The sequence below is a fragment of the Scatophagus argus genome, chromosome 17 (genome assembly GCF_020382885.2).
Source record: "Scatophagus argus isolate fScaArg1 chromosome 17, fScaArg1.pri, whole genome shotgun sequence".
Taxonomy (NCBI): Eukaryota; Metazoa; Chordata; class Actinopteri; family Scatophagidae; genus Scatophagus; species Scatophagus argus.
The window spans coordinates 169,069-640,000 of record NC_058509.1 but is presented as its reverse complement, the minus strand read 5'-3'; the positions used below and the strand labels follow the sequence as shown (position 1 = coordinate 640,000).

The 470,932-nt window shown below is 45.1% G+C and overlaps 35 protein-coding genes, 1 long non-coding RNA gene, 2 other non-coding genes and 1 pseudogene across 103 annotated transcripts; 18 read left to right on the top strand and 21 right to left on the bottom strand.

The window, feature by feature from the left end:
- Positions 1-49,367: 49,367 nt before the first annotated feature.
- Positions 49,368-56,648, bottom strand: LOC124074345 (toll-like receptor 13). Of its 2 annotated transcripts, XM_046417182.1 has the most exons (4): positions 56,534-56,648; positions 53,457-56,041; positions 51,999-52,116; positions 49,368-51,692 (listed from the first exon to the last, which is right to left on the bottom strand). In XM_046417182.1, the coding sequence occupies exons 1-4, from the start codon at positions 56,554-56,556 to the stop codon at positions 51,452-51,454; spliced, it is 2,967 nt and encodes a 988-aa protein (XP_046273138.1). In that variant the 5' UTR covers positions 56,557-56,648; the 3' UTR covers positions 49,368-51,451. The 2 variants fall into 2 exon arrangements, with proteins under 2 accessions (XP_046273138.1, XP_046273137.1); XM_046417181.1 differs by lacking the exon at positions 56,534-56,648 and having other exon boundaries at positions 53,457-56,200.
- An 8,602-nt stretch (positions 56,649-65,250) lies between these two features.
- LOC124074377 (cortexin-2-like) lies at positions 65,251-81,163 on the top strand. Its single transcript, XM_046417245.1, has 2 exons — positions 65,251-65,498; positions 80,621-81,163. The coding sequence occupies exon 2, from the start codon at positions 80,691-80,693 to the stop codon at positions 80,949-80,951; it is 261 nt and encodes an 86-aa protein (XP_046273201.1). The 5' UTR covers positions 65,251-65,498; positions 80,621-80,690; the 3' UTR covers positions 80,952-81,163.
- On the top strand, positions 79,721-79,839 carry LOC124075229. Its single transcript, XR_006845971.1, has one exon. It is a non-coding gene; the product is annotated as a 5S ribosomal RNA (ribosomal RNA).
- A 5,587-nt stretch (positions 81,164-86,750) lies between the features above and the next one.
- LOC124074370 (L-rhamnose-binding lectin CSL2-like) lies at positions 86,751-93,912 on the top strand. Of its 3 annotated transcripts, XM_046417234.1 has the most exons (9): positions 86,751-88,511; positions 89,527-89,565; positions 89,824-89,874; positions 90,324-90,459; positions 91,255-91,364; positions 91,762-91,806; positions 92,217-92,352; positions 93,415-93,545; positions 93,632-93,912. In XM_046417234.1, exons 1-9 carry the CDS (start codon positions 88,472-88,474, stop codon positions 93,664-93,666), a joined length of 723 nt encoding a protein of 240 aa, XP_046273190.1. In that variant the 5' UTR covers positions 86,751-88,471; the 3' UTR covers positions 93,667-93,912. The 3 variants fall into 3 exon arrangements, with proteins under 3 accessions (XP_046273190.1, XP_046273188.1, XP_046273189.1); XM_046417232.1 differs by lacking the exon at positions 93,632-93,912 and having other exon boundaries at positions 93,415-93,612; XM_046417233.1 differs by lacking the exons at positions 86,751-88,511; positions 93,632-93,912 and having other exon boundaries at positions 89,242-89,565; positions 93,415-93,612.
- A 4,026-nt stretch (positions 93,913-97,938) lies between these two features.
- Positions 97,939-102,064, top strand: LOC124074372. The gene is made up of 6 exons (XM_046417237.1): positions 97,939-98,129; positions 98,997-99,142; positions 100,709-100,773; positions 101,532-101,696; positions 101,783-101,887; positions 101,976-102,064. The coding sequence occupies exons 1-6, from the start codon at positions 98,010-98,012 to the stop codon at positions 102,017-102,019; spliced, it is 645 nt and encodes a 214-aa protein (XP_046273193.1). The 5' UTR covers positions 97,939-98,009; the 3' UTR covers positions 102,020-102,064.
- A 1,203-nt stretch (positions 102,065-103,267) lies between these two features.
- Positions 103,268-106,408, top strand: LOC124074371 (saxitoxin and tetrodotoxin-binding protein 1-like). The gene is made up of 6 exons (XM_046417236.1): positions 103,268-103,447; positions 104,397-104,536; positions 105,037-105,164; positions 105,281-105,406; positions 105,551-105,670; positions 106,273-106,408. Exons 1-6 carry the CDS (start codon positions 103,325-103,327, stop codon positions 106,320-106,322), a joined length of 687 nt encoding a protein of 228 aa, XP_046273192.1. The 5' UTR covers positions 103,268-103,324; the 3' UTR covers positions 106,323-106,408.
- Positions 106,409-107,716: 1,308 nt separating this feature from the next.
- Positions 107,717-111,589, top strand: psmb4 (proteasome 20S subunit beta 4). The gene is made up of 8 exons (XM_046417231.1): positions 107,717-107,875; positions 108,446-108,572; positions 108,654-108,733; positions 108,817-108,963; positions 109,048-109,129; positions 109,951-110,067; positions 110,583-110,671; positions 111,456-111,589. Exons 1-8 carry the CDS (start codon positions 107,757-107,759, stop codon positions 111,466-111,468), a joined length of 774 nt encoding a protein of 257 aa, XP_046273187.1. The 5' UTR covers positions 107,717-107,756; the 3' UTR covers positions 111,469-111,589.
- Positions 111,590-112,130: 541 nt separating this feature from the next.
- On the top strand, positions 112,131-125,087 carry rfx5 (regulatory factor X, 5). 4 transcript variants are annotated; one of them, XM_046417189.1, is made up of 11 exons: positions 112,131-112,235; positions 113,871-114,025; positions 115,110-115,143; positions 115,247-115,329; positions 115,431-115,553; positions 115,650-115,766; positions 116,328-116,406; positions 116,653-116,851; positions 116,937-117,019; positions 117,101-117,241; positions 117,423-125,087. In XM_046417189.1, exons 2-11 carry the CDS (start codon positions 113,904-113,906, stop codon positions 118,572-118,574), a joined length of 2,133 nt encoding a protein of 710 aa, XP_046273145.1. In that variant the 5' UTR covers positions 112,131-112,235; positions 113,871-113,903; the 3' UTR covers positions 118,575-125,087. The 4 variants fall into 4 exon arrangements, with proteins under 4 accessions (XP_046273145.1, XP_046273146.1, XP_046273144.1 ...); XM_046417190.1 differs by lacking the exon at positions 112,131-112,235 and adding an exon at positions 112,247-112,577; XM_046417188.1 differs by lacking the exon at positions 112,131-112,235 and adding an exon at positions 112,700-112,842.
- Positions 125,088-126,119: 1,032 nt separating this feature from the next.
- LOC124074346 (phosphatidylinositol 4-kinase beta-like) lies at positions 126,120-140,933 on the top strand. Of its 2 annotated transcripts, XM_046417184.1 has the most exons (15): positions 126,121-126,390; positions 128,618-129,092; positions 129,538-129,615; positions 129,652-130,064; positions 130,279-130,710; positions 134,507-134,734; positions 134,912-135,169; positions 135,350-135,456; positions 135,581-135,685; positions 135,766-135,889; positions 136,069-136,182; positions 136,384-136,535; positions 136,608-136,740; positions 136,839-136,959; positions 137,084-140,933. In XM_046417184.1, exons 2-15 carry the CDS (start codon positions 128,633-128,635, stop codon positions 137,263-137,265), a joined length of 2,907 nt encoding a protein of 968 aa, XP_046273140.1. In that variant the 5' UTR covers positions 126,121-126,390; positions 128,618-128,632; the 3' UTR covers positions 137,266-140,933. The 2 variants fall into 2 exon arrangements, with proteins under 2 accessions (XP_046273139.1, XP_046273140.1); XM_046417183.1 differs by having other exon boundaries at positions 126,120-126,390; positions 129,538-130,064.
- Positions 140,647-150,769, bottom strand: mindy1 (MINDY lysine 48 deubiquitinase 1). Of its 5 annotated transcripts, XR_006845837.1 has the most exons (14): positions 150,517-150,769; positions 148,636-148,981; positions 147,881-148,132; positions 147,277-147,470; positions 147,017-147,074; positions 146,845-146,909; positions 146,548-146,706; positions 146,329-146,431; positions 146,055-146,197; positions 145,750-145,944; positions 145,519-145,677; positions 144,268-144,905; positions 144,033-144,085; positions 143,051-143,823 (listed from the first exon to the last, which is right to left on the bottom strand). XR_006845837.1 is itself a non-coding variant. In XM_046417194.1 (13 exons), the coding sequence occupies exons 1-12, from the start codon at positions 150,568-150,570 to the stop codon at positions 144,834-144,836; spliced, it is 1,800 nt and encodes a 599-aa protein (XP_046273150.1). In that variant the 5' UTR covers positions 150,571-150,769; the 3' UTR covers positions 140,647-142,612; positions 144,791-144,833. The 5 variants fall into 5 exon arrangements, 2 of the variants coding, with proteins under 2 accessions (XP_046273150.1, XP_046273149.1); XM_046417194.1 differs by lacking the exons at positions 143,051-143,823; positions 144,033-144,085 and adding an exon at positions 140,647-142,612 and having other exon boundaries at positions 144,791-144,905; XR_006845835.1 differs by having other exon boundaries at positions 144,033-144,905.
- A 1,892-nt stretch (positions 150,770-152,661) lies between these two features.
- Positions 152,662-156,051, bottom strand: rnmt (RNA (guanine-7-) methyltransferase). 4 transcript variants are annotated; one of them, XM_046417223.1, is made up of 11 exons: positions 155,895-156,051; positions 155,102-155,226; positions 154,898-155,033; positions 154,687-154,812; positions 154,493-154,608; positions 154,226-154,407; positions 153,946-154,110; positions 153,657-153,774; positions 153,308-153,409; positions 153,195-153,228; positions 152,662-152,817 (listed from the first exon to the last, which is right to left on the bottom strand). In XM_046417223.1, the coding sequence occupies exons 2-11, from the start codon at positions 155,216-155,218 to the stop codon at positions 152,780-152,782; spliced, it is 1,134 nt and encodes a 377-aa protein (XP_046273179.1). In that variant the 5' UTR covers positions 155,219-155,226; positions 155,895-156,051; the 3' UTR covers positions 152,662-152,779. The 4 variants fall into 4 exon arrangements, with proteins under 4 accessions (XP_046273179.1, XP_046273181.1, XP_046273180.1 ...); XM_046417225.1 differs by having other exon boundaries at positions 154,898-155,027; positions 155,895-156,050; XM_046417224.1 differs by having other exon boundaries at positions 155,890-156,036.
- A 16,497-nt stretch (positions 156,052-172,548) lies between these two features.
- On the top strand, positions 172,549-175,422 carry LOC124074376 (dentin sialophosphoprotein-like). The gene is made up of 4 exons (XM_046417244.1): positions 172,549-173,073; positions 173,961-174,029; positions 174,561-174,604; positions 175,001-175,422. Exons 1-3 carry the CDS (start codon positions 172,758-172,760, stop codon positions 174,569-174,571), a joined length of 396 nt encoding a protein of 131 aa, XP_046273200.1. The 5' UTR covers positions 172,549-172,757; the 3' UTR covers positions 174,572-174,604; positions 175,001-175,422.
- A 6,069-nt stretch (positions 175,423-181,491) lies between these two features.
- si:ch211-80h18.1 (uncharacterized protein LOC555593 homolog) lies at positions 181,492-190,830 on the top strand. 17 transcript variants are annotated; one of them, XM_046417209.1, is made up of 23 exons: positions 181,496-181,871; positions 182,155-182,217; positions 183,000-183,062; positions 183,148-183,234; positions 183,314-183,364; positions 183,653-183,682; positions 183,833-183,892; positions 183,976-184,023; positions 184,235-184,279; positions 184,482-184,505; positions 184,797-184,832; positions 184,911-184,982; positions 185,209-185,307; positions 185,386-185,412; positions 185,707-185,745; positions 186,287-186,346; positions 186,960-187,016; positions 187,117-187,149; positions 187,310-187,372; positions 187,672-187,737; positions 188,795-188,830; positions 189,300-189,364; positions 190,484-190,830. In XM_046417209.1, exons 1-23 carry the CDS (start codon positions 181,808-181,810, stop codon positions 190,610-190,612), a joined length of 1,317 nt encoding a protein of 438 aa, XP_046273165.1. In that variant the 5' UTR covers positions 181,496-181,807; the 3' UTR covers positions 190,613-190,830. The 17 variants fall into 17 exon arrangements, with proteins under 17 accessions (XP_046273172.1, XP_046273171.1, XP_046273166.1 ...); XM_046417205.1 differs by having other exon boundaries at positions 184,482-184,526; XM_046417208.1 differs by having other exon boundaries at positions 181,497-181,871; positions 184,905-184,982.
- Positions 190,831-190,985: 155 nt separating this feature from the next.
- On the bottom strand, positions 190,986-198,315 carry hsf1 (heat shock transcription factor 1). 2 transcript variants are annotated; one of them, XM_046417195.1, is made up of 15 exons: positions 197,867-198,315; positions 196,628-196,736; positions 195,576-195,712; positions 195,368-195,492; positions 195,190-195,265; positions 194,775-194,836; positions 194,558-194,627; positions 194,309-194,427; positions 193,887-194,068; positions 193,650-193,800; positions 193,353-193,424; positions 193,000-193,105; positions 192,858-192,911; positions 192,286-192,334; positions 190,986-192,072 (listed from the first exon to the last, which is right to left on the bottom strand). In XM_046417195.1, exons 1-15 carry the CDS (start codon positions 197,987-197,989, stop codon positions 191,879-191,881), a joined length of 1,629 nt encoding a protein of 542 aa, XP_046273151.1. In that variant the 5' UTR covers positions 197,990-198,315; the 3' UTR covers positions 190,986-191,878. The 2 variants fall into 2 exon arrangements, with proteins under 2 accessions (XP_046273151.1, XP_046273153.1); XM_046417197.1 differs by lacking the exon at positions 193,353-193,424.
- A 634-nt stretch (positions 198,316-198,949) lies between these two features.
- On the top strand, positions 198,950-204,678 carry bop1 (BOP1 ribosomal biogenesis factor). The gene is made up of 15 exons (XM_046417187.1): positions 198,950-199,193; positions 200,061-200,285; positions 200,398-200,484; positions 201,000-201,154; positions 201,248-201,365; positions 201,510-201,824; positions 201,909-202,070; positions 202,184-202,264; positions 202,355-202,424; positions 202,516-202,648; positions 202,739-202,922; positions 203,003-203,294; positions 203,903-203,987; positions 204,158-204,265; positions 204,350-204,678. The coding sequence occupies exons 1-15, from the start codon at positions 199,074-199,076 to the stop codon at positions 204,501-204,503; spliced, it is 2,289 nt and encodes a 762-aa protein (XP_046273143.1). The 5' UTR covers positions 198,950-199,073; the 3' UTR covers positions 204,504-204,678.
- Positions 204,679-205,342: 664 nt separating this feature from the next.
- wdyhv1 (WDYHV motif containing 1) lies at positions 205,343-207,420 on the top strand. Of its 2 annotated transcripts, none has more exons than XM_046417238.1 (6): positions 205,343-205,491; positions 205,935-206,034; positions 206,153-206,203; positions 206,278-206,426; positions 206,496-206,620; positions 206,731-207,420. In XM_046417238.1, exons 1-6 carry the CDS (start codon positions 205,430-205,432, stop codon positions 206,862-206,864), a joined length of 621 nt encoding a protein of 206 aa, XP_046273194.1. In that variant the 5' UTR covers positions 205,343-205,429; the 3' UTR covers positions 206,865-207,420. The 2 variants fall into 2 exon arrangements, with proteins under 2 accessions (XP_046273194.1, XP_046273195.1); XM_046417239.1 differs by having other exon boundaries at positions 205,398-205,491; positions 205,888-206,034.
- Positions 207,421-209,539: 2,119 nt separating this feature from the next.
- lrp12 (low density lipoprotein receptor-related protein 12) lies at positions 209,540-219,172 on the top strand. The gene is made up of 11 exons (XM_046417186.1): positions 209,540-210,525; positions 211,506-211,562; positions 211,659-211,794; positions 212,212-212,414; positions 212,763-213,010; positions 213,877-214,026; positions 214,143-214,364; positions 214,464-214,730; positions 215,486-215,688; positions 215,776-215,908; positions 216,424-219,172. Exons 1-11 carry the CDS (start codon positions 210,459-210,461, stop codon positions 217,354-217,356), a joined length of 2,619 nt encoding a protein of 872 aa, XP_046273142.1. The 5' UTR covers positions 209,540-210,458; the 3' UTR covers positions 217,357-219,172.
- An 871-nt stretch (positions 219,173-220,043) lies between these two features.
- LOC124074335 (regulating synaptic membrane exocytosis protein 2-like) lies at positions 220,044-250,344 on the bottom strand. Of its 25 annotated transcripts, XM_046417139.1 has the most exons (41): positions 250,209-250,344; positions 249,210-249,382; positions 248,850-248,994; positions 247,140-247,172; positions 246,904-247,005; positions 245,981-246,182; positions 245,115-245,272; positions 242,031-242,211; positions 241,663-241,897; positions 241,273-241,554; positions 238,098-238,162; positions 237,070-237,189; positions 236,893-236,992; positions 236,602-236,725; positions 235,877-235,923; positions 235,577-235,665; positions 235,433-235,468; positions 235,151-235,198; positions 234,450-234,580; positions 234,039-234,210; positions 233,101-233,260; positions 231,411-231,479; positions 230,997-231,132; positions 230,363-230,470; positions 229,587-229,637; positions 229,414-229,482; positions 229,189-229,248; positions 228,295-228,462; positions 227,234-227,367; positions 226,855-226,887; positions 224,920-225,561; positions 224,646-224,687; positions 223,734-223,756; positions 223,545-223,636; positions 222,989-223,144; positions 222,651-222,835; positions 222,001-222,136; positions 221,766-221,878; positions 221,564-221,665; positions 221,001-221,140; positions 220,044-220,707 (listed from the first exon to the last, which is right to left on the bottom strand). In XM_046417139.1, exons 3-41 carry the CDS (start codon positions 248,987-248,989, stop codon positions 220,519-220,521), a joined length of 5,073 nt encoding a protein of 1,690 aa, XP_046273095.1. In that variant the 5' UTR covers positions 248,990-248,994; positions 249,210-249,382; positions 250,209-250,344; the 3' UTR covers positions 220,044-220,518. The 25 variants fall into 25 exon arrangements, with proteins under 25 accessions (XP_046273095.1, XP_046273094.1, XP_046273096.1 ...); XM_046417138.1 differs by lacking the exon at positions 250,209-250,344 and having other exon boundaries at positions 249,210-249,656; XM_046417140.1 differs by lacking the exon at positions 250,209-250,344 and having other exon boundaries at positions 235,184-235,198; positions 249,210-249,656.
- LOC124074339 (zinc finger protein 184-like) lies at positions 249,787-405,784 on the bottom strand. 3 transcript variants are annotated; one of them, XM_046417169.1, is made up of 4 exons: positions 403,989-405,783; positions 403,064-403,134; positions 254,081-254,228; positions 249,787-253,597 (listed from the first exon to the last, which is right to left on the bottom strand). In XM_046417169.1, the coding sequence occupies exons 1-4, from the start codon at positions 405,331-405,333 to the stop codon at positions 251,466-251,468; spliced, it is 3,696 nt and encodes a 1,231-aa protein (XP_046273125.1). In that variant the 5' UTR covers positions 405,334-405,783; the 3' UTR covers positions 249,787-251,465. The 3 variants fall into 3 exon arrangements, with proteins under 3 accessions (XP_046273125.1, XP_046273128.1, XP_046273126.1); XM_046417172.1 differs by having other exon boundaries at positions 249,787-252,722; positions 254,166-254,228; XM_046417170.1 differs by lacking the exons at positions 249,787-253,597; positions 254,081-254,228 and adding an exon at positions 384,704-387,605 and having other exon boundaries at positions 403,989-405,784.
- Positions 262,097-265,313, top strand: jtb (jumping translocation breakpoint). Of its 2 annotated transcripts, none has more exons than XM_046417241.1 (6): positions 262,097-262,283; positions 263,124-263,383; positions 263,572-263,612; positions 263,732-263,823; positions 263,925-264,004; positions 264,125-265,313. In XM_046417241.1, the coding sequence occupies exons 2-6, from the start codon at positions 263,295-263,297 to the stop codon at positions 264,279-264,281; spliced, it is 459 nt and encodes a 152-aa protein (XP_046273197.1). In that variant the 5' UTR covers positions 262,097-262,283; positions 263,124-263,294; the 3' UTR covers positions 264,282-265,313. The 2 variants fall into 2 exon arrangements, with proteins under 2 accessions (XP_046273197.1, XP_046273198.1); XM_046417242.1 differs by lacking the exon at positions 262,097-262,283 and adding an exon at positions 262,846-263,024.
- Positions 265,375-268,962, bottom strand: LOC124074361 (glycosylated lysosomal membrane protein). The gene is made up of 7 exons (XM_046417221.1): positions 268,806-268,962; positions 268,063-268,227; positions 267,829-267,927; positions 267,162-267,326; positions 266,843-267,061; positions 266,456-266,724; positions 265,375-266,377 (listed from the first exon to the last, which is right to left on the bottom strand). Exons 1-7 carry the CDS (start codon positions 268,914-268,916, stop codon positions 266,215-266,217), a joined length of 1,191 nt encoding a protein of 396 aa, XP_046273177.1. The 5' UTR covers positions 268,917-268,962; the 3' UTR covers positions 265,375-266,214.
- On the bottom strand, positions 269,890-274,802 carry cct3 (chaperonin containing TCP1, subunit 3 (gamma)). The gene is made up of 14 exons (XM_046417198.1): positions 274,656-274,802; positions 273,458-273,519; positions 273,224-273,274; positions 272,966-273,028; positions 272,775-272,871; positions 272,417-272,534; positions 272,140-272,326; positions 271,909-272,058; positions 271,586-271,718; positions 271,175-271,256; positions 270,857-271,037; positions 270,527-270,772; positions 270,223-270,354; positions 269,890-270,128 (listed from the first exon to the last, which is right to left on the bottom strand). The coding sequence occupies exons 1-14, from the start codon at positions 274,681-274,683 to the stop codon at positions 270,036-270,038; spliced, it is 1,623 nt and encodes a 540-aa protein (XP_046273154.1). The 5' UTR covers positions 274,684-274,802; the 3' UTR covers positions 269,890-270,035.
- pdia8 (protein disulfide isomerase family A, member 8) lies at positions 275,043-281,101 on the bottom strand. The gene is made up of 13 exons (XM_046417202.1): positions 280,654-281,101; positions 280,194-280,272; positions 279,872-279,989; positions 279,684-279,791; positions 279,429-279,558; positions 278,808-278,921; positions 278,584-278,709; positions 278,165-278,347; positions 277,966-278,074; positions 277,766-277,894; positions 277,191-277,270; positions 277,048-277,105; positions 275,043-276,909 (listed from the first exon to the last, which is right to left on the bottom strand). Exons 1-13 carry the CDS (start codon positions 280,815-280,817, stop codon positions 276,820-276,822), a joined length of 1,488 nt encoding a protein of 495 aa, XP_046273158.1. The 5' UTR covers positions 280,818-281,101; the 3' UTR covers positions 275,043-276,819.
- On the bottom strand, positions 281,942-296,005 carry gon4la (gon-4 like a). Its single transcript, XM_046417168.1, has 26 exons — positions 295,783-296,005; positions 294,832-295,064; positions 294,379-294,629; positions 294,015-294,089; positions 293,881-293,931; positions 293,708-293,761; positions 293,357-293,452; positions 293,165-293,257; positions 292,845-293,006; positions 292,321-292,531; positions 292,118-292,219; positions 291,865-291,905; positions 291,625-291,740; positions 291,350-291,551; positions 291,132-291,218; positions 290,693-290,870; positions 290,365-290,515; positions 290,143-290,290; positions 289,946-290,062; positions 288,938-289,711; positions 288,702-288,800; positions 285,584-285,781; positions 285,347-285,490; positions 284,240-284,526; positions 283,639-283,741; positions 281,942-283,542 (listed from the first exon to the last, which is right to left on the bottom strand). Exons 2-26 carry the CDS (start codon positions 295,037-295,039, stop codon positions 283,447-283,449), a joined length of 4,044 nt encoding a protein of 1,347 aa, XP_046273124.1. The 5' UTR covers positions 295,040-295,064; positions 295,783-296,005; the 3' UTR covers positions 281,942-283,446.
- On the bottom strand, positions 296,815-297,733 carry LOC124074374 (C2 calcium-dependent domain-containing protein 4C-like). The gene is made up of 2 exons (XM_046417240.1): positions 297,580-297,733; positions 296,815-297,484 (listed from the first exon to the last, which is right to left on the bottom strand). Exon 2 carries the CDS (start codon positions 297,471-297,473, stop codon positions 296,910-296,912), a length of 564 nt encoding a protein of 187 aa, XP_046273196.1. The 5' UTR covers positions 297,474-297,484; positions 297,580-297,733; the 3' UTR covers positions 296,815-296,909.
- Positions 298,206-307,118, bottom strand: ints3 (integrator complex subunit 3). Of its 2 annotated transcripts, none has more exons than XM_046417179.1 (29): positions 306,768-307,118; positions 305,838-305,921; positions 305,390-305,473; positions 305,185-305,298; positions 304,835-304,919; positions 304,684-304,750; positions 304,405-304,546; positions 304,198-304,327; positions 303,782-303,879; positions 303,472-303,663; positions 303,294-303,381; positions 303,031-303,110; positions 302,642-302,733; positions 302,431-302,537; positions 302,140-302,259; positions 301,812-301,941; positions 301,664-301,718; positions 301,456-301,559; positions 301,055-301,219; positions 300,747-300,900; positions 300,583-300,651; positions 300,411-300,486; positions 300,205-300,318; positions 300,057-300,105; positions 299,790-299,957; positions 299,380-299,480; positions 299,229-299,301; positions 298,996-299,152; positions 298,206-298,831 (listed from the first exon to the last, which is right to left on the bottom strand). In XM_046417179.1, exons 1-29 carry the CDS (start codon positions 306,849-306,851, stop codon positions 298,754-298,756), a joined length of 3,060 nt encoding a protein of 1,019 aa, XP_046273135.1. In that variant the 5' UTR covers positions 306,852-307,118; the 3' UTR covers positions 298,206-298,753. The 2 variants fall into 2 exon arrangements, with proteins under 2 accessions (XP_046273135.1, XP_046273136.1); XM_046417180.1 differs by having other exon boundaries at positions 301,055-301,174.
- Positions 308,171-334,437, bottom strand: npr1a (natriuretic peptide receptor 1a). Of its 2 annotated transcripts, none has more exons than XM_046417178.1 (22): positions 334,148-334,437; positions 329,766-330,537; positions 325,880-326,070; positions 325,540-325,653; positions 325,231-325,396; positions 320,654-320,748; positions 320,300-320,435; positions 320,092-320,176; positions 316,505-316,625; positions 316,349-316,423; positions 316,129-316,206; positions 315,585-315,689; positions 312,637-312,708; positions 312,201-312,360; positions 311,948-312,103; positions 311,596-311,764; positions 311,006-311,152; positions 310,799-310,922; positions 310,460-310,528; positions 309,571-309,745; positions 309,388-309,486; positions 308,171-308,853 (listed from the first exon to the last, which is right to left on the bottom strand). In XM_046417178.1, the coding sequence occupies exons 2-22, from the start codon at positions 330,478-330,480 to the stop codon at positions 308,714-308,716; spliced, it is 3,192 nt and encodes a 1,063-aa protein (XP_046273134.1). In that variant the 5' UTR covers positions 330,481-330,537; positions 334,148-334,437; the 3' UTR covers positions 308,171-308,713. The 2 variants fall into 2 exon arrangements, with proteins under 2 accessions (XP_046273134.1, XP_046273133.1); XM_046417177.1 differs by having other exon boundaries at positions 329,766-330,513.
- On the top strand, positions 334,285-336,426 carry LOC124074379. The gene is made up of 3 exons (XR_006845843.1): positions 334,285-334,379; positions 335,428-335,560; positions 336,250-336,426. It is a non-coding gene; the product is annotated as an uncharacterized LOC124074379 (long non-coding RNA).
- On the bottom strand, positions 336,649-340,691 carry LOC124074357 (gastrula zinc finger protein xFG20-1-like). Its single transcript, XM_046417201.1, has 3 exons — positions 339,591-340,691; positions 338,398-338,688; positions 336,649-337,886 (listed from the first exon to the last, which is right to left on the bottom strand). The coding sequence occupies exons 1-3, from the start codon at positions 339,811-339,813 to the stop codon at positions 336,898-336,900; spliced, it is 1,503 nt and encodes a 500-aa protein (XP_046273157.1). The 5' UTR covers positions 339,814-340,691; the 3' UTR covers positions 336,649-336,897.
- Positions 341,161-349,243, bottom strand: LOC124074887 (zinc finger protein 252-like). Its single transcript, XM_046418222.1, has 5 exons — positions 348,830-349,243; positions 346,873-348,340; positions 346,360-346,486; positions 344,686-345,157; positions 341,161-343,758 (listed from the first exon to the last, which is right to left on the bottom strand). The coding sequence occupies exons 1-5, from the start codon at positions 349,113-349,115 to the stop codon at positions 341,654-341,656; spliced, it is 4,458 nt and encodes a 1,485-aa protein (XP_046274178.1). The 5' UTR covers positions 349,116-349,243; the 3' UTR covers positions 341,161-341,653.
- On the bottom strand, positions 352,304-361,095 carry LOC124074350 (gastrula zinc finger protein XlCGF57.1-like). The gene is made up of 2 exons (XM_046417192.1): positions 360,784-361,095; positions 352,304-355,534 (listed from the first exon to the last, which is right to left on the bottom strand). The coding sequence occupies exons 1-2, from the start codon at positions 361,010-361,012 to the stop codon at positions 353,904-353,906; spliced, it is 1,860 nt and encodes a 619-aa protein (XP_046273148.1). The 5' UTR covers positions 361,013-361,095; the 3' UTR covers positions 352,304-353,903.
- dnai2b (dynein, axonemal, intermediate chain 2b) lies at positions 364,544-370,191 on the bottom strand. Its single transcript, XM_046417246.1, has 12 exons — positions 369,710-370,191; positions 368,709-368,870; positions 368,463-368,584; positions 368,253-368,395; positions 368,052-368,165; positions 367,825-367,964; positions 367,633-367,755; positions 366,946-367,169; positions 366,160-366,295; positions 365,855-366,001; positions 364,884-365,108; positions 364,544-364,682 (listed from the first exon to the last, which is right to left on the bottom strand). The coding sequence occupies exons 1-12, from the start codon at positions 369,890-369,892 to the stop codon at positions 364,611-364,613; spliced, it is 1,791 nt and encodes a 596-aa protein (XP_046273202.1). The 5' UTR covers positions 369,893-370,191; the 3' UTR covers positions 364,544-364,610.
- On the top strand, positions 371,055-382,944 carry LOC124074434. The gene is made up of 7 exons (XM_046417377.1): positions 371,055-371,502; positions 371,632-371,700; positions 372,783-372,848; positions 372,965-374,211; positions 375,761-375,998; positions 377,532-377,936; positions 379,868-382,944. The coding sequence occupies exons 1-7, from the start codon at positions 371,217-371,219 to the stop codon at positions 381,790-381,792; spliced, it is 4,236 nt and encodes a 1,411-aa protein (XP_046273333.1). The 5' UTR covers positions 371,055-371,216; the 3' UTR covers positions 381,793-382,944.
- On the top strand, positions 390,901-401,169 carry LOC124074336 (zinc finger protein 62 homolog). 3 transcript variants are annotated; one of them, XM_046417166.1, is made up of 6 exons: positions 390,901-391,297; positions 392,389-392,467; positions 392,574-392,649; positions 393,635-394,003; positions 394,966-395,325; positions 396,558-401,169. In XM_046417166.1, the coding sequence occupies exons 3-6, from the start codon at positions 392,583-392,585 to the stop codon at positions 399,923-399,925; spliced, it is 4,164 nt and encodes a 1,387-aa protein (XP_046273122.1). In that variant the 5' UTR covers positions 390,901-391,297; positions 392,389-392,467; positions 392,574-392,582; the 3' UTR covers positions 399,926-401,169. The 3 variants fall into 3 exon arrangements, with proteins under 3 accessions (XP_046273122.1, XP_046273121.1, XP_046273123.1); XM_046417165.1 differs by having other exon boundaries at positions 392,386-392,467; XM_046417167.1 differs by lacking the exon at positions 393,635-394,003 and having other exon boundaries at positions 390,905-391,297; positions 392,386-392,467.
- Positions 405,785-407,490: 1,706 nt separating the features above from the next.
- LOC124074362 (zinc finger protein 32-like) lies at positions 407,491-410,138 on the bottom strand. Its single transcript, XM_046417222.1, has 2 exons — positions 409,342-410,138; positions 407,491-408,655 (listed from the first exon to the last, which is right to left on the bottom strand). The coding sequence occupies exons 1-2, from the start codon at positions 409,442-409,444 to the stop codon at positions 407,586-407,588; spliced, it is 1,173 nt and encodes a 390-aa protein (XP_046273178.1). The 5' UTR covers positions 409,445-410,138; the 3' UTR covers positions 407,491-407,585.
- Positions 410,139-410,384: 246 nt separating this feature from the next.
- On the top strand, positions 410,385-413,434 carry LOC124074367 (annotated as a pseudogene).
- A 7,491-nt stretch (positions 413,435-420,925) lies between these two features.
- On the bottom strand, positions 420,926-421,031 carry LOC124049169. Its single transcript, XR_006841360.1, has one exon. It is a non-coding gene; the product is annotated as a U6 spliceosomal RNA (small nuclear RNA).
- Positions 421,032-422,888: 1,857 nt separating this feature from the next.
- cart4 (cocaine- and amphetamine-regulated transcript 4) lies at positions 422,889-425,497 on the bottom strand. The gene is made up of 4 exons (XM_046418699.1): positions 425,062-425,497; positions 424,783-424,913; positions 423,631-423,714; positions 422,889-423,241 (listed from the first exon to the last, which is right to left on the bottom strand). The coding sequence occupies exons 2-4, from the start codon at positions 424,900-424,902 to the stop codon at positions 423,134-423,136; spliced, it is 312 nt and encodes a 103-aa protein (XP_046274655.1). The 5' UTR covers positions 424,903-424,913; positions 425,062-425,497; the 3' UTR covers positions 422,889-423,133.
- A 4,004-nt stretch (positions 425,498-429,501) lies between these two features.
- On the bottom strand, positions 429,502-436,541 carry si:ch211-191i18.2 (uncharacterized protein LOC564095 homolog). Of its 3 annotated transcripts, none has more exons than XM_046418476.1 (5): positions 436,312-436,539; positions 433,517-433,600; positions 432,806-432,993; positions 431,254-431,348; positions 429,502-430,296 (listed from the first exon to the last, which is right to left on the bottom strand). In XM_046418476.1, exons 1-4 carry the CDS (start codon positions 436,361-436,363, stop codon positions 431,274-431,276), a joined length of 399 nt encoding a protein of 132 aa, XP_046274432.1. In that variant the 5' UTR covers positions 436,364-436,539; the 3' UTR covers positions 429,502-430,296; positions 431,254-431,273. The 3 variants fall into 3 exon arrangements, with proteins under 3 accessions (XP_046274432.1, XP_046274431.1, XP_046274433.1); XM_046418475.1 differs by having other exon boundaries at positions 429,502-430,299; positions 431,264-431,348; positions 436,312-436,536; XM_046418477.1 differs by lacking the exons at positions 429,502-430,296; positions 431,254-431,348 and adding an exon at positions 432,357-432,489 and having other exon boundaries at positions 436,312-436,541.
- Positions 436,542-470,932: the final 34,391 nt, after the last annotated feature.

The window sequence follows — 470,932 nt, the reverse complement described above, 5'->3', positions numbered from 1 at the left end:
AGCTCCAGTGATCATCAGTTATTGATCAGTGATCATCAGTTATTGATCAGATGTTCAGTGGGACTGAGGCTGTAAACAAAACACTTAGAAAAAGAAGAAACAATCATCCAGTAAAGAAAATAAAATGACGAGTAAAAACATTATTATGTGATTAATGTGCCACCATATTTAGTTTTCACTGAGACCTCTGTGGACTAACACACCTCTGATTAAAGGGACATTTCACCCCTAAATCAAGACTGCACGTTTCCTCCTCCTCCCGTCTGGTCGTTCAGGTGGGAGCTGCAGACTTTATCGGCTGTCGAGACGTCTGCCAGCAGCACCGTCTCTGAGCAGAAATGCTGACCCGGGTGCTCCTTGTTGTGAGCCGCTTCACACAGGAACTATTTTCTTTACGTGTCACTGATGATGATGGAGTCTTCCTTTAACGTAGCTCAGTTAGCTCAGTTAGCTCTGTTAGCTCAGTTAGCCAGCCAGAGGAGGCCTGTGTGGAGTAACAGAACGATTTCTGTTAAACTTCACAGACAAACACACAAATCCACACAGCAACACCTCGTCTCTCTTCCTCCTGTCACTTTAAATCTGCTGACTCGCTCGTTCTGCTCCCAGGGTCAGAAGCTTCATCATGACTCAGCACATTGTTGACTCTGTGAGTTATCACCAGCAGGAACGACAGTCAGGATGGTCGCTCCGCACCGGAGGGCGACGGGGCAGATTCCCAGCAGATCAGAGACTGCGTGAGGTCCAGGAGGACCTGGTGGTGCTGTGGACGGGGGGCAGCAGCAAGTCAGTGTGTCTGTCTGCACACCAACGAAAACTGTTCCCCGCAGAATACGAGAACTGCTGGACTACCGTCACCTCGATCTGTCATTTTGTTAATGTTTTAATTCAGATTCGCCAAAATCCTGCTGAGGGACATCTTCATCGTCCACATCCAGTCTGATGACAGTCCACATCCAGTCTGATGTCCACATCCAGTCTGATGACGGTCCACATCCAGTCTGATGTCCACATCCAGTCTGATGACGGTCCACATCCAGTCTGATGTCCACATCCAGTCTGATGTCCACATCCAGTCTGATGACGGTCCACATCCAGTCTGATGTCCACATCCAGTCTGATGACGGTCCACATCCAGTCTGATGTCCACATCCAGCAGCTGATGAGCTGCTTCAACATCAGCATCCAAAGGCCTGCATGTTACACCACAGGGGACATGCAGGAACCTCTGGCTGTCAGACTGCAGCCCAAACACTGCAGATCCTCCAGAGTTATCGTGAGGTGAAAGCTCGTCGTCCCTTGGAGGGACACTTCAGGTCCTGCTCACATTTCTGCACTGAGCCTGAGGGCCTCGCTGGGTCGCTGCGATGCTGAGTTTTTCCCAGAAGTCTCAGAGACTAAAGTAATGAAGGGACTGAGGGAGCTGAAGGACTGTAGCAGAGATCAGCGAGAGGTCAGTCCCTCAGAGTGTGACGAGGAGACGCTGCAGAAACCGTGAGCTCATTCACCTGTTAAAGTCCCGTCTGACCACTAACATCCTCTGTCATGTCTGCGGGACAGACGTGTTCCAGCAACAGACTTCACGTCCTTCCAGCTTCAGCACAGCAGCTTGATAATAAAACTGAAGAATCACAAAGTTTTAAAGTAAAACACTGATGACGAGGACTCCAGTCCCGGTCTGACGGCACTTTGTTAAGCTGTATTTAAGGCCAAGTCCTGTCGGGGCTGTTGGAGCCTAATCTGGAGTATATGGACTAAGAAGGAGACAGTTTTGGGGGACAGATAGCTGCACAGTTCAGACACACATCTGACACAGTATTAGTTCAACTAATCCGCGTGAGTCCAGCTGTCATTTCAGGGAGTCTTCAGCCTGTCATCACAGCCTAATGGATCCTCGCTGCCGTCAGGTTCGCTCCGGGGGTGGGGGGCTGGCGAAACAACTTAACGGCTTTAAGACGTCGCTAAACCGCCCGGAGCCAAAGACTTAGCGGCACCTCGTTTTCCAAATATTTACTCCTCCTTCAATTAGCACAAATGTCCTTTCTGCGTCTCCGTCTGTCCCCTCCCTGTGTCCTCCTGGTCTCATCTTGGCCCCCCCGTCCGTTGGTCTTCTCTCTTCCTCTTATCCTTCCTCTTATCCTTCATCTCCTGCTCCACCTCAGCTGCTCCTCCCATCACACTTTAACTCGTGTGATTCCATCTCGTCTGAAGTTTTTCTGAATCATCCGACAGGCTTTCCCAGGACGACCAGCAGCAACCAGTAAAGTCCAGACGCACATCACTTCCTGTCCTGCCTGTTCTGACTCAGAGAGGCTTTCATCTCCATTCAAACCGACGAACGGGAAGTTTTCGTCTTCATCGCGTTTCCAGTTTGTGTGGATGTTACAGGAGAACCGCTGAGACAGAAGCAACAAGTCAAACTGCACAGACAGGAAATGGAAAGAATGAAGTCGGAGTCTGAAAGCAACATGAAGCCGAATCAGTTCTGATCTCCGGCCCATCGAGCACAGCGAGCAGAACGCAGGAATCATCAGGATGCTGTTTGCTTCTGTTGTTTGAGCTGCACTTCATGATGCAACAATTAATCTAACAAACTGAGTGCGAAGGTGATTTGTTTTTGTTGTTTTTATCAGTCGTTTGTTTCTCTCCTTTCATCCAATTAGTTATGAAGCACATTTGAACTCTTTTAAACAGAATAAATGATTCATTCATTAGCTGCAGTCGCACAGAGCCTGCAGATCTCAGAGTTAAGCTCCACTTTAACGCTGGCTCAGAGGACGATTTGAGTCTTTAAGCTTTGAGCTGCACTCCAGGGATGGACGGAGGGACGGAGGGACGGAGGGACGGAGGGATGAACAGAGGAGGCATTAAGCAAAAGGATGACAGAGGGGTGAAAGAAGTGAGCAACATGAACATGAGATGCAGTGAAAAAGCTAAAACCTCTATTTAAAAATCAATTTGGGCTAAAGACAGAAAACAAAGAAGACACAGGAACAAAAGGACATGAAGACTAAGAGCTTGGAAATATAAAATAACAGAGACCACGATCTGTGAATAGAAAATGGAAAAGAAACGTGAGCCAAGTTCACTTGGAAACAGGGACTCAGCAGGATAGAAATTAAGAAAGCTGAACGTAAAAGTGAGGCAGAAGAGAAATGAAGAACGAGTGGATCTCTGAAACCCAGGGATGAAACGCAGTTAGAGGAAATGGGAAGAGCTTGACAGAAGACAATGTAAATGAGGGGGAGATGGAGATAAACGGGACCAGAAGACGAGACAGAACCGAGAGAGTGATGAAGTGATCAAAGTGTGGATCGATAGATGGATGAACAGGCCAGAAGATCAATGGATGGACAGATGAACGACTGCATGGAGGAGCACTCGGGCAGGCAGAAAGATGGATGGATGAACGAGGATATAAATCACAGAAATGACTTCTGAGTTCAGGAGCGATTCATCAGAAAGCCAGTTTATAAAATGTCACCTCCGTCCGTCTTCATGGCCGTCGGATTCTTGTGACCAATCAGCACGCTCTCTAACACACCTCATCGGTCCACCTGAGAGCCGCGGGTCCACGTCAGTCCATAGACGATGGAGTCCTGAACCCAGAGAGCTCCATGGCTGTTCAGATGATTAATTTGAACTGAAGAAGTTCTTGCTGCTCTCCTGTAGACCTGCTCCAAAGTTCATTATGAGTGTGTGATCCGCGCACACACAGCAGACTCATCGCTTTCCTCCTCACACGACTCCATTAGCTTCACTTACTGCGGGTTTTCCTCCGTCGTTTGGTGGAATGATGGGAAGAAACTGGAAACTTCTGCCTCTTCCTGGTCTTCCTGAGAAGATCCAAATCCGGTGACAACAACATGAAACTGAATGACAGGCTGCTGGTAGGTGAGACCAGGTAAGAGGGACCCACATGGACTCAGACAGTCTCATCAGGGTCACGTTCTCACGCTGCTCTGCGCCTCCTGTTTTACTTCCTGTCTGGTTTAGCTTCAGTTAATGTTTTATTGTTTTAATGTTTGTGAAAACTGAAAGCTGAAGGGATTTTCACTGCAGTCGGCTGGTGATTGTTGTGTCTTCAGATGAGTTTAATGGTCGCATCTTGTCTCCACTGCAGGAAGTCAAACTGCACTTCAACCTGAGACGCTCTTATTCTGAAATCCGGTTTCGACTCAGTTTAGTATTTCATGCAGAAACACATTTCTCAAGTGCTTGTAGGAAAAATGATGTCTTCAGATAGAAATGTAGCTGTGACAGAGTGAACCTGAACATCTCACCAACAGGTGGATTCAGCCTCACCTGTACAAGCAGAAGGGGGAGGAGGTGGAGGGATGTGACCCTGTTTACAGCCCACTTAATTACACTCTTCACTGTGAGGGACTGGACAACACACACACACACACACACACACAATTGCAGGCACAAACAGGCTCAGAATCAGTTTGCATGAGCATCACGGCGTCCTTTTATTACCATAATCATGTTAATACACACTCCTCCCTGCTTGTTCCCTCTCCAGGATGTCTCTCACACACACAAATGCGTGTGTGTCATGTTAAGCTGCTCACACTGCAGGCAATTTGTCCAGATTTGAAAAGGACTCTGGTCAGTGCTGATTAATTTTGTGTTCACAAATCTCCATTTAACAAGCAGGATGAGTGTCAGAGACGCCCGAGTGTTGACCAGGCAGGTTTTCCCTCCCGCCGAACACTCGGGGACTCGTTTCACCGCTCAAGTAAGTGCTGATAAAATCAATTGTGCTCCGTCGACTGTGACGAAGGTCTGATTAAAGCGAGAAGTTTCTCCTCAGATCTTCTCCTGCTGTTAGATCTCATTAAACTCAGAACATGAGAAGAGGAGCTGCCGATTCCCTCCGCCAACCCGCCAGGAAAAGGGATGTGAACACACGATGTTCCGTGCCACTAGATGGCGCACAGCAACGTTTCAGACCAGAACAGACGTGTTGGAAAGAAAAATAAAAGCAAATGCATCCGAGCATGTTTTCAGATCCATACTCGATGACGATAACCGATGTGCTTCACAGTCACATGATTGTGGTTCGGTTTTTTAATTGGCCGATGAGAAGATCCACGATGAAGAAAGGAGGAAGAAGAGCTGGATGTGAGACTGAACCTCCACTGGGCTCTCTTCACTGTCCATCAGCTGGATGTTAAATTGAGTCTGCTGCTCGGATCCAATATGGACACCCAGCGGACTCTTCGTGTGGCGCAGCAGTGCATGCTGGGAGGCCTTCACCCCACCGGGTCATCCTGCATTCACTTTGTGGCTCGTCTGCTCTGGATTGTTTGATGGTGGCCCGTCAGGAGAGTGAAGCTCTGTGACCGTCAGCTTCATCGTACCATTTTAGAAAGTTACTGCTGCTCTTCTCTGGGCTGCGGACTTGAGACTCGTCAAGTCGAGGTGAAACCAGGGACTTGGGACTCGACTTGACCTGAGACTTGTTGACCCGTGAAGGTTTTCCTTTTGCGACCTGACTGTCACGTGGTGTGGAGCAGTGACGTCTCCAGAACCAAACATCAGAGAAACAATCTCTTCATCATCATCACCATGCTGTTTAATCCAGTTCAGTTTGTGTTTGAACGTCACATCGCTGACTCTTCAGCTTGTCTCACTTGTCAAAGGCTCCTGGACTCGTCAGCCAGTGAGACGACAAGCGATGAAGACAGGAAGGAGCCCACTGCTTCACGGGCTGCCGTTCTGAAGCCTCACGGCATCACAGTCGGCTCCATCTCTGGACGAAGGCGGGTTGGACAGGCTGTGGTGAGAGCAGGCTCATTCAGCTGACCGGTGGGCCAAACCTGACGGAGCTCACGCGTTGTGATTGGACGACTCAGAGTCCAGTTTTTTACCACAAGCAGGATTCCTTCTCTTTTGTTTCTTTAGTTTAAACCAGATGACGACGATCGAGCTGCTTTTTTTATTAATTTGTTCGTTCTTTTGTTTTCCCATATATCTCATTTACATTTAAATAGACAGGAAGAAAAAATATGCAGCATCATGCGGCATTTTGTCGACACCCTAAAGCCAATTACTTGTGCAGATAAAAATGAACAAGTTTTCTGTGTGGGAACCTGCAGGAGGTGCAGATTTTAATCTGTGGAAGCTGAACTGAAGGACGTGGACGAAGCAGAGACAAACAGCTGTGAGTGTGTGCTGAAATGTAATGATGCGAGAAGAGCTCAGAGGACGTAAACAAAGAGCTGCTCGTGGAGAATCGTGACAAATAAACTTTCATTTCTGTCTTAATGTGGACGCTGCAGAGGAAATCTGAGCTCCTCCACAGAGTTTGTGCCTTTTGGTGTCAAGTACATTCAGAACATTCAGAGTGCAGCAGGTCTTTGGACCTGCAGCCAATCAGAACACATGCTCTGTGTGTGTGTGTGTGTGTGTGTGTGTGTGTGGGTGTGTGTGTGTGTGTGTGTGTGTGTGGGTGCATAAGGCCCCCAGATGTATGAAGAATCAACACTTTGAAACCATTAATAATGCATGAACACACACAGAGAAACATGCTACCACATAACGAACACACACACACACACGCACACATCTGTGTGTGTGTGTTGCTGAGATGCTGAATGTATGAAAGCACAGAAAAAAAAACCATCTTGTCAGCAGAGTGTCTGTCTTTCCATCTTTGTGAGGACCACTTTCGGTTTTAGAGCTTCAGGACAGTTTGTCCTCTCTTATTCAAAGACATCTTCCACTCAGTAATCTTTTTGGACATCTGTCCATCACTGTTTGACCACACAAAGCTCAGTCTCAGGCTACGTTCAGGTCTTCTGTTCACCTGGATGGAGCCTGTCCAGGAGTGCAGAGATCGACTGCACATAAAGACGGACCACATGTGAGCTCCCCCAAAGTGAAGCCCAAACGTCTGGACGCCCCCTGGTGGGTGGCTGCAGTACAGCTCATAAGCCCCTCCCCCTTCGTGTTGGCAGGTGGGCCAAGCTAAAAACTCAAAGAACACATCAAATAAATTTTTCCCAAACAAGTTTTCTGTCATTGCAGGTAGCTTTTATCATGCTGATGTTTGTTCAAGTGTTCAAGGGCTCAGACGGCTTTATCTAAATCCAGGGTGGTTTCTTCTTCACTGCCCTTGTGGGAACATTGCAGATGATCTCACCATGTTAGCGCCACCTGCAGTTCAGTAACGTGAGCTGGCAGGAAGCTCGGCGGGGAATCTTTACTTATTGTGGTTCCCTCAGCTCAGCAGCTGAGCAGTTGTGATTCCACACTTCTGCTTTTGTTTACCGGTGAAACATCAGAGCAAAAAGCTCATGACATATTTCATCTCTAATTTTACATCCCGTCTTTCCAGGTTTCATCATACAAATAAAATAAATCTGATGCCTCCTCCTCTTCTCTTCCTCTGACACCAGATTTTTCGTTAAAATACGCAGCTTTCAGTTTCTCTTTGCCTCCTTTTCAAAAGGCTAAAGATCGCTTCAAAGTCAACCCGAGAAGATTGAAAATGTGCTCCTCATTCACAGTCGCTGCTGCTGCCTTTTCACCCTCCATCAAATATAAAAGACAGATGAAAAAGAGATATTATTAAGGACATGAAAGATTGAAGAGCGAAGTCAGGGCTCAGGAGGACAGAGAGGAAAAAAGACAGAGCAATGTCAGCTTTGTTGGTGAAGGACGATTAAGAATACTCCATAAAAAATTAGACCATTAGCACATTTCTCAGCAGTATCTCCTGCGTGCGATATTCCTCACTCTGTCAGCCGAGGGCTCGGGTTACTATCGCTGAGGCGCAGTTTGTAATAACTTTCATTACTCGTCGTTATTCGGGGGTCGATGTCACCTCCATAAAAAAATAAATACACGCTCGCGTTTTCTGATGAGCTCCATAAAAAGCCAATGAAGTCAATGCAAAACGTTTCTCTCAGCTCCAGAATATTTATTCTGATCATAAAACAGATTTTACTGCGTTCATTTGACCCAGACTCAGAGAAATTAAGTTTCTATACAGTAAATATGTTTATAAGGGAAGCATAATCGCTGTTCCGAGGCAACGTTTATCGGACCGAATGAATCGGACCGGAGTCACAGGGTGGAGGTCTGGGTGGATGCTGAGCTACAGGGTGCAGGACCAGACTCCACACTCTGGTCTGAGGTTACCTTTAGGAAACAACCCCTTGGTTAACGTCCATAAAAAACGTGCGGCTCTCGCTTTGTGATCCTGTCTGTCCGCACAGCACAAAGGAAGCTCGTCGCCCAACCAAACAGGAAGAGGATTTCTAGCCATTCATCAACAACGAGCAAAACAACGAGCGAAAGCTGTGATGTCTGTGGTATTACAAAATGTCTCCACAGTTCAACAGATGCCAAAATAAAGCTGCTGATGATAAAAGAGTTGTTAATAGTCGGGACAGTCAGTGGTTTAAGATCCACCGATCTGCGTGTTTCCAGTCTCCACCTGACAAATGCTGGTTCAGTCGGAACATTCACACATCTGCTTTATAAGGCTTCGACTGCATGTCTCTCATGTAAACTGAGTCCTAACTCTGGCTGATGGCTTTTGTCCTCCTGTTATCAGTCTGTGAAATCTTCTCCTCTTTTATTGCTCTGCCTTCATTTTATTCTCCGTCTGTCTCTGTTATTGTTTTTCTTTCCCTCCCGCTCTCTGAGGGCGTCTCACAGGAAGTCGGTGACAGCAGCCACCCGTCGGGCCCTCACGGCCCGAACGCGGTGCGGGTCGAGGTGTTCATCAGTCTGCCTGGCTGGCTGTTTCAGGGCAAAGTGTGGAGGTTCAGGTGTGGCCTGCAGATGAAGCAGAGGGCCGAGAGGCTGCGTTTGGAGCAGGTGGAGTCGATCACATGTGAGGATCCTGAGGTTGGTTGTTTAGATTAGATGTAGTTTAAGATTTGATTCGACTCTTCCTTCTCCTCCTCCTCCCCTCCTCACTGCCCCCATCTTCCTTTCACTCTTGTTTTCTTTTTATTCCTCCTATCTTTCCCTAAAATCTCATTCTCCGTCACATCCTCTGACGCCCTCCACCCTCCCTGTGTCCCTTTCTTCATGAGTGTCCACTTTTCCTCTCCAGCATCTCTTTTCCTTCTCCTCCTCCTCTCTTCCTTCCTTCCTCCACATCTTTTCTCTCCCTGCACTCGTCCTTCTCTCCTCCATCCCTTCCTCCTCTCGGTGCTGCAGTTAATTGACATTCAGCTTGTGTTTCGGCTAAATTGAATGTCTCTGTCCATTACACCAAGTGTCAAGCAGCTACTTGACGAGGCGACAAACCAATTACAGCTCGTCGATGTCTGTCCACCTGTCTGTCCCTTCGTCCCTCCATTTCTTTATTTACCTTTTTAAATTTCTGCCCAGTGACCCAGTACCAGCATTAACTAGCAGTTTAATACAAAGAAACAAAACCCAGAAGGGAAGGAAAATGTGGAAGAAAACAGGAGGAAAGGAAAGGAAAGGAAATGAAAGGAAAGGAAAGGAAAGCGATGAAGGACTGGACTGGTGGGGGAGGAGGCTAACATGGGGCTGATGCTAACAGAAACAGACAGACAGCATGTAATCAGATTACAGTAATGTGAGTATCGGGGCCACTGAGAGGACATAAAGGTGAGAATTTGACAAAAGTTTTGACGGGTGAAGTCATGAAATCCAGACATGATGAGACACAGTCAGATTGGCAGGCTTCACCCAGGGGACAGGAGGACGGAGGAGGACAAACTGTCTTCTGATGCTACGCTAGGCTAACCTCTGCACTGTTGTACTGAAACGCTTGGCTGCGTGGAGACGTGTGGACGGCGGTTCTGGACTCTGACATGTAACACGAGGTTGACGGTAAATGGTCCCTCAGAGACAGGAAGCAGCAGCGGGACGCTGGGAGCAGGACAGAAAACGAATGAACGCAGGTTTGCTCTGCAGTAATGACGTGATGTGTTCATGTTCACTCATAAAGCCAGCGTTAATTTAGGTTTCCATCTGCTGTCACTGAGCAACACAGTAAATCAGTTCATTAAAGCAGACATTAAGAAAACAAATACTGAATAACTGAGTAATTCAATATTTATTGCTCATCACTGTCTCTCTTTTCTGTATCCTCCCCTCCTCCCCTAGTCCTCCCCCAGTCCTCCCCCTCGCTGACTCCTATAAATATGAGGAGGCAGTAAAGGGCGACTTAATGGAGAGATTTACAGCAGGCTGTAAAAGCAGCACGTCTCTCTTTTCACTCCATTTCTTCCATATCGTCCTTCGCTCCATCCCTGTCCCTCTTTCCGTCCTCCTGTTGTCTGTAAGACAGCTCATCCGTCTTTCTTTTCCTCTGTCTGCCTCCCTCCCTTCATCGTCATGGTCCACACACAGCCTACAGTAAGCAGGCAGCTCGCGATGCTGTGTTTTCTCTCTTTTCGTCTTCATCAATCAGCTGTTCCTCATCCCTGCGGCACTTCCAAGCCGAGCGACCGGAACAAACCGGCAGAAGTTCTGCCCAGCGCGTCTCGCTGGGCAGCGTTGCTCACAGCTGGTCAGGAAGCGAGGAATCAAACTGGTTTTGCAGCTGGCCCTGTCTCATGCTGGGACACAGTGTCAGACACAAAAACCATCCCCTCCCCCGCACGATGACATGATCACATCCCTGCAGCAGACGTGACCCAGTCGCACACGTGCTCAGTGTTCAGGCGTCCACATACTTCTGGACATGGACTGTTGTGCTTCTAGAAGAGAAGTGTGAGGAGACAGCGAGTGTCCTTCGTCCTTCCTGGAGGTCAGACTGCCGGCTTGAATTACACGGCGGCTGCATTCAGTGGACTATCCCTTTAAGCCTGCTGGGACGCTCACATGTCCGATCGATGGCGCAGGGTTTCCCTCTGCGTCCTCTGGAAGGGACACGAGACAAACAAAGTGAAATTCATGGACGCTATTTTGGCGTTTGGTCTCAGCCGATCTGATCGATCGATGAACGACTTCGCCGCTCAGAACTTCACTGGCGTTGTGTTACAGGCTGGTTCACGCTGTCCTCTGCTCGGACAGGACGATCGTAGCTCCATTAAAGCAACCTCCTCTCACTGTTTTACCCTGAAATCAGAGGCGCACTGGTCTGATGGTGTCCCAGGACCTCCAGTCCAGGAGGCTCCCAGTCAGACGCCGACCGACACTCTCTTAGTCGACTCTGAGCCCCTTGACCCCGAAGGTTTGAGATCCTCGTCCCGCCCATGACGCTCATCAAGTTAATTCCACCCACAAGCGCCTTCCACCTCGTTGCTTTGTGACCGCAGGTGAGGCTCAGAGCACCAATCAGCTGAGAGCTTTGCTTTCAGACTCTCCTCACCACACATCAAACCACAGCAGCACACCAACACAAAGCAGAGCAGGAACACAAGCTGCAGCAACACCACAACAAACCAAAGCACCAGACAGACAGGCAGGCAGACAGGCAGGCAGGCAGGCAGGCAGGCAGGCAGACAGGCAGGCAGGCAGGCACACAGACAGGCAGACAGGCAGACAGGCAGGCAGGCAGGCAGGCAGACTCACTGACTGACAGACTGACTGACAGACCACTGACTGACAGACGGGCAGGCAGGCAGGCAGGCAGGCAGGCAGGCAGACTCACTGACTGACAGACAGGCAGGCAGGCAGGCAGACAGGCAGGCAGGCAGGCAGGCAGACAGGCAGGCAGGCAGGCAGGCAGGCAGGCACACAGACAGGCGGACAGGCAGGCAGGCAGGCAGGCAGGCAGGCAGGAAGGCAGACAGGAAGGCAGACAGGCAGACTCACTGACTGACAGACTGACTGACAGACCACTGACTGACAGACGGGCAGGCAGACAGGCAGGCACACAGGCAGGCAGGCAGGCAGGCAGGCACACAGACAGGCAGACAGGCAGGCAGGCAGGCAGGCAGACAGGCAGGCAGACTCACTGACTGACAGACTCACTGACAGACAGACAGACAGACAGACAGACACACTGACTGACAGACAGGCAGACAGGCAGGCAGACTCACTGACCGACAGACTCACTGACAGACAGACAGACAGACTCACTGACTGACAGACTCACTGACAGACAGACAGACAGACACACTGACTGACAGACAGGCAGACAGACAGGCAGACAGATCCATCAGCAGGTTCTGCAGAAACATTAGAGCCAAATGGAGTTTCTGGTCTCATAACACAAACACAGAAATCTAATTACTGAGCTATTTGTTGTGGAGCGGCAGACAGACAATACAAAGCTTCAATTACCTTCCTCATTAGTTGGAGGAGTGAGAGAAACGACTACAGGAGAAGAAGACAGCGTTTTGTTGTTTGTTTACGTGTAATATGTTTAAAATGAAGGATTGAGACAAATGAGAGATTTTCTGTGGGTGTTTTGTTGTCTCACATCTGATGGCAGTTAAGATTCTCTTCCTTTTGTGTTCAGTGACACTGGATCCCTCACAGAACTGATTACAGGCAGCAGATCCCTTCACACAGGAAGTGAACTAACCTGCAGGCTCTGAGTATCCATTCTCAAACCAGAAGGACGAGTGTGAGACCTTACCCGACGTTACTGAGTGGATCAGTCAAACCTGGGGTTGGACGAACACCTCTGACACGTACAGGAAGCTGTCTCACATGTCTCACGTGTCTCACAGAGTCCTAACGTGGCTCCAGCTGCCCTTCAAGCATCAGGCATCATAGCATCATAAACCTAATGAAATCAACACAACTGCTTCAGCCTCCTGAAACACTGCACACGAGTTCCTGACCTGACTGAGCCGAAACGTGAAGCTGTAAGTCCCACGAGTTCACGTGTTCGGTCCAGGTCATGCAGCTCGCAGTCAGACGTTGGAGCTGATTGATTACCCTTTTGGTAACACTTTGACACCTTGTGTTGCCTGCCTAACACGGCCCTTATGAGACCTTTTAAGATGCTTATCACTAATAACAAAGACCTTAATATGTATAATTAGCCCACGTTAACATCTGTCCATCCAACATGAAGCTACAACTTAGCTTAGCACAGGGACTGTAAACAGAGAGACAGCAGGCCCGGTTCTGTACAGACCAGGATCACAGCTCAGTGTGTTAATCAGACCGTGTTCAGGTCGCGTCTCGTCTCTGTATCAGCTGCCTTCATGCTTATGAACACAATGAGCAGTTTGGTTGGACTGAAATCAGAAACAGATCAGTTGTAAGTTTGGTTCCTGCAGCGTTTGGAGCTGATGAGGACACTCAGCTTTCTACAGATGTCTCTATTCTCCTCCCATCCATCCACTTCAAACTGCTGTGAAGCTCACAGCCAGCTCAGGAACCAGCAGATGGAAATCTCAGCGCTTCAAGTCTCTGGAATATTTTGTTCACAGTTTGAGCAGCGAGCTGATCCTGCTCCTCACTCTGCTGCTGCTGCTCACATTTAAAATGTAAAGGAAACGAGGGCTCGCCTCACTCAGCTTCGCTTCCGCCTCTCTGTGAGTAAAAATAACTCGCGCTGCTCTCTCAGCTCCATCACAGTGTTGATATTCATGTGGTGTCGGCCCTGACCCTGTTGTCTGCAACCATTCGAGAATACAACAGGAAGAGCGACTGTGTTTTATCACTCATTACGGGATGGGAGTGTATGTGTGTGTGTGTGTGTGGGAGACTGAAGTGATCTCATTTTCTGGTTTTAGTCGTAGTCTAACAGCCACAGCGAGAAATCACGTCTACAGCATCCGCCATCTTTCACTTCAAACTGGTCGAATGCTGGAAAAGTTTTTAGCTGGTAACTGAATGAGCTGCTGCGGGAAACAAAACTGTGCTGCAGACATGAAACAAGCGGGCGTCAGTACAAATTCAAAGTACTGGTACTTCCCTTGAGTATTACTCGACTTGTACTTTGACTCCACCTATCTGAGACGTCTCAGATGTTCATATGTGTCCTGTCCTGTGATCAGCGTGGAACTGAAACACTAAATGTTCCTTTGTGTGAGTAAACTGTACAGCACAGTATTCTGCATGGCAGTAAAACCCTGACAGAAAGACACTTAGATTTTTACCAATAATACTTAAATAATTTTACTTCTGGATGCTTCTTGCTGACCTCGAGAACGTTAAACTTCATGTTAAACTTGTTTTTTATGTGTCTGGTTTCACATTTGGGTCAAGTTTAGGCACTAAAACCACTTGTTGAGGGTCAGAACAGCTATGATGTCACCACAAGCACAGCAGGAAAATGTTGGAGAACCTCACCGTGGGTTAGGGTTAGGCTCAGCCACCATCCTGCTGCAGATCCACTCAGACAGTCAGCTCATGTACGTCTAACCTGAACATGATGCGTATTGTACAAACGTCACAAATCTGAGGTTAGCAAAAATGTGCAAGATACATAAAAACAGACAAAACCACATCCACGACTTTGCGCTCTCGTCCACACGTCTGGTCAGCAGGTCCACGAGATGAAGATGTCTTGCTTCATGCTTCTTAACAAAAGAAAAAGAGAGTTTTGCGGCTGGAGGACGGTGAGTTTGAGCGAGCTGCAGGCCGTTCGAGGTCAGATCATAAAGTTTGTTTCCCGGGACGTTAAATCTTGGATTATCACGAAGCATCACGTGGACAAGACGAACCTGTTTCAGACACACATTCAGACCTGTGACTCACTGCTTCATCATCTGAAAATGAGTTTTACTTCCAAACACTGGTGATAATTATCTGTCTCTCACTGTCTGACTGTGATTGGTCCAGAGAGGCCGATGTGTGAAGTAAACAAATTAAAAATTAATCCCAACAATGAATAATACAAACACGCTCCGTCTTCATTTGTCAGCACCCAGAAAACAAAGTCATACTTCATTCTCTGTCCGGCGCTGGTTTAACACGGACGGCTCATAATTCAAACCCCCAACAGGAAACCTGAGTGAAGTCTTCTCGTCTGTCTGTACACACTTAACACTTAACTACAGCCGAGTCCTCACCAGAAAGCCCACAGCATCCTCACGCGGCCCTGACGAACACCTTCGGTGGCTGTCCGAACAGAGCGCCGCGTCCCCCGGGCTGAAACTGCTGGTCTCACATCTTTATTCATGCTGCTCTTTGCTATGAGCACATACAGCTGGAAAACAAATGAACAACACGACCTCATACCAACATGGCTCAGTAGGTCATTTGCCAAAGCTGCAGGTGGACAGACGGGTTTGGCTCATTCGTCTGTGCCCACAGGATGTTTTATGATATCTGTGGAACATCGTGGCTGATGGCGCTGCGGTTCCCACCAGTCAGCTTCTCAACTGAAATTACTCTAATTGATTAGCTTAGAGAGAACAGAGTGTACAGGACCTTCATCATCTCAGAGTTAATGTTGTCAGGCAGTCACTGTTTAGTTCAGGTAGAACAACTAGCTGAGTAGGTTTAGGAAAGGATCATGATTCACGTTAGCTGCTACAGCCACAGAGTAACAATACTGCAAACACGCCACGTGGGCGTACAAAGACAGAAAGTCCCAAGACGGGTGGAGGTCGGCCTCGAGTGCTGGGTCAGACAGACCAGAGTCCCGTGTGAACATGGTCATCCTCCTCAGATCAGCATGTGAAGGTAATACACATGCGTCCATCTCACTGCTAACGTCAAGCTTCTCTCAAACTTTTCCATCGCTGTCCCTGATGCTCTTCAGTCCTCAGCTGTTTGACCTTTGTTTAAACTCGTTAGCTTCCTGATGATCCTTTGAAAACTCGAATCAAAGTGCTGATTGTCACTCTGACACATGCTGCTAATTGACATTCAGGTTAACATGACTCCCCGGCGTCCCTGCCTTTGTGCTGTCACTTCACCGCATCAGAGTTAACGTGGTTTAATTCTTTGTTTCAGCCCCTGGTGCACCCCACTTCACCTCTTCAGCTCCGCAGCCTCATCTGCTGCCAAAGTTTCAAACTCCTTCGCAGAACTTTTCATTCATGACTGATTGGATTAAAAACCAGAGCTCGTCCAGCGCTCTGAACTTCCTCGTCTCATGGAAAACAGCAGCTGGTCAACATATATTTTAAAGCCATCTGACGGGAGGAGGACGTGGGCAGCTGAAGGATTCCTCTGGTGCAGCTTTTGGGCAGAATGGAAGCCTGGAAGTGTCCCAGCACGGCACAGACATATGCTCATCAGATAAAAAATGAAGGTTTCTGCAGTCGGGCGGTGCTGAGACGACTAACTGTAGAGCAGTAAAGGAAGACTTTATGTAAAAATGCAGCTGTCATCATCCTGAATCACACGTGTATCATCTGTTCAGCAGACGTCCCGGCAGCAGCAGCAAAACCCCTCACATCCAAAGCTGTCAAAGGACTGTCCAAACCCAGTCCAAGGGTTCCTTGGGTTCACGTCAACACCAATTTAAAGTCAGTCCAAGTGTCAGACTGGAAAAGTTTTGAAATGTGTTGACACTGACCGAGTTGAACAGAGAAGGTCTCGTATCAGGGACTGAGTCTGGTATCAGGTCCTCAGTCTGGTATCAGGGGCCTGAGTCTGGTATCAGGTCCTGAGTCTGGTATCAGGGTTAGTGGCCCTCGTTCTGAAGCTTGATGCTGTAGATCTTCCTCTGAGTGTGGGAGTGCAAAGAGTGAGAAAAGTCAGAATCAGGAGGTGGATTTGGGGGTCGGGTGAGGAGACCAGGTCTCGAGCTCCACGAGTCACTAAATGTTGACGAGGAGTCAGTGTGGTCGTGAAACGGCTGTGAGAGAACTGATAGCTTCGTTTACTGATCAATAGTTTCATGTGTTTTGACAAACAACAATCTCTGGCCAACATGCTGCGTAATGAGCGCCTGAACATCAGGAAGGTGAACGTCCCGACTGTCATTTCGCTGTCAGCAGCTCTCGGACGGGCGACTCGTTCTGCCTCCACGTCTCCTGCGAGACACGATGAGAAGTGCATGCTGGGAAAACTAAAAACAGGCCTCCGTGGCTCAGGCTCTGAGTTGATGTTTGTTGAGGATTCCTGCAGTGTGAGGGAAAAGGCATTTGTTTGCTTATTTATCACCTTTAGGCTGAAAGAATCAGCTGCCCTGCATTTCACATCACAACACGAACAGAGAAAAGAGCATCACAGGAGTCGAACTGCTGCAGTTTGTTCTCCACAGACCGACTGATCGCCGCGGCTGCGACAATTAGATCATCTCTACGGGAACAAAGAAGAGTCTAAAAGACACAGAGTCTGTGGATTACAGCTGAGAAATAACAAAACTATTGAGACAATGTGAGAAAAATGTTGATAGAAGTTTAGCTAAGCTAAAAGTTTGATAGAACAGTTTCACATTTGTGTTTCAGTCAACTGTTTCACTGAACCCAGAAACTCCAGAGTCTCTCAGAAACTGGAACTATCCTGTGATAAAACCAGACGAGGTGAGTGACAGTAAACACTACATTACCCATAAGCCTCAGCTGAGATGGCAGTCAAAGCAGTGGTGACTTCAAAAGAAAATAAAAGCTGCTGTCACGTTGAATTCATACAAAGCTGACCCAGTGGGTCCCAGCACGTAGCCGCGGCTATCGTCACCGTGGCTCTGAATGCTAACATCATGATGCTAACACATCCAACAGCTCCACTTACCCTGTGTGTCCCACCTGTCAGGGTCCCGGAGGACCCGGAGAACTCGACTCAGCTCTCAGCGCGCAGCACGGGACGTCGTCTCCTCGCTGCATACCGGGACACGTATGGACAAACATGTCCGCTGCCACCGAGGGAAAGCATGAAAAGGAAAATGAAATCACTCCAACAGAGAGAAAACTGCTGAGGACTAAAGTGTGTCACGTCTTCTCTTTGTGTGGTGGACATTTGGGACGTAGTGATGACACAGACGGACGGTTTCATGCCACAGACTGTCTGTTATTATCATTATTATTCTTATTATTTCAAATTTAAACAGACCTTTACAGACCGGTTACAGGAGGTCAGTGTGTTTCTGAATTTACTTTGAATTTAAATCCAGCAAACTGGTGACAGCAGTGTGTGTGTGTGTGTGTTTATTGACATAAAGATCAATCAAGGAGGCGTAAACACGTGAGGACAGGAAGTGGATTATCAGGAGGAGTTGCCAGAATGAAAGAAAAACACAAGATGAGCGGTATGTTAAGCTCTTTATGACGGCAGTTTTGGACGTTCACACTTCCCCAGACATGATTGTGTTCGAGCTGCGTTCACTCTCTCTGAGGGGTTTCATTCGTTCTGGACCTTCTCGTCTCCAGCGGTGAGCTACAGTTCACCCGTGGACTCCTGACGCTTCGGTCCTCACGCGGCCCGAGTGTGGCTGACTGTTTCGTCTGATCTTCTGAATTCCATCATGTCAGGTGGACTTTGTGCAGCCGCAGGCTCTGCAGTCTGATCTCGTTTGAAACGTTAGCTAACAGTTCCTGTTTCCTGATGAAGTCTTGCTCTGGATACAAACACAATGAGCTGCACTGTCAGGGATTCATCAGCCTGCTGGGAGCTCGCTCTTTTAAAAACACACACGGCACATCATAAATAATGAACAATGTGAGCGTCTCACTCCCAAAAGCAGGAGGATCCTGAGCGAAGGCTGAAGCCACGAGGGATCTGCGAGCTGCAGTCATCTACAAACTCATCCACAGCTCGAACAGTTCACGTCGTTAAAGGTTTGTTTAACTGTCTTCAAACCGCAGCGTTTCCGTTCTGAGTCGAGGCCTGGAGGCAAATCACTGAGTCATGTATTGATCCAGTGATTCTGCACATCTTTAGCACCGCAGCCAGTGAGTGAAATAACAGTTCAGTCGGACGATCTGGACGTTCTTCAGTTGGGCGTAGCTTTATGATGGCCGTTAGCACAAAGCGGCCGTAGCTCCTGTGTGTGTTCCTGATGACTTTCAGCAGGTCGGGGTTCATTAAAAGCAGCCAGCGAGGGAACGACTGCCAATCTCCTGTCATTAGAATTCACTGGCAGCATATGATGAGGCCATATGCACTATTAACAAACCCCACCTCACTACAGACGGAGGGGCGGAGGGGGCAGTGGGTGGGGGGGGGGGGGGGGGTGGTGACCCAGCCATATGGGTGAGGAAGACATAAAAATGAAGATGGAGGTAAAGATGGATGAATGGATTTGGCAGATCTTCATGAACTGTTAGCACATCCTGTTAGCATTAATTACAGACACACAGAGATGAACATGCATGGGTGGGTGGATGCGTGGGTGGATGAAGGTGTGACAGCTGGAGGAAGATGAGAGAAAATGGGGGAGGGATGAAGAGGGTCTTCAGGTTGTGTGGTGCTCCCTTGGGCGGCCATGTTGGAGGTCATTAACCATCTCTGAGAACAGCTGACGTGTCCCAGTAGTGAGAAAACCTCATTCAAAAGCTCACTGACATTTTCAAAGATTTTACAGAAATTCCACAACATAAACTTGCTGTATTAATCGTATTGTGTTGCAGTACGCTCAGTTCGTTCAGCTGAGGAGGACGTTTTCTTCTCTCTGTGGAGCGATTTGTGCAGCCAGCGTCATCAGTCAGAGAGATGGATGGAGCGAGGGATGGGCGGAGTCAGAGATGAAGCTGTATGAGCTTCAACCATCTGGACTGTCAACGTCTCAGAGTGCGGAGGGAAGGAACGAGGGGACGGGGGATGGAAAGAGGAAGTGCAGCATGGAGGCCATATGTTCTGTAGTTTGTTAGTGTCCAGCTGTGGAAGGAAATCACTGTCAGACCTTTCAAAATAAAAGCTCCAAACATCAGTCTGATTTTTACCTTTTTAACTTTTGAAACATACTGTGTTGCAGTTTGTTGTTTTGTTTCCTTCTTTTTTTGTGAATCCTCCTCGCAGGAAGCAGCAGTTAAACGAGCTCGTGATTAATCGTTAAACTTCTCGACTCTCTGGGTGTGCAACGATGACGAGTGAAGCCATCGGTCTTTGTGTGCGGTCAGATCGGTTCTTCATGTTGTTTAGACGAGCTGATGATGAAAGTCGGCAGGTCGGTAATTCAGACAGCAGGCCTCAACCTGCTCCTCTTTCTCACCTGCAGAGGTCTATTTCCTCTCCTCCTCCTCCTGCAGAGCGAGGGATGAACGACAGAAGAGCCATCTGTGGGAGAGGTGCATGCTGGGAGGAGCAGATTGTCAGGAGGAGAGGAAGAAAAGATTGAAGGAGGAGGAAGAGGAAACCGAGGGAGGAGGAGAAGAGTTAAGGAGGAGGTGAGAAGAGAGAAAAAGAAGGATGAAAAAGAGGAAAGAGGAAGAAGATAGAAGAGAAAGATAAAAGAGGATGAAAGAAAGGCAGAGGATTAGAGGAGATGGAAACAGGAGAAAGAGGTGTGAAAGCAGGAAGAAAGGGTGGAGGAGACAAAAGGAGGAGAAAAAGTAACGGAGTGATCTGTTCTCATTACAGAAAACTGTGAGCGCTGAGTCAAAACCAAAACCAAACTTTACTTCCTGCGAGTGGGACAAGTAATTTTTGTATCTGACTTTAAACGGAGAGTAAAACTAAAGTTATTCTGCTGAAACAGCTCTTTAGCCGGGCAGAATATCCTCACAATGCAGAACTGAACCGGGTCCAGCCCACCTCCCTTCAGTCTGTCTCACACGGAGCGCAGCGATGGGGTCGCGACTCCATTATGTGTGTCTTTATTCTCTGATCCCGACTGCTTTCTGTCCTGCAGCTCAGGACGGCTGACAGAGGAGGAGCAGGAGGAGCAGGAGGAGCAGGAGGAGCAGGAGGGCCAGAAACCGGACAGACGCAGCAGGCGGAGGGATGGAGGAAACGTGGGCAGAGTTAGACGTGATAGCCGGACTTCTGACAGCCTGTCAGGTTAAAACACGTGCAGGACATCACACGTGTGACTGAACGCCTGCACGCTCACACGCCACACAAACAACCGAGTCGTTTCCGTCGCACGTGGATCCCGATGAGTTTTACCAAACGCAGTCCGGACCAAAGCTTTTCATTAAGTCCAAGTCCAAGATGTTTGTGAAGGTGAGTCACGTGGCTCCTGAGGTGTGAGGTGAACATCTGACGCTCAGATGTTTCATAAATGTTTGTTCCAAGATAGAAGAACACTGTGGACATGTAGTGCGACAAGCAGGACTTCTTATCACGCAGTACACTGTGGTATTAGTACTTTTACCTCAATAAAGGATCTGAATGCTTCATCCAAAGTTTGTTTGTAATCAAAATATCCTCACAATTCAGCTGCTGGTCCTCACAAAGTGACAAGAAAAGCAACACACACACATGTGGTCTTTGTTCTCCAGGTCCTGCCAACCTCCACCAGATGTACACACACACACACACACACACACACACACAAAGACACTCACACACTTTCTGTCTCCCCACAGTTGAACACCATCTGCATGACCATATGTCTGCTTCAACTCTGCACACACACACACACACACACACACACACACACCACACACACACACACACACACACTATACACACACACACCACACACACACACACACACACACACTATACACACACACACACACACCACACACACACACACACACACCACACACACACACCACAAACACACACACACACACACGTACACACTCCTGAGGCCAGGTGTAAACAAGCTCGTCTCCCAGCAGATGTGTTTTCTGTCATTCTTCATATTGTTCAGCTATACCAGCTGTGCGTGTGTGTGTGTGTGTGTGTGTGTGTGAGCTCTGACAGCCTGATGCCTCTAAACCTTCCCTGGCTTCTTAGGACTGTCTCTCTCTCTCTCTCTCTCTCTCACACACACACACACACACACACACACACACACACACACACACGGTGACACTGAGCAGATTTTGACAGCTGAAGAAGAAGAAGGAGGATTTTCTTCCTTTTCTGGAACTAAACTCACACTTCCAGTCTGTTTTCAAACACCAGCAGTTCACACACACACACACACACACACACACACACACACTCAGACAGGAAGGCAGTGAATAGTAATTTTCAGTAAATTTGGGTTGCGCTGGCGTTGGCCTGTTGTGACGGCGGCGTTCAGGACGCGTTGGCTTTTTAATGTGGTCTCTTACTTACTTACTTACTCAGGAGGTGGTCAGCGTGCAGTATTTTCCCTGACCTTCCTGCTGCTGAGTCTGGAGCCGAAGGACCGGGTGGGATTCAAACCTGTGGGGGACATTCGTCCAGTATAAAACAGTGCAGAGCGTGAGGCAGCCGTGCAGGGAGGAGCAGAGCATGCTGGGATTGGCGATTCAGCTCTACGCCGGGCTGTCAGTCAAAGATGGCGGGTTTTATTCTCAGAGCGGGCGGCTGAGGCCTCGAGACAGGAGCTCAAACTGCTGACGGAGGAGGAATGATGCGCTCGCAGGCTGATTTATATTCACACACTGAAAAGCTCCCACAGCCGCAGCCTCTCCGCCTCCAGAGAGTCAGCGGAGGCCAGGGACGCTTTGGAAAGTTGTAAGACTGTTTATTTTTTGACATTTCTGGGACATTTTTGTTGGAGCGCCAACACTCACGGAAAAACACGTCTTCTGTCTTTGTAGGGACTCTTTAGAGACTACATGGATTCCCCAGCCCTCAACCCAAACCTAACCTCAACCAATAGAACTAGGATTTAATACAGAAATGATCCGCTTCAGGTGCTGGTTTCAGCCTTTGGGAACTCAGGTTTGCTTGCTTGAACCTTAAAGTAAAGTTCAGTTCTGAGACGCTGGGTGGGATCGAGGTTTGAGTCTGAACCTATGAGGTTCAGGTGTTTGGTGCCCCGAATGTCCCCTGATGAGACGACGAGATCTTCATGTTTGGGTCCTCACACATTACGTATGGAGGCGACAGGGGATGATGGGATTCTGCTAATGGACGTCTTAGTGATTTGGTGTTTCTGTAAAGCTCTGTAAGGCAGACTGGCCCTGCAATGAGACCCTGAAGGACTTGGTGCTTGAAGGCCTTGGAGTGAGACCAGACTCATGGACCTGACCGGTACAGGCTGAACACGCTGCGTGTTATCACAGTGAAGCGTTTGAGCTTCTTCGTTCGCTCCTCGTGGATCAGAGAGTCAGTCTGCTATCTTAAATGTAAAATGTAAATGTAATTTGCAGCATTAAAGTTTCATGCGGTCTCATTTCCATGAGGAAGTCTGATCCCTCCCCCTGCTGCTCACTGCTCTGTCTTAATCTTGTAGAGCAGAGACTCCTTGAAAAGCGTCTTTAAAACCCATTCTGACAGTGTTTACCCCCATTAGTGGAGCAAGTTGACAAACTTCATGCCTCCACCAGGAATTTTCTTTTCATAGAAACCCTCCCAAAGGCTCCCCCACCCACCCAAAACCAATTACCTCCGGCAGCTTTATAGCACGGCTCCTAATCCCCGAGCCCAGCAGATATGAGGATTCTCTTTCAGCTACTCAGCGTTATTCAGAGGAAAAGAAGAAGAGCGTCTGAGGGCGAGCGTGTCCGATGAGACTGAAGGAGGAGGAGGAGGAGGAAGAGGAAATGAAGCGATTCAATTAGAGAGGCGAGGACTCGGTCGGGGGTCAATGAGGCGGTCTGAGTCGGACACCGCAGACAAATCTGCACGCTCGCCGTTAATGGGTTTTCTATTTTGGAGCTGAATTATTCCATCTGTCTGCTTGGCCTCGTTCTGCCACTTTCTGAAGGGTTTAAACTCCAAACTGCTTTGTGGGCTCTGATGAGTTTTTTGCAGAGACAACACTGCACACAAAAAGAGCTTTGAGCAACTTCTCAGACCCCAAACTGGAAGATTAGAGCAGATTCATTAAGAGACAGGAAGCTGAGTGCTGTGAGCCTGGAGAAACCTGACAGACCCAACTTCCTGTTTCGTCCTCACATTGTTGCTCAGGTTTTTGCCTCTTCTACTGTCATATACCTGAGCGAGTGTGTGAATGTGTGTGTGAGTGTGCTGTCCATCTCACGCTGCAGCTGATAGCGAACCTGTCAGGGCTGCTGTCCCAATGCATGCTGGGTTTATTTTACAGAAACATTAAACTGCACTCTGGTCTGCCGCCGCACCGATAAACACATCAGTCTCAGTGCTGGTAAATGAGTCGCCTTCGCCTCGGAGGACGACAGCGAGACGTGCAGGAGTTTATCTCTGTGACAGCGCGGCACGAGTGTGTTTAACACAGCAGAGCAGTCAGACGATGATGCACACACACACACACACACACACACACACACACACACACACACACACACCTGAGCAGGACGACAGGCGCTTGTGGGCTGCAAATCGCGCAGGACGTTCGATTCCACACATCAGCCTGTGGGCTCAAACACACACAGAAAACCAGTGGAAGGATCAGGATGTGCACAGCATTTCTGTTCGTAGCTCGATGCCCAGAGTGGCCTGAAATAGAATAAAGAGGTTGAATTTTAGTTTAGTTTCCAATCAACTGAAACAACAAACTTTTACATTTCTGTTCGTGTACAAGTAAACAACGAGATACAACGTTCAGATCCACGTTAGCTTTCCTCCTTGTTTCTGGCCAGGCAACCTGTCAGACGCAGGAACAGCCCGAAGAATCAGGTCAGTTTTCAAAATAAAGCACCCACTGCAGACTCCTGATCACGTGTGCAGACAGCGCAAAGATCAGCAGAAAAGATCAAATCTACAAAATCAGAGCAAGTCAGCAAAACTGGGCAGGCAAAACAGTCCGCCTGTCACACACAAACCACATTCTATTCCTTTATGTGGACGACATGCTGCTGTTTCTCACATTAAGCTCATGAAAAGATGTGGAATAAAAGAGTGACAGAGCATCGATTTTTTCCCACAGGAAATTAAAAGTCTGGGTTTCAATACAAAAGATCAAACAAAATGTCAGTCAGTTTCTCTTTAACTTGTGACCCTTTAAACCCAAATGAACCCGTTGGTTCAGGAGTCATGATGTTTCTTAGAGGCCAGAACTGTCAAAACAAGCATTTCAGAATAAAAGCACAGATTACAGAGAACTAAACAGTTCAGCAGAAATTGTTAGATTTGGCTTGAAATCCCGACAGCATTTGGAAACTGCTGGTTTACTCCTTCAACATCCCAGCAAACCGTTAAACTTGCAGTGTTTTCTCTGCAGTTCCCGCTCAGCAAACTTTCCTCCTGAATGAACCGACGGTGACTCTGTGAAATAAAAGATTGAATAAACACCTCTTCCTCTTCTGACGCCGTTTAACGTGACTGATGCTCCTCGGCAGCTCCGCCGCCAACGAGGGGAACGTTTCCCTCGCCGGCCGCGGCCGAACCGCCGCTCTGAAGCTGAGATCCATCTCAGCTCTTTGTCTCTGTCCTGACAGCCGGGAGGCCGCCTGTCATGGCGCCTGTCAGCCTCCCTTCAGCAACACAAACGACGACGCGTGACAAACTCAGACACACACACACACACACTCCCTATGCTGTGTGTGTGTGTTGCCTTTGCTTCCTGTTATGCTTAAAACATGTGTGAGGTATTTATTCTCCATCCTGCTCCGACGCTCCGCTGAGATCCAACTGTGTCATGCTGGAAAGTCCTGAGCCTTGACCCAAACCTCCTGTTGTGGACTTTGTATCTCAGTGAAACACGTATGAAGCACATGGAGTCAAGAGTCGCATCACAAACACCGAATTTCACCTGACAATAAAAACAATAAATCCTTCAGAAGGTGGAATGAGCTTAAGTTAATCACGTGGTTTCACAATGAAGATCAATTTAAGCAAACAAATAAGACGAATTTGCCTTAAGACGGGATCTAAAAGCAGGAGCGTCCTCAGATTGTGCAGCCTTGGACCTGGACCTGGATTGTGGACCGCAGCACATCGAAGAGGTTCCTTGTAAAGACTGACATGAATGAATAGTTGCCAGTTTATTAGGTACACCAAGCTTAAAGAAAAATTGACTAAAGCAATAGAATGGAGCAGTTCAGTGACAGGATTTTGTACTAACAGGTGTCTCTGTTATTTTGTCCACCTCATTTTTATCAGTGCCTCACTGTCCAGGAAACAACCAGGCATCAAATTCACAGTCAAGTTCAAACAAGAAAGTAGAATAATCACTTTACAGCAAGACCAGGAGGGAGGAAGAAGGCTCCTCTTCTTCGACTTTTCCTCATTCAAAACTGCATATACAAAATGTGTGTTTTGATGGCTTACAAAACAAGAGACCTGCAGCCTGTTTATCCTCCTCAGGGAGGAGGAGGAGGTGCAGGAGGTGGAGGAGGTGGAGGATTGATGTGAGTCAGATGATCTCCGCTTTAACGTAGCAGAAATAATCTGACTTTGTATGATTCACACTCGTATCAGCATGTAGATCAGCGCTGATAATTAATGAACCCGCCACTCTGAGGCTGCAATCACTGCTAATTAACTGATCCTAATCAGACACCATCTTGGATTGGTCCCCCAAGAATCCCCCATGCAGTCATCACAATAACATGCAGGAGGGAGAGAGGAGAGTGAAAGAGAGAGGAAAGGAAGGAGAGGAGAGGAAGGAAGAATGGAGGATGCAAAGAAATCAAAAAGAGCAGCAGGTCAGGGATAAAGAAGAGGAGGAGACGGAGGAGGGAGGGAGGATGTAATCATGTGGTTACCTGAGCGACGGTAACCACAGCAGCAAAGCATCTGACCTCCAATCATCCTCCCTGGAAATGTAATGTTTCATCTGTCTGTCAGTGTGTGTGTGTGGTGTGTGTGTGGTGTGTGTGTGGAGTGTGTGTGTCATATTAATTCTGGGAGGATTCAGTGGAAGCAGCTGAATTTTTCATCCAAACGCTTCTGTCAGTTAAACTCCACAGGAAGAAGAAATTACATTCATTCAGCTCACACTTTGTATTCACATTTTTTATCCTCACACACACACACACACACACACACCCTCACACACACTTTTACTGCTAAGGCTGAACTCACTTTAACTACTTTATGTGCCGTCAGCTTCTGCCAACACGTCGGCAGGTTTTCTCACCGTTTCTGTTAACATCTGGGCCCAGGAACACAGTCCAAATGTCTCCTGAATCCAGAGATTTGTTTGTCCGTCTTCGTCTGTCTCTACGTGAGACTGACCAGTGGACACCCGTCACGTTACAAGAGAGGCAGGCAGACTTCAGCAGGAGCTGCTGCTTCTTCTGCTCATCTGCTCCGAGCTGGAACTTTGAATTACCTTTGAATTAAGGCACATTTTACCAGAGACCATCGTGATGTTCGGCCAGACACAGTGACAGAACACAACAGAACAGGACAGAAATGTACTGCACAGACCCAAACACTGAGCAAGAGTTCACTTCTTTTATGGCACTTGGATAAAAACTGTTCATGATGTGGCAGATTGTGCCGACTTGCTGTCTCCTTCAGGCCGTTGTGGGTCTCTAAGGGTCAGTTACCTGTCTGTTCCTTTCACACACACACACACACACACCTGTGCACACACACACACAGATGATTACATACTGCATAACAATGCTGGCAGGTGAGGATAATTTCCTGTGAGCTTTATATTTTATTCATCATGTGAGATGAAGAATAAAAACAGTTTGTGAATTCTTTATGAAGTCTTATTGGATTTTAAATCCATCAGCTTCATGAACTCATAGGAACAAAGAGGACAGAAGACGTCTTGTAACATCACAAATCCGCTCTGAAGCCATGGACACTCGACAGACTCGTCTCTGATCTTTGACTCGGTTTCCTCACGTGTTCGCTCAGTGATGACGTGTTTCAGAAACATTTTGATCTGATGTGGCAGGAAGGTGGAAAATAAAACGCTTGTGTTGGTTCACAGGAACATTCAGAAGTTTTTCTCATCTGTTTCCAAAGAGGTTCACACATTGCAAAATAAACGTTTGACTTTGACCTTGACTGAATTTCATCATCCTCATTTTGCCATATATTACTTTCTCAATATGTCCTCATTTCCAAAGAGTGTCCTACTTTTCATAAAAATGTCCATTTCTCCCAAACTGTCCTTTTCCCAAAGACCTGGCAGCATGAAACAGAATATAAATTTCTTTATTAACAGATCCTTAAATCAAAAGCTAAACCGGAAAAACGAGAAGTCAGCCAATGAACCACCTTCAGCCAGAGAGATAATGAGATAAAATATCCCTTTGAAGGATCTTAATATGAACTTAAAGCAGCGATCATCAGCCCTGAGCGACGAGCTCTTCACAGCTTCCTCCTGTGACGGGACTTTGCAGCCTTCATCCATAACCTTTAACATCAGCTCTGGCCTCCTTGTGATGCTCAGGTTTACCTTTCAAGGTTAAGATAATCCTTTATTAGTCCCATAACTGGGAAATTATCAGAACAATAATCTGATGATAGCAAATAGAAAAGAAAATGTTTTCTGAAGGGGAACTGAGCTGACACGCCTTCAGTGGGTACAAACATCATATCAGGGTTCATCCAAGGATGGTAGTTTGGTATTTCAAAGAATCGCTTTCGTTTGAGAAAGATGTGATGTCCATCAATCAGAGGGAAACAGGAAATTTATATTCAAAACATGTCCTCAGTTTCCCCCAAAAGTCTTTTGACTTTTTCTTATGAATACATGTACGAATAACACACAAAGTTCACAACACAGTTTTTGTTTTTCATGTGTGTCATTTAACGCCGTCGGGTCTGAATGTCACAGAGAAGAAACCACCAGGTGAAGTTTTATAAAGCGCAGGAAGTCCGCACCTGGAGGAGGTCGGGGTGGTAACAGACGCCGGAGGCCAGCGTTCGGGTCCCGCGTGAAACCCAACGTCAGCACTGACCTGTGAAGCTCGAACCAAACCACACTGAGACCGGAGCTCAGCTTTAACTGTGTGCTTAATACTGTTACTGGAATGACGCAGGTCACATGATTAGGACGAAGGTCACATGATTAAGACGAGGACGAACAGTCACCTTTTTTGTGACGAGCAGACGGCATCAAACGACAGGCGACATGTCAGAGTCACCTGTTGCCAGCGAGCAGGTTCACGTCGTCGTGTTCACAGCCTGTGAAAGGAAAAACTGGGTCAAAAGCCTGGAGCAATCAACACCTCCTGCTTGAACAGATTCAACATTTTCAAATCTTCTCAGCAACAAAAAGCGGGCAGCATTAGCATGTTTCCTTCCACCACGCGGTTACCAACCAGCCTGAGGGCAGCTCATCCCGATCGACCGCGCTGATGTCAGCAACACGTCAACCAGCTTCAACTGTCTGGTTACAGTCAGGGAAAACTTGTCCCCTAATATATTCTGGGCCGTGAAATCTGCCTGACAACAGTTAACTCTGCACGAACAACACGAGCGCGGGGTGTTGTACCTCTCCTGGATCCCAAACCCTGGTCGGTATACGCTGCTGTTTGTCTTTGATCCTGACCTGCTTTAGATCCCGGCGAAACGCCTCATTAGAATATCAAAGTTAATCTGTTTTACCCCAAAGTCGTGTTGCGAGGGCTGAGCGCACACTTTTACCTCCCAGAGGAAACTGCTGCGAGCCGCTCTGCAGGGGAAAGCCGAGCTACACAACACCGACAGAAGAAGAAGACGGAATCAGAGGAGTTTCACAGGAGAAACCTGAGGGAGGACTGGATCCTCAGGGGGGTCAAAGGTCAGGACCACATCGGTCTTCTGTCTGCTTCACAACAAGCTTCTCTCTGAGCTTTTGTTTACAAGCTTCGTGACGCTCACACTCACTGCTCTGACTGCACACATTTGAATTTGAGAAAAATGTAGTCAAATAAAATCTCAGCGCTGAAAAGTTGTACTGGTCCTGAAACCAAAAAAAATGTTCATTTCCTTTTTTATGTATTTGTATTTCAGTGTGTTTTTCCTTCACGTTTCTCTTTTTTTCCTGTGAGTTGTTTAATGCAACAAAACCAAAAGCCACTCTGATGGTCGGATTGATTCTTCAGGTCCTGCAGATATTTCTGGACCAGATGTCAATCAACCCACAGCCTCAAGACAAACATCAAGGACCATCAGGATCCACAATGAAAACCAGAAAATATTCTTCTTCTGTGGGATTTTCTGGAGTTCAAACTAAATGAGGCAGAGCGCTGAAGGCTCCTGAGGGTTGGGTCTGGTTGTTTTGAAGGTTTGAGCTGAAGGACAGTTTGAAGCTGCGGTTCTTCATCAGAGAATCGGGTCAGCAGGAACGTCTTTGATATGCAGATGTTTGGTTTGTTCTGCAGAGGAGAGAATTAAAAACCAACAGGAGGGAATTAAATCACCTTCAACTCAACACAGACTGCTGCTGGTTAAATAAACCAAAGTTAGAAACTCACTTCTCTCTACAGTCTGCTCGTGTTTCTTCTGTTCACTTTCCGTCACAGACTGGATCAGAAGTCAGAGGGTCTTTAGTTTTTACTTTCATACTCAGAAATGTATGAAACCAGTCGGTAAGGCAACAACAACGGTTCAGTTTTGAGGTTTTGGGTGGAGAATTTTACGCATTTTTTAATATCAATTGCTGCTGAAGAACAAGAATTTCCTTGAATTAGTCATTCAGTTTATTCAAAAATGTCAAATTTGAAGTTTCTTCACCCAGCAGTCACAGCAAATAAATAATGTAATCAATAAATGGTTTAACATTCAGTTTCACTGTGTTGTTATTTTGAAGACATTCATTTTAAAAAATCCCTTAAATATATTTTACCTCATTGAAATTCTTTTTTAAGTTGAGCATAAATGATACTCAGGTATCAAAGTATGAAAACTGCAAATCTTCCAGTAGGGAGACCTGAGGTGGTCACCCCTGGAATCTGATTGGCCCCCACATGTCCCACCCCTCATACCCCAAGGTTTGATTGGTTATCTGTCCAGTGGGAGGTGGGACCTTTGTTCAACAGTTTGATGACTATTTTCATTTTTCTATATGTTCCTTACTTTCAGAAGAGCTTGTTTGGTCTCTGTTGTGCTGTGATTGGCTGGACGGTTTATCTTTTTAAAGGCTTTGGATAAAAGTTTTAGCTGAACAAACATAATGTGATGAATCGATAAAACTGTAATCTCTGTCATTAAAGCACATGAGTAAAGATAAACTAATGACGCGAACGATTAGACGTGCGTCGTCACACAGCTGCCATCTCTGGAGTTATGGACTTTTCTGCTCGAAATGCTTCAGGTGGTTTGTCTTGTCTCTTAAGGTCCCTGGTAACGCGGAGCTTCACTTCATACCTCAGCCCACAGGTGTTAAATCAGGTTTTAATGAAGAGAGCAGCTTCGTCTTCCTCCTCCTCACATTAACTCCCTCTCTTTGCCAGGTGAACATCAGTGACGGAGCTCAGCCCTTCAGTAATCAGCGGTTCAGACTGCAGACCGACCACAGCAGCAGCTGATTAGAGGTGAGTGCACTTCAGACGGAGGCCTGACGGAGCGGCGATGTGAGGCTCCAGCAGCTGAGTCATACAGCCTGAAATGCCTCCTGATGGTCCACGAGGAGACTGAAGTTCTGACGCAGAGAAAACAACACATCACGCACAGTTTCTTTAACGTTAACGCCAGTTTGAGGTCGGACGAGGTAGACAAGCCGCCATCTTTGTCACATGCTTTTAAGAAAACTGTGTCCTGTAGAAACTGTGGTGAAAATGTCATCACTGAACATTTCAGAAACTACAACACTGAAACTTTTCAGCCACATTTGGTCCATTCTGAACAGAAAGACGTCTTTTCAGTTCTACGCTGCTATCAGCAAGATCCATGAGCGCCATGTTCGACAAATCGACAGATGACTGACTGTGAACCACTAAACATCGAGCTGATGTTCCCTGACCAACATCGTCGTGTGTTTCATAACGAATGAAGACTTGATTCTGGAGCTAACAGCGATTCCTGCTCCCGATGGCGGACTGAAGTTTATAGGCTTCATTTTCAAGGTCACATTTCTGGTCAACTACTTGGCACTCTTGTTATTGTTATGTTATTACTGTTAAATGTCTAAATGTGAAGTACAACAACATCCTGTCTCGTTCCTTCTCTTTCTGATTGCAGATGGATCCCCTCCCCCACCCGACCCCACCACCTTCGACCCATCAAGACCCCACCAGCCCGGCTGGTGTTTACGTCTGCGGTTCTCAGGGAAGTGGATGTGGCTGTTGGCAGATGGCCACGACCTTCAGTTCTCTTTAAGTTGTTTGTTTGTTCTCAGAGGAGGAATTTATCCAAAAACACAACTGAACAAGTTTCCAGACTGACACAATTTGACTGACTGACTGACTGACTCACATACTTTTTAAAAATTGGTTGTTGAAATATCCACACTGTCCAAAAATGTCTTGATGTGTCAAAATGTCCACAACTTCCAAAAACTTTCCACCACTCTCCTGGTTCATGAAAACTCTTTCTTACCAAAACACTAACACTCCTGACTTTGAAGGTGCAAAACCAGGTTCTCACATCAATGAGGACATACAGAGATAGAGCTGGTGTGTGTGTGTGTGTGTGTGTGTGTGTGTGTGTGTGTGTGTGTGTGTGTGTGTGTGAGCTCTGAGGTCCTGGGATCCTGGGAACCAGCAGATCTGGAGCTCCAGGGTCAGAAGCCTGAGCTCAGCCCTGGGGAAAGTGTAGTTATGTGGGATGAAAGAGGAGCAAGACCTCCTGACACCATTTGTACCCCCAGTGTCTGTCTGCCTGCCTGTCTGCCTGCCTGTCTGCCTGCCTGCCTGCTTGTCTGCCTGCTTGTCTGCATGCCTGTCTGCCTGCCTGCCTGTCTGCCTGTCTGCCTGTCTGTCTGTCTGTCTGCCTGCCTGCCTGTCTGCATGCCTGTCTGCCTGCCTGTCTGCCTGTCTGCCTGCCTGTCTGTCTGCCTGCCTGCCTGTCTGTCTGCCTGCCTGCCTGTCTGTCTGATCTGCTGCTTCTGACCTTTGACTTCCTCTCTGGTGTGGGAAAGAGGAAACAGAATTTCCTCAAAGACTCGAGAAGAAAAACTCCTCAGCTTTTGTCAGTCGTCGTGCAGCTCAGAGCAGTTTTTTCTCTAATTTATTTCTTTTCCTGCAGATCTCCAAGGGGGAACGACGCTCTGAAAAGAGAATTAAACACGAGCGTTCCCCTGCAGGGATCAGCAGAGGTACACATGGTATTATTAGAATTCATTGGGCGAGTTCACACACACAGTTTGTACTGTAATCTGCTTTCAGGCAGCAGAGGAAAAGCCTGCAGAGGCTGACGACCATAAAGTGAAGCAGAACAAGTTCTGTGCAGAAAGTCTGAGCAGCATTTAGAGCTTAAATGTGACCTGAAAAAGAAAAAACGAACAAATAGTTTCACTTTCTCGATCTTTCTTCTGTGTGCTCGTGCTGCATCTGCAGGATTTCAGCCCGACCGCACCGAGACGCCATAAGTCGTCCTGAACCGGTTCAGCAGACGTCTCTGTTATGATGGTGGTCTGTGATTTCTAGGCTGCGGGGAGCCCCTTTTGATAACGTTACTTATCATTCAGAAACTGAAGCCAAATGCTCCGACACTTTGGTGACGTGGGTCTCCATATGAAACGTTACTGAAGAGACGCGACTTAAGGGCTGTCAGCCTCATTCCTAAGCTGTATGTAGCTGATCTGTGCTAAAGACTGCGAGCTACAGTAGGTACTCAGAGTGTCAGCTGATATTGGTCTTATGTTTGTTCCTGAGGTGTCCCTGAATGCACCATAAAGTCCCTGTGAGTTTACAGTTTGAGACAGTAAATGACACTAAAACACCCCAGAGACTCTCGCATATTTTTACTGTTTATTAGTGTTCTGGTACAAACATTTACTCTCCAGTGCGGCCGAGAGTCTGCAGAGATGTACTCCACAGACAGAAAATCTAAACTTTTTTTTTAATTATTTTTTTGGACTTCTTGCCTTTTATTCACAGCTGAAGGTATGACAAGAAGCAAAGGCAGAAAAAGGGGATGACATGCAGCAAACGAGCCGCAGGCGGGAGTCGAACCTGTGGCCACTGCAGAGGACACGCAGCTTCAGTACATGGGTCTCACACTCTACCAACTGAGCTACAGCAGCAGCACACAAGCTAAGCATTTTTATCTTGGTGCCAAAGTCCAAGTCAAATGTAGTCTAAACTCATCACAAGTCATGTGGAGTTTAATGTTATCCACTGAACTGGATGGTTCTGAAGCACTGATAAACGAAGGTGTCTGCAGCACCACAAGCATCCAGAGGGGACGCTGTAGGACAGAGGGAGGAAGGAAAGGAAGGATGTCAGGGATACATAAAAACAGGATGGGAGATGGCGAGGATGAATAGAGCTAATCACAACAGAAAGCCTGTGATTGGCCCATTACTGTACAGAAACCTGAGACTGTTTCCCCTCTTGATTAAGTCTGACTGCTGCCCGATGACAACAGGTGAACAGACGCTGCAACAGACTGTGAAAGCACTGACATCCACAGACTGGACCTGCTGCAACCTTCACCTCCAGCAGCACAGACTGATCCTGTTGAGCTGATCGGAGACTACAATGTGAGGGTCTGAGCAGAACAAGCTTATTCCATTAAAAGCGTCTTAGAAATCACATGTCCAGAGTTTCTCAGTCCTGGTCTTGGGACTTCCTGCTCTGAGGTTGTTTTCCTGTTCAGAAGAAAGGCTCAGTTTCAGGCCTCTGCAGAGCTGATCATTTGAATCAGGTGTGTTGGAAGAGGAGAACATCTTAAACATGGAAACCACTGAGCAGGTATAAGATGTTCATGCCACAGAGGCCTGATGTTTCGCTGAGGGTCACAGACTGAACCTTTGAGGTGATGTGATCGGTGCGCTCACCTGAGCTGCACTTTGTTTGGACTTGTTTCGTTGTGACTTTTCCTCAGCTTCCTTCTTCAGCCTGATTCTGTTTGTCTCTCTGGTGGCTTGTTGTTCTCAGCGCTGAAGATGGTCCAGTGGTTAAAGACTCCGCTTCTGGTCTGGGCGACGTGGGATCAAACCTCACCTTATTAAAGGTATGTCACAAAACTGTGTGTGTGTGCGTGTGTTTGTGTGTGAGCTCAAAACAAAAACCAAAACACAACCTGCGTCAATAAAACTGCGTTCATTGCGTTTCGTCGCGTTCGTTCGTTCGTTCCGGCAATTTCAGTTTCAACTTCAACAACTGCGTACTACAGACTGGATCATCAGAGGAAGCAGCGAGCAGGTAAGAACAGGGGCGTCGAGCTGGCTGGCTTGAACAAAGCCAGCTGGTGAGACTGGATTTTTGTTTTTGCTCCATGATCAACTTCATTTTAGCTTCACTTGACTTCAGTATCCAGTGTGACAAACATGTTTTCTTTTACCTCTAGGCAGGAAAAATCTGGGTGTGGTGGAGTGATTATTCAATGCTTTATCAACCCCCTCTATTAGTCAGCTGATGTGCCCTTGAGCAAGGCACTTAACCCCCGAGTTGCTCCCTGGACACCTGACATGGCAGCCCACTGCTCCTGTGTGTTTCACTGCATATGTGTGTGTGTGTGTGTGTGTTTCAATCAGTGATGGGTTGAATGCAGAGAAAGAATTTCTGTGTATGTTAAAAATATACTGACAAAATAAAGTTTGAGCTAGTTAAAGTTAAAATACCATAAATCAAAATAGAAAAGTAACATTTTATTTTGCCAACAGTAAAGCAGCTTGCTGACTTATGATTCTGGTTCCACAGAGCAGCTCAGAACTGGACTGTTAGAAGGACACCGGTCATGGCTCCAGACTCTGGTGTCCGTCTGAAGACATCTGAAGACTCATCTTTGTTTTCTTCTTGTTGAAGTTATTAAGTCAGTCACCCGACAGACAGATAGAGAAACAAAATGCTCCAGTGTTTCACCTTTCAGATGTTCAGCCGAACTCAAGTTGGTGGGCTCGGCCCCCCTTTGAGGACCCAAGATGTTGGCTGAAGCTCAGCAGGTCATTAATTAGTGCAGGGGTTCCTCAGGGAACCACAGTGGGTCCTCAGCACTTTGACAGGCTGCCTCCAGTCTTTTCTTCTCTCTTTTGTTGTCCAGATGCCACCCACTCAGCTGTCTTTTTATTGTCTCTTCTTCTTCCCAGCCTGATTCGTCCTGCTCTCTGCGTCTTTAAGTCTTTTTGATAAATCTTTCTCTGCACACAGACGCCTGCGTTCTTTGTTTTAAAGCTCTTATCTTAGATGTGTCGTTTATCTCTTGTGACCTTTACATTTTGTGATATTTCTTCTTTTCTGTATCTCTCATTTCTCTCATTTCTCTTCTCATTTTCTCTTCCTCGTTGCATTTTGTTTATATTATTCCTGTTTCTCTTCGTGTAGTTTTTTCTCTTATGTTCTGTGTGCATTAGTCCTCTTCTCCATCATTTCCTGTTTCCCATCTTTGTTTAGTTCAGTTGTCATTTTTTCCTTCTGCACTTTAAGGTTTTCACATTTTCTGTTCTTTCCTTTATTTTCTCTAAATCTACATCTTTGACCTTTCTCGTTCATCACTTTGTTTTTATTGAATTTCTCTTCCTCCTCCCTCTCTCCATCCTCCATGCTGTGACCTCGATCCTCTCATCTCCTCTGCAGTTCATGTTCAAAGTCAAGGTCAGGAGGCGACGGGGCAGCCGGAGATGAGCTGAAGGGCTACTGGAGGGTCTGAATCTCCCAGAGAGAGGAGGAAGAGGAGGAGGAGGAGGGGGAGGAGGGGGAGGTAAAAGGTAGGAACGCAGATGGATTCATAGAGACAGAGAGCAGACCAGGCAATGGAGGGTTTCTAAAATAACATGTTGTGCAGTTTATAGTGGACTTAAACACAGCTGCTGCTGCTGCTGCTGGAGAATTGAAGCTTGTTTTGTATTTAACCTCCTGAACTCTTCTGATGTTCCTCCTCCTCCTCCTCCTCCTCATCCTCCTCCTCACCACCACATCAGCTGTCTCTAATTTCAGTAAGAATCTGATATTTTCAGAAGAAGAATGCATTTCCTGTCGTGTTATCTGTGAGAAGTGAAACTGAATACCAATAAAACTACGAGCACAAAGGAAGGAAAAAGAGAAGGAAGGTTTGGGTTTATTATAAAATATGGCTGGAAATTGATGGTAAAAACGCCAGAGGAACAGCCAGCTGCTGCTGGCCGCTCGGTCTGCTGCTCTTTGGCTACTGTTAGCACAGTTAGCTCTGAGACCAGCGGAGCACGGTTTGAGGACAGGAGGAGGTGATTCACAGCGAGGAAGACATGGCAGGCGAGGACAGGAGAGACCAAACCAGAGGTGGTTATAAAGACAGACCAACATGGTTTTGGTGAGTTTTATTTCATTTACATCATGTTTGAAGAAAGTGTGTTTTATGATGAGTTTACAAGGCAGTTTGGCTCATCTCCGTTAAGTAGAAGAGATAAGCTTGAGTTCAGAAGGTGTAGTTTTCTGTTGCGAGTTCACTTTGTTTCCTTAGTAGGCTAAACACTAAGATTGCTTATGAAACTCACTGCTCGTATTCATCTCCCAGCTGAAACTACGGGGGCCTCTACAGGTACAGTGTGGTATTACAGACAGGACTTGACCAGTCCAACACAAACACATCTCAACATTGGAGGATGAATGAAGGCATCAGAGATCACAGTGAATCAAGTGTTTCTACCTGGATTTTCATCTGTGCGTTTCACCATCTTTTCTCCACGCTGCACTAAACTGTACTGATAATGTGATGAATTTAACAAAGCAGCATTTTGATCTCAGAGACGTCTTCTCCACAGAGCGAAACAAGCAAAAACACAACTTTTTTGCGGCTTTCTATGTGTTTTTCCTCAGTTCTTCCTGTTAACATCCATCCTCTCTGATCTGCTGCTTGGCCTGTTCGCTGTGTTTTATTGGATTATCTGGGTTCCTTGGCGGGTGGTGAGGCAGCAGCTGCAGGTTTGCTCTCCTTCATTCAGACGTAGAGAAAACCTGGCGTGAGGCTGCAGTCGGCCGCCGTCACACCGAGAGACTCGCAGCTTTTCATTGAACTCAGCAACAAGCGGCACAAAAACAGCATCCACTCAGTTAGCCGGTGGAGTTTAGACACAAGAACTCTTTGACAGGTCGGAGGTCAGCAGCATCCAATAAAAATTAAAAATTCTGTTTTTTTCTCTTTTCAAACAAAACAAATGAACTCAAAAACATGAAATGAAATCTTAGGCTGACACAAGATGAATAAGAAGCTCTGTGGATGTTTCAGCCATCGTTGTCAGAGGAGAAGACACTCAGTCAGAGTCCAGCTGGTGGACACAGTGAAGCGTTTAGCAGCTACAGAGCAGGAGGTGGTGGAGACCAAACACAAAGCTAACTGGACTGAGACTCATCAGGTGACACCAACAGGACTACACGTGAACCTTCATGCTGAAAACAAGACAACATGATCACCCCACAGCAGCAGTTACGGTCGCTGCTCACACACAGCTGCTGATTTTTGTTCTCTGGGACAAAATGGCTTGTGATCAGTACAATAGTATTGTTTAATACTGTGATAGTATAACTAGTAAAATGTACTCAAAGTAATCAAGTATGCAGTAAAGTGTCTGACTGTTGTATTGTTAAATTAAATTGTTTTCTCCATGACTCCACTGATTGTTTGCTTTGTCACACTGGTGAAGATGGTGAGACATGTGGACCCAAAGTGACTCCTTCACAGAGTTTGTTTGGTCCAAAGTTCAACATAATCACAAACACATTCAGAGGATTCAAACCACTCAGAGGAAACACAGCAAAGCTTCACATGTGAGGAGCAGATAACCTCTACACCTCCGACTGCCGACCGGCCCGCAGCAGCAACACCGTCGTGAAGTTGGCTGAAGACACGAGAGTGGTGGGGCCGATCTCAGGAGGAGACGATGGAGGCAGACCGGGAGAAGCTCCAGAGAGTGGTCAAGACAGCGCAGAAGATCGTGGGCTGCCCCCTCCCCTCCCTCACGGACATATACACATCTCGCTGCCTGAGTAGAGCGCAGACCATCACCAGAGACAGCTCCCGTCCTGCCCACCACCTGTTCGACCTTTGACGCTACAGGTGCATCAAATCCAAGACAAACAGACTCAGAAACAGTTTCTTTCCAAAAGCCACCACCATCCTGAATGCATAAGTGCACCAGACCCCTAACATGCAAAAATGTCATGTGCAGTAAATTCTGTGGTGCAATAACCTTACCTCTACAACAACCTCCTGTGCAATATCTTAACCTGTGAGTTATGTGCAATAACTGCATGTGCAATAATGAGCAATAATCTTCTCAGGCAACATCCTGCTCTTACCTTTTGCTATGCAAATACAAGTAAGATGCAGAACTCTTCTTCTTCTTGGTATACCTTTCGTATTTCTGTGTAGCGTTTGTATTTGCACTTCTATATTTTGGATAACTTTAATATTTTGTACAGCATTTGTATTTTTTCGCCCATACTGTGAACTCGGACCAGCACCTCATTGTAGTCTCTGCAGTTTCGTTGTGCCTACAGCATGTCTGTTGTTGTACAATGACAGTAAAAGCTTTCTATCTCTATTTCTACTTCTATAAACACATTTTAAAAAATCAGGCTATTTTTCCCTTTTACAGGCTGTGTCGGCGTGTGGTCCGAGACCAAACGAAGTTTATTTTCTGTGTGAATCCTCATCCTGTGACATGTGACGATGAAGGTGAGGAGGACGCTCTGTAAATCATTTCCTCGGGGGTGGGGGTGTGGGACTCATCAGCACCATTCAGATTTGTGAGCAGACCTCCACATTTTCATGAAGGAGCATTTGATTAGCTACTGCTCTTCAGATGTGCAGAATGAGGCTCAGGTGTGCAGAGAGCAACCTGAGGACTTTAATCTGCAGCGCTGATGAATGTGCAGAAATCTGACTGCTCGCAGCTTCACTCACTTCATCACCTTCCACAACCTGAAACACTAACACTCTGCTGTCACATGTGGACATATTTCATTCATTTCATTGACAGAACATGTTGTTTCATCGGGTCTTCAGTAAACCTCGTTGTTCTTTCTGAATTGGAGGCGTTCATGCACTCACATACTGAAGCAAATCCTGCTGCTGTGCGGTGCAGACACTAAAACCACAGAACCAAAAGAGTCGAGAGGCAGGTGAGCAACTGGGTCAAACTGGGTCATTTAGCAACCCGGTCACCACAATAAACGTTGGCTCTGTGCCTGTCTGCCAACCAGGGATTCTGCTGAAACTTTGCTTTCAGTTAAATGTTGTGAATGCACTGATCTTAAGGTCTGGTTATGTCTAAGCACTAAAAACCCTTGATCAGGGTAAGAAAAGATTCCGTTTTGTCTTTAAATAGCTGGTTTTGCCTCCCAAACACAAACGGAGTCTCTCAACCTACCTTTCAACAAATCCGATGACACAGATGGCAACAAACTCTGACATTTGCAGCTAAAATGAAAATGAGAGAAAGCAACGAATGAGTTGTGATGATATCCGAAATGACTTAAGACAGACTCTCAGCTCCGAGCTCACTGAAGATGTAAATCTTTACGAACTGCTCATGAATGTGCTGTTTCATGTCTAAACCAGCTGCTCACTGTAGTTTTATCAGTCAAACAGCAGGAATTTGGTGGGGACTATTTTCAGCAGCCCAGATTTGGTCCTGTAGATTGTGGCAACAGGAGGGTGTGTGAGTTAAAATAAACTGCAGTGTGTGTGTGTTCACAGTGATGAAGGACAGCAGCACAACACCTGGCTTATTCAGGTGTTTTTAATGGAAGAAATCAGACTGTGCTTCACACACAGTCTCAATGTGTGATTTGATAATAAAAAGAAAAAAATCACCAGTCAACTTTCACTGAGATGCGACTCATCAGCTTTTCTTAATGAGTAACAACCCTCTTTCCTCAAACAGAACAGTCTGTTTCCTCATGTTTCCTGTGCACAAAATCACCCACAAAACGTCAAACTGTCGACCTGTCGTCTAAAAACATCCTTTCTTCATCACAGCCACTGGTGGGCGGCTCAGGAATCAACAGCTGCGACAAGTCGGTGGGTGTCACGAGCACTAATCCTGCTGGATAATTGTGTTTGTTCAGACTGACATCTGGCAAACAGCAACAATCTCTAACCTGCAATTTAATCACAGGATGGAGAGAACGAGGAGCGAGTGTGTGGTGACTGATTTAAATTTTCTGCAAAGAAAACCAACTGGAAGGGAAATCATTTGAATTAAAATGTGAATGAAAGAACATGGTGGCAGACAATAGAAACAACATAAACAGTCTCATGACTTTCACATCCGCCATCTTGTTACACACAGACTGTTAGGATCCATTACATGTACTGTTTGTTTCTGGCTAATATTTAGCATCAGGGTAGCTGTTAGCTGATGGTTTGCTACCATCAGGTCAATACAAGCTGTTGTTGGCTCCCAGCTGGTTAGATTCATGGTAATGAATTTAAGAATGTGGACAGTTGCTGTTGGGTCGCTGTCCCTCCTTACTAGCTACATCAAGTATCTGACTAGTTGGCTCTGGCCTCGTTACCTGCAGAATCTGGCTGGTTACTCTTTGTTGATGAGTAATTAAGTCCAGTAATCGTCCCTGTTCCTGCACAGTTAGTTCAGCAAACTGTACAGGAGCTAGTTACAGTTTGACTCCATGCATTAAATCTCAGGCTAATTACTGTTAGATCATAGTGATTGACTGCTGGCTCATGGGTAGTTATTTCAAGAGTCAAGCAACTAGTTACTGTGTGTTACTGCTTCGCTCAGAATCCAGAGAGGTACTGGTAGTTCTTGGCTAGTTAGTGTTAGTCAACCTGGCTACTTATTTTCGGCATCTGGCCAACTACTTCAGGCTTATGTAAAGTTAGCGCTAGCTTACTGTTTGGCTGTTTTGCCTTCTTTCAGAGTCTGGCTAGTTACATTGGCATGTGGCTTATTAATTTAAATGACTGGTTACTATGACTTCATGGTGGCAAGTTATTTTGATTCATGGGAAGTTCATGGACAAAGAAGCTGTGAGGAGAAAACAGAACTGAACAGAATGAAACAGAAAGGAACAGACATGAAAACAACCTGGAGACAAACCAGAGAACCGAACGTCCTGTAACATTTAGGGAACATTTCTGAGGCCACTTTCTCACTTTCCTCTCTGCTCTCGTTCAGACGATGGAATCGACCCGTTGGGCGAAAAATCCAGGAGTTTCATCTTTTGCATAGGTCAAGATGTTTTACAGCAGACGACCTCATAAATCTGATGAAGGAGAGAGCGGCAGGTCCAGCGACCCCATGCATCACCAAAAGGTCAGCAGCACGATGGCGTGGAAGCTATCTACAAAAAAACATCTACAATGGTGACATGACGGAGGAGCGCAAGTAATGAGAGGAGGATCTGCAGACGGGAGGGGATGCATTAGTATGGAGGAGGGACGAGCAGAGACCTTTACACTAGAGTTTCACTGGAGATACGAAGGCCTCGCAGACAGAGAGGGGGAAGGTTGTTGAAGGTCTCCAGGATCTCTGCAAACTTTTTAAAAACACCAAGACTTTTAAAGTGAGAGAATAGACAAAAAAGTAGGTTCAATATTGACCATTACTGACACACAGAAAAGACAGACAGACACCTAAAAGCACAACGAGAAGAACAAAGTGTACACAGAACACGTGACAAGTTTGAGGCTTGTGGGAGAAAGAAATTTCTTATATTCTTAAATGTAATGTTTACTACAACATAGCTTTAAGTCTGTGAAAGTAATCATTTATATCAACCAAGAAGTCACCTGTGATCTAAACTGACTTTATTTGACTTTTAAACTGACTTCCAGTTTTTTCCACCCGTGTGGTTTTTCATTTCTCACCTCATCCAGCCCTGATTCGTCACTGTGAACTTCTCTCTGATGTGAGCTGAAGTTTGAGACTCAAATGTTTCGCTCCTCAGTCCTCCCACGCCGCCACCGCCGCTGCACTTTTACATATATTCCCCAGCAGCGTCACTGTGTCCATTGATTTGGTCCGGGTGGAGGCGCCGCTCGGCCCACCGCCGGCCCGAGGCGCAGAAAGGGAGCGAGTTAGGAGAGGAGAGAAGAAGAACGATTTCATAGAAGAAGAAAAGTGACGTCCTGCTGAAGTGTCCTCGGGCAAACCAGCCAAGCTTGAAAATCTTTGCTTTCAACTGCGAGCATCCAATCGAGTCAGACACAAGAGACTCAATTTGAGTGTTTGTGACTCACAAACCACGAACCAAAACCAAGTCAAACATGAAGACATTTAAAAAAAGACTCAATTTAAATCTGAAAATGTCAGGTTCCAACTGGAGTTCTGACTCCCTCGTGAGGCCCTCGTGACAGATTAACCGACAGCATGCAGGTAAGTCAACACCTCCATGTTTCCAGTGTCTTCTTCTCCTCCTCTGTGGGAGCCATGCGTAACGTAGGCTTTACCGCCACCTTCTGACCAAACTGCTTCTGTAGCCCAGTTAATCTGCATCAAACCAGCTGATGGAAACACACCTAATTTGCATTTTCTTTTTTTATTCTTTTGTTTGGAAGTGCAGTTATTGACTGTCATTATGGCAGAGGAAGCATCAACCGGCCAGACAAACAGCCACAGCTGAGGCTGCTGTTCTTCGCAGTTTAGAGGCAAAGAGCTGCGGTGACACCAGTAAAACCAGTCACAGCTGATGACCGTCAGACGCACAGATGAGGACTGGCTGTGGAAACACACTTTCACACAGTGTGCACACGTCAGTGAGAGGCTTCATCGTCGAACCTCAGAAACAATATGAGCTTTGCTCCTGCAGAGAGAGCAGAGTTCAAACAGGAATATTACATAAATCATTTATGAGCTGTTACAGAGTCAGACCTGAGCGTGTTTGTAATGAGCTCCAGCTTCTCCTGCAGTCCCCTCCAAACAAAGAAGCAAACTGTGTATTCAGTGTGTGTGTTGAGGAGGACCGAGCCACCCAGAGACATGAGGGGACGGAGACAGGAAGAAGCTGCTTAATGGTGGATGTTTACTGCACAAGCTGATTCATTTTGTGTCAGTCAGGGTACAGGATAATTCCTGGACCACTGCTGCTTTCATGACTCTTGTTGTGCTCATATTACTACTACAGAAACTACACACACACACACACACACACACACACACACACACACAGTTCATCTATCTTTTCTCTCTCACTGATTTCCTCATCTCATCTTCGTTCTTCTTTTCTCTCTCAAGGCTGGAGGACATAGCCAATGAGAAACATTTATTCTGTGTGTGTGTGTGTGTGGATGAGCATTTGCTTGACTGATCTTAATAACTTTGCTATCATACAGAAGCACTGAGATCACACACAACTATCCATCACACAGCAGCAGGGAGTGTGTGTGTGTGTGTGTGTGGATACACATCATTTGTCTACTCCATACGGAGTTCCTTTGGTCTCTCTGTTCTTGTGGGAATGTGCTGTCTGCCATGAAATCACACACACACACACACACACACACACACACACACACTCATGCTGTGAATGTTTCACATCAAACTCCCAGCGGTGATCTCCACAGGTGGGGAAAACAGCTTATAGCCTCCTCATCCAAACAAACTGCCTACATCTCCCTGACATCCCATTGGTTAATAATCTCAGTACCTGTTTCATTCTCCCTCCCCACAAAACTCTAAATACTTGTTTCTGTATGTTTCTGAATATTCAGCAGCTGGAAATAAAGTCTCAAGTGTGAGAGGGTCCTTGAATGCACCAGCAAAGAGACTAACAGCATGTATTTCAGCTAAATTATCAGGTGGTGTGACCGCATTGCAGAGAGACATTGAGCACTTAGTCCCTTGGTTTTGTCTCACAGGCAAAGAGGAGGCTTTAGGTTATTCACAAACAGCTTCATAGTGCTAACAGAACTCTGAAGCCGGAGGCTGCAAAAAAAAGAAATAAGAATAATTAGGTTAAACAAAGCTGGTGTAAAAAATGTCTCCTGGCTGCTCCAACAGATCCGAGAAGCACAATGAGCTTTGGTTCTCAGATCATAAATATTACATAAGACAAGAAAGAGTGTGTTTGTCTGAGTGTGAGTACAGAACACAGGAGCGAGAAAAAGCACTAAAATAAAATCCTGCAGCGGGAAAAAAATTAATGTTTTCATCAATAATTCAGGAGTCTTTTTGTGTCATCTCCAAAATTCATGATCAGAGCTTTTTCCTCTAGAAAAGCTTTTAGAGGGTAAAAGTCAGCTGCTTCATTGTTTCAGCTGTGTCCTTTATAACACACGCACACACACACACAAGCAAACACACACACACATACAAGCAAACACACGCACATACACGCACATACACACACACACATCACAGGAGCTCTCATGAATAATGGAGACTCATGTTTTGTTCCCTAAGGGCGATCAATTTAATTTGCTCTTGGGTGGGTGGAGTGTGTGTGTGTGTGTGTGTGTGTGTGTGTTTCTTGAACAACAGTTGGTATAAAAAGGTGAAACTTGACATACCTGAACTGAGCCTGAAATAACGTTCATCACAAATAAATGATAAAATGCATCCTCGGGCAGCAACCACGCAGGACTTTGTCCATCTTATCAGCCACATGAGGTGGCTAACTGTTGCTAAGCAACATCGATAGAGAGACACGATATGTATCAATAGCTACTATCAGATGATCACAAACACAGATCGATAACTGAAAACAGCAATTTGGCCAAGAAACATGCTTATGTACAGTTTTGACATGCTTTACATGAGTACTTCCTTTACGTCTATTAGAAAACACGAAGCCCAGACAAGATCCAATCCAGTGACTCCACAACTCAAATGATCAGAACACCGAAAACCTGCCTCCAGACCGGCGACAGCTGAGCCAACACAGTACCGAGTCCTGACTTACCGCCGCTGTCCATAATAAAACTGGAACTAACGTACAAGTTGTCCAAAATTCAATCATTGTACATCAGTTATCGTCTGTGTCTTTATTTGGTCGACTTGTTGTGTTATTTCATATCGTTCATCAGTGAGTTGGACTCCGCAGTCACTCCTTTCATGAGGGAAACACTGACCTGCTAGCCAGTCGTGGTCTCCGAGAATAGATGAATTTAGATATATTTATGTATTTTGTAGGTTATTGGGCTTATACCGGGACCGGGGAAACTAATTTCATTCCACCTCATGTTTCTGCATGTGTGAAATGACAATAAAGCTCCTTGAATCCTTGAATCCTTGGATCCTTGAAATTTCCACATTGGCTGCGGCTCAGTGGTCCACTCATCCCGAGGTTGCCGGTTCAGTCCTGCGCTCCCTCAGCATCCAGGCTGAAGTCATAAGCTTCACCAGCGATCACACTGCGATTCCCCACACTGAACTTTTCCATTCAGTGTCATACAGAATCCTGCTCTGACCGCAGTGCCGAAACAAATCATCAGCAGTCATTTCATGAACCCAGACTGACTGTGTTTATTTCTCAGCCTTCATCATCATCATTGAAATGAAATCTTCGTAGAAAACACTGCTGTGTCCTCTGTTTGCGTCTTCTGCGGCCGTTTGACTGAGACGCAGCGCTCTGACGGCAGCTCGCCTACACACTCCTGCTGGACTCTCAAAGAAAACACAAAATAAAGCATATTCAGTTTGTGAATCTCTGCAGGTGACGGGCGCCGACTGCTGCGTTCACTGCCAAGCCCTGCAGCAGTCACCTGCGACAGAGGAAGAGTCCATTTCATGACTCCACTCACGCTGAGAGGATCCGATGTGCTGTGGGTGTGAGTGTTCCTGATCACGTCATCGTGATCATCACGTGCCTGCGACTGGGATTAATAAGTAATAGCTCAGGTGAAATCTCAATGCTGCAACATAAGCAAACAGCTGAGTCTCAACTTTATTTACCAAGCGTCTTTCTTTAGGATGAAAACAAACAACGGCTCAAAGTGCTTCACACAGCAAAGCAGACAAACTGCGGTGGTGTTTTAAAGACCTCAGTGACTGCAGGTGGAGCAGCAGTCAGCTGTTTGTGCAAAGCGAGTCTGAGCACGCTCAGACGGCGTCTGGTGGCCTGCAGCCACATGGCGGAGGAGAGTCTGCTCAGCCCAGGACAAACAGGACATCACTGGTTTCTGCTGTCTTTATCCTCTGCTCCTCCTCCTCCTCCTCGACTGACTCCTCCCACACACACACACACATACACACACACACACACACACAGATGAACAGTGCTAACTGGTGATGGAGGAAGTATTCTTTACTCAGTCCTAAGTACTAATGCCACACTGCAAAAAGTAAAAGTCCTGCACATGGTCAAAGTACGTGGACAGCCCCATCACGGAGTGAATCTGTCCCCTGTCTTTAACTCCTCCGTTTAACCAGCACACACCTCAGATGTCCTCTCTGTCTGTCTGTGAACTTCCCCTCAGACCAAATCTGACCAGAATCAAAGGCTGACACTCGCCATTTTTGATCTGATAAATGAACCTGAAACATGCTGAAAAGTTGTGTGCTGTTTCATAAGCACACTTTATTTTAGTGCATTTCTTACTGCTGGTTACCACCACTAGGAGGCTGAAGTGGTCTGGACCACGTAGTGAGTCGTCTTTGTGCTCGTACTCCACCTTCTCTGGCCATGTTGGCAACACCGTCAGTCGAATAAACATCATCGATTGAGCCTGTCTTCTTGTTGAATCTGTCAACGCATGAAAGTAGCCGTTCTTCTGAACATGAATATGACCCGGTGGTCCTTGTGGTCCAGATCAGGCTGGACCCACGCAACTCTGCAAAGGAGGAGCTGTGTTAGGCAGCGGACGGATGGCTGTTAGGTTCCAGCTGATCACTTTTTAAATGTCATGTTTATTTCTCTGACTGCCTCTGAACCTCATCAGCAGGGGGCGCCTCACCTCGTCCGCCTGCAGGTGTGTGATGGTGGGTGTGTGTGAACCGTCCTTTAACCTGTGCAGCAGCTCAGCAGCTCTGCTCCGTGTGAGAGCAGAAATGATTTTTATTAGCGTGAGCAGTCGGAGGGCAGACTGCTGACAGGGTGAGGAGGCTGCAATGTGCTCCTCAGTGACAGCTGATAACCAGCGACACACAGCACATACAGGAATCACAGAGCATTAAAGTCACAGTGTGGAAACCGAGATGTGTGTGAGTGTGTTTAGGCGAAAAGAGGATTAAGGGCAGAGGGGAGTAAAAATGGAGAGTATTTGTGCCCGGGAGGACGAATATACTGAAGGTTCATTTAAATTCAGACTGGGACGGAGACATGGGGAGAACAAGAGGACTTTAGCTAACAGGGCCTGACTGGTCGAGTTTCCAACCAAATTCACATCATTTTTTTAAACTGATTTCCATAAAATGGTCAAAAGAAAAAGCAACTTTTTCCATCCTCTCCTGGTGTGTGAACATAAGTTCAATGGATCTTCACATTCGTTCGTTTTGCCCACACACTAAAGCTGTAAAATAAAATCAGGAGGTCTGGAAGCCTGAGGCCTCAATAACAAAAAGTAAAAGTAAAAGCTCAGCTAACATAAAGCACATAAAATGAACAGAAAGCTCAGTCAGCTCGTGGAGTTTGTTGGTCTTCCTGCGGTGTTTTCCTAATGGCTGCTGCCATCCAGTCCATGTGAGCTAACTGAAAGCTAATGGAGGTCAGACGGCGGCAGGCTGCTCTCCACTTTCCACTCTCATCTTTTCTTTTCCTTCCAGTCGATGACTTTTAATGTCTCCAAAATGCCTCCAAATGAAGAGCTGTTATCTGATGACTGGTTGCCAGGCAACCGTGTCATTTTGGACCATTAAAGTATTGAGACGCAGCTCGTAGTTCAGTGTTTTCTATGAAAGCACTTTAGTAAAATGTGCCTCTGTGGGTTTGTTTTAATGTGTCTCTGGTTTTATAGCTTTGCTTTTATTTTATGAGCTTAATTTAGCCTTTAATTTCCTTTTTATGATTTCATTTTCTCTGTTGTTTTTTGCTTTTATTGACTCTGGAAACTCTTGACTTGGAAATTTGGAATATGTCATTGAGAGGCCAAATGATTTCATAAGACTGTGAGCAACTGACACTCCAACTGCAGATTTTACGCTGGAGCCGACTTTAATGTTCATGCATTAAGTGACACATGAACTGCTTTCAACCTTTCATTGCTTGGACTTCCTCCAGCTCTCAAACTGCTTCCATCTTCCACTTCTGTCTCCAGCAACCACTTTAATGTCTGTAAATTCAACTACACCTCATTCCGTTCTGCAGTGTCTTCGGCAGTAACGTCGTGACACTTCAGAAGCCTGTGGCCTTCGTCAGCCTGCACACACGACAACTCATAAAACTCATATGAGTATTTCATATGCGTATTTAACACCAAACTGATAACAATCACTTCGTCTCACACTGACTGAGTGCTGAAAAAAGAAAAGGAGACGTAAAACAGGAGGGAACTTGAATCAAAGTCAGAATGAGTGGATGTTTATGATGAAAAAATAAAGTTAGTCAGTTTGAACAATTAATATATTGTGTTTGTACTGCATTCAACTAAAGATGGAAGGAAAGGAGTGAATGTGGTGTAAGAAACTGTCAGACTTCTTCTATAATAATATAGATAATACAGATAGATAGATACATCAGCACAAGTCTAATGAATACTCACGATACTAACAATGAAAGTCGAAGAAGAATTTAATGGAGAAATCATTGCGATGAAATAAACACAATCTTTAAAGCTACCGAAAATAAATTAGTTATTCATTAATTTTCATCAGTTCTAGAGAAAAAAATGTCTCCATCATTTTTCTTTGAAAGGCCACAGAGTGAAGCAGATAACAGTCGTTAAGAAGCAGCGCTGATTTTTAATAAAACACAAAGAAATTACGACCTGGAGAAGGCTGAAATTAAAAGAATATGAAAAACAGAGAGTGAACGTCTGATAATGCATCTCTCTTTGTAATCTGAGTTTGATTAATTACACTTAACGCTGCTCACTAATGATGTACAAGGAACACACACACACACACGTGATCGATACGGCCATATTAAGGATGTATCGACTGAGGAAATTAAAGGTTTAATTAATCAGCAGGCAGCTGATCGAGGCTGTTTTTGAGACACTGATCGACCATGAATCAGATTTATGTCCCTGATCGATAACACACAGTGGATCTGCTGCTAAGTACACAGCCACTTTATAAGATGATTGATAACACAGTGATAATGCTGCTGTCTGCTGGACTGTTCAGTTAAATACAAAAATGGGTTAAATTACATCTAATCCAATAACTACAGCATGTCAAGTCCAACAGCTGAGTTCACTGCATGAACTGTACATGTGAAATCTATTCTAATAACTACAGTCAGCGAACATTAGCAGCTGTTACTCCACCCATCCATCCATCTTCACCTGTTTGTCCCAGGTCGGGTTGTGGTGCATATATAAACTAACCAGGTGGTTTAAATTGATGTTTGTTCAAGTGTTCATTTTTCTGATCATGATTGACAGCTGAGTGCTGCTCCTGATTGGCTCATATGGGTATGTGGGCGGGAACTCAATACTGCAGCTCCACCTCGCGATCACTACAGCACAGACGTTGGCTCCAAATGACATCACCAGAACAAGATGGCAGCACTCCTATTAGGGATGTTCTGCCTTCACTTTGGCCCAGTGGGAGGAAGTGAAGGCACGTCGGCCATCTTTATGTCTGTTAAAGTGAAACTATGCAGTTCAGTAAGTTAAGTAAGTGAGTGCTCAGCTACAAGAAAGTACTTTTGTTGTTCTCTTGTTATGTTTTTGTATTTCTCTTTATAATATTACTTTATAATAATACAGGACATTCCTTCTCTTCATCAGCACCTCCTGCATGTCATCATGAAGTGGCACTAAACATGACTTCTAAACAGTCAGCTAGCTTTGCTGTACACATGCTCAGTGCATTAGGATAGTAATCAATGGTAATTAACTGAGACGTAAAATAATCAATCTGAACAGTGCAGTCGACTCAGTTAAATAATGAAATAAATGCGAAAAAAGCTGATAACATAAAATGACTGAAAGTAAAAACTCAGACTAAAACAAAGTCACTTAATAAAATGAAATATTGATTTTTAAATGTGAAATCTATAAAAATACAAAGTCATTTTTCTTCATCGCTGAACTTCTGTCAGTTTTTAATTTCTCCTCTTGTTGTCTCTTAGCTGCTTCTCTCTCTCTCTCTCACACACACACACACACACACAGTATTTAATGAGTGTATGTAATATGAGAGTTTGTAATCAGTGAAATCAAGATTAACGAGGCTGAACGATCAGTGGGAGAATCTACAGAACTACAGGAGCAAAACGTGATCACGTGATCGACGTGCAGCCTTTTTATTTATTGTTTGTTTGCTTGTTGTAGAGATTAAAGGAGAATTCCGGTATTTGTAGATCCAATGTTTACATATTTTGGTGTGTAAAAAGTTCCATAAAGTTTTGGAATTGGCAGCTCCGACATGTCTGCAACATAATCAGTTAACCAGACTGATACTACGATGAAGCTGTCATGAAGCAGAACGAGCAACTTTATACAACAGTTACACATAGCATCAAAGTCAACAGTGATAAAGCCTCTGTAACACTATTACAGTCTAGTGGTCCACATTTTAATGTGTTTGAGAATCAGTACAGTGTGAAGGTGATTGTACCTTCCCACAGCAGTGGAGCAACCAGCACTTTAAAATTCACCTGTCAGTAGCTTCACTTTGGGGTCAGTGATGTTCTCAACATCCCGATGGTCCAGTCAGGAGGTCCGCGTTGTCGGCGGGAGCGTCCCCGGTCTCCAGAGCCCTGCGGACGTTCTGCCAGAAGACGCCCGAGTGTTGGTCGGCCTGCCGCCAGCTCAGGTAGGTGCGTTTCTTCAGCAGCTTCCTCATGCGGTAGTATGGAGACAGCAGCTGGGCCGGGATGTCCTCCAGAAACAGCAGGATCAACACGTCCTTCTGCTCGTCGAACAGACGGAAGCTGCAGCAGCACACAGGACAAATCAGACAACTGAAGCTGCTGATGTTGTGTGGCGTGTTAGCCCACTAACTCACCCGGAGCAACTTTACGTCAAGAGGCCTGCTGGTTGGAGAACCAAAGTTTTTGTCTTATTTATCTTTTAACTAACGGTCTCCCAAAATTTTTCAATCAGTTCTCAGACTTTGATGATATTGTACTTGGTCTTCACAGGTCTTTGCTGTTGTATTTATTTTTACTTGATTTGTCTTGCTGTCTAATGTTCGTATTTTTCTATATTGAAAGAATAATGGAAGGCAGCGCCCCCACCTGGCCATCTGGATCTCTCTGGAGCACCACTCGCTCTGCAGGTAGCACTGGCTGATCACGCAGATGGTCTTCCTGCTGTCGTAGATGGCGTCAGTGATGTTTTCTATGATGGCTTTACCTGCAGAGATGACAGACGCATGATCGAGGAGCCGCCAACTCCGCCGACTCGAGTGCAGTTTGTAAATGCACTGTTTCATTCAGTGAAAAGAATGTAGCACAGGCACTAAAGAAAGTCTGGCTGAGAGTCACACTAAAAATTAAAAATATTTTGTGGCCATTTCATGGACTGCCGCCGTACACTGTACCTTACCTTTGTAAACTATACAGGCAGAGGTAGAACAGCATCACTCAGGGGAGGGGAGCTCAGCAAACATTAAATTGAACCTTTGATTGAATTTCAAGGACTGTTTTTTTAAATTGTTTTGTTTCTTGTATGGTTTTCAGGGTGGGAATACTGTGAAACTAAAGCAGGGCATGAAACCTAAGGAAGACAAATGTAATTCATGTTGGGTTATCTCCTTACAGCAGGCTGAGGCAGAGTTCACTCCGGCTTCTACAAACCTTTGACCAGGATTGATTTTTTTAAGGTTGATACCAGCTCACACAAGGCTGCTGATCACTGAAATACCTTTTTAAGTACATCTAATTCAAGTCCAACACCACAGAGGATAATAAGACACCACGCTGCAAAAAAAGAGATGTGAAACCCGTCGATGCAGTGCAGATAAACTCGGTTCTGTGCCTCTCCCTTCACAACATCTTTAACAGGAAATGGACAGGAGGCCAAATGCAGGTTCAGGCAGTTACTGCCTAAAACTGAATCTGGTCTTAAATATGACAAATTTTGAAAGTGTTGCTTGAACAAAAATGAAGGATTTTGACCTTGTAATCAATCATTTGCATTGGTGAAAGAAGTCTTTCTTTTCTTAACTTTGTTTAAAAACTTTACACTGGTAAAAGTACACAGAGACTTGAAACTGAGAACTACTGGTTTAATCTGCAAACATAAAATTGCTTCATACTTCAAGTCTACTTCAAATCATTGTTGGTTCGTCCAATATTTAATCAACACCATCGTTTTTCCATTGAGTGCTCAAACCGAACCATAAAAGACTTCAATCACACTTTAGTTAATATTTTATGACTAACCAATGTTTAAGTTATTTTAAGTACTTTATTATCTAGCTAGCTAAAGAATATCACATTGTTACTCATGACGTATTAGGGTCTTGAGGTGGCGTAAAAATAGGAAATTGAACCGGGTGTAGGAGTACACAGGGTTGAACTCTTCCTCCCTCCCTAGAGGCCATTGTTTTAAACGTAAATGTCATTTTGAGCATTTGAACATGTTCTGGTCATTTTTCTGATGAGGACTGTTTTGTATTGACTTTGTGTGTAACACATTAATAAAGGAGGGTTAGAAATTTAGAGCTAAAGACAGACAGAGTAAATGTCTACCTGGTTGGAAGTCTCTGTGGTGCAGACAGAGTCTCCAGCCCTGCTTTCCCTCCAGCACTGGAAGCATCTCTCTGTAAACCCAGGCCTCATCATGAACACTGTAGGAGATGAAGGCATCGTAGCGGTGAGGAGCTCTCTTCTTCTTCTTCTTCCTCCTGTTGTCATAGAGGAAGGCCAGGAAGAGGTAGAAGGTGTAGGCCAGCTGCCATCTCAGAAAGTGGTAAATGAAGGATGTGAGAAGAGTTAGCACAATCAGACTGGTGCTGGAAATGAAGCAGAGGGAGCTAATGTCCATCCGACAGGACTGGGTGTCAAAGTCCAGCAACTTGCTTCCTTGTGCAGCTACAGGAAAGGAGCAAGTGTACTGATGGCCGTTAACAACCTGTGTTTGCGTGTTGCTCTTCACCCACTGGATAAAGCCGGCGTTAGAACAGTCACACGTGAAAGGGTTGTTGCTCAGGTCCAGGTATGTTAGTGCAGGTAGAGACTGCAAGACTGTCTCATTGATCACTGTAATCTCATTATCACTCAGCTTTAAACATCTGAGTGCAGACAGGTTTACCTGGGCCAGAAAATCTAGAGACTTTAGCTTACTATTAGAAAGATCAAGAGCCTGCAAGTTTGGGATTGGCTCAAACAGTTCAGGAAGCAAATCTGATAAATCAGTTTGCCCAATTGTCAGACTCTTGAGCTGTGGATTGAACTGAAATGTTCCTGGATGTGGTGCAGAAATATATATATTCTGAGCTGTGAAATCCTCTAAATGATTCATGGCCTGGAGCCTTTCTATCCGTACGTCAAAGGGGAGGCCATCGTGATCCTTTTTGCATATTACTGTGAAAACTTTAAGAGATTTTAAATGGAACAAATCTTCATAATAACTTGGACGAGAATTTTTGAAATCAGTATTTAAGTAGATTGTAAGATTTTCCAGCCGTTTTAATCCTCTGAAGTTACATTCATATTCGAGTGGAAGAGATACACTCAGAGTTTGTAGGTTGTCCAGTCCTTCAAAAGAATTTGGATACACCCTACCAACTTTATGTGATACCACTTCCAAATATTCTAGGGACCCCAAGCTTTCAAAAACATGATCTTCAAAAACAGATACATCATTTTGGCTTAAATACAAAAACTTCAGCTTCTTCAGGCCTGTTTTGAAGGCATCTGCAAATGTCCACAGTAGGTTGTCACTCATATCCAAAACCTTCAGTTCAGTAAGATTTTCAAAGACACACCTGTTCAGTTTGGCAATGTGGTTGATGTTTAGATGAAGCTCTGTGAGACGCGTTGTGTTTATAAAATCATCACAGCTCAAGCAAGAGATCTCATTGTCAGTAAGAATCAGGATCTCGAGGGAGGACAGACTTCTAATGTCATCCGGCACTTTGGTGAGAGAGTTGGTGCCTACATTTAGGTACCTCAGTTGCTTCATGAATCGTATGGAGCCTTTGGGCAGTTCAGTCATATGAGTATCAGACAGGTCAAGCTCGCTGAGCTGACTGCAAGTTCCAAGTTCTGTACTCAAATTGGAAACACGACTGTAAAACAGATCCAGCCTCTTTAGTGTAGGTATTTTGCAGACTGTAGCTAAGAGTGTGTTGTTAATCCACTTCTCCATGTAATTCAGTCTTAGATGCGCCAGTGAGTTGAGACTTTGCAGGACCCTTTGGATTCCTTCAAAAGATATCGAAGTGTTGCTGAAATACAGTTGAGTTATGTTCTTCAGTAAAGTCTTGTCAGGTATGTCCCATTTCAAACCAGGCGAATGGCCGCTTGCAGAAAGGTCGATCGCCTCAAGGTGGGGAAAGATGTGTGTTGTGATGCTGAACTTTTCAAACTTGCTGTCAGAAACATCTAACATCTTCAGGCCTGAGGGCTTGCTCAGCAGCAGGTCTTTGGTCTGAAAGGAGGAAAACTGATTAGCACCAATACTCAGATTCTGTAAATGTGGTAGCTGCAGGAGGGGTTGAATGTCGGCGATACGTTGGAGCTCATTGTTCTGCAGCATCACAGTTTGTAAGCTGAACAGGGACTGAAAGGCAGAGGTATGAATGAACTGAATGCTGTTAGTGCTGAGGTCTAGCGTGGTGAGGTTCGACAGTCCCCGAAAGAGGTTGCCCGTCAGGTTGGTGAGTTTGTTGCACCTCATGTAGAGCCTTGTCAAAGAGACCATATGGATGAAAGACCCATCATCTACATGATAAATCTGATTCAAGTCCAGCATCAAAATGCTCAACTTTGAGAGGTTAACAAAATCATCCCTGTTAATCCGTTCAATCAGATTGGTGTGGAGTTTCACTGTTACTGCATTTCTGGGGATGTCTTCGGGGATAGTGACGAGTTTACGGTTTGAGCAGTCCAATGAAATACCAGCCAAGACGTCCTCAGAATAATCGATGGTGCAGTTTTTTAGTGAATAAGAAACTGAAGGATTAAGATGACACAGAAGTAAGACAAGAAGTCTCTGTGTTAAGTACCAGGACGAACTTCCCATTGCTGGTGTGCTGATCTTTAGGTTTCTTGCCGGTGAGTTACTGTGACGTGGAGATTTGCTGCTGCTAATGTTGTCTGAGGTTGTAAATCTGTAAAAAGACGACAACACGTTACACACCATCGCTTCATCCCTTTAAGTTTGACAGTTTGGGAAATGCGCTTCTTCACCTTCTTGCTGAGAGATGAGAACACCATTCTCATGTCTGTGCACACAACACTTAACTCCAACCAAAGAAAACTCACCTGCCAGGATCCTCGAACTCACATCACTCCCATAACGTCAAAGAAAGAAATCCTCACATATGAGAAGGTAGAGCAAAGGAATGTTTGCACGATTCAGTTATTATCTAAACTACAGCCTTGATTTTAGTGCATACTAGAAAAATCCTGAAACCAGACAAACTATATTAGAAACAAGAATAATTAATGTACATCCACAAAATTTCCAGATTGTTTTAATTGAAGAAAAATCAGTCATGAAGTCCTAAAGTGAGAATTATTAACTTGTTGCTTTTGCTGCTTGTGAATAAGGAAAGTAAAGTTCCGTATTAATAAAAAGACATATTTATCTGAAGACTCACCGTTCTTCTTTAGAGCAGCACATGTCAGCATCGTGACAAGCAGATTACCAGACTGATGTGCTTCACGAGGAGTAACGTGAGCTGTTGACACGTCTCTGCTTCTGTGTTTGTCACGCTGATGTTCACAAACACATGCTAAAGTTAGTCTGATTTAAATACTGAGAGGAAGCAGACAGATCAATTCTCAACACTGTGTGTCACCCACGATCTGAAACCACAGAGTTTAACGTTCACATGTTCAGTCATTATGAGTAAAAGGAGCTGATGATGTGGACAAGACAAAACAGTTTAGGTTTGTAAAGCTTTCTGAATGATCAACCTTCATGTGAGCTTGTTTTTACTTTTTTTTTTTTTTACATGAGATTAGAAATGATGTCATACTGTTGGTACAAAGTCAATATCACCTCAGATGTTTGCGTCATTATACCAGTACTTATTTTCCCATGACCACATGGGACCGCCATGTTGCCACAATGGCATCACTTTGTGTTCATTTACCATCATAATGTCAATAGTTACAGAATCTTAGTGACATTAAAAAACAATGTATTATTTATTTTGAGATCATGATGGCACCACATTGTTATCTCTATGTAGCTTTTGGATTTTACTGTCAGGCCGTGTTAGTTTTGGTTGTGTCTTGTCTTTTGATTTCTAGTCCTCATGTCATGCAGCCGTGGCCTAGAGGTTGGAGAAGCGGCTTGTGATCGGAAGGTCGCTGGTTTGATTCCCCCACCGGACGGGCAGGAAAAATTTGAGTGTGGTGGAGTGATAATGTCCCCACCCCCCATTAGCTGGCTGATGTGCCCTTGAGCAAGACACTTAACCCCCAGTGGGTTGCTTGATGCAGCCCAGGGTTAGCTTGGGATTAATAAAGTAACTTTCTTATCTTGTCTTGTTTCCATGTGTTATGTTCCAGGTTTTTGTTTTATTTTGAAAGCGTCACTTCCTCTGTGTGTCTCTGTTTCATGTAGCTTTGCTTTAGTTGTCCTGATTGCTTCTCCTTAATGTGTTTCACCTGTGTCGTTACCTTGTCTTTTTCTTGTCTGGATATTTGTCTCTGCCTCGTGTTCGTGTCAGGAAATGTTTTGTTTCGTCATGCCGTGTTTTGTCGCCACGGTTTGTCCATGATCCCATTCCACAGTAAGTGTGAGATTTTTTGAGTTTGTTGAAGAATTAAGAAGACGACTGCCTGCCTCCCTCTCTGTTTGACTCTGCATCTGGAGTTCACCCTCTGCATCAGCAACGCGACCCTGACATTTACGGTTTGATGTTGTGTCAGTTGTTTTGTCATATTGATAACCTTTTCTCCAGTAGAACCTGTCACACCTGAACTGCCATAAAGACACTGACAGGAAGTCAAAGGAGGCCGCTCATTAATCATGTGCATATGAGCTCATCATGCTAACGAGGCTCAGACCACTCAGCAGGACTCATTAAGATAACTGACTTCCCACACTCCTCCTGGGAGGGGAGGCCCTTAAACACACACCTCTGAGCTAGCGGGGGTACACTGTGTGTGTGTGTTCTGACTGATTGCTGTTATAATTAACAATTAATATTTTTTTGAAAAAAATTACATTTATAGAAGTAAACAGTGACTGTTAACTTTCTGTCTGGGTTTAGATGTTCTGATTGATGCCACATTCATGTGACCAAATATGAAGGTAAAGCCAATCGTCGGTTAGCATAGCTTAGCATAAAGACATGGGGAAACAGCTAGCCTGACTCTTTCCAATAGCAAACTGCCCCTATCAGCACATCCAAAGCTCACTGATTAACATGCTGTGTTGTTTGTTGTGTGTAACAATAGCTGCTTTAAAGTTGTAACACTGTATGTAAAAACCACAAGGTAAAGGCCTGAATGTAAAGTGATGCAATAATATAAAAAGTCCTTGTTCAATAAAATTTGTTTGAAGTTAGCGTCCAGGTCCACTTTGCTTCGGATTAGCTTCAGTTGGTTTATTCACACCATAATATTGCAACTTGGGAGTGTTCACACACTCTAATGCTAAGCTTGATCTTCAGTTCCAGATAGCTTAGCATTAGCTTCTGGTTTAGAGTTAGCTTCGATGCTCTAGTCAAGAACACCCAGATCACGTATGTTCGAACTGACTACATGTAAATACAACATGTAAACTGAACAGACTTGAAGCTGCTTGACTTCATGTCCTTTGATTAAGCTGGACTAGCAGCTTTCCCTTGCTTTCAGTCATATTCCATCAAAGAGTTAAAGCAAGGTGTCTGGACTTGTGAAGTCCAGACACCTTGCTTATGACCAGAATATGAGCTGGATGATGAGAATCTCAATCAATGAGAAAAATGTGACACCAAAGTCTGTCTGTTTTTGCCTTTTCTTTCTTCGTCTCCTTTCATTAGTCCATTAACGAGATGAGGAGTCACCTTCAGCAGCTGTCTGAGCCCAGCTGCTCCTCTTCACATTTACATACTGCTCATATATGCTAAGCTCAGAGGACGTCAAATCACATCTCCACTCACAGGTTCACAAACACACGGTAACGTGGTTGAATTCCCTCTAACACTGTGGTGGTTCAAATCCCACCAGGAGTACCGAAGCCATAAATACACCCACTTGTTTTCCTGATGGCAGACAGAGAATAACAGAGGAGGTGAACTGTCTCTGCTTTGTCCCACTTTACCTCATTAAACAAAACCTGCAGTGTGAACACTTCAGCAAACTTTGACACGGTCTAAGAAACTCAATATGAAAACAAAAATATGTAAGCTAAAAACATCCCCATAGAAAGTCACAAACATTTGAACCAAAAAACAACCTGCATTCAAAGAAATGGATGAGCTTCAATGGCACTTCGGACTGAGTCCAGTCTGAATTCTTCCAAGGAAGGTTCCCTACTGAGTTTTTAGTTTTCAAAATGATCTTGTTTTTATTTCCCTCAGTATCAAACCATTTGAGGCAACTTGAACCTTCCTTGATTAAATCTGATGTTCTTCTTTTAAAATGTGATTGAAATGTGATGTGAAGCTTATGGCTCTGATCCGGCTGCAGAGGGTGTACAGGAAGTGCAGCCTGATGTGTTTTACTGAGGCCTGGCTGAATGGACTGGTACCAGACTCTGTGGTTTCTCTGGATGGATTCAAACTGGTTAGTGTTGACCAGAGAGTGGAGGAATGTGGTAAGCGGAAAGGCACATTCAACACAATTCAACCGGTGCTGCTGAGGGGGAAGCTGGAGAGAGCAGGAGTGGACGGACATTTGGCTGCCTGGATCATCGACTACCTCACCAACAGGCCACAGTATGTGAGACTGCGTAACTGTGTGTCTGAGGTGGTGGTCTGCAGCACGGGGGCCCCAGGGAACAGTGCTCTCACCTGTCCTCTTCACCCTCTACACCTCTTCACCCTGAGCAGCTCCTTCAGCGGCAGACTGCTACACCCTCAGTGTAGGAAGGAGCTACAGCAGCTCCTTCATTCCCACTGCAGTTAGACTGTACAGCTCAACAGTCTGGTCCTCTTTTCCTCCCTTAGGAGGACTGGCATATGGCTGTATATTGTACTGTGTTTATTTTAAAACTGTTAATTTATAAACTCTTCATATTTTTGAAACTATTTTTCACACTTTTGCTTTCTGCTGTGGGATCAATAAAGTTTGTCTCTCTCAAAACATTTTAGGCTGCTAACTTCCCTTTTTACAAATAAATTAATGGACTTGTTGTTGCCGTGATCAAGCCCGGAAACTGATCAGGTGTGCAGGAAGTATCCTTGAACTTCCTCCACCTGCTTGCTTGTTGTTGTGTCATGGAAAAAAGGCTTGAAATGCAAAACTCAAAGACTCTTGAAGGCTTTTATGATGTCTGAGTTTGCTTTGGTCTGAAATGCGTCTGAATTACTCTTGATCGTGATCTTCACTGCATCACAGCAGCTTCACTTCAGACTCTAAGTGCTGCTTGAAAATGAAGAAACAGAAACACTCCTGATAAAGAGCAGAGAAGGTCGCGTTGTCTCACTCACCTTGTCCAGGCCTGCCGACACACAGAGGATGAAGCCACATAATGTACGTTTACATCTCAATAAATTCAGCAGTATAAATATACTATTTCAACACTTTGTTGTTGTATGTTAGTGTCCCTGCCAAGCTACAGTTTGTAGTATTAACAGCATAACACAGGAACAAAACTTTAACAGAGAAACCAGGATCGGAGGGGAAAAAGAGGCTAAAAGACTTTATAAAAACTCAGAGCGAACAGTGACAGAAACTAAGAGCGCCGTGTTTGACGCTGACAGGAAGCACAACACTCGAGCCACCTGACGTGATCCTTTATTATACTTCCTGCCCTGAATCAAGTGGAGGAGCTTTCTTATTTCTGTCAAATAAAAAAGAGACAGACAGACGATCTGTTCTCCTGCTTTAATCCCTTCTCTCCTCCTCTTTAACCCAGCAGCTACAGTCACATACACAAATCAGTGGAAAAGCTAAAGTTGGCTTCAGTAAATTTAGTTTTCACACAGCTGCAGCACCACAGCAGCATGTGGAGGAGAATGGAGGGATTACTGGTGATTAAGAAGCCGAGCTGAGTTCTTTCTTTCTTTCTTTTCTGAAGCAGGCCGCGACTCCATCGCTCTGCTCGCCCGACAAAAGCCTCTGAAATCCCCCCCAATAAAACCGACTTCACTTCAAATATCTGCTCTCAGCAGCAGCAGAGACTCCTTTTCTCTGCTGCGGAGCTTCAAAACCGCTTAGCACAACCAAGCAAAAACTGGGACATTCGAACGGAAAGTCCTCGTCTTCCTTCTCTTATCCTTCCAAAACGTTGGAGGGAGGAAGCAGGCGTCTCCTCGCCAACCCCCTCCCGCTTCCGTTCGCACTCATCTTCCACCTTAAACGCAGATGAAATATTAAAGCAGATCTGTGATGGCGAAGGCTTCCTGGAGCTTCAGGAGCTGACGCTGACGAGCAGATGTGGCAGCCATGTTGGACGTCCTCAACTCAGAGAGGAGGTGACAGGTGTCACATGTAGCATGAAGGTGACCATGGAAACAAAAAGTGTGTGTGTGTGTGTGTGTGTGTGTTTGTGTCTGTTAATTGATTAGATTGCTAAGAGACCATCTTGTGGCTCAGAACAATCAACATGAGGTCTGATTTTATGACTCAGTCAGCACACACACACACACACACACACACACACTCACACACACACACTCTCACACACTCTCACACACTCACACACTCTCACACACACACACTCTCACACACACACTCACACACATACACACCATCATATCTTATTATCTTAATAATAACTTGTTTAGTGTTTATTGTTGTTTATTGCGGCATTTCGGACACAAACGCAGTTGAAACGAGTATTTGACTCACATGCATCAACTTTATTGAGAACATTTTGGTCAAATGTTAATAAAGTTAAAAAATCTAGATTCCTTGTCAGCTTGTCAGACCTATCTGATGTGTTCAGGGTCTGACCAGCAGTCGGTGGTCTGTTTATGTTTGGGGTCTAAAGACTCCACCCCCCTGATCCTCAGCCGTGAGGCGTGAAGTCACAACACGCCATCTGACCAGGAATGTGGGTCACTTTAGTTTTAGCTTCTGCATTTTGGCCTTTCGGCCAATAAATAAAATTTGCAGGCTAACCTGTGTGCGCTACATTCTGATAGCGTGTTGCAAATTACATGTGAGCGCGTGAAGAAATACAAAGGCTCCCGCTCTTAGCTCTGCCACGACACGACATCTGAAACCTCCTGACAGCCACAGGCTACGTTCACCCCCACCAAACAACTGTTTTCTACTCTGTTAAAACCATCAAACATCTAGAAAGGGTTTTAAAAGCTACTTCAAGGCATTCTGTGTTGTCTGTGACGGCGTAGGTCTTCAGTTCAGTTCAATCACTTCAATTCAGTTTATTTATATGGCGCCAATTCACAACAAAGGTTATCTCATGACACTTTCCAATCAGAGCAGGTCCAGACCAAACTCTTTAATTAAGTTGTAATACAGAGAACCCAACATTCCCCAATTCACCACCAGGTGGCGCCAAATGATTTGGCCTTGAGATTAAATGTATTTTCAGTTCCTTGTTTGAGCTCGGCACCGACACTGTGAAAGCCCATCTGCTCAGCACAATCTGAGCTGCTGTAAGTCACCTTTCCAGTGAAAACGTTCGCTGGTGGCAGCTTCACAGACCTTTCTTTTGAATGATCTGAGTGAACAGACAGACGAACGACTGACGGAGGACAGAAGAAGGAAGGCAGAGCTGATGGCATGTTTGTAGGAGAGGCTTTTGTTTTTTAAGTTTCCAGCTTTCGAGGTAGATGATAAAAGTCACTTTAGATTTCACGGCTTTGTTTGGGCTCAGATTAACACAAACTGTTTCTCTAAACTGTGAAAACTTGACTCTTTTGTTTGTGCTGCCTGGGACACAAATGTCTCACGTGGACACCTGACCAGGCCTCTCTGTCCCCATGTCTCTCAGTCCCTCCCTCCATTGTCCACATTCCCATATCCTCAAACACGAGACGACTTCTGCAGTTCGCTGTCCTCACTCTCACGCTGACTCTGGCAGGTCAGAGTGGCAGCTTCACCATTCAGTGTGAATGGATGCTGAATGATGCTGAATGATGCTGAAGCTGAAGCTGAAGCACACGTGAGTCCGCGTGTGTCCTGAATAAGCTTCAGTGCTGTGAGACAAAGTGCTCCAGCATGACCTTGCATGAGGACACACTCGGTGGACTTCGGTGTCAGCAAAAAACATGAAAACGAGCTGATAGACTCAGATGCCAACTTTACTTTAGTTGTTTTTGTTACTTTATATTTCTGTCCTGCCTGACCTCAGATCAGCTAACTGTGACTCCATTTTCTCCATGAATCCACTGATTGTTTGGTCCAACCAACAGTGCAAACTTCTGTTATTGAAAATGAAATAAGTGATTCTTTGGCGAATCGTTTCAGCTGCACTCTTTCACGTACAGCAAGGTACTAATGAAGTAAAAAATGTGAACTTTACTAAATGTAAACTGTGATGTTCCTCCAATGTGTGCAAATCATTTATCCTTATTGTGAGCAGTTTGCAGCTTTCTTTCCTGCCTGTGGAAACAGTGAAAGATCAACAGCGCCCCCCAGTGGTGTCAGCTTCAAATACCCTGGAACAGAGAATAGAGCCACACACACACACACACACACACTGATTATTATTACACTTGTCTTCCTCTCAGCTGAACATCTTTGTTGTCATGTTACATGAAGTGTAACTCTGCTCTTGCCAACAATAAAAATAACGTGATTCCCAAACTGGAACCTCCAAACTGATCTGCTCATTGTGTTTCACTCACTCATTCATGTCAACGTGAAGATTTTTGCAGCGACATCACACTTCCTGTTTGACACCACATTTTTACATGTGGTGTCAAACAGCTTTTGAAAACAACAACTTTTGAAAACATTCAGGTAATACCTGAGTTGTCGCTGAGTCGTTTATCAGATCTTTAAGTCTGAGGGAAGATATTTTGCCCCGACAGAACTTGTCAGTTTGTTTCATGTGTGTTCACACACTGAGGCAACGCTGACATCTGGAGGATGAAAGGGAGAACTGCACTTCGTGTTTGTGTGCACAGTGAAGTAAACAGGCCGGACGGGATTCAAAGGGACCAAAGAAACGTTGCAATAAATGGATATGAGCTCAAATGGAACGAAAACTGGCAGCCAATAGTTCTGATTTGTGTTTATCAAACTGCTGCGGCAAAACCTTTTGGTCTCTTCTGAACATGTTTCAGTTCTCCTCAGTCAGTCCGAGTCTTCCATCCTGAGGAGGAGGAGGATGAGACCTTCACTCTTTGTCATCATGCAAATGATTACTGTGATTTCCTCAGCTCGTGTTGCAGCTGCTGCGGCGACGCCTCCATCAGCCACGACTGCAGCCGTTAACGTTAACATCCTGTGACAACACAGCTGTGTGTCAGGATACACACACACACACACACACTGTGAGAGTTGGCATGTGCATGTTTGGGATAATTTCAGGTTTGCAGTGATTACATCTTTCCTTTCAGCACAAAAACAATTCAAGTTGCTCCAATGAGAATCAGAGGACACAGAGCTGTTTACACTACAAGCCAATTGTATCGCACCACAAGTAATAAAGTGAGTGTGTATGTTGGTCAGTGACAGTAAAGTGGTCTGAGGTCATTTAGAAACAGGGACACAGGCTAACCACCAGGGGGCGCCAACAGGTTGCTTTGTACTTTGTGAAAACACATCAGTGTAGCTCCTTCATCACCACCAACACACACGCTGTAGTTTATTCTGAATCAGTCCCACACACACCGTCCTGCTGCCACCGACACCCACTACAGCAGCACACGTGGATTCATCCGCTGCTGAAAATAGTCCCAGGCAAATGTACAATCTGCTGCTGTTTGTCTGATAAAACTACATGACCATAAAGGACTTCAAAATCTGTCCATGAATTAACATCACGTCTGTTTCACGTAGCAAAACAACACAAACAGAAATCATGTTCTCACACACACACACACACACACACACACACACACACGCTCCAGCTGATCTGTTCTTCAGTAACTTCCATGTAAACAAACTCCTCTCTGTTCCTCCACAGCCCCCCCACCCCCACCCCGGACTCCCCACCTCCCCGTCTCCATCATCACCTCCGTCTCCCAATGAGCTCTGGACCATCGCTATAGCAACTGGTTGCCACGGGCAACGAGACACAGCCAGCACCAGCATCATCCTCCTCACAGTCGAAGGCAGAGAGGAGAGAGAAGGTGCGGCGGCGCGAGCTGAGCCGCAGCCAAAATAAAACCAACAAAATAAAGAAGCATCCAACCAGACGGCTACGTTCTACCCGTTCTGCCTCCACCCCTGGAGAGGAAACAACGGGATGGTGACAACTTGTTCCTCCAGGAAAGAGTTGGAGTGCAGGAACTGACCCTGACGGCGCCACTGCCTCCGCTGAGGGTGAGTCCCAACTTCCCCTCTCATTCCAGTTTCGTGTTCTACCTGAATCCTGTCTGTCAGGCGTCCTGCGGGGCCTCGCTGTGGGGTTCAGGGTGGTGCAGGGGAGGTGAGCAGTGTCGTAGACCTCTGGGCGTGTGATGGCGTCTGCAGCCGGTTAACACGCAGGAAACTGTGATGCTCTCATGTTAGTTAATGCGTGAGCCCCCCCACACCCCGACATGTTGTCAACAGGTCTGTCATGTCTCATTGTCAGTTTCTGTGCTGAACTAGAGGAGCACGTTGGGTCTGGAGAGACTGATAAGTGATTGATTTTTGGATTTTGGATTTCACTAAAGCAAAAACTGAATGGCGAGATGAAGAGCAGGGGCTCCACGCCCAGAGGTCGGGACAATACAAATGTGAAGGGTCACAGAAGAGAAGCCTGCTGTGTTTCAGCTCGGCCCTTTGTGTGCTGAGGAAATCCTGAGCAGCTTCCCCCGACTCAGCGCTTGTTTCTCGTGGTTTGACGTGTGTGTTGTCATCCAGGATTTCTGCACGCGCTTTAAACTTTATCATCTAAATGGGTTCAAGTGTCGCGTGATAACATTTCAAAAGTGTTCAGACCAGAGTGACGTTGTATTCCTGCTGTAAACATGGCGTTTACATTCACACAACCCTGTGGTTTACAAATGTAAACAATCGAAAAGACCGACCGACCGTCTGTGACTCTGCAGTACTGACCTCAGTAATGCCTGTCGTGGTCTCCAGGGTTTCAGGACAAATGAAATGAAACCCAGCCGCTGATTTCTGCTGTGATGTGTTGATTGAGGGGCGTGGCCTGATCAACGTGACCCGCCATGATGTCGCTGTGTGAACATACAGCGTGTCAATCACAGCGGTTTAAACGTGTTTTAGCTTCACCAGCAGCTTAATGGATGTTAATGAGTGTCCGCCTGCCTGTCTGGCTACCTGTCTGTCTGTCTGCCTGTCTGTCTGCCTGTCTGTCTGTCTGCCTGTCTGCCTGCCTGTCTGCCTGCCTGCCTGCCTGCCTGCCTGCCTGTCTGTCTGTCTGTCTGATGATGAAACGTGGCTCAGACACTCAGGATGAACCCTCATAGCTGTAGGTGATCTTCTGCCTTTTCCTTTAGTGTCATCCTCAGGTGAAAAGGGTTGATGAGCAGTACTGCAGCCAGCCACTAGGGGGCCGCCCAGGTGTTTTGGCTTCACTTTACCATCTTTACATACAGTCGGTAGTTTCATTGAATCATGATGAAAGAATATTGATTAGTGACAGACCTGTGGGCTGTTTTAGATTCAAGATCTCAAGTGATCATTCAAATTGTGGATTTTTATGGCACTTTTGCTTACTAATGTTGTCTATAATCACTGACCTCCAGTAGCCATTTTCACACAGAGAACATGCAATAACACCACAACATAACCCTCTCTACAGCACCTGATTGTCTTCGACACCAAAGAAAACAACTGTGGCGTAACGTCAGGCTAGCCTTTCCACCTGCTCCCGGTCTTCATGCTAAGCTATGCTAACCAGGGCCTGATTAGCATCTATTGGAGGAAAAGTGTTCAACTGTTCCTGTGAAGCAGAGATGACTCAGCACGTTCAAAGTCATCATCCAGCTCGTAGGTGTTATCAGATGATTTATGGCCCAGCTGACATTTGTGATGTCAGAGAACTTCCTGCTGTCACAACATGAAAACGTGTCAGAGGTCACAGAAACCTGCCAACTGTCAGTCTGCACGCGCTCAGTACCAACCTGACATTCAGACTGAAGGTATTTATATCCACACTGTCCTGTTTTAACTTCATTTATATTTAGATTTGTGGCCAACTGATCTGAGTTCAGTGATGAGACACTGACAGTATAGAAATAATCAGCAGTGGAGAGAAAAGTACAAACAGTAATTAATCCCATCAAGCTGCTGCACAAGTGAATGAAATCCTTTCACTGCAGCACTAAACCCAACAGAGATGGTCCGTATCGAGGTACTCGGGTACAGTTCTGAGGTATTTGTAGGACATCTTGTCACACTTTCTACTTTCACATCAGTTCCTCAGTCTCAGTATTAAATTAAGCTGTCACACAGTCAGAGGTGTGTACAGGTGGGTGTGGTCTGGACTGCAGGCAAGGAGCTCGGTTTGACTGTTTCATTCTTTGGTTTCCTCCTGTTTACATCCAGCTGCTGTACAGCAGCCTCTGTAGGACAAACTTTAAGACTATGTTCATCTTCACCGGTCCAGTGTGTTTGCTGTTGAGTGTGTGCACATCCAGTGATCCTCATTTCAGTGAGACCTGCTTCTTCTTCTTCTTCTTCTAATACTGCAAACCACATGCTCATGTTCAAGGCCCGATCAGAGCAAAGACGATTCACTATTTGAGTGTAAATTTACATGAGGCCTGGAATCAGTTTCAACAGCAGAGAATCGACAACAACCCGAAATAGAACTAACAATAAAACAGAGGAAAAGAAGTGTGAAAGCTGAGAAAAAATTAGAGAACAGCGGAGGATTGAGGAGAGGCGGCGACAGTCCGACACCTCCTCATATCAGGTCAACAGATTTCATCAAACAGGAAGATGAGACACACAGAAAGTAATTATAGGGAGATGAAGTGTGAGACAGAAAACAAGAAGATTCAACAACATCAGCTGAAATTAAACCAATCAGACAACAACCAGACTGGAAATAACCTGCAGGAACAAAGACATGTGATACCGAAAAATGTTTCCTTTCAAAGAACATCAAACTCTACTGATGAGTTTATAAAAGACTGATAAATGACTAAACTCTTTTCAAGCTAAAACACTCACTGTAGCCACTAAGCTACAAAAAGGTGTGAGCACACACTTCACACACACGTCTGAAGCGGGCGTCTGAGCTCAGATGAGTGTGTTGAGACCACAAGTTCTCATTGATCATGAGCACAGAAGAAGAACCTGCTGGAAATCATCATTGTCGTCTGTACCAAAGTGATCAGTGATCATCCATGGTTACACTGCTAACAGGGTCAGCTAACAGGAGCTGCTAACGGGGCAGCTAACAGGAGCTGCTAACAGGAGCTGCTAACAGGAGCTGCTAACAGGGTCAGCTAACAGGAGCTGCTAACAGGAGCTGCTAATGAGAGCTGCTAACGGGGCAGCTAACAGGAGCTGCTAACAGGAGCTGCTAACAGGGTCAGCTAACAGGAGCTGCTAATGAGAGCTGCTAACAGGGGCAGCTAATGGGGCAGCTAACAGGAGCTGCTAACAGGAGCTGCTAACAGGGTCAGCTAACAGGAGCTGCTAACAGGAGCTGCTAATGAGAGCTGCTAACAGGAGCTGCTAACAGGGTCAGCTAACGAGAGCTACTTCTAACAGCTGCTAACTTTGTCTTTGGGTTGATTTTAATGGAGAATATTTGACTAAAAATAAACAAATGCAGAGGAAGTCAGCCAAAAAACTTTCAGTTTCATCTCCTCTCTCTCTTTTCTGCTGTGGTTGGTGATAATCTCTCAGCCGCCAGTGTCCACCTGCCGAGATGACTTATCGACAAGCTGTCAGGTGCTCACAGCGTTGTGTTGCTGTTGTACAGACGGCAGCTCAGATCGACGCGTCCGCTGTCAGGAAGTTCGTTCACACATAACGAATCTGACTCACATTTCAATATGTGTGTGCGTGGGTGTGTGTGTGTGTGTGTGTGCGCGCGCTTCAGTTCTTCAGTCAACAGGGTCTCTGAAAGCGGCTCCGCCCACATTCAGGGCGTCTTACGGTTCCACCCAGGCCTGCTGTCTCGCCGTCGTATCGGGAGCTCTGTGATCCTCAGACAGTCCTGCTCCTCAGGATGGACTTCAGTAACTCTGCGATCTGATCATAAACACTTTGGTTTATGATCAGTTACCTGCAGAGCTGAAGACGTTCACATCGGCCTCAGCCGCACGTTTTGATGACTGATGATTCACTGATGTTAGCGTGCTATTATACCAATTATTTATTAAGTATTTTACTAATTATCCATCATTCATCACGTGAGTTTGGACGGTGATTCAGCAATCAGCAGATGACAACACATGACAACCACTTTGTGTCGTTGAGGTGAACACTCACAAGTTCTGTTTCGGAAGTGATCTTTCTTCTTCTCCTCTTCTGCTAACGTATGACCTCAGTAAACACACACACACGCAGGCACTTCGTAATGATTATTGATCTGCGCTTGTCTCTTCTGATCTTTGGCTGTAATTGATCTGCACTGCTGTCAATGTGATGTGAGTGAGCTGGACGCCAACACACACACAAACACACACATACACTCACATGTAGATACAGACACAATTACAGCTGACAGTAACAAGGAGGTAATGGCGATGAATAGCAACACTTACGCAACCTGATGATGATGATGATGATGATGAGCCTAATACTACACACACACAGAGTCATCTGTCAAACAGATTGTAGCTCAGTGCCGCTTGTCCACCTCCCTGCAGAGAGGGAGGAGCTGTGAGAGTGTGTGAGCGAGTGTGTGTGTGTGTGTGTGTGTTCTTCAGAGTGTCTGCATGTTGTGTGTCAGCTGAATGCTATATTCTCATCCTGCTGCTAAAGCAACATTTCTGTTTTAAATCCTGCCTTGTTTTTAAAACACAAACATTTCATGGTGAATAAATTCATTACAATGAGATTCACTGAACTTTGCGAACAAAGAAATTTTCATCATGCAATGAAAAATTCTGTTTATATTTTTAAATAATAAAAATATCAAACTCTCTTCCAGTGTCAACACGAAACCTTCAGACTGTCTTTGATTGGCGATCAGTTCTATCTCTGACTCAGACTCAGCGATAACAAGCGAAAATAACAAGTACAGTATTTATTCTACAGGAGAACACAAAGAGCACAGAATTTTGTTCATGTGATCAGGTTGAACTCCTTCCTATTGTTGCATTAGAATGAATACAATGAATGGCGAGTATGCTGGATAACAGACCTCATGAACAACATGTGAAGCTCCTGTCAGCCAACCTGAGGCTGAGAGTTCCACAAAGCCACAGACATCCACACAGCAGCCATGTTCCTCTGCAGCCAAGGCTTCAGTCGCTGCGCTAATACTGACACACACACGCACACACACACCTTGACAGCATTTAGTGCTCATTTGTCAGAAACAGAAGGCGACAAATCTGACTTTTCCCGACGGAGAAGAACAAAGTTCATGTGTCGACTCCCACAGAGTCTACCGACAAATCATAGCAGCTTTCAGCCTCACACTCATCTAATCCAGAGAGCTGTGATCCTCACACACACACACACACACACACACACACACTGTGTTTGATATGCTAATTACTCTATGACACCATCAGGTAGTGGTGAAGCAGCCAAATGCTGGAATTAAGTTGGTGTGGTGTGTTGTGGGGACATAAATCTGTTCACATGGTGACGTTGTGAGGACACCTGCCTTACGAGGACAGAGCAGAGTCCCAGCTATGGATTATATAATCCTAATAATAATATTCATTAATGGGGATTATAGTTGGGATAAGTCTTCAGGAAATTAATCTAAGTCTAGAAACTAGCGCCCCCTTCAGATTGTGATATTCATTACAAGCTAAAAAACAAAAGACAATTCAACAACATCATTCCTTTCTCACTTCTCATGTTTACTGACACTGCGTTCCCATTGGTTAGCATCACCAGCACACTTAATTTGTTCCAATCAGCAAGAGGAGAGAAGAAAATTCACATCACAAGATAAAACCAGCAACTGTCGAGTATGACGACCATTATGATCAGTCTGAAGCCGCGGAGCCTGGTTCACCCTCTGTGACAGAACATATGGCAGCACGTGTTCGTGTGTGTGTGTGTGTGTGTGTGTGTGTGTGTGTGATGTTCCAGCAGTTTTCTTGTTTCAGCCTCCAGCAGAACTGTGAAGGTTGTTGTTATTCACAACTGCATCACACACACACGCGCGCGCACGCATATTTACATATTTTCACATGCAGATAGGTGTGTGTGTGTGTGTGTGTGTGTGAGAGAGAGATAGAGAGGGAACTGACAGATTTCACTGTAAGGAAGAAAATCACACACACTTTAATAAACACTATACTCACACTCAGGATACAAAAATATGAAGATACGTTCTCCACAGTGGAAGAACAAACATACACTCTGACAGACAGGAGAAAATACAGCACACACACACACACACACACACACATATATACACACTGATCCTGTGTATTGGTCCCATAAATGGGAAATTGCAGTGTTACAGAAGCCAACAGAATATAGAGGGTGCAAAGCATGCAAAAAGATATATATATATATATATATGTGTGTATATACATATATATATACATACAGATATATATATATATATATATATATATATATATATATATATACATTTATAAAAAATATTAAAAAAAACTCTTTTTCAAAAACCATTTCTTGCAGGGCAGACAGTTTTGCCCATAAAGCGTTAGCATTCTGCTAATGCATGCTGATTGGTCGGTTAAAGATTTATGACATGAAGTTATAAATCCTTACACAGCATTATGTTAACCACAGTAACACGGTTCCGGTTTTGTGTATTGTAGTCCTCATGTATTTTCCTAACGAGAGCTACAGCAGACCTTAGCAGTCTGGTTAAAACAAAACACAAACTTGTGATTGATTGGTGCGTGAAACCAAAATGGTGAATGTGGTAAACTGGCGCAGGATGCTGCAAATACTTAAATAATGATACAAAAAGGTATTTCACTCTAAAATCAAATCAAATGGAACTTTATCTATTGTCTCTGCTGTTTATACCAGCAACATAAAGAAAATTAACTGATATTGGGCTACAACTCCATAAGCCCCCATTCACTCTGGACTGCCTCTCAAGCGGCCACTACATAACCAGAAGTTCCAAGATTGAGAGTTCTTCTAACAGAAAATATGTATATATGCAGTCATTACTCAGGAAGCACGGGGTTGGGGGAGCAATGTAATAGTGCCCCCTGCTGGTCAGAGTTAAACATGATGAATCATTAATAACATCTTGGACTAAACAGGGAGTGTTCACGCTGACCACATGTGCACCGGTCACCTGCTCTACATAACTCCAGTGAGCACAGTCTTCTTTGAGTCGTGTGACTGTGTCAAACATGTGATGGAAAGATGGGTTTACGGGTTCCTAACAACTCCTAGCTGCTGCAGACTGTAGATGCCATTAGTTGGTTAGCCAGCTGACTTACTCTGCATCTGAAACTTTGTGAGCCTTTGAACTTACATTGTGTGATGTTGTTCTCAGATGTCAAACTGGTAGTTTTTTCTCTTGTAAAACTTTAGCAGATGAAAAGACACATTTCATCCAATCTACAAGGCCTTCTGCAGACTTCCAGAAAGTGTGGTTGGGGTGCAGACTTCACGTGACTTCACTGATGTAATAACCCACAGCTCACTGCAACATGGCCGCGAGGTTGCAGTTTCTCTAATTCCTGACTAAAGAAACAGAAAGAACTTATTGTGAATGTGTAAGGCGGTTACTTAATGAAAACGTTACTTGACTCATCAAAGCCAAAAATTCTATTCAAGAATATAATGATATGGAAACGGTACATACGACTGAAGTCTGTGAGGTCTCAGCCCATCAGTTCAGTCGGCGGACATTAGGATTCAGCCAATGCCTCCTTGTTTACCCAGCATGCATCTTTGTGGCAGGATGAAAAACCAGCTGTGTCTCAGTTAAACACAGCAGCTTCAAATATGAGCCAATATGTACAAATCATAATGATTTCATTTGTTTTCTGTCACATTCTCAGGGCCTTAACCACAGGAGACAATCAGTACAGGGAGGTGTGTGTGTGTACATGTGAGTGTGTGAGTGTGTGTGTGTGTGTTTGTGTGTATGTGATGAGCAGTAAATTGTCTGCATGGATAAAATGGCATCTTCCCTCTGCTGTCAACTCCCAACCGGAGACTCTGTGGAACTACATCATCTCCTAATGGAATTTTGTCTCGCATGAAAGCAGGACACACACACACACACACGCACACTCACTCACATGCACACACACACACACACGCTTCCCCGCTGTGTGAAAACAGTAGAGCAGAACACTGATGAATAATCCAGAGTTTGATTCATTGTTCTTCATGCTGCTGGATTCCATCTCAGCTTCAGTGCAAGTTTCAATGTTTGAGATGAAGACGCAGTACAACAGTTGTACACTTGTACAGTACTTAAGTACAAGTTTGAGAGGGGAGATAGTTTGTACTTCACTACATTTATCTAACAGCTTCAGTTGATTTTCAGATTTACATGAAGCATGACCAGGTCCTCTTACATCTCTACAACCTGTTGGTAAAGTTCTGACAAGAAGAACGTGGATTCAGAAAAACATCAGAGATTAACCAGCCGCCCTGATTGGTCAATCTGTAACCAAATCAGAAAACAAATCTAGTTCTTCCAAGCTTGTGAAAACCACATCCCCCTCATCTGGACTGACTAAGAAACAGTACTGATTATATGATACTGACTGATTAATTGATTAATGGACTAATCGCTTCAGCTGCATTTAATACCAAAACATCTTCATGAAGTTGACTAAAGGCACAGACTCTTGAAGACATTGGTCACAGACTTTTGAAGACATTGGTCACAGACTTGGTCACAGACTCTTGAAGACATTCCGCCTCTCATCCAAGAAGCTTCTTGAGTTGAACTGACGTCACCTGAAGCTGGTGCACAAGCTCAAACGCACCTGATGATGTGTGCAAACCTCAAAGCTTGTGTCACATCTCATCCAGCAGTTTTTAGCTTTGCAGCTACGGATTAAATAACTTCTCTTCGATAGATTAAGTGGCGTGACCTTTTTAAAACCGATTTTCCTCAGCCTCCTCAGTTGTTTAGCAGAATGCTTCGATGCTGCTGTGCTGTAGTATGACTGCATTTCTAGTTTTGGATGATGTGTTCCTTTATTTTGTAAACTAGTAACTAAAGCTGTCAGATAAATGTTGTGATGTAAAAAGTATGATTTAAGCACCTCGGAACTGCAGTTCAGTACAACATTTGATTAAATGTATTGTTTTACGCCACCACTGATGTATATTAACTTGATTTTTAAAAGTGTGGGGTTTTTTTACTTCATGTGAGGCCTGAAGTAGGCCTGAGTGTGACACCATCTACCTGCAGTGTGCTGATGTCACGAATAATCCAGGTGTGTTTCAGATAAAACCTGAAACTGTCTGGATTCAAGGCCTAGAAAGTGGTTTAAATCCACAGCCAACGTCTTTTTGTCCTAATCTTTTCCCTCTCACATGGTATCTGCTGGCTGCTTCCACCTCACACTGGCTCTGAATTTTCAAAGTTTTCATCTCGTATTTGTCAGTAAAAATGCCAGAGGAAATAATCAATAATTAAGTCAAATATCTGTCAAGAATAACAAAAAGCTGCTCTGCTGTTAAATGAATAAAAAGGTCAGAAACTTCAAGAAACTGAAGGAAAGGGGAAATGGGACTCAGGAAACAGAGCTGCAGCTTAAAGTATAATTAATGTGTGTATAAACACTATTATTATCATAAATTGTCAAATTAAACCTGGTATTTCAACAACAGCGTTACCTGAACTACAGGGTTTCCCTGGGTGTAAGCAGAAATGCTGACTTGTTCATGAAATATAACTTCAGACTCATTAATCTTGAGGGAGAAAAGAGCAACAGAAATAGAAGGTGATGGCGGAAAGTTTTATGTGGTTTGAGTGAAGGTTCAGATCAGTTCAGATCGTCTCAGTTTGGTAAAAACTTGTATTCATCTGCCAGCTGAAACTACGGGGGCCTCTAAAGGTACAAAGTGGTATTACAGTCAGGACAGGTGGTTAGCATGCTAACTTCAGTTGATATCAATGCTACACAACACGGAGGCGTCTCTGACATAACGTCAACACTGCGGTTTGTTCACATTCTGGTGATGATGTGAGCTCGTGCTTTGACTTCCTGTAACGCAGAAACACTTGGAAGGAGCTGAATTTGTTGAACATGTTTAAACTTGTCTTTCTGACCTCCTGCTGACACCAGCTCGTTGTCTGCTTTACCTGCGTAAAGGAGACACTCACACACACGCACACACACACACACACACACACACACACACACTGAGGTTGCTTAGCCTGAAGCAGTGTTGGTTTCAGGATCAGAAACAAGCTGCTGTTTGCATGCGAATCAGCAGCTGCAGCAGGTTGACTCCCTGCTGCAGCTGCTTCCTGTTTCTGTTTCTGCTGCATCTGAGCATCTGAACGTTAAAACTCATGAGGGTTTGGTGGAAACAGCTTTGTCTCTTCCTCTTCTTTGTCCACTTGTTGGACAATAACATCGCATCGCAGCCAACCTCATGGCGCGGAGAGAGAGAGACTTAACAAACACAACGACATTCACGGTTGTGTGGCTGATTAAACTGGCATTTAAAATGTTTAAAGTTTGCGCTCTCAGCTCTGCAGAGACTTCGCTCTCCTCCTCGCCCACACTCACTCCTCCGTTTGTTCTGCAGCAGGACTTTTTGTTCTGTCTTGTTTTGCTTCCAGCAGGTTGTTGCACATGTTGGGTTCAGTGAAGAAAGCACATAACACGAGCTGGATGCTTTCATCTTGGCATGTTCTTCAAATGAAGCGACAAAGTGACTCGGAACCAGCTGCTTCACTCATCGCCCCCTGGAGGTCGCAGTATATATGACACATGGCATGTGTGATGTTCTTAAAGAAGTTGCTGTTCCTGGGCCTGACTGTAACCTTGACCACAACGTCATTAATTTAACTCAGACTCAGAGACTTTAACCAGAGATGCACGCACACACACACACACACACACACACACACACACACAGACACCTCATCTAACTTTGTTTCCTGTTTGAACCTGTTGCTGTCTGTGGGCAGTGAACTCTGTGTGTGTGTGTGTGTGTGTGTGTCAAGACCGCACTGACCGCAGTGTGTGCTGCGGTTGCCATGGTTACCCTCTCCCAGCCTGGCAACTGCTAAGACTATGGAGGTTAGCAGCTGTCACCATGGCAGCGCTGCACCATTCATCAGCACCTCCCTGAGAGACCAGACTTTAAAAACAATCAAATACCTGTTGACTTTTAAAATAGTGCCCAAACAAACAGGGCAACAGTGAACATATCATCTGTGTCGTCAGTGCTTTGCATTCCAGTTCTGATCTGAACTGTGATGAAAGCCACAAAACAGAATCCACAGTAGTTATGAGGTCCACTGGGGGACATGAATTTGTGCAGCTGACCAAACTATGGAGCTAGACAAACTTTGGGCAAAACGTTGTCTGTCCGAGAGTGAGCAGCAGAGGAGGAGAAAAGTCTGGAGCCTTCCTTTCCCACAATGCAACTGGTCAGTGTCTTTCATTAGAGTCTCCTGACCAGCCACGTCTGTCAAACTGCACGCCTCCAGTCTGCATGTTAGGGACAAGTGAAAACCCATTGTAATGTCTGTCTTGGTTTATAACCTTGTTTGGATGAGAAGGTAGAGCTTGGGAGGACATCCTGATTGGATCAGACAGAGAGCCCGAGGACATGCTGTGGTAGCCCCGCCCAAAAGCGCTTTAGGGTCCCTTTGATTCCAAATGGAAGCGTAATTTACAAAACGAGCATCACGTTGTAGTGAAGAAGATTTGAAACCAGCGACCGAGACCATAAACTCATCAGGTATCTGTTAGCTCAAGTCAGAAATCCACTTACTCATTGACTCATTTTCTCATACGCTCACATACAATCAGACTTCTGTTTGAAACCAGTGGAGTCGTCCCCAGCTTGACGTTGCTGGAACTGCAGGTTCGGAGCCTGAATCTCCATATCTCACACAAGCAGCAGTGTCTAAACTTGACTTTTTTCAGCAGCTTTTACAGAAGAGGACGAGTCATGAAGAGTAAAATTGGCGGAGTGACCCTTTAACGTCAGTGTCAGTAAGCGCTCTTCATCACCACACCGTGCAGGAGCACTCTTCACGTTTGTGTTTGACAGAGTGAGGAAGAGTTCAGCGATGAAGCTCTGACCTCTGCTCGCTTTGAGAACTTCTCACAAGAACTTTTTACATTTCTTTGATTTTCCGGAGAGGCGTCTTCAAAGGCTTCGGCCCCGCTTCGCCGCGATGCTCTTCACAGTGAGAGCGACACCTCTGAGGTCAGCGTCATATTCTCCATCAAATCTAATTACTTTTGGAGGTTTTCACACATTTTCAGAGGCAGCAGCAGGAGCCTGGAGGGACTCTGGGACTTCAGTTCTTGCATTATAAAAGGCCAAACATACTGCAGTGTGTGTGTTCAGGTGTGTGTGTATGCTTTCCCACTACAACAGCTCAAAATGGCTTCCAATTAATCTGTAAAATATGACTGATGATAAACAGCAGGTTTAAGGGATTCATTTCTCTCAGGCTCGACAGGAAAGTATGAGCTGGATCTTTCAGGTTTTCTCCCGCAGAAGGTCAGAAAGTGAAGCTGAACTGAATAAAAATGTAGAAGAAGACTGGCAGTGAAATATTAAAGAGGGAGGGAGGAGAGACGTTAACTGTGCAGACTCAGCAAATCCTCCACGGACGTCCTGCACTCGGCTCCATGTGCTCGTTAAAACTGATCTGAGACACACTTCTTCAGATTTCTACTTCACATTCAGTTGAACAGACGTAGTGCTGTGTCACTTCATGAGCTACTTGGACAACATCTCGGTCAGACTGTTGTTGGGGGACAAAGCTGGGACAAAATGTTGCTTCTGCTTTCAGTAAACAATAGAAAACAATATCACATCCATCCCGTTTCGCTGATCCCCAGTCAGTTTCAGGCTGTATTCTGGTTTGAACCCCCCCCACCCGGCCAGAAGACGATCACCAAAGCTGATGTGACCAGGAAGCAAAACTAAGACAAATCATCCAACGGTGATGTGAAAGACACAGACTGTGACTGTGTCCCAGACTGTTCCTGCTTTATTCTGAAGGTTTCACTCTCACGTGTCGTGTTGTTTCATCCTCAAACACGAGCTCCGCCCCTGAGACTTTCCGGCGTGGTAAACTATGGCGTCGTGCAGTGGATGTGGTGATGTGAAAGAACTAAATTACACATCGACTGATCTTCAAGTTTTGGACACAAACAGCCACACAGACTGAAAAACACATGAGAAGACAACATGTGAAGGCAGTTGAGTTTGGCTTTGTGGGTGGCCAATGAAGAGCTGCTTTCTTTTAAAACAAATGACACCCACAGACTGCCGGCGTGAGAACAAAATGAGAAGAAACACTGAAGTTATAAAGAATCTGAAGACATTTAATTATGACATGACTCTGCTGTACTGAACATATTGCAGCAAGTACTGCAGACACAAACTGTCCCCATCATAAAGATGTCCCCCTTCAGTCTGAACTTTACGTCGGTTCTCACTCACTATGAACTGATTTTAACGAGTAATTTACTGCATCAGGTCAAGCCATTAAAACTTGGAAGATCCGTTCACCCAGAAATTAAGCTTAACTCGGTACCTAGTCAGCTGTCAACTACAATTAGTTGATTAATTGATGAGCCAGTGAAAATAAAATGAACCATTTTGATCACTGATTGATCACTTCAGTCATTTTTCAAAGATTTGTTGGTTGCAGCCTCCTAAAAGCGAGGACTTGCTGTTCTTCGACATTTCTGACTGACTGAAGAGTCTTTGGGTTTTTGACTGTTGTTTAGTTCATAGGATTCAAGGATTAAAGGAACTTTTACTGTCATACCAGCTCAGGTCCCGAGAGCAACAAGCAGAATATAAAAATATGAAATGAAAAACTGAATGAAATAGAAATAGAAGCTAAATAAAAATAGAACATATAAGCTAAATACAAATAGAATATAAAAGATAAACATTTAAATAAAGAAGCCAGTTTTAGCATGTGCAGCATAAATATGCATGTGCAAGTATGAGAAAGTCCAGGAAAGTAGTCCTTAATATTGCACTTGTAAGATAAAGAGTTTGTAGTGCAGGTCTGTGTTGTCGGGGGTGAGGGATGGGGGGTGAGGGATGGGGGATGGGGGGTGGGGGGTCTACAGGACATGGCTAGAGTTCAGCAGTCTGACAGCTTCAGGGAACAAGCTGTTTCTGAGCCTGGTGGTTTTGCTCCGGATGCTCCTCAGCCGCCTGCCTGAGGGGAGGGGAAAAGTAAAATTACAGAATAAATTATTAACTGGTTAATTATGAAAATAATCATCAGATTTATTAATAATGACAATTATGTTCAGGGTTACGGCCATACCACCCTGAACACGCCCGATCTCGTCCGATCTCGGAAGCTAAGCAGGGTCGGGCCTGGTTAGTACTTGGATGGGAGACGGCCTGGGAATACCAGGTGCCGTAAGCTTTTGGGGGCAGTCGTGGATCAGCGGTTAGGGTGTCGGACCCGTAACCGGTGGATCGCTGGTTCGATTCCCCGTCCCGGTGTCCATGGCTGAGGTACCCTTGAGCAAGGTACCTAACCCCCACTGCTCCCCGGGCGCTGCACGCGGTCGCCCACTGCCCCGGGTTTGCTGTGTGTGTGTGCACGTCACTTGGGTGGGTTAAATGCAGAGCACGAATTTCGTTGGAGTGAGTTCCCTCCAATGACAAAATATGTCACTTTCATCTTTCATCATCTTTCATCATCATAATCTGCAGGTTGCCAGCCTGTCACCGAGTACCAAATTTTGCTCTTGTGATCCTGTGAGTAATTAAGAATTAACAATTAAGAATCAGTTTTATTGACAGTATAGTGTGTGTATGTACAAATATATATACTGTCGTCTTCTGCATTTGACCCATCCTTAGTTGAACACACACATGCAACACCCGGCAAATTACATGCAGTGAAACACACACAGGAGCAGTGGGCAGCATCAAGCGCCCGGGGAGCATATTGGGGGGTTAAGTGCCTTGCTCAAGGGCACATCAGCCGGCTAACGGGTGGTGGGTGACCCTCTGATCACAAGCCGCTTCTCCAACCTCCAGCCACGGCTGCCCCCGGTTTGGTTATGGAAGGTTTCATCCATTTGTCAGCTGATGGTCAGTTCCTACATTTAAACCTTTACTTGTTCCTCCTCTTCCTTCTCTCTCACAAACTACATTCTTGACTTTAAGTCCAGTTCGTGTTTGTTTTTTGTCTGCAGGTCTTTCAACCCCAAAGACGATGCTCTCCTGTGGACAGAAGATCACCTAAACCACGTTCTCCCTCCCAACATGGCTGACGACCTCTACAGTAGCACCTTCTCTGCTTCTGAGCTGGACTTCTCCTCCTCCTCCTCCTCCTCCTCAGCATCCGCTTCCTTCCTCACTCTCGAGCAGAGGGCCGCCTTCGTCTTCGTCCTCATCCTCTTCATCTTCCTGGGCCTGTTGATCGTCCGCTGCTTCCGAATTCTCCTGGACCCCTACCGGAGCATGCCGTCCTCCACCTGGACGGACTACATGGAGAAGGACACCTTCGACTACAGAATTTCCTGACAGGCAGCTTGAGAGGCAGCAACCCTGGCAACCAACAGGTTAAACTGAGGTGACGATCCCGCTGAAGCAGAAACATGAGCGCACACACCCCCCACATGGTGGAATACAGGAGTTACCAGAACAGTTGATTTGGAAACGCTCCCTCCAGGGCAGGGAGACAACACATTTACAGCCTTCGGTCTGACAAAATCAAACTTTCTCAATTCGACTTTAATACCAGTCACTTGTGAACTCACTGGATTTTAGCCCACATCAGGGACAGCAGCCAGTCACGTTGCTCTGTTGCTCGTTGCTCTTCAGAGACCAGAGATGGAGACGTAACGACCTCCAACTACAGCTTCAGATCTGAGGTGTTTCTCTGTGACGTTAAAGATACGGAAAGAAAAGTATCCTCAGGTCAAAGCCAAAACTGTGCCGGCACCAATCCTGTTTGACTCAAATGCTGCTCAGTACTGATTGGTCCTTCTTAAAACTTAAAACACAAACAAAGAAATCTCTCAAAACACAAAGTTTCAGACTTGACTCAGTACTTAGTGGCCAAAACTCAAGATTTACTTCAATGACCCAGCCAGTGCAAACAGTGAAAGTAAAATGTTTCATTGACATTGTCAGCCGTCATATCGATCACATTTAATAATGAAAAAAGAGCTTGTTTGGGAGGAGTGCGCTTGTTGTTCTTTTATCTGCTTCCTGCCTGATTGTTGTCTCAGTCCGCCTGGCAGGCAGACATCTGGGCAAAGAACACACCTGATATAGAAAGGTTTGGTATTTGAGGAAATGTGACATTGATTGTAATGTGTGGCATCTATGCTGATTGGTGAAATGTGCCAAAAGTGAAGAGGGAACTGACGGGAGGACAAACAGGAAATCAACTGGAGGTTAGTTACCTGCCTTTAGCTGTGAAGCCCTGCTGTTGAACCTGTGCAGGTCGTAGAAACGTTTCTGAGGTGTTTCTACGACCTGCACATCATCAAGCTGCCTGCCAGGCAGCACGTTGGGGTTGCTGTCTCTCAAGGGAGAAGAACATTTATGTTTCCTTTTTAACTTTTTAGTTCTATTTTGACAAAAAGGACAAGTTAACTTTTATTAATGGACTTGTTGAAGCTGTTCAGAGGACTGATGAGAGGAAACAGGTGAACAGCGTGATGTTATTTCAAGAGAGGAGGAGGACCAGGAGAGCTGGATGAAGGAGCACTGAGGAGCGACGGAGGCAGCGCTGAATCGTTCTGACTGCAGAGACGAGAAGAGCTGGGTTCCAGCACCTCGCCGTCTTCCGCCAGCCTGGCTGTTGCTTAGTAACTGGTGTTTTCGGTGTCAGCTGATGTCTGAAACGGCAGGCATTTCACCACGCGGCCGAACGGCAGGCACGGCTCTGTCGGCGGCCAACTCGCCTCAGCTGTGAAGGAAAGCAGGAGAGAGACAGACAGGACAACAGACCAACAACAACACACACAAAGAGCCACCATTCAGCTGGATGTCCTGCAGAGCCACAGGTGAGTCTCTTATCACCTGCATCAGAGGCTTCACACTGATATCAGTCAGACCTCCCGAGGACTTCTTTGTCTCTAGTGTCCATCCAGAAGAAACGTCCATAAAGTTGAGCAAGTCGATGTTAAACCACCAGGTACCAACCTGGAGCTGACATTACAGCAGCTCGTTCTTTCCTCTTTGGTCATACCGGATCTTACTTCGGCCTTTTGTCCTGGTTAGCAGGTTTCCATCGTCAGATCAGCCATCCCCCTATTTTCACACAGCAGCTCAGAGGTCCACTTTACTACAAGGAGGAGCGGCCAGTTCACAGGCAAACACGACTATACAAACATGCTAGCGGTCTGGTGCATCATGGGAAATCAAGATTACTACAGGATGACACCATCAGAACTGCCCAATTAGTGAGCCTGTCAGGTGATGTTGTGCTTTAGCGGTGCATGCTACTAAAATAATTTGATTAAATGAGCACAAACCAGTTGGCACAGTGAGTTCCTGGAGTTCTGGGGACCTGGTTGGAAATCTGTTTCTACTTTTCAGAGTCATTTTAAATCAACTCTAAAGATGATGACATTTAAGTGATCTTTGTTGTGTTTGTGTTCCTACCAGCAGCTGCAGCAGAGCCCTTCAGGCCACCTGCTGATCAGGGGCCTCCTCAAGGTCGGAGGTCTCCTGTCACACCTCCTCGCAGGGAGCCCGAACCTTCGAGCTCAAAATCCCCCCAAGCACAGATATTGTGTGAAGTCAGTGAAAAGAACTGAGAATGAAATGACAAGCCGCTTCCCTCTGGGCTTTTGTCTGCAGGGGAGGCTTGAATGGTTGAACGCACAGCACGGTTCACATCCTGTTTGGATCACTGGACGCAGATGACGACGAGGCACACGGCACCGGGCCCTGACATCAAACATGAACTTATATTCCCTTTGGTTTTTGGATTTGTTCCTCTATTAAGAGGCAAAAAGTGTTTATTATCTCCAAGAGCCCGGGTCCAGTCTAGAGCCACCTCTTGGCCCTGGTGGGGGTCCAAACCCTCAGATTGAACACAACACTGTTGCCCCCCCCTTCTCCTGCAGCACGGAGGAAACTCCTTTCAAGGTCAATTCAGTTCCTCCCTTCTCCTCCTTAGCAACAAATCTTCGCTGTGTGAAGTTTTCGAGGCTCCCTGGAGGGGTCGTCTCTGCAGGGAGGGTGACCGAATCTCTGCCTTGAGGAAAAACCGTCAGCAGAAACAGAAAAAGATTGCTTCTTTCTGTGTTCTCCTCTCTCTGGTTGAAAGCAGCAGGATCAGGTGGAAGTTTGGATCTGAAATCATAACGACCGCAGTTGTTGGATTTTATCGTTCAGTTTCTTGTTTGGGAACTTATAAAATATTTGGGGCCCTCTTGGATCCCACGTGGGCTCCCACACATCAGAGTTGCTGTCTGAAAAAGGTTTGGAGTTTTGGTTTCTCACCCAGGAGGATTTTGTCAGCGCTGAAGTGAGGATCACTGAAGAGTTTCATCTTCACAATGACACAGATCCATTTATGACAAACATCTTCACTCTTTTCCCTTCAGTTCTTCTGATTACGGAGCGACTGAGATTCATTTTCACTCTTCTTTATCATTTATTAAGTGCTTTTATCAATTTTGAGTCACCTGCTGTGCTTCAGTAAGTGTCATGATTTCTGTTTATGCTTGAAATTTTGCTCATTTCGGCTCCATTCACACTGCAGCTGAGTGCTTTAATGTCACAGTGAAGAGCAGAAGAAGAGTTTTTTACGTTCTGTCTTCACACTGAAATCATGACTTGAGATGTTCTCAGACTGGAGGACGGAAATCCAAAAATTTGGACAACAAGGAGTAGAGGCTCTGCCTAAGTATTAATCAGTATTAAAACTGCCTTTAAAAGCTCCTGCTTTCGTGTCTAGCAAAACAAGTGCAATCTCTTCATTCCAAACTGGTCAAATCCAACGTCTTTTGTCCAAATTGGATCAGGTTGCCTCTAAATAGCCACTTAGTCAACTTTTTCTGAGTTTGGACTTTTGCTCATTTTGTCCAAATCTGCATTTAAAACCTCCAAACTTGTCCCAAAATGCTGAGATTTAATAATATACCCAAATAAATAAAAATAACAGCTGCTTTCCTGTTCTATCACCTTTTTTGGAATAGAAATATTTTTCACCAAAGTTCTGTACAAGTTCTGGTTTTCCCCCAAAAATACAAACTTTCTATCCAAATTTTGATTAGAAAAGCTACTCAAAAGCTCATTTCACCTGCACCCTGTGTGACTTTTGTCTAAATCTAGACTGGAAAAAAGATCCCAAATTTAGACAGAAGCTCTTCTGTGCATTTTGGTGGAACTGAAATTGGTCAGCCAATCAGGAGTCACCACTCACAAGTTTTTGTTTATTTACTGGATGGTTGTGCTCTTCAGTCTTCCTCATTCATCTGTGTGTCTGACAGAAAGATCCTCTGGTCCTATACTGAGAATGTAGTTTACTACACACACACACACACACACACACACACACCGTGATAAACAGTCCAAAAGTGTAAACTGCCTTTGTATTCACACCACTACATGAAATGTACACATTATGTCACACACACACACACACACACACACACACAGACTGCTGAACACTCCCAGCAGCTCACTGCCAAACCAAACCCTCCAACCAACTTCACCCCCTCCCTCTGAAATCCACCTGTTCCTCCATCCTGTCCACCTTTTTCATCCTCTTCATCCCTCAAACCTTCTTTCATTTTGTCTTTCGCGTCTTCACATTTTCTTATCCTTATGGCTGACTTCTCTTTCCTCGAGCTCTGTCACTTTCTCAGCTTCATTTAGCTTTTTGGTCTTGTGTTGCGTACGAAGAAGGAAAGTCCTAGATAGAGGAAGAACGAGAAGTTGGTTTCTACACCACACTGTGGGAACGCGCCTCTCATTGGACAAATAAGTTTTAGTGTTAAATATTTGGGTCTAGGGTGGTTGTTTCTCTGAGCATTATCAGTGGTAATATTAGGTGAAGCTAAAGGAAAGGTCACATGGTTAATACAGATTCCGCTGAAATAAACCGATTCCAAACATTCACGTATTAAACGCTTGTTTTTGACCCAGGCCCACTGAAATGTGAAATGTGGTTGATTTTCTTCTGTCAGCATGGATAGCAGTCAAGCTGAAGTGAAACCACATTTTGTTTCCTGAACGTAGCGTTGACATTTCAGCCTCAAATATTTAAATCTCAGTTCATCCACAGGTTGAGTTGAGTTTATGTGGACTCTAACAGCTCCATCAGTCCCACGTCTAAACGACTCTGCTGTCCATTGATGGAGCTTGTTTCCCCAGGGTGACAGCGATAGCTTTAGTTATTACCTGCTTAAAGAGCACACAGAGCTGAATCAGTCCTGCTGAACAGGAAGCAGAAACAATTAGTGTTTCTCTGTCACTTTTTAAGTCACTGAGATGACAGAGACACAAGGACTGTGAGAAACTTCAACTAAAACCATCAAGATGAACACAAGAGAGCAGCGAGGGACAAAGAGAAAGAGAACGAGACGTCGATTAGCCCTCAACGGCTCAACACGGCAGGTGGAGCCGCAGGCCAGCTTCACCCGAGACAACTGAATTCTTTATGTGAACAGTTCAACCGTTGGTGTTAAGACCAGTTTAACACACGTTCTTCATTTCAAGAGCAAAGGGATGAAAGCTTACCATTTCAGCGGGTTGTCGTGATGTGTTGGTGTCGATGGAGACAAACTGACAGCTGCCGACGGTCTGGTAAAAGTCGAGCAGCTTGCTGAAGAGCGAAGCTTTCGCTTCCTGCTGCAGAACTCGTTTCTGATTCGGGTTTCAGAACAAGTTTGTGTGTTTGGGCATCTCAGCCTTCGTCTGATCCCTTTAATTCTGCTGTCTGCCTTTCAGCCATCTGCATCCTCCTCCTCCTCGCCTGTCCGCCTCCCTCTGCTTACTCATTTTCATGATCGCTACCCTCCTCTTCATCTTCCTCCCTCCTCCTCAACCTCATCTTAAAGTTCACTTCAGCCTGTTTCTCTCTCCTCCTCCTCTTCCTCCTTGCCTTACACTAAGCCTGTTTACATAGGATTAGAAGCTCCAGCAGCTCCGTCGCTGCTGATTTTTACCCTTTAATGGAGTCGTGAGTTGTTTTTCTCTCTGTTTGTCGCTGCTTCTGAGCTGAACTTTGCCTTTGAGCTGCTGGTTTACCTAAATACACTTCTTTACACTTGATGGGAAAATCCACCCTGATTCATGGATGGGTTATTGGACGGGGCACCGGGCACAGGGTCAGGAGGGCCTCTGCCATCCTGAGGCTTTGCTCAAAGTGACTGTTGGAAGGTTCCTCAAATGACTACAAAAGGAGGCAGATGGATGATGAAGAGACCCAGAACGACTTAAAAGAGATGCAAAACAACCAAACAGAGACAGAGAATGACTGCATGTGCACAGTGAAGTGGTCCTGCTCCTGTAGGTCTTCTTTATACGTCTGTGCCTGGAGATCCAAGGCCTCAGTCTTTCTGATGGGAAGTAGAATTTCTTATAATTGACTTGTTTTTGTTTGGTGCATTTCTACTCTGCTTATTTCTGCTCAGTTCTGTTTTGTTAAGGCATCACCACCTGCTGCAGGTGAAGCTGAGATCTCTGGCTGCAGGCGTTTAGCTGCTGATCCGTCGATGAGTGTCAAAATATGCAATGCAGATAAAAAGTCTCAGCAGTAAAGTCAGAAACGTGATGTGACCTGATGTCACTGGTGACATCGGGCGCAGACAGGTGGAGGTTTTGCTTCAAGTACTTCCTGCTGATTATGTGTCCCCCTGAAACTGTGAAGTCTCTCGTTTCAAAAGCTTTTTTAATAACTAAAACGAACCGCGCCTGTTTTCAATGGTCTCCTCTGTGTTGTGGCTTTGAAAAAGTTGTGTCACAGAAACAAACTGCGAGTGTAAATTCCAGCTCAATATTTGTCGGGGCTTGGTGCGAATCGCGTCCTTTTCTCTGCGGTGTTCTAACGACAGGTGAAGTTCTTTCCCGAGTCGCAACTGAAAATACACAAACTGATGTTTTCTTAGTCTTTACACTGTGCTATAAATGTTGTATTTTATCACTGCAAAGGTTTTAGTTTTGATAAAGAATCCTAGTAGGTGTTTCATGAACTCTTTTTTATTTTGTTGTGTCATTTGTTTGGCTCTGCACTCAACATCAAACCAAATGAAAAGACAACTGGTCAGCCTAAACAGGCGTGTGAGGAGGCAAATAAACATCTGCAGAATTTAAAACGTCTGAAGACAAAATATAACCACATTTTAATTTGAAAGCCATGACTTCCTTTATCTCTCTGAACAAAAAACGTACTTTTGAAGGCTTCAAAGTCATTGTTGTGTTGCAGTGTAGATTGTGTGCAGGTTGTGTGTATCAGTGCGTGAGCAGAGCTCCTTTATATTTTCTAAGTGGTTGAAAGTTGTTGTGTCAAAAACAAGTGTAGATATATCTTCCTGCCTGTCTGAGCTCTTGTTTTGTAAAGAATTAAACCTTCCTGCTGGACCAAACCCGACTGTGCGTATGTTTGTTAGCCGGTCATCAGATAGGTCTTACAGGCCGTGCAGGTGAACATCATTGTGACAGCAGCTGTCAACACAACTCATGCATAAAGTGTTTTTCTTCTGCACGACCGTACGGACAGAAAGGCCAACACAACATGACGTCTGCAGGGAAACCGTCACAGGGGACATTTTACTGAATGAAGTACTCTGCAATCCATTTTTCTGCTTGTTCTTTATAGCTTCCTGCACCACCGGTTTGTGTTTTCGTTTCTTGGCTTCACCTCTGCGGTCACAGCGAATCTGACGTCACAGACAGAAACTGAGCAGCATGTGTTGTGTGTTGTACCAACATCCTCAGGGTCTAACGAGTGTAAAACATCATCATTATTATTAATATTCACACACCTTCTCTTTAGCTCCTGGCGCTTCTCACCAGTCAAACAGCCTGAACTTTATTTAAACTTCTTGTTAAGGGCTGACGAGCTGTTGGTCGCCATGAGCATGAGGACTGTACAGAAACTCTGCGCTGCTTCCTGTGAGTATCAACACTTTTTACTTCAGCTGCAGCAGTTCAACAGTTAAAGGGCTCTTCTGGGGTTTTAGCACATTTAAAGAATGTTATGCAAGCACACCTCCTGTCCATGCTGGCTGCTTAGTCACGTCTTCCTAACATGAATACAACACTTTGTGTTTGCCATCACATCTGGAGAGAGAGGAAATCCACTTTCTTACAGGATGTGCAAAATATGAAATACTTGAATAAATATTGCACAAAAATTGTGTCTGTCTGTGTGTGTGTGCGCGTGCGTGTGTGTGAGAGAGACAAATTACATATAATTAATTGACACGTCAGCTTTCTGAACTCTGAAATCGCACGCCGCAGAAGAACCCAGTGATGTTTTATTTTTTAAAATATTGACATTACAACTAAACTTCAATCAAAAGCCAGCATGTTGACTGAAAAAGAGAAGTCAGTTTGACCAAACGTTAATGAGTACATTGACATGACTTTTACATTAATCTGCACATGTTGCATTGGCTGATGAAGCATTTCAGTCATTTTGCTAACAACAAGCATCTGCAGGTTTTTGCTGCTTTTCTCTCTTTGATATCAGTGATATCGAGTGAATAAAGTGTCACGTTGGCTGATTTTAATTCAAGAGACCAACTGCTGACATTACAAACATGCAGCGTTTTGGTCGGTCTTGTATCTTCTCATCATAATCAAGACAAAAAGTTAAAGCAGGTTTTTTACAATACCAGACTCCTGTTGGAAAAATGTCTAAATTTAACATGTAGTTTGGTGTGCAGGGTTAATGTTAAATAAAGAGTCATCAGAACTGTGCTGTAATCGGATTAAATGAGGGATTTGGCAGGAAATCCATTTTTAATTTACATTCATAAACAGCAGAGTTATTAAATCCAGAGTGAAACAGTGGAACGGACTGTGAAATAGTTCAGGCTGGAAGGTTTGCTGCCCTGCTCAGGGCCACACTGATGGTGGATTCGTGTGTTTCGGATGCTGTTGACATGTTTCTGTGTGTTTGCAGTGTTAACGGTGTTCTGCTGCAGCGTGATGACCAGACAAGGTAAATATTACACTCTCAGCCTCAGGTGACTCCTGATGTTGGCTTCAAAACACATCAACAGAAAGGAAAACTGCCTCAGGTGTTTCTATTTATTCAGCAGACTTCTTCTCTCCTCCTTTGTGTCCTTCTCATCTATCCTACAGTCTCATTTCCTTCTCTACGCTCTCTCCTGACCCGACGCCGCTCGAGCTGTCCGATTTGTACTTTTTCTACGTTCATGCTTTGACCCTGAGCCGTGCCCTCTGCTGTGTTTTCCAGAGGTGATGTTGACCTGCGACCTGCAGAACTTTGCACAGAAGCTGGACTGCCGTACGTCACGTCAAACACGTTTGTCAGGATGCTCTAAACCGTTTGTTGTGTTTGTAAGGCTGCTGTTAAACCCAGCAAAGAAGCACCAGTTTAGTCACTGACATCCGCCTCAGACGTGGATGGATCACAGACTCAGAGGGGCCCAAGGGGTGGAAGGGGCCCCAAGGCCAGAGAGTCTGCCAGCATCTGCTGTCTGATAATAACGGCAAACAAACAACTACAAAAGACACACAAATAATTTTTCTTCTTTCTGTTGTCATTTTGAGCCTCTTTGTGGTCTGGTGTCTGGTGTCATTCTGGTGTCGTACGGAGGGTTTGCCCAGGGGCCCCTTTTCCCCTGATTACTTACCTTTGCTAGCACAACTGATGAATCCTTCAGTGATCACACAGGAAACACTGCTGTGTCTTTGTCCTTCCTCTGTCTTCATCTGTGCTTGATGTTCATTCAGGTGAACGTCTGATCATCATTCAGAACGTGGAGGTGAGTCACAGAGAGACGGAGGTTTGTGTTGACGGCGCTCGTCCAAACCGAACCGAGCCACCTCTCTGCTCCTCGACCCCCATGCTCCACATCGTGAAGGAGAGGTAAAAACCACAGACTGAACAGAGCCAACATCTGTTGTAGCTTACTCTGTTCCTCACAAAAGGAAAGTTGGGTATGTGAGGGTTGTGGATGATGGCAGTAGTTACATTTGAAGTAATCATGGGGGTCTCATGAAGTGCAACGTAACACTCAAGACAGATTCTGAAGACCAGGTTTCAACGTGCTGGTGGGTTCAGGAGAGAGAGCTGGAGGCAACAGGAAATGTTCCTGGAACCAAACAGAAGAGTGGGCTGCTGCTGGGGGCGGCGTGTGGTGCAGTGGTTAGCACTGTCGCCTCACAGCAAGAGGGTTCTGGGTTTGAATCCCGGTCTGGGCCCTTCTGTGTGGAGTTTGTATGTTCGCCCGGTGCCTGTGTGGGTTTTCTCCGGGTTCTCCAGATGTGTTTCCATTCCTGCTACTTTGAGTTTTGATCTGGACACACTGGTGATCTGGTTCCTCGGACGAGTTGCCCAGGGACAAACTGAGAACGGACAAACGTAACCGGGTAGGAAATATGATTAAAAAATGAAAGGACTAAAGCGGTGGAGATCTACTCTTCAGGCAGTGCAGGAGGCGAGATGTTCGTGCTAATCACTGGTTGGCTCCTGTCACTTTGACGTCACCCTGACCTCCTCAGTGTGTCGGCTCTTCATTGTAACAGACTAGGCTTCATTTTGATTTGATATGATTTGTTTTGGATTATTTAAAAGTGTTGTTTATTCTTTCATATTGGAAAGTGTCTGTTATGATAGAAAATAACCATTAATATTGCTGTGTGTTTTGTCCCTCTGTGTCAGGTGTAACGGTCGATACAGGTGCACAGTGCCGATGGATTTGTGTCACGTGAACCTGCCCTGTGTGACCAGGTGTGTTTGGATGGAGACCACATACACCTGTGAGGCTGGGAGTAGGTATCTGCTTAGTGTTAACATCCATCCTTAGTGGTAACAAGTGAATCAGATCTCACGTCCTGCTCTGTGTGCAAATTAATACGTAGACGTAGCAGCGATATGCTGGGACAAATGGACACAAAGATTTTTAGGTAAAGAAATAACTTCATGTATAACATTTGCCAAATAAAACAGACTTTGTCATAGATGGCTTTACACAAAGTTTATGACTCAAGACCTCACAAAGCTGAAAGAGGTTTTTGAGGGAGGCCTGAGCTTTTCCCCTCTGACTGTGGTCCAAGTGATCAGATCTATAAATGTGTCCTCGTCCATTAGCATGTTGATACCGGGCGTAAACAGAAAATTCCAAATTAAGATATGAAAAGTGAGTACTGACTGTTGTTTCTTGTTTAGGGATCCATCATGCGTGTCAGCAAGAGAAGGCCGCACTTCACTGCGGTGGGTGGATCACATGACTGTGCAGCATGTGAATCAATGAGCTTTGGTGGTGACAGAGCCTCGCCAGCTGTCTGCCAGTGCTTCCTGTCTTTATGCTAAGCTAGGCTAATTGTCTCCTGGCTCTGACAGACTTTACACATCAAGTGCGTTTTCCATATGTGAATTAGAGTCAGTGACATCACCGGAGGACTACAAGTTTGAAGCTGAAACCAATCTGCTGGTGGGGAGTTAGCTATGAGCAAACCACACCTCTGTAGCAGCTACATTAGCTGTTACTATCTTAACACAACACAACATCACACACAACAGATGACAGTCAAGCTGCATTGTGGGTAGTAAAGGTGCCAGGTTTTTATAAAGAAGGTTTCTGTCAATTAAGAATTTTAGATTAAGAGAGTGTATATTCTTAGGACCTCAGGTGATCAAAATGCTGACGACTAACTATGGCAGGACCAGCAAGATGGTGTGTGAGTACAGCGCCCCTCACAGTCAGCCACCCAGCACCAGCTGTTACCTCCCCAACGCTCTGCAGGTGATGGCCAACAGGTGAGAGCAGCCAGGTGACACATACAATGTGTCAGCTGCTGGTGTGAACAGTGTGAAAAGTGAAGTCAAAACATCTGATTCGCCCCCTGGTGGCTGGCTGCAGCACCGCTCATGAGCCCCTCCCTCTCCATGTTAGCAGGTGGGCCAAACTAAAACCAAAGTACACGTCAAATGAATTTTTCCCAAAGATGGTTTCTGTCATTTTAGGTCGTTCTGATCACACTGACTTTTGTTGTCTGATCAGGTTGGTTTTAATGAGTTATCTGATGCAATAAAAAAGGACGATTGACAGCTGAGCGCTGCTCCTGATTGGCTCAGACAGGTGTGTGGGTGGTAACATGATGCCACAGCTCTACCTGATCATTACTGCACAGACTCTGGCTCCAAATGACATCAAGAACAAGATGGCAGCACTCGAATCAGGGATATTTTGGCTTCAGTTTCGGTTTCAGTTCAGCAGAAGCCAGTGGAGATGTGGTGACCACTGTTACATGTCAGTGGTGCAAACAGACACACACACTCACACACTCACACACTCACTCACACACACACACTCACTCACACACACTCACACACTCACACACACACTCACACACACACACACACACAGACACACACTCACACACTCACTCACACACAGACACACACTCACTCACACACACACTCACTCACACACAGACACACACTCACACACTCACTCACACACAGACACACACTCACTCACACACAGACACACACTCACACACTCACTCACACACACTCACACACTCACACACACTCACTCACACACAGACACACACTCACACACTCACTCACACACAGACACACACTCACTCACACACAGACACACACTCACACACTCACTCACACTCACACACACACACACACTCACACACTCACTCACACACACTCACACACACGTCAAATGCTTTAGCAGTCTGAGTCAATGTTGCTGCTTCTGTTAAAGCATTGAAATTTAGTGGAATATTTGGTCATACTTCTCTTCTTACTTCATGTTTTGCACATTCTGTAAGGACGTGGGCTTCCTCTCTCTCTCTCCAGATGTGATGGCAAACACAGATGTTCAGTTCGAGCCTCCAACTTGATCTTCTCCAACCCCTGCCCCGGGACCCTTAAATACCTGCAGTACTCGTACACCTGTGTGGATCCTGGTGGCCGTTCATCCGCTTCACGTCTGTTAAGCATAAAAAGTGGATTAATGTGTAGCCGACATTTACTCTTTGCTTAAACTTTATTCATTTTCACCGTTTTCATTCAGTTTCATCGTTCAGAAACTCCAAGGAAAGAAGCTGAAAGAATCGGCGGAAAGCAGGACCAAAAACCCAGAAAAGCTGTGAAGTCCTCGTCTTCAGGCCAGTGAGGACGTGGGGTCAATAAACATCAGCTGGTGTGAAATGGGACAAACCGTCCGTGTGTTTTATTGATGTGGACTAAGGTTATGATGGTCGTGACAATAGGGAAGTTAAATTTGATGATACGTTTTTCAGGAAGTGGCAGATGGAGTTGTAGCTCGTGGAGGCTAGGCAGGAAGTGATGTCACGGTTCAGCTGTCTCTCTGCTGTCGTGGACGAGCTGAGCGCTGATCATTTAAATCAGCAGTGGTGCCTGAGGGACGGGCCTGCGTTCGCTGGAGATGTTTGAGCAGTTAATTGGTAGCTGAGGGACTGAAGCAGCGGACGCTTCCACACAGCGCTGCTATGATATGTGGCTACAAGACGTATTGACCAGCCGCCTCATCAATAAATGAAAATGGCCTCAGGGCTTTCACGGCAAAGTGATGAAACAGAGACTCCATTAAAGACAAAAATCCTCCTCTGATCCTCCACACACTCCGACTTCACTTCTGTTTGAAGAGGAAGAATTAGAATCAACCTTAATTATTATTATTACAGAAATGATAAAATTCACGCTGTCTGACTTTAATCAAAGCGTCAATCAAAACCATTTGACGCCATCCCATAATACAAATTAAAAGAAACGTCATAATTAAGACACTGATGAGAATTTGTTTTTTTAATTAATTTCTTTATTTTTCCAACTTATGCTTGAAGAGCAGAGGTTTCTTCTGATAGATAGTCACAGGGCAGCCATTTTCCTCTGACATCACGCTGGGCACAGGAAGCTCAGATGCTGGGATGATGTCGTACTGCTGTGTACCAGGACCCAAGGCCTGGTACACAGCAGTACTCATGTTGCAGTACAGTGTGTTCCTGCAGTGTCTGCTGTGTCAGATCCTCAGATCCTCATGTGTCTGGAGTCCTGGGAGAACCGGGACCTCCGAACAGGTTCCTGAGCTCACACAGACAGCCTGTTTTCAGGTCTGTGAGGAGATCCTCTTCAGGTGGCAGATCCTCTTCAGGAACCATAGCTCCTGTGTGTCCATCTAACTTCTCTTCTTCTCTTCCTGTACCTCCTCTCTTCCTCTCTGTCCTCTGTGGTCCTGATCAGAAACCTGCTCAGGTCTTCTCTGGGTTTCATCTCCTTCATTAAAATGCTTTGCCCTGCGGCGGCTGCGTCGCTTCACAGGCCTCATGCATTTACACAGGTGTGAGATAAGGTAAGATGACACACACACACACACACACACACACACACACACACACACACACGCACGCACGCACACACGCTTTAATCAAGGTGAAACCAGTCGAGTCAGCTGAGACCGTCAGCTCACTCTCATGTTTGATTCTTGTCTGTTTGAACAGCACGTTCTTCTGTCCTCTTTCAGTCCAGCTGACTGCAGTGTGCTGAGCTGTGCTGAATGTAACAGCTAATGTCAGATACTGCACTGAAGTACAAGTTTGAGGTACTTGTACTTTACTTGAGTCAATGTTTTTTCATCACACTTTCATCGATCGATCCGTTAATCAGTGAGTCAGCTGACAGGAAATGAACGAGATGTTCAGATGGACAGACGGACTGACGGACGGACGGACAGACAGATGGACAGACAGACTGACAGATGGACAGACAGACAGACAGATGGACGGACGGACGGACAGACAGACAGACGGACAGATGACAGACAGACGGACGGGACGGACGACGACGACGACAGACAGATGACGAGACGACAGACAGATGGACGGACGACGGACGGGACGGACGGTCGGACGGACAGACAGACGGATGTGCTGAATGTTGTCATGTAATTCAGTCTTGAATTTATTCCAGGTTGTTGTAAATGACTGAAGGTTTTAATGATTCGGTTTTGAATTTGTTCTTTGTTAAGTTCGTCAGCTGTGGCGTGCAGAATCCCGGCAGCCACATCAGCACCTCCAGCTGCTCCTCGTATCAAAATTCTCCGTCCTGATTGTCCCGCAACATGTGGGTCAAATAAACATCTTTGACCGAATTCAGCTGCAAACTGATCACCGATCTGACTGAGCTTTAGTAAAGATGAAGATCGGCCTGCAGGCAAACCTTCAGACCGCTTCACGCCGACATCCGTCAAACAAAGTCTCTGGTTTCACAGCTGAGCTCCACGTCCACATGGGGACAAGGTCTTACAGCAGCAGAGACTGAAAAAGTGAACTCTGAACACAACGAGTCCTAAAATAATCATCGCCTTCATCTTCACGGCTCTGCTCATCATCACATGTGAGGAAACGTCTTTTACATCTTTGTGAGACATCACGGTGTGAGCAGCAGGCAGGAGGTTTATATGTAGGAATAACATTCAGATTCAGAACCACAAAACACGAGAACGATCAGGACTGAACAAATACAAACCAATACATAGTACATGAAAATGTAAATAAAGAAAAATAAATGAACGAATAAGATGAGGCAACATATGAAGTCTGTCTGACGGCCGAGCTGGAGTCAGGACACAATTAGCCCAGTTTAGCATTAACACTTCAAACAGGTGTTCAAAGTTCAAAAATACACTTACAGGCAGCTCTAAAGCTCAAGGCTAAACATGTGGACTTTTGTTTGTCTTTTGGAAATAAAGGTTAAGAGAGAAATGAGTGTTGCTGATTTCACAACAAACGTGGGCAGTGAATGTAACTCTGATCATCAGAGTCAGCCTCACATGCTAGCATTAGCATGAATTAGCTCATCATGTTTCCCTAAACATTCTTTACTTGTTTTTCAGATGCTGTATGCATTATAAATAATGGGCAATGGAACAGTAACATCATCAATAAATAATAATCTGAGGTATCAAAGATGAGCCTCATGTGTTTTTTCACTCTGCTGTCATTCATTAGTTTTAACGTTATCCCTGTGTGGTGTGTTTATTTATGTACAGGACAAAGACTACAAGCCCACCACACAGTGGAGGAAAATGTCAGGTAATTTGACAAAACAAGCACTGTGAACCCAGATGGTCGCATCATAAAAGCTGTTCAGTCTGCTTTCCAGTAAATAATTGCTTCATTTCTTTTTGCGTGTGCAAGACAAGTTAACAGTGTTTGTATGATGATCACATATGAGATGAGTCTGCTTCAGGTCTGTTATTTGAACGCTGGCGCCCTCTAGTGTTCATAAACACACAGTGCATACAAAGAGTGAAGCTGCCTCCAGATGCTGAGCCAGGGTGAATTCAGCCCATCCCTGACGAGCATGCGACCAGTTCTGAACGTACCGGAGGATTAACCTCACGTCCATGTTTCTGGTGCTGGGGGTGACCAGACCACCCAGAGGAAACCCAACATGCAGACTCCACAGGAAGAACCTGCCCAGCCCCCCGGCGCAGGCTTGAAGCGGTCGTCTGTGGAAACAAAACAAGCAAAGAGAGAAGAAGTGGATGGAGCTGGAGATGTTTTCTTCTGAGCACACCAAACGCTTCTGGTCCCTGCCCAGAGATCATTGTGAAACACTCAGTGCGTGTTTATACTGGCAACTGGACAAACCTGATCCGATCCGTGATCCTACACAATCTGATAAAGATTGTGTAACAGCATCAAAAACAGCTGAAACGCGTCCAACAGGCAAACTCATCTGGTGCGATTTAACCCTTCTTTAATTAGCCCTCCAGAGGTTTTATTAAAGTAAAGCGTGCTGTTCAAATCAGATACAACGTTACTGAGTTACTGAGCCAAACTGGTGGTTGGCTGCTCGTGCACTTCCTGTCTGATTTAAGGCTGTCTTACCCAACCAGATGAGGTTCTTCCAGTTTGGTGGAAATTTAAGTGAGGTTTGCTTTCATTTGCAGACCTGAGAGTTACGCCATGGAGCAAATCTCTCATCACCGACTTATTAATTCTGCTGCTGTTAATCACATCACTGATTTTTGTCTCCAAGTGATTTTGTATTATTCTTTAGCTTTATATGCCTGTTATTTATAAGTTTATTTCTGTTTTCTGAACTTGTCTGTAACTGTGTTAGTCACTGTGCTGCAACAACCGAATTTCCCCCGCTGGAGATCAATAAAGGTTGCTTTCATCTTATCTTATGAAAACAACAAGCCCCAAAAGCCCTCTGAACAGAGAAGAGATAAGCTGGCAGTGAACTATTGCACACAAAAGACACTGTAGCCTAAAAAACTTGTTTATTTAAAGGAAAAAAAACCCATGAACCTGTAACTTTGTCTACAGCATCTTGTATAAAGATCTGAACAGCCCAGTGGGGTTCACATCCACTCACATCCAGTTCACGTCCAGGTGGATTCTCAAGCCAGTTTTCCCATCATGAATATGTGGTTCAGATGTCACTTCCTGTTTGCAGGGCTGTTTGTGAGCATCTCAGCCCTGACTCCTGAAGAATGTCTCCCTCTGGTCACGCCTTTGGATCTGGCCAACCACAGCATGGTAAGCCCTCCTCTGAGTCCTGCCCGGGTCTCCGTAAGATCAGCGTGTGCCGTCACGTATGTTGTATTAGGCGTAATGTTGCGTTAGGCGTTCAGTTGACCACTTTTTTACACACTGATGTCAGAATCAGAATCAGAATCGTCTTTATTGCCATTTAAGTGAAGCGGTTTCACATCACTAGGAATTTGTCTTGGTGATCGGTGCGTACATAGAACGTAAGAACAAGTAACATATAATAATAGAATAAAAAATAAGATAAAATAGAATAAAGTAAAATAAAATAAGATAAAGTAAAATAAATATGGCTCACTTATAAGGTGATACTTACACAGTTTATTTTCCTCTCTTACAATACAGTTTTTAACATGTTACAGTTTTAGTTTAACTTGTGGCCTTAATTCCTTCATTGTCTTGTTTTCCTGAGATAAAACGTGTTTAAAGACACAATGGATTCAGATGAAAAACTCAGTTCCTTTGTAAGCCCCTCAAAAGAAGATGAAGTCACACCAGCGCTGCCATCTTGTTCTGGTTGCGTGATCTGGAGCCAGAGTCTGTGGCTATAGCACTACATAATTTGTGTCTAAGGCGTTCAGAGCCCAGAACAATAACTTCAGTTTTGCCTGAGTTTAGAAGTAAAAACTGCAAGTCATCCAGGTTTTTATGTCTTTTAGACACGCCTGAAGTTTGGCGAGCTGATTTGTTTCATCTGGTTTCATTGACAAGTAGATGTGTGAAGGTGTCAAAGTTATATTAAATTATGTAAGAGATGAACGTTCTGATGAAGAAACAAGTAAACAAGATTAAAAGTGTGGGAGGACCGACACATTGCCTCTGTTACTGAATGTCACTGGTTGTCTTTGCGTGCAGCTGCACGACAGGTTGAACTTCATCGTGGGATACACTGACACCGAAGCATTTAAGGTCATCCTGAAGTCAACCGACAGCTCCTGGGCGAAACTGTCCTGGTGGCCGAACAGCAACACTCATGCTGTCATGCACCAGGGGAACAGGATGTGAGTTGATATTGTCTCGTCTTGTGTTTTGGTTATGTTTTGTCTTTTGGTTTCTAGTCCTCATGTCATGTTTCATGTTTGTCTTGTCATGTGTTTTTGTCATGTCCCGTTTTATTTTGAAAGCGTCACTTCCTCTGTGTGTCTCTGTTTCATGTAGCTTTGCTTTAGTTATCCTGATTGCTTTCACTTCCCTAATGTGTTTCACCTGTGTCTTGTTGTCTTTTCTGTTTAGTCCTCGTCTTCCCCGTCACTCTTTGTGAGTTTGTTATTGTCTTCATACCTTGTTTGTCTCCGTGCCTTGTTTGTCTCCGTGCCTTGTTTGTCTCTGTGCCTTGTTTGTCTCCATACCTTGTTTGTCTCCGTGCCTTGTTTGTCTCCGTGCCTTGTTTGTCTCTGTGCCTTGTTTGTCTCCATACCTTGTTTGTCTCCGTGCCTTGTTTGTCTCCGTGCCTTGTTTGTCTCCATGCCTTGTTTGTCTCCGTGCCTTGTTTGTCTCCGTGCCTTGTTTGTCTCCGTGCCTTGTTTGTCTCCATACCTTGTTTGTCTCCGTGCCTTGTTTGTCTCCATGCCATGTGTTCATGTCAGGAACTTTTTCACATTTTTTTGTAGATGCTTGTGCCACCGTAAGTGCGAGCTTGTTTGAGTTTTTTGTTAGATTAAAATATGTTGTTTTTGACCTTCCTGCCTCTTCTTCTGCGAGTCTCAGGGTCAGCGACGCTGTACCTTTCTGACAAATATCAGTGCAACACTGACTACAAACACACAAGTTCTGCTCGAGGTTCCGTTTGTCTTCTTGGATCTGTTTTCGTGCTCCTGGCCCTCAGATTTCCTGATCATAACATGCAGCTCCACTGCCATGCAGATGACACTCCATCTTCCATCTTCCTACAGCACATGAATTTTACAAAATCACTGATCATCATAATAATGTCAGACAACAGTAGACAAAAGCAGCTTCTAATTCTCAACCAGCGACCACTGAGCTAACGTCAGCTTAAACTAAACTTCAAACTTTATTTGTCAGTGTATTTTTTACATACACTCTGCATTTAACACATCGCTGATTGAAACACACACACACATGCAACATGCAGTGAAACACACAGGAGCAGTGGGCTGCCATGTCAGGTGCCCGGGGAGCATTTGAGGGGTTTAAATGCCTTGCTCAAGGGCACAACAGCTGGCTAATTCCTCCACCACACCCAAACTCTCTTGTTGTCCATTACAGCTGCTCAGCACATCAACATTACCTGCAACCACATAAGATGTAATGTAGTTAGCTACTGACATGCTAACTAATGCTGTCACTACTGTCAGTAGTCAGCAGTGGATGTTCAGTCATCATGGACACAAAAAGATCAGGAGTTATAGTCGATTGACAGTAATATTATGAATTGATTTAAAATGTTAACCATGTTGATCTTGGGAGCAGCACTGAAGGTCCACTTACCAGCGTTTTCAGCGTTTTCAGAATCATTAAACAGATCATCGCTGGAAGGAGTCGTAGCTTTTTTAAGCCAACATGGACCGGATGTCCTCGTGAACTCTTCCTCTGTGTTTTCCCAGGAATGGAACCTGCTTTAAATCAAGCAACAACGTTACTTTTGAAGACAACACCGGAGTGTCAGTAGGTAAAGTCTCTGATCCGTTACTGTTTGTCACTGATGTCAGTCAGATTGTATTTCTGACTTGTAGGAAAGGTGCAGATGTAGCACCTGCACATAACAGACCCTCCTACCAATCAAACATTAAACCTCATCTTTTTGATTAAAAATTCAAGGAAAAATCAATTTATAGATCACAAAGCCTTACAGTGATTCTCTAGGGACGATAACGTAGGATTAATCCTATTGACTTTGGTGACTTTTCATCATCCAGTCAACATTTGAATGTGTCCAATACTTTGGTTCATGATCAAATACCTACAAAACTAATTGCTAGTTTAGTTTAGTATGTCACATTTCGACATTAAAATGTCTAAAAACAATAAGACATTTGTTATGTATTTTACTGAGTTGTCCCATGGTGAAAGCCAGGCTTACACTGCAGCCATCACTTTATCAGTCATATATATATATATATATATATATATATATATCAGTCATAATGATACGTTCAAGAAGAAACTTGTCAACTGCCAGCTTAAAGTCACTGCAGGCTAACAGGACTGTAGGCTCTGTTTTCAGCTTTTACAATCACGGACTCAAACAAACTGTCACAGCACAGGTAAAGAGAAAAACATGGCGACGTTCTGATCTTCCACAAAGTACGCCAGAATTTACAAGCACACACATTCTGAAGTTTTCAGTCCAAGAGATGCACCACATCTGTTTCAGATGGAGTATAAAGTTTTACCTTTTAACTTTTCTGATGTTGATTCTGTCCTAAGTCGGCGATATCACCTCAACGTTCCATTTGCTGCCGACCTGTGAAGGCTGTCTGGTCCTCAACGTCAGCATCGTCTCCAGAAACCTCAACAAGGTTCTTCAGTTACTGAAAGTCGACAGCACTGTTAATGAGGAGGTGGTCACCACTCATTCTCTTTATCTAATGGGTAGGAACACGTTCCACAGAGGGAATGACAGTATTTATACCCGATTCGGTTTTCCACATCATTTTCTTTGTCTGACTTGTTTCCAGCCAGAAACTCAACCCTGAGCGACTCAGACCTGCAACATTTCAGGCAGCAGGCGAGCTGCCTCGGATTCCCCGGAGAACCAGACTTCCACTACGACCCCAAGAATGGTGCTTCACCTTTACACCCGTGTGATCAAACAAGATGTTATGTGCTGTCAGAGATGCATGATTTCATGTCTGCTTCTTCTCTCGACAGATTTCTGTGGTGAAGACGAAGGCCTTACCCTGCAGTTCGTCTGAAGTGAAAGCAAATTTCATGACTGGAAGTAAAAAAGTGACTCAAAGCATCAAACGTGTGGTCTTTGTTTTTTTATTCACCACATTTTTAAATCAACAAAATGCTGTAAAATTCATCAACCTAAAAAGAAGCAAGACAAAGAAAACTTTATTCAGTAGTAACAATGAAGAGCAAACTGTGCTGACCCCGTCAATGCAAAGTCTGTCTGTCTGTGTGGACATTTGTTCATTTTGTCCTTTCAGATTTTAACCCAGAACAAAGTTCAGAAATCAGAATTCCTTTATTTATCCCTGGAGGGAAATTCTTGAAAAAGTTGCGTCAGCAGCTGCTGTGTCGAACTCGAAGAAAACTGTGTGAATTAAGACTCAATAAGGGCTGTAATGTTGTACTTGTAAGACATCAAGGCACAATTAAATACAAAAGAAACAATTATAGATTTAAATTTTCTGAGGAATTTTATAACAACCATTGATGTTGAGTGAGAACCCGACTGATTGAAAAGCGTCTGTCATCCAACTGGCTACAGGAAGTTTTCCATCCATCCATCCATTTTCTATACCGCTTATCCGTCAGGGTCACGGGGAGCTGGAGCCTATCCCAGCTGACTACGGGCGAGAGGCGGGGTTCACCCTGGACTGGTCGCCAGTCAATCGCAGGGCCAACACACAAAGACAAACAACCACACACTCTCACACTCACACCTAGGGGGCAATGTAGAGCAGCCAATTAACCTAATGTGCATGTTTTTGGTATTGTGGGAGGAAGCCTACAGGAAGTTTTATTTTTGAAAATACAACTTTATTCAAATGATTGTTGGAGATTTTCATTTCTGCTACTTGTTAGAAGGATCATCACGCTGCTGCAGGTGTCCTTTCTGGGTCGGACCACCGAGTTCGGGGTGGTTTTCCACAAGTCTGTTTCAGATGGTGGACCCGTGTAGTCCTCCACCTCAGGCAGGATGGGACTGGAGCAGTTAAACCATTCAGAGCTCACTTCTTAAACAGACAGGAAGCCAATGCTGATATGCTAACGTCAGTGTGATGCCGTCTCTTTTACTTGTTTTGCTTCAGATTTAAGCAAGTTGGAACGTTAAATCACTGACCGCTGAAACACTGAAGAGTTGAGGCAGTGACCACATGTTCTTTAAACCCTGTCACACATAACGAGGAGAAATGTCGAATCGGAGTCCAGTGATAGGCTGAGCACACACGGACTTTGGACTGTCTCTGGGCCAACAGGGCCCTGAGGCCTTAACAGGTCTGACAGAGCACAGGACGGGGTGTGTTGGATTTTCGTCTCAGAGCAGGATGAGTGTTGTAAAGCGGGTGGTGGTGGTGCTGCTGCTGGCGGCATTCAGCAGCAACGCAGCAGCAGCTCCTGCAGACTGTGGCCGTCTCAATGTAACGCTGCCCACACAAGACGCAGACAAGGTGAGTGTGTCGGAGGTCAGCTGGAGGCTAACCATCAGCACGTACATTTACACACACACTTATCCTGGTTATTATTAGCGCTGAGCAAGGCTGAAACAAGTCTCGAGTACACATAATGTACTTTCCACAGGTACCATCCAAGTATGATCAGAATCAGAATTTGTTTATTTATTCCGAGGGGAAATTCTTTAAAGTGTCTGTGTGAGTATCTGTACTTCAGGTAATCCTCATCGGGTAGCTGTCTGAAGATTATTCAGTTAGGTTTGTAAAGTCATTGACCTGACGCTCAATTCTGAGGCTCTTTCTCTGAGGTTTTTATTCCCCAACGCACATCAATTTCACACTCAGAATCAAAATAGTTTTTACTGTCATTATACTACAAGTTCCATGAAATTCTGTTTGTCAGACTTAAATTAAGCGCTTCAGGTTAGTCCCACCAGCCAAACTGCTGTTGAAAGGGGCCGACTTGCCCTGTGATCAAAAAGAAGACGACTTTGCTCTGATCACATTTGCAGGTGAGCCTGGAGTGAATGTCACCTGTTCTGCAGCTATCAGATCATAAAGCACTGGACACATTGAAGATACAAAAAGATAAGATAATCCGTTATTAGTCCCATAACTGGGAAAGTACAGTGTTACAGCAGCAAACAGGATATAGAGGGTGCAAAGCATGCAGGGATAAGAGAAGGATGAGCATTCAGAAAGAATAAATACACAGGAAACAAGTACCTGCAGCTGTGCACAGTACAGAAGAGAAAAAGACTGTTCACACTAGAGTCCCCTCAGTTATTATTAGTGGATGGATTGATTATTGTACTGATTTGTTTCAGGGACTAAGTATGTAGGTACTGATCCTAGTAGTAGAAACGTTGACCATGAGACCCTCAAGCAGCAGCGCTGGTTCACTTCCAGGATCTATGATTCTGACCTGTCCCACCTCCTCCTGCAGATTTTCGGGAAGTGGGTTCTGGTCTGGTCCGCCTCCAGTATGGGTCCCATTTTAGTGGGAAACATGCTGAGCTCCGACACTGAGTTCACGCTCCGCCCTGACAACAGCACCTACATGTTCATCCAGAGGATCATGTTCCAGTGAGTGCTAATGCTTAGTAGAAGTTCATCTGTATCACACAAACATGAGAGCAGAAGTTCTCCTCTAACATCCAACAGGCAGAAAGGCAGATGGCATGAAGAAGAGAGAAGGGTCCAACTGTAGACCCCACACCTGGGGACCTGGAGGTCTGTGAGCCAATGAGAAGAGAGTAGGATTCATCACTTCCTTTAGCTGCTCAAAACTTTTATTCTTCTTGTGGGTTAGCAGTGAAAGAAATACGAGGCTAAATTAGCTATAAAATGCACCCTGACTGACGTTAGCCACAGTGTAGGACGATGACGCATAACACTGATGTTCGTCATATAAAACCATATGAAACAATATCCTCTACAGCTTGTCATATGAACCATATAAACATCTTTTGTGTTTTTGTTAGTGTCTGTTTTAGTGAGTTAGGATTATCTTAACTGCTTGACTTATAAAAGTCAGATGTAAGAAATGAGTGTCTTAACTCCGTGGTGCTGTTGTGTTATTTCAGGGGTCCATCATGTACCAAGTATTCCATAAACGTGTCGGTGCAGTCTGGCTCTGACCACCACGTAGAGCCAACCACCACTGAAGCACACTCATCTGGAACGACTTTTGTCTTGACATACGGCACAGTGAGTGAGTAGCCTAGTAAGTCATCTATAATGTAAAAAATAGTGAAAGTATTAGTATCCTATAGTATAGTATAAAGTACTATGTTGGTGTGTAACATGTGCTGTTTGTTTGTGTATTAGTCATTGAGCGCGAAGGCGAGCTTTCTCAGTTCAACGATTCAGCCAAGCTATATTTCTTAGAGACCTGCCCCGACTGTCTGATCATGGTCTACAGAGGCTTACTGGGCCATCAGCTGCTCATCTACAGTAAACACACACACACACACACATTCATTTTACTGTCTTTACATTAACAGTGAGACTTAAAGGAAAACATCAATAGTTAATTCCCAGTTATTTTGACAAATGGAGTTAATCTCAGTGATGTTTTGGTTTTTGTGTGTGTGTCAGGGAGGGAGGGGCTTCATCAGGATGTCGAGCAGCTGACAGCAGCTCACGACCATCACAGGAAACTGGCCGAGTGTCTGGGAATAGCTCACAGCCATCCGTTCATCTACGACGGGTCTGCAGGTCGGTTTTTATGGCTGAACTTCATCCTCCTGCAAAACCTGATACCTCTGGGTCACCGCCCACAGATCAGGTGTTTGTTCATTGGTTCACTCAGGTGTGATGCCCTTTGATGGCTCCTTACCCTCTTGAGGAAACAATGAACCAATTGGAGACAATATGAAAAATAATGAAATGTTTGCAGCTGTTCAGGCTCCGTTTACAGACAGCTCTGAAATCCTCATGTCTCCCTGGACGTGACCTCAGCTGGACAGATGTGTCGGTCACTTCTGATTGGTCACTGACAGATGAAGAGCAGAGATATCTCATCTCTTCAGGCCAAACACACTGGAGAACACATTTCCCATCATGCACCTGAGCAGTGCCGCTCAGTAGGTTCTCACGTCCAGTTTAACGCACACCACATGTTAGACAGCTGCTGCCTGATGACGCCACTGTGACATCATCAGGCAGCAGATGACATCATCACAGCCTGAGGAGAACTAACCGGGATCAGGAAACTGATCTTGATGTTCTGGACTCTTCGGTGTTTCACGAGTCGCAAAAAGACAAGTAGAAACATCAGCTAAAGAAACTAAATGATGATTGTCCTCTTGTCTCCTCAGATTTCTGCCGTGACAGATCTTCTCCAGAGGTGCCCGGTGAGCAGTCCTGAGACTGAAGACTGAAGATGCTGGATCACAGTCAACTTGTACCTGATATCTCAATCACAAGTCAAATAAAGGCAAATCCTAAACCCTGGATGAGTGTTTCTTTCAGTCAAAATGAGGTCTCAGCTGAGCTTATTGTTCATACTGATTTAAGATGTCACAAATCACATTTTGTCTCAGAGTCGAGTATCAGCGTCTGCACAGTGAAGCTCCAGCATTCAGCTGCAGGGAAAAGAAGACTTTCATTTAGATTTTATAATATTTTGTAAAATAGTGGACTAGAGGTGTAGCATTAATGGTACACGTACCTCAAAATACAATTAATTACTTTCTTCTGCTGGATCTCAGCAAAGTAATAAACACAACAGACACATCCATTATTGCCATCTATCACCTAAAATATTTGTTTTTTAATCCACGTTCTGTATGTAAATCCTGCATAAAAACTCCAGACACACAAACAATACGGAGCGCAAATGTGAAAAAAAAACGTGAACTTCCATCCATTTTCTATACCGCTTATCCGTCAGGGTCGCGGGGGAGCTGGAGCCTATCCCAGCTGACTACGGGCGAGAGGCGGGGTTCACCCTGGACTGGTCGCCAGTCAGTCGCAGGGCCAACACACAAAGACAGACAACCACACACTGTCACACTCACACCTGGGGGCAATGTAGAGCAGCCAGTTAACCTAATGTGCATGTTTTTGGTATTGTGGGAGGAAGCCGGAGAACCCGGAGAAAACCCACACAGGCACAGGGAGAACATGCAAACTCCACATAGAAGGGCCCAGACCGGGATTCGAACCTGGAACCCTCTTGCTATGAGGCGACAGTGCTAACCACTGCACCACTGTGTTGCCCAAAACCACGAACTTAAAATAATTAAACAAATCACGTTTTTTCAGTAGATGAGATATCTTTAATGCTTAGTTCAGTGTTTAGAGACACGACAGAAGGAACCTTAAACTCTAAAATTTAGCACAAAATAGCAGCAGGAATGTAACTGAGTACATTTACTCAAATCCAAAGTTGAGGTTCTGTGAAAGATTGTGCTTTTTACCTTTAGTTGCAGTTACACATGAAGAATTTACAAGGACTTTTGTTCTAAATTAAACTTCCCAACAGTTCATGCAGTAAGCCATCAATCCATTAATCAATAACTGATGAGCTGTATTGACGATGTTTTCAGTGATTTCCCCGTTAAAAACGTGTGCTGGCCACAGCTGCTCACTCTGGCTCAGTGGGACCACATTTCTCACCAGTTTGACAAACCAAACAATCAGTGGATTCATGGAGAAAATAATCAGCAGCAGTTCTGTTTGAGCGTTAGTGACTCCAGTTTTGTGGTTCATCCCAACAGCAGGCGGCGCTGCAGCATCGCTCCGTGACGTCGAACCAGCGGCACAAAGACTGTGGCGTCACTTCCTCCACATATTCAACATGGAGCCGTCGGGTTTGAAGCTGAGTTTCTGGGAGAATGGACCCAAGCCCGGGCAGTTTTATTCTTTCCCCGGTGGCGGCAGCAGCAGCAGCAGCGGCGGGCCGGTCAGACACACACTGTGAGTGAGCCTCTCCAGCCCAACCCGGACCGTGTACCGTAAATCAAACCCAAACCCCCGCTGTCGGTTTCGGTTTGTGCTCCGCTGCACTGCTGTATCATCATGGAGAAACCATAGCTAACAGACGCTAAGCTAGCTGCTAGTTTATGTCTGTTTTAACATTTTCGCAGCTCAATATACACACTTTGAGAGTTATTTAATCGTAAACAAAAGACACGATTCTCGATGAATCGTTAATAAGTTAGAGGTATTCAGTGTCTTGTTTCGTTGCGTTTTGCTGACTAATCGTTAAGCTAGTCTCCGTTAGCTGAGCTGAAAAGTCATCACTGTACACCCACACGCTCCTTCCGCTTTTTACAGTATAAATGCATGTTATAGAATATCTTTTTTGTATTGTATAATGTATTTGATTAAAAATCAAAATGAGTTTAATTTCCTCCTAAAGAGAGCAAAAACTGTTAGTAAATGAATTAAGTTGAGCTGTGTTAAAAGTTTAATTGAAATTTATTAGATAAAACTGCACTTTGTTCACTGGTGTCGTTTTTTAGCAATAAACGTCCTTTCCCACAGGAACCCCATGGTAACCGGCACGTCGGTGCTCGGTGTGAAGTTCACCGGCGGCGTCATCATCGCCGCAGACATGTTGGGCTCGTACGGCTCTCTGGCTCGCTTCAGGAACATCTCGCGCCTCATGAAGGTGACGGCCGCCCCTCACGACACAACGTCATTTGAAGTAGTAAATAAACGTCAAAACGTGACACTTTGTGATCCGTTTCAGGTGAACAACAACACCATCCTGGGGGCTTCAGGAGACTACGCTGACTACCAGTACCTCAAACAGGTCATCGAGCAGATGGTGTAAGCTGCTGCTGCTGCTCCGACACTCACAGGAACATGGCTGCTCTGCGTTGAGATGTTAAGTCTTTCTCTGCGGTTTACAGGATCGATGAGGAGCTGCTGGGCGACGGTCACAGCTACAGTCCCAAGGCGGTCCACTCCTGGCTGACCAGAGTGATGTACAACCGTCGCAGCAAGATGAATCCTCTGTGGAACACGGTGGTGATAGGAGGCTTCTACAACGGGGAGAGGTGAGGGAGTGTTTACTCCTCTTGCATCCTCTTTTCTTTGTGTCTTAATTATGTTGTTAACCTTATGGTCATCTTGCTTCCTAGTTTCCTAGGTTACGTGGACAAGCTGGGCGTGGCCTATGAGGCGCCCACAGTGGCCACAGGGTTTGGAGCGTACTTGGCTCAGGTAGGTGACTTAGTTCTCCTCCTGCACGGTTTGTATTCTCAGGTCTGGTGGCTGTCATTTCAGGCGTCCTTTAAAATTAAGGTCTCGTTACAAAGAACAAACTGTCACTTTTCATAACTAATGTATGCATAACTATCAGTTTCATATCTAATATGTATCTGACATGTGAAAATGTAAACACCTCTTTTTCTGCAAGGTACTTGATCCAAAAGTATAAAGTTTCTAAGCTTAAATAAAATTAAATAGTTAAAATGAATTAAGTTAAATAATTAAATAGTGATGTGATGTAAAAGTTTAACTGGAGGATGCGAGATCTATAGATTTATAGAGAAGAGGTCTCACTCTACACTCAGACCTGGGCAAACTGTTCCACAAAGGGCCGGTGTGGCTGCAGGTTTTCTTTCCAACCAAGCAGCAGCACACCAGACTTGACTCATTTAATCAACTGATCTCAGTCTTCAGACAGTTGATTGGTCAAACTGTGTGCTCTTGGTTGGTTGGAGCAAAAACCCGCAGCCACACCGGCCCTTTGTGCCCAGGTCTGCACTCTGGTTGTACAGTTTGTTCTTCAGTCATCAAGTTTCTTGTCGAATGGACGTTAATAAGTCACAGCTGATCTGAGATGCAGCCGGAGATGTTTGTTCAGCATTTAGCTCACAGACACGACTCTTTAATTCCATCACCTGTCGGGAACCAAACTCTTCACTGTCTCATCTGTATTTATGTATTATTACATTTAAATGTAGAATACCTTCAGTTTATAGAAATCTGGCAGTTGTTTCAGTTCGTGTGTGTGTGTGCGCGTGCGTGTGTGCCTGCAGCCTCTGATGAGGGAGGTGGTGGAGAACAAAGTGGAGATCACTAAGCAGGAGGCCCGGGACCTGGTGGAGCGCTGCCTCAAAGTGCTCTACTACAGAGACGCTCGCTCCTACAACAGAGTGAGTTCTTACGCTTTCAGCTTTACTCATACATACTGTGGAGTCTTTTAATTTATAACAAAACGTCATATTTTATCAACTCTTCATATGTCTGTGTGTAAGAATTGTCATTTGTAAACTAAAACATGTAGTCAGACTCATGCAAAGAACCTCATTTTGGTACCTGAAGGTCCAGTAGGTTAGACTTTAAAGAGGAGCAATTCATGGTTTCAGTTGATTATACATAATGATAACATCATATTCCTTCTAAATCATATTACCCTGATTTCTGTGGATCACAGATCCACTTTGTTTCAAAACTGTAAAAACCTTTAATGAACAGGGAAGCGGATAAATGAGTTTTGTTATTTGTTAGCAATAATTTCAAATCGTTATTCGGTCCGTTATTAATTCAAAATGTCAAAGCTTTTTTTTTTTTTCTTAAAAACACGCAATTTTACAAATTGTAACTTCTGTCCATCAGGGCGGCAGGTTAAATTAGAAGTTTTATTTTGCTTCTGATGTTTTCGTTTCAGTACGAGATCGCCATAGTAACAGAAGAAGGTGTGGAGATAATTGGTCCTCTGTCTTCTGAGACCAACTGGGACATCGCTCACATGGTCAGGTAGGGTCAAAGGTCACAGAGTTGTTTAACAGCAGCCGATGAGTTGGGACCCGTTGCGGGTAATCTGGGTTGTGTGTACTGGCCGGTTTCTAATGAAAACTGCAGAAGCAACATCTTAAATCTGCATGGAGCGTTTTGAACGAGCCAGGATACCACACTGCATGTGAACAAGTTCTCCGCTGTCAAATGTGCTTTCTTGTTTGAAAGCAAATGCAGTGAGCACTTCTTTGGTCAGTGGAAATGATGATGAACCTGCGCAGTAAATGTGCTAAAAGGTAAAAATGCAGATTTAAGATGAAGCTAAAATGGAGACAAGTTGCTGTTTTTACAACAAAACTGAGGACAAAGTGGCAGACGGATGGCCCTTTGTCAGATTCAAGATGTGGTGATTTAAGTGAAACAGTAAGGGGACATGTGCTGCTGAGGTATGGGAGTACAGCTCCTTTTCTCTCCAAGAAGTCCATATTTGATAATAGGATTACATTTACTAAATAATTTTAATAGAATATAACATTTGAGCACTTCTTAGCTGAACCTTTTCTTCCCACAAAGTGTCTCTTTTTCCACACTGGCGTCACTGACTGACTTTGGCTTCTAGTGAAATAAGTGAAATTGTACTTGTGTCGATGCCTGAGAGAAAACAAATTGTCTCTAGTGTAACTGGTCACGATGGACAGTGAAGCCTTCTGAAAGATTTATTAAAGTTCACGTTGTGACGGTTCCTTCCTGAGGTCATGTAGTTTGTCCTGCATTAACTCATGTTTCTCTTCCTGTCTCTCTGCAGTGGCTTTGAATGAGCATGCGACTGATGAAGCCTTCCTGTTGCAAACTGCTCACACACTTATCTTTCTGAATTTATTATTTTTTCTGATGTTCACTGTAACTTTTGTATAATGGAAAATAAATGTGACGAAACAAGTCTTGTTTTCTTGGTTTTATACATGTGAGTTTTGTCACTGCTTGAAATCTTTGAACTGGAAATAGCAGAATTCAAGCTAAACATTTAAAAGTTTGCTCAGTAAATAACACTCTTCCCACCAGCTGCATACTACAGCTCAACTCAACAGCTGTGGAGTGGTGAGTTTGATCACACAGCGATTCATTTGCATATCAATTTGAGAAGAAATGATCCTTTTAGTCGAACTTGCATAACTAAAATACACCTTTGTGTAGCCTGTTAAAGTGTCTGCACTCCTCTGGTTTCTCCTGAACTGTATAGTGTTCGTACTTAGCCGAAAGGTATGTTTCATAAACACAAACTTTATATTTTAGATACTTTCGCTTTCACTGTCGAAATATGATGGCTGTTGCTATGCAGATTTTACAAGATTAATTCATCTGTTTTGTAACTGGGCAGACCAGGAAAATACGTCCAATCAGAATAATCGCTGTCAGAAAAATAATTCTGCTCGACGAATGAAATTTCCCCCGTTTTTGGTATCCGGGTAGATTTGAGACAGCTGACCAATCGGAATAGACGTTGGCTTTGTAGTCAGGCAGACATAACGAAGTCGTCCAATCACAAAAAAAATTGAAAGGGGATTTTTGCTGTATCTTGGCTCAGGTACTTTCTTTTTCTTTTTTAAAATAAATACTCAAATGAGACTTACGGATACGGTCATACATTAATACTAGACTAAAGTATGCTTTATCGGGAATTATTCTAAAATGACAAATAGCGTCCAAAACATGTTAAAGGAGTGTTCCAGTGCTTGCTAGCTAACGCTCCCTGATACCGCTAGCTAGGCTACATGTTAGCCTATTACAAGTAGCAGCGAGCTTCTAGCTAAAAACGCGCCAAATATCAACTTTAGCCAAACTAATACCACTTTCCTTCACGGAAAGCAGTGTTGTCAGTTTCTATGGCCTTGAAACATCAACAAATCGGCTTGTAAAAAAAAGCCAGGTAACGCGTTGAAGTGTCGCTGTGATGCAGAGGACGTCTGTGTTGTCGGTTAGCCCGTTAGCTCGACAGTAACATGTTGAGCGGGGTCAGTGTATGTATGTGTGTGTGTGTGTGTGTGTGTGTGTGTGTGTTGTAATAGTAAATGGCAGGCACATGACCACCGGCGCTACACCCGCTGTATCCACAGCAGTCAGACATGACATGGGCACCACGGCTGTCACATTTCGGCCGCTGGCACATTTGCATCTCCAGCTAACACTAGCCGGTGTGTATACTAAGCTTGGCCGGCGGCAGGCTGTGTGTCGCTCCGCAGAAACATGCCTGCCGCTCCGGTTGTAATAGTAACGTTTAACGGCGCTGTGACAGCCGGCATGTGTCACTACCCGGCATCCAGTGGGCCATTTTACCGACTGTCAGCGCGGAACCGGGCTAAAATCTGAGCTTTAAAATGTGGTGTGAAGCTAAAATTGCGTGTGCTGCAGTTACAGAAGAGGTGGGAGTGACCCGTCTGGCTGCTGTCATCTGACGGCAGACACAAATGACCAAAAAAAGTCTGCTGACTGTTTCCAGCATTGGGTTATCTAAACTGTGGAAATGCAGTTCTCTTAATTCCCAGATTGCTATGATGTTGGTACAATAATCTTATTCCAGCCTGTCTGAGGGTAAAAGTGTATGTACAGTAAGCTGTGTTTTCCATTTTCAGAATCAGAATTCCTTTATTTATCGACGAGGGGAAATTCTTTAAGCCTAAAGTCATAGATTTATCGATCGACGCACAAAAAGAATACAAAAACAGGTTTTCACTTAGTCATTATGAGTGTCGTGCCTAGCTTGGTAGTCAAAAAACTAAATGTAATCCATTTTTAATAAAAACTGAATACATTTTGAAGCCACTATTATGTTATTTTTCATTAATCATTTAGAAAAGTAAATACATAATAGAAAATAATGAGAAAGCGGCCAGTTGTCAGTACTCAGGTTGACTTCTCTAAATGTCTTGTTTTGTCTTACCAAAAGTATGAAACCAAAGAAGTTAAGCTCATGATAGAAGACTCAGAAAAGCAGTGTTCACACATTCTCGCGTGAAGAATTACAATAATTTGATGATAAATTTGCCGTTTGGGACAACAATTTGATTTCTTCAGACAGAAAGAAAAAATCTTAGGGTCTATTAAAGCTTTCTGAAGCTTTCAGTGACATGTTGCAGTCTTCCTCAGTTGCCGTGGGGCTGACTCGCCGCATGGTGTATGGAAATCTGGGCTCTGACTGGGTGTTTATTGGCTGTGTCCTCAGATGGTGGTGCTCAGCATTGGTTAGTGGGTCCAGATGTCGGAGGACCAGCAGCTCCAGCGGGCCGAAGCCTCCCGGCGGGGGGAGGCCACTCTGGAGGCGGGAGAGGGTGACACAGAGCCCAGCATGCTGCTGCAAAAACTCAAGAGCAACATCTCGTAAGTTGGCTGCACAGTCACAGTGAAAAAAGAACGTTTACATTCACTTCTGAATATGTTTGTCACTTTATCATTGTTCGCTGTTGAAGTGGCCGAAGCGCCAAACTGAATGTGTTTCACAAGAACAGCTGAACATTGCTGGTACACGATTTGGTTATTTAGTTAAGGAGGTTATGTGTGTTTTTAACTGTGCCTTAGGATTAAACTCACGTCATATATTGACGGCCCTCGAGCGTGATGCACACCAGGAAAGATCCCAGTGGTAAAAGTACCAGACTCATGAACTGTTTGCGCCTTCCTATCACAGTGCACACACTGACAGCACAGACAAGTCTGTGTCTGTTTGTCCTTTATGAACAAATGATGTCAGCTAACACTTATTGTTCTGTTCCACGCTGGCAGAGCAGAGTGACTAATTAAGAATATCAAAACGTGTTAAAGCAATTAGGGACTGACAAATGTGTTTTTCTCTACAGATAATGATTGTTAGTAAGGAAGGAGACTGATGACCAGTATCATATATTATTGCAGTAAAAATGAACATTTTGGTGTCAGAGTTTAGAATAACCTGTTAAGAAATGTATCTGCATAATTTACTCGAGTACAGTTTTGAAGTGTTTGTACTGGAGTATTTTTGTTTTCTGCTACTCTGTACTTCCTCTCCACTGCGTTTTGGAGGCAGATGCTCCAGTTTTAAAGCACCACATTCATTTGATTAAGTTCTGTTGTAGATGCAGACTATCCAGTGTTGACAGGCTGTCACTCGTGTCGTGTAAGCAATCATATCGTCCACGGGGCAGGAACATTGAGTGGTGACCACCAAATAACAGAAGGCCCCTTCAGAGCAGCAGTATTTTTTTTATTGGATTCATGTTAATATCATCTTCTGTGTTATTAATGGGACAACTTTACAGCTGGCAGCTGTTTCACCTCTGTGTGACGCCGGTGCTCGGGTGTTCCAACAGGTGACTGGTGATGCTGGAAAGTAGAGTCTGGGGGGAGTCTGTATGTCGGCATAGAGTTCCCTACTTTAAGTTTAATGGTACATCCGTGCGGGTTTCTCACTTTTTTCTCTCCCTTACAGGAAGAGCGTTCAGACCAAAGTGGATCAAATCCTGGTAAGAAACCCTGAAACTCTGAATTCCACATCAAGTTGGTGTGTGCAGGTGAGAGGAAGCACCTCAGCACTCAGGTGAGATTTGTCCTGTTCTGCTTTAACAGCAAGACGTTCAGCGTTTCTCCGACAACGACAAGCTGTACCTGTACCTTCAGCTGCCCCCTGGACCCAGCTCCGGAGACAAGAGGTTAGACCTGCTACTCCTCACTCAGATGGTGTTTGACAGGAGCCCACAGGTGTATGTTTCCTACTGATCTACTCACTGTGTGTGTGTGTGTGTGTGAGTAGTGGTGGGGACTCCAGTTCGTTCAACACGGCTGACCAGCTTCATACCTGTAACTGGATCCGCAGTCACCTGGAGGAGCACTCAGACACCTGCCTGCCCAAACAGGATGTCTACGAGACATACAGGTCACTGAGCAAACACCCAAATGACTCTTTCTGAAGGTAGTTGTTGGGTCATGTGACTGTCCTGACTGTCCTCCTGTCCATGTCTCTGTCTTCTAGGAGATACTGTGAGAACCTGCAGCATCGCCCTCTGAGTGCTGCCAACTTTGGGAAGATCATCAGAGACATTTTCCCCAACATCAAGGCCCGACGGCTCGGCGGCAGAGGACAGTCCAAATATCCTTTGTCCCGCTGGAGGGACTTGCCGGACAGACAGTGTTCCTCAGGTCCTTCTGTCCGGTGTGTGTAGTTATCTGTATTCCCACACCAGTTTCTTATGAAGGTCTGCTGGGAATCCTAAACACAAAGGTGACGGGTGAATTTAAGTCAGATTTAATGTTAGACTACTGGCAGCTGTCTGTGTGTCTCACATCCTCAAATGAGGATTTATTTGACCGAATCAAAGCTAACGAGGTTTTTCGGTTTAGGAAGGGAAATAGGTGTGAGAATATTTCCCTGGACATTTGGTGACTTTGATAATTAAACTAAACTCTAACAGAGCTCGTGAACCTCAGCAAACCCGCCGTTCGTATTCATCTGCCAGCCGAAACTACTGTGGCCCCTGGAGATACAAAGTGGTATTACAGACAGGGCAGACTGCAGCTAGCTGATTAGCATGCTAAGCTCTGTTGGAGGGCATAATGGGTGTGTAGTGGGCACGATGTGAGATGTGATGCTCAGTGGTTTAAATAAATGAGGCTCCCTGCAGTTGGATTCCCTAACCTGCCCAGCTGATACGTACTGTTACAGCGGCATCAGGAGGAAGACTGTCCTTAACATGCCTCTGCTGCCCAACCTGGACCTGAAGAATGACCCGGTACACACACGCGCACACACACACACACACATACACACATATTCCGAGCGATTTTCAGGCGCTGGTGAAGTGAACAGACTCTTGCATCTGTTGTCACTGAGCTGACGTCTATGTTACAAAATGACATCATCACCGGACTGAAGTATGACCGTGTTCATCATGGCTGAACAAAGAAAAGAGCTTCACTTGTAGACAGTGTGTAGACCTGTGTTGATGTTTTCTCTTCTTCCTCCTCTTCATCTCCAGGCGGAGCTGACTGAGTTGGTCCAGACATACAAACAGGAAGTGACAGAGGCAGCGTGTGAGTTGATCTGTGATTGGGCGCAGAAGATCTTGAAGCGGTCCTTCGACACGGTGGTGGAGATCGCTCGCTACCTGATCCAGGAGCACATTGTCAACCCTCGCTGCAGCCAGGCTGAGCTGGTCACCTCCGCAGCACTCGCAGGTGTGTGTGTGTGTGTGTGTGTGCATGTGTGTAGAGACAGCGTATTAGGAGATGATTGACACCTGTATCATCTGTCTGACTGCAGGAGGTCCAGCTAAACCCCACAAGGTCATCAAGAAAACACCGGTCATCTCTAAAGCTGAAAGCGACGGGGCAGCTGATCACAAGGTGCTGACATGTTTCCGTCCAATCATTGCTCACACACAGATGACGTGTCACCACCATTCACTACTCCCTGTCTGTCTTTAGAGGGAACTCGGAGACTCCTCCTCCTCATCATCCTCTTTGAAGGTGCCATCTGGAGACAAATCAGCTGCAGCACCCAAACTTTCCTCCGTGGATGCTCCACCTCCTCCCTCCTCCTCCTCCTCCTCTTCGCTGCGGCCTGCTGTAGGTGGACTCCTCCTCATATCTGCACCCGTCTGGTCACGGTGTTTTTGTGTCTTTTATTTCAAACTTTGTTGATGAAATTAGCAGCGAGGTTGGAATGTGTATTAAGGTGTGTGTGTTTTTTTCTACACAGTAAACTAATGAATAAGTCAGTCAATAACGTAAATAACATGTGATGCAGGTGGAGGCCTTCATGAAGCAGTTACCCAGAATTCTCCCTCGCAGCTCCATTCCTGATAAGGCCCAGCTCTCGGTCCGCTCCTCGCCGCCCTCACTGGCTCCTAAAGATGCCTCAGGTGTCGGGGGGGCTTCTGGTCCCGGAGGCCCAGCCGCTGCCGCCGCCGCCAGTGGTGGTGGGATGAAGGTCATTGCCATGGCGACACTGCCGCAGCAGCAAGGTGGTCCAGTTCCACTGATGATCCTGCCTCAAGGCTGTCTGTCTTACGAGCGGGAGAAGATGGCCCCACCACCACAACCTCCTCCTCAGCAGCAGCAGCAGCAGCAGCACGGTCCTGCAGCCCCCACCTCTGTGGTGCAGAAAGCACGTGGGAACGCCAGCAAACGCCCCCTGGAGGTGGTCGTGCCAGGTGGCGGAGTGGGTGTGTCTGGTAGCCCTGCTGCCAACACTCCTCCGGTGAAAAGGAAACGTGGACGACCTAGAAAACCTCGGCCAGAGGACGCCCTGCCTCCTGCCCCTCCTGCTCCTCCTCCTGCTGCTGCTCTTTCTCCCCAGACTTCCCCTCCTGCGCCTCCCGCCCAGCCTCCCATCATCACCTCCCTGACCGGAGGAGTCATCCAGAAAGCTTCCTCCTCCTCTGCTTCCTCGTCCTCCTCCTCCTCACAACCCGTGCTCGAGCTTGTGATCCAGGAGCAGTCAGGGCTGGTTCTGAGTCCGCTGCCGGCGGTGGAGCACCGCGGGGTGGTAGTGCAGTGTCAGCCAGGTGGAGCCATTGAGACGGACCACCACAGCAGGCCCCTGCTGCTGTTCCAGAGTCCAGGGACCCCCAGCTGGGAGCTGGCAGCATCGGGGCGGACCCCGATGGTGGAGGTCATCCAGAAAGCGCCGAGACCAAGCAATAACAACAGCAGCAGCACTCCTCCACCTCCACCTCTCCCTCTGCCCGCGCTTCATGGGGAGCGGGGGGAGGTGGAGATAACATTGACACCGGTGGAGCTGCACGACAGCCCACCGCTGCCTTCCACCTCCTCTTCTTCTGCTGCTCCAATCTCCTGTTCCTCCATCTCCTCCATCACTGTGGGGAAAAGTGAGGAGGAGGAGGAGGAGATGGAAGAGAGCAGCAGCAGCACCTCCTCCAAGAGAGAGGGACACTAGTCCTCATCACTCTTCCTCTTTATTGTCTTTTTTACCAGCCTTCCTCCCTCACGCAGCTTTTACCTCACTGCAATGAAGCCCCGCCCCCTTACCTCTCCTCTTTCTTATTGGTGGAAATCCCAGATTGGAAACTGCAGAGCGCCAATCAAGGAGGATAAATGAAGCCAAAACCTCTGACTGTCTTTCCATCAGCTCCCATTGCACTAGTAAATTGACTGGACGCATTTAGAAACATATGATTCTTTAACTGCATGTCTGTCTATGTGTCTCTCTGCCTGCCTGTCTCTCTGCCTATCTTGTCTGTCTGTCTGTCTCTCTGCCTGTCTGTCAGCTGTGGCTGAAACCAGAAAAGCGACTCCTCAGGTGTGCGGGTTTGAAATCAAACCTTCCTCTCGTCCTACTTTGACTTGCCCTGCTGCTTCGGAACAGTCGAACTACAGAAACAAAGACAGATAAATGAAGAGGGTGAAACAGAGGAAGGTGGGAGGAGAAGAGAGGCAGAGGGGAGAGAGACACGTGTTCAGCATTGACTCGGCAGACGGGGCTCGGCCTGCAATGGATGGAGACAGCAGGTACTACGGGTCAGAGCCTTGTAAAGGTTCTTTGAGTTCAATCTGAAAAAATGACCTCTTTAACAGAGTTTGAGTTTGAGGATTCACCTTCAGTCCGTGGAGCTGAAGAAAACGCTGACTTGAGGATGTTGTGCTCAGAGCTTTTCTTGAGTTTGGTGACTCAGCGGAAAGTGTGGTGGATAGGTGAGGTCAAAGTCCTGTAGTGATTTTTGGACCGAATGTGGATCTCAGCTCGGCTCTGTGCTGTTCTGAACAGCTTTGGTTTGGTGTGTTTGTGTCAGTGTTTGTTTAGTAGACATTTCTGAGTGTGTGTGTGTGACAGGAAGGGCCTTCGTAACCCGTCGCTCAGAAATATTGTGCGAAATGAGCTTAAGGGTTCAAGGCTGTGGAGGGTGGCAGCCATGTTTGCCAGTTTTCCCGTCGTTGTCGGCCCTGTGGTCAGCGGGGCTGGGAGTCACCTGAAGCAGCAGCAGTATTAGCATATTTATCATGTACAAGATTATTGGAATAATTAATGGACAAATAAACCAAATACTGGGCAAACGCAACCATACAAGAACTCTGAATTAAAGAGTCTAAATCCAGAGAAGAGTTCACTGATTAAAAAAGAAGTCAGCAAGATTATGACTCAGGGTCATGTTGTTGACATACTTCAGTCAGTACCAGAAGACCACTGAGGTTTGACTTCCAGCCCTGCTGACCTGAGCGAGCCCTGATTTTCCTTTTCCCTCATCTGTCCTTTTCCTGTTTAGCTCTTTCACCCCGAGTGCTGTTGATGCCAAACTTGTGAGACTGACTTGAGTATTTACTTTGTCCCAAAATGTCTCCCCATCCTGCTTCATCCCCTGGGATGTAAATGTCAGTGAAGAAGTCTAATCGCAGCTCCAAGTTTGTCACAAGGAGCAAAGCACAAAGTTACCTGCCAAGTAGCGCAACAGCTGGGATGAAGACGCAGTTAAAAAAGGCTTTTGTAGAGCTGAGGTTTAGTCTGCTGGTGGTGAGCTTAGCTGTTGCTGTCAGTTGCTGACAGTTGCTGTGTGTTGCACTAACCCTGGGACGGCCGCTTCATCAACTCTGGAGCTCCATACGCATCAGCAATGTGACATGACTTTCAAATTAAAACGATGCTTGTCTTTGACTTTGGCACAAAGGAAACGTTTGAAGACTTCAGCTTAAAGTTTATTCTGATGTGTTTTAAAACAACTGATGTCATCTGTGATTTGAGAAAGTAAAAGCTGCAGACGTCATACTGTACCAGCAGACGGCGTAAAGTCCCAACTGAAAAAGTGTTTCAGAACTTTCCAGCAGTCCCCCACGACTTTACGCTTCACTGCTAACTTCCTGTTATCGCTCTTATCACAGCTCACTCTCCACATCCAAGAAAGCCTTCTTCACTGTAGATCAATCAGCTGACTGTTCCTTCGATTGGAGGAGAATGTCCATTGTGGTTTCCTTAAGGAAATGAATCGTAATTTTGCTTAGAAGTAACTGAAGAGATTATCAGAACAGTTTGAGTTCCGTTGAACTCATTAATCAACTAATTGTTCCAGCTTTCAGTTTAAACAGACTGAAGAAGAAGCAGGGCCATGAAGTGGGCTTGAGATTCAATTCTTGAGCTTTTCCTCTTTTTGTGTGGAGGAGTTTGACCCTCCGTCGTCATGGTAATGTCACATTGCTGCAGGTCGTTCTTCACCCCTTGCCAAACTGCCTCTTGCTCGGTTTGAGGGCCTCCTCTTCATCGTTGGTGCTACTGAACGCTGCGGCCTTCGCAATTTTCCATCCTGTAATCACAGATTTGTACTACAGAAACCTTTGTTGTTAACGCTCACGCATCCAGATGTGACTAGAGGTGTGTGTGTGTGTGTGTGACTGTGTGTCCTTATTTCCCTCCGTCCTGAGACAACGAGAGCTTCAGGTCGGTTAAAGGGACACCGAAACACATTATGACTGTTAAAAGGACACCTATTGCATGATGGGAAAGCTAATTTAAGCACATGAAGTGAGTCCAGCTGAGCTGATGCACTTCCTGCTACAGCTTTACTCTTAGTTTATAATTAAAAGGAGCACTAATGATGCCAAAATGTCCTTCTTAATCACAAAAGTGAAGTGCCAATGGTTTTCCAGCTGGTGGAAAAACGGTGTCTCTGCCTCCCTTTGACCGCTGAGCCTCAGCCCTTTTCAGACAGAACTGAAACTAAAGAGAAGTTGCACTGTTTAAGTTCAAAACAAGAGAAAGTCCTTGTATGTTATAAATTTATTGTTATATGCATTGAGAAAGTACATTGAAACATATTTATGAGTGATGTAAGGTTCTGCTTTATGCTTGCACATGCTAGAGAACAACTGAATGGCGCCAAAATTATTTTTTATTGCAAAAATTTGGTCAGATTAATGATCCTTGTTTCGTTGTTCTGTGGAGTTTTAACAGTATGAATAAAAAGTAAAGTGGCAGTAAAAGCAGGGATTTGGAGACTGTTTGAAGCAGCATTTCACTTGATGGGTGACACCTACAGCAACAAAAAGCACTTCTGTAAACGCCTCGGCGACTTGGACTCGAGTCACGAGTCTGCTGACTTGCTGGTCTTGATTTTGGACTCGTTGAGTTTGTCTGTCATGTTGTCGTCTGTCTTTCCCAAACAGTCAGACACGTTAACAGCAGCTTCATCTGAAGCAAACTGAGGCCTGCGTGGTCACAGAAGTGATAGCAGCTTATCAGCAGGAGTTCAGCATCCTCGTGTTCTGACTGTGTTAATATTTAGAAGACTGACAGAATTCATCCAGACAGCAGGTGTGATGTATCTCAACCCGGGTATCAAAGTGAAATGTTGCTTTTAGAGTCTTGTTCTTGGAACGTAGAGTCGATGTAAAAGTTTCAGAGTGAAACCTGGGATGACTCAGCAGCTTTGTTGCATCCACAGGACCTGCTGGGCTAAACTGGCCAAACTGGAAATAAGTTTGGAAAAGTTCTGGACATGAGCAGATGTGAATTGGATCTGCAGTAAGCTGTAGAAAGGCTTTTGTGCCAGTCAACCTTAACCTGAACCGGTTTGGACCACTACTAAGTTATGACTGGAAGAAAATCAAAAAATTGTTCACTGAAGGTGAGCGCAGGTGAACTGGATGTGTGAAAGTGAAGATCAGGTTTGAGTGAGTCTGTCAAAAGAAGTCAGAGAGAACATTCATGGAAAAACAAAGACGGGACTCAGGCCAGCTAAGTCACCCGACTGGGCTAACTGGAAGTGTGAGGTTCCCGCCAGGGCTAGCATGAAGGTTTGGGAAAAGTCCAGCTACAGTTTAAAAGTTACATGTTACAAGAAGTCACAAGTAGGTCAACAAATCAAGATCCAAAAGGTATCAGACCTTTGGTTCCTGGAAGTCAGAGGTGGTCCAGATTGGTCACTTTCTGGGCTGACTGGGAATGTGGAGTTCCCTGCAGACAAGTCCAGACCTTGACCAGCTCTGTGCAAGTCGGGTTCTGAAAAGAGTTCGTGAAATGGTCCAGAACAAGTCAGCAAAGGCAGGACACTCCAGTTTGGCCCAGTTTAGACCAGCGGCATTGACTCGGGTCGAAGGTGGAGGCAGTTGTGGAATCTTTCACTGTGGAGCCGTGTTGCTCAAAAAACAAAAACCGAAACGGGTCAGATAATCAAAGACTAAAGGATCGGGATTCGGGTAGCGGTGCATGAAGGATCAGACTCAATGAGACAATGTCCTCTGATGTGACCTCCTGTTCTGGATCTGACTCTGGTGCCACGTGCATCGTTTTAACTTCAGCTAACTTGTCTTTTCAGCTGATCTCACCTCATTGTGGTTTTACAAATCACCATCAGTACAACTGGTTGACGTTGAAATGATGCTCAGAGCAGCTTCATGTTCTTTTCACGTGAGCCAGGACAAAACTGGTCAGAGTTTCTAACAATCAGCTCACTGAAAGTGTTTTTTTTCCCAGCCTGTAGACGTCATGTCCACAGGAAGTTGACAGCTACAATGACTGTCAGTCGTCCTCGTCAGGTGGTTTTTGTTTTATTTTGTAAGACGTCTGTGGACTCCAGGAAGCTCCTTCTGTCCTGACTGGTGGAGAGTCTCACACATTTCCTCCTCGTTTGGGTTCTCGTCACCTGTGGGTCACATGACAATCACGTGAGAGTTGTTTAACGAATTCACAGGCTGACGAGCTGGACTGAAACGGCGTGTGACGCGACCTCAGTGACCCCGAGGTGACACTCGTCTGTGGACGACCACACGTTTGAAATGCAGAAGAAGAGTCAAGGATCCAATTCAAAGAAAGAGTAAAACAAGAAATTCAGTTTTCTTTGAGACAGACAGGAACCCCCCAAAAAGCTGCTTTTATTTTCCTCAGTCTGAAGAACAGAACCTCTATGTTCCAGAATAATCAGAATAAGAATCAGGTGGGAGATGACGAGACGTTTGTCCGTTGGAGCTGATCCTGGTCAAGCACTGCAGTCACTGTGGTGATGATGGTGGTTGACTCCCAGTCTAAACTGAAAGTATACCTGTTTCCTGTCAGAAATCCACTTAGAGTTTTTATCAATTCATTTCCTTAGTACACTAAATTTTATTTTCTGTTCCAACTGATTTTAAGACATTTGTTGTCCTGAAAGTTCAAGGAAAAAAAAACTGTTTATGTTGAGAATACACAGAATTAATTTAAAGTTTGTACCCCGAGTGCAGCTTTGCAGGCAGTGCTTCCTGTTTGGCTCAGGAACTCTGGGTAATGAAGTCCTCACTGTCCAGAGACAAGAACCAGAGTGGGATTCTGGCATCAAACAGCAACACTCGGAGCGTCGTGCTGCCATTTTCTGTTCGCTCAGTGCAAACAAGACGAGACAAAATCTGGTGAGAGTTTCTCTAACTTTTAATTTATTGTTTCGTTCCTGTTGTTGACGTCTGCTTTTGCTATTCCACACAGATGTACAGCTTGTTGATGTGCAGATTTTATTATTATTATTATTGTTACTGTTGCTATGGAGATCTTTTTTAAAAAGAGAACTTTTCTTTGTGGAAGAGGCTGCTAGCTTCCCGCATGGTTTTCTGTGACTGCTCGTCTGTTTTTGTATATTATTAACTTTAAAAGCTTGACTTTGTTTCCCTGTGACCTGCTGGCTTTTGTTGTTTCTTTGCTCTTTGCTGTGATGGTTAAATGTTGAAAGTGTGGAGGTGGACATCAGTCCAAAAGAAGGAACCTTCCCCTTTGGTTTAGAAACCACATTAATCAGTGAAATGCACCTTTACTTTCCCTGTGTTGGTTCTGTTTCTCTGGAGCCTGTGTGCTTGTTTGTTTGTTTGTTTGTGTGTTGTGAAGAGAAACAGACGTGGCCGAGGACAGAAGTCAGGACATTAATGTGAATCTATTTTCCTACAGTCATTGACTGGAATAAAGGAAGTGACGCTCGCTGACAGAAAACACCGAGTCCTCTCACTTTTTCTATTCCTCTTTTTCTTTCCCTTCTCTTCCTTTTCCTCTCTTTCTTTTTTCTTCATTTCCTGTCTGTTTTTCCTTTCTTTTGCCGACTTGTCCTCTCCCTCTCCACTTCTCCTCCACTCATCCACATTCCGGTTCCTTTCTTTTCCATCTCTCCTTGTCGTCTCCTGTCTTTCCTCCTCATCCTTTTCCCTTCTGCGCTGTTCTTCCCCTCTGTTGTTTCCTCCTTTCGCCTCCAGGGTGCGCTGTGGTATCTCATTCAGCCCCACTGAAGTAGAAACATGTAGTTGTACGCGTTGTACTGCAGTAAACAAGAAACCCAACAGACACGTGTAATATTGTGCAAGCGTGTATAATATGGAATGGAACGGAACTGACATAAAGTTATCAAATGTACAAATGCCATTGCAATGTTACTGTCACATTGAGAATATTTTCACCTGCTGACGTTCAAATTAAGCTGAATGATTTTCACAAAACATTAAAATATTTAGGCCACAAAATCCACGTGTCAGAACAATAAAAGCAGAAACTACATGTTTGTTTTAAGAACTCGGAGACTTTTCAAAGTGACGCCTTCCTTCAGGAACTCGTCCACATGAAGACACGAGTGGGCGGATGAGCGGAGTATTTTGGTCCGAACGGAAACAGAACCAAAACCAGAAACTACGAAAAGTTAAAGGGGTGAAACCGGAACTGATGCGGTGTCGTCTTCAAATTAAACGCTTCGTGAAAGTGTCGGAATAGTGCAGCTCACGTGACTCAAAATGAATCAGAATCAGAATCAGAATTCCTTTATTAATCCCTGGAGGGAAATTCTTGTCAGAAAAGAAAAACTCTGCGACAGTGCCGTCAGTTCGTCCATCTTATTCCCGAGTGACCTCACATTTCCCATGACAAAATGCAAGCAGCAGCAACACAAGCGTCATGAATATCAACATAGTCTTTCATTTCTATGTTTTCTTAATTGATTACATTAATCAGAATGTTCTACTTTTTGTTTAGTTATTTACGCAAAGCACAGAGGAAAAGTAAAGGTCCGAAACATACTGTTCAAAAGGTGACATCATGTTAAATTTACTTTTGCAAAGTAATATTCAGTTTACTTAAAATATTTTTAGTTACATGTAGTTTAGTTTCAGATGGTACAAAAGTCTCACGTTTACACATAAAAGCAATACTTTGTTAATCATTGTGAATCAGTCAGTGAATGTTTATTATTCCTGTCCAGTGACTTATTAGTTAGTCAACTAATTGATGACATAAACAAAGTCACATTTTCTGTTCAAGTGCTTAAGTGCTATTGTGTTAAATACATATTTTTAGTCAAGAGTCTCTGAACAGAAGTGACACGAATGCTCAAAGCTGTAAATGTCACTGATTTTGCTGACTAATCACAGTTTTGTGTGATTTCTTTTTTTTTTTTTTTTTTTTTAAAAAAAGTCAAAAAAACTAATTTCCCCGTGTGAAATTGATATTTGTTTAAGTTGTTTTGTTCTGGAATCCTTGAAATATTTACCGGAAGTTCTTGTTGTTCTCGCCTGCGTCTACCTTGACGGATGTTGCGTCACTGCTTCTTTAAAGCAGGCAGAGGCGAGTCGATCCGAACAGAGCCAGGCCACAAAACCGGACCAGATGGGCCACATCAGCGACTGAAACCGCGGACTGAAACCAGGATTAAGATCGGGCCTGAATCTGGGATTAAAGACCTCGCTTCGACCCGGAAACTCCCGGAACAATTCCCGGATTAAACCGCGACTCCGTGGAACTGGAAGCGGGGTGAAGACGCTCCAGTAAGCGGGTAAGTCTCCTCCCGCCCGGCTGGATTCTTCCCGTCGTTTTGCGCTGACGTTTCCCGGTGTTTCCTTCTGTGTTCGCTCGGCTCAGCTAGCCGTTAGCCACCCGTTTGGTCCGTGTGTTCCGGTGTTAAAGCTCCGCGCTGCGGGCCTGTCGCAGCCCGGGTGTCCTCCTCCCTCCTCCGGTTTGTTTTCATCAGGAGGGAGCGGCTCTGCGCCGCCTCCTGCTGCTGTACGGTTGTGTTTAGCCTCTTTAGCTTCTCTGCTGTGTTAGTTTTGCGATCATATTTCTGAAATATTAAGATGTTGCATGAGTTCGGTTCAGGTTGTGTTTTGTGGTGGTGATTTTGTCACCTTAAAAACTCCATAATACTCATCCAAGTAAAATAAAGGCTGCCCTGTGTTCTTATACCAGTACACAGTACGTGTGTTCTCGCTACTGTAATACTTGTGTTCATACGTAGTACTTCCCTCCACACAGACATGGAAAGTCTCTCCTTTTGTCTCTCTTTTGATTCTCATGTTTCTTTCGCTGATTTTCCGGCGGTTTTCTAATAACTTTGAACGTTAATTCGCGGTTGAAATCTTCTCCACCTGCTCAGATGCGAAATCTGACGAGAGAAACGCTCAAATCGACATGTTTGTTTGGATAGATAGATAGATAGATAGATAGATAGATAGATTATTGATCGCGAGGGAAAATTCAAGATTTTGGGTTTGGGTGTAATGTCCCTTTATAAACGTCGGAGAAGGAGAGGGACGTTTGGCCTTTATGCGACCGAGCACGTGACTTTGGATTAAACCATTCATCAATTGTGCTGATTGTTTTCTGATGACCTTCCGATAAAAACAGAAAGTGTGTGTGTGTGTGTGTCTCACTCAGCTGTGATGATAAACTTCACACTTTACCCTGAACTGCACACGTCAGACTCTCCTCCATCACAGCACTGATGCTGCCTTCACTGACATTCTGTTTAAATCGCTGTCTCTTTCCTCGTTCACTTCATTTGTTCAGGTGAGAAAAAAACTCACATTTAGAAAAGATGTTTTAATTAACTCAAAGTGATGTGTTAAAAGGTGGCTCGGATTTCCTGCTTCCAGTCGAGCTGAAGTCGAGTCTGATATTTCAGTCTGCATGAAACACATGAGCACAGATTCATCCTCCAAACTGTGTGTGTGTGTGTGTGTGTGTGTGAAACTGGCCTCCACCCATGCCTCACATCTGGAAAAAAATCACACACAGAGACACACACTCTGTTGTGTGATGATGATGATGTCATCAGAAAACAGATTTATGAGCACACGATGACCGTAGGTGTTCAATATTTAGTACATCTACTCTAGTACTTGTATTTCTTGTGATAATTTAGTATTTACTATCAGCAGAATTTTCAACGTGGATGGAATACAAGTAGAAAAAACAATACAGAAACCCAAGCAGGAAGCAATTTGTCGGTCAGTTATTTTCTAATGTTAATAACCTTTCATAACTTTAGTACTTTTTATCGAATACTGGTGCTGTTGTGTTTGTAGTATTGATAGTTGTGACAGCCTGGCCGCGCAGTAAAACATCTTTGTAGCCGTGAAACCAATTTCACACGTGATGTGGATTTTATAACAGCAGAAGGTGTCGGCTCACACAGACTTCAGACCAGCGTACGCACAGTTTTCCTACAGAACACGTCAACAGGGACAAAATGACAACTGTTCCCTGAACTGTTTTGATGGCGGGGGCTGCGCTTTGAGTCAGGAGGTCGGGCAGACCCCAGATCAGCTGCTGCTCACTGATCTGAGAACAAAGTGAAGGCAGAGGAGGCGTCAGGAGAGCCTGACAGTGATGGGAAATAAAAATAGAAAGCTGAGACGCCTCATCTTCACTCCGCATAGACGAGGAAGGCGGTGACTTCCTCTGAGCTGACGCTGTTGGCGTTCACGTCACTGAACCCACAACACGCCGCTTTGCTCCCGTCAGGGTTTCATTAGCACAAAGTGTTGAGGAAGCTCCTTGATTGGACACGTCAGAATTAATCCACTTCCTGTTGAGTAGTGATGATGATGATACTGTCAGGTTGGTGTGCAGGACCTTACATAATACACACACACACACACACACAGTGTTTGTGTCTGATATTAACTGATCCCTGACCAGCTGGATGTTTGTTTTCCAACATTTTAAAGGACTAGTTCCACATAAGTGTTTAGCTTTTTTTCTCTTTCTGCCTTTTTCTGCAGGCCTGCTCCCCCAAAATGGCCGACACGGAGGTCGCCCTGTCATCGGCTATGCCTCCGCTCCACCTTAGCCCCTCCCACTCTGTCCCACCCCCTCCACCTGCCTCCTCCTCCCCCACCACCTTCTCATGCCCCTCCTCCCCCTCCAGTGCTTCTTCTTCCTCCTCTTCTTCATCGACTTCCTCTTGTTCTGAGAGCTCGTCTGACTGCCCAGCCCACCACCACCACCACCACCACCCCCGCCCTCACCTGCAGCTGCCCCCGCCCTCCCACAGCGATCAGCCGTCCTCCCCCAGCGCCAGCCCCCGCAGCTCCAGCCCCAGCGGGAGCATCGGCAGCACCGGCAGCCTCGGCAGCAGCGCCAGCGAGGGCATCGGCAGCAGCGGCATGTCGAGCGGTGGCGATTTGCGAGGCCCCAGCCCCCCGCTGGACGTCATCTCAGAGGACGCCATGGAGATGGACCTGGGGGCAGACCAAGGTGAGCAGCACCGAGCAGGTAGTGTGTTCCTCCAGTAGTGCTGTGGTCACGCAGGTGAACTCAGTGAGACATCGCCACACACTTTAAACAACAGGTGATGCTTCGTGAAACTGAGAACGTTAGCTCACCTCCACCCCCTCGCTGTGTGTGTGACAGTCGTTGTGACAGCACGTGTCAAAAATTAGATTTACTGTCGAGCGCTTAAGGAGCTGCCAACTGCCATTACGTCAGCTGCGACAATTAGACTAATTCTGCAGATTTTCATCACTGAAGACTAAAAAAATTTGTAGTGCAGCAAAGGTCACAGGACACAGGTCTGATGTGACCGCTTGGCCTTTCGTCTGAGACCGCTTTGTCAGCCTACCAGGAGCTGCTGCTGTAAAAACACAGAGTATAGTGAACGCTGCCACAATCAGTCTGAGCTCTGCTTGTTTTTTGCTTCCAGTGATTGACCCTGAAGTAGCGCTGAAGGCTTGCCAGGAAGTCCTTCTCAAGGTCAAACTGCAGAACAGGGAAGGACCTGAACAGCAACAGCGACAGGACGATCATGAACAGCGGCAACAGCAATCAGATCTGACGGGGAGCTCCGGTCCACAGTGGCACACCAGCCCGGACACCAGCTCCATCAAAGAAGAAGACGAGGAGGAGGACGAGGAGGGGAGGAAGAACGAAGGCAGTACCCCCCAACAAGACCCACGTCCTTCGGCCCTGCCACAGTCTTCTTCACTGCCATCGTCCTCGTCAGCTTCGTCCAAACAGTCGTGGCTTCTGCGCCTGTTTGAGTCCAAGCTGTTTGACGTCTCCATGGCAATCTCCTACCTGTACAAGTCAAAGGAGCCAGGTGTGCAGGCGTACATCGGAAACCGTCTCTTCAGCTTCCTGGACAGCGAGGTGGACTTCTACCTGCCGCAGCTGCTCAACATGTATGTGCACATGGACACAGAGGTGGGGGACGCCATCAGACCGTACCTGGTGAGTCCTCGGCGGTGTTCTCATTAATGCGGCATTGATCATCACATCAGCTTCTGATCGTTTCACCACTCATTCATCTGAATGATTTTGTTCTTGGACCCTGTGACGCTTGTCCAGCTTTTCCCCTCAGGATCAATAAAGAATCTATCTGTCTAACCTCTGACAAACTAAAAGTGTGATATTGAGAGTGTTTTTCTGTCTGTGTGTCACTCAGATCCACCGTTGCCGAGGCAGTATAACCTTCTCTCTGCTGACGGCGTGGCTGTTGGGCGCTTACTCCTCCGACATGCACATTTCCACCCAGCGTCACTCCAGAGGCACCAAACTGCGAAAACTCATCCTGTCCGACGAACTCAAGCCCTCCACATGTGAGTCTTCCAGACCGGTTTCGGCCTCTGTTTCCGACAGCCCGGCGTCCTCGCCGTCGCACCGGCGCTGCCACCGGAGGCACCACAGCAGCAACATGGACTCTTCGGGAGGCCCCGCCCCAGACAGCCCCGTTCCGGGAGAGGCCGAGGTGTTCATTTCCCCATCCAGGAGGACCCACCAGAGATCCAAGTCGGACGCCACCACTGCGAGCAACGGGCCCAGTGCCGGGCTCCGACGGACAGGAAGTAACCCAAAGGTGGAGGCTGTCCATGAGGAGGTAAAGACCAGATGTTTCACCTTCACTAGAGGCTGCCTGATTCGGGATGTTCAGTTTGACGTCACTGTCACTTTCTGCTGGTTTTAAAAACCGGATGGGTTTTACATAAATGATAAAGCACAATTTTGTGATGACATCGTGTAAATGTACACGAGGTTTAAAGCTGAACTGTAAATGTAAGATTACAGTCCACACTTTGATTAATGATCAGACTGGAGGTATAAATAACACTGTATGTGTAAATAAAGAAATTTAAGTCAGATGATTGCAGAAACACATTGAAAATAGTCTGAATATCACATAGACGAGTGTGATAAAAGCTCAGAGTTTTTGAATGAAGGCTGGTGGGTTGGGGTTAAATGCCCCTTTCTGTCTGTCACTTCGTGTTTCTCACTTTGTTGTGTCAGTAAGCTGCCTTGACGTTTGTTCATAGCATGTGACCACACACACACACACACACACGCACACGCGTCCTCCTGTTGCTCAGCCGGTTGTCTGACACAAGCTTCATGTTGCCTCAGAATTTTCCGTGTTTCCGTTTTGACTGCAGATGATTTGTTTTCTGAAGCAGAGAAAAAGATTTTGTGCGCTGAGCTCAGCTGCCACACTGCTGGCCGACTCTTCAAAACAGATTTAAAAGAGGAGAACTGCTGTTTGGATTCTGTGATGGTCAACACAACTGGAACAAATTTCATGTTGTTGAACTTCTGACCTGCTGATAAGGATGAAGCAGCTCTTGTTCAAAGAAAGTTGGCTGATAACAGAGAAAGCATTTCCACATGCTTTTATCTTTAATGTTTGTGACGGGCAGATAAGGTGAGACCTGATTCAAAGTGAGCCCTGCAGATGTGTGAGAAGCCAGAAGTAGAGTCCCAATCAGTGAACAGGAGAGTGATCACATGATCAAGCACGTGCTCGCAACGTTTATCCTGCAACATTGATCCATGATCATCGATTGTTCGACAAAAACAGTGACATTGTCCTCCGACTGTAGATGCTGTTTTCACTCCATCTGCTAACAGCAGGGTGACTGTAGGCTAACGGTAGGCTAACAGTAGCCAAACTGTAGGCTAACAACAAGGCTGACTGTAGGCTAACAGCAAGTTGACTCTAGGCTAACTGTAGGCTAACAGCAAGCTGTCTGTAGGCTAACTGTAGGCTAACAGCAAGGCTGACTCTAGGCTAACTGTAGGCTAACAGCAAGTTGACTCTAGGCTAATTGTAGGCTAACAGTAGCCTAACTGTAGGCTAACAGCAAGCTGTCTGTAGGCTAACTGTAGGCTAACAGCAGGCTGATTTTACAGCTCATTTGTAACACTCAGCCATTGTTGTTATTGCAACATCGATTGATTACAAGCAGCACCAGTTGATAAACGACACATTACGCAGCATTTCACACCTAACAAGACCACAGCTGTGAGCCTACAGGCAGCAGTGAGACAGTGTTGTGTATGCAACTTACTAAACTGGACACAAAAAAGACAAAACAGCTTTTATTTACAGTTGACGCTCTGGGCAGCCATCTTGGTTTGCAGACTCGGTGTCCTCTGAGGTCGACTGAGTTGACGAGTTGGAATTCTGACTTTGTGTGGCGTTCGATTTGTCACGACTTACGAGTACAAATCTAATGCAGCATAACTGCAGGCTAACAGCCAACTTTTACAACCTGAAGCTGACAATATTACAGTATTTTTACAGTGATTAGTATTAGTACTTTTGGTGAAGTCTAGACTGTGAATACTTTCTGTATCACTGACTGCAGGTCAGGTTAATGGGAGAAGAACTCCAGAGGGTTCTGCACTTTGTTCTGCAGCGTGCTAACATTAAACAGGAAGTACTGTACCAAAATAAAATGCCTAACATGTCTGATATGGATCTATCACGAGTGTAATATTACATTTCAAACTGTGTTGCTTGACCTACAAACACATAACACAGTCAGTCAGTTTCTCTGATTCAGTAATCCATCTTTAGAAGAATAAAAGAGAAGCAGCAGGACAGAAGAGAAGCCTCCAGTGAAATGAAAACCTGCTGCAGAGAGAAAACAGAAATCTGACTCCTCTGGGACTCCTCTGTGTCCTGGTGGGGGGTGACGGGGAGGACAGGAACTGAGGAGGAGGAGGAGGAGGAGATGAGGAGGGCTGGTTTACAGCCAGAAACTGTAGCTTCTTGACAACAACTCAGACTTTATGTGAGAGAAAGATGGATCTGTTTGTAAATGTTTTTATGGACAGGAAATGACATCATCATATGCAATACAGTAACTACGACCAGAAACCAAAAATGAAAACCTAGATCTTATTTGTTCAGTTTTACAGTTTTTTCATTTGTATTTGTCACCTTTTTAAAGTCTCTGTTGACAGGACAGGACGGTCGACAGTTTGTCTTCATGGTGGATTTGACATGAAGTCGACTTCCTGTCTGATGAAACCCTCACGGTGAAAGTCGCTCGCCTGTCCTCTGTGGCTCCGCACTCGGCCTGCAGAATCTGGGTCATGTAAACATCTTCCCTGTCTGTGATTTCCTCCCAAACGTTTCCATGTGCTGGCTGGCGGGCTGAACCCGACCCCCCTCCCTCAGACCGGGTTCTGGGCGGGGACGGCAGGGAGGCCTGTGAGGAGGATCTGAGCCGTGTGATGATGATGATGATGATGAAACGGCTTCGGTGTGTTCTCTCGTTTCCTCTCGCTGCTGGAAAACTTCTCTCTTCGTCTGTCCACAAACTCTGATCCAAATACCGTCTTCCAGTCTGTTTCCAAATCTGAGAAGATGTCAGCAGACAGTCCAGAGTCCAGAGTCCAAGGGGGACGTCTGACCTTCAGCAGGCGTGAAAACCGCCTGCACAAACTGACACCGCGGGAGTTTTTACTCTTCAGCTAAAATCTGATTTCCTTCAGCTCTTCAGTAAAAAGTGTCGGTTTGCTTTCAGTCAACAAGAAATAAAGTAAACTAACAGAAGTAAGCAAACAGGAAGGTAAACACAGAAGAGCAAACAAAGAGAAATCAACTCTTTGTTCTGTAGGATCTTTTACATCATGTAAAGACTTTACTGTTTGATTAGAACAGCAGGAATAATGAAATTGAAACTGGGTTGAAAAGTGACCTGAATTCAGATATAAAATGTTATTATTGATCACGATCAATCGATGTGATCTGTCTCAGTCTGTGCAAAGAGAGGAAGCTCTGAGTGAGGGATGAAATGTTGACCACATCAAAACTAACCCGGAAAAATCATGAACAAAGTCAGTTTTCACTGATCGTTTGTTTATTCATGGTTGTTTGTTTGTTTGTCATCTCCACCTCCTGCAGTGCTTTGAACCGCCTCACTGTGTGTGTGTGTGTGTGTGTGTGTGTGTGTCTTTATTTTGGCCTGATGAACAGAAATATGATCGTCTCAGCTCTCTTTGTTTGGTGTCGTGTTGACGTCGAGGTCAGCGATGATGTCATAATGATGTCACGTTAATGAGACGACAGGCTCAGGTTCGACTTGTCGACTGACCGAGTCAGTGAATGTGCTTCATCGTCACGCTGACGAGACACTTTACCTGGTTGTTCAGGTGACAGTTGGAGGTGGAGTTGCTCTGCCCTCTGGTGGACAAATTGGCGAACTGCAGTTTGACTTTAAATTTCATCTTCCTCTTTAAAACACATGAGTCCTTCTGAATGAAGTAACGTGTGTGTGCTCTGAACTGGTTCCAACCCTCTGACACTCAGACGTTTCCTTCTGCGTCTGGAGGCGTTTGACTCAGCACCTGCACTGCGAACTAATCTGTGTGTGTGTGTGTGTGTGTTTCAGCCCGAGCGTCTGCGTCCTCAGAGGGAGTTTGTAAAGTCTCTGTTCTGCATCGGGAAGCGTTTGGCCACACTGCCCACCAAAGAACAGAAGACTCAGCGGCTGATCTCAGAGCTGTCGCTGCTCAACCACAAGCTGCCGGGTCGAGTGTGGCTGCCGACTGCCGAACACCAGCACCACGTCTGCAGGATCCCACACACACAGGCGGTGGTGCTCAACTCCAAAGACAAGGTAACACACACACACACGCACACACACACACACACACACACACACACAGGGCATGATTAGCCTAGCTTAGCACAAAGACTGGAAGCAGAGGGAAACTGTTAGCTTGGCTCCATAGAAATCCAAGAAGTGTCTGATATCACGTCCACAGACAGTAACCTTCCTCCTCCTCCTCCTCAGGCTCCGTACATCATCTATGTTGAAGTTTTGGAGTGTGAGAGCTTTGAGACGTCTCCGGTTCCCGTTAGGATCCCGGAGACGAGAATCCGATCGGCTCGCTCTGCAGAGAACCTGGACTGTGGGGGCGGCAGTGCTGCGGCTAACGCTAACAGTGGGATGACATCAGAACACAGAGCAGGAAGTTTCTCCACCGTCCCAAACTACGACAATGATGACGAGGCGTGGGCCACCGATGACATCGGACAGCTGCAGGTGGAGGTAAGGCAGTGACACAGTTCTTCTTCTGTGGTTCCTAAAGGCTAAAGTTATTGACTTCCGGTTTTAGTTTTATATAAGGTTTAAGCAGGACAACAGTTAAACCCAGTCACCCAGTTTTACAGAAACCCAACTAATCTGTGTGTGTGTGTGTGTGTGTGTGTGTGTGTGTGTGTGTTGCAGGCAGAGGCTCAGACCAGCAGCAGTGATAACATCAGTCAGTTTTCGGTTGACAGCATCACAAGTCTGGAGAGTAAAGAGCCAGTTTTCATCGCCGCCGGTGACATCAGGTACACACACACACACACACACACACACACACACACACCAGCAGCTTCATGAAGCTCCATCAGTTCGTCATTAGTTTCTGACAGTCTGTTTGCTGTTCCATCGGTTCTCATGTTGGTTCTCCAGACGTCGCCTGTCGGAAAACCTCGCTCACACTCCGACCTCGTTCAGGAGGGACCCCGAGGACCCGTCAGCCGTCGCCCTCAAAGAACCCTGGGAGGAGAAAGTCAGGTGAGTCAATGAGCCTTGGCTGCCTGTCAGCCACGCTGAGCCGGTGTGTGTGCTGACGGTCGCTGAATGTGTGTGTGCAGGCGGATCAGAGAAGCTTCTCCCTACGGCCACCTGCTCAACTGGAGGCTGCTGTCGGTCATCGTCAAGTGTGGAGACGACCTGAGACAGGAGCTGCTGGCCTATCAGGTGCTCCGACAGCTGCAGGTACCCTCACCCTCACACTCGTGAACGAAAGCAGGAGTTCTCATTTGTTCTCATTGTTCGGTGTTTCTGAGGTCTCAGTGTGCAGACCCTGCAGACCCTGAAGCTGCTGCAGGACCACCGCAGGTCCTGTTCAGGAGCGCTGAGGTTTCACCAGACTGGCGTGTGTTTGTCTTCTGCAGTCCATCTGGCAGCAGGAGCGAGTCCCTCTGTGGATCAAACCTTATAAGATCCTGGTGATGTCGTCGGACAGCGGGATGATCGAACCCGTCCTCAACGCCGTCTCTCTGCACCAGGTATGCTGACACCAGAGCCTGTATGAGCAGACGTAGTAATACCGCTCTGTTATTGGTAAAAGTACACTGAAGAAAGTCTACTGCAGCTGATGATTCTTTTCATTCTGGGTGGATCTGCTGATTGAATCCACTGATTGATTGGTTGGTTTGTAAAGATCTCATTTCTGACGTTAGAGTGCTGATGTGTTTCCTGTCCGTCAGGTGCGTAAGCAGAGTCAGCTGTCTCTGCTCGACTACTTTCTGCAAGAACACGGCAGCTTCACCACCGAAGCCTTCCTCACCGCTCAGAGGAACTTCGTCCAGAGCTGCGCCGGGTACAGCCTCATCTGTTACCTGCTGCAGGTCAAAGACAGGTGAGACGGCCTCCCTCTTCACTAAGCTAGCAGTCCTACAGCTCTTTTCTGACACCAAAATGCTGTCCGCAGACACAATGGGAACATCCTGCTGGACTCTGAAGGCCACATCATCCACATCGACTTCGGCTTCATCCTGTCCAGCTCTCCTCGTAACCTTGGCTTCGAAACGTCCGCCTTCAAGCTCACGTCGGAGTTCGTCGACGTGCGTCAATGAGTTTGTGTTGCAGTTTTAAATGAGCTGTGCTGGTGAAGGCCTCCTGATGATCATGATGATGATGGTGGTGGTGGTGTGTGTTTCAGGTGATGGGCGGCCTGGACGGCGACATGTTTATCTACTACAAGATGTTGATGCTTCAGGGTCTGATCGCTGCCAGGAAACACATGGAGAAGGTGGTGCAGATCGTAGAGATCATGCAGCAAGGTAACATCCACCAAACTAATGCACTTTGTCTGTACTGCTGACATGCTTTTAGTTGAACGTGAGTATTCTCAGTGTAGTATTAGTCCTTGTCTGAAGCATCCTCCTCCTCCTCCTCCTCCTCCAGGCTCCCACCTGCCCTGCTTTCATGGCTCCAGCACCATCCGCGGCCTGAAGGAGCGTTTCCACATGTCGCTGACGGAGGAGCAGCTGCAGCTGCTGGTGGAGCAGCTGGTGGACGGATCCATGCGCTCCATCACCACTAAACTCTACGACTCCTTTCAATACGTCACCAATGGCATCATGTGATCACCGTGTGACCTTTGGATTCGGCGAGACTCCAACTGAAACAAACGCTCAGCCAATGGCAGCGCAGGAGGGAGCTGGTGGGTCTGGTTTTCTCTTCAACCTCCGCTCTATTTTCATCTCATCTGTCTCAAGTTTCTAACAGAGCAGATTTGAACCGGAAGATCAGCTGATCAGACTTGTGCTGCATTGAAGGGGAGCTGGGAAAGTACAGACATGGTGTGTTTTTACATTCAGAGAGACAAACACTAAGTGGGCCAAAGCATCAGTCTTCTGGTTCATCCTGTTGCTGCCTGTCACAAACATATGTAATCTATTGGATTCTACTGGATTTCACTCTGAACCAGCACACCTGAACTCGATGTTGGGATTAACAAGGAAACAGCAGAGGAAACGTCGACGCTGAGAGTTTGTGGGGTTCCTTTAACGGTCAAAGTGTCCAATCACTGATAAATGAATTAATTCTCTATTCCTCCTCAGCAGCAGCAGCAGCTTCAGTCGTGTTAATCACATTTTATGTGACCTCGCAATAAATGACAGTCTTTAATGAGCTCCAGATTTGAAAGTATGATTGTTTTCATCTGCTGTAAAACTGGAGGAAAAACATTTTCAGTTAATTATTAGTCAAAGAAAATCAGCAAAGAACAAAACTAATTTTTTTCTCGACCATCGAGACACGTCACTTTAACAAAGGAGACATTTTTATCATCAACGTGACTCCAAACTCTTAGTGTCAAGAAATGACTTCTGAAATTCTGTGTGAACTTTAAGAAAACTCTCCATGAGGAAAAAAAACCTTCATTTTGAGTCTTCAAATCCAACAGAACGCTGCATTAAAGATCCTGTGGTTATTCCATCCATGACTTTCTACCATCTCCAGTGTGCTAGACAGAAAAGTCTCCATAGTTGCCCAGTGTTTGATTATACTTTGCATTTCATCGCGACCGTTTAAGTTCTCCGTGACTGAAGTTTTATCGCAGCTCACTCCAGCTGATCCTCCTGTTTCACGTCATTTTAATCATTTAAATCCGAAATGTCGGTCCAAGCCCGCAGCGTCCCATGGTGAGGAGAAAGCAGTCGGTTCTGTCGTCGGTGTGTTTGCTTCTTGGAGGTTACGACATGAGGGAAGCACAATGTGAACTTAACATTGTTCTCCGGATGTTCAGAGAAAAGACTCAGCGGGTTGCAAAGAGACCGACAATAATTTAGTTTGACATGTCTCACATCTCGCAACAGGATTCCTCCGCATGTTGACTTTTAATTCTTGTTTTCGCCACACGTTCATCACAACTGTCCCAGAGTCCAGTGTTCCTCAGGTTTTGGCAAACTTAAAAAAAGCTTGCAGTGCAGCTGTGAGTAAATGATATTTAGAGATTATTTGATGGGTTGATTCACTCACTCATGAATTTCCATTTGAATATTACAATATCAGTGACTGAATCTGTTAGCCTCGGCTGTACCTTCAAATGCCAGCCTGCAGGTGTTGGCAGGTCAGCTAAATGTGAGCTAACGTTGACGTCCATGTGATTTTTTTTTTTTTAAGTTTAAAGTTTAAATTTATCGGCAGCAATTGATTCACCAGGCCGATAATCTTACTTTGAGGTTTATTACTATTATGATTATTGCTGCAGTGCTAATTGCTGTCTTCCAAATGTTCAGGTTTGATTTGATGTATTATGACTTAAAGGTTTTCACAAACAAACTGAAACTTGAAGGAGCCAGACACGTTTCTGGTGACAACAGACTTAAAATTCAACATGACTCTGCATGTTTTCATTTCCAATGGTTTCATTTAGTTTCAGCTGAAGAAAGGTCCGTATTTGATTTCCGAAGAAAACGTGTCGTTTGTTTTGCTCTCAGCGCTCTCACTACAGAACAGTGTTGAATCAGAGCAGACAGGGTGGGATTAACCCTTCCACACTCCATTTTACTTGAATGATTTCATGTCTCCTTTGAGCCAGAATGGCTACCGAGCGGCGAAAGGGTTTGTTTGTTACAGATTTATGCAAGAAGCTCATCGTTATCCTTGTTCCACTTGCTGTGTATAACTCTGAACTAAATTAATGTGTTACTTCCCTGTCTCTTAACTGTATACTATATTTGCATATTTAACAAATGCCTGACACTCTTCCTCCCTGATTGGCCACAAGATACATTCCTCTGATTAACCCCAGCCAATCAGGAGAGATGGCTCAGAGAGACTTTTATTTCTGTTTTACAGAAAGTTTAATTTCTTCATGATGAGATCAGTGATGATCAGTTTCCAGAATATGTGAATGTTTTTTGTAATAACAATCCACTAAAACAAAAGTTTCTTCTCGAACAGACATGTTCTCAGTGTTGAGCAACTAAAACTTGTCTGTACTGTATCATTTATGTTCTGCCTAAGGCTTGTAACGCTCAGTGGCTTTATTCCAGTGTGTCACGTCAAAATGCTGCATTTTGTATTCAAGTGTGAGATCAAGTGTGTACTTGAAATATCAGTCCTCAGATTAAAATATTCTGTCAAAGATTAAGATAGCAAACAAATTTAGTTGACAGCAACACTCTCTAGTGCTACGAGAACTATTCTACTGTTAGCAAACGACTACCTGCTTGTTCGTCCACTCTAAATACAGCTGTGTAGAAAAACATGAGGTAAAACAGCTAGCAGCCAGTTAGCTAGTCAGCAGGTTATTAGCCCATCAGTGTGGTACCCTGCATGTAAAACTACATGTGTGTTTGCAGTAGAGGATTAACCAAAAGCAAATTAAAGAGCTTGCTACTTCTAGCTAATAATTAAACAAGGAACTAGCCTGCTGCCCGCTGCAATTAACGGCACGTTAATGTTGAAGGTTACGTCAGTCCTGTTCTCACATTTGTACAAAAATATAAACTAAAGCTGAAAGGTTAAAAGAAACTAGAGAACATAACATTAGACTGTGGAGAAAGTGTAGAAAACATGCTAGCAAACATTTGAGCACAGTCGTTGTCATGCTGCTGGAAAACAACAGCCACTGTGGAATATTGATGAAAACCGTTTTTCACTTCATGACGACTTTTGCTGTTCAACACAGCTTTCTCCACAATGTAATGCAGTGTTGTTGCTGTCAACAAAATTTAGATTTTGATCTAAATTGTAATTTCCATTCTTGCAGACTGTATTAAGTAATTTAAAAAATGAATATGTGATCAACTGCTAAGAGCTACAAGCTAACAAGCACACGAGGGGAGCAGAGCAGCGCTAACGTTAGCTAGTCAGATCAGTTACTGCACATGCATCTCATGGGCCACTCAGGGCTTTGCCAGTCGCTCGCCGGCTGGTCATAAACCTGAACACACTATAACACACTTGTTGACAAGCGTAGCACTCGGGAAACAGACTTCTTCTAGTGGAAATTTAAATGTTCTAACATTTTTATGAACCAACTATATGACTGCAAAATACTATAAAAGCTTCTCACTGGAGTAAAGCCATTATTTAATGTTCCTGTCTTATGACTATCATGTGCACAGTTGTTCTCTGAGGGTTTTTGTGTTTTAACCACTATTGAAGGAGAAGCACAGTTCTGTTATTGTAAAGCAGCATCATGTTACTGTCTGCTAACCGTTAGCCTGCTAGCTTACACATCACCGCGCTTGGCAAACTCACAGCTATGACTATAGTTTACCAGATAAACAACTTAAATAGCTTGTGTTCTTTCTTTTCTCTTGTATATATGTACTTATTGGAGAAAAATAGATGCCTTGAGCTGTACAAAAGGTACAAACTCTTTATCAATGCAACAGGAGGGATGAAGGGATCTTGGACCCGAGAAGTGCTTTTAAATCACGTTTGATGGCGTCAGGAACGAGTTTTAACTCATCCATGTCTTCCTCTCCTACGTCAGTCTGGACGTTATTACCATAATGTTCTAGTCACATTTTGATTTGCATTATCTAAATCGACAACGTTTTAAGATTGGCCTTGAATCTAAGGCAGAGATGCTTTAGAAATAAACTTACAACAGTAACTGGTGAAAGTGTTGGATTTTAGAGTGACATCTGGAGAGGAAAACCATGCAGTCTGCTGAAACTCGTCCGTGCTGCTGAAAACCTTTCATTGCCTTCTTTCTTCCTTCCATCACCTCGAACACATCCAATGTGAAAAACTCTTAAAAGTGCATTTATGAATGAAAATGTGTTCTGTCATTTGAAAATGTTTACTTGATGTTTTTAACTTTAGTTGGTTTTAAACATTTAACACTAAATCTGCTAGAGCAGCATGAGGCTCCTCTGCGTTCAGTTTGCATTTAATCGAGGCATCTTGTCAGTTTGTCTTGAATTCAAGCAGGACAGGAGACTTCATATTGTCTTGGTTTCAATGAGAAAAGCTAACCTCGCTAACATCATGAGAGACGGGTGGATTTATTTTTCACTGTGTGAAGAGAAAATAACCAACATGAAAACACTTTAATAAACAGCATCATCTCATGGAGAAGCAGGACTAAGAATTAATTGATCTTTGAATTTAAAATTTTTGAGGTGGAGAGACGCAGGTGGAGGGGTTTTACTTTTTAAAACTTTGTTTAAAGAAAAGAACTCAAGTTGGACGGGTTTGAAAAACTCTGAAATGGTCAATCACATTCATCGAAAACAAAACCACATGGGGACATCACCATCGTAATTATCTCACAATCAAAAGGTAAATATTCTAAAACACGAGCTTATTTCATGTAACTGTGCTAGAAAAATCTGATATTTAGAAATGTTTCGTATCATTGTGAGGATGACGTTCATAATCTTGAAATATTTTTCATGCAAAGATCTCACTGAGAAAAGAAGATCTGGTTTGAGAGCTCTTAGTTATCATCATTTTACGTAATTATAACCATTTATGAGTGTTACAATTAGGACATGAGTCCCAATTACATATTAAGACAACAGTGACGTCTGGATTTTTAGTTGGATTTCGATTATTTGGCTCAAAACATTCCAATATTTTGTTCTTGGTGGTGATTTTGTCTCCTGAGGTTTTCTTTGGTGAAAGTACTGCTCACAGAAAAACTACAAAAATACCAAACCTGTTCTCCCATTATTGTCTCCATTGATCTGAATTATTTTGACTTCCATCCAGCTGTTACTTTTAATTTCCTGATGACCATTCAGTCCATGAGTTGACCTAACAAACCTCTCTGTGGTCTGCAGCTCCTCCTCCTCCCACTGACTCAGAATGTAAGTCTGCTCCTTCAAAGGGAAAAGCAGAAACTTTATTTTGTCCTGTTAACATCCTCTCAGTTTGTTTCACAAACTGAATCTCCACAGTGGTTAATGGCTCAGATATCAAATCTGATGGGTGTTTTGTGTGTGTGTGTGTGTGTGTGTGTGTGTGCTGTTTTCAGTCATGTACAGAACCAAAACACAAACCTTGTGTGTCCTCACTAAACTGCATGGAAGCTCATTAAATAAAGCTCAAACATGTTTCTGAGGAGCTCTGTGGTTTGGTCTCAGTGAACAGGAAGTCGTGTTCGAGCTGCAGTCGTTTGTGACCACATGGACACTTGAACAAAAGACATCAGGACCACATGAATTTAGCCAATCGAAGGACATTTAGGCTACTTTTAACTTCTGTCTTGATAGAAATTAATCAGAAATTCTTGCTGCCCAAAGTACAGTCACTTAAATATACAGAAACCTCTATGGTCCACAGACAGGAGACAGACAGGTGTGAGGCAGGAGACAGACAGGAGACAGACAGGTGCATTTCCTCTGACACACAGCGGCAGGGTAGTCTTCATGTGTGTCAACAACAAACAAGTGGATGCCAGAATTTGATTTTGTTTTTACTGATAATTTGACATCATGACAAATCAAATACAAAGGTTAAATGGAGCGTGGCAGAGTCCGCCAGCCGTCAGCACACACGCTAAAGGAAACCACCGGACAACAACAGGAAGTCGTGGCGACGCCCGTCGCTCCAAGAGGCATGATGGCAAAGTGCTAAACGTTACTAAACGTTCTTCGAACACGAGAGAAAACTTTAACTGACAGTTTTATTCCACGTGGCTTTAAATGTGTTTGTGATTTATTCCTCCTGTCCTGGTTTCTGCTGTTTCCAGGGGACAAACTTTAAGCGCAGGTCTGAACAGCTGACTGAACGTCTGTCAAAATCTTTCTCAGTCGCTCCACAAGATTTCTGCTGTTTCACAGAACTGACCTGATGGACGGAAGCCCTCAAACGGCCAGAAGAGGAAGCATGAGACAAACGTGAGGAATGGAAAAAACTGAAGCATCTTGTTGTTAAGTTCAACTTAATGGCAACATTCTGAGGCCTTCAGTCACAATACAAAACAAAAAATACATTTTGAGTTAAAAGACATCAATATGAGACAAATCAGTAAGTCGATTTTGTCCAAATTCAGATTTGGCTTAATATCTCATAGTTTTTCTAAACATTTCATTATTACTCTGACTTAGTGTCTTGATTCATGACACATTAATGTGCGTGAGCTTTGAGGTCAACATCTGTCAAAATGATAACTGAAACAAGTCTTCACTGCCATCACAACAGTACAGGAAATAAAGCAGGAAGGACAAACAAACCTGTGATGTCAAAACAAAGAAATGAAAATGAAAATTTTGTGTTATTTTTGCTTTTTAAATATTAGGTCATAAATAGCAGAGGAAAAAGATTCATATTATACATTTCATTAGATTAATAATACTTTTGTCTGCACAAGTCAAAACTTGAAAACGGATCAAAATGCACTTCTGTTTGAAGTGCATTTTTATTTTTGTCATTTCATGCTCACATCTGTTTCCTTTCCTGGCAGGTCCGGGCTTCCACACAAAACCAGGTTCAGCTCTGGTTGGTTAAATAAATGGAGAAAATAAGCTTTGGTTTCGGGGACATTAACACCTTCATCAGACCTCTGAGCTTCTTTTCTGCATGAATTCAAACTGTGCTGGGAAACTAAAAGCAGAAGAAATCTGATGGGACTTCTGTACGGACTCTCATCTGGGTCTCAGGAGCCATGAGTCTGTTACCTTCTGGTTTAAAGTTCAGGGAAGAATCAGTGAAGCCGATCATGAGAAAGGAGCGGGTCCTGAACCCGGTCCCATCAGGAAAGAGATTTTCATGTCCGCAAATTAAACAGGACAGAGACAGATTTTGCACCAGATTCCCTTCATGGTTCTTTCTGGTAAGTCAGAACTTTTACTTTGTGATTTGTCAGATTAATCTGTTAGTGCACAAAATGTCTTCAGGTCTCAGTTTGTCCAACCAACCAAAAACAAAACATGACAAAGAAAAGAGGAAGAACCATTTCTGATGAACTGCAAGCTCATTACTCGGTGATGTTCTCCTCAACCTGACAATCCAGACGTTCTGCTTATTGATGGTTTATGGCTGATTAATTAAGCGCTAGTTGACTGATCATGAATAAAGCCAACTTAAAAACTCTGACTCATTAGACCTGCCAAGTCCACCAGACTAAGTCATTTCTTACAAATGTACAAACCGGAATCACAAACAGTTTAACAAAGCACTGAGGTTTGGCATCAAGCTGACTGTGTGTGTGTGTTGGACGATGAAGATGACGGTGATGAAGAGTCTATAGGACGACACAGTCTGAGTCCTTGTCTCTTCTCCTGGCTGCGCCCTGCTGTGACCCCTGACCTCTGACCTGGAAACACAATGACATCATCATCACCACCACCTCGACAACACACAGACACAACAACAGTCTGACTGTGATGTGTGTGTTTGAGCCACTGACATAAAGATGTCTTCACTTCCTTCCACTGTACCAAAGTAAACACAAACGCTGCCAAATTTCTTTGACGTGTACTTTGAGTTTTCAGTTTGGTTCTTGTCCCATCAGCTATGATGGAGAGGGAGGAGCTTAAGAGCTGTGCTGCAGCCAGCCACCAGAGGGCGATGCCCTCATGTCGGCCATCTTTATATCCAGTCAGCAAAGAGGATTCTTCCAGGATTCTAAAGGAACATGATGCTTTATGTGCATCAATCGAGGCATCAGTCATATTTCACCAGATTTATCTGACATTTCTCACCAGTTTCACCAGTTTGACAAAGCAAACAATCAGTGGATTCACGGAGAAAATAATCAGCAGATGAAACATCAGCTGCAGTCAAAATGAGCTCCAACAGGAAGCTCCTGCAGGAGTCACAGTCAGCTGATGCTGGTCCTGCTCAGGACAACAGGCACAGGGGACTCTGTACTGCACTCAGTACTCTCTGGTTGTACTTGTACCACAGTATGTTGACTTGTACATTACCTGCTGTGTTGCCTGCAGTGATGCCTGTTGCTGCTGTTGCTGCTGTTGCTGCTGTTGCTGGTATTCCTCCTGTTGGAGCTGTCGGGCCAATTCCAGGTCGCTGAGGGGCCCCGGGGCCCCGCCCTGCTGCTGCTGCAGGGACACCGCCACCAGGTAGTCCTAGCACCAACCACAACATCAATTAACACAGCGATCCTCTGAGCTCTGTCACCAACACCTGCAGCAACTCACCTGGTCGATCTGCCTCTGCTGCTCCTGAGCGCTGGGCGGCAGGGCGGCGCTGGGCGGAGCTCTCTGCGGAGGATGACACAGTCTGAAGTCCGAGTCGCAGAAGTTTCCGTCTCCCTCAACATTATGAAGAGACTCCCAGACCAAACCCTCCTCCTGCAGGAAGCCCTGATCCGTCACCAGCAGGTACAGGTGACCCTGACAGAGACAGAAACTTTATTAACAACAGGTCCAGAGACAGTCTGTCCAAAGTCCTCAGTGTCTACCAAAAGCCACCAGTGTGTGTGTGTGTGTGTGTGTGTGTCCACCTTGTGTTTGATCATGGTACTGAAGTGGTTGTTCCTGAAGAACACTGAGATCTCTCCCTCTTTGGCCGTCGTGTTGAGCTCACACAGACCATGATACGACAGCTGGGTCGCCGTCGACTCCAGGAACTGCTCTGCCACCAGACCTGGAAGACGCACACACACACACACAGTTTATGTTTTCAGACTTACATTCATTGAGAGGTTTTTGCTCATACACGATTCATCTCTGTGTACAGTCAGTGTGTGTGTGTGTGTGTGTGTGTGTGTGTGTTACCTTCACTGACTCGGCTGCTGTCTGCAGAGTGTTTGTAGTCGATGATTTTCTCAACCAGCTGATTGTAACTCAGTTTCCCCACAGAAGCCACCATCTCTGGGCTCTTAACACACACACACACAGGAACATTTTACACATAGAGACACATCAGTCAGGAGAACATTACACATATCAATACATTAAAAGACGCCTCAGGACCAGGTTCTGTCTGAGGCGTACCTGAGGGTCGACCAACCAGCCGTGGTACAGCGGGATGTCCAGCAGGTCGAACACGATACACTCTGGTGTGTATTCAAAGTCTGTCACTCCGGTGAAACGCACGTTAACGTCCAGGCCTGTGGACAACTTGGGGAGCACCGCCATGGCATCGCTCATATTCTAACACACACACACAGCAGTGAGAGGTGGATTTCCAGCCTGAACTTTATTTTGAAAGTCACCTGGTTTCCTGTCAGTGTGTGTGTGTGTGTGTGTGTGTGTGTGTGTGTGTGTGTGTGTGTGTGTGTGTGTACACACCTGTTGGAAGTTGAGCTCCATCCCGTCAGCCTTCTCTCTGGGTGTGACAGACAACACACATTCACCTGCACAACAGACACACACCTCAGTGAGCAGCTGAAGCTCTTCTCTCTGTTACACCACACACTCATCTGACTGCTGATTGGGTGACAGCTCTGAGCGTGTGTCTTACCCAGGTGAGCCATCAGGTCCTCAGTAGTGACAACTTCAGTCTGAGAGGGAAGTTTTGCCTGAAGACACACACACACACACACACAGGTGAAACATGATGAAGCACGCAGCAGCCTTCTAATGAATAATGATTAAAGGGTCAGTTCACCCAAACTGTCACAAGCAAAGGATGAGGTTTTATAAGAGTTAGACTGTACACCCGACTGTATCGTCTCTCCTGTCTCATATGCCATCACTGTGTGTTTTCAGTGTTTGTTTTACCTTCCAGCGGAGGAAGAGTGTGTTCATGATGGCCAGCAGGGGGCAGGGTCCGTTCTCACTTTGAGTGATGATGGGCGTCTTCTTCTCCTTCCAGGTGATCCACTTCACCAGGTAATACGCCGGCATGCAGGGCCCGCACTCAGCGGCTGCTGTGGAAGCAGCAGGAGGAGGACCTGCGGCAGCCACAGCACCCCCTGTGGACAGGAGGACAACTACAGTCACACGACAACAGACGGAGGTTGACGTCTACACCAGTCGGTCAGGGCCTCACACAGAAAATATGTTTCCTAAAAATCCTTTCTTATCAGAGGACAGAAGTTAAACTATTAAGAATTTCCTCAGCTTGTCAGATCCTGTCCTAACCTCAGAACAACTGACCAACACGGCGGCGGCACTGCTGTTAGGTTTCTGAAGCAGTGAAGCTGGAACTACATGAACACTGAAATATGATGACTGACAGGCTAGTCAGACTGGAACTGCTGGAGAAGCTAACACTGATGTTAGCCTGTTAGCTGTGAACTTCTGTGAGCGTGCTGATGGCTTTATGTTCCAGGTGTGCTGGTCCAGCTGAACGAGGAGTGCCTGCTTATCGTTACTGTCTCACCGGCAGCTTCCAGTGTCTCGGTGTCCCTCAGACTGGGGACCTCAGTGGACGGAGAGCCGCCGTCCACACCCTGAACAGAGTGGGACGAGGACAGGCCATCCTCCACATCCAGAGAGTTTCCTGTGCCCGTGATACCGTCTGACATCTCCAGGCTGGGGATGGAGAAAGAGGCGGAGTCTGTGGACTCCCGTTGGTCATCTGAGCCGCCCCCCGTCAGGAGGGATGAGCTGTCTTCCAGGTCCACATCCAGACCTGCAGAACAAAGACCATTATTAGAATTGTTTGGGGTTTTCTTACACTTTGTCCACGTTTGCAGCCAATCATATACCAGAACAACGAGTGAATGAAAGCGTCTTCTGACAGGCTGATTGTTGTTGTGCTGAACACAAAGCTGCAGCCTCCACTTCCTGAATGTCAACCAGCCAAGCTTCAACAGGACTTCACACTAACTCACCTTCTCCACTTCACAAACAACATGTCACTCACTTCATGTTATCTGAGCCTTGCTGTTGCCAGGAATCAGCACATCTCAGCACACATGGCTCATTATCACAGGCCTGTGATGTCACAGGTGCTCACTTCCTCCTGTCTGAGCTGATGTTAATACCAACCATAAAAAAAGCTCATTTTATTGCTCAAGAATTTAACTTTTCACTTCCAGGTGAGTTTTGTTTAAACTGTGCATTTGTCACTCGAACAGGTGTCTCTTTCAGACGGAGTGAACAGCTGATCCTGGACCTGATCTGAACTCTTACCTGTGTCTCCTCCTCCTTCAGTCTTGTTCTGTCGAAGCAGAACTGACAAAGATTCTTCCTCTGTGGTCACAGCAGTTACTGTCCCATTTTCAGATGACAGCGACGAAGACTCGGGTGGCGTGGACGTGTCCTCCTCCAGGACTTTGGTCGGAACAGGACTGTCGCCGGCGTTGCTGCAGCTCAGGGCCTTGGCTTCAACATCTGACCTCGGTGTGGGGCCCGGCCCCTGCGTGGTCATCATTACGATTAGTTCTTTGGAGACGCTTTCAGATGACACTTCCTCGTTGCTGCGTTGGATCAGCAGATCTGCTGCTGCAGGCTCTGAACTAGACTCCGCCATGACTGGCTTATTGGAAACAATGCAGACGAAGAACAAATCAAAAGACTGAAGCCTTTGTGGAGAAAAAACACCACCTCAGCTCACAATCTTCCAAAGATCGAAGAAGCAGAGGAAGTGACAGACAGCAGCTGAGGCACCAACATGGCCGCCAGGGAAGCCCCTCGTCTTTTCAGCTTGTCTGTCGACAAATCAAACACCCACACAAATCAAACACACCTAACTAGCTGACACTGAACATGACACATCGGCTGCAGCAGGGTTTGGACCTCTCGTCATGAATTAGATATGTGTTAAAAATAAGCTTGAATAGCTTCTTCTTCTTCTCCTCTCCTGCTGACAGGAAGTGGTCAGCAGGGTGATGTGACAAACTGTCTAAGTCGCACTGTCAATGGAGTTTCAGCTGATCAGTCAACAAACTTCCTGCCTGACCTGAGGACAAAGAAACAAGAAGGACACATCATTAAAAGACAGCATTTGTCCACCAAGTTCGGCTTCCTAATCAATATGTTCAATCAGAAAATACTGCATTATTCCAGATGGAAAAGATCAAGTCCATAGATAACTCATATCAGATGTTTAAAACCAGGATGGTCCAAAATCTGAGCAGCAGAGGTGGAGATATTCTGATGTTGAAAAACACTGGATCCTACGTTTCCCACCATGCACCACAGAGCCTTTAATGAGATCCTCCCTGCCTGTTCAACAGCCACATTGTTCAAAATCCACATCTTCAGCCTCAAATAAAGGGGGACAGGGTAGAGAGGCTGGTTGGTTGCCTGTCCCTGCTCTGAAGTGTGAGTCAGTCAGAAGCATTGTGAAGATTTTCTGAATGCACTGCAGATGAAGCTTACATGTTGTGGTGTTGTCAGCATAAGCTTTACTATCATGTGTCCATCAGGACTAACTGCTGTCCTCTGAACTACATGATGCTGTCAGATGATCTTGCCACACCTCATTTCTTACTGAACTGACGCTTCTGCTGGAAAACAAGCTGGATTTAAGTTTATCTACAGCTTTTAATGGAAGAGCAAAGCAGGGAATAAAATGACTGTGGAAGTTCGTGTGCAGAGGGGAAGTGTGTTTCAGTAAAGAGCTCAGAGAGCAGCCACGGAGGACAGTCACTAGTCGGCCAAACAAGTGCTGAGGTTTCCCACACTGCTCTTCAGTCACATAACAGAGTTCAGAGTCACACTGATTCAACATGTTTCACGGTGAAAACTTGACACTTGAACTGTCTGTACTTCCTTCTGACAGCTTTAGTCTATCAGCAGTCCTTCACAACAAAATTCACAACCGTAAAAAAACTGTCATACAGCCTGAAACCTGCGAGCTACCGACGGCTCAGTATTAAGCAGCTTTGTGCTGTGGCACAACTCCCTGAGCTAGCAAACTGACGCTAGCGCCTCGAGCTAACTTAGCTAAGTTAGCTGTCGTTCCATAAAGAGACGAACTCGGAACTGGGGGAACCGGTGCCCGAGATTCGTCACTGACCTGCTCATTCGCATCAGGACAAACAGTCTATTACAAAAGATATGGCTTACCGACAGCGTGTCTGAGTCTGCAATCTGCGCTGACGCTGGTTGGTGAACGGCCATGCTAGCTGTTTACATTTTGTTCCAACAGTCAGACACACAGGAGGGTTACAGGCCACGCCCATCGGGAAAACAAACTAATCCAGACTCCGTCACATCCGGTCAATTTTGCAACCTGGTTAACTTAAAACTTTTTGTTTTAGAAAACTACCATTCACAGCGTATCAAAAATGTGTAGTGCGAACAAACTAAATAAGGGACCAATGAGTTGACACCGGCCACTGAGATGCTGGTCACTGCATCTGCTTGGCAAAACGTTAGCTGTCACGGCCAGCGCCACTACGTAACGACTGAGCAAAACTCCACTAGAAATGTAGTAATTTAAGAAAAGAAATGCTTTCCAGCGCAATTAATGGGGCGTTAGACACTGCATATGATATCCAAGCAGTGCGCATTTAAAACAAACATAAACTTTTACAACGTTTCAGCTCAGTTTGATTTGCTCATGTGCGACAGCAAGTTAATGTTAAAGGAGACTAAACAGGCAGGAAATTGATTTATTTGATCAAATAATGGGCCGAATTGACAATGGAACCAAATGGTTACGAAAAGAAAATAATTTAAGCGAAAGTGTATCTAAATATGCGATAATATTAAACACAGCAGGAACCATTAGTAATTTGAATGGAGTCAGGTGTGAGAACAATATATCCGGTGCAGCGCCTTATTAACTTAGCATTTTCTGTGTTTTGTTTACCGATAAGTCTCCTCTGCTTCCGTCTAGCTACTTTATGTCATTGAAATATTTAAAATGACGATCAAAAACTCACATCAGGTCGGAAATACAGTTAAAACGCGTAAGACTAAAACTTTTACCTTTTTGCTGTACCTTCGACACAGTCGCGTTGCATTTGGTTTGCTCGTTAATTCCGGCGGGTGGGGCGCTCAGTCTTGCCGTTAAATTCAGACAATTGTATACAAACTCCGCTCTTATGGTTGAGGGAGGTGATTATACTTAATATAGTAGTGTTTAAGGATACGTACGTTATAGTTTGACACTAAACTGATAAGACAGAAGTCTGCGTTAGTCCCCGCTCACCTGGGACAGGCGGTATCGCGAAACTCAGCATCTTTCTGAAATATGGTAACGTTGCACACGATATTTTAAGACGGACAGTGAGTTTAGCAGCAGGTAGTGCAATGACAGGTGGGGGAATCAAACATGTAAATATGGGTGCGACATTTACAGCATGCGCAGGCATTTTCATGGCTGAATGAACACTTCAGCCGTAGATTCCCGTATGAAGGAACCTCTGAGTGCTTACAGATACCTGGACGACATCTGGAGTGTATTGCTGCCTTCGATTTCTACTCGTAAATCGCAACTCTGCGCTTGGAGTGACGTCATATCCGTTAAAGAACCGAGTTGGATGTGTGCCACAAAACAAGGCAGTTCGTTCGTCTTGTTATTCAGCCATTGTTGTTATAGCAACACTGTCCACGGCTTTTATTCATGGTGCTTTTGCACTCCTACGTGGTTTTCCCGAGATGTTTGAAGTCGAAAGTGGCAAATCAAACGCCACCGGAAGTCGGAATTCCAACGTGTGTGTGCGTTGCGTGTTTTTAGCGCAAGTTGGAAATCGAATCCAGCATATGACCATGCTGTGGAGTTGTTGGATATGTTGGATATGAACACTTGTGAGGGAGCAGATTCTTGAACACTAACAAGCAGGATTTGAAAATACACTCTCATGCTCTGAACCCACACACACAGTGCTGGTAGATTCCACACAGCAGGGAGGATTTCCAACAGGCCACTAGAGGGCACTGCAGCCCCTCTCAAACACACCAACAAACGAACCGTGTCTGCACGTCAGGGGAAAAAACTGCAGAGCAGCCAATGTAACCTGACTGGGTATGGATGGTAGGACAGCCTCGCTTGTTTCACAGCATTTCGAGGAAGATGGAGACACGCAGCAGTACATTTCATACACGGCACATCAGTTTGGGCTTCTGCACCACAAAGAAATCAGAGACGGACGGCCGCTAAAATAACAGGATCTCTAAACTCCCCAGAGGTCCACACAAAAAAGATGAAGAAACTTCATCATCATCCTCATTTGTTGGGAAGAAAAACACACAGGTGTTGAGTTCGATTTTAGATTTAGTTTTAATTCACACAGTTCATAGCTTATCAAAAACAGACCTGAAATAAACGCTGTACAAAAACAAGACGGAGAACAGGTGAGGAGCAGCAGGTGAGTTTTCTGTATCAGGACATCTTCTGAAAGACAAACACCAGGTAGATGCCTGGACAGGACAGAGAGGAGAGGACAGGTGAGTTACTTCACTTTCAACAAGTCTCACTCTGCCAGCTGTTAGCAGCTGCCTTTTCACGGCTTCACTTGAGTCAGGAGCCTCCTCAAGCTGCTCACATCACTTTTCCATCCGTCCTGCTGTCCTGATTCAGGTGGGGACCCACTGTGCTGTCTCAGAGCCGTGTTGTCCCTGCTCTGACAGGATGCTAAGAATAATGTTGACTGGGGTCATTTAGATGTGACTGCTCGTCTTCATCACGGGAGGACGATGAAGGCACCGGGTTTCTATCACCACTTCCTGTGACTGACCTCAGATGTGAACCAAGACACTGACAATACAAGGAACATCAAGATTAAAGTGAAACTTACTGGTCGCCTCCCACTCGGACCGGCTCAGCGTGCCCTGCACACAAATACACACGCACAGTTAGACCAATCAGAAGCAGGCGCCGCTTCACACTGCGCGTGGTCGGCACACTCACCAGCGGCTGCTTCCCTCCGGCTCTGCTGCAGTGCTCTTTAGCATGGCTGTACTCTGCCCTGCCGTCGGTGGCCTGTCGACCTCCATCCTCACAGGGAAACGGCTGCCAACACGACACACAGTTCAACAAGTTAACTGCAGTACACAGGAAGTACTTCATGTTACTGCAGTACACAGGACTCTGAACACCGACAACACGTGTCCTACGTGTGGACCACACAGACGTGTTCGTTGCTGTAGCGTTTACGACGTTCACTTCTCTGTTTTTATGGCAAAGTGATAAACAGCAACACACCAACTCCACAACCAATGCTTACAACCGATTATTGATTGTTAATGAACAGCTTCACCTCCAGAGCCATCATCTTCATCATGAGGCTGCGATGCTGCTCCTTCTTCACCTTCTCCTGGAAGAACTCGGAGAACCTCTGCTTCAGCACCAGACGCATGTTGTAACGCTTAGCCATGCTGACACAAACACAGAGCAGAGAACACCTGAGTGCACCTGAGTGCAGCAGCTATGGGCTGGTTTCACAGGCTGCTCAGCTGATTGTTCTTGTGTGTGCAGCACAAACAGAACTGATTTGTATTGAGTTTCATTTTGATTCCCATAAGCTGACATTCAAAATGACGTCTCACTGTTCGAAAAGAGGAAAGTAGACGAGGAACTCTGGAACGTCGACCACGTCCTCCAGGCTGAAGTGATACTGACATCTGAACAGGGGGTAGGAACCCTTGGACTCAAAGGAGACTTTAAAAACCTCGTTACCAAACGTCAGAGAGTCCGAGGCCTCCAAACGCTTCCTGCCAGGGAGGAAGAGGGAAAGGAGAGAGAAGAGGATTGTGTAAGCGACTTCAGAAATGACTTCTTCATGAGGTTTCACAGACTGGAGACACCATCATCAGTCGCTGCTCTTACACGAGTTCGAAGGCGTCCGGCGTCGTGCCGATGAAGAAACCTCCTGGTTTCAGACGCTCGCAGGCGTTTCTCAGCATCATGTCGGCCTTCTGCTCACTCTCAAACGAGTAATGATAAACAAACTGACAGCTGCAGACGTCAAACATCAGCTGAGGGTCGTCCAGCTTCTCCGACAAAACCTCCTGTGCACACAGACCACAGCGGGAAGAGTCACGACCTTCACCTGGATCTGCGTGTGCTCACCTGATCTGGGACCAGCAGCTCTACCTTGGTGCAGTCCGCGGTGATAAACTGAGCGCTGAAGATTTTCTCGTTGGCGTGACTTTTCTTCTTCATGTCTTCGTACCGACTCTGACACTGGTCCACCGACACTCCAGCGATATCTGAAAACCAACGTGTTGATTATCAACCGGATCAGAGGTTCCCTCAAAGCCTTCCTAAAGTGATACACCTGTGATTACCTGCGCAGACCAGGTGACTGATCCCTCCTCTCCTCCACTTCAGCAGGTCTCCTCCTTTTCCACACCCGAGGTCCAACACGGACAGCCGCTGAGAACCCGCCCGCCGCACCTGCTCCAGGATCTCACCTGTCGACCAAACAAACAGCCGGCTGAATCCGGTATGTACAAGTGACAGCCAATCGGGGGACAGTATTGATTGATTATCGGCTACCGATCAGGACACTCTTCAGCCAGTTGTTGAAGTTTCTCATGAAGAAGATTCTGCTTCGACTTCGAGCAGCCAAACCGACTTCCTGCAGGCTGTTGTAGTGACTCGCCACTTTGACGCTGTGATCAGTCACCTGAAACTCAATAACACGACATCAGTAATCAATCACGCCAAATCAGATTGACTTACATCAGGCAGGAAATCTACCAGCTTCTTGGTGGGGACGTCATCCTCCTCCTCCTCCTCACGTCTCCTCTTCATCACCTCCTTCTGCCCTCCTCCTCCCTCTGCCACAGTTTCTGTTCGGGCAGGCTGAAGCTCCATCGTTCACACTGAAATAGGAAGAGGAAGCGTGAACATCAGCTTCCTGTCAGGTTGAAACAGAGCCACTTTCACTAACAGACATGCTTTCAGTTCCACAAACGATTTCACGTTTTGTCAATGAACTGATTTTTGGACTTCAATGCGCTGAAGTTATTGAAAACGTCTGAAACAATCCTACACAGCAGAGCTGCCCCCATCAGTCCGTTAATCCATTAATCGATCAGAAGAAAATTAAATGCTGTATGATCATCAGAGGCTAATCGACGTATGGTTTCAGTCGGACGTTTTCTGCTTCCAGCTTCGTAAATGTCTGGATGTGCTGCTTTTCTCTATCAAGTACGACAGCAAACGAGGAGACTCCGGACTGAACTGCACGGCCCTCTGAGGGGCCAACATTCAGCCTCCAGCAGCAGACTTTGTGTGCAATGGGCCGCAAACACAAGCAGCCTCAGTCACAGACGGACTGAGGCTGCACGGACCGACCAGCTTTTCTGTCCGTTTGCACCGCTAACGTTAGCCGTTAGCTAACAGCTCCTCCTGCGTTCGGTCCGACACAAACTACAGCCAGCCGGAAACACACGCTGCATTCCGGTCCGCCAGCTGTGCAGAAACAAGCAGTTACAGTCGCACATAACGTGTAAAAATCTTTAAAACACTAAACAAACACGAACCTTACGGTGCTCTGAACACGGGACCCGAACACTTCTGGGCCGCTTCCGGCTGTGCTGCGTCATATTACTGCGCCACATCAGAGGCAACACGGCGGTGACGTTGTCTCTGTACAGTTTGGTTCATGTGCACCGATCAATCAACACAATGATTATTGATCGTGTTGAGTCCTGGTATCACAGTCACCCTGCTGGATTTAAAGGTTTGAAAATTCAGATGTGCAGTAACTGAGGAAGACTCAACAGTACACATTCTTCATCCAGAATGAGTGATGCCCAAACGTCTCAAAGCCAGCAAGATGATGAGAAGAGAAGAAGACAGAGATGCCACCACACACGTCTACTGGACCAGACTATGGGAACATGTAGTGACAGTAAATGCCACCAGGTGGAGCTGTGACTGCACTCTCATGAGGGTGCTGGAACCTTCAGGAACTTGACGGCTGATGACTGGAGGTTCACCTGCTGCTTCCTGTCAGACAGGAAGTCAGTGATGCACCTGCAGGTGCAGTCAGCTGGAGGATCCTGGCAGGTTCAGGTCATCACTTATCTGACACTGCAGGAATAATAAACATGTTTTTATCAAATATTTGAGCGCTCTTTTGTGCCCAGTAATAAAGTACAGTCTGTCTCTGTGCAGCTGAGATAATTTAATGTTGTCTGAGTGAACCTTCACACAGCAGGCTGTCGTGTCCAGCAGTCTGTGAAAACACATTCAACATGCTGGTGAGCTGAAAATCACAACACGAACATTAAGTGTGCATGAAAGGTCAGAGCAGAGTTCAGAAAGTTGACCTTGTCACTAAAGTGAACCTGGCTTACTGAGCGTCCCTGACCTGAGCCTGACAGTGAAGGTTAAGTGGACCCGATCACTGACGATGTGACGGTTCGTGTTGGTGCCTCAGACTGGATGAGCTGATGCAGACAGACAAAGTGTGCTTCACCTTTATCAGCTGATCCTGGATCAGTTTCCTGCAGTGATCCTGTCTGGTATGTCTGAAATTCGTTCTGCTGATGGAGATCTGACAGATGAGACTTATTGCTGTGCTGGCGGACACTCTGGCCCTCCGGACGGTCCAACGCTCACCGACTCACACTGGAGATCGGTTACCATCCAGAAAGCTAATAACAGCCTGAACTCTTGACGTTAATGAAAAGAACCGAAACACCTCAGAGGACACGTCCTCATCAGCTCGTCCCGTCTGGTCACGTGACACATCGGATGCACGGCGAGCTCGACCTTGAAGCAGTTTAAACTCGAACACAGATCGGACCTGAGGTCAGCAGGGTCAGATGAGGGACAGTTTGAGCCACTGAGCCATTTGTCCACTATGTTTTTCATCAATTCATTTGTTTATCAAAAGGTGAAAAATGACATCAGTGTTTCAGATCTCAGTCCAGTCCGGAGCTTTCAGATTCAGTCGCTGCCAGTCGACCGGCGTCGGTCACTGATGACATCACCTGTGTGTCTGTAGTTAACCTGGGACAATATGCAACCTGTAGACACACAGCTTCACCCCAAATTAGCTTGACTTTAGTCAGTGCGAGTTTCTACCCGTCTGTCCCCACTGGTCTCTACCAGGTGTGGCCTCAGTGTCCTCGACTCGCCTCCGTCAGTCTCTGGTGTTCCCTACTGGTCTTTATTCCTGTCTGTTGCTGCCTCTGATGATTTTGGGTATGAAACAGCATCAGTGTTCGTAGATGTTATTTAGCGGTCTTCTTGTGCTCTGTGAGACGTTGTGTCTTGTGGGACGCCCTGAGACAGACAGAGGATGGAGGGATGGATGGATGAAAGGATGGGAGGACTGATTAATGGATGGCAGCTCTATAAACATGTAAATCTGACCTTACTGTGTTTCAAAGCCGCAGCGTTGGCTGAATGAAGCAGCGCTGCTTTAAAAAGCTTCTTCAGCCGTTCAGTCGACTCTCCTTTTACACAGAAAGACGTTTTCAGACAGAAGAGGCTTTGATACTCAAATACCACACAGCCCCCCAAAACCCCCTCCGGCCCCCCACCGCCTCCATTATCACCGAGTGTGTCTGAGGGGATCTCCGGGGACAGGAGCTATTCTACCTGCCTCTCCATTACGGTGCGCACACACACACACACACACACACACAGCCAGCCGTGTTTCCATCAGTTTTGGGGACATCACACAGACTAACATGACTTACATTCATCAGACTTAACTACCACCTACCCGTAACAATAAACATTACCTGCCGAATCCGAACCTCAGCCTAACCCTTAAAGCAACTCTTCACCCTAATATTTAATGATTTAAGTTGACTTGACTTGAGTTTTGTCCCTGTGAGTAAGGCGGGTCCTCACAATGTAGCTGTGTAAACAGATTTTTGTCCCCACAAGTACAGGAATACACACGCACACACATGTGCGTTAGCTGTATGTTTCCCCACTGAGGAAGTTACTACAACAGAATATTTTAATATATTTACTGGCAATATATTTGTATGTATTTTCATTGCTGTCATTTCTGCTGCGTGTGTCAGTGTATGCGTATGTTTTGTGCATGTATTCATGTACGACTGGCCTGAGTCATACGTAATCAATTTGGAGACCAGCCGTGGTCACGTTTGTTAAGGTATCCATAGCAACAGTTAACTCAGGAAATTTGTATGAGGTAGTTTATGTCGAACAATAATGTTTAAAACAGAAATGATTCAATATGACCAAGGACAAAACAGGATGTCCTGAGGGCTGGTTTAAAGGTGAGGGCACAGATGGACTCTGGACACCTGGAGGGATCCCCCTTCTGTCACCCTAATGCCTCCCTAAAAAGAAGACACTGTGTCAATAAAACTGGACAGAATCCGTCTCGGTATGTTGGACCGCTGGTGAAGACGTGTCCGCGTTGTCTGTCCCTCTGAGGAGAACTTCCATGTCCGACACAGGGACAGTCACAGAAATCATTCTGTTGGTCCAAATGGTTTGATCAATGAGTTCATCATACATGATATAATAGAATATTAATAATGCCAACCATATAACAGTCAGAACATTTTTTTCCTTCATGACATTATAAAATCCGCCCATCAGTGAAGTCAGATGTCCTGATCGGAGGTACCTGGTTCAGGTGTTCCAGGTGAGGCGTCATTGTTCTGCTCTGATTGTTCCCCAGCTTCTATCAGAGGGATCTCAGTCTGGAGGCCTCAGTGTTCTGATGTAACCGGAGCTGCTCTAATGTCCAGGTTCACTGGTGGAGGGGGATTCCCTGAACTGTGAGGACGTCAGGAAACCCCACAAAGAGTGTGTGTGTGTGTGTCACTGTGAGGACCGCTTCAAGGTTTACACTGAGGACAAAACATTTCTATAAGGAGAAAGCATTTTAGGAAAACTGGAAACAACATGTTAACAACATGTTAAAACATGAACAGCTCTAACAGCTTCCACTCTTCTGTGAAGGCTTTCCACAACATGTTGGAGTGTTTCTGTGGGAATTTGTGCCCATTCATGCAGTAGAGCATTTGTGAGGTCACACACTGATGTTGGACCAAAAGGCCTGGCTCACAATCTCCGTTCCAGTTCATCCCAAAGGTGTTGGATGGGGTTGAGGTCAGGGCTCTGTGTGGGCCAGTCAAGTTCTTCCACACCAAACTCATCCAACCATGTCTTTATGGAGCTTTGCTTTGTGCACTGGGGCACAGTCATGCTGGAATAGAAAAGGGCCTTCAACAAACTGTTGCCACAAAGTTGGAAGCATAGCATTGTCCAAAATGTCTTGGTGTGCTGAAGCATTAAGATTTCCCTTCAAACCCTGAGGAACAGCCCCATGAAGAGGTGTGTCTGGATACTTTTGTCCATATACGGTACATACATACACACACAACCACACACACACACACACACACACACACACACACACACACACATCCATTTCTCACTTTGTTACCCCCCTCCTCCCCCTCTCTGGTCCGTCCTCTATCCTGGTGACATTTAGGCTCGTATATAAACCACAATGCAGACCGTCAGACACAGAAGATTCCTGCAGTGCAATACTGAAGTACTGTAAGCTGTCTGCCTACCTGTCTGCCTGCCTGTCGTACCGATCCAGGGAACTGTCTGACCTCACAGCATCATGCTTACCAGGTATGTCCATCATTTCTGTGTCTTCAGTCTGTGATGTTGAAGACAGGATTGAAATCTGATGTGTCCTCAGGGAAACAGCAGTGGATGAATGAAGGAGTTTTTACATCAGCTTTGGTGTTTGTGTCATCTACTGAGTCTGAGTGTGTGTGTGTGTGTGTGTGTGTGTGAGAGAGAGAGAGAGAGAGAGAGTTGAGTCATTCTGATTCAGATTCAGGATTCAGAGGTCAAAGGTCTGCAGACTTCTCTGTGTGACTGGGGGTCTTTTTTAATGAACTGAAATTCACATGTCTGTCTGGTGGAATTTGTATCTGATGATTTGTGAAATCAGTCCAAAAGAAATTCATTTGAATCCAGTTTCAGACACATTTCTAAATGAAACCATGAAAACAATAATCAGACATGTGACATCAGCAGCAGGTTATGATGTGTTGATTGCTGATTGGCTGAATCATTAAATCAGCTGACAACTTGTGAACACATTCAGAGATCAAAGCTGCAAGCTTTATAACAAATGTTTGATTATCAAATCGAACATCTGATTGGTCACATTTAAACCGGCTCATACAGCTGTTTCCTTTCAGAGTGTGCGTTGTTCTGGTTTCAGTCATATTCATCAGACCAACATGGTGAATCAGTTTGTGTCAGTCCTGGACCTCAGTCCTCAGCTCTGTAACTCTGTACACCCATCAGTCCAAAGTGCTATTAGCCCTCCCTGCAGGCCGCACACTTCATCACAGCCACAACATGAACAAACCCTGATGATGTATTTACTCTTGAAGTGTTAATTCAGTCAGAAGTGTGGCTGAAGAGTCACAGTGAGAATATAATAAGCAGCTGCTGCTGTGTGTTCAGTCTGACTTCTGTACGGTGGCCCTGCGAGGACACAAAGGTTCTCAGACTGAAGGATGTGTTCATTGCAGGAACGTTGTTCTTCTGTTCTCTCTGTTCGTCCTGCTGGTGGAGGGAGACCTGGACTCCAACGGTGAGATTCAGATTAAAACTCCTCTGACTGATTTCAGTTCTGATTGATCATCACTTTAAAACTTGACTGAGAGGAAATTAGATGAGGTTTGATTGACAGGTAAAGTCACTGATGTAACAGTGATTAATAAAAAGTTTTGTGTTTGCAGTTGCTGGAGTACAAGCCATATCAACTGGTAAATCACCTGTCTGTCTCTCATCACTCATAGATAGACTAGACATGTTTGTATTTCTCTGTGTCTTACCTGTCTCACCTGTCGATCCTCCCTGTCAGACAAAGACTCCACGTCTGATGAAGCCCCTACAGGTGAGCCACAAACTTCCCACTTTAATAGCCTCACAGATTCAACTCTTAAGAAAATCACTATCCTTTTGTTGAAATGCTTAGATGCTGATTATCAAAGTGATATTTTTTGTGGTTAAATTAGAAATAAAGTTTATGTCAGTATCTAAAACATACTCACAGATCTTTAACTTGTATCTGAATCTGATTGGTCAGGAAGTTCTGTCACTTTGCATTTTATTGTAACTGTGTGTATTGTTTTTGACTAACAGCGTGATAGACGCCTGAAAACTAAACACAGATATACACAGTTGTATATCATCTGCATATTGACGTATCTGACATGATAATGAATTATTGTTTTCACATTTATACAAGCTCCCTGCAGGTATAAGTAAAATATATCAGGACCCAGTATGGCTCCCTGAAGAACTCCAGTCCACATCGTGTGTCTGTTATGCAAAGTTCAGATAAACAAAAACTGTTATCACACATGAACAGAGTGAGTCGGTAATAAATCAGTGATACACGACACACAGGTATTTATCACGTCTGCTAATTAAAATGTGTTAACATCAATATAAAACACATAATATATCCAGTATGTAAGCCAACTGTTTACTGAGACAGTTGACAAACAGGGTGCAGCTTAGTTACTGTTGAGTTTATTCAGTTAAAGGACATCCTGACTGAACTGAGTCATTATTGTTGTTTTATTGTTTCAGAGAGTATGAACGCCGTCTCTCCTGATCAGCCCGGTAAGACTTCAGATCTGAAACTCTGCTGTTAGCTTCACCTGGCTGAACTCTGCAGAGAAATATCGAACATAAAAATCTAATTTACGTGTTTCCAATAATAAGTTAGGCTATCAGACACTGACAAGTTGCTTTGGTTCGTCCAGAAAGCTGATGATGTGTTAATATTGTGTAATCAGTGAAATCAAAAATGAAACTTTATTGTCTATAAAACTTTCAAGAGTGGGTCAGTTGACTAAAACAAATCACACGTTGGATTCAGAGTCATGATGAATGTCAAGGATCAATAAAATGACATTCAACAGTCACAGTAGCAACACATGTCTGAAATAAAGACTTCATGTGCACTGGTTAGCCCAGAGGAACTGGAACCAGTTGGACCAGTAAAGCTGCTCCATATGAGACCATGATTTCATGCATCGAGAAAATCTCAAATATAATCAAAACATTTTTAAAAGTTAAAACACAGACGGGTTAATGACCAACAACATCCTGCAACACAAACCCACATTTCGCCATTGAATGTGTATTTTCCACTGAGGTTTCCTTCCTGTGTTATGCTTCCATCTGGTGGTTGAATCTGATAAATCATCGTTTCCTTCAGAAAATCACAAACATTAAATGTCCCCATAAACCACAACCGCGTGACAGTAAACCAGTATGAACCAGGACCCTGAAACATGAGGACCATTAACACTGGGCTGCAGTTCAGTCCTGTGAAAACATACACGATGATGAAACTTATGTTAGTATAGTTTCATATTTGCTTCTGAATGTAGAATGAAGTCTGGTGAACATTTACAGCATTAATACACATGTGGTTGTCTTTTGTCAATGATATTTGTAAATGATTTTTTTTAATCGATTGATTCCAGATGAATCCCACTATTATGGAGGAGGACCTTCAGGTAGGAACAGGATGATGATGATGATGATGATGATGATGATGACGTTTCTGTCAAAATTAATAAACTGAGCAAAGAAGCTGAACATCATATTCAAATTCAGTTATTCCCTGATATCAGATCATCGCAGCATATCACAGCTGTACAGTTTCTGTCAGTTGGCTGATCACATGATGCTGTCACTCACCTGTTCACCTGTTCACCATGTGAGTGATGTGGTAATGATGATAATGGAATAACAGTAGTAAAATGTGTTTCAGATACCAGCAGCTCCAGCTCAGAGACTGCAGACAGTAAGAAGACAAGCCACACACACACACACACACACACACACACATCATATGTACATCCAGTCATTCTTCTTGTAACTTTGTAATATTTTTCTTTTATTTCTAACTCTGCTCAGCCAGTCTATCTGGTAAATGTCCACTCTTCATCCATTCATTTGTTTCTGATCATCCAATCATTTGATTTTAATGTTGTTGTTTTCATAGCTCCAGCAGCCAATCAGGTGACAGCTCCTGGTACGTCCTGTTTTCTTCTTCTAAGTATGTATCTCTGTTGAACTCTTTAACATTTCTACAAATGATTCTGCTCTTTGACTGGTTGATTTCAGAACCTGCAGCTGCTGTGAACAGTGTGGAGGAAGAAGACGGTGAGACAGAAACAAACTGTACAAAATTACAAGAAACTGTACAATTAATTACAGTACACCGAAAGCTACATAACTACATGATGCACATCACACAGTGTCACAAACACATCCAGTTCAACAGTTACCAGCTGTGTTGATGCACTCCTACCCTTCACATTATATTGTTCATATTTCACACTGACTTGTTTCCTACACACTGGTTTTTAAGTCCTTAAATAAATAAATGTTTCCAGGTTTAGGAGTGTCCATTTAAAACCTCTAATTTTGGCAATTAGACTTAAGAAAGTTGCTGTTTAAATATTCTTTTCTTATTGACTGTTCTTTAATTTTAGTTAATTTTAATTTTATTGTTTTAGCTAAACTCAAGTGTTCATTTATGGCTTTAGAGAATTATTTTCTTCTCCAGTTTAATGAAATATCCATAAACTGAGCATATTATCAGAGATATCATCACAAAATTGAAATGAGCCAGTAAACAGATAACCAAGGTTTCCCTGGACAGTGAAGAAAATCAATGATAATCACTTAATAAATTGAATGAAATAAACTAATAACTACAAAAAAAAAGGTTTTTTTCTTGAATTGTTTGGGTTTTTTTACGTCCTTGCATACCTTGTATCACAGTGTAGCAGCAAACCAGTGTCCACACAGCATTATCAGGGCCTACGATGTGGCTTACAAGAGCTAACAGGCTAATTCTTGCAGCACCTGTGGATACTACTTAAGAGCCAGGACTTATGTGATTGGCTGATAGCTGGGAGGGTGGTGACATTACCACAGTTGGAAAATTTTAAATAAAATCATTTTTTAGAAAAGCAGATTTAAAAGAAAGAAGAAGAAGGAAAGTGAAGAAGATTTCATAAAAAGAGTTGCTTTTTGATTATTTCTTAATATTTTGTATTAATGTCTTACAGAAGACGAGCGCTCCGATTCTGAAGAAGAAGAGCAGAAAAAGTTCAGTTCTCGCTCAGCCAAACCTCAGAGCCCAGCTTTCCCACCACAAATCTCCACCCATGTAAACCAAAGCCCCGCCCACCTACCTCAGAGCCCTGCCCTCCCCCCTCAACCAATCATTCCTCAACCCAAAGCTCTGATGAGGAACCGAGCATCCAAGAGACGATCCAGGACCAACCGGCGTCAGATATAAGACAGATGGACAGATACAACACATGCAGTCACACATACAGTAACTCACGCATGTATGTAGATAGAAAAACACATGGAGATGAGAGACCACAGGCAGCCACGCATGTGAAAAATACATACACAAACACATAGCAGGTTCGTGTTCACCTTCAGTCAGAAAAAATAAAGCTTAACTCTGCAGACACATGGTGCCATCTGACCGGCTGTTTAACTGTACATCACTCCTTTAACAGAACAAAATAGATCACATCTTCAGGAGGTGAAAGTCATTTTATCTGGAAACTGTCATGACTTTATTCTCTGAACTGTTCATAAAACAGGTTCAGTGAGGGAATTTGAGAAATAAACTGAAATGTCTTGTGACTCAATGTTTGGCCTGATTTATTTATTATTTTCAGTCAGGTTATTCTCAGTCTGTCAGGCAGGAGCCACTTTGGCCCCTGATGTGTTACTGATGGCCAGCCAGACTCGTTTCACTGATGTTCTGGACAGTCAGCTGTCTGTGATGATGACTGAGAGCTGAGCGTCGCACAGCTGGTCCTGCAGGGGGCGCTGCCTCAGTGCCCACAGTGAGGAAGAAGGAAACAACTGTCTGATAAAAGGTCTGAGAAGTTTCCCTTCCTGAGACACACTCACTGTTTCTCTTGTGAACATCAACACTTTGCATAACGCACCAGCTCAGAGATAAGAAAACCTGAAGACAAGACAAGACAGCTTTATTTGTACGGCCCATTTTTACAAGCAGTTTGTCTCAAAGGGCTTAACGTAACATCAGCAACATCCTCTGCCCTTCGACCCTCACATCGACTGAGGAAAAACTCCCAGAAGAACCTTTAACAGGAAACACTGGGAGAAAGCTCAGGGTGAGCAGCAGAGGGGGGATCCCTCACCCAGGACGGGCAGGGAACCAGTCAACAACATGACAACAACATTACTAAAAAGACAAGTAAAACAAAATCTCAACTCATAACAATTTTCAATTTTCATGTCATTCATGAAGAACAATTTCAGCCTGAACATGCTGTTAGTGCTGCTCTTAGGATGAAATATGCAGAAGAACATCAGTTTAAATGTCAGGAGCACTCAATTCAATTCGTCACAACACTGTCCAATGAGAGCAGGTTTGGACCAAACTCTGTACACATTTACTGATATCCTGTCTGAGAGACTGCAGTGTTTGCGGTCATGTAGTTTGTGAATTCAGCTGCTCTCACTGATGAAGGCTTTTTAATTGCTTCCTCAGCTCTGTGAGAGTGAGCCTGATGTGTTCACATGAAGAAACCCTTCAGTGCTTTTTCCTTGTGTGGTTCAGGGAATTCCAGTTTCCTCCTGTTGTTTGTTTGTCAGGTGTTTTACTTCCTGCTGAGCTTTTATTCAGCCATCGCCAGTCAGAAGGCTGGTGCTTTGATTCCGGCCTCCTCTGCTCTGCGTGAACCATGAAGCTCTTTGGATAGAAAACGCTGCGATGAGCTGATCCACACCTCGCATGACGCCTCCTCCATCAGTGTGCCAATGTGTGTGAGTGGGTGAACGCTTCATGTGTGGTTATGTGCTCTGATCAGTAATCAGTGAGCATCTCGAGGGCCGCATGGTGGACACAGGAAGTGACCCTGAACTCTTCACACAGTGTCCAAAACGTGAAAATTCAAAGATCATTCAAGATTCCAAGATCAGACGGTACGGGACTCTGACGCGGACTCTGACGCGGACTCTGACGCGGACTCTGACACGGACTCTGTGAGTCGTGTTGCAGATCTCACTTCCATGTAAAGCTGCTGGTTTTTGTCCACACTGGGACATTAGGAGTACTTGGTTTTTGTTGATTTCACTGCTCTGCCTGTTTTGTCTCGGAGCCTCTTGCTTTAGTGAAATTACTCCCTGATGCCCAAACACTCGGACCTTTCCGTGTATTTTTAATCGGTTGTTTGAGAGAAGTCACTTTATGTTTTTAGTATCCTTGACTCTCTGTGGAGGGTCTGATTTACTTCTGTCCTCATAGATCAGCTGCTGGTTCCAGACTTCAGTCAGCGTCATGTTGAATAGTTGCGGGGTCCGTTCTTGTAATGTAATACAGTTATTCATTCACACCTACAAACAGTTTAAAGTGACCAGTCTGCATGTCTCTGGACTGTGGGAGGAGGCTGGAGGAAACCACACAAACATAAGGCAGACAAACGGGATCGAACCCAGAACCTTCCAGCTAATAAGTCCGAGGTCTGCAGGCTTATGTTCACATGATAAAAGCAGCACGAGCGCCACTGGGTCTGACTGTCAGCGTTCAGACCAGATCAGAACCATCACTGTACTGCTTCTTGATCTGGCCATGATCTCATAGGGGGTGGAAGAACGGGTCCCCGTCTTAGTCGTCAACTACATTTGTCCTCAGAGCTGAACAGAAGATGTGCAGCATGTCCCGTGTCTGTTCTGGGTGTGGATGTCTCAGCAGAACATATCATTATCTGTTCTGTCTTCGGTACCTGTGTGTACATTCAGGTCCCCACACTCAGGTATGCTGCCTTGCCCCTGTGTTGTCTCTGTCTCCGTCTCTGCCCCTAGTCCTGCTTCAGTCAGTCTGAGGGTTTATTTGAAACTGGTCTGGAATCTGATCTATCAGGTTTGAGTGTTTAAAATAAATGCAAGAGAGGCTCTTCCTGAAAATTGAGTTTGTTGACGGTGCTCTTTGGAATGAGAAAACTGTCTTTCTGAGACTTTAAATTATTTTCCTGTTATGTCAGAGCAGCAGGCCTTCATTAACTCCCTGATGAAGGCTTGTGAGTTTCTGAAGATGAGTCTAATACTGGAAACTGAACATGTTTACTCACTTACTGTCTCTCTCTCTCCTCTCTCTCTCCCTGAGGAGACACTGTGAGACACTTTGACTTCATGTAATGAACTGGACCTGTCAGCCTCTGACTGATTGACAGCCCTGTTATTGGGTGGTTTCAATCATCACTTTGTCATTAGAGAACATCACCATCAACCCCCCTGTCAGTCCGATATGTTCAGTATTTTAACAAGTAAGACTAGAGAATAATTACACATTAAATATGTATTCAAGTAACAGCGTGTTTTCACACGTGTGAAGGCCATGTGACATTCAGAGTACAGATTATTTTCAGTGGCTTTCACTGCCACCAAATTCCATTCAAAAAGCAGCCCGTTTTACCTGAAGTTCACAAGCTGTGACAGTAGTGACTTCAGTGTGAATGTGAAGCTGTGTTGTGTGTCATTAATGACTCGTTTGTCATTTGTAGATTTGTAGATTCAACTTTGGCCTGAGTCGTGGAGTTTATTTAATGACCAGCTTCCTTCTCAAAAAGCCTCTGTGTTCCTGGTAAAAATCACCCAACCAGTTCTGCTCTGAATGAGAACAACATAGCAGACATAACACACACTCACAAAGTGAGTTTTTTTTTTTTTACATTTCCTGGTATTAAGCGTGTCCATGTGGTTAGCCACCGTGGTTGCTTTTAACTTCTTACTTTATTTCAGACTGTGTTGGTAAATGCAAATGTTTACCCTTAACTAAAGAAACCTTTTAAACAATTCTGTGCAACAGCAGTAATTAAGTTCTTCAGCGAATGCGTCAGACTTAAGGAAAGACTCAGGTATCACTGTGGTGTGAATCTGGTCATCTGGTCTTTTCTGACTTCAGTGTGTTTGAACTGGATTAAACAGCGTTACAGCGTAGTAGACAGACAGGTATATCAAAGGTGGAGGAGGTGGAGGAGGAGGAGGAGGTGGAGGAGGAGGAGGAGGAGGAGGAGGAGGAGGAGGAGGTGGAGGAGGAGGAGGAGGGGAGTCGGAGTATAAAAGGCTGCTTCTCTCTTTAAGCAGAGTTCAGAAAGAAAGTTTGAACACAGTGAAGTTTGTTTCCTGTCGGCCTCCTGACCAACATGCTCCAACGGTGAGTTTATTCTTTTATTCTTCTTTCCGGTCGCTAACCTGTCGAGGTTTGATCAGACTTGTGCACATCCTCAGCTATGATGCCAAACCAAACTTTGTGAACATTTGGTGGAGATTTTAATGAAATGTGATGAGATTGTGATTACTGTGACATCACGAATCCTGTGATGAGGTCACAATCTGACAGCTCACATGTTTTTACTTCTTTCGGTCAGATTTTATTCCTCGGTTGTGATCTGTAAAGCTACATTTTGAGAACAACTGAACTGAGACCTGCTGAGGATTTTTACGTTGCCTCTCTGCTGCTGACAGTGTCAGAGTTCAGTTTTGGTGCTTACCTCGATTTAAATCCAGCAGAAGGACTTGAGCGTCACCGGACTCTCGTCGTGAAGCTTAGAGCTGATGTCTCTCTGAACCGGTTTCCTCTTGCAGCTCATTGTTTCTCTCTTTACATCGGAAAAGAAAAGAGACTCTGTCCTTTTGCCCTCTTTGTGGAGGAAAACACTGAGGCATTTAACCCTTTCACTGAACGCACCTAACGCTCGTCTCTTCACGTTCTCCGCTCTTACTGTGGGCCAGTGGAAACTTTAATCGTCCGCTGCGATCCGGGCGCACGTCTTTAAATGTATTGATGATGCTGAATAATGTGTTAATATTGTTATTCTGTGGTTCATGTGGTCAACGAGGGCTTTGACAGAGTGGAAAGTTTTGGTGCTTCACAGTGAAGGAAAACAACATGCAAACACACTGCAGTCAAATCCACCCGTTCACTTTGCATTGAGAACTTTCTAATGTGTGTGTGTGTGTGTGTGCGTATGTGTGTGTGTGTGTGTGTGTGTGCGTGCGTACGTGTGTGTGTGCGTACGTGTGTGTGTGCGTGTGTGTGTGCGTACGTGTGTGTGTGTGTGCGTACGTGTGTGTGTGTGTGTGTGTGTGTGTGTGTGCGTATGTGTGTGTGTGCGTACGTGTGTGTGTGTGCGTACGTGTGTGTGTGTGCGTACGTGTGTGTGTGTGTGCGTGTGCGTACGTGTGTGTGTGTGCGTACGTGTGTGTGTGCGTGTGTGTGCGTGTGTGTTACAGGTGTGTTGTACTGCTGCTCGTTGCGCTTGCTGCTGTTTCTCTCTCAGCTCCACTCTCAGGTGAGCTATGACATCATCATTAATGAATCATGTTATTATTACTAATGATCAATATGATCACTTCATGTTCAGTATTCACTTTAAACACTTCACTTGACTGACAATCATTTGAATTACTTTATCTTTCAGCAAACACTAAAAATCATTCAGTAATCAATAACTTTTATCATTAATGAATTTATGATGGCTAAGTGTTCGGCGCTGAAGTCTTTTTAAATTTAGTGTTAGAAAGATTTATTTAAACTTTTCATTATATAAATACAAATAAAATTGCATGATAATTAATGATTTATCTTAAATCACAAAATAATAATCAATCTGTAGAAAATTCTTCTTATTTATATGATTGTACCATTATATGATTTTTATTTATATTATTTGATTTTGATGATTTGATTGATAACAAAAAATATTTGCTATAAATCACACATGGAAGATGTAAGATTGGTAATGAGTTTAATAATGTCTTTAACTGAACTAATCATTATGAACCAATAATAATAAGACATATTTTATATTTTTTTTTATATTATTTTTTTATACATATTTTATATTATTACAGTTATTGTTTTTGATAATTTGAGTATTCATAAAGATAATTGATTAATACTTTTATGGCATGTAACAGTTGTTATACATTATATTATGAGCCACTTTATAATATGTAAAAAGTATATTTATGATTATATAAAAATATTACACTAATTATTATCCATCACTTTGTAATTGTTAGCTAAAGTACACAGCCAGTATATAAACTACACAAAGAGTCTACTTTTTGTAATGTAAAGGATAGAAAAAGGTACAAATATTGTGGTCAGTTTAAAGTAAAATGTGGAGGCAAGATGTAACATGAAAATGTAAAGAAGGTTTATTAATTAAGTGATTCATTTCTAACAATAAAAATAATGAACAGCTCATGTTTTCTATGTAATTGATATATTAAAATTAATGTTTACATCATATACATTATAAAGATGTAATGAGAAATGAAGACATCTGTCTGTCTGTTGTTTCTGTCTCCCTGACTGTCTGTCTGTTTGTCTTGTAGATGGAAAAGCAGCTGACGGTAAATGACAAAGTTTGCTTGTCTGTCCACCTGCCTGTCTATCTGCCTGCCTGTCTATCTGTCTGATTTTAAAAGATGCTAAATCTGATCACCTGGTTCAGATGAAGTTTTGACCTTTCATCATAAATCATACACACAAAGCAGCCAGTCAGACTGCATGGTGTGACGTGCTGTTAGCGCCCCTTACTGGCTGCAGTGTTCATTACAGCCACAGTGTGAATAAACATCAGCCTGATCATTTGATAAACCCTTTGTTTCTGTTTCTGAAATAGTTTCACTCAACTTGATTATTTTGAGCATCATAAACGTTTATTAAATGAAAGTTTGTTTATTCCTGCTGTTTCAGAGAGAAGTGTGCCACTGCTAAGTCACCTCAATGGTAACACACACACACACACACAGAGAGAGAGAGAGAGAGAGTCATGTTTCACTTTTGGGATCATTACATAGACTTCACGTCACTACAGTCACTGCACTAACCATCATGACACATTCTGTCAGCAGACCTCCTCTGGGTCAGGATTTATCAGGAGGACAGCAGCTTGACTCCACACAGTCTCACTGTATGAACCCCGGCTCACAAATAATCAGTGAAATTAAGCTGCTGGGCCTCGTGCATATTTAATTGCAATGTCCACTGATGTCCATTAAATGCTTAAATGAAATAAATAATGACTTGATAGCTTGATACACCAAACAGGATGTGACTCCATTTGTGCCATCAACACACACACACTGGTCACATTGGGATGAGTAAATAATCATATGAACGTAGATATATGTCCCCCCACACACACTACAACACACATAAATAGTAACGCACAGTAACACACACAGGCAGAGTAAACACACACATTAACACACACTGATAGTTTATATGTGTCATTGTTTATTTTGTTGTTTGTTGTTGTTGTAGGAGAAGAAACCAAAGATGGGCTTGTGACTTCAATGCCAGGTACACAGTGTACACACACTACATATTATACACACACTACACAGTGTACACAGAGTAACTGTAGGCGTAATATGGAAACGAGACACATTGTACTAAACGTCCATTTGTGTCTACAGAGTCTGCTGGCATCAGAGACTCTGCTGAACAAACAGAAGGTAAACGATCTGTTCACCTGTCTAATTGATCACCTGTCTGTTCACCTGTTTGTTTACTTATTCTATTATTATATTTACCTGTCTGTTTCAGCTCCCACAGCATCAGATGAGGTGTCTGATCCACCAGGTTGGTTTGTGTTAATAAACCCTCTGTGGTTAATTCAGTTAATTCGGTTATCATTCAGTTTGATCTCAGACTGAAGAACAAATTCAGATTAGTTTGATTTGTTTTCATGTGAGAGGACCTTCAGAGTGATATACAAGCATCTGTCTGTAACCCTGTCTGCCTGTCTGTCTCTCTGTCTGACCACAGACTCACCATGCTGATAGTTACTTGACACATGACAACAATTCATTGATGAGTTTGCGATCTCTTTAATCCTCAGACACAGAGGACTCTCTATCTGAAGAAGAAAGTGACAGCAACAGTGACATGAAATCAAATGACATGATCAATGATGCTGAATCTGAAGCTGACTCTGAATCTGAAGCTGAATCTGAATCTGAAGCTGACTCTGAATCTGAATCTGAATCTGAATCTGAATCTGAATCTGACTCTGAATCTGAATCTGAATCTGAATCTGAATCTGAATCTGAAGCTGACTCTGACTCTGAATCTGAATCTGAATCCGAAGCTGACTCTGAATCTGAAGCTGCAGCTGCAGCTGAAGCTGAAGCTGAAGCTGACTCTGACTCTGACTCTGACTCTGACTCTGACTCTGAATCTGAATCGGAATCGGAATCGGAATCTGAATCTGAATCTTTGGAGGAGGACAAGGCAGCAACTGAAGAGCCACTGAAGGAGGATGTGGTGATGGAAGAGGGTATGGCGACCTCAGAGGAGGAAGACAGCGAAGAGAACGATGATGACCTGATTGAGGGTGAACAAGATGTCGAGAATGAAGACAGTGAGACAAGTGAAAACGATGACGATCTGATTGAGGGTCAACAGGATGTCGAGAATGAAGACAGTGAGACAACTGAGACTGACAGTGAAAGTGAAGATGAGTCTGACAGCAGTGACACACAAGAGGTCATCAGTGAGGAAGACAAAATGGAGCAAAGCCTTGAAAGCCCAGATGATGAGGAGGCTCAGGAGCAGAGTTTAGAAACTCTCAACTCCACTGAAGGTAAACTGGGACTGATGAGTTCAAACTAGTGACTAACTGGATGTGAGCAGTGGTTCATGGGCATTTTGTGTTTATGTACACTTTATTTTTATAAAAGTAGAACTCAAGAATTAAGAGGCCAAAAGGTCTTTGCAAGTTTCAGAAAAATGCAGAGATCAGGTTGAACAAAGTGAGCAGCATGGTGGTGCAGTGGTTAGCAAGAAGGTTCTGGGTTTCACATTTATTTACTGCGGGTACTTCGGGTTCCTCCCACACTGACTGTAAAGGTTAAGCAGAGATAGATACTGATAATAATGGAGGATTGATGGAGGAGATTTGTATTCAGTATCAAAATATTTGAATTTGAAAAGCCCAGACTTCACATACAAGAACCAAGGTCAGATCAAGATGAGAACTCAAAGGACAACATAAAGAATTAAGCCATCAAGATAAATTAATTTACAGGTCAACATGATGGATTCAGAGGTGTCGCTGAAAGATTATTTCAATTCATTTATATAGCGCCAGTTCACAAGAAAAGTGATCTCATGACACTTTCCAAATAGAGCAGTTTGAGACCAAATTCTTTAATTTAGTCTTTAACACAGAGAGCCAATATTCCCCCATGAGCAAACACCTGGAGCCAGGGGAGAGGAAAACCTGCCTTTTAGCAGGCAGAAACCTCAGAGCAGACCCGAGAGGTAGAGGGAGTGGATGGGTGATGATAACAATGACATGTACAGTGAGGTCAGGAAGGTAAGGTCAAGAATTCAAGATCAAAATTTAGAATTTTAAATTTTCAGATTTGTTACAAAGTTCAGGTGTTAAAATAAGGCATCAAGACATCCTGAACCCGGGGTTACGTCACTGTGCAATGTTAATGAGTTGTCACTTGTTTCTGGGTGCAGCAACACCTGCTGACCAACAGGGCCAACAGGACCAGCCAGACCAGTCTGATGACTCTGCCACCACAAAGGGTAAAGACTACACACAACCGTGGCATCACATCACCTCACAGCCAATCACAGTTTATATTCACTCATAGCTTAAAATCCATTTGATGCTGCAGCATAAATGCAAAAAGGCAAAATGATCTCATGGGATGGATGCTCAAACAGCCATTTTTAAAAACGTGTCCTTTTATGCTGTCCACATTTGGCAAGAAAGGATGAAGTCAGTTACAATAAAAAAAGTCTACTTGGGCAGTTTATGAAAAGATTGTAGTTTGGCTTAAAATAACTTTATGTTTGTGATGTAATTTGAAATAGATGATTGATTCTTGGTTTTGGTCTCCTGTGTTTAAATCATCCACCAGTCCTACCTCCTCTACGTGCAGACTCTTTATACTTTGACATGCGTCATGTTTTCTCTATGACCTTAGCAACTAATGAAATAATAATAATAATGAGATAACACAGTATAAAGACACAATAATTAAACAGTTCATGATTTTATGTACCAGACTAAGTGAAACTGGATGTTTTAAAATGTCCGTTGTCCTCTTTCAGCCATGAATTAGACGCTCTGCACTGTGGAAGTTCAGCGACTCCAGGTATCAGCCCACACCACGTCTGTACTAACGGAAACCATTTGATCAGAGATGATTCAGGCTCCAGTCTAGCTGCTTTGTTGTAACCAGTTAGTTTCACATTAAAGTCTTTGTTGTTGCACTAAAACGGACTGGTAACTCTGTGCTGCATTCAGGTGAAATGGGAACAATAGACACTGTGTATGGGTGACAGACTGAGACCTACAGCAGGTCTTTATTAAAGACAATAACTTGATGTCACATGGGGTTTGGGAGTTGACACATTTTTTCAGACTGACAAAGATGATTGATCGATCAGTTCTGTTGTACTTGACACTTGTTAACACCAACCAACCAACAAACACAACATAAACAACAACGAGATCATCAGCTGAGTGTTTCTGTGTTTCCTTTCCACAGTGGAATACACTTGCCATGACAACAACAACAACAGCAACAAGCTAAACTTCAACCTTCAGCTTCCTGTTCAAACACCAATCAGATTTATTTGTCACATGTAATCAAATAAGGTACAATCCCAGGAAGTGTTTCGCTCCTTGGCTCGTCCCTGATTGGTTGTCTCCACTTTCGTCAAACTCTGGCTGCTTTCCACCATTTGACTGTCTGCATCTCTTAATCTGTCTCAGTCTCTGCCTGTCTGTCTGCCTTCAGTCTTCTCTGTGTTCACCAGTGTACATACAGTCATCACTCATCAGCTGCTGATCTGAGGTCTGCTCTGTGTTCACGCAGTCATCGTTTACTGTACAAACTTTAGTGAAGGAGGAACGATTGTCTGTCCACAGAGGAACTGCTATTAAAGTTTGAACTGTCAAAAACTTCAATCATTGAGTCGCAGAGTCTTTTGATCGAGTGTGTGCATGTGTTTTGTCTTACCTTCACTGTAAGTCACAGCTTTTTGCACCAGCTGGGATGAAGGCTGGATACCTGTGCAGGATGTTGTAAAGTGGTTCAGTCTTTGTTTAGAAAAACGATAAATCAGATCAGACCAGGTTTTATCATCAGATGCAGTCCAGCTTCCAGAATGAGTCCGACAGGTAGATAGACAAAATAAAGATAAATCTAACGATAAACTATAAAAGACTCTCACAAACAGATCAAATAAAGCAGAAACCTGCTGTTTCACCTGTTTTGTCATTTTTTTCATCTGTTGTTTTATTCAAAATGCTGCTACGCTGATGATACACTGGTGTATCTATCAGTAAAGAGTACTGAGACTACAAACTTCTGGTCTTAAAAACTGTCTCGCAGATATCAAAGATGGATGTCAGCATATTTTCTCTCTGATAAAACAGAGATCCTCATATCTGATCCTGATGGTCCGAATCTGAGTATCCAATTGTCTCTTGGTCCCTTATCCGGTAACATCAAACCAAATGTCAGGAACCTGGCCTGACCTTAACCCTTTTTGACTCCAGCCTCACTTTCTAAAAACACTTTAACAAGGCTGTCCAGTCACATTGCTGCCATCTGATCAATGTTTTTTATTGATACCCAAGCTATCACTCATGTTATTATTTCCTCACAGTTCAGAAGTCAACCAGCAGACTCTGTGTATGAGACTCTGACAAAAGGAAGGAATCCTTTACTACTTTGCCTTTAATTTTGAGGCTTACATTTACTCCTGGTTCTCTGAGCACCACTGCATTTGATTCTTGATGCTTTTTTTTTGGTTTCTCTTTCTCTTGGTCGTTTTATTTATTATCTTATCAGCCTGAGTTTTAAGTTTAATTCCTCCTTCACTCCTGTTTGTTCAAACACTCCTGTGTATTTTATTTCTGTGTTTGTGTGTTTGTTGTAAAACACTTTGTATGTGTATTTGTATAACACTTGTGTTATACAAATAAACCGCCACTGATTGTCAGGCTGCTGGATGTTGACATTTTAATCAGGCCGGGGCACCGGGTAGATCACCTGAAGCTGATTACAGGTGCACCGGAGGGGGAGGAGTCAGGTTACCTGGTACTGCAGGTCGCTGGTGTGGAAGAGCAACTCCTGAGATGGAGCAGATGAAGTTTCCACAAGACGATGAATGAAAACTGACCTGCAGGACCTCAGAGGTTAACTGACACACACACACACACACACACACACACACAGTTGAGGTTAGGCGGCATACTTCCTGTCAGATAAAGGGTGTTTGTTTCAAAAAGACCTCTGATTGGTTAATGGGGGTCATGACTGTGGCCAACAGCAGGGGGCAAATCAATGGAGCCTGACACATCATTGTGTGTGTGTGTGTGTGAGAAAGAGAGAGAGAGAGAGAGGGAGAGTCAGTGAATGAGTGAGAGATGTAAAATAAAACTTTGTTCAGGTAGGTTTCACCTGGAAGCAGCTGATAGGTCGATATCTGTGAGAAAGGATTTACCTTTACCTGGGGCACATACAGGTATAACTTCCACTGAGGGTGGAGTGAGGATGAGGTGAGCCCTGACTTTTCTAAATGCTCTTTTTAAATGATGATCAGACAGTTTAAACTGTAAAGTCCAGGCCTCTACAGAAGAACACTTTTAACACAGAGGTTAAAAATTCTAGGGCTGCACATTACTGTCCAACCCAAGAATGTTGGTCAACATTGTGAACCTCTTCCCGGACAGATATTAGATGCCACCTCTGAGAAAAGCAAAGAATTTCTGTCTTCTGGACTCTCTTGAATCTCAAACATAAGAAGGTTCCTGCTGAGAAGCCGCATGCAGGTTCGCTGTGCTCATTTCCACATCCACACCATCTGAGTTGGTGATGTCGTTGGCGCCCTCTGTGGTTTTTAACTCCGTGTCCCCCTCCATTCTGCAAATTTTAAACTGCTGCCTGACAGTTTGTGTTCCTGTTCGGGTTCACCTTCTTTCACAAAGGCCAGTGGATTCCCTTATCTTCACAAACTTTTTGCAAACAAATTTAAACAACCAGGTTCAGTCATCGGTTCAATTCCTCCTTCACTGAAGCAGAAACATTTCAAGGGTCCATTTCTTATCACCAGAAATCTGGAAACTGTCGTTCACACCCTCATAACCAGTTGATTGCATGTTTGTAACTCTTAAGTCTCTGGCATCGGGTCTGTGTCTCAGGGTTTGTGCTCGGCCCCTGACTTCCAGTGAAGGGAAATCTTAATGCTTCAGCATACCAAGACATTTTGGACAATGCTATGCTTCCAACTTTGTGGCAACAGTTTGTTGAAGGCCCTTTTCTATTCCAGCATGACTGTGCCCCAGTGCACAAAGCAAAGCTCCATAAAGACATGGTTGGATGAGTTTGATGTGGAAGAACTTGACTGGCCCACACAGAGCCCTGACCTCAACCCCATCCAACACCTTTGGGATGAACTGGAACGGAGATTGTGAGCCAGGCCTTTTGGTCCAACATCAGTGTGTGACCTCACAAATGCTCTACTGCATGAATGGGCACAAATTCCCACAGAAACACTCCAACATGTTGTGGAAAGCCTTCACAGAAGAGTGGAAGCTGTTAGAGCTGCAAAGCTGAACGTGTGTTTATAATGAGACATCAATGAAGTCCCTGTTGGTGTGAAGGTCAGCTGTCCTCATATTTTTGTCCGTATAGTCCATGAACACATTCTACTGATCCTGGCTTCCTTCAGCTCGCATCCTGATGCTTTTCCAATCAGTTTCAAGGTCTTGTTAATTACTTGACCTCAGAGGTGTCACTGTCCAAGTGAATTGGCATTATTTTATAATGTTTACGTCATATCAAATGGTTATTACGTGTTCATTTAATGGTTATACAGTGTTGTAGCATTAACCTCAGATATTCATACCAGTAAATATTTCAACCTGAGTTAGCTGATCTCTGTGTGAAGGCCAAGAATTAAAGCTCTCTTCTGTCCATCATCTTTATCTGAAGTGTGTTAAAATAGTTTTGTAAAGCACTTCATGAATGTTTGTGTTTACTTGATGTGTGGTTTGTCTGGTTCTGTGTGTCTGGAGTCTCTCTGGGTTTGTGTTGCTCCCACAGCTCTTGATTACAGTCAGACATCGGGATCAAAGGTTCAGGTGAGCTGCACTCATTCAGAACCAAGCTGGACCAGACTATACCTTAAAGTGCCCTTAATTCTTCTACTGGACCTGATCCCAGAGTCCAGCTCGGCTCCAGCTCGGTTCTGGTTTCAGGACGTCCTGCTGCAAACTCATTTTCTGCCCTGATTCCCACAGACAGCAAGAAACTCGTTTCAAAATAAAAGCACAGAAGGTCGGTGGGTTTTTTAGTATGTTACAATCTGTTAAACGCACGGAATGACACAGGAAATGACAGACAATCAAAAACACAACTGACACTCTGTCTGTGTGGGAGGACAGGAGGAGGAGGAGGAGGGGAGGAGGGGAGGAGGGAGGAGGTCATGAATGTAGCTTAGAGGAATGTGGCAACTTTATCTCTGCAGCTCCGTCTGTCTTTAATAAAGCTGCTATTCTATATGACCACTAAGTCAGAACACACACGGTAACACACACAGAGTGAGTTGTGGTGGGAACAGGTGAGTGTCATCAGGTGTGTAAAGTTTCTGTCCAGACGTCAGTGGGGAGCTTGTCGATTGTGAATCCACGACCAACAGTGTGGATGGTGTTGAGTGGTCGCTGGGCCCCTTGCAATGTGGGAGGATGAAGCTGATTGGCTGTACCCTAAAGACTAATCTTATGTCGTTAAAGGTGATCACCTCTCAGCTTAACAACATGGGACCAACAACTTAATTAAAACTGAAACCTGACCAGCTGAAGGAGAAGGAGGAGGAAGTGAGTCTTGACACTGAGGGAATAGGAAACAGTATGAATGTTGGTGATCGTAGTTCAGATGTGGTTCCTCCTGGATTGCAACCTGAATGGAACTCATCCAAACCAGTCAGGAGGCTCACGGGGGACGATGTCAGGAGGACACACCTGCAGGTGAAGCTTGTCGCTGCCAGGTGAGCCGTGTCCAACAGGCGAGAAACTGGGGTTGGGGTCATGTAGCTCAACCAATCAGCAGCAACAAACTTGTGGTGCGTCATTGAAGTTGTTGGCAGTCAACTTTAAAGTGGAATGATGAGTGAAGAGTTAGACATTTCCCATCATGCTTCATGGTGTGAGGTCATTTGTTTAATGTTGTTTTAAACTCACAACATGCTTAACAAGCAAACATGTGGGGGGCAGTCGTGGATCAGCGGTTAGGGTGTCGGACCCGTAACCGGTGGATCGCTGGTTCGATTCCCCGTCCCGGTGTCCATGGCTGAGGTACCCTTGAGCAAGGTACCTAACCCCCACTGCTCCCCGGGCGCTGCACGCGGTCGCCCACTGCCCCGGGTTCGCTGTGTGTGTGTGTGCACGTCACTTGGGTGGGTTAAATGCAGAGCACGAATTTCATTGGAGTGAGTTCCCTCCAATGACAAAATATGTCACTTTCATCTTTCATCTTTCATCATGTTTAATCCCACCCACAAAGCTCTGATTGGTCAGTTGTTGTTGAAAGCACCGTCAGCGAGGTGGGAGGTGAATCAGGTGAGATCAAACTCAGCTGGTAAAATCTGCTGGCCACATGTTCATCGCTGAAGCCAATCAACATCCAGTTCACAGACCACATGCTTTAATTTCAGCCAATCGACATCCCTCCTGCAATAACAGAACACGAATATAAATTAACAATATTTTGTGAATCACAGATCAATCAAAAAATGGATGCAGAGATTTTAAACAGGTGAGATGTCCAGGTGAACCCCAGCCCTGGTGCATGCTGGGAAACTCGCCAGCCTACTTGTGATACCTACTCTACATACTGCAGAGGAGCTATGGAAGTATCACCTACAGAGTACAAGTAGCACTTTGTTGTGGTGTTTTTCAGTGTAGAGGGATATGGTAGTGTTAGCGTTTGCAGTAAAGTTTGCAGTATTTTCAGCAGTTGTATGAGCAGCCCCTCCCCCTGTCTGTGTGTATAAATATGAGTGATTGAAGGAGGAGCTGCAGCTCTTCAGCTGCGTCTGTTTAGTGGAAGAGAAAAAGTGTCCGACAGCAGCATGCTGCCACCGTGAGTAATACTTTCTATACTACTCGTTATACTACCTATACTGCCATCATTACTGATCAGTTTTTTGCTCTGTTCAATATGAATGTTTGTGGAATTAAGTCTCCTCGCATTTTAACTTTTACTGTGTTTGATACTCTTTTACCTCAATGGAGTAGCACAACTGTACTGTAATACTCTGTACAATATTGCATTGATGTCAGTGTTTTGCTGTAGTAGTATCAGTACTTGGATACATAATGTTATAATTAAACAGTTACAATAACTTTGTGATTCATATTGATAATGTTTTGATTAGCAGATTGTTGTCCAATCAGATGTGTGGTTACAGAGCTTTTATTCTTTGAATGAACCAATCAGCTTTCCGCTTCCTGTTCACACACTGAAACCTCTTATCTCCGTCCTCTGGATCGCTGGGTCTGACAACTGGAGATACGAGTTCTTACTCTGGCTGATTGGAACTGTTATTGATCGTGACTGTTGCTGATCAGACCTACCGAGTACTAATTACAGCGTATTGGCGCACTGACGATCACGAATTAGGGTCTGATTAGGGATTATTCTAATTTCTGAGGCAGATATTGATCAGTATTGATTATTGCTTGCTCTGTCATGGCAGAAACCTGTTGATCGTGTCAATGGTCATCTTTCTGACTACGACCGTTTCTACGGCTCCCGTGGAGGGTAAAAATTCATCATATTTTACATTTTGCACACAGCTTTTATTTTGTAAGGTAAAAGTATTTGTTGTGTCTTCCAGAGAAGGAGGAGGTGGAGGTGGAGGCCACAGAGGAGGCGGAGGGGGAGCTGTCGGAGGAGGAGGAGGGTAGGCCATCTTTAATGACGAAACAAATGACTTCTTTGGTGGTTTCGCTTGGAGGACTCGTGTTGTTTAATGAAACGATTTTGTTCAGTTTCTCATCACCTCAGCTCGCAAACGAGACAACAAAATCAAAGTGAAAGAAAAAGAAAACATCTTAGAAACATCTTGGAGAATTTTTTTGATGAAGTTGATTCAAAGTTTGTGTCTTATTGATGATTACTGCTGACAATAATAATCAATGATAAAAGACACATGCAGCTCAGAGATGAAAACTAAATCATCAGACAAAGTGAAACAGAAGGAGAAATACAAGAAAGACATGCAGATAAACCAGATGCTTTCTGACCTATAAAACATTAAACCATCTTTAATTAGAGCGATAAATGTTGGATGTTTTCTCCTTTCCAGATGATGATGACTCCAAAAGTCAGGATAGGATTGATGAGGGTGAGAGGCTAAAACACACTGTGACCTTTAACTTCCAGCATAAACCTGCATAAATCATTTAAACTCTCGCTGTAGCTGCTAGCGTCCTTTGCAGACACGGTGACGAAGAGGCTCAGTGTTCTTAACGTCTGCTCTTCAGCAGGTCTTTCCTCATGAGCTGCACTCAGATTTTAACAGCACTGATCCTCCTCCCCATAAGCTCTGCCAGTCAAGTTCAGCTGCTCCAAACACAAAGTTTTATTCATCCTGACCACCTGATACTCTGCCCTCCTCCCTCCAGCAGGAGCTGTTGGCGTGCAGCAGCAGACCACCATGGTGGAGGTGGCGGCAGCATCCGGAGGTTCAGGTGAGTCCACCCTGATCAGGTTTTTGCCTCCTGAAGAGTTTGTTTGTTCCTGTTTGAGCTCAGGTTTAATCCAGATTAACTGGGTGGTTTTCAGACCAGGATTAACCTGACGGGGTCTGAGCCACATCCTGAAGTGTTTCCACTGGTCTGCTCGGTAAGCCGTGATGCTGTAGGTCTCAGGTTACTGCAGGAGCTCAAGCTTAGAGCCACAGTGCCATCAGCTGGAAGTGATGTGAAGTGCAGTTTACTGATCATGTGATTAGCTTTAAACCAATGGAATGCGCACAGAAACTAGATCACCTGAAGATCCAGCCAGCACAGGTGTGCGACAGGAACATCGTGCTGATCTGCAGTCAGAAGGTCACTTTCATTCCTAACACTTTGACTGGGCTGTACATTCACTTGATTAGGTACACCTGCACACTCACATGGGGTCCAGTGAATGAGACCAGAAAGCCCAGCACTGAACGATTTCCAAACATGAATATTAGAAATATTAGAATATTAGAAACCCCTCTGAATAACACGCAGTCCAGCACAAGTCAGTCACCGAGCTCAGGGTTACGACAGAACTGAACTGATGAACTGAACTTCATTTAGCCCCATTCAGGTGTGTTTTCTCTGCAGGTGTTTCGTCCAACGTCCAGGATGTGAGTGGTGAGTGGATATGATGTCTCACCTGATGGCTAACCACACATTTAATGTGACTTGATCACCAATAATCACATGGAGAAGTTTCTTTTATGCTGATATATTTAGTTTGAGCTTGTGTTGATTTTCAGCATCCAGCAGTCAGTCAGCAGGAAGAGGAGGAACAAATGATGGAGCAGCAGGAAGTCCTGCAGGTGAACAGGAAGGAGAAGTCCTGCAGATTTCTCAACATGTGCACATCCGTCTTTGTAAACTGAGCACGATTATGTTCTGTATCAGGCCAGGGAGCTGATTCTTCTTCTGTGGCCTCATCAGGTAACTTTCATCGTCCATCAGGTCACATGACTGCGGCTTCACAACCTGCAGGTAAAAATTCATCAGTCAATACGTTCCAGTCGATCGACTGCTGCACAACACAGCAACAGTGATGGTTCTCATCTTTCAGGTTCTTCCGGTTCTTCCAGTTTTTTCTCTGCTGCTCAGGCTCAACTTGAAGGTAAACGTTTATTTGAAAATTAAAATGAATCCCAGTAAAGTCGGACTGAAACGTGTTGTCTTTGTTTTCAGCAGCTAACAGTAAAACATCTCAATCATCACAGCTGCTTTGTTCAGGGAATGTTTGTCCCACCCACTGACATCTGATTGGCTTAATTGTTGAATCTGGGCGGGGCCAAACATCTGTGTCATCACTTTGTCATCGATCACTCACTCAATAAATGAATTAGTGAATTCACCAATCAATGACTGAATAGTGAGTGCAACAAAAGTCCGCTTGTGTCCGCAGCTTCCAATGGAGTCGACTCAGAATCCACCGGTAAATACCTGCCACATCACTGCCGATACGAGCTGATCAGTAACTCATTGATAAACTACACACACACACACAGACACACACACACACACACACACACACACACACTCTACAGAAAAGACTCCTGAAGGCTGTTTCATGTGTGTGTTTCAGGTAATGGACAGAAGCTCCTAAATGGAGGAATAGTAGGAGGAGGAGGTGACAGTCAGACAGGTGAGCTGCTGGGGGCGGGGCTACAGGAAGAGTGCCAACTGTCTGTCTGTTCACCCGTCTGTCTGTTTACCTGTCCCTCTCAGGTGTTCTGGGATCGTTTGGGGGTGGAGTTTCTCACCCAGATTACACAGGTGAGTGTCCAGGTGAAGCGTGTCTGCCATCACTCCTCCTTCCAGTCGCCTCCATTTGTTGATTATCGATCTTTGATCTGATCTGGTTACTGTGGTCTGATGCCACAAACCCTCTCATGATCGTTGCCACCTCGTCTTCCCGTCTCCTTTAATGTCTCTGTGTTCGTCTTCACTTTCACTTCTTCTTCTTCTTCTTCTTTGTCTCCTTCAGGAACCATTCGCCCGCCCGGCCACGACTTCCTGCTCGGACTGATGGGTAAGTTGCTCTGCGTGTAATCCATTCTGTCTGGATGTTTCCACAGTTTGGAGTGAAAAGAAACAAACTTTTACTGGCTGAACATTTCAGATGAGTCAGGATTAACAACAGATTAACACCTGGTGTGTCATCTTATCTCTCAGGTGTTCCAGTCAGAGCAATGATTGGTCTGAGCTGAAGTTTTTTGTATTGTTGTTTTCAGGTGGAGGTGATCCATGGGGACCAGGTGCTCACATGCAAATCCCAGGTCTGATCTCAGATCTGTTTCTGATGCACATGGTATGGTATCGCTCACACACCTTAGAAAACTGGACAGGTTAGACATCACCTGAGGGGATCAACACAGGCAGTCGGCATTCCCTCATTGGTCGATTCAGTGACTGAATCTTTTAGATTTTCTACCAGGACATGTGCAGAAAACATCTGGGTGTGAGCAGTACAGCTGGAAGCAGGTGGGAGGTGATAAAACATTGAAACAGGAAGTTCATTTTTGATTTTCTCTCTTTTTTTTCGACAGGTCACATGACTCCGCCCACTCAGCTGGACTCTGCAGGTGGGACATTTCTGCCGCGCATTGGTTTTCATTTCTGATCAGTTGTGTTATTGATCAGTGTGACTGTTTAAGTTTCAGTGATGAGTTCAGGTGTGACAGCAGCTCCGTCTGCAGATCAGAACCGTGGCAGCAGCCTGGACTCACCTGCAGGTACTGACCCCGCCCACAGGCCTGGACACATGACACCTGTGGCTCCACTGTTGTCACATGAACAGGTTCAGCACAAAGCTTGTTTCAAAATGCTGCTGATTGATTAAGTCTGAGCAGTACATCCTGTCATTCAAACTGATAACGAGCTGCCCTCCCACGCTGCGACACAAAACAAACCTCCTCCGCCTCTTTTCTTTCTTCCTCTTTCCATTTTTTCATGTTGAAGATCCTGCTCAACACTCTGACATCAGCATTAGCCAATCAGGACCAGACCACACCTCTCTGAGCTCCGTCTCAGACTCGTCCCACTCCACAGCCCAGGGAGGTTGGTACAGAAAAGACTTTTACTTTGAAAAGTTTTACAAACAGGAATTCGTCACCATGTGACTGTTTTCACCTGCAGATGAAGCCGACACACCTGATGCTAATGGTAAGAGTGGGATCATTTTCTAGAAGCTGCCTGTTCTTCAGTTTATCAGTAAATATCTGAGCCATTACATCAGTTATTGATCTCATTGATCTGATTGTTGATGTCTTTCTGCACCCAGTTGATGGTGACCTTTACTTTTTCATTTCCGTTTTAAGCTTGAATGTTGAGCTTGATTGTATTTGACATCATACTTCAGTGCACTTTGTTTGCTTTGAACGTCTCCAGTTTGATGGACAATAAAGTTGTGTTTGATTTGCGTGTGGAAGTCAGTGACTGACACTTTGTGTTTCACAGGAAACAGTCGACAGACTCTGCTGACGCACACAAACTCAGGTAAACCTTCCTGTTCTTTCCTGTTTTTATTGACTTCCATCAGTCTGAACGATTCGTACACACTTTCAGTCCCACAGTCACACAGCGTTCAGGCTGCAAAGCCCGATTTAGTTGTCTGTGTCTGGATACTTTTGTCTATATAGTGTATTTCTGTTAGAATTATGTTGAAATGCGGCAGCAGATGAAGCCTGACCACATCTGCTCGTGTGTTTCACACACTGAAAACACTTTGTTATCGTGTGTGTATGAACATTCAGGCAGCTCGTCCTCACAAGGAGGAAAGTTTAGCTCGAGTTTAATTTAAATTTTCATATAGAAAAAACTTTCAGTACAACTAAAAGCATCGTTAGGACTGTGGTGATGGGAGCATCTTCCCTCCATTACTTCCTATGAGGTGTGATCACCTGCAGGGTTTCTGTACCTGTGAAGGTGGACTGTCTCACCTGTCCACAGTCGGCTGTTTGCTTCTGAACTTGCCGTCATCTGCTGGGTTTGAACGTGTCCTAACAGAACAGACATGTCTGTACTTCTGTGTGTGCAGTGACGGACCGACTCGTTCCCCTCAGCGAGCTTCAGACTCACCTGCAGACGGAGCCCACAGGTACAGCTTCTTCGTTTTATTGATCAGTAAGATTCTTCTGATCCAATTTGTCATCAGATACACAAACTGGATCTTCAGCTGAGAAACTTTAAATTTCAGTTGTTTTACCTTTATAGAGAAATTACACTAAAACAATTAGGTCCAGTGAAGTCCAGTTCTGATTGGCTCTTTAACACGTGTGCTGCCATGGCACCCGACTAACGCTGCTGGGGTTCAGGGATTCACACAGTGCAGCAGGTTACGTGGCGGACAGGGGGACCCCCTGGGGACAGGGGAACACCCTGTCCGTCACAACACACCAGCTGTGAGTCTATTGGGTGGCCACAGTCCACTAAGACGTTTGCAGTCCAAGATGTTTAAATCCAGTCGTGACTGGCTGGTGTTCACACCAAAAGCAGCACCGTCACATACGAAGCTTGTTAAAAATAATGAACCTGAGGTGAAGCGTGTGGCGTGTGGCGAGGACCAATCAGAGTGGAGGATCGGAGTAAGAAACGGTCAGATTCTGCTCAGACCAGGAGACGTTCAACGGGACAGACAGAATCCCGTTTGGACCGACACCATGCTTTCAGAACTCTGGCGTGTGTGTAGTTGCCTATGATGATGTCGTCAGGTGTGATGTCAGCAGGTGGAGCAGAGGAAGTGACGGGCCTTCACATCGGCCTCACAGGTGAGACGGAGGGACTGACTGATCCACAAATCAACAGAATGATGTAGACTTTTTGTTCTGCACAGTCTGAAACCTGACTCTGTGTTCTGATCGGTTCCAGTGTCAGGTCTTGGACTCGGCCATGATGTCACAGGTAAGGTGTGTTGCTATGACAATAACATACTGCGAAACGTACTAAATATTACTAACTCTCATCTCAGGGATCAACAAAGTCTCATCTCTTATCTTATTTCAACCACAATATTAAGAGTTTGTTTGCACTCACTTTGTGTCACATGATCACCACGTTACAGAGTCGTCCCCCATCGCCCTCCACACAGAGTCTGGAGACAGCTTCTCACACACACTGCACCCAGGTACACCTGTCTGTCTGTCTGTCTGCCTGCCTGCATGCCTGTCACACACCTGTCTGCTTGTCTGCCTGCCTGCCTGTCTGTCACACACCAGTCTGTCTGCCTGCCTGTCACACACCTGTCTGTCTGTCAGTCTGCCTGCCTGTCACACACCTGTCTGTCTGCCTGCCTGTCACACACCTGTCTGCTTGTCTGCCTGCCTGCCTGCCTGTCACACACCTGTCTGTCTGCCTGCCTGTCACACACCTGTCTGTCTGCCTGTCATACACCTGTCTGACACACTCATCCTGTTGATGTTGTAGCATCAGGTGGTTACTCCCACACAGACGTGGTTACCATGGCAGCAGACTCCACAGGGACAGACACAGGTAAGTCCTGTCCTCCAACATGGCTGACAGACAGGTCAAAGGTCACGTGTTGTAGTTTCAGCAGATCCAACAGGAACTCCACTGAACTCCAGTGAATTACACTGATTTACACAGAAGAAGAGCTGAGGTGAACTGTACACAAAGATTTTCAATAGTAGAAGAAGTCTCACTCTCAGAACTTCCGGTTATGTAGGCGACACTTGCAAGGTAGTCCAGAGTGAATGGGGGCTTGAGGAGCTGAAGCCCCAAAATGTGACTTTTATGGGTAAAAAAAAAAAATTCTGCCAACTTTCTTTATGTTGCTGGTATAAACAGCAGAGACAATAGATTTATTATAGTATTTGCAGCATCCTGCGCCAGTTTACCACATTCACCATTTTGGTTTCACGCACCAATCAATCACAAGTTTGTGTTTTGTTTTAACCAGACTGCTAAGGTCTGCTGTAGCTCTCGTTAGGAAAATACATGAGGACTACAATACACAAAACCGGAACCGTGTTACTGTGGTTAACATAATGCTGTGTAAGGATTTATAACTTCATGTCATAAATCTTCAACCGACCAATCAGCATGCATTAGCACAATGCTAACGCTTTATGGGCAAAACTGTCTGCCCTGCAAGAAAAGCAGGACAGGAACAGCCAGCAACATGCCATCAGGACTGCAAAGAAAAACACCCTGCATCCAGGACCTGGACAAGTCCAGATTCAGGAGGCAGGAGTGCGTTCCTACAGAACCTCAGTCTGATGAACAGTTCAGTCAGTCATGGTGTCAACACCACCACAACAGTCACTACTGCTTTGACCGTGTGACCGTTGCTGTCGCTGCTCGCTGTGTCTAACACGTGTGTATTTGTATTGTTTATGGCTTACAGAAACACATGATTTTAGATTTTAATGTTTCATGGCCGTTCTTTATTTGTTCTCTTTTCGTCGTCATTGTTCTCCTGTGTCAGTACATTGAGAGCACTGAAACCAGAATCGCATTACTTCTGTGTGTTCACACAGATTCTGGTTCTGAATGTGTGTGACTGTGTGTGTGTGTGTGTGCGTTTCAGGTCGTCCAGCTGTGACAGATCACACGCAGATGGCTGGTAAGTTTTCAGATCCTCAAAGTTCAACATGACCTGCTGTGTTTGGAGAGCGACGGTTTATTTATCAGCTGCTAGCTAAGTTGTCCCTGCACAGCCAGGTGCTAAACAGTCTGAAAACAATTTGAGAGCAGTCTACAACAACAGGCTGAAGCCAGTATACAAACCAAACTAAACCCAGTCAAGACACCAGTCTGCAAACAAGCCTGGAACCGGTTTTAAACCAGTTTACAATCCGGTCTGTCTGTTTACGCGTGTAAACCCACTCCAAATCAATGTCTGACTAATATGGCCCCTGTCTGAAACTGGTCTATGAAAGTACCAACCAGTGTCTACCTGGCCTGCAGTCAAACCAGTTTTTGACCAGGCGTGGTCTGAATCAGGTGTGAGGTTCAGATGTTCTGGTCAGGATGAACTGGCTCTTGTCTTACCTGAGGTCAGGTGCTGAAGGTGTGTTTTTTCTCTTTTCTTGGTTCTGCTTGTTCTCTGCAGGTTCAGTCACTGAACAGTACAACCCATCTGGTCAGGGTCCTGAAGGTTGGTAGAACACACTCTGAATGAACTATTAACTCTTTGCTGCTCAGTAACATCTCAACCAGCACAGGTCGTAGCTTCTTCTTCAGGAGCAGCAAACTTAAAATTAATTATTTTAATAAATTCTCTGAAATTTCAGAATCAGAATCGTCTTTATTGCCATGTAAGTGAAGAGGTTTCACATTACTAGGAGTAAGTGATTTTAGTGATTGGTGCATACATAGAACGTAAGAAGGAGTAACATATAATAGTAGAATAAAATAAGATAAGTAAAATAAATATGGTTCTGGAGGTAGTACAAAAGTGAGGTAGTACAGAGTGGAAGTAGTGGGTGAGGTAAACAGTGCAAATGGTCAGCAGGTGGATCATGACATGAGCATTGATCAGTGTCTGTACTGGCTAAAGTGCAGAGCAGTGTGTTAATCAATTTGTATTAGAATCAGCTCCAAATCATCTGTGATATTCTTTGATTTAACTCCAAAGTCACCTCTGAATAGCCGAGATGCGTCCCAAGTTTCTCAGGTCCTGCTGATCTCGTCCTGGCTTAGCTTTCAGCTTAGTGGCCACAGTGAACATTTCAGCTGGAAATGATGTCGTTCCAAATGGTTTTGAAATCTCGGGCCTTAAAAAGTACTTGTTCAGTACTCAAGTGTTTTTACATTATATTTCTTTTATTGTTTTATTTATTTTTATTATTATTGCAGCCGGTGGACATGTTTTTACTACTTTAGGATTTGGTCTATAGTTTAACCTGTAAAATGCATCATATTGGATGAGATGGTGTCAAAGCTTAACGTGTAAACTAACCAAAGCTGTCAGATAAATGTACTGAAGTACAAAGTCCGGTATTTCCTTTTGAGACATGAAATGGAAAACAATGTACTAACTTTTTACCCGAGGTCCCTTTACATTCAGCCCGTGAGCATCAGCCTGTAGATGAACTGCAAATAATTATTTTACAAAAGCACTTTATTTAGTGTGATAGAAAACAGAGAAAAGCTGGACACGTGTCTACTGGTTTAGACTTGTGAATTCTAGATCGTAAAGGATGAAGCTCAGAGTTTTTAGTTCCAACAATAAAAAGTCAAACGCAGGTTCAATCAGCTCGCTTTTCTCTTCCAGGTGCAGAAAATGTGGAACTGGAGGATACCTGCTGACTTCCACATCAAGCCGCGAGTTCGATTCCTGCGCTATCGATTCCAGTGTACCAACCAATCAGCACGGCCCAGGAAATCAGACCCCTCCCACTAGCTGCAGGCCCCGCCCACTGTGCCGTTTTAAATATTTAAGTCTTGTTTATAGACATTTATGTTTTAGAGAGAATCACTGAGTTTCGGCTGAATCTCCACCGACACGATTGGTGATTCGACTTGCTGACATCATAAGAGATGTGACATCACCAACACGTCAGGATTGTAAAATGTGGTTTCAATCTTCTTTAATAAATGTTTGTTTTTTTCTATTTTGAACATCAAACTGAGAACTTGTTTTTTGTTCTTAATCTGATGAGCTCATCAGGTTGATCAGCCAAATGCAGTATTAGTTTTTATCAGAGGACATTCATTCATTCCTGTGGTGAATCTTTAATACATCCTGTTAAAGAAAACACAACTCACAACTGCAGTTCTAATCTGTTCATTTTATTAGCTAAATTTAATAAATCCAGATTTTACATGTAAATACCAAACTTCTCAGACAGAACACTGACTCGTTTATATAAATCCAGAGGCTGTAAAACCATTAGTATGCAATTTTTATATAAAATCTTCTTTTGATCGTACACCATCCATATCTTCAATTCTGATCAAATGATGAGGTTTCAAATCTGCTGAAGTCAAGCGCTTGTCCTCAGCCTGCTGCTATTTCACCTGTGGCTAACGCTCGGCTAACGTTCTGCTAACATTCGGCTAACACCCAGAGCTTCCTGCACAGTGTGGTGTGAATGAATGAGCTGTGGAACATGAGGAAAAACTCACACACTGAGAAACAAACTGTTTTTAATGTGGACCAAACTGACCTAACAGATATCAGATCAATGCACCTCCGTTTGCTTCCAGGTCGTCTCCGTGGTAACAGGCGTCATGAGTCATTCATAATAAACATTTCCAAAAATATTCTTTTCATTTTCTATATTTTACACCTGAACACAAAGAATCAACATGCAGCACAAAGAGAGCACCTGGTTCGCGTGATCCTCCAGTCCACCTCTGATTGGACTGAGTACGGAAGTAACCCTGGTTCTCTGAGAACTGTCACACAAACAATTTAAATAAAGCAGCAAAGAAGAACAAACAAAGGCTAAAATAAAAAGAGTAGAAGAAGACACAGGTATATAAACTGGTTAATATTGATCAATAACATCTGCATAATAAAAACATGACTTCTGACCTACTGATTGATCTACAGCTGATCGATTGATTTTCTCTATTGCTGTTGCTGCTGAGTCAGCACTCAGACTGTCCTGTTGCTATGGTGACTGGAAAATCACACTGGACACCCCTCCTTCTCCACATCATGTCAGAGGCCAGAGTCTGGGGGGGCGTGGCTCAGCAGGGTGGCAGCAGAGGCAGGGTCATCAGTGGGCGAGTCAGTGCTGAAGAAAGGCTCCTCCTCCAGCTCCAGCAGGGACGGCAGGTCGGCCCTGCCCTCTCCCACGCTGACTGGTTCGGACATCAGGACAGGTGTGGCTGTGTAGTGCACCAGCTGTTTCCCTGGACCAATCAGAGAGCAACAGAGAGTCACCATGACAACAGGTACTGGTTTGAAGTCTGAGTCTGTGTTTTTCTGAAGCCCCAAGTGACAACATATGGACGAAAGGTCGTGTTCACCCCCTGCTGGCCATTAGAAAGAAAGCAGGCCAGACAAGGCTTAACGTCAGCGAGGGTCTTCACAGGCATAAAAGTGTAGATGTGACTGTGTGTTACCTGTGTGGTTGGTGTCATCACTTCCTTTAGGAACTTCATCAGACAGCAGCTGAGAGGAAACAGTGACATCAGAGTCAGACAGGCGTGACATCACCAACAGTAAACACAAACATTTTGTGTGTGTACACATACATGAACCAGAATGTACTGGTATACACCTGTATGTACCTGTACAGAGGGATATACCATAGTGAGATTAATAGCTTTCTTTAACCTGGTTACCTGGTCACCACGGTAACCTGGTACAAAGGAAGTCGTGTTCAAATGTTCCCATTACAAGCAGCTCTGAGCCGCATCGTGTTGTGGTTTGTTGCCACGGTTCCCTACATGCATTGAGTTTGATGAGGCACAAACTCATCTGTTCTTGATTACTTGAGTTAAAATTAACACCTTAAATGTTACACAGCAGAACAATCTATGAGAACGATGAAGGCACCTTAGACACCGATCAGTCTAACTGATTCTGATTATGTGATCAACAAACGACAGACTGGCCCTTTAACAGCTGACTCAACTGCTCTTATTGTGAAAGAGATCAATATCAAAATAAGAGTCTGTGTTACTGAACTCACCGTGTCCAAACTGTCAATGTCAAAGTCTCCAGAGGGACAGGACGAGCTGAAAAACTGAACACACACAACTCATATGAACACACACATTCACTGTGAGTACGCGTGTTAGCGTGTAGCACGTAGCACGTAGCGTCACACTGACCTCCATGAGCGGGGCGGTGTCGAAGGTGAAGGTTTGTGAGTTCAGGATGCTCTGCAGGTTTTCCAGACTGTTGTCGATGCTTTCCACATGATCCGACAGTTCAAACCTGAAACACACACGCACGCGAACACACACACACCACGTGTAGCTGCATTATCAGGCTGGTGTTACTCTACATGTGTCTTTGTCTCATGACATGAGACTCAAACCAGCAACAGGTGAGAAAGAGGATAAATCAGGCTGAGGCACATGCAGGACTGCTGGTCTGAGTCCACGTAGAGAACATGAAAGACACAGAATGAGACCAGACTGATATTTAAACTGTTAAAGAATGCTGCGAGGAGGTGATTCACTTGTCAGGTGGTGTCGATAAGAAGAGCCCAACGTCAGGTGAGAGTCCACCTGCAGAGGGAGGGAGGTGGGGTCTGAGGGAAGCACAGGGGATTTAATCAAACACCTGACCTTCAAAAGGCGACCATGTCAGATACAAAATACACTACTGGGGAAACAAGGGGACAACAGCGTGAGGGACAAAACCAGGAGGGGATGACAACTCAGGCCACTTTGAGGCAGCTGTTAGCAGCAGGCAACACATCACAGGAATCCACCTGCAGCCACAGCCTGATGTGACACGGGGGAAACACACTTACTTGTCAATACAGGCGACGGTCTGACATCTCTGCTGAGGTTTGGCAGAGCTGGGGGCAGCATTTGGGATGGGGACGGAGGCAGGTGATTGGTTGGCTGGGGCTGGTGGGAGGGGCTCAGTGGAGGCAGAGCTCATCACAACAACAGGATTGGCTGCAGAGACAAGACCCGAGACAAGACACATCAATATGCATTAAGATTCACTAAATCCATCACAGATAACTTAAACAGGCTTTTACATGTCGTAGGATTGCTGGTGGAGGTGTTTGGGGTCAGCTGCGTCTCATCCTGCAGGATGGAGTTGATGAAGGTGGTGGGGGAGAGGGGCGTGTCCACAGGCAAAGCTCCACCTTCCATAACAGGGCACACCTCCACATCAGGACTGGATGGCTCCTTTTTGACACTGACTGATTGGCTCTCGCTGCAGGTGAAACAGGTAGACAACTGGTTAGTCACTGATGACTGACCAGTCAACCTGATGGTGGTGCTGTAATTAAGGCCCAAAAATCCAGATCCTCTAACTTGATGAGGGTTAAAATGAGGCTTTGGTCTCTGCAGTGTGACATGTTCAGCCTCAGTTTGATCTTCTTTGTTTTGAGTCATGCTGTCACTTTTATTTTTGTCATGCAGGTTCAGAGGAAATGACTTCACCGGTTCTCACCCTGCTTCCGTCCAATCACTGACCACATCCTCGGCCATGGGCGTGGCCACCTCTGTGATGTCAGAGATGATTGGTCCAGAAGTCACCGGGCTGTCAGCTGAGAAGAGAGTGGCTGCAGCCTGAAGACACGTAAGCAGTCAGAACTGATGTCAGATCTGCTTCTTCACCAGTCAAGTTTGTTGGTTTACAGTTGACAAGATTCAATCAAATAATCATTGGAATTACAGACGATGTCATGTGATAGGTTACCTCCAATGAGAATGGCCGACTGTATTTAGGCATGGAGTGGGCGGAGCTTGAGTCATTCAGCATCAGAGGACTGCAGACAGAGTACACATACTCACATTACACAGAATGCATACAAATACACACAGCTACATGAACAGCATGATTAAGTCACACATGTAGAATGAAGTATGACGTGCAAACTGTGCAGTATGTTGTGCTGTGTGTGCAGTAAATGTACATCTTCCTCTTGACTCCCAGGATCCTGTTGGACTGGACCAGGGACACCAGGAACTGGATCAGCTGCAGAGACAGAAACAAACTTTCTTACTGGTTCATCACATCCTAACATATCAATGTTAGACTCTATAAAGTAGATAGACAAAAGAAAGATAAAGAAGGCAGTTTTTCCTCTCCACTGTGGCCAAGGGCTTGCTCAAGGGGGAATGCTGGGCTCTCTGCATTACAATTTAATTAAAGAGTTTGGTCTCGACGTGCTCTGACTGGAAAGTGTCACGGGCTAACTTTTGTTGTGAATTGACGCCATATAAATAAACCAAATTGAACTGAATACTTTTAGCACTGTGGACTGAAGGACGGCTCCACAGCATCCTGCTTCAGTGTATCAGTGCACTGATTATTTGTGAACTGGTTACCTTATTGACGACTTTCTGTTGCTGAACGTGTTTCTGTCTCAAACTGGCCACTTCTCTCCACAGAGCCTCATTCTCACTGAAACGGAAAAACACAGTCAGCTTCACTTAATCAACTGCTGACTACAGGACTTAGTGCAGGTTCAGGTTCTGGTTCTAGTCTAAGGTCAGGAGGTCTTACTGTCTCATGGTGATGATCCTGGAGTCGATGGTTTCCTGTTTTCCCTTTATCATCTGAACGTCGTTCAGGATCTTGTTGACTTCTTCTGCAGACATCTTCATTTCATCCTGCCGCACAGACGGCACCTGAACGACAAAGCTGCATCAGAACTCACCCACAGCTGGGCCAATGGCTACGTTAGCATGTGCAGGTGTTCTCAGGTACGTACGTTGGTGACTTTGCGTTTGATGTTCTCCAGCAGGTGTTCCTGTCCTCGGACGAAGAACGGGTGCTGAAACTCTGTGTCATCTCTCTCTGGTTTCACCAAACCTCCCTGCTCAATGTGAACCACCTTACGGAAACCATCTGAGTCCATTTAGAAACACACAGAAACAAACAGCATCAGTCGGCCAAACTCAAGCAGGTTCATCTGCTGGTTTGACCTCCAGTGAACCCACTGTGACGTCACCACATCAGGCTTGTGTTTGTGGCTTCTGCAGGTTCTGTCCAGCTCAAAGAGAAGAAAAAACTTTTGTGCTGCATGTTCTGCTGACAGAGAAGCCAAAACGGATCAACGGGGACCAACATCTAACTAATTAATTACTCACTGACAAGATAAAAAAACCCACATCTTCTCTCAGTCTGAGTTTCATTTCAACGATTCTAGCAGCACATTACTTACCTGATCAGTGATGTGACAGTCAGCTGAAATCCCACTGACTTCCTGTTTGCGCCGTGGCAGTACTATGACTGTGTGTTTCTTTCTTTACTGTTTCAGCAGTTTTTCATTTTTAATCTGTTAAATCCTTCAAGGCCACCCGCCGATTAATCATTAACATCCCTACTGATCCTTTGCCTCAGCAAGCATTGACAGAGAGCTGATGATGAAGCAAATGACATCAGTAATAAAAAGTTTTCGAGTTCATTAATTAGAACAGAATTCAAACTGTAAGAAAAGGCCTCTCTGTGTGTTCATTTTATATAAACTCTTTTCACTGGCTTTACAGAAAATGTGCTGTGTCATGATGTGACTCAGCATGTATGTACACCAACTGAGCTGAAGGAGGATGCTAGACTCTGGTCATACTAAATTACAGAAGAATTTTAGTATTTCTACTCTTACTAAGTATCCTGTAATGACAAGATTTGATTCCTGGCATACGTGACAAACTGATTTTCCCTGTGGAACTTCGCCTCATGGACTTATGTGTTCCAACATGACGGCCATGTTGACGCTCCAGCAGCAGGTATCAACGTGATGTTAACATTGTTTATACTCACACATGTTGAGCTGTCTGATGAAACTGGCCATGTTGTTGTGTTTGAAGAACTTTGGCAGAACTTCTTTAGAGAAGCGACCCTGGTCGAACACATGGAAGCTGGTTCCACTCTAGCACAAAAAACAGTGCAGAAAACATCTGTCAGTCGGCAGAAAACTAATCAGCAGCTGCTCTGATGATCGCGTCCTCGTTTTGATCAGGCTGATTGATCTGTGTCCGAGATCAGGGACAAGGACAGGGATCTCATTTTGTGTCAGGGTCAGACACTCGCTTCACAAACTTCATTGTGTCTGTGCAGCCTGTTAATATATTAAGTGTATTAATCATTAATATTGATTCTTTGGTCAGTGATTTGATATTTGCAGACATCACAAAGTCTGCATTGACAGGATTTTGATTCAGTTCAACTCAGCTGGCTCTGATCAACATGAAATGATTTCACGTTAAATAAATAAATAACTGTAAATAACTGGGACCAGTTAAGTGCAGCCAGATCTTAAAGATGATAATCAGTTCATCTATCCAGATCAATGAACTCGGGTCAGCTGACTCCTCTAACCAGCCTGTGATTGGACAACAGCCTGCTGAGATCACAGCTACAGCATTGAACTTCATGTATCTGGTTTGTCTGTTCCACTTTCTACAGTTTGGATTGGACTTTTATCTGATGCTGATTTATCTGACAGCTTCATGATGAACACGATTCTTCAAACGTGGTTAAAATGATCTTTAATGACTCAATAAATTATGGCGTTGGTACTTAAGAGCCGGTTCTTTCTGGTTTGTAAGACACCAGCGGATCGGTGAGTGGAAACATCAGCTCACAGCAGATGAATACGTACTAAAATGTCTGGGGGACTGAGTCAGCTGTTCATGTTGACTGACAGACACCAACAGCCGATTCCCTTTTTAACTGCTTTAAATGGATCAGAAGGAACTTTTGTAGCTGAACAAATTCCATGCTGGGGTCTGTTTTTCATTATTATTATTTTTTTTTATCTCTGATGTCTAACAGATCATCTCATTACCTCTGATCAGCTGTTAGCCTGTTAGCTCAATTTGGGTACGTCAAGTCAGGTGTCAATTTAAACCTGTTCAAGCTACCAGTTGACAAACCCTGGCATCTAGTCTTTAATGACATCGGTCCATCTTGTCAAAGTTAAGCGATGGTATCAGTCTGCTAACTGCTAGCCACCTTCCTGCTAGGCTAGGCTAGGTTACGCTAAGCTAATGCGTGTACCGGGCTCCAGCAGATGAGCGGATCGGTGTCCGGGTCCTCCACCAGCGTCCACAGTTTGGTGAGGAAGGCCGGGACATTACCGCCGCTCAGAATCCCCCCTCCTCCTCCCCCGGGGTACTCCATCAGGGCGTCACAAATCAAACAAATATTATACAACAAAACACACTACAGGTAATCTTGTGATGCTAACAGTTAGCCTGCTGCTAGCGCCATCCGCTCCTCAAAGATCTCCAAACTAACTAACTAACTAACTGTTCCACTTTGCCGAACTGCGGTATGATATAGATGAGCGAGAACTCGGTCTGATTCTATGCTCTACATGCCCCTGCTGCTCTAACCTTACAACCGATTTATTCAGCTTTAGTCTTATTAAACTCCGCAGTGGAAAATTCCAACAAATCCGATAAAACAAACAACTGCGTAGCTAGCGGGCGGGCGCGTCGTGATGACGTCACGTTAGGACGTTTACAGGATTTTGCACTTGTGTCGAAAGTCGACGAGAGAAACCGACTGCAGTATAAAAGCGAGGAAGAGCTCATCCGAAGACTGAAAATACATATTTTTCCTCATAGTTAAATGGGGCAGAAGAGGAAAATAAGACCCACATGATAATAATTATAAAAATAAGGTAAAATAGGGAAGAAAATAGCAAAAACTAAAATAAAGCACAATATGTCAGAAGAAGTGCAGCAGCGCAGAACCACTAAACCTTATTTTCATTAGAATTTTGCGTGAGGTCGCAAATTATTTTAGTGAGAGCAGTTTCAGTGCTGTGGCTGTGTTCTAAAGCCTCAGTGAAATCCTGGATATTATTTTCTCTAAGAAGGCAGTTTAATTGCACTGAACCGTATTTTCCACTGTCTTACTGATGAATGGAATGTTGGATTTGAGCCTTAGCCGGTTAGTGCTTTAACATCTGCCGTGAGTTTCTTTAGAAAGAGTTTCGACAGCTGTATTTACAATCTTCAAAACATGACACGTATTTGCCGTTTTTGTTTTAGCTTCTTCTCTGAAGTCCTCGGAACACAAACTGCTAAACTGCTCTATCCAATAGTGGGCTACCAGAGAGGATGAGGACGTTGAGGCCTATTGAGTTTGTACGTAAAGGGCTCGTGGATGATGAAGATGACCACAAGTCGGCGCCAGCAGTAAACCCTCTGCCTGTGACGCGTGACCTTTAAACCCGCAGGGTCCCACGTGCTTTGTGATGGAGGAGAGCTGCAGTGGAATCATGCCGAGGAAAGAACAGAGAGAAGAGGCGAAAAAGGTCTCACAGAAAACTGTGAAGAAGAGGAGTAAAGAAGGCGAGGAAGAGGAGCAGGACGAGGTGAGACTGGCACGCAGAGAGACAGAGAGGAGGAGGGCTGGGCTAACTGGGGAGAAGCGAACGGCTAGCTGTTAGCATGCTACTAGGGCAGGCAGGTACAGCAAAACACGCTCGTTGAGGGTCTGTGAGGTGTGGAGAAAAATACTGTAAATATTCCGTAAGTGACAGCGGCGATGTTCGGATACGTGAGCCGAAATGAAGCGCAGAACAGATCGAGTCTGACTCTTCAGCACAGGAAGCTTTAAAGATTAAAGAGAAGCAAAGCAGCTTAAAATGACCAGATTCTGAATGGTGTTTGTCCAGCAATGAAACATGCTAATCTTAGCTAAAGCTAGATGAGAACGTTACTGCAAACACACAATTATCATTTAACATTTGACATCCAACTTGTCTTCAGCGAGCCGAACTCCATCCAGAGCCTTTCCATTTTAAGACGTTTTGCTCTTTCGTAGACCATTATTACACTATTAAAACACTTTTACAGACCGCTACTTATCAGGACAGCCTAATAGCCATAGACTCCACAATTATGCCTATTTTGAATACATAAATCAGTGGCAAACATGCTGTTGTATAATTTAAAGCAAAATTAATAAAAGACAAGCGAGAAGAGAAGGGGTTTTGTCTTTTTTAGTTATTTAATGTTACACTGGAGTCAACAGTTTTATTAGCTGTTTACAGTAATACTGTAAAGATGAAACACACAGCTAGTAGCTAGCTAGCAATGTTGTTTTCAGAGTGACAGTTTACATGTTAACTGCTGTTTATTTCTCTGAGTAGAGCTAACGAATACTGCCAAGCATAATCATGCTGCATCAGGAGAACACTAAATCACCATGTTTTTGAATGGGGTTTGGTTTTCTTCAGATTTTCAGCTTCAGCAAGAAACTTGCTGAGGAGGAAGAGGAGGATGAAGATCTCTCAGACAGCGAGGATAGCGTCTACTCAGGATTGGAGGATTCTGGGAGTGACAGTGACGATGAGGAGGAAGAGGAAAGACCAGGTGCTGAAGAAGAAGAAGAAGATGATGTTGATGATGATGATGATGATGGTGGTGAACGTCGAAAGGCAGAGCCAAAGCAGACTGAACAGGTAAAGTTCTACCTGTGAATGTTCTCTTCAGCAGAATGTGGGGAGCCTGCAGCCTGCAGTTGTTCTCAACGTTCTTCTCAAGAACATCACCTGTGTTCTGTTCTTCCCACAGATAGAGGAGGAAAAAAAGAGGAAGAAGGGAGGAGTGAAAGAAGAAAATAAAGAAGAGGAGTACGAACACGACTCTTCAGACGAGGAGGTGAGACAAGTTTATCTTTGAAAAATAGTGTGCGCCTTCATGTTCCTTCTTTTCCCAGGTTTATTTGTCACACACACAATCATACACGGTACAATGTGCAGTGAAATTCTTTTTGTCCCTGCTACCAAAAAATACGTGAGTAAAATAGAATGAGTAAAATTAAATATTATAAAATAGAAAGCTATTTTATAAAAATACTAAAATTAAAAATGTTAAAATATGCAATATTTACATCTAGTGTAGGTGGGAGAAGGATTGTCCAGATTAACGCAAAAGCTTCTGGAATCTCTTGTCGATTTCTAATGATCAGTTGAGCTCTGTGCTGCTCAGTCAGGTTCAGGTGTAACATTTCATTGGGTTCTCCCCAACCTTCAGTTACTTTATGAAATTTTCTGTTATTTTCGCTAATGTTCCTCGGGGCTCTGCTGGGACCTCTATTGCCTCATTATGTTTTATAACATTCTGTACAAACATTAGCCTTAATCTGATGGTCTGTATCCTCCTTTCTCTTACAGGACATCAGGAACACGGTGGGGAATATTCCCATGGAGTGGTACAAAGACTTTCCTCACATTGGCTATGACCTGGATGGGAAGAAGATCTACAAACCAATCAGGAGCAAGGATGAGCTTGATGAATTCCTGGAGAAAATGGAGAACCCAGACTACTGGTGAGACTGCTGGCATGATGCTAGTTTGCCTCTCCCCCGGTTAAAAGAGGGCGTGCTGATGATGCTAACTTGCGGTGTTCTCTTTGCCCACAGGAGAACAGTCCACGATAAACAGACAGGAAGTGACATCGTGCTGTCTGACGAGCAGGTGGAGCTGGTGAATCGCCTGCAGAGAGGACAGTTTGGAGACCTCAGCTTCAATGAGTACCAGGTACGCTCAAATGACACAGGTGACACTCTGTCCTGTGTTCAAACCCTTATTAACCTGTCCACATCTGGACACATTGAAATGTTCTTATGGATGGATCCTTGTTTTAGCCTGTTTAAAAATACCTGTTGTTGCTGTCCTCCTCAGCCTCAGGTGGAATTCTTCAGTAAAGACCTGATGATCCACCCGGTCACTAACAGACCAGAACATAAACGCAGCTTCATCCCGTCTCTCACTGAAAAGGAGAAAGTCTCTAAGCTTGTTCATGCTATAAAGATGGGCTGGATCAAACCTCGGCGGGTGGAGGATGACAGCAGGGGGCGTTACTACGACCTCTGGGCCAGTGAAGACTCGTCTCTTCTGGCCAAACACAGGATGCACCTGCCTGCCCCCAAAATCCCTCTACCGGGCCACCATGAGTCCTACAACCCCCCACCTGAGTATCTGTTCACTGAGGAGGAGGTACGCCAGCAGGACTCCTGTTTAGCTCACCTGGTTACAGATGTCTCTTTTTACCTGTCTGTACACCTGTCTCCCTCTCTGCAGCGAGCTCTGTGGGAGCAGCAGGATCCATCAGACAGGAAGATTCCATTTGTTCCCAGGAAGTTCTCCAGCCTCCGTCAGGTTCCTGCATTTCCTCGTTTCATCCACGAGAGGTTCGAGCGCTGCCTCGATCTTTACCTGTGTCCCCGCCAGAGGAAGATGAGGGTAACTGAAACACCTGTGGCTACACCTGAAACACCAAACCCCTTCCGGCCAATCGGTACACAGGGACGTGCGATTGGTAACGTGTGTCTGCCTCTCTACTTGTCTGTCTGCAGGTGAACGTCAATCCAGAGGACCTGATTCCCAAACTTCCCAAACCAAAAGACCTGCAACCGTTTCCAACAACACAGTCTCTGGTACACACACACACACACACGTGCAGCAGACAGGCGCAGACACACACAGGTGAATCCTCCCTCTCATCTTCTGCCTGTCTCTGTATTCAGGTGTATCGGGGACACAGTGGTCTGGTCCGTTCCATCAGCGTGTCTCCATCAGGACAGTGGCTCGCTTCAGGTAGCAAATACTCAGTGTGTATTCTCTTTGTGTTTGACTACTGTATGTATTTACTGTGTGTAAGTACTGTGTATTCACTGTGTGTATCCAGGTAGTGATGATGGTTCTGTGAGGTGCTGGGAGGTGTGTTCGTCTCGCTGCATGAAGACGTTTCAAGTGGGTGGAGCTGTGAAGAGCGTCGCCTGGAACCCAAACCCGTCTGTCTGCCTGCTGGCTGTTGCCACGTAAGGACCATAATTACCTGTCTCACTGTCTCTGATGACCTGTCTCTCTCTCTCTCTCTCTCTGATGACATGTGTGTCTCTCTGTTACAGGGACTCTGTAGTGTTGATCCTGTCTCCCTCTCTGGCAGACAGACAGGTTGTTTTGTCAACAGAGCGACTCCTGACTGGTCATCTGGAGGCAGAGGAGGCAGAGGGGGTGGAGTCTGTCACCTGGAGTGAGGGGGAGGGGGAGGGGCTTAACCAGGGGATCCGCCTCAAAATACATCACCCCAAAGTGAGAGAACACAGCTGTTTCACTATAGACACCTGGTCAGTACCTGAACTGAACTAATCATTCAGTTTTGATGTCCTCAGGCTGTTCACCAGGTGGTGTGGCATGCTAAAGGAGACTACCTGGCCTCGGTTATGCCGGATCACTCGAGCCACCTGCAGGTGTTCATCCACCAGGTGAGCCGGAGGAGGAGCCAGAACCCATTCAGGAAGAACAAAGGTCTGGTTCAGTGTGTATCCTTCCACCCCATCAGGCCCTACTTCTTTGTGGCAACGCAGCGCTCTGTCCGGATCTACAACCTGGTGAAACAGGAAATGACCAAAAAACTACAGGCCAACTCCAAGTGGATCTCCAGCATGGCAGTCCACCCTGGAGGTAACCACATTCAGCACAGTACACTAACTGTGTATTGAGATGGATGACATGTGAGGTCCCCCAAAGTGAAGCCAGAACATCTGGATGCCCCCTGGTGGCTGGCTGCAATACAGCTCATAAGTCCCTCCCCTTCCATGTCAGCAGATGGGACATGAGCCTAACTAAAACCTCAAAGTACAGTTCAATTAAATGTTTCCCAAAGACAGTTTCTGCCATTTTAGGTTGTTCTTATCACTCTGGTCGATTTGTTTGTTCAAGAGTTCATTTATAAATTTGGTTTTCATTACTTATTTGATGCTATAAAAAGGGGCTGAAATGTCATGACTGACAGCCAAGTGCTGCTCCTGGTTGGCTCAGATGTGTATGTGGGTGGGAACTCAGTACCGCAGCTCCATCTCTCAATCACTACTGCACAGATGTTGGCTCCACATGACATCACCAGAACAAGATGGTAGCACTTGTATATTTTGGCTTCACTTTTGGTACAGTGGAAGGAAGTGGAAACGTGTTGGCCATTTTTATTTGTCCATTTAACAGCTTCAGATTCACCGCAGCCCACACATTGCTGAGGGGCAGAGCCTCTGTCTCATGTGTCTCTCTGTCTGCAGGTGATCATGTGATCTGTGGTAGTTATGACTGCAGGCTGAGCTGGTTCGACCTCGACCTCTCAACCAAACCTTACAAGATGTTACGGTACGAAGCTGCCAGTCATCAAGTGACGAATCAGTACATCACAGAGTTCATGTGTACTGATTCTGTTCGGAATCAAAATCAGAATCCCTGGGGGAAATTGGGTACTGTTGTATGTTGTATTGATCCTGTTGATGTTATTGATCATATTAATTGTCACTTCTTGTCTGCAGACACCATAAGAAAGCGGTGAGAGGTGTGGCCTATCACAGACTTTATCCACTGTTCGCTTCAGCATCTGATGACGGATCTGTTATCGTCTGTCACGGAACTGTTTACAAGTAATACACAGTACTACATGCACTAATACAGTGTACTGCAAAGTACAGTACTCCACACTGACTTCCTGTCTGCCCTCTCCTCAGCGACCTCCTGCAGAACCCGCTGATCGTCCCGGTGAAGGTTCTCAGAGGTCATGTGATCACACATGACCTCGGTGTGCTCGATGTGACCTTTCACCCCTCACAGCCGTGGATCTTCTCCTCCGGAGCCGACGCCACCATCCGACTCTTCACTTAGCAACCTGCATCCCCAGCAAACAGCTCCCCCTGCCTGTGCTGTCCTAGCAACCTGCCTGGCACCCCAGCAGTGGTCAGCACTGACAGGTTGCTAGGATACCACCTGCTGCCCTTGTTTGACCTTGTTACTCTTTTCTTTGTGTTTTGTTTTTAATTAAATCGAAACTTTATGACCAGTTTGTTTGTCATCTGCTGTGTGTTGTTACCATGATGATTCAGGAGTCTGGTGACTAATGGTTCATGCTTCCTGTTGGAGGGATTCATGTTCCTCCTGGTAACTTAACATTATACATTAGCATTTCCAGAGAAGAAACAATGTTTCCTGGGGTTAGTGTTGAACCTGTGACAGCTTCATTTCCCTGTCAAGTACACTGCAGAAGCGAATATTGGGGGAATTGGGGGCAGCCGTGGCCTAGAGGTTAGAGAAGCGGCTTGTGATCGGAAGGTCGCTGGTTCGATTCCCCCACCGGATGGGCAGGAAAGATTTTGAGTGTGGTGGAGTGATAATGTTCCCACCTCCCATTAGCCAGTTGATGTGCCTTTGAGCAAGGCACTTAACCCCCAATATGCTCCCCGGGTGCTTGACGCAGCCCACTGCTCCTGTGTGTTTCAGTCAGTGATGGGTTAAATGCAGAGAAGTAATTTCCCAGTTTGGGATTAATAAAGTAAGTTAAATATTGGCCCGTTGGCCGTTCCATACAGACCAGTCAAAACCTTTTTGAAGGTTGAGGTCGGATTTCTGGTTTTTAGTAGCTTTCGCACGGAGATTATTAAAGAAGAAAAAATCTAACGAATCATTCAAGTAAAACAAAAATATACGAGAAGAAGCAACATGCACGTCCGGCCAACGGATGCTCTTAATTTGAAAAGTTTAATGGGTCTACAGGAGATGACGTCACGGCGGAGCCTCTTCAGTGTAATGCCGACATGAAGAGGGAAGACGGAATCATTCCGTGCCGCGAAGACTGCGTTTATACCAGCTGTTACTGGTAAAACTACGACATATTTTGTGCTCCAACGTGTACTGTGTAATACTGCAACGTGTATTCTGTAGCACAGTGAGTCGGTATTCATGTTATGAAGCTCTACAGACGTAAAAGTAAGTTAAGTTAGAAACCTCATTCTGAAGGAACATTTTGTGGTAAAGAAGGTTCATCACAGTAGTCTGTCGGTATACAAAGTACTCTCTGCACGCAGTAAAATGTAAATCAAAGTATGTGGAGCAACTGGTCAGGATAGACACCACAGACAGGAGATATCTGCACATAATTGTTCTCAGGTTGAAGAAAATCCTGACATCTGATTGGCTATGGAACCTTGCGTCTCACCTTCATTAACTATAAGCTCAAGAAAGACTACCAGTTCAACGCAGTTTCTGCTGGCAGGTTCAACTGGTGTCTCACTGGTTCTGTTGTTGGTGCTTGTTCTGCAGTGAAGAAAATGTTTGGAAACTCTGCGAGTTTGTGAGAACGGAGAGAACTGCACCGCTGGAAGAACTGTTTGTGGTTTTCATCTCTAATGAGAACAGAATGGTGAGAACTTGAGGCTGCTAGAACATTTGCCAGGCCCAAAGCTGTTATCAGGTTCTCTAAAACATCCTGCTGTGATCACCTGTCTTGATCTTAAGCTGCTCTGTTTGTTGTCCATCAGGTTCCTCTGTGGAAGCAGAAGTCCGGACGTGGAGACCAGCCAGTCATCTGGGTCTGTGATGTCTCTGCATCTTTGACAGTTTATAAAAGTAATGATGTCATTAATGATGTAATCGTGTGTTTCAGGACTACCACGTGGTCCTGCTGCAGGTCGGTCTCCAGACGGACCCTCTGGTTTATGATCTGGACTCTGAGCTGGCATTTCCCTGCAGCCTGCAGCTGTATGCCGCTGAGGCGATCCGTTCAGACCACGACATCAGACCTGCGTACCACAGGTAAGACACACCTGAACACCACAGGAAGTGACATCACAGTAAAGCGTACCTGTGTCTGTGCTCCAACAGGAAGTTGCGTGTGGTCCCTGCTGAAATCTTCCTGTTGAACTTTGCATCAGATCGATCGCACATGAAGAACCCTGACGGAACATGGAAGATGCCCCCCCCTCCTTACCACCCCATACACACAGCAGGTCACATGACTCCTCCTGCAACATGTCTTCATTGACATGATGTCAGCATATTTGATGATGGAAGCCCTGTGACCTCATGATGACATCGCTGCAATGTGTTTCCTCCTCAGAGAGTCACATGAACCTGGATGACTTCATCAGTATGAGCCCTGCTGTTGGGTGGGGGAGAGTCTTCAGTCTGGGCCACTTCCTGCAGAGATACATGAGAAACCCATCGCCACCAGCAGCATCGTGCCCATCGTAGCTGCAGCAGATGGACATGTGGAGCAACCGAGCGCCCCCTGCTGGTCACTCACTATTTACTTGCACTGCCCACACCTGTAAACATGTGAACATGCAGCAAGTCAGAAACCACGTTTCTACTTTTTACTTCCTGACTTGAGCTGTCACCGTGACAACAAATATCTGCTCATTGTCTCAGTGTGATGATGTCAAGTTACACCTCGACTCACTTTCACAAACTAAAATTTGTGAGAACTGAATGTTTGAAGTTTTGATTTCTTGAGTTAGCTCCACTTCAGTCTGACTGCATTAAATTATACTGAATTAAATACCTCAGTGTGTAATGATGTCATTGTTATGATGTCACAGTCTTTGCTCTTCACCCTCTCACTGAGGGAAGCTCACACAAGATGTGAAAACATGTCAAAACATCTGACTGAGAAAGAGACCTTCTGTTTTACATGATGCAAAGAACTTTGAATACTTTTACTGAAAAGATGATGGCAGGAAGCCAGCTGATGAAACAGTTGATAAATGTGTTTTTAAATAAAGTCAAAGAATAAAAAATACAAAACTGTTGCGATTAGTCTGAGAGAAATTACTTAAAACTTAAAATTCAGTCTGAATTAATTAGACTGTTGTGTGTTCACATTATTGTGTTCAGACAACTGACTGTATATGAAGATGGCCAACAGGAGTTCAGTTTTTCTCAGCAGGAGGAAGTGGAGACTTAATATCGGATATCTTAATGTCAATGTCAATGGTTCCAACCCAGTTTGAGTCTGATGTAGCAGGGTGTTAGAGACGTGGTCCACCACCCACCCAATTCCCGAGTCCTCTGATTAAATACTTAACATTTTGAATTTCCTAATAAAATCCTACACTGAAAACATTACTTCAGTCAAAGTATAATAAGGAACATGTACTTAAAGTTTTCAGTGCAGTAAAATGTCCCCCTGTGGCTGTTTCACTGTACGCACAGACTTTGGGTATTATTTATTGTTATTATAGCTTTGGTGTTTCTGGTCCCCTCCAACACTACTCGATCCAAGAGGCTGCCGAGCTCTTGAACTTAGACAAACCACACAGAGAGCTTCAGTAACACCATTAATTTGTCTCAAAATAATTTTTGGATAGCAGCATGTGGTTTTCTGCTGGAACATAGCATTTATTTCAGTTAAATTCAGTTCAAAGGGTTTTTATTGGCATCAAAAGTTTCACAAACAAGATCACCAAAGCATCAAAGTTCAGTTTGTTGAAATATTTGGACACAATATGACCACACACTGCTGTCAGAAACAATCATTAGCAAAGATAACTAAACTAAAAAGAGTATTTCAGTGCAGTTGTTTCTCTTTTCTCACGGTGGTGCAGTGGTTAGCGCTGTTAGCGCTCCTGGTTCGAGTCCCAGTCTGGGCCCTTCTGTGTGGAGTCTGCACGTTCTCCCTGTGCCTGCGTGGGTTTTCTCCGGGTTCTCCAGCTTCCTCCCGAAGACATGCACAGTCTTCATGGCCGCAAGGTGTGAGTGTGTGAGTGTCTATGTTTGTGTGTCGGCCCTGCGATTGGCTGGTGACCAATCCAGAGTGAACCCGCCGCTCGCCCGTAGTCAGTCAGCTGGGATTGGCTCCAGCTCCCCCACGACCCTGATGGCTAAGTGGTACGGAAAATAATTGGATGGATGGATGGATCCTTTTTTTGTTCAGGCTTTGTTTTCAAATGTCCATGGGACTGTTCCAGCCCTGTATCTCTGGTTGCTCTTTGGGGAGGGTGGAAGAAGATGGAGGATCAGCTGGTGGAGAGTCAGCTTGTCAGTCAGCTGATGATGTTAAAGATTGTCACTTCCTGTCTGTCTTTTTTCAGCTTCTTGGAAATCAGGCATGGAAATGAATCTGATGGAAAATCACCTGCTCAGTTGCATCTTCTTCTTCTTTTCCTTTCAGCTGTGCCCTTCAGGGGTCACCACAGCGAATCATCTGCTTCCATCTCGCCCTGTCCTCTGTGTCCTCTTCCCTCACACCAACTCCAACAATTTCCTGTGGGATCAATAAAGTTCTTATCTTACCTTCCTGTCCTTCTTCACTCCATAAACCTCCTCTTTGGTCTTCCTCCAGCCCGGTTATCTTTGGTATCATACTGGATTTAATCTGGAAACAATGTTGGAGAGTCTAGGCTCATGCTGTGACGGGTTCTATGTGTTGAACCTTCCCTCTTCAGGTAGACCATTCAGGGTTTCACCTGTGTGATGTCACAACACATCACTATTTTTCTGTCCAACAGACACTGATCCATCTGTTAAAGTGCATATGAGAAAGTTAAATGATACAGTAAAATAATGTAATGACTTGAGAGAACTACAAGAAAGGTGGGGGTTGGTGGACAACAAAAGCAGCAGGTGGACACTTTCACTGTGTGCTGGTGGGGGTTGGGGTGAGGGTGTTGAGTCCACACAGCTGAGAGGAGCTACAACTGCTCATTTCATGGCTGTGCTCAGAGTCACAGAAAGGATGAGAAGTTCGTAGTTAAACCAAATCTGAACGTTTGGTGCAAAACGTTCCTGTCGTGACAGCTTCTGTCTGTGGAAGTCTGACCGTTTCAGAGGGGATTTGTGAGTGTAATTGTTATATCAGAGGATAAGACGGATGGATTCATTACGTCACACACACGGAGGGGCGGGGCTTACCCACATCAACACACACACACACACACACACACACGCACGCACACAGCTGCCGCTTGCGTACTGTTGTTGTTCGACGCTAAAGCTAACAGCTAGCAGCTAACCCCAACTGTGAAGATGTCGCCAGACCGACAGACGGAGCGACGCTCGCATTGCTGACATCTGCTTAGTTATGTTAGTTAGCTCGGGTTAGCTCCGATTAACCCGGGTTAACTGTCCTGTTCAGTTCTTTCTGCCCTCGTTGTGGGGAAGGACAAGCTAGCTAGCCGCTTAGCTCCATTAACATGTATCAGCTAATCATCCAGTATTATTGATGTTAGTCCCCTTAGCCGGGCTCAGCTGGAGGAGACTGGTTAGCCGTTAGCCTCTGGTTTATTTATGTCAGTAGAAATAGCCGTAGCTTATATTGTTCAGTTAACGTTAGCTGGCTGCCGTTGTAGTGGTGTGGCCCCATTTTAAAATATATCCCGGGTTGTTTCCGTGATGTATGGTTGTATTGAGGCAGCAGAGGTTGTTACAGTGGTGAAATGTCTGTTTAATCTTTTGGTACTATTGAGCTAACAGTTAACGTTAGCTGTTATCCGGAGCTAATGGCGGTCTGAGGTCTTTGTTTCCATCAGAAGGAGACGGTTTATCATGTGAGAGCAGGTAGCTCTGACTGTAAGCTTAGTTTGCAGGTATATTAGAGTAGACATAGATACAACACCCCGCTGATCTGCATTATTTTCAGGTCTTTGGGTGTAGCAGATGCTAAGCTAACAGATAATTGAGCACTACAGAGCTGAGGTCAGTCTTTGGCTGCTGTGACCTGCCTCCAGACAGACTCCAGTGTTTTATTTGATTTGTGATGATATATAGCTGCCAGCTCATCCAGGTGTGCAGTGACACTCATCATCAGCATCAAAATAACTTTCAGCTGTTGGAGACATAAGGGTTACCATGGCCCTCAGATCAGGCTGCAGGCAGAGCTGCTCGGCATGCATCGTCTACCTGCTCATTCTGCCAGGTAAGTTCACTGAATGAGGAACAGCTGTTACCAGGCTATAATGATGCTTTTCATTAAAGGTGTGAGGAATTAAAAACGAAAAAACCTGTGCTTTGACATCACGCCCTGTAGGGTGACTTCTCTTCCTGTTCTGAGGGTCTTCACAGAAGAAAAAATCTTCAAAGTCTTCAAGTAGAAATGTGCCCCAAATTTATACTTAAACATTTTGGTTTCAGTTACATTTTCTGTATTGTTGATATGGTTGTGTTGTTTATATTAGATGAACTTCAGTTAATTTGTCTGTTAACCCCTGATTTAATGATTAATCAGCTAATTTATTTCTTGATTAGAGTCCAAGGTGGAGTCTTCACATCTTTATGTCCTCTTTGGTTTACTCAAGGACGGGTAGTGAAATGTTAACTGAAAAAAAGTTTTGTTCTTTCTGTTTGAAAAAAGACTTGAAGGTCACAGTTTATCATCAAAGCTGGTCAAATCGGCAACCTCCAGATTAAATGATCACAGTTCCAGCTTGTTGACACATTAAGTTATTTAAACATGTTGACTCTCAAAATGGTAAATGACTGATTTCGAGTCAGCTGAGCTCTTCATGGACGTGCGTGAGAGAGCTGGTAGCCTGTTTGTGGTTTCAGTGCTTTTTTAATGCAGACAGCAGACTTTAACCATCTGACTGAGGTAAACACAATGAGTGTGTAGTTTATCCTGAACAGGATGTGACTGCACAGCTCAGACTCCTTTTGAATTATTGAGTGACACAACAATGACTTCCCTCAGGACGTTAGGCAGTTGAGGTGGTGAACCAACTGAATTATGTACTTTTAATTAGGCTTGTGGACTCGTCCTTATTCATAAAAAATCACAGCACATGTTGTTATCTGTGCGTCTTTACCGATGACTCGTGTTTGTCCACGTTGTTTCAGTTCGAGCAGTAATAGCAGTGCTTCTGTTATCACCTTCCTGTTAACTGTATGTGTGTTTCCCAGGATGCATTGCTGTGACTCAGAGGAATGACAACGTCTACGTGTCAGGGATTTCTAACGGTGAGGTCACAGCCACACTGCTGTCACATCAAACACAAGCACCTGGATGAGTTAAACATCAGCAGTGTCAGTCTAACAGCCCGTCTGTCTGTTTAGCCTGTGGTGACGTGGCAGAGCTCCTGCGGGCATCCAGCGGCGTCATCACCAGCCCCGGATGGCCCTTTCAGTATCCAGCCAAACTGAACTGCAGCTGGAACATCAGAGCCCGACCAGGAGACACCATCACCATCAGGTGACAAACAGCCTGTTTCCATGGTGACAGCACCAGAGCTAACTGTTTGACACAGGAAGTTGTTCTGAAGACGTATATGTTCGTGTCCTCACACTGCGTCCGCTTCAGTCTGAATAAAAATGAAAATATTTCCTATTTGTTTGTGTGCTTCCAATGGCTCTGTAGAGGTAACCCCAGTCTCACGCTGTCATGACAACGCAGGAGTTGTATCGGTTCAGTAACTGTACTCTTTGGACCCACAATAAATTTGACTCTAATCTAATAAGTAATCATTAAAGAGGGCTGGTGACATTTCAGAAGGTTCAATATCAGTGCCAAAACTGAACCGGTTCACACTCTGTCAGAGAATAAGTCAGAACCAGGACAGAAAACGGAGTTCTTGTGTCTCAAATCATTTCCTCTTCTCTCCTGCTGTAGTTTCCAGGACTTTGATCTCCAGGGCTCCCATCGCTGCTCCTTGGACTGGATGTCCATCAGCAGCTACAGAAGCCTGGATGGACTGCGGGTCTGTGGTTCCTCCCTACCACCACCCTACGTCTCCTCCCAGGACCACGTCTGGATCCACTTCCACTCTGATGACAGTCTCACGGGGAAGGGTTTCAGACTGTCCTACATCAGTGGTGAGGACAACCTGTAGGTCTGCAGGTCTCTGAAGCTGTACTGTTGAAGCTCAGATGGTCGACAGGTTTCTCAGTGCAGCAGGAATTTGAACTGACAACCTGTGTGTCCTGCTTCTGCCTTTGATCATCCGCATTGGCAGCTCCTCTTGCTGTTATGTAACGGTTGTTTACGGATCACACGACGCTGGCACATGTGTGGACGAGAGACTGATTTAAGTCCTCCCGGCTGATTCATGAAGCCTGAAGGGACTGAAGTGGAAGATTCTGAAGGATAGCAGAAAGAGGCCAGAACACATCATCACATTTACAAGCCGGCTCTTATCGATCACTAATGTCCTATTGTTGCAGGTAAGCCAGAGGCGTCCAGCTGTGATGTGGACCAGTTCCACTGCTCCAATGGGAAGTGCATCCCAGACTGGTGGCGCTGTAACTCCATGGACGAGTGTGGTGACAATTCAGATGAGGAGCTGTGTGTGGACTCGCCGTTCTCCTTCCAGCCCTGCAGCCTGAATCAGTTCCCCTGCCTGTCCCGCTACACCCGAATCTACACCTGCCTGCCGCACAGCCTGCGCTGCGACGGCAGCATCGACTGCCAGGTAACAATGTAGCTACAGCATCACAGACTGAGCCTTATCAGCTCAGACGAAGCTCGTGAGAGACTGACGTTTGTGTTGCTGCAGCGATTCATCAGCAGGTTGTGTAGATGTGGAATGTGAGATGGGCCCGCATGTTGGTATAAAACCAGAACAAAAGGCTGTCAGCACAAGAAGCTGATGGTGTGAGAGTCGGTCCAGTGCAACACTGAAGCTCGAAATCAGCTGTGGATAAGACGAGCTGAAAACTCGTCTGAGACACTTCAGATATCAGATATCACTTAGTGCAATGCGAGACATAAATATTGGGGGCTTTGAATGTTGAAGTATAACCAAGGTGGGACTACTTAAATCGGTATTTTTGTCATTTTTTTTATTTTATGTCTTCAGTTTCATAACGTGAGAGATGCTTTTCAGCGTTGTAGCCTGCTGTGGGACAGCATTTGTACGTGAATGTTTGAAATGTTCACAAACAGAACACCCCTGAGAGCTCTCACAGTGAATGACCAGGGAGCTCAGAACACCTCCTGTAGCCAGAGTCCTGCACTGACCCCACAAGACACCCAAAGGATCACGAACAAAGTCCATAAAACACATGTGGAATCCATGACCTTCCCGATATCCCCACAGAAGTAAATGGCTGGTCCGCTTCCTGTTTCTGAGCCTTTGACCGCCTCACTGCCCTCCTTCAGAGAAACGTCCTCCAGCTCGTCGTCCTCCTACTCTCCCATGTGTTCAGTAGTTCCTAAAGGTTCCGACCGCTTCGCGACACTATCCTCAGTCCAGCTCATCAGTTCCCCTCCCTGGGCTAATCCCAAACATGCTGTATGTGTTGAATGTGTTTTTGTGTTTGTCTTTTCTTTTTGCAGGACCTTGGTGATGAGATTGACTGTGATGTTCCTACATGTGGAGAATGGTTGAGGAACTTCTATGGCTCTTTCAGCTCTCCAAACTACCCTGACTTTTACCCTCCAGGAAGCAATTGTACCTGGCTGATCGACACTGGAGACCACAGGAAGGTAGCCTCTGACCTCCAACACAGAACAAAAGATGTTGCAGAAGATTAAATTCCCTTCAGTTCCTCTCTGAACTGTCGGTGATCTCCCCCTCTTTCCTCTCATGTCTCCTCCTGCAGGTCATCCTGAGGTTTACAGACTTTAAACTTGATGGCACAGGTTATGGCGACTACGTTAAGGTCTATGACGGCCTGGAGGAGAACCCTCGCCGTCTCCTCAGGGTGCTGACAGCGTTTGACTCCAGGGCGCCTGTTGCTGTGGTTTCATCGTCTGGTCAGCTCCGAGTTCACTTCTACGCAGACAAGATCAACGCTGCCAGAGGGTTCAACGTCACCTACCAGGTGTGTTTGACTTTGTTTTACACTTGTGCCTCTGTGTTTTTAAGATGTACAGGTTCTGTGTAACTTGTTCCTGTGGATCTCTGCCTCTGTGTCCCTCAGGTGGACGGGTTCTGTCTGCCATGGGAGGTTCCCTGTGGGGGGAACTGGGGCTGTTACACTGAGCAGCAGCGCTGCGATGGATACTGGCATTGCCCCAACGGTCGGGACGAGCTCAACTGTTCCTCGTGTCAGGAGGACGAGTTCCCATGCTCCAGAAACGGAGCGTGTTACCCCCGATCGGACCGCTGCAACTACCAGAACCGCTGCCCCAATGGTTCTGATGAGAAAAACTGCTTCTTCTGCCAGCCGGGAAACTTCCATTGCAAGGTACCGAAACCCGTCCGCTGCTAAACATCAGAATGCATAACGTCATGAGTTGCTTATCAAATTAAATATCCTCAAATAGACAACGTTTTCACATTTTTATGCACAGGGTTTAATATTCCACAGCTCTAAGAAGATTTGATGTGGTAAAACTTGTTTTCTATCCTCTCTGAACTCTTGTGGAAAATCGTGTTGAAAATTACAGCCATGTTGTCCTCTGAAAGTGTGAAAACGTCCCTGAGGCGACGGCATGTGTGTCCCTTTAGTCTGTGCTGTGGTTTCTGTCCCGGTGCAGCACTTTGACGTCATGAGAACAGCAGCATACAGCACTTCTTTTTCTTTTTCTTCTTCTTCTGAGTCAGTGAGAGCAAGTTGGATAAATATGACCTCACTGATCGATTATGATTGTATAAGAATGTACCCATTATCACCGGCAGTCCATCCAGGCTCCGGTAACTTTTTAAGTATTAAAACCTGTTTTCCATATTCAGTCAGCAGGTCTGCATCACATGAATGAAAGGATGTTCTGCTGCCTTCTTGTCATTACTGGGTCATCTTAGTTAAGGGAAAAAATCATTTAAATCACTCCAAGGCTACAGCTAAGTAAGGGGGAATGTTTTCTGGCACTGAGTGCTCGTACTGAATCGGTCAACACACCTTTAATGTCGGTATGACAGCTTTGACCTTTTCATGTTTTTATTGGCTCTCTTGATGGAAAATAAACTTGTGGTTAAGTGTGACCTCTGACCTCCCTGCAGAACAACCGCTGTGTGTTTGAATCGTGGGTGTGCGACGCTCAGGACGACTGTGGTGACGGCAGCGACGAGGAGAGCTGTCCCGTCATCGTTCCCACCAGAGTCATTACCGCCGCTGTCATCGGCAGCCTCATCTGCGGCCTCCTGTTGGTCATCGCCCTCGGCTGCACCTGCAAACTCTACTCACTGCGCATGTTTGAACGCAGGTGAGGACAGGCCGACGTCTGTGTCATCCCTGCAGCCTCAGATTGGTCGTTGTTCTCTTCTTTACAAGCTGCGTGATGTTGTTTCAGGTCCTTTGAGACCCAGCTGTCCAGAGTGGAGGCAGAACTACTGAGGAGGGAAGCCCCGCCCTCATACGGTCAGCTGATTGCCCAGGGACTGATCCCACCTGTGGAGGATTTCCCAGTGTGCTCTGGGAGTCAGGTACACATACACAGAAGCCCACCTCTCCATCCAGTTAGTCATACCTTTCAGCAAGCTGACCCACCTCTGCATTTTCAGACTTGACTCGTCTCTTTGTCTTTTGTGATGTCTCTTCACTGTCACATCAGGGTCCCTGAGCTTTAAATAGTTGTTAGAGCTTGTGATCGTATAAGAAGGAATTTGAAGTGGAGATGTTTAAATTTTCACTTTTCTGCCAAGCAGTCAGCAGTCGATCAGATATGATAATGATTAGGTACACATTGCATTTTAAAAGATCTAACCTGTAGTTTATGCACAGCTGAGGGTGAAATAGGCCACAGTGCTGTAGTTTCATTATAGCTGTTAAACAGCCGTAAGATAAATATGTCCTACAGTCGGCTGCTTTTGATTCTTTGTTGAAACAGAAGCTCGTCGTAGGATCGAAGCTTCACAGAGACGTAATTTCCTTAATGAGCAATCTGTAAATAAAGTCTCCTTCCCTTAAAAATCCCTTTAATTCAACTCTGTGTCCTCAGGCGTCCGTCCTGGAAAACCTCCGTCTGGCAGTCCGCTCTCAGCTCGGCTTTACCTCCCTTAGACTCCCCTCCTCTGGACGTCATAACAACCTGTGGCGCCGTCTCTTCACCCTCTCACGGTCCCGGCGGTCTGGTTCTTTGGCCCTGGTCTCTGCTGACCTGGAGGACAGTGCTGGCACTGGGAGCACTGGGAGTTCTGGTTCAGATCTGCTGTCTCCGGACTCAGATGACACAGACACAGAGGGCGAGCGAGGGAGGGACCGTGGCGTGGGCGCAGTGGGCGGATCTGTTACCCCCCTACCCCAGAAAACCCCCCCATCCAGCGCTGTGGAGGCAGTGGTATCCGTGTCGACATCAGCGACCTCTTTGACACCTGGGCGCGATAGAGGTTGTGATAGGACCAGAGAGGCCCCACCTCCTGCTAGCCCGGTTGCTGTGGTAACATCCAGCCCAGAACCCAGATGTCACACTAATACCTCAGAGCGCCACGCTCCACCCACCTCTGCTCTGCAGCGACTGGCCCAGAACCTCCATCGTCTTGCTAGAAACCTGACCAGAGCCACCCAGAACCAGCAGGACCAGACCTGGATCAATCACAGTCCGCTTCGCCAACTGGAGACAGGAAGAAGTGGGACTGAGGCTGCGGAGCGAAGAAGCAGAGAAGAAGATGAAGACGTGGAGCTCTTGATCCCCGTCTCTGACTCTGACTCCTCCTCCTCGGTGAGTGATGTCCGACAGCCGCTGCTGGAGCCACACCCTTCCTCCACCACAGGCCATGCCTCTCGCCATCACCATGGAAACGGTTGTCGAGGAGGGCGGGACGGCCCCTGTGAACACTGCGGGATGGTCCACACGGCTCAGATTCCCGATACCTGTCTGGAGGCCACAGGCAAGCCGGAGAGCAGCGACGACGAGCTGCTGCTGCTCTGCTAACATGCTAACTGACTAACTCGCTGGTTAATACTAATAATACCCTGACCCAACACCTACAGGTAGCTAAAATGCTAACTGACACAGGTAATCCAGCTAATACGACCCTTTTGTATTCCGACAGTTAGCTAACATGCCAACTGGCTAACTCCACTAACACTACTCTGACCCAGGACCTCAGACAGCTAGCCAACACGCTAACATTTCACACTGGACTACAATTAGCAAACAGGCTAACAGATAAGACTTGGTAACAGCCAGCCTTAATGTTAACACTTTAACCGGACTTTAACACAGGATGATTGAATACCTGTTAGCATGTTAGCTGCAGTAATGGTTAGCTTTTAGTGATGTTGGAGATGAGCAGACCAATTAAGGGCCAGGGCAAGCGAAATCACCAATTGGATCCTGATGTTGGTACGACTCTGAAAACTCTCCCCAGTTGTTCCCCTGATCTGTCCGTTAAAACACTCGCCTCCTCCTGCTCGGTACGACATGCTGAACTTCTTTCTCGTTGGTACAACTGTAATCTGTGTCCTGATAGAACAACGTGGTGGCTCTTGGTTGATGAGAACATTAAACCCTGATCCAGGAACATTCTCTGCCTCTGCATCTTGGACATGTTGGCCTCCTAGTCTGATGCAAGGGTCACATGACTAGGGGAGGTACTGAAAGTGCTGCACTGTAAAACTAACAAACTTCTGAGTACAGACTAACTGTGAGATATGGAGCACTTCTTACCTTCACTGCAGTGTATGTTTATTACATACAGAATTTCATGTTGCACACCACACTTCCTCTACCCATTTGTCACTCCTATTGTTTGTTTGACACGCATAGTGATGCTCCCATGATTATTGACTCATCAGCTTCATAAAGTGTGGCTGGTCAGCAGCCGCGGTGACCACGTGTTCATAAGACGTGTGATCATCAGCTCGTAAAATATCTTCTTGCTTGTCTCAAGTTATTTACCTTCCTGTCACACGTTGGGTTTGTTCACACTGAAAATGAAGCACAAATTTTCAGTCCTCATGTTTTATAAAAATGAAAACCAGTCAGTCGACAGTAGTTAGCCAAGGATTGATGTTAACGCTAGCTGGGCCGCCTCCTCAGGTCATGTGACCCTCAGATTTCCATTTGGGTGTCTGACTGGTTCTAAAGGGAAATTTCTAGAATGTTTTGTTCTAAAACACAGAAAAGTTCCTGTTACAGAAAAGCTTCTAGGCCTGAGCCTTCTGCAAGAACATCCAAGATCCATCTGTGAAGAGAAAGCTAAACATGTAAGAGCAGCTTAAATCGCTTGTTGCGCATTTGAAAGGTCAAAGGTCCCAAGTCGTGTTTACACATTTTTAACATAAAGGACTCAAAGATCCAGACTGCAGAGGACTGAAGGTCTGGACCCAGATAGGCTGAAGGTTCGGTTCAGTGTGTATCTAACTTGAAGGTTCAGGATTTCATCCGTTTTATCTCCGATTTTGTGAGAAAACACACAAACTGAGTCCTCCTGGTTTACTCCTCCTCAAACTGAAGCCATTCAAACTGACCCGTCTGGATTTATAATTTTGTGTTTTTGGTACTCAGATCTCAGCTGACCTTGTGAGAGTGTGACTGTGTATATTTATTATTATTATTATTATTAATATGACTGTGGTTATTATTGTTATCATTCTTATTGTGTTAATTTGTTGTTGTGTTGTTTCTGACCTGCATGATTCAGATTGTTTGGTGATTTTTCTTTGAGTCTGTAAAGTAAGAAAAAGAAAAAACAAAAACTGTTAAACTGCACTAAAGATTAAAGGTTCATGTTTCAGTCTGTTCAGTCTGACTTTGTCTCAGGTTACTGCATCCAAAAAATCGAGTGTGCACTGAGGTTCCTGTTGAAAGCAACAGAAGAGGAAGTGAGGGGATATGGCGCCCCCTGCTGGTCAGGCTGAAGACTCAAACAGAGGCTGCAGACCTCCAGAAAGATGCTTCATCGGGGTGAGTTTTTTTCCTCCCTACTTTTAGTTTTAATCACGAGATATTAACAAAAGAATAAAACTACCAGTCTGAGTCTGTCAAAGTAAGGAGGACCAGAATAAGTTTGTGTAAAGTGGTATCACTGCAACCTTTTCCTTTACATCCTGTTGAATTAAAACTATTACTATGTTCAGTTACCTGATTTGGTAAATAAAAAATATTTTTGTGTAGTTTGTCTTAGATTTGTTACAATAAACTGACTAGAAATAAGGTCCAGAGTTCAAACATTCAAACTTAAAAATGAGTTTATTTAGTGAATTATAAACTTCAGTATAAATCAGCTGAGTTGTCATGTATTAGTTCAATACATGTGGACTAACTGGAACTATACAACCCTAGAATGTTGTCCGTGATACCACAGAACCTTTACAGAACCACCAGAATCAGAGTCATTTTCGCAACAACAGAAAAACCATAAAGGTTCATATGAATGATATCTGGACAACCTGGTAAAATCTTGGGCGGCAGGGTGGTATAGCAGGAGGGTTCCAGGTTCAAATCCCGGTCTGAGTCTTTTGTGTGGAGTTAGCATGTTCCTGTGTGGGTTTTATCCGGGTTCACATCAGGTTAACTGGCTGTTCTACATTGGCCCGAGGTGTGAGTGTGTGAGTGTCTGGACCATACTGGACCAAGAGTCCGGTTGTCTAGAACACATTTTCAGAGAGAATCACTGAGTGTTGAGAATCTCTTTATTTTCAAGTTTTCAAGTTCTCATGTTCAACAGTTTTTTATTTACATTCTACTGTTCCATGCAAAAACATAAAGGACCGGACAGCCATGTTCCTGTGTCTCCATGGAAACTCATCAGTGTTCTGGACATGTCTCCAACAGTCACATGACTCCTGAGGACTTGCTCTGATTGGCTGGTAGCTTGAGGTCACATGGCCTCTCCTTTGTTTTCCCAGCATCTTTTGCTGCACTGCTCCTCCCTCATTGGGAGAGTCATTTCCTGTTTGAGCTTCAGGTGGCGGAGCCTTCATTCTTCCTCCCAGTGACATCAAGCTGACAGTATTACATCATCCTTGTGATGTCATCATGCAGCAGCAGAGGAGGACCATGGGAGGATCGTTTTTGTAGGCTCCACCCAGCAACGTGTTCCCTCCTGACCCATTGCTATGGCAATACTGTTGGCTGAGCGCCCTGACGCTACGACTTGCTGCCCTCGGTCTCCTTATTGGTTAGCGGAGCCAAAGCGGGGTCCACCAATGAGGTGGCAGGAAACAGTTTAAACCAGCCAATCACCATGTTGGAAAGGTCCAGATCATCCAACAGGATCTGAGCAGCGCCCATAAAGGATTTATGATCCATTCGACCGTAGTCTCCCCATACGATGATCTGCAGAGAGACAGACGGGCAGAGAGACAGACAGGCTCAGGCTTCAGATTGAGACAGTCGGCAGACAGACAACTAAAGTTAAGCAATGAAGACAGAAGTCTGGATGGCAGGTGAGTTTGTTTACATGATCACGTGTCCTTCAGGTGTTCAGTGTAAGCCAACTCATGTGCTGAGGACGACCATGTGACACCGTCAGGTAAACCATTTTCAGGTTCCATATTTATGACCAGACGTCATGAAACAGATAAACGTCTGAATCTGCTGCAGACGTGTACATGAAGTTTGTGTATTACCTGTAGTACTTTTCCTTCTGGGTTTTCTTCAAACTGCAGTTGTTGTTGATAAAGAGGGTCGAGTGTTTTCCTCGCCAGACGAGTTCTTCTCTTCAACACACACTTCCCGTTATCCATCAGATACACCTTCACATACGCAGCTACACACACACACACACACACACACACACACACACACACACACACAAATCAGCTGCAGTCTGAACAGTTGAAACCACTTTGTTTAAAAACTTCAGCAGCACATTAACTTCTTGTCTGCCTGATTTCATTTAATGTGTGATTTTTGTCTTCAGCAGCTTCTTAATGTGTACATTAACTGATCCTGTAAACACTACAGTGTATTATATTTTAACAGCAATACAAACAAGTGATATGCTTTGTTCTACAAAATAAACTATGCATTGCATTTAATAATCAAATCTAACAAATAAATTGATTTAAAGGTTAACTTGTGTGTAGGATTATATGTCAGAAACTGTTTGTACTGCAGTCAGTCAGCCACTTACTGTGGAGTGCAGTATCAGTACAGTGTGACAGTGTGTATCAGTGTGTAGCTTTTCTACCTGGCGTGTTCTTGTTGCCTTGTTTTCCCACAAGCCCCCGGGCTCGGATCACCTCCACGTCCAGACGCTCCTTCCGATACACCATCCCAATCTGGATGTCACCTGAGCACCAAACAGCCAATCAGGACAAGTAGAAATCAAAAATATCAATAATGATGTGAGTATTAAAGAAAGTATAAATACAGTTCTGATTGGTCATTACCCATAGGGGGCGTGGCCAGTGTCTGCCGTCCAGCCAGCTGTGCAGGACCCAAACCCTCCAGAAATCCAGTGAACTGTCTGTCTGACGCCAGCTTCACTCCTGGAAAAATCAAACTGAACATCCAGAGACGAGTTTATCATCGCAGAGAGGAAACAAACATCACAAAACAAATGATCAAAGATGTTGGACTGTAGGTGGAAGAAAAACAGAAAACATAAAAAAGTTTATCTCTTACGCTCCAGGTTTGGGATCCTCGGCATCCGGGTCACGGCTCGGTTGTCGCGTGAAACGAGCTTTAAACTCAACGGCTAAACCGGTTTCTACGCTCCTCTGGACAGGAAGTCGCACCACCTTCTTCTTCTTCTCCTCCTCTGGGTGGACAGAACATTTGAACACAAATACTGGTAACTTAGCTCCAGGCAAGAGGCAGAAGATATCATTCAGTTCAAATAAGAGCCAAAAAAAACAGACAGTCGGCAACCAATCACAGCTGAGGTGATGATTCTACCTGTCAAACTCATCCCACTTAGACCACTCAAAGTGAATTCAGAACAATTCACACTGTTCTCGTGTGAAAAACACTACACAGATCAAGCCTGGCTGACTGAGTCATTCATTGAACATAGTGGTTCCCAGCAAACTGGGTCTCTCCTGTCCCTCAAGGACGAGTCTACAAAGCTTTGTCTGCTCTGAGATTCAGTCAGCATCCGTCTTTATGGCTGACCAATGTGAGACTTGACTCGTGACAGCTGGTCGTCTCCGCAGCACATTATAGAGAGTAAATGTTAGGGGGCCTAATACTGATCCCTGTGGGACACCGTCTGTGGATTTCAAACCATTGTGGTTTTGGATTTTGTTTTGGCCACAGACTGAACTGAGACTGACCCTCTGGGTTGAGCTGGGAGGCGCTCTGACTCTTCTTTCCCAGTCCGACCATTCCCATCATCTTCGCTCCAAAGCTCGAGCGTCGCTTTTTATCATCATCGTCATCGTCGTTTCTCCCCAGTGAACAAATCTCTCCGCCGACACTCGATGACTTTGTGATCGGAGCTCCAGATGTTGCCGCTGCCCTGCAGGAGAGAAGACCACCCACATCTTTGAGTCACCTGAGGGGGAGGGTAGGGGGACATAGAGTGGTGAGGGGAGCAGCACACTGAGGAAGTGGGCGTGGTCATTACTGCTACTATAACAAATGGTGTGGAGCGCCCCATTGGTCGCCTTACTTTGAAGGCTCAGGCTCCTCCTCCTCTCCTTCCTCCACTGACTCGCTCTTTTGCAGTATGACTTCGCCCTCTGCCGCCCCCACTGCGTCCTGTGTTCCCTCTGACCCCGACCCCGACCCCACCTCCACTGATTGGCCTTGCAAAGCCTCCACCTGACTGTTTCAGCCAATGAGAGGAGAGGACAGCAGGCAGAAAACAGAAACATGCAGGATGAGGCTAACTTAAAGAAAAAGTGCTGACACACATAACAAACTACATGCAAAAATAAACATGGAAAAAACATGGTATTAAAAAAAAACACGGCAACATAAACCAACAACAACATTTTTCATTAAATGAGGTCACATGCAGGATGAACACCTTCTACCTAGGACACACGTTTTCCCGACACCCCCTTCAGAGGTCACCTCTGTTAGTGAGAGCTCCACGTGTTGACAGTACACATGTAAACTAATTGTGTGTGTATTACATATGTGCCAGTGCTAACAAATGTAAAATGATATTTTCTAATCTCTGTGGGATTAAATCCTCAGTCTGTGTTGGTTGCTGGACTCACCTGGTCCTGGAGACAGATCGGACATCGCTGGACATAGCCGACACATCACTGACGTCACTGTCCGATGATTTAAAAGACAGACTTTCTCTCATCTGGAGACACAGACAGAGAAAAGGTGAACAGGTGGATGATATTATCGGTGATGTATTCATTGTGTAATATATTGGTGCCATAATTCATCTTGTTCACCTTTGATTGATCCTTCATCTGACCTGCACAGAGAGAAGAGGAGAGTTTATTACAACCTGTGATGTCACAGTTGTCATAATCGATTTTGATCTTGATCATTTTGAAGCCTTGAGTTTAGGGTTACTGCTGCCACCATCTGTTTTTTTTGTAGCCAAAAGTGACCATATTTGGATGAGAGGGTGGAAATTGCGAGGACATCCTGATTGGATCTGACTAGGGATTGACAACATACCAATGCTAGTGACTTGTCAATCCATGCTTCATATATATTTTATTCTGAGTGGAGGCATAATTTACAAAATGAACATCATGCTGTACTGAAGAACATGATGAAAAGAAACTTCAGTCCAACTGGACACAAAGTTTAAATTCACAATAAATCAAAGAGATAACAACAGAATCTCTACCTTCTCTGCTCAGTGGTCGGATCTCCCCTTTGCATTATGGATGGATGATCGATGGAAACCAAAAGAACATCAACCCAACAAGAATCAAATTGCCAAAGCAGGATAGAACAAACGGATGAACAACAGGAGGACGGACAGGTGACTAAAGTCTAATCGAGCCACTTCCTCTAATCGTCTCATCACCAACTCAGGTGAATAACGTGTCACGTGACTGGACTTTCTACAGGGGCTACCTGTATGGGGTGAATGTGGATAACAGTTGGTACCATACCATTGGCTGTTTTCTTCTGCTGGTCCTCCCATGTGACCTCTGCATCATGGCAGAGATATGATGGGTCAGAATATAGCAACACTAAACTGTCCAGGTGATCCTTCTGATATCAAACCAGTTAAACCAACAGGACAAGTCAAATCCCAGTACTCATCATCAAAACCTCAACCTTCAACCTGGACAATAACAGCTCATCTGAACGCATCACCAGATCCACCTGACACTCTGACTTGCCTTTTCGGGTCCCTCCAGGTGTTGCTGAGCGTCTGTCTGGCTCTGACCCAGACAGGTGGGATGTGGTGACATCAGAGTGATGTAATAAAGATGAACACAGAAATGAGTAAAATGAATAAATGAATAATATTAAGTAGTGATGATAGAGACACAAACTGTCAAACACAAACAGATCTCACTGCAGAGTCACCAGCTCACTGCTTCTACTGGATTTACTGCCTAGACTGACTGGACAGACTGGTTTACACACACATCAAACCTGTAATGTACACACCTGGAGTTTGTGCAGGTGATGGGGCAGGGGTAGGTGTAGGGACAGGTGTTGGAACAGGTGCAGGAGAAAGGGTGGGTTCAGGAGGCAGCTGTGATTGTACTACAGGAGTTGGGGGTGGAGCAGTAGCTGTGGCGGGAGGTGGGGCTTTAGTTGGTGTTGGAGCAAGGTGCTTAGCTTGGGACACTGCTGGAGCAGGTATAGGAGCTGAGGCCAGTGCTTGGTCAGATGTTGGAGCAGGGGGTGGGGTTTTGACTTGGATAGGAGCTGGTGCAGGCAGAGGTGGAGGTACAGGTTCAGGTACACATGCAGGTGGAGGTGCAGGTGCAGGTACACATGCAGGTGTTGGTGCAGGTGCAGGTACACATGCAGGTGGAGGTGCAGGTACACATGCAGGTGTTGGTGCAGGTGCAGGTACACATGCAGGTGGAGGTGCAGGTGCAGGTGCACATGCAGGTGTTGGTGCAGGTACAGAAGGTTGATGGGTTTGCGTGGTTCCAGGAGGAGGTGGGCCTTGGACTCGTATAAGAGGTGGCAGTTGATTGTTGATGAGGGGTGGGCCTTGTTTGTGTGCAGGGGGCGGGGCCTGATGATGAGTGGGAGGAGCAGGTGCAGTTGGCACTCCTGTGGTGGCTGTGGCCAAAACTGATGGACAGCAAAAAATGTTAGACAAACGAAAAAGATGAATGAAAGCAAACAGAGACAAACTATGAGGTGATCAATGATCACATGACCTGTTTCAACAGGTAACCAATCACATGGCTAGTTTTCAGTTTTTAGTTATTAAAGTACTGCTTGTCGTCAGATTTTTTAAATAAATAACAAGAACAGATAAAATCTAAGAAGAGGCAACATGATAAACAGGTACCTGAAACACCTGTGGAACTCAGGTCTTTCACCTCACCTGTCTGCTCTCATAATTGCAATCTTGAAACACACCTGTGTCTCCTTTTGACTTTTTGTTTTGATGCCGCAGAGAACCAAAAACCGAAGCTCTCAGGAAACCCTAATCCTGTCTGAGTCTGAGGGTCTCGGTTCGCTTCAAAGTCCTTGCTAAGTTGTATGAAAGCATGTGAAATCTGATCTGAAAACTCTTTGGGTGACTCTTTCAGTTCTGGGGTTTCTGACTGATTTGCACACCTATCAGCTTGCTGCGCTACCCTCAGTATGGATAAAAGTTTCAGGATGGAACTCATATTTGAGTTGCACATTACGACTAGTCTGTCACACTGGACTGTGACCTCCATTCAGGGACAGTCTGGCACATTATCAGTTATGCTGACTCATCGCAGATTACCTTACATAAATATATTCCACAGATCAGGTTTAGGATCAGTCATTGTTAACAAAATGTCTGACTTCAGCCACTGGAATCTGTATGGGAGAGAAGGGATTGGATCAGAGCATCCCTTGCACGTCCGCAATGCGCTTTCCAGGCCTGGCTCCAAGAGGAATGCTCTGTCTCCAAAAAGCTTTTCTGAACTCATAGCTCCTTAAAAGTGGTCTGGACTTTCACCTCAGACAGTTTGTCTTAGGTGACCCACAACACAGCTCCCAAGCTCACAGAGGTAAACAAACCCTATCTACCACCATTCTTAGAGATTCCCCTCCTTAGATGAGTGGATGGAGGAAATGATGGATAGCTTGATAGACATTCAGGACAGCTAGAAACACTTTGACTTGTTCAGACCGAGTCTGTCTGAGACCGAGGAAACTTGGACAATCTAGAGTGACTACATCTCCTAGCATGTCCAAGAATGAACCATATATGACGAGAAAATCTCTTCCTACCTGTTGTCAAACCAGTACGAGACAAAAACTATAGCGGGCACTAGAAAGTTCTCCTTTCAAATGTACTACAAGAAACAGAACCACTCTAGTTCTAAGCTGTAGGACAGGTGAACATCACTCAGTTGCTCAACTACACACAGTCTGTACCTGTCTGCACCCTGTCAGAGGGTTCTCCTCCATCTGAAACAGAAAACCCTCTGTTAGGCCACCACCTTCAGTTCACCTTCTTCAGATAAATTCAGATCAAACTGAAATCCATATTATTGATCCTGACAATCTGCAAAACGACTGAAAATCCTCCCTTGGTCCCTTTTTGAAGAACACAAGCCAAAAAACAACCAAATCATTGATTTCTGAACTTCAGAAAGACTGAATCATCACACATGCTGCTAAAGAACACTGACTTTTTCCTTTGAGAGACCTCAATTCTGAGCGATCCGGACAAACACAGAACATTCTTTTGAATCACCTCTGAAAATGTACTCGTCACTTTCAGTTTGGGTCAATGTGTCTGCAGCTGCATCACCTGAAGGATAACTAACAGACGTACTTCTGTCCGGAACTCCTTTGGGTGGGACAATGGGCAGCTGGCGTCCTCGGCGGCTGCAGACCGGCGTTCCTGATGGACTCGTCTGGGTTGATCCACCTCGCGGGTTTGTCCTTTTAGAAAAAACACCCAAAGGAATCAAACTACCAACATGACAGGAGAAAGGTAAGACAGCGGACTCAGAGTCAAAGGTCAGGAGTCAAAGTGGTCGTAGTGGTCAGTGTTGTTCATGTAGCTTTGTGCTTTAGCTGGGATAATGCTACACTAGGTTAGCTAACAAAATGCTAGTGGCTAATGGAGAGCAATTTTCTAGGAGAGCTGGGGAACACTTCAGGAGACCAGATGATGTCCTACTGCACAAGTTATTAAATAAACAACACTTGGTATGCCAAAAAAATCACAACATAAGGCAACAGGTGAAATGTCATCCGATCTGCCCGTCACTGCCACTGTGACATCATAGTGCACACCTGTGTGTCAAGCAAGACTTTCAGGTGATCCTTCTGATATCAAACGCAAGCAAGCTTTATTTACACTAATACTTTATTTTCACTGTTTTTCTTCTTTCCAGCTGACACGTACAGTTTGTATGAATGAAGTCTGGAAGGCACAACTTGACTGGAACATTAAATTCGGAAAATTGTTTTTTTCAATTCTGTTTTCAGGAAGAAAACAACAACTCTTGAGAAGCTCAGGAACTGCAGTGCAGCTTTGGGATGCAACACAACCAAGCAACCAATAAACAAACCAATAAACACCAGCAAGATGTAACATAAACCTGGGAGTCAGAAAATGAAATAAAAAACTGTTAAACTTGAAACATGCAAAGAAAAAAAATAAAGGTAATTCCACAAACTTATAACTAACAGAATATAAACAGACAACAGGTGGTTTAGCAGTGTGATGTTGGCCTGAGCCAATCAGGAAACGCAGGAAGAGGGGTTCAAAGAAAACAGAAATGGTCAACCTTCAACCAGATATCATGCTTTAGCATTCAGCAAACACTGCATATTCCAGCTCATTGGTCGACTGCTGATCACCTGGTTGGGGCAGGTGAAGGGGGGGCGGAGCGTCCAGACCTCAGGTGGATGGAGTCAGCTCGATCAATGGAGTGGGACCGCATGTAGACCTGTCGGTCTGCCATCGCTCGTTGGTCAGCAGACCGAGAGCGACTGTAGTAATCCTGCCGGTCCATCTGCCGACTGTACCTGCACACCATGACAACCGTGAACCACAGTCACCACGACGACCATGTCACCTGCAGGAGGGGTTAGTTAGTCGCATTTCTGTGGCGACTATCCACTGGGCGCACCTGCTGAGGGTGATTCAAGGCGATTAAATAGGAAGTTTAAGGCACTGAAGAATCAAAATCAAACGCCACAGAAGAAGAAAAATTAGAAAAATTACACTGTTTCCCATAAAACCTCAGTGAGAGGGCAGACACAGCAAGGGATGTTGGGAGAGACATGAGGGAAGTTCAAAGTCCTCAACACAGTGTGAAGTCTTGAAAGCAGCACAATCAGTGGGGCTCAGGTGATTAAGCACACCTGCTCTGTGACAAAAATTGTGTTTCCATCAACATATTTTGAGGGAGATGGAAACATTTTTCTGAATAAGTTCTGATGTGATCATTTAACTCACAGGGCTGATCAGCTTCTTCAACTGCAAAGAAGAAGAGAAGCCATTTGAGCTGTTGTGTCTACTACAGGTGTGTTTAATCACCTGAGTCCAGTTGAAGTGGCGATACCACGTGAATGCTGTTGTCGTAGTTTGGATTCCTTTAAACTTGACATACTCTGCATTGAAGCAAGACCTCTAGTTTGGATGGGAAAATGAAGGGGGAAGTGAGTCGTGCAGTCCTACGTCCTCTCACTAATGTCTTCTAAATCTACATCTGTCAATCTATCAAACTGCCCGAAAGTCCGTCTGTTTACCTCAGAAGTTCCTCATCGTAGGCATCAGGTTCGTAAGGGAAGTCAGGAATGAAGTCCTGACTGAAGAACAGAAAAACATCAGAACTCTGCAACACGATGAATAACCACATCCTGTGACCTCGGGACACACCTGAACCTCTGTCCTTCACTGACTGCTAACTGTCATCTTACAAGCAGACAACATCATCCTCTAACACTACATTACCCACAAGCCCCAGGGCTCACCTGTAGTCCTCACAGCTCCCATTCATTGTGTGGTTTGTCCAGGGAGTTTGGCTCACATCGTTAAAATATCTTCCACACAGAAAAACACACACATGTAGATGAGAATGTGATGACTGCTACTACTCTGAGTACAACTACCAGTACTGCAGTTCTTTCCACTACACTTGCAATACCTGTCGTGGGAATCCAGAGAGGTGCCAACAGACATTCTCCTCAGTGATCTCCTAAATACACAGAGAAAGTGTTACATAAGTTACACAAACCAGTACTGCAACCAGTACAATGACCAGTAAACTAGCATCAGCAGTGCTACAACAGGTAGAAAACCAGTGGTACAACCTAGACCACAATCAGCACCAAATAAAATGCTACAAACTGTATTATACACAGGAATAAAATCAGTGGTACAACCAGTAGTGATATGACCAGTATTAAAACAACTGGTGCTATAACTGCCACTAAACCAATAGCATCCCTAATATAACAACCAATACTGAGACCAGGACTACTACAAATACGTTAGCAGTTTTGGTTTCAATTCTACAACTAGTACTACAGTACTAAAACATGTACTACAAGCAATCAGTAGTGAAACTAGTATCAAATCCTGTAAAATAAACCAGGACTACAACCAGCAGAAGTACCAGTACCAGTATGACTGTAGTAACAATTAGTATGACCAGTACCACAACAAGCAGAAATTCCAGGAGTACAACTGGTACTAAAACAAGCTGCATGACCAGCAGCAGAACTAAAACATGCAGTTCCACTAGTACTACAACCAGCACCAAAGACAAATACTACTGCCAGTACAGTAGGATCCTGGATCCTGGATAGCTTATATATTTTTTTTATTGAACTATTAACTGATTGATGTATTCAGACTGTATACTGACTGGTTGGTGCCCGCGTAACCCATGTCAGGTATGCTGCATCTTGCCTCAGTTACCTGTCCAGGCTGCTGTACTGGCCCGCATCAGAGTACGCCCGGCTCAGTTTGGAGCCTCGCAGTAGCCGCACGGCATCCTCCCGGTATAGCGGGTACAGAGGGTTACCGCTAGCAACCAGGGGGGTCAGAGGTCAGAGGGTCAGTGGTGAAGAAGAGTGACAGTGAGTTTTGTGAAATGAAGGTGAGGCCTTTCTGGAAGCTGATTGGCTGTCATGACAATGACAACACTAGTTCAGAAAAAAACGAGTTTCAGTAGAAAATAGCTGCTTCAAATGTTTCAGTCAAACTGCAAACTAATCAATGTTCCCATCAGAACACAAAAATGGGATCTTATGAGAATGCTCCGGCTTTATCTCATCTTAATATCATCCCATCTATAACCTTTGTGTTGCGTATCATTTTATCTCATCCTATTGTGTTTTGTTTCATTCCAGTAAATCTCATATCAACTAATTACTAAGTCAAATGTTATTTTATCTCATTTCTTCTGCTTTCATCTTGTTTTGTCTCATTGAGGCTCCTCGATCTAAAGCTTCATTTGAACTCATCCCACTCCACTCAGGCCAGACATTTCAAGTCAACCTGAAAACACAAGCACACACAAATACACACACACACACACACAGCTGGTTACCTCTGTGGAGGCGGTTGGCTGGGCGACCGTGACCTCATCCTGACCACTTCGGATCGAGAGCAGTGATTGGAGGACATCACCTGCTCCGGCACTGAGAGGGTGGAACTGTGAAAGTCCCGCCCGTTCTGTTTATAGTCTGGACACACAGAGAGACAGTCAACCAGCAGGACCAGTATTCAATAGCAGAGACATTTCAGAGTCCGTTCATTTCAGTTAAATCACAGTGAGCTCTGCATCGTATTTCAGCTGCATCACACCTTTCTGTGATGAGGAACAGTGAGGAGATCATTACAAGAACACTATGAGATGGGGATTTAATGTTCTGTTGAGTGAATGAATTTCACTTGACACCTTTGGCTCTGACCAGACTTTAACACTGAGCTTTAACATGTTGCAGTGCAGTAAGACGTTCACCTGATATCACCCCGATGCCGTCTTCACAGTCGTAATCTGAAAACTCACTGTCACTGATCCTCTGAGACCCTGCAGAGAGAGGGAGGGTGTTTAAGCCTGTAAGCAGCTCCTCTTTAATCCTCGACACAAAGGTCAACTAATCTGACACACACAGAAATGGAACAGAAGAAGAAACAACTGAGTTTACTCATGAACATTGAAAACCAGTTCCAGTTTTTCACCTGGCTTCACCCCAGTAGACTAAACCTCCTCTGAAATCTTTTTGAGGTTCAAGGAAACATCGGAAGGACTGAAACCACCCTGACAATCCCTTTAGGACCCTTGGAGTTTCTAAAAGATCGGTGAAGAAGTGGCAAGTGCCTTGCACAGATTCCTTAAACTGGAACTGGAGATAACTGGAACCCCCTTGAGGAACCCTAAAGGACTCTACACATTTAAGATCAAACAGTCACCATCACAGATCAACAGACCCCTTTCAAGCATTTTAGAATACCCCTATGGACCTTATCAGTCCCTTTAGGTCCTGTGAAGAACTCATGGGAGACCATTAAGGACATTTTGGACCCCTCTTAAAGATCCTCTGGAATCACTCCATGGAATTTCATCCACCCTTTAATGGGTTAATTGTGACCAACTGAAGTCCCTCAAGGATCTGTAAAACACTATCAAGTACAAAAGGGAATCCCTCAAGGAAATTCAGAACTTGTTCATTAACAGCTGGAAGATTCTCAAAGACCAGAGACAAATATGAAGTCAACTGCAAACCCCTGGAGGAAACCTGCAACATTCTTGAGGATTCTTGAGGACTCTGAGAAATTTGGTCCCCTGAGACACTGAAGGAATCCTGGAATGTCCATTCCCCAAACCAAGATCCTCCCTAAGACCTGAAAGGACCAACAAAACCCCTGTAAGGATTGATGGAACTGTTATTAAGAATAGGACCATTGACAAGGTCATCACCAAGACCCACTGAAGAAACCCAAACCAAAGACCCTGGGACAGCACTGAAAACAAATTAAAGACTTGAGCAGCCCTTAAGACACTGAATCATGACCCACGTGAAAAACACTAGAACTCCCAGAAAGACCACATCTGCACCATTAAGGACATACAGAACACTTCAAGACCCTATAAGGTCCCTAAGAACCTCAACCAAAGATCCAGAATGAATTCTTGCATATATGGAACACTCCAAGTTAACCATGTAAACCTCCCAATGTGTTGTGGTACCCTTGAAAGACCATGATCACCTGTTTATTCCTGTTTGTAGTTTGAAACCATCATAACACCCCAAACAAATAAAGAAAAGCATAACATGGAAACTTTATATAACAGTCCAGTTTATGAGAGACATCAACAACACCTGACACCTGTGGCTTTCAGGGGGTGTGGCCTAGTCTTGTACTAGAAAACCAAATGTCTGCAGAAGCTTTACATACATCCCTCCTATTTATGAGTAAAGCAGCAATGCATAGGGAAAGCCAGATGAATTAGTATTAGCTATGAAGGCTCACACACTCACATGCTGTTATTACCTGAGTTATAGTAAGGACCTTTGTCTGGCAAAGCATTGTGGAAAAAAAGGGTAAAGAATGCAAAATAAATTAAAAATAAAACATAATGATGAACTAAAGACGCATGACTGTTGTGCGAGTGTGTGTTCAGTGTGTATTATCAGTGTGTGTCTTACTCTGCAGCCTCCTGCTGCTCAGTGTCTCCTCAGACTGCAGTCCCCTCCTCTGTAGGTAGGGGGAGGCGTTGGGCAACGGCACAGAGGAAACATCATGAAGCTGCAGTTTGTACCAATGAGGCTGATCGTCCAACAGAGCCGACTCCAACTCTATCAGAACCTACAGACAGACAGAAACAAACAATGACAATCAGCTTCCTGCCTAATCACTTAAAGAATATTTACTGGAGACAGATGGGTTGATTTTTGGTACGAAGACATTAACAGATAAAGAACATGTAAAATCTGCCACTGAAGATCAAACGATCTCCAATTTAGACTGGAAATAAAATAATAAACTTTTTTTGCTTTAACTACACTATATAGACAAAAAGTATCCAGACACACCTCTTCATTCGGCTGTTTGGGCTCGGCCCCTGACTTCCAGTGAAGGGAAATCTCAATGCTTCAGCACACCAAGACATTTTGGACAATGCTATGCTTCCAACTTTGTGGCAACAGTTTGTTGAAGGCCCTTTTCTATTCCAGCATGACTGTGCCCCAGTGCACAAAGCAAAGCTCCATAAAGACATGATTTTTAATCTGCAGCTCTGACTGCCTGTGGGTAAGAAACTCGACAGTGCCAGACAGTCTGGCACCATTTCTGCCTCCATTGTAGACTAAAGGAATGAATAAATTCACATTTCACCTCATGAATTTCCAGAATTACGTTCCTAACGAAAACATGAACAGGTAAAGCACACCTGTAACCATGGTAACCTTACACAACAAAGATGGTGACAAACTGTCATCAAATAAACAGAAAGTGACTAAAACTAAGCAACACTTCAAACAAGACTACAACTGGAGGGATCAGTTTACTGACTGTTCCTTTAAGATGACTACATCTGAAACATATTTGGTTCTAAGTGTTCTGAGTGTTGTCCGTGCATTCTCACTTCTCCTAGGAACTGGCTCTCCTCCTCTCGGACTCGAGCTTGATCCCAGACCGTCAGCTCCAACATCCGTTCTCTGAACTCCCGCCTGTGGACTGGAGAATACATGAAGGTCTGGTTCCACCTTGGTTCCACTGACTTCTTCACTGTTTTAGTTCTCCGCTTGCTTTTATCACTGGGAGGAGAGGAGAGGAGACAATCAACATCCAATCACAGAGCAGGACCTTCTGGTTCGACAGAACCAAACTAGACGTTCTGCAGGTTCTACTGCAGATCCACATGGATCAGAAAACACAGATGTGGAACCAGAGAACACTAAGGCACTGAAAATAATACACTTGGACCTGTCACAGATACCTAATCATTACCTGACATCACCTAGTCAGTTCAAGTCTGATTGGTTCTTCTTTTTACCTTCTGTCTGGCAGAAAGTAGATCTTGACGTAGGGGTTCCTCGGTCGGCCGTCTTCTCGAGTGGGAAGTTCTTTGGCTCCGAGCACAGTGACAATAAGCTGATGACCAACTTTATCGTACCACAGCTTGAGCTGTAAACCAAAAAACAGGCTTAAAATCAGTACAGCAGAAGACAGACCCCAAAACAGGTGCAGCAGAACCCAGGAATCCTGGAGAACAGGACTGGAGAACCCTGTGAGAGATTTTTTTAGAAAAAAAAATCACCCCAGACAAGAAGCTACTACTCAATAACGGAACGTAACAGAACAAAGCAGAACCGTCAGGAAGATTTAAACCTTGCAGAGCGCTAAGTGCACCCCGTAGAACATCAACAGAACCCTAAAGAATACAGAAACATATATAAACTGTGTAAACACTAGAGAAACCCTAGCAAACACATAGAGCCCAGGAGAACAGTGGCATAACAGTCAACAACAGCAGAGAGCCCTACAGAACAGCAGAAGAACCACACAGGAGAATACAAGAGAAGAATGGAACAGAGGTTGAATCATATGAAACAAAAGCAGGATCATGTAGAAGACCGGCTCAATAATGTGGAACAGTGACTGATATTGACAGAACCCAACAAGATACCCACAGAACGGAAGTAGGACCCCAAAGAACAGATTCAGGAACCCTTGACAACAACAGAGGAGTCTTACAGAAGCACCACAGGGAACACATATAGAACCCACTAGGACAGCATGGCTCTGTGGAACAGAAAGAGAACCATATTCAACAGTATCAGAACCCTGCAGGAAACAGCAGCTCTACTACTAGCTCTACTTTATATTTCTACTCCACTGCATATATCAAACAGCTGTAGCTGCGCTGATCACCTGTCAGGGGGTGGAGCTCCAACTTTACTAACAGCTACAATTGCAGACAGAGAGAACAAGGATAGGTGGAACAGACAGATGTCTCACTCCCACATCTACAGTTACCTGAATTCTGGGAACCAAAGGACGCCTGCTCACAGTCTGAAACACACACACACACACATCAGCATGGAAAAGGCTGTTAACTGAGGGCTGATTGGCTGTGGGGGGGCGTCGTGTGGCAGTGCAGTGCATGCTGGGTAAACTTACAGAGACCTGTCCGGACAGAACACTGGGGCTCATGGGAGACGTGACAGAGATGGACGGACCGACTTTCTGAGAGTCAAAGGAACTGGAACCTGAACAGAATGCAGAGAATGAAACTCAACTGCAACTCCATTGTATCTTGATTCCAGCATTTTTTGTTTTGATCCACAACTTGTCATGTCCATCAGTGTGGACAGTTTAGGTTTTCTGTCATACGGGCAAAAGACAAGTCGTTTTCTATTGTCTTCTATGTATGGCCAGATGAAGAGACAATCAACTCCTGGACACAGACATGTAACTCACTGGAGTTCAGCTGGACGTGGGTGCCGTCTGCCGCCCTGGAAACATCTCTGAGGAACAAAATCACAAACAACAATCAGCAGAACATTTCAACAGAACAGCACTTCAGGTTCTCTGTGGACAAATAAGTGTGTTATCATTCAGGATGTTTGCCTTTTTGAATTGTAGTTTTGTGTTTTAAACAGCAGAAGAACCACAACTCTTTACAGTGAGATGGTAGAACGCAGTATGATTTCACAGGCTTAATGTTCCAGCTTGTTGAACATTAAGTCGACTCCAGTGATGTCGTTAACATGTCAATAATCAAATCTTCACATAATGTCGAAAAACCTGGTGTAGCAGCACGTTTCACTGATGAAACTATGACAGTCACACGTTCCGAATAAAGTTATTCTGCCTATTAAACAGAATAGCAGAAAATATTTTAGTTTAAGCTTTTATTTAATTTCCCTGGTGTCCTTTTGGTGAGGATTTGATTCTCTTTGATTCTAAGTGCATCAGTGTTTCTTTCATCCAGTTTGTGCTGGTTTTTGCAGGGCTGCTGCTGGTTTCCAGTTAAACAGAATCGGTCTGATCATGCCAGACTCTGAACTTCACTTTGTCAGGTATCCAAAACCCAATACAATTAATACATCACAGTTTCCTTATTGGCAGGTTAAAGTGTGGTGTGAAATACTCAAGTGAACCTTTAAATCTGCTGCATGTTAAAATCCTGAGCTCAGACCTACCTGATTGGTCGGGACACCACCAACTCCACCTGTGGTTCTGGTTTGGACTCCAGGATGATGTTGTAAACTTCATTAAAAGTGGCTCCCTGCAGAACCCGACCATTCCATTCCAGAACCTGATCACCTGAGACAAGAGACATGTGTCATAACATACCACAACAGTCCAGCAAATGCTTCAAAATTTCACGGACGGGGGTTAGCTTAGCATAAAGACTGGAAGCGGGGGGGAAACTGCTAGCTTCATCAAAAGAGAAAATAAATCCATCATCCAGCAACTAGATGTGTGTTTACCTGGTCTCAGGTGTCCCACAGTGTCAGCCAGGCTCCCTCGCTTCACTTTAGTGATGAACGCACAGAGACGACCGGACTCCGTCATCTTGCCTCCAACCACCTGAAAACACACAGGGGAACAGCCAGCGTCACCAACAGGTGGAGGAAGGAAGAAGAGGAAGATGAGGAGTTTGTTACCTTCAGTCCCAGCAGTGCTCCCGTATCCGCAGGAACCGTCCCATCCTTCATCCTCTTATTTAGCAGAATTCGGCCAATCAGACGCTCTCCATCCTTGGATGGCTGCCATGTGACCGGTTGCTGATGAGTCACAGGGGAACAAACACACATGAGCAACAGCAACAACCATTAGACTGACAGCTCAAACGCTTCAGCTGCCTTCACCTGCTGCCAAACAATACTTTCAGTGTATACTGAACTGCCTTCAGCGCCTAAACCCCAGAGTGGCATTTCAAACACTTTCAGCAGTTACACTTCAACTGACACTTCAAAGCCTTTCAGTGTTTCATCTTCATCTACTGTTTGGACTGAACTGACAGCTGCTTACTGCTCAAACACCATCACAGGAAACACATCTTTTCTGCTCAGGAAGGTTCCTGACTGAGTGGAACAGTAAAGAGATCTGGTGCAGTCTAAATGCTGAGGAAAGGTGCTTCAGTGCTTCCTTCAGTAAAGGATACACTGAGTCATCCTTAACCAAAGGTTAGGTGACAATGCCATCCCATAATTCTTTGCGGCAGCGATATTTAAAGCGACGCACCAGTTTTCAAGAGAAAGTCTTTGGGAAAAGACATCTAAAGGCTCTTTGACTGCGGCCCAGCAGTGGAACAGACACCAGAAAAGTATACGTAATCCACAGAAACAGAAACAACAAAGAAACAAGAAGCTGACTGTCCCAACGATCAGGTGACATCATGTGACGTCATCATTCAGAGGGGAACAGAGAGGAGCGGAACCGAGCAGAACCTCAACCTCCTCATCTATGCTTTCTCTCCCTGTTCTTTAGTCAACATGCTGCAGGTGTCAATGTTTGAATCCTTTGCCTGCTGCTCCAGCCAATCAGCTTCCTCCTCTGGCTCACACACCTCTGAGGAAAAAGTCTCCTCAGTTTTCTGTTTTTCCTTGGAGGGAAGGGGTGGGGGTACAGACAGGTGGGGGTGGCAGCATTCGATGGATGCATTGATGGAGGGTTTGGGGCTTAGTCCTACCATAGACGTGGGCGCAGGCTCGCCATGCCAGGAACCATGATCCCACCACTGGATGTCCATGTCTCCTAGCAACCACATCAAAGAAGGAGGAGGTCAAAGGTGAGAGGTCAAAGATTCATTAAAGAGGCTTCAACATAAAATCTAATTAACTTAGAAATTATTCTAATAACTCATTTTTTCATTTGAGCCAATGGCCCAACAGTGTCATTCACCTGATTCCACTCTGATAAGTTGGAATAGCTCAGTTTTCACAATGTTGAAAAAAAGATTAACGTGAACTAATAAACTTTAGTTTCTATATTGTCGAGCCCTGGCCAAAACCACATCAGTTCAAACTAAACAAACAAGGGAACAAACTGCTGGCATTCTGTCAGACAGAACCAAAATGATGATACATGAAATTTCTGTAACTTCAAAATGTTTTTGGACTTTGGTCTCTGGGCTTCTGAGAGCTGATAGACACCAATGTCCCATAATCCAATACTCAACGAGGTTGTAGGAGTTCACCAGGTCCTGCTAGTAGAACCAAACCATTCAAGGTTAATGTTCTAACAATAAAGTTCACCATCATCACCAAAACATCAGAACAGAAACTGTTTCATTGTTCCTACTAGTGTTTACTGACACTAAAGGTCTTCAACCTCCAGGAGGGCCTGAACCCTCAGGTGGATCTGAACCCCCAGGAGGGCCTGAACCCTCAGGAGGGCCTGAACCTTATGTCACACAGAGTGTCAACATGTCTGTAATCCATCTTTACACACAACTCCGCAAGCAGCTTTAGATACATACACACACACACAGCTGTACTCACAGGTTTGTCTGTCTGCCATGATGAAGAAGAGGAAGAGGAAGGGGGGCAATTCAGTAAAGGAAGAGGAGAATGACGAAGAGGAGTTGGTGAGCCTGCAGCTCTTCTCTCCTCCTCCTCACTGAGTCTGTGGGTGCAGTGTGCCCTGAGCTCTGCCTGCAGGCTGAGGAGCAGTTCATGCCTGTCTGTAATGAGATTATCTGAGGCTAAACACAGAGTCCGTCTTTCTCTTTGTCTGATTTCATTGCTTACAAATATTTAACTTCCTTCTTCCTGCAGACTACCTAATAGTTAGCTGATCGAGTTGACCAGTCATTAACCAGTCATTAGCATTGTTAGCCTGCTATTAGCAAGTCATTAGCCTGCTTTTAGCATGTTAGTAGCTTGCAACTGTTAGCCTGTTTTTATCTGAGCTGAAGCTTGGTACGCAGTTAGTTTGGAGGTCTAGAAGTGATCTGGTTGGTCAAACTGTTAAGTGGATACTGGTAGAGGTTGCTGGGTTTTTGGCAACATTACAATATGAACGACACCCTCCCTTTCTGCCTTTCCACAAGATCAGAGCCACTGAAATCAAGCAGATCTCCAAGAAGTCCAGCAGTTTACCAGGAAATCACCAAGACTCCACATGTCTGGAGGATCCAAAGAAGGTGGTGATGTTGACCAGTCGTCCTTGTCAGGCAAACAGACATGTTGTCTTCTTGATCAACAGTTGCTTGCTCCCTGCAGTTTCTATTCTTGTGCCCACAGTGACTCCTGAAGGTGGCTGGGTAATCCAAACTCTCCTCTTTTAATCCAATTGAACAACAGTGGATGTGGAGATTCAGTGGCCCAGCAGCACCAAAGCAGCCAGGAGATTGGGGTTCTGTTCTAAACTGGATCTGATTATCTGACGGGCTTCCCAACAGCCTCCAGGGTTCTCCAGGGCTGGGCGGGTCAGGCTTGAGGGTCTGTTGAACAATCCCCTGCCTCTTGTTTCTTTTCAGGTGTTGTCAGGACAGCGGCAGCAGAGAATCTGAGCTGCTCTGTCACCTCTAAACCTGAGAGGAGGAGCCAAGAACCCTCTGAGCCAATCAGAGCTCATAATTTCTGACCAGGTGACTTCTGGCTCAATGACACGGAGCTAGGAGATTAACTCGTCGGCATGACACCTGATTTTCTGAGGGACAACTAGCAGCAACTTCACACATTCAGCAACTGCAACATACATTAACTCTAGCAAATTCAGCAACACCAACCAGCAGGGGAACCCCACAGAACAGGAGGAGAACCCCATGGAACAGTGAAGACACAGTTCATCAGATCAGTAGAAGACCTAATGGAACAAAGATTGTGTACAACAGAAGCTGAATTCAGTGCAGCACGATAAGAGCGAGACGATGTGCTGAATCCGTTGAAACAGTGGCTGAGATTGGCAGAACAGCAAGGTAAAGCCATAGAACTGCAGCAGAACCCGCCCAACAGGACAGAACAAGCACCACCGAGAACAACCGTGGAACTCTACAGAGCAGCAGAACAAAAATAATAATATATAATCTTAAAAGGGAACATTATTAGAACAAAAGTAGAACCCTTTTGAGGAGAACCCTTGTAAAGCCTTCAGATGTTGTCTATGTTTGGTTCTCAAAGAGTTCCAGTGGGAACCCTCTGGTGTCTGTCAGAGGAAGTGCAGTTTAAATCTGCTCAGTGTGGAGGTGATCACAGAGTTTATCTGAAAGAAGATTATCACGCTGAGCTAATTATTGTCAGAGAGAAAGAACACAAACTCAGTGTCTCTCCCTCACACCACCTCTGCTGTAACTCTCCTCTTCCTGTTTCCTCTCACACATCAGAACTTAGAACCTTCAGAACTTATATTCAGTCTATGGTGAAGTCAGTCTTAGTTGCATCAATTAACTTTAGTCCTTGAGGGGGCAGAAAAATATCCAAAAATTGTCTTCAAAATATTACGATATGATGTTTATATGGGGAACGGGGGTAGATCATAAACATGTTATATAAATGTTATTTTCTTCATCCATATCAACTTATATCTTTAGCAAATAGTGAAACTGGTTATCATGCTTTCCATAATAATGTGGCTACACCAAAAAAGAAATTGAAATAAGTGAAAGAAATTGCTGTCTTACAAAGGAGTAATCCAAAAATCATCTACTATACGTGTGATAAATACCGTTATGATGTAATATTTAAAAACTAAGTTTCCAAACTTAATAAATTTAAAGTATTTTTGTCTGTCTGTATTTTGTCTAAATCTTTCACTACTATACCAAAGGCATGTTGACAGCCTGAACCCACCAAACCTGTCTGTTAGCATGCGGCTCACGTGGCTAGCCTTATGTGGCTAGCAGTTAGCATGTAGACACTCACTGTCGGGCTCCTCACAGCTGTTGTATTCAGGCGTAGTCACTAGATCTTCCTCTGAGCTGCTGAAGCTACCAATCACGTGCATCTTTGCTATCGTCCGCGCCCTCTGTGCTGCACTCTCATAGGCTGGCTTCCTCTTGAGGGCGGAGCTTGGGTCTAGGTGTTGTTGAGGCAATGGGCTGTGGCGCGGAGATGTGGGACTGATGTGATTGGCTACCCGGTCCACAGACAATGACCTCAGGCCTCCAGATGCAACCAATCCCTGAAGTCGATTCTGACGGAGAGCTGAGAGACAGTGAGTCAGACTGGGAACCCTTTAACAAGCCGATAACTGGCTGATGGTTCTATTCCTGTGAATAAAGCAAGGCACTAACATGCTAAGTGCATACCTACCTGTGGGTCTCAGAGTCAGGTGGTCGGGCTCGGTGGTTGCCAAAGAAACATCGCTGTGGCGCCGTTGATGACGCACCTTGCCGACCTGAGCCAGCATCCTCATGGCCTCCTCGCTCGGCTGCGGCTTCACTGGGTATCGAGCCAGGTTTGGGTCGCTACGGTAACGAGACTGAAACTCCTCCTCCTGCCGTCGCTGTCGCTCATACTCATCATGAACCTGGTCCAGAGGGTAGTCCTGAACCAGGAGAGGAGACATCCTGATGATTTATCTGTTCTTACAGTCTGTTGAACAGCAACTGCTTGTTCTGGTGGCTCACTCTAGGAGACAACTTGGACATATTAAAGTCTAAATATTAAGTAAACTCTACCTGGGAGTGCCAGCGACCTCGTCTGTCTCTGATTGGTCGCCTCCGTCCCCGCAGCTCTTCCTCCCCATTACCATAGTAGCGATGTGGCGAGCGAACACGGCGGTCCAGACCGTGATCAGAGGGTGAGCGTGGCATCCTGCCCCCCCCACCATTGTAATATGATTCAGAGGGACTAGGCTTCCTGTCATTAACACAGAACAGACCAATCAGAGAGGAAGGTGAGGAGCAGGAACTCATGACCGTGGGAAGCAAGAGAAGCACTTGTGCACATATTTATGGCTGCAGCAGGAAGTAAACCAGGAAGTTTGAAAACCTATTTGTCATATGTGCCAGGCGAGCGGGTCTCATTGTACAAGTATCAAGTTCTTCCCTTTAAGTCAATGGATTCTACACAAAACCCAAACCTGAAGAACCTCTCAAGTCCTTGAGTTTCATCTTCACATCTAAACCATTAAAGTCAGTAAGCTGCTGTACAGGCCTCCGTGGTTTAAATTTTCACGTTTGACAGTGACGTCCCAGTGTACCGCATTACGGTGTGACATCACTGTAGGGTGTGGTTATATGTGCTCACCATCAGTGATGATGATCAGAGGATGGTAACTTTGTCAGGATGTAGTTAACTTGGCCTGGCTGGCCTGGACCTGTCCTCATTAATTAACATGTTATTCTCTATACCGCTTGTCCCTCAGGTTCGCGGGGGGCTGGAGCCAATCCCAGCTGACCACAGGTGAGAGGCGGGTTCACCCTGGACTGGTCACCAGTCAATCACATGGCTGACACACAAAGACAGACAACACATGCATGCGCACACTCACACACAAGAGGCAAGAGCAGCCAATTAACCTCATGTGTGTGTTTTTGGGATTGTGGGATTTATTTTCTTGACGGAGTGTAGACGCTTCGAAACACAATTAACCTTCAGGTACAGATAAAAATGAATATAATCTAATTGAATAATCTTCACTTCTGGTGTGTGGTCACAGGTTTGTAGATTAAGAAGGACTTGGACCCATGGCCTTAGTCCTTCTGCCTGCTGTGGTGTACCACATGATCACAATATGAACTAAATAACAAAGCTTTAAAACTAGATTTCTTGTTATACAAAAGTTCATTAACTCTGTTAATCTCAAGATCCACCTACTAGTCTTTTCCGGAGCTTTCACAGTTATCACAGCTGAGCAGAGGTGGAGGAAGTATTTAGACGTATAAAAGTATTAGCATCAAAATATGCTTAAAGTACCAGAAGTAAAAGTAGTCATTATGCAGAATAATATGTACCATGTTGTTAGTTTAGAAGTATTGATCAATTAATGTGCTCATCACTTTCACGTTACAGCTTGTAAAGGTGAAGCTCATTTAAAAGACAGTTATTTAAGGATCACGTTTTGTTTTGATAACCTGAATCTAAAAAATAACTGCAAATGCAAAATAAATGCAGTTCAGCAGGAGTTTCAAGCAAAATATAAATACACGAGTAGTAGTGAAAGTACTGCACATACCTGAGGCTGCTGACTGAACTTGAGCTTCACAACAAACACATCATACATTATAATATATTCATACTGAGTAAAAGAATGAAGTACTAAATAAACAAAAAACATGAAAAGTTTCTTACAGTTTGTATGTAGGTTGTTTCAAGCTTCACATCAACAGCACATTCAATCTCCACACACACACACACACACACACACACACTCAGCAGGTTTGTAACTGGAACCTCGATAATAACTGAAGCTCCGCCCACTGCGCTCCACGCCCCTCCCCCTCCTGTCTCAGTATCTAACCGCTGAATTGTCACTCTGAGTTATTTTCTGTGTGTGTGTGTGTGTGTGTTAGTCTGTTAGTGTTAACCTGTGTATTATTATCTTTTGTTAGCCTATGCATGTTAGCCAGTGTGTGTAAGCACATGTTGTCTGTGTGTGTTAGCTCATGTATGTTAGCCAGTGTGTTGTTAGCATGTGTATTAGCTTGTATAGATTAGCTTGCATTATCCAGTATGTTGTTAGCCTATGAAATGTCAAGTGTGTATGTTAACCTGTGTGTATTAACTTGTGTGCTGTTAGCCTGTGTTGTTTCCTCAAGTGCGTGTTGTCAGCTCATATTATCATGTGCATTGTTTGCCTTGTGTGTTAGCTGTGTGTATTAACCAATTTGTTGTTAGTTGCGTGTGTTAGCCTGTAAGTTATTAGCTATGTGTGTATTAGTCCATGTTAGCCTGTTTGTTGTTAGCTGTGTGTGCTATTACTGCTGCTGCATTTAGCAGTAATCCTCTCCAAACTGCAGGATTATTAATCTGTTAATCTGATTACAGCAGGACGTGGGGTTGGGTTCACACAGACAGGACAGCAATTAACAACGCACCAAACTAATTTAAATTATTTAACAGTCTGACTGGACCCAGCAGATACATGTGGGACATGAGGGTCCTGGTTGGACTTGAACTGGTGACAATGACCATCTGGACAGTGTACATAGACATAATATTATAACTAACATGGAGCAGTCAGTCAAAGCAGTCAGCAGTAAAATTAAACATTAAAGTACTCACTAATTACACTGACAGGATTTTTGTTGATAATGCTTCTACAGTTCAGTAACTTTCTTAATGCAGGACTTGTAACAAAGTATTTGTCTTGTACTGCTCCTGTTACTGAAATGAACAATGGAAATACTCGTTCAGTGTAACGATTCACGATGAAACATCGTCACGCTTCTGCACCAAATTGCGTCAGGAATACAAACATGTTCATACTTTCAGTTTGCTTCCTTTTTATGTTTCTTTCCTCTTGCTGAGGAATCCTCAGAAACTCAGAAGTCACCACAGAATGAACTGAATGCTGTTTATCACCAGGAAGTCGTTTCTGTGTTTGAACTGAAAACAATGAACTTGTCCTTCCTCAGTTTGCTCAGTTGTCAAAGAGATCATCTACCTGACATGCTGCTTCAGTCATGTGATCAAGCGGTCACCTGACTGTTTCCATGACAACCAAACGGCTGATGAAGGATGGGATGTGGCTGAAAGCTCTGGAACATGTGAGGACTATCTGTTGCCAGACTTTATTTCTCTCTCTGGGTTCTACTGACCGCTCAGTGGATCCGTTGCTCAGAGGCCCCTTGGCCCCTGGTGGCCCCTGTACTGGTGGGTATGGAGCCCCGTGTGAGATGTGGTTGACTGAGTAACACTCGCCCGACTGAGTGAGAATGTCTTGCTTCCTCCTGCAGACGTTACAAACCCACATCACCTGAAAATAAACACAGATAACCTGCTGTAACCCCATGTTTTTCTCTTATTACACAAATGAGCTCAGCTTATTAATAACTTGAAAGCTCAGCTCCACCTGTAACCAGCAGAGGGCAGAGTGGGAACTGCACACTGTCTGGACTTTTACTTTGGTGAGCTGCTTCCTGTTTCCACACCTCTGTGCTCACCTTGAGAAACAGTGATGACATTCAAATTAAGATTAACTGTATCCTGAACATAAACTCACTTTGAAGCTCAATCTACAACAACAACAACAACACCAGTTGTGGTGAATTCGTAGAAAACAATTATTGTTCCTGATCTAGAATTAATTTGATTTAAAACTAAAACTAATTCTAGATCAGGAATCAGAATTCTGATTCTGATTCCTGATCTAGATTTAGTTTGACTTAAAACAGAAATTCAGCCCACTGAGACCGTTTAGTTTAAAAAGATCCAAAATGAACTGTCGAAGATGTAAAAAATGAACAAAAGTAACAGAAATCATCACGATGTGTTCAGGGCTGCAGAGAAATGTGGGAAGAAGGAAAGGTCTCATTACAAATGAAGCTGCTGCTCTCATCTGATTTATGACCTGCTAACAAGATGAATTCTGCCACCGAGTTACAATAAAGCTTCAGCGGACAAACAGAAACACAACGTCAAACTGTTTAATTCATTTGTGAATGAACTGGCACTCGGCTCTGACCTTATTGGCTCTCAGAGGGACACGCCCCCCACAGCGGGCACAGAAGCGGCTCTGACAGTAGCAGCAGGCTCGGCCGCAGCCGTCGGCAAACTTGGTCTTGTGACAGATGCCGCAGATGGGAGACTCCGCCCTCGCCGCCTGAGGCTCCTCCCCCAACTGCTTCACCTGGTCCTTATACAGCTCAAACTGCTGATGTAACTTCCTGTTGACAAATCAGAGATGAGGTGTTACTCCGATCAGTCCGCTGTGAGCGGCCAGGTGAGGGTCCGACCGACCCCGCAGAGGATAGCGGGAAGCTAGTCTTTAGTAGCATTGTTAGCTCGTCTGGCTCCGTGTGTTGTGACTCTGACCGCACGACTAATATTTCTGTACAAAAGTCTGCAGTAATCATACTATCAATCAGTTCTTTCTCTGTGAACCCCCATCAGTCTTCATCAGGATCACCCGGGCCGCTGACGCAAGGTGACATCAGTGACTTACCTGTCAGTCCATGTGACAGATTGTGTAACATACAGCAGAGACTGTGAGAACATTTATGAGACACGCTTATCGTCCATCAGCTTCTGTTGTAAACGTCAGTCAACATGAAAACAAGCAAACTAAAAGACAAACAGAGACAAACGAGGACCCTTGCTGCTCCTTCAGTGGGACTGAAAGGTAACCTGATCGACGTGAACAACGTTCTCTGTGGCTGTTAAAGTTTTCCAGGTTTTCCAGGACATCTAAGCTCCTCTACACGACACTACGCTGTCTGTTTACATCTCCCAGAGCACCATGGGAACTGTAGTTCTAAAACTTAGAGACTTAAACAAATGTAAAACAAAGGAAAATCATAACAGTATCAATATATTATTATTATCATTAACAAATAATAATGATAATAACCTTTATTCATGTTGCATCTCATTCTGTTCTTTACTCACGTCTGTGACTCGCCGTCAGTCGGACTTTTAACCTGCAGAACTTCAGACACGTTGGCTGCAACATTATTGACCAACTGACTGAACCCCGAGAACGGATTCCACCTGTCCAGGTGATACAGACAGTCAGCAGACAGGAAGCGGAATCACTAGGGGGCAGTTTGGGAAACGGGAAGGAGTTTTTAGTGTGCTCAGGGCCAGTGCACTCTGGGAGATGTAGTTCTGACTGAGGTACTTACGAGGTGGACTGAGGTTTCACTTCCTCCTGATCTCTGCAGGCACATGATGACAACAAAGATGATGTTGGTAGTGATGATGATGAAATAAATGATGTGAGAACAGAAAACAAACATAAAAACTGTGACATCAAATAATTAAAAACATGAATAAACAAAGACACCAGCAGCTGATCAAACAAACTGATCAGCGATCAGTTTCATGTTTTTTAGCTGTCAAATCAAACCACAGATCGAACGTTGATAAACCTTCGGTATGTATGGACAGACTCTCAGAACTTGTTGGTGGAAAGACCCTCAGACCCAACACACACACACGCACACACAATCTCTGTCTAATTGGATTTAAAGGGCAAAGCTGCAAAAGTGTTTTGTTCCACTGAAACCACCAGCAGAGACAGAGTCTCAGTTCAGCCTGTAAAAACACATTAGAATTAAAGGACCACAATAAAATGTCTGTTTCTGGTTATATTTTATAAACTCCAATGTTTCTTTTCTTCAGCACAACACTCCTCTGCAGCCTGATCCTACCTGATTTAAATGGCTCAGACCTGTGCTACATCCAGGACCATCCAGTCCCGCCTGTGCACTACACTCTGCACCAGCCAATCAGCTCCACCCTCCCGCACTGAGTGGGGGGGGGAAGCTACGTGCCTCCATTTCCACCCCACTGAAGTGAAAATATCCCCGATACGAGTGCTGCCATCTTGTCCCTGTGATGTCATTTGGAGCCAGAGTCTGTGCAGTAATGATAGAGAGGAGGAGCTGCAGAATCGAGTTCCCGGCCATACGTCCGTCTGAGCCAATCAGGAGCAGCTCTCATGACGTTTCAGCCCCTTTTTATACCATCAAATAACTAATGAAAACCAAACTGATCAGAGAAATGAACGCTTGAACAAACATCAGCGTAATAAGAACTACATGAAATGACTGCTCACAGCTGAGCGCCGAAAAGGCTCCTGAAGCAATCAGAAAGATCAGCTGCGAGGTCACGTCAGTAACTCACTAGTCAATCAATAATCAAACATCTGCTGCTCTGAATACTCTCATCAGTAACATTTATCTAAATAATGTGTGTGTGTTCGTGAGAAGATTGTGCACACAGACAGGAAACTATACCTCCCATCTTCACAAAAAAAGTCCTGTGTCATAACAGAGAAACACACCAACACCTCAACCAATCAATGGTCACATTGGTCATGTCAGTCGCGCTCCATTCAGTGCACAGTACCAGAGGCTGCCTCGTCTAAATGGAATGTGTCCATCTTTAAGGTGAACTTCCTGCTGAGATAGTTGCTCTCTCCTGGTTTCTGTCAGCCATGTTTCACAGCAGGCCTCAGATCAGCTCAGAATCGTGACAAATACACACACTGACACGTGATTTACTCAGAGTGACGGCTCCACCAATCAGATAACACATTGGTTTAAGGTCAGAGGCCATCTTCCACGTTATGACGCAGCATTGCGCCACCGGAACCGTTGGGAATACTAATGTTCAACGAATGTATTATATGAACTTTAGTCTCTCTGTGCCGTGACTGAGGCGGGTTTATTCTGAAAATCCACACCGGAGAAGCCGTTCTTTTATTTTGTCTGACCTGACACGAGCCGACAAAAACAAACCGGTCAACAGAGCAGCTGACGATTCCTGATTAATAATCGATAAGGTCAGGGATCTGCGCGTGCCTGCAGGTTGACCCCGCCCCTCCTCACCTGAGCAGGCTCTGCTCCTTCTCCTCCTCCTTCTTCTGCCTCTCCATCACCGACAGGATGATGCTCCGCTCCTCCTCCGTCAGGTGGCTCAGGTCCGGCAGTTCGGGCCCCGGCGCGGCCCCGGCGGGCGGCCCGGACATCCTGGCTGAGAGAGAAGGACGCGGTGGGTGACAGAGTCCAGCACCACCGCAGCAGTAACGATAGGTGGTGGTGGTGGTGGTGGTGGTGGTGATGGAGGCCGCGCAGCTGCAGGCTATTCACATTATCCAGCGGCTCGGCGTGGAGCTGACACAGCAGCGGTCAGACAGCCGCCATCAGAACATCCACCTGTTTACCTCTCCATCCTCCACCGTCACTCACCGACAGGCGCAGCGGCCGGCGTCCTCTCGCCTCGTTACTCCGCAGTCATGTCGCCTCCTCCGGGCTTCAGCGGCGGCGGCTCCGGTCGGCTCCTCATGACGGTGGCGGCGGCTCCGGGCCTCTCGCTCGGTCTGCAGTTGTTGCGGCGTGCCGCTGCGGTTCCTCGGCTGCTTCTTGTCGGGGATAATGGACGCAGCGGCGGAGGAGGGGACGGACAGGAGAAAACAATCAAATAATCCATAGGCTGAGGAGGAGGGGGCGGGGCCACGTCGTGACGGCATCACGCACAGCAAAAATCAGCTGGTCGGGGGGTGGGGTCAACAATCAATCAATAATCTGATACAGTTCATCAGTTCCACATCCTTTCATGAAAAAAAGATCGATTTTCCAGAAGAAACATGAAACACATCAATCTCAGGTGCGTCTAAGGTGACGTCACTTCAAACGGAAATACTGTGCGGACAACAGCGCCCTCTGCTGGACCCGCGCGTCAAAGGCAACTAAAACCCCAAAGTGAACGAGTCCTCAGATCCCCTGCAGTGTTCTTACAACATGTAGGACAGGAAAACAAGACACCTTCCCATTAGAGCGGCTCTACACCAAACTCTTTAATTTAGTTATCTCCATACACACATACCTAACGTTAACAGCATCGTCATTCATAGAGGATCTATTATGTCTATATCTGTGTATTATCTACTATATTACATATTTCTAATATCAGATCTGCCGTCCTGAGGACGGAATAGTGAAGTTACAGGATTATTAATTCACACACTCTCAGTCGGCTGTCCTCACCTGTCTGTCTGTCCTCACCTGTCTACCAGCTGTGACGCAGTAATTGAGAGAAAACCCGTCTCCCTGCTGTTCAGGGACCTCTCAGTGGACAGACGTCCACTTAAACCACCTTGTTTATTTTTGTGTGAACTACAGACTGTTTGCAGTAACGTGTACCTTGTCACTGGTATTTGTGAATCATGTGGTGCTTTAGTTAAGCACCTTTATTTTTAACAGAAGTCCCTCTCCGTCCCCCTCGTCTGCGTTTGCAGGAGGAAGGGGAATCAGCAGGATGTTTTCATGGAGGAGAGAGAGACCGGGACAGCTGACCGGTCCTGGAGGACTCAGCTGGTTCTTGGAGCCGGACTGCATTCAGTCCTTCACGCTGATGAGAGCTGCTACAATTAGCCGAATCACTTTGTTGTTCCAAAATGATTCAAGCTCCACAAGCTGAAACTTTTTCTGCTTTCTTTGTCTTCTCTGAGTTGAAGCTGAACTTCTCTGTTCATCAAACAAAGCATGTGGAGATGTCACCTTGGACTCTGGTGTCTCTCCACACTTCCTGACATTTTACAGACCAAGCCAGTCATGAAGAAGCTAGTGAGTAGATGATGAACAGGTAAAGTAACGGTGAGATGCTGCCTGGTGACTCTTCTGTTTCAGCTGCACACTCTGACCAAGCAACACAGAACTGATCTTTATTCTGAAATCCAATGCATGGTCTACATGCAGCAGCAGCTCACCCCGCCTCCTGTACATTCATGAGATCATGTGGGACTCAAGCAGCTCCCTGACATCAGTCCGACTCTCTGCAGTGATTGGCCAGCTGTGTGGAGGTGTGAAAGGTACCGTTACACAGGTGTTGATGCTGGCAGTGCAGGTGCGCATCACAAAGTTCATCTGACTTTAAGCTTCTCTGCGTGGCTGTCAGAGAACCAGTGACACCAGCGGCCAATAAGCTAGCAGCTTGTGCTCGGACTCCACAAGTGAGCAAGTAGCACGGTGACACGCCGAGTTACAAATACGTGCAGGATAACATTAACTACCCGTAATGTTCCTTTATTTTATTTGGACTGGTGGTGTGGTGATATACTGATGAGAAGGTGTACATAATCCCACAGGTGTGGAGCCCAGGTGACCTTCAGCTCATCGGGTCGTCTTTTCATTGTTGGTGACGAGTACTTGTTCTGTTTGTACAGTTACGGTTAAAAACTCTCCGTCCGCCTTCAGTTTAGACAAAAAACACAATAAACTTAAATTTAAAGATGAATTTGTGAGTCACACAGAAAGTCCTCAGGCTGCTGTTGGTCTTATTTTTGAACTTACAATCCAACTGATAACTGATCAACGTGCGATCAACGTGCGATCAACGTGCGTACGTTTCTTCACATTCTTACAAATTGCACTTGTGAATGAATATGACTTTAAAATAAATTTAAAGCCTTGATACAATAAAATTCATCAAATATTTATGTTGTATCAGCCGTCAGCTGGTTTGCGGTCAGTGACCGTTTGAGGTTTGAGACTCTCGGTTTCTTCTTGCCGATCACCTGTCAGGTCTGAACCGATCACAGCCTCACTTCCTGCTTCCTGTGACTGAGCTGCTTCTGTCGCGGAGTGCTGGGTCATGTGACGCTTCATGTTTGAAACCTGTGTGAAACTTTTACCACAAACTGAGCAGCTGAACGGTTTCTCCCGTGTTTCTCCTGTGTGCTGAGCCATGTGTCGTTTCAGATTCCCTCCTTGAGTAAATCTCAAGCCACAAACAGGACAGCTGAACGGTTTCTCACCTGAATGAGTTCGCAGGTGTTTCTTCAGCGCTCCACTCGCAGTGAAACCTTTACCACAGACAGGGCAGCCGAATGGTTTCTCCCCTGTGTGGATTCTCATGTGAGCCTTCAGATTGTGCTTGTGATTAAATCTGTTTCCACACTGACGGCAGCGAAATGGTTTCTCGCCTGGTTGCGCCTCCAAGTCCTCCTCAGTTTGGCGTTCATCGAGCTCTGGCTGCTCGCTGCTACACTTGTGTCGCCTAAATCCTGAGAGCCACGTGAATTTCTTATCACAAATGCTGCAGCTGAACTGTTTCTCTCCTGTGTGGACGGCCATGTGTTGAGTCATGTGCACCTTTTGCGTGAAACCCTTTCCACAAAATGGACAACTAAACGGTCGCTCGCCTGTGTGAAGTCTCTGATGAGTCTTCAGATTCACCATTCGTCCAAATCTTTTCCCACACTGAGAGCAGCTGAACGGTTTCTCTCCCGAGTGGCTCATCATGTGGCCCAGCAGCGACCTCTTACAGCCAAATGTTTTCCCACAGTCTGAGCAGCTGAATGGCCTCTCTCCTGTGTGAATCCTCACATGTGTCTGCAGATGTTCCTTGCGGCTGAATAGTTTCCCACATTCAGAGCAGCTGAATGGCTTCTTGCTAGTATTGCATCCTGTTACAACATCAGACCGAGGCTCAGTCAACTCCAACCAATCTTCATCACTGATTTCAACCTTAAAGTCAGAAGAGTCTTCAGCACCAGGTTGTAGGTGTCTATCTTGATCTGTACTCCTGGCTGGTTCTGGTCCTCCACAGTCCTCTCCATCAGCTTCTGTTTTCACGTGTTCAGTTTGTCTCTGATGAAGCAGTGAGGACTGAGGGTCCTCTTCATCATCTTCTTCACTCTTCACCGGAGTGAACGTGAACTTGGTGATATCGGCCTCCTCCAGTCCCTGAAGCTGCTCTTCCTGCTGACCGGTCCAGAGTTCATGAAGCCGGGAGGACTCACGTCCACACTCGTGTCTTTTGAGCTGATAGAGCCAGGTGAACCTTTTGTCGCAGATGCTGCAGCTGAACCGGTTCTCCTTTGTGTGGACAGACATGTGTTGTGTCAGGTGTCCTCCGTGTTTAAAGCCTTTCCCACAGACCGAGCAGCTGAACGGCCTCTCTCCTGTATGAATTCTCACGTGTATGTTCAGATTGTCCTTGCGGCTGAATATTTTTCCGCACTCGGAGCAGCTGAATGATTTCTCGCCGGCCTCTGCCTCTCTGGTCTCCTCAGTTTGAAGAAGCTGGGAAGGCTCACAGACACACTGATGACTTTTGAGTTGAGTATACCAGGTGAATTTTTCATCACAAAAACGGCAAGTGAATGGTTTCTCCCCGGTGTGGACGGACATGTGGTACGTCAGATTTACCTTCTGTGTAAAACTCTTAGCACAGAAAGGGCAGCTGAAGGGTTTCTCTCCTGTATGAGTTCTCATGTGAATCTTCAGATGTGGACTGCGGCCAAATATTTTCCCACACTCGGAGCAGCTGTAAGTCTTCTTCCCAGTTTTACATCTTATATTATTGACTGGGACTTGAATAATTTTCAGTGAATTAAAAACTGACTGAGGTTCTCTGGGCTCCGACCAAACATCACCACTGACTTCATTCTTAAGTTCTGAAGAATCTGAAGTGTTGATGTTAGGTTGAAAATGTCTATCTGAACTTGAGTTCCGCACTGATTGTGACTGACTGGTCCAGACTTCCTCCTGTTCCTCTTTAATGTGGTCCAGACTGGAGCTCCAGCCCCGCAGATCAAGGGGATCCTCCTCTTCTTTACTCAGCTGCTGGACGTCTGCAGGACATACAAACACACACAGATGAAATGCTTCACTATGTTTCAGGGTTGCAGTTTTTCGATGATGGCGGTGGAGAACACCGTCCAGCCGTTGGTATGTGCTCAGAGACTCCAGCGGTTGTTAAAAAAGAAATTATCCCATTTTGTGCACCGCACAGTTTGTTTCTTGTTGCTGTGGCATCAAATTTGGTTTGTTTTTATACAAGTATTGTGTCAAAGTTTAAATTTCAGGTACGGTGGTGACCTTAATCACGAAATCGTTCATTATCCATAAGTGGATGGATGGAAACTGAGACTTACTGGTGCAAAGAGGAGAAGGTGATTCTAGTCTGTGTAAGTAACTCATGACTGCTCGGTCGTCATTTAACGAGTGTTTTATATTCTTCAGATTCTCCAGGTGGTCTTGATCTGTTATGTTTTCAATTTTATTCCACTTTCCCCCTCAAAACATGTTATAAAACACATCCATGCTGTTCCTACCTGAACCTTCATCTTCTTCACTCTTCACTGGAGTGAATGTGAACTTGGTGATATCGGCCTCCTCCAGTCCCTGAAGCTGCTCTTCCTGCTGACTGGTCCAGAGTTCCTCCTGTTCCTCTTTAATGTGTGGGGGCTCTGGTGGCTCCTCCTGGTCCAGACTGGAGCTCCAGTCCTGCTGCTCAGGGGGATCCTCTTCTTTACCCACCAACAGCTGCTGGACATCTGCAAGGAACATTAAACACACACACACACATCAAGACAGAAAAACACTCCTAATGGACCACTAGAACTTCCTCCTATGGACCTCCTAGAACCTCTTTGATAACCACTGGAACTTCCTGCAGGTAAGGGACCCAGAGAACCGTTTCAAGGATCACAGTGATAGAACCTCCTCTATAAAAACTAGAACCACACAAAGTCATCTAGATCCTCAGCAATACAAGAACAAGAACCTCCTGAAAAGGTCCTCAAGTAGAACTTGTGAACTCAGTGATCACAAGCACCAACTGAACCCAGCAGTGAAAGAGTTCCTTATCAGAACATGTTGTGTGGAGCTTCAGCTGACACTTTTCTGTCTTTACTTTCATATTTATTTATTGCATCATTGTTATTTATTTCTATAAAGTCTAATTACGTACATAAATTATATAACTACGACTTGCTGATTGTTTTCTCTTGGTTTCATCTATGAAAAGTCAGGAAGTAACGCTCGAACTGATGTCCTCACATTCACTTTATTTTACTGCTTAATCAGATACCAAAGAATATTTGACTCATATTTATGTCAGATCTGCATCGAATATGATAAAAACAAGGAGCACATTCTGGACGTCAGGGAGTAAAGCTTTTACTTGTGTGATCACTGAAAATGTTATTCATTCATCAGAAGTCTGAAGTCAACAGGTAAGTGTGGCAGCAGTGATGCTCTCAGGTTAAAGGTGAGCGAAGTCCAGGAGAACAGAAGACTCTGCTAAGCTAACGTCAGCTTCGCGACCACAAATGATTAATGAAATGATTAACATTCACAGCGTGAAGAAAGCTGCAAACGTCCCGCAGACAAACTGAATGACTGAAACCGGCTGACGTTAGCTTAGCAACATTAGCAGCAAACTAACCTGTTCTTCTCAGTTTTAATGGCGGGTCCAGAACCACATCCAGCAGTCGACGGTGTCGGTCCATCTGTGCTCTGTTTACAGACTGGACCTGACCGCTTCGCTGCCGTGATGTCGACTCAGCTAGCGGTTTGCTCTGCTGACAGACCCGAGCCGACCTGCTGACAGTCAGCGATCACTTCCGGGGTAAACACTCTTCTTCTCCTTCTTTACGCCAAAGTAGTTTCTCATAGTACGAATGAAACGGGCATTGTTTCAAAGAAATAAGTCATCTGTCACCTAAAACCACAGAAAGCAAGTGAACCTTTTATCCGTCTTGGACGATAGTGACGTAGTTTATATGCGCTCTTGGCACCTTAAATGTCTCTCTAGATCAGGTTTGCACTGTACTGTGACTGTATGCTCGTTGAAAATCAACGTACTAATACTGAGACTGAATACTGGCTTTTCATTACGCTCCACAGCAGGTAGCAATGGCCAGCGTCATGAGGGTGAGACAGTCCATGTCTCTGTATCATCAGGCTCTCAGAAAAATCATGGAGACGCCGTAGGTGATGACACCGCTGAGAAAGCCCTCAGCTGCTCCGAGTGCCGGTCCTGCCTGCAGATCCACCACAGTCCACTCAGGAGAGGAACCGTTCAGCTGCTCAACCTTTTGGTCGGCGCAACAGCTTCACCGGACACACGAGGCGTCACACGGGACAGGAAGTGTTTGGCTGCTGTCTGTGGGGTCAGATGTCTGCCGTCAGATTCCGACTCGGGCATCACACGAGAGCCCGCACAGCAGAGGAGCGCTAAATCACAATCACGACTCCTTTATTTATCCCTGGAGGGAAATTCTTGTTCTTACAGACATTGCACACGCAGTATTCCCGACCAGGAAAGGAGAAAAGTGAGGAGTATAAAAATAGGATGAACAAAAACTGAAATCTCAAAGTACAGGTATTTACAATGTGGTCAAATTTTTTAAGAAAATCTAGAAATACAGGCATGTACATGTGTAAAAAACAATATATACACATTGTATATATAAAGTGAGTGAGTGTGTCGGTCACAGTGCTGAGTTTAACAGTTTGATGGCGACAGGCAGGAATGATTTCCTGTGTCGCTCTGTGGTGCATCATGGGAGTCAGAGTCTGTGGCTGAACGAGCTCCTGTAGCCGATCAGCACATTGTGGAGAGGGTGAGAGGGAAAGTCCAGTATCGTCCTCTCAGACACCACCGTCAGAGAGTCCAGTTCCTCTCCCACAACATGGTGGCCTGCTTGATGATTCTGTTGAGTCTGTTAGTTATTTATGTATTTATACACTGAACAATAATGTAATTGTCAAGTAAATCGACAGTGAAAATAACTGAACGGTTGCAGTCCTGGTTGCGAGATGAAGGATGAACAAAATGCGGTGGAGGTCATTGAATGGTCGGTGTCTTCAAGCCATGGAACAATCGGCCCTGGAAATGAGTTTACTGCTGCAGTAGTGAATGAATCGAGTTAACATCAGCCCAGCTGGTTTTCCATCAAACTCTGATGCTTTGCTTCGTATTAAATGTATCGTATCTTTCTGTCTTGACAGCCAGACTGACACTGAGACTGACACACATAAAGTACGAAAAACACCATCTGTGCTGCCCCCTCATTTGTGTTATTTCCCCTGCTGAAAGTTTATCAGTTCTGGAATTAATTTTTTAAATTAAATTCAGTTTGAGCTGCAGCTCTGCTTGAAACATTTTCCACAGTAAATAAATGAAGGTCATGTTGACAGCACAACGCTGTGACTCGTTGAGTCTTTGGGTTGAATTCTGTACATCACATTTGTTGGAAGAATCAGCACTCAGTGACACCTGAGAGAGTTGTTTCTTTGAGTCCGTGAACATTTGAAGGAGACGTCCACATTGATCAAATCAGGATTTGTTATTCAGCAGACATGTTTTATCTATGACGTCCAGCAGGACACGGCAGCGTTAACACTGTCCCGGGACGATGGCCTCTAAAGACAGCGCTGGACAGCACTGATGAGAAAGATGAAAGTTCAAGGGAGAGCAGAAATTTAACTGCAGGATGTGAGATCCTCTATAGGGAAGAGGTCTCACTCTGTTAACCTACAGAAACACTGAAGTTCTTGGTGTGAGTTCAGTGTTAACAGTTAAAATCTCCTCTGTAGGATTACAATCAGTACTGCATCTTGTAGTTCACTTCAGTCAAAATACAGTACATTTACTCATTATGGAGTATTTCTACATTGCTGTACCTTTATTTGGTCTAAACAATGAGAGCACGTTGAGACTCAGCACTGAGAAAGAGTCAAGATACAAGATACAAGACACAAGACAAGACATTTGTCACACACAATCATACACGGTACAATGTGCAGTGAAATTCTTTATGTCCCTGCTACCAAAAAATAGGTAAATAAAAAATTTAAATATTGCAAAAGAGAACCCTTGTAAAAAAAATAATAAAATTAAAATTAAAAAAGTGAAAATGTGCAGTATTTACATGTACAGTATTTACATGTAGTGCAGGTGGGAGTAGGATTGTCCAGATTAACGCTCACTGTTGAGCAGACGGATGGTCTGGAGGAAGAAGCTTCTCCTCATCCTCTCAGTGTTGGTTCTCAGGCAGCAGAACCGACGGCCTGATGGCAACAGGGAGAAGAGTGAGTGTCCGGGGTGATGGGGCTGCCTGAGGATCTTCTCAGCTCTCGACCTGCATCGTTTGGTGTAAATGTCCTGCAGGTCGGGTAAGGTTGTTCTGATCGTCCTCTCAGCTGAGCGGACTTCCCTCCTGAGGGCCGAGAGGTCCTGCTTTGTGCAGCTGCCCCTCCATGTGGTGATGCTCCCACTCAAGATGCTCTCAGTGGTGCAGGTGTAGAAGTTCCTGAGCACCTTGAGGGGGAGCCTGAAGTCTCTGAGGCGTCTGAGGTGGAACAGACGCTGCCTGGCCTTCTTCACAGTCCTGTCAATGTGCAGTGACCAGGACAGGACCAGAACAGGACCGAGGTATTTAAAACTGTCCACCCTCTCCACCTCAGACCCGCCGATGCAGAGTGGACGGATGTCCTTCTGCTGCTTCTTCCTGTAGTCCACAATCAGCTCCTTAGTTTTGCTGACGTTCAGCAGGAGGTTATTCTCCTGGCACCAGCTCTCCAGGTGGGTGACCTCCTTCCTGTAGGCCTCCTCCTTGTTGTGGGAGATTAACCCCACGATGGCTGTGTTGTCAGTAAACTTTATAATGATGTTACTGTCTGATGTGGACACACAGTCATGTGTGTACAGGGAGTACAGCAGGGGACTCAGCAGGCAGCCTTGGGGAGATCCAGTGTTGAGGGTGAGGGGGGATGAGTTATAGGGGCCCACGCGTACCACCTGTTGTCTGCCAGTAAGGAAGCTGTGGATCCACCTGCACAGGGAGGAGTTCAGTCCAAGATCACACAGCTTGGTTACCAGCCTGGAGGGGACTATGGTATTGAATGCTGAACTGTAGTCCACAAACAGCACTCTCACATAGTTCCCCATCCTCGTGTCTACGTGGGAAAGTGTCTTGTGCAGCAGGAAGTTTATGGCGTCGTCTGTGGAGAAACAAGAAGTCAGTAAAACATCAGCACAAAACATGTGACCTAAGCTTCTTCTTCTACTGTCTCAAAGTGAACTTTGGTAACCTCAGTGTGATGTCATCGCCTGGTCACGTGACTCCTAAACCAGACTAAGAGGATTATCTTGTATTTCGACGAGAGATGAAGGAGAAGCCGAGAGCCTGTCGATGAACAGATGACTGACCGATCGACCGATCGATAGAACGATGAGGTTCAATGTGTGTGTGATCTTCCTGCTGCTGATCTGCTGTCTGTACACACTCGACTGCAGTCTGCCCAACTTCACACCTGCGACAGCTCGACCGCAGGTAAGACAGGTGCATGCTGGGAGAACACGGAGCTGATCAATAACACGTGAAGTACGCTCTGTGTTCCTCTGCTGTCAGGCCCAACGAGGACAATAATCCAGCAGCTGACTGCGTCCCAGTGAGCTCTGAGACCTGTTAGTGTTCTGGTTGGATTAGCTCAGGACACAAAGCCGCCTCCTGAGTTTCAGTCCTGTGTCTGTCCGTCTCATCCGTCCAGCTGACCTCCTCCCTCTGTGGACTCTGTCCTGCGTCGTCTCACCTCCTCCTCTGCTCGTATCTTTGTCAGGTCAAAGCGTCAGTGAACTCAGACATGGTGTCCTCTGTGAAGAACAGGAAGGGACTCAGTCGACTTCCTGGACTCTGTAGACGCCTGAAGAGACGCAGAGTCACCATCCTGGTAAAACCTCATACGACCAGCTGCCTGAACTGGTGACGTGACAGCAGACCAGTATGAGCTGTGGGAGGCTGGGACAAGAGGGGGGGCGACAAATCCTCCCTCCTGTCCGATGTCCCTGAGACGACCGCTGACTTCACCTGAGTCACCTGCAGACAGAATGACCTCATGTCCAGCTGTCTGTCTGTTTAATTTGATGAAACTTTATTGGCAAGCCCAAATTGAAACCTAATTTTTAATATACAAACAACGAAACATTTTGATTTGAGTGAGACAAAGTAATTCATACAAGACTGGTGTGTCTGTCCCTCTCTGTCCCTGTCTGTCTGTCTCAGTGTAACCTGCAGAAGTTCTGCTGGTGGGGGCGGAGTCAGAACATTCAGTCTGGCCAGGTGTGTCGCTGTCCACGGGGATCCAGGTGTTCTCATTTCTTCATTCACAGTCTCTGAAATGAGACCTCCGATCAAAGTTTCAGGGTTCACAGGACAGCGGTGAGACCAGCGATGCTGTATGGTTAGAGACAAGTGGCTTTGAGGAAAAGCTGGAGGTAGCAGTGGACTACAGGACAAAGCAGCAGAAGGACATCCGTCCACTCTGCATCGCCGGGTCTGAGGTGGAGAGGGTGGACAGTTTTAAATACCTCGGTCCTGTTCTGGTCCTGTCCTGGTCACTGCACATTGACAGGACTGTGAAGAAGGCCAGGCAGCGTCTGTTCCACCTCAGACGCCTCAGAGACTTCAGGCTCCCCCTCAAGGTGCTCAGGAACTTCTACACCTGCACCACTGAGAGCATCTTGAGTGGGAGCATCACCACATGGAGGGGCAGCTGCACAAAGCAGGACCTCTCAGCCCTCAGGACGGAAGTCCGCTCAGCTGAGAGGACAATCAGAACAACCTTACCCGACCTGCAGGACATTTACACCAAACGATGCAGGTCGAGAGCTGAGAAGATCCTCAGGCAGCCCCATCACCCCGGACACTCACTCTTCTCCCTGCTGCCATCAGGCCGTCGGTTCTGCTGCCTGAGAACCAACACTGAGAGGATGAGGAGAAGCTTCTTCCTCCAGGCCATCCGTCTGATCAACAGTGAGCGTTAATCTGGACAATCCCACTCCCACCTGCACTACATGTAAATACTGTACATGTAAATACTGCACATTTTCACTTTTTTAATTTTATTATTTTTATAAGGTTTCTATTTTACAATATTTAATTTTTACTCACCTATTTTTTTGGTGGCAGAGACATAAAGAATTTCACTGCACATTGTACTGTGTATGATTGTGTGTGTGACAAATAAACCTATCTTGTATCTTGTATCTTGTTTTCTTTGGGCGTGACCAGGATGGACAGGATCAGAAATGAGGACATTAGAGGGACAGCTCGTGTGAGATGTTTCAGAGATAAAGAGGGGCCAGGCTGCGATGGTCTGGACATGTTCAGACGAGGGACAGTGTTGGTCAAAGGATGCTGAGGTTGGAGCTGCCAGACAGGAAGTCCACAGGAAGACCAAAGAGGAGGTTTATGGATGTAGTGAAGGAGGACATGGAGGTAGGTGGTGTGAGGGCAGAGGACACAGAGGACAGGGTGAGATGGAAGCAGATGATTCGCTGTGGCGACGCCTGAAGGAAAAGAAGAAGGAGATACACAACACTGCCTCACTGCTGCCTGTGGACACACAGCTGTGGTCTTGTTAGGCGTGAAATGCTGTGTAATGTGTCGTTTATCAGCTGGCGCTGCTTGTAACCGGTGGATGTTGCTATGGCAACAATGGCTGAATGACGTTACAAACGAGCTGACTTGTGTTGTAGCAAACAGAAGGCGTCCGACTCGGTTTTTAACGGATGAAATGTCACTCTGAGTCCAGACGTACGACTTACAGATACAAATTGAATACAGGGCTGGTTGCTGCTCTGGTGCTTTCAGCGTATCACATGGTCTTCCTCAGGATTCCAGTTGACATTCCGGTTTCAGTGATAATGAATGCATGTTGTTCCTGATGAACGTGTTCGGTTACAAATTAGACAGGAATCTGCTTAAACAGATTAACTCGCTGAGTCAAACAGCAGGTTGCACCACGAGGAGGCGCTGCGGAGATGGCCCTGTGATGGCCGTTTCTCTGACAGTCCACCAACACCAAAACGAGGCTGCGCAGGAAGCGGGAAAAGAGGACAGAAAGTGACGCGTTTTGGCCTTCAATGTAAAAGCTTTCACTCGTACAGCAGCTTGCATATAAACACACGCCATGAAATAATCCAGTATGTACTTCATTTCTTATCTGTGGAGATTCTCAGTCATCCAGATCATATTCACTCGAAGAGTTAAAGCGTCTGGACTTGAAGACAAACCTTCACAAGTCCAGACGGCTTGCTTTAACTCTTCGAGTATTTCATCACAGTATGTTACACTTGATACGATTATATTCCATGTAGATATTGGCTCTCATTCACGGAGCAAGTGCAGAAAATGACTTCGGTATTATGATTTCTAGTTTTTAAACATTATTTCCTTCATTCATTTTCATATTATATAGCTTTCCACCACTTGTGGGTCGTTTTTCAAAAACGCATTTTTTTAAAAATCTAAGACACTTATTTTGAAATAAAAGGTCTGTACCGGAAGCGTCATCTGTGTTATTTGAGGCTGCTAACCCGTCGGTCTCCGGCCTCGGACAAATTCGGTAACAGTCGGTGGATTAAATCGGTAGATTTAACAGTCAGTTTGTGTCTCTCCGTCGGATATAAACGGCTTCTATCCCTTCTGTGATCCCGTGTTGACTTTAAAATGGCGGCTGTTGACGGTAAGTGTTCGAATCTGGAGCTGAGCTAACTGTTAGCTGACGTTAGCGTGTACCCTGGTAAATAAATGACGTCTGGCTAACTGTTAGCATAAGCAGGAAAACAGCTGGACTGTTTGTCATCAGATATCAGTACTATTCTTATAAGTAGTATTTCACATTTAGTCGTTAAACTATTCTGTGTCGTCTTTCAGTTTGGTAAAGAAAAGGGAATAACATGATTACGCCTGTCAGCTTGTTAGCCAACCTGCTAGCGCCTGTCTGTACGGAGACAAACAAAAGGCAGAAATTACAACAAAAATGAACTTTGATAAACACAAACGATAATGTATGTAAGTTAGGGCTCAGTGATTTAGGAAACAGCAAGTTTCCTTGGAAAAACATGTAACTGTAGGTCAGGTAGAGACTGTGATTAATTAATTAAGTTATTAAATCAGGTCAGCAAAGATAAGATGACCTGAACTGAAACTCCAGTCGGCAGTGCGGACTGATTATCCTGAATAAACTGCGATCAGTTGTGACCCAAACCGGCAGGTCGACTCTAATAAAGAATAAGGAAGAACAAGAACAAGACAACAGGACTGAACCTGCAAATGTGACGATCAGCAGCGCTGACCAGCATCAGAAGGACACCACGTGATTTCAGTCTGCAGATGAGTTTCTTAATGAGTGGATTCACTGCTGAGTCCGTCACAAGTCAGTTTACTGACGTCAGGAACGAAGAAGAACGGACTCAAACTCACAGTCTGAGGAAATAATACATTTAATAACCCGCGTCATGTTGGTCAACGGACTGATGGTGGTCAGAACAAATCGGACTTACGGATCAGTTTTGTCTTTCAGGCTTCAGCAGCTTGGAGCCCTGAAACACTTTGCTCGCTCTGCTCACCATGTGAACAGAAACCAGCTGGGAATCGGATAGCAAGCAGGTCCAGGACCAGTCAGTACCTGGTCAGTCACCAGGTGCAGAGTGTCAGGGTGGCTGTGGTCTCGTCCCGGTGGAGGAGCTGGCTGATGGAGAGTGACTGTCGGATCCCCGTGGCCTGTTGTCGGCCTCGAGTCCTCGTTCTCCACGCTCTGTTCTGGGGCCTCGTCTCCCTCAGGTCAGTCTGTGATTCTGAGGTCTGTGATAACAGACTGAGCCTCGGTGTACCGAAGGTTCTCGAAGGTTCTCTGCTGGTCTTTTTGGAAAGTTCTGTTGGCTGCTTTGTGTTTTTTGTGTTTGCTGTGAATGTGAAGATGCCATGAAGACCTTCCATACTTGATTTTCTGAAATGTTTTGTCGTTTCAGAGTGTTTGGAGCGGCTCTGCTGAGTGATGAGAAAACTTCAGGTACTGACATGAAGATTTAACAACAGCAGCAGGGACTGCTGGGAAATTGAAATATGTTCAGTGTGCTGCTCTTTGCTCCTGACCCCTCTGACCCTCTTCTTCTCCTCCTCGTCCTGCAGTGACTGCAGTGAAGCCGGAGGTCGCCCCCTGTTGGCTGCTGGAGGAGTTCGTGGTCACCACAGAGTGTTCGCAGTGTAACGCCTTCCAGACTGTGAGTGTCCAAATCCAAAGCACATTTAAATCTGACTGGTTTGTGGCTGGTGGTTGTCATGACAACAGCCCATGTTGGCGTTTGTATGTATGCTGTTTCAGAGGTCGTGGTCGGCGTGTGGGCCGACGGGATACGTGGAAAGAGTCAACTGCACTCGATCCAACAGAGACGAGCACAAAAGGTGAGAGCCGCATTCACACTAGTTTTACTTGTCGGGCTGCAGCCTGAGGGGACGACCTGCGCACGAGTGTTTCCCACCTGTGCTGTGCGTTATACTAACAGCTGATTAACTGCCCTCCAGCTGTCGTTCGACCGTGATGGAGGAACACCTCTTCTGGAAGTTCGAGGGAGCCATGTTGGCTTTGACGGCCGTCTTTGCCATCCTGGTGGTCATCCGTCAACGCTGGCTCGACCGCCTCGCCTCAGAGAAAGTCCGCCGTCAGATTGAGTCCATCTAGGACAGCAGGGACTCCTGCACCAGGACCAAGTGTGGGTTTTTTTTATGCTGCAGCAGTATTTTAACAGCAGGTGGAGTTTGAAGTGCCCTGACACTGAAGATTCGCTGAGGCCCATCAGGGATCAGGACTAAACAGAACCGGACTGTGTGTTGTTTAGAAACAGAACAACAAGCAGCAAACTTTTCTTAGCTGTTTGAAATCGGAAAGCTGAGAGTGAACTGGTGGAAGTTTAACTGACATGTTTATTTAAGCAAGCACAAATGAAGCTGAAATCAGAAGATGAAATTGTTCACTTGTTTGAGTCAAATCTAACTTTGATGCTGAAAGGGAAAAGAGTGAAGCAGTGAGTCAGAGTTCACCCTTGTTTGTAACCTACACCAGTCTGAACTGGATCAGAACTGGACCTCAGCAATCCTGGTTCGGGTCTGAAAGACGAGACATTCGCTTCACTCTTCAGCGTCAGATGATGTGCTGAAACTTGAATACAGACTGAGCTGTGGACCACGAGGTCTAAACAGATGGAGCCACGTGGAGACAAAATATTGATCTGATGTCCAGTGAAAACCACGAGTTTTTACTTCGGACATGCATGGTTTTCCTCACTTTGACTGTTGTGCTGTTGTTCAGAATCTGAATTAAATTCTTGGCGACGGGAGTCAGAGTGAGTGCAGCAAATTGTTAAAACTTATTCCTGAAGGAATGAAAAACAAGTCCCTCAGATTTAACTGGACAGTTTGGAAATCCTTCAGTTGATTGGTTGGCTTCACCTCTCGCTGGCCTCTGATTGGTCCCTGCTCCAGAGCGTGAAACTAATGTGACAGAAGTTTGTGGAAAAATCTGAAATCATTCAAATGTTCTCATTGGTCAAAACTGCTGTTTCTTCTTTTGCTACTTAAAAATGTTGAATTCAGCAGCCAATAGTCAAATGTTTGAGTGTCTTTGAACGCAGCAAATGGTTTTATTGTTATTTTTTGACTGTAAATGCTTTAGTTTTCTGTGAAGTTTCAGACAAAATAAACTAAGATAAAATAATTAAACTTTACAGTTTTACTTTGGTGAAACCACAACTGATTTGTCAAATTCTTCAAACACATTTAACTTTTTTTTGTTGTTTTTATTAAACACAAAAACAGTGAACAAAAATGGAAAAAATAAAACGTGCGTATTGAACACCAGATTTTACTGCTTTAAAGGTCCGCTGTGTCGGAATCAGGATCTGCTGTAAGAATTCATGATGATGTTTTCACTACCTTACAATGAAACTTTTAGAGCTACAGGGGGCAGCTGCTCCTCTGGCGGAGTGCACCATGTTTCTACAGTAGCCCCGAATGGACAACCCAAACACCGCCTCTAGAGACGGAGGAGGCGAGGACACGGGTGGTGTTCAGTTTGTTGCAGTCTGCATCCTCACCACTGGGTGTCACTAAACCTTTAATAAAGAGACCAGTTTTTGCTAGGACTTTAACTCAAGAAGCAAAACCTTAGAAACGCTTCTCTTCACATGCAGTGTTTCCTGTTTGACTCGAATGTAACTTTGTTTACATGCATGTTTACTGGTGCACTGTTGCCATCTGCTGTCCATCACTGGAATAACAGACAAAAAAAAAAAACCCAAAAAAAACAAAACGCCGACCCGTTCCTCCACAGAGTCCTGGTTTCCTTAGTCCACCTTTTAAAATTAGGAAGTTAGACAGTATTGTGATCATGAAGAATCTGATGATACAAACTCAGGAAAACACCAGCATAATAGTTTAAAAAACAAAGGAAACAAATGTGTCATTGAAAAAGATTATGAGTTATCAGAATTATTGAGGAGAGATGTTTCACCGGTAAAAACAGATAAAAGAAAATAAAATCTTGGAAAACGTCCTGGGTCCTGATTAGCTGTACAGTCAGAGTGACGTCACCTAAGTCTTTAAAAACAAACTTCTCATCAGTTGATTGGCTGGTAGGCTGCTGTCCTCTTTCGGGAACAGATGCAGACTCCTCCCAGCAGCAGGAGGATCGTGGGAGTTCCAAGACCAATCGCCATCAGGCTGAGGACCAGCGGAGAGAAGGAGTCAACAGAGGGAGAGCCAGAGCCCACCAACACCGTCCTGCAGGAAACACATGAAAAAGAATTAGTTTACAAGTACTGAGAATCATCCAAAGAAAATGACTGAGAAGAAACGGACCAGCTGAGGAACTTGGTGCTGTTGTAGAACGGTTCTCCTGCTATGCCAAAGCTCACGTTCAGTCCGAATGATTCTGGTTCTGTGTAGAATGCTCGTATCAGACCGGATGCTGCAGACACCAACTCGCTGCTCTGAGGCCGGGGGTCAGAGTGGCGGCATGGCGTGGCGTCCTCCAGAGCAGGATCAGACCGACGGTACGCCACTGGCTTCCACTGGACGAAACCCAGAACATCAGAGCTGCCGTTCACCGACGGAACCCACTGAGACACCTGAAAGGTAAAGAGGTCACCAGGTGAGAACAGCACTACAAAGTAAAGTCAGGGTTCTTTTTCATTGGCCGTTTAGTCAGGAAACATCTAACTTTATGCTGATGGAACTATTGATCACCTTGAATATTGACGGCGTGAACTCATCGTCAATTGATTGATGGACCTCCACTCTGCTCGGAGGATTAACCCCACCCACCGCCTGCAGCTCCAGTAAAAACCTGGAACGAGCTGCGCGTGGCGACACACCATCAAGCCACACCTCCAACTGGGAGGAGTTAGCTGTGTGAAGGAGGCGGGGCCATGATGGACCTCGTCCCTCTGTCTCAAACGCTGAAAACTGGGTGAAAATTAAAGATAAATGTTTGACAGTAATGAATTATTTTGATTCTGTTGACTGACTGACACTGTGGCTGGTGTCACCATGACGACACACCGACCTGCAGGCAGAGTGACCCGCTGGTGAAGTTGGCGGCGGCTCCACAGAGCAGAGCAGTCGGACCCGACAGGTTAAGACGAGACCAGCTGAAGTCCTGCAGCTCGTAGGGACGGAGAAGGTCTGGCGTGGGATCAGCCGTGTCATTAATGTCGTCGTACTCCAACAACTGAGACACAAAACAGTTTCATTCAGTCAGAACACCAACAAACACTTCAGAGGTTCAGAATAACATCATCCAACATGACTTTTTATGTTGATGACACTCAGTCGTTCCTCCCTGTTTGGACTAACAAATCAACAGGCAACAAGTCGCTTTCAACAGAAGCTACAAACTGACGCCTGACGCCGTGACATGTGACAAATCACAGCTCAGCATTACTTGGCGCCGCAAAGCTGACCGCAGTCGGCGGTCCGGTTACTCTGAGGTCATAGGGTGAAACAGAACAGAAAACATTAGAGACTGTTAAGAAACAGTCCAACATTTGAATAGATTTACATCTGAATGATACACTCTAAACATATCTTTGTGGATATTAAAGAACATGTCTCTCTGCATCATAGAACTACGGTTACATCAGAGAAGTACAGGGCCTGTGAAAAATGCCAAATGTAGTTACTAAATGAGTGAATTTAAGGTGGACAGAATGATTTAAGGTTCTGCTTCTGACCCTGCTGAAGACAATGGCGGTGCTGTACAGAATGCTGGACTCTGGCTCCACCTTCAGGCCGCCGCTGTGGTTACGATCTAAGAACTGCGTCCAGTTCAACTGAGAGAGAAACACAAAAACATCACCTGAGGAGAAGGTCAGATCATTCAGGACAGGTATGCACCAATCAGAGGCAACCTCAGAGCATCTCCGGTCCAGATCAGAAGATTAATGTCACCTGCAAATCACACAGACCTTTACAGTAGAAGAAGAAGTGTTGGTGTGGACGAGCAGCAGTGTCGGCGCCCCCTGGCTGCAGAAGAGGAAGTGAAGCGTGTCGTTGTCTCCCACGGCTCTGACGTGCAGCAGGTCACCACCAGGAGGTGGCGAGGAGGAGTTGGGGTTCAGCTGTACCGACAACTGAGGGAGAGAAGAAGAAACAGACATCCATCAGCCATCAGTGATCAAAGACACGTCGATTCAGTCACAGTTTCCTCCATGTTTTCATCAAAATACGCAAACATGACGAAACACAAAAAATACAAACTTTAAATGTGAATTACTCAACTTTAAAGTAAGAGGAAAACTTTAAATCTGATCGCAATTAAAATCACTACAGCTGCAACTAATGACTTAATGATTAATCAACTCACTTCAACTTTGTACATTTGAAGATTTGTCTGAAATGGAAAACTGTTGAAAAGGTAGTACAATAAGCGAAATCTGAATCGAAACTGCCTTTTTCTGAATTTCTATAAAATGTAATAAATAAGAGAATAAAACGGGACGTTTTACGCTTCAGTTTAAGGTGCAAACATAATTCAGCAACATTTTAAACGATGTTAGACCTTCACTTTAAACGAGAATTTAAAACACTGGATCAATTTGAAACATGAGAAACTAACAAGGAAGAAACACAGACAGAATCGTTTCGCTTCCTGTCTGTTGCTTCCTTCTTTAGGTGATCAATTCATTTTAAATGTTTGATATTCTCTCACCGATCTTTTAAACGTTTCTCCTCCGCTGACCAAACTCTGACAAAAAGTGAAGACAGAAAACAGAAAAACCAGATAAGAAACTCCGTAACTCTGCTTCATCGTAGCCGCCATCTTTGTTGTGATGAGCGGAGCCGCAGGTCACATGACCCATCCTACATGTGTCAGCTGGCCGCTTCTAAGCCCCGCCCACAAGCTGCCGTATCATCTGACAGAGCGTCTTCTCCCACCTTTCAAATTACAACCAGCTAAAACGAGCAGTCAACACATGAATAAAATCCGGTTAACGTCGGACTGAATGAATAATTTAACGTCAGTGTTTGTAGTGGTGATTTTGCTTTATTTATAATAACACATTAATGACACAAAGTTAATTACCGTCACTTTTATCCAAGGGTCCACATAGACAATAAACCCGACCGGACAGTCAACACCAACGCCCTCTACAACTCCTGAGGAGACGCAGGTCTTTTAATGTCTGCAGATGTTTTGGCACTCGGTGGTCTCCGCTGGGGCAGCAGGGTGAAGGCAGGCCCGATATGCTGCTGAGGAAACTGCTCAACACCCTCAACAACAAGTCCCACCCCCTGCAGGCCACACTGGAGTCCTGCCGCAGCACCTTCGGTCGTAGACTGAGACCACCGAGGTGCTCCACAGAACGCCACAGGAAGTCCTTCCTCCCTGTGGCTGTCAGACTCTTCAGCTCATCCCCTTTCTCCTCACAGGACAAAACTATTTATCCTGCACTACAGTTGACGCTTTAAGATTGTATCCACACCTTATCTGCTGTTATCTATACCATGTATATACTCTGTTTTGTCTGTTTTTATATTTTGTGTGATTACTTACTACTTTTGTTTGCTTCTTTGTACTGCAACCCTGGCACAACAATTTCCTGCGGGATCAATAAAGTTCTTATCTTTCATTCAACAGCAGCACGTCGGTGAGAATCCTGTCAGTGAAACATGAGTGACAAACCAGAATCTCCTGCTGTGTTGTTACGTTAATGTTAAATTATTGATGACATCAGCAACACGTGTGTTTCAGTTTTATTGATCCTTGAAAGAACAAAAGCAGAGACAGGAAAGAGGTGTCTAACTTGGACTTTATGAACATTTTTTTAAGTTTCAATGAGTCGTCGGGTCCACACACACACACACACACACACACACACACACACACACAAAGACACAGTGACTCTGAAGCTGATCTGGACTGATGTGGATCGTGGATCTACTCGGCTCCCTGTCCTCCCATCTGACCGTCTTTATCCTTCTTCTTGTGACCAGAGACGATGTCATCGATACGCAGCAACAGGATGGCCGTCTGCACGACAGACAGAGGAGGCTTAACAAGTTGAACTGGAAGAACAACTGACTGTCAGTGTGTATCAATCAGTTATCAGGTGTGCGTTTCTGACCTCGACGGCGGTCTTGTAGGTCTGAGCTTTAACCGCCAGGGGCTCCCAGATGCCCAGAGCCGACATGTCAGCCAGGCAGCCCGTCTCACCGTCCACACCCCAACACACGCCGTCGTCCTGAGTGTGTTTGGCCTGAACACACACACACAATCAATACACAATCAATGACTCTATTCATAGCTGAACAAAACAAGCCCGTCCACACGGGGCTCAGGTGCCTTTAACGGCTTCAGGTATGGATCGAACAAAGCCGAACACCCCGCGTCATTTCAGCGTGCCGATGTTCTAAAGAGAGTTTGTGTACCCTCAGAGACGTGAGCACTCTGATGGTGGAGGCTCCACAGTTCTGGATCAGGGTTCGGGGGATGACCTCGAGGGCCTGGGCAACGGCTCGGTACGGCCACTGCTCGATGCCCGTCAGAGCGCGGGAACGCTCCATCAGACGCTTCGACACCGCCATCTCCACGGCACCGCCACCCAGCAGCAGCATCGGGTCCAGCAGCACATTACGACACACCTGCATGGCGTCCTGCAAGTTCCTCTCCACCTCCTGAAAATCACAAATACTGTTTTACAGAGAGGTCCCTGAATGCCTCACAGGCACATTCACAGAGTTCGTAGACGAGGTTCTCACAGCGAGGATCTCTTTGCTGGCTCCTCTCAGCAGGATGGTGCAGGCTTTGGGGTCTTTACACTCAGTGACGAAGGTGAAATACTCATCGCCGATCTTCTTCACCTCAAACAGTCCCGCCCCCATACCCACATCCTCCTCACGCAGCTCGTCGGTTCGACTGACGATACGAGCCCCGCATGCCCTGCACACACACACACACACACACACACACACACACACACACGGTTTACAGGCGAGTTGCGTCGGCTGCTTCCTGTGTCTGCTCAGAGCTGATAGGCTGCAGGTGAACCACATGACCTCAGTGAGAGAGCAGCTTACCTGGCGATGCGGTTGTTGTCAGTCTTTCTCACACGGCGGATGGCGGTGATGTTCGCCTTCATCAGGTAGTGCTGAGCCAGATCTGAAAGACAGAGTGGATCAGGAGAAACTCACCTTCACCAACATGTTTGTCTAAGTCACAGATGTTTAACTGAATGAGTTCAGTCTGAACTGAGGAAGACTTAAACCAGCAAATATCTGATCACAGAAGTCGTCATGATATTCTGAGCGTTAAACGTGTTAATATTCTCCCCTGATGACTGCATAAAAGCAGCAAACATTTCAGAGACTTTCAACGAATCCGACCACCACAAACTAATCAACCTCTGAACCGGAATCGGGCGGATGTGATACTAATTATGACTGATTCGGTAAAAGGTACCGACTTCAGGTCTCTTGCGAGTTTTGTACCTGAGATGCCCTTTTCAGTGAAGACCAGGTCTGGTTTGACACGGATGATGTCCTCACAGATTTGCTGGATGTATTCTTCCTCCATCTGCAGGATCCTGGCAAAGTCCTCCTCCTTACTGATCTCTATGTCCGTCTGTACACACACACATGCATACACACTGTCTATTAACTGACAATCAATCAATCATTTTAACTGTTTTAATTTATCTGTCAGCAGAAGTTTCAGATTTAATCGTCTACAGAGGAAAATCACAGATGATTTCTCTCATCTGTGTGGACACAGAATCCCTGTGTGTGTGTGTGTGTGTGTGTGTGTGTCTCACCTGGCTCTCTCCCTTCTTGTATTCCAGAGAGCAGTCCAGCAGGACGATTCGGGGATCTTTGATCATGCGCCTCATCCTCGGGTGAGTCACATCTTTGTTGACCATCACGCCTCTCAGCACACACGAGTCCTCAATGATCCCACCTGGAACCTGAGCACAAGGCGCCAGGTGTTACAGGAAGTGTCAGGATTCATCAGAGTGTCAGTGCTGCTGTGGGACAGGAAGTCGTACCTTCTCCACTTTGGCGTACTTCTTGATGTCGATCTCCTTACGTCCATTGTCCTCCAGCTCCACAGTGCGGACGGCGTCCAGCGCGATGCTGCAGGCTAGCTCGGACCAGCGGCTCAGAGCTTTGGTATTGATGGCAGAGTGGACGATCTTTAGCATCATAGAGCGGTCCGACGTGTCCACAGGGGTGCTGAGGATGGACACGAGACGGGAAACATGAACCTATCACTCCAAAGCTAAAGCTTCCTGCTGCTCTTTCACAGTAAAAGCCTGTGTGTACCTTATCTCCTTCAGAGCGTCCAGCATGTCCTCCAGAGCTTGTCTGTAGGCGCTGATGATGACCGTCGGATGCATCTGCTGCTCCAGGAACTGCTCAGCTACAGACAGCATCTCTCCAGCTGAACACACACACACACACACACACACACACACACACACACACACACACTCCTCCTGTCAGCTCAATCAAAACGATAGGGCTGATTCATTTGACAATCAGCTGATCAGTTAACGACAGATCCTCTTCATCACAACAGGAAGTGATGTAATAATAAACTCATTTTCACTGGAATAACATTCAGAGCATTTTGGAGCTGAAGGTTTTTAACACCAGAGGAAGTTGAGTGTTTTTATCTCACCCAGTATGATAACCGACGTGGTCCCATCTCCCACCTCTTCATCCTGTGTGCGGCTGATCTCGATCATTGACTTGGCTGCGGGATGCTGGACCTGGATCTGTTGCCATGGAGACACAGGTGGTTGAGAACATACTGATCCACAGCTTGTGTTTGATGCTGCCGCGCTCTGAGCTGGAGTCGGACATGCTCACCTCTCTGAGGATGGCGTTTCCATCGTTGGTCATCACAATTCCTCCCATGGGATCAAGCAACATCTACACACACAGAAAATCAATCGCTAAACTATTCTGATAAACAGCAGTTTCATAGGAATAAAACTGCACTCCGTCTGTGGGAACCTTCACGCTGATGTCATCGCTGACTTCATGTGCACTAAAGCAGCTTCCCGTTTCATCTTCTCAGTGTTCATTAATGAATTTCTTTCTTTATGTCTGTTGGACAAATCTCACCTTCATCATGGCCCGCGGGCCGAGGCAGGTCCGGATCACATCAGCGATGGTCTGAAACACACACACACACACAGAGAAATTTATTCAAATTAAAGGTTATTTTTATCCACTGCTTACATATAAATAATTTCAGAAGGTGAGGTTGTGTCTTATGTTCATTAATCATCTCAGATTTATCCTGTGAACTTTTTGAGGGTCTCGACCCTCAGCTTGGGAACCAGTTGCTGAACTGACCTTGGCAGCGTTGATGTTTCCAGTCTGGACTTTACGTCCAGACTCTCTCTTTATGTTCTGATCTGCAGAGGAGACAGGAGGTTAACACACCACCACACACAGCTACACACAATTTATATCACTCCTGAGGACTTCACACACATATTGTTTTATACAGTCTACAGTGGCAATACTTAACAGACACAATTAGTTCTTAATTAGATGTTGTGAATATTAAAGACAGTAAAACATTAAACTGACAATCTGATCATTCAAACTACCTGCATGACCAAACACACGAGAGAACTGATCTTTACCTTCACACACTCTTTGAGTGTGGTCACATTTCATATAACAGAAAACTATAACCATATAGCACAATGAGAACAAAACTCATCTGAGACACTTCCGACTGAGATACTGAGGTTTATCACATTTTAACCCTTAGAGCACTCAGGGGGGTCAGCAGCGCGCTAACTGATGACGATGACAATTTGAAAACCATCAGCAGCAATAAAGACATTTTAGTCCAACAAGACCCTCAATTGTCATTTCAGTCAAAATAAAACATCACTTACAGCATTTATATATCCTGACAACACACACAGCATCCAGTAGTAATTTATCAATATAAGATGAAAGTGATCTCAGTTCAGTGAGGGTGTGGCTGCCTTAACATCATCGATTTAAGATCTGCCGCTGTAATCGGTGGCTAACATTAGCACTCTCAGCTAATAGACAGTCACATACCTCGCTGCGTTACGTCTCCTCATTAAAAACACCGCAGTGGTTTCATAGCCGCGCCGCTGAGGCTTTGGCATTAAACGTATGGATGAAATAAACGTTAGCCTGCGAGCGAGCTAACATTTCATTGCCTTGCTGAGCAGCGAGGGCAGAGCGGATTAGCATAGCATCTTAACATGCTACCCGCTGCCCCTGAACACATACGCCACGAGTGAACGATGCTAACACCGGTAACACTTAGCTGTTAGCTCGTTGTCTGTGAATGGTAACGCTAACAGTTAGCCTGGTTAGCACATTGACAGTCGGTGAGAGGAAGCACATGCTCCGCTGCTAGTTAGTAACCGGTCTCCGCTTTGTGTCACAGCCGGCCCGTTTTGACGGTAAACGGCTACAAACCGGAATAACAGCAACAAAGAGCCACCATGTTAGAACAGAAGCTTTAAAGCTGGATTTAAAATATTTTTCAGGTACTTACTGAGCACTAAAACCTGCTGGCCGAACATTTTGACGGCGTGTCTCGAACTGCAGCGGCCTGGAAGGTTCTGGGAGGCGCGAGGGGAAGGAGGGCTCGAACGAAGGGGCGGGAAAATAGTCACAGGTCTGACCAATCAGCTGAGGAAATCAACATGACGGACAGACGCTTCAACCAATTGAGTCAATGAAATGAGAGCATTAAAGCGTTCACTGGAAAAGACACTCGGCCTTTTAAGTAGAGAGACTTAATTTAGATTTTTTTTTAATTATTATTTAGTTACCATGTTTTGGGTTGCTATTATTTTGGTCTAAAACATATATCAGTACGTTTATCTAATGGATTCAACTTGTCTGAGAAGGATAACAGCATATAAAATGATTATATTCACATTGAATGTTTTTAACGATGGGTTTATTTATTTTTTATGGGACTCTAAAGTAAAACACGTAGTTTGATGGCGTATTGAAACAGCGCGGGACCATGGCAGTTGTTGTCTTCATTGTTGCTGTGACTTAGGCAGAAATGTTGACAGAGGAAGTAAAATAAACATTTTATTAACATTTAATCACAACTTTCTTCCCGTGTCTCCCTTAAGTTACGGCGACATGAAACGAACCACATATTAGCTTAAACTTCAGATTTCTCTGAATAATCTCCAGCAGCAAATATTAGCTTTTAAGCTAACATCATCATCATTTTTAATCAATAAAAAAATCAGTTTATTAGTCAACAGGGTTGAAATAACGAATGACCACAGCTAGCAGTAAAATGCAAACAAAGAAGCAAACAAACCAAAATAACGAAACTTCACGGTAAAAGGAAAGAAACCATTTGTTAACTTATCATTTCTCTGTATCATGAGTCAACTTTGATCGATGTTTTTCTAGCTGCTAATCGCTGTGGTGATTGGTGATCACGTGACTTCCATGCTGTCACAGCTTCAAGTCAGTCGCTTTTATTGAACACAGCAGAGCTCGTCTTCACAGTAAAAAGGCTCAGCACTGCATCACAAAGAGATCTGCTAATGTAATAAATAAGAACACACAAATAAATATCCACAGATGATGAAATGGACAAATAAACTGACAGCTGCTGTGAAAACGGTTTCACTTTCATCTTGTTTGAACAACACAAAGTCCACTTGACAAGTTTTAACATGTTGTCCTCATGTTGGTCTGATGTTGGTCCTCCTAAACCACTAAACTGAGTGTCAGGCAGACATTTAAAGGCAGCAGGAGTCGAAACATCCCCTCACATGAAAACATAAAGCAGATTAGAAACATTAAACCTGAAACTGAAGAAATTAACTGTTTAAAGGTAGTGTTTCTTTGATTTCATTTTGCTGAATGTTTTACAAAAAACCTTCAAGTTTGTGAATCACTGTGCGTAACAAACCAGGTTCTGTGTTAGAAAGATCCAGGTCCATAGTTATGGTGTGTTAATAAGTCAGATATGACACGAATGTCACATCACAACTTAAGGTTCTTCTTCTACTGACTGCAGTCAGGAGGAAGACGAAGAAATCTGAGACCAAATTCAACTGAATTTTAACTTCATTTCATTTTACAGGATATCTCAAGCTTATCAAAGGCAGTGACTTATTTTTCATCATGTCTGAAATGTAATGAAAACATTGGAATATTTTTATCCACCAGTCGGTTGGGTTTGATTTTGATTGCTTGTTTGTACTGATTTTAACTCAGCACAAACACAAAATGACCGCTCTGACCAAACACTCAAGGCTCAGAAACTGGTACTTTTGTCCTCACGCGCAAGTTAAGACGACGTGTGTGTGAACAAACATCCAGCGTCTCCGCCGGGCAGCTGACGTTCACACTGTGAAACACTGCAGAACAAATACAAACAGTCACCTCTTGAATCAAAAGGGTTTGTGTTTGTTCAACTAGCTGACAAATGTCATTACTGACTCACTACATTTCCCAGAATGCCTTTCAACATGCTAAAAAAAAAAGCTGACTGTGGGACTGTGCCTTCATCCAAAAATGAGAACGAACCAAAACGAAGCGGTCTGTGATGTCGTGGACGGGTGTTGGTGTAATAATGGGGTAATGTCTCTTGTCCAGATTCAGGTTCAGGTCAGTCAGAGGGATCAGGACTCTGACCTGTCCGTCGTCATGGAGACCCGCTGTTCAATGAAAACACATCAGAGTTCGTCCTTCGAGCTGCTGAGCGACAGACTGTGACGTGCCTCACGCTTCAGAAACTTCAGGAAGTCTTTGAGCTCTCGAGCCCCCTGACACAAACACAGGAGACATCATGTGACCTTTCAGGTGTAAAAGTGGTCTCATTAAAATGGGATCTAACCAAGTGATGTTCAGGGTTCTCGTTATTTATGGTTCTTAGAAGCAGAGGTGCTGCTGCTGCGTCTTACCTCGTATCTGATGGGCTCGTCCTTTCTACCCACCGGAGCCAAATAAATGGTTGGATACCTGAAGACAAAGAGAGATGATGAAGACCTGCTTTCTCTTTAATGTGCGACTCACTTCAAAGTCTGCACAGAAAAAACATCCTCACCCGTGGACGTCGTAACCCAGTGGGACGTCGTTATCGACAGCGTTCATCGTAGCGATGACGACGTTCGGATTAGAAGACAGCTGACAGAGAGAGAGAGACAGCGAGACGACAACGATTGGCGGATGTTGAAAATGAGACCAGATCTAAATAAAAAGTTTTGACTGACAACAGTGACAAAATGGTAGAACTTTGTTGAAAGGATTAAGTCGTTTTAACGACGAGCTGCAGTGTCACTCTGTCACGGGTCCAACGGTCTCCTCCAATAGCCAATAAAATCTGTTGTTCGGAAGTTGGTGGATCTGTTCATCGACAAGAAGCGTTCAGTAACCTTCTGTCTGTCAATTATCTCATGTCCTCTAAAGAAACTGAATCTGCAGTCCAGTGAGAGCTCCCCGCCATCGCTGCTTGTCAGAGAGAAACGCAGGCTGGGAGCTTACAAGTTGGCAGAGCACCTGGACTGTTTCACAACAACAGGAAGGGACAGGAAGCAACAGGGCTGATGGGATGTATGGTCCTCCAGCCCCTTGAAACAGCATTCACAAGCTGATGGTGATGAAGGTGATGAAGGTGTGTACCTTGTCAGCCAGCTCTCTGTAGACCGGCTCCAGTTTCTTGCAGTGTGGACAGGACGGAGAGTAAAACTGGATCAAAACGTCTTTATCGGGATCATTGACGACAGCGTCAAAAGACTCAGCAACGACCACCTGCAGCGCACAGAAGAACAGAGAATGCTGATACTCCATCAGGTTCTTCAGTTGGATGCAGTCGTCCTCACCTTGACAGCCGCAGTGTTTCTCTCAGGTACAGGCTCAGACTTAATGTAACGTTTGAGTCGACCTGTGAAGTAATCGTCCAGAAACCTCTCCAAGGACTGACCGTCCCTCCTGCAACACACAGTCACATTCGCACAGTAACAAAACTAACATAATAATACAAATTAGCCTGGTTCGGCCCGGTTGGGCTCAGTTACGTACGTGAACTCCTCTCTCATGGTGTACTTGTGGCCCAGTTTGGTCCGGATCGTGACGACTGGCAGCTCTCCCCCGTCTGACGTTCCCAGACCAAAGTCATCTTCCAGTTCAGACAAGAAGTCCTTCTTATTGGCTACTGTAAATGTCAGGCCCCGCCCAGCATATTTAGATGCCACCTTCATCACCCTAGCAACAAGACAGATGGGGCAGGGCTTCATTAAAAACTTTTGGTATGTAACGGTGCTTGAGAGCGTGTTCCTCTTTAACTGTATATTACATGTATGTACACCATATGGACAAAAGTCAGTGGACGCTCCTACAAACAGAATTGGGAATGGGTAGTAAAAGCTCAGGAACTTCAAACATGGCACAGGATGACACGTTTGCCACTCAGTATCATCCTTGCCTGGAAGTGTGTTCACCTGTTCCTCCAGTAGTTGGACCCACGGGCGTTGTGATGGTAGTCCAGGTCGTAGTACGCTGTCAGCAAGTCACGAACCCTCAGACGATCCCTGTTCTCCACAGTCATGTGAGGACACAGTCCATAACTGCAGACAGATAGGCAGGCAGACATGCAGGACCTCTGACGTCCACCAGGTGCCGCTGTGCAAACTCTGACTGTAGTGAAGTGGATGTGAAAACTTACATGTGATCCCTGATGAAGCGTCTCAGAGATCCGATAGTCAGATAATCTCTGAAGACCACAACGCTGTCCTCAAACTTATTGTCCAGTCTGGGAGGTCTGAACAACAACACACACCTGACAACACACAGACACAGACACACACACACACACACCCTGGAATTACCCTTCAAAGTTACACCAAAGTAAATATACATACAGGCACATAGAGTTACAGCATGTGGTGTAAGGTCACAGGAACACACAGAGTAACGTGATGTACTCGAACACCACATGAGGGCGTCCTCATAGTCAATTTCAATTCAGTTTATATATATAGCACCAATTCACAACAAAAGGTGTCTCATGACACTTGCAATTTAGACCGGGCCTACGCCAACCTCTTTAATTTAGTTTTTAAACAGAGAGACCCGACATTCCCCCACTGACAAGCACAGGAAAACTGCCTTTCATCAGGCAGAAACCTCGGAGCAGACCCCGCCTCCAGGTGAGCAGCCGTTTGCCTTGACTGGCTGAGTCGTTAACGTCACACCTGTCTGACTCTCCTCCTTTGGTTCACATCTACATTCTAAACGTGAGTATTTCTGCTTTTGAGTGTGTATTTGTGTGTGTTTTCACACTCACTCAGAGTTCACTCCGTACTTCTCGCCCAGCATCAGGTCAGTAGTGTGAGCGAATCGGAACTGTTCTCTTAGCAGACCTGCAGCTCTCAGAAACTCTGTCAGGCGAGAGCTGTCTGCACCTGAAAACACACCTGAGACACACACACACGCACACACCTCATAGCAAAAAACATGACACAGAATATAGGAAAGTAGCATCACGTGAAGTAAGACCGACATGCTGTAACCAGGGTCACAGAACTTCAGCGCATCGTACCGATGATACTGGCATCATAGTGGTTGATGAAGGTCTGCAGGTCTTCTTCAGACTTCAGGTGAACCGAGTCCGGACCGGTCTGTTTCTTCATGTAGTGATATATCCCATCTGAACACACACGGGCACACACACTTAGACAGCGTTTGCAAAAACCTGTTTGTTTGTTTGTGTTTTCTTGTTTGTTTCACCTGCGGTGCGAGGTCCGTCATAAGGGGCAGAGTCTTTCCCGCTCCTAAAGATCTTCAGAGTGGGGTAACCAGAAACCCCGAAACGACCACAGGTCTCTGAGTTAGCTGTACAGTCCACCTGAGACACACGGGCGACCAGGCTGGGGTTTATTCAGTGCCACACACATTCCGCACTATTAATCAAATCAGTCGGTTACCAACGGATCAAATTACGGCTGACACCAATCTGAAGCTGATTCAGAGGATGATTCAACTGACTTTTCTTCCACCTGAGACCACGTTAAGACCAGGTGCTTCGTTTTGGTTCTAATGATAATGTTACCCTTGCCAGCTGGACGGTTCCCTTCAGTCGGGTCGCTGCTCTCTCAAACTCTGGGGCTAACTTCTTACAGTGACCACACCTGAGAGGAGGAGAGGAGGACCAGGTAAGTCAAATGGAGGAGGAGAAGAAAGCGAAACAAAGAAAGAAGGTAGGAAACACATGGGGAAATACTGGAGGTAAAAAAAACAGGGAAGAAGTGGAGATGAAAGGGAAGGATGAAAGATGAGGTATTCATATGAAGAAAGATGGAGGGAGAAGAAGGAAGGAAGACGGGGATGAAGAAATGATGGACCTGCAGAAGAAAGAGTGAATGGACAGAGAAGGAAAGATGGACTGGTGGAGGACAAACGGATAAAGAACGGCAGGTTATCTGTCCGACATTATCCTCATCACAACAAACAAAATAAGAATTCTATTCTCTGAGCAAGCTATGCTAACGCTAACGTCGCAGCTCCGTTACCATGGAGCGTAGAATTTCACCAGCATGGTCTCGTGCTCCGTTGCCAGGTAGTCGAAGTCTGCGTCCCTGAGCTCGAGCACGTCTCTGCGCGAGGACACCGCGGAGGGAAAACAAGATAACAGCGAGAACGTGACGGCGGGAAGGAGGCGGACAACGGCCGCCATTATGAAGAGAAACGAGTGATGATTTAAGGTGGGAAAATGAACAGGGCAAGAAAGAGACGGTAACCGTTTGAGACCGAAGACACCCTCCTTACTACACAGGGGTCAAAGCGGTCGAAAGAAACTCAAGTTTCCGGTGACAAACTGCAAATTAAAATGTTTGTTTGGAACAGAAGTTGAATATTGCAGAAGTCCAACACTGAAAAGAGTTGTAAATCTTTAAAGGAAAGCTAATCTTTGCAATATTTCGATTTCACTCACACAATTGAGGCACTAAATGTGCTGTTTTAATTCACATGTAGTGATATGTGCTTTTGCTGTGAAGGCAATTTTACGGTTTCCGCAACGCACTTGTCTATCTTGACGAGCGCTCCTCTCCCTTCAGCTGTCAAATCAAAGGAAGAACGTAAAGAAAAAAACACCGGAAAGTTTCTCTCTTGATTGGTCCAAAGCCGGTAGAGGTGACGTATGTAGCCACCTCATTGGCCGAACGACCTGTCAATCACAAAGCTGCAAACTACCGTCCCACCACGATGCTTCTATTCAGAATAACAATGTTCTTTATTGTTATTATACTACAAGTACAACGGAATTCTTTGTGGCTTGTCTTCATACAAAACAGGCACAATTGTAACTGTACAGGTGAAAAAATAAAAATAAAATATAAAAAAGTATAAAACAGAATAAAATAAAAAAAAAGTCAGTGTGGCAGGCCAAATGATAAAATTTACAAAGATTTACAGGTGCAAGGTATGTTGAATAGGTTCCTGCTCTGTTGGGTTTTACCATGTTTTTCTTTCACATGTAAACGCACAACAGAGACTCTTTATATTTATACTTCATAAAGCTGTTACTCGAACAGTTTCTGACTGAACAACACATGAACTGCACTGTTTTTAACCTAGGGAAACAATGTGGGAGATCGCTGCTCACCTCGTTACAATCCCGTGTATCCATTTTATTTATTTGCTAAAATTGCTTCCTTGTGTGTCCTTCCAGGTCTTCACAGTTAAGTCATGTTGACCAACTTATTTCTGAAGCGCTGGCAAGATTTTCTTTTCTCACATAAAGGAACTTCATGTCACATCTTCAATAAAAACTACAAAAAACACTTCAAACAGTTTGAAAAATGTAAAAATATTTTATTGGAGCAGTTGACCTTCATTCATTCATATTCAATATGAATAAACATTTCAATAAAACCTTCACAGGACCTTGTAGCTACCTTAAGTACGTGGGAACCATCAGGTGTTTAACCTGTGTGCATGACGGGAAGACTAAAGCTCTGAGAAACGTTCAGAAACCTTTCTGCAGAAAGAAAAATGATGAAGACGTCAACATTCAAAGCATTTGAAAGTTTATGCACAGAGTCTGACATTAAAGTTTTGAATTGTGAAATCATGAATCTGTTGTTTAAAATCCTCGTGAGAACATCAACTTGTTTTCACCCACTAGTTTTATTGACAAACAGGAAGCCAGCAGGGAAGGAAGGAAGCAAGGAAGCAAGGAAAAAACAAAAAGACCTGCAGCAACTGTGTAGTACTGGACCTTACTGCAGTAAACTTCAGCTCAACCAAACTTTTGTCTAACTTTTGACACGTCATCACTTTATCGCCTTGTTTCCGTCTTCATTGGGAGGATCTCATGTTGTTTCTGACATCACAGTGGCTCAACGAGGCCCCGCCCCCTGTCCACAGTGTGCGGAGTCTCGGTGACATCAGAGGAGATTGATCAAAAATAAATAATCATTAAATATAAATAAAGACGAGTGAAAGCACCCTGACTGGTCACAAACACTGAGTGAAGGACATTCCAGTCCTGATTCCAGTCCTGATTCAGATCCAGATGTTGTCCTGTACGAACTGCAGGTTCTGAACAAAAACTGTGAAACAATCAGATTCTGCAGAAGTCCTGCAGCAAATAACCTCAGACATATGAAGCCAATTCCCAAAGGACTCGAGATGTTCAGATTGACTCAGACTGAGCTGAGAACAGATGTTCATGAACAGTGCAACTCATTATGAAGGAGGTTCTCCAGAAAATCAAACCTGAATCGCCTGGAGAACCCGTTGGAGATGACTTCCGGAGGGAAACGGGTGGAAACCGCAGAACATCGTGAATGAAGCCAGAGCAGTTCAGAGTTATTCACATTACCTTAACAATCTGTCATTCACTAGTTTGTTTTGAACTTCTGACCTCTCTTGAAAACTTTATTGAACTGAACTATTTTCACGACGGTCAGGAGTGTAGAACAGCTGCCATGAACACCAGAGCCACGTGAAAACACTGGGGAATCACTCTGGATCAACTCCACAACGTGTCAGAAACATTAAGACAATTCCTGAATCCTTCAAGGAGGTTTGAGGCACTTTTGCCACTGGACTCTGGAGTCCAAACGACATCCCTGAACACACAGAACACTTCCAGACAGTTCTAGAGTCTTTCAGACATTTGTAGATAAACGTCTTCAAGACTTTGTGTACTGGAATTAGTCAAGTTGGTAAGATTCAGGCACAAACATCTGAATCCCCAGAGTGTTAAACTCGTTCGGATCAGAGTCTCTGCTCTGAAGTCTGCTTTGTGAACGCAGACCCATCCCCGACTGACCCCACCTTCAGTCCAAAGCTGCTTACTACGTGTTGAGCGGCTGGCCCTCTGAGGAGCAGGATGTGGACTTTTGGAAGGCAGAATGGAAAAGATTCATCAGGTCGTGGAAACGAAGGCTCACCTGGAGAAAGCACAGAAATCATCCAGTAATTTATATTCACACAGGAAGAGTGACTGAGGGCCACATCTGGACACTGAAGCTCCGCCCCCCTCTCACCTGTTGGGCGGTCTTGTTTCCCAGCTGGGCAGAGACATGCCTGAATGTTTTCCTATTGGCTCCTCTCTGCTGACAGGCAGTCAGGATGGCACGGTCTGCCTCACTGAAACAGGAAATGGTCAGAGGTGAGTCTTAAGTAACTGACCTGATGTCAGCACTGCTTGTCCATTAATTAATTGGGGGCAGCCGTGGCCTAGAGGTTGGAGAAGCGGCTTGTGATCGGAGGGTCAACAGTTCGATTCCCCCACCGGACGGGCAGGAAAAATTTGGGTGTGGTGGAGTGATTAATGCGAAAAATGCTCCCACCCTCCATTAGCCGGCTGATGTGCCCTTGAGCAAGGCACTTAACCCCCCAATATGCTCCCCGGGCGCTTGATGCTGCCCACTGCTCCTGTGTGCTAAGGATGGGTCAAATGCAGAAGATGAATTCAGTGTGTGTGTGTAAAAATATATATACTGTCAATAAAGTGATTCTTCTTCTTAAACTTCACTGTGGAGAACTGATCTGGGATCACTCTTGTCACTGGCAAATAATCAGTTGATTGCCATGGCTGATCTGGGATCAGTGTTAACAGTGTGTCTGATGTGTTCTCGCACTGACCGGGTCCAGACCACCACTTTCTCTCCACTCGACGTCATCGAGATGTTTTTGGCACGGACGGGTCGCCCTGACTCCTCCTCTTCCTCTCTGTCACTTCCTGGCTCGCTCTCCTCAGATGTCTGACGAGCGACTCTCTTCCTGTTTCTGTCGGGGGGATTCTGGGACACGCAGTCCGTCTCTGCGATCTCAGAACTGGCTGCTACGGGTGACGACTGGGCGCGAAGCTGCTGGAAAAACTCCCAGAATTCCTCATGCAGGTCCGAATGGCGTTTAAGGAGAGACGAGATCTGAAAGGAAGATGAGATTTTATTTCGTGATATGTTTTGCAAATGGAAGCAAAACAAAGCCAATGCTTCAACAATTGGCCGAATGATTAAATATTTTAATCATTTTTAAATGGTTCTAGTTTGTTTGTGAGTTTGTGAGCTTCTCAGTAAATTGAATATTCTGAATATTTTGGACTGGTGGTTAACTCTGGGGTTTTATAAACCAGTCTGAATTATCCTACCCCACCCTGCTGAGGCCTGGTACCGCTGCTGGATCCTGAGCCCTCTATGGCCCTGCCTGGATTGTGCTGCTCCTGCTCTGCACTGTTCTCTCTATCCTCACTGTCTCTGTCTCTCCTCTCCCCCTCTCCTCTCTCTCCCCCTCTCCTCTCCCCCCTCTCCCTCCCAGGCGGTCACAGCAGAAGGCCGTCTACACTGAGCCTGGTTCTGCTGGAGGTTTCTGCCTGTTAAAAGGAAGTTTTTCGTCTCCTCTGTGGCCAGATGCTGACTCTGTGTGGGGTTTTGTCCTGAGACCTGTTTCTCTCTGATTCTCTTCTTTTTGGTTGTTGTTGTTGTTGTTGTTTACACACCTGTAAAGTGTCTTGAGATAACTGTGTTATGAATTGGCACTTTAAATAGAACTGAATTGAACTGAATTCTCCTCTCTGACATTTGAAATAGTTCATTTCAAGTTGTACAGTTTAAAAGTATCTCATATATTTAGTCCCTTACATTTGAAAACTTTACTAAAGCTGCACAAATTCAATAAAACTTTAAAAACTTTATCAAATAAATAATAAATATGAGAATTGACTCGGTCGTTACAGCCGTGTTGTAATACCTTGTCCATGTCCTCAGGTGAGGGGGCGGAGCTTCCCTGCAGCACTGATACCACCTGGTGGTAGAGGGTGGAGCCTTCTCCCAGATTCCACCTCAGTCGCCGCAGAAACCGCCGACTGCGTTCAAACAGCTGCTGCTCCAACAGCTGATGGAGGAAAACCACAGAAGAAAAGTTAATGCAGACTCAGTCTCCACCTGAGTGACTTCGTGCCTGTGAAGTCAGAGTGATGTCACCCACCAGCCCACAGCGGCGGGCCTGTCCTCGAGTCAGGAAGGCAGCAAAGTCTCTGAGCAGCTGAGGCCAAGGCCGCAGCACACAACTCAGACTGCCATACAGAACCTCCGGGGCCCCCGGGGGCCACGCCGCTGAGAACTCATCCAACACACACAGCAGCTGCTCTGAGAGGCCTGGACACACCTGCACCGCATCACACACCTGCATGGAAAACATGTCATCAGCCAATCAGGAAGCAGCAAGCCCTAGTTCATTCTGAATTTCATTTTAGGAAACCATCTGGGTTGATTCTCCTCAGGTTGCCACACCTGAACCTGTGTCGTTATCTTCAGTTACAGACTTATGTTCGCACTGATTGGACAGTTCTGGGGTGACAGACGGTCGGCTCATTCAAGTTGAACTGCGCCTCGCTGGCCAAGTGGACGAGAGCAGGAGTCGGAGACAAAAAGCTCCGGACACGTTTGCAGCAGACTTCAGTCTGCACAGGAAGTCACAGAAACACTCACGTCCTGACAGATCGGATTCTGATTTATTAAAATGTGTGATCAGACTCCTGTATCGGTTTGTACGCAGTCCCTAACCTGCTAAGATCCTTTACAAGCCATCCGTGACTTGTTTAAACAACATGTTACACAAAGTTATGTACAGTGGCTTGCGAAACTATTTGGCCCCCTTGAACTTTGTGACCTTTTGACACATTTCAGGCTTCAAACATAAAGGTATAAAACTGTAATTTCTTGTGAAGAATCAACAACAAGTGGGACACAATCATGAAGTGGAACAAAATTTATTGGATATTTTAAACTTTTTTAACAAATAAAAAATGAAAAATTGGGTGTGCAAAATCATTCAGCCCCATTGAGTTAATACTTTGTAGCGCCACCTTTTGCTGCGATTACAGCTGCAAGTCGCTTGGGGTATGTCTCTATCAGTTTTGCACATCGAGAAACTGATATTTTTGCCCATTCCTCCTTGCAAAACAGCTCGAGCTCAGTGAGGTTGGATGGAGAGCGTTTGTGAACAGCAGTTTTCAGTTCTTTCCACAGATTCTCAATTGGATTGAGGTCTGGACTTTGACTTGGCCATTCTAACACCTTGATATGTTTTTTGGTGAACCATTCCATTGTAGCTTTTGCTTTATGTTTTGGATCATTGTCTTGTTGGAAGACAAATCACCGTCCCAGTCTCAGGTCTTTTGCGGACTCCATCAGGTTTTCTTCCAGAATGGTCCTGTATTTGGCTCCATCCATCTTCCCATCAATTTTAACCATCTTCCCTGTCCCTGCTGAAGAAAAGCAGGCCCAAACCATGATGCTGCCACCACCATGTTTGACAGTGGGGATGGTGTGTTGAGGGTGATGAGCTGTGCTGCTTTTACGCCAAACATAACATCTTGCATTGTTGCCAAAAAGTTCGATTTTGGTCTCATCTGACCAGAGCACCTTCTTCCACATGTTTGGTGTGTCTCCCAGGTAGCTTGTGGCAAACTTTAAACGACACTTTTTATGGATATCTTTAAGAAATGGCTTCCTTCTTGCCACTCTTCCATAAAGGCCAGATTTGTGCAGTATACGACTGATTGTTGTCCTATGGACAGATTCTCCCACCTCAGCTGTAGACCTCTGCAGTTCATCCAGAGTGATCATGGGCCTCTTGGCTGCATCTCTGATCAGTCTTCTCCTTGTATGAGCTGAAAGTTTAGGGGGACGGCCAGATCTTGGTAGATTTGCAGTGGTCTGATACTCCTTCCATTTCAATATTATTGCTTGCACAGTGCTCCTTGGGATGTTTAAAGCTTGGGAAATCTTTTTGTATCCAAATCCAGCTTTAAACTTCTCCACAACAGTATCTCGGACCTGCCTGGTGTGTTCCTTGTTCTTCATGATGCTCTCTGCGCTTTAAACAGACCTCTGAGACTATCACAGTGCAGGTGCATTTATACAGAGACTTGATTACACACAGGTGGATTCCATTTATCATCGTTAGTCATTTAGGTCAACATTGAATCATTCAGAGATCCTCACTGAACTTCTGGACAGAGTTTGCTGCACTGAAAGTAAAGGGGCTGAATAATTTTGCACGCCCAATTTTTCGTTTTTTTATTTGTTAATAAAGTTTAAAATATCCAATAAAGTGTGTTCCACTTCATGATTGTGTCCCACTTGTTGTTGATTCTTCACAAGAAATTACAGTTTTATATCTTTATGTTTGAAGCCTGAAATGTGGAAAAAGGTCACAAAGTTCAAGGGGGCCAAATAGTTTCGCAAGCCACTGTACATCAGCAGAGCAGACGGTCAAATTACGTAAATAATTAAAAACATTCTAAATATGTGATAGTTAATAAGCTGTTGTCTTTCCTCACACCTGCACAGATGTTAATCCTCACACCACACTGACCACAAGTTTGTCTGTTTGCAAACATCAAAGCACTTCTGTGTTAGTGCAGGCCTGAGGACAGCTATGATGCTTTGTATGGAGATTATAACACGAATGTATTTATTCTCTCTACTGCTGACTGTGAGCCACCCAACATGGACTCTGTTAACAGAAGATTATTGTTATTATTATTGATTATTGTGATAGATTACTGTTGTGCAAGACGTCAGAGAAAGTCGGGATCAAGTAGGACAGAAATCTAACTGGCATGCACTGTGAGGCGATCGCTGGTGATCGATTCTGCACTGATTTGGCTCATCTAGAACAAGCCTGGTAGCATGGGATCGTATATTCAGTGGGATCGTGTATTCAGTGGGATCGTGTATTCAGTGGGATCGTGTGATCAGTGGGATCGTGTATTCAGTGGGATCGTGTGATCAGTGGGATCGTGTATTCAGTGGGATCGTGTATTCAGTGGGATCGTGTGATCAGTGGGATCGTGTATTCAGTGGGATCGTGTGATCAGTGGGATCGTGTGATCAGTGGGTCGCGTGATCAGTGGGATCGTATATTCAGTGGGATCGTGTATTCAGTGGGATCGTGTATTCAGTGGGATCGTATATTCAGTGGGATCGTGTATTCAGTGGGATCGTGTGATCAGTGGGTCGCGTGATCAGTGGGATCGTGTTGTGCTCATAAAAACATGAGATGAAATGAAGATGTTTGAGGAGTTTAGATGTCTCACTCTGAGCAGATAATCCTGAGCAAACAGCTCATCCTCGGATTTCCTCTGATCATCTTCATCCTCCTCCTCCTCACTGCCCTCTGACAACACCTTTTTCGCCTGTACACACAAAGCAGAAAGAATTCATGATGTCAAAATGGTTTCCTGACACTCCAGCTTGTCTTCAGGTCGTTACTTGGAAAGATTTTCATTCTCAAAACATCATTTCTCTCAGGATAAAATGAGACTCTGCTGACCTGCAGCTGGATGACAGGTTTATCATCATCATCATCATCACCATCATCTGCTGCTCTGGATGCCCTCACTTCCTGTTCATTCTCTGACTCCGCCACCTCTGACTCAGCCGGATTGTTGCCGAGGGCGACACTTCCTGTTGAGCTGGGTGAGGATTCAGACAGAGCTAGAAGGACCTCGCTCTCCTCCTCCTCTTCTTCCTCCTCACTCATTATGATGACATCATCTCTCTCCTGGACCTCCACCTGAGAGGAGACGGGGCCTTTGGGAGGAGGAGGAGTTACAGGCTCTCTATCACTCCTCCTCCTCTTCCTCTTTCTCAGGCTAGTGAGGGTATGATAGTGCCGTCTGATTTGCTCTCTGGTCGTTATGGAGACAGAAGAGGCGGTGCGCATGTCAGCAGTGGTGTCGGTCCTGGACAGCAGGAGGCAGTGGAGGAGCACTCGAGGATTACTGTGAGCTTGAGGGGACTTGGGTATAGGAGGCAGAGGGGAGGAATCCACTTGTCCACCAGGTAGGGGGGAGGAGTCAGGGTGAGGAGGGGGGAGCGGCTGCTGCAGCAAGACAAAGCCGATGCGTCTGAAGTCCAGGTTCTTGGGGATGTGGGGGGGATATCTGGTCTCAAGGGGGAAGCTGTAGGAGTCAGAGGCAGAGCGGAGGAAGGTCAGGTGACTCTGACGGGCTCCAGTCGACCTGCACGGGGGCGGGGCCTCTGTGGCGGAGCCAGACGGGCTGTTATAACGTTTGATAAGGGGGTAGATGACAGGAAGACTCCTCTGTGAGGGAGAGAAGGCGTTTGGTATCAGAAACTCAGACAGACTCAACCAATTGTTTTATTTGTTACATTTCTGTCTTCTGAATCTCCCCTCTGGAGGATCAAGTTTATCTGAGATGTTCAAGCAGCTGTTTGGTGTTTTGTGATTATGAGTGATGACACGGTGGATCAGCTGATCCTGCTGCTGCACTGAAGACGTTCTGAGACATGAACAAGTTCTGACAGTGTCACATACCGCCAGCCACAGAGGCATAACACGCTCCTCCCTCTCCACTGGGGGGCGCTGCTCTGCAGGGTCAACATGACGGCAGGCCACCAGCATCGGCCACAGCACCCGCTGATACCTGTAGGCCTGCAGAGGACACCAAGTCAAACACAGTCCGACACAGATCCCTCTGGGCCTTCACAGAACAACACTGCTGTGTGCAATACCTTGACGATGTTGTCGGGGAAACCAGGTCTGCAGCACTGCAGGATTCTTCGTCGGACCTGGACCAGGGTCTTCCTCAGCAGGAACTGAGACACAAGCTTAGTGGGGTCAACTGAGCCCTCCATGTTCCTCAGACCAAGAACCAGGAGGCTGATAACACAGACGTAATCAATGTGTCACACATGCTAACTGTGATAACTGTGCGTGTGTGTGTGCGTGTTTACCAGTCTTCTGCTGCAGTGAAGGCAGCTGTCCTGCGGGGGCAGTATAAAGCCGGATCGAGGCTGACACATGGCAGCAGCTCCGGGTAGAGGAAGACGGGACGAGTGGCAAAGAGCCAGGCCAGTTCAGCTGGCATGACAGGGTAACAACGCACTGAACAGACAGACAGACAGACAGACACACACACACACGTACGTACGTACGCACACACGCGCGCGCACACACATACACACACGCACTCTTCAGAAGTTGAACTGAAACCAAATAAGCAGGTTTAAACCCTGCAGACTTCTCAGATGTCCCATGGTTCCTTGCTGCAAGTGTACTCACTGTGTCCTCTGGCGTCAGGTGGGTGGTGCTGTGGTTTATAGCTGATGGGACTCTTTTGCAGCTCCTCCAGCAGCTGCAGCGCCCCCTGCAGGTTGGAGGCTCTGAAGATGCTGCAGAAACCATGACAACCTGAAGACATCAGCAGCTCGCCCCTCTGAGCCAGCAAATCCAGTTCAAACTGACAGAGAGACACGAGTGTTTTTAACATTTGACTGTGAAAAAGTGACAGTTACAAAGTAAAAGAAGGAGTCAGAGTTTCACCAGCAGAGCCTTCGAATACATTCATAAATCAAATGGAAATGCTTCAGTTCTCTGGCTAATTTAGTTAAGGAAAATGTTTAAAACCAGAGACTTTGATTCTATAGCAGAAAACAACCATCAAAATACAGTGTATGTGTGTGTGTGTGTGTGTGTGTGTGTGTGTGTGTGTGTGTGTTACCAGGAACTGTCTGGTGGTCTCAGCCTCACTGTGAAGTTTGGCCACAGGTGAACTCAACACGTGAATCTGAGTCAACAGCTGGACGTGCTGACAGACAGACAGACAGACAGACAGTAAACGTCTCAACAGCTGATTTTATGGATGCCAGCTGATGATAAAAGTGTGTACACTGTATGTGTGTGTGTGTTTGTGTGTGTGTGTGCACCTGCAGACTGTACCTGTTGTAGCTGCTGCTGCAGTCTGGTCCTCTGTCGGCCGTCCAGTTTCAGTGTGTGTGGTTCTGGACGGTGTGTGTCTGTCGTACTGAGTGTGTGTGTCTGCAGACCGAGCTGCTGTTTCTTCCTGATAAACGCCAGCTGCTGCTTCACCGTACGCAGCTCAGTGATTGGTCCTTCCTCCACCTCCCCATCGCCTGGTCCACTGCAGTGATAGCAGAAGGTCAGCAGGTTTGTGTGTGTGTTTGTGTGTGTGTGTGTGTGTGTGTGAGACTTACGTGTTGTGCTGCTCCTCAGGTGTGTGTGTTTGAACTGTGACGGTCTCCTCCTGAGGCTCCTCCTCTTCCTCATGGCCTTCATCCTCCACTTCCTGTCCTGCAAGGTCCTCTTTCAGCTGAAAGACACACAGAAACACAAGCTGAGTTTACATCTGAGTGCAGGTTGTTGGGTAAATGTCACACGGAAACAACAAGAGCTGTGATTGGTCAGTTTGAGCTGCTTGTGAAGATGAGACTCACAGTTTCAAACAGCTCCTCCATCAGTTCGTTGACCTCTTTCTCTGCCGGGCAGACACAACATGACAAACGCAGGATGTTCACTGCATGACCAACAAATGCTCCGAGATCAGATTTATTCAAAATATTTGGTTTCATGATAAAAAATAAAACAGAAAACCTGATTTGTCTGATTTACAATCAGTCGTGTTGATCAACTGATCAAGTCATTTTACAGAAAGTGTGTGTGTGTGTGTGTGTGTGTGTATACACTGACTAGTGATGCGGACAGCCTTGTCGTCACGGTAATCTTCCAGGTCAGGTTCATCAGTGTCGGCCAGGAAGTTATATTCTGGGTCATCTTCGTCATCACACTCCTCTGTCAGTGAGAGAGAGAGAGACAGACAGTCACACTTTGTGACAGAGACAGACACACACACACACACACACACACACACACACACACGCACACACACACACCTTCGTTATCCATCTCTGAGCTCATCAGGCCCCTCAGCCAATCAGTCCACTCCCGGTCCTCGTGGGTGGAGCTGGAGTCGTACATGTCAGGTGTGATGTCAGGAGCTCGGAGCTCCGCCTCCAGCCGGCCCAGCGGGACGTCACGCAGGGGGCGCTTGGACCGAGTCCGGTACGCCATCAGACCCACCTCGTCCTCGGACTCAGACAGAGGCTGAAAGAGAATGTCAACCATCACCTCACAGGGATTTGCGATGATCCTTTCAGGAAGCCAAAGCGTTAAACGTGACACGTGCTGAGGCGGGACTCTGACTGCGCCCTGACGTTGGACACGGCTAACAATACAAACAGACTAAGATCTTTGCACTTTATCTGGATGGAAACTTGGCTGCTGTTTGCGGACTTGGGCTGAAGCTGTTCGACGTTCCTGAGCTCTGACCACCAGTCAAAGTGAATTCAGCCAGAGGCCCTGAAGCTCCGCTGACCGGACTGAACACGGCAGCAGTGTGTCGTAGACTGTTTGTTACCTGATAGGGCTTCATACACACAGCCAACTCCTCCTCCACGGCGTGAAGTTTCTCCAGAAAGGTGCTGTCAGGCACTGCCTTGGGGGGCGGGGCTTTGGGGGGAGGGGGAGGTCCCATGGGAACAGACCCCGCCCTCAGGCGCCTGGAGCGGCTCCGAGACGTCTGAACAGAAACATAAAGTGAAGATCTGAATGTTAACAAACAGCTTCAAGCTCCTGCGGCATGTTGTCACACTGTCCTGCAGCTGTGTGTCACCTGTTGTGATTGAGTGATTTTATGACAGGTAAACGCAGGACAAGGTGTGTTCACAGCAGACTGACCTGCCAGGGGCTGCAGCTGTCGTCCTCTGTCCTGTTCAGTCGAGTCCCCCTGGGAGACGAAGCCGTGCTCTCCATGTCGCTCTCCAGGAACGTCTGCACACACCCATCGATAATCAATACGTCTGCACACACCCACTGATCAATAATCATCAGTATGAAACTGTACTGCAGCCAATCAGAGCGCAGCCTCACATCTTCAGCAGTCTCATCCTCATCGTCTTCATCGGGACGGTATTCTTCATCAGAGGAGTCTTCTTCAGCCAGAGGAATGTCCACAAACTGAGGAACCTGGAGACAAAGACACAGACTGAGGAACCTGGAGACAAAGACACAGACTGAGGAATCTGGAGACAAAGACACAGACTGAGGAATCTGGAGACAAAGACACAGACTGAGGAATCTGGAGACAAAGACACAGACTGAGGAACCTGGAGACAAAGACACAGACTGAGGAATCTGGAGACAAAGACACAGACTGAGGAATCTGGAGACAAAGACACAGACTGAGGAATCTGGAGACAAAGACACAAATGTTGAGCTCACCTTGTTGACTTCGCTGGTCTTCTTGATGGGAGAGATGTTCCAGGCCGGAATCACCTGACAGGAAACAGTCAGAGGACAGGTAAGGAGGGATGGAAGAAGAGAATCTGATTGGCTGACAGAAGCGGACAGCACAGACAGGCACACGGGCAGAGAGACAGACAGGCAGGTCTTACCACTCCCCTCTCCACGACTTCTTTAAACTTGGATCGAGTCATTTTGGGCTCCTGAAGGAAAGAAAAGATGACATCATCAAAGAGCTCGACAGGTGAACAAAGAGTCAAGTGTTCTTATTGGACGACAGACTCACAAATGGAGGGACGGCCTCTGTCTCGTTGATGGCAGCTTTCATCATGGCCACTACGTGTTCATTGGTGATCACTTCCTGTAGGTCAGAGGTTCACTTTATTTCTCCAACAGGAAGACAACATGATGAAAACCTTCACCAACCACTCTGAACCAAAATCTTATCAAAAGTTTGGAACCGTTTCACACCCAAAGAAACTTTTTAAAGTTAAGTTAGCGTTTAATGTTTAAAAAGACGGGATTTTCATTTGGTGCTGAACGCGAACACGGCCGTGTGGTCGAGGCCTCGCGCTCGCTCGCCAGCTGACACTCATTTTAAATGTGTGCTAGCTCAGTGTGAAACCGATGCAGGCTTTGAAGGAACTCACGTGGAGGATGTTCCTGACATTCACTGTGGTCAGGTTGTGTTGTCTGGACTTTGTCTCCAGTGATTGGTCCAGCTGTCTATCAATCTCCACCTCTGCTCCTGCCTCTGCCTCTGCCTCCTCCACCTCCACCTCCACCTCCTCCTCCTCCTCCTCGCTGTCTGAGGCCCTGTCCCCCTTCTCCCCTGTCAGTTTCCTCTTCCTGTTCCTCATTGCTCGCCTCTTTGCCGCCTTCACCTCCACCCGACTGTCCTCTGAGAGGCAGACAAACAGACAGGGTTTTGGTGAACTTGGTAATCTGTTCCAGGACCTGTGAAGTGTTTGTGAAACCTCACACTGACCTGCAGCAGTTGAATCAGCTCAGACTCAGGTGTGTCACACACACCCCTGAGTCTGAGCTGGTGTGAGGAGCTGCTGGTGTGTGTGTGTGTGTGTGTGTGTGTGTGTGTGTGTTACCCATGGTGATAATCAGGCTTGAGTCAGTGGTGTCTTCCTCCACCAGCAGGTAGCCCTCGTGCTCCTCCTCAGCTCCGCCTGATGCGGGAGCAGCGGGAGGCGACAGCAGCGAAGCATCATGGGAGACGAGTGCAGGTCTGACGCTGCGGTCGTCGGCGACAGCAGGTGTGGCCGGGCTGAGTTTGAGACGTTTACGGACCGCGTTCATGTTGGAGAAACATGACCCCTGACCTCTGAAACAGTGACATCATCACAATCACATGACCAACTCACGGAAGAGATCAGCTGGTCAGAGATAAGCACCAACTGTCTCCCACTCGGGGCTGCGTTAAACCTCACTTCCTGTTCTGAAGGTTTTTACAGAATCCTCTACAGACTCTCTGAACCTGTGGATGAGATTCTGTGCCCGTTTGCGGATTCGATTTGTACGACGTGAGCCAAACACAAAAGCTGAAACGTCAGTGGATTTGTTTTGGTTCACAGCAACACGTTAATCGTTCTATTTACCTTAGAAACTGTTGGGACGTTTAATATTGAATTCATCAATAATCCGATCTGTCATATTATTTAAGAAATGACAAGTAAACAGAAGTAGAAATACTACAAACTACCACATAAAGTCACTGCAGTTACAGTATTTCTCATTTAAATGAAATGAGGAAAAAGACAAAGTGAGCCCAAGTGAAAAGACTTAAAGAAACGGAAACAAAACGGAATTTCAGCACAAACACTCGCCAGGTGTTGGTGTTTACGTCTGTTAGCTCCTGTTAGCTGCGGCGTCTTCAGCCCGGCAGCGCCAACCTGCCGACCGGTAACATGCTAACGTTAGCAGCACAACAGACAGACTACAGACGGAGTCCGTGTCCGGGTGAGCCCGTCCAGGCTCTGACTCCCCAGTAGCGGCCCAGTACCGCAGACTGTGATCAGCTTTAACGACACAAACACACTTACCCGCCACAACGGTGAGACGCATCTGCGAAAAACTACATTTCCGGCCGTGCGTCACGTCGTCACTATGACGTTGCAGCGCGCTTCTTCTTCTTTTTGAGCGGACTAGATGTGTTGCGGCACAATGAAGCCCCTGCAGGATGAGAGCTGTTCTGAGTGATTTTATTTCGACAGAATTTTGCAGGAGCCGTTTCTCCTGGTCGGAGTCAGCCACAGGAAGCTCCTGCTGCTCCACAGGAAGCTCCAATAAAAACTCGTTGACCTCGCATGCACTGGCGTCCGCCTTCAGCAGCCTCCACGTTTTACCTCTTTGTTATTGTTTGACTGACTGGAGTCTTGAAGTGGACACATTATGAATAACAACAGCCAAAAACCTGCATCTGAGCAACAACAAATCGACAGTGGGAACACCTGACGCCTCCTCGCTGCAACACGTGCACTTTACTGGCTTCTCTTTCGCTTCCATTGCATTTTGGCCAAACTGAACATAAATTAAAATAACTTTATGAAGTCAGTACAACTTTATTGAAAAGCAAACAGTTTCCAGGAAAATAAGCAGCCGTTCAACTCATCGCAAGGTGCAGCTGAATATCCACACAGTTTCTTAGTGTCTTTACATCCCGAGTCCTCAGACGTTTCAAACCACTGAGTCAGACCACCACAAAATGAACTGCTGAACGAAGCAATAGTTTAACGAGACAGTTCATTCAGAAATATAGCTGGGTGTACTTTAACTCAATTTAAATTATTTCAAAAACAAAAGTAACTGAACACGAGGGTGTCGGTCTTCTGAGGTCGTATTTAATCACTGCTGTTGATTTAATATCCAAATTATTGACATGCTCCCGTCACCTTTCCTCAGTTCTGCATTTAAAAACAGGAGTGACATTTCTGTCCCTGTGAGGATCTTTGAGGTCAACTGCTTCAGTCTGATCCTGTTCACTGAGACACCAGCTTTGTCCCCCACCGGACAAGTTGTGTCCTGGCTTTAGTCTCAATGTCTCCTCAAAGCTGATCACCCAGAACCACACAGAATTTATTAAAATCATTTATTTAAACATTAAATTTAAATCTTGACTGACCACAGTCAGCTCACTCCTGCTCAGTGTCAGGGCTACCTGACAGGTGTGTCAGCGGGGGCGTGTCCTCCTCGTGGCGGGACTCAGAGCCTTCAGAGCGGCTGCAGGTCTCTTCAGCTCCTTCATCACCGCGCAGAGCACGTGGGACCTGCCGGGAGGTGGAGGAGGCTCCGCCGGCTCCTCCTGCTGACCATCTGTGACCGTCAGCGGTTTACTCTGGTGAAACAGGGATTCCCGCCGGCGCGTGCACGGACTCGCGGCCAGCGCGGCGCGGAAGCCGTAGGGTGTGATCACCTTCTCCACGTGCGGCAGCGACATGGCCGCGCGTGTCGTCAGGTCCGTGTCCGCAGACTCTGCCGCAGCAACTGCGTGGCGCGGGTGTCTGGGCCGCGGCGACGGCAGGCGCAGCAGGGAGCGGCGGGGGGCCGCGGGGCTGAGCGCACCCGGACTATCGTCTTCATCGTCGGACAGCAGTCTGGTCCGGTCCGAGGAGCTTCGGCGAAGCCGCGGAGAGAGGCAGAGGAGCGGACTGCGGGAGGGGATGAGGAAGGCCGGGACCCGTTGCGGAGTCAGGAGTAGAGTCCGCAGGGATGATCCGGATTTAGCGGCCGACATGACGACGGAGGCTACAGAGCGGAAACAGGCGAAACAACGAATAAGGCAAACAGTAAGACGAGTGTGTTTCAGAAGATCAGATAGAGTCTCCCTGAAGTCCACTTACCTGAATAAGTCTCACGTGGTCTGAAGCAGGGGAGTCTCTGCTCCCCTGGTTTATATAAGCAGCAGCAGGTGGATCCAATCACACATCAGTCCTCCAGTCCAGTTCAGGGTCCTGACGGGTCTTATACTGCGTTGACATGAAACGTAGATTTATCATTTTCCACCTTCTGATTCTGTAAGTTCCCGTTCGGTTGTTTAACTAAATTAAAAGTTAGCAAATTTCTAGTTTTCTATTTTTATTTAGTTCTGTCGATTTTTTTCATTTGTTTTGACTGTTGTTGGTCCTTTTTTATGGATCTTTTTGCTTTCTGATCATTGAGGACATGTGTCCACTGCTCAGCACCCGCTGGCTTGCTGACTGTAAATAAAGACACAAATCAACGTGTAAATATTTGACCTGTTTCCTCAAATCTCTTATCAAAGATTAATTTATTGTATAAATCAATCAGATCTGTCAGATCAATTAATTAGGCCATATATAAATCAATTTCCTAATGATCAACCTGATTAACTGAGAATCTGAGCACAAACTGAGCAATTCACACCAAACTCCATTTGGATTTTTCATGTTTTTAACCGAGTGTCTGCCACAGCATCCCCCCAGTCAACACACAGGTGACAACCTGAAACAAACCATCAGCTTTTATATGAAGAATTTCCTCCAACATGACTTTCTTAACAGACAAAGGGAATTTACTGCAGTGAGACAAACATTAAGGAGCTGCTAAAAACAGCAGGAAGTGAGGATCTTCCACAATAAGAGTCCAAAATCCAACTACCCCCCAAAAAAGAAGGAAAAAAAAAAAGTCAGAAGTCCTCACAAACAACCGCACTCATCTTCATCATTATTTATATCATCATCATGTTCCCTGTGTTAAAATCAGTCAATCAGTCTGGTTCCCAGAGTTCATGGTTTCCTCCTCCCAGTGCATCATGGGAGAACAGCCACATACAAGCCACACAATGACCTTTGACCTGCTGGTCAGAGATCAGTCTCATCAGGCCAAAGTAAGTTCACCATATGGATTTGAAGTCTGCAGCTTCTCAGTGCTCCGCCCCTCCCGCGGCGGTCAGTGCGTGTCGTCAGGATGGGGCGGGGCCTCTTCCAGTGGTCAGAGCGGCTGCTTGGCTGTGTGTCTCCGTGGCAGTTGGTGTGTGATTGGTCAGAGGGTCCATCAGTCACTGTCAGAGCCGACGGCTGAAGAACCTTTCCTCTTCCTCTTTGGAGCTTTGGGCTTTGAGTCCTCCTCCTCCTGAAAATAAACATCAAAGACCAGACGTGATTATGACGGAGCACGTGAACACAGCATCCACAGTCCATCCAGATGAGGACCGCCGTCTCCACTCTGTCTCTTCACTGTTACTAAATAAACTCAAGTCAGAACGACCGGCTGTGACGAGAGTGGGCGGGACATACCGAGGCGCTGCTGGAGGCGCTCTCCTCCTCGTTGTTGGTGGGCGGAGCTGCTCCTTTCCTGGAGCGAGGCGAGGAGGCCGGAGCCTTACGCCGAGACTTCGGAGGCTTTGTCTGAGAGTCCTCGTACTCCTCTGCAAGGGCGAACAGGTCGCTGAATCTGCACAAGGGGGAAGTGACATCATCAGCACCTGGTGTGATGTCATTCGTCAGTCTGTGTGTGTGTGTGTGTGCACCTCATCTTGTGTGCCTCATCACAGCTGGCCTGAACGTGCTGCAGGGCCTGAAGGATCGGAGTCTGAGTGAAAACTGCCAGAGACAAACACGTTGATCAGTTATCAGTTATCAATACATCAGTGATCAGTCAGGAAGTATGTGAGGACTCACAGTTGTTCTTGGTGTTGCTCAGGCTCAGTCTCAGGTTGTCCATGTGCTCCAGGATCTGTTCCAGGGTCAGCTGGGCCAGTTTACTGCTGGAGCTCCGGAGACTGAAGACAGAGACACGCCTGGTTACTGGTGGCCTGAACCTGTCCAGCTGTCCCGCTCAGCCACCGACCCTGAACCCAGACTGTTTGATCCACGACTCATCAAAAAACACAACAGCTACACAAATCTGTGTCTGTCTGTCTGTCTCCATGAGGACAGCCTGTCTCTCTGCCTGTCTCTGTGTGGACAGCCTGTCTCTTTGTCTGTCTGCCTCTGTGTGAACAGCCTGTCTCTCTGTCTGTCTCTGTGTGGACAGCCTGCCTGTCTGTCTGTCTGTCTGTCTGCCTGCCTGTCTGCCTGCCTGTCCTCACCTCTGTCTCTTGCGGGGCTGGTTGTTGTTCTTGATCAGTTGGGCCTTGATGTGTTCCCCCAGTGTGTCATCATATTTGGACGCCCAGTGTCTCAGGATGCTGGTGGTGAACTGGTCCTCAGGGTGACAGGGACGACTCAGGACCATCTTCACCATTTCCTCACTTGGCCTGGGCCGGACGGACAGACAGACAGACATTAAGTGGACGCAGTAGCCTATAACATGAAGTAAAGACTGTGTGTGTGTGTGTGTGTGTGTTTGTGCGTACTTTTCTCTGCGGAGCTGCAGCAGCAGACAGGATAAGGCCTCAGGATGTTCTGAAAGCACAAAGACAGGCGTCTGAGACTGGAGGATAGTGGACATCTCCTGGACTCAACACTTGGGACAGGCGTCCGTCCACGTTGCTTAAGTCTCACCTTTGTATTTGAGATGTTGCAGGATGGGGATGATGGTTTCCAGGGGGATACTGTGAGCCAGGAACAGCTGCCAGGTGCTGTACTGCTCGAACGTCTCCCAGTCCAGAGACTGGACTGTGGACACAGGGAGGGGAGGACATGAAGACAGAGTCTAGCTGAGTGTGTGTGTGTGTGTGTGGGTGTGTGTCTTTGTGTGAGCTTCTCACTGAGGATGTTGAGCACAGAGTCTTTCCTGAACATCACCAGGTTTCCCATCATCACATGACACATCAGTTCCTGTAACTACACACACACACACACACACACACACAGAGTAAACAGGTGAGCTCAGGGTGATGATGGATACCTTCAAGGGTTGCACCTGTAGGTGAGACTCACCTGTGTGGAATCGATGACAGCTACAATCATGTTGAGCAGCTCGCCGCTTCGCAACGTCTCATCTGGAAACTGAAAGATACATCAGGTAAGCTCAACACCTGACAGCAGCACAGTACGTATGTGTGTGTGTGTGTGTGTGTGTGTGTGTGTGTGTGTGTGTGTACCTCAGTGTATATGGAGGGGGTGAGGTAGCAGAGCAGCCGGACGTCGTCCTCCTGACACGCCTTCATGTCCATCATTAGACAGGTGTGCAGGTCGCCGAGCGCTGTGGCTTGAGCAAAAGACTCGTACAGCATCATCTTCCCGTTGGCCGCTTTACTGCACACACACACACACACACACACACACACACCATTTCTGTAATTTCCTGAAATCACATCTCTCAGTGAGTCATCCCCCCTCCCCCCTCCAGCGTACCGCAAACAGAAACACTCAGATTTCCGACAGACAGCTCATCCTGTGAATGCCTCACCTGGCTTTGAGGTAGTACAGCAGGTGATATCCAATCTTGGGTTGTTTCTGGTAAAATTCAGCCAACATGTCGAGCAGGACCGAGAATCCACTGTTATCCTCCTGCATGGTGACCAGGTTCCTGAAGACCAGACAGACGGGTTTAGACACGGACTCCTCCAGGGACCTGAGAGACAGACGGGCGGTCAGAAACACAGACAGGTTAGGCTGAGTCATCGACACACGGAAACCAGTCTGTCTGTGCCCACAGGGTTCTCTGCTCATGGACACAGTATGTAACCACAGTCTCCTGGACAGAGACAAGACCCCCATCCACAAATCCACAAAGTGACACAAATGACAAGCCAAATATGTCCACAGTGTCTCTCAGGTGTGCGTGTGTCCATCTCCGGTCAGTCTTACTCCTCAGTGATCTCCTCTGGCAGGACATCTCCTCTGAAATGATCTTTGAACAGTTCAGCCAGACAGGAAGACAGAGCCGACATCTGCTCCGAGTCAAAGTCCTCCTGCAACACAACACAGCAGGGAAGACTACAGTACAGTACAGTAAAGCAGAGTACAGTAGAGCACAGCAGAAGAACATGGGGGTCACCTGTGAGCTCAAACCCACCTCCAAGATCAGATCGACGATCTCCTGCATCACCTCGCACTGAGTCTCCGTGTCGCTGAGGAGATCACCAACAGATCAATAAACAGAAAACAGCTGTGACCTCTGACTTTCAGACTGATCTGAGGAAAAGGGGGACGACGACTCTCACCTGGTCTTCTGCAGCTGCTGGACTTTCTCCTTCATGGTGTCGTCTAATTGGTCCAGCCAGGGTGTGATGTCAGCAGGCTCTTCCATCACAGCTTCTTTGATTGGATGGAACCTGAACTCCCTTTTCTTTCCTGCACAGTGATCGGTCGACATAAGGTCAGACAGCAGTGTGATGTCACAGTGTGACCAGTTTCACCTCCCGCAGGGAGAACCAGGTCACTCAGTGGAACACAGACTGGGACCTGAAACTGGTTTCTGCTCGAGCTGTCCTGGTCACCATCACAGTAACTTGAACTTGTTTACTCTGCTTAAGTTTGTCTTATTGTCACCTTTGTTGTTGACTTCCTCCTCGTCGTCACTGAAGGCGGCTTCTGTGTTGTCGTAGCAACCCTCCTCTTTATCCAACATGTGGTTGTCCATCTCTAAGGAAACTGCCTCCTCCATTTTAACTGCCACACACACACACACACACAGACAGACAGTTTTAGAGAAGGACTGGCTTGTTGTTGCAGATACTTTTGATGTATTTTATAAATCTATTACTGTGTATCTTCTTGATTTTATGTTTCATGTTTTATTGAAAACTGATATTGATGATATGACGTGTGTGCGTGTGTTACCTTCGGCAGGTGGGGAGGGTGAGCTGCAGAACTCGGGGAATCTCTCTCTGAGCATCGATCGAAGCTCTCGGTCCAACTTTGGATTATCAAACAGCGGAGCGAGGTGTCTGAGGGACCAATCAATAATTGACTGATCAATAATCAATAATCGGTCATCAGTATGTGATGTACTGACAGAGTGACTACTGTGTGTGTGATGTGTAGCTCTTACGCCAGCACTCGCTTCTCCATGATGAAGTTGAGTGAGTTAAAGACGCCCTGACGCACCTGAGACTCCAGCGGAGGAAAGAAGTGAGGGATGATCTGAGGAAGGAAACGAGGGAGGAGGTGTGAATAAGTCCTCCAATCAGCAGCCCAGCCTGTTGGCAGGTGACCACACGTCCCAATGGCACCAACATGTCACTCACTGAAAGGTGTGTGTTCTGACCACTCTGTAAAGACTAAGCCACCCATGAGCCTCAGCTCATATCACCATGGTTACGCAAATCATCCAACACTGATCCCAAATCAGACTCTGCCACAAACTGGTTCAAAGTGGTTTTGTTCAGGTTCAAGGCGGCCACCATACACTCAGCGATGGTGTGTGTGTGTGTGTGTTACCCTGCACATGAAGTCCAGCAGTGTGGCTGTGATGGCAGGATGAGGTTTCATGGAGTGATGCATCACCAGGATGGCGGGTTCTGACAGGAAGAGAAACCACAACAACACGTGACATCGTCAGACCTTCAGATCTACAAACGTGACGCATCATTTCCACCTGAAGAAGTCAGGCGCCATGAGCAGCTCCTCACCAGCCAGACACACTCTGCTGTGTGCTGTGTACCGTGTGTGTGTGTGTGTGTGTGTGCGTGCGTGCGTGTCACCTATGTTCATGATGCTGTCTTTCTCAGGATTGAAGAACAGCCAATCATAGAAGAGAGCCAGCTTGGCATTGGAGGCAGCAACGTTCGACTGGAGACACACAAATCAGCCGATCATTGTTATTGATTTTAACAGATGATGGCCTTAAGAGGCTGACGGCCTGAAGCTCCACCCTCTTACCGTGCAGGTGGTGAGCAGCCAGCCAATGATGGCCCAGCGTGGCAAGATGTCAGAGCTCAGCACCTCATTGGATGGATGGACCACTCCACAGATGTAGCGAATGAGATCACAGCGCAGTGACTGGCTCTCTGCTGTGGACAGGTATTGTCTCTGAAACCAGTCCTGATACCGCTTCTGCTGCCCGAAACGCACCTGGGCACAGGTACACAGAGTCAGGGAGGGGGCAGAGGTCATCATCACTGATAACAAGGTTCAGGTCTGGGGTCAAGGTCAACAATGGAGTGTGAGTGAGTGTGTGTGTGTGTGTTACCCTGGAGGTCATGAACAGAAGTTTGGTCTCCATGTCGGGTGTGAGACGACAAGCCAGAAACTTCCTGGAGGTCCGAGCCGTCAGCAGCTGGAGAACACCTGAAACACACACAAGTACACTTCAGACTCCAAGGTGTTAAGATGAACTGGGACACACCAGAAAACTGACTGGGCGGTCAGCGACTTGCTATCAACCACAGGTCACAACCAGACAGGCGGCACAGTGCTTAATGCTGCCTCAGATACAACACTCATGTTTTAATGGTTTAGCTGAGGATGTCTGAACAGGATCTCCTCCAGGGTTGGTCGCACCGCCTGTGTTTGGTCCAGCTGAGCAGTGACGGTCTCACAGCCCGCTGCCATGTGTCATACGTGACTCAGTAACAATCTGAGGATTGTGGGAGGGTGCAGTTTTACCAGTGAACTGAGGACTGAGGACTTGTGGGTTGTGCAGCAGGTCTTTCCACAAAAGCTCCATCTCTGGGATCCGAGCAACATTCTGCAGCAGACGGACCAGATCTCTGCCGATGATCAGACACTCTGTGAACTGCACACACAGAGACAGGAGATCAGTACGCACCAGGTGATAAACACAACAGAGAGACCTCCCTCCCTCCCCCCTACCTTCTCCCTCAGCATGCCGATGCAGAAGTCGACCTCCTTCTGACGCAGAGCCAGCAGGTTCGGGGCTCCGTGGTCGACGATGAGGCGGAGGTAGGTGTAGACAGACATGGCGATCAGCATCCCGCTCTTCAACACCCACTCCCTGCACAGAGGAAAACGCAGCTGCTTCAGCCACACAACCCGCCTGAAGAAACCCACCTCTTCTGCTGTAATGCAGCATAAAGTCTGGGTTCACACTGGCTGAAGGAACATTCACAAACACGTGACACACAGACGTACTTCTGGTCCAGCAGGATGTCCAGGACGCTCTCAGCCAGCCACAGGTTTTTAGTGGAAATGTCCCCACCTGGAGTGACAGCAGGACAGCATGAAGACTCTTCACACTGTGACACTGATGTGTGTATGCACAGTGTGTGCGTGAGTGTCTGACCTGCAATCTGCTTCAGCAGAGTCATGACGACACCATCAGCTCCCATGATGCCGCTCTTCACCAGCTCTCTGACCAGCCACACCAGCTGCACACACACACACATTAACACACAGAGCATCAGAGCTTTCAGCCTCTCAGATCTCATCCTAAAAGACCTCTGCTCAAACTGTCCACAGGACCACCTGAGGTCTATAAGGATTCAGAGGTGATTACTGATTCGATGTAGCGAAGCCTTCAGAGCAGACATTCTCCTCTTCAGTGGATCAGAGCATATGACAGAATGTTAGGATGACGAAGGACTGCCTGTGTACCTGTACACCTGTGTGAGTACCTGTACAGAGTTTATTTACCTGTGTTCTTGGGACATCCTGCAGTTTGAGGAACTTCTCCATCAGGATCTGGTTGATCTTCACCAGAATCACGTTCATCCCGTCTCTGTTGACCAGCGTCAGGTCTCTGTAACACTGTCAGCACACACACACACACACATACAGAGTGACGTCACAGTGATGGCATAGTGAGTCACATAAGAACAATGACCCGGTGGTGTCTCACCCGCTGGGCCTGGCTCGGCTCTGTGAGGACCAGAGTGAAGAGACCCAGACACACCTCCTCATGCTGCTGCTGACCTTTACACACCTGGACAGGTAACAGGATGTGAGACAACAAAGAACACAAACTGCCTCAGTACTGCTGGTTGTGTGTGTACCTCAGTTTAGGTCCATACTTTGTTCTGATTGGCTGTCAGGTGTCCAGACCATCATGGTGCGTTTTCAGTGGTCAGAGACCCGCACTACTTTTTGTGATACTTCAGTGTAATCCACCTCAGGGGAATATTTACTGTGGTGGTCGCAGTATTTCTCACAGTATTTTATGTACCAGACTTCTAGTAGTAGAGGATGTGTTTCTTAGGTTGGCACTGATTATCAGAGTGGTATTTATAGCAGTATTAGCTGTAGTACTTGTCACAGTAACTGTTGCAGTAGTGCTTGATGTTTCTTACGTTGGCAGTGAGCGCGTCGTTGGCCTCTCTCTCTGACAGCCCATTGGTCAGCGACTGGACGATTCCAACACAACGCTCCAGTCTCTGCATACGCGCACACACACACATTTGCGCATTTATACACATGCAGCACATTGTATTACTGTAGTGCTTCAGATCAGCTGGCTCACAGTTAGGGAAGTCCTATGGTTGAACATGTAAGCTGGCCACCGAGTACTGCAGGTAATACACTGACTATGGTTAAGTGTACAGCATGTACTACCCAAAGTGATTTACATAAATATGGAGTTCAGTGCTGTAGGATGCTGCATAACCGAAGCAGCAGCTCGACATGCTCCTGAACACTTAAACGACATTTGTGTTTATTTTGTAGTTACTATTTTCTCTGGAAACAGTAATGTTTTGTTACCTTTTTACTTTACTTTACTTGTGAACAGTTCTTCAGTGTGCGAATACATAAAGGATGTTTATATCAGTTGACCTTTCAAACAATAAAGTGAACTGTCGGTATCTCACTACTTTTGACATGTGAAACACAAACACGGCGCATGCGCATCTGTCACTTTTTGGGTTTACGTAGGTTTAGCATGCTAGGCTAACTGTCCGTCAGCTGTGTGACATCTTACCCCGCGGTTTGGCGTCTTTCGGAGCACACAGACACCACAAACACACCTCCACACTGCGGCCTTAAATACCAACACCGTGTTTTCACAAAGGACCGTACAGCTGTACTGTGCTAATGATGCTAGCCACCTGCTAGCCATGCTAACTAGCCTGCTAGCCGCCGTGTAGGCTCACAGATATGGTTCCATCATGTCTCTTTGTATCCAAACTGCTCTCAAACTACCGATGTCTGCCTGAAAACCGACCATAAACGCGCTAACCCCGAGTTAAGTGTTCTTTCTGGGCCGTGAAACCGGATCACCCTACCTCCTCAAGCTCGTCTTTGGCGTCCAGCTGAGTGGACACTAGTAGCCGGCCCTGCGGCTTCGCCTTCGCCGGTGCAGGCTCCATCTGCTCCCGCCGCGCCTCGCCGGGCCCCGCGGAGCTGCGAAGGACTGGGACTCCGGGTTCTGGGGGGGTTATAAATGTTTCTGTCGTTGTACCGGAGAGTTTGGTACTCCTGTCAGTGCTTGAGCCCCCGTATGGGAAGGTTTGGACGGTGACTGTGTGTTTTTAAAACTTATTTTGGGGCAGTTCTCACTCTGTCCGACTCGACCACAGTAACATAACGGACATCCGCAACGACCGAGCGGAGCAAGGGGGCGGAGCGCACAGGGCCAGTTGACCAATCATTTACCTTAAATCTCTAACTGATATACGTACAGACCAATGACAGGAGAGAAAATCTGGAGCCAATCCGCGGCCTGCTCTGCTGTCGACCATCTGCAAAGGAACCTTTTATAAGTTGTTTTTGAATAACAAATGCAACAAATTATTGAAACAAAAACAAATAAACAAACAAACACAAAGTAAAATAGTACATTTTAATATGGATACGGGTACTTATCCATATCAAAATGCATAAGAAATACAAGAAGCAAAGAAAAAGACAAATAGGCTGCACCAAAATGTTACCAACATTTGATTTGTGTGTGTGTGTGTGTGTGGGTGTCCAAGAAACATTTTACCATTTCTGCTTTCTGATAAGAACGATAAAGATGTTGTTAATGGTTCTCCTGAAATCAGTTAACGTCAGTGAATGTCTGTTTAATAATTGCTGATTGACTGTGTATGAATCTGATATGTCCAGGTTACAATTAAAAACAAAAATGATAATCAGTGATTTTGAACATATTTTTTAGATTCAGCAGAATGTCATATTGGTGTGTTATCATTATTATTTTTGTGTACCTTGTATATGTTTAAAGTATCAATACATTTACACACACAACACTAACCAGAGTGACAACCTCAATTGCAAGCCCGCCTCACATCCCATCTAACAGTGCACACACACACACACACACACACGCTCGAACTCATGCTAACACTTTTAGCTTTGCCACTATAGTGGATGTTTCAGCTTAAAAAGGCTGTCAAATAACCTCTTTCATACCACTTTGGGCTCTCTGGGCTTCTGGACACTTAGATTACACCAAACAAACTTTATGGAGCCGTTTTGAGGCTTCCCAAGCTTCTTCAGCTGTTCAGCAGAAAGCTGCAGCGTTGTTTTAAGGTGAAGCTCTGGAAATGAAATGTGCACACAGGAATTTTACCAGACTTTCCATCAGCCCCAAGTTTTCATTTTTGGGTGAACTGTTCCTTTAATGAAACTCTTTGCGCTAGAAATGACAAAAGTCAGATTAAGATTCTGATATGATCTCTATGTGTCATAGTTTTAATTTCCACTTTATTTTACAGTTCCTCAAATTTCCAAAAACACTCCTCCAAGTGATTGGTCCAAATTTTAGGGAAAATGTAGCACACAGTTAATAGTTATAGTCAGCAACATATACAGAGAGTAAGTCTCAAATAATCAATAAAAAATGTGTTCTCTCATGGGTCTGAATGCAGTATAGGTCTTGGAAATTATTAGAATATTATTCCAAAAATGACTGAGACTGAAGATGAAAAGTTGACAGTTTGAACGATTACGACCCAAAGATAATCAAACCCACTCAGTTCATTTTTGTATTTATATGACTAAATTCTAATGATTTATTTTTACAGTGAAACATTCATCTGTCTGTAGGCTTCTGGGTGAAAAGCTGAGCTGAACGTCCAATCAAAGAGGAGGAGGAGTCCAATCCCAGATGGTTGTTTCAGTCAGTGTGTCTGTCCAGATGTGGCCTGAAGCAGGACGGTGGACAGTGTCCATCGGTGACTTTCTTTCTCTCTGTGACATCAGCTCCGCCACTCCATCCTGTCCTCCCTCAGTTGGTCTCCCCCAGCAGCCAGTACGTCCTCATGCGTCCTTTTCCCTTCACCTCGATTTCTCCTCTGAGCTGCAGCTGGAAGCAACTGAACTCCAACAAGACCTGACGAGTCGCCTCCGACACGTGAATCTTCAGGGCTGCAGAGACAAACGGCAGAGCAGTAGTGACCAACACGTGACGTCCAAACTCTTCATGCGTCATTCAGTCGGCGGAACAAACCACCAGCTGGTTTAGAGCTGCACCAAACACCAGCAGCAGTTTGCCTCCATGTCCAGACTGTTTTCAGTCTCTGACAACCACCCAATCAGTGAGCTACCTGTCGGTCATGTGACATGATTTTAGTCTGTTCAAAATGTGTCCTGAAGGTGGCATCAGAGGAAAGTTTTGCACCTTGATTAATGCAGCAATCACCTGGAAGGACTTTGTACAACTTTTTGTTTTCTGTACTTTGTTTTTTATCCGAATCAGCCAAAATGTAAGACGATAGTTTGTTGAGGAATGTAATTATGGACAAGATAGCTTCCTGTTTACGAGTGCAGAGATGATTATTCAGGTCAAGGTGTTGACCTGCAGCTTCTCTGATGGAGGAAGTAAACCAGTTCAAAGTGTACAGGGACATAACGAATCAGCTGTTAACAGAATCAGAATGTGTGTGTGTGTGTGTCTGTTACCCTCTCCGTTGGACTCCATGCGTGACGCCGTGTTGACGGTGTCTCCAAACAGACAGTACCTGGGCATCTTCAGCCCCACCACACCTGCACACACCGGACCTACAAACACAATTATTTCTTTTTATAGTACTTTATTAAAACACCTTCTCTCACACACACTCGCACACACACACTCACACTGACCACTGTGTATGCCGATGCGGAGCCGGAGCTGCTGGTTGGCTCGGTGGCGGATCTTGAAGCTCGTGACGGCGTCCAGCAGAGCCAGAGACATGTGGGCCACCTCCCGAGCATGCAGCTTGCCGTTCCTGACCGGCAGGCCTGACACCACCATGTAGGCATCACCAATGGTTTCCACCTGGGGGCAGCACCGACCTCATCACACACCAGTCTCGGGACTATCTCGTGAACTCACTTCACTCTCTGCTGTGACTTGTTTTAAAAACTTTAAAAATAACTGTGCACACAAGAAGGCATTGGTCCCAGCGTATCTATGGCAACCACCCTGCAAGGTGGATGCAAGCCACGAATACAAGCTAACACAGAGCTACTCACTCAGTCACTCAGACAGAGAAAATACTAAATCCCTATGCTGACTGAGATCTTCATCAGTTGAAGTTCAGCATCATTAGACCAGCCAGCCTGTGGTGGACCACAGAGCTTCAGATCTGACTGCTGAAGAGAAGCTCCAGACTGCAAAACATGGAGGCTTCACACGCACGTTCAACCAACAGCACAGAACATCGACACAATCAGCTCAGTTTGAAGGGGGACACCTGAGATCAGAGTCACCAGTCCAGGACGTGGACCATATGTGAAATCTGGCCACAGTCTGCCCTTCAGTTCCTGAGTTCTGCTGCTGAATAACAGACAGGAAACACCATAATGTCACAGTGAAGATGACCTTTGACCTTCTGAGTAGAAAAAGTCATCTCGTCATCATCTTGTTAAATTTTGTCTTTAGAAGAATGTGTAAGAATGGGTTTGAGAGGTCACAGCGACTTTTGACCATTGACCAGGGCTCGGTTAGCTTAGCTTAGCACAAAGACAGGGAGCGGCGGGAATCTTCTACCTTGTAAACATCAAAGTTGTCGATGATGGCATCGAAACAGGTGTAGAGGTCGTTCAGCAAGGTCACAACCTGCAAGAAAAAGACAATAATTAAACACATTACGTACGGTTGCTGTGATACCAGGATGCACCAGTAGATGGCAGCCCCATGTTTACAGAGCTGTTGTTTGTTTGTTTGTCAACAACCCCATCAGCTGTTAGCCAACACACAACTGCTGCTTCTTCACAAAGGAAAATAACCCAAAGTAACCAACAGTAAAATACTACACATGTACATATGCACATGCATGATACATGTACTGTGTGTACAAACAGGCGTGTTCTACTGCGTTCTGCTGACCTGTAGTGGTGTACTCTCAGCTGACAGGGCGGTGAAGCCCACAATGTCACTGAAGTAGATGGTGACGGAGTCGAAAGCTTCAGCCTGAACTGTCTCACCTCGTTTCAGCTGCTCCGCCACTGAGCTGAGACAGAGACAGTGAAGGAACAGTACTCAGCATTGGACCGTCATGAAGCATCTGATGCAGTATTACTGCAGTATATTTACTGTGGTAGAATCTGGTAGAGCAGGGACTCAGCCTTGCGTTTCTCCTCGTGATACGCCTGCGTCCTCTCCTCCACCAGCTCCTCCAGGTTGTTGGCATACTGCTCCATACGAGACAGGAGGTTGTCCAGGATGTTGGAACCATAACCCCTGAACATACAGACAGACAGGAGGACAGACACGAGGGCAGACAGGAGGACAGACACAGGGACAGGCAGGAGGACAGAGAAGAGGACAGACATAATGACAGACACATGGACAGGATTCAGGTTCAGTTGCTCTGTGGTATCAGAGTAATTGTAAACAAAACAAGCAATCAGAGCTGAGTTAAGGGGGACTCAGGTGGACTCAGCTGGGCTCTGGAGGACTCTGGAGGACTTGGGGCTGCAGTATTCTGATTTTTATATCATCTACTGTCTTTTTTATATTCTACTGTTTTTATATTATATAGCGTTGTTTATATTTATATTTATTTTGTTAGGCAATTGGGCTTATACCGGGACCGGGGAAACTAATTTCGTTCCACTCATGTTCTACGTGTGTGAAATGACAATAAAGCTCCTTGAATCCTTGAATTCAGGTATGCCGCCCACCTGTGTTGTTTCCTCAGCAGGATCCTGATGGTGTTGAAGTCAGGTCTCTCGCTCGGCTCTTCGCTCCAGCAGCGCTGCATCAGGACTCCGAGGTCTTCACTGTGACTGTGGAAGCAGAGGGAGGGACGGAGTGCGGGGACGCCACCCTGAACTACTGCCTGTATGATCTCTGGGGGAGGGGGGACACCAGGACATCATTTTTACGACATTTGTAAATCATGTGTGGATTAAAACTCAGGCAGAGTCCTGTAATCATTCTCTCTGTCCCCCCGTGGCTCACAGAAACAACAGCAGCCAGTGGACTCGGATTAAAAATGTTGGTTCAAAATGTGTCCAGGTGAGTACGAGGTACCTTTGGGAATCGGAGTGTGTGTGTCCAGGAAGAAGACTCCTCTGAGCAGAGCCACCTCTTGGAGGATGATGCCAAAGCTGTAGACGTCTCCTTTCTGAGTCCCACGGGGGGGAGGACACTCTGTCCTCAGCAGCTCAGGGGCCGTCCACAGCTTTCCTGCAGGGGACGTGGTGAGGGTGCACAGGTGAGTTTGTGTGTGTGTGTGTGTGTGCGTGTGCGTAAGTGTCAGTGCACGTGTGTGTGTGTGCCGTACGGGCGTAGTAAGCGTGTGTGTCCTCGGGGCAGCTGCTGGTCCTCAGACTCTGCAGGCCGTAGTCTGTGAGCTTCACGACGAAGCGACTGTCCACCACACAGTTGGATGACTTGAGGTTGCCGTGGGAGACAATGACACTGTTGTGAAGAAACAACATACCCTGTTGACAAAAACAAACATCTATAATAAACAATAAATAAACAATAGATAATAAACAACATAGAGCTGACTAAGATGGAGGCTTTGTGAACACATCTGTCTTACTGCAGAGTCACAGCTGGATCAGGATCTGAGTTCTGTCACCATCTGTGTTGTTCGAACACACAGAAACTACAAAAATCTGCTGGGAATCAATGTGTGTGTGTGTGTGTGTGTGTGTGTGTGTGTGTGTGTGTGAGTGGCTCTGCCCCGCCCCCCTGCAGCAACAGGTTGTTACCTTGACAATGTCATTGATAAGAGAATATCTGAACATCCAGTCCAGAGTGATGCTGTCGCTCTCCATCAGGTCCTGGAAAATACGCACACACACACACACACACACACACACATCAGCACATCAGTTAGTGCAGATTTCACTGCAGATAAAAATATCAAAGGCTCGAAGCTTCTGGTCTTTATTTTATCTGGAGCATTTGCAAAAGATTTGCAAAACATTTACAAAATGCATCACTTTTTAAATTCTCATTTTGTTATTTTATCTTAGCAAAAATAAAAGGTGTGATAATTTCAGATATTTTATTCAAGAAATCCAAAATAAATTAAGCACCGGGGCCACACAACATCAGTGGACGCACCCTGAGGTACTGTGCTGAGCCACTGGGGGGCGTGTTTCAGCTTCTGTTCCAGAGTTCCTTGGCCTGCAGCACACTCCCCAGGCTGTGGAATCTCTCCATAGTCATCCCCATCCCAAACAAGGGTGGCACCATCAAAGCCCTAAATGACCTCTGCCCCGTGGCCCTCACCTCTCTGGCCATGAAGGCTATTGAGAAGTTCATCAAAACCCTCATCATCAGCAAGACTGGCTCACTGATGGAGCCTCTGCAGTTTGCATATCGCACAGGCAGGAGAGTTTACGACGCCAAATCTTTCATGGTAGACACTATCCACATGCACCTGGAACTCCCCAACACCATAGCAAGACTTCTGTTCGCAGACTTTTCATCAGCCTTCAGCACTTTGCAGCCCCCCATTCTGGCTCAGAAACTGTCCAGCCACTTCCACTTGGATTACCAGCTCATCCTGTGGGTCGCTGACTTTCTCACCAACCGGTCGCAGAGAGTTCTGATCAACAACACCTTCTCTGGCCTCCTTCATACCTCAACTGGCTTCCCACAGGGCTGTGTCGTCTCACCACTGCTCTTCATCCTCTACACTGATGACTGCAGCCCAGCCAAACTGTCACCTCGTCAAGTTTGCAGACGACACGGTCCTCCTGACTCTGCTTTCAGGGCCAACACAGCAGCACGGCTCAGCCCTGCAGGAGTTTGTGGAGTGGTGTGATACTTCCTGTCTGCAAATGAACGAGGAAAAGACCAAGGAGACGGTGGTGGTGACACTCTCCAAAAGCAGTGGGAACTGGCTGCAGCAGTCACCACACGATCTGTGGGAGACCGGTGCAGATTGTCGAAGACTTCAACCAGAGATTTGCCTCCAACACAGAGGAGATCCTCAGAAAATGCCAGCAGAGGCAGTATCTCCTGAGGAAGCTTAACTCGTTTAGAGTCAGCAAGGTCATCCTCCAAACGTTGTGCCACGCTTCATCGAGAGTGTGCTCACTTTCTCATTCATCAGCTGGTTCCACTCCATCAGCCTCCATAACAGAACTCAGTCAAAGTGTGTTCCAGGACCCCTCCCACGTCCTGTTCCTTGTATTTGAGTGGCTCCCCTCAGGACGTCGGCGGCGCTGCACCAGCTGCCGGACTCAGAGGAGGAGAACAACCTTTGTTCCCAAGGCTGTTCAAGTCCTCAACCCACAACCCCCCCCCATACCACCCCCTACACCACCCTTCACACGAGAACCCTCCACCCTTAACCCCACACTCTCAAATAGACTCATGGACTCTCACACTCACACACTGAGCATCTCTGTGATGTTCACACACACACACACACACACACAGCGATCCGGACTCTTATTTTTTACATAGTCACTGTTTACACTGTATTATTTATATTATTACTTATTTTATTACATATATTTGTTGCACTAATGCCTTGTTGCACAGCTGTTTTTGGTTTCTCTGTGTGCCTTTAAATTACCTTCTGGGGACAAATGAAGTGTTTTTTTGAACTGAACTGAATTTGAAAATGTTGATGCTAATCTGATAGATATTAACATGCTAACACCAACATGCAGGTCTGTGTGTGAACAAATAAGATGACAGAGACAATAAAGGCCATCAGGAGAGAAAGAGCGTGTAACGGCTCATCATATGTTGTTCTGTCGGCTACAGATTAGCTCGGTTCTGCATTCACAGTGAGCCGAATTAGCCGTTAGCAGCTCCTGTTAGCAGCTCCTGTTGGTGGTGTAGCCTTGGATCACTGTGATACTGAGGAAAATTTAACCCGACAATAAGTCTTTGTTCTCTGGTTTCTGAGTGGATTTATGGACATTTCTCCGGGGTGGACATCAGAAGTGGACGTCACACTGCCACATGTCAACGTGTGTATGAAACACATGTCTGTGTTTTGACATTTTTCTCAGGTCAGACTCTGATTTTTGACTTCACCTCCTGCAGCATGTTTGCCTCCCCTCTACCATTCTACCCCCCTGGAGGATTTTTTTCTTTTGTCTTTGTCCTTCTGCAGTTTCACAAACATTAAAATGATGTCCTGAAAGATGAGTTAAATTAATGAGGAGCACATTGAAGGTTTTATTTCCCACCTCTTCCTGTCCTTATGTCCACACAGTGCAGCTGTGATGAAGTCTTCCTCCTCTCAGCAGCTCTTTGCTGCACTGATATTTTGAGATCCAGTGGTCAACTGGCAACAACCCAAACCCCACGCAGCCCACACCAACCTACAGCAGGCTGACGTGTCCTCATGTTGCTAGGTTACAGTGCTGACAAGTAACTATAACTGGAAGCTGAGGGGAACATCTGATGTATCTGCTGCTACTTGGTACATAACGATTAATATGGGCAGTACAGTGGGTTAATGGAGTTGTACAACAAGTGAATGGAAGTCCACAGAGGGTTGAGGTGTAAAGAGTTGAAAGAGGGGCAGAAGATGCTGATAGTGGGATATAAAGGGCCATGAAGATTAGATCGAGTATGAAGGTATGGAGGGGTACAAAGGACTGACATATGAGCCAACAGAGTAGTATGGAGGGGTAGGAAGATGACAGACAGTTTCATAGAGGTCTGAGCAGTTGCGGTGGTGTACCTGCAGACTGCCTCTGGGGCAGTACTCCGTGATGATGCACATGTTTGGCGGGTCGATGCAGCTGCCGATGAAGCGAGTCAGGTGCTCATTCTGAACGTCTCGCATCTGCCAGAACAAAGAGGCTGCTGGTTCAAATCCCACCAAAACCATCAGCATCCTACAAGCAAGGCGCTAAACCCAGAATCAGGCACTGCTGATCCACTTCTGGTGGATCAGGTCTGCCACTAGGCCAGCTGGTCAGTGGGTTTTTTTAATTCCACCAAGATCATCTTCACCAAATTGTATACTCAGAGCTTAACCAAAGTAGGCCAATAGTTTGGTCTGTGAGGTGCTTTCAGTTGAAAGCTGGAGGTGGACTGCTTGTCTGGTTCTTGGAAGCTAAGTTTATCACTCTGATTGGTGGACTGGTTGGTTAGTTGGTAAGTAGATAGTTGGGTGTGGATTTGACTGTAGGTCCTAAACTGATTTAAACTGTCAAAATCCCATAAGCAAGGCACCAAACCCCTAAACAAAACCTGAGCAGGTGGACAGACAGAGCTCTTACATGTTTTAGTTCAAACAGAACATTCCTGGTCAGTTCGATGCGCCTCTTGTTGATATACTTGATGGCTGCCAGGTTTCCCTGCAGGAGAGAAAATCAGCCAGATGACCACCTTGTTCATGACATGACGACATTATTCCCCGTTACAGTGAGGTCAGCAGTCAGACTGTCGGCTGTCAGAGTGTATTGGCTGATTGGTGCCAGCAGGTGGTGCCAGTCAAACCTTGTAGTATCCCGTTTTTGTGTAGATCTGGATGTTTCCCTCCATGGTCATCAGAGAGCCACAGTTGGATCCTTTCTGCAGAGAATCCAGATGAACTCATTAATCCATTTAGTGGATTGTGGAAAACATTTTAAAGTGTTTCTGTGTGAGTGTTACCAGAGACATGGTGAGTCTGCTGCAGGCTCTCCTCAGGACTTTATCCAGATTGCATATCTGGACGTCGTCCCATGAAACCCTCCACAGCTGAGCCGCCAGCTCACTCTCCAGCTTCAACTTCCTGTTCAACAGACAGGATGATAGGAAGACAGGGGTGTGTGTGCGTGTGTGTGCGTGTCACGGGTGTTTGTGTTTGTCAGCGAGTGTGTTGAAAAGTGGAGAAAACAGAGAAAGGTGAAGGAAAGAATAAATACGAGAGAGATGAATGAGTTCAACAGTGAGACAGAAACAGACGGAAAGGAGACAGGGACAGGGACCCACAAGTCTGGGTTGTAGGTTGAAGCAAGCAGGCATCACAGCAGACATTCAGACCAACTGTGTGTCTGTTCGAGCAACACGTCAGTGAGTGAGAAACCAAACAACAACTCAACTATTTTATCCTTCTACGTAGACGGTAAATACAGCGTTCACATCACAAACTAATCTACCAGAAATGTGCTTGAGAGGCCAACATGGTGTTTTCCTGGATGCTGCCATGTTTTTCAGCCATGTTTATGTTGTTCAAGCTCAAATCAAAAGCGAAACAAAAGATTTAAACTGATCTAAAAAGGGTTAACAACACGTTTTAGCTCAGGTTTAGAACTGACACAAATACAGAAGACACAGTTTGAATTCTGCATCTCCTCTGGGCTGACGCTGTAGAGAAACCAGCATACCACTCTGTAAGTATCTTTCCACTCAGCCGCTTCCAGTTTCTACAGCAGTTCTGGCTGAGGTGCAACAAAGTGTCAGGAGTAACAAGAGTCGGTGGTAAAACCACAACACACACTTGTCTACTTGTAGAATACAACAGACCCTCTGAGGGGAAGCCGTTTACCTGCAGTAGGCAGGAAGGCGTCTGTGAGGCGATCCTAAACTCTGCTTTAGAATCCAGACACTTTCTGCTCATCTACCCACCCAGACCTTCAGGATAATCAAAGGTCAGTGCATGAAAAATGGAACAGCACTCGCAGAGCCTCTAAGACCCTCCAATGAGCTGCCAGACTTCTTCTACAGGCCTGTTAGCTAAGCAGCCTGCTAAGCAAAAACTGAATCTTTTTCTTTTTTGTCCATTACAGCCAGCGAGTGATGTGTGAGGCGAGACAGCTGTTGTCATGGACATGTGTAGTCTCATGTACATGCTAAACACAGGGACAGCCGTGACACGACGCTCAACGACCGAGGAATCAACTTTACACCTCTAGATGAAAAATCAAGTCTGAGATCAGATCGAACAGAGCCATAAGAAACTGTAATACAACCCTGATCCCCAAACAGGTGAATCAAAAACACAAAGAGTTTTTCTCTGTGGCTGAGTTTATTATCGTGAACAGACTGAAGCTTACAGACAGTGTGAAGAGGAAACACCAGGCTGTCTATAGGTTTACATAGTATTTTAATAATCAAAATATCATCAGTACTTTGATTCACTGTCCAGAATCAGAGTCTGGACTGTGAGTTTACTGTGAATACACTTGTGTGCCATTGATGATCTACACACAGTTCATAGTCCAAATGAGTCAAATCATGCAGGAGATATTTGACCATCTTCGCCTCCACAATGATGACTTTCATATAACGTTGAGTCTAAATGTACAGAATATGAACAGAATATGTTCATTCTGGATTTTGTCAAAACTACAAAATGTGTTTTGTATCAGCTGTTCTGTGATGTTATGTTAAAGAGAAAAATTAACATGATATGAAAGACAAGGGGAGGAATAGATCAGAATGGACTGCTGTTTGTCAGATATAAAGGCTCAGTTCACCCAAGTGGCAAAATCACATATTGTCTCTGCTATTTGGTTGTATAGAAACAAAGTGTTAGTTAGTCTGGATCCACACAAGGTTTTGATTCTGCCTGAAAGCTGCACGGTTGTGTTCATCTTAAGAGGCTGAAGGAGGTCGTGTCCTGAAATGTTTAAGTGTCTTAACTGGGAAGAAGGGGACAACCTGCAAGTCAATCCTGCTCACTGAAAATGAAGGATAATTTGTAATAATGATTCAAATATCCAGTGAGGTGAGGTGCGCTGGGAAAGCTTGCAGCCGAATGTGAAGCTGCTGGGATGAGAATCAGCACCTCCAAATCCGAGGCCATGGTTCTCAACCAGAAAAAGGTGGTCTGCTCCCTCCAGGTCGGAGGAGAATTCCCGCCTCAAGTGGAGGACTTCAAGTATCTTGGGGTCTTGTTCACGAGTGAGGGAAAATGGGAGCATGGATTGACAGGCGGATCGGTGCAGCAACAGCAGCAATGCGACCCATGTATCGGTCCGTCGCAGGAGCCGAGCCAAAAGGCGAGGATCTCGATTTACCAGTCAATCTACGTTCCTACCCTCACCTATGGTCATGAACTTTGGGTCATGACCGAAAAAACGAGATCTCAGATACAAGCGGCTGAAATGAGCTTCCTCCACAGGGTGGCGGGGCGCTCCCTCCCTTAGGGATCCTCCACATCGAGAGGAGCCAGTTGAGATGGCTTGGGCATCTGTTTCAGATGCCTCCTGGACGCCTCCCTGGGGAGGTGTTCCAGGCATGCCCCACCGGGAGGAGACCACAAGGAAGACCCAGACACACTGGAGGCTCTATGTCACTCGGCTGGCCTGGGAACACCTTGGGGTCCCCTGGGAAGAGCTGGAGGAAGTGTCTGGGGAGAGGGAAGTCTGGGCATCCCTGCTCAAGCTGCTGCCCCCACGACCCCCACGAAAAAGCGGAAGAAAATGGATGGATGGATGGATTCGAATATCCACCCTCCCACCAAGCTTCACTGAAATCAGGTGAGTAGTTTTCCCGTAATCCTGTTGATGAGCAGACAAACTGGACTCAAATAACAATAATAATTATAATAATGTACTGGCAACGTCCTTGTGGCCTGCTGGTAACCGCAGCGTCACCTCTTAGTGTCGTCTACATGAAGGTCCACGAGGCTCAGTTCTGGGTTGTAATTATGGTGAACTGGCTCTTTTTTAGCTGCTCGCTGACTGCTGACAGGTCATATTTTACTAGTTTTTACTAGTTTGTGTTTCACAAATTCATTCTGTTGATGAAAGAAAAGAAGAAACAAATTGGAAGAGTCCCCCCTTCAAACTGTGAGCCAATCAGAGTGAAGATGAGCTCGTTATCACAGCCACATGCTGTTCAACAGAGAGGAGATGGAGGGACAAAAACAGTCTGAGTCCACGTTATTCCTCTCTTCATTCACACATCCATCCTTCATCCCTTCATCGCTTCGACCTCAATGTGATCTCTCTATTATGACAGACAGAGAGAGAGACAGACAGAGACAGAGAGACACAGCGAGAGAGAGAGAGAGAGACAGAGACAGAGAGAGATGGAGACAGACAAAGACAGAGAGGTGCTGTGAGAGCTCAAACCACCACAGTGTGTGTGTGTGTGTGTGTGTGCTCTGGAATGTCTATCTTTGTGAAGACATTTGTGGAAGTGTGGACTTTCTGGTCAGTCATCATTCTGAGTCGGACTTGTCAATGAGGCTCCTCGCAATTGAAGTACAGAAGAACAAACGTTTGTGTGTGTGTGTTTGTGTGTCTCACCTGTAGCTGAAGACAGTCACTGTAACGATGATGACAAAGAGGAAGCAGATCACTATGGCAACCATCTGATGCATCGTAACAGTACCTGAAGAGCAGAGTTTACTGCAGCTGTGACGACCAATCAGGGACATCTTCGTCAAATGGCTGCTCAGGCAAGGTTAGGACGGTGTGTGTGCATGCGTGTGTGTGTGTGTGTGCACGCACGTACGTGCGAGGCAGGCTGGTTTGTCGTTCTTGAAGCCACACTCTGGGACGTCCACAGGTGGAGAGCCACCAGGCCACTGGAAGCTCCGCCCACTCTGCATGACCAGCTGTTTCACGCTGCTGTTATACACACACACCACCTGCACCCCCCCCACACACACACACAAGTCAAGTCAGAGAGACCATCCCTCGCAGCAGAACCCTCACACATCCTAACACTCACTTTTCAGCAGTGACCAACAATGAAGACTTTATAAACTTTACCAGCTTTTCTTTGCTTGTAATTTGACAGCTCTTGGAGTGTTTAATCTCCCAGGTGTGTGACTTTGTGGTTATGACATCACAAAAGGTGTTTTACCTGAAACTGTCCAGACTCAATGTCTGTCATGTCCCACACAGCAAAGTCCATCTGTCTGTCCCCAAACTCGTCCATCTCCAGTGAACCCATCACTCCTGCAGACAAAACTGCCTCTGTTAGTGTGTGAGTGAGTGTGTGTGTGTGCCTGTCTTGTTAAATGGTCTCACTTTGATATGGATGTTGTAAAAGCATGTTAGAGTTTTGTCGACTGAAACCGTCCAGAGCCTGGCTGATTTAGCTGTTGGCTTGTTGTCGGACTCAGACTGAATCTTTTCTCCTCGGGTGCAGCAAAGCTTCGTCTCACAGCCACCCAATTAGACAAACAAACCTGCTGTTGTCAACAGGCTGAGATCTCCAGCCTGTGGAGCCTCACAGTGCACCAAATCAATTCAAAGAATCAATCAAAACAAACCATCAAACCATTTTCCTCATTTTTGTTGCTTGCACAGACTGACAGTTTGTGTTTCTGCTGTTAGCTGGTGAAGAAAGTTGGTCTCCCTGTGGACTGAAAGTGTTCATGCTGACAATGCTAACATGCTTATGTTAGCAGGGGTGATGTTTGCAAGCTTTATAGTTTGAGTTTAGCACATTAGCATGCTAACATTAGCTAATTATCACAAAACACAAAGTGCAGCTGAGGCTGATGGGATGTCATTAACTCTGCAGGTCATAGACCAAAGTACTGGACACATCCATCCATCCATCCATCCATTAATCCATCCATCCATCCACCCCCCTCTGACGCACATGCCCTGTGATTGATGGCTGCCGACTGTGTTTCAGTGTGTGTTTGTGTGTGTGTGCAGCACAATTTAATCTACAGCAGACAGCAGCAGTCTGTTTTATCAGCTCCATCAACAGTCCTGTCGTCCTCTCATGTTGTTTCTCCTCCCTCCATCATCTCCTCTTACTCCATTTGGATAATTCAATCTCTTCCTCCTACAAACACCAGTAAACAGGCAGAACCCGTCCAATTAGTCCCAGTTTGTCCCAGTTCGTACCAGTTTGGACTGACTACAAAGTGATAACCATCAGACCTGCTGTACTAATGACAAAGCAGAGATAAAATAAGGTTATTAATTCACACATTCACAGCCAGTGAGTTTGACCTGCTGTCCTTCCTGTATTTAGCTGCCATGTTGCTTTCAGTCTGGATTAAGTGTTTATAAAACTGTTTATGTTTATTTTTAACATGACAGCTGCATATTGTATAGCTTTTATGATTAATCATTATAATTATTATTGCTATTTATCAGCTGCAGTCTCAGCAGTATAAAACAGCAGTAGATCAGGACCAAGAATAAAAAGGGGAAATGATTTTCTTCACCAAACTGGGTGCATGTAGGTTACCATGGCAACAAACCACAACAAGATGCAGTCTGTGCTGCTTCACTCGGTGACACTGTTAACAAACGGCTGAGAATCTGCATCACTCAGCGCTGATTTTAATCTGAAACTCTGAACATAACTCCCTGTGGACCAGGTTACCATGGAGACCTGTCCAGGTGACAGAGAGTCTCCTTCATCATAGCTCACTAACACAACACAAACTGACCCCCTCTGGGGGACTCTGGGGTTTGTTTTTGCTGACTCGTCACTCTACATTGACCTTTGACCCAGCCAGGATGGTGACATCAGTTTCCTGCAGGAAACAAAGCATTGACACGAGGTCACACGGTCCGAGTCACAGATGGGGGAAATCGTCCAGTCGATTCACACTGGTTTCTCACAGTTTTTGTGTTTGAACGTTTGTTCGTTAAAACACTCATACTGACATAAACAAAACGCTGAAATGAATAAGTCAGGAATGAATTTTTACTTTGAATACACCTCTGTGGTTTTGAAAAGCCAACCAGTTCATTTTCAGATGGTTCAAAATCAGCTGCTGTCATCGAGCTGGTCACTGGGAGCACCGTGGTCATCAGACTAATGAAAGACTGAGGTCAGATTACTCTGAAGAGCTGACTGATCAATAAATAGTGAAATACTGGAGGTCTGCTGGCGGTCAGTGAGTGAAGACAAAGCAGTCTGAGTCATGTGACCTGACTGTCATTCTTCTGTGTGAAAACATAAACACATAGTACATATAAGTGCTTTTATGTTCTGAAACATGATTAGAAATGATGAACACACACACAACATTACACTGGCATCTTAAACATGAATGATTTACCTTATGGGGACATGATGTCCTCATAAGGAAGGTGAGTCCACTCAATGTCAGTAAACACAACTGAGCACACACACACCTGCGGTCTGATGTGTGCGTCTGATCACATTAGTCAGTCGTCACCAGCTGAGTCCTGCAGTAAGCGTGTCACTTCCTGTGGTTGTTTGTTTTCCACACCTGGAACTCCTGCTGCTCATCTGAATTTATTTATATCCAAATAATAAATGATATTTTTTACTGTCTCATTATGAAGAGAAGAATGACATAAAATGGGGGACATTTTGTCCTTGTTTAAGAGCAGAGAGGTGACGGGTGGTGAGGGGGGACAACATACACCTGAACCTTTTCAGTCGTTTACTTTCTATCCTGTCTTGTCTGTTTTGTTCTGTCCTTTTATAGTGTGTTCTATTTGTCCCATTCTGTCCTCTTTTGTCTTTGCACCAAATGTCTGAGAGACCACGACCACATGACCAGCGTCCCTTACCCTGAGACCTGCAGGACGTCCCTGTCCTGTCCTCCCTCAAGCTGATTTACAGCTTCAGTCTGCATCTCTGTGTTTCTCTGTCCACATGATGAAAAGTCTTGTCTGTTTGTCTTAAATGGTTCACAAACTAAAACAACATCCAGTTATTTTCTTAATGTTTGAAACAACATGTGATGCTGACATTTTTATGGTCAATAACCTTCAGTTAAATTGCTGTGTTGATGGATCTCTCTTTATTTTTCTTTCTTTCTTTGGTTTTGAAACACTGAAATGTTTCCTGAAATGCCAGCTGAGATCTGATTGGTGGAGCCAAACAGTCTGAGAAGATGAAATCGGGGGACTGAGTGAGAAAGCAGTCCCTAATAAAAGACCCTACGCTGCAGAGAGAACCTCCCCGCGGGGAACCTCCACGTGCTGAGGATCCTTTTCCTGAAAGTTTCACTGGCAGATGAGTGATGACTTCCTGTCTCTTCCTGTTCTGAGAACAATAACGAGGTCCAGCTTCGCAGACAACACGTCGTACATCAGATCAGTGCTGCCATTTTTTAACAAAACGTCCAGACAGGGAGGACACAGACACAGACAGGGAGGACACAGACAGACCCACCCAAGTGACGTGCACACACACACAGCAAACCCGGGGCAGTGGGCGACCGCGTGCAGCGCCCGGGGAGCAGTGGGGGTTAGGTACCTTGCTCAAGGGTACCTCAGCCATGGACACCGGGACGGGGAATCGAACCAGCGATCCACCGGTTACGAGTCCGACACCCTAACCGCTGATCCACGACTGCCCATGACTGAGAGGACACAGACACAGACAGGGAAGACACAGACAGAGAGGACACAGACACAGACAGGGAGGACACATACAGGACTTTATCCATCATTTAATTTGATTGCAGTTGAGATGTGAGGAGATTTTGTCAAAAACGGCCCTAAAATATTCTGTTCATTCTCAACTTAAAGCAGCAGTCAGACTGACACAAAGTTTGCATGTTAAGAATCGTTTCATGTGGATGATTTCTGGTTCAGGTTTAACTGAACACCAGTTACAAACCAGCTTCTCTCCACTCACAGCTCCACCAGTCAATCAGGTCGCTCAATCCATTGCGTAATGAGCCCGCACTGACCAATCAGGAGCCTCGCACCTCTGTGACGTCGCTATGGGAACCCGAGTCATCATTTTCATCATTAAACTCCCTCACACACACACGTTCTCACAGCTGTTAGCATCTTAGCATGTGCATCGGCCGGCTGTGACTATGGGAACACGAGGACAGGACGTCTGGGACCCAAACCACCAACAGGACAGGAAAACCACACCAAGCTCTCTGATTGGCCATTCGGTTAGCTGAAACTCGACTTCTCTGAGCTGCACGGTGAGATAACATCAGATTTACACTGTGTGAGCAGCAGTTTTTATCTCTGACGGTTTTATCTTCTTTCTTTCTTTCTTTCTTTCCACCCATGTGGTCATTAATTGTTGAAATCAAACACCAAAAAGAAAAGAAAATGCAACACACATCAAACACAAAACAAGCAACAGAAACAGCACAACACAGGTGGCATCCAAAAATAAACAGAAACAACAACATCTGCTTCAGTGACTGAAACAAACTGTCAACTATCAGCTCTTTATATGTTTATACATTTACACACTTACGTTTGTTTGCACATGTTAATATGTTGTCTCTGAATGTTTTCAGTCCCCATCAAACTCTTAGTGTTTTTTTTTGCTGCAGCTGCCAGAATATTTCTGCTCTTTGTGGTTTTATAATGAATAATATTATTTTTAATCCTGGCTGTTCTCATGCAGCTCTGTGCTGTGATTGGTCGAAAACACTAAGCTGAATGTTCCCACACAAGTCCAAAATATGTTCAATGGTGGACGCGTGAGAAAATACTACAAACATCTGTCCTCACCTGGGAAGGTCCTGTTCCACATCCTCCTGGTGACCACATCTCCTTTGGGCCTCTGGACCCGTCCCAGGCCTGCTCCTGGCACTGCTCTCTGCTCGCTCAGGGTCTCGTTCAGAGCCTGAGAGTAGATCATCACTCCGTCGTGGAAACCTCCAGCTATCAGGTTAAACTGACACACAGAGACATCAGATAGTCTTCGTCGGTTCCACGTTACTGTCAGAAACAACACGTTAGTCCCCCTCCAAATACTGTCTGAACGCAATCTGAGTTCATCTATCAGTAAATCATTTAGGACTGAAGAGCTTCTGGTACCAGAGAGTCTGAGAGGGTGAAGTTGAACATTTTCTTCGCATCCATCTTCAGAGTTTCAACAAACTGAAGATACTCTGGATTCTGAGGCTCCAGGTAGGTCAGCACCTTCACACTCTGACAGACAAGACGGACAGACAGGACAGATAGACAGACAGAGAACACAGGACAGAGCAGACAGACCGGACAAGCAGACAGACAGACAAGTACAGACATAGATGATAGTTTAGGGAAGTCAGGGAACCTTTCTTCAGTTTTATTTTGACTCCTTTATTTGTGTGAATGAGACAGAGCTGCTCTCTTTAGTTTAAAGAAAATAAACCATGAGAAAGTAAAGACTCACCCTGAAGGCATGACGGGCAGCTTCGTCGTCCTGGTCTCCCCTGAACCATGGCCTGACGGGGCCCCTATTCCCCAAACCCTCAGCAAAAACATCAATGAAAAAGAAGACATAGTCCTCCAGCTGTACCCCCTCCATCCAGAACTGGACCATCAGAGTCCTGAAGATGTCCCAGGGACAGCACAGATAAACAACTGCAGGAGGACAAATAAGCTGTCACTTTCATGTCAGAAGAAGGAGAAAGGGAGGATGGAAAGATGATAACTAAGAGTCAGATTGATTAAAAAAAAAGGACGTCCTCCAGCACATGTAGTACTGGACGCACCCCCTCAACAACAACATATATGCTACTTCTTCCTCCATCAATACATCCATGATGTTGCAAATGTAAAGCTCCACCATGACCAGGCACATCCCCTTGTATATGTATAATATATCACTATTTTTCGTTATTTTATTCTCTTTTCTTGTGTATGTCTGCTGCACCAGATGCCAAAACAAATTCCTCGTAGGTGGAACCTACCTGGCAACAAAAGTTTTTCTGATTCTGATGAATATAAGATACAAGATATGCTTATTTGTCACACACACACAATCATACATGGTACAATGCGCAGTGGAATTTTCTTTGTCCCTGCTACCAAAAATAGGTAAGTAAAATAGAACGAGTAAAATTAAATATTATAGAATAGAAACCTTATAATAAAAAGAATAAAAAGATTTACATCTAGTGCAGGTGGGAGTCGGATTGCCCAGATTAACGCTCAATATCTAACGTTCATACGTCTACTGATAATCTATTCAGACATCTATTAACAGAGGAAGATAACCATGGGATGAAGGAGAAAAAAGGGGGACATATCTGGTATCCGGTTTCTTCTTCAGCGGTTAAATGTCCCTCACTGATGACATCATCACTCAGCTCCTCAGTCAGCATGGTTATGAGCTGTGGCTGAGCGGGCTCAACAAAAACACATTTCAGTATGCTGTATGCTCATTTCTGCTGTTCTGCCGTTCTGGCTGTAGGATCAGGATCACACAGATTATGTTTGACCTGTTATTTCACAGCATGGTTTTATGTGTGTGAATGAGTAACTCAGGGGTGATCTGGGACTGTTAAACAAGGTCAAACTTCCAGTTTTATAACTGCTGTAGATGTTTGAGCTCATCTGAGCTCCTTTCTGTCCTGTTGGCATCAGATTCTGTCAGATCCTCGTGAGTTTGCAGCCATGGAGCTCCAAAAGGTTCACTGAAGGAGAATTTTCTCAATATATAAGATGCATAAAATTGAAATGCTGAGGGAAATTTGTACTTCAACGTAAATATACTTGACACAACAACAGAATAAATCAGCTATGTTTATAATGTATCTACTATTATCTTCTCTATTCTAACCCTAACCCTATCCTTGTACTGTTAGACCTTAGTGCTACATTTGGCACCACTGACCATTCCATCTTATTAACAGATTGGAACACCTAATTGGCATTAAAGGAACTGCATTAAGCTGGTTTCACTCTTATTTATCAGATCGATCTCAATTTGTTCATGTTAATGATGCGTCGTCCACACTCACAAAGGTTAGTCACAGAGTTCCCCAAGGTTCTGTCCTTGGGCCAATATTATTCACCCTTTATATGCTCCCCATCGGTGATATTATTAGGAAACACTCCATACATTTTCATTGTTATGCAGATGACACACAATTGTACTTTTCAATGAAACCAGATGAAACTGAAGAAAAAAAAGATACTGAAAAATTAGTCCATGCATTCATTACCTTCAGACTGCATTACTGTAACTCCCTGTTATCAGGTTGTCCCAGTAAGTCCCTAAAGACTCTCCAGCTAATCCAGAATGCCACAGCACGTGTACTGACAAAAACTCATTTTAGAGATCATATTTTTCCTGTACTGGCTTCTCTGCACTGGCTGCCTGTAAAATTTAGAATAGATTTTAAAATACTCCTCCTCAGGCACCATTCTATCTCAAAGAGCTCATAGTACCTTATTATCCAACCAGAACTCTATGCTCCCAGGATGCAGGGTTACTTGTGGTTCCTAGAGTCAGCAAAATGAACCAGAACCAGAACCTTTAGTTATCAAGCTCCTCTGCTATGGAACCATCTTCCGGTTTTGGTCCAGGAGGCGGACACCCTCTCCACATTTAAGAGTAGACTAAAAACCTTGCTTTTTGATAAAGCTTATAGTTAGGACTGGCCTAGGCCGGCCCCTAGTTATGCTGCTATAGACTTAGACTGATCTCCCATGACGCACTGAGCTTCTCTCTCCTCCTCTAACTCTTCTTCTGCACACATTTATGTCCCATTAATGCATATCACTAACCCAACTTCTTCCCTGGAGTCCTTGTGCTTTCTGGTCTCTCAGGTTCTCATGGATCGTGGTTGGACCTCCTGCTGTGGTCCTGCTCGAAACTCACTGTGATTACTACTGTTTAGTCATAATTTATTTTAATTCTCTTACTACTCTGCTGAGGCTGCTACAATTATTACTGTTACTAATACTGCTATCATAATCACCATAGTACCTCCTGTATACTTCATTGTCATTATCTACAGTTTCAATACTTCTGGTATTATTACTGCTGCTATGCATCTCTGCTTGTGTGCTCCTTCTCTCACGCCCCCCCCCCCCCCCCCCCCCCCCCGTCTCTGTGTCTCTGTGTCTCTCTGTGTCTCTCTCTCTCTCTCTCTCTCTCCCTCTCTCTCCCTCTCTTTCTCAACCCAACCGGTCAAGGCAGATGGCCGCCCATCTTGAGCCGGGGTCTGCTCCGAGGTTTCTGCCTTCTAAAAGGCAGTTTTTCCTCTCCACTGTCGCCAAGTGCTGCTCAAGGGGGAATGTTGGGCTCTCTCTATTTGCAATTTAATTAAAGAGTTTGGTCTAGACCTGCTCAAATTGGAAAGTGTCATGAGATAACTTTTTTTGTGATTTGGCCCTATATAAAGAAACTGAATTGAATTGAATCCAAGTATTCCCTAAAACACAATGTGGACTCACAAAAAATAATCCCTGTCATTTATCATCCCTCCACCTCTCGCTGTGTGTGCTGGTGTTTGTACCTGCTCGGATGTTTGTGCACAGCTGTGTGGCCCTCAGCCTATAGCAGCGCGACGTCAGGATTCTATAAAACGTAGTGAGCGGGTTACATTAGCGTGTTTCTCCTCTCTGCTCTGTTTGTTATAAAGAGTTGCAGAAGTGTGTGTCTGTTTGGCTGCTTTATTGTCGCTAACGCCTAACTAATACTTATAACTAACTTTTACTTTAGTAAAATATCTGAGTCTTCTTCCACCACTGGTTATTGGTCAGAAAGACCATAAAAATGAAATGTTTATGAAGAATATACAACATACAGTATATGTGGTATATGACCACCTGAGAACATGCCTCAGAACCAGGAGAAGGAGAAACAGAGTCAGGTTTATGCTCTGCTCTAAATACCAGTTACTGATTATTCACAGGTGTGTATACACACACACACACACACACACAGATCAGTCACTAACTACTGAAGCAAAAAATCAAATAATAATCAACCATCATTTAACAAGGGGAGCAGAAGGTGAAAGAAAGGATGATGGAGGAAGGGAAAGGAATAAGGAAGGATGGAACAAAAAAAGCACAAGAGTTAGAGGAAATGAAAACCTCAAACCAACTGAACCACTGAAAGGAAGGTAGGAAAAAAGGAGGGAGGACAGAATGGGAAAAGAAGAATCAAATAAACTAAGACATAAAGTGAAAGCAGTTGAAGCGTCTGACCTCGACTGTTCTTGCTGACTACTGAGCAGCGAGGTAAGCAATGGAGGAAGGAGAGAAGTAAAAGAAGAAGAGTCAAATAGAACCGGACAGTAAAAGTAGGTGAAGTGTCTGACCTCTGCCATTGTCGCGGACCTCCTGGACCATCAGCTTGTAGTTGATGTTGTCGCCTTCAATGACGTGGTCGCGGATGGTGATGTTGTGCATACCAAGCATCGTGTAGAGCCCCTCAATGGCAAAGTAACACGGCCGGTCGTCATTGGCATCCTTGTTGTCACTGAAAATGAGCATGGCGTGCTGCCTCCAGCCGAATGTCTCCTGGATCCTCAATCCGAACTCGCCCAGCTTCTTGTGGGTGGGGCCTGTGTTGGTGACTGCCGCATAGCGCTCAAAGCCAATGGCGCGGGCGCCAGCGGTCACCATGGGTACATCCCAGTGTGTGGTGAAGCGTGCGACAGGTGAGGAGGAGTAGTCGCAGCCAGGGCCAATGAAAGCCCAGGGATCGTGGGTTAGCTTAAGGTCAACCGCAACCAGTGGTGCCATGGAGTCTGAGCAGAAGCCGTCACGGTTCTCTGAGCTGCCGTGGACTAGCTTTAGCTTCAGGCCTGGAAGCAGCCACGGGTCTGAGTTCACGCGCCGCACTGCCTGGTGGAGCGCTGGTGCCACACGAGGCCACGCCCATGCATAGTCTGTGTTAGTCAGAGGCAATATGGCTGCTAGAGTCACCTCCTGAGGATCCACCGTGGTGTTGTTAGCAGAGACAGAGGACTCAACCAACTGGACGAGGAAGAAGAGGAGAAGCAGTAATGGATGTGGCGACCAGGAGAGCATGACGATGAGTGGTCTAAGAGCCTGTCAGACAAGCTGCAGGGAACAAAAAAACAGCACCTTAATAAAGGACAAAACAGAATCTGAATCAAACTTTCAAAATCAAATTTTTCCTTCTTTTTGCTTGCAAATTTAATAATGCACTCCCTTCAGGAGCTGCTGGGATTTCTGGGAACTCAGCCAGTGTTTCTATGTGGGCTCCATAACCTAGTGGCCTGTAGCTCCCCAGGGGCCCACATGTGCCACAATTTGGCACTTAAGGCCTTGACGGGGATATTACTCAGTTAAACATATAGGCAGAGTATGAATTATGCTAAGTGTTTGCCAAAGAACTAAATGACAAAACTGGCATGAGATGTTTGGGGATGAACAGATCTTAACTGTTCTGTAGAGTCAGTGAACCCATCGTGATCCCTGAAACGATGTGTTTCATTCTCAGTTGGAGTTGTGAAAACAAAGAGTTAAATTTATTGATAGGAAATTTACATTCTACAAGTCAACACGACACACACATTGGATTTCAAACACTAATATGTTTTAAACATAATACGACAGAGTTTAGGCAAAGACAGAATGTATACTGAAAGAATGAAGTGACATCCATCATGGACAACACCTCTCACCCTCTGCATCAGACAGTGGAGGCTCTGAGCAGCTCCTTCAGCAGCAGACTGCTACACCCTCAGTGTAGGAAGGAGCTACAGCAGCTCCTTCATTCCCACTGCAGTTAGACTGTACAGCTCAACAGTCTGGTCCTGTTTTCCTCCCTTATGAGGACTGGCATATGGCTGTATATTGTACTGTGTTTACTTGAAAATTCTTTGTATTTTTGAAACTGTTTTGCATACTTTTTGCTTTCTGCACTCTTTCCTGTTCTTGTGAGCTGCCATGACAAGTGAATTTCCCTGCAGTGGGATCAGTAAAGTTCTTATCTTTTCTTAAAAAATACTTAATCAGTAACAACTTTTGGTGGGTTGTCAATTTGTGACAGAAAACGACAAAAAAACAGAATTTTTTCATATTTGAAAAGCTGTAAATGTTTGGTATGTAAAAACTAATTATACAAAAGTATGAACTGATGATTGTCAGTTAATCAATTAACTTGAGGTGCAAAACATCTATAACCTCAGTGTTGAGGCAGTTTTATCTGTCAGCGTGACAGACAGCTTTAATATGGAGGGAGCAACACTGAGGCAGACATACTAAACACACTGTGTGTGTGTGTGTGTGTGTGTCAGATCTGACAGTCTCAGCCCTCTTGTGTGTTGATGATCATGCTGACTCTCAGATAACAGGAGCATCTTTGAATGCATGAAAGTCTCAATGAGCAACAATTTCAGCTGTTTTGGCCTGTGACTCCATTTAAAGTGAAGCTGCTAATGCTAAGCTAATGAAGCTTCACATTAAGAGTCTAATGTTGACATCATTCTCTGATCTGACAGATTTCAGAGTCTTCAGGACATTAAAATCTTAAATCACCTTCCAGAAAATCAGAAGACATAAAGTATATCATACAATTTTAGACATGTGAGTACAGAAAAAAATGGACACATGGATTTGTCTAAATGCTGTTTTACAGCCTTTTCTCACTCTGGGGGAGAAATACTGAAGCTTTTATTTGTTGGCTGAAAAGCATTTAAATATGCCCAAACTCTGGACTGAACCACCGTGAGTAAGTTTCTGTCCTCACAGTTACAGCTAATGAAAACTTTATGTTCACTAAACACGAACAGGAGCTGAGCTTCAGGAAACACTTGGCAGCAGAGAAACTGTGTGTGTGTGTGTGTGTGTTGTAATGTGTGTGAGCCATTGTTCTCCTGCAGCCTTCAGTCTTATGTAAGTGTTACGAAACAGCAGCAGAGACAATCAAGAACATACAGACAACATATAAAACATGCGTGTTGTGAGCACAGAAACTGTCAGAAGGTTTCAGCCTCCAACCTTCACACAGCTGGGGACCAGCAGCAGTCAGACACCAGTATGATGGACTGGGACTCAGTGTATAACATCAAGTGATTTTTAGAAAGTGATAAATTCAACCTGCAGTAATGTGAGATAAAGTGACGCCTCCGCTGATGCCGGGTCAGTTCAGTGTGTTCACAGTCTGTTTGTCAGGTTACGTCTTTGTACTCGCTGAACAGATCTGAGACAAGTCATTAAACACACAGTGTGGAGTTCCTGCCACAAGGGGGCTCCCAATCAAATCCAAACCAAAGACATGATCCAATGACATAACGTAGCGAGGGATGATGGGAGTTGTTGTCTTCATTATTTCAGTCAGTCTAACGTGATGTTCCCAGATGAGTTTAGTGTTTTTAAATTTTTATTTCCGTTATGTTTAATCATGACTTCCTCCCTCCTCCTGCTACATTAGCTTGAATAAAACAACAGATTTCTCTGGTTTGAAATACATTGGAGACATTTTGGATAATGGAAGCACACAACTGAACTGAATCTGTGCCAAAGGTCTGGTGGTTTTTAGACAGTTTCCCATATTGTCTTTTTAAGAATTACTGTTTTAAAATGTATGTTAAAATCTGATGAGTTTATTATCCGCCTGTTGTCAGTTTCACACATTTTGTCTTCCAATGTGAGATCAGTTTTTACTGAACGAAGTATTGATAACAGCAAAACACCATAAAGGTGTTCTTCAGGATTCCACTTTGGTTTTGTTAAGGTTTCTTTTTGTTGTATGAAGTTATATGCAGATGACACTCTCACGCTACAGAAGCTCAAACCCCATCTCTGGTTTAACTAACGAGCGAATTTCGCCGCTGTGGGATCAATAACGTTCTTCTTATCTTATCTTATGACTGACGATGACACATCTCTATGTAAAGCTGATAACTGATAATATTTGGGTTTATCGATTGACTTCCAACTCACCAATCATCAAAATATGTCTCAGGGTTTTTATTTCAATATAAATTTGAGTAACTACAACTTTTTATTTTATTTTATCTCAAATGGTTGATTTAATTATTTGATTTCTCTGTAGTCTTCTTTAATGTTCCATATCAGATCTGAATCAGGTCCAACTGGTCACTTTGGAGGGTCCGGTGTTTGACCCGTCCGACCACCTCCAGGCCCCCCTCTCTGTCATACTGCTGCGGCAGACAGAAACGACGCCAACAGGCTGAAAGCTTTTAGCAGGAAGGTTACAGCGATACCACACAATAATTCATACTGTGTTTATCATCCTGCTGCAGGACTTCGTGGTGTTTAACGCTGACTACACAACTGGACATCTCACCTCTAAAATAATATTCAGTATCCCGACTGCACACGTCTGCCTGCGCTCTCGGCTCAGCAGACATGCGTTTACAGAGCACTGAAAAGCACCACATTACTGCTGTGCTTTTATTCATGTTAATACTACTGCATAGCACTGTGTTACAGCTGTGTGGGGTGTGTAATAATACACACTGTGTGTACCGAAGAGGGCAACACACACCAGAGTTAATTCACTCATTTTTAACACATGCGCGTTCAAACACAAACAAGAGGAACATGAACTAAAGTCCATCTGCTCAGCCCGACGGGAAGGTGATCACTGATTACTGATCTTATTGATCTGAAGTGTTCGGTCGTCTGTGACCGCAGACTGTGGCTGATCGGAGATCAGCTGTCCGCTCCTCTCTGCCTCCACTTTAACGAGTATTCTGCTTACCTGCTTCAGTCCGCCGCTTCCTGCAGCTTCATGCTCACACCAGAAGAAGAACAACAAGAACAAGAAGAAAGGAGCGCGGACGTTTCCACAGCAACAAACCAAAAGAAGTCAGACACACACACACACACACACACACACACACACCGGAGTCCGTTTCACCGTCACGCCAGAGACTCGAGCCCCGCTGCTGTTTCCGGTTCACTACAGTCCGAACAAACGCGCAAACGTCCCGGTAATGTTCCGGCTCCGCAGACTGTCCACACAGAGCGAGTCAGCGAGACAGAGAGAGAGAGTCAGAGGGAGAGAGAGAGACAGACCAACAGAGGGAGAGAGACAGAGAGAGAGAGAGGGGGGGGGGAGAGAGAGGCAGAGGGAGAGAGAGAGACAGACAGACAGAGGGAGAGAGACAGAGAGAGAGAGAGAGAGAGGGGGAGAGAGAGGCAGAGGGAGAGAGAGAGAGAGAGAGAGAGAGTCAGAGGGAGAGAGAGAGAGAGACAGACAGAGGGAGAGAGACAGAGAGAGAGAGAGAGGGGGGGGGGGAGAGAGAGGCAGAGGGAGAGAGAGAGAGAGAGAGAGGCAGAGGGAGAGAGAGAGACAGACAGACAGAGGGAGAGAGACAGAGAGAGAGAGAGAGAGAGGCAGAGGGAGAGAGACAGAGAGTGAGAGACAGAGAGAGAGAGACAGACACAGAGAGAGAGAGAGACAGACAGAGGGAGAAAGAGACAGAGAGAGAGAGAGAGGGGGGGGGGGGAGAGGCAGAGAGAGAGAGAGAGAGAGAGAGACAGACAGACAGAGGGAGAGAGACAGAGAGAGAGAGAGGCAGAGGGAGAGAGACAGAGAGAGAGAGACAGACAGAGGGAGAAAGAGACAGAGAGAGAGAGAGAGAGGGGGAGAGAGAGGCAGAGGGAGAGAGAGAGAGAGAGAGAGAGAGTCAGAGGGAGAGAGAGAGAGAGACAGAAAGAGAGAGAGTCAGAGGGAGAGAGAGACAGACAGGCAGAGGGGGGGCTGACTGTTTGTCTTCTCTGTGAGTTTGTGGAGGGAGCCCACATTACCTGATCAGGTGTGTGTGTATCAAGCATGAACAGGGACTCTGCTTGTTTATTGATTACTGATGAGTGCTGAGCGGACACAGCAGCACACTGACGATGACCTGAGTCCCTCCACAGCAGGGTTCTTCTCTTCTCTTCTGCCCGCAGCAGAGTTAATCAGGCTGAACTTTAAAGGGACAGTTCACCGTAAAATCAAAAACATGTTTTTCGTGTTCTATTCTTTGTTTCCAGATGCGAGGTGATGCGGAAAGAAAATAGTTTCTGCATGAAGCGGCTGACAGCGAGGGCTGTGGATCTTCTCGAGTTCTGCTGAGAGAAGAGGCCGACGCCTCCAGAACCTTCAGGTGGATCAACAGAACCACAGGTCAGATGGCGCCCCCTGCTGGCTCAGGCCTCTAACTGCACACTAAGGACCAACACACGACTCAGGTACCATGTGAAGCAACTGTACTTCAGTTCTCTGTTCCGTGTACTGCATTACGAGCTCATCATGTTACTGCATCATGAGTAGTAATACTGCAGTAATTTAACGCTGTGATAAGTTCAGTTCAGCTCTGAGGCCGGCAGGACAGCAGCCACAGAGACGCTGTAATGCAGTACCAGTACTTATGAGTACTCTGAGTGAGTTTTCCTGTGCTGGGAAGTACTTACAGTTCACCTCTCTTCATGACCTGAAAATGTTTGTGATTCAAACTAACCTCACAGAGTGTTTGTTAACCTCAGAGCCAATGAGAAGGCTGCAGGAAGTTTTCAACATCGTTTCTGACTTTACACCAGCGGTGTGTGTGTGTGTGTGTGTGTGTTGTTCATAAAGTTAATGAACAACACACACACACACACACACACACGACCCTCTCAATGTGTGAGTGTTTTAACAGGATGCACCCGGTGGACCAGGAAACATCTCACACACACACACACACACACTTGTGCACATACACACCGTACCTCTTCCTGGAAATGATCGCCTCCCACACACACACACGCACACACACACACTCCCCTGTTAATGAGAACACTTATTTGTTCTTGCATTTTTCTCCTGTCTGGCAGTAACTGTGACACTTGAACGCACCGTGCAGACACCAGCTGAGCGCCATCATGGCCGAAAGTCACAGGAAATGAGCCGACAGTGTGTTCTCTGAACAACATGAACAAACAAACTACAGAAGCTGGACAGCCAATCGGCTGCTGCGAACAGCCAGCACAGCAGCAGGTGCGAAGCCGGACGACACAAACTCTCTGCTCTTACTGATATTCTGTTTGTGTCTTGTTTTGAAGACAATGTGACAATAATAAAACATTCTGTAAATAAACTTCAACAGCTTTAATAACTCGCATTTGACTAGCATTTGAATTACCAACAAAAACTGAAGCAGAAAGTTAATTTAAAAGGCCTGAACATGTGAGCTCTGAGCTGAACCTACTGAAACAAACAGAGAACAAAACCACTTCCAGGGTCAGGTCAGGTTTAATCTAAATAACAGAGGCTCAAAGACGCTTCTCTGAGGGACTCCTCGACTTGTAAAAGACAGAACATGAAGATTTACTGATCATCAGAACTGTTATTGCATGTTGGTCAACTGGAAAAGCTCAGTCTGGCTGCAGAGAATCTGGTCAGGCTCAGCTGACTTTTCTGATCTCCAGTAAAGCTCCGCCCCCCCCCAGCTGCTCAGCTCTTATTTTCCGCTCTAACGGCTTTCACAGTGTCATGCTCGTCCCTGCAGGTGGAGCTGGTCTTTCTGTGTGGCCGGTCTTCAGGTGGTGGACCAGGTATTCCTTCCTGGTGAAGGTTCTCCTGCAGAGTCCGCAGTGGTGGGGTCTGTCCCCGCTGTGGACCTTGAGGTGTCTCTCCAGACTCTCCTTCCTGCTGAAGTCTCGGCTGCAGAACCCGCAGCGGTACGGCTTCTCTCCAGTGTGGACCCGCTTGTGGATTTCCATCCTTTTAATGGAGCTGCACTTCTTCCCACACACGTCACAGGTGCTGCCCAGCTCTTTGTGGGACCGCAGGTGTTCTCTAAGGATTTCGGTGGACTCCAGACAATCCCCGCAGGCCCCGCACCGGCTCTCAGGCTCCTTGCAGTGGTTCTCAGCGTGCCGGACCAGAATCCCCTGTGTGGAGAAGGAACTCCTGCAGATTCTGCAGCTGAAGGACTTGGCAGGACTCTGGAAAGGAGCCCTCTGTCTGCGGAGGCTGCAGGACATCTGGTCCTGGTCTTGAGACGTGTTGCGTCTGATGTGTTTCCTCAGAGTTCGCTTTGAACTGAACTCTCGTCCACAGCTGCCGCAGACCAGGAGCCTCTGGTCTGCAGGAGGCTGAGTTCCAGTTCCCTCAGACCTGTGGAGACCTGGTTCCAACTGAAAGTCGTCACTGTCTTCAGTACCTGATTCTGATTGGATAATCGAGTCTCTGTTGTGGTCTGTAGATATGCAGGTCCCTCTGTATTCTGGTCTTATCAGAGGGTCTGACTGAGCTGGGAGAAGGTCGCCCTCTCTGCAGGACTGGGTGTGATTGGATGATGGACTTCCCTCATGCTCACAGCTCTCCATCAGCCAGTCAAGACTGTGTGTGAACCGGGTGACCATCTCCTCTGGCCCTGAAGCTCCGCCCTCCTCCTGTTTGATGTGCAGACCGAAGTTCTGCTCTCTCACCTGCTTCTCTTCTTCTGTGGTGAAAACCTGCCAAGCACCTGGAGGATAAGAAGAACAAGAAGTGTGAACTTCCCTTCAGTCTTCACCAAAGTCTCTGAGCAGAAGCTGCTGAGAAACTCTGGACTGAGACACGAAGTGAGGACAGGGACACATTTTAGCTTCACTTATTTTTACTTCCTAAAACGCTGCCCAGTCATTTTGTTCATATTATTATTGAATAAGAAAAGCAGCCGGGAGCTTCCTGCACTTCGATTTTAGAAATAATGATCATAAAATTCTCTTTTGCTGTATTTACTTAAACTTGCTTGAAGGCTTTGAACAAAAGTTTCTGTTATTATTCTAAAATTTGACACAAAGATTTTTATTATTACTGATAATGTATCTCAATACAAATATTGGTTATCGGTCTGCTTCACTGATCGCAATGAGCTTCGAAAAGAGCATCTCGTTCGACCACCAATACCAACGAAACATCACTTAATCGATTAAAATATTTACAGAAAATACACTCAGTGTGGTTCTAAGCGGGGCCGAGGTTTCTGTACTGACCTTCCTGAGGGGATCTGATCTCCGCTCTGACTGCAGTCTCCAGCATCATGCCGCTCTCTCCCACTTCCTGTTTGACCCTGAGCACTTCCTCTCTGTTGACAGCAGGCTCTGCCTCCCGCCTGCAGGACCAGACCTGACTGGACAAACACCTGTGGACTGTTTCAGGTCTTTCCCTCAGCCAGTCAGGACTCCGTGTGGACCCAGTGTCTGTCCCCTCTGGTCTTCCACCCTCTTCGTGTTTAATGTGGGGACTCCGCCCCCTCACCTGCTGTTCTCCTGTTGTGACAACACCTGAGAGAAACCAGTCAGTAATATTTAGCCAATTAACATGATAAGGACGGTGAAAACAGTGTCCTCATCTCATGTCTTTCCCTCCATGTGTGTGGTCTGTCCTACGCCCTGAGACGTTTCACTGCACAGTCACTGTTTGCACTGCTGACACTTTATTTACATGAAGCTGATGATACCGGAGCCCAGCGTCACTCGGTTCAGTTTTTGAAAGTGAAAGTGAAAGTGACATATTTTGTCATTGGAGGGAACTCACTCCAACGAAATTTGTTCTCTCTGCATTTAACCCACCCAAGTGACGTGCACACACACACAGCAAACCCGGGGCAGTGGGCGACCGCGTGCAGCGCCCGGGGAGCAGTGGGGGTTAGGTACCTTGCTCAAGGGTACCTCAGCCATGGACACCGGGACGGGGAATCGAACCAGCGATCCACCGGTTACGAGTCCGACACCCTAACTGCTGATCCACGACTGCCCACATATGAACGCAGTCCCTGCTCGTATGTCCTGCTGTATGTGGATTCAAGTCCACAGCCAGCAGAACATCTCAGTGTTTGTTCATGTTGTTGGTCAGTGGTGTCTGTGAGTCCTCCACACAGTCCCATCTATTGTTTCCCTTTATTTGTTTATTTAGCCCAGTTCTTTACTCCTGTGTCACCAGTGAGAGCAACAACAAAACAATCAAATTCCTGTTTACTGTTTTCACATGAGGCACGCGGCATGCGTTTGTTTCTTTGTTGTAAAGCACTTTATGTAAAATGCAACACAAATAATAATTATTATTATTGTTCAGCAGGCTTTGGGTTTGTGACACCACAGCGACATCTGGCGGCAAAAAACTGCCACGTCACGCACGGGACGTTTTCTTTATCCAACCAAAAGCATCACAGAGTTTGTCCACTGACCGTCTGGTCTGTCTTCTGGTCTGTCCACCGGCCCGTCTTCTGGTCTGTCCACAGTTCGTCCAGCCGTCTCCAGGAGTCTCTCCTGTCGGTCGATCTCTTGTTTTAGTCGGAAAACTTCGCGTTCATATTCGGCGATCATTCGAGCAAAACGCCGGAATATGTCGTCGGTGACCGCGGCGAGCCGCTGGTCGACAAACAGCCGCAACACGTCGAGCTTCGACATGTTTGACTGCCGGTCCGGGAAACAGAGAGAAGCTGCTGGGTTTAATGTCTGCCGACCGGAAAACTACTTCGACAAGCTGAAACGGGGGCACACAGGAAGTCTTCACGTCTTCACAATAAAAGCACTATAGGCGCATACCACGAGTCCGAAAATAGTTTAGACTTGCTCTGTTTTTGTCTCTTTAAATCACTGATATCAGCCAAACCATCCATTATGTATCACCACCGAGGACGACAGGCCGGACACACCCTGCACAAGTCGGCGGTTCATGACAGGCTGACATACAGAGACAAACAACCACTGACACTCAGTCACACCTGCGGGCAGTTTGACGTCACCTGACCTGCTTGTCTTTGGAGTCCACAAAGGAAGGAACCGAGAACCTTCTTGCTGAGAGGGGACAGTGCTAACCACCGTGCTGGTATCACCAAAACCGGAATCTCATAAGAAAGTACAAAAGTACTGTACAACTTTGCTTAATTTACTATTCAAAAAGAAACACTTTCTCTAATGTTTAGCATAAATTTGGTTAAAGACCTGATTGATGGGCTCTGTGAAGTGGAAACCTCTAACATTCAAAAACTCAAAAAACCTTCTATTAATAGTTACATTAGTTGTTTTATTCTGAAAATCTGATCCTGTTTGAACTGAGCAAATTTCACCGGTTAACAGCAGACACACCAGTCAGACACATTCACATGACTCTCCAAGGCCACGTGCAGCAGTGGAAGAAGCTTTGTTTACTTGAGTAAAAGCAGTAGAGCTACAGTGTAGAAATGCTCTGTTACGATATTAAAGTCAGGTCCCCTGGAACATTTAAAGAACCGTCAGAAGTCACTCAGTGACCAGTGGGACATTTCAACCGACCCAGGACCCAGTTTACTCCAGGGAAATCTGATGCAGAAACTAACTCCAGTGCTCGGAATACTTTCAGGACTTAAAGAACTCAGTCAAAGACAACTGAAGCATTTGAGGGACAGTAGGAGTCCACTCAGTGACCCCTAAAACACTGACTGACCGCAGGAACTCGTTCAGGGACTTCCAAGCACCTCAGTTGATTTAAAGAACTTATGAAACACTTGTGTGTCACTTCGTGTCGTCTGAATGGATTGTTGGACCTGCTGAGTGACTCAGCAGCAGTTCGGTCGTTAAAAGCTGAGAAAGAGCGACGACTCTGTGTTGTGTCTGACGGGTTCATCACGAATGGAGCTCGCAGCCTCGTTTTCAGAATAAAACGTTCAGCGGCTCCAGAGCAGATGTTTCCCTCAGGAGGCCGAGACCAAACGGAGCTCGAAGAGAGCGAAAACTGGACTGAGACTCACCAGAGGACACAAACTGGACTCCGCCTGAACTTTCATGTTGAATCTGTGACTGCATGTCAGCGACAGAAACACAACTGTTTATTAGTTCATTAGTTGGTTGATTGATTAATTGATTAGACAGCAACTATTTTGAGAATAAAATGGTTTTAGTCACCAAAGCAAAAAATGCCAAATACCAAACGATGTTTCCAACTTGGACTGCTGTTTGGACAAAACATTCAAAGACGTCATCTTGACCTCTGATTTTCTACCATTAACTGACAAAACAATCCGCAGATTCCTCTTCAGTGTAAACTCCTGCTGACTGCAGCTCTCGTTAGAAAACGTACATCTGAAAAATGTTTGAGAAACTGAAGGATTTTTGTGAAACTGTTAGGGTGTGATAGTTAAAGTGCAGTTCATTTCCTTTGTGGCGGTTTTGTGTATCTGATGACAACTGAAAGCCATCGCAGCAGATTTTTGTTCCTCAGTTTGAGAGAAGAACATGATCCCAGAATAGAAACTGGTCTGTGTGACCTCTACAGCTGGATGAAGTCTGGCTGCACACCGTCCTGAATCCTGATTGGGTCTTTGCCGATGTGGACATCCAGGTGCACCTTCATGTGGACGTCTCGGGAGCGTTTCTCCTGGTAGCTCTTCCCGCATACCTTGCAGCTGTAGGGTTTCTCTCCGGTGTGTGTCAGCAGGTGTTTCTTCAGGTCATTCTTGGTGACAAAGGCTTTCCAGCACAGGTGACAGCTGAACGCTCGTTCCTTCTTGTGGAAGCGGATGTGGGTCTCCAGGTATCCTTTCGTGCTGAAGCTCTTGTTGCACAGGCTGCAGCTGAATGGCTTCTCCCCGGTGTGGGTCAGCATGTGGGCATTCAGGCCTCCGACCTGCCTGAAGGCTTTCCCACAGACACGACACTGGAACGGCTTCTCGCCGGTGTGGATCCTCTTGTGGACCTCCAGGACGTGGATCGACGCCAGGCTCTTCCCACAGGTCTCACAGGAGACACGGTGGGCAGGCTTGTCTCCGGTGTGGTTCCTGATGTGCGTCGTCAGAGAGCTGTTGTCGATGAATGTCTTTCCGCAGAACTCACAGACGTATGGTCGCTCTCCGCTGTGGATCCTCTTGTGGCGCCGCAGGGCGCCGGGCCGAGGGAAGCATTTGTTGCAGACGCTGCAGGAGTACGGTTTGAAGCCGGTGTGACTCCGCATGTGAGTCTCGATGTTCTGGTAGGTTTTACCACAGATGTGACAGATTTTACCGTCGTCTCTGTGAACCTGCAGGTGGTTCCCCAAGGTCTCTGATGGCAGTAAACTCTGACCGCAGATGCCGCAGATGGACTCTTCTGAGTGACCCATAGCGTGTTTCCTCAAACTGCCTTTACTCTGAAAAGACTCCCCGCAGACTTTACAGCAGTGAGACATCTGAGTCGACACCTTGGCGTTCTCTCCAGCAGCTGGACATTTGTCTGTCTCCGGCTCCAGACTCTGACGGTCCTCATCGCTGTTGATCTCCTGTGAGTGACTCCTGCTATGAGTCTTTAAGGCACTGTTCTCGATGAATGTCTTCCCGCAGCGCTGGCAGACGTACGGCCGTTCGCCAACGTGGATCTTCTTGTGGCGTCTCAGCGCTCCGGCTCGAGGGAAGCGTTTGTTGCAGAAGCTGCAGCGGTATGGTTTGATCCCCGTGTGACTTCGCATATGTGTCTCCATGTTCTGGAAACTCTTGCTGCAGATGCTGCAAGTCCCGCTGGTCTCTCTGTGGGACTGCAGGTGAGTCAGCAGACCATCAGGCGAGTCCAGCTGCTGTCCACAGACGCCGCAGACGCCCTGAGACTCCCTGCAGTGTGTCTCAGCATGTTTTCTCAAGAACCCTCGGCTATGGAAGGAATCACCGCAGACTCTGCAGCAGAGCGACGAGGACGGAGACGACTTCAGTTCAGAGCTCTGCCTGCCTGCTCTCTCTGACTGATCATCCTTGACCTCCTCCTCCTCACTCTGGTCACCATCGTCTTCTTCGTGGGTTTTGAGGTGATCCTGGAGCAGCCGGTTTTGGGTGAAGGTCAGTCCGCAGACTGGGCAGACATCAGGTGTCCTCCTGCTGTGGATCTTCCTGTGTCTTCTCAGAGCTCCGGATCGGGGGAAGCTCTTGCCGCAGACGTCGCAGCTGTAGGGTTTGACTCCGGTGTGACTTCTCATGTGCGTCTCCATGTTCTGTAGCGTCTTCCCGCAGACCTCGCATGTTCCACCACTGCTGGTGGCTTCTTTGTGAGATCTGAGATGGTCAAAAAAGCCATCAGAGGACTTGTAGTGTTCACCACAGATGCCACAGAGACACTCTGGGTTGTCTGCATGTGTTTCCACATGTTTCACCAGATTCCCTTTGTGACGGAAACTTTTTCCACAGTTTACACAGCAGTTTGCCGCCGGCGCCGTCTGTCTCCGCCTGTCGGACCTCCGCCCTCCACCTGTCATGTTTGTTTCTTTGTTGCAGCGCTCATTTGCCTTGCAGTCGTCGTCGGAGCGGTCGCTCTCAGCTGCAGAGGCATCAGAGGAGGCCGAGCTGAGTGGGGCTGTGGGGACCAGACTGGACCCAGACAGCAGAGTCCTCTCAGCACCAGTCATCCTGATGGAATCTGGAAGAAAAAACTGTAAATAACCATCCAGTTTTATGCCGCTTTTCATTAAGAATCAAGAAGAAGAATCACTTTATTAGCAGTATATATATCTTTACATACACACACTGAATTCGTCTTCTGCATTTGACCCATCCTTAGCTGAACACACACATGCAACACCCGGCAAATTACATGCAGTGAAACACACACAGGAGCAGTGGGCAGCATCAAGCGCCCGGGGAGCATATTGGGGGGTTAAGTGCCTTGCTCAAGGGCACATCAGCCGGCTAATGGAGGGGGGTGGGGAGCATTAGTCGCATTAATCACTCCACCACACTCAAATTTTTCCTGCTCTTTCGGTGGGGGAATCGAACCGGTGACCCTCCGATCACAAGATCACTTCTCCGACCTCTTGGCCTCGGCTGCCCCAAAATCATATCAAAAGTGTTGCATCGTTTCTGCACTCGAGCGCCTGATGTTTCCCGATACGTCGTGTTTTATAACAACACTGAAGTGCTCATTGTGCATCTCTCTTTATGTCGGCTGGTCTGTACAAGTAATGTGGTCATAACAACTTTACACTGTATATTTAAGATTAACTTCTATTTACTTTCTCTCGCTGATGGTGCGTTTAAGGACTATTACAAATACTACTGCAACTTCAGATGTTTGTACACACAACATGACAGTGTGACTTGCTATTCCATTTTACATCCATTTTACTTAAGTTACTGTTATAAAAGTTGGTCAGTAATCCCGTTCACATAAAGTGTATATGTGTGTGTCTGGCCTGGTCTCACTTGGTCCTGGTCTTACTTCAGTGATGCTGTTTGATCTCTGACCCCTGATTGGCTGACTTCTGGTTACCCAGCAACAGCTCAGAGCGCTGATGTGGCTCCAACATGGCCGCACTTTGCAGGCGCACAGCGCAAGTTTTAAACTCACCTGTCCGGTTCAGTCGGACCACCGGGCTCAGCACCGCCTTCAGCAGCCGCCCCTGCCGCTCCAACTGCCGCCGGTAATCCTCGACCTCCCGCTGCAGCAGCCCGACGATCCGCTCGGCAGCCCCCGCCAGCCGCTCGGTGAGCAGCAACCGCAGCAGCTGGAGCAGGCGGCCTCTGGAGCCTCCGATCCGCTTCTCCAGCAAACCCAGGATCTCCTCACCGACCCGGGTCAACTGCTCCGACACTGACTCCGTAAGGACCCGGAGACCGCAGCGCAGCGGGGTTTCTTCCAGGGACATCCCGGTCGAGAGGTCCGGCCACAGGCCACCAGGAAGGAAAACAACACTCGTCTGTTCCGGGTCAACGAGTTCACGCTGAGAAGCGAAGGAGTCGGAGCCTCCCCCTGCTGGACCGGAGGATACACTACACTTCCTCCCACCACTCAAAATACCGCTGCTGCTGAAAATACGATTCTACTCCGATTTGGTTTTTGGCAGTAGCAACGCCAGTGAGAAAGCACAGGAAACTGCAGTGACAGTCCTACTGTTACTGCTGATAACACTGCAACAAAACCCGGCTGTGCTGCTTCAGGGTACAAGTACACACACGGACATTCAAAGTAAGAGTCGGAGTGTATGCATTTGGTTGTTTCAGGTGAAAAAAGAAAAATAAATTCACTTGCATAAAAACATCACATTCAAAGAAAATGAAGTGAAAGCAAAATTGAATTAAATGAAAATGACTCAGTGTTACTTCAGAATAATTATATTCAGGCTTTAAAGCAACCTCTGGATTCACACTTTAAAGTCAAATACACAGAAAGTATCATTTCAGTTAAATAAATGTGAAAACAAAGCCACTTTGGTAGAAAGTCAAACTTTCGTCAGAACAAAGTTCTAATTCAGGAAGGAAATAAAAACATTCTAACCAACTCTGTAACCATGGTGATGGACTTCTCCACAGCAACAGCAGCAGAGACTCATGGGTATTGTAGTGTTTAGAGACAGAAAAGATAGCAAACACTTTGAGCAGGAGGTTTTATCATCCAGCAGACCAAAGGAAACAAGATGTTTTGTTTGATTCTGAATAAAGAAGCAGAAGTCAGAAGCATTTTATTTCCAAGACGTTTCTCATTTCCTGTGAAACGAGCAGAATGTCTGTTCTTCATCACAGGCTGGAGTGTCTCATCTTCAGACTCATCATGTTGATTTATGTTGTGTGGTTCCTATTGAGACATCATGAAACTCATCTGGTTTCTCAAAGTGAGGAGTCGTTTTCACACCTCATCCCTAAAGTCTGTACAAGACACAGTGAGACCAGAGAAAGTCTGCTGGAAAAATCAGCCCGCAGATTATTGATCATTTATCAATGTCTGCAGACCACCACATGTCACTGAGCTCCACAAAGGTTCACCTGAGTTCAGGTGAAGAAGCTGACTGAATCAAACCTGGTTTTAAAGTCAGGACAGCTGAGCTGAAAATAAAAGCACCAGTTTATTCTCCTCTGAACTGAACTCTGAGTTTGTATTGTGTTGTTTTAGTACCACAGCAGTTTGTCACATAGTCATGAAATTAAATCTACATGGACATGAATGTTCGGTATTTGTCACTGTGTCTCTATGACCGTATGAAACACAACATCAGCAAACCTCACAGGTGGTCCAGGACTGTCACACCAGAATCCAGGGTTCAAATCCCACTTTGGTTATTGTGAAACACTGACAGGACGCAAGTTTCCCAGTTTTGACTTGTGCACACAAATGCATTAAAACTGCTGTGATGCCGCGTTGCTCCTTCAGCACACTGAGGGCATCCGAAGACAGAAGCCGAGAGCCAGAACGACCAGCAGTGCGTTTCCATCACCGATCAGGTTACTGTTGACAGATCTGCGTTCTGGTTATCAGGTACTTCTGACTTTTCTAATATGACAAACGTGAGTGTTGGACAGAGTTGTCCATCCTGTGGCTTCGGTTCTGACTCGGAAACTTGGACTCATCTCTCCCAAAGTGTTTACTTTTGGTACACTTTGATTCAAGTACTTTTACTTGAGTACAGTAATCTGGTACTCGGTTCATTACCCTCCCAGGTGGGAGGGATTTTACATTCAAACCACAGCTGAGATTTGGCGGTTTGAGTCCAGCTTTTACTCTCTAACTGGTGGACTCGGGAAAAACACCAGTCTGGTCTACAGCTGGATGAAGCCCGAGAAGAAACCGTCCGTCCTCGACTTCTCAGAGGTCTGATCCAGCTCCGCCCCCCCCTCCCCATCCATGTGGACCTTGAGGTGCCCGTTGAGAGATCGTTTGGCCTGGAAGCTCTTCCCGCAGACCCTGCAGCTGTATGGTTTTTCCCCAGTGTGGATCAGCATGTGTCTCTTCAGGTCCACGTCCTGCATGAAACCCTTCCCACACACCTGGCACAGGAAGCGTCTCTCCTTGTTGTGGAAGCGCACATGAGTGTCCAGAGTCTGCTTCTGAGTGAAGCCCTTACCACAGAGGCTGCAGGAGAAAGCCCTCTCGCCAGTGTGGATCTTCAAGTGTGTCTTCAGGTTGCCACTCTGATTGAAGGCCTTCCCGCAGAAGCTGCAGGTGTACGGTTTCTCCCCGGTGTGAATCCTCATGTGCATCTCAAGTGCGGCGTGAGCCGGAAATGACTTGCCACAGATGTGGCAGGTGTTGCCAATCTCACGGTGGGAGCGCAGATGAGTGGCGAGGCTGGTGGCGGACTCATACTGGTGTCCGCAGAGTCCGCAGCAGCAGTCCGGGTCCTGCAGATGAGTCTCCACGTGTTTCACCAAGAGGGTTCTCTTGTCAAAGACATCCCCGCACACTTTGCAGTGGAAGGACAGCGCCGAGTTGCGTCTTCTCTGCGGTTTGTCGGCGGCCTCCTTCTGATGAGTCGCCATGTGTCGCTGCAGGCTGCGTCGCTTCCTGAACTCCTGACTACAGACGGTGCAGGTGTGCACCTCCTCGCCGCTGTGCTCCTGCATGTGCCGCTCTAAAGACGTCACGTGACAGAACGCTCGGCTGCACTCTTTGCATTTGAAGGGTTTCTCGGCAACATGGACGCGAACGTGCGAGTTCAGGTTGCCCTTCTGGCTGAACTTCTTGCCGCAGATGTCGCAGCTGTATGGCTTCTCTCCAGTGTGCAGCCGCACGTGCAGCTCCTGCGCCAGAATGGACTGGAAGGTTTTCCCGCAGAATGAGCAGGTTTTACTTGTCTCCTGGTGCGTCTGCAGGTGAGCTGTAAGGTCATCTGGAGAGCTTAAACGCTCACCACAGAAGCCGCAGCAGCAGTCCGGGTCTGTGGCGCAGACCTGCAGGACGTGTTTGAGCAGGAAACCCTTCCCCTGCAGAGAGCGTCCACACACTTGGCAGATGAAACTCGGAGCTGGGGTCAAACGCTTCCGTTTGTTTCTGGTAGCCAGTGGTGGTCGTCCTCTCTTCTTTTTCCTCGGTGATCTCAGAGTCTGACTCTGTTTAGCCCAGTCGCTGTCTGGATCACCGTCGCTCTGGACGGCAGAGCTGCTCGGCGAGACTGGCGGACGGTAGGCGGGTGAAGGAGAGCGAGGTGTCGGTGGACTGTCGACCCTTTCAGCCTTGGCAGAGTCGACCGGCTGGCGGTCTGCGTGGTTCAGGGTGACTTCCTGCAGAAACTCTGAGGAGACAAAATAACACCTGGTGACACACCAGTCACAAATGTGTCACTGCCGTGCAAAGATCACACAGAAGCTCACACTAAGCGTGACATTTGTTTCCCTTAGCAGACTCACGGTGTTTCATCAAGTCCTGATGACTTCCTGCACTTAAACGCTGAGCAAACTTAAACGGGGTGACACAGGAAGAGGAATCTGATCCGAAACTGTCAGCCCTCACAGAGACATCTGAAATATTAGAGTCCTTGTTCAGAATAAACCGAAATAATATGGAGATCTGAGCTGCACGTAACAAGTAATGCTTTATGGTAACAAGGTTCAGTGTGATGTTTAATGTGTACCAGTTTCACAAAAGATGTCATTTAAATCGCTTAACCGTTTATTTTCTCACTGTCGTATGTTGTTGTTAGACTTTTATTTTGAAGTAGGGCGGAAGTGTCGGTCTGAGTGCGTGTGTGCGGGTCCTCCGGGAGCAGTGAGCAGGGACTGACCTGCTCTGTCCAGCCTCACTTCGGGCTTCAGCAGGGCATCGAGCAGCCTCCTCTGGCGGCAGATCTCCCGCTCCGACCGCTCCGCTCTGTCTTCGTACTCCGCCACGGTTTCCTCAAACAGAGCGACGATCTCCTCCGCAGCCGCCGTTAGCCGCTCGGTGAGCAGCGCCCTCAGCGCCGGGATTTCAGCCGCTTCTTCTCCTTTTTCCACCTGCAGCAGAAAGTCTTCAGCGGCGGCGCTGATCCGCTCATGTACCGACACCCGCAGCAGCTGCACGGCGCACATTTTCCCCCTTTTGTGCGAACAAAGAGAAGCAGCGGGGACGTAAACACAGACACGGAGTTCCGCGTCGACGACAGTTCGCTCAGCGGAGAGCGAAGCGCCGCGACGAACAGCGACCTCTGTTGGACTGGAGGGAGAACATCGCTCGATTTGTTTTTTTTTTTTTTTTTTTTTTTTTAAATTTTATTATTGAAATATTCAATACAAGGCAGTTATTATAATGAACATACATACAAACAACAGAACGTCAGCCAGGGGTAGGCTACTTAAACAAATGCAGAAAATGTAGAGCACAAGTGATATGTTTTCATAGCTTTCTTATTGTTAGATTCACAGATACTTTCCATATACTGTTCTGTTTCCTTTAGAAATGCAATAAAGTAGGGGTTTGAGTGACTAACTTTGGCTTTGTGTATGTGATATTTACCCAATATAATTATTAAGTTTATGACATATAATTCCTTTTGTTTTTTACTTTTAACATCATGAACACCAAAAAGTCTGTTGTTCCATTGTAACAGGAAGTCTGAGTCAGTCTTCAGTTTGATGTAATGCAGTACCTCCTTCCAGAAGAAGGCAGTATAGTGACAGTTCCAGAACAGGTGCATCATAGTTTCAGGCTCAGATCCACAGAAAGAACAGTTCACACACACATCCTTCCCAAATCTTAGCAGATAGTGTTTGGTAGGATAGTATTTATGGATTAATTTATATGACACTTCTCTAACTTTGTTGGTAATCAAATATTTGTAAGGAAGATTCCATATATGAACCCAGTTCAACCCGTTAACAATATTAGACCAGTACTGGACAACATATGGGGTAGTGGTAATATCAGATTGAAGCAATGATCTAATAAGACAATTTTTTTTTTTAGTTTTGATAGAGAAACACATTTGCCCCACTGATGTTAATGTGGGGTCTAAAGGAGGACAAATTGGTTTTCCAGCACCTCTTAAAAGAGTTAGGATACCAGAAGGAACGGCATCCATTACAATTGCAAAGTCTTTGGGGGTAACAGGAATACCATATATTTGAAGGAATTCTGTATAATTTAGCAGATTTCCTCTATCGTTGAGTAGCTGGGTAACTAAAATGATGTTATTATTAAACCAGGAGTTAATAAATAAAGATTTGTTTTTATATTTGATATGTTGATTATTCCAAATAAAGCATCTATGTGGAGAGAAGTTGTGTTTATAGATGAAGGACCATGCCAACAGCATTTGCCTATGAAAGTTTGATAGAGTTAGGGGAAGTTTTTCTATTTTATAATTACATAGTAGCACATATTCAAGGCCTCCAATGGTAGAAAAGATATATTTGGGTATAAAGTTCCAAGTGGAAGTAGGATTATGTAGAAATTGCTTTATCCAGTTAATTTTAAATGTATTGTTGAGGGTGGTGAAGTCAAGAAAATTTAAACCACCAGAGTCATAAGTATTCATAACAACAGATTTTTTCACATAATGCGTCTTATTCTTCCATATAAAATTAAATAATAGCTTATCAATGGCATTGCAGATCTGCTTTTCAACAGCCAGGGGAGTAGCGGCATAAGTGAGGCGAGACAACCCTTCTGCCTTTGTTAGTAACACTCTACCTTTCAACGATAGATCTCTTTGAAGCCATTGGTTCAGTTTTTTCCTTGTCTTGTCTATAATCATATTAAAATTTTCAAAGCATCTATCTGTCTGATTTTTAACAATAGTAATTCCAAGGTAATTGAGTTTGTTTCTAATAGGTATATTATAGATCGTGGATTCACCGCAGTCTTTGAGAGGAAACAGCTCACATTTTTTCAGGTTTAAACAAAGTCCAGAAGCTGCAGAGAAAAAATCTATTGTATGGATAGCAATGGGAACCTCTGTGGCATTTTTTAAGAAAACGCTCGATTTGTTATGGACTGAAGATTTGTTGTGTGATGTCATCATAAGGCGGCACAGATGGTTACTAAATGGTTAAAAATGACCTTTGAACTGAAGAGCAGAGATCTACTTAACACACACTAACTGTTAATAAAACACAACACGACTGGATTCAAACTAATAATAAATCACAGGCGTTATGTACAGCACGTTACAGTCAGCTGTCATTTCATTTAAGGTTCTTAATGTTACTGGTTGACTTCCTGGTGTCGTCAGTTGTATTCTATGCATGTACTGTTTATTAATAAAACATAAATTGAAATAATGCTGACACATAGTGAGCCTGCTGAAACGTGAGTTTTATGTATTTACAACACACACGTACTACAGTAAAACCTTCACTTTGTCACGTCCATCCAGAGGAGGATGTTGAAGACCTGTTGATTCTGTGCAGTGAAACGTGTTCTGTTCCTTTCTTGACTGCTTCTTTTTGATTGTCTGCTCTCTGCTTTCCTGGGAACCAAATGAATGTCATATTTTCTGTCTAACTTGACTTCACACATAAGATGCTGTTAAATTCCAACAGTCCCTCTTCTTCTTCTTCTTCTTCTGTGTGTTGCCTGACAGACCAGAGCTCATTAGATCATCTGAACGCTGATTACCTGAATACGTGACTTACCTGCTGGGACACACAGCATGCCGGCAGGTGAATGGCTTTGCTGGAACACGGAGGTTGATTCAAGCTTACTCATTAAGAGTTAAAGCTGGAACATAACATGAAGTCCAGCAGACGCTTGCCTACTAATCTACTGAGGATCAAACAGGAGAGTCCGTGGGGAAAGTTACTGAGACGGGAGCTACAGCAAACAGTAGACATGAAATCGAACTAAGAGGCTTGAATGAACATCCAAAAGCACAGAGCAGACAGGATAAAAGCTCTCTGAGATCAGCTCATCCTCATCGACCCTCAAACGCGAGAGTTAAAGAAGCGCAAAATGAATCAAGGCGGAATATAAAAAAATAATGCTTAGAGACTTAATAACTTAATAACAGGTACATGTTTGGAGTGAGACAGCATCAGCCTCCTCCTCTTCCTCCTGATGAAGTTCAGTCAGACTGAAACGCTACCAGAAGTCAAGCCTGGAGCTGAAATGACTGTGGGCCCAGAATCAGTAATTCAACAGAAAATGAACTAAATGTTAGCAATGTCTCGGTTTAGGAGCCTCACGGGACAAACACAGAAACGGACCGTCGGAGCCTGAAATCCGAGGACAACTGCTGCTCATCAGGCTTCATTCGCACCACGACAGCAGAAAGTCAAACTGGGAAGATGAAATGTTTTAATTTTCTTTCATGAACAGGATTTAGTTTCAAACAACACATCTTCAGGCTGAAACACCTGATATGTTTGTCAAAGAAGTTTTCTACACTTATATAATACATTCATGAAATTATCATTGAGAAACAAAGTGATGTTTTTAAAAAACCTCCAGAAAGTCGGAGGTAGCCGGCTGATGTGTCCTTGAGCAAGGCACTTAACCCCCCAATATGCTCCCCGGGCGCTTGATGCTGCCCACTGCTCCTGTGTGTGTTTCACTGCATGTAATTTGCCAGGTGTTGCATGTGTGTGTTCAACTAAGGATGGGTCAAATGCAGAAGACGAATTCAGTGTGTGTGTGTAAAAATATATATACTGTCAATAAAGCTGATTCTGATTCTTCTTCTTCTAAGTTGACAGCTAACATTTCATTAGTCTTTTCTGACTTTTTCTTCTGTTTCTAATTTGTTATATTAAAAGGTTGAGACTTTAAAATATAAAGACTGAAGGGGAGTGAGAAAAATAAAGAGATCAAACACACATCAGATTGTGTTTGGACTAAATGATCATCAACACAAAGTTTTTAATAACTGAATTAACTTATGTGGCTGCCTCTCTGTTGACCAGTGTTTCCTCTGTCTGAGAGGTGGAAAACCGTCACTTCGACTGGCAGTTGCTACAGATTCCTTGTCTTAACAAGGGCTTTACTGTCTGGTCCCAAAAAGTTCCTGTTCCAGGGTGAGTACTGTCTGATACGGCGTTTTTGGACTGAACAGTTCTGGGGAATCTGTGAGAGGAACCACCCACAGTTTGATGTTCGTTCCAGCTCTTGTTGACACGGCTAACTCGGATTTTAAATTGTGTTTGTTCATGTCTTCAACCAGTCACACTTACGCCGCTCAAAGTTCCCTTTGGGCTAAGAGAGCTAAAAAATCATCATCATCATCGTTCCCAGTTCTTGCACTGTGGATAGATTAAAAAAAGGGGGATTTTAGAATTTTAAAACAGTTGCTCAGCTCCAAAAACATCTACAGTCCAGGAACTATCACATAGAGTTTGCAGAGCTGATTGCCTCTAACAGGTCAAACACAGACACAAGTACCTGGAAGCTGGATTTGGTTTTACCTCCTGTGCAAATTCAGCTCCAGGAATTCACCAGTGGACACAAAAGCAGAACCACCACTTGGTATGTGACATTAAGCTCACGTGGGAAATGAAAATCTCTTTTGCACATTCTTGTTTGTATTTCTGCTGCATCTGAAGAACTGTGAAGACCTGCAGATCATCTGCCTCTGTGTACAAGAGTTGAAGCAGCTTGGAGTTTGTGTTTGACCAATCGGTGTTCAGCACTGCAGACTCCAAACAGGAACTGAATCTATTCCCCTGTTCCTGCAGTAGAGACGCAGGTAAGGTACCAAAGTTTCCAAAAAAAAAGTTCCAGGGCTACTGGAAAAGGTTCTTCAGTGGAAAATCAATTAGTTACTGAACACTGTTTAGTATAAAAAGGCTTCACAGATCAGCATAACACTAAAATAAGACTGTAAAACTATCTGAGTTAAAAGCATGAGACCTATATCGTGAGAGTCATGTCAGTGCCTCTGCAGGTCACAGCTGGATGAAGTCAGCGTGAACTCCTTCCTGCCGTTTCATATTCGGTGTCACATCTTTGTCGGCTCTTTCTCCGGCGTGAACCTTCATGTGCGACTCTACCGAGCGTTTCTCCTGGTACCTCTTCCCACAGATGAGGCAGCTGTACGGTTTCTCCCCGGTGTGCGTCAGCATGTGTCTTTTCAGGTCGATCTTCTGGACGAAGCCCTTGGTGCAGAGGTGGCAGCTGTACGGTTTCTCCTTCTTGTGGAATCTCTCGTGGGTCTCGAGAGAGATCTTCTGGCGAAACCTCTTCCCACAGAGGCTGCAGATGAATGGCTTCTCACCCGTGTGGATCCTCATGTGGGAGTCCAGGTTGCCAATCTGCCGGAATTTTTTCCCGCAGACCCTGCAGGTGTACGGTTTCTCCCCAGTGTGGATCCTCTTGTGCACATCCAGATGCTGGCTCATGGTGAACTTCTTTCCACAAGCGTCACAGGAGTAAATCCTTGGCTTCCCTCCCATGTGGCTCTTGATGTGTCTCTTCAGAACAGTGTTTTCGATGAAGGTCTTCCCGCAGAACTCGCAGATATACGGCCTCTCACCGGCATGTAGCTTCATATGTCTCTCCAGAGAGCCTTTCCTAGGGAAGTCCTTGCCACAGTCTTTGCAGCTGAAGGGTTTCTGGCCAGTGTGCGTCCTCATGTGGATCTCCATGTCCCTAAAGCTGATACCACAAATGTCGCAGATCCTGCTGGTTTCTCTGTGACTCTGGATGTGAAGTTGCAGGTTCTCAGAGGATTCAGACTGCTCTCCACAGACACCACAGCGACACGCAGGATCATTTAAATGAGTCTCTGCATGCCGCAGAAAATTACCTTTATTGTGAAAGGCGTTCCCACAGACCTTGCAGCAGTGAGAAGGAGTCAGACTCGGTTTCCTACGCCTGCTCCTGTCACTGGACTCGTGGCTCCGAATGTGGCGCCTAAGCTCGGTACTCTTGCTGAAATCTTTGCCACAGAGTTTGCAGCTGAATGGCATCTGTCCGTCATGGGCCTTCATGTGCCGCTCCAGAGAGCCAGTGTGGCTGAACTCTTTGTGGCAGATGGAGCACCTGAATGGCTTCTCCTCCGTGTGAATCCTCATGTGCGTCACCATGTTGCCCTTTTGGTTGAAGACTTTGCCACAGACGAGGCAGCTGAAGGGTTTCTCTCCCGTGTGCAGCCTCAGATGTGTCTCCTGAGCTCGGATTGACGGGAACTTCTTGCCACAGACGTTGCAGGTCCTGCTGCTGTCACGGTGCGTTTGAAGGTGCAGCCTCAAGCCGTCGCTGGACTCCGAACGCTCGCCGCATAGACCACAAACACACTCTGCCTCCTTCAAGTGTTTCTCCACGTGTTTCATCAGGAAGCCCTTCCTGTCAAAGGACCTCCCACAGACTCTGCAGCAGTGAGGCATTGCTTCTTCGTCATTCTCGTCCTCCTCCTCCTTGCCAGCCGGAGAGGCTGTGTGGTGGTCCGGTTCAGAAACATTTTCTGGTCTGGAGGAAGTTCCCGGCAGAGGTTCCTTCAGCTGGTTGTCCACAGAGACATTGCGCTTCTGGTGTTTCTCATCAGACAGACTCCTGACGCCGACTGACAAACACAACTCTGAAGAAGGAAACACATGATATGAGTTTATTTAAATCACATCACTCAGATCTTTGTTTGATGGAACAGTTCAACAGTTCTTCTCTCTGTCAATCAGAGTCAGATGTTCAGATGGACACCAGTCAGTTTTCTCTCAGATGCATTTAGAAACTTTTTGTGTCCATAAAAACTTCCATAAAAACTATCAAAAGTGAAGAGAGTAAGTTTTATCATGTGGTTTGGTAAACAGGCCTCACCCACGAGACATGACTTTTTAAACTTCTGCACAGGCTTATGCTTTTAAGTGGAAACAACAACTTTTTCTTCTCTTAACAAACCTATTAGAAATATATGCTGATCTCACTTTGAAACAGCTATGGAAAAATGACACCATTTATATTGGTTGCTATTGTTTCTGGCACCAGGCAGGACTTTTGCTGTAAAATGAAGGCTCGATTTATGGCACAAAGGAAACACATCTGCTGTGAAACAGGATTTGTTTTCCCCAGTAGCTCTTCCCTGGTGGGTGGTTGGTCCAACAGCAGTATGTGTGGAGACTCTACAGCACAAAAGGAAAATAACCCTGATGACAAAGGTGGCAAAAGTGGAAATGTGATAGAGACCAAAGTAAAAGAAGAGTGACTGGATGATGTTTCACTTGATGGAGAAAGCCAGTCAGAGACGCATCAGTAGCATGACAGCGTAAATTCTCCATCTATTCATGCATTTTACTTGTACAGCTGGTGAACTGAGTGTCTGTGCTCCACCTCACAGTAGATGATCGTACCCTCATCACATTGTCAAAATATTTCAGGGAAGTCCTTAAAACACACATGAAATGCTCTTGATTTGTTTGAAAACATAAAAATCACGTCACTTCCATGATGTAGTTGGACACGTTTCACTGAAAGGCTGGTACAGCAGCAGTCATGCTGTAAATGAACGTGATGCACACAGAAACAAAGGCATACTATTGCTGCAATTGAGTTGTTTTCTGTTCATCCTCAGAGGACACCGAGTTTGCAAACAAATAAATAAAAGCTGTGATGTTCTGCATTCAATTTGGTAAGCCGTATACACAACACTGCCTCACTGCTGCCTGTGGACACACAGCTGTGGTTAGGCGTGAAATGCTGTGTAATGTGACGTTTATCAGCTGGTGCTGCTTGTAACCGGTGGATGTTGCTATAGCAACAATGGTTGAATGATGTTACAAACGAGCTGACTTGTGTTGTGGCAAACAGAAGGCGTCCGACTCGGTTTTTAACGCAACAGAGTTCCGACTTACGAGTACAAATCGAATGCAGGATACGTGTTCGGTAACTCGTATTCAAAGAAGTGATTTCCTGTTGTCTTAACAGGAGAACAAGCGGTGTCGTTCTGGTTTCTGGCAGCAGGTGGCAGTATTTAGCTGTGATTACTCTGGGGACCACAGTATGAGGTTACAGGTGGTCTCACTAAGAGGCAAACTGTTACTTTCAGTCTCATCTGTCCGGCAAGGATCACAGGCTACACCTGGCCCAGAGGTAACCTGCGAATGGCCTGGCATACAGAAATCACATTTATGACAAAATATATGCCGATGGGTTTTCTCCGGGTTCTCCGGTTTCCTCCCACAATACCAAAAACATGCACATTAGGTTAGCTGGCTACTCTAAATTGCCCCTAGGTGTGAGTGTGAGAGTGTGTGGTCGTCTGTCTTTGTGTGTTGGCCCTGCGATTGACTGGCCACCAGTCCAGGGTGAACCCTGCCTCTCGCCCGTAGTCAGCTGGGATAGGCTCCAGCTCCCCCGCGACCCTGACGGATAAAGCGGTATAGAAAATGGATGGATGGATGGATGTTGAGTGTCTCGTCTCATCTCTATTTTTTACCACTTATCTGGGTCCGGCCGGGTCGCAAGTGCAGCAGTCTCAACAGGGAAGCCCACACTGTCCTATCCCTGGCTACTTCCACCAGTTCATGGGTGGAAGTAGCTTCACTTGGCTGAAGTAGCTTCACGTGGCTGTAAACCAACCCAGTAATGAGCGGGTGGTCGCTGTTCGATGGCGCCAGTAGGACCACGTCATCTGCAAAAAGCAGAAACAGAACCGAACCTGACACTCTCCACCGCTTGGCTGCGCCTAGAAATCCTGTCCGTAAAGATTATGAAGGGAGCCGGTGACAAAGGGCAGCCCTGGTGGGGTCCAACCCTAACGGGGGACGAGTTTGACTTGTTGCCCGCAACGCGAATCAAGTTCTCGCTCCGGCAATACAGAGCTTGGATGAGCCGAGCAACAGACCATCCACGTTTTGAATGTGCTGCTGAAAATGTCTGGACCTTCTACATTTCCTGGTTTTCACAGCACAGTCAGGCACAGCTGAATCAGTAGCTGGCCTGAACCGGCGGCCCACCACACTGCGGCTACTGAAACACTCCCTGTAATGTGTCACCTGTTGGGTCTAATGCCGCTGTAAGGACAATCAAAGCCGTGAATGTAATTGTGTCTATGAGTTTAAACAGAAGGTCGCCTCGGAGTTTCTCTCCACCCTGTGGACGAGTTTTCTCATTTCAATACACCAGAGAAGAACTCTTGAACATAAGAGATACATCTCTACCCAATTTTCCACCACTTTTCCACAATTCTGGAAGTTTTCAGGGGTTTTTGGTCAGAGGCGCAGCGGCTCTCTATGAAATTACGCGGAGTTGGAGACGCCGTCAGGGGAAGCGCGCAGGAGCGCTCGTTAGGCTGAGGCAGCGGGGGTTACGCACGGCGCTCCCGTTTATTCACCTGGCAAATGTTCGCTCCCTGGCTAACAAAATGGACGAACTGCTGCTTCTAATCTCCAAAAACTCCGACTTTAGGAACTCCGCCGCCCTGTGTTTCACTGAAACCTGGCTCAGCGAACACATCTCGGACGCTTCTCTCCAGCTGCCCGGCTTCCGGCTCTTCCGTGCGGACCGTAACTCGGAGCTCTCTGGAAAGAAGAGGGGAGGCGGAACGTGCTTTTTTGTCAACGAAGGTTGGTGTAAAGATGTCACAGTGTTAAGGAAATCATGCAGTCCTCATCTTGGGTCTTTATTCATAAACTGTAAACCGTTTTATTCACCGCGGGAGTTCTCCTCGTTCATCCTGGTCAGTGTTTACATTCCACCTCAGGCATGTGTAACGGAGGCGTTACAACACCTAGCTGACCAGGTATCAGACATGGAGGCAAAACATCCAGACTCCCTGCTCATCATTCTTGGGGATTTTAACAGAGCAAACCTCAGCCAAGAACCTGATGGAGTGTCCCCCTCCTGCCTGAGAATCTGCGCTGACCAGCTGGCACCCATCTTCACCCAGATCTTCAACAGATCTCTGGAGCTGTGTGAAGTACCCTCCTGCTTCAAACGTTCCACCATCATCCCAGTCCCCAAAAAACCCACCATCACGGGGTTGAATGACTACAGACCCGTCGCCCTGACGTCTGTGGTCATGAAATCCTTTGAGAGGCTGGTGCTGAACCACCTGAAGTTCATCACAGGCCCCCGGCTTGACCCCCTGCAGTTTGCCTACCGGGCAAACCGGTCGGTGGATGACGCAGTCAACATGGGACTGCACTTCATCCTCCATCACCTCGACATCCCAGGGACATATGCCAGGATCCTGTTTGTGGACTTCAGCTCTGCATTCAACACCATCATCCCAGAAATCCTCCGCCAGAAGCTCTCACAGCTCACAGTGCCGACCTCCACCTCTCAGTGGATCTACAACTTCCTCACTGACAGGAGGCAGCAGGTGAGGCTGGGGAGTATCACCTCCAGCACCAGAACCATCAGTACCGGCGCCCCCCAGGGGTGTGTTCTTTCCCCGCTGCTCTTCTCCCTATACACTAACGACTGCTCCTCAGGGGACCCGTCCGTTAAACTACTTAAGTTTGTGGACGACACAACTGTAGTTGGCCTCATCAAGGATGGTGATGAGGCTGCCTACAGACGTGAAGTAGACCAGCTGGTCCTCTGGTGTGGTCAGAACAACCTGGAGCTTAACCCGCTCAAGACTGTGGAGATGACAGTGGACTTTAGGAAGAACCCACCCACCTTACCTCCCCTTACCATTCTCAACAACACAGTGTTTACTGTGGACTCCTTTAAGTTCCTGGGAACTACAATCGCCCGGGATCTCAAGTGGAAGTCCCACGTAGACCTAATCAGGAAAAAGGCCCAGCAGAGGTTGTTTTTTTCTGCGACAGCTGAAGAAGTTCAACCTGCCTCAGGAGCTGCTGACCATCTTCTACACCTCCATCGTCCAGTCTGTTCTCTGCACTTCCATCACTGTCTGGTTTGGATCGGACACCAAACAGGACAGAAACAGACTGCAACGGACAATCAGGTCTGCAGAAAAAATCATCGGGGCCGACCTGCCCTCCATCCAGGACTTATACCAGTCCAGGGTCAAAAAACGGGCAGGAAGCATCACTGCAGACCCCTCACACCCTGCACACAAACTGTTCGATCTGCTTCCCTCTGGTAGGCGTTACAGAGCTCTGTATGCCAAGACCACCAGACACAAAAACAGTTTCTTCCCCCAGGCTGTCTCCCTGATCTCCCCGTAAACCACCTGCCATTGTGTGAACCATCACACTGTTTGCACTACATGTATATATATATATATATATATATATTCCCTTTCTTGTAAATATTTTATTCTTCATTTTTATTATTATTATTGCTATTTTGTATTTTGCATGGTGCACAGGACAGAGAAAAATCCGGAGTCAAATTCCTTGTATGGTCACACATACTTGGCAAATAAAGCTGATTCTGATTCTGACTTTAGTGTCTTTTTACTTCCTGGGTTCAGTATTTTGGGTGACTGACACATTTTGCTGTGCTGACTGTAAGCCAGGGGCCACTTACTGACCACTAACTCTGATAAAGACTACGTATTGTGGCTCAAAGCTCGAGACGAACACTGAGATTATTTCACCGGAGTCACTGACTCTGTGAGAAAGTACTCAGACCTTTCACTTTATTAAACGTAGTAATACCACAGTGTAAAAATACTCCAATTTCTCCACTACAAATCAAGTGAAGTACAAACTACAAGATCTCTCTCTGACATTTAGTGGAGTACATGTATTAGGTATGGAGATAATCGAGTAAAGTATAAGTACCTTAAAATTGTACATAAGTATAGTACATGATTACATGTACTTAGTTACCCTCCACCACTGCCTGTTAACTCTTCCTACGCGGACTGTAGCCTTTCCGGTCGGCTCAGGGCAGGTTCGACTGTCAGACTCTCACCGGGCTCCTCTGCTCCCCGCTCGGCCGCTCTGCTCGCTTCAAACACGGTGAAGATGTGCTCCACGGCCGCGGAGATCCGCTCTGTCACCAGCTCCTTCAGCTCCTCTACGTCCGTCTGATGGCGCTCCTTGAGCAGCCAGAAGATCTCCTGAGCGGCCGCCGTCAGCTGCTCGTCGATCACCGCCCGCAGGCTGCTGCTCTCACCGCCTTTGGACCGTTTTTTGGACATTTTGGCGGAATTTCCACTGGACAAAGACGAGAATGTAAACAATGCGAGGACCCTTCCGGGATCCTCGACCCAGCGCCTTTGCGTAAGACGTCGCCGTAAGCTCAGACTTACGTCACGGCTGCGTCAGCGGTACGTGGCGGCGATTCACGCTTTTTGGTGTTTTTTTTTTGTTTTACTTGGTTTATAACATGTTTTGTAGTTTTAACGCTTTGTCGTGAAAAAGCACTTGCTACGAACTTTAAACCAAACTTAATTTAGAAACGTTTGTTCAATGTTCCTGACTAATCGATAGATATACACAAGTGTGGAAACACAAATCAAATAAAACTGAATTATAATTGTGTTTTCATAAATTCTACATATAATAACGGCATTAACAAGCACTTCATTGCGGAAGTTGTTCACGGGTTTTGTGGAAGCTGTGGAGACATCAGTATGAATGACTGCAGTAGCTGTAATTGGTTAAAAAAAACTTCAAACTTTATTGTCACACACGCGTGCAGTGAAACACACAGGAGCAGTGGGCTGCCATGTCAGGTGTCCAGGGAGCAACTGGGGGGGGTGCGTGCCTTGCTCAAGGGCACATCAGCTGACTAATAGAGGGGGTTGATAAAGCATTGATTAATCACTCCGCCACACCCAGATTTTTCCTGCCAGTCTGGGCTGGAATCAAACCAGCAACCCTCCAGTCACAAGCCGCTTCTCAAACCTCTAGACCACGGCTGCGCTCTTTATGGTTTAACTGTGTGGCAGATCTTTTGAAAATAATAAAAGATAATCAGCAGTCATTTAGTCTTCCGTAAAATTGGTGTTTAAATTTGGTTCTTTTTGTGATTATTCTAATTGAAAGTAAGGTGATAGTTTCCATTGAGTGTCTTTGCCACTGTATAAGGGGGACATTTGTTTGGACTAAAAGATTCTATATATAAATATAAATACTACAGCCTGACTGACTGACTGACCCCCTGACTGACACACCAAATTCCTCACCAGGGGTCGTCAGGTCCCGTCTGACACCACCATCCTGAACTTCAAACAATCAGTGAGATGGTTCCTCGATCAGAATCAGAAATACCTTATTGATCCCTGGGGGAAACTGGGTTGTTACAGTTACAGTTATAAGAATTTCCCTTCAGGGATAAATAAAGGAATTATGATTTGCTCCAACCTAAATTAGAAGTCTAAAGGCCAAGGAGTAATTAGAAAAATAGAAAGAGTATTTCCAGAATATAAAAATAAATTTGCAGGGAACCAAGACAATAACAAACTGAGTGCATTGCACCGAGAGCCTGAACCGCACTGGATACCTGGTCTGCAGGTACCTCATACACAGGAATGGACTGGACCCTCCAGCAGCACTGGAGGCAGAAGTACCTGAACGATCTGCAGCAAGGAACCAAGAGGAGCAAAGGGGGCACTGATGATCCAGAGAAGGAGGAGGCCCGGGGACTCGCTGTGGAGAGACCACTGCAGACCACCACCGCTGGTAAAGAGAGCCCACCACCGGGTCATGAAACGGCGGAGGAGACTAAACCAGTTGACAAAAAACGACCACCCGGTAACCGTCGTTGTCGCAGGGCTCGTCACTGCCGGCAGGTGGGTTGGATGTCATGCAACAGTTCGCCTCAGAGCAACGCCCCCCCCACACACCTTCAAACCCCCCACCCCTCCATCTGGAGCCCAGTCCCAGTTCCTTCTCCTGCCTCCAACATGAGTCTTCACCAGAGTTCAGGCGTGACGGCAGATCAGACGAGCTGACCTGAGAACAGCACCTGAAGCCAAAGGGACTGAACCACACACGACCGAACGAACCTGAAGCCACCGCGGTTGATTCAGAAAAACAAACCTGAAGCTCCTCAGATGTTTTTAATGAAAGAAACTTGAACTTTAATAAACTTTTATTAAAGTCTTTTCAGTAATAAAGTAAAAAATGAGGGAAAATTAAAGCTATTTGAAAAATTACAACTATCTTCCCATAGAAAGACAAAAGTTTTATTCTCAAAATATTTCATACGCACGGACCTTTTTGTTGTCCTGAAATGAAAAGTTTTTCTTGTGATATTCTGACTTAAATTCTGCTTCAGTTTTTTCTTGTAAAAATCTAAGAATATTTTTGATTCAAGTTAATTCTTTCTCTTATTTTACTTGTGACCCCTGGCATGTGTTTATTTCTATTTTTATTTATTTCATTCTTATTTTTCAATTTACTTGTTTTTTTTAATTATTATTATTTTCTGTATCATTTACCTCTTTCTCAATTTCATGATGTATATCGATCACCATTTATGTATTATTGTTTGTTTCTTACATGGTTGTTAAATAAAACAAGCAAAATAATAATAATAATAATAATAAAAATCATTCAAATAACGTGAAATGAAAGAGTTTTGTTGTATGTACTACATTATTTATACATTTTTAGAGCTACAGATTACACCGATAGGACACACATGTAACATTAAAGTGACATCACTAACTTTAAACGTAGTAAATGTGCTGCATGTGAAACAAACAAACAAAACAGTTTTTCATCGTCGAATAGATTGTTTTGAAATGACTTTATTGACCTTATTCTCCTGCTCATCCACTCTGCTATGTGTTCCAGTGTTCACAGCAGCGAGCGGCGGTGTAAACGTGTACAGGGTCCATGCTGCACAGTAGCTTGGTTCTCTTGTTCAATGACGTTGTGCTGTCGAGCTGAGGTTAAGCCTTTATTGGTGTTTATTGCATCGACTGGTTGCACTACTTATCCTGTTCGCAGGTTAGCCTTGTTAAGTGTTAAACTAATTGACTAGCCTTACCAGGTTGCCATTTATTACTGCACAGTGAGGTGGAAGCAGCCACCCTGGCAAATGTGTAAATGTGTGAAATATGTATATTTATTCAGCCACAAATACATCCTGGCAACTTTCAGTTCCCATCATACTGTTCTCACGTCACACTGACACTCATTTCAAACAATGTCCGGCTATTTTCAATTTATGACCTCTTCCACAGAAAAGTGTTGTCTGTGGAAGTGACTGTCTGTCTGTCCTCCCCTTCAGTCCGGCCTGAAACATCTCAACAGTTGGGAGGGAATCTGCTTCAGACATGAACTGTAATAAGTTTGTCTAGCGCCCCCATGAGATGAACATGTTAATGTGTCCAACACTTTGGTTTATGATCACATACCCGCAGAGCTGAAGATGTTCATGTTGCCCTCAGCTGCACTTTGTGTTCACTGATGATTAGCTAATGTTAGCATTTAGCTCAAAGCACTGCAGGCTATCAGTTCAGTTTATCAATCTTCTGTTCAGGATGTTGAAAAAACAGAAGTGATCAGTGCTTCAGTGACTTGGCACTGCAGTTCTTCTCTCATTGGCTCTGTGAGGGCTGGTTTGACATAGAGGACATCACATGGTCGGTCCAACACTAAAGCTGTGGTTTCGTGACGTTACATTTTGTGGTTTGAATCCATCTTTTCATCTCTCTCTTCTGTTCCTCCTGTAAAGCACTTCAAAATGTCTTTAGAACTAAAAGAAAGGTTCTTCATTTGCTCCTACAGATTTTATTAAAGTTTATGCCACAGTTTGTTCTCACCAAACAGAAACGTTTGAATTCACTGTGACACTTCAGTCTCTGAGGTTTCTGCTTCGTCTCTGACTTCCTTCTCTTCACAGACGTCTTTCTCCTGAGGAGAAACAACATTCGGACGTTCAGTCTGCTGTTAAATCTCTTTAATTTTTTTGACTCATTATCTTTAAATTTGGCATTTTACTATTTATTATTCTAATATTATAATAATAATTCAGAATTTATTGGTCCTGTATGCATGCTGGAAATAGTTAAAGTTGGAATTCTGTGTGAAAAATCTGGAGAAAACAGTCCTGACCCGGTTTGCCTGCTCCTCCCTGTCCCTCCTCCTCCTCAGCTCCGTCTCCACCACGCTGTAGAAGTCTTTCTCAGCTCGGGCAATCAGCTGATCTTGACTGTCCTCTCCGTCCTCCCGTCCCGCGTCCTCCTCTCGGCTCTGCTCCGATCGACTCCTCTCCTTCAGACGGATTTCTCTTTGTCGGGCCTCCAGGATCTTCTCTCGCTTCGTCTCTCGCTCAAACATCTGCAGACGTGTGGACAAACGCTTTATCAACTGTTTCTGCTCATCTCCGATTTGAACGTTAATTCAGATGCTTTTTATCATCTGTTTTTAGTAGTGAAGGACTGATGACACTTCACAAACACTGATGTTGAGGGGGCGTTCAGGGGTTCTCTATCAATTAATGTTTTTTGGTTAAACTTTTTAATGTTGTGAGCGACCAGTCCAGGGTGAACCCCGCCTCTCGCCCGTAGTCAGCTGGGATAGGGATGGAAACAGAATTTTAAAAAAATAACACTGACCAACAGTCAGATTCAGTTCACTGAAGAAACCGTTTGGAATTCAATTTCAAATTACTGACAGTCGATCACATTTTACTTGCGTACCTCGAATGTGAAAATGATCGCTGTGTTAACTATCTGCTATCAGTCCATCACCAAATGAGCTGTGCTCAAAACCCCAAAGCAGAAACGGTCAACACTAATACGATCAAATTTCCTTCACATTTGTTATGTCGGCCCTGCGATTGACTGGCGACCAGTTCAGGGTGAACCCCGCCTCTCGCCCGTAGTCAGCTGGGATAGGCTCCAGCTCCCCCACGACCCTGACGGATAAGCGGTATAGAAAATGGATGGATTTGTTATGTCTTTGATATTTGTTCCCGTCAGCCCTACAGTTAAGTGAATCTGTCTGTTCCCAGTCAAACATGGAGCTCGTTTCCTGTTTGTGCTGATACTGAAGCAGATCTCAGACCAGCGAGTGTTTCTCACAGCGGCCAGCAGACTCTTCTCGTTCTTCTGGAGGGTCGACAGTCCGGAGGACATCTCCAGCAGTGTGGCTGTCCCCTGCCGAGAGCCGCACACCACCAGACGGCCGTGATCCTGAACCCGCAGGCTGTACAGGGCCTCGTCACACACCTGAGCCGCACCCCAGGTAAAACAAAAACAACATCTCGTGTTTCAGCTTGGTTCTGTGTGTTCTGCTGCAGTTCATGATATCAAAAACAAAAACCTGCTGATGATTTTACTAAAAGCTGATAAAATGATGTGCGTTTGTGCAGGTGAGATGGAGGCACCTTGAGACTCAGCGTGGGGTCGTTCTGTTTGAACAGGATGTCCCAGACGTCCAGCATACCGTCCATCTTTACAGTGAAGAAGACGGATGGTCTGACTGGACTCCAGCAGGCGTCCATCAGGAAGGACATCTGATACCTGAAAAATCAAAAAGATGACAGGAGCTCGAGTCAGTGGAATTTCCAAAATCTGCCAACGTGAAGCAGAAAAAAGCAAGACAGGTCAAAGGCAAACAGGACAAGGTGAGACTCAGGACAAGAGGGAACCCGATTAGACGAAACAGATGGAGGCGAGATGGTCCTCGATGAGAAAACGGGAAGGACTCATGTAAGACAGAGACGACAAGAAAAGATGGGTCAGGTCAAGATAACTTGAGGTTAAAAAGATGAGGTTGGATCATAAAGGATGACTGGACACAAGACAAAAAGAAAAACAGCCCAGACAGGATGAAAAGGACAAGAGACCAAAACAGAACAACTGAGACTAAGGAAACAAGATGAAATGAGTGAAAGGAATCAGATGAGACAAGATGAAAGAGAGGAAACAATACAGAACCAGCACAAACAGGAAACGGGATCAGACAACATTAAACAGCGCACAACAACAGCAGATGGACAGGACAGGAAAGAGAGGAAGATGAGACAGGAAGACCGCAGAGAAAACAAGAATTTAAAGAATTGGTCTCTACAGTTTGTAGTTACCGCCTGATTATTCATCTTTCAACTGAACATTAATAGGAGGTAATAATGTGAAATCCACATCCTGTTAAGGACGTGTCTCATTCCTACTTGGTCCACATGATGGATGACTCCTTGATGTCCTCAGACCAGATGCGAGCCGTCCAGTCCCCCACGGTGAGGAAGTTTTTGGGAAAGAAGGGGTTCCTCTGCAGAGCGTAGACGGGCCCATGGTGACCGTCGTACATACAAACGATCTTCTCGGCTGGAGTCTTCGCCTTCCTGTTACAGGAGACGACTACACCCTGCTCCGTCCCCACCATGAATTTAGTCGGCTGGAGAGACATGGAGGACACAGTGAGGCTGAGACATGGACACTGATGGAGAATGAACAGTTAGATGAGTTTGTATGTTTTATAACTTAATTGTTGGTCGTAGATTAATCAGAAATGTCCTGTTTGAGCAGAAAAAACAACAACAAAAAGTCTGCTGAACTTCAACCAAAGCTGTAACGGCAGCCCATCATTCTTTGTTTTGGAGACATGGTGCAGAGTTGTGTGTCCCTGGGATCCTGGTAGCTGTGCTGCTGGGGGGGGAGCACCATCAGCCCACCATCAGCAGATGTGGACACAGAGGACAGGGGCTTAGCCAGTCAGGCAGCAGGTCAAGGTGCAGGCCTTGCCTTGCAGCTCGATCCTGGTTACAGAGCTGCCAGTGTTCTGGAGGTGCAGCAGGACCTATGGGGTAAAGACTCACCTCTGCGCATGGTACTAAAAACCATCAGCACATAAAGCTCACCATGGTGGACTCAAACTCCAAAGAGATGGCTCCTAAAGCTCGGTCCAGGTTCCCCTCTCTGCTTGGATCCAGAACCAGACGCTCTGTGGGCTCACTCAGCCTACGAGCATCCCACCACAGAACCTGACAGAGAGATGGAGAGGTTGGACGTTTTAAATACTTTATACACTGTCCACCTGTCTACCTGTCTACCTGTCCATCAGTGGAGGCAGAGAAGGCGTCTGTCCCGGTCTTGGACTGCAGCCAGATGATCTTGTAGACAGGGTCTCTGTGACTCTGTTCCACAGAGGAAAACTCCACCGGCTGGCTGCCTCTCCGGGTGTCCCAGAACGCTAAAACGGGCAAAACCACAGATTACAAACCTTCTCACAGACAGGAAGGAGGAAATCACCTGTCTGTCAGCCTGGACCCGAACCCACCTATCTGTCCATTGTAGCAGCCTCCCACCAGAGTGTGGGAGTCTTTGGGGTTGTAGTCCACACAGACGAGAGGAGACGCTGGCTTCAGAGTCATCTCTGGTCTGTTTGGGTTCTCTGAAGTTAAAGAAAAATCCATCTAAACAGACTGAACTCTGTGGTGGTCTTAAATCCAGCTGCTGTCTGTCCAACTGTCTCACCCACCGATGTCCCAGATGTAGGAGTCCAGGCTCATGTCTGCTGAGGTTTTCTGGAACTCAAGGCAGGAGTAGGCAGCTGCCAGCTTCCTGCCGCCGTCAGGATGCCACGACAGGCCGGTGACGGTGCGCTTCACCTCGTTGGGATCTCTGCAGACACAAAGGTGATGACGAGGACTAAATAAGTGTCCTTGATGTTTTGTGCTGTGAGCCGTACCTGAAGACGTTGATGGTCTTCGCGGATGGCGTCTCCTGATTTTCCTCCACCTCCTCCTTGTCCTCAAAGTACTCCTGGTAGATGTCCACAGCACTGTTCTGTCTGATGCAGTGCTCCATAACCTGGATCACACACATGATGACATCACACAGTGACATCACAGCTGGAGGCGTGGCTGTAACAGCATCATAACGGCTACAAACGCAGCGCTCAGTGCTGAGGGTCAACGCGAAATGTGGATCTTACGCTGCCCAGCTGTAGGATGCTGTTGATGTAGCTCTCGTCCTTCTCCACCTTCTTCCTGAAGCGGATGGTCTGTTCCATGTCCTGAGGGTTGATGTCTTTGGGCCACCCCCCCTCCATGTGGTTTATCCCACAGCTCTCAGACTCAAAACGCTCCGTATTCACCTGCAGACAGAAACACAGGAACCAGACACCTGGCTTATACAGAAACCAATCGTCGCTTAATCACACTGCGTGCAGTTCATTGAATAATATTGGATAGAACAAATAACGAAAATTCTTCTTTGTAAACAACCACGACTGATTTAGTTTTCCTTTTCAGCGTGTCACCGGTACAGTCATTCAGTATCCGCTGAAGGCCCCGGGGCCCCAGACCACCAACTGTAGAATAACGTGATGGTTTCATGGCTTTTGTTGGTCTCATTTCATGAGAAAAAGATTCAACCCACAGCAGGTTCACTGAAATCTGTTAGTACTGTATTAAACACAAATTTAAGGTACAGAAGAACTTTTAAAGTCTAATGTCTGGCAAAAATAAATAAATAAATACCCAACAATATAGAAAGACTGAGTCTCAATGATTTTTCATGTTGTTTGGACATGAGCCACCTGAAGGCGTCAGCCAGAGGTCCGTTCAGCTGAGTTCATAATATAGAATAAAGGTATTGATTAACAATCAGCAGATGAACCAGAGGGAACAGAATCATCAGCTGCTGTCCACATGAGGAAACTCCTGCAGGAGTCACAGTCAGCTGATCTGAGGTCAGACAGGACCGCAGGGGACACTTTACTGCAGTACTGTGAGTACTTTCAGTGGATTCCCTTATAGTTTGACTAAAGTGACATTTTCTATGTGGTACTTGTAGCACAGCATTTGTACAGTGTGTTATTAGTACTTTTACTACCGTAAGGGGTGTGAATACTCAGGATGTCTGAAGCTGATCTGACTTTTTGTAAACTTCTTAACACCAGAAGACACCGCGGGTGAATCAGGTAAAGCTCACCTGATGCTCGGACATGTCCCGGCTGGCTTGCAGGGCCTGGTCCCGGGGGCTTTTCTGGATGAACTGTAGAGCCAGACTCGGGTCCGGAGGAACGTCCACCAGCAGCTGAGCAAGCCGGTCGGAGAAGAGACACTGCCGGCCAAACTCACTGCGGAGCTTCGTGTAAACATGGACGATCTCCATCCTGTGCCCACCGCAGACCGACAGACCGTTAAAAACACGCTGAAAACACCGACTAAAAACGGACTTAAGTTTCACCGACGCGCAGGAATGGCGGTTCTCTGTATCTTAGCAACAGTATCCCAGCAACAGCGACATTTTCTCTCTTAAATAAACTTTACTAAACAACCAAATTAGTCTCAATAGAATCAGAAGTAAAGGCACTCTTTATTTCAGAATCATTTAAATGTGCGTTATTATTGTTGATTAGATATCACTTCATCGCCGCAGCGATAATTTTGTAGCTTTCCTTTTTCTCTTGACTACAGTGCGCATGCGTCAAGCAGCGTGCGCAGCCTGTTACAGACGCTCCCGACTTTCTTCACTGTTTTCTATTGTTTTTTTTATGACTTTACGTTACTCAAAAGAGTTTCCCCTCGGAAGCGTCCACGTCCTCCTCTGAAGAGACTCAGGCCACCAGGTCTTGATGATTTGATAAAGAAAGGTAATAAATAAATAAAAGTGACATTCCACCACTGTTTGTCTCAGGAAGAAGTTTTTTATTATTTACTCGTACAACAGAAACATAAAATTCACGTTTCAGCAGGCTCACTATGTGTCAGCATTATTTCAATTTATGTTTTATTAATAAACAGGGTCTGGGCCCTTCTATGTGGAGTTTGCATGTTCTCCCTGTGCCTGCGTGGGTTTTCTCCGGGTTCTCCGGCTTCCTCCCACAATACCAAAAACATGCACATTAGGTTAACTGGCTGCTCTACATTGCCCCCTAGGTGTGAGTGTGAGAGTGTGTGGTTGTCTGTCTTTGTGTGTTGGCCCTGCGATTGACTGGCGACCAGTCCAGGGTGAACCCCGCCTCTCGCCCGTAGTCAGCTGGGATAGGCTCCAGCTCCCCCGCGACCCTGACGGATAAGCGGTATAGAAAATGGATGGATTAATAAACAGTACATGCATAGAATACAACTGACGACAACAGGAAGTCAACCAGTAACATTAAGAACCTTAAATGAAATGACAGCTGACTGTAACGTGCTGTACATAACGCCTGTGATTTATTATTATCTTTATTATTATTAAGTAGCCTACCCCCTGGCTGACGTTCTGTTGTTTGTATGAATGTACATTATAATAACTGCTTTGTATTGAATATTTCAATGAAAAAAAACAAAAAAACCAAAAACAAATCGAGCGATGTTCTCCCTCCAGTCCAACAGAGGTCGCTGTTCGTCGCGGCGCTTCGCTCTCCGCTGAGCGAACTGTCGTCGACGCGGAACTCCGTGTCTGTGTTTACGTCCCCGCTGCTTCTCTTTGTTCGCACAAAAGGGGGAAAATGTGCGCCGTGCAGCTGCTGCGGGTGTCGGTACATGAGCGGATCAGCGCCGCCGCTGAAGACTTTCTGCTGCAGGTGGAAAAAGGAGAAGAAGCGGCTGAAATCCCGGCGCTGAGGGCGCTGCTCACCGAGCGGCTAACGGCGGCTGCGGAGGAGATCGTCGCTCTGTTTGAGGAAACCGTGGCGGAGTACGAAGACAGAGCGGAGCGGTCGGAGCGGGAGATCTGCCGCCAGAGGAGGCTGCTCGATGCCCTGCTGAAGCCCGAAGTGAGGCTGGACAGAGCAGGTCAGTCCCTGCTCACTGCTCCCGGAGGACCCGCACACACGCACTCATGCTAATGCTAACTAGCATCGGCCTCACAAACGGCAACGTTTTTACTTAAGTGAAACATTTTTTCTGTTTTTCTGTCAACAGTCAGAGATGGACTGACATCCACTGCTTTATTAAACAGTAAAATGCGAAATCGTCGTCATTTAAGCGAAGGTAACACAATAAATATGTTGTTAGCAGGTAACAGCAACTCCCATCAGCCGTACACGAAGGAGCGTTAGCAAGGCCTCATGGGAGTTGTAGTTTAAGACGCTGTCAACCCAACCATTGGTTCTGTGTTGTTTTAATGTTTCTGATAATCTCGAACTGTTTTGCTGCAATACAACGCGAGTCTCACGTCAGTTTGATTTTGTGCTTTAAGTTTTTATTCATGGTTGATAAGGTGGCACGGTGGTGCAGTGGCTCGTACTGTCGCCTCACAGCAAGACGGTTTCAGGTTCGAATCCCAGTTTCAGAATCAAGAATCAAGAGTCTTTATTGTCATTATGCAAGCATAACGAAATTTTGTGCAGATTCTCGACTTAAAAGCACACGTATAAATAGCAGCAGAAAATTAAAATTGCACACTTAAGAAAAATATAAAAATATAAAATACAAAATACACGTGAGGCAAATAAAGTGCACTTAGTGCCAGTCTATGGTATGCTGTGTGTGTGTGTGTGTGTGTGTATGTGGCTAGATGGGGGAGGGTGTATGTGTGACGTCCTGTAGGGGGGTGGGATGTGAGTGTTAAAAAACATTGATGAAAACACAAAGAAAAACATGAATAAAGACACAAAAAGCCGAGAGCCTCGAGTCGCTGTGTGCACCCGTGCCGCCATCTTGGTTTAACTTTCTGTGTGGAGTTTGCATGTTCTTCCTGTTGCTGGGTGGGTTTTCTGCGGCTTCCTCCCAACAACATGCACATCAGGTTAACTGGCTGCTCTGCTTTGCCCCGAGGTGTGTGTGTGTGTGTGTCTCTGTCTTTGTGTGTCAGCCCTGCAACTGACTGGCGACCAGTCCAGGGTGAACCTGCCTCTCAGCAGTCAGCTGGGATAGGCTCCAGCCTGGAGCCTGAGGCTGATAGGCTCCAGTCACTCTGCGAACCTGATGGATAAGCAGTGTAGAAAATGGATGGATGGCTGATCAGTTAACTGATAGTTGTAGCACAGCTCAGAAAGAACACAAATGTAATTTTTCAATAATCACAACTTAACAAACTGACTTTCTTACATTATATTTTAATAACCTAACAGGTAGAGCAAGCGCCAGCGGCCCAGATTCTATTCCAGCCCATCCCGCCCCACCCCCGACCACCACAGTTATGTTGACTGATTTATTTATTTTGACTGATTTCAGTTAATAGAACCATTTTATCTGCAGCGGCTCAGGATTACATTAACTGACCTCTTGTTCAATGTGTGTTTCTGTATTTCAGTGTTCCCTTCAGACATCCAGCAGCCGCTGTTGAGTAAAGAAGAGTTTCCACTTGAGCAGCAGGACTGGAGCTCCAGTCTGCACCAGAAGGAGCCACCAGACCCCCCACACATTAAAGAGGAACAGGAGGAACTCTGGACCAGTCAGGAGGGAGACCAGCTTCAGGGACTGGAGGAGGCCGATATCACCAAGTTCACATTCACTCCTGTGAAGAGTGAAGAAGATGATGAAGAGGACCCTCAGTCCTCACTGCTTCATCAGAGACAAACTGAACAGGTGAAAACAGAAGCTGATGGAGAGGACTGTGGAGGACCAGAACCAGCCCGGAGTTCAGATCCAGATAGACACCTAGAACCAGTCAGTGAAGACAACTCTGTAGACTCTACTGCAACTGATGACAGTGATTGTGACTGGACACAGACAAACAATGAGCGGTCATGTGTGGACGCTCACAGAAACAATGAAGCCCCTGAGGCTGATGCTGGATCTTCAGTGAAGGAGCGACCCTTTCCCTGCTCGTACTGTGGGAAAAGATTTAGTCTGAAGGGAAACTTGAACAGACACATACGAGACCACACAGGGGAGAGACCGTTTCCTTGTACCGGTTGTGATAAATCATTCAAAGACAGTGGGTCGCTGACGGCACACATGAGGTGTCACACCGGAGAGCAGCCATACAGCTGCTTGTTCTGTGGCAAGAACTTCAGTGGGAGGGGAAACATGACGAGACACATGAGAATCCACACGGGAGAGAAGCCGTTCACATGCTCCGTGTGCAGTAAGAGTTTCCATGTAAAAGAACACCTGAACCGACACATGAAGTACCACACGGGGGAAAAACCATTCAGCTGCACCGTCTGTGGTAAAGGCTGCGCTCAGAAAACAGATTTAAAGAAGCACATGAGAGTGCACACGGGAGAGAAACCCTTCAGTTGTCCCTTCTGTGGGAAGTGCTGCGCTGAAAAAGGAGACTTGACCAAACACATGAGAGTCCACACAGGAGAGAAACCCTTCAGCTGCAATGTCTGTGGTAAAAGCTGTGCCCAGAAGGGGAGCCTGAAGATCCACATGAGAGTCCACACAGGAGAGAAACCCTTCAGCTGCTCAGTCTGTGGCAAATGCTTCACTGTGACGGGACATCTGAAGAGACACATGAAGCTGCACACAGCGGACAGTCCGATGGCTGACTCCTCAGAGTCGGGCAAAGTACAGCAGGAAGTGGACACCGTGGAACCCCTGAACGCATCGTGATGGTTCCATCAGTCATGAGGAGAGGAACCTTTCAAGTCTGCGAGGGGGTCGGGGATGCAGCCACGTTTGGGTGCAAGCTTCTCAGACTCCTGTTATCCAGGGATGTTCATTATTCCACCATTAGATGAATTCTGATCAAAAGTACATTATTTGATGATGTAGAGATGTGTGGTGTAACACTGAGAGAGCATACTGTGGTGGTGCTCATTTCCCTCACATTCAGAAATGGCTCGATTTTCGTCATGAAGCCATCTGTGCTGACACGTGTTAGCGGACTGTAGCCTACCGCCGGTAGACTGTCAGTCAGCATTCTCCACCCCTTAATGCAAAACTGTGTTGCAGGGGCACTGGTGCTGCAAACGGGGCTTAGTTCTGCCCAAGACAAAGAGGACTAATCTTCATCACATACGCTTCTACTCAGTCGACACAGAGAGATGTACTCATCCCTGAGGACCAGAGGGCCCGGAGACCAGCTCAGAATCTTCGTCAGGCCCCTGACAGGAGAAGTAATCTAACATGTTCTGATGGTGGGCGAACTGGAGGAGCTGCAGGAAACCATCTAGTCAGAGGGGCCTGGCTTTTAATGAGGCATTTTAGGTCACTTTATTTTCCGTGTGAAAAGAAATCAAACCAAAGGGAAAACTCAACAAGGTGACCACCTCATCCACTGAACTGGACCATGCAAGCAAATAATAATATGAATTCTGTTGGAAACGGGATGACACAGAGTCCAGCCTGGGTTAGATGCTAAAAATTATTTCCAGCATCAAATAGAACAAACATGAATCTGATGTTTGAGGTCTGGATTGACTGGTGTGTTGTTTTTTTTTCATGACTGATGCTGATTGTTAGTAATCAACCATGCAACAATCGATATTTGGAACTGATAAACATTTGCAGTAAAAATAAAAATCTTCATGTCAAATATTAGAATATACAGTGATGGAAATGTACCCAAATACCTTTAGTTGAATCCTCTCCAGATGTTTCCGCACACATGAAAAAGCCGATGTCTCTCAGATCTGATCCTGAACAGTCACAAACAGCTTGAAACCGGATCACAAGGTTTGTGAAAACCCGAAATGTGACAGTTGAGTTCCTGTCACTGCTGCCATTCTGATGATTCATTCATTCCTGTCACACAGTAACAATAATTAGTCTGTTGCATTGTGAAATTGCACATTTGTCTAAATGCTAACAAAACAGTCTGACTGTGGAGACTGTGGACAAGTCGGGCAAACAGCTGCTGAACGACATTTCGTTAATGCTTGCTCATTTACAGCTAATGTATTCTGTCAGTTTGGGGAGAACAAACACAAATAATCCTGTGCTCAAACTTTGCTTTGATTTCTGTGATGGCGAGCACAGTTTGAGTTGTGTGAGCGGAGAAAGAGCTGAAGGTTCAGTCTCCTGTCCAGGTCGTCACATACCATTACTTTGGTTTGTCTCGTCTCTTCTCGTTTTCTACCACTTACCTGGGTCCGGGTTGGAGGGGTAATCTTAGCAGGGAAGCCCAGACTGTCCTCTCCCTGGCTACTTCCACCAGCTCATCTGTGGGGACACCGAGGAGTTCCCAGGCCAGGTGAGAGGCGTAGTCCCTCTACCGTGTCCTGGGTCTGCACTGGAGGGCCTCCTGCCAGATGGACATGGCCAAAACACCTCCCCAGGGAGATGTCCAGGAGGCATCCTGACCATATGCCCGAACCACCTGAGCCAGCTCCTCTCGGATGTCCGAGCTCCTCATCCTGTCTCCAAGGCTGAGCCTGGCCACCCTGTGGCCGCTTGTATCCGTGATCTTGTTCCTGCGCTCGCTACCTCCAGCTTGTGACCAAAGGTGAGGGTTGGACTGTAGACCGACTGGTAAATCGAGATCCTCGGCTTTCGGCTCACGACTCTCTTCACCACAGCGGAGTGGTACAGCTTTGGTTTTGTGTGCTACAATATCAGCCATCTCTGTGAAGTTAGTTAAACACAGATAATATTTGATGTTGAAATGTTGCGGGATGTGGACAGGCACCGAAACAGTTCAAGATTGTAAGTCGGTAAAATTCTATACAATGAAGTTAAAAATGATCATGAAAATCTTTTATATATTATGAGATTGAGGAGCATTAAATGGCACTTTAAGATGCCTGGAACATGAAAGGTGCTTTTCACTCTGAATTCATTAGTTCAGGCGCTCGTTAACAAACATCAGACTCCATCTGTCAGTTTGTGGTGTCTGCTAGAGGGACAGAAATGTACGGCAAGCCGCTGGGTTCAGTGTGATCCTGTCAGTTTACAGCCATGATTTGTTTCTACACAGACCTCGGAGTTACCGACGCTCGACTACACGTCTCAGGCCTGCTGATTGGGCAGCTCGTCATACAAATGGAGTTTCCCTGCCTGAGAAGACAACTTGTCGGGTGTTAGCACGTTTGTTGATGGTTTTATTATGAAACAGATTAAAATGTAATCGGTCACTTTCTCCTTTTGTGCAGCTTTTCATTTTTGCTGACTGTTGCGGAAAAATAAAACCTTGACAAACCACCTGAACGACATATGGGACTCCTGGAAACTTTTTTAGAAAACCATTTCAAGATGTATAATAATTGGTTCATGTTTCACCACTGTGTGTGTGCATCATTATTATCTGTGTGTTGAAATAACACAATGTTGTTGGTTTATCAGGATGGACCTGGGGGGAAAGTTTGAAGTAGGATTCCAACAAAACATTTACTCCAGTACTGCATTGCTTCTTTTGGTTTCACTGTTTACACACTGAGTGGTCCACTACATTTATGTGATAACTTAAGTCACTTTGCAGATTCAGATTACCAATACAAAATCTAATCAACAAATTAATTATATGTTGTTGTAAGTTAAACTACGCAGTCACTGAAATGACTTTTCCACTTTTAGCAGCTGCAACATTAATGTGATGAACATGACCTCTCAATTTAAGATAATCTAATGAAGAGGATACACAACTGGGACCCACATGTCCCACGTCTGCAGATTAACAGTTGACCTCCAGCTGAAGAACTGATAGTTTGGAATAAATACAAGCAGTGAGGACAGGACTCTGGAGGACATCTGTGTAACAGATGGGACTGGGGTCCTGCACTGCAGTGACATTAAAGAAAAACACAGAAAAATAGTAGTTTAAGGCTTACTTTTGTACTTTTATTTGCAAAGTTCGAATGTGGGACTTTTACCTGAGTATTTCTTCACTGTGGTATCACTACTTACTGCAAGATATCTGTGTAGCTACTTGCGTCCATGTATTTGTATCGAGTGGAAAAAAACGTGTTTTTGTTGTTTCTCCTCCGGTCCAGCAGAGGTCGCTGTTTGCTGTCGTCGATGCGGAACTCAAGTCAAGTCTGCCTGCACTCTGTTTACTATCTCTGTTATTTTTGCTCATTGGGGGCGTCAAAGTGCGCACAAAAGGGGGAAAATGTGCGCCGTGCAGCTGCTGCGGGTGTCGGTACATGAGCGGATCAGCGCCGCCGCTGAAGACTTTCTGCTGCAGGTGGAAAAAGGAGAAGAAGCGGCTGAAATCCCGGCGCTGAGGGCGCTGCTCACCGAGCGGCTAACGGCGGCTGCGGAGGAGATCGTCGCTCTGTTTGAGGAAACCGTGGCGGAGTACGAAGACAGAGCGGAGCGGTCGGAGCGGGAGATCTGCCGCCAGAGGAGGCTGCTCGATGCCCTGCTGAAGCCCGAAGTGAGGCTGGACAGAGCAGGTCAGTCCCTGCTCACTGCTCCCGGAAAAACCCGAGCGAGACCCGAACGCGGCTGGCGCCACCGTTCAGCAGATCCTGTCGTCTTAAGGCGACTAATTGCTGCGCTTCTTCCACTTTTCACGAACAGATCCCGACCCAGACGGGTACTTTGTCGGCTCACGTTACACCGGGACTTTTGTTGCTGTCTCGGCTCTTTGTTAAACCTGGAAGCTTTTAGGCAGCTACGCTATTTGGGCTCGGCTATACGTGGCTAACGCAGCCTGCTGACAAAACGGTCGTAAAGTTGTTGAACTGCGTTTTATGTGAGTAATTTGACTACCAGTCTACCATCTGCACTCACTGAAAACAGCGCTTCTCTCGGTGGAAGACAACGATTTTCAGCAGAGCGACGCGACTGTGGAAAGTTTTAACTGCTGTAGAAATTAACTGAACAGTAATTAGAAATAAAGGTCTTGTTCTCTGCCACTGTATGTTCCGTTGTCGGCTCATTACAGTCAGAATCCCTTCACTGTGCCATGTCGTTGCTTTGGATGACATTTCCCTTCACCAGCATGAACAGGCCATCTGGAGCTGAACCACTTGATCAGAAAAAAATAATTGCCAGCTATAATCATCATCATCATCATCATCATTAACTGAAACTTAGACATGCTGACAGCCTGCTTCTTTCAGCTTCTAAAACTTGAGGATTTGTCAAAATGTACTACAGAGAGTTGGACTCATCTAATATTTGAGAGTTTGCCCCAAGAAGGGAGAAATGTTGGACCCAAAACTGGACAGAAAATACAGACCTGATCTGCACAGATTTCACAGCTGATTGTGATGTGAAGTTCACGTCAGTTTACAAATTGTCAAAACAGACCTTTTGTCTTAACTAACGTGAAGTTGGCACTTCTCTCCTCTGTGACTGTGACTCATATGATCCATCTTCATTCAACAAAGATGGTAAAACACATGCAGGGTTTCTGCTTTCTCCTGGACCTGTCCTGTCTGTAATACCACTTTGTACCTATAGAGGCCCCTGTAGTTCCAGCTATAGAGTGAGAGTTCACTGAGTTTCACAAACTCTCTTAGAGTTTAGTCTAATAACAAACAAATACCCACAAAATGTCCACAGAAAAAATCTTCTTCCACCTGTTTTCCTTGCTAGATAGAAAAATCCAACTGTCTTTTACTCACCTGAGACGAGATGAACTTTAATTCACCGTCAAACACACTTCATTCAGACGAGACATAAGCAAAATTAAACTCACCCAAACTGTCTTGGTTTGTCTTTCCACATTCACCTCTGGTTTGGTCCAAATAAATCCTCAGTTCACAGAGTGAGATATGAGAAGTTCTACATGCTGCTGATGTCCGAGTCTCTCTGTCCTCTGCTGCTTCGCGTTCCTCCTCTCCCCGCCTGCCACGTCTCCTTGTCTCCGGAGACACGGCAGACTCCTCTGAGCTGCTGTAAATCACCTCCATACTGTCTCCCCTGTCCTCAAACTGGTGCCTACTGCTCTCAGAGGCTCAGTCCCAGTCTGGTGGCCAAAAGCTGAGCCTGCAGTGAACCTCTGCTCCCCATCTGATGACGGAGTTCCTATCACAGATCGGTTCAGTTTAGTTTTTGAACAACTCTAATGCTATTTGGAAATCACTTATTCTGACTGAATTTTGACTGCGAGGCTGATTCGAGTGCCTTCTTTTGTCCTCGTGTGGTTTACCAAAGGCTTTTAATGTAAACTAAATGGTAACACAGCTCATATACAGATCAGAAAATGGAAGGGCTGCTGTCAGTTTCTCTGTAACATCAGAAATACTCAAGGCTAAAGTAAGTCTTAAAATTGGCTCTTCTGGTCAATTAGTTTAGCTCCACAACACAGCTTGTGGCACAAAACAGTGATTTAACACTTTTCCTCAAGGTGTTTGTTCTCTGCTGTCCTCTGCAGATGTCCTGTTGGTGAGTAAAGAAGAGGATCCCCCTGAGCAGCAGGACTGGAGCTCCAGTCTGGACCAGGAGGAGCCACCAGAGCCCCCACACATTAAAGAGGAACAGGAGGAACTCTGGACCAGTCAGCAGGAAGAGCAGCTTCAGGGACTGGAGGAGGCCGATATCACCAAGTTCAAAATCACTCCTGTGAAGAGTGAAGAAGATGATGAAGAGGACCCTCAGTCCTCACTGCTTCATCAGAGACAAACTGAACAGGTGAAAACAGAAGCTGATGGAGAGGACTGTGGAGGACCAGAACCAGCCAGGAGTTCAGATCCAGATGTGGATTACAGAACATCAGAATTCTCTGTAGCTGAGATTGAAGTCATTTGTGATGATTGGGTTGAGAGCAGAGAACCTCAGTCAGGTTCAAACCTTCTGACAGACACCGAAGATGCTGTCGGTGAGAAGAGGTGTAATTTTCTCAACAAGCCATTTAGCTGCTCTGAGTGTGGGAAAGCATTTACCAAGAATGGACTTCTGGAGACTCACATGAGAATGCACACTGGAGAGAAACCGTTCAGTTGTTCAGTGTGTGGAAAAAAATATATGATATACAGATATCTGATGCAGCACATGGCCATCCATGATGTGGGCAATCCAACCATCTGCAGCTTCTGTAACAAAAGACTTGTTTGGCAGTCAGGAGTCGAGTGCCATCAGTGTGAGAGGAGTGAGTGTGATAAAAGGCTTTGCTACAGCCATCACCTGAAGAAAGATATGGGAGCTGATGCAGAAGAGAAGCTCTTCAGTTGCTCGGTTTGTGGCAGGAAATTTACACAAAGGGGATATCTGATGCAACACATGGCGCGCCACACAGGCAAGATACAGTTTCGCTGTTGTGTTTGTGACAAAAGATTTGCATGGAGACATGAACTGAAGAGCCACAAGTGTGTCGGTGGTTCATCGCAGCTTCATCAGAGTCAAAGTGAGGCAGAGCCTGTAGCCAGCAGGGAGGACTGGGGAGGATCAGATTCTGATGACGAGACCTCAGACTCCTCTGAAGCTGAGACTGAAGTCAGACATAATGATTGGAAGGAGGTCAGAGAACCTCAGCCAGGTTTAAACTCTGTCCCTGGAAGTGATGTGGGCAGCACCGATCAGAAATCATTTATCTGCTCTGAGTGTGGCAAAACATTTTGTGGTGAGGAAAATCTGAAAGCGCACATGAGAACTCATGCGGGAGAGAAGCCTTTCAGTTGCTCGTTTTGTGAGAAAGGATTCACACCAAAAGAGTATCTGATGAACCCCAAGGTGGCCCACACAGAAGAGAAACGGTTCCTGTATTGCGTTTGTGGAAAACGATTTGCTTGGCGTTATAATCTCAAAAACCACCAACATGTTAGTGAGTCATCACACCTTCAAAGTGAGGAGGACAGAGAGGCTTTAGCCAGCAGCTCAAACACCTCTGACTCCTCTAAACCTGATGATGGTAATGAGACCAGTGCATCTCAGTCAAGTTTAAACTGTCCAAAACGTAAAGTCCTTGAGAGCGATGTCAGCAGTGACATCACAGACAGGCCGTTCACCTGCTCGCAGTGCGGGAAAAGATTTCGCCGCAAGAAAAACCTGCAGGAGCATCTGAGAATTCATACGGGAGCAAAACCATATGGCTGTTCAGTGTGCATGAAGTACTTTTCCTGCAGTGGGTCGTTGAGGAAACACCTGAGAATCCACACAGGTGAGAAACCTTTCAGCTGCTCCGTCTGTGGGAACCGATTTACTGAGAGTGGACATCTGAAGGTGCACATGAGAACTCACACAGGAGAGAAACCTTTCACCTGTTCAGTTTGTGGTAAAAGTTTTACCTGGAGGCAAAGCTTCAATAATCACATGAAATATCATACAACCAGAGACATATCACGGCCATCAGCACAAATCTGAACACTTCTCAGGCTCAGTGAGATCATCAGTGTCATACTACTGTCACACACACTGGATGTGCTGCTTCAGAAAAGAAAAGTTCTGCTCTGGTCAACCAGGAGGCTCCTGCAGCTGCAGAGGAGGTGCAGCATCACCCTCAGAAACACAACAACCCAGAACTTACCTGTAAGCCTTTGATTTTTGTTTGGATTATTCACATTTTCTTATTTGTCTACAGTTTGGACTCATTATAGAGTTGGTGTTATCAACACACTTGTTACACAATTTTTACACAAGTTAAAAGTCTTAATTGTCACAGTCTAATCTGTGGACATCGAACTTTATTACTTCTCACCATGTTCACCTGCTCCTGCTGCCTCAGTGTGAACCCCTTTGTGGTTTTTCATTGTCTGCATTAAAACAAAACCGTGCCCGGATTCTGACGTCAGATCAGGTTTTGGTTGATGATCTGAAAAGCGTTAAGCTCACTAAAATGAAGTGAAATGAGTTCAGCTAAATGTGACATTTTCTCATTAAACAAGAAACATGAAAATAAACCACCGCTGAATTCACAGCATCAACACAGAGAATTTATGAGCCCGATGGTTTGGTGTCACGTAACCCAGGAACTCTTCTCTCACAAGACAGGTAAAAGACAGCTTCAGAATGCCTTTATTCATCCCCCATTTTTACAAGCAGTTTGTCTCAAAGGACTTAACATAACATCAGCAACATCCTCTGCCCTTCGACCCTCACATGGACTGAGGAGAAACTCCCAGAAAAACCTTTAACAGGAAACACTGGGAGAAAGCTCAGGGTGAGCAGCAGAGGGGGGATCCCTCACCCAGGACGGGCAGGGAACCAGTCAACAACATGAGATATGGGACAGATGGGGGATGTTCGGTCAGGAGAGAGCTGATGGAGGCTGATGGAGGCTGACGGAGGCAGCTCCTGGTGGGCAGGCTGGGCACAGTATACAATATGCAAAGTGATGCTGAAATACTTGTTCATATCATGACCACTTTATAGATGAAAGCAGATGTAATGTGTGTTACATTCCTAACAGATCACACTGCTGATAGATCCATGCTATTCTAAACTGTATGGACAAATATATATTTCTGTCGTTATTATTGCTTTCATCTAAAAAAAAAAAGGGGCAGTCGTGGATCAGCGGTTAGAGTGTCGGACCCGTAACCGGTGGATCGCTGGTTCGATTCCCCGTCCCGGTGTCCATGGCTGAGGTACCCTTGAGCAAGGTACCTAACCCCCACTGCTCCCCGGGCGCTGCACGCGGTCGCCCACTGCCCCGGGTTTGCTGTGTGTGTGTGCACGTCACTTGGGTGGGTTAAATGCAGAGCACGAATTTCATTGGAGTGAGTTCCCTCCAATGACAAAATATGTCACTTTCACTTTCTTTCATCTTTCATTGCTGCATATTTAAATTTCGAGTAGTGGAACTTCTACCTTTTCTCAGTTTGGGTCAGTATATTTTATTCTTTGTTTGAAGAACAAAGAAAGAAATGTAAGAAATGTTGTCAACACAATCAACAGCCCTGCATTTCTACATCAAACTGAATCTCTCTGTCGGCACACCTTTATCAAACTGTACTGTATTAAAATAAAGCAAACCTGAAATCTTTCAGACTGAAAACTTTTTCCTCTCAGGACGTCAACACATGAAAATTGCTGAAGAGATATTTGGGCCGGCAGGAAGAACGATGGTGAAGATTTCTTTGGTGTGTTTAATGGAGGGAGTGTTGGATCCCTGACTGGGACACAGATGTCCTCTGAATGCCTTGGACGATGTGCAGCAGAAGGTCAGAGGTGCGAACTGTCTGCCTGTCTTATCCTCGATGACGATCTGTCCGTCCAGCCTGAGTGTGACAAAGGTTGGCACCAGCCTTACCAGGCTTAAAACGGCCTTTAAAACAAATGGAAATTGTCTCGTGTGCATGTAAGTGATTTAACATGCTGATTGACAATACAGATTTCTTTGAGTTTCTTTAAAAGTAAAATTTGTTTGTATTTTAAACATACAAGTACAAATAAAAACAAAACAAAAGGCATATGATTTTGTGATTCTCTTGGTGCAGAGAGAGTTCAGACTTTTATCTGCAGCATCATAAACATAAACCTTCATTTAAGCCTATGTAAACACTGGAAGAAAGAACAAGGTGGTTGTAATGTCGTTGATTTAACTAGTGAATGAGGGTGAAAGACAAACAAACCGGACAAAACCGTCACTGCGTCCATTATATATTTATTTAAAGCATAAAATAACAGAATTATTATGGTCTGATTCAAGCACATTATATTGAACATGAGAGCATCATTACAATTTCTTTGTGGAAAGCTTGTGCAGAAATTAATATTGTGTTCATGCAGTAGATATCTGATTTTATAGTTACAGTTTATCGTCTCAGCTGTCCGGTGAACAAGATTAAACCGGATTAACTTTAGTCAAACTGACTGAACCAGCATTTGTCCAACAAGAGACAACTGTCATCCATAACAACAGTACCTTCATATGAAGCCTCATTTTGATCCTCTCTGTTTGACCTGTTAACGTTACTGCAGTACACCATTAATACAAATCAGCACTTCCTGTATCTGTTTCAAATTAAAGTGGACAGAAACCCTCAATTTCTTAACAAGGCCGTTATTGCTTGTTAAGAAATTGGCGTTGGAGAAAACTGGCTGACTTGTAAGGTTCCCATATGCTTAGAGGTTGGAGAAGCCGCTTGTGATCAGAGGGTCGCCGGTTCGATTCCCCCACCAGACGGGCAGGAAAAATTTGGGTGTGGTGGAGTGATTAATATGAACCCCCCCCCCCCCCCATTAGCCGGCTGATGTGCCCTTGAGCAAGGCACTTAACCCCCCAATATGCTCCCCGGGCGCTTGATGCTGCCCACTGCTCCTGTGTGTGTTTCACTGCATGTAATTTGCCGGGTGTTGCATGTGTGTGTTCAACTAAGGAAGAAGACGAGTTCAGTGTGTGTATGTAAAAATATATATACTGTCAATAAAGTGATTCTTCTTCTTCTTAATTTGAAATGTAGCTGCTGCCATCTTTTCTCAAGCTGCTTCAGGCTAAAGTCTTATTTTATTCTTAGTCTTAGTCTTACTTATTATCTTTAGGTTCAAATTTAGAAGAAAAGTTCAGTGGTTGTCATGACAAATACAAAAACATGATTGTGGTGCTGCTACACTCGTTTATTGGCTCTCATTGTGTTCCACTGAGGAGCTCAGGTGCAACACCTGGTGGTAAAATTACCTGCTGGTTCAGTATTTGGCTTAATATCCAACCAACATCAGCCCAATCCTCCCTGCTGAAGCTTCAACTTCAACTAAACTTTATGCATTTAACTGTAGACGATGATGAAAATAAGACTTACATCATTTGGATATGCAAAAATGTAGTAACTGTACTCAAAAATAAGGAGTATCACTTTTAGTGGTGACTACAACAGTTTCATGCCAGACATTCTTCTCATGTAAGATCAGTTGAGGCCATTTTACTCAGATCCCTCAATGGTGGCGTAAAGAAAAGACCAGCTCCGCTATCCTACACTGTGTTAATCACTGATTACACTGTTCTTACAGGTGTTGTTTTGGCTCTGAGTGCTTCTGCTGCTGCTGTAAGACTGAACAGACTTAACCTTCGTCATACCTTTCATACAGAACAATGAAGTAGACCAACATTCCCACCTCGAACAGGCTGTAAGAGAGGCTTCTCTGAGAATGAACACAGAAAATACAACTACCACCGAGTTTACAGCATGGGAATCTATAAAGTAGAGATTTAAGTTGGAAACACGACTTCAGAGGAGAACATTGGTGCGTTTGCCAAGTAAAATAATTTAACTAATCCTGAATGTTTCAGTTTCTAATATCTGGTGCTGTGGTGGAGATGATTCGTCTGAGAACATGAAGAGTAATCTCAAGAAACGTACTTAATTTGTTCATAAGCTGAATGAGAGTGCCTGAAACCGACAGAACAATCAAAAATTCAAATATATTGATAAAACATTTTGGAATTCTATTTTAAGAATGTATTTTGGGTCACATCAGTTCAGATCAGAAGTTTAAGTATTTCAGCGTTATAAATTCACTGGTATTTTAATTTCAACATTAAGAATTGGGTTGGCTTGAAGGTTTAAACCTTTATGGACGTTATGGACTGTAAAGCAAAACTCACCCACCCTGCTCGGCTTATTTAACTGCAAAAGTCACTTCCTTTGTGAATCCATGAATTAAACACACTTGTGGCTTTTGACAAGAAGCTTCTTATTGAATCCTTTGCCACAATCGCTGCATTTATAGAGTTTTTCACCTGTGTGAATTGTCATGTGCTCTGTCAGATGTACATTTTGTTTAAAACATTTGCCACAAACTGTGCAACCAAATGGTTTCTCTCCTGTGTGAATTCTCATGTGAGTCTTCAGGTTGCCCTTCAGGCTAAACTTTTTCCCACACTCTGTGCAGCTGAATGACTCCTTGGCAGGAACTTTTTTCTCGGGCTGGTTTTGACGAAGCTGTGAGGACTCCCCAACACACTTGTGGGTTTTCAGCTGTGTGTACCAGGTGAACCGTCTGTCACAAGCACTGCAGCTGAAGCGTTTCTCTTCTGTGTGAACTGACATATGCAGTGTCATGCGCCTTTTGTGTGCAAATCTTTTGTCACAAAATGGACAACTAAATGGTTTCTCTCCTGTGTGGATTCTCACATGCAGCTGCAAAGTTCCTTTCTGGCTGAAACTTTTGCCACAGAATGAGCATTCGAAGGGTTTCTCTCCAGTGTGAATCCTCATGTGGGCCAAAATGTTGCCACTGCAGCTGAAGCGTTTCTGACAAACTGAGCAGCTGAAGGGTTTCTCTCCAGTGTGGGTTCTCATGTGGCTCATCAGGTGATCCCGGCGACAGAACGTCCTCCCACACTCTGAACAGCTAAAAGACTCTTTGTCCGTGTTACAGTTCGTATCGCTGACATGGTCTTCAGCAGTTTTTTCAGAGTTTAAACCTGACTCAAGTTCTCTGCTGTCTTTCCAACCATCATCACCAAATTTAGTGTCAGGTTCTGGGCCTTTGTCATAAGTAACTGGTTGTCTGAATGGGTCAAAGCTCTTGGCTGGCTCTGATCCCATGTGAACGTCACTAGCGTTATAAGTAAGCGTTTTCTTTCCTGTGTGGATTCTCATGTGTCTGCTCACGTCTCCACTATATCTGAACTGTTTCTTACAGATGGAGCAACTGAAGGGCTTCTCTCCTGTGTGAAGTCTCATGTGGCTAATTGAGTTTCCTTTCTGAGAAAATCTTTTACCACAAAAGGAGCAACTAAACGGTTTCTCTCCAGTGTGAATCCTCATGTGTGCGTTCAGATGTGGCTTACGGCCAAATCTCTGACCGCACTCAGGGCAGCTGAATGATCTCACAACAGCATTACAGTGAACATCAGCAACATTATTTTTCTGGGCAGTTAAACTATTCGGTTCACTGGTTTCCTCCCAGTCGCCCTCACTGACTTCAGTCTCAGAAGACTCTTCAGTCTTGTCTTCACTATCAGGGTGTAAATGTCTATCTGAATCTGAGCTCGTGGCTGGTTCTGGTCCTCCACAGTCCTCTCCAGCAGCTTCTGTTTTCACCTGTTCAGTTTGTCTCTGATGAAGCAGTGAGGACTGCGGTTTCACTTCATCACCTTTTTCACTCTTTACTGGAGTGATTGTGAACTTGGTGATATCGGCCTCCTCCAGTCCCTGAAGCTGCTCTTCCTGCTGACTGGTCCAGAGTTCCTCCTGTTCCTCTTTAATGTGAGGGAGCTCTGGTGGCTCCTCCTGGTCCAGACTGGAGCGCCAGTCCTGCTGCTCCTCTTCACCAACAATCACTTTTCTGACATCTGAAGGTAAAGCTGAAACACAAACAGTTATCGATATTGATTTATCTTTTCAGTTTGCTACAGTTTACTAATGAACCAGAGCACATTTGACAAGAGTCCTGTGTAGTCCAGAATAACACCATCAGCTGTTGCTATAATATTGAGGTTGCATCTCTATTGCAAAAGTGATCTTAGGCGGGGCTGTGACGAACCACTCAAAGCGTTGTTCATAAGACTACATTCAAATAACATTCAAATTCGAATTTAAATGCTGCCAAGCAAGAGACCGCTGTTAGAGACCACCAACCCGGCTCATTTTGGCAGCGGTTGGCATTTTGAAGCCGTCTTTGTAGCAACAACAGTGGATATTTTGATGGCCACATAAGGAGAGGCTCCAGTCATGTTTGTGAAGCCAAAACCAGATAAGGCCAAACATCTTCTCTTAACCCTAACCAAGTGTTCTTCATGTCTAAACCTAACCAGACTTTAAGCACAGCATTGTCACAACGGAAAAGTGAAATGTAAAGACATTTTAACATAGTCCCTAGTTTACAGTGACTTACAATGACAGCTTTTTTTCTGGGTTGGGTTGGATTACATGACAACAGGCATTTAAAGATTCATTTGAAAACCTCAAAAGAAGCTCTGAATTTCAAAAGTCTCAGAGTGTTTAAAAAACTTGTTTAAATGAAAGGAAAGTACAGCAACTGCCACCCGACAAAAAATATCTGCTCAGTTTCTTTTCTTGTTAAGATCCTTCTCACATTATAACAAGATGTTTTTCATGACATTACGACACGTTTTCTTGTTATAACTCAATACCAAATTATTCCACTCAGCAACTGCCTTTTGTTTTAGCAATATTTTGTTATTGATATTGTTAGCTCACTGAACTAATTCATTAACATTTGGTCAGCCAGGTGATGCTGATCTAATCGCCCTTCTTGCCTGTATAGACCAGTGGAGACTGGATGTACCTGAACACAGAATTAAACGTGTTGTTGCTAATCAGAAATTATGGCTCAAAAGCCATCCATAAAAAGAGCAAACTTAATAAGTGATACATCACCAGTTGTAAGCAGTGCAAATCAAGAAGACATATTATGAGGTAGAGTTAGCAGGGAATGCTTTAAATCTATTAGTGTAATGTGAGAAGAAGGTCTCCTCAGCTGATTTACATACAGACGCAGACTGATATGATTTGTGTAAAAATGAGTGATTACCCTTGAACAGAAATCACAGTTCACCTGTATAGTACACTTTCATGTCTGAAACAACTGGGGACTGCGTACAAACTGATATATGGGTCTTTACTTTACTTTATTTTATATTTTTATTCTTTATTCTTTATTTTTTATTTTATTCTATTCTCTTGTATTTTTGCACAGTTGTTAAAAGGAGTGTTGTTTTTTTCATTTCACTGTGGATGCACATCCACATGTGACAAATAAAGAATTCTGATTCTGATTCTGATCACACATTTTAATAAATCAGAATGAGATCTAACAGGATGTGAGTGTTTCTTCAGAATCAGAATTCCTTTATTAATCCCTGGAGGGAAATTCTTGTTTCTACAGAATTCTTGTTTCTACAGAAAATGTGTCTTCCTGTACTCTTACTGCTAATAATCTAAATAATTGTGCAGTAGTGTAAATATCGTGTGTATTTTTGAATAGTTTATTTTAAAAAACAAAGGCTAATAAAGGTTTATCTTATCTTAAAGGCTGCTGGAAACTGTCCCCCCCCCCGCTGCTGCCGCTTTCCAGGTGAGGCGCAGTTCATCTCAGACGCATTGACCTGAGCGACAGCTAACAGCCAATCGGAGGCAGAGTGGGGCGTGTCATGCCCCCCCCCCCCACACACACACACACACACACACACACAGACGGAACACAGCTGCACGCTGTGCTTTCAGCGTATTGATGCTGTTTCATTAGTGTCGCAGTTGTCATTAGTCCCCGTAAAATCCGCCCCAGGACAGAATTTTACTGAACCTCAAGCCTTTTTTAGCTCCGGAAACCAAAGTGTTTTCATTGCTCCCTTTTCCGTACTTAATATACACCGAGAGATCAAACAATCGACACATCAGGGTAAAGACTCCGAATGTCAGGGAGATTAAATGAAGCCTCTGAAACGAAACCATGTTCTTCACGGCCTGTGTTTTATTCTGCAGCCGCTAGCTGCTGCTAACGGGCGGTGTATGAATGGCTTAGCTAGCGTCAGCTTAGCAGCAGTAAGCTTAGCAGTAAGCACAACCTGAAACAGAACAAACCTTCTCCTTGCAGCGTCATTTCAGATTTGATCTCGACATCCAGCAGTTTCAAGTGTCGGTCCATCTCTACTCTGTTCAAAAGAGGAAATGATCGTCGGCTGTTCTACCGATTAGCTAACGGGCTTTACTCCACTTACTGCTCGCATTGTTAAGGCAGGTACAATATTGCTTCCGGGGACACGTTTCGAAATAAAATCCTCTTTTGACCTTCTCATATGCTGTTTTCACATTTCTCATGTTAGTTTTGCTCTCACATCATCTGTGTAACATATTCTGTTATACTTCCGCCCTTTAGATTCTACTGCTGTAACTCATTAAATCATAAAGTTCATCAGAAGAAGGCTCCCGTCTTCCTCACACTGGCTCCGCCCCTTGTCTTTCTCATCCAATCACACGCCTGCCTTAGCCACATACACACTCAATGCGTCTCATACAGTCAGTGACCACAGAACATTTAACAGCGCACATTAACATTTGTCTATTGAAAACTACAGAATCTGGGTAAACGTGTTCTATTCAAATCATCATCTTCAGTATTTACACTCCTCTTGTCTTCTTTGACTCTTTGATCCGAGGAAAATGTTCAGATTTCTGGGTGTCTATCAGTAAAGCCGAAGCTGAAGCTAAAACATGGAGCAATATCAGTAGTGCCTGGCAAAACCACTGCGATGAAGGAATCAAAGGACAACAACGATATGAAATAAAGCAAAAAGTGGGCAACCTGAAAACAAGGGGGAAAACCTTCCAGAGAGCAACAGTCGCATCAAGACTTACCGGGGAACATCAATTAGGACATAATGAATGTGGTTTAGGAGAGGAAACGTTTGGTCACATTGTCTGTCAATGACAAAAGTATAAAATACACGAAGAAAAGCCAAAAAGAACTTTATAATTTATTAAGCATTGAGTTGGGAAATTTTAAAGATGAATTTTACTAGTCATGGAAATGAGGAGCTCTGGCTCGCACTCCAGCAAAGTAGGCAGCGACGATGAACCTGTCTCCAAACAAAACGTTTTTAAAAACAAATTGTCGAGTTTTTATTCTGAAAGTCAGGGGAGTTTACCGGAAGTCATATGTTTATTTCCGGGTCTTGGCGTCTCTCTCTGACAGAAAAAAAACAGCATGTATGTGTTTGAGGGCTGTAGAAGCTGAGTGAACTTATAAATCATCGTGGTCATTGTCTGGTTTTCTTTTTTTTTGACTAATCGGACTAAGGAAGATATCATATTTCAGAATCTGAAAGCTTTATTCAAATTGCAGCTCGGGACGGTCTGATGGGACGTCTCGAGACAATAATACCAACACGAAAGGGAGATCGATCACCACCACAAAGTTCTGGATCTGGATCTGAAAGATGAGATAACGCTGTGGAGAGCAGGTTTGTTTTCGTTCTACTCTGCTAATGTCGCTGAGAGCTGATGCTAAGCTAATGTTAGCTCGCCCAGCCATACTCGCTATAAGTTGGGCGCAGCTAACTCCTGCTAAAAAGTTTAATGTTGGCTTGTGGACTGCAGCTGCCTGGTCATTATTATTCTGCGTATGAAAGCCTATTAGCTGTCCGACTGCCTGATCCATGAGCTCGTTAGTTCCTGTACTGTCAGGCAGTCGAGTCGAGTCGAGTCGAGTCGCGTTTCCCGATTGGTTAGGAAATCGATCGGTCGATTAAAAATTTGGCTTCTTTTTTCAAACAAAAATGTCAAACATTTGCTGCTTCCTGTTTCTGCTCTTCTTTGAGACGAAGAGTCTCTTGGTTTTGCGCTGTTGGACAACAGAAGACATTTGAAGGCGTCTCTTTGGTCTCTAGGAAATGTTCTCTCTGTATAAAGTAAACCATTAGTTGATGAATTTTGAAATTGATCCACAGATTAATGCATAATGAAAATAATGGTTTGTTGCAGCTCTGAGACACATGCATCTGGAATGTGACCATGAAGAATTTCTGTTGAAAACAGGTCTGCTCAGATCAGTAGGAGACAGACAAACTTATTGTCAGTACTCTCATGGCTTCTTCTTGTACAGATTGTTTTTTTTAAATTACCATTAAAAATCTCAAGGAAATTCAATCGAATGCCACTGGACTTAGTTATTTGTCTTTGAAGACGTTTCACCTCTCATCCAAGAGGCTTCATCAGTTCATGCTCGCTTGACTAGGCTGGGACTAGTCCAGGTGAAACGTCTTCAAAGACAAATAACTAAGTCCAGTTGCATTCGATTGAATTTCCTTGAGATAACCATGACCTGGATGAATGAGAATATTCACAGGCCTACCATTAAAAATGTTTTAAGGGCGGCATCAGTAAATTCAGAAAAATTCTAAAAATAAAATGTTTCTGAGTGAAGTTGCTAAAGGATGAAAAATGTTCTGCGGTGCTGTGAAGCTGCTTCGTCTCAGCCAGCTGTTTGTGGGAAACATCTGTGGACAAAGCGGCTGCAAACTCGTTTTCACTCGAGTTGCTGTTCTGTTTGCAGGTGACTTCAGCGTTGGATTACTGCTGATTGTATTTGCTGTTTGATCTGCTTTGATATTTTACATCAACATCCTGTCAGGGTAAAATCTTTGTGTGATTATCTCATGTTGTTTTACAACAAGTTTTACAGTAACTGAATATATCGAGTGTGTAATTGTAACTGTAATTGTTTATCTTGTTTATTAGTTTTTTAAGATGCCGCGGAAGAAGGGTCTCAGAAGGAGGTGTTCCCCCTGCAGGACGGTTCCCGTGGACCCCACAGGTGGTCTGCATGATTGAGATCAGTGTGATAGTAACTAAACATTAATGAAACCAATGTGATGAAGCTCTGATGAGGCCTTAGAGTTTTTCTGTTTCTGTTTTCTATTTTGATTATCCTCGACTGTAAGTGAAATAACGCCATATTTTGAGTCTGCGTGAGCCGGCAGTCCGTCCTCCTTTTGTCATCGTGAAAACCGAAGCGTGAATTAGAGAGAAGAGGTGACACGTGCACTGTGTCATTTTCTACACCGCTTATCCGTCAGGGTCGTGGGGGAGCTGGAGCCTATCCCAGCTGACTACGGGCGAGAGGCGGGGTTCACCCTGGACTGGTCGCCAGTCAATCGCAGGGCCAACACACAAAGACAGACAACCACACACTCTCACACTCACACCTAGGGGCAATTTAGAGTAGCCAATTAACCTAATGTGCATGTTTTTGGTATTGTGGGAGGAAGCCGGAGAACCCGGAGAAAACCCACGCAGGCACAGGGAGAACATGCAAACTCCACATAGAAGGGCCCAGACCGGGATTCGAACCTGGAACCCTCTTGCTATGAGGCGACAGAGCTAACCACCGCACCACCGTGCCACCCAGTCCACTGTGTCCTCATGCTAATTGCTAACACACTCTCACAACACTCTTCACTGCTACAAAACTGGGGTTTTATGCTGCAAATGAGGTGACATCTGGATCGTTGGCCGTTTTACGTGACCCATACACAACATTGTTAGTGATGAAACTTCTTTTTAGGACCTTGTCACAAGTGGTGTGTGGCAGCCAGCATCCACACAGAAAGCTTAGGCATCCTGTAGTAAAGTACACAGAGTGTTATGCAGTGAGTGGTTGGGGTTAGGGTTCACTTCTTTTAAAAGATTATTCAGTTAAGTGAAGAATGAACTTTGTTGGTAAAGTGAGTGGAAATCCAGTTTGTGCAGTGTGCCTGTTGACTGGCTGCGATAAATGTGAATGTGTTTCCATATTTCAGAGTTTCCTGCAGACGTCCAGCAGCTGAGTAAAGAAGAGTTTCCAACTGAGCAGCAGGACTGGAGCTCCAGTCTGGACCAGGAGGAGCCACCAGAGCCCCAACACATTAAAGAGGAACAGGAGGAACTCTGGACCAGTCAGCAGGAAGAGCAGCTTCAGGGACTGGAGGAGGCCGATATCATCAAAGTTTCTAGATTTCAGGATCTGAAAGGTTTATTCAAACGGCGACTGCCAACTGCAGCTCGAGAAGAACTGATGGGACTTTTCGAGACAACAATATCTGGATATGAAAAGGAAATTGAACGCCAGCAAAAGCTGCTGGATGTGGTTTTAAAACCTGAAATCAAGCTGCGAAGAGCAGGTTTGTCCAGTGAGTCATACAGGTGCTGTGGAAGTTGCTGTGAACTCACTGATTTTTTTCTTATTCCTGTAACAACAGATCATCAGCTCTCTCTCAGCCGGATTCACAGCAATAAGCTCTAGAAATGTAATTAATCACTCAGCTAACTGTTGTTGGGAAATTATGAAACCGCAATAAAACTATCAAAGTCACCATAACATGGCGAGCACCACGGATAAGTCACCAACAAACCAACACCATCACGAAATCATTTACATGATGTCATTGATACCAGCAATGTTTTTATTGTTTTGGTCATTTTTCTGGCAAAAAGACATTTATTGGGTCCAGCTTCTCGGTTTTGGGGTTTTTTTTGTTTTGTTTTTTTTATCAGTGGAAATGGTATGTTTTAGTTTATTGACAAAAGGATCAGAAGAATTTGTTGATCTGAAAAATTGTTCTTTTTCAGCCCAAAAAAATTGATTTTTCCAAAAGGGATTCTCGTTTAATAAACGTAAACTAGAGTTTTCATTATTTTTGGCATTTTATTGTTTTAATATAAAAGTGCAGACGTGAATCATCAGAAAAAATTACTGTTGGCTCCTTAATGAACTGCCAACACAGCAGTTCTTACTACTGCACAATAATTATTACAGTAATTCAGATGATCAGCAGACCTGATTGTGGACACACAGTCTTCATCTTGTCCTACATTATGCTGAAGTCAAAGTGTGTTCACACAATAAACTTGACTCGCTTGTGTACCAGCTCTTTCTCTGCAGCCATAGTGTCAGGGTCAGTGAAGCCACAGGGGACGCTGGACACTAGGATGTCCAGGAAACCCCTTCAAATGTAGCTGTAGTAACAGTGTTACATTTGATCAGTTCCTCGTTGTCTTAGCAGATAAAAATGTATACAGTGATGTCATGTTACAGCACATTTTATAAAAGCAGTGATTTATTACCGTCATGTTTATCTTCAATATGTTTCAGAGTTCCCTGCAGATGTCCAGCAGCTGAGTAAAGAAGAGGATCCCCCTGAGCAGCAGGACTGGAGCTCCAGTCTGGACCAGGAGGAGCCACCAGAGCCCCCACACATCAAAGAGGAACAGGAGGAACTCTGGACCAGTCAGCAGGAAGAGCAGCTTCAGGGACTGGAGGAGACCGATATCATCAAAGTTTCTAGATTTCAGGATCTGAAAGGTTTATTCAAACGGCGACTGCCAACTGCAGCTCGAGAAGAACTGATGGGACTTTTCGAGACAACAATATCTGGATATGAAAAGGAAATTGAACGCCAGCAAAAGCTGCTGGATGTGGTTTTAAAACCTGAAATCAAGCTGCGAAGAGCAGGTTTGTTTTCTTTCTGCTGCTGGAAACGTTTGCTGATCTGCTGAGGCAGAAGAAATTCTCATGGGGAAGTTTCCCATTAGCCCTCTGCCCTCCCCCAATAAACAATACACAGAATTTGACAAGAATTCATGTCATTATCAATAATAATCTTTGGACGTCTTTCCTCTATGTATAGATCTAATAACCTGTCACACAGCAGAATTAAACCCAGCATTAGCCAGTGTGCCGCCTCACTGCTCTCTGATTCGCTGCCCTGGCGACTGGGTTAAAGGTCACATGACTTCAGTTATATTGATGTAGTCTGGATAACAAGACGATCTGTAAAATGTGCCATCAGTCTGTGCCAACAAAGACAGGAAACCAGGTCAGGACTTTCACTGCCAACTGCAACAGCCATGACAGACCACAGAAAGCAAAAGTACATTTTCACCTTGCACTTGCGTGGCATCGTTTGTGTTTATTTGCCCCAAACAGACACAATAATTTAATGTACATAAGCTGTAAAGCAAACCGGTAACCAAGTTGACATGTTCAGTCAGTCTGTCATCTCCTGCAGTCAGAACTGTGGGCAACAGTGATGCACGTTTTAATATGCATCCCATTAAGAAAGCCAATCTGTTCCACCCAGCCCACAGAAATATGCACTAATCACCACACTTGACCCATAAAGCCTTAACTGTAATCTTTACCGTAATTTCCAGACTATTGAGCGCACCTGCTAAATTTGACAACAAAAAGAAATCTTGTCCATATATATATAGGCCGCAGCTGTTTATAAGCCGCAGCTGTCCACGTTGTCAGTCTTTCTTTCGTTGTCACTTTCGTCTTGAGGCAAAATCCATAAACTAGCTGCATCATTGTTTAAGCCGCAGGGTTCAAAGCATGTGAAAAAAGTAGCGGCTTATAGTCTACGGTATTATGGTATATTGGCGTAATGTCAGGGTGTAACCCTTCATAAAGATGTGAATTTATGGACTTCTGCACACAGTGTTCTTCAGCTTTATACTAACTTACTCAGAATTCTGCTTTATGACTTTCTGGCATGCCATCCTGGACCCTAACCCACCAACCCATAATCAGCAAGACCTGCCGACTTGCTAGTGGAAAATGCCCCATATGCAGAACAAACATATATGATATTAATATAAAAATTCCTTATCACCATTTGAAGCTTGCCTTTAACAAACTCATGATTTCCTCAATGTGTTTCTGTATTTCTGTGTTTCCTGCAGACGTCCAGCAGCTGTTGGTGAGTAAAGAAGAGGATCCAACTGAGCAGCAGGACTGGAGCTCCAGTCTGGACCAGGAGGAGCCACCAGAGCCCCCACACATTAAAGAGGAACAGGAGGAACTCTGGACCAGTCAGCAGGAAGAGCAGCTTCAGGGACTGGAGGAGGCCGATATCACCAAGTTCACATTCACTCCTGTGAAGAGTGAAGAAGATGATGAAGAGGACCCTCAGTCCTCACTGCTTCATCAGAGACAAACTGAACAGGTGAAAACAGAAGCTGATGGAGAGGACTGTGGAGGACCAGAACCAGCCAGGAGTTCAGATCCAGATAGACATTTACAACCTGATATTGAAGACAACACTGAAGACTGGAAGGATTTTGTCAGAAAATCTTTTCGCTGCTCCGTCTGTGCTAAAACATTTAATCATAAGGGAAATCTGAATATACACATGAGAACTCACACGGGAGTAAAACCGTTTAGCTGCTCTTTTTGTAGTAAAGGGTTCACTCAAAAAGTCGGCCTGGACTACCACTTGAAAACTCACACAGGAGAGAAGCCTTTCAGTTGCTCACTCTGTAGTAAAACATATCGACACAAAGGAGCTCTGACGTACCACATGGCGACCCACACTGGGCTGAAGCCTTTCAGCTGCAGTGACTGCGGCAAAAAATTCAGGGGGACATCACAGCTCAAAATCCATAAGTGTGTTGGTGAGTCCTCACAGTGTCTCAGAAGTCAAAGTGACAAACACAAGAAACTACTGAGCTGCTCTGAATGTGATGCAACATTTCCTAACAATTACCTTCTGATGACCCACATTAGAATGCATAAAGGCAAGAAACTGTTTACGTGCACCGTTTGTGGTGCAAAACGCCAGTTTAGTTCCCATCTAGAAATACACATGAGAACGCACACAGGAGAGAAGCCATACAGCTGCTCTATTTGTGGTAAAAGGTTTTCACAAAGGGGAATTGTGAAGCAACACATGGCAATCCACTCAGGGGTGAAACCATTCTCCTGCAGCGACTGTGGCAGAGGATTCTTTTGGCAGTTTCAGATCAAGAAACACAAGTGTCCTGGAAAGTCATTACAGCCACGACAAAGCGGTTTTAACTGTGGAGGATCAGAGTCGATCAGGGTTTTTAACCCATTTAGACATTTAAAACCCAATAAAGATACAAAACTGTCTATTGAAACTGATGACATTGTTGATACTGATTTCTGGAAAGATACACGGCAGCATCAGTCGGGGTTCACATATCGGAGAAACAAAAAAATGTCTGTAAACAATGGACACAACACTGACAAGAGACCACTCAACTGCTCTGAAGCCAAGACAGACAAAGGTATTAATTTCAGCCGACAGACCAGGCAAGGTCAGTCAGGTGTAAAATATCTAAAAAATCAGGAAGTCTCTGAAAGTCATGCAGGATTCAGTACGGACAAGAACCCGTTCAGTCCCTCTGAGCACCATTTACGATCTGAATACCATCACACACAAGAGAAACCGTTTAGTTGCTTATTTTGCGAGAAAGAATTTGCAACTGGCGGATCTCTGACACGACACGTATCCGTCCACATAGGAGGGAAACTACTCAGCTGCGTTGTTTGTGAGAAAACATTCTGTCTGAGGTCAGAGCTCCTAAACCACCAGTGTGTTGGTGAGCCTTCACAGCGTCATCAAAGCCAGACGGCAGCCAACAGATCATTCAGCTGCTCTCACTGTGCTAAAAGATTTGAACGTAAGCACCACCTGCAGGTACACCTGAGAACTCATGCTGCAGAGAAACCATTCAGCTGCTCAGTTTGTAAGAAAACATTCGCCAGGTGTGAAAGTCTAAGTTTGCACATGACATGTCACACAGGGGAGAAGCCTTTTACCTGTTCAGTTTGTAACACAGGTTTCATTGACAGTGAGTCTTTAGTCAAACACATGAGAATCCATACAAGGCAAACACAGTTTAGTTGCACAGTTTGTGGTAAAGAATTTGCATGGAGGAGGTATCTGACAAAACATATGGAAGTTCACGCAAATGAGAAAATATACAGGTGCAGTGCTTGCAACAGAGGATTCACTCAGGTTTATCAGCTCAGTTACCATCGGTGTGTTAGTGAGTCATCACAGCTTCATCAGAGTTGTACTGAGGAGAACAGAGAGGCAGAACCTCAGGCCAGCAGCTCAACTGAACTGATGGAAACAGAAGCTGATGGAGAGGACTGTGGAGCACCGGAAGCATCCAGGAATTCGTATCCAAATAAAGATTTACAACCAGATACTGAAGACTCTTCTAAACAGACTGATGACTGGGAGAACACCAGAGAACCTTGTTCAGGTTTAAACTTGGTGAACTGCTCTGAGCACAGTGAAACCTTTTACAACAGTCACCTCCTGGAGATCCGCATAGGAAACCAGACAAAAGAGAAACCACTGGATTTGGCAGTATGTGAGGATCACTCTACAGACAGAGGAAGTCTGAGGAAACGCATGGAGGTCCATACAGGGACGCACTGGGGAGCAGGGCAGGAGGACCCAGAGCCCCCACACATTAAAGAGGAACAGGACGAACTGTGGGTTACTCAGAAGGAAGAGCAGCTTCAAGAACTGAAGGAGGCTGATATCACCAAGTTCACATTCACTCCTGTCCCTGTGAAGAGTGAAGAAGATGATGAAGAGAAGCCTCAGTCCTCACTGCTTCATCAGAGACCAACTGAACAGGTGAAAACAGAAGCTGCTGGAGAGGACTGTGGAGGAGCAGAACCAACCAGGAGCTCAGATCCAGATAGAAACCTACAACCTGATAGTGATGACAGTGTTGACAGTGATTTTTGGAAAGAGACCAGAGAACGTCCAGCTGATTTCAATTCTTTAACAAATGATGAGATCTCTCCAAGTGTCGTGGGATGCGACTCTGGCAAAGTGTTCAGCTGTTCTGATGACAAGGCTTCAGAGCCTCTGGAACCTGAGAGTGACGACAGCACTGACAGTGACTTTTGGAAAGACAGCAGGACCCCACAGGAAACTCGCAGGAGACCATACAGCTGCTCAGAGTGTGGGAGGAGGTTCTTCCACATTCACCATTTGAAGAATCATATGAGGTTTCATGTAAGACAAAGAGCACCGTTCTTTTGTTCTGTCTGTGGCCACCAGTGTCTTTACAAGTCCCTCCTGAATATCCACATGAGAACTCATACAGGAGAGAAACCATTCATCTGCCCGGTTTGTGGTAAAAAATATGCACATAAGGCAAGTATGCAGTCTCACATGGCTGTCCACACTGTAGAGAAACAGTACACTTGTAATGCCTGTGACAGAAGTTTTGCTTGGTATACAGAGCTTAAATACCATCAGTGTGATGGACAGTCCTAACATTTCAGAGAGAAACCATGTAGCTGTACAAAAGAGGAACCTGAAACATCACATCACACGGGTGAAGTTACTGAAATGAAACTGTGGAGTTCAGCTGCAACTAACAGGCCTTTACATTAGTGATTAATATGATAATTATTGTCAAATGTTTTGGTGTACCAATAGTCCAAACCCAGAGATATTCAGTTTCCTTCAGTGACTGAAGCTGTTAAGTTACTTTTATCAGATGAAGAAGTGGCTTTTTAATATTATCATTATTGTACTAAAGATGCTTTAAACTCAGACTGTTGTCTTTTGTGATAAATTCTTTCCCTTTACAGAAATAATCTTAGACCATATATGTTTTAAATATTGATGACTGTGTTCAGTCCATGTACAGAGGAACATGTACATTCATCGGACTGTGTGTTCACTGCTGTATATCTACCACTCAGCGTTCCTTTTTATTTTGAATGTTGTGTTATCATTGTTATTTCTACCACAAAGTCACTCAGTCACTCACTTCAGAGGAAGATTCAGATGATTTCTGCTGATGACAATAAATTTAAAACTTGAATCTTGGAGCTTTCCATTGTTAAAGGTGCAGTTTGTAAGATATTGCCTGAAATTCAGTTTAAAACATTCAGAAAATGAACTAACATTATCAACAGAATGTGAAGAAACAACAATGATGTTATGTCAAATACATGTATGTATTGTTTTGCAGAGATATCCACTGAAGCTGACAATAGCCAAAGATAACTACCACAAACAGTACGGTGATCAGCAGGCGGCAGTTACACTGGTGACATGCTGGCCCCTGTGTTTCTGGAGCCGCCTCAGATTTCTGACCATATTTTAAGTTTCACCTTTAAAGCTAATGTAAGACTTCATCATCTTGATGGTTGATGTGCTCTATTTAAGATTTGATAGAACCATGAGAATAATCTACAAAATAAATTTCAGTTAGAAACATATTCTTCATATCAGCCATTGAGTGAAATTGTTTTTAATATTCAAAATTTTCTTCACGCCTAAGGTTTCGTTTTAGTGTACAATCCTGTATATGAATTAGGAATTGATTGAACTTGAGGAAAATGGGGCTGAATTGTGACAATGATGAACTTTTCATCAACATTTTAAAGAGTATTTTAATTGGAAATCAGGTTCAGAAACATTTTAAATTGCATCAGTATCTAGGGTTTCTATGAAATTTTGTATGGATTAATGTTGTTTACATTTTAATAAATTATGAATCAAAACATCAATACCTGTCTTTCTTTAGATGTTGCAGTTGCCACTGTCCTTAACATATGAGTCAGTAGTTGTACTTCAGAAGTGAAGTGAGTTATGCTTGTGATGCTAGATGCAACAGAACTGCAGAGCTGACTTTAAATAAGACGTGTCATCCATGAATGTGACAAAAAGTGATACCTGATAACAGGTAGATCAGGTTTGCTGTTTCAGTGACAGAAAACCTGGATGTCTTTTACTATCTTGAAAGAGTATCAGTGGAGCAGCCTTCATTAATGACAACAAGAGTGAACACAGACATACCACCAAACACTGTACTTGTGTACTCTGTTTTACCTGTGTGTGTCAGCCTCTTGGTGTTTAATGAACAGGGACAGCCATCCCAAGCTACACCAGAGTTGGTGGGACCCCCTTAGTTTCCACTCCGATCACCAGACTTTCCATGAGTCCTTTGGTTTAGCTTTACCAAAGCAATCTTTCATGTTCTTTCAAAGATTCCAACAAAACACCTCTTCCTTTCCCAGGGCGCCGTTCATCTCTTCCCATGAATTTGTGACTGTCCCTGTGTTTTTCTACAGGTGTACCTGTTCAGCCAGTCTGAACTTAAACTCTTCCATCCTGAAATAAAAAGCCACATGCACAAAGTCTTAAACGGACCACAATGCCTTGTGGAGCCCTCCACACAAGACACACGATGAAGGTGGTTCAGTCAAGTACTGCGCTCTGCAGCCCAGCAGTTTGTACTTTGTGCCAACACATCCACAGAGAATGAAACTGGTCACCACATTGCACGCGCAAGGGCATACCTGTGTACCTACACCCCAGCAGAGGTACTCATAAAATGCACTGATCTGTTGATCACCTGTTGAACTGATCGGTCTAATGCACTATGAAGTCGTGAGAAGAACTCAGTTGGATTCCACACCGCAGATGATTTTTTAAAAACTTTCAAGTAAGACTGTTTGCTGCAGTGATGTTACCACGACAATCTCAGATGTTATTCACTCAAATTAGGCAGTGAAGGCAATGAGAACGACCCGAACAATTCAACAGCATAGTTTAATTTAGTGTATGAACAACTGAGCACAATACCTGTTATCAGTTACCAGTTATCAGCATCCTCAAGACGAATACATAGACGAGAGACAAGTACATTTATTTAAGTAAAAGTACTCACTGTACTCTCGTTGTTCTGTTACTGCACCTCTGGTATGGAGGTTTATACATCCACAGAACTGTATGTCAAGTCAACAAGTGTAAATTTACAGTGACGTGACCTCACTGAGTTTATGAGGGCACCTTTCATTTTTTGAAATCTGGTCTGACAATGAACAAAGTCCAGATAGATTTCTGAATTATGAAAAAGTCCACCAGTCCTCCTCTGTCAGTTTCTCCAAATTGAAATCTTTTACGACCAACTGAGCAGATTTCTCCATCTGAATTCTTCTGTTTGACAAACTCTGAACTATCTGAGCTCTGATGTGGTGTGAGATGTCATGTTACAAGACCTCACGAGTGACAGAGTCTTTGTGTCCAAAAGCACAAGTTTTCAGAGTTTAAACCTGACTGATGATCTCTGGTCTCCTCCCAGTCATCTTCACTGTCATCAGTCTGTTCAGAAGACTCTTCAGTCTTGTCCTTGTCAGGTTGTAGGTGTCTATCTGGATCTGAGCTCCTGGCTGGTTCTGGTCCTCCACAGTCCTCTCCAGCAACTTCTGTTTTCACCTGTTCAGTTGGTCTCTGATGAGGCAGTGAGGACTGAGGGTCCTCTTCATCATCTTCTTCTCTCTTCACTGGAGCGAATGTGAACTTGGTGATATCGGCCTCCTCCAGTCCCTGAAGCTGCTCTTCCTGCTGACTGGTCCAGAGTTCCTCCTGTTCCTCTTTAATGTGTGGGGGATCCTCCTGGTCTAGACTGGAGCTCCAGTGCTGCTCTTCTTTCATAATAATCCATTTTTTGTTGTTTGACGGTAAAGCTGAAACACAGACAGTAATTAATGTGTGTGGGAGATGTGAACAGCTAAAATTCTATGATACAAAAAACTCATCATTGTGATGTGATTTCCTTCAAAAGACATTGTTCACAATTTTTCTTGTTGAAAGGTCCAGTGTATAGAATTAAAATGAGCCTTTCATACTGACACAAGGACCGACTCCCTGATGAAAACAGGTTGTATTTGAGCAACTTCTCTATTGGTTATTGTGTTTTCCTCAAACACATCAGGGGATATGCAGGACTAGCTGTTTCCATTGAAAAGGTTTATACAATGACCCCCCCAACAACAACAACTGAACAAACAAAAAAAACCCCACTTTATTTACTTCCATTTTCAAGCTGGTCTTGTTCTTGCTGCAAAAGACAGTTCAGATCCTACATCGCCCTCTGCTGGTCATTGTGCACAGGCGCATGGTTATATTTGTATTTGGAAAATATTTGGAACACACTGATTAAATATGACTATAGGTTGTTTTTTTTTTCAGCATTTAAATTCTACTTAATTGGGCACCTTATTTTAGTCCTCATGCATTATTCAGTGGATGAGCTGTGTGTGGAGGAGGCTTGTTCATGGTGTAGCTTGCTGACACAATTTCATAACTTTGTTTTCATAAAATCTCAGCTCCTGGCATTTGCTCCTGGTGTTCTTCATCACCGTTTTGGAAGAAGGAAAAAAGAAAGTGGCGACCCTGCCTTAGACCTGCACTGTGGATCTAATATTGGCCAAAGTGAAGAGTGCTTCATGTGGATTTTGAAAAGTAACAAATTTGGTGTGATGGTAGGAGTAAACAGAGTTTATATGAGTTATCAAACAGTGACATCATCATTACTTACCCTGATGAATGAAACAGTGCCATGACATGTGGTCACTATCCTCCTGCCCAAAGCCATCATCCTCCCCGTTGCTATTGTCTGCCTCCTCGTCATCGAGAACAACAAGTTCATTGTTGAAAAGCTCCTCTTCGTCCTCATCGTCCTGGTCCGCGTGGCTCCTGTTCTCCCGTCTCCTCTGTCGAAGCTGGGCGAGAGCCTCCCGACCGGAGGCGCAGGGTTCTCCTTCCCTGAAGCAGAAGATAAGGTCGTCTTCGCTCCCATCGGTTCTCACAGACAGTCCACAAACTTGGAAAGACCTCCTGATCAAATTCTTGTCCAGCCTGTTCCAGGCAGCAACCACCCAGTCCAAAAGCAGATGTGGAACAGGGGCCTTTAAAAAACCTGCAGCTGTGTATTCCTTATCTGTGTCCCCAGTCATCCACTGATTGTAGGCTTCCCGTAGAATCTGCCTGAAGGTCTGGCTCCACATCACAGCAGGTGCATGGATAAATTTAGTGCAGCCTCCTGGGATCAGCGCAGTTGTGATATTGTAGCCACATTTCAGTTCAGCTTTGGTCGCCGCACTGATGTGGCAGCGGTACGAGTCCCAGACCAGGAGCCGCGGGGTCAAGTTAAGTTTTCCTACCACGGACTGCAGCCAGTCAGCAGTGAGAGCGTCGTTCATCCAACCGTTCACTGACGAGGTGACCACTGCGCTGGAGATCTCCTGCTGCATCACCTTTACCTCATCTGCAGCCCCTCTGAAGACAACAAAGGGCTTCAGTTTGGTGCCGTCAGCCTTAGCAGCAAGGACAACAGTGAGGTGGCGGTCAAACCAAACTACAATCTCGTCCATTGCAATGATGTCTTTCTCTAAAATCCTTTTGGAACTGACGACCTTGCCAATGTAGTCAACAAAGGACACGAGCTTCTCAGTGAGGGGACCTTGGTCCTTCTTGGTCGTGGTGGTGCAACATCGAAATGAGAGGCCGCTGCGATGTAGAAATCTTTGTAGCCAACCCCTGCTAGCCTCAAACATCTTGCCTCCATCATTCAGTGAAGTGCAGATCTCCAGCGCCTTATTTTGTATCATTTTCCCTGATACCGGGTTACGTTGGTCCCACACTGAGTAAATCCATTCTGATAGCTTCTTCTCGAGCTCCACGTTGACCTTCTTCCTTCCACCCCCAGCTAGTCGCGCTCTCCTCTTGTCAGCTAGCAGCAGCTCGCTCCTCTGCTTCCTCCAGTACCTGATTCTTTTCGAGTCGATGTTAAAGTGCCGTGCAGCCTCCTCTCCTGAATGTTCCTCTGCATACCGCAGAACTTTCTCTTTGAATTTGAAATCAAATTTACGTCTGGGTGCCATGTTGCTTATTCCTTGGCCCGTATGAGGGGACCAGCTTCTACATGAGCTTCATGAGCTCCCTGCGGCTAACAGGCTGCACAGGACGCTTTAGCTGTTGTTATCTGAGCGCGGGCTGCCTGTACAGCACAGCAGCTAACATGTTCTCCGGAACAAAACACCGACACCTTCTCTACAAACGACTTTACTCCTCTGCGATCAACATGCCAGCAACAGGGTATAAGAATCACTTCCGTTCCTGAGACGGAAGTGATTGTTTCCTCTGTCGGAAATGCATTAGAAGAAGAAGAGCTGGCTCGTAATCTTCGTACACTTCAGTAATTGTGCTCTTTTGGGAATGAGTACTGCTGCACCGGAAGTTCCATCTTCACTTTCAAAGCTACAGAAGTTAGCTTAGCATGGAGGCTGGCGCGACAGGATGGGAACTTAAACCTCAGGTTTGATCTCTTCTTCTTCTCTCTTTGTTCACTATTTATTCTGACATTAAACCAGCCGCCAGAACTTTACGATCGTTAATTCTTTGGAAAAGGGACAAAACATGTTTTAGAACTCAAAATTTTAAAATATATTCTACATTAATTTGGAGTTGATGTATTCGAGTCTTAGTTATCAAACCACGCCAAGGAACAGTTTTTGGTTTGTTTTTTTTTTAATAAAACACCATTTCTGAAAATAAGAATTATTCACAACTCAGCTCCATCAGACACACTAAAAAGAATGCTATTTCAGTTTGTCCAGGACAACAAGAATTTCAAGTTTTTAAGTATCTAAAAATAGTGTTCAGTTACTCTGATATGTAATAAAATAAGTTTTGCTCTGATTTCACACTGTTCTGAAAACCCCAGTTCCTAAATTTGTTATTTTCTACTTTTGTTTTTAATGTTAAGATTATATAAGCTATTTCCTTCTTTGAAAAATAGGACAGTAGGATGTAGATCAGTTAACTTCAACAGATAAACAACATAAACTGAGCAAAGACTCTAGTAAATTATATTTATTGAAAATCAACAATGTAATATCAATATTGTGTTGCTGTCTGGCCATTTTCTGAGCCTTTTTTTATTTCTCCCAAATCACCTATTTGTCATATTTTATTTGTCTTTAACTTTCTTGTTTTCTGAGAGGAGGATGTTGTCCAAAATAAGGACGATACTGGACTTTCCCTCTCACCCTCTCCACAATGTGCTGATCGGCTACAGGAGCTCGTTCAGTAAAAGACTATGACTCCCATGATGCACCACAGAGCGACACAGGAAATCATTCCTGCCTGTCGCCATCAAACTGTTAAACTCAGCACTGTGACCGACACACTCACTCACTTTATATATACAATGTGTATATTGGTTTTTTTACACATGTACATGCCTGTATTTTTAGATTTTCTTAAAAAATTTGAACACATTGTAAATACCTGTACTTTCAGATTTTAGTTTTTGTTTATCATGTTTTAAAATAAAACAAAATTAATAAAGTGAGTTGTACTGTGTACTATGATCTGCGTTCAGATTTACATCATGTTCAGAGTTGCGCTTTGTGAGCCCAGATCACTGCGGTTAGAAGAGTCATAAGTGGACTAATGAAGTTATCAAACAGCTGTGGTCAGCTGAGTCCTCTCCTACACTGCAGAGCAACTGTCAGCGCCAGTTTCTCACTGACGTGGATACCATTTTCATGGTATCGAGTTCCTGCCCACACACCCATTTGAGCTAATTAGGACCAGCATTCAGTTGTCAATCGTGATGTTTCAGCCCCTTTTTATACCATCAAATAATTAATTAATACCAAACTGATCAGAAAAATTAACACTTGATGACACTTATGAGCTGTACTGCAGCCAGCGACCAGGGGTCTTCCAGGTGTTTGGGCTTCACTTCTGAGGAGCTCTCATGTTGTCCACTTTTATATACAGTCGGTGCTTGGGACTAAATCAGTATGGGAGAATAACCTGCAGTGTTGCTGAAGCTGCACGGTGTGCGCCCTCTGCTGGACAGTTTCAGTGGTTCTTTCTGTCAGTTTTAAGTGAACAAAAGTTAAAATAAAAGGTGTTCATGTACAGTATTATTACAGATTGTGTAAATAAAAAAACAACTTTGCCCCACCTTATGACATCTTCAGCATTTCTGGACAAATCTGATCAATAGTAAACAGGAAATCAGAGCAAATTTTTCAGTGGCTGTTTATTGTATTATATGAATGTATGATAAACAATCTTAGGTTTTAATTGTGAAGAAGAAATTCAAAGCCACTTTCACATTTCATTTACTGCCGCTGCTCTGACTAGCACACTCATGTCTTTTGAACTGTGACTGCCATGTGAAGCTCTGGCCACACACACTGCAGCTGAACGGTTTCTCCCCAGTGTGAGCCATCATGTGTCTTGTCATGTGACCCTTTCGTGAGAATCTCTTCCCACAGACTGAGCAGATGAAAGGTTTGAGCCCAGTGTGGGTTCTCATGTGCTGAACCAAAGTGTGACGCTGGGTGAAGCTCGTATTGCAAACTGAGCAGGAAAAAGGTCTTTCTCCAGTATGAATTCTCAAGTGTGCAACCAAATCTGAGCGCTGCCTGAATCTTTTAGTGCAAAAGGAGCAACCAAATGGTTTCTCCCCAGTGTGGACTCTCATATGTTTATCCAGCGACCAACCATGACTGAAACTGGAGTTACAGACTGAGCAGCTGAAGGGTTTTTCTCCTGAGTGACACCTCATATGAGTGATCAGGTGTTCCCTCCGGCTAAAACTTCTGCTGCAAAAGGAGCAGCTGAATGGTTTCTCACCTGTATGACATCTCATGTGTCGTTTCAGATTTGTCTTGTGGCGAAATGTTTTACTGCACTCAGAGCAGATAAATGACTCCTTGTCAGTTTTACCTATATTATTAACCACAGAGTTTAAACCCAACTGAGATTCTCTGGTATCCTTCCAGTCATCATTACTGTCATCAGTCTGTTCAGAAGATTCTTCAGTTTTGTCTTCAATATCAGGGTGTAAATGTCTATCTGGATCTGAACTCCTGGCTGGTTCTGGTCCTCCACAGTCCTCTCCAGCAGATTCTGTTTTCACCTGTTCAGTTGGTCTCTGATGAAGCAGTGAGGACTGAGGGTCCTCTTCATCATCTTCTTCTCTCTTCACTGGAGCGAATGTGAACTTGGTGATATCGGCCTCCTCCAGTCCCTGAAGCTGCTCTTCCTGCTGACTGGTCCAGAGTTCCTCCTGTTCCTCTTTAATGTGTGGGGGGTCTGGTGGCTCCTCCTGGTCCAGACTGGAGCTCCAGTCCTGCTGCTCAGTTGGAAACTCTTCTTTACTCACCAACAACTGCTGGATGTCTGCAGGGACAGTGGATAACAGACACATTTTGGACCTTTAAATGGACTGTAAAAAGAAAACATTCTGCTTCTGTTCATGAAAGAACCTGTCAGGAAATGAACTAAAAATATTCTAGAGTTAATTATGCTGTGATCTTTCTGTTAGAAAATCATCAAGTTCATTAAAGCTAATGCTACTAAGCAGAAGTGCAACAGGTTGTTTACTCTAACAGCTGCTTGCTGAGTAGAGTCTGTCAGTCCAGTCTACAAACGGGTTTTATTGAAACCGACTGAACCAGCATTTGTCAGGTGGAGACTGGAAACACGCAGATCGGTGGATCTTAAACCACTGACTGTCTCGACTATTAACAACTCTTTTATCATCCGCAGCTTTATTTTGGTATCTGTTGAACTGTGGAGACATTTTGTAATACCACAGACATCTCTGTTTTATTATCAGCAGATTAACACTTGTTCTTGTTTTACTGATAGTTACATTTAAATTGTATCAAAACTAACTTGCTTGTTACTTTATTCCATCATCTATTTCATTCCGTTACCTACTAATGTAATTCAGGTTATTTTTGTTTACTTAATTACTTAACAACCAAATGCTTTGGCAACACAACGGATTTCTGTGAACCTTACGGAGATGGAAAAAATACGTAAACAACAAACGTTTAACCGATTGACCGCCGCTACTTTACCGTAAGATCCAGAATACAGCCGCTCTCCTGTTCCGGCTGCTGGAGTGCCAGCCACCGTTAGCCGCTGCTTCACCAACACGCTCAGCATTTGGACTTTAGACATTTTCACACAATGACAGAAACTTTCTCTCCACACAAATCCGTCAAAAACACACTTTGCTCTCCATCAATCAGTCACCCTGACGTGAGCTGTGCTGCTAACTGCCACCCCCGTCTCTCTGTTTCCACCTAGCATGCTAAGATAACTTGTGTAGCTTTGCAGGCTGTCGGGAGATGAGTCAGGAGTCAAACACTCAGAAAAAGGTGAACAGCACCAAGTCCGTTCAGACAGGTTTATCCAGGTATACGGAGGCTCTGACGGCTCATTACTGCTGATGTCAGAGGCACTTTATCAACACAACGACGGTACAAAGCTAACATATTTCTATTTAACATCATCTTGCTCAAATACTATAAATGTAGCAGCCGTAAAGATGATAAATTCCGGGGCAGATTAGTTACTGACCTTCAAAATAAATGTCCAGAAACGTAGTGTTCTCAGTTTGGGAATCTGTCTTTAAGTGATGTAAATCACTCTGAAGAAGATATATTTTATTACATTTTAAGAGCTCCGAGAAAACAAACAAATTCAAACGGCAGTTTTCCCCACCCTTTAAATCAGAATTTAAGTTTTGGTATTTAAGTTACTTAACTTTGAATAACTTTAACACTTATGAAATGCTTGTAATTATACTTCAGTATACCATAGTAATATCTGACAACAAGATCTAAAAACACTGAAGTAGCAAACTTTGTGAAAAGCAATACTCGTGTCTTTCTCAAAACTTTTGGCCATGGCTGTAGACAGTTTGGCAGGAGCACAGTACACGCTGGAGCCTATCCCAGCTGACTACGGGCGAGAGGCGGGGTTCACCCTGGACTGGTCGCCAGCCAATCGCAGGACCGACACAAAGACAGACAACACACACTGTCACACTGGCACCTAGGGGGCAGTGTAGAGCAGCCAGTTAACCTAATGTGCATGTTTTTGGTATTGTGGGAGGAAGCCGGAGAACCCGGAGACAAGTGAATAAGTAAATGGTTATTGATTTCTGTTTAGATTTTCAGGTACCACATTCACATACTTCCCTTCTCTTTTATCTACTTCTGTGTCCACTCCTTAATCAGAGACAAACTTGAACGATTTATTTTATAGATCGATGTGAAATGGTGCCACCACTGTATGGTCGTCACATGGGCTCATATTTTGAAATGTAAGCTGGAAGTGATCGGCCGTATTTCACCTGATTCTCCGCAGTGGGAACACAGTCACGCCTTCGACTCTTCCTTAACCGTGCAGAAAAACGTCAGTGAAAGTTTTCATTTTCAACTCGTACAAGATGTCCAGACTTAAAAGCCTGAAGCTGTTCGTTAGCCAACGACTGACTGCGGCTGTCGACGAGATATTTGGTCATTTTGAAAGAACAATCACCGAGTATGAAAAGGAAATGGACCGCCGCCACCGTAAGCTGCTGGATGTGATGTTAACGCCTGAAATAAATGTGCGGACAGCAGGTTTGTTCTCTTTCTCCTACTGGAAACATGTCTGCTGCAAATGTCACTAAGCTCACGTCAGGAAAACGTCCCTACAGCCTGTTAGCTGCGGCTGACAAGCTTCTGTGTGCTCTTTAGCTCCTACGAAAGCAACGCACGTCAGCATGGACACAACTGCCATGTAAACCAGTGCGTGAAAGTAACTAAGCACACCCTTACTCAGGTTTGTATGAACAGGCTGCGGTAGCTCCTTCGTGTTGGCCACAGACGTAGCATATTAGCTACGAAGCTGTCAGTGATGTCTCCCTCTAAGACAGTAATGTTTCTATGGAAGTGTAACGTTATCCTCGTTGTTCTTGCTTCAGTCAAACTACGTGACTTTTCATAAAACTTGCTGACTGGTGGTATTTTTGTTGGTATTAATACAGTACTGACTGACAGGCCCAAAATGTCGGAGGACCTTAGATGTTTTTCGGTTAAAGGTTAAAAGCATGTGTTCATCCACACCCACTCTTCTTTTTACGGTGTTAGTACTTTACCTGTGCACTACGAGTTGGAAAAGGCAGACAGATAAGCAACACCCAAACAGCTTAATGTTAAACAATGCTGAAGGACATCTGGATCTCCTCAGATCTGGGCAAGTCTGTGTTGGAAGACCCTGCAAGATCCCATTACAGTTGGTGTTCTGTCAGTTCTGTTGGGTCATCTCTCTCTAGACCTGCAGTATTTACAGACCACTGGATCAGTGTGGGGTATTTAGTCAGTCGTAACGTTTATGCTCCTTCAGTTATGTTGATTTTAATTTATGTGTTTCAGTAGGTGTGTGCTCCTCTGCACGTCCCGATGGTGGGTGTTGTGCACAAATCAGCTAGCATACAGCTAGCACTCCAGCTACATAACTGTGGGTGGACCTTACACATAAATGGGTGGCACAATGATAAAATTAAGTCTGTTCTGTCCTATTAAAGCTAAAGTAAAACAACCATATTAAGCATACACTGTATGCAGTGCTTTATAACAGTCACAGTGAGTTTCACTTGATCACACACAACAGAATGTAAAATCTAACGTTAATCATTGAAATCTGTGACTTAAGTTTGGGCCGTGTGGTCACTTAGTGGTCAAAACATTTTTCACCCATTTAAGCCCAATAAGTATGTGACATTCAGCAATATACCCTATATTGTTCCTGATTGTTGTGCGATCATGCTGTTTCTTGCTTTTTTTTCATGTACCGGTAAATAGAATAGATTCTAAAAAAATCAGACAGAATTTGGGGGAAAACGTTCACACTCTAGTTTGAATAGACTCGGCTGTCTTTCTCAATACACTAACTTGTAATTGTTTATTGTATGCTGCTGTCTTCATACAGTGCATACAGTGTAATCATGGCTTATTGTTAAAGCACGTTGGTTTTGTGAGCCCATATATATCCCAACCAATTTGTATTCAAGGATCAAGGATCTAAAAACGATTTAATTGCAGACCTGATTTTTTACAGACATAACACCCCCCACCCCACCCCCAACTTACCTGGAGCGAGTGTCATCAAGAACTGTAATAAATGTATGTCATTAATCTCATAGAGTATGGGCTACCATAAACCCATGTGTTTCTGTATTCCAGTATTTCCTGCAGACGTCCAGCAGCTGTTGGTGAGTAAAGAAGAAGATCCCCCTGAGCAGCAGGACTGGAGCTCCAGTCTGGACCAGGAGGACCCACCAGAGCCCCAACACATTAAGGAGGAACAGGAGGAGCTCTGGACCAGTCAGGAGGGAGAGCAGCTTGAAGGACTGGATGAGGTGAAGGAGGAGGATGAAGAGAAACCTCAGTCCTCACAGCTTCATCAAAGACAGGCTGGACAGATGAATAAAGAAGCTGATGGAGAGAACTGTGGAGGATTAGAACCAGCCAGGAACCCAGATCCAGATAGACATTTACAACCTGATATTGAAGACAGGGTTTCAAACTCTTCTGAACCCGACACTGAAGTCAGTGATGGTGACTGTAAGGAGAGCAGAGAACCTCAGTCAGCTTTTAACTCTCTGAATGAAGTCCATGTGAGTGATGTCAAAAAGTCATTTATGTGCTGTGAATGTGGTAGAAAATTTGGTCGTAAGGACAGTCTTCGGAGACACATGAGGTTTCACACAGGAGAGAAACCATACAGTTGCTCAGTTTGTGGTAAAAGATTTTCTCAGCGGCCCAACTTGATTCGACACATGAGATGTCACTCTGGAGAGAAACCCTTCAGCTGCTCATTTTGTGACACAAGTTTTGCTGTGCGTAGTGCTTTGGTAAACCACATGAGAATCCATACTGGGGAGAAACCATTCAGTTGCTTGTATTGTGACAAAAGATTTACACAGAAGGGGGGTCTGAAGAAACACATGACAGTCCACACAGGAGAGAAACCATATAGTTGCCCAGTGTGTGAGAAAAGTTTCTCTCAAAAGGCAAATCTGACATATCACTTCTCAGTGCACACAGGACAGAAACAGTTCAGCTGCAGTGTCTGTGATAAGAGATTCACTTGGCAGTCACAGGTCAAAAGCCATAAGTGTGTTGGTGAGAGCAGCAGCAGCAACTGACACTGCTGGTTCAGCTATAGAGAACCTTTCTCACCTTCCACCTCAAAGTACCTAGGTGGTTGAGCTGGGAACAGTAGAGAGTAACACAGTCCAGGGTGATTTCTGCAAAGAGCAGTTTCATGACATAATTATTAAAAACAATGACAGTACAATAGGAGTTTTATGATACCATGTTGGATGCTGGAGGGCAGCCCACTATTAGTGAACCAAACTGTTGATGAATTTTAGTTGACCAAGTTTTCATTGGTCGATCAGTCGCATTAAAAAACACTGTCACTCTTTGCTTCAAGGCTGCACTAGGGATGGGCGATATGGACTAAAAAATTTATCCCGATAATTTCTGGTATTAATCACGGCAACGATAAAATTGACGATAAATAATAAACACCAATACAGCTTAATCTTTTTCACTATAAAGCTATCACCAAAATAATAATAAAGGCTGCTAAACTACGTCAGTTAAGTTGAAGTAGTGCACCTGTACTGCAAATACAGTGAGTGACACCAAACAAGTCTGAAATGTAAGAACAGAATCTATTATTTACTAAAAATGTATTAAACCTTTTTGGCACACGGGCAGTAAAAAAAACAGCTGGCATTGTCGGTAAGTGTCGGCAAGCTTCGTCTGAGTTGTTGGTTTCTTTGGATGAAGTTGGCGCTCCTTCTGCATCCTTTGCGTGTTTCCTGGCTATCGTTGTATTCCGGTTTCTGCTTGTGTTTGAGGTGGTGGAACAAATTAGTCACGTTACTGTCCTTTGTATGCACTATTTGTTTGCAAACCTTGAACGTGGTAAATTGCTGCTCCGCGTCAGATTTTTTAAAATCAAACCAGTTCCAGATAACAGAGCTGGGGAACTGTTTAGGAACAAGCTCCTCGCTTCCTGGCGTATCTGCTCCGCCTTCCGCCATTGTTGTCAATATTCCACACGTGTTGGGCTGCGAGTGTGTCGCGCACTTACATACGTCATCAATGGGAATTTAACGTTTTTATCGTGGGATGACAGAGTCTTATCGTGGGGAATGTTTTTGACGATATATCGTAAACAATAACATATCTCCCATCCCTAGGCTGCACCTTGTCGTTAGGTCCAGGACGAAAGGGTCAGACAGATGGCTGCAACATAGATATTTTCACCTGTAACATGGAAGTCAGAAACATGAACTGAAGTCCACAGCTGAAAATCAGCCTGATCTACGGTGATCAGGTCCTAACAATGTCGCCTCACAACGTATTCCCACTGTGTGAAAGTTAAAATTTACTCTGAGAATCACCTTTCACCAACTTCATCCAGTTATTAGTATAGTTTCCCAGTCTTTGTTGCAAAGGCAGGCCTTCTTTATGGTAGTTTTCATCATATTCTGCCTAAATCTGCATAGCAATAGCTTGTGTCTGTGTGATGACTCAGTTTTCCTGTTGGCTGTGGTGCCGGCAGCGGAGATAGACGGATCAAAATGCAGACGATCATCTCAATATATCAGACAAAGGATAAAAAGCTGTGTAGTCAACTCACTGCCTTACTCCCCTCTGTTACAGGAAAAAAACATAATTTCACTCATCAAGTCAAAAAATGACAAAACAAATATTTTCTGCTTTTATGGTAATATTTATTTGATGAAGATTGTGAATGTATATCATCTGTTAAAATGTTTGATCTACCATGTAGACCTTTCTCTGGAAGACAAAGGTTCATTGAAACAAGAGGACAATGTTATACCAAGTTGAATTATACTAACAAAATGTTCAGCCTCCTTGCAGTTTTGTCTGACACATTCAGAATCATTAATGCTGTTACTGTTAACGTTGTCATTAACAGGCAACTTGCTTCCTTGGAACTGAAACCTTTTTAAGTTTAAATAATATTGATGTGTGATGGCTAGTCGACTCTGAGAATCTTCAGATTCTCCAATGTTGAATATTCAGTGACGTTTTGACATTTAAGTGGAATATTTTTTGATAATTACAGTTGATAGTCACAGAAAATAAATGTTCATTCAGAAATGAGGTGTTGTACCTGTTGTTATCTGCTCTGTTTTCTATGTTATTGAAGAAATTTGTCCAATACTTTGATGATGGAGAAACGCGAACACATTTAATGGAAGGTAATGCCGATTTTGAGTGTGTAGCTGATGAAAACTCAATGTTACACATGCAGAGATATTTGTGGTTTATGAAGCAGCAGCACAGATTCGCCTGGTTTTCCAGACACTCTTAAAAAAACTGATTAAAGCTTGACTTACCTTCAGAAATCAGCCAGAAACATTTTTAAAATCTTGTGATCTCCGCTCTCTCAGATCTCAGACACTGTAAGAAAATGTCCAATTGATCTTTGTCAACACAATGCAGGGCTGCTTGTGGTTCCTAGAGTCCCCAAAAGTAGATTGGGAATCAGAGCCTTTAGTTATCAAGCTGGTATTATTCTGGTATTATTGCTGCTGCTATGCATCTCTGCTTGTGTGCTCCTTCTCTCAGCTTTAATTAAGGATGCCAGTTGCCAAAACTCTGCTTTACTACCACCTATTTCAAGTAAAATGGACGCTTCTGTAGACAAAAATACAGATGTACCATGGTTTCACTGGTGTCACACATTGTGATGAACAGAATAGACAGAAAAATGTTGCTGTTCCCCATGTGGTGGAGTTGTCTGAGAGACTCAGAAGGATCTTCTCAAAGCACAACATGTTGACACACTTCAAATCCAGCAATACCTTTAGACCAGACAAAGACTGGTCCATCCCAAAGACAAAACATCAACAGACAAACTAAACAACTTTGTATATCAGAATTCATTTATGAAAGTGATGAAAGTGACATATTTTGTCATTGGAGGGAACTCACTCCAACGAAATTTGCGCTCTGCATTTAACCCACCCAAGTGACGTGCACACACACACAGCAAACCCGGGGCAGTGGGCGACCGCGTGCAGCGCCCGGGGAGCAGTGGGGGTTAGGTACCTTGCTCAAGGGTACCTCAGCCATGGACACCGGGACGGGGAATCGAACCAGCGATCCACCGGTTACGGGTCCGACACCCTAACCGCTGATCCACGACCTGAGGGGAAATTCTTTAAATGCAGTAAAGAACAGTGAGGAGTGCTCAGACCTTTACATAGACCTTTGCTTGTGAACCTGTGTCTCAGTGTGACTGTGTGGTATGGCAGGTGCACGGCACAGGACAGGAAGGACATCACAGAGGATTGTAGGCTGCAGTCTACCAGAACTGGACTGAGTTTACACTGCCCGTGTCCAGAAGAAGGCCAGACGCATTGCTACAGATCCCACCCACCCGGGCAACAAACTGTTTGGTACAGGAACATTAAAACCAGCACAAACAGACTCAGGCACAGCTTCTTTCCCAGAGCTGTAAAAGCAATAACCCCCCTGCAGTGAAACACTCACATCCCACCCCCCTACAGGACGTCACACATACACCCTCCCCCGTCTAGCCACACACACACACACACACAGCATACCATAGACTGGCACTAAGTGCACTTTATTTACCTTACTTGTATTTTGTATTTTATACTTTTATATTTTTCTTAAGTGTGCAATTTTAATTGTCTGCTGCTATTTATAAGTGTGCTTTTAAGCTGAGAACCTGCTCAAAATTTCGTTATGCTTGCATAATGACAATAAAGACTCTTTATAGAGGAAACCAAACAATCACTCCACAGATGCATGGCACAGCACAGGAAGTCAACTCTTCCAGACAAGACTCAGCTGTATGTCTGCATCTCAAAGATAAGGGAGACACCTTTGAGGACTCAAATGTTCAAATTCTGGACAAAGAAGACAGATGTTTGAGAGGTGTGAAAGAGGCCATCTATGTACAGGTACAACATTCATCTTTGAGCAGAGGTGGTACCTTACAACAACAACTTTCAGCCACCTATAGTGCAGCTTTGAGAACCCCCCCCCCCCAACAGAGGGTTTAACCTCCATTTGCACCATCTCTCATGTGACCCTAACGACTCACAAGATGGAGTGGGACAACGACTCAGTAATGATTCACACCTTGGCTCATGTGACCATAACGACTCACATGATGGCACAAAGTGCCAATGAGTGTCAAGACCACCTCCAAGGTGATAACCATACGAGAAGTTAAATACCTGGAAATCCCCTTCAATCTTAGATCTGAAGAAGCCTTTCCGATGAGAGGTGAAACGTCTTCAACAACCTAAAGATAACCAGTAGCCTTTGCTTCTGGTACTTCAACTGTAATTAGAAAAATAACCAGTAACTAAAGCTCAGCAGCAGAATAGCTCAATATTGGTTCATATTTGGTTATTATTATTATGTTATTTATGAGTAAGTAGTCAGGTTCACTTCTGTAAATGGGTCAGAAAATTCTTGATATTTTATTTTGAAGGAAGTGACACCCGAAAGTGTTCATCTTTACTGTGGCCTATGCGTTTGGGAAAATGGTGTCTCTTGTTCAGCTTGACCCGTTGTGTTGATAAAGTGCCTCTGACATCAGCAGTAATGAGCCGTCAGAGCCTCCGTATACCTGGATAAACCTGTCTGAACGGACTTGGTGCTGTTCACCTTTTTCTGAGTGTTTGACTCCTGACTCATCTCCCGACAGCCTGCAAAGCTACACAAGTTATCTTAGCATGCTAGGTGGAAACAGAGAGACGGGGGTGGCAGTTAGCAGCACAGCTCACGTCAGGGTGACTGATTGATGGAGAGCAAAGTGTGTTTTTGATGGATTTGTGTGGAGAGAAAGTTTCTGTCATTGTGTGAAAATGTCTAAAGTCCAAATGCTGAGCGTGTTGGTGAAGCAGCAGCTAACTGCAGATATTTGAGCTGTTTGAAACAATGATAACAGAGCATTTTGTGGCTCAAAAATGGAGAACGAGCGACAACGGGGACCACTGGACACTCACGTCAAACCAAACAAGAGGCAGCTGTATTCTGAACTTAACGGTAACTTGGGGTTTGTCTTAAGATAACGTTTGACGGAGTCAGCAGATTCAGAGCCCTTAAGACCTTAAGTCAGACTGCCAAGAGTTTTGGTAAGTAACAAAGGCTGCCTCTCTACTCGAGGCTACATTGCCTTTGAAGATTATATACGGAACAGCACAAACTTTCCAGATATTGTCCTTGAGCTGTGGGATGTGTAGAAGAACACATAACATTAATTTGCATTAGATCCTGACCAATTCTGTTGCCTATATAATCATTCATAATCATTGTATGGTTTTGCTGAAACTCCCTCGTGGTCATCAGTTGTCACTAGAGGTGTTCCTAACAACCAGTTACCCTAATGTTCAAAGGAGAAGATTTAACTTAGACAAGTCGACCAGCCCACCCAGCTTTATCAGTTCAAAAACCACATGTGCGCTGGTGAGTCCTCACAGCTTCATCCCTGGGCCAATCAGGAGCGAGAGCAGCTTCAAGGGCTGGAGGAGGCTGATATCACCAAGCTCACATTCACTCCTGTCCCTGTGAAAAGTGAAAGATGATGAAGAGGAAGCTCATTCCTCACAGCTTCATCAAAGGCAAACTGAAGAGATGAAAACTGAAGCTGATGGCGATGACTGTCAACCAGAACCAACCAGGTGCTATTGTCCAGATAGTTCTGTGCCAGATAGGTTGACTTGAAACTCATTCATTGGACAGTTCTGGTGATGTCATCCAATGCTGATCCTGACATCTTTAACTGACTATGACTATGGCACCTGGTTATTACAGGTGGAATGTAATTAAATGCAGAGGAACAAAGTTTATTAAAATCATTCACCCAATAATTAACATTAGAGGGTTGAATTAGCGTTTTATATGTCAAGTGGTCTCTCACTGTTTAAGGTTTCAATGTGCAAAATTCCCCCCACTTGAAAAGGGCAGCCAGTTCCAGAAAGATCAGACGGGATTTCACTCATTGATCACACTTTTTGCTCTTTTCTTCTTTCCTTTTATTTTAGAAGTTTCGATGCCAATCTGACCAATCAATCAGCAAAATAAACACATGAAAAATTCAATTACTCAACTTTTAAATACTCCAAAAACTAATCCTTGTAAATAAATAGCAAATATCGCAAGTAAATAAGAGTGCAATAAAGATATTTTTAAAGTGATAGTGAAATCTGATGTCATGATTTTAATTACATAATTAATCAACAGCTGTCTACAGGATAAATTCTCCAAATGCAATTTTATTTAATCCACATGAATCTTAAATTATCAGCAACCATGCTTTTTAAAATATTTATCTTTAGCACACATGATTTTTTAAAAAATATTTATCTTTAACAGTGTGATTGTGTGTGTGACTGGTTAATTAGGTGATCAGCCTCACCTGGTGCGCTCTGCCTGATATCTCCAGGTGTGGGAGAGCGACGCTCAGGCTGAAGGGGCGTGGTTCACAAATCAGCTCAACAATATAAATCAGAAACAAACAGATGTGAACTCTGGAGCAGACTTAAAAATTAAATATGAAGTGCTTGGATTCAGTAGCCAAAGAAGTTACATTTATGATTGCAGACATTGTACAATGCAAAGATGTTTGTGTTGCAGCTCATGTTATATACGCATTAACCAACTGCTGTGTCAATTGAATTGAATGATGGAGCTTTTTTCATTCATGGTACATGACGATGCATGTGCAGGAGATGATGAAGGAGATCTGTGTTTTGTTAAATTTCATACATTCTTACATGCTGATGACCTCCAGCATGATCGACCAATCAGAGTTGAGCTGCATCTGATTCAGAGCAGCTTTAATTTGAGCATCAATGAGACAGAGTTCATCAACAAAGATCACAGAGGCAGGACGGCATTTAGCTGCCAGCATTCAGCCCCAAGAGATAAGACATGCTAATTACAGCGGCTAACACACACACACACACACACACACAGGTGGTGGAACAGTGTTACAACAGACAGCAGGTGTGTGTGCTCTGACAGACGCTGTTTCTATTCTTCATTAAAATCAATCTGCTGATGTTTGTTTTCAGTCATCTGAAGAAAATGAACAATGAACATAAAATATCCACATTTATCATCATACTGTTCCATTTATCAGAATAACTGTGTGTCAATTCTTGTGTTCCAGATCAAATGAGATACAGTTAGGTACATTGGGACAAGTATAAGTTTTTAGCATTTGGCCTCTGTACACCACCGCATGGTATTTGAAATGAATCACTCAAGATGTGACTGAAGTGAAGACTTTCAGCTTTAATTCAAGGGGTTTGAAGTGTGGCATTTACCATTTAGGAATTACAGCCATTTTTAAACACCCACCCCGATTTTTGCTGACAAACAGTTTTGTGGCGGGTTATGACTCATTAGCCGGCTGATGTGCCCTTGAGCAAGGCACTTAACCCCCCAATATGCTCCCCGGGCGCTTGATGCTGCCCACTGCTCCTGTGTGTGTTTCACTGCATGTAATTTGCCGGGTGTTGCATGTGTGTGTATCCAGTGTAGGCGGAAACTATAACACAATTTACAAATGAAAAATGAGGAACGCTTCACGAATTTGCGTGTCATCCTTGCGCAGGGGCCATGCTAATCTTCTCTGTATCGTTCCAATTTTAGTATATGTGCTACCAAAGTAACACAAAGCAACAAAACAATCATGCAAATCTCCTGCCAGTCAAACTCTTCTGTCAGCGTCTTCTCAAACAGTGGCACATCAACTGTGCTGCAACATCAATAAATGTCACTTTGTTTTTCCAGTGTGATAACTACAGTGACGAATCAGGGTATCATTGTGTATCATTAGGTGAGGAGTGAGGAGGTAACGCCGCAAACGGTTTTTAAACCGTGGAAGTCAGAGTTTCTGTCTCATTTGTGTTTCTTGCATTAATTTGAATAGCTAGGATCATTTAGTCTTTATTTAAATGAACATTTAGCTACTTTTACAATATTTTGCACTACCACAACAAAATGTCAACAAACTGAGCTTCCTCAATTGATGACAAAGTTTGAAAATGGATTGTAAAGAATTTTTTTTAATTTATATTTTTATATATATTCTATCTCAACAATATTATTGGTATGTGGTTTAAATCCCATTTCTGCCGTAGTATTGAGATAATATGCTACTTCGGGGAGTCAGGGCTGGTCCTTAGTGATGGGCTGAGCAGACACATTGACAGGAGTCGGCTGAGGTGCTTCAGACATCTGATCAGACCCATTCGACTGGGAGGGGAGCCTGAGGTAGACTCACTGGAGGGATTACATATCTCATCGGTTCTGGAACACAAGAATTCACAGTCAGTTGTTCTGAAGAATGAAACCGTCTGATTTGATGACAAATGTGAATATTTCATGCAGTTTTGTTCAGTTCTCCAGATGATTGAAAACAAACATTGGCAGACTCATTTTAATGAAGACTAGAAACAGCATCTGTCACAGCACACACACCTGCTGTCTGTTGTCACACTGTTCCTCCACTTGTGTGTGTGTGTGTGTGTGTGTGTTAGCCGCTGTAATTAGCATGTCTTATCTGTCTGGGTTGGACTCTGGCAGCTAAATGCCATCCTGTCTCTGTGATCCTTGTTGATGAACTCAGTCTGTCTCATCGACACTCGATGGTTCTTTGAATAAGACACAGCTCGTCTCTGATTGGATGAAAACAGCTGCAGGTCATCATGGAAGTTTCCTTCATCAGGTGAGCGAGTCTGTACTTCGTGTCCATTTGATGTTTTTATAAAATGTGAACGTTGACTGACTGAGCTGCGAGCTGCAGAGATCATGAAAGTCAGTCTGAACAAAGTGATTACTCCTCTGTTGTCAGGATCCGAGTGGTGTGGGACCCGAGATTTCACCTGAGAGTGGCGCTTTGTGTATTGCATCACGCTGATTGTTGTGGCGTGATTCGGTGGCTCCCCGTTGTCTCATCTCGCCCACAGGAGACCTCACGCCTGTACCAGGTGAAGATCTTCAAGGCGTCCTGGACAATCATGGAGCCTGCAGCCGCTGTCGTCAGTGTTTAATAAAGACAATGAGAAGATGGCGTCGTGCTGCTGCTGCCAGATCTGTTTGAGGAGGCTTTGTGGAGTGACGAGGCCTCGGGGATGATCAGTCTCTATGGGGGTCTAATCAGGGAGGACTGATCGATCGGGATTATTGATTGTGTTCATGTCTGTCTCTGCTCTGTGAACGTTATTTTTAGATCAAAGTTGTTAAACTGACAACTGAGTCAGTTGCTCTCACTGATTGCATACATGTGGACCTCATTCAGACTTGGGACTTCTTTGCCCTGAACCTGAACCTGGTGTGGTCTTGCAGGGTGTAGCAGTGTTCTGAGTTAGCTCTGCGAAAATAAAGTAGGCCACTAGTTTTACTTTGATGTGTCCAATCATGCTAACATTAGAATGTCACCATAACTCACACACAGAATGATGCATATCAGGTGTGAAGGTAAACACAAGACACTGATGTGTATGAATGTGTATGCAAAGTAATGTTTTGTTTGGACCCCAGGACTCTTGGCTGAGTCGGCTTCTGTTGTTGGATGTGGTTCAGTTGGTCTCAGTGTCTCTTCAGTTAAACACTATGATGAAATGATGAGGTCATCAGAGCCGAGCGACTTTATGGAGAAATTTTATTTAACAAAAATAAATGAATCTGAGGAACAGACACAGAAAGTTCAAACAAAGACAGAAACATGCAGAGAGATGGCCAGGTGACAGGTGACAGGTGAGCGTGTGTTTATTCAATAGCAGCGCAGGAAGAAGGTGTTGCAGGCTGTTCCTCTCAGACAGTCGCACAGCCGACCAATTCGAGGCCCATGTTTCATCGCACAGCGCTCACCAACATCACACTGAGAGAGAGAGAGAGAGAGAGAGAGAGAGAGACAGAGAGACAGAGAGAGACAGAGACAGGAGACGGAGAGAGAGACAGGAGACAGACAGGTTTTGGAAGCAGCACAGGAAAGTCCTCACAATGTGTTTTCACCAGCAGAGTGCAAATGTGACGTGTAGTGAAAACGTCTGTCATTAGCTTAGCTTAGCATAAACACTGAAAGCAGAGGGAACCTGCTAGCCTCTCTGTATTTACCCCTCCAGACCTCCTGGTGGCTCAAGGTTCACCAGGTGAGTTTGTGTCAGTTTGTCAACGCACAACACAACACACACAACAACACATCAGACCAGAAAACACACACACACACACACAGACAGTCTGACTGACGGCTGTCAGTTGTATTCTCACCCGCGGGATGACGCTCGCCTTCTTTTCCACAGACAGACCAACGCTGCTGTCAGCGTCATCCAGGAGGCCCTGCAGAGCTTCAGCCTGAGCACACACACACACATGCACACACACACACACACACACACACACACACACACGCACGCACACACATTATTCATGTAAACATGTGAACACGTAAAGCTTTGTGGTTTGTCTCTTCTGCTTTAATTGCAGTCACTGCAAACCGGTTTTCCCGGTTCAGCGTGTGAGCTGGACTGGACTGACGGTGTCCAACAAATGGGGGTTTCAGATGGCGTCAGGCAGGTGTTGGTCTTCACGGTCAAACTGTACCTGGTGTCAGGATCAGGTCTGACGCTCCTGCAGGCTGCAGGCAGTGAAGTGACACTCAGCTCTGTTAATCAATCAGTTTTGATGAGTATGGAGATGACATCATCATCATCATCATCATCATCATCATCATTAGAACTGAATCAAATTATGACATGAACAAGAGTGTCAGAAATACTTTATTGATCCCTGAGGGAAATTATGTAATGTTGTCACCTTAATTACTTCTAACTGATTTGAACCTTAATTAGTTTAAAGTAAACTGATTAAAATAGTTTTAATTTGATGATCACAGTTTAGTTAATTACAATTAACTTTAATCATTTAAATTTTTTTATTATTTTTTTTATTATTTACTATTAAAATTTCATTTTAATAGCCATGCACAGATTTTTTTATTTCATTAACTGTGAACTTACCACTTGTCATTTTTAACCCCCAGTTATTTTTAATTGATGACTGATAATTATTTCTTAATCATTTTTTACTTTGATTGGTTGTAATTAAGGCTTTAATATTTACAATTTCAAACTAATTTAATTCAATTTAATTTTACATTAAGATGTTGTTGATTATAATAATCCAATACAGCAATAATTAATTATTATTTAACATTTTATTACATTAGTTGTAATTAATCTTTGATTTTGATAATCACCTCTTTTTATTTTCATTTAGACAGTTAGTTAGAACTAAATCTCAGCATATGTTTAGGTTACCTTAAAGACTTGTGTCATGTGTTTGTCCTCTTTAAAGTCTATAAATGCATTTCAGAGAATCGAGGATGTGTCCAGAGATCCTGAATGACGACAGATGACTCACCAGCTCTTTGGTTGTGAGTCCGATGTCAGACTCGTCCAGCGCTGACCTCTGACCGTGACACAGTGATGTCAGCACAGACAGACAGACGGACAGGTAGACCACAGCTCGCACGCTCTCCATCACCAAAGAGACTACAAACGTAAGACAAGACATGACAAGACAACTTTATTTGTATAGACCATAAGCACATTTTCTGTAAGCACAGAAAATGATTTTCTTCCACAAACATTTTGTTTTCTAACATCTCAGTGATGTTCAGGTAGACAGAAGTGAACTCACGATTAAAGATCCTGCAGGAAAACCCAACAAATGTTCTCTTCCTTTTCTTCTTCGATGTCTAATTCCAAACTCCAGCAGTTTCTTTGTTGTTTTTCTCTTGTTCTTCTCTCCTTCCTCCTCCTCCTCACATGGACTGTGTGGTTTACTCCCCTCCTGTTTTTATACCATCGCCGCCTCCTCCTCCTTCTGTTGCTCCTCGCTCACATATTATTCATGTATTCAGACGTGTTTTCCAGTGACTGATGGTGTGTCAGACTCGTTAATATTAAACAGGTTGATGCTGATTGTTTACATGAAAACATAGCTGTGTGTTGGGGAGAGGTTAAAGGTCAGACATCTGAAGGTTGGATTATCGTCAGAGGAGACCAGTTGTCATCTCGTCATGTGCAGCTCTTGATTTTTTAAAGACAGATTCTTCGACACGTTGATTTGGTCGTGTGTTGATTTTGTTGGGTGTTGATGAAGCAGAAAAATGCTGATTTATTTTTAAAATCAAATCTAATTTTCATGTTTTGTTGAAATTAGTGAATCTAGTCCAGTCTTTCCACGTGCGACCTGATTGGTGACTGGGGTGATGTCACAGCCTGAGGTGGATGTAAGCAGAGCTTCCCGTTGACAGGATGCTGCTGTGAGGTCAGTCTAATGAATCCCTGTGAGCACGAGCAGATTTCTTCAGACCGATTGATTCTCACCGTCTCTCTCCACCTGGTGATTTAAGCATAGCTCTGAAGCTCTGAGGACTTGGTCTGTCTTTCAGTTGAATGCTGTTTCCTGCAGCCCGGCTGACCTCAGATCAGGAAGGTGTTTAATGATGACGCAGGGGGAAAAAGTTTGTGCCCTTTTCTTCATCTGATTTGTATCGAGAGGTGACCTGCAGCTCAGTTCAGTCTTTGCTGCTTTCATCTCAGCTCTCATTAACAGCTAAATGTCAAACTGCAATGGCGGCGTCTCGCTGACCAGCACAGACATCCAGTCTGTAAAGTACAAACGTACTGTGTTTCCCTCTGATGGGAAGCGAAGTCAAGGTTATCGCTGTCAGATAAAACTACAAACTAAAACTGTTCCAGTGAACTGAAATAATCTAGACATGAGACAAAAGTCAGCACATGAGCGAGGTCAAAGCAGCAGGAGTTTGTGTTGTGACGGCGTCAGCTGTACCCAACACATCAGAACAACAATGACCACCAACACTGAAATGGCTCACAACTAAACAACTAAAAACTACAGGAATAAACTCAGACCAAACTACAGCAGCTGAATGAAGGTACTCCGGTGCATCCAATAAATACTCACATAATCCTACAGGAATTAGAGAGAAAAAGTTTCTGCGGAGGAAGCTGTTTTATTGATGAATATGTTTTTATAACCTGACCCTTTCAATAACTTATAACAGAAAAATGATAAATGATTCCAAGAAAAACACAGTGAGGCTGCTGTCTCCTCGTGTTGTGAGCTGCTGACCTCAGATCTGCTCTTCAGATGTCTGCACATAAACAGCAGCTGAAGATAAATTTCCTGCCACAGACGTCAGCAAGAGTCGACAGTCGAGGCTGAAGCTGACGTCACATGGATGCTGTTTATCCAGAAAAACCACAGAAGAAGAAGACAGAGGACGACCTTGTCCTCCTCAGCGTCTGAGGCTCTTTAATGCTTCAGTAACAGGAGAGTCACGTTAACTCACACATAGGATGAAGTGTGTGTGTGTGTGTGTGTGTGTGTCGTCCTGCACTGTCTCATACTGATTCAGTGAGGGACAGTGCAGATGTGTGATGACTAACTACATCTCTGAATTAAGTCTAAGGACTGGCCTAGGCTGGCCCCTAGTTATGCTGCTATAGACTTAGACTGATCTCCCATGATGCACTGAGCTTCTCTCTCCTCCTCTAACTCTTCTTCTGCACACATTCATGTCCCATTAATGCATATCACTAACCCAACTTCTTCCCTGCAGTCCTTGTGCTTTCTGGTCTCTCAGGTTCTCATGGATCGTGTGACACTGATGACTGTTATTACTACCTGTTATATTTATACATTGATTTTATTATTACTGTTACTATTACTACTACTACTACTATCTTCATTATTATTGTTAATACTGTTTTTTATCCTCTCCACTGTTGCCAAGTGCTTGCTCAAGGGGAATGTTGGGTTCTCTGTATTACAACTTAATTAAAGAGTTTGGTCTAGACCTGCTCTAATTGGAAAGTGTCATGAGATAACTTTTGTTGTGAATTGGCGCCATATAAATAAACTGAATTGAATGTCAACTGAAATTAGCTAGTGGTTAGCAGGTCAGTTAGCAGCATTCTGCTGTGTTGTCAGTTTTTGGGGGATTAAATGTCATCGCAGTTGATCTTCACTCAGTGACATTTGTAGAACACAAATGTTAATTTATACTGCCCTGTGTGTGTGTGTGTGTGTGTGTGTGTGTGTGTGTGTGTGTGTGTGTGGAACTCCACACAGAAACACTTTGAGTCCCTTTGTGTCTTAATAACCAGCTGTTTCTTGTCTACAGACACCACACTTCCCATAAGCCTCAGCTGCTGATGCTGCAGAGTGAACTGATTTAAACAGCTGATTATTACTCAGTAACAGGAGCTGTGATTGGATGTTTGTTAGTGAGATGCATTGTGGGAGCTGTAGTTGATAATCCCTGGATGTTTTCACAGTTCTGCTGTGACAACTGAGCCAGGAGAGTTTCATGTTGCTCAGCCTTAATAACTCTGCTCTGTTGAGTTCTTATCCAGAGTGACGAGCAGTTTGTGCTGTCGTGTTGTGGCTCCTTCTTGTCTCTAGATGACAGAATAAAAACCGTCATGTGGTCGTAAAGCCACTGAAGCCCAGCGGTTGGTTCCTGTTGGTGTGTCGTGCTGATTCCTTCTGGACTGAAATAAACGTGGCGCCCGCGGGTCCGTCACTTCCTCCTGTCGACTCTTGTCAACACTCACTGTGAGTCGGTGATGCTGTCGTCTTCCATAACAGACAACACGATCACCATCACATTTCTGTCACACGCCACAAATAAAGACGTGAAGCCCGAGGGCGTCTGCACACACACCATGTGATCTGAACACGGAAACATGGCGACTGAAACACGCGTGAACTGCTCTGAACATGTCTGTTCTCTGTTTTCTTTGTACTGCAAAGTCTCATTACAACTGCTGAGTGTTCATCAAACTACCGTATCTATAACTCATGATGCAATAATCAATGAGAGAGACAGTTAATGATCATAAGACTCTGTCAGGGTGCTTGAGGTAATTCTACTCCACATTTCAGAAGGAAGTATTGTACTTTTACTTCATTACATTTATTTGACAGCAGATTTAATCAGTAATAAATTTAGTTCTCTTTTAAATATTAAACTGAGCTCCATCTGAAGGCAATACTTCAGTATAATGCAGTGGTGGGCCATCAGGACCAGCAAGGCCTTCTCTGCTGGCCCAAACACGATCAGAAGCACTGACCTACATTTACAACCTAAATTCTAATATTTGTTCCATGAAATTGTATTAATTTATTCCCAACAGTTTATTCTCTTCACGTAGCATGTCTCTGGGCTGCATCGCTTCCAGTCAGTCTAATCTGCCCAGGGTCTTCGGAGCAAAAGTCACAGCCAGGTGCGACTAGCCGTTCTGAACTGCTCTGGATGATGTACATGGCTCAGTTGTGGTTGTAGTGTAGAGGTTTGGAGTTGTCTTAACTGTGTTTCTTGTTGTATTAATAATGGAAATTATCCTCAACACGCGAAATTCCTCTTTCTCTCTAACGCCACGCCTCGTCATATTGCATACATTTTTGGATAGTATTCATGTTTTTTATAAGTGCGACGTGATAGTGGTTGTATGAAGAGGTGGACTAAGTCGGGTATGTCCCCACTGAAGACCCAGGTACCAAGTGCACGGCCCGCCACTGGTATAATGTATTAATACCACACAGATTACTCTGCTTAATGAGTACTTTCACCTTTGGAAGTATATTTTGATGACATTTTGAGAGCAATACTTTTATCTGCTCACAGTACTTCAGGGAGGGGGAGGAGGAGGAGATCAAATTAAATCAACCACACATTAAATTTCCATTTCAAGAAATTCTGATACGAGCCTGGACTCTGTTGTCTTGGTTCATAGACACAGTGTAGATTATTTCCCATTTTTTCCCCATGATTTCAAAACCTGTGAGTCGTACCAAACTGTGATCTTTAATCATGTCAAAGACAGCTGAAAGCTCTAGTCCATTAACCCACTGGAGTCGAGGAACGCACTTCATCGCATGACCAATTTAACAAACCGTTTTTAACTTAGAATGCAAATATATGTTGTAAATTTAAAAAAATTATGTACAAACTTAGCAAACAACAAGTACTTACTGTAAAATGCAGTAAATGCCACAGGCGTTTGTTGCACAGCTATTTACAACTATTTACAACACACATAAAACTTATTTATATTATTTATTCATATAATTTCTAAACTCGCACCAAACACACAGCAAATGTGACGGCATTGTTCAGGAAAAGCATCACATATATTGTTTATCATAACTTGGGTTTTACTTGACATAATAACAAAATTTGACGATAGTTTGACGGTCCCACTCTTGACACAAATTAAAACAGAGACTCAGCGAGGCTGCGTCTTGCAGCTACGTCATCTTAAATTGGTCACGTGTTGAGTGGAGGTGATAAATCCGTCCACTCCAGAGGGTTTGTCAGGTTCAGGACAGTGAGACAAAGGGACAGTTGTTGGATGAACGTCCAGCAAATCTGTCCTTGTTGCACGCTGAAGATCAAACTGTGAAGCTGTCTGACATTCAAAAGTTATAAAAGGAAAAACTAATTTGATGTTGACATTTACAGAAAAACTTTAAACTTTATTTAAAAATTAAATTTTAACATTTTATTTGTTTTGTTTTTCTTTGTGAATTTGAGCTTCAAGCTTTGGCTTTTTTTTCACTTGTCAGTTTTGGCATTCAGAAACTTCCATCCTTCCACAGGTTTGGTCTCACACATTCCAATAAAAAGTGAAAAGTGGCAATAAAGTTGGACAAACTTTTATCCAAACTGGGTGGTGTTGGTACTGGTGAGCTGCAGTGCTAATGAAGCTTTGTGATTGGCTGAGGTCCACCTGTGAGCCCACGCAGAGGGAACCTGCAGCTCCTCTGCTCTGCAGAGGTAACTCCACCCACCTCTGATCACGTGAGCCTCGCTGCAGGATCCAGTTGTTTCCACATCAGCTGCCAAACAGAAACAATAAAAATACTGAGCACAGATCAGAGATAAAAGTCAGTAGTGTTTCAACCAAATGGACTCAAAAGGTTCAGCTGAAGTTCTGCAGGCTGAAGTTCATCCTCAGAAGAACTTTGGTCTGAGTCACTTTAAACTCGGCAGTTTTTATCTCAGATTAGGTCAAAATGTCGCACTGATTTATGATGAATCCTCACAGTGAGGCAGTTAGCTAACATCAGCATGGTGGTCTGTGACTCGAGGGTGTCAGTGGTTGACACCCTCGAGTCACAGACTCTGTGTACCGACTATGGGTGGGGTGGTTTTCCCCACGGGCCGAAATCGAACTGATAGGATAGTGATTCTCAACATCACATAAAAAAAGAATACATGAATGTTACAGCAGTTCATTATAATTTTCATTACTATGTCATTTCTCATATTGCAAATTGCTTTCCTGCCTGTACAACATCCATTGCACGTCTGCCCGTCCTGGGTGAGGGATCCCTCCGCTGTTGCTCACCCTGAGGTTTCTTCCATTTTTTCCTGTTAAAGGTTTTTCTGGGAGTTTTTCCTCAGTCGATGTGAGGGTCGAAGGGCAGAGGATGTTGCTGATGTTATGTTAAGCCCTTTGAGACAAACTGCTTGTAAAAATGGGCCGTACAAATAAAGTTGACTTGACTTGACTTGACTTGAAGGGGTCAATGAGCTGAATTCGTGAGTGGTCGATGAATAACAGGAAACAGTGACATTAAATAACTGACAGTAAAAAGTCAACAGCAGAGTGAGGTGTGTGTGTGTGTGTGTGTGTGTGTGTTCTCTACATTTACACTGATGTGATGTGTCATCTGTCACTGTCAGCTGCAATGCTGCAGTGCCACCTGCTGGACACAAACGACACAACAACACGGACTACTGATGCTGACTGACCTGAGACTCCACACACCTGTCGGTTACGTGTGTCTCACCTGCTGAGTGTGTGTAGTTCTCATAGTGTGCATCGGAGCTGCTGTGTGTTCAGGCTGGCCAGTATCATCACAGTGCAGACGAGTGTCTTAATTTCCTACAAACAGAAAAAAAACATTTATTCTGATCTGACCCATAATTGACTTTACAACTCAACTACCTGTGTCAGAGCCACGATTACACACCTGGACTAAATCTACCTGTCACCTTTTGCACTCTGAAAAAATTTTATATACTGATACTGTTTCACTATTATTTATTTTCACACAAGTGTCCTTAATGCATTTTATTCTTTTTCTCTTTTCTAGTTTTATATTTTATAATATATTAGTTTATATTTCGTGTCATAGTGTGTTTTATTATATTCAAATATACCGGACTTCTATGAAAAACTGAGTGTTAAACTGAGCTTAAACTGAGTGTTGTACAGTTTAAGCTCTTTTAAATTCAAGTGTTGTACACGGCACCATTAGCATAGCAGAGCATGTTAAAAGCCTCATTCAGGATTTAACATTTACTTCTCTTAACTCTTAGTTAAGAGCATGCTCTTAGCATGTTAGTATAAAATATGCTAATTTTCTACAGTTAGCTGGTTAGCACATTAACAGACCTATTTACAAGTTATTGATATTAATGTGCTAGAATTCATAATGTATCTGTTGCATGTTAGCATTCCAGACTACATGCTAACAGTCCTGTTAAACCCTGTTCAGACCACAATATAAGGACTAATATGAAGGTGGAGGAAGTTTGCTGATGTAGCTGCTGATTCAGCTGCTTTAGCTGAACAACAAGTTGGTCGAAGGGCAGAGGATGTTGCTATGATGTTATGTAAAGCCCTTTGAGACAAACTGCTTGTAAAAATGGGCTGTACAAATAAAGTTGTCTTGTCTTTACAAGAAGTCAGCTGAGTGACTGCAGCAATTTGAAGTTCACCTTCACCACAACTTAATTTACTTTGCTTTCTGTCCTTCCATCTGTGCATTTGGATATTGACACATGGACACACAGTGTTAGCATGTCTGCAGGTAGGGCCAATCAGGGTCAGTGTTCTCTGTGATCGAGGTATAGAAAAGACCACAGGAAGAAGCTTTTAGATTGACCTTCATGAACTTGTGTCTGACATTTAGAGAAAAAAAATTGATTGTTTGATTTATTTTCCTTGACCACAGACCAGCTTTCAGCCGCTCATCTTCTGTTAGACTCACTGTTATCCTGTGAACTGACTGACTTTATATCTGCACACACACACACACACACACACACACACACACACACACACTGTGTTAACAGAAGCCAGCAATGTGTTGAATCAGCAGTTTTGTTGTCTGATTTAACTTTAGTTTAATTGTGGTAAACTTGGGTTTAACTGAATCAGATTTAACAAGAATTTAACTAAGATTCAAGTTTGTGTTTGTGGAGACTTAAATTAGACTTGGCTTTGCTGAGGTTTACCTACTTTTCTATAAGCTTAACTTTAAACCTGGTTCAAGTCTGGTTTAACGTGGTTCAGTAAAGTGGCAGATTTTCTGCAGCTCAGAATGTCATTCTTACCAGAGAAACAGGAAGTGATGCGACGTTATGAACATTCACTCTGCCTTGCTCTGTGGTGCTTCTGGTAGTTGCCATGGTGACAGTCGCTTCCTCTTTCTCGTGCCATCCTCCCATGTCCTCCTCTTCCTCCTCGTCCTGGTCGACGAATCGTTCGCTGAACCTGTCCAGGTCCTCGCTGCTGGCGTTACCTGAAAACACCAGAGCAGCCTTTAATGTGGGTTCTGATTGGATATCAAACAGTCTGATCGCTGACGCCTCTCTGTGACTGTGATTTCGCAGGTAAAGTTGAAGGTTAGCTGCTTCGACAGGAAGCAGATTTCTCTCCAGAGTTTTATTCTTGATGTTATATTTTGTGGTTACGGTTGATGCTGGACCAGGTTCAGCAATGAGAGAACAAATCAAGCCCGGTTGGTCACTGAAAAGATTTGAACTTGGCCCTGAATCAGCTGTCTTCCTGTCATCTGCTTCATCTCTGCTGTGTACTGTGAGAGGTGGTTTCGCCTTCATTTATGAATTTACGTTCAGTCCCAGCAGATGTTACAGCTTTATTAAACTAAGTTGTGTTTTTCACTGCTTCCAAAACTAATTTGTTTGCTACCAGATTATTATCGCTCTAAAGTTTCTCTCCTTGTGACCTACTGGAAAGCTGAATTCACGCTGTGTGTTGTCTTTGTGTTAAGAGGGGTGGCAGAGTGTCGGGGGCGGACTCACTGTAGAAGCTGTACTCGAAGGTGGCGTTGTAGTCGGAGTCATAGTCTGGAGTTGGGGTGAAGTCATCGTACTGAGCCACAGCCACTAAAAACATGAACACAGTCTGCATCACTCAAAGTTGAGGCTAGCAATTTCCCCCTGCCTTAAGTCTTTGTGCTAAGCTAAGCTAACCCTAATGCAAACACACAGAGAGGAAACATGTGAGAGCAGCAGGATTTATTCAGATCTTCCTTTTAAGGTGTGTCTCATGTGGTGGAGTGTCCTCCGTGTGTGCTGCTGGGCGGTGGGTGTGGTCGCAGCACAATCTCAGCATGTTTTCACATGATGAGAAACTGTGGTGATATTCTCTCCTTTCATTCTTCTTCTTTTGCACTTCATCCCTTTTGGTGTTTTCTGACGTTGTATGGACTAATCAATCAACTGATTGATTGATAGCTGCTGTGATAATTAGTTTGCTGTGTGTTTGCACTGATGAACTCCACATCTCGCCACCTCATTAATCACCTTCAGTCAGCTGACCAAATGTCAGGTGATCTGAGGACTCACATGTGACCTCAGTCACCCTCAGGTGACATCAGGTGGGTACGAACATCTGAGGCCACCAAACCAGTTCAGAACCAGTTTATACACACACACACACACACACACAAATGTCTGCCAGTAAATCACGACAGTAAGGAAGACATCAGAGTCCCTCAGTGTGGGAGTCCAGTGCAGGCCTCAGTGGAAACCAGTCCTCCCAGTCAGGAGCAGGTTGTCCACCGGTTCACTGCTGTGTGCTGCTCTTCAGCTCCAACTCAAACTACAAATCTGTTGCTCGAGTTCAGACTGAGTCTAACAGGAAGCAGTAACTTTATGTCCGAGGACATCTTCTGGAGAGAATTTAGAGACAAACATGCTGATTTGTGGTGAATTTACAAGGAAAAAGAATGTGAAAGAATGCAGAAAGTGGATTTATGTTGCAGCAGGGGAATCACAAGAAGAAGAAGAAGAAGAAGTGAAGCAGCAAGTTTGGAGGTCAGACATAAATTTACTCCCTCCAGGAGCTGCTGAGCAGTTCAACCCAGACTGGTCAGCTCCCAGTGGGGAACTGGTCCAAGTGGAATCGGTCATAAACTCTAATCCACAACACGACTGGAAACAGAAACTGAGTGGCCCTGCAGCTGATGTTTCATCTGCTGATTATTTTCTCCATGAATCCACTGATTGTTTGCTTTGTCAAACTGGTGAAGATGGTGAGACATGTGGACCCAAAGTGAATCCTTCACAGAGTTTGTTCAGTCCAACCAACAGTCCAAAGCTCAACATGATCACAAACACATTCAGAGGATTCAAACCACTCAGAGGAAACGCAGCAAAGCTTCACATCCAGCACACGTTTTCACTGGAGGAAACACTGAACACATTATCAATACAGCTGATCAGTTATTGATTAATGGACTGATGGCTTAAACTGTGCTGTGTGTGTTTGTGTGTGAAGTCACTGAAGCTGTCAGATGAAAGTAGTGAAGTAAAAGTACAACATGACCCTCTGATGTATGTCTAATGTGTACTTCAGTACTGCACCAGAGTAACTGTACTCAGTTACACACAGAGTGTGTGTGCTTCATCGTCACACGGCTGCTGTAGGTTAGGGTTAGCTTCCTGCTGCTTCTTCTTCTCTATTTCCTGTTTCCTCCAACTAAAACACAGCAGGGTGGTGGGAACTGAGGGGGCGGGCTGATAATTGTTCCCAAACAGGAAGTGTGTCATCACTAACAGCCTGTCAGTCACAGCTTCATCCCAACACTGCAGAGAGGAGGAAATCATATCCAGGTGACACACACACACACACAAAACACACACAAACACAAAAACACACGTACACACACAAGCATGCAAACACAAAAAACACCCATACACAAATACACACACACACACACAAACACCCACACGCACAAACACACACATACACACAAAAACACGCACACACACAAAAAAACACTCATACACAAAAACACGCACAAACACACGCAAACATACACACACATACACACAAAAGCACACGCACGCACACACACACAAACACCCAAACACAAGCACACACACACATACACACACATGCACAAACACATGATCCTAAAGGTAGAAAAGAAAAAGAAGCAAAGTGATGAAGAAGGAACATAAAGATTGAGATGAAGAAGAGGGGAGGAAAAGAAACAAAAGGAAGGAGAACAGGAAATGAGAGAGAAGGAAAGAAACAAGGAGGATGAGGAGAATTAAGAAAATAAAAGCGTGGGGGGTTTGTTGGCTCGGCCACATGATAAACTTTACAAAAAACAGCTGTTCAGCCAACACTGACCTGCTGCTGCTTCTTTATCTCAGATCCTTCTGTCCCAACCAACTAATGCTCTGATTTTATCTTCTCCTGCTGTCACTTTCTTTTGTCTTGATCAGTGAATTGATTAGTGATTAATATATTCATCATTATCTTCTGAGAAACACAAAATCCACCCACCAGCTCCTCCAGAAACCACATCTGGTTTGTTTCCAAAAGTGAAGTGTTGACCCCACACTGTGTGCTGCCAGGCTAACAGTTTCCTCCTGCTCCCAGTCTTTATGCCAAGCTAAGCTAACAGGCTGCAGCTGACTGACAGTCAACATGTTGAACTGAGCCTTTAAACATGAAACAACAGTAAAACACCATCACACATACATACACACACAGAGTGTACAGGAGATTTTACAGCTGCATCACACACACACATCACACGAATGACAAGTCAAACACACACTCGGAGTCTGTGAGGACTCACCAGAAGCCAGCAAGACCAGCGAGGCTCCAAAAACCCACTGAAAACTGAACATGACTCAAGTGAATGAGAGACGACAAGCAGAGAGGAGAAGGACTGAGTGACTGAGCTGTGAATGAACAGACAGAGAGGAGAGGAGGAGGAGAGGGAGGAGGGGAGGGAGGAGAGGAGGAGGAGGGAAGAGAGGGGGTTCTGGTTTCCCTGCCAAGTTTGTTCCCAGATTGCCAAACATGAGCAGAGAGGCAAAAAGAGGGAGAACAAGAAAGACAGAGAGGTGTTCAGAGTCAGGCAGACGTTCACAGAAAGTTACTGAAACATTCTGCTGATCCTGATGACAAACAGCAGCAACATGAGTGTCGTGCGGCTCCCTGCAGCATTTCAACTTAGAAATTCTTATGTTCCACAGTTTTAAGCTTCAGTTTGTGAATGCACACGATGAACAACGACTCCTGCTGCTGCTAAGCAGGCAGCCAGTCAGATGTCTGCAATGTCATCAGCTCTGACTGAAGTCAGAAAAGGTTTCTGATCATAAGAACACAATGTCCCTACAGCCTCTGAACGCACCACGCAGAAGCTCTGAACATCTTAAGACTGGATATCAACAGAGTCATATGATCACTTTGTGTCGTCAGCTGATTCATAATTAAACTTGTGGACACACAGCAAGTCTGCACCTCAGAGGAGCCTCACTGGTCCTGCAGCAGCGGCCCACTTCACTGTGTTGGTAGCCCACCAGCGACAGGATCCACCACATGTTCCCACTGTGGCCGTATAATGAGTTTCCTCCAGCCACTGGTTTCACTTCATTTCTATCAAGATCAGCTCAGAGACGTGAAACTTCCTGCACAGTCTTTGAAAGCACCGCCGTCCTGACCTCAGCCTTCACTTAGTGTGGTCCTGTTTCAGCTGAGCTTCGACTGAGCTGAGACCGGTAGCTGAAGGAGATGTAAAACAATAGACTTTTCTGTTTTTTGTTTCAGAGAAACACACCTCGTAGTGATTTCATCAGTGATGTCAGCAGCAACCAAATATGGACGTTGAAGTGCGACAGGAAATGTTTCAGTCAGTCTGTGGGAAACAAAACCAGACCATCATGACCGGTTCACTGGGAGCTCTGGGTGTGTGTGTGTGTGTGTGTTCAGTTTGTTCAGTAAGAAAAGTGTTTCTCTTGTCAGATATATGAATTATTGAAGTTTCTTCACTGTTGCTGTTGAGTTCAGTGCAGCAGCATCAAAAGAATATTTCAGTGCTAAAACTGTGTACTGTTACTGCAGTGTTGTACTGTGGAGGAGCGGCAGGTTTCTGAACTTTTCCATTGTTAAGTGTTGCTTTTATTGTTGTAAATGTTGTCTTCCTGTTTCTCCCAGTTCCTCACAGCTGGAGGACGAGCATCATTAGCAACTATTAGCACCCATTAGCATTGTGACGAGTGCCCCAGCATGCGGTCTGCTGTGGACAGACACATGTCCTTTTTTTGTCCCACACAAAAAGCTTTTCTGTCGGCTGGGGGATTAAATGTGCAAAGTCGAGTTTTTGAGTTTTTGGATGTCAGACTGAACTCAGCTTCTTCCTGTGACAAACTAAAAGCTTTAATCTGAAAATCACTGCTGACTCAGAGAAATAAAACCTCCAAATCTCAATAATTACAGTCCTGGTTCAGTGTAATCCTCCTGATCTGAAGCCAAAACACCCACACAGTTTCCCTCAGAACTGATCTGTGATCTGTTATAATCCCCATGTTCAGAAACATCAGATAAACCCTCTGACCTGAGTGTAAGTGGCTGTTGGTTTGGTTTTAATCTGGTGTAATTCAGCTCTGATATCAGATTACAGCCTGAACTGAGCGATGCTACTGTCCTCACATCCTCACGTCTTGTGGTTGTTCAACTAAAATAAAACTTTATTGGTCCTACACAGGGGAATTCAAACATCACGTGTGTCCAGCACACAGATGAGTCCAGGATGATTAGCCTAATTTAGCACAAAGAGTGAGTGAAACTCTTAGCCTGCTCCGACTTTGTAACTGCTCCAGAGGATTCATAAAGTTTTATTCTATTGTTTAGGAATGATTCAGTGAATTAAACCTTATTGAACTGGACAGTTCCTGATGTAGTTCAATGTCCATCAGTTCTATGGTCTACATCACAGTTTGACTGTTCTCATGTTAAACCCACAGCCACACAACCCACCCACAACCCACATATGACAGCACACAACTTCATATGAGGACAGGAAGTGGAGGACTAATGAGGATTAAGATACTAAATGTCCCACAATGCATCTGATGAAGTACGTTATGGGAAACAGAAAACATAACGTTCATCAGATTAAAATCCTTCATGCTCAGACATGAAGACACATGCGATGTTATGTGTGTGTGTAAATGTCCTGTAAAGAAAAAAATTAGTCCTCTCAACACAACAGACAGAAAACAGAAAACACAAGAAGAAGGAGGGAAAACTGAGAGAGAGAAAGAGCAAGCAGCATTAATGAGGTACCTTCACTAATGTGATGTAGTATATCAGCCATTTTCCCATACTTTTAGTACTTCTACTTGTGAACTTTATAGTATTGTCATGCTAATATTTTTCTTTGCTAATATATTCAATGCCATTTTTCCATAGCTTCATCATTCTAACAACATGTTGCTAGCTGTTTGCCATGTCATGTTATAGTAGCTGAAAACAACAAGCTCTGAAAGACTAGCAGCAGTGGAAAACTGCTAGCTGACAGTCTTTGTCAGCTGTTAGCTTATTAAATATTCATGACAGGGAAATAAAATATAACATACAGCACCTAACTGTTAGGTGAAATTGCACACTCAACATTAGCTTTTGGTAATTAGCACATACTTGATTACAATTAAAAAAATGTTAGTACTCAGTTAGCCTCCAAGTTAGCTAACAAGCTAGTCACCAATCGGTTCTACATCCGACTTGTACAACTTGAACAGATTGGTGACTAGCTTGTTAGTCACCAATCTGTTCTGTAGCTATCCTGCTTTCGATTCGTACTCATGAGTCGTTTTCCGAGTAGTTTTCTGACTTTCAAAGCCAGAAGTGACAAATCGAACGCCACACAGATCAGAATTCTAACTCGTCAACTCAGTCGACCTCAGAGGACACCGAGTCTGAAAACCAAGATGGCTGCCCAGAGCGTCAACTGTAAAAAAAAGTTGTTGTGTCCAGTTTAGTAAGCTGCATACACAACACTGTCTCACTGCTGCCTGTAGGCTCACACCTGCGTAATGTCTCGTTTATCAACTGGTGCTGCTTGTAACCGGTAACAACAATGTTACAAATGAGCTGTCTTGTGTTGTGGCAAATAGTACACATTCAACTCGGTTTTCAATGGATGTAATGTCAGTCCGAGTCCAGAGTTATGACTTACAAATACAAATTGAATGCAGCATTAGCAGGGATTTGATGACTAGCACCTTTACACTGACTGGTGCTGAAGCTAATGCTAAGCTAACTGGATGTGATATTGATGTAATCATAATTATTGTAAAGTTTATTAATGCAACAATCAGAAAAAACTCCAAGCTAACACTAAGCTAAATAAACCAAAAAGCTAATTGTCAGCAAACTGAACAGGAGGCAAAATCTAAAGTAACTGGATGTAGAAGCTAACAGGAACGAGAGGCTAAATCAAATCATGACTTTATCTCAACGCAAACTGTAGCATAGTTCCATCAGGACACAAAAAAACCCACCCTGTCTTTTTGAACTGTATAATGAAGAAAAAATACATAAATATATTCTCAATAACAAAACTGATTTATATTACATGTTTGAGATGGAGTATTATTAGAGTTAGTATAAACCCCTACAGTCCTACCTCTCTTGGCCAACTTAATGTTAACATCTACTCACATAAGCCCCTTGAATTTAGTGTTTACTTTGATGCTAATCAAATATAACTTAATAATTAATTTCATATTTACAATATTCATCCATATAAAATCATCAACATCCAGACAGAAACTGGTCTCTCCTCATCTTCGTACCTCTGAAAAACTTTTGAACGGATTTATATTTTTGCTGATTTCTTCAGTTATATGGGGGCAGCCGTGGCCTAGAGGCTGGAGAAGTGGTTTGTGGTCACCAGTTCGATTCTCCCACCGGACGGGCAGGAAAAATTTGGGTGTGGTGGAGTGATTAATGCGAAAAATGCGCCCCCCCTCCATTAGCCGGCTGATGTGCCCTTGAGCAAGGCACTTAACCCTCCAATATGCTCCCCGGGCGCCTGATGCTGCCCACTGCTCCTGTGTGTGTTTCACTGCATGTAATTTGCCGGGTGTTGCATGTGTGTGTTCAACTAAGGATGGGTCAAATGCAGAAGACGAATTCAGTGTGTGTATGTAAAAATATATATACTGTCAATAAAGTGATTCTTCTTCTTCTTCTATTGAAAAGCACAGAATACTCGAAATGGTACAAATATCATGTTTCTATTCAGTTTTCTTTTTACTTTACACTGTGTGAGAACATTTTGTGAATGTCGCCATGAAGTTAATTTCTTTTTCATAGAGTTGCACTATTTTAAATTCTGTCATATCTGCTTGTGTCTTTACCAACGGCATGTTAGTGTTTCCTGTCCTCAGCTCACACAGCAGAGAGAGGATCCAGTGCTTTCCAACATGGTTTTTACTGAGCAGACGTGAAGAAGACGTTAGCGATGCAGCTATGTGTCCAGTTTGATCTCAAACTAAATTTAAACCGAGCACGGCGGAGGTCACACCATCCTGAAGTCCTTCCCATCATATATGTCCCAGCTGATCAGGGCTGTCCTCGGGGGTCGCTGCCTTGCTCTAGGGCACGCTGGGAAAGTCATGGTGTTCTCATGGTTTCTATATTTAACTGTAACAGAGTTTAATGTTACTCAACGCAGCTCAGGAACACATGAGACTGAATATACAGACGTTAAGTCTCATCAGACTGTAAAGAAGAAGAAGAAGAATCAGCTTTATTGACAGCATATATATTTTATACAGACAGCTGAATCTCAGGGCGGCTCTGGCACATCAGCAGGATCAGGTGTCCATTCATCTAATGAGTCACAAAAACTCTTGTGGTTAGTCCTGTCGTTGGTCCTGTAGATTCCTGCTTAAACACACCTGAGACTCTCGAGGTCTCTTCATTCTGAACTTTGTGCTGTAAAAGCTCATTAAATGTTTTGTTTGTTTTATGATTAACATATTAAATCTCAACACTTTCCTTTCTTTCAGTTCCTTCCTGTCCTCCTCGGTGTGTAAACAGCAGCCTCTTCACACTGATAACATTTGATTGAAGGCCTCTTGATTCAAAGTTTCTCTTAAGTTTTTCCCTGATTCTCAGCACAGCGACTCCCCTCAGCAATAAATAATCCTAATGATCGATAAATCAGACTAAGCCACAGTTTGGACCTGAGCCTGGAGATGTGTGTGTGTGTGTGTGTGTGTGTGTGTGGTGGGGGGGGGCTTACTGTTGAAACTGTGGGAGACCAAACTGAGTGTTTTCAGCTGTTGGGACGTTGGCTGGTGTGTGTTGCTGAGACCGTCTGACGTGTTTAATGATTTTATAGTTCTTGTCTTTGGACAGGAATGCAGCTGATTCTGACTGAAGGGTCAAATAAATGTAAATCACACGTTAGGACAGCACAGACTCTGTGTACTTTACACCAACATGTAAAAACAACACATGATGCGTGTTCTCAGTTTGTGCAGCTTCTCTGACTCGCGATGGATGATGATGGATGGTGTGTGTTTAGTGCCTTCCGGGAGGCGGACACCTTCTCTACATTTAAGAGTAGACTTAAAACTCTTTCATAAAGCTTAAAGTTAGGACTGGCCTAGGCCGACCCCTAGTTATGCTGCTATAGGCTTAGACTGATCTCCCATGATGCACTGAGCTTCTCTCTCCTCCTCTAACTCTCCTTCTAAACGCATTTATGTCCCATTAATGCATATCACTAACCCAACTTCTTCCCTGGAGTCCTTGAGCCTCCTCAGGTTCAGTTTCTCTACTCATTTTGTTTTCATTTCAAAATACGAGGACTCGACCTGCTGTCCAATGAGTATGAACCAGTGTTGTAGTCGAGTCACCAAACTTCGAATCCGAGTCAAGTTCAAGTTATCAAAGAATATCTGAGTCCATCACTGATCCGAGTCAAGTCCGTCCAAGTCAAGTCCAATCCAAATATATGTATAACGTATTGTATAATTATTATATAATACTGAACTTTGAACTGAACAAATTACTATGGTATATTACATAAAATAAAAATCTAAGAACTCGTCGATTTAAAAGTCCAAATGCAGTTAATGTACATGTCTGAGTCCAAGTCAAGTCCACAGTGCTCAAGTCTGAGTCAAGTCACAAGTCCATAAAATTAGGGCCCGAGTCAGACTTGAGTCCGAGTCCTGGACTCGAATACTACAAGCCCGGTACAAACAGGATTATTTTAGTCTGATTAAACCACATGTGAGTCTTGATGGTTAACAGCAACTAAGATGATTTTAAAACATTTCACCTTGAGTCTGAACATCTCTTTATTTTATAATAAAATACAACAATAATTAATGTTCCAGTACAAAAATGACACACAGCAGTAGTTCTGTCACAAGACAGTCAGTCTAGGTTTCAGTCAAGGTCAAGGTTTGTAGCTTGCAGCTACTTTTTAACACTGTTACCTCAAGATAAAAAGGTGGGCCTTGACACAGGAACTTCACTGTTTTGGTGCCATCACCACTAATGAGGGCTCTTCTTTGTCCTGATCAGAAATCAGATTTTGTTTTCTCCACATAATGAAATCATTCACTCCTTCAATTCAACTGACTGCATCAAAAGTGTTTTCCCTTCACTATGTTTGAAGTCTCCATCACAGCAGCACTTGAAGCAGTAACTTCCTGTTAACATCACTTCCTGGCTCAGTTTAATCATTATGTGGTTCAGTCGTTGTGGAAACCATGAAATGATTCCTGATCGCTGTCAGCATCAAACACCTGATGTAGAGCCGATGGCCTTTTCACCAACAACTCATTGTCCTCCTCCACCTCCTCCTGCTGCTCCTCCTCCTGTTCCATCCTCCCTCTTGTCTCCCCTCCCTGCTTTCCCCATGTCTTCCATCACCAGTAACAGCTCCAGTTGTGGTTCAGAATCAGGTGGAAGGTCTGAGGTCTCTGGAGGTTGGAGCAGAGCCTCACTCAAAACCTGGATCATCTTCGCTGCCTCCCCTCGATCCTCCACCTGCTGTTGGTTACACACTGAGGCAAACGACCTGCAATGAAGCCTGATATTAATATTGAATCACAGAAGAAGAAACACAACAGGAAGTCATTGCACACTGAATGAAGATGGGTGTGTGCTGTTCAGACCTGTTGAGGATGTGTGTGTCTGAGTTCAGGATGGAGGTCACTTCACTGAGCCAACAGGCCAGAGTCAGAGCCAGCTGATCCAGGCCCAGACTGTCCAGACCCCCCTGAGACACCAGCTGACTCCACCGAGTCTGGAGGGGGACAACCAGGATCAGCATGTTAGGACACCATCAGCAAACGACACCCACCGAGACAGGTAATGACAGGTGCAACAGGTACCTGCAGGAAGTCTCTGAGCGCCGGTGTCACGCAGACGTTCAGGGGCTGAAGACGACAGCTGCATCCTGACGGGATGAAGAAGACATTTGTGGACATGGAGGTCAAACTGCTTCTGAACTCGCCTGCCAGGTGACTGCGATGGACGTCCACTATCAACACAGACTCCCGCTGAGAGGACACACGCGGGTGCCACACCTACACATAGGTAAACATGACACAACATGGCAACGGTCAACTAAGATGGATTTCACAATAAGAGAGTGTTTTATATCTGAGACAAACACAGTGGAGCAGAACAACAAATTTTTCAACACTTTCACACAAATCCTGAAGAAGACTCAAACTGAAGATTCAAACCTCTCAGCTGTAAAACCCCTGCTGTGGACTAACCAGTTTGTCTTGAGGGGACAACTCGTCATCCTAACTCTGTCATATGTTCAGTCTTAGCCCAGATTTTCACAGACCTTGTCAATCCAGATGCGGAGAAGTTCCTCGTCTGTGAATCCTTCCTGTTGAGCCTCCAGTAGAACGTTCTCTGGGAACCCTTCAGGAACGTGTGATGGGGTTCCTCTGAAGAGCAGCAAGGGGGGGAGGAAGGTTCCGTCAGACAGAGCAGAGAGGACGACGTCAAACATAGCTTTGTCTTCAGACGAGCCAAACAGCCGCAGGGCCAAAGGCTTCTGCTGGGAGAACTGGTCCAAGTCAACAAAGATGGACAACTCGTCCATGGAAGCCACGAGATGAGGAGGTTTACTGTGGATCTGAACACAGAGACACAAGCGCTCTGATTGGTCAGTTTCTCCTGCTGGAGACATGAACTCATACAGTCTGTTTGAAATGAGGACAGGAGACTGCAGGCAGAGCATCTCAAAGAAAACCAGTGAGTAGACATATTAAAGTCCAGACTAATTATTGATCTGACAGATAAGATAAGATAATCCTTTATTAGTCCCATTACTGGGAAATTACAGTGTTACAGCAGCAAACAGGATACAGAGGGTGCAAAGCATGCAGGGATAAGGAAAGGATGAGCATTCAAAAAGAATAAATACACAGGAAACAAGTACCTGCAGCTGTACACAGTACAGAAAAGAAAAAGACTGTTCACACTAGAGTCCCCCCAGTTATGATTAGTGGATGGATTGATTATTGTACTGATTTGTTTCAGGAAAATACTAAGTATGTAGGTACTGATCCTTGTAGTAGTGTTACATGAGTAAGGATTATTGCACAATTACTACTACACATGTATTATTGCAGGTCTGGCGTGACCATTTGTCCCATTATTGCACATGATTTATTGTCCAGTTAACACATTCAACATCTTAAATGTCCAGTCTATCAGCTGTCCTTGTTGTGGAGTCTGACAGCAGGGGGCAGGAAGGAGCGGCGGTACCTCCTCCACACAGAGCGGGTGTAGCAGTCTGTCACTGAAGGAGCTGCCCAGTGCTGTCAGAGTGTCCTACAGGGGGTGGCAGGGGGTCTCCAGCATGGACAACAGCTTGGCTATCGTCCTCCTGTCACCCACCTCGTCCACTGAGTCCAGGGGGCAGCCCAGGACTGAGGCGGCCCTCCTCACCGGTCTGTCCAGCCTCTTTTTGTCCCGGGCAGAGATGCTGCCTGCCCAGCAGACCACACCATAAAAGATGGCTGATGCCACCACAGAGTCATAAAAACTCCTGAGGAGTGGACCCTGTATTCCAAAGGCCCTCAGTCTCCTGAGCAGGTGGAGTGTGCTCTGGTCCTTTTTGTACAGGGCGTCCGTGTTGTTAGTCCAGACATGTTAATATGCTAACATGCTCCCCTCACTGACATGACTGGGTGTGCGTGATTGACGTTGGTGTTCCTAAAGTACAAATGTACAGCTAAATGTACTTCTAAGTCAGGACAGGGAATACACCCAGTACAATTATGAGGTACCTTACTGAAATGTATGCAATTCCTGATACTTTACTTTAGTTACTTTGATCTTCAGTTTATTAAAAATTATGCTGCAGATGAACATTAACACATGAGAACCACAGAGTTATAAACGGTTTTGTTGCTGGTACTGCAGCACTTGCCCATTGACATACCTCTGCAGACAGAAGGTGTATGAAGCTGCAGCTGTTGTCTCTGATGTTCCTCGGCAGTCTTCCTCGATAGTGCTGGCTGTCAACGGGCTGCACACTGAGGTCGTGCCTCAACAGGAAGTCCACAGTCCAGCTGTAACAGTCCACCAGCTGACTGTCCTCTCCCAGAACTCTCCTGGCCGTCTGCAGCAGCACATCTTCGCTCACATTCAGCTGCTGCTCTCTCTGACACAACAACCACTCTGCCAGCTTCTCTGTCTTCCAGAACCACTTCCTGTCCAACAGATGGCGCTCCTGCTGACTAGTCCATGAGCGGATGGTCTGAGGAGACGTCCGGTATTGGCAGGAGGCCTGATGGAGGCCATGACACAGAGAGAAGAGGACCACAGAGAGCTGGGATGCTGTCAGAGGAGACACAGAACACTGAGGAGGAAGAAAAACATCATCACTTAATCACACCATTGTACTGTTTTATTCTTTTATTCTGGTACTGTCTTCAATTCTTTCCATATTCTGTAGTATTTGATGATTTGATACAGGATCAATAAATCTATCTGTCTCCACCGCCATGACACGTGTCCCATCATCTACTTCACATCTCCATGGTCTGTCAGGAGGGAAGTTAGTGATGATGGGAAACAAACACCCAGGTTTAGTTCCAGCTCCAGTCTGACTAACGGCACTCTGTGAGGATTATCAGTATCAGAAACGGATGGAGTATCGATTGGAATCAGTCAGCTCAATAAACACATCAAGAAAATTAAAACAACCTTTGCTCACCTGCTCAGGTTGTGGGTTGGGTCCCAGGAACCGGATGGTCATGGCAGGTGGAGAGGAGAGGGGGGAGGGGGAGGTGAGGGCTTTGACTGACAGCTGGGTGAAGGTCTGAGAGGAGGGGAGGAGGTGGATGGGGATGAAGGCTCCACCCCCTCGACAGACAGAGGAGGCAGCACTGTGGGAGGAGGGAGTAATGAAGGATCAATAATGACTGAGAGCTGATCTCAGATCAGATCTGGTTCTGTTTAAGTGATGTAAGCTGGACAAGAATTAAGGACCAGAAGGAGTGAGGTGGGAGAGGAAGAAGAAGAAGAGGTTTCATCAGATGAATGTTAAATATGTTGTTTAGTTAGCATTTGGAGCTAATGCTAACACCTTCATCATCTGCTGTCCCTTCACACTAAAAGCTCTCAAACTCTGCCTCAGAGCCCACTATCATGCCCTCATGTGAAGGTGTGATTCTGAAAGGCTCTTACTATGAAGGAACTGATTCTGAAAGGCTCTTACTGTGAAGGAACTGATTCTGAAAGTCTCTTACTGTGAAGGAACTGATTCTGAAAGTCTCTTACTGTGAAGGAACTGATTCTGAAACACTCTTACTGTGAAGGAACTGATTCTGAAAGGCTCTTACTGTGAGGGAACTGATTCTGAAAGGCTCTTAGAAGGCTCTCTTCTGAAAGGATCTGATACCGGTTGATCTGTTGACCTGCATGAGTTGTGTGCTGATTGTGTGTTTGTTGTCTCAACGCTCAGCTCTGAAACACAATGCAAACTTCATTAGTCACAGAAAAATACTCAGTAAAAGTAGTAATAGACACTGTGAAAATACTATACAACACATAAGTAAAACTGAAGTACTAATGTACTCATGTTGCAGTAAAGTGTGTTCCTGCAGTATCTGCTGTGTCAGTGGGTTTATCTTCCTGCTCAGATTCTCAGATCCTCATGTGTCTGGAGTCCTGGGAGAACCAGGACCTCCAAACAGGTTCCTGACCTTTTTAAAGAGCTGATTCAGCTGAAGGAGGAGGAAGAGTACTAATTTATTTTAGTTTCTGCTGTGTTCTTCTGCTGATCCGTTACAACCAATTTAATACACACATGTTCTGTTGTTAGAGCAGTTTATCAGAGCATTTATTGATTAACACGTCTGACCCTTTAAATATCAGGCCTGTGTGTGTGTGTGAACTTGAATTACCCCTGTTGTGGGGACAGGACAGGACTTACATTAAGGTCAACAAAGAAAATCACCTGAGCTGACACAGTCTCACCTGGATGCTCCACAGTGTGTGTGTGTTTTACCGGTGTGTGTCAACATGACGCAGTGATGTTCTGGTCTCTCTGTCAGGTGGTTGGCCATCACATCTCCTTTGCATGTGGTAAATGTACACGACACACACCTCAGCGCATGTGACAGCCTGAAATGACAAATTAACATTAACCCTCTGACACACACTCATACACCCTCACATGCACTCAGTGTGTGTGTGTTATGACTAACACATGAAGTGAGTTACTGCATCTGAATCCTCACCTGAGCTCTGACTGGAACATGCTGTAGTACTGAGGCTTCTGCCTGCAGGCCGCATGGTTACTGCAAACACACACACACAGGTAATCCTTCACTCTTACACACTTCAAACAGTGTATATTTGAGTCACACTGTCTGACCAGTGGACGGACGGATGCTCCGTAGACTGAATGACTGAGGGACATGAAGACAGAAGGACCTACTTGATCATGTGATTGGCGTAGGATAAGGAGCAGCAGGTGATGAACCTGCACAGCGAACAGTGGACCACAGAAGGGAAGTGAGACGTGAAGTCCTTGAATGAAGAGAGACACTCCACACAGCAATGAGAGGGACGCCCAGCAGCCTCGCTGACAGACAGAGACAAAGATAGAAACGGGGTGAGGTGAGGGGAACAGGTGCATACAGGTGATATAAAATCTACAGGAAGTTAGCCGTTGTCTCACGGCACCATGTTGCAGCTCCTCTGCACACAGGGGTGTCTCACAGTACCTGTCCTGGCTCAGGTTGGACAGCAGTGGTCCCAGACTCTCCACTGCCTTTCTTCTGGTAGCCTCCTGTGTGGGCGGGGGTGGCTCAACATCCACCACCTGACCACAGAAGAAGAAATGTGAATGTGGGTCAGCAAGTGTCAGATGACCTCACTACAGACAGCTGATGTCCTCCATGTCCACCATGTTAGCTCAGCAAGTCAACATCATCAGGTCAGTTAATGTGTTCACCTGATGGTGGTGCCACATGAAAAGTTAGCGGATCAGCATTCAGTTCATATCTGAACCACATGACATCACAGTCCAACAGTCCAACAGACAGACAGACTGACCTTACATGGAGCCATCTGCTTCAAACTGTCTTCATTCTGTGATACTCCCACCACAGAGTAAGTCCTCACAGTCACCTACAGACAGACAGTGATGTTCAGGTGTGCTCAGGTGTGTTGTTCAGGTGTATTCAGGTATGTTCAGGTGTACCTTGGTTCCCGGTCTCAGTCCGGTCAGCTGTGGAGGCGTGATGTAGGTTCTGTGGTGCAGCATTTTGTGTTCAACACGTTCTTTAACAAACAGGAAGTGAAGACGGCACTTATCACAGCTGAACACGTGCTTCTTCTACACACACACACACACACACACACACACAGGGGAAGTCAGATGTGAGAGTCTCAACTCATGTCTCTGATCTACAGCTGCCCTACCATCTACCCTAACCTTACCAGTAAACAATTCACCAACAGCTGTTTGATCAAAAGCTTTCCATTTTTCAAGCAACGGCACCAAACAGACCTTCAGTTGTAGGACACAAAACGATCTTTCTGAAGACCTCATCCTTGACAATTAATTAATTAATCAAATAATCAATAGATGAACAAAGAGAATATTAATGTGTGCGCGTGTGTGAACCTGGTGTCTGGCGAAGTGCTGCTGGTAGCAGGTGTTACTGTGCAGCACTCTCAGGCAGTACTGACACAGCAGGTGTTTGGAGTCAGCGTGAACCTCCTCGAAGTGAGACCACACGTCTGAATAGAAGGACGACCTGAAATCACACACCTGCAACCCCCCCCCGACACACACAAGATAAATATCCACACATGATGATGATAAGCATGTGGTGCTGATGAAGATGAGGGAAGAGGAGCTGTCACCTGGCAGACGTAAGGCATCTCTCCTGGTTTGTGAGTGCTCTTCATGTGCCAGAGGAAGTCCGGCTCACTGCCAAACTGCAGGTCACAGATCCTACACCTGGCTGGAGGAACACGACATCACACGTGACATCACAGGTGACATCACTCCACACCTGGCAGAACATCAATAATCACAAGCCCTCCAGGCTGTGATCAGCTGAGCTAACTGAGTTTGCCTTCTTTATAGCTAGTTTTATGAAGACACTAAAAGAGTTTTTAGTTTTTGTCCTCAGAATAAGACCGGACTCAGATTCAACGGATTCAAATGTCCATTCAGTGGACCAGTCCACAAACATGACAGAGGAGACATGACGTGTGAAGAACAGCTCTGTTAAAGCTTTGTTAATCCAGGAACAGGAAACTGTTCATATTCATAGCCTGATGCTAATGCTGGTCAGTGACGTGGGGTTTCTGGTGTTCTGATTGGACGACAGTTCAGATAACAAAAGCTCTCCAACACGTGTGGGGAACGAACATCAGGAGAGTGTGTGTATGTGTTACACACCTGTGGACTCGTACTGACTGTGAACAGCCTCCAGGTGGCACTGGAGTTTGAAGGGAGATAGGAAGCGACGGAAACAGTGAGGACATGAAGACAGAGCGTCCGGGCGTCCGTCCTGCTGAAACATGGTCGACACGTGTTGCTGCATGTGACTCATCAACCTGAAACACACACACAAGTCAAGTTCTCACACAGGACTGCACAATGTCAGTTCTGTACCTGAACGGTAACACGTAAAGCTCAGATCTGATTATTCTTAGTCTCTCACACCCAACCTGGAAAATTTTTATTGTCGCAGTGTACCGCGCTCCTGGCCCATACTCTGAATTTCTACTGGAATTTTCAGAGTTTCTATCGAGTCTCGTCCCTAAAAGTAATAAAGTAATTATTATGGGCGATTTCAACATCCACGTGGACGACAGTAATGATAGCCTTTGTACAGCATTTATCTCTTAACTAGATTCAGTCGGCTTCTGTCAGTGTGCATATAAACCCACTCACTGCTTCAGTCACACTCTTGACCTTGTTCTGACATGTGGCATTGAAGTAGAACATTTAATAGTCTTTGAACAAAATCCTCTTTTATTCGATCATTGTTTAATAACTTTTGAGTTTGTACTATTTGACTTCATACCACCAAGTAAAAACTCCTACACTGGATACCTGTCTGATAGTGCTGTGGCTAAATTTAAAGAAGCAGTTCTACTGTCATTTACTTCAGTATTATGTCCCAATACTGAAGAACACTAAGGAAAAGTCTTATGCCAATTGTAGTCCTTTTCAGACAGTGCTGCAAGCTCATGAAGGACAACAATCAACTCTATTGCCCCACTAAAAAACACAAGCAAAACAGACTTGCACCCTGGTATAATACTGAGGTTTGCAAATTAAAGCAAAATGCACAAAAACTTGAAAGTCCTCCACACTCACAGAATCTCACTCAATCTCGCAAGACAGCCTTAGATTATATAGGAAGGCCCTACAGACTGCCAGAGCAGCCTGTTACTCAAAATTAATTGAGGATAACAAGTGTAACTCCAGGTTTCTATTCAGCACTGTAGCCAGTAGGGATGGGGGATATGTTATTGTTTACGATATATCGTCAAAAACATTCCCCACGATAAGAATCTGTCATCCCACGATAAAAACGATAAATTCCCATTGATGACATATGAAAGTATGCGACACACTCGCAGCCCAACACGTGTGGAATATTGACAACAATGGCGGAAGGCGGAGCAGATACGCCAGGAAGCGAGGAGCTTGTTCCTAAACAGTTCCCCAGCTCTGTTATCTGGAACTGGTTTGATTTTAAAAAATCTGACGCGGAGCAGCAATTTACCACGTTCAAGGTTTGCAAACAAATAGTGCATACAAAGGACAGTAACGTGACTAATTTGTTCCACCACCTCAAACACAAGCAGAAACCGGAATACAACGATAGCCAGGAAACACGCAAAGGATGCAGAAGGAGCGCCAACTTCATCCAAAGAAACCAACAACTCAGACGAAGCTTGCCGACACTTACCGACACTGCCAGCTGTTTTTTTTACTGCCCGTGTGCCAAAAAGGTTTAATACATTTTTAGTAAATAATAGATTCTGTTCTTACATTTCAGACTTGTTTGGTGTCACTCACTGTATTTGCAGTACAGAATCAGCTTTATCAGCTTTATTGACAGTATATATATTCTTAAATACACACACTGAATTCGTCTTCTGCATTTATCCCATCCTTAGTTGAACGTACACATGCAACACACACAGGATCAGTGGGCAGCATCAAGCGCCCGGGGAGCATTAATCAATTCACCACACCCAAATTTTTCCTGCCCAGTGGGGGGAATTGAACCGGTGACCCTCCGATCACAAGCCGCTTCTCCAACCTCTAGGCCACGGGTGCCCCCCTCCCTTTTTTTTCCTTCCCCACTACTCAACTTAATTGATGTAGTTTAGCAGCCTTTATTATTATTTTGGTGATAGGTTTATAGTGAAAAAGATTAAGCTGAATTGGTGTTTATTTATCGTCAATTTTATCGTTAGAATGTTTTACCGGTGTGTGTAAATTATCGGGATAAATTTTTTAGTCTTAGTAGTCAGGCTGACAGAGAGTCATAGTGCTATCGAGCCTTGTATCCCTGTAACCCTCAGCAGGAATGACTTTATCACCTTTTTTAATGACAAGTTTTTTAACACTAGAGACAAAATTCAACACCTACTGACCACTGACGGGCTGCATGATATATCAAAAATTGATCTTCATCGCGATAGTAACATGTACAATAATGATATTGCAAAAGAGTCCCTGAACTGCGATAATTTCACGCTCAATGCATCGACTTTAATTGCCCCCTGGGGACTAATAAAGTTTTTTGAATCGAATTTTTACCATTACCATCACCACATGGATGGGCAGCTGCACAAAGCAGGACCTCTCGGCCCTCAGGAGGGAAGTTCGCTCAGCTGAGCGCACGATCAGAACAACTCTACCCGACCTGCAGGACATTTACATCAAACGATGCAGGTCGAGAGCTGAGAAGATCCTCAGGCAGCCCCATCACCCCGGACACTCACTCTTCTCCCTGTTGCCATCAGGCTGTCGGTTCTGCTGCCTGAGAACCAACATTGAGAGGATGAGGAGAAGCTTCTTCCTCCAGGCCATCCGTCTGATCAACAGTGAGCGTTAATCTGGACAATCCTACTTCCTACTTCTTCAACAAGTTGGACCAAAGATACCAGATTCCATCACGAAATGATTTTCCAAAACGTACAATTCCAAAAACGTATGATATGGGTCTGAAGGCAGTGAGAGATGAGCAGATTGGAGAACTGATGGACTAATGAGTCATTTCATTTAATGAAGTGCTGATGCACAAAACTGGAGGGATTTCTCAGATTTGTCACTTAAGTCAGATGTACTTTTCAATAAAACCGGCTTGTTAGAGTGTAAATAACACTTTGAGTTCATTCACTGTTCACCAGTCAACGGAGCAAACCTAAAGCATAAATACATTTAAATATATATATAGATATCTATATATCTATATATATATTTTCATATATTTTCCCATCCCTACTAAGCTACTCAAAGAAGCTTTACCCTTACTTGGCACCTGTCTATTAGATGTGATCAATCTGTCCCTAATAACAGGCTATGTACCCCAGTCCTTTAAAGTAGCTGTAGTAGTAAACCTCTCCTTAAAAAAAAACACATCTGACCCAGAGGTTTTAAGCAACTATAGACCAATATCTAACCTTTCATTTCTCTTCAAGATCCTAGGCAGAACAGTCGCCAAACAGATACATGACTTTATACATAGTAAGAGTTTATTTGAGGATTTCCAGTCTGGCTTTAGAGCTCATCATAGCACAGAGACTGCATTGGTAAAAGTCACGTCCATACTCATAAAAGTTATTAATTGAGTTCCCCAAGGTTCTGTGCTCGAGCCAATACTATTCATCTTTATACGCTCCCTACCTCTGCAATATTCCAAAAATTAGACACATTCTGAGTCAGAAAGATGCAGAAAAATTAGTCCATGCATTCATTACCTCCAGACTGCATTACTGTAACTCCCTGTTATCAGGTTGTCCCAGTAAGTCCCTAAAGACTCTAAGACTCTAAGACTCAACTAATCCAGAATGCCACAGCACATGTACTGACAAAAACCCATTTTAGAGATCATTTTTCCTGTACTGGCTTCTCTGCACTGGCTGCCTTACAATAGACTTTAAAATACTCCTCCTCACATACAAAGCCCTAAATGCTCAGGCACCATCTTATCTCAAAGAGCTTATAGTACCTTATTATCCAACCAGAACTCTATGCTCCCGGGATGCAGGGTTACTTGTGGTCCCTAGAGTCAGCAAAAGTAGATCAGGAACCAGAACCTTTAGTCTTCAAGCTCCTCTACTATGGAACCATCTTCCGGTTTCAGTCCGGGAGGCGGACACCCTCTCCATATTTAAGAGTAGACTAAAAACCTTGCTTTTTGATAAAGCTTATAGTTAAGTCTGGCCTAGACTGGCCCTTAGTTTTGGTGCTATAGGCTTAGACTAATCTCCCATGATGCACTGAGCATGTGTCTGTGTCTCTCTCTCTCTCTCTCGCCGTCCACATTGAGCCGGGGTCTGCTCTAAGGCTTCAGCCTTCTAAAAGGCAGTTTGTCTGCTCCACTGTCGCCAAGTGCTTGCTCAAGGGGGAATGTTAGGTTCTCTGTATTACAATTTAATTAAAAAGTTTGGCCTCGACCTGCTCTGTCATGCTTTTTGTTCAGGCTACATGACTCAGCTCAGCAGGAACTAGCTTGTGTTGGTGACACTGACCAATAGGAGCGCTTCACCTGTAAACATGGTGACATGAAGGGAGTCAGCCCCTAGCACCTGATTCTTGATGACATCACACATGTAGCGAAATACGGCGAGCTGTAATTGGGCAGTCTGAGCAGATTCAGGACAGACTGATAAGAAGCTTATTGGATTGAATATTAATTTATCAGCTGCAGTTATAACAACATGAGGTACATGAACAACAGGAACATGTGGAGCAAGTGTGTGTGTGTGTGTCTCACTTGATGTTGTTGCGGAGCATTTTTGGACAGTGGATGCAGCGGTATGGTCCACTGAATTTTCTCTCCACTGCACTGGCTTTGACAGAGCTTCGCCCAGGGGCGGAGCCATAGTAAAAGTCCTCCACCATTATCACCAGTTTACCATGAGGTGGGTCAGGGGGAGACTCAGACTGGACCTGCTGGGGGCTGCAGGTGGTGGAAGTGGGGGAGGGGCTGGAGAATTGGTCTGATAGGACGTCATCAGATGGTCTGTGGGTCCTCTGGATCGCAGACACGATTTGAGGCTGAAGGAGACATGCAGGAAGTTCAGCGAGCTGATGATTCGTTCAAAGTACTCAAAGTCTCCCTTTCATCATATCCATCATTTCATCTGTTCCTTTTTCTTTTCTGAGTTTATCATTTAGCATTTTGCTTCAGCTCTCAGTCTAATGTTGGGATCTCTGGCCATGCGCTCTGGAGAACAATAGAGAGGCCTACATGTAACTCATAAAGCCTGACTTAGAGTGACTAACCGTTAGAAATCTATTTTATGGCGTACGCCTAGTCATAAATTCCTGAGTTCGAACCCCGAACGAGCACAGACATTGGCTGTGTGCCAGCCATCCCTAAGGAATCCACGGTGACGTCACTCAGGTAATAAAAGGTCACTGCGACCATCAGCCTTCGCTTTTTCCCCGTGCGTGCTGTGACAGTGAGAGCTTCTCCAGGCTCTCCAAATGTCCAAACCGCCAAAAGGGAGCAACAATCAAACGTTTTGATTAACATCATTTTAGATCCCGGGTCACAGTTCTGCAACTCGCAGGCCGAGAAACAGACTGCTGTATTTTTTCTGTAACTTTTCCTTTTTCTTTTTACCGACGTGGATCGCTGGGCAATCAGCTGATCGCACGCTAACGAGCCGCGCGCCGACTTTGTTAAGGACGAAACAAAGTTTGTTAACTTTTTCACCGGTGATTTTCTCCGCTGCCGCCGAGAGATCAACACTCCGCATCTTCTGAATAACGGACCGCCAGCATCCCGCCGAGGACGACGCTGCGAACGTTTAAGCGGATCATTCTTTCAAACTCCGAATGATCGGAGCAACGCAACGTAAGAGGCTTATGTCTGGGCAGAGATAGTGTAACGTAGGGTTGTTTACACATGCTTTCTGTAACTTTTAAGTGCTGCATTCATTGATTTTAGTTTCCGGTCGGTCATTTCCGCCGTTTCAGCGAGACCGCGCGTCACCAGTTAAAGGGCCAATAGCTGAGCAGATAAGCTCCGGTTTACTGACTCCGCTATTGTGTGGTGACACGCGAGTTTCTAAAGAATTAGAGTGGATTATTTTATTGGGTTGTGTTTTCTTGTATTTTCATTTCTATCTTTCCTCACACTCTTCTTTCTGAACGGTGAGGCGAAAGTCCGAGCACGCGATCACGAACCGTAACCAAGGGGTACGTGGCGCTCAAAGGCTTCCGCCCATCGTTCTCTTCTGTGACCACATAAGCAACATCACATTGGTTATCACCATCTTGGCTCTGAATAATACGGCCGGCGTATTCTTCCGTAGTCATTTTGGGTTTTGCTGAGTCATCACATGCGTGTGACTAGTTTTGTTTGCTGAGTCATTCTTTATGTGGTTGTTCATCCTGGTGTGCTGACCCCTCCTCATGTAGTCCTCCACCATTTTGGATGTAGTTTCCCCACTCGCCATTCTGGTTGTAGCTCCTCCCCTCATGTGGCCATCCGCCATCTTAATTGTAGTCAGCCACTAGCTTGTTGTTAGCTGCTATCTTGCTAACCGCCATTTTGTTTGTTTTTAGCCTGTAGCTTGTTAGCCACCCTCTGGCTAGCTTGCTAACCGCCATCTTGTTTGTTTTTAGCCACTAGCTTGTTAGCCGCTACCTGGCTAGCTTGTTAGCCTCCATACTTTTGTTGTCATCTCTCTCTCTCACACACACCCATACACACACACACACACACACACTCCTGTATATATGCACACCTATGTATAGATATACTCTTGTTGCTGCACCTGTGTTATCTTAGTTAATAGTTAATGTGTGTTGATAAAACTTAGATTATAATAGTGTTTATTACAAAGTGATACTTATCTATGGATGGTTGTTGCTGTTTAATAAATCCTGTTATAGTTTAACCTGTCGTTGTCTGTGGTTATTGTGTATGTACTTGTGATAACAGCTGAATTCATGACAGCCAGTGCTCGGAATCATCCTTCACAATTTTAAGAGACTGTTTTCCCATTAATTAATTTGGCTATTGGTCCCTGGTGACAGGGTGGTGCCCCGATATTTATGTGTATTAAGCATACACTGATTTCACTTTAATGATTATTTCCCATAATCATTGACTCTTTGCCAATAACCAAATTGCTCCTACTAAGTCGCACAACATCATTGGTGCCCCGCGTGAGGCTGTCTTATTCTAGCTGTGTTACAGTATAAACACAATAACAAAAAAGGCAAAACCAAACTTTTCCATGGGTCCACCAACATAATTGGGGTCCCAGGTGAGTTTGTCTAATTCCAGCTGTGTTACAGTATCACCACAGTAACCTGCTGCTGACGGTTTAGAGAATTTCTTTTCTTTGTGTTGTTTATTATTCTCCTTATTCTCCTCTTTTCTCAGAATTAGAGTGAAGAAGCCGTCCCCTGCATTTTTAATTGTTAACTATTAATTACGGGTACTAAGAGTATTGGTCGTGTTGTGTTGTGATTGCACTAAGAGGTGCCATAGATTGGATAGTGGATTACCTAGGTTAAGTGGCAGAACACAGGCCGTGTTCTCTTGCTTTCCTGGTTCTGTGAGTCCTGTTTTGACGTGCACTAACTCCTTTAGCATAAGGTATAGTGCTACTGTGTAACTTCAGTTACAACTACTTAGCAGCCATAGTTAGCCCAGCACATTGTTGATTTTTGTAGGTTTGTAAGCCACAGGTTGAAGCCCACCTGTGCAACTTAAACTTGCTCAGCGTAGCAGTTTTGTGGTTTTTGTTTTGTCTGTTCAGTGGAAAGACAAAATGAGCAGTAGGGATTCCCACACCCCAGGAGCTAGAGGCTCCCAAGAGGCAGATGACCTGGACATGCAGGCCACAGTCACTGGCCTCGTGAAATTGGCAGTTAATGGCATGAGTGACCTGAACAGCTACAACGCTAGCACCTGTGATAAGAAAATACAGGAAGTGGTCACTTGTCACTTGTCCCTCATTTCTCAGATGCTCAGTCAGGTAACAATGCTTTATCACCGTAAAGCCCAGTTACAAACTGCAGAGTATATGGAGCAGATTACAGTGTTGCAGACCAGCTATCATGCTGAGCAACACAAAAACTTGATCCTACAGCAAGGGGTTAAGGACCTTAGGGATCAGCTGATTGAAGTTAAGGAGGAAAATGAGACCATCCAGCAGGATTGTCCTTATTTAAATTTGCAGCTCCAAACGACGGAGGATCAGGTGAAAGCAGCCTTGATCCCTGATCCGTCTGATATTGGTTCTGACCCAGATGCAGCCCCTGTCCCAGAAGAGATGGTGAAAACGCGAACGGCGGATACCATGGAGGACAAGCTGCGGGCTGAACGACAGGCATCCCGCGCACGGATAGCCGCCACATGTCAGGAGCTTGAGGGTGCTCGGCAGACAGTTCGAGTCACACCCACTGATCTGAGGACAGTTAGTGGAGAGGTAGCAGCCCCTACTGAGATGCCCGACATGATCATTCTTGACCAGTACACTCCTCCACTGGTCCACCATAGGCATGGGAATGCCTCAGGCACAAGAAGTGCAACTTCATCAGCTCTCCAGCGCTCCATACCTGACTTTGCCAAAGGAAGAACCTCCCTGGAGAAAGGTGGACATCAGCCATACTCCTTGAGAGACGACAGGGACTTTGGCCCCACACCGGCCGACATGCCATATCTAGGGCGCCGCTCACGCCCTCACTTTGACCAAACCCCTTCTCCGCAACGAAGGAGTAGTCATGGTCTTTCCCCCCAGGACTTGAGGAATCCAGAATCCTCAGATGACTCTGACGACGCCAGCACCTACTATCAACAGGGTCTGCGCATACGTCAGCTTGAATCTCTTGCAAGAGACATAGAGTGCTTTGACCCCAGGAACAAAGAGTCATCTATCGATGACTACTTGAGGGAGGTAGATCGCTGTCTCCTTGATCTTCCCCATGCGTCTGCCCGGGAGAAACTTCGCTTGATCTGGAAAACCACCTCCAGGAGCGTCCGTGTCTTCATGGAGACTCTCCCACCAAGAACCAGAGACCATTACTCAGCGCTCTGCCAAGCCCTGCGGGAAGAATACTCCCACTATACAGACCATGCTTCCGCCACTCTTGATGCTTTTGCTGTCACGCAGAAGAAACTTGAGCCTCCCTGGGAGTATTACAGGCGTCTCAGAGCAGCATATTTCCAAGGGCGTAATGCGCCTGGATTAGAGGAAGAACATGCATTCAAATCTCTGTTCCTCCATAACCTGCACGAGAGCGTACGCTACGACGTGACCATGCACTGCCGCACTAACAACCTCAACATGCAGGAGATGAGGCGGTACGCGCAGCTGGCATGGGAAACACGAGTACGCCCAAGTAGGACAGCTAACAGCAGTGCCAGGGTACTGAAGATCCAGTCGTCCGCCACTGCAGAGGTGGCACTGGAAGGCAGCAAGATGCCTCGTGCCCAGATGCAAACGGGACCAGGTCCCCCGGCATACCAATCACTCCGCCCACAGGGTGGACACCCCAGTCAGAGGACCAACAGTCCTAACTGGTCACAAAACCTGAGCCCACCGGCAAAAGAAACTCGCCAGCCAGACAGAAAGGTCAGGTTTAAATCCAACTCCAAACAGGGTAGGAGATATGGTGGCAAAGCCCCACTTCCATTTAAAGGGGAAGATTTCCAAAAGGAAAGTTTAAAAGAGCTTATAAGGAAGTGTGTGGCTGAGACGTTCAGATCGACCACTCAGGCCGCCTAGTCACCCAAACATACTCCTAACACCAGAAACCCTGTTCCTTTAACTGCTTTTGTTTTTCCTTATATATATATATATTTCCCCTTTTGATTTTCTTATAGCATCACCAGCTGTTTAGGATAGATTAACCCGACCAGCCACGGGGAGGGGGGGGTTGATGCTCACCCACGCCCTGACTCACCTGTGGTGGTCACCATGGTTACAAAACCACTCTCCAGACACTTCAGCAGGTTGCATATTGGACATCCATGAACAACAACACCAGAGGTTAAATTCAAGGATGCCTTACCTGCTGTCATTTTTAATTAACCATCCTCTGAATCGAGCACAAATTCAGGGAAAGGGGGGTCACCTTTTATATTCTAATCTTCAAGTCAGTTAGATTGAACCAATCCCTAAATTTACTGAAGGTAATAAATCCCTCCTTATAATTATCATAGACCTCTAGAAATTAGAGCTAGGCTCTGTTGTAACCATAACTATCATAGACTGGCAGAATGAGCAACTGAAGTCTGTTTTGAATGTTGGTTTTGGCAAGACACGACACGTATGTCATTTATATTGGTGTATCATGAGGGAGACTCCTCATTGTATTTTGAACCTTAAACACATGTACCTGAACCAGGAATATCCACTGGGTCTGCCCCAGCAGCCATTTGTCAGAGATGTGAAGGATCTCTGTGGTTTGAGAGTTGACTCACCCTAGCAAAAATGCCAGGGTACCGTGTCTGCAAGAACAGAGGAAAGTGAGATCCTCGCAGAGTGAATTGGCCACCTATGGCTTGTGAATACAGTCACCACAAAGCCCCATTAGCCTACGACCGGCATGATATAGCCACTAAGCTGCTGGCTACATTAGAATACATAGCCAATTCACTGATACTCCTCCTCTTCTTTCTCCTCTCTTTCTTTCCTTGGGTACCTACATTGAGCTATGCTCTTTTAAAATTGTGTTAAATGCGTTGTTGAAATGCTAATTAATCATAGTGGAGTTAGTTAGCTCATTATTCATACCTGCCCAGACTGTGTCTCAACTCTGTCCAGACATTAAAGCCTCAATGAACTCTGAATTAAAGCCTCAATGAACTCTGAGCTAAAGCCTCAATGAACTCTGAACTTTGAACTGTTGATCACTGTGTCTGCTCATCAGCCAACAGGAAGGAAGCCAGAAGGATGACCACCTTCAGCGCACATGGACCATTCGACCTTAGAGAATGTTGCTCTAAAGACTGTGGCCCCTACCCCATTCTTCAGACCAAAGGGGGGATGTTGGGATCTCTGGCCATGCGCTCTGGAGAACAATAGAGAGGCCTACATGTAACTCATAAAGCCTGACTTAGAGTGACTAACCGTTAGAAATCTATTTTATGGCGTACGCCTAGTCATAAATTCCTGAGTTCGAACCCCGAACGAGCACAGACATTGGCTGTGTGCCAGCCATCCCTAAGGAATCCACGGTGACGTCACTCAGGTAATAAAAGGTCACTGCGACCATCAGCCTTCGCTTTTTCCCCGTGCGTGCTGTGACAGTGAGAGCTTCTCCAGGCTCTCCAAATGTCCAAACCGCCAAAAGGGAGCAACAATCAAACGTTTTGATTAACATCATTTTAGATCCCGGGTCACAGTTCTGCAACTCGCAGGCCGAGAAACAGACTGCTGTATTTTTTCTGTAACTTTTCCTTTTTCTTTTTACCGACGTGGATCGCTGGGCAATCAGCTGATCGCACGCTAACGAGCCGCGCGCCGACTTTGTTAAGGACGAAACAAAGTTTGTTAACTTTTTCACCGGTGATTTTCTCCGCTGCCGCCGAGAGATCAACACTCCGCATCTTCTGAATAACGGACCGCCAGCATCCCGCCGAGGACGACGCTGCGAACGTTTAAGCGGATCATTCTTTCAAACTCCGAATGATCGGAGCAACGCAACGTAAGAGGCTTATGTCTGGGCAGAGATAGTGTAACGTAGGGTTGTTTACACATGCTTTCTGTAACTTTTAAGTGCTGCATTCATTGATTTTAGTTTCCGGTCGGTCATTTCCGCCGTTTCAGCGAGACCGCGCGTCACCAGTTAAAGGGCCAATAGCTGAGCAGATAAGCTCCGGTTTACTGACTCCGCTATTGTGTGGTGACACGCGAGTTTCTAAAGAATTAGAGTGGATTATTTTATTGGGTTGTGTTTTCTTGTATTTTCATTTCTATCTTTCCTCACACTCTTCTTTCTGAACGGTGAGGCGAAAGTCCGAGCACGCGATCACGAACCGTAACCAAGGGGTACGTGGCGCTCAAAGGCTTCCGCCCATCGTTCTCTTCTGTGACCACATAAGCAACATCACATTGGTTATCACCATCTTGGCTCTGAATAATACGGCCGGCGTATTCTTCCGTAGTCATTTTGGGTTTTGCTGAGTCATCACATGCGTGTGACTAGTTTTGTTTGCTGAGTCATTCTTTATGTGGTTGTTCATCCTGGTGTGCTGACCCCTCCTCATGTAGTCCTCCACCATTTTGGATGTAGTTTCCCCACTCGCCATTCTGGTTGTAGCTCCTCCCCTCATGTGGCCATCCGCCATCTTAATTGTAGTCAGCCACTAGCTTGTTGTTAGCTGCTATCTTGCTAACCGCCATTTTGTTTGTTTTTAGCCTGTAGCTTGTTAGCCACCCTCTGGCTAGCTTGCTAACCGCCATCTTGTTTGTTTTTAGCCACTAGCTTGTTAGCCGCTACCTGGCTAGCTTGTTAGCCTCCATACTTTTGTTGTCATCTCTCTCTCTCACACACACCCATACACACACACACACACACACACTCCTGTATATATGCACACCTATGTATAGATATACTCTTGTTGCTGCACCTGTGTTATCTTAGTTAATAGTTAATGTGTGTTGATAAAACTTAGATTATAATAGTGTTTATTACAAAGTGATACTTATCTATGGATGGTTGTTGCTGTTTAATAAATCCTGTTATAGTTTAACCTGTCGTTGTCTGTGGTTATTGTGTATGTACTTGTGATAACAGCTGAATTCATGACAGCCAGTGCTCGGAATCATCCTTCACAATTTTAAGAGACTGTTTTCCCATTAATTAATTTGGCTATTGGTCCCTGGTGACAGGGTGGTGCCCCGATATTTATGTGTATTAAGCATACACTGATTTCACTTTAATGATTATTTCCCATAATCATTGACTCTTTGCCAATAACCAAATTGCTCCTACTAAGTCGCACAACACTAAGCAGCAGCCAAATCTTTGTGCAACTACTGGAAACAAATCTCACTTGATTCCAGTAGTTGCACTCTGTCTACAAACATCCTGTAGACAGAACCCAGGGTGCAACCTACCAGAGTCACCTCTCAGGTACAAAAATAAAGTTAATGAATAATTTTGATGTGTCGCAGCCTCTGTGTGACCCAGTGTGATCAGTTGAACTCACAGCAGACAGTCCTGGTCGAGCCCTGGACACTTTACTGGACATCCTGTTCCTGTCTCTGCTCCTCCTTTGCAGGGTCTTCTTCAGGTTCTTCAGACTCTGAGTGATCGCAGGGCTGCACAACTGGAGCAAGAAGAGGAGGAGGCACATGTTATTGGATTCTGACTGGTGTAATGTCACAGTCTGAGGAGGCATTGCTACAGGACTTACACACACGAATCCTCGCAGCTCCATGATGAGTTTGTACTTGGACTTGCAGATAAGACAGTCAGGAGGAGAGACAGGTCCCAGCTGACCTGAGGACAGACAGACAGACACAGTCTCAGAAGCTGAGAGGTTTCTAAACAAAAGCAATACTTTGTCCAGACACATCTCAGATCTTTCCATCTGATGAAAACATGTAGCCAAAAAAGTCTGTTTCAGTGATTCTCTCAGCTGAGTCCAAATCCTGAAGTAAAGTCCAAATGAACAGCTGATGAAGACATGTGGTTGAGCTGACAAACAGGAACATAAGCACAGATTCAGTCAAATCAATCAAACCTTTCTGCAGAAGCCGGAGAGGAGCTGCAGGGCTGCTGTTGCTGCTTGCCGGAGGAGGCCTGCTGCTGTGTGGTGCCAGGCCTGAGGTCTGTGGTGAGGAGAGGGTCAGGGGGGAGGCTCTGGGTGGGACGGGGGCACAGGGTGGGGTCTTCAGCCCTGTCAGAGTGGGGCTGGATTTGAAGTTCACATTGTGGTTGCTCAAAACCTTCTGAGCTGCTTCACCTGAGACCACACCTGTAACACAGACATAGAGAAGTAAGCCAACTGTCATGTCTTCTTGAAACTTAATCTGACAGGTGGCACTGTTCACCTGTGATGATGGGGGTGGAGTCAACAGAAGGAGCTGTGGTTGAGCAGGCAGTCCCTGTAGGACTGTGGAAGGTCAGAGTGACAGGTAAGTGGACATTGGTGAATCCACAGGCTGAACCTCTGGGATGAGTGTGCAGCTTCAGTTGTGCACCTGCAGGACGAACATCATGAGCAGGAGGTCAAACAGCTTCATGAGACACAGCGTCTCTATGCAGATTAAAAGCACATTAAAAGTTTTGTAGCGTCCTGTGAGAGGACAGAGTGTTGATATGTTAGTCAGAGTGGCTGTGTGTGAACAGTGTTAGGACGAGGACAAACCAACAGCTCATCTCCACAGCCACGAAGATGAAGAAGCTGAGATGAAAGACATGTGACATCTGAAACCCTCCGATGAAAACATGTGGCTGACAGACTCGAGGAACAAACACTGAACTGACCTCCAGGCGGCAGGGGGACGAGCAGACCGTTCACCTTGAAGCACAGAGGAGCCCTGGAACACTGAATATATACACACACACAAACACACACACACACACATAGTGACTGAAGGCTCCGGCTGCTGCATCAGCGTCGCTGTGTGTGTTGTAGAGGAGTGTGTAGATGACATAAGAGGCCAGATAAACACAACTCATTAAATGTACATGTTGTTTCAGCTATTCAGGCAAACAGACAAAAATTCTCCAGTTCCAGTTTATCAAACAGGGTGCTGCTTTTCTCCAGCCACACTAAAAATCCTGCATGTTTGTGTATGCGTGTTACCTTCACTGTGTTGCCGTGTGTGTTGTATTTGAGGGATATGCAGCTGCTGACTGGAGGAACTGGGATGGGGATGATCCTGACTGGTGGGTCCATGTCCTCCCCCTCCATCAGAAGGACAGCTGCAGAGACACAAAGCAGGAAGTCTTCTGATCTAATCTCTGATCAGATGTTGCACAGCTGTATGTTTCTGGAGCAGGAAGAGGTACAAAAGATACACGACAGTGACTGATCTAAGAACAGCTGATGCAGCATATTTAACTCTTCACCTTCATCAGGTCCCTCCTCTTCCTGTTTTTCTTGACTCTCTGGTGACTGAGGCCAAACCTCCTGCTCCTCTTCATCACACTCCATCAGCAGATCAGCTCCTACAGATGCTGTACTCCTCATCATCATGTCCTCCATCAGCTTTTCACCTGCAGAAAGGACACACCTGTTAGACAAACCTTTGGGAAAATATCAGCACGTTCTCACTGTTGGTGTTCATACCAGATGTTAACGCTTTTAGTTAATGAACCAGCTCTGTCAGAACTGAAGGGGGAGTAACTATAGCAACAAAGCAACCTACAGCAAATAAGAGCCTGTGACATCAACAGTAATGGTTTAATTCCTGTGACTGCCAGAAGGGGGAGACAGAAGTTCAACCATATAGATTATGAATGATTGTGAATTTCTCATAAACGAAAAACCTTATCTTATCTTAGAAGTCAGACAGACATGTCAGCTGACATTACTGGTATTGCTGCATTCAATTAGTACTCGTAAGTTGTTTAACGACTTCTGAAGCCAGAAGTGACAAATCAAAAGCTACACGAAGTTGGAATTCCAACTCGTCAACTCTGTCGACCTCAGAGGACATCGAGTTCACAAACCAAGATGGCTGCCTGTATCCAGTTTAGTAAGCCGTATATGGAACATCGTCTAACTGCTGCCTATGTTACAAACGAGCTGTCTTATGTTGTGGCAAACAGAATGCGTCCAACTTGGGTTTTAGCGGATGTGATGTCACTCCAAGTCATTAGCCTAGCTAAGTGTTCAGCCAACTGGCTAGCCTAGTCACCTGGCCCTGTATTGCTGTACGGAAAACCTACAGAGTGGAACAGAGGAGAGCCGTTGAGATGTTCTTCATGAAACGCTGACAACTCGAGGAACCTCAACATTTTGACATTATTAACTACTGTCAGTGAAAAAGAACCTCTGAGCTGTAAATACACAGTACTTACAGCTCTTAAGTCCATGTACTGATATATGTAAAAGCTAGACGACTGTTAGCGTAAGTGGCTAAACATACAATAAAATGTCTAAAAATAACTTTAGATCTATATATTTTGTTGAGTGGTGTACTTATATTATCCAAAATGTTTCCAACAAAGTTTAAACCAGTGAAATCTATAGTTCAAGCTAACAGTGCTTTTCACTATGAGGAAAGAAGTTGTTACTAAGCAAAACATGAATAGAACTTTAAAATACCACCTTGTCCATGAACATTTCTGTCTGAGTCACGTTTGACAGATTTTCATTAGCAACAATGAAGACAACAACTCCCATGATCCCTCACAGCAAATGTCTTGGTTTTGTTTACACTGAGCTGAGCTGGCAGAAGAAGCTACAAACTGTGCAATTACTGGCAATGATTATTTTCATTAATTAAATTTAACTTTAAATTTTACTTAACTATTTTTTGGTAGCAGGGACATAACGAATTTCACTGTACATTGTACCGTGTATGATTGTGTATGTGACGAATAAACCTATCTTGTAATCTTGTAATCTCTTGTAACTGAAAACATATGAGGCAAAAAAGTATAAAGTCACTTCTAAAAGTCTCAGTAATTATTTTTTTGACAGAAGAAAACAACCGTCCAGCCCTACCTTTGAATGTTTGGCTTTAAAATGAAAATCGAAGTTGTGGAGACACATGCTTATATTACATCAGTTTATTTTCTTAAATAAATGTATGTATGTATGTATGTGTGTGTGTGTGTGTGTGTGTGTGTGTGTGTGTGTGTGTGTATCGCTATCTTATACCTCAGTTTTGGCTTCTTTCCACTCCTTTTCAACATAAATAAGGGTTAAATCTTGTTGTTTCATTTTTTTCTTTACTCTCTTTTCTTTTTTGTTTTTATCTACGTTCAATAAACTTTGAAACCAAACCCAACCAATCAAATCCTAACAAACATATCCAAAAATGTTTAACATAATTTCAATTTCACATTTGTCAACCTGTTGACCAACAGCTCAAACTTGGCTGTCATCTGAACTGTGACAGGAGTTCAGTAAGCTTTCTATTTTCACTTCTACAAACTAAGATTTAAATACCCCAGCAGTTAATAAATAATGTAATATAAACTTGTCCTCATTGGGTTATCAAACTGTCAACTTCCTAAAAACGTGTCAAGGAGCAACATAGATTTAACAAATTAAGTTAGCAAGCTAAGCTAGCAAACTAATATGTCACTCAGAGCCAATTAAAACACTTGACCTCAACAGTGTAGCTGCAGCATATGTAACAACTGAGTTTACATTTAATTTCTGTCTACTTATGTAAACTTGAGATATTAAAAACAATAACAATATTGCATTTTAGTAAACTAATTTGTGCTGTCTGCTGCACACTCTAGCCCACCCCCTGCTCAGCCAACATTAACATTAAGCTACCAATGCTAACAAGCTAACAACTAGCCTAGCAGCTACTCAAATATTTCATTAACTTTGCACGATGTCCGTTTAAAAGAGTGCAGCAGGCGTTCGCTTACCTTTTCCGGACCTTCTATATGTGAAATAATTACTTATTCCGTAAAAATTCCACTTTCAAACTGTGCTTTCCTAAAAATGAACACTGAATAAGTGAGCTCCATGCACAGACTAACGTTAGCATTTGCACACCGTAGGGGCTGATTTGTGTGGAAGGCACTGTTATATTCCTCCGCCACTTCCCCTCCTCCCGCAGTGTTACAGTGTTGGCGGAGTGATATCTGCCGTGAGGCATAGCGCAGCGACAATTGTCTTTAACATGTCTTTAAGTACCTAAACAAATCTTCACCGCTCTCCCCGTTCGACGGTAACTTGTGAGGGAAAGACGCTAACAATACCACTCCATTCTAACTCAAACACAATTGGTAGCGTACAGCTGATGGTGAACCTAACCTAACCTCTGCATGCTAAGTGATTAGCATGACAACGTTTCATTATGTTAAATCGTATTCATAAACTTTGTACACCAAGTAAAGTGCGACAGATTTTGACGATGTGTAATTAAAAGTTTTATATGAGGCCCGTCGGGTAAAGAGGAAGTAACTGTGAGTTTTGTTGTAAGCAGCTGACTTGATCATGTTACTGGCTGTAAGCAAATTCGAAACCCAAAAACTCTACTTTTCTCATGAAAGTTGCTGTTAACAGATTTCTAGAAAATACATTCACTTCAGTGAGCAGCTACAGTCATGCTAACTATTTACTCAATATATCAATTTGAATTATTTCTTATTATTCATGGACAGACAGATTAACATTCAGCAGGAGACATTTGTGTAGTCCTAAAGACATCCATCACTACCTCAGTCGAGAGTTGCTCCACCCAACTCTTGTCAACTTTATCTACCAAGTCCCAAAGTTGGCCAACATAACAGCTAGAACTGAATTTTTAAATTTTTGTGTATGTGTGATATGAAATATTACTGCAGCAGTTAAACACAATAAATTCATGGTGTTATTGTACTGGATCTAAAACATAAGAAAAAGGACATGTAGCTGGGCATCCAACGCTGTTGCCAAGTCAACTACTGAGATGCTTGCTAACATGGATATTAAACTGTGTGTGTTCCAGTTTAACGTTTTGTTTTTTATTCATCTCTCGTCTAAACCTCATAAAAAATAAGTCTCAGTTCAGTAATTTATTGCGTGTTTCCATAATAACTATCAATACCACAGTTTAATCTTTATTTACATGTAGTATTTGTATTTCTGTGCACACAATTAATCTATGTCTGTATTAACTTACTGTATATTATTAAGAGATAAAATTAGTCCCATAATGGGGAAATTCACATTGCCACAGTAGTAAAAGGATAGCAAAATGAAGGTGCAGGTGGGTCGAGTAAAAAGGATAAAGTAAAAAAAATACGAGGATATTCACACCATTTTTTAAAGAAACTATCAAAACACACAATACATCCACACGATATTCACGGTATTTCACAATTTTTAAATTATTAGCACTAAAAAGTCACTGTGTTCCACTTGGGGATTATTGCACATGACTTCAGTTCAGTTCAGTTTGTGGTGGACTCATGGGGTCTCACAGCAGCAGGGAGGAATGACCTGCGGTGACCCTCCATCACACACTTGGGGTGCAGCACCATGGCGCTGAAGGAGCTGCCCAGTGCTGTCGGAGTCTCATGCAGGGGATTGTCCAGCAGAGAGGGCAGCTTGGCTATCAGACTTCTGTCTCCCACCACCTGCACTGGATCGAGGGGGATCCTGAGGACCGAGCTGGCCTTTCTGATGATTTTGTCCATCCTCCTCCTGTCTGCAGGAGAGATGCTACTGCCCCTTACTCCATAGAACAAGGCCTACCACACAGTCTAAATATGTCCTGAGGAGTGTCCCCTGCACTCCAAAGATAAGATAAGATAATCCTTTATTAGTCCCATAACTGGGAAAGTACAGTGTTACAGCAGCAAACAGGATATAGAGGGTGCAAAGCATGCAGGGATAAGGGAAAGATGAGCATTCAGAAAGAATAAATACACAGGAAACAAGTACCTGCAGCTGTACACAGTACAGAAAAGAAAAAGACTGTTCACACTAGAGTCCCCCCAGTTATGATTAGTGGATGGATGGATTGATTATTGTACCGATTTGTTTCAGGGACTAAGTATGTAGGTACTGATCCTTGTAGTAGTGTTACATGAGTAAGGATTATTGCACAATTATTACTACACAGGTATTATTGCAGGTCTGGTGTGACCATCCATCCATTTTCTATACCGCTTATCCATCAGAGTCACGGGGGAGCTGGAGCCTATCCCAGCTGACTACGGGCGAGAGGCGGGGTTCATCCTGGACTGGTCGCCAGTCAATCACAGGGCCAACATACAAAGACAAACAACCACACACTCTCACACCTAGGGACAATGTAGAATAGCCAATTAACCTAATGTGCATGTTTTTGGTATTGTGGGAGGAAGCCGGAGAACCCGGAGAAAACCCACGCAGGCACAGGGAGAACATGCAAACTCCACATAGAAGGGCCCAGACCGGGATTCGAACCTGGAACCCTCTTGCTATGAGGCGACAGTGCTAACCACTGCACCACCGTGCCGCCCTTGGCGTGACCATTTGTCCCATTATTGCACATGTATTATTGTCCAGTTAACACATTCAACATCTTAAATGTCCAGTCTATCAGCTGTCCTTGTTGTGGAGTCTGACAGCAGGGGGCAGGAAGGAGCAGCGGTACCTCCTCCAGACAGAGCAGGTGTAGCAGTCTTTTCACTGAAGGAGCTGCCCTGTGTGTCCTGTATGGGGTGGGAGGGGCTCTCCAGCATGGACAACAGCTTGGCTATCGTCCTCCTGTCACCCACCTCGTCCACTGAGTCCAAGGAGCAGCCCAGGACTGAGTGGAAAGAGGACCTGAGTCTCCTCAGCAGGTACAATCTGCTCTGGCCCTTCCTGTACAGTGCGGTAGAGTTGTCTGTCCACTACCTCAGTGTCCGTTCCCTGGATGTTCAATGATGTTGGGGTGTGTGTCCACGCCTGTGGGAATCCACCACCAGCTCCTATGTTTTCCTGTGTTCATCTGGAGGCGGTTCCGCTGGCACCAGTCCACAAAGTCCTGGATCAATTCTCTGTGCTCTGCATCGTTCTCCTCAGTTAAATAAGTACAATCATCATATTATCATGCAATGTCAA

Excerpts from the sequence above, each read along its gene's own strand:
- LOC124074345 (XM_046417181.1), bottom strand. The coding sequence starts at position 56,073 with ATGGTGTGTAACGTGTTGTCGTCTTTTTACAGATTTACAACCTCAGAC. Across the intron at positions 52,117-53,456 it reads CCACAGAGACTTCCAACCAG|GTAAAGCCATCATAGAAAAC; the intron begins GTAGACATTTAC and ends TCATCTCTGCAG. Across the intron at positions 51,693-51,998 it reads AGAGAGATCCAGATGGCCAG|CTTCCGTCTGTTCGACGAGC; the intron begins GTGGGGGCGCTG and ends GTGCTGCTGCAG.
- LOC124074377 (XM_046417245.1), top strand. The coding sequence starts at position 80,691 with ATGGCTGACGACCTCTACAGTAGCACCTTCTCTGCTTCTGAGCTGGAC.
- LOC124074370 (XM_046417232.1), top strand. The coding sequence starts at position 88,472 with ATGAGCATGAGGACTGTACAGAAACTCTGCGCTGCTTCCT. Across the intron at positions 88,512-89,526 it reads GAAACTCTGCGCTGCTTCCT|TGTTAACGGTGTTCTGCTGC; the intron begins GTGAGTATCAAC and ends GTGTGTTTGCAG. Across the intron at positions 91,807-92,216 it reads GAAGGCCGCACTTCACTGCG|GACCTCAGGTGATCAAAATG; the intron begins GTGGGTGGATCA and ends GTATATTCTTAG.
- LOC124074372 (XM_046417237.1), top strand. The coding sequence starts at position 98,010 with ATGAATATGTGGTTCAGATGTCACTTCCTGTTTGCAGGGCTGTTTGTG. Across the intron at positions 98,130-98,996 it reads ATCTGGCCAACCACAGCATG|CTGCACGACAGGTTGAACTT; the intron begins GTAAGCCCTCCT and ends CTTTGCGTGCAG. Across the intron at positions 100,774-101,531 it reads CAACACCGGAGTGTCAGTAG|TCGGCGATATCACCTCAACG; the intron begins GTAAAGTCTCTG and ends TTCTGTCCTAAG.
- LOC124074371 (XM_046417236.1), top strand. The coding sequence starts at position 103,325 with ATGAGTGTTGTAAAGCGGGTGGTGGTGGTGCTGCTGCTGGCGGCATTC. Across the intron at positions 103,448-104,396 it reads CCACACAAGACGCAGACAAG|ATTTTCGGGAAGTGGGTTCT; the intron begins GTGAGTGTGTCG and ends CTCCTCCTGCAG. Across the intron at positions 105,671-106,272 it reads CATCTACGACGGGTCTGCAG|ATTTCTGCCGTGACAGATCT; the intron begins GTCGGTTTTTAT and ends TTGTCTCCTCAG.
- psmb4 (XM_046417231.1), top strand. The coding sequence starts at position 107,757 with ATGGAGCCGTCGGGTTTGAAGCTGAGTTTCTGGGAGAATGGACCCAAG. Across the intron at positions 108,734-108,816 it reads CAGGTCATCGAGCAGATGGT|GATCGATGAGGAGCTGCTGG; the intron begins GTAAGCTGCTGC and ends TGCGGTTTACAG. Across the intron at positions 110,068-110,582 it reads ACGCTCGCTCCTACAACAGA|TACGAGATCGCCATAGTAAC; the intron begins GTGAGTTCTTAC and ends TTTTCGTTTCAG.
- rfx5 (XM_046417189.1), top strand. The coding sequence starts at position 113,904 with ATGTCGGAGGACCAGCAGCTCCAGCGGGCCGAAGCCTCCCGGCGGGGG. Across the intron at positions 116,407-116,652 it reads TGGACCTGAAGAATGACCCG|GCGGAGCTGACTGAGTTGGT; the intron begins GTACACACACGC and ends CTTCATCTCCAG. Across the intron at positions 116,852-116,936 it reads CACCTCCGCAGCACTCGCAG|GAGGTCCAGCTAAACCCCAC; the intron begins GTGTGTGTGTGT and ends GTCTGACTGCAG.
- LOC124074346 (XM_046417183.1), top strand. The coding sequence starts at position 128,633 with ATGGCCGACACGGAGGTCGCCCTGTCATCGGCTATGCCTCCGCTCCAC. Across the intron at positions 135,686-135,765 it reads CCCTGGGAGGAGAAAGTCAG|GCGGATCAGAGAAGCTTCTC; the intron begins GTGAGTCAATGA and ends GTGTGTGTGCAG. Across the intron at positions 136,183-136,383 it reads ACGCCGTCTCTCTGCACCAG|GTGCGTAAGCAGAGTCAGCT; the intron begins GTATGCTGACAC and ends CCTGTCCGTCAG.
- mindy1 (XM_046417194.1), bottom strand. The coding sequence starts at position 150,570 with ATGGCCGTTCACCAACCAGCGTCAGCGCAGATTGCAGACTCAGACACG. Across the intron at positions 145,945-146,054 it reads GTACCATGATCAAACACAAG|GGTCACCTGTACCTGCTGGT; the intron begins GTGGACACACAC and ends TGTCTCTGTCAG. Across the intron at positions 145,678-145,749 it reads AGCAGAGGCAGATCGACCAG|GACTACCTGGTGGCGGTGTC; the intron begins GTGAGTTGCTGC and ends GGTTGGTGCTAG.
- rnmt (XM_046417223.1), bottom strand. The coding sequence starts at position 155,218 with ATGGAGCTTCAGCCTGCCCGAACAGAAACTGTGGCAGAGGGAGGAGGA. Across the intron at positions 154,813-154,897 it reads GCTGAAGAGTGTCCTGATCG|GTGAGATCCTGGAGCAGGTG; the intron begins GTAGCCGATAAT and ends TTTGGTCGACAG. Across the intron at positions 154,111-154,225 it reads CCGGACGCCTTCGAACTCGT|GAAGCGTTTGGAGGCCTCGG; the intron begins GTAAGAGCAGCG and ends CCTCCCTGGCAG.
- LOC124074376 (XM_046417244.1), top strand. The coding sequence starts at position 172,758 with ATGGAAGAGGGTATGGCGACCTCAGAGGAGGAAGACAGCGAAGAGAAC. Across the intron at positions 173,074-173,960 it reads AACTCTCAACTCCACTGAAG|CAACACCTGCTGACCAACAG; the intron begins GTAAACTGGGAC and ends TTCTGGGTGCAG.
- si:ch211-80h18.1 (XM_046417203.1), top strand. The coding sequence starts at position 181,808 with ATGTTGGATGTTTTCTCCTTTCCAGATGATGATGACTCCAAAAGTCAG. Across the intron at positions 186,347-186,959 it reads CCTGCAGACGGAGCCCACAG|GTGTGATGTCAGCAGGTGGA; the intron begins GTACAGCTTCTT and ends TGATGTCGTCAG. Across the intron at positions 187,150-187,309 it reads ACTCGGCCATGATGTCACAG|AGTCGTCCCCCATCGCCCTC; the intron begins GTAAGGTGTGTT and ends ACCACGTTACAG.
- hsf1 (XM_046417195.1), bottom strand. The coding sequence starts at position 197,989 with ATGGAGTACCCCGGGGGAGGAGGAGGGGGGATTCTGAGCGGCGGTAAT. Across the intron at positions 194,069-194,308 it reads AGTGATTGGACGGAAGCAGG|CGAGAGCCAATCAGTCAGTG; the intron begins GTGAGAACCGGT and ends TTTCACCTGCAG. Across the intron at positions 193,801-193,886 it reads CACCAGCAATCCTACGACAT|CCAATCCTGTTGTTGTGATG; the intron begins GTAAAAGCCTGT and ends TTGTCTCTGCAG.
- bop1 (XM_046417187.1), top strand. The coding sequence starts at position 199,074 with ATGGAGGAGAGCTGCAGTGGAATCATGCCGAGGAAAGAACAGAGAGAA. Across the intron at positions 202,071-202,183 it reads CCCGCCAGAGGAAGATGAGG|GTGAACGTCAATCCAGAGGA; the intron begins GTAACTGAAACA and ends GTCTGTCTGCAG. Across the intron at positions 202,923-203,002 it reads TCAAAATACATCACCCCAAA|GCTGTTCACCAGGTGGTGTG; the intron begins GTGAGAGAACAC and ends TGATGTCCTCAG.
- wdyhv1 (XM_046417238.1), top strand. The coding sequence starts at position 205,430 with ATGAAGAGGGAAGACGGAATCATTCCGTGCCGCGAAGACTGCGTTTAT. Across the intron at positions 206,035-206,152 it reads TCTCTAATGAGAACAGAATG|GTTCCTCTGTGGAAGCAGAA; the intron begins GTGAGAACTTGA and ends GTTGTCCATCAG. Across the intron at positions 206,204-206,277 it reads GAGACCAGCCAGTCATCTGG|GACTACCACGTGGTCCTGCT; the intron begins GTCTGTGATGTC and ends CGTGTGTTTCAG.
- lrp12 (XM_046417186.1), top strand. The coding sequence starts at position 210,459 with ATGGCCCTCAGATCAGGCTGCAGGCAGAGCTGCTCGGCATGCATCGTC. Across the intron at positions 211,795-212,211 it reads GGAGACACCATCACCATCAG|TTTCCAGGACTTTGATCTCC; the intron begins GTGACAAACAGC and ends CTCCTGCTGTAG. Across the intron at positions 213,011-213,876 it reads ACGGCAGCATCGACTGCCAG|GACCTTGGTGATGAGATTGA; the intron begins GTAACAATGTAG and ends TTCTTTTTGCAG.
- LOC124074335 (XM_046417139.1), bottom strand. The coding sequence starts at position 248,989 with ATGTCCGGGCCGCCCGCCGGGGCCGCGCCGGGGCCCGAACTGCCGGAC. Across the intron at positions 247,173-248,849 it reads AAGGAGCAGAGCCTGCTCAG|AGATCAGGAGGAAGTGAAAC; the intron begins GTGAGGAGGGGC and ends ATGTGCCTGCAG. Across the intron at positions 223,145-223,544 it reads CGATCTGTCTCCAGGACCAG|TCAGGTGGAGGCTTTGCAAG; the intron begins GTGAGTCCAGCA and ends TGGCTGAAACAG.
- jtb (XM_046417241.1), top strand. The coding sequence starts at position 263,295 with ATGGAGAGTGACTGTCGGATCCCCGTGGCCTGTTGTCGGCCTCGAGTC. Across the intron at positions 263,384-263,571 it reads TGGGGCCTCGTCTCCCTCAG|AGTGTTTGGAGCGGCTCTGC; the intron begins GTCAGTCTGTGA and ends TTGTCGTTTCAG. Across the intron at positions 264,005-264,124 it reads AACAGAGACGAGCACAAAAG|CTGTCGTTCGACCGTGATGG; the intron begins GTGAGAGCCGCA and ends ACTGCCCTCCAG.
- LOC124074361 (XM_046417221.1), bottom strand. The coding sequence starts at position 268,916 with ATGGCGGCTACGATGAAGCAGAGTTACGGAGTTTCTTATCTGGTTTTT. Across the intron at positions 266,725-266,842 it reads TCACGCCGTCAATATTCAAG|GTGTCTCAGTGGGTTCCGTC; the intron begins GTGATCAATAGT and ends TTTACCTTTCAG. Across the intron at positions 266,378-266,455 it reads AGCACCAAGTTCCTCAGCTG|GACGGTGTTGGTGGGCTCTG; the intron begins GTCCGTTTCTTC and ends TGTTTCCTGCAG.
- cct3 (XM_046417198.1), bottom strand. The coding sequence starts at position 274,683 with ATGTTCGGCCAGCAGGTTTTAGTGCTCA. Across the intron at positions 272,535-272,774 it reads CACGTCGGTTATCATACTGG|CTGGAGAGATGCTGTCTGTA; the intron begins GTGAGATAAAAA and ends GTGTGTGTTCAG. Across the intron at positions 271,257-271,585 it reads CACTGAAAAGGGCATCTCAG|ATCTGGCTCAGCACTACCTG; the intron begins GTACAAAACTCG and ends TCTGTCTTTCAG.
- pdia8 (XM_046417202.1), bottom strand. The coding sequence starts at position 280,817 with ATGGCGGCCGTTGTCCGCCTCCTTCCCGCCGTCACGTTCTCGCTGTTA. Across the intron at positions 280,273-280,653 it reads GTGAAATTCTACGCTCCATG|GTGTGGTCACTGTAAGAAGT; the intron begins GTAACGGAGCTG and ends TCCTCCTCTCAG. Across the intron at positions 278,348-278,583 it reads TCCAACTACTGGAGGAACAG|GGTGATGAAGGTGGCATCTA; the intron begins GTGAACACACTT and ends TCTTGTTGCTAG.
- gon4la (XM_046417168.1), bottom strand. The coding sequence starts at position 295,039 with ATGAACGCGGTCCGTAAACGTCTCAAACTCAGCCCGGCCACACCTGCT. Across the intron at positions 290,291-290,364 it reads TTCACTGCAGCAGAAGACTG|CCTCCTGGTTCTTGGTCTGA; the intron begins GTAAACACGCAC and ends CTGTGTTATCAG. Across the intron at positions 284,527-285,346 it reads CACCTGAGGACATGGACAAG|ATCTCGTCTCTCCTTAAACG; the intron begins GTATTACAACAC and ends TCTTCCTTTCAG.
- LOC124074374 (XM_046417240.1), bottom strand. The coding sequence starts at position 297,473 with ATGTCGGCCGCTAAATCCGGATCATCCCTGCGGACTCTACTCCTGACT.
- ints3 (XM_046417179.1), bottom strand. The coding sequence starts at position 306,851 with ATGGAGCCTGCACCGGCGAAGGCGAAGCCGCAGGGCCGGCTACTAGTG. Across the intron at positions 304,547-304,683 it reads GACATCCTGCTGGACCAGAA|GGAGTGGGTGTTGAAGAGCG; the intron begins GTACGTCTGTGT and ends TCCTCTGTGCAG. Across the intron at positions 302,260-302,430 it reads ACCCTCCCCACCTGCCGAAG|TTAAAATGGAGGAGGCAGTT; the intron begins GTAACACACGCA and ends TGTGTGTGGCAG.
- npr1a (XM_046417178.1), bottom strand. The coding sequence starts at position 330,480 with ATGCTCTCCTGGTCGCCACATCCATTACTGCTTCTCCTCTTCTTCCTC. Across the intron at positions 311,765-311,947 it reads ACACACTCCGATTCCCAAAG|AGATCATACAGGCAGTAGTT; the intron begins GTACCTCGTACT and ends CCCCTCCCCCAG. Across the intron at positions 309,487-309,570 it reads CCGCATCGGCATACACAGTG|GTCCGGTGTGTGCAGGTGTG; the intron begins GTCAGTGTGAGT and ends TTGTGTTTGTAG.
- LOC124074357 (XM_046417201.1), bottom strand. The coding sequence starts at position 339,813 with ATGTCGAAGCTCGACGTGTTGCGGCTGTTTGTCGACCAGCGGCTCGCC. Across the intron at positions 338,689-339,590 it reads ACCAGAAGACAGACCAGACG|GTGTTGTCACAACAGGAGAA; the intron begins GTCAGTGGACAA and ends GGTTTCTCTCAG. Across the intron at positions 337,887-338,397 it reads GATCAGATCCCCTCAGGAAG|GTGCTTGGCAGGTTTTCACC; the intron begins GTCAGTACAGAA and ends CTTATCCTCCAG.
- LOC124074887 (XM_046418222.1), bottom strand. The coding sequence starts at position 349,115 with ATGTGCGCCGTGCAGCTGCTGCGGGTGTCGGTACATGAGCGGATCAGC. Across the intron at positions 346,487-346,872 it reads TTCTCGGGCTTCATCCAGCT|TGTGCTGAAGGAGCAACGCG; the intron begins GTAGACCAGACT and ends GGATGCCCTCAG. Across the intron at positions 345,158-346,359 it reads GATTTGAACCCTGGATTCTG|AATCGTATTTTCAGCAGCAG; the intron begins GTGTGACAGTCC and ends AAATCGGAGTAG.
- LOC124074350 (XM_046417192.1), bottom strand. The coding sequence starts at position 361,012 with ATGTCCAAAAAACGGTCCAAAGGCGGTGAGAGCAGCAGCCTGCGGGCG. Across the intron at positions 355,535-360,783 it reads GCGGGGAGCAGAGGAGCCCG|AGTTGTGTTTGTCAGTCGGC; the intron begins GTGAGAGTCTGA and ends TTCCTTCTTCAG.
- dnai2b (XM_046417246.1), bottom strand. The coding sequence starts at position 369,892 with ATGGAGATCGTCCATGTTTACACGAAGCTCCGCAGTGAGTTTGGCCGG. Across the intron at positions 367,170-367,632 it reads TGGAGTTTGAGTCCACCATG|CCGACTAAATTCATGGTGGG; the intron begins GTGAGCTTTATG and ends ATGTCTCTCCAG. Across the intron at positions 365,109-365,854 it reads AGAAGAGTCTGCTGGCCGCT|ATGTTTGAGCGAGAGACGAA; the intron begins GTGAGAAACACT and ends ACACGTCTGCAG.
- LOC124074434 (XM_046417377.1), top strand. The coding sequence starts at position 371,217 with ATGTGCGCCGTGCAGCTGCTGCGGGTGTCGGTACATGAGCGGATCAGC. Across the intron at positions 372,849-372,964 it reads CCCACCCCCGACCACCACAG|TGTTCCCTTCAGACATCCAG; the intron begins TTATGTTGACTG and ends TCTGTATTTCAG. Across the intron at positions 375,999-377,531 it reads TGGCCACCCTGTGGCCGCTT|CAGAGGTCGCTGTTTGCTGT; the intron begins GTATCCGTGATC and ends CCTCCGGTCCAG.
- LOC124074336 (XM_046417166.1), top strand. The coding sequence starts at position 392,583 with ATGCCGCGGAAGAAGGGTCTCAGAAGGAGGTGTTCCCCCTGCAGGACG. Across the intron at positions 392,650-393,634 it reads GGTTCCCGTGGACCCCACAG|AGTTTCCTGCAGACGTCCAG; the intron begins GTGGTCTGCATG and ends TCCATATTTCAG. Across the intron at positions 395,326-396,557 it reads AATCAAGCTGCGAAGAGCAG|ACGTCCAGCAGCTGTTGGTG; the intron begins GTTTGTTTTCTT and ends TGTTTCCTGCAG.
- LOC124074339 (XM_046417169.1), bottom strand. The coding sequence starts at position 405,333 with ATGGCACCCAGACGTAAATTTGATTTCAAATTCAAAGAGAAAGTTCTG. Across the intron at positions 254,229-403,063 it reads GGAGCTCCAGTCTAGACCAG|GAGGAGCCACCAGAGCCCCC; the intron begins GAGGATCCCCCA and ends AGTCTGGACCAG. Across the intron at positions 253,598-254,080 it reads TGAAGAAGATGAAGGTTCAG|ACGTCCAGCAGCTGAGTAAA; the intron begins GTAGGAACAGCA and ends TATGTCCTGCAG.
- LOC124074362 (XM_046417222.1), bottom strand. The coding sequence starts at position 409,444 with ATGTCTAAAGTCCAAATGCTGAGCGTGTTGGTGAAGCAGCGGCTAACG. Across the intron at positions 408,656-409,341 it reads GCTGTATTCTGGATCTTACG|ACATCCAGCAGTTGTTGGTG; the intron begins GTAAAGTAGCGG and ends CTGTCCCTGCAG.
- cart4 (XM_046418699.1), bottom strand. The coding sequence starts at position 424,902 with ATGGAGAGCGTGCGAGCTGTGGTCTACCTGTCCGTCTGTCTGTCTGTG. Across the intron at positions 423,715-424,782 it reads GACTCACAACCAAAGAGCTG|GCTGAAGCTCTGCAGGGCCT; the intron begins GTGAGTCATCTG and ends GTGTGTGCTCAG. Across the intron at positions 423,242-423,630 it reads AGGCGAGCGTCATCCCGCGG|TGTGATGTTGGTGAGCGCTG; the intron begins GTGAGAATACAA and ends TCTCTCTCTCAG.
- si:ch211-191i18.2 (XM_046418476.1), bottom strand. The coding sequence starts at position 436,363 with ATGTTCAGTTTTCAGTGGGTTTTTGGAGCCTCGCTGGTCTTGCTGGCT. Across the intron at positions 433,601-436,311 it reads GCTGGTCTTGCTGGCTTCTG|TGGCTGTGGCTCAGTACGAT; the intron begins GTGAGTCCTCAC and ends TCATGTTTTTAG. Across the intron at positions 432,994-433,516 it reads CTTCGAGTACAGCTTCTACA|GTAACGCCAGCAGCGAGGAC; the intron begins GTGAGTCCGCCC and ends TGGTGTTTTCAG.